The 452,166-nt window shown below is 43.8% G+C and overlaps 5 protein-coding genes across 12 annotated transcripts; 1 reads left to right on the forward strand and 4 right to left on the reverse strand.

Moving 5' to 3' along the window:
- Nucleotides 1-23,222: 23,222 nt before the first annotated feature.
- On the reverse strand, nt 23,223-26,259 carry LOC121555936 (protein FEV). Its single transcript, XM_041869782.2, has 3 exons — nt 25,895-26,259; nt 25,375-25,446; nt 23,223-24,859 (listed from the first exon to the last, which is right to left on the reverse strand). Exons 1-3 carry the CDS (start codon nt 25,941-25,943, stop codon nt 24,321-24,323), a joined length of 660 nt encoding a protein of 219 aa, XP_041725716.1. The 5' UTR covers nt 25,944-26,259; the 3' UTR covers nt 23,223-24,320.
- A 3,946-nt stretch (nt 26,260-30,205) lies between these two features.
- On the reverse strand, nt 30,206-32,875 carry LOC121555946 (beta-crystallin A2-like). Its single transcript, XM_041869791.1, has 5 exons — nt 32,787-32,875; nt 32,302-32,488; nt 31,381-31,522; nt 30,980-31,122; nt 30,206-30,734 (listed from the first exon to the last, which is right to left on the reverse strand). Exons 2-5 carry the CDS (start codon nt 32,457-32,459, stop codon nt 30,587-30,589), a joined length of 591 nt encoding a protein of 196 aa, XP_041725725.1. The 5' UTR covers nt 32,460-32,488; nt 32,787-32,875; the 3' UTR covers nt 30,206-30,586.
- Nucleotides 32,876-40,234: 7,359 nt separating this feature from the next.
- On the reverse strand, nt 40,235-43,889 carry LOC121555956 (uridine 5'-monophosphate synthase). Its single transcript, XM_041869803.1, has 6 exons — nt 43,678-43,889; nt 43,241-43,394; nt 42,194-42,880; nt 41,705-41,880; nt 41,255-41,369; nt 40,235-40,932 (listed from the first exon to the last, which is right to left on the reverse strand). Exons 1-6 carry the CDS (start codon nt 43,825-43,827, stop codon nt 40,754-40,756), a joined length of 1,461 nt encoding a protein of 486 aa, XP_041725737.1. The 5' UTR covers nt 43,828-43,889; the 3' UTR covers nt 40,235-40,753.
- A 33,784-nt stretch (nt 43,890-77,673) lies between these two features.
- LOC121551671 (kalirin-like) lies at nt 77,674-437,039 on the reverse strand. 3 transcript variants are annotated; one of them, XM_041864384.2, is made up of 60 exons: nt 436,411-437,039; nt 308,070-308,144; nt 304,843-304,957; nt 281,468-281,660; nt 279,529-280,041; nt 269,431-269,553; nt 264,599-264,790; nt 263,919-264,050; nt 260,861-261,091; nt 241,994-242,116; nt 226,107-226,298; nt 220,598-220,767; nt 211,639-211,813; nt 208,040-208,235; nt 204,824-204,990; nt 200,690-200,809; nt 197,547-197,765; nt 197,020-197,169; nt 187,639-187,753; nt 186,997-187,112; nt 186,650-186,772; nt 186,001-186,183; nt 185,175-185,296; nt 184,654-184,720; nt 184,172-184,281; nt 183,811-183,880; nt 183,177-183,266; nt 182,730-182,822; nt 175,144-175,255; nt 174,515-174,705; nt 170,585-170,686; nt 169,973-170,115; nt 169,643-169,745; nt 144,358-144,604; nt 105,486-105,757; nt 104,185-104,325; nt 103,224-103,319; nt 102,331-102,449; nt 101,913-101,979; nt 101,101-101,204; nt 100,424-100,493; nt 100,028-100,114; nt 99,820-99,912; nt 99,635-99,685; nt 99,366-99,443; nt 96,889-97,074; nt 96,476-96,647; nt 95,844-96,085; nt 95,224-95,480; nt 93,426-93,561; nt 89,691-89,750; nt 86,460-86,487; nt 86,030-86,192; nt 81,680-81,801; nt 81,430-81,561; nt 81,033-81,197; nt 80,212-80,290; nt 79,835-80,035; nt 79,145-79,283; nt 77,674-78,887 (listed from the first exon to the last, which is right to left on the reverse strand). In XM_041864384.2, the coding sequence occupies exons 1-60, from the start codon at nt 436,475-436,477 to the stop codon at nt 78,342-78,344; spliced, it is 8,946 nt and encodes a 2,981-aa protein (XP_041720318.2). In that variant the 5' UTR covers nt 436,478-437,039; the 3' UTR covers nt 77,674-78,341. The 3 variants fall into 3 exon arrangements, with proteins under 3 accessions (XP_041720318.2, XP_045065997.1, XP_045065999.1); XM_045210062.1 differs by having other exon boundaries at nt 95,224-95,477; nt 436,411-437,038; XM_045210064.1 differs by lacking the exon at nt 103,224-103,319 and having other exon boundaries at nt 436,411-437,038.
- A 980-nt stretch (nt 437,040-438,019) lies between these two features.
- Nucleotides 438,020-440,042, forward strand: LOC121555964 (ropporin-1). Of its 6 annotated transcripts, none has more exons than XM_045211161.1 (7): nt 438,053-438,104; nt 438,286-438,341; nt 438,640-438,816; nt 438,945-439,047; nt 439,179-439,340; nt 439,555-439,736; nt 439,905-440,042. In XM_045211161.1, exons 3-7 carry the CDS (start codon nt 438,671-438,673, stop codon nt 439,978-439,980), a joined length of 669 nt encoding a protein of 222 aa, XP_045067096.1. In that variant the 5' UTR covers nt 438,053-438,104; nt 438,286-438,341; nt 438,640-438,670; the 3' UTR covers nt 439,981-440,042. The 6 variants fall into 6 exon arrangements, with proteins under 6 accessions (XP_041725750.1, XP_045067100.1, XP_041725768.1 ...); XM_045211164.1 differs by having other exon boundaries at nt 438,669-438,816; XM_041869816.1 differs by lacking the exon at nt 438,286-438,341 and having other exon boundaries at nt 438,020-438,104.
- Nucleotides 440,043-452,166: the final 12,124 nt, after the last annotated feature.

Consider the following 452,166-nt stretch of genomic DNA (forward strand, 5'->3'; position numbering starts at 1 on the left):
GCTGTGCTTCCCTTTGTAGTCTGTAATAGTTTTCAAGCCCTGCCACATCCGACGAGCGTCAGAGCCGGTGTAGTATGATTCAATCTTAGTCCTGTATTGACTCTTTGCCTGTTTGATGGTTCGTTGGTTTCTTATAAGCGTCCGGGTTAGAGTCCCGCTCCTTGAAAGCGGCAGCTCTACCCTTTAGCTCAGTGCAGATGTTTCCTGTAATCCATGGCTACTGGTTGGGGTATGTACGTACGGTCACTGTGGGGACGACATCATCGATGCACTTATTGATGAAGCCAGTGACTGATGTGGTGTACTCCTCAATGCTATCTGAAGAATCCCGGAACATGTTCCAGTCTGTGCTAGCAAAACAGTCCTGTAGCTTAGCATCTGCGTCATCTGACCACTTTTTTATTAACCGAGTCACTGGTGCTTCCTGCTTTAGTTTTTGCTTATAAGCAGGAATCAGGAGGATAGAGTTATGGTCAGATTTGCCAAATGGAGGGCGAGGGAGAGCTTTGTATGCATCTCTATGTGTGGAGTAAAGGTGGTCTAGAGTTGTTTTTCCTCTGGTTGCACATTTAACATGCTGGTAGAAATTAGGTAGACCGGATTTAAGTTTCCCTGCATTAAAGTCCCCGGCCACTAGGAGCGCTGCCTCTGGATGAGCGTTTTCCTGTTGACTTATGGCCTTAAACAGCTCATTCAGTGCAATCTTAATGCCAGCATTGGTTTGTGGTGGTAAATAGACAGCTATGAAAAATATATATGAAAACTCTCTTGGTAAATAGTGTGGTCTACAGCTTATCATTAGATACTCTACCTCAGGCGAGCAAAACCTTGAGACTTCCTTAGTATTTGATTTTGTGCACCAGCTGTTGTTTACAAATATACACAGACCGCCACCCCTTGTCTTACCGGAGTCAGCCGTTCTATCCTGCCGATGTAGCGTATAGCCCGCTAGCTGTATGTTATCCATGTCGTCGTTCAGCCATGACTCGGTGAAACATAAGATATTACAGTTTTTAATGTCCCGTTGGTAGGATAACCGTAATCTTAGGTCATCCAATTTATTTTCCAATGATTGAAGATTGGCTGATAGGATTGATGGGAGTGGCAGTTTACTCGCTCGCCGTCGGATCCTTACAAGGCACCCCGACCTACGTCCACGATATCTCCGTCTCTTACTCATGCAAATGACGGGTATTTGCGCCTTGTCGGGTGTCTGTAGGATATTCTTCGCAGCCGCCTCGTTGAAGAAAAATTATTTGTCCAGTACGAGGTGTGTAATCGCTGTCCTGATATCCAGAAGCTCTTTTTGGTTATAAGAGACGATGGCAGAAACATTATGTACAAAATAAATTACAAATAACGCGGAAAAACACACATAATAGTACAATTGGTTAGAGGGCAGTAAAACGGCAGCCATCTTCTCCGGCGCCATTCTTCTTGGTACAAGGTAGAGAGGGATGTATTTTCTGTTTGTCAAGCTTGACATAGTCAATTGTGGTGTTGAAAACGCAAACCATGATATTGAAGTGCCCGAAGTCGGTATGCTTTGTTTATTGGTTGTGTGGTGCATTGGCACAGAAACCTGTTGGTGGAAAATTCATTGCATACAGTGCATTCAGAAAGTATTCAGACCCCTTGACTTTTTACACATTTTGTTTCGTTACAGCCTTATTCTAAAATGGATTAAATATTTTTTCTCATTAATCTAAGTACAATACCCCATAATGACAAAGCAAAAATAGTTTTTTGAAATTCAGACCCTTTGCTTTGAGACTTGAAATGGAGCTCAGGTGCATCCTGTTTCCATTGATCACCCTTGAGATGTTTCTACAACTTGATTGGGGTCCACCTGTGGTAAATTCAATTGATTGGACATGATTTGGAGAAAAAATACACACCTGTCTATATAAGGTCCCACAGTTGACAGTGCATGTCAGAGCAAAAACCAAGCCATGAGGTCGAAGGAATTGTCCGTAGAGCTCCGAGACATGATTGTGTTGAGGCACAGATCTAGGGAAGGGTGCCAAAAAATGTCTGCAGTATTGAAGGTCCCCAAGAACAAAGTTCTTCCATTCTTAAATGGAAGAACTTTGGAACCACCAAGACACTTCCTAGAGCTGGATGCCTGGCCAAACTGAGCAATTGGGGGAGAAGAGCCTTGGTCAGGGAGGTGACCAAGAACCCGATGGTCACTCTGACAGAGCACCAGAGTTCCTCTGTGGCAATGGAAAAATCTTCCAGAAGGACAACCATCTTTGCAGCACTCCACCAATCAGGCCTATATTGTAGTGGCCAGATGGAAGCCACTCCTCAGTAAAAGGCACATGACAGCCCGCTTGGAGATTGCCGAAAGGCACCTAAAGACTCTCAGACCATGAGAAACAAGATTCTCTGGTCTGATGGAACCAAGATTGAGCTCTTTGGCCTGAATGCCAAGCGTCACGTCTGGAGGAACTATCCCTGTGGTGAAGCATGGTGGTGGCAGCATCATGCTGTGGGGATGTTTTTCAGCGGCAGGGACTGAGAGACTAGTCAGGATCGAGGGAAAGATGAACGGAGCAAAGTACATTTACATTACATTTACGTCATTTAGCAGACGCTCTTCTCCAGAGCGACTTACAAATAGGTGCATTCACCTTATAGCCAGTGGGATCACCACTTTACAATGTTTTTTTTTTTTTTATGTTTTTTTTGTGGTTGGGGTTTGGGTTGGGGTAAGGGGGGGTAGAAGGATTACTTTATCCTATCCCAGGTATTCCTTAAAGAGGTGGGGTTTCAAATGTCTCCGGAAGGTGGTGAGTGACTCCGCTGTCCTGGCGTCGTGAGGGAGCTTGTTCCACCATTGGGGTGCCAGAGCAGCGAACAGTTTTGACTGGGCTGAGCGAGAACTATGCTTCCGCAGAGGTAGGGGAGCCAGCAGGCCAGAGGTGGATGAACGCAATGCCCTCGTTTGGGTGTAGGGACTGATCAGAGCCTGAAGGTACGGAGGTGCCGTTCCCCTCACAGCTCCGTAGGCAAGCACCATGGTCTTGTAGCAGATGCGAGCTTCAACTGGAAGCCAGTGGCGTGTGCGGAGGAGCGGGGTGACGTGAGAGAACTTGGGAAGGTTGAACACCAGACGGGCTGCGGCATTCTGGATGAGTTGTAGGGGTTTAATGGCACAGGCAGGGAGCCCAGCCAACAGCGAGTTGCAGTAATCCAGACGGGAGATGACAAGTGCCTGGATTAGGACCTGTGCCGCTTCCTGTGTAAGGCAGGGTCGTACTCTCCGAATGTTGTAGAGCATGAACCTACAGGATCGGGTCACTGCCTTGATGTTAGCGGAGAACGACAGGGTGTTGTCCAGTGTCACGCCAAGGCTCTTCGCACTCTGGGAGGAGGACACAACGGAGTTGTCAACCATGATGGCGAGATCATGGAACAGGCAGTCCTTCCCCGGGAGGAAGAGCAGCTCCGTCTTGCCAAGGTTCAGCTTGAGGTGGTGATCCGTCATCCATACTGATATGTCTGCCAGACATGCAGAGATGCGATTCGCCACCTGGTTATCAGAAGGGGGAAAGGAGAAGATTAGTTGTGTGTCGTCAGCGTAGCAATGATAGGAGAGGCCATGTGAGGATATGACAGAGCCAAGTGACTTGGTGTATAGGGAGAATAGGAGAGGGCCTAGAACTGAGCCCTGGGGGACACCAGTGGTGAGAGCACGTGGTGTGGAGACAGGTTCTCGCCACGCCACTTGGTAGGAGCGACCGGTCAGGTAGGACGCAATCCAAGAGTGAGCCGCGCCGGAGATGCCCAGCTCGGAGAGGGTGGAGAGGAGGATCTGATGGTTCACAGTATCAAAGGCAGCAGACAGGTCTAGAAGGACAAGAGCAGAGGAGAGAGAGTTAGCTTTAGCAGTGCGGAGAGCCTCCGTGACACAGAGAAGAGCAGTCTCAGTTGAATGACCAGTCTTGAAACCTGACTGGATTGGATCAAGAAGGTCATTCTGAGAGAGATAGCAAGAGAGTTGGCTAAAGACGGCACGCTCAATAGTTTTGGAGAGAAAAGAAAGAAGGGATACTGGTCTGTAGTTGTTGACATCAGAGGGATCGAGTGTTGGTTTTTTGAGAAGGGGTGCAACTCTCGCTCTCTTGAAGATGGAAGGGACATGGCCAGCGTTCAAGGATGAGTTGATCAGCGAGGTGAGGTAAGGGAGAAGGTCACCGGAGATGGTCTGGAGAAGAGAGGAGGGGATAGGGTCAAGTGGGCAGGTTGTTGGGCGGCCTGCCGTCACAAGTCGCAAGATTTTATCTGGAGAGAGAGGGGAGAAAGAAGTCAAAGCATAGGGTAGGGCAGTGTGAGCAGGACCAGCAGTGTCATTTGACTTAACAAACGAGGATCGGATGTCGTCAACCTTCTTTTCAAAATGGTTGACGAAGTCATCCACAGAGAGGGAGGGGGGGATTCAGCAGGGAGGAGAATGTGGCAAAGAGCTTCCTAGGGTTAGAGGCAGATGCTTGGAATTTAGAGTGGTAGAAAGTGGCCTTAGCAGCAGAAACAGATGAAGAAAATGTAGAGAGGAGGGAGTGAAAAGATGCCAGGTCCGCAGGGAGTCTAGTTTTCTTCCATTTCCGCTCAGCTGCCCGGAGCTCTGTTCTGTGAGCTTGCAATGAGTCATCAAGCCACGGAGCTGGAGGGGAGGACCGAGCCGGCCGGGAGGATAGGGGACATAGAGAGTCAAAGGATGCAGAAAGGGAGGAGAGGAGGGTTGAGGAGGCAGAATCAGGAGATTGGAGGGAGAAGGATTGAGCAGAGGGAAGAGATGATAGGATGGAAGAGGAGAGAGTAGCGGGAGAGAGAGAGCGAAGGTTGCGACGGCGCTTTACCATCTGTGTAGGGGCAGAGTGAGTAGTGTTGGAGGAGAGCGAGAGAGAAAAGGATACAAAGTAGTGGTCAGAGACATGGAGGGGAGTTGCAGTGAGATTAGTAGACGAACAGCATCTAGTAAAGATGAGGTCAAGCGTATTGCCTGCCTTGTGAGTAGGGGGGGACAGTGAGAGGGTGAGGTCAAAAGAGGAGAGGAGTGGAAAGAAGGAGGCAGAAAGAAATGAGTCAAATATAGACGTAGGGAGGTTGAAATCCCCCAGAACTGTGAGGGGTGAGCCATCCTCAGGAAAGGAACTTATCAAGGCGTCAAGCTCATTGATGAACTCTCCAAGGGAACCTGGAGGGCGATAGATGACAAGGATATTAAGCTTAAATGGGCTAGTGACTGTGACAGCATGGAATTCAAATGAGGAGATAGACAGATGGGTCAGGGGAAAAATTGAGAATGTCCACTTGGGAGAGATGAGGATTCCTGTGCCACCACCCCGCTGACCAGATGCTCTCGGGGTATGCGAGAACACATGGTCAGACGAGGAGAGAGCAGTAGGAGTAGCAGTGTTTTCAGTGGTAATCCATGTTTCCGTCAGCGCCAAGAAGTCGAGGGACTGGAGGGTAGCATAGGCTGAGATGAACTCTGCCTTGTTGGCAGCAGAACGGCAGTTCCAGAGGCTGCCTGAGACCTGGAACTCCACGTGGGTGGTGCGTGCAGGGACCACCAGGTTAGAGAGGCAGCAGCCACGCGGTGTGAGGCGTTTGTGTAGCCTGTGCGGAGAGGAGAGAACAGGGATAGGCAGAGGCATAGTTGACAGGCTGCAGCAGATGGCTACAATAATGCAGAGGAGATCGGAATGAAATTAACTAAACATCTGGGAAAGGAGAGAGCGGGGCCTCCCTCACCACAACTCCCACATATAACTCTCCCAACTTCCACCTCAGAAACTATAATTGTTGTAAACTACAGCGGTTCAATGTTTTCTAGGAATAGACTAACTTAGTTTATTCAGCTAGCTAACTAGGTGCAGAATTATTCCGTGAAAATCGTCCAGGCACTTAGTCATAAGACGCCACAGCCAGCTAGCATGCCGGACTCCAACAACACGGTTTAGCGCCAATACTCGGCCACAACAAACCACCAGTGTATCAACACGCAAGCAGATCGTTCGTGTCCGTGTCTAACGTTGTGGGTTAGTCCCGACAGCTTGAGCGAGTCCGTCGTCAACTTATTCAGCCAGTTAGTTAGCTAGAATAGTTAGCAAACTAGCTAGCCATTGCTTTCAGACAAAGAAGAACCCCTCCTTTCACGGCACGAACACAAGTACAGAGAGATCCTTGATGAAAACCTGCTCCAGAGCGCTCAGGACCTCAGACTGGGGTAAAGCTTTACCTTCCAACAGGACAACGACCCTAAGCACACAGCCAAGACAATGCAGGAGTGGCTTCGGGACAACTCTCTGAGTGTCCTTGAGTGGCCCAGCCAGAGCCCGGACTTGAACCTGATCGAACATCTCTGGAGAGACCTGAAAATAGCTGTGCAGTGACGCTCCCCGTCCAACCTGACAGAGCTTGAGAGGATCTGCAGGGAAGAATGAGAGAAACTCCCCAAATACAGGTGTGCCAAGCTGGTAGTGTCATACCCAAGAAGACTCGAGGATGTAATCGCTGCCAAAGGTGCTTCAACAAAGTACTGAGTAAGGGGTCTGAATACTTATATAAATGTAATATTTCAGTTTTATGTCTAAAAACCTGTTTTTGCTTTGTCCTTATGGGGTATTGTGTGTAGACTGATGAGGGAAGAAAACGATTTAATCAATTTTATAATAAGGCTGTGAAAGTCAAGGGGTCTGAATACTTTCCGAATGCACTGTACACACTAAACAAAAATATAAACGCAACATGCAACAATTTCAAAGATTTTTCTGAGTTACAGTTCATATAAGAAAATCAGTCAATTGAAGTAAATGCATTATGCCTTAATCTATGGATTTCACATGACTGGGAATGCAGATATGCATCTGTTGGTCACAGATAGCTTTAAAACAAAAGTAGGGGCGTGGAGCTGAAAACCAGTCTGTATCTGGTGTGACCACCATTTGCCTCATGCAGCGCGACACATCTCCTTCGGATAGAGTTGATCAGGCTGTTGATTGTGGCCTGTGGAATGTTGTCCCACTTCTCCTCAATGGCTGTGCGAAGTTGCTGGATATTTGGCGGGCACTGGAACACGATGTCGTAAACGTCGATCCAGTGTATCTCAAACATGCTCAATAGATGACATGTCTGGTGATTATGCAGGCCATGGAAGAAATGGGACATTTTCAGCTTCCAGGAATTGTGAACAAATCCTTGCGACATGAGGCCATGCATTATCATGCTGAAACATGAGGTGTTGGCGGTGGATGAATGGCACGACAGGATCTCGTAATGGTATCGATAGAATGCAATTGTGTTCGTTGTCCGTAGCTTATGCCTGCCCATACCATAACCCCACCACCACCATTGGGCACTCTGTTCACAACTTTGACATCAGCAAACCTCTCGCCCACAAAACGTCATCTGCCCGGTACAGTTGAAACCGGGATTCATCCGTGAAGAGCAAACTTCTCTAGCGTGCCAGTGGTCATCGAAGGTGATCATTGGCCCATTGAAGTCGGTTACAACGCCAAACTCACCGCATTAATTATTCTGACGACAACAGCCGAGTGGTACCCCAAACTGCATGATAACAGTGCCTAAAACTAGTTCATTCATCACCACTGTGATTTTCTGTCGAGTATTTGGCTGCTGTAACAAAGCAGGAAAGACAACAGGGATTTTTTTAAACACCATTGGTGACACCAAGAACTGTCAGAAAAGCCAGGAAAGATTTTTGTCCATTAAGACCTGAACCCAGACAGCAGTCAATACAGTTTTGCTACGATCATTTCATCACTGGTATGTCAAATTTGATCGATTTCGAGTTTAGTTTAGCTGTTATGCTAACCAGGTGTCAACAACAGTAAGTTAGCCAAAATTAGCTAGCTCGATAGCTGGTAGTCTAGCTATTAGCATGTGTCGCTTGAGTTTCAAGTTTTGGGGAAGCAATTATTTCAGCCTTTATAACAAAGGATTGCATGCCTTTAGCATCGCATTTGCAGACTAATGTAAGCCTAATATTCCTAATGTGATGAGTAGATTGGATAGTGATAACTTAGGCTATTAATGAGCACGTAGTGGCATAGGTTTATAGGCTATATCAGATACTTTTCTTTCCTTTGCAGGGGAAAAATGAGGCCTTTGATAAACATTTTATGCAATTCTACTACACTTTATATGACTGGAGAGGAGAATATTTTTTAATACGATGGTAGTCTAGGCCTACTCTACTGACACTGACAACAGATCAATATATACGACCTCGTCTTGAAAGCAACCATGTAATCTAGGCTTAAAAGGGATCCAGCATTTGTCAAATGTATATTTTTGCATTTTAGCTAACACTAACTTTTTCCTTAACCTTAACCTAATTCTCCTAACCTGCTGTGAAATGTCAAATATTACGTTAATTTGACAAAAGCTGGATCCCTTCTAGCCATGACCATGAAAAGGGGAGACGCAAGTTGTACAATATGACGTCCATATAGCCTGGAGACATTATTGTCCCAAAAAACTCCAGTGGTTATCATATTCATATGATAACCCAATGATATAATTTGCTAACTGTATTCATAAGAGGAGGGAAAATGTATGGACATTACAGCATAGGACAAAGGCCTCAATGGCATAGGACAACCTGCTGTGTTGACTATTGGTTGATCCAGCCCAACAATAGATGTAATCTTTATATGACACTAAAACACCTGAATGAATTAAACCCAAAGAAACACTTAAGAGCCCTGATGGTATAGGTGACCTGAAGAAGTGATATTCTAACATCAGGTGTGCTTCTCATTTGTTTATGTACTGTGGGTTCACAAGCTGACATATATCAAGACACCCATGTCAACTGGATTCCCACTGTGAAGATGAGCAATGCTGCAGCAGCATCAGTTTCTACTTCTACTTTTTCCTTTTCCATATATGAAAGGAGACATCTGTCAGTTATATAAGATGGTTGTCATATGCTGTACTTTGGACAATCTGAATGATTCTGTTGTGCCATTTCAGTAGAGAGCACCTTCTCCTTGTCATCATGACAAAAGTGCCCCCTTAAACTGTATGAATATATATAGTGTAATTTGAACGTGTAAAACACTATTGTTGAGATTGTAAACACACTGTACTTTAATAATAGGCTATATTGTTGTATGAGTGAAATTAAAAGTATTTTCAAATCAAATCAAATCAAATCACATTTTATTGGTCACATGCGCCGAATACAACAGGTGCAGACATTACAGTGAAATGCTTACTTACAGCCCTTAACCAACAGTGCATTTATTTGTAACAAAAAAAGTAAAAATAAAACAACAACAAAAAAAGTGTTGAGAAAAAAAGAGCAGAAGTAAAATAAAATAACAGTAGGGAGGCTATATATACAGGGGGGTACCGGTGCAGAGTCAATGTGCGGGGGCACCGGCTAGTTGAGGTAGTTGAAGTAATATGTACATGTGGGTAGAGTTAAAGTGACTATGCATAAATAATTAACAGAGTAGCAGCAGCGTAAAAAGGATGGGGTGGGGGGGCAGTGCAAATAGTCCGGGTAGCCATGATTAGCTGTTCAGGAGTCTTATGGCTTGGGGGTAGAAGCTGTTGAGAAGTCTTTTGGACCTAGACTTGGCACTCCGGTACCGCTTGCCGTGTGGTAGCAGAGAGAACAGTCTATGACTAGGGTGGCTGGAGTCTTTGACAATTTTGAGGGCCTTCCTCTGACAGGCACTGGTCTCTGCTCTGCCTAACCCCATTGAATAGAAAGTATTTCTTATAGCCCAATTCTTTCTTTTACAATTCAAACACAATGTAATTGTTGTGGTAGTCTTAGGCAAACCATCTTCATTATCACAGTGACACCTCCAAGTGCCACTCAGACCTTCTGGGAGAAAGGTATCTGGCATTGAACTTGGTAGTAGTAGTTGTATGTTTTAAGATAAGGATCCCATCATCTCCTGCTCCACCACCTAGATTACAAGGGTTGGATTTGCACTAAACAATTTAATGTCAGCACAAGGCATGAACAAAATCTATTATAATGATTAGCCTCATACATTGTCTACTGGTATAATTTTTTAATTGAGAACATATAGCAGAACAATGTAAACAATGTGTGAGTTAAGCTATTCTCTACTTCAGATGCACAATGTCAAGGGCGGTGGTGGAAAAAGTACCCAATGTCATACTTAAGTAAAAGTAAAGATACCTTAATAGATAATGACGTAAAAGTGAAAATCACCCAGTAAAATACTACTTGAGTAAAAGTATAAAAGTATTTTGTATTAAATTTACTTAAGTATCAAAAGTAGATGTAATTGCTAAAATATACTTAAGTATCAAAAGTAAAAGTATAAATAGTTTCAAATTCCTTATATGAAGCAAATAGTTTTTATTTACGGATAGCCAGGGGCACACTTCAACACTCAGACATAATTTACAAACGAAGCATTTTGTGTTTCGTGAGTCCGTGAGTCCGTCAGATCAGAGGTAGTAGGGAATCCCAGGGACGTTCTCTAGATTAGTGCGTGAATTGGACCATTTTCCTGTCCTGCTAAGTACTTTTGGGTGTAAGTTTAAATGTATGGAATAAAACGTACATCATTTTCTTTAGGAATGTAGTCAAGTAAAAGTAAAAGAAGTCAAAAATATAAATAGTAAAGTAAAGTACAGATACCAAAAAAAACTATTTAAGTACATAAGTACTTTGCACCACTGGTCAAGGGGTGCATTGCAAATGCCCACAAGGCTAAGGCCATCATACTGTAGGCCAGTGGTTCCCAACTCCGGTCCCCGAGTACCCCCAACAGTACAATTGGAGTCCAAATTGGAGATTTTTGGTTTAAGTGCTGTGTCTTTGTGAGACGCGGTGTGGGTGAACGGATGATCTCCGCATGTGTAGTTCCCACCGTAAAGCATGGAGGAGAAGGTGTGATGGTGTGGGGGTGCTTTGCTGGTGACACTGTCTGTGATTTATTTAGAATTCAAGAGACACTTAACCAGCATGGCTACCACTGCATTTTGCAGTGATACGCAAACCATCTGGTTTGAGCTTAGTGGGACTATCATTTGTTTTTCAACAGGACAATGACCCAACAAACCTCCAGGCTGTGTAAGGGATATTTTACCAAGAAGAAGAGTGATGGAGTGCTGCATCAGATGACCTTGCCTCCACAATTCCCCGACCTCAACCCAATTGAGATGGTTTGGGATGAGTCGGGCGTTAGAGTGAAGGAAAAGCAGCCAACAAGTGCTCAGCATATGTGGGAACTCCTTCAAGATTGTTGGAAAAGCATTCCAGGTGAAGCTGGTTGAGAGAATGCCAAGAGTGTGCAAAGCTGTCATCAAGGCAAAGGGTGGCTATTTGAAGAATCTCAAATAATAAATGTTTTGATTTGTTTAACACTTTTTTGGTTACTACATGATTCCATATGTGTTATTTCATAGTTTTGATGTCTTCACTATTATTCTACAATGTAGAAAATAGTAAAAATAAAGAAAAACCCTGGAAGGAGTAGGTGTGTCCAAACTTTTGACTGGTACTGTATGTGATGACTTTGAATCAACATGGAAAATTGATTGGATTTGCAAAAAGTAATCAACGTAAGGGCTTTTTTTTTTACTTCTTACCTAAATCCAATGACATGGTGACATTTGTTGTTGATTTCACGTTGAATTCACATTAATTGACAACTCAACCTAATGTAAATCAAAACTAGACCTTGAACTGATGTCTGTGCCCAATGGGTGGACTGTTACCCCTACTTAGTTCAGAAGATGTCCTTTTCTTTGACATTTGATGAGCCACCATGTTCACTGTTAGCTCATCTTTTACTGTTGCTGATTTGCATAGGCCTCTGTTTAATCATCAATTCACTTGCTTAATGTGATTATGTGCTCAGTGTTAGGCCTACTGCTGATAGGTAGCTCTCTCTGCTCTCTCCCTCCCCTCTGTCTGTCCTTGATTGCAGGAGTGAAGTCTGGTGTGCGGGAGTCAGGGTTCCAGCTGCAGCTCATTCACCATATCACCTCAGCCTTTAAGACCCGGTCAAACTTACCACTCATCGTCAGATCATAGTCAAGACGACCATGTTAGTCTCGCTGCCGACTCAACCTGGTTATTTTAACGCCTGGGCATGCTCCTGATGAGGTGGCGGATGGTCTCCTGAGGGATCTCCTCCCAGACCTGGACTAAAGCATCCGCCAACTCCTGGACAGTCTGTGGTGCAACGTGGCGTTGGTGGATGGAGCGAGACATGATGTCCCAGATGTGCTCAATTGGAATCAGGTCTGGGGAACGGGCGGGCCAGTCCATAGCATCAATGCCTTCCTCTTGCAGGAACTGCTGACACACTCCAGCCACATGAGGTCTAGCATTGTCTTGCATTAGGAGGAACCCAGGTCCAACCGCACCAGCATATGGTCTCACAAGGGGTCTGAGGATCTCATCTCGGTACCTAATGGCAGTCAGGCTACCTCTGGCAAGCACATGGAGGGCTGTGCGGCCCCCCCAAAGAAATGCCACCCCACACCATGACTGACCCACCGCCAAACCGGTCATGCTGGAGGATGTTGCAGGCAGCAGAACGTTCTCCACGGCGTCTCCAGACTCTGTCACGTCTCTCACATGTGCTCAGTGTGAACCTGCTTTCATCTGTGAAGAGCACAGGGCGCCAGTGGCGAATTTGCCAATCTTGGTGTTCTCTGGCAAATGCCAAACGTTCTGCACGGTGTTGGGCTGTAAGCACAACCCCCACCTGTGGACGTCGGGCCCTCATACCACCCTCATGGAGTCTGTTTCTGACCGTTTGAGCAGACACATGCACATTTGTGGCCTGCTGGAGGTCATTTTGCAGGGCTCTGGCAGTGCTCCTCCTGCTCCTCTTTGCACAAAGGCGGAGGTAGCGGTCCTGCTGCTGGGTTGTTGCCCTCCTACGGCCTCCTCCACGTCTCCTGATGTACTGGCCTGTCTCCTGGTAGCGCCTCCATGCTCTGGACACTACGCTGACAGACACAGCAAACCTTCTTGCCACACCTCGCATTGATGTGCCATCCTGGATGAGCTGCACTACCTGAGCCACTTGTGTGGGTTGTAGACTCCGTCTCATGCTACCACTAGAGTGAAAGCATCGCCAGCATTCAAAAGTGACCAAAACATCAGCCAGGAAGCCTAGGAACTGAGAAGTGGTCTGTGGTCACCACCTGCAGAACCACTTCTTTATTGGGGGTGTCTTGCTAATTGCCTATAATTTCCACCTGTTGTCTATTCCATTTGCACAACAGCATGTGAAATGTATTGTCAATCAGTGTTGCTTCCTAAGTGGACAGTTTGATTTCACAGAAGTGTGATTGACTTGGAGTTACATTGTGTTGTTTAAGTGTTCCCTTAATTTTTTTGAGCAGTGTATTTACAAAATGACCAAGTAGGTGACCTGGAAGGCAAGAAAAATCAAAGTGACATATTCATGTAAGAAATGGTCTGATATCAAACTCTTGGTTCAGACCTCTAGGAGACATGGTACATAAACAGTGAATCCAATACAATTATCTTCTCAATAATAGATTATCAGTATCTTCCCCCCTCCTAGGAGTCTTAACATGTTCGATGCCAATGTATCTCAAAGAGCTAATGTAGTGACGAGACTCCATGAAATGCGCAGCCACAGGGTTTCTCTGGTCAAGGGTCCTGATATTACTCCTGTGTTCTGCTATCCTTGTTTTCAGAGCTCGTTTCGTTTTTCCTACATAGCATAGATCACAAATACACTTGATCAGGTATATCACATTTGTTATGGAACATGTAATGATGCCCTTAATCTTAATGGCCTTTCCCGTAATAGGGTGATTGAACATTGTGCATTTGTTCGATAGTCTTTAAATAATCAAAGGACTTTACACATTTCAAGAGGGTGAAACACTGATACGTTATGGTTATTTGTGGATACTAGAAACCCTGTTAACATACTTGGTCTATAAAGATGCACATTTAATTTTGGAAATCAATTCAGGTCATGACAATAGTTTATGTGATCAATATGACAATGACCCACTTTACTCTGAATGGTCGGAGTGAATCATCATGAGACTATGTGGCTCACATTGATACAAGAGGCAGTAGAGAGGAATTCCCCAGATTTTGTGAATAGAACACGTGGGCCAAAGGCTCCTCCAGTTAATTGGTTGGAATTTGCTGCAGTCTGATTGAAGTGTCTGTGTGACGACGGTGTAGGCTGCAGTCAGAGCTCTGTTCAGCCCTAGGAATGTATAATCCAGGGCTATGTCCTAAATGGCACCATATTCCCTATATAGTGCACTACGTTTGACCAGCCTCTGTTCAAAAGAAGTGCACTATATAGGGAATAGGGTGCCATTTGAGATGTAGTCCGGGTCTGATGGCTGGCTGGCGCATTCCTTTCCTCTTCCTAGTCTCTATAGTAACCAGTGGATTACTGAATGACTATTGGCCACATTATCACATCAAGCGTGGGCTGTAGAGCAACACTGCAGACAGAGCCCCACTGTGGAATCAATAAGAACACTCATCCACAATGTCTAAGTGTGAGATGACCCATATACTGTAACCTATTTGATAACAGCTACTGTGGGCGGATATAGGCCACATTACGTTTTTCAAAGCTTCTTTATCTATCATATTGACATAGGTTATGTCTAATGGATGATAAACAAATGATGCAGAATATCATTGTAGGGGTGCTGAGGTATAGCTTGGTGGTTCAGTCTGTTTTTGGTATTAACCAGCTCTTTTCTGTTTTCATTCCCATCCTCATATCAAAATGGATTTCTGAGAGAAATTGCCAGAGAGAGATTTTAGAAGTCCACATGATCTGCAACTTCAGTCAACACTTCCATAAATTCCCTTTGACCTGACAAGTTCATTGACTACAGCTCAGCGTTCAACACCATAGTAACCTCCAAGCTCATCACTCTTCAGCTAAGGACCCTGGGACTGAACACCTCCCTCTGCAACTGGATCTTGGACTTCCCCGTGTGGTGAGGGTAGGCCACAACACATTAGCCAGTGTTAGGCATTAGGATTAGCAGTGTGGTTAAGGTTAGGGTTAGGTTTAAAATCAGCTTTTATGACATTGTAGCTGTGCCAGCTAGTGACCACTCTGCAGAGCTGCCTCCAGAACAAGATTAATGATGAAAAACGCTAAGATGCAACATTTTCACTCCGATGATGCAATACATCTTAAGTTAGGGTAAAATAATCTGTGCATTATCATCATGTCTAGGAATAGTAAAATCATTAATGTCATGTTTAGATGGGTGTATTAATGTTGATTTATATATATTATGTTTATGTTTATCTTAAAATGGATGTTGAATTGACTGTAGTGAAAGCCCCTCTTCTGGTCTTTGTGCCACTGTGGTAGAGGTATGACTTAAATGCAAAGTTCAACTAAGTGGAAACTAAACTGGAACAAGGAACATGAGGGATTACTGGCAATTTTTTTCACTTACTATAACTGCCACTCCTAATCTGTTCAACAAGATTATACCTGATCCTGCATGTAGTTGCAGTCAGCTCAACTAGCTACGGTATAGGACACCACTCAACTGCAGCTATATTGACGGAGCTTAATCCACTTTAGCCCAGTTTACAGTGAATGGGTTGAGGTAGAAGATCACGCTGTGGGTGGTAAAACGCGTAGTTGTGAATGGTAGTTTAAGACACAGAGTCATGTTTACCATTGAGAGAGAAAGGTGACTCTCTCTGATGAAAATGTATGACAGCTAACACTTTTAGAAATGAGACAATGAATGACCAACTGACTAAGAATAGTGATCCCTGAATTTAAAAAACCTTCAAATTTCTCTGTGTCCCTGTCGTTGTATTGCACCTTACATATGATCAAAACTCAATTATTTGCTTGTGACGAATCTAGGGAGTACAGTGTCAATGTTACTTGTGACATTTAAAACAGTTTAACCAGACTTTCCATGATTAATCCAGTCACAGAGAGAATCTAGGTGATTATGTAACAGATGACAGTAGAGCAAAGGACACACAGGGAGGAGGCATCTTTCTTGATGAGAAGAATCACACATAGGCCTATGGTGACCAATATTTTCAAACTGCTTACTGAAATGTTATACATGCCATTTAGCAGACACTTTTTCTCCAACGCAATTTACAGTCATGCGTGAATACATTTTTTGTATGGTTGGCCCCAGCAGGAATAAATCACACAACCTTGAATTGCAAGCGCCATGCTCTACCAACTGAGCCAGAGAGGACCACAGAGCCACAGAGAACCACAACAAATATATTTTTCTAAGGCTGCTTCTTATCTCTGTCAAGACTAGACATAAGCGTTACCATTCACTGTATAAAGTACCACAGAACAATATACCAATGGTTCAATTTTATCTAGTCCTTGATTTGCAGTCACATATTTCCAGAAATTGGCAATACAATGGTTCCAGGGTTTTAAAATCTAAAAGAAAGAAGAATTGGGTCAACAGTAATACAATTATATTTTCTCTCCCTCTCCTCATCTGAGGCAGTTATATATAGAGAGCTCCTAGGTGTGGTGTGTGACTGAGCTCATTTGGATTAGCTTAATAATACCTCCCACTGGCTGGGAGTTAGAGTTAGTCAGCCACTGACTGGATCACTTCAACACAACAGTCAGAGAACACTGACCCTTAACCCCTGGGATAACACCTCCTCACACACAAAGTACTGACGTACTCAACTCAGTGACGATCTGATTTATTTGAACAGTTTTACCAATATATCAATGGCTGAAATGAGCATGAAATTGAGAAACTTTCTGCCCATTTCGAAACATTTCAATTTCAAAACTTTTTGGGAGACTTTGTGTTGAACTGGTGGGTCCATTAGTGAAATCGCAAGGGACTCATATAAAAAAAATCATGTAAAATGTCATTTCTGGGGCCTCCCGAGTGGCACAGCAATCTAAGGCAGTGCATCACAGTGTTAGAGGCATCACTACAGACCCTGGTTAATTCCCTGGCTGTATCACAACCGGCCGTGATCGGGAGTCCCATAGGGCGGCGCACAATTGGCCCAGCGTCGTCCGGGTTAGGGGAGGGTTTGGCCGGAGGGCTTTACTTGGCTCATCACGCTCTAGTGACTCCTTGTGGCGGGCCGGGCGCCTGCAGGCTAACCTCGGTCGTCAGGTGAACGTGTTTCCTCCTATACATTGGTGAGGCTGGCTACCGGATTAAGCGGGCGGGTGTTAAGAAGCGTGGTTTGGTGGGTCATGTTTCAGAGGACGTATGACTCGACCTTCGCCTCCCGAGCCCGTTGGGGAGTTGCAGCGATGAGACAAGATCGAAAATTGGGGAGAAAAAGGGGGTAAAATACCAACAACAAAAAAGATTCTGGCAAACAGGAAATAGATAGAGATAATGTCACATAAATAAATTGTGCAATGATAAAAGAAATATCTCTGTTTAGTACATTGATCACATTGTATACCTGTTCTTGTTTGCTGTACTTTCACGTTCACACAGTGTAAGCCCTGATCAGGGAAAACCATTCCCAACCACCTGCGCGTTATGTAAGACGAGGGATGCTGGATTCTACTTAGCACAGATAATGTGCAGATTACTCCAATGTAGACTGTATTTTAACAACACAGTACCGAGGTGACTCACCTAGAGGAATTTCCAACACAAATGTCTAAGCCCCAAAGGTTCAACCAGGTCAATGTACTGAATGTACCAATACACGTACAGTATAATTAATGGTCTGCTGCATATACTGGTAGTCCTATTACTGTATGGGGCTGACACAATAATTTTGTCTGCATAAGCTATGAACCCCATAGAGAAATGAAAATATACATTATTCAATCTAAAGGTGCACATTTTTGTACTTGTATGTTGTTGTTTTTTCGTTTTTTTTTTTTAAAGAGGTGACTCCGGGATGCTGACCTTCTAGGCAGAGTTGCAAAGAAAAAGCCATATCTCAGACTGGCCAATAGAAATACAATATTAAGATGGGCAGTCTGAGATATGGCTTTTTCTTTGCAACTCTGCCTAGGTCAGCATCCCGGAGTCGCCTCTTCACTGTTGACGTTGAGACTGGTGTTTTGCGGGTACTATTTAATGAAGCTGCCAGTTGAGGACCTGTGAGGCGTCTGCTTCTCAAACTAGACACTCTAATGTATTTGTCTTCTTGCTCAGTTGTGCACCGGGGCCTCCCACTCCTCTTTCTATTCTGGTTAGAGCCAGTTTGCGCTGTTCTGTGAATTGAGTAGTACACAGCGTTGTATGAGATCTTCAGTTTCTTGGCAATTTATTGCATGGAATAGCCTTCATTTCTCAGAACAAGAATAGACTGACGAGTTTCAGAAGAAAGTTATTTGTTTCTGACCATTTGGAGCCTGTAATCGAACCCACAATTGCTGATGCTCCAGATACTCAACTAGTCTCAAGGCCAGTTTTATCGCTTCTTTAATCAGCACAACAGTTTTCAGCTGTGCTAACATAATTGCAAAAGGGTTTTCTAATGATCAATTAGCCTTTTAAAATGATAAACTTGGATTAGCAAACACAACGTGCCATTGGAACACAGGACTGATGGTTGCTGATAATGGGCCTCTGTACGCCTATGTAGATATTCCATTAAAAATCAGCCGTTTCCAGCTACAATAGCCATTTACAACATGAACAATGTCTACACTGTATTTCTGATCAATTTGATGTTATTTTAATGGACAAACAAATTGCTTTTCTTTCGAAAACAAGGACATTTCTAAGTGACCCCAAACTTTTGAACGGTAGTGTACAGTGGGGAAAAAAAGTATTTAGTCAGCCACCAATTGTGCAAGTTCTCCCACTTAAAAAGATGAGAGAGGCCTGTAATTTTCATCATAGGTACACGTCAACTATGACAAACAAAATTAGGGAAAAAAATCCAGAATATCACATTGTAGGATTTTTAATGAATTTATTAGCAAATTATGGTGGAAAATAAGTATTTGGTCAATAACAAAAGTTTCTCAGTACTTTGTTATATACCCTTTGTTGGCAATGACACAGGTCAAACGTTTTCTGTAAGTCTTCACAAGGTTTTCACACACTGTTGCTGGTATTTTGGCCCATTCCTCCATGCAGATCTCCTCTAGAGCAGTGATGTTTTGGGGCTGTCGCTGGGCAACACAGACTTTCAACTCCCTCCAAAGATTTTCTATGGGGTTGAGATCTGGAGACTGGCTAGGCCACTCCAGGACCTTGAAATGCTTCTTACGAAGCCACTCCTTCGTTGCCCGGGCGGTGTGTTTGGGATCATTGTCATGCTGAAAGACCCAGCCACGTTTAATCTTCAATGCCCTTGCTGATGGAAGGAGGTTTTCACTCAAAGTCTCACAATACATGGCCCCATTCATTCTTTCCTTTACACGGATCAGTCGTCCTGGTCCCTTTGCAGAAAAACAGCCCCAAAGCATGATGTTTCCACCCCCATGCTTCACGGTAGGTATGGTGTTCTTTGGATGCAACTCAGCATTCTTTGTCCTCCAAACACGACGAGTTGAGTTTTTACCAAAAAGTTATATTTTGGTTTCATCTGACCATATGACATTCTCCCAATCCTCTTCTGGATCATCCAAATGCACTCTAGCTAACTTCAGACGGGCCTGGACATGTACTGGCTTAAGCAGGGGGACACGTCTGGCACTGCATGATTTGAGTCCCTGGCGGCGTAGTGTGTTACTGATGGTAGGCTTTGTTACTTTGGTCCCAGCTCTCTGCAGGTCATTCACTAGGTCCCCCCGTGTGGTTCTGGGATTTTTGCTCACCGTTCTTGTGATCATTTTGACCCCACGGGGTGAGATCTTGCGTGGAGCCCCAGATCGAGGGAGATTATCAGTGGTCTTGTATGTCTTCCATTTCCTAATAATTGCTCCCACAGTTGATTTCTTCAAACCAAGCTATTGCAGATTCAGTCTTCCCAGCCTGGTGCAGGTCTACAATTTTGTTTCTGGTGTCCTTTGACAGCTCTTTGGTCTTGGCCATAGTGGAGTTTGGAGTGTGACTGTTTGAGGTTGTGGACAGGTGTCTTTTATACTGATAACAAGTTCAAACAGGTGCCATTAATACAGGTAACGAGTGGAGGACAGAGGAGCCTCTTAAAGAAGAAGTTACAGGTCTGTGAGAGCCAGAAATATTGCTTGTTTGTAGGTGACCAAATACTTATTTTCCACCATAATTTGCAAATAAATTCATTAAAAATCCTACAATGTGATTTTCTGGATGTTTTTTCCTCAATTTGTCTGTCATAGTTGACGTGTACCTATGATGAAAATTACAGGCCTCTCTCATCTTTTTAAGTGGGAGAACTTTCACAATTGGTGGCTGACTAAATACTTTTTTCCCCACTGTATGTTTCAATTCTATTTATCATAATATATGTTTGTAAACTTACTATAAAAAGTACTATAATGATTGAGCGTCCATTTAGCTGTACCATCATATTTGCACTACTAAACCTCCAATTGTTCTTCACTATGCCACCCACTAAATCCTCCCCCCATCCCAACTTGGGTTGTCGTCCCAGTGACTGGAAGATCACCCCCACCTGGATCCTAGGGCCTTTGAACGATTGGGACACATCCTTTAAAAAGAGCACACAGTGCCACCACAGAACAGAAGCAGATTAACTGCCAAAAGCATTTCCAATGCCCTCACCTCAATTGTATTGTATACAGTAATTTAAAAATATATATATTATTTGGTAAAGCTATAAACAGTTTATATCAGTATACATATCTTGATTGTGCTCTTCTTTTCATCTTTTGAAAGTGCATGTCATTGCTATAGGGACACTTTCTTTAAGTAGTCTATAGTGTGAGAACAGGAATAGAGAGAAACCGAGATCATGCCTTGGCCTCTGTTGGCCTGGCAATGTGCAGACAGAGGGAGAGGAGGCAGGGGATTTGAAATGCGTCTGGTGTCTCGAGTGCTGCCTGCCTGCCATCAATAGAGGAAAGGGTTCCTGGTGGCTCTATTGATATGCAGGTCACACACACACACACTGCTGTGTTCTTATCAGCCTCCTCACAATATGCAACCATGCAGGAGGCATTCTCGATCTATGACATCAAATTAGCTCCACAGACAACGAGTGAATAGTTGTTTCTCTGGATCTTAAACCACTTGCCTGACAGCAATGTCTAAATGTAGGTTTAGGTTACATACGAGCTTATGAGAAGTAATCCTTTACCAGATACAGGCAATCTGACATGGATGGCATGTAGACCCATACCATCAATATACTGTAGTTACTCCACAATACTAACCTAAATGACAGAAGGAAAAGAAGGGAGCCTGTACATAATAAAAATATTCAAAAACATGCATCCTGTTTGCAAAAAGACACTAAAGTAATACTGCTAAATAATGTGGCAAAGCAATTACCTTTTTGTCCTGAACACACAGTGTTATGTTTGGGGCATATCCAATACAACACATTACTGAATACCACTTTCCATTTTTTCAAGCATAATAGTGGCTGAATCATGTTATGGGTATGCTTGTAATCGTTAAGGACTGGGTAGTTTTTCAGGATAAAAAAAATGGAATGAAGCTAAGCACAGGCAAAATCCTAGAGGAAAATCTGGTTCAGTCTGCTTTCTACCAGACACTGGGAGATGAATTCAGCTTTCAGCAGGACAATAACCTAAAACACAAGGCCAAATCTACACTGGAGTTGATTACCAAGAAGACAGTGAATGTTCCTGAGTGGCTGAGTAACAGTTTTGATTTAAATCTGCTTGAAAATTATGGCAAGACCTGAAAATGGTTGTTTAGCAATGACCAACAACCAATTTGACAGAGCTTGAAGAAATTTGAAAAGAATAATGGGCAAATGTTACGTAATCCAGGTGTGGAAAGCGCTTAGAGACTTACCCAGAAAGACTCACAGCTGCCAAAGGTGATTCTAACATGTATTGACTCAGGGGTTTGAATATTTATTGAATCAAGACATATTAGTGTTTATTTATTCATGTTTTGTTTTGCAGATGTTCGAATTTTTCTTCCACTTTGACATTACAGAGTGTTTTGTGTAGATTGTTGACAAAAAACGACAATTAAATCCATTGTAATCCTACTTTGTAACAAAACAAAATGTGGAAAAAGTCAAGTGGTGTGAATGCTTTCTGAAGGCACTGTAAGTGTGTCCAATGACCTGATCCACAGCAATGAAGGTGAAAACAAATGTTGAAATAGGCCTACTTCCTTTTTTATCTAGATTTAAAGTAAGACAAAACATTTCTCCCTCAGAACAAAATAGCACATGGAACAGTGGGTCATGTTTTTAAATGTAGATCAGTCCAATTGCTCATAATGTTATGCAAACAGTATGACGTAGCGCCGCTGTGTGGCTGAAAATAATGTAGGCCTAATAATACGTCACCATAAGATCATCAACCAAGCTGAGAGCGAAATGTGTTGTGCACTTGGAAAAATCATCTGCATACATTCTGTGATAATTCTACAAAAATAAAATGCATGTAAAATAACATTCTAAGTTCACAAAATGTCACTAATCAAATCTACAATAGGTCTAATAGCATGCATGCCTAAGCCTCAACAAATGACAGACATCCACTGTACAAATGACACTCGATTTATTCAATAACATGTTCATTTTATAGGCTACAATAGGCTAACAACAAGAGAACGAATAAGATGTAATGGAATAGGTACATGTGAAGAGTTTCATTCCAAAACGTTATATAGACCTACCCATTTTCAGAAATGTTGGTAAATTCGCTTTTATTGTTTACACAAATTATGAAAGAGATTATTGGGTTTTTTCACTATCTAATCATGGCATGGGGTTGTTCAATGAGAGACATGTATTTGTTTAAAATCTATCACTTGATAGTTTCATTTTAGAGAGACATAATTATGTTTTCTTGCAAAATGCTAAATATCTGCCTCTCTCAGAGAAAAATAGGTAGTACTGCTAGGTTTTTCACAGTCAAATGTAACAAGTAACTACATTTTTTATAAAGAAATGTACAAGTGATACATTTGGGACATCAATATATATTTTTTAAATCTACTTTTTGTATACAGTAGTATGAGATCTGTATGTAAAACAATTAGCCTACATTTGACATTTTACAGGATATGAACATTCCATTCGAGCAAAAAGATGGATATATAGCATTTTGTTAAAACAATTTTTAAAAATCACACACAACAAAATCTGAGAACAGTAATATTTTACACAGAAATTAAGGTACCCATAAGCAATCATTTCTGATGAAAAAACACAAATGTGAAAAATTGGTGGATATAGCTTTTTGGAAATGTGTGGAAAAATATATCTTGACAATCTAAAGACCATATGCCCGATTTGAAATTAGTTTACAATCCGATGTCATATGACATGTCTAATCAACACACAATTTCATGCATGATATCAAATGGCATTTGCAGCCTACAATTTCAAAGACAGAGTATCTAAGAGGTTTTAAGTGTTAATCGAACAATCTATTTATTTATTTTCGTGCATAAAAATGTCGAATCTGTGTGTAAAATGTCAAAATAGACTACAAGAAAAACGTATAAAAACTAAAAGGCAAACCCTTTTGTAGTCGTAACTAAAGGAGACACCTGCACTGCATTGTAAACTGTCTGTGTAGGCTACATCTACATGTAGGCTTAACATAACAAAGGCTATTTAAAGTGACGATATATCTTTATCTCCATAATATTTTTAGAGTCGCAGTAATATCCCTACTTTGAAAAGAACACTGCAAGCTTATTTGAGATCAAATCAGTATGTATATGCCTAATTAATAGCCACCTGATGGCGCTAGAAGCCAGACAATCTCTTGCAGACACCAGGGGTGCGTTCAGCAGGACGCAACGTTTTGGAACGTTCAGGTAGAAAGAACATGCATCTCTGACATGTAGAATAAGGAATTACGTCGGCTCTATTTGTAGTATTTCTATCTGCAACGTTCGAGAACGTTTTCGTACTGAACACAACAGTCATGTCTTATCAACGAGAGAAAAATAAGCAAGAAAATGGTTCTTAATCTAGATTTTGTTTGAAATAGGCTACATATAAAAAATAAAATAAACAACAACAAAAAAACAAGCATGTCATTCAATTTGAATCTTTCCACAAATGTTTAATGATTTGCCCATAGGCCCATTCACTTAGGATTTAAAAAAATGTTGGTCCACAAGACAACATTTCAAGAGGGAAAATCATAATTCATAGGCCTAATTTTAAAAGGCGCGCCTTCAGCTATCATTGTGAATTATGATTAGGCCTTTTTAAACTACATTATTAGTAGATTTAATAGGAGTCAATTGTAGTGGTTATTGATATTATTCAGGTTGTTGATGTTGTTGACACAGCTGATGTGCGAGGCAGACACAGAACCAAACGGTCCCGGGGGTTGGAGGTTGTGACTGTGGTAGAGAGTCGGTGTCGACCCCGGCCAATACGAGAATCCAGACGAACCGACGCCTGGACCAACCAGGTTTAGCTTTGAAATCCCTGAAAAGGGAATGGGGGCAAAATTACTCTGGAATTTATAAAGAGCTTGCTCGGTTGTCGAAGGTTGACAAACCTGAGCCAACCCGTGAAAGTCGAACTTGTAAGCATATCGCTTCCCATGGACCTTTGTCATGATGTTTTTGTCGTAGTAGTAGCGCAATGCGCGGCTGAGTTTGTCGTAGTTCATGTTGGGCTTGCTTTTGCGCTCGCCCCATCGCCGGGCCACCTCATCTGGTTCAATTAGCTTGAATTCTCCATTCGTCCCTTCCCAGGCGATGCAAGACATGTTGGCGCTGTCTGACAGGAGTTCGAGGAGAAACTGCCATAGCTGAATCTGTCCACTGCCTTTTCAAAATAACACATAATAATATACATTTGTGACGGGGACAATACGGGAAAATAAGCATTAATTATTTGATAGAATATTTGAAAAATGTATTTAACTTGATTTCCAAAATAAATGGCCAATTACGCATAGAATAAACATGTCGATAACCTATCAGTAGTTGGACAACAATTTGGTTAAATTTCATCAATGTCTATATGTCTTGCAATTACAAAAGCACGAAAGAAAAATATTTGTCTAAAAAGGATGCCTAGTTCACAAACAACACAATGACGTATTTATTGTGCACTCAGAAAAAGGGGTTCATTGGGAGTTCCATGTAGAACGTGTTATCATTTTCTTTCAGCTGATTAATTATCTCTAATCAAATCAATGGCAGTGATTCTATGGACTGAAGATTATTTAAAAAATTAAAAGGTAAAGCTTATATTCATTAATAAAAATGCTCGGAATGCCTATAATACTTACTGGGTTGGGATGCATAAAATAAATACAAATTTAAACATTTTCTTACCTTTTTGCACTCCTGTGTTTATGGGACTCCAGGATGCACCTTTGCTTTCTTTCAACAGATTTTCTGTTGGATCTGCAATAGACCGGTCATTAACACAAATAAATATGTTATTAAACCAATATTATTTGAAAATATAGCATATATTCATGTAAAATAAGTATTCATTGCAAAATTATATGTTAAAATACAATAACAATTTGAAATATTTCTCTTCAGATTGAAAATATGATCAAAAGCATTTAAAAACTATGGTTGTAGCTTATAATCTAGTCTCTAACTAATGCTCTGTTTTGTAATATTTGTGGTTTCTTCCTCCAAGCTTTACGGCTGAAGCCAGGAAACGCGTTCAGGAAAGAGGATATCCGATTTCCGACAAAAGAGGATACGTGCTACAGATTGAAAAGGCAGAGCAGTCGATAGCTAGAAGCAGAATCACTATCCAAGGAATAAAGACGATTTCCCTCATCTGAATAGCCTATAAAGCAATAATATTTCAAATATCACGTACAAAAGCACGAACCTGAGAGATACATGTTAAACATAAGGTTTCCTCCGCAGTTCTGTCTCATTGTAGCTGTTGTTCAAGAAAGGGTTGGATTTCATTCGGGCAAAGATTTTTATTAAACTTTATCTCATAACTGTGATCTGGAATAAATGTGGGACAGATTGAAGTTTCCAGGCAACTGTCACAAACCCCATCTCTGAGACAATATTCAGACAGCAATTTCCTCTGGTGCATTGCTTTAATTAAAAGAGCAATTTGCCTCTGTCATCTCTCCCCGGTCTCCACAATAAAAAGATCCGAGAGAAATTCGGCCTTATCAATCCACCATCAGAGTTTAATAAAGTTTCCGCGTTAAGATCAGAGTTTCTATGGAGAATTGAAGTGTTTGACATGGAAAACCAGTTCAGATCCCCTCTCTTTTCCGCCTCTTTACCTCTTTGCAAACACAGAGACCTATTTCATTTTGGAAAATAATATTGACCTTAAAAACACGCCTCAATGCACCTGGGAAAACAAGAACATTGTATCACCAACCTTCTGTTTATGAGTATAAGGCTATATACAATCGTAGTGTAATGAGGCTAAATCTAAAACAATATCTTAAATTATGTTTAACGATGTAAAGCCAGGAGAGAACAATTCTCTATTAATCAAAAGCAATCCTGCGACGACAAACGTCCAAGCTACCTCACAAGGCCCCATCCATGATCCACAAAAGGCCATTAGCCTAATAATAGCATAATAATAACAACAATTGACCGAATAATAATAATAATAATAATAATAATAACTACAATAGGCCTAATAATAATAATAATAATAACTACAATAGGCCTAATAACAATAATAATCTAAGGAATCATAATCATACTCAGAACCATACCCATTATTATGATCATAATAGGCCTAATAATACAGAGGCTCAGTATAATAATAATAATAATAATAATAATAATAATAATAATAATAATAATAATGCATTTTCTTTATTCAGATTTTCCTTGAAATACAATAACTGCCTCCATATAAAAGTAGCCTAGTCCTAGCCTAAGGAATATGAAGAAAATACATTGTGGGCAGATAACATTAATGAGATGAGCTGTGAAAATATTCAGTGAGTAAGTGCAATAAAAAGGGAATAACAGTCACAGTATTTAAGGCAAACACTTTATTAGTTGTCATATGCCATCGACACGCAAAATGTACAGCAAATTGTAGATTTTGTAGACATTCTAAAACGTTTTCTGCTACTTTTACCAATTTAATAATAGGTATTTCTAATCACAACACATGTCAATAATTAAATACACATAATAAACATAACATAAACATAAACATAACATTTCATGTAAATCACCATGCATTGATGCAAATGAAATATTTGCAAGAAAATGTGTTATGTGTGCGCGTGTATCAAGTCATAGTTGCCCAGTGCAAAGATAACAGGAGCAAACGATATGAGACCTGAGAGTATGTATGTGACTGCTAAGCAAGGCTATTATATGACTCATGGAGTAGGCAATTATATTCCACGTCCCCACCACGCCTCTCCCTCCACCGGTTCCGCTGCTGCTGCTGCACTCAGAAGAGTTGTGTCTGGCGTCCCAGACTTGCTTTAGCTGCCTGAGTCTTTAAACAGGTCGCAGGCAACTTAAAACAAGCCTCGAATGCTAGATCATTTTCGAAAGGTTTGAATTAAATATTATTGGCCCATTCTGGTGTACTCCAAGTTATAGTTTCAGTTTTGATGTCCTTGTTGTATTTATAGTTTCACCTTAAATATTTGTCCATTCAAACAAAGGATAGGCTATAAAACACTTCAGGTCGAATCATAATTTGACACCTGTGCGCATAAATCATAATGTCGGTGGTGGTAGTTATGCACGAATCTCAAATTAGGATTCCACCCTTCAATAACACTTTACATAAGGCCTATTGACTGTAAAGCAATCCCACATGAAGGCATATATAATTGTATATATCTGATTACAAAATGAGACCATGCTATGTGCGCACAGGAAATCGATTGTGAGAAGCCAAGAAAAGTGCAGTGCCTCCTGCATTTAAAATAATTCCCAACTCGTTCACAGGCAAAGAGAATACTAGGCTACCTAAAAACTATTTCTATCTTCTCTTACTCGTCGTTGCACTTACCAGTTTTACGGGATTGAAAACACAAGCAACAGTGGCCTAACCTATTCCCCTCACCATCCGAAACGACTGCCAAGGTCCTCTGCACTGTGCGGCCGTTTTAATCAGTCAGCACAGAAATGTGTATTTGGGAAAGGTGTGTATGGTTGAACATTTATTAAAAGATCCTGGACTGGGTGTGGGCCTGTGTCTTTTACCGGTCTGCGGTTCATGAATGTCCTAGACCTGAACTGTGAGACGACTCAGCAAACAAACATTCAAAGCAGGATGTAGCAAGTATGACTTAAAACGTAATCCGGTTCAAGAAAACATGCATATATGATCCACAACTTGGCAAATGTATTAGCAGTATTATGCAATGGCAGTCTTAACGATAGCCTGACGATATATAGTGGGGCTATCCCCCAATTTATATAGTTTATTTGGTGTTAAATGAGTTTGACATGGCCGCAGTAACATAGGTCATCATTTACATTTACGTCATTTAGCAGACGCTCTTATCCAGAGCGACTTACATTATTATTATTTTTTTCATACCTGTGGGAATCGAACCCACAACCCTGGAGTTGCAAACGCCATGCTCTATCAACTGAGCTACATCCCTGCCGGCCATTCCCTCCCCTACCCTGGACGACGCTGGGCCAATTGCGCGCCGCCCCATGGGTCTCCCGGTCACGGCCGGCTACGACAGAGCCTGGATTCGAACCAGGATCTCTAGTGGCACAGCTAGCACTGCGATGCAGTGCCTTAGACCACTGTGCCACTCAGGAGTCATCACCTTGGACAACTCACATTGTCTGGCTGCACATTGGTCGACTTGGGCCAGGTTTGGAGAGTAGCCTACTTAATTTCATATTAAGAGCCTTCTGCCTTCATTTATTGATATGATGGTTGTTGAGTGAAACATACACTACATGGCCAAAAGTATGTGGACACCCGCTAGTCGAACATCTCATTCCAAAATCATGGGCATTAATATGGAGATGGTCCCCCCTTTGCTGCTATAACAGCCTCCACTCTTCTGGGAAGGCTTTCCACTAGATGTTGGAACATTGCTGCGGGGACTTGCTTCCATTCAGCCACAAGAGCATTAGTGAGGTCAGGCACTGATGTTGGGCAATTAGGCCTGGCTCGCAGTCGGCGTTCCAATTCATCCCAAAGGTGTTCGATGGGTTTGAGGTCAGGGCTCTGTGCAGGCCAGTCACGTTCTTCCACACCAATCTTGACAAACCATTTCTGTATAGACCTCGCTTTGTGCACGGGGGAATTGTCATGCTGAAACAGGAAAGGACAGTCCCCAAACTGTTGCCACAAAGTTGGAAGTACAGAATCGTCTAGAATGTAATTGTATGCTGTAGCGTTAAGATTTCCCTTCACTGGAACTAAGGGGCCTAGGCCGAACCATGAAAAACAGCCCCAGACCATTATTCCTCCTCTACCCAACTTTACAGTTGGCACTATGCATTGGGGCAGTTAGCGTTCTCCTGGCATCCGCCAAACCCAGATTAGTCCGTTGGACTGCCAGATGGTGAAGCTTGATTCATCACTCCAGAGAATACGTTTCCACTTCTCCAGAGTCCAATAGCAGTGAGCTTTACACCGCTCCAGCCGACGCTTGGCATTGCGCATGGTGATCTTAGGCTTGTGTGTGGCTGCTTGGCCATGGAATCCCATTTCATGAAGCTCCCAGCGAACAGTTCTTGTGCTGACGTTGCTTCCAGAGGCAGTTTGGAACTCAGTAGTGAGTGTTGCAACCGAGGACAGACAATTTTTATGTGCTACGCGTTTCAGCACTCAGCGGTCCATTTCTGTGAGCTTGTGTGGCCTACCACTTCGCGGCTGAGCCGTTGTTGCTCCTACACGTTTCCACTTCACAATAACAGCACTTACAGTTGGCCGGGGCAGCTCTAGCAGGGCAGAAATCTGACAAACTGACTTGTTGGGAAGGTGGCATCCTATGACGGTGCCACGTTGAAAGTCACTGAGCTCTTCAGTACGGGCCATTCTACTGCCAATGTTTGTCTATGGAGATCGCATGGCTGTGTGCTCAATTTTATACACTTGTCAGTAGCCGAATCCACTCATTTGAAGGGGTGTCCACATACTGTTGTATAGGCTTCATGGTAGGTTACTACAAAACACAACATTTGCTATAACAAATGGTGGAAACAATAGTGATCTCTTGCTTTTGTTTATTGGAAATAAGATACAATCTGACAAGAACAATATACATCCTATCCTAACAGAAAGGTGGTATTTACCCTGGGTTATGTATTGATGTATTTGTCATATCATGAAATGCCTTTGTGATTCACTTGTGTTGGAGTATACAGCTAGCCGCTGTGGCAATGGGTTGTTAAGACTCTACCACAGGCTATTGAACAGATAATAGCTAGCTATATGTCCTGATCAAGAGTACGTTTTTTTATTTAAAGCAAGGAATTGCCACAAGCACTCTGTTTTCTGTAGTTTGAATAAAGCCTTTATTGCCTAGTTTAATACATGTCATGGCATGGTCAGTACATGGTAGCCGCTGGAGGATAGTGTCAGGTGGACTTAGTGCTGGATTCTGCGGATAGACTGGACCTGGTTGGTGTGAGCCTGGGTGCTGTACTCATTGTAGTGTCTGTACTCTCCCTGGTGTCTGTCTCTCTCCAGGATGTACTGGTAGCCACGGTAACCGGGGAACTGATAGGCCACCCAGCTGTGAAGAGAAGGGCACATGTTATTCAGTTGATAATTTTTCTAATGGCACTCTATCACACAACAGATATGAGGCTGCTATGTATGTAATATGTGACCGGGTGCAGTCCTAAGCTGTTATGAAATGTACAAAACCAATCGTCTTGGAAAGTAATGGGTGATTATGTCTTTGTCAATATAGTTTACGTATCAGAGAGTGTTTATAACGAAGGCATATATAGGTTACAGAAATAAGAAAATACTTACGCTCCGGAGTTGACTTTAATTGAGGGAACCTCCTTGCTGCACCAGCCCATAGCCTGTAGAGATGGGTAGTCATCGCACATCTCGAACTTGCGTCCCTGGAAGTCTTCACACTCATACAGAGTCACCTTGCTGTCACTGTGGTTCTGTTGATAGAGGTGCATGAGCCTTAATTAGTTTATGGCTTCATCATATTTTAGAGATTTGGGAAAAATCCAAAACAGATGGATTTGAGAATTGTGGTGTGATGGTATGATGACACAATATAAACACAAGCATCATATGTGAATATATTAACCTTTAATAAAACATTATTATTATTCCTGTGCTTCATTCCTAAATATGCTTCAGATGAGTGCTTTTCTTTATCCTTGAAATTACACATTTGTGTGGGAGGAACTTACAGCACACTTAATAGGTCTGAAGGAAAGCATATGCTCGGTTCTGTAACTGCTGTTTCCGCTCCAAGCCTCGTAACGGGGGTAGTCTCCCTTCTCAAGGATGAATTGCTGGCCCTGGAACTCAGGGTACTCAAAACCCACCCAGCTAAACGACAGGCAGGGAGAGAGAGAGAGGGAATGAGAAAGAAAGAGAGAAAGAGAGAAAATAGAGTGTCAGGTTAGTTAACAAAAGCGCAACGCCCCATGGCACAGAGTGCTTTGTTGATTACAGGACAAAGGGCCAAAGCAAACACCACATGCTGCGCCTTTGGACCATTATCAGATCGCCAGTCAGCCGCTTGAACAGAACACAAGGCAGGCAGCTGGGACTAAATGGAGATTACAACAGTAGCCTACTTTGACTGACTGTCAGAAACAAAACAACGAGCTACATTTCGGGCTAATAACTCACACAAATCGATGATCTCTTGTATTGCATTCAGCTATAACATTTGGTCCATAACAATGTAAAAATGATACATAAACTATATTGCACACAGATTGCCCAAATCAGACTATCAAGTGTTGAGGGAAACACAGTGGACATGATAATGATAACGAAATGTAGCATTGTCATACCAAGCTTTGCTTATCAACTGAGGGCAGGTTCACAACAGTACAGTACAACTGCAATGTAGAATATAATATTCAAGTATACATTAGCTTCTGAGAGGAACTAAGGCTAGAAATGAATGTTATATTGAATATATTTCTCACCTTTTACTCAAACACAACTAGAATCTATGACCTGAAAATCCTCAAAACCATTGGTTGACCAAACAACATCCATGGATCTAATATAGTAAAACTACATTACTACTCTACCAATAATGTAGTACAGCTCCATTGTTTTAGGCTGGTGTAGACATCCAAAGAAAGACTTACGGTCCGTTCTCGACCTTGATGGAGCGGATCTTTTGGAATCCCCTCTCCATGATGTTCTGACACTCCAGCATGAACTCACAGCGCTTGCCCTGGAAGTTCTCCTCCTCCCAGACAGTGATCTTGAACTGGCCCATCTGTTCCATCTGCTGAGTGTTCATGGTTGCTATTTCCACCGTGGGTTTGCTCTCTACCAAATGGGGACAAGGAAGACCAGAGGTGAGGAAACTAGGCTAAAACGGAGAGCTTCACTTTGGGTTCTCTGGTAGCTAGCTATAGATGAAAGTGAACATTGATTCCTGAGCAAAGTACGAAGCACCAAACAACTCATGTTGAATGAGTTGAGCTCTCAGTTTGCACTGGGGAAATATCAGATACAAATATCAGATACATATCTCCCATATTGGATGTAATCAATCCCACTGGTTGGTACGCCAATGCACAGGAATCAGATGTTCACATTCTACCTAGGTAGTGTAAATACTTACAGACAGTACTGAGGTGGGACAGATCCAGTGTAACAATGTCGAGTCCTAGGCCCTCACTTCTGTTTTTATACTACCAAGCCCCTCATTTACTGCCGCTTTCGCACAGGCTTTGCATACTCAGCAGCGGCAGGCTGAAAGCATGCATTAGTCCACACCATTGTGGAGGCTCCAGAGGCCCATTGTGAGAAGCTTAGATCCACTGACTCATCAATATGGTACCCAGAGCCTGTGCCTGCCTGACGACCGGCCACAATAGCAACACACTGACACGACAGTTTGATTGGAAATTGGGGATAATGGCAGCATTCTTGGAGATTAACCCCAGAGGTGGGTACAAAGGCACCAATGTATGGTTGCCTGTACCCCTGCCTCAACACAGCACCCAACATGGCACCACTATCATCTCTCATTGGAAAGATGAGAAGACAGACTGATTTTCATTTCAGGAATATGTAATATTCTTTAATGTTAGATCATGTTTATACTTCATATGGCTTAAAAGAAAGCATTTTAAATGTATAACCTTTTTAATACCTGTTGTTTTTCACGCTAAATCTTTTCTCGTCATATTAATTGAAAGGAATGTGAGAAAAGATTCTGACATGTTTCTAGTAGCACTCAATTCTCAGGGATTTACAATGCAGATTGTTCTATGTATTCAGTGTTCTTCAGTTATTGAATTGTCAATGGGTCCAAATTGTTTCTGTGCCTTTGTGGAGCTTATGAATGCAAAGTGGAATGTGGACCTGTGTATCAATAAAATGTATTTATAAAGCCCTTTTTACATCAGCAGATGTCACAAAGTGCTATACAGAAACCCAGCCTAAAACCCCAAACAGCAAGCAATGCAGATCTAGAAGCACGGTGGCTAGGAAAAACTCCCTAGGAAGAAACCTAGAGAGGAACCAGGCTCTGAGGGGTGGCTAGTCCCCTTCTGTATCTTCTCATCAATATGGATGGTTGACTTATAAATGTGTATCATATTTTATTTAAGAAGGCGCTTGGATATTGCAATGTTACTTCATGATCTGGAATCTTAGTATAATAATACAAATGGAACCTAGTGATGTAAATCAACTGTAATAATACCTGTCTGCAGTGACATCTTGTGGCATAACAGTTCATTACAGTGACTGATGATAATAGGCGGTAAATATGATGATACATTTGAAGTGAGGCAACATATCGCAGAGACATATGGTCAGGTCAGGTGACATTATAATAGAAAGAGCAGTCTTTGAATACAGTATGCATAATAGTATTGTATTTTCATGAACAAATTCACTTGGTGAGGGCTTTAGAAGGGTGTTGGCCTGACTCTTGGGTGGCGTCCCAAATGGCACCCTGTTCCCTATAAATTGCACTACTTTTGACCAGAGCCCTATATAGTGCACTACTTTTGACCAGAGCCTTGTTGCACTGGTCAAAACTAGCGCACTAAGGAATAGGGTGCCATTTGGGAATGAGCCTTGGAACATTTACATTTCAGTTTACTTCCTGAATTGACTGGATTGAAATGGAATTGACCCCAAAGCTGTTGTAGACCTCAATTTACTTGCTGATGAAAATTGAAAATAATCAGACTTCAGACTTGGATGGTTCCCCTGCAATGCGTTTTTATTGTAGTTATACCCTTTTCTGTTGTCTCTGTGTGTGGCCACGTGTGTGCCTATATGCTTCATTGCTTGTGTGTACAGCAGCCCCTTTGAGTGGGGAGGGTTCATTGTTCTGTCTTACCTGTGTGGCCTTGTTTGCCCTGGGGCAGGTGAACATGGTGACAGAGCAGTAGGCACCCATCTGCTGGCCTTTGATCCCCCATTAGAGAGATTAGATTTGTCAACTCATCAGCTGAAGCCTAATTTCACTTGGAAATTCAGCTCTCCCTATTTGCATCTGACACATAGGGCCTACAGTACAGGCTCAGAACACAGAACTCTACTTTGAATCTTCATCTCCTTTGCAGTAGTAGTAACTGTAAGGTTCTGTATTTATTTTCTTAGTCAACCTTGTGTTCTTGAACGTAGCCCTGTTTCTTTGTGTTCTTGAACGTAGCCCTGTCTTTCATTTTTTGTTAATTGACTTCACCTGTGTTAGTTACTCACCTGGTCTCATCAGCTCCTTATTTAGTTCAGTTCATTCTGTTTGTGCCTTGTGAGGTATTGTTTGTTTTGACTACTAAGCCTTGTCCTAGCTCGTTTGTGAGAACCAGTTATAGCCTTCAGTCCTAGTTTTTGATTCTCCTGCCTGTTTGCCTACCTGTGTATGACCATTGCCTGCCTGTGACCACGATTCCTGCCTTTTGCGAAAGCGAAATAAACACCTGCTGCGCCCTGCGCGTGAATTTACACATTTTTCTCCCTGAGTATTCATTACAGTAGGAAAGTAGTAGGCTAGTCTATTCCTCTGAACTGGTCGCATGGGTCTCTGATAGAGGGGATATTGCTCATGAAACTTTTAAATGATCGGTTGTAAATGAAATGGGACATTTTCTAAATAAAATATGCTTTGAAAAATTATTATATCAGATGCTTTTCACAATAACAATTAATATTTATTTATTGTGCATTAGAAAAGTGTAGGCTAGTCTATATTAATTTGTCTCTGGCTACAAATATCTTTATATTTTAGAAATAACTTATCTTATTTTAGATATTTTAGATACCATTTAATATCTTATTTGTGTTGGATAAAAAGAGACAACGCATAGAAATGTCTATGTATGGTCCACTGCACTTCGACAGGTTGACCACTTCATTTAGCAATGTTGGCAGCATGTTTTCCCTGAGTAGCCTAACCTGCAAACAGCTAGCTGAGGTGCAGGTTGGAAGAACCAGTCAACCAGGCAGCAACCAGAGCAAACAACATTGTTTGAACATCTGTTTTTCCTTCCTCCCTGCATTTTCTCGTATCTATTCATTGTATCTTACACTGTTTGGGAAATAAACCATAGAGTGATGTGAGATGAACCAGGCTAGAGACAACTTTATTTATTCACACTTTTCCTTCTTAATTTCTTTTTACATCAATATCCCTCCATAGGGCAACGTGTACGTGTGATAACTGTGTGGTGTAAGTGAGGCAGACTGTTTCTCAGGATCCAGTTTCTCCATGGTAACAAAGCCATCCAGCCTGTGCCTATCTGACTTAGTCAGGGAGGTTGCGTAAGCACTGATGTATTGTCAGGAAGGGATGCTGCTATTGCTCACAAATTCATAGTTTCAGGTTACCCTTCAAATTGATTTTGTATTTTATTTGTATTTATACAGGGAGTCAACATTGAGACCCAGGTCTCTTTTTCAAGTGAGCCACTCAAACAACATACAAAAATATGATGCATATTGCTATAGAATATACATTTAGTTGCACCCCCTTTTGCCCTCAGAACAGTCTTAATTAGTCTGGGCATGGAGTCTACAAGGTGTCAAAAGCATTCCACAGGGATGCCGGCCCATGTCGACTCCAATGCTTCCCATTGCAGTTGACACACTCAAACCAGTGCACCTGTCAACTACTACTATACCCCGTTCAAGGGCACTTAAATATTTTGTCTTGCCCATTCACCCTCTGAATGGCATAAATACACAATCCGTGTCTCAATTATCTAAAGGCTTAAAAATCCTTCTTTAACCTGTCTCCTCCACTTCATCTACACTGGTTGAAGTGGATTTAACAAGTGACATGCACAAGGGATCATAGCTTTCACCTGGATTCACCTGGTCAGTCTGTCATGGAAATGTTTTGTACACTCAGTGTATGTTTGAACCAAGTACATATCCATACACATACCTGATCAGACGCTGATCCCAGCATGTGCAAATATTCACTTACAGCACCTTTCTTCAGAATATCGCCTTGAGGAGACACAACTCAATAGATGACAAATGGCATACAATACAACTTTATTGTCCAATGTGAATCAGAAATGTATCTTTTTGCTTTTTTATGTTTAATTAAACACAGTTCCAGGAATGGCTAAAAGGTTGTAAATGGACAGGTCTTGTTTTCTGCTTCAATGTGAGTTGGTGCCACTTGAATAGTCAGTGAGTGAGCAGACACAGACCACCACCAAATGACCTGCTCCCTGTGTGTTTTTCCCCTCTCTGCTGCTATAGAAACGAATCCTCCTAAGGACAAATTTGAACAGGCCATGACAGCTCATGCAGGTGACATCTGCTCTGTGAATGGCTCTGGCTCTGCGTCGGAGTGAACCACAACAGACAGTCAGGATTTACCCGAGGCCAAGAGAGGGTACCTCCGAAATGGTACCCTATTCCCTATATAGTGGACTACAAAAGTAGTGCACTACATAGGGAATAGGGTGCCATTTCAGACGCATCCAGAGAGGTGCTGCAGAGCCCTGGGTTCTCCCCCTCCTTCTACCCGCCTCTGTGCTCACTGCTTAGGTAAAGCCAGGCGGTTACAAGAGAAACAACCCCCAAGCATTTGCATATTTCATTAGCAACCTCTTTAACTGTCATTTGAAACAGCACACAGCCCACAGCCCACAGGGCAACACTTGTCCTCCACTTAGGCAACAGGTAGCAGTTGAACAGGCACCACAAATGCAATCATGCTTTTCTACAGACACACACAATTGTCTGAGTGTTATGATAGCCACGGACCTAAAGAATAACAGCCAATGGGGAAAAAACTGAGCTTATTTGATTTTACACATCATTCTCTCAAGATGATGTAATAGGATAAGATAATGTTGATTTTATAGCTGTATAGTCAGAATGAATTGAAATAGTCATCTTAAGAACAATTTGTTTGCACACAGTTTTATAGGTTGCTGAGACAGGGCAAATAATAATTTTCTTGAAGTAATTTTGTCCCAGTCATGTTTATCCATAAAACAGAACAGATATGAAATGATAAGAACATATTGCACCATGAAAGACTTGAATACTTGCTTGAGACATCAGGGAATAACAAAATAATATTGTGTGTACATATTTTACAGAGCCAATAGCTGCTCTGTAGAGTAAGTTGAGGAGGTGTCATTTTGGAGGTTTAGGCTGTAACTGCAGCATGAACTTTCACTGGCATGAGGATACAGGTTGTGAGGTCTCCTTACTCTGACTCAAACAAATATTTACTGGGGCTTAGTCAAATAGGGAAACATAAGAGCAGAAATGATTACATGGGAAAGCCTTTACCATGCTGTTTATTGGCTCATTCATACAATGAAAACTGGATATGCAAACGTCTACCTGCAGTTATGCTCAAAATAGAATGGAACTATACAGATAATTGAGGTACAGGTGTTAATCATCTCATCGAAGTGGTGTGTGTGTGTGTGTGTGTGTGGTGAGGTAACTGGCACTACAGGTGATACTGTCTGAGGTGGAAACTGGAAAAGTTTCTGAAATGTATGCAAAGCAGTGATATGCCTATAGTGTATGATGTCTCTGTGCTTAACTAAAATGCAAAATGTTTTACAGTGCATGAGCAATGGAGAATGATGTGGTGTTTTTATGATGAGCTGTATGTTATAAGCTACATTCTCCATTTACTGGAATAAATGTCCAGACACCCATGGATTTCATAGTTAATTTAACAGAGTAGCCTAGCCTCTACAGAGGTGCAGATCCCAGGCAGCTGAGGATCCAGCCAGCAGATGGTCCATATCAGATGGCTGTTATTTGGCTGGTTAATGATTAAGATAACTACAATTAAGAAATGAACAGCTCCCTGATTCCCGGTGCACTCTGACATAATGATGACATGAATGGAGCTAACTGGTTGGATATCATCATTACAGCATGTCCATAAAGAAAAACCTAATGGTATTTAATAAAAGGAAATAACTAGGTAATACAAGTCTAATAACTAGTCGTATTAAAATCCATGGAGAGAACCATATAATTTAGTGGTTAGCAAGTGTTGAGTCTAAAAACTTGTGAAAATGGTAACATAAAAACTTTATCCATATAAATCAAGTGAATACTGATAAAAAAGAATCCAGTTGGCCAAAAAAATTGGGGTTCGATATTTGTATCCGTTGACTTGTTAGGTAAATAAACCCAAATGTTCAAACCATAAGATATTCCATAGTGAACAATTTTAACAAACTGTTGTAGGACTATAATAATTTTGGTCTACAAAAATAAAAGTTTGTATTTGTGACAGGAAAAGACAGCAGCATCAACGACAACGACTTCTGTCGCAACATGAACTTGCTCTTCTGTTTTGTAGAAAATCTGTACCTGCTTAACGCGAGCCGAACGAACAAAACTTAATCTTCAGGTATTGTGCGTGTGGCTCAACGTGAGGCAAATACAGAAAATCAATCCAAATATGATGATCCCGTCTTGGAAAAGCAGTTGTAGACTACATTATACTCTCCATACGTCGCTCCGTCCCCACACCTGGAAAGGTGTAAAGGTTAATATTGTTGCCTAAACAGAAATATGTAGCATACCTGTCTGTAAAAGTGTCATTCACAGTTTAATCCAACATAAAAATGTGTCCGACATAAAACTTACCATTGCCTATCTATTGTCGAAAAAAGTGAGAAGGCATTTTAAAAACGCACTAGCAGTAATACCTGCGCATTGTGTGCATCTTATAGGCAACTCTAAATTCGTGTGGCCCGTTGAAGGTAGCCTATATATACTCCTGACATGGTAGGCCATCCTTCCATTTAGCTTCTCTCTCCCTCTTTTTTCAGGTTGGATTTAAAGAGAGAGAGGATTGTCCAGTGGACACCTGTCGCACGGTGCGTTGCTCAAATCCAATATTGACACAAGAGTCAGGGGGAGGGAGGGCAGACGTAGATGAGTTTAGCTCTTTATTATGCCAACCCTCCATCTCTATGCAAACCAACCGTGCGTTGCGCTCCGTCCAATCGACGAGATGGCAGGATTTGCTGACCTTTGTGCTTAAGCTGAACCGGTGGAAAATGGGACATTCAAAGGTAGCTTTATTCACCTGTGTTGAAGGTAGGAGAAAACCCACCTGCCTGCCTCCCTGCTCTGTTCCCCATCATGTCATTTACACATATTTCCATATCATGTGGCTTGCAAATTAGTTCCTTAACTAGTCATCAGACCTTGCCTTGCAAAAAGACTGTGGTGTGTTATGTAGACTGCCTGATTTCACAAATAGTAAAAAGAAAGTAGATACCATATAAACTGAAACAAGCCCAACATACTCACTGTTTATTAGTGGCTAGGGTATACAGCATAGACTACACCTGGATGGCACACCACAAATAACCATCAGAGGGCTATAGACTTCACTGGTTCATCATACATTGGCATCAAATATATACTGTGTTGTAAACACAACTCAATTGATCGTTGTAATGTCAATGAATTAATATACAATTCCAAGGTTTGTTTTGTAAGCTGAATCTTTCAAGTCTTCCATCTGTAGAAAACACTCTTGATGAAAAGGATCACAATCCTAGAGATGTTTATAGAGACTTCAAAGAACACTGATAATTACAGCAAATGAATTTATTGAATTCATTTCACAATTCCATATAACTGGTCAACACAAATCATTTCGAAAAATGCTAATTAGATTATCATATAAAAACAACACTATGGAGGGGGAAAAAACTGAAACATGTCCCTGTTGCCAAAGGCTAAAATTAGCGTCATCGTAGTTCAGTTGATTTAGCAAGTTTTGTAACTAGTTGTGGCTAAGAGAAAGAACAGGTCTCAGCAGCTGGTTGGAGGGAATAATCATGGTTTCACATTAGCGATGTGGTGTCTGCTCTACTCTTTGTCTGCATCCCAAATGGCACCCAATATAGTGTACTACTTTTAAACATGGCCCAAGTGCCTACTCCTAGTTTGCATCCCAAATGGCACCCTATGCCCTACATAGTGCACTACTTTTGACTAGGGCCCATAGGGCTCTGGTCAAAAGTAGTGCACGAATGGGTCCTGGTCAAAAGTAGTGCACAATATATAGAATAAGGTGCCAATTAGGATGCAGCCCCAATCTTTGACGTCTCATTGGCTTGACGTGTTGAGTCTCTTGGTGTAGGCGTTCCAGCCTGCCTCTCTGTACTCTGCAGCAGCCTTCACCCTATCAGAGGCCCCCAGGATACCACGGCCTACGATGATGATGTCAGAGCCTTTTTTACATATCACATCATCAGGACTGGAGTACTGCTGGCCCAGACCATCTCCTGAAACAGAAAGGATGGAGATTATGATAAATGAACAGTGTGGTACCCTACAGTTTGTTACTGAAGAGGTAAAGAAAACTCTGAAAACAAGGGCTGCCTTCAAAATGGCACCTTATTTTCAACATAGTGCACTACTTTTTACCAGTGCACTATGTAGGTAGGGAGCCAATACAGACGCAACCAAGATAAGTGACCCAGTCTTCATTTATTGGACACTAGCACCATCTTGTGGCAATGAGCAATTACAACAGGACAAAAATTGCCTGAGAATGACAGAACACTGGACAGGATGGATGAAGTTAACAGGTATAGAGTGTGGTACCTCCTGACTGCATCTGCACCCCTGGAGTCATGTGTACAAACTCAGGCTTGCTGCTGATCTTGGAGCCAGAGATGAACCCAAAAACAAATTCAGAGTACTCCTCAGCCATTTTCACCTATGGAATGACAGAAAAAATCATTTGAAATCCTCAAGGATGAAAGATTAAGGATTACATTAAGGTATCCAACTATTACTTCAGTTAAGCTGTCCGATGGTGATGGAATAATTAATCCATTTTGGACTGGAAAATGACACTACGCAAACATCCTTATTCATCCTTATTAAAACATACTAGAATGTAATCAGGCTTTCACTGTCGCCATGCAAGATGATAGTGTGTCCTGAATGTAACACATTGCAGAGGGCTGTGGGAGGTTAGAGAGAGGGACAGAACATTCTGTTCTCATGGCATTCTCACTGAGGAACAGCTTGCTGGAGCGCTTTGCTTACCACAGCCTGCGTGTAGTCCCCTGTTGCTAGGGAACCCTGGGAGCTCATCTGACCTATGAGGAGACAGCCACGGTCCAGCGGACGGCCCACCGCACTGAGCCCCTTCACCACCCCAGGGCCTGGCACCGCATGGGCATTAATGATGTGAGACCACGAGGAGATCTGGTAGAGCCCACCTGAGAAATACAGAGGAAAACACACGACAGTCAGGAGACCTAGAAATAATAGCAACCAGGTATTCATTAGGATGGATTAGGATTGAAAAGCATGTTTCAAAGGTTAAGGGGACAAATGCTGTACAACAATGCCCCTTATTTGCTGGAGTTGGACAATGCATCTATTTTAACACTGGGCGCGTTGGTTTTGCATAGCCTGGTGCACCGGGTGGGCAGAGGTTTGCACATTTGAAACCATTACATTGGTGTTAAAGTGAAATCGCCACCCACCCTGGGCGCACGGCGATGCAAAACGAGTGCGCCTACTAATCACCTTCATACTGGTGCTTGACCGTGTTTCCGATGTCGGCGAACTTGCGGTCCTCAAAGATGAGGAAGTTGTGTTTGAGGCCCAGGTCCCTGAGGGACTGGGTGAAGGCTGGGCTGAAGTCCTGAAGGATGTCCACGTGGGTCTTCAACACACACATCTGAGGCCCCAGAGAGTCAGCCAGCTGCAGTAGCTCCTCGCAGGCTGTCATGTCTGCTGACACACACAGGTTGGTCTTCTTTTCTTCCATCAGTCTGAGGAGCTGGGCGGCCAGAGGGTGTGTATTCTGGAGCTTGGCCCTGTCTCCATAGCTCAGCTCCGCTGGCTTGCAGGGCTTTTTGGCTGCAGGTGAGCCGTTCTTCTCCTCCTCACCAGAGGGCTTGTAGGTGTTGTTCTCCTGGATGAACCTGCACACGCTCTGGGCAGTGGAAGAGTCAATGCGATCCGCCTGAAGCAGGGTGTTGAGGAGTTTGGAGATGGAGATGACGGAGTGAAGCGTGATGCCCCTCTTGGCCAGCATGGCCCCACCTCCCTGCTCCCTGTCCATCAACACGATGGCGTCTGTCACCTTTAAACCCTCCGCCTGGAGCACCAGGGCCGTCTCTATGACGCTGCTGCCGCTGGTCACTACATCCTCGATGATCAGACACGTGTCTCCAGGGTGAATTGTCCCTTCTATAATCTTCTTAGTTCCTAGGATGAAAGAGATGGAACATATTGGGGCGGCAGGTAGCTTAGTGGGTAAGAGCGTTGTGCCAGTAACCGAAAGGTCACTGGTTCTAATCCCTGAGCCGACTAGGTGAAAAATCTGTCGATGTGCCCTTAAGCAAGGCACTTAACCCTAATTGCTCATGTAAGTCACTCTGGATAAGAGCATCTGCTAAATGACTCAAATGTAAATGTATATTGTGGCCATGATGGATGTCTGATATGAGAGATCTGAAATCTATTTAGACTGATGAAATCCTCTAACACTTTCTAGCTACAAATATAGACTGAACTGACGGGATGCATAAAGAGAACAATCAAATTTGACCAATTATGAAATCGCACCATAGTCTTTGGCTTCTTTTCTTCGGATGAGCATGGGCAGCTCGTGTTTGGAGCAGATGATTGTAGCCAGGGGCAGAGCGGTGTATGGGACACCACACACAGAGCTGTATTTTAAGTCCTCATCTTTGGCGCGTTGATAAAGAAGACTTGACACCTAAAGGCAAACAAACCCATCAAAACACTAAGCCAACAAACTCCAACTAATGAGGTCATAACATACATTTAACTACTTATTGTTGGTCTTGATTTGATTGCCTCCGAACAGACATAGCTCAGCGTTTCCCAAACAGCAATCAAGCTTTGATAATTTCAATCAGCTGTATAGTGCTAGGGCAAAAACCAAAACGTGAACCCCATTGGGGTCCCCATGACCGAGTTTGGGAAACGCTGACATTGCTGTTGTTTCCAATACTCATGGAAAACACGTGTTTACCAACCTGGTTCATGAGAGATGGGTAAGAAACAATAACTCTGAAATCAAAATAAATCGGCGAGGTTATTCCACTCTTCAGCCTGAACGTTCCGAATTTCACGGCCTGAACATCATGCAACTTTAAGATTAAACTTTTAAGGCAAACGTTTTCCATTTTCAATGTTTTAACTACATTAGCTAATAGTAAGCTAGACAGCGGTCTCTCTCCGCATCTCGTCAGACACTAAAAAAGTGTTTCCAGGTCACGGAATTTTCAAAATAAAAGTCCCCAATTTAATATTAGAAAAGTGTCATTAACATGTATTTAGTCATAATATGATTTTTTTTGTCTAAACATTAACAATTATTAATATTTATTCATATTTAAGTGACATGTGCATTAAATGTAGGTCAAATAAATACCCACAACGCAATACACTGTATATGAAAAAACATACTGGCTTATAGAAAGAAAACTATTCTAGGTGCTGAAGTAAACGTGGGGTTGGGACTACTCACTAGGGTCTGTAGAATCTATATATTGTGTTATTTTATGGGGGACAGAGGTCTAAATGCCCAGTAACACTTTCTACTCCAACCCACTACATTGGTCCCAATGCAATACACTATGGGCCTATAAATTACATATTGGCTTATAGAGAGAAAACTATTCTAGGTGCCGAAGTAGAAGTGGGGTTGGGATTACTCAGTAGGGTCTGTATAATCTATATATGGTGTTATTTCATGGGGGACTATGGTCTAAATACCCAAATATCCACCCACTTCCTGTTCACTACAATGCAATACACTGTAGGCCTATAGGTGATTACTTACTTCCAAGACACAATGTAAACAATGATGGACAGGCATACCTGTTAACAACCTAGATTAACCTAATGATGATGAGCCAGTTGCACCTTTTACACATTTAAATCAGCCCAAGGCCAGTGTGCACCTGTGCCAAAAAATGGATCTTGGCCTGAAACGACTTCAAATGGAGCCACTGGACACTACTAATATGGTACTGTACAGGAAAAAAACGTTAGATTTTGTCCATAAAACCAGGGTCCAGTCTACTCACTAGAGTCCCTAGAATATAAAACAGCCATTCCCCTCTTCAAGACTCAGATGAGGTCCACCAAGGCCAGAACTGCAAGGATTGGTAATAACATCTACTATGAGGCTATGCGGTCAGTGAACTCATGTTGAGTCTAAATCAACATGTAAAGTGTTGGTCCCATGTTTCATGAGCTGAAATAAAAGATCCCAGAAATTGTTAATATGCCCAAAAAGCTTATTTCTCTCAAATGTTATGCACAAATTTGTTAACATCCCTGTTAGTGAGCATTTCTCCTTTGCCAAGATAATCCATCCACCTGACAGGTGTGGCATATCAAGAAGCTGATTAAACAGCATGATCATTACAAAGGTGCACCTTGTGCTGGGGACAATAAAAGGCCTCTCTAAAATGTGCAGTTTTGTCACACAACACAATGCCACAGATGTCTCAAGTTTTGAGGGAGCGTGCAATTGGCATGCTGACTGCAGGAATTTCCACCAGAACTGTTGCCAGAGAATATAATTTTAATTTCTCTACCATAAGCCGTCGTTTTAGAAAATACATCCAATCGGCCTCACAACTGCAGACCGCGTCGTGTGTATGGTGTCGTGCGAGCGAGCGGTTTGCTGATGTCAACGTTGTGAACAGTGTGCTCTATGGTGGCAGTGGGGTTATGGTATGGGCAGGCATAAGCTACGGACAACGAACGCAATTGCATTTTAACAATGGCAATATGAATGCACAGAGATACCGTGACGAGATCCTGAGGCCCATTGTCGTGCCATTCATCTGCCGCCATCACCTTATGTTTTAGCATGAAAAATGCATGGCCCCATGTCGCAAGGATCTGTACACAATTCCTGGAAGCTGAAAATGTCCCAGTTCTTCCATGGCTTGCATACACACCAGACATGTCACCCATTGAGCATGTTTGGGATGCTCTGGATCGACGCGTACGACAGTGTGTTCCAGTTCCCGCTAATAACCAGCAACTTCACACAGCCATTGAGGAGAAGTGGGACAACATTCCACAGGCCACAACCAACAGCCTGATCAACTCTATGCGAAGGAGATGTGTCACGCTGCATGAGGTAAAATGGTGGTCACACCACATACTGACTGGTTTTCTGATCCATGCCCCTACTTTTTTTTTTAAAGGTATCTGTGACCAACAGAAGCATATCTGTATTCCCAGTCGTGAAATCCATAGATTAGGGCCTAATGAATTTATTTCAATTGACTGATTTCCTTATATGAACTCTAACTCAGTAAAATCCTTGAAATTGTTGCATGTTCTTTTTATATTTTTGTTCAGTATACTGTATGTACGGTTTTTGTCGACGTTTGGCTAGCTAACTATGTCAGTGTCTGTAATAGTAGCTAGCTAGCTACCTTAGCTTGCTACCTACCTTAGCTAGCTAGCTTAGTCTGAAAGTTCTTATGGACTGTCTTGGACACTGTTTCACTCGTTAGCTAGCTAGCTAGCTACGTTAGCTAAGTTAGCTGGCTAGCTAGCTAAGTTACCATAGCTAGATTTGACTTAATTTCCATCTGGCTTAATTTAACCAAGCTATATGGCAGGCTTATCTCATGCTTGCATGGTGATTGATTGAGTTAGCTAGCGTTACTAAACTGGTTTTCAATGGTTTCTGACAGCGGCAGCTTTAGTCAGACTTGTGAAGTTGAGGAGAATGATGCAAAATAGCTAGGTAGCTAATGTTATAGTACCTTACATTTGATTTAGCCAAGTTAGTTTAGCTAGCTAAGTCTCAAACATTTCTTTATTTCTGTACTTAAATACAGAGATCAAGGCCAATGAATGGACAGCTTGTAAAGATACATTTTAGTCATTTAGCGACTTACAGTTAGTGAGTGCATACATTATTATTTATTTTGTTTTATTTTTATACTGGCCCCCCGTGGGAATCGAACCCACAACCCTGGCGTTGCAAACGCCATGCTCTACCAACTGAGCTACATCCCTGCCGGCCATTCCCTCCCCTACCCTGGACGATGCTGGGCCAATTGTGCGGGGCCCCATGGGTCTCCCGGTCGCGGCCGGCTACGACAGAGCCTGGATTCGGTACCTGCATCTGTGGCCGCTGTGCCTACTCCTTCCCCTATGATTTCGTCCCTGCTCTTGATTTCGTCCCTGCTCCATATTAAGAAATGTGACTGTTCCTGGTGCAAAAACAATGTCCTATCCCAGAGCTCGAGTAAATTACATTACTAAGCTGCTCTCGAATGTACTACGTCAGGACATGGAAATCGATTCTATCGTACTCCATGTGGGTTTTAATGACATTATGAAGGGCAGCTCTGAACAGTTGAAACTGGATTTTAAAGAGCTGATTGACTCTCTGCTAGACACCAATAAAAGACCCCTCATATCTGGCCCTGTGCCCTCTCTGAATCGTGGCATTGAACACTTTAGCAGGATTATTTCTCTTCACAACTTGCTACGTGATTATTGCAGCTCAATGGAGGTAACTTTTGTTGACAATTTCGATACCTTTTGGAAACAAAACCCGTTTATATAAGGAGGACGGGATCCACCCAAATCATTTGGGTTCGTGGATCCTTTCAAGCATTATAAGGCTGCGTTGAGACAATGACTTATCAATGACCCAAGCTCAGCTCAGTTAATCCCTACCATTGTGTCGCTGAGTTGTCACAATGCTTCAGCAAATGTACATTATACCAGGGGCGTTGGTAGACACAATATAAATACCTAATTTATGTCCCTCTAACTGCCCTGAATGCCTCTGCTGATCCTACAGCTATTGTATGCAGTAATCATGTGCCAATGAACCAGAGTTATACTGTTAGCACTGAGGCGGTGTGCCCTAGCAGGAAGTCCACTGTGTGCAGCTCACCCTGCACTAACATAAATAGCATGAGTATGTCTATTTCTGCTAAACTTCCTAGTAAAGCAAGGAAAACAAGCAAGCATCCCTGAAAAGTGCTCATAATAGCCCATGTTAACATATGTAGCTTAAGAAACAAGGTTCATGAAATTAATATCTTACTAGCAACAGATGACATTCATATTCTGACTATCTCTGAAACTCACTTAGATCATACATTTGATGATACAGTGGTAGCAATAAAAAGTTATAACATTTACAGAAAAGACAGAAATGCCAATGGTGGAGGTGTTGCTCTTTATATTCAGAACCACATTCCTGTAACGCTTAGAGAGGATCTCATGTTAAATACTGTTGAAGCAATATGGCTACAGGTTCATCTGCCTCACCTAAAGCCCATTCTTGTGGGAAGCTGCTATAGACCACCAAGTGCTAACAGTCAGTATCTGGATAATATGTGTGAAATGCTTGATAATGTATGTAACATCAACAGAGAGGTATATTTTCTGGGTGATTTAAATATTGACTGGCTTTCATCAACCTGCCCACTCAAGAAAAAGCTTCAAACTGTAACCAGTGCCTGCAACCTGGTTCAGGTTATCAGTCAACCTACTAGGGTAGTTACAAACAGCATAGGAATGAAATCATCAACATGTATTGATCACATCTTTACTAATCTTTACAATATAGTAGCCATATCTAGGAAAACCAAAGTTCCAAAGGCTGGGCCTAATATAGTGTATAAGAGGTCATACAATACGTTTTGTAGTGATTCCTAGGTTGTTGATGTAAAAATATTTTTGGGTCTGTGGTGTGTAATGAGGAGCAAACAGATGCTGCACTTGACACATTTATGAAATTGCTTATCCCACTTACTAATAAGCATGCACCCATTAAGAAAATGACTGTAAACACTGTTAAATCCCCATGGATTGATGAGGAATTTAAAAATTGTATGGTTAAGAGGGATGAGGCAAAAGGAATGGCAAATAAGTCTGACTGCACAACCGATTGCCAAACGTACTGCAAAATTAAGAAATCATGTGACTAAACTGAATAAAAAGAAGAAGAAACTACACTATGAAACAAAGATAAATTACATAAAGAATGAGAGTAAAAAGCTTTGGAGCACCTTAAATGAAATTTTGCGAAAAAATGCAAACTCAGCTCCATCAATCATTGAATCAGATGGCTCATTCATAACAAAACCGACTGATATTGCCAACTACTTTAATGTTTTTTCATTGGCAAGATTAGCAAACTTAGGCATGACATGCCAACAACAAACGCTGACACTACACATCCAAGTATATCTGACCAAAGTATGAAAGACAAGAATTGACATTTTGAATTCCGTAAAGTGAGTGTGGAAGAGGTGAAAAAATGATTGTTGTCTATCAATAATGACAAGCCACCGGGGTATGACAACTTAAGCCTACTAGTAAGTGTGTGCCCTAAGGCCTGGAGGGAAGCCAAAGTCATTCCGCTACCTAAGAATAGTAAAGCCCCCTTTACTGGCTCAAATAGCCAACCAATCAGCCTGTTACCAACATTTACATTTTACATTTTAGTCATTTAGCAGACGCTCTTATCCAGAGCGACTTACAGGAGCAATTAGGGTTAAAGGGGGGGTAGAGGGATTACTTTATCCTATCCCATGGTGAGTGACTCCGCTGTCCTGGCGTCGTGAGGGAGCTTGTTCCACCATTGGGGTGCCAGAGCAGCAAACAGTTTTGACTGGGCTGAGCGGGAACTATGCTTCTGCAGAGGTAGGGGAGCCAGCAGGCCAGAGGTGGATGAACGCAGTGCCCTCGTTTGGGTGTAGGGACTGATCAGAGCCTGAAGGTACGGAGGTGCCGTTCCCCTCACAGCTCCGTAGGCAAGCACCATGGTCTTGTAACAGATGCGAGCTTCAACTGGAAGCCAGTGGAGTGTGCGGAGGAGCGGGGGTGACGTGAGAGAACTTGGGAAGGTTGAACACCAGACGGGCTGCGGCATTCTGGATGAGTTGTAGGGGTTTAATGGCACAGGCAGGGAGCCCGGCCAACAGCGAGTTGCAGTAATCCAGACGGGAGATGACAAGTGCCTGGATTAGGACCTGTGCCGCTTCCTGTGTAAGGCAGGGTCGTACTCTCCGAATGTTGTAGAGCATGAACCTACAGGATCGGGTCACCGCCTTGATGTTAGCGGAGAACGACAGGGTGTTGTCCAGGGTCACGCCAAGGCTCTTCGCACTCTGGGAGGAGGACACAACGGAGTTGTCAACCGTGATGGCGAGATCATGGAACGGGCAGTCCTTCCCCGGGAGGAAGAGCAGCTCCGTCTTGCCGAGGTTCAGCTTGAGGTGGTGATCCGTCATCCATACTGATATGTCTGCCAGACATGCAGAGATGCGATTCGCCACCTGGTTATCAGAAGGGGGAAAGGAGAAGATTAGTTGTGTGTCGTCAGCGTAGCAATGATAGGAGAGGCCATGTGAGGATATGACAGAGCCAAGTGACTTGGTGTATAGCGAGAATAGGAGAGGGCCTAGAACTGAGCCCTGGGGGACACCAGTGGTGAGAGCACGTGGTGCGGAGACAGCTTCTCGCCACGCCACTTGGTAGGAGCGACCGGTCAGGTAGGACGCAATCCAAGAGTGAGCCGCGCCGGAGATGCCCAGCTCGGAGAGGGTGGAGAGGAGGATCTGATGGTTCACAGTATCAAAGGCAGCACACAGGTCTAGAAGGACAAGAGCAGAGGAGAGAGAGTTAGCTTTAGCAGTGCGGAGAGCCTCTGTGACACAGAGAAGAGCAGTCTCAGTTGAATGACCAGTCTTGAAACCTGACTGGTTTGGATCAAGAAGGTCATTCTGAGAGAGATAGCAAGAGAGTTGGCTAAAGACGGCACGCTCAATCGTTTTGGAGAGAAAAGAAAGAAGGGATACTGGTCTGTAGTTGTTGACATCGGAGGGATCGAGTGTTGGTTTTTTGAGAAGGGGTGCAACTCTCGCTCTCTTGAAGACGGAAGGGACATAGCCAGCGGTCAAGGATGAGTTGATCAGCGAGGTGAGGTAAGGGAGAAGGTCACCGGAGATGGTCTGGAGAAGAGAGGAGGGGATAGGGTCAAGCGGGCAGGTTGTTGGGCGGCCTGCCGTCACAAGTCGCAAGATTTTATCTGGAGAGAGAGGGGAGAAAGAAGTCAAAGCATAGGGTAGGGCAGTGTGAGCAGGACCAGCAGTGTCATTTGACTTAACAACGAGGATCGGATGTCGTCAACCTTCTTTTCAAAATGGTTGACGAAGTCATCCACAGAGAGGGAGGGGGGATTCAGCAGGGAGGAGAATGTGTCAAAGAGCTTCCTAGGGTTAGAGGCGGATGCTTGGAATTTAGAGTGGTAGAAAGTGGCCTTAGCAGCAGAAACAGATGAAGAAAATGTAGAGAGGAGGGAGTGAAAAGATGCCAGGTCTGCAGGGAGTCTAGTTTTCTTCCATTTCCGCTCAGCTGCCCGGAGCTCTGTTCTGTGAGCTCGCAATGAGTCATCAAGCCACGGAGCTGGAGGGGAGGACCGAGCCGGCCGGGAGGATAGGGGACATAGAGAGTCAAAGGATGCAGAAAGGGAGGAGAGGAGGGTTGAGGAGGCAGAATCAGGAGATTGGAGGGAGAAGGTTTGAGCAGAGGGAAGAGATGATAGGATGGAAGAGGAGAGAGTAGCGGGAGAGAGAGAGCGAAGGTTGCGACGGCGCATTACCATCTGTGTAGGGGCAGAGTGAGTAGTGTTGGAGGAGAGGGAGAGAGAAAAGGATACAAAGTAGTGGTCGGAGACTTGGAGGGAGTTGCAGTGAGATTAGTAGAAGAACAGCATCTAGTAAAGATGAGGTCAAGCGTATTGCCTGCCTTGTGAGTAGGGGGGACGGTGAGAGGGTGAGGTCAAAAGAGGAGAGGAGTGGAAAGAAGGAGGCAGAGAGAAATGAGTCAAATGTAGACTTAGGGAGGTTGAAATCCCCCAGAACTGTGAGGGGTGAGCCATCCTCAGGAAAGGAACTTATCAAGGCGTCAAGTTCATTGATGAACTCTCCAAGGGAACCTGGAGGGCGATAGATGACAAGGATATTAAGCTTAAATGGGCTAGTGACTGTGACAGCATGGAATTCAAATGAGGAGATAGACATTTAGTAAACTTTTGGAAAAAATTGTGTTTGACCAGATACGATGCTATTTTACAGTAAACAAATTGACAACAGACTTTCAGCATGCTTATAGGGAAGGATATTCAATAAGCACAGCACTTACACAAATAACTGATGATTGGCTGAGAGAAATTGACGATAAAAAGATTGTGGGGGCTGTTTTGTTAGACTTCAGTGCGGCTTTTGACATTATCGATCATAGTCTGCTGCTGGAAAAACATGTGTTATGGCTTTACACTCCCTGTTATATTGTGGATAAATAGTTACCTGTCTAACAGAACACAGAGGGTGTTCTTTAATGGAAGCCTCTCCAACATAATCCAGGTAGAATCAGGAATTCCCCAGGGCAGCTGTTTAGGCCCCTTACTTTTTGTAAATCTTTACTAATGATATGTCACTGGCTTTGAGTAAAGCCACGTCAGCTACTACAGCGACTGAAATGACTGCAACACTTAACAAAGAGCTGCAGTTAGTTTCAGAATTGGTGGCAAGGAATAAGTTAGTCCTAAATATTTCAAAAACTAAAAGCATTGTATTTGGGACACATCATTCACTAAACCCTAAACCTCAACTAAATCTTATAATAAATAATGTGGAAATTGAGCAAGTTGAGGTGACTAAACTGCTTGGATAACCCTGGATTGTAAACTGTCATGGTCAAAACATATTGATACAACAGTAGCTAAGATGGGGAGTATTCTGTCCATAATAAAGCGCTGCGCTAACTTCTTAACAGCACTATCAACAAGGCAGGTCCTACAGGCCCTAGTTTTGCCACACCTGGACTACTGTTCAGTCGTGTGGTCAGGTGCCAAAAATAGAGAATTAGGACATTTGCAATTGGCTCAGAACAGGGCAGGACAGCTGGCCCTTGGATGTACACAGTTAGCTAACATTAATAATATGCATGTCAATCTCTCCTGGCTCAAAGTGGAGGAGAGATTGACTTCATCACTACTTGTATTTGTGAGAGGTAGTGACATGTTGAATGCACCGAGCTGTCTGTTTGAACTACTGGCACACAGCTTGGACACCCATGCATACCCCTCAAGACATGCCAGCAGAGGTCTCTTCACAGTCCCCAAGTCCAGAACAGACTATGGGAGGCGGACAGTACTACATAGAGCCATGACTACATGGAACTCTATTCCACATCAAGTAACTGATGAAAGCAGTAAAATTAGATTTAAAAAACATAAAAATACACCTTATTGAACAGCGGGGACTGTGAAGCAACACAAACATAGGCACAGACACATGCATACACACACACGATAACAAATGCACTAAACACACACGTACACATGGATTTTGTGTTGTAGATATGTGGTAGTGGAGTAGGGGCCTGAAGGCACACACTTAGTGTGTTGTGACATCTGTTGTGAATGTATTGTAATGTTTTTAAAATTGTATAACTGCCTTCATGTTGCTGGACCCCAGGAAGAGTAGCTGCTGCCTTGCCAGCAGCTAATGGGGATCCATAATAAATACAAACACAAATACCTGCAGGCTGCAATGTTTTTATTTGTTGGCTTTATGTAGGCTATTTTTACATAGTTGGCAATGGCAATAGAAGTTACTTTTTAGGTTTGTATCATTTCTATTTAGATCTGGATAGAATGTTGATAAACCACATGACAATGATTTTGAGATATGAAGACGTTATTATAAACTAAATTAAACTGTTTCACAAAAATGTGCATATGAAAACCATAACTGGCACGCAGATAGGTAGAAATTGTAAGATAAATTGGCATTCCACATGAGAAAGGTTGCCGACTCCTCATGTAGCCTATTACTGGCAACTTCGGGAGAGTAATGGTAGAATCTGCAAAAGCCAGCAGGAGCGGGAGGAGAATAATTGGGTCAGGTTACCTTTTTTTCTTCTGGTTATCTAGATCTCTGGTGCCCTCTTGAGGCATCAAACCGTAAGCTTAAAGCATCAGACAATCTCAATGCATATAGTTGATTTTATTAAAACACATAGGGTGTGTCTATACAGTGCATTCGGAAAGTTTTCAAACCCTTTGACTATTTCCACGATTTGTTACGTTACAGCCTTATTCTAAAATTGATTAAAATGCTTTTTTCCCTCATTAATCTACACACAATACCCCATAATGACAAAGCAAAAACAGGTTTTTAGAAATTGTTACAAATGTATAAAAAAAAAAAACGGAAATATCACATTTACATAAGTATTCAGACCCTTTACTCAGTACTTTTTGAAAGCAACTTTGGCAGCGATTACAGCCTCAATTCTTCTTGGGTATTACGCTGCAAGCTTGGCACACCTGTATTTGGGGAGTTTCTCCCATTCTTCTCTGCAGATTCTCTCAAGCTCTGTCAGGTTGGATGGGGAGCGTCGCTGCACAGCTATTTTCAGGTCTCTCCAGAGATGTTCGATCAGGTTCAAGTCCGGGCTCTGGCTGGGCCACTCAAGGACATTCAGAGACTTGTCCCAAAGCCACTCCTGCATTCTCTTGGCTGTGTGTTTAGGGTTGTTGTCCTGTTGGAAGGTGAACCTTCGCCCCAGTCTATGGTCTGGAGCAGGTTTTCATCAAGGAGCTCTCTGTACTTTGCTCCGTTTGTCTTTCCCTCGATCCTGACTAGTCTCCCAGTTCCTGCCGGTGAAAAACATGCCCCCAGCATGATGCTGCCACCACCTTGCTTCACCGTAAGGATGGTGCCAGGTTTCCTCCAGGCGTGACGTTTGGCATTCAGGCCAAAGAGTTCAATCTTGGTTTCATCAGACCAGAAAATCTTGTTTCTCATGGTCTGAGAGTCTTTACGTGCCTTTTGACAAACTCCAAGTGGGCTGTCATGTGCCTTTCACTGAGGAGTGGCTTCTGTCTGGCCACTCTACCATAAAGTGTAGTGCTGCAGAGATGGTTGTCCTTCTGGAAGGTTCTCCCATCTCCACAGAGGAACTCTGGAGCTCTGTCAGAGTTACCATCGAGTTCTTGGTCACCTCCCTGACCAAGGCCTTTCTCCCCGGATTGCTCTGTTTGGCTGGGTGGCCAGCGCTATGAAGAGTCTTGGTGGTTCCAAACTTCTTCCATTTAAGAATGATGGAGGCCACTGTGTTTTTGGGGACCTTCAATGCTGCAGACATTACTTGGTACCCTTCCCCAGATCTGTGCCTCGACACAATCCTGTCTCTGAGCTCTACGGACAATTCCTTCGACCTCATGGCTTGGTTTTGCTCTGACATGTATTGTCAACTGTGGGACCTTATTTAGACAGGCGTGTGCCTTTCCAAATCATGTCCAATCAATTGAATATACCACAGGTGGACTCCAATCAAGTTGCAGAAACATCTGAAGGATGATCAATGGAAATGAGGGAAAACAATTATTTAATCCATTTTAGAATAAGGCTGTAACGTAACAAAATTAGGAAAAAGTGAAGGGAAAAAGACACGTTAAACAATTTCAAGCATTCGATTAGTCGAAAGAACAGACGACTTTCGGATGACCAAGATTTTTTACAATTGGGTATGTTACGGATACACGTATCCTGTATGTGTTTTTGTGTTTTTCCTCTCCTTCTGCCCTAATCACAGGTGTCCTTTGTGTTCCTGATTGGAGGTCGTTGGTGTGTCCCACCTGTCAGTCATCAGTTAATCTGCTGATTGCTGAGGTGGTACCAATCAGTGGACTTTTCTCCTGATTGCACCACCTGTTTCTGTTTTCTTACCCAATCATATCAAGCATCCCCTTGTTTTAAAAGCTAGTCCGTTGTGTTTGCTGACAGAGACTCTTTTTGTTTGTGAGTATGTATACAGTGGTGTCTTGTTTTTGTGTACTCACTCGTTAGCTATTTAGTCCGTATGGTACCTATATTGTTTGTTTGTGCTTGGGAAAAGGGGGATTTAGCAAGTCACCCTTGGGCATACACTACCCGTAGGAAAACCTTGTCTAAACACACTAGTTAGACCTGAGCGGACCACCCACTGTATTTTTGTATGGTTAGCAGTAAGCTTAGTAGTTCTTGAGGCAGGCAAGATCAGTTTAGGGGTTTTTGACTTTATTGTTTCATTCCTTGGGTCCAGCTCAGCCCCTTTTCCCCAAACCATTTACTGTGTGTTTTATAATAAACATTTTGTGTTTGACAGTAGCATTTGGTTGTTGGCGTATTTTGTTCTCACTGTTCGTTGGCAATAGCCTAATTTGCATGAGTTTATGCACGGGCCTCTTTTCCATTCACCCTAGACTTTTAAAGCCACGGGGTTCGTAACAGGGTACATCCCTATAGTATACAGAGATATTGTTGCTGGTAACCGTCTGGCTGACGGATCACTCCCTGCAGATTTCCCCCAGGCAACTGCCTTCCTTTCTAACCTCGAAGCTACTGCTGCCCCTATTCATTTTGCTCTTTCCTCACTCCCTTGTCTTTGTTCAACCATTTAACCTGGCTTATAAACCCTTCCCTCAAAGTATTTAATTTAGAAATGTGGGTGAAACTGTCCCTTAAAATCTCACCCCTAGCAGTTAAGCCTAGCGGTTAAGCGCGTTGGGCCAGTAACTGATAGGTCGCTGGTTCGAATACCCGAGCCAGCAAGGTGGAAAGATCTGCCGGTCTACCCTTGAGCAAGGCAGTTAACCGCCAACAATTGCTCCCCGGGCCCCGTAGACATGGATGTCGATTAAGGCAGCCCCCCGCACCTCTCTGAATCAGAGGGTTTGGATTAAATTTGGAATACACATTTTGGTATAATGCATTCAGTTGTGCAACCGATTAGGTACCCCCTTTCCCTTTTACCCTCTCTTTTGTAGTGGTAGAGCTGGACCAGGAAACGCTCTTGCTTTTGGACGACTCGACTATAACCTGACGTTAAAAAAGTCTTACACGCAGTGAATATTCTGTAAACACCACCTTTTTTATACACAAGGGGAGGTCCTCGGGACACACACATGAATACCAATTTGTAAGTCGCTCTGGATAAGAGCGTCTGCTAAATGACTTAAATGTAAATAGGACTGTGGACACACCAAGCGACGCACCAAGCTTGAGCAGTAGCTGGGTCTTGCCAGGTACATGTTGAAAGATTTGTGATTTTTTATATCTGATTGTCAAAAGGAATGTATAATTCATTGAGTACTTTGCACTCACAACAGAGTCAAATGTGAGAGGGCAGCCCAGATTACCAAGTGTCTGAACAACATCTAGCCGGCAAACCAGGTTGCGGAGTACATGAAGGAGACCATGATCCAGAGGGCTCAGTGGACCAGACAGAATGGGGCCAAGACAGTTGCGATAGTCCAAGAGTATCTGTGTCTGCTGGATACTCTAGGGATAGTGGGTTACATTTTTTACAAAAACCTTGGACTTGAATTTGATTCTGTTTGATGTGATTAACTAGCCTGGCTGATGCGACCCATGTGACTCACAGCGCTGGGAGAGCTGTGACCACACTGGTCTGGAAAGGAGGCTGTTTGTTATTGCAATATTTGCTCATAAATTGTGCGACGGGTTTGATTGGTTCTCTCACATTTGTATTTTTTCCTTAGGGTTGAGACCTCTCATTGTTTGGATTTGAAAATCCAACCATTGTAATAGAGGGCGGTAGCGCTAAGGGGCTTTGTGTGGCTGTGGGTGTTTGAGTGAGAAGACACAGAGGAGAGCCAACCAGTAAAAGCCCAGCCCCCTTTATTATCAACGCATTGTGCCGACAACATCAAAGAGCCATTCCAGACTCTGAAGTCAGGAGGACTTCCCGACTTGAAAGGTGTTAGCCAGACTAGTGATTAACTGCAATAGAAAAGTAATTGTTTGTCTGGCTACAACATAACACAATTTGAAGTCATATGGGGCAGAGTCTCACAAGCATTAGAAACAGCATTGGGTGTGGATACGGTGGGGACATGTGGATCTGAGCAAGTGTGGTGTCATACATTTTTGTGGATATGTAGGTAAATGTGACCCACCACCTTTTGATTGTGTACTTTGTAGCAACATTTGAAATTGTGTTTTTTACATTGGATAAAAGTAGAGACTCAGAGCTAGAAAATGGTATCATACACTGCAGTTGAGGAACAATGGGAAAGTAATTCTGCTTTGAAAGTTGATAAACCACTTTTGAGAAAAAGGCCTGTGAATGTTTTTTGGTACACCTACTGGAGAGCTATTCTTTGTCCACACCCATTCAGCATCATTCACACCCTCTTAAGCCTTAGCCCCACCTATCTCTTTAAGGATTCACATGTGAGGCCATGTGCTAAACAGAGTGAGTAAGGTAGTGTAGTAAACAACCAAAGATTAAGACTACAAGTGGTGAAAGTAGTGGCAAAAAGTAGTAGTAAAAATACACTTGATCTAGTCCTTGGCATATACAGTGGGGAAAAAACGTATTTAGTCAGCCACCAATTGTGCAAGTTCTCCCACTTAAAAAGATGAGAGAGGCCTGTAATTTTCATCATAGGTACACGTCAACTATGACAGACAAAATGAGGAAAATTTTTTGTAGGATTTTTAATGAATTTATTTGCAAATTATGGTGGAAAATAAGTATTTGGTCACCTACAAACAAGCAAGATTTCTGGCTCTCACAGACCTGTAACTTCTTCTTTAAGAGGCTCCTCTGTCCTCCACTCGTTACCTGTATTAATGGCACCTGTTTGAACTCTTGTTATCAGTATAAAAGACACCTGTCCACAACCTCAAACAGTGACACTCCAAACTCCACTATGGCCAAGACCAAAGAGCTGTCAAAGGACACCAGAAACAAAATTGTAGACCTGCACCAAGCTGGGAAGACTGAATCTGCAATAGGTAAGCAGCTTGGTTTGAAGAAATCAACTGTGGGAGCAATTATTAGGAAATGGAAGACATACAAGACCACTGATAATCTCCCTCGATCTGGGGCTCCACGCAAGATCTCACCCCGTGGGGTCAAAATGATCACAAGAACGGTGAGCAAAAATCCCAGAACCACACGGGGGGGACCTAGTGAATGACCTGCAGAGAGCTGGGACCAAAGTAACAAAGCCTACCATCAGTAACACACTACGCCGCCAGGGACTCAAATCCTGCAGTGCCAGACGTGTCCCCGTGCTTAAGCCAGTACATGTCCAGGCCCGTCTGAAGTTTGCTAGAGTGCATTTGGATGATCCAGAAGAGGATTGGGAGAATGTCATATGGTCAGATGAAACCAAAATAGAACTTTTTTGTAAAAACTCAACTCGTCGTGTTTGGAGGACAAAGAATGCTGAGTTGCATCCAAAGAACACCATACCTACTGTGAAGCATGGGGGTGGAAACATCATGCTTTGGGGCTGTTTTTCTGCAAAGGGACCAGGACAACTGATCCGTGTAAAGGAAAGAATGAATGGGGCCATGTATCATGAGATTTTGAGTGAAAACCTCCTTCCATCAGCAAGGGCATTGAAGATGAAACGTGGCTGGGTCTTTCAGCATGACAATGATCCCAAACACACCGCCCGGGCAACGAAGGAGTGGCTTCGTAAGAAGCATTTCAAGGTCCTGGAGTGGCCTAGCCAGTCTCCAGATCTCAAACCTTTGGAGGGAGTTGAAAGTCTGTGTTGCCCAGCGACAGCCCCAAAACATCACTGCTCTAGAGGAGATCTGCATGGAGGAATGGGCCAAAATACCAGCAACAGTGTGTGAAAACCTTGAGAAGACTTACAGAAAACATTTGACCTGTGTCATTGCCAACAAAGGGTATATAACAAAGTATTGAGAAACTTTTGTTATTGACCAAATACTTATTTTCCACCATAATTTGCAAATAAATTCATTAAAAATCCTACAATGTGATTTTCTGGAAATTTTTTCCTAATTTTGTCTGTCATAGTTGACGTGTACCTATGATGAAAATTACAGGCCTCTCTCATCTTTTTAAGTGGGAGAACTTGCACAATTGGTGGCTGACTAAATACTTTTTTCCCCCACTGTATCCTGTTTTGACTTTGGTGCAGGTCATGTTGTTCTTCACATTACCGTCTTTGGTAAACACACACTATATAAAATCAAACTTTATTTGTCACATGCACAGGATACAGATGGCGTAAACAGTACAGTGAAATGTTTACTTACATTGTGGAGTCTTTTGTTCATACGCACAAAAAGCTTATTTCTCTCAAATTGTTTACATCCCTGTTAGTGAGCATATCTTCTTTGCCAAGATAATCCATCCACCTGACAGGTGTGGCATATCAAGAAGCTGATTAAACAGTATGATCATTACACAGGTGCAGCTTGTGCAGGGGACAATAAAAGGCACTCTAAAATGTGCAGTTTTGCCACACAATGCCACAGATGTTTCAAGTTTTGAGGGAGCGTGCAATTGGCATGCTGGCAGCAGAAAAGTCCACCAGAACTGTTGCAAGAGAATTGAATGTTCGTTTCTCTACCATAAGCTACCTCCAACGTTGTTTTAGAGAATTTGGCAGTATTTCCAACCGGCCTCACAAACGCAGACCACGTGTAACCACTCCTGCCTGGGACCTCCACATCCGACTTCTTCACCTGCGGGATCGTCTGAGACCAGCCACCCAGACAGCTGATGAAACTGTGGGTTTGCACAATTGAAGAATTTCTGCACAAACTGTCAGAAACCGTCTCAGGAAAGCTCATCTGTGTGCTCGATTCCTCACCAGGGTCTTGACCTAACTGCAGTTCAGCATCGTAACCGACATCAGTAGGAAAATGCTCACCTTCGATGGCCACTGGCACGCAGGAGTGTGCTCTTCAGGGATGAATCCCAGGTTTCAACTGTACCGGGCAGATGGCAGACTGCGTATATGGCATTGTGTGGGTGAGCGGTTTGCTGATGTCAATGTTGTGAACAGAGTGCCCCATGATGGCGATGGGGTTATGGTATGGGTAGGCATAAGCTACGTATAATGAACACAATTGCATTTTATTGACGGAAATCTGAATGCACAGAAATACCGTGACGAGATCCTGAGGCCCATTGCCGTGTCATAAATCCCCGCCATCGCCTTATGTTTCAGCATGATAATGCATGGCCCCATGTCGCAAGGATCTGTACACAATTCCTGGAAACTGAAAATGTCCCAGTTCTTCCATGGCCTGCATACTTACCAGACATGTCACCCATTGAGCATGTTTGGGATGCTCTGGATTGAAGTGTACGACAGCGTGTTCCAGTTCCTGCCAATATCCAGCAACTTTGCACAGCCCTTGAAAAAGAGTGGGACAACATTCCACAGGCCACAATCAACAGCCTGATCAACTCTATGCGAAGGAGATATGTTGAGCTGCATGAGGCAAAATGATGGTTTCTGATCCACGGCCCTGCTTTTTTTTTTACGGTATCTGTGACCAACAGATGTATATCTGTATTCCCAGTCAAATGAAATCCATAGATTAGGGCCTAATGAATTCATTTCAATTGACTGATTTCCTTATATGAACTGCAACTCAGTAAAATCTTTGAAATTGTATTGTTAGAAAAGGTATTGGTAAATATTACTGCACTGTTGGAGCTAGGAACACAAGCATTTCACTACACCCGGAATAACATCTGCTAAACATGTGTATGCGACCAATAAAATTAGATTTTTTTGTGAAATCATTGCATGTTGCGTTTATGTTTTTGCTAGCTAACAGTAGGCTATAACTAGCAATGCAAATGTATTTCTGAAATACGAATAATATTACTCCACAGCTCATACCGGTAACATTAGCTAGCGAGCCAGCCAGCTAACGTTAGCTAGCTAGCTAACAGTACGCTTTAACTTGCAATGAAAATGACTTTCTAACAACATTTGAAATGTATAATGTCAAATGTAGCTTTTACCCGTATACATGGATTAACTCTTCTCCCTCTCTATAATGGATGCCATGGTTACCCTTAGTTTGAAGATGTAATCCGGAGACAGGTGTTTTACACAAAAGTATTCGGTGTTCTCTTTAAAGAAAAAGCTGCGGTAGAAAGGATTATCTACACATACTGAGCAACTAATGTTATAGACAGAAGCATGCTACATGGCAGACCAATCCCAACTCATCTCTCGGCATGTCCAGCCCATCCATTATCTACATACAATACCCCATAATGACAAAGTGAAAAAAAGGTTTGTAGAAATTTTTGCAAATTTATTAAAAATAAAAAACAAAAATACCTTATTTACATAGAAATTCATACCCTTTGCTATGCGACTCAAAATTGAGCTCAGGTGCATCCTGTTTCCATTGATCATCCTTGAGATGTTTCTGCAACTTGATTGGAATACATTTTTTTGGGGTAAATTTAATTGATTGGACATGATTTGGAAAGGCACATACCTGTCTATATAAGGTCCAACAGTTGACAGTGCATGTCAGAGCAAAAACGAAGCCATGAGGTCGAAGGAATTGGCCGTAGAGCTCCGAGACAGGATTGTGTTGAGGCACAGATCTGGGGAAGGGTAGCAAAACATTTCTGCAGCATTGAAGGTTCCCAAAAACACAGTGGCCTCCATCATTCTTAAATGGAAGAAGTTTGGAACCACCAAGACTATACCTAGAGCTGGCCGCCCGGCCAAACTGAGCAATCGGGGGAGAAAGGCCTTGGTCAGGGAGGTGACCAAGAACTCGATGGTCACTCTAACAGAGCTTCAGAGTTCCTCTGTGGAGATGGGAGAACCTTCCAGAAGGACAACCATCTCTGTAGCACTCCACCAATCTTGACATTTATGGTAGAGTGGCCAGACGGAAGCCACTCCTCAGCTTGGAGTTTGCCAAAAGGCACCTAAAGTACTCTCTGGTCTGATGAAACCAAGATTGAACTCTTTGGCCTGAATGCCAAGCGTCACGTCTGGAGGAAACCTGGCACCATCCCTACGGTGAGGCATGGTGGTGGCAGCATCATGCTGTGGGGATGTTTTTCAGCGGCAGGGAGACTAGTCAGGATCAATGGAAAGATGAACGGAGCAAAGTACAGAGAGATCCTTGATGAAAACCTGCTCCAGACCTCAGACTGGGGCGAAGGTTCACCTTCCAACAGGACAACATGTCACGGATTCAGCCGAGGCTGCTCCTCCTCCTTGCTCGGGCAGGCTTCGGCGTTCGTCGTCCCCGGAGTACTAGCTGCTGCCGATCGATGTTTCAGTGTTTGTCTTGTTTGGTCTTTATTGTTTACACCTGTTTCCATTATGTTGGATTGTATTCCCTAAATTAACCCCTGTCTCTCATTGGTACTTCGTGTGTTATTGTTTGTTGTCATTCCGGCAGTTCTGTATGTACGGGTCTTTGTGCTTTCCTCCCTGTTTGGAGGTTTGTTGTTTGTACGTTGATTTTACTGTGTTCAGTAAAAAACGTTGCCAGCCGCTCTGTGTCCTGCTTTTGACTTCGCTACCGCATACACGTCGCGTAACAGAATAACACACCACCATGGAGTCAGCAGGAGCGGCGGTGCCAGCTGGATCACTGGAGGAGCGCGTTATGCAACAAGCGGCCATGATCCAGGATCTCGGCACCGCCATGGAAGGGGTGATGAACACCTTGAGGCGATGGGAAAGAGGAGGTTTGCCCACACCTCCTCCAACGATACCACCACCATCAGCTATACCCATCGCTTCACCTCCGGAGTCCAGTGGGATTCGGCTCTCGCTCCCGAGGGCTTATGATGGCACCGCGGCCGCGTGTCAGGGTTTCCTGCTCCAAGTGGAACTCTACCTGGCAACCATCCACCCGGCGCCCTCGGGATACGAGAGCGTGTCCGCCCTCATCTCCTGTCTGTCCGGCAAGGCACTGGAGTGGGCCAACGCCGAGTGGGGGGGAATAGACGCCGCTACAGTCAACTATGCGGAGTTCACCCGCCGCTTCAGGGCGGTGTTCGATCATCCCCCAGAGGGGAAGGTGGCGGGTGAGCGTCTGTTCCACCTCAGACAGGGGAAGAGTAGCGCGCAGGAGTTCGCACTGGACTTCCCGACTCTGGCTGCCAACGCGGGATGGAATGAGAGGGCCCTCATCGACCACTACAGGTGCAGCCTAAGGGAGGACGTTCGTCGGGAGTTGGCCTGCAGGGACACCAACCTAAGCGTCGATCAGCTGGTGGACATGTCAATTCGCCTAGATACCCTGTTGGCTACCCGCGGACGTCTGTAGTTGGGGCCGTCCATTCCATCCCCCAGCACTTCTGAGCCGAGCCCTATGGAGCTCGGGGGCGCTGGTGCTAGGGAGACGAGGAGAGAGACCAGGAGAGAGGCCGTCCCCTGCACCAACTGTGGCCGCAGAGGACACACTGCGGTTCGGTGCTGGGGAGGGTCTCCTAGGAATCGAGGCAGTAGGCAACGCACTGATGAGTCATTCCAGGTGAGTAAGCACCCAACTCACCCAGAGCTCTCTGTTGTACATATGTGTATTAAAGTTGTGTTTCCCGAGGTTTCTTCTCAATCCCAGCATAAGGCGCTAGTAGATTCAGGCGCAGCTGGGAATTTTATCGATCGCCGGTTCACGTATAAGTTAGGGATTCCTATTGTACCAGTTGATGTGCCCTTCCCCATCCCCATGCCCTAGATAGCCGCCCTTTGGGGTCGGGATTGATTAGGGAGGTCACAGCGCCACTTAAGATGAAGACGCAGGAGGGCCATGAGGAGATTATACAGTTGTATTTGATTGACTCTCCTGCGTTTCCCGTGGTGTTGGGGCTTCCCTGGTTAACATCTCATGACCCCAACATTTAATGGCAACAGAGGGCTCTCAAGGGATGGTCTGATCAGTGTGTCGGGCGGTGTGTAGGTGTTTCCGTAGGGGCAACGACGGTGGAAAGTCCAAACCAAATTCCCACCATGCACATTCCTCCTGAGTATGCCGATTTGGCACTCGCCTTCTGTAAAACGAAGGCGACTCAATTACCACCTCATCGACAGGGGGATTGTGCGATAGACCTCCAGGTAGGCGCTGCGCTTCCTCGTAGTCATGTGTATCCTCTGTCTCAGGAGGAGACGGCAGCTATGGAGACATACGTCACCGAATCTCTGAGACAGGGATACATACGGCCGTCCACTTCCCCTGCGTCCTAGAGTTTCTTTTTTGTGAAGAAGAAGGATGGGGGTTTACGCCCGTGTATTGATTACCGTGGTCTCAATCAGATTACTAGTATGACGGAGTCATTACACGGGGCGCGATTCTTCACAAAATTGGATCTCAGGAGCGCGTACAACCTGGTGCGCATTAGGGAGGGAGATGAGTGGAAGACAGCATTCAGTACCACCTCGGGTCACTATGAGTACCTCGTCATGCCATACGGTTTAATGAATGCTCCTTCAGTCTTCCAATCATTTGTGGACGAGATTTTCCGGGATTTGCATGGACAGGGTGTAGTGGTGTATATTGATGACATTCTAATATACTCCGCTACACGAGCCGAGCATGTGTCCCTGGTGCGTCGGGTGCTGGGTAGACTGTTGGAGCATGACCTGTATGTGAAGGCGGAGAAATGTCTGTTTTGCCAGGAGTCCATCTCCTTCCTGGGACATCGGTTGTCCGCGTCAGGGGTGGAGATGGAGATTGACCGCGTTTCAGCCGTGCGTAATTGGCAGACTCCCACCACGGTGAAGGAGTTGCAGCGGTTTTTGGGTTTTGCCAATTACTACCGGAGGTTTATCCGGGGCTTTGAACAGGTAGCAGCTCCCATCACCTCCCTGCTAAAGGGGGGCCCGGTGCGTTTGCAGTGGTCGGCTGAGGCGGACAGGGCGTTTAGACATCTGAAGGACCTGTTCGCCTCGGCTCCAGTGCTGGCACATGCGGAAATCGAGCGGGCGTTACGTGCCGACCCTACTCCCCCAGAGTGTCCAGAGGGGCGGAGGTACGTGCCGCTCTAGGTCCGTGATCGACTGATATATTGGGCTCACACGTCACCCTCCTCTGGTCATCCTGGTATTGGTCGGACAGTGCACTGCCTTAGCGGGAAGTACTGGTGGCCCACCTTAGCTAGGGACGTGAGGGTTTACGTTTCTTCCTGCTCGGTGTGCGCCCAGTGTAAGGCGCCTAGACACCTGCCCAGGAGGTTACAACCTCTACCCGTTCCACAACGGCCGTGGTCTCACCTATCGGTGGATTTTGTCACGGACCTTCCCCCCTCCCAGGGGAATACCACGATCTTGGTCGTTGTGGATCGGTTTTCTAAGGCCTGCCGTCTCATTCCTATGCCAGGTCTTCCTACAGCCCTACAAACGGCCGACGCCCTGTTTACTCACGTCTTCCGGCACTACGGGGTGCCTGAGGATATAGTGTCTGATCGGGGTCCCCAGTTCACCTCTAGAGTCTGGAGGGCGTTTATGGAACGTTTGGGGGTCTCGATTAGCCTTACCTCTGGTTTTCACCCTGAGAGTAATGGGCAGGTGAGAGAGTAAACCAGGATGTGGGTAGGTTTCTGAGGTCCTATTGCCAGGACCGGCAGGAGGAGTGGTCGGGGTATATCCCCTGGGCAGAGATAGCCCAAAACTCACTCCGCCACTCCTCCACTAATCTTACGCCTTTTCAGTGTGTGCTGGGTTATCAGCCGGTCCTGGCACCCTGACATCAGAGCCAGATCGAAGCCCCTGCGGTGGATGAGTGGTTTCAGCACTCGGAGGAAACATGGAACGCTGCGCATGTCCATCTGCAGCGGGCTATCAGACGGCAAAAGGCGAACGCCGATCACCACCGCAGTGAGGGTCCAGTTTATGCACCGGGAGATCGGGTCTGGCTCTCGACCCGAAAACTGCCCCTTCGCCTGCCCGGAAGCTGGGTCGGCGGTTTGTGGGGCCATTTAAAGTCCTGAGGAGATTGAACGAGGTATGTTATAGGTTACAACTGCCCATTACTTACCACATTAACCCCTCGTTCCATGTGTCTCTCCTCAGGCCGGTGGTAGCTGGTCCACTCCAGGAGAATGAGATACGAGAGGCTCCTCCGCCCCCACTAGACATCGAGGGGGCTCCGGCATACTCAGTCCGTTCCATCGTGGATTCGAAGCGTCGGATGGGGGGTCTGCAGTATCTCGTGGAGTGGGAGGGGTACGGTCCGGAGGAACGGTGCTGGGTCCCTAGGAGGGACATCCTAGATCCCTCCCTGTTGAGGGATTTCCACCGGAGTCATCCGACTCGCCCTGCTCCGCGTCCTCCTGGCCGTCCCCGAGGCCGGGGTCGGCGCACGGCTGGAGCCGCGCGTCGGGGGGGGGGTACTGTCATGGATTCAGACGAGGCTGCTCCTCCTCCTTGCTCGCGCAGGCTTCGGCGTTCGTCGTCCCCAGAGTACTAGCTGCTGCCGATCGATGTTTCGGTGTTTGTCTTGTTTGGTCTTTATTGTTTACACCTGTTTCCCATTATGTTGGATTATATTCCCTATATTAACCCCTGTCTCTCATTGGTACTTTGTGTGTTATTGTTTGTTGTCATTCCGGCAGTTCTGTATGTACGGGTCTTTGTGCTTTCCTCCCTGTTTGGAGGTTTGTTGTTTGTACGTTGATTTTACTGTGTTCAGTAAAAAACGTTGCCAGCCGCTCTGTGTCCTGCTTTTGACTTCGCTACCGCATACACGTCGCGTGACACAACAACCCTAAGCACACAGCCAAGTCAATGTAGGAGTGGCTTCGGGAAAAGTCTCTGACTGTCCTTGAGTGGCCCAGCCAGAGCCCAGATTGAACCCGATCGAACATCTCTGGAGAGTCCGGAAAATAGCTGTGCAGCGACGCTCCCCATCCAACCTGACAGAGCTTGAGAGGATCTGCAGAGAAGAATGGGAAAAACTTCCTAAATACAGGTGTGCCAAGCTTGTAGCGTCATAACCAAGAAGACTCGAGGCTGTAATCACTGCCAAAGGTGCTTCAACAAAGTTTTGAGTAAAGGGTCTGAATACTTATGTAAATGTGATACTTTTTATAAGTTTGCAAAAATGTATATAAACCTGTTTTTGCTTTGTCATTATGGGGTATTGTGTGTAGATTGATGAGGGTAAAAAAAACAATAATCAATTTTAGAATAATTTCTCACCCATCTACATACAATACCTCATAATGACAAAGTGAAAACATGTATTGAGTAATTTTTGCAAATATATTGAAAATGAAATGCAGAAGTATCTAATTTACATAAGTATTCACACCCCTGAGTCAATACTTTGTAGACGCACCTTTGGCAGCGACTACAGCTGTGAGTCTTTCTGGGTGAGTCTTCCAAGTCCCGCTCAGGTAATCCCAATCATAAATTATCATCATTCTCATCATACTGCAGGTAAGTAACCATCATTGACTCTTGTTTTAAACCCCGTCCTCGCTCGAGGCCTCGGCCCAGTGGTACAATCTATAACAATTCAGGCTAGCCCTATGGTATTTTCAAAGAAGGGGTTACCAATTGAGCATAGTATGCTTGTATTAGAGACTCCTTCTGATCTGAAATCCCCCAGCTGCGGCATTGGACTGATTCATGTTAATGCCAGAAGTTTGATTTCGAAAATGGATTTTGTAAAAATTCTGGTTTCTCAAACTGATGTTGACATTCTGGTAATATCTGAAACTTGGTTAAATAAGACTGCCGGATACAGATGTGTCTCTGATTGGTTATAATGTGGGGCGGCGGGTAGCTTAGTGGTTAAGAGCATTGTGCCAGTAACCGAAAGATCTCTGGTTCTAATCCCCGAGCCGACTAGGTGAAAAATCTGTCGATGTGCCCTTGAGCAAGGCACTTAACCCTAATTGCTCCTGTAAGTCGCTCTGGATAAGTGTAGAAATGTTATAGATCTGATAGAGTTGGCAGAGGTAGGGGTATCACCATTTTGACCAAGAATAGTTTAAATGTTGGTGTATCTTTAGCCTAACCCTTAATGTGGGCTTTGGAAATAATATCCAGCTAATGCTAGAAGGAATTTATCGCCCCCCTTGGATTCCCCCTTGTGCTCTTGACAAACTGTCTGACTTGCTATCTAAGTATGCTAAATTTGAACTATTAATAATGGCCGATCTTAATCTGGATTGGATGACACCAGTGTCAGATAGGCTGAAAGATATTTGTACTGAGCTAAATTTGACCCAGCTGATAACCAAGCCCACACAGCCAAATCCAAAAGATCCAGTGATTCTTATTCTGATGAATACACCAGAGTAATATGCTGCCAGTTCTGGATATTAGTGACCATTGCCCAGTTGTCGGTGTTAGAGATGTGAAAATGCATAAATGTAAGCCCTGTGTCATCACTAAGAGGAACTTTGAACATTTTAGTGAACATGAGCTTTTTTGCATGATCTTTATTTGAGTGACCTTGAATATATCAGCTATTCCAGAACCCGAATTAGCTTTATGCTATTTTGCAAATGTCTTCAATAGTAAACATGCCCCTTTCAAAAAACGGAGAGTTAAAAATAGATCTAACACTTGGTTCACTCCTGATTTATCTTAAGTTATACACAAGAGATGTTGCTTGGGCCAAGGCCAAAAAACTGCCTGGAAGTATTTTAGGCAACTGAGGAATCTATGTGTAATACTGATTAGAAAGGCCAAGTCTTAGTACTATGTAAACACTCTGTCTGATTGTAAGGGGATACCGGCAGAATTCTGGAAAACTGTAAAATCTCTGAAGGGTAGCACCTCCCCTTCTCTGCCCCAACAAATTAACTTAGACTCTGGCCCCATTATGGACAAAAATGCTATCATTGGTGCATTTAATCACCATTTTATTTCAGCTGGCTATATCTTTGAAATAACTTCTATGCCTACTCTCTATGAGATTGGCCTTGATGCTGATAGGGGACATTTGCAGAATGATTTGGAAAATCACGAAGAAGTCCACTGGGGCTGTCAAACTGGAGCCGGGTCTGCTTAAGTGTGCAGCTATTGGCTATCAGGAAATATTCCAAAAGTATGGAAGGCTGCTTACAGTGGGGAAAAAAAGTATTTAGTCAGCCACCAATTGTGCAAGTTCTCCCACTTAAAAAGATGAGAGAGGCCTGTAATTTTCATCATAGGTACACGTCAACTATGACAGACAAAATGAGAAAAATAAAATCCAGAAAATCACATTGTAGGATTTTTTATGAATTATTTGCAAATTATGGTGGAAAATAAGTATTTGGTCAATAACAAAAGTTTCTCAATACTTTGTTATATACCCTTTGTTGGCAATGACACAGGTCAAACGTTTTCTGTAAGTCTTCACAAGGTTTTCACACACTGTTGCTAGGTATTTTGGCCCATTCCTCCATGCAGATCTCCTCTAGAGCAGTGATGTTTTGGGGCTGTCGCTGGGCAACACAGACTTTCAACTCCCTCCAAAGATTTTCTATGGGGTTGAGATCTGGAGACTGGCTAGGCCACTCCAGGACCTTGAAATGCTTCTTACGAAGCCACTCCTTCATTGCCCGGGCGGTGTGTTTGGGATCATTGTCATGCTGAAAGACCCAGCCACGTTTCATCTTCAATGCCCTTGCTGATGGAAGGAGGTTTTCACTCAAAATCTCACGATACATGGCCCCATTCATTCTTTCCTTTACACGGATCAGTCGTCCTGGTCCCTTTGCAGAAAAACAGCCCCAAAGCATGATGTTTCCACCCCCATGCTCCACAGTAGGTATGGTGTTCTTTGGATGCAACTCAGCATTCTTTGTCCTCCAAACACGACAAGTTGAGTTTTTACCAAAAAGTTCTATTTTGGTTTCATCTGACCATATGACATTCTCCCAATCCTCTTCTGGATCATCCAAATGCACTCTAGCAAACTTCAGACGGGCCTGGACATGTACTGGCTTAAGCAGGGGGGACACGTCTGGCACTGCAGGATTTGAGTCCCTGGCGGCGTAGTGTGTTACTGATGGTAGGCTTTGTTACTTTGGTCCCAGCTCTCTGCAGGTCATTCACTAGGTCCACCCGTGTGGTTCTGGGATTTTTGCTCACCGTTCTTGTGATCATTTTGACCCCACGGGGTGAGATCTTGCGTGGAGCCCCAGATCGAGGGAGATTATCAGTGGTCTTGTATGTCTTCCATTTCCTAATAATTGCTCCCACAGTTGATTTCTTCAAACCAAGCTGCTTACCTATTGCATATTCAGTCTTCCCAGCCTGGTGCAGGTCTACAATTTTGTTTCTGGTGTCCTTTGACAGCTCTTTGGTCTTGGCCATAGTGGAGTTTGGAGTGTGACTGTTTGAGGTTGTGGACAGGTGTCTTTTATACTGATAACAAGTTCAAACAGGTGCCATTAATACAGGTAACGAGTGGAGGACAGAGGAGCCTCTTAAAGAAGAAGTTACAGGTCTGTGAGAGCCAGAAATCTTGCTTGTTTGTAGGTGACCAAATACTTATTTTCCACCATAATTTGCAAATAAATTCATAAAAAATCCTACAATGTGATTTTCTGGGAAAAAAAGTCTCAATTTGTCTGTCATAGTTGACGTGTACCTATGATGAAAATTACAGGCCTCTCTCATCTTTTTAAGTGGGAGAACTTGCACAATTGGTGGCTGACTAAATACTTTTTTTCCCCACTGTATATGCTGCCGCTCCATAAGGGTGGGGACACTAGTGTTCTTGATAATTATCATTCAATTTCTACGCTTTCTTGTCTAGCTAAGATTCTTGAATCTTTGGTAAATGTACAACTTCGTTCCTTTATTTCTGAGAATTGTATTCTGAATGTACATCAAATTTCGATGCCAAAATTCAATGTGCTGCCTTGTTTGTGGACTATTGTGGCTATTGTGACAGAGGGGGTTAAATCTGAATTCCTTGAAGTGCATAAAGGGGTACCCCAGGGTTCGATTCTGGGGCCACTATTGTTTACGCTGTATATAAATAACATTGGAAATACTGTGAAAAATTGTAATAATCTTTGTGCTGATGATACGGTATTGTACTCTGTTGCACCATCTGTAAACCAATCATTTTCACATTTGCAGTCTGATTTCCAAGCGCTACAGAAGTCACTCTTGGATCTTAAGTTGGTACTTAATGCAAACAAAACAAAATACATGCTATTTTCTAGGTTTTCCAGACTTAAGTGACCTTGAAATTACTAGCCTGAACGAAACACAAATTGAACGAGTTCCCTCTTTATAAATATCTTGGTATCTGGCTAGATGATAAATTGGAGTTCAAAATTGGATTATTCTACAGAAATAGAGCATGTCTGTCTTTTGATTCTAGAAAGGAAGTTGTCCAGGCCACTTTTATATCTGTTTTAGATTACGGGGATATAATCTACATGCACGCAGCAGCTTTCACACTTAAACCTTTAGATGCTGTTTTCCATTGTGCCCTAAGATTCATTACTGGTGATTAATTTTAGAACTCACCATTGCATATTGTATCAAAAGGAGGGTTGGGCCTCTGTAAGAAGAGAGCAGCTTTCCCTTTTTTTTATTTACAAAGCGCTCCTGCAGAAACTTCTAATGTATCTGATGACACTCGTCAAGGTCAAAACAATAGAATACTGTACAAGAGCGGATAGTGCTAGAGGTTCCAAGGGTGGCTTCTGATTTAGGGAGGGCTGTGGTTTTTATGCTCCACAGATGTGGAATGTGTTGCAGGGGAGGCTCAGGCATGAATGCCTGTTGCCCTTTATGATGTGTGTGTTTGTATTGTGCAGGGCTCATTAGAAAAATAAACTTGGTGTCAATATGACACCCTGTTAAAATAAAGGTTAGTAAATAAAATACAAGTCTCTAAGAACTTTCCACACTGGATTGTGCAACATTTGCCCATCATTATACTGAACAAAAATATAAACGCAACATGCAACAATTTCAACGATTTTACTGAGTTACAGTTCATATAAGGACATCAGTCAATTGAAATAAATTCATTAGGCCCTAATCTATGGATTTCACATGACTGGGCAGGGGCGCAGCCATGGGTGGGCCTGGGAGGGCATAGGTGCACCCGCTGGGGAGCCAGGCCCAGCCAATCATAATTAGTTTTTCCCCACAAAGGGCTTTATTACAGATACAAATACTCCTCAGTTTCATCAGCTGTCTGGGTGGCTGGTCTCAGATGATCCCACAGGTGAAGAAGCCGGATGTGGAGGTCCTGGGCTGGTTGTGAGGCCGATTGGACGTACGGCCTCTGCGGTTGTGTGGCCGAATGGATGTACTGCCAAATTCTTTAAAACGACGTTGGAGGCAGCTTATGGTAGAGAAACAAACATTCAATTATCTGGCAACAGCTCTGGTGGACATTCCTGCAGTCAGCATTCCAATTGCACGCTCCCTCAAAACTTGACACACCTGTGGCATTGTGTTGTGTGACAAACTGCACATTTTAGAGTGGCCTTTAATTGTCCCCAGCACAAGGTGCACCTGTGTCATGATCATGCTGTTTAATCATCTTCTTGATATGCCACACCTGTCAGGTGGATGGATTATCTTGGAAAAGGAGAAATGCTCACTAACAGGGACGTAGACAAATTTGTGCACAACATTTTAGAGAAATACGCTTTTTGTGTGTATAGAACATTTCTGGGATCTTTTATTTCAGTTCATGAAACATTGGACTGTCACGATCGTCGGAAATAGAGGACCAAGGCGCAGCGTGGAAGGTGAACATACTTATCTATTAAATGATACACGAACAAAACAACAAATCGATACGTGACGTCCACAGGTGCAAAACACAAACCAACACGGAACAAGATCCCACAAACACTGTGGGAAAACCACCTGACTAAATATGGTTCCCAATCAGAGACAACCAGCAACAGCTGATACTCGTTGCCTCTGATTGAGAACCACTCTGGCCAACATAGATATACAAAACTAGACTAGACACAATGAGCACAAAACATAAACTCTACACACAACTTAAAAGAGTCCCTAGAGCCAGGGCGTGACAGTACCACCCCCTAAAGGCGCGGACTGCGACCGCGCCTAAACATCACCGAACAGGGGAGGGCTGGGTGGGCATTCCTCCTCGGAGGCGGTTCCGGCTCCGGGCTTGACCACCACCCTCTACTAACCCCCCCGTAGTGCCCCTGGTCTGGTCTAGCCCCACTGGCTGGAGCTGGACTGGACTTCGGTGGAGCGGATTGCTCAGGCTCCAGTGTGGAGCAGCTGACCGGTACCTGACCAGGCACCGGTGAAACGGGCACGGGCTGGCGATGCGCACCACAGGTTTGGTGCGGGGAGCAGGAACAGGCCGGACCAGGCTGGCGACGCGCACCATTGGCTTGGTGCGGGGAGCAGGAACAGGCCGGGCCGGGCTGGCGATGCGCACCACAGGTTTGGTGCGGGGAGCAGGAACGGGCCGGGCCGGGCTGGCGACGCGCACCATTGGCTTGGTGCGGGGAGCAGGAACAGGCCGGGCCGGGCTGGCGACGCGCACCATAGGCTTGGTGCGAGGGGCAGGAACAGGCCGGGCCGGGCTGGCGACGCGCACCATAGGCTTGGCGCGATGGACAGGAACAGGCCGGACCGTACTGGGAACACACACCACTGGCCTTACACAGGGATCAGGAACGGGCCGGACCGGACTGGCAACACACTTCAGTACCTCTCGCCGTGCCTCTACATTTTCCTTCCCTCTATACACCAATGGCTCCCGTAACCCGGTGGCCTTCTCTCCTCGTCCACCAACTTGCCCCTTATCTGCCTCCAGTGGCCCCGTCGTCCCTGCCATGTGCCCCCCCCCTAAAAATTTCTTGGGGGTGCCCCTCGCCTGTCCGACGACTGCCCGGTTGGCGCCGCTTCTCCTCTCCTGCCTGGGCACGCTGCTTGGTCCTGTATTGGTGGGATCTTCTGTCACGATCGTCGGATATAGAGGACCAAGGCGCAGCGTGGAAGGTGAACATACTTATTTATTAAATGATACACGAACAAAACAACAAATTGATACGTGACGTCCACAGGTGCAAAACACAAACCAACACGGAACAAGATCCCACAAACACTGTGGGAAAACCACCTGACTAAATATGGTTCCCAATCAGAGACAACCAGCAACAGCTGATATTCGTTGCCTCTGATTGAGAACCACTCTGGCCAACATAGATATACAAAACTAGACTAGACACAACGAGCACAAAACATAAACTCTACACACCCTGGCTCAACTTAAAAGAGTCCCTAGAGCCAGGGCGTGACATGGACCAACACTTTACATGTTGCGTTTATGTTTTTGTTCAGTGATTTTCAAAATTCTTCAAGCTCTGTCAAATTGGTTGAATGATCATTGCTAGACAACCATTTTCAGGTCTTGCCATTGATTTTCAAGTAGATTTAAGTCAACACTGTCACTAAGTAACATTCAGTGTCTCCTTCATAAGCAACTCCAGTGTAGATTTGGCCTTGTGTTTTATGTTATTGTCCTGCTGAAAGGTGAATTAATCTACCAGCGTCTGTTGGAAAGCAGACTGAACCAGATTTCCCTCTAGGATTTTGCCTGTGCTTAGCTCCATTCCATGTATTTTTTATCCTGAAAAACTCCCCAGTCCTTAAGGATTACGAGCATACCCATAATATGATACAGCCACCACTACGCTTGAAAATATGGAGAGTGGTAGTCAGTAATGTGTTTTATTGGATTTGCCCCAAACATAACACTTTGTATTCAGGACTAAAACTTAATTGCTTTGCCACATTTTTTTGCAGTATTACTATAGTGCCTTGTTGCAAACAGGATGCATGTTTTGGAATATTTGTATTCTGTACAAGTTTCCTTCTCTTCACTCTGTCAATTAGGTTAGTATTGTGGAGTAACTATCATGTTGTTGATCCATATCCTCACTTTTCTCCTATCACAGCCATTAAATTTGAACTGTTTTAAAGTCACCATTGGCCTCATGGTGAAATCCCTGAGTGGTTTCCTTCCTCTCTGCAACGGAGTTAGGAAGGACGTCTGTATCTTTGTAGTGACTGGGTGTGTTGATACACAATCCAAAGTGTAATTAATAACTTCACCATGCTCAAAGGGATATTGAATGTCTGCTTTTTTTATTTGTACCCATCTACCAATAGGTGCCCTTCTTTGTGAGGCATTGGAAAACCTCCCTGGTCTTTGTGGTTGAATCTGTGTTTGAAATTCACTGCTCAACTGAGGGACCTTACAGATAATTGTATGTGTGGGGTACAGAGATGTAGTCATTCCAAATTCATGTTAAGCACTTATTGCACAGAGTGAGTCCATGCAACTTATGTGAGTTGTTAACGTATTTAGGCTTGCCATAACAAAAGGGTTGAATACTTATTGACTCAAGACATTTCAGCTTTTCATTTTTATTTAATTTGTAACATAATTCCACTTTGGCATTATGGGGTATTGTGTATAGGCCAGTGACAAAAAAATCTCAATTTAATTAATTTTAAATTCAGGCTGAAACACAACAGAATGTGGAAAAAGTTAAGGGGTATGAATACTTTCAGAAGGCACTGTAATTTTAAGCATTTTACCACTTCGTTTTAGGTAGCAATAGTATCACATCTTGCTAAAGTGAAGCAGAACTGATACACCAATTTGCTCAGTAGTAGGTTTGAAGCATTGTACCATGGAGCATACTACCAGCTTTGTATTTGATTAGATATGTACACATGGTTATGGTTTTATGGTTGTTTATGAGTTGCCATTCCATTGCCTTGCCTGTAGGTATGAGAACAAATCTGATCAGCATAACACATAAATTCTTGATGACGAAGATTGATTTTTGTGAGAGTCTACATACTGTACATCCTACCCATAGGGATGCTTAATGTGCTTCTCAAATGGCACCCTATTCCTATATAGTGCACTGTTTGACCAGTGCTATGGGCCCTGGTCAAAGGTAGTGCACTATGTAGGGAATAGGGTGCCATTTGGGAAGCATCCTTAGAGAACGTTGAAGTACACAGCACGTGTGAATGATGGGTCTCTGCAGCCGCTGTTACAAGATCTTAGAAACAAACATCCTTTCATAATTTGAATAAATAAATAATGATTTAAAATAAATCAAGTTATACCAGTTCTCATATTTAAATAACAAACATTACGTCCAAAAATTAAGTAATTAAGGCCTGGGTTTTCAAATCCTACACTATTGGGACAATACTACTTTAAGTGCTCAATCAGTGTTCTAGACCCTGAGTTGCACAAGTAAACAATCATATTGAGTAAATGGGTGACCAGTACTAAGTGTCACAGGTGGGATCTGAACCCCAGTCTCCGAGCTCGAGAAACCAACATCTTAAAGGTCCAATGCAGCCGTTTTTATCTCAATATCAAATCATTTCTGAGTAAAGATTAAGCGCCTTACCGTGATTGTTTCAATTAAAATGGTCAAAAAGATACAAAAAATAGCTTCTTAGCAAAGAACCATTTCTGAAAAAAGAACTTTGCTAGGACTGTCTGGGAGTGGTCTGAGTGGAGAGGGGAAAACTATAAACTAGCTGTTATTGGCAGAGCGGTTTGGAACTCTCTTTCTTATTGGTCTATTAAAGATATTCTCACCAGGTAGGCCAAAACTCCATCCCACCAAAACAGGCTGACATTTCAGGCGGTCTTTTCAAACAGCTCTTACACTAAAAGGGCATCATCATCATTTTCACAATTTAACAGTATTATTCAAACCTCATAGCATGGAAATATAGAACACAGGAAAGTCAAGTTTTTGACTGCACTGGCCGTTTAACCATTAGACCAAAATTCCTCTTGGGCCGAGGGTGACACTGATTTTGAAGTCGCAGGCAGGGCTACCTCATCACGAAAGTGCAAGTCTGACTAACCTCAACTACCTAAGCGATGAGATACTCACTCATCTAATGTGATGACTTCAGATTTGTTGTAAACAATTTGGGTCTGAGAACAGAAATATGCAACACTTTGTTTGTGCACTGCCCTATTTGGATTGAAATGTGCAGCCTGTCCTTCCAGCTTTGAACATTCAATTACAACTAAACCTGAGACCTATGAATGGTCTCTTAAATAAACCTAAGTGAACCAACAAAACACATTCCAAATTATCATTGAGGTGACAGACGTGTACTGACATACAAGAATAATGTATAAAGTGATGTGACAAGTCAATCGTGTTAAATTCTTTAATTCATATCTCAAACCGTACCATTGGAAAAATAGCCATTATACTATATCTACACTCTAAGGGATCAACACTGAATATTTCTTCACATACAATAGCACTTCTTCAAAGGTTGACCACATTCTACAATAAATTACATTCAACAGTTATACTACCATTCATAGATCTTTCTCTGATAGTTAGTTAATCATTTCCAAGGATGATATATTAAGATGTTGGCATTTACAATACATGGACACCACAAGAGTGGTAGGGCTTCATACTACAGCTCTGAAACATCTCAATGAATCGAATGCCAATGTCTTGTCTTCTGGCATCTTGAACACAGTAATGATATTCACACAACATGTTTGTTGACAAGTTACAGTATTATCCACTATCCAGAGTTACGTTTTGATGGGAAATCATGTTTCAATGGCAGAGCCCTGGGGTGTAATCATTAGTCCAAACAGTTGCAAACAGTTTTGTTTAGCAATGAAAACTAGTTTCTATTGGACAAATTCAGGTAGGTCCCTCCCCGTTTGGTTCAGTTTACTTCTGTTTGGTTCTGTGGAGTGCCTAGTGAATACACCCCTGTAGTACTACTTATAGAGTGTTTTCGTTTCACCTTTTTGTGTTGTGTTCATAGGGTGTTAATTGGCTGTTCACAGGGTGATCATAGGGTGTGTCCCATGCTGCTGGTCAATAGTCCCTTGATGTTGGTGACAGGGCGCACGTCGTGTAGCTGTCTCCGTCTGTCGATGAAGGAGGCCAGGCGGCCCGTGTCCAGTGGGGTCTTGGAGTAGTCTCCACTGTGGGCACTCACCCAGGGGTGTTGAAGACAGATGGTGGCACTGGGCCTCTTCCGGGGGTCCTGCTGCAGGGTAGAGCAGATGAAGTCCCTGGCTGCCTGGCTCACTCCCTGGAAGTAGTCCTCTGGGAAGCAGAAGTCCAGCTTGCAGATGTTGACGCACGTCTCCTCCAGGCTCTCGTCCAGGAAGGGCGAGACGCCGCTCAGCATGACGTAGGCCAGAACCCCGGCGCTCCACACGTCAGTGCTCAGGGACACTGCTGTGCCCTGGATCAGCTCGGGAGCCGCAAACTCGGGGTTACCCAGGAGAAGGTGGACATAACGGTGACCAGACACCTGGACCGCATCTCCTAAATCTATGAGCTTGATAGAAGGAACAGGCACGTGGAGATCCACCAGGAGGTTCTCAGGCTAAAGACACACGAGAGGAATGGGTTTGTTAATGGGTTTGACCAAGATCAAGTTAAAGTGACATTTCACTGAAAGTTTGTCAGATTCTTTTAGACCACAAAAGTTGACTGATTTCCATTAATTTGGGGTGTCGTGGGACGTGGTTTCATCTTGACAGACTACTTTAGAGGTCTGAAAACATCTGTCAAACTAAAGTGTAATGTCACTTTAATAACATATGTCCTTAGCATTGGTACCAATGTGTGCTTTGTGTTCACCTTTAGGTCTAGATGGGCCACTCTGCAGGTGTGGAGGTGCTGCAAAGCCTCTAAGGTGTCCTTCACAAAGAAGGCCACCTTCTCCTCCATCAGCTCATCATGGGCCACCAGGTAGTCCAGCAGCCTCCCACCCTCCAGCCTGGAAACAACACGAGACAAACATTTATTCAGACCACACTATGACACTATTGTGCGTCCCAAATGGCACCCTATTTCCTGTATTATGCACTACTACATAGGTCTGTGGTCAAAATCTGTGCACTATGTAGGGAATAGGGTGCCATTTAGGATGCAATCAATGACTAAGTTAATTTACACTAACAAAGCCAAGTGTAAACTATAATCCCTAGCCTGGGTCCTTTACTGGGTTCAACTCTTCTATGATTGTCATGCCATAAGCTTCACATGTTAGGCTTGGCAGTTAGCAACACAGTGAGGAATTGGCTAAAAGCAAAAACAGACTGAACCACCAGGCTATACAATAATCCATCCCTCTTTCTCAATTAATATTTTCTCGATTCCTCTCTCCTTGCCGCCTCCTCAATCGTATTGGAGGATAAGGTCCAAAGTCCCTCCACCCGGACCTTCTTCTCCAATGCATTTTGAGAAGGAGGCGAGGAGAGAGGATGCAAGAAATCAAGGAAAGATTAATTGAGAAACAGCTGAAGTCCACAGCAGAAAGTTCCTTACAGCTCGAAGACCAACATGAGGGAGGTGGGGGACTCATAGGTGTCAGTCAGAGCCACCAGCTGAGGATGCTGGACGTGGCTCAAGATGTCTGCCTCGTGGGCCACTTGCTCCTTCCTTTGCATCTTCTTAGTGACGTACTTCACAGCCACCTCCTTCTTACTGGCCTTGTTCAGACACTTTCTCACTACAGAGAATCGGCCCCTGGAGAAGGGAGAGGAGTAGGAGAGTAGTTGTAAAATGTCATTGTTGTACCTATCAAACTGCTGCCATGAGCCTTTGTTATGAGAATTTGTATAACTTTTGTATTAAAAATCCCAATAAAATACAACAAATTATTATGGTAGGCTGCTTTAAAACAGTGGAGGTGTGCACTTTACCGTCCGATCTCACACATTTCTGTGAAACTCGATTCAAAGTTGTCTTTCCACTGAATGCCCATTCCATCATTTGTGGAAGCTTAGAATAGAGAGAAAACAAATTGAATATTTTATTAGTCAATATTTACACTGTAGCTACATTCATACAGTAACGTTTCCTCAAGGACCTCTCGATCTGCCATGACTGGTTTTCGTAATGAGGCTGAAATACCAATCGTGAGACACTGCTTCCAAAATTACATTTACATACATTTTAGTCATTTAGCAGACGCTCTTATCCAGAGCGACTTACAGTTAGTGAATACATATATATATATTTTTATACTGCCCCCCCGTGGGAATCAAACCCACAACCCTGGCGTTGCAAACGCCATGCTCTATCAACTGAGCTACATCCCTGCCGGCCATTCCCTCCCCTACCCTGGACGACGCTGGGCCAATTGTGCGCCGCCCATGAGTCTCCCGGTCGCGGCCGGCTGCGACAGAGCCTGGATTCGAACCAGGATCTCTAGTGGCACAGTTAGCACTGCGATGCAGTGCCTTAGACCACTGCGCCCTATTCCCTTCATGGGCACCCTATTCATGGCACCCTATTCCCTTCATGGTGCCCTACATTTCACCATAGGGCTCTGGTCAAAAGCAGTGCACTGTATAGGGAATAGGGTGCCATTTAGTATGCATTCTAGGAGCAGGCACCTGTGCCCTGGTCAAAAGTATTGCACTATATAGGGAATAGGGTGCCATTTAGGACGTATGTATAGTCTAGGTATTTGCGTAACTCCCTCCCTGCTTGTAGTGTGAAGGTGGAGGGTTTGACTCACTCCCGCTGGGCAGGGTCACCATGTTGGAGGGCTCGCTGGGCGGACTGACCCCCCAGGGGTTACTGGCACTGACCCGGAACTGGTAGTGCCCCCCAGGAATGAGATCTTCAATCTTAACACACACATCTACCGTAGAGACCACTGACTGCTGCCACACTAGGGAGTCTGCAGGGAAGAGAACGAAGAGGTTAGGTCAACAAGTCGTAGTTCAAAGATTTCAGGTGACTGTCTGTAGCTTGTGAATTGTAGGTGAAGTTGGGCCTAGATGGTGATCTTGGGTCAGTTTTGTATTTCCCCTACTAATGGTTAAGGTTAGAATTGGGGAGGGGAGACTGATCCTAGATCTGTACCTAGGAGCAACTTCACCCCAGAGCCAGAAGAGATGGGCCTACTGTACCTTCCTGCCTGTACTCTACTGTGTAGCTGGACACGGCACAGCTAGCTGAGCTGGCAGGGGGGAGCCAGTGGACGATCACTGCATTGCTACTGGCCTCCTGGGCCACGGGCCTCGCAGGTGCTGTTGGTATACCTGAAAACAGACATCAGCCCAACATCAGTAGTCTCCATGGCCATAGAGAACCTCACCTCCTACCTCATTCCTCCCTCCATCCATCATCCATAACCCCCCTCTCTTCCCTTCCTCTTACCTTGTACTTTGATAGAGGCGGAGGAGGAGGCAGTGCCATGGTCGTTGACAGCCACACAGGTGTAGATGCCAGTGTCCTGGGGCATCAGGTTACAGATCTTCAGCAGAATGTCACCCGTATCCCTGGAAACAAGGACAGAGAAGAAGAGGCCAGGTTTGATTGGTTGCTGAAAATAGAGCTTGACCTTTGTTACATTTGAGTTACATCCCAAATGGCACTCTATTCCTTACATAGTGTACTACTTTTGACCGTAGCCCTATGAGTCCTGGTCAAAAGTAGTGCACAATATAGGGAATTGGGTGCCATTTGGGACAGAACGTTGGTATATGCTTTAGCTGATTGCTTCTTTTACTGAGCTCCATCTAAATTCATGTTAGTCCCCCAACAACATGTTTAGTCTACTCAATGGATTTACAATGGGATTAGGCCTTACCTTTAAGCAATTATCTCAGACAATAGAGTGGAACTTTTCCCTACATAGTAGGGTACCAGAGATGTTTCTTTCATCTCACTTCCTGCTCTTATAAGTTTTGAGGCAACATTAGTAACCTCCATTCTGCAACATTTGGCTATGCACTTCCATTCATTCATCACAAGTCAAATTAGAAATTGGATACCAACATTGGTGGCCAGTGGACAAAAAAATCGGAGGACAGGCTCATAGTACTAGCTGGAATGGAATGAATGGAACAGTATGAAACATATGGTTTACACAAGTTGGACACATTCCACTTATTTTATTTTAGCCATTACTATGAGCCATCCTCCCTCCATCAGGCTCCACTGGATGTCGCTAAATTCCTGTGATCATCTAGACCAGAGGTTCCAAACCTTTTTTCCCCACGGCCCCCTTTTTCACATTTGAAAAATATCAAGCTGGAGGGCCTATGAAAATGTTGTTGTGTTGAAGCTCCTTTCCTGCAATTTTACATAGTTTAACAAGAATCATGGCATCTTTTAGATAGGCTATTTAATGATAATAATAATAATAATAATAATAATAATAATAATAATAATAATAATAATAATAATAATAATAATGGATAAGGAAAATAAAGTCTAGATTGTTTACAGAGATGGCCTATATTAAATACAACACCAGCTAGATTTTGTTTAATGAGGGACCTAGGAAAATGTTGTTGTTTTGAAGCTCATTTCACGCAAATTCTACATAGCTTAAGAAGACTCATGACATATTTTCGGCAGACAATTTAATGACAATAATAATAATAATAATAATAATAATAACAATGATAAGGAAATAAAGTCTAGACCCGATTTCCCCAAATGTTATTCCGCTACCAAATATGTTATATTATGATAATTTATATGAACCCTCAATTTAATTATACATATTCTCTTTTACAGAAAGTGATTTGATCAATTGATAGTGACAGTCACACATTGTATAAGATCCCTTTCCAAGCAAAGTCTAATTTCTATGACTCCTCGACTTTAGATGGTCGTAGCTCAGCTTCTGAATGTCATAGAGACAAACCATTCTTGTGCATCAGTCGCAACTTCCTCTGGGATTTTACTGCTTGTTTCTAGCCTAAGGAATTGCAGATTTCTGCATAGTTTTAGATTGGTATAAACAATCGCGAATTGTAAAAATAAAAAAATAAAAAAATAAGGAGAGCTATCCTCCTGTAGGGTTTCGCTCCAACTAACCTCTCAGTTTATCAGCCAGCTAATTATTAGAATCCGGTGCCATAGATTAGGGTTGGAGTGAAAACCTAGAGGACAACCTGGTCTCAGAGCATTTCGTAAGATTCTGTACGTAAATCTGAGACACTGCATTTAGTACGATATGTTATATTTCGCATGGTATACACTGCCTTCAGAAAGTATTTAACCCTTGACTTATTCCACATTTTGTTCTGTTACAGTCTGAATTTAAAATGGATTAAATAGATTTCTCTCTCAACCATCTACACACAATACCCCATAATGACAAAGTGAGAATATTTTTAGAAATGTTTGCTAATTTATTGAAAATGAAAAACATAAATATCTAATTTACATAAGTATTCACACCCCTGAGTCAATACTTTGTAGAAGCACCTTTGGCAACGACTGCAGCTGTGAGTCTTTCTGGGTAAGTCTCTAAAAGCTTTCCACTCATGGATAGTGCAACATTTGCCCATTATTCTTTTCAAAATTCTTCAAGCTCTGTCATATTGGTTGTTGATCATTGCTAGACAACCATTTTCAGGTCTTGCTATAGATTATCATGTAGATTTAAGTCAAAACTGTAAGTCGGCCACTCAGGAACATTCACTGGTCCTCTGTAGCTCAGCTGGTAGAGCACGGTGCTTGTAACGCCAAGGTAGTGGGTTCGATCCCCGGGACCACCCATACACAAAAATTTATGCACGCATGACTGTAAGTCGCTTTGGATAAAAGCGTCTGCTAAATGGCATATTATTATTATTATTATTACTGTCCTTGGTAAGCAACTCCAGTGTAGATTTGGCCTTTTTTTAGGTTGTTGTCCTGCTGAAATGTGAATTAATCTCCCAGTGCCTGGTAGAAAGCAGACTGAACCCGATTTTCCTCTAGGATTTTGCCTGTGCTTAGCTCCATACCGTTTCTTTATTATCTTGAAATACTCCCTAGTCCTTAGCGGTTCTACCATCTCCACAGAGGAACTCTGTCAGAGTAACCATCGGGTTCTTGGTCACCTCCCTGTCCAAGGCCCTTCTCCCCCAATTTCTCAGTTTGGCCGGGCGGCCAGCTCTAGGAAGAGTCTTGGTGGTTCTTCTTTCATTTAAGAATGATGGAGGCCACCTTCAATGCTGCAGAATGTTTTTGGTACCCTTCCCCAGATCTGTGCCTCGACACAATCCTGTCTCGGAGCTCTATGGGCAATTTCTTTGACCTCATGGCTTGGTTTTTGCTCTGACATGCACTGTCAACTGTGGGACCTTATATAGACAGGTGTGTGCCTTTCCAAATCATGTCCAATCAATTGAATTTACCAAAGGTGGACTCCAATCAACTTGTAGAAACATCTCAAGGATGGTCAATGGAAACAGGATGCACCTGAGCACAATTTCGAGTCTCATAGCAAAGGGTCTGAATACTTATGTAAATAATGTGTGTAAATATATATATATATATATATATATATATATATATATATATATATGTTGTTTTTTGAAAAGTATTTTTGTTTGTTTTTTTAAAAATATTTTTTTACCTGTTTTCGCTTTGTCATTATGGGGTATTGCGTGTAGATTGATGATGATTTATTATTTATTTAATCCATTTTAGAATAAGGCTGTAACAAAACGTGGAAAAAGTCTACCATCTACCAATAGGTGTCCTTCTTTGTGAGGCATTGGAATACCTCCCTGGTCTTTGTGGTTAAATCTGTGTTTGAAATTCACTGCTCGACTGAGGGACCTTACAGATAATTGTACAGACATGAGGTAGTCATTCCAAAATCATGTTAAACGCCATTACTGCACACAGAAGGAGTCCATACAACTTATTATGTGACTTAAGCACATTTTTACTCCTGAATTTATTTAGGCTTGCCATAACAAAGGGATTGAATACTTATTGATTCAAGACATTTCAGCTTTTCATTTTTAATTAGTTTGTAAAAATGTCAAAAAACATAATTCCCCTTTTGACATTATGGGGTATTGTGTGTAGGCCAGTGACCAAATAATCTCAATTTAATAATTTTTAAATTCAGGCTGTAGCACAACAAAATGTGGAAAAAGTAAAGGAGTGTGAATACTTTCTGAAGGAACTGTATATTCATTTGTGGAAGTCCATCATCCATTTCCTACAATATGTTAAGAAATTGCAATACGTATGATATGTTACGAATTCCAATTTGTAGTGGCTACCATTAGCTAAGCCGCTAATGCTAATGTTAGCTAGGTAGCTAACATTAGCTAGTCTAGGGGTTAGGGGTTAAGGTTAGGTTAAAGGGTTATGGTTAGGAGTTAGGTTAAATGGTTAAGTTAGGGTTGGGGAAGGGTTAGCTAACATGCTAAGTATTTGCAAAGTAGCAAGTAGTTACAAAGTTGCTAATTAGCTAAAATGCTAAAGTTGTCCATGATGAGTTTTGAACGCGCAACCTTTGGGTTGCTGGACATTTGCGTTATACCCCCGACCAACCACCCTCTTTTAGTTTTTCCCTTAAGTAACCTTGTCTCATGTAACCATACCAAACGTAACATACAGTATCATACTAATTTAAATATCCCGGATTTATGTTTACTATGTTACGTCTAGTCTATGAGACCAGGCTGTACAGGAGGTTTGCTCTCCAGGAACAGGGTTGGAGATCTGATCTAGAACTTCTAACTAGAAACCTTATAGTCCATGTACCTAATGTTGATAGTGAACCGACTGTTGTTGACAACCGGGCTCTGATCAGGTCCTTTCAGAGTGATGTTGGGTTTGGGACGTCCACACACTTTACAGCACAAGACCACCGTCTCCCCAAATGCACACGTCACATCAGCTAGTGGTATCAGGAATTCTGGAGCCACTAAATACATTCACACACAGTGTCAGCTAACCACACCACATTATTCTAACAGCAAATATACACTACGTCCTAAATGGCACACTATATAGTGCACTACTTTTGACCAGGGCCCATAGAGCTCTGGCCAAAAGTAGTGCACTATTAGGGAATAGGGTGCCATTTGAGGCGCAACCAGACTCAGGATCCATGACATATCAGTAATTAAGTGATTAATTTCACTCTTAAGCATTTAAATGCAGGTGCTTATGCTCTGATAGTTCATCTTACCTTCTTGTATAAAATTGGGGTTCATTATCTGCAAAGAAAAGGTATGGCTGTTAGGCAATATGAATGAACTAATGTTCTTGTTTGAATTATGCTCTGTTTTGCTTATTCAAAATGAAAAATATGAAAAGTGAATACATACATACCTCAGAGAGTTCTGTGTTACAGTTGTGTACTACCATTTAAACATTATTTGCAATATAGGTTACTGTACTAGGGCATCGTACCACACATTTATTTGTGACATTTAGGCATACCATCCTTTAAAAATCTTCAAACCCATTTGAACAAAATGCGTAATAAAATATTGTTCTCAATAAAAAAAACGCATGGGATGCAAGCATCAGAGGATCCAAAAGAAGATAGGTCAGGAGTAGTAACATTCTTCAGGGGGGTTGTGAGATGCTTTTTTAACGTTCATGAACCTATTCCAAGGTAGGAACACTAGGTTGCAGTAATGCTCCATGGAAACAACACTGCTACACAAGAAGAGAACGTGTGGATGCTTGAGATCAGACAAGTGGCACATGGAGCACCTTTTTAATATCGCTAAGACTGGTTTAGGGAAATAATGACATGTAATAGGAACAATTATATAGTATTGAAAATCAAAAAGGGTGGACATCTTTACAACACACCTGCTGATAGGTCAAGTCTGTTAAAGGCAACAGGAGGATGCTTTTCCAATACAATGACCAGGAACTGGAACTGAGGAGGAACTAGAGCATTTTCAATAATAATATGTGCCATTTAGCAGACTATTTAGCGACTTACTGTTGGTTGTGCGTGCATCTATTTTAATATGGGTTGCCCCTGAAGGAATTGCACACGGCATGGTCTACCAGCTGAGCCACACAGGACCGAGCAAGCTTTGGAGGGGAGCAGGCTTGTTTAGTTTATTAGGATCCCCGTTAGTTGTTGCTTGCTCATACAGCAGCTACTGTTCCTGGGGTCCATATGCTGTAGAGGAGTTACAATGATGCAGGTGAGCACAAGACGCTGAAAATACATAAACTCAGCAAAAAAAGAAACGTCCTCTCACTGTCAACTGCGTTTATTTTCAGCAAACTTATCATGTGTAAATATTTGTATGAACATAACAAGATTCAACAACTGAGACATAAATGGAACAAGTTCCACAGACATGTGACTAACAGAAATGGAATAATGTGTCCCTGAACAAAGGGGGGGGGGTCAAAATCAAAAGTAACAGTCAGTATCTGGTGTGGCCACCAGCTGCATTAAGTACTGCAGTGCATCTCCTCCTCATGGACTGCACCAGATTTGCCAGTTCTTGCTGTGAGATGTTACCCCACTCTTCTATCAAGGCACCTGCAAGTTCCCGGACATTTCTGGGGGGAATGGCCCTCACCCTCCGATCCAACAGGTCCCAGACATGCTCAATGGGATTGAGATCCGGGCTCTTCGCTGGCCATGGCAGAACACTGACATTCCTGTCTTGCAGGAAATCACGCACAGAACGAGCAGTATGGCTGGTGGCATTGTCATGCTGGAGGGTCATGTCAGGATGAGCCTGCAGGAAGGGTACCACATGAGGGAGGAGGATGTCTTCCCTGTAACGCACAGTGTTGAGATTGCCTGCAATGACAACAAGCTCAGTCCGATGATGCTGTGACACACTGCCCCAGACCATGACGGACCCTCTACCTCCAAATCGATCCCGCTCCAGAGTACAGGCCTCGGTGTAACGCTCATTCCTTCGACGATAAACGCGAATCCGACCATCACCCCTGGTGAGACAAAACCGCGACTCGTCAGTGAAGAGCACTTTTTGCCAGTCCTGTCTGGTCCAGCGACGGTGGGTTTGTGCCCATAGGCGACGTTGTTGCCGGTGATGTCTGGTGAGGACCTGCCTTACAACAGGCCTACAAGCCCTCAGTCCAGCCTCTCTCAGCCTATTGCGGACAGTCTGAGCACTGATGGAGGGATTGTGCGTTCCTGGTGTAACTCGGGCATTTGTTGTTGCCATCCTGTACCTGTCCCACAGGTGTGATGTTCGGCTGTACCGATCCTGTGCAGGTGTTGTTACACGTGGTCTCCCTGTAGCGCTGTCTTAGGCGTCTCACAGTACGGACATTGCAATTTATTGCCCTGGCCACATCTGCAGTCCTCATGCCTCCTTGCAGCATGCCTAAGGCACGATCACGCAGATGAGCAGGGACCCTGGGCATCTTTCTTTTGGTGTTTTTCAGAGTCAGTAGAAAGGCCTCTTTAGTGTCCTAAGTTTTCATAAATGTGACCTTAATTGCCTACCGTCTGTAAGCTGTTAGTGTCTTAACGACTGTTCCACAGGTGCTTGTTCATCAATTGTTTATGGTTCGTTGAACAAGCATGGGAAACAGTGTTTAAACCCTTTACAATGACGATCTGTGAAGTTATTTGAATTTTTACTAATTATCTTTGAAGGACAGGGTCCTGAAAAAGGGACGTTTCTTTTTTTGCTGAGTTTATTTTCAACGTCTTTTCAACCAAAAATATGCATTTGAAATGTTTTGTCTTTTGCTCATCTGTTTCAGGGGTGTATTCAGTAGGAACGAAACAGAGTCACTAGGAACAAAACCTTGAGGGACCTACCTGACTTTGTTCAATAGAAATTATTGTTTTCATTTAAAAACATCTTCCATTTGGAGTAAACGGTTTCGGTTGCAATACGTTTGACTAATGATTACGCCCCAGGTGCTTATCTGATGTATTAATATTGTGCACCAATCAGTGCATTTAAACGTGGCTAATGCATTTACAAACTCCACCCATGGCCTCATTGAGGCTGGATCCAGAAAATGCTATCAGAAAAGGAGCAGGAACAAAAATTGGTTCCTTTTGGTTCCTGCTCAGGATAAAACCATACTTCTATGGGTACATTTTCAAAATGGCCGCTGGTCCACCCATTGCATAAGCATTGACTTGAATGGGAATGTCTGTTCTAGTGATTATATTTATATGGATGAAACCTCTGTAGCTAGTGGAACAATATGTGGAACCTGATGTTTTGGGAGAATGCTCCTGACCACAGTGGAAACCCCTAAAATGCTCTGTGTAGTTTCCTCTTGCTAATATGCAGACTTCCCTACGAGCAAAATACGTTGAAAAGATGTACAAAAAAACACGTATTTTTGGTAGAAAAAATGTATTTCAACTTCTTGTGCTCACTGGGTTCGCTACAGAAACTCAACTGGGCAGCATGCATGATGACAAATCAGTGTGTACTACTACCTCCATGCTAGTTTTGGGGAGTTCATCATCGCAATCTGACTCCTCTGAGCTGTTTGACTCCTGCGGTGTGGGATGAGAGAAAGCAAAATTAGAGATGTTACAAAGGCCTGGGGGTCCCCAAGCTAGAGGCATGGTCAGGGCCCGTACTAAGTGTCTCAGAGTATGAGTGCTGATGTAGGATCTGTCCACACAATCTTATTAATTATGATCGAAAAGTCAAAACTGATACTAGCTCAGCACTTCCACTCTGAGGAGCATTCTGAATATGGGCCCAGGATTCTTTGTAGGCTATTATACAACGGGTGGGTCTAATCCTGAATGCTGATTGGTTAAAAGCGCATTCCAGCCGGTGTCTATTCCACAAATTACCACGGACTAACTATATGACGTTAAAATGCCTATTTACTCTGTTCCATCTGACTGCGCAATCCACTGTCTCATCAGCCCAGCCAGGCACTTTTATAAACTTGCTCTCCACTATAAAAAGCATCTAGACATGATCTCACATTTCTTTTAGACTAACATTTAGTTTTCAACAGCGGAGATTTGTATAAACCTTGCTGTCTGTCTCTCCGACATTTGCAACATTGTTTCAATATTCAAATTCGATTTCAAGCTGTCCCATAGTAATCAATGTGTCGGGAGTCGGGACGAGACAGGCAGGCAGGCAGTTTCTCAGCCAGTCGAAATCATGAATCAGCTGGCATCATTTTTATGGATATATACAAAGAAATGTAAACTGAAAAAAAGTAAAATAAAATTAAGTGCAGCTAGTTTGCAGTCTTTCCAGCTTCAGTTTGAAGTGATTGTGTTAGCTGTGTTGTTGGCTAGCTCCTCTGAACAACAGTGTCCTGACGAGTGAGCACATTTTCTATGCCAGGCGAAATCGCGCCGCATTTGCTCATTGTTATGGGTGTATCCAAATAAATGTCACTAGAAAACACCTTAAACAAATGCAAATGCAGCTGCCTTGCTGTTATTCTGGCTGCACTTTTTGACGTGACTATAAATTAGCCGTAGTTGGCTAGCTAGCAAGCATGGAATAAGACAGTTGCCAGCCAGTATGGCAATGGAACATTTAGAACGAACGAACCATACATACAGAACAAAAAGACTGAACGACTGGGTCGCGTCTCTAGCAACCGAACTGATAAAACGAACGACCAGCCGGCTTGGGTAGCAACCCTAGATTTGTGTCAGGACTGAAATAGTATGAATAAATTCCTCAAAATAACACTTCTAATGAAAATATGTCAATCATTATTTGAATATGTTGGTAACCTGTTGTATAAAAGTTATAATGCCCGAGAAGCCGGTGTTTGGAGGATATATATTGAGCTGGAAAATTAAGCAATTAAGCTATATTAAATCATAGAAATTATAGAGCTGACATCTGAAGCAATGCAATCTAACTCAAGATAATTAATGACACACTAAAGCAGATATTTCATTCTATGTGCAGGTCTCTTTTCCTGTTAATATTTGATGTTGGGAGTATAAGGGTAGTGGCATAAATAGTAAAACAAACCATGGTGAGGACAAACTTGCAAGCAAACTTAGTGTGATTTTTTTGAATGGTCATAATTGTCAAATTAAAACAAAGTACTCTAACATGCTTGAAATTATAGATGGATAGGCAGACTTAGCATAGCATCATTTTGAATTTATATGGGGTTACTTTGAAATGCACTGCTACTGTATATTGATACAGGAAGATAATGTACAGTGCATTCGGAAAGTATTCAGACCCCTTGACTTTTTCCACATTGTTAGGTTACAGCCTTATTCTAATATATATATATATATATTAAACCTCGTCAATCTACACACAATACCCCATAATGACAAAGCAAAAATAGGGTTGTATACATTTTGGTACATGTATAGAAAAAAATCACATTTATATAAGTGTTCAGACCCCTCACTCAGTACTTTGTTGAAGCACCTTAGGCAGCGATTACAGCCGAGTCTTCTTGGGTATGACACTACAAGCTTGGCACACCTGTATTTGGGTAGTTTCTCCCATTCTACTCTGCAGATCCTCTCAATCTCTGTCAGGTTGGATGGGGAGCATCACTGGACAGCTCTTTTCAGGTCTCCCCGGAGATGTTAGATCGGGTTTAAGTCCGGCCTCTGGCTGGGCCACTCAAGGACATTCAGAGACTTGTCCCGAAGCCACTAATGCATTGTCTTGGCTGTGTGCTTAGGGTCGTTGTCCTGTTGGAAGGTGAACCTTCACCCCAGTCTGAGGTCCAGAGCGCTCTGTAGCAGGTTTTCATCAAGGATCTCGCTGTACTTTGCTCCGTTCATCTTTCCCTCAATCCTGTCTAGTCTCCCAGTCCCTGCTGCTGAAAAACATCCCCACAGCACGATGCTGCCACCACCATGCCTCACCTTAGGGATGGTGCCAGGTTTCCTCCAGACGTGAGTCTTGGCATTCAGGCCAAAGAGTTCAATCTTGGTTTCATCAGACCAGAGAATCTTGTTTCTCATGGTCTGAGAGTCCTTTAGGTGCCTTTTGGCAAACTCCAAGCGGGCTGTCATGTGCCTTTTACTGAGGAGTGGCTTCTGTCTGGCCACTCTACCATAAAGGCCTGATTGGTGGAGTGCTGCAGAGATGGTTGTCCTTCTGGAAGGTTCTCCCATCTCTACAGAGGAACTCTGGAGCTCTGTCAGAGTGACCATCAGGTTCTTGGTCACCTCCCTGACCAAGGCCCTTCTCCCCCGATTATTCAGCTTGACGGGCGGCCAGCTCTAGGAAGAGTCTTGGTGGTTCCAAACTTCTTCCATTTAAGAATGATGGAGACCACTGTATTCTTGGGGACCTTCAATGCTGCAGAAATGTCCTGGAACCCTTCCCCAGATCTGTGCCTCAACACAATCCTGTCTCGGAGCTCTACGGACAATTCCTTCGAACTCATGGCTTGGTTTTTGCTCTGACATGCACTGTCAACTGTGGGACCTTATATAGACAGGTGTGTGCCTTTCCAAATCATGTCCAATCAATTGAATTTACCACAGGTGGACTCCAATCAAGTTGTAGAAACATCTCAAGGATGATCAATGGAAACAGGATGCACCTGAGCTCAATTTTGAGTCTCATAGCAAAGGGTCTGAAAACTTATGTAAATAAGGTATTTGTGTTTTTTATTTTTTATAAATTAGCAAAGATATCTAAAAAACAGTTTTCGCTTTGTCATTATGGGGTATTGTGTGTAGATTGATGAGGATTTTTTAAAATTTAATCCATTTTAGAATAACGTAACAAAATGTTGAAAAAGGGAAGGGGTCTGAATACTTTCCGAATGCACTGTATAGTGAGTTCCAGTTTAAGTGTGTTTTAATTGAACAGCTAAGTGAACAGCTTATAATACCGTAATGCTAAACCCATACTCTGGAATGAGGACTTTCCTTTAGGAGATAACATATGTCCTGGAACCCATCAAGCTATCAAAATAGTGGTTTCACAGTGTTATTAATGTCAACAAAAATTGTTAATTTGAACAAAAACAAAAGTTAGCTTAATCAAAACCAAAAATACCACAATTTACAGACAAGAAGTCACTTGACTCATTAGCGTCATGCATAAGGGGGAGTCAAACCAAAGTAAGAGCAGACAGTGCAGTTAGATTATTATGTTTTAGTGTTGGAGATTATTAACATCACAACACACAGGTGAGGGATTGGCAGCCAGGGTCACAGAACTCCATCTCCGCCATTAGCCCGCTTACTCACTTCGACAGTGACCTTGGTGCTGAGAATCTCCTTGGGCTTACGGAGTCCATTCTCAACCTTTGCATCACCACCCTTGCCACTGATATCCTTTTCTGCCCGCTTTCTTGAGCGCAGGGTATTCCATGAAAGAGATTTCCTGTTGTGCCAAGAAATGTACCAGTCAAATCCAGGCTTATTCACAGTGAGGGGAGAGGAGGTGCAGGGGGGATTGAGTGGGGCTAGCCAACTTTATTGAAACGAAAGAAAATCAAAGAGTGAGATTGAGATCAAGAGAAAGCAAAAGAAAGAGAGACAAATGTACCTCCTTTGGAACAGAATTTTCCAAATAGAAAAGCAAATGTTCATGTTTGTATCACTGTGTATTAGAAATTTAAACACACAAGATGGAGAAGCTATGTAAATGTGACTTCTTCATACGCTACCATACCTTGATTCTCTTACACCATAGTGGACAGACAATTTGTGTTAAAGCAGCATAGTTGGTTGAACATATGAGGTCTGACCAACCATTCAATGGCTCTAATTTGTCATGAGATTTTCAATGATGCTGCTTTGTACACAACCAACTTTTGTTGAGGACCGGTGTGGTTAGTAGAAAATTAAAATAAGTTGTCTACTATAATAATCAGACTACGTCAACAAAACGGGTAAAAATAAACAAATCATATAGAAAGTGGATAAAGTGCTGTTGAAAAACTCCTAACCTCTTCACTCCTGTATGTAGATCCCAGAAGTGGTGTTTGTGTTTTGTGAATGTATTTATACACCACCAGGACATGTCCATGAGAATGATGATCACTTTAATAAAGACCACGATTTAGAAATGGTCCATCATTGGGAGGAAATGGATGGCAAGCCACAATTAAACTTGATAAAGATCTTTACAAATTGAATTCAACATTATAAAATAACTGGTTTAACTGATTTTACTATTCATTTTAACCTCAATGTGAGATAAGAATGGAATCTAGGTCTAATGCTGTAAGAGCAACGGTCAGCAGAGAAAAGTGCAGTTTGACTGCAGAGTTGTAGTATTTACCAATATTAACAATGTCACTGATGTTCTTCTAATGCAAACAAGTTCAACTTATATGTTGCCTTGCAAACTCATGCTTATGTCAAAATTGTATTTTACATATTTAAAATGCATTTAAAATGATTAGTTACACTACAAGTACAATGATGAACATTGTGACTATCATTATATTGCACAACCTGACTTCATTAATAATGGATTCTCTTAAATAGTGCAAAATATTTTATACAGGAATGTACTGGAGAGCGAATCAGTAAATAAACCAAATTAAAGTTTACAGTAAACTGCCAACATATCTGATAATAATAAAACAAAACAAAAACAAACAAAACCCAGAAATGTTCTAAAAATAAACTAAAAACACAACCTGTACAAATTGCCATAGACAATAACATAAACTTTCTCCACTTGGAGAAATAGGCCTCAGTCCATCATCAGGCCTTTCTTTTTTTTCAAAACGTGCAAAGAAAAAAACGGTGTTAGAAACAGAAATAAAAGTCCAGACCAGTCAGTTCCACATTGATGTAAGATTTTCTCTGTGCGTCTTCTCTACAGTCCTAACACTTTTCAGAGAATTATTGAATAAGTCTTTACATATATTAACAGAAAATAGGGAGAAAACATGACCCCTGTGTAGTCCAACATTTCCGAGTTAGTTCCCATAAAGGGGGTTGGGGGTAGGGATTGGAGCAGACTCAACTTTCACCTCATCCAATCAGAGCAGCTCCGTGGGTGTGGGGGCAGGGCTTACGGGACACTTACTTGATGCTTGCGTCAGCAGCACTGTCTTTGAGCGTTTTAGTGAGGGGGCCCAGGATGTGGCCTGGGATCCAGCCCTCGGCTGCAGGAGACTGGCTGTTGGCGGGCCGGTAAACTAGGTACATGTTCTGCTGGTTGGTGGCCATGATCTGCACCATCTCGCCCTGGATCACACAGATCTCATTCTCCTTCAGTGCACTGTAGTCCTGGGTCACCATCATGGTGGAGGACATGCCGTTACATCCAACGCTGTCATGCTGCTGGGGAGGGGTTGGGGAGGGGTGTGGAGGTACAGGAAGGAAGATAATTATATTATGACAGTGGAAATCACAACACTGATTCAAACCTGTATGCACATTCAAATAACGATCCTTTCAAAAGGGTCTGAGTCATCACATACAGTACAGTACATTGACTCAATTCCTTAACTCTGACTTCAGTTCTTCTTGTCAGCAAGTTCGAACACAACGTCTCCTGTTGAAATGCGGTAAAACTAGGCCAGCCATCAGAACTAATGTAACACTACGACCTGGGTGTGTCCTGGCAATTGGCTTTGGACAGAACTGGACTAGACTAGACTGGAGTGATCTGGACTAGATTAAACCAGACTGGACTGGACTCACGCTGGTGGAGTCGTAGCTTTCACTGTGTTTCGTGGGGTCGAAGCAGGCGCTACCGTTGGAAGTAGATAGCTCGAGAGGGGTGGGGGTCCTTCCCGGTCCCACCAGGGGGGGCTTCTCTGCCCCCACAGAGGAGGTGGAGAGGGGCCTACTGTTGGAACTAGGAGGCCGGCTGCCGGACGGGTTTCTGGTGAGGGAGTGAGAACTACCCTTCTCCTTCTGGTACTCAATAGGAGACTGCAGGGCTGTGGAGATGGTTCATTGTTACACACACTAGTCAATGACAGATAAGCCACATAATATCTGTGTATTCTGTGTTAGACAGATGAGGACCATGATAGAGGTGAACATAGCATAGTATTACTCTGTGTTGAGGCTGTAGTTATGATTAAACAGGTTTTGATCTAGCTAGGGTTGCACAATTCCAGTACATTTTCTAAATTTTCCAGGTTTTCCAGAAATCTTGGTTGGAAGATTACCTGAATCAGGAGCGAATGAGCATAAAATCTGGAATCCTCCTACTAGGATTTCTTGAAATTCTTCTGGGAATCTTGGGAAAATTATTACTGGAATCTTGCAACCTTAGAGCTAGCTAATGACAGTAGACGTGTTTGTCAAGCAGGATGTTCTCTCACCAGACAGGAAGTTGCTCTGGGCATCCAGGACCTGGCTGACATGTTGGACCCACACCTGCTTGATGTCCAGGTTGGCTGCCTGCAGGGTGAAGCGCTCGGCCGAGCCTCGACACGACAGCACAAACTTACAAGGGTCGTTGTCCACGTGCTCCTCCAAGCCCAGGTAGCTCACCTGTTACAATGAAACAAGCATGCTAACCCATCAATGCACAAATCATTATCAACGCAAAAGTAGGAAATAGGAAATTGTTTCCGGGACAGCTCTATTAGGAGAAGGTACTGATCTAGGACCAGTTTGGCCTTTTAATCATAATGAATAAGAGGGTGGACCTGTTCCTAGATCAGCACTCTGAGACGGTTTGTAAATATGGGACCTGATGTTATTGATTGTGGTCGTGGTTGACGTAATTCACCTTGATGCTCTTCTTGAACTGGTAGCCCGGCGTGGACGAGCCCTTGCGGAGGAGCTCGCTGAAGATGACAATCTGCTCAAACAGGAAGACCCTGCGCTCCTTGCTGCGCGACAGCACGCCTGTGTCCTGCTCTGTCACGAAGAACGTCTCCTGCTGCAGCAGCTTACCCTGGCTGGTGAGCTTACCCTGGGGGGCGGAACAGGAACACACACAAACACGGACAGACACACGCAAACACACACTGGATCAGTTACGTCTCAACGTCTATCAACGCTGGAGAATAAAGCAGAGTCAGCCATCCCCCAGTCTGTCTGTCAACACAGGGGTATTACACAGTCCATCAGCCCTTCTCTCCTCACCAGGTCATAAAGCTAACAGCAGACACATATGCTTGGTCTGAAACCAGGGTTGCATCTCAAATTGCACCCATCAAATGGCACCCATAGGGCTCTGGTCAAAAGTAGTGCACTATATAGGGAATAGGGTGCCATCTGGGACGTAGCCCAGGCCATTGTCAAAAAGTGCTTTAATCTCCCCACTGTTACATCAGGCAAGGCAAATCTTTGCTTATCTTAGAGGTCAGAGATTTCATTTAGTCTGAGTGTCGTCAAAGTGACTTTTACTACGGCTATGGAGGAACAAACATTAAGACTCTCTAAGCCATGACCTGTTTGAGTTAATAATATAGCTAATACAGCTTCATGAGTCAATTTTTCTAATTTTTCACAAGCTGAGCATGGATTGAAACAATCCTAAAATCACAGCTGATCTTGGCACTAACTTCCTGTACACGTATGACATAACAGAGGCAATTGTTACTGAGTGGAATATCCTGGCTAAATAAATACAGTGGGGAAAAAAAGTATTTAGTCAGCCACCAATTGTGCAAGTTCTCCCACTTAAAAATATGAGAGAGGCTTGTAATTGTCATCATAGGTACACGTCAACTATGACAGACAAATTGAGATTTTTTTTCTCCAGAAAATCACATTGTAGGATTTTTAATGAATTTATTTGCAAATTATGGTGGAAAATAAGTATTTGGTCACCTACAAACAAGCAAGATTTCTGGCTCTCACAGACCTGTAACTTCTTCTTTAAGAGGCTCCTCTGTCCTCCACTCGTTACCTGTATTAATGGCACCTGTTTGAACTTGTTATCAGTATAAAAGACACCTGTCCACAACCTCAAACAGTCACACTCCAAACTCCACTATGGCCAAGACCAAAGAGCTGTCAAAGGACACCAGAAACAAAATTGTAGACCTGCACCAGGCTGGGAAGACTGAGTCTGCAATAGGTAAGCAGCTTGGTTTGAAGAAATCAACTGTGGGAGCAATTATTAGGAAATGGAAGACATACAAGACCAGTGATAATCTCCCTCGATCTGGGGCTCCACGCAAGATCTCACCCCATGGGGTCAAAATGATCACAAGAACGGTGAGCATAAATCCCAGAACCACACGGGGGGACCTAGTGAATGACCTGCAGAGAGCTGGGACCAAAGTAACAAAGCCTACCATCAGTAACACACTACGCCGCCAGGGACTCAAATCCTGCAGTGCCAGACGTGTCCCCCCTGCTTAAGCCAGTACATGTCCAGGCCCGTCTGAAGTTTGCTAGAGTGCATTTGGATGATCCAGAAGAGGATTGGGAGAATGTCATATGGTCAGATGAAACCAAAATATAACTTTTTGGTAAAAACTCAACTCGTCGTGTTTGGAGGACAAAGAATGCTGAGTTGCATCCAAAGAACACCATACCTACTGTGAAGCATGGGGGTGGAAACATCATGCTTTGGGGCTGTTTTTCTGCAAAGGGACCAGGACAACTGATCCGTGTAAAGGAAAGAATGAATGGGGCCATGTATCGTGAGATTTTGAGTGAAAACCTCCTTCCATCAGCAAGGGCATTGAAGATGAAACGTGGCTGGGTCTTTCAGCACGACAATGATCCCAAACACACCGCCCGGGCAACGAAGGAGTGGCTTCGTAAGAAGCATTTCAAGGTCCTGGAGTGGCCTAGCCAGTCTCCAGATCTCAACCCCATAGAAAATCTTTGGAGGGGAGTTGAAAGTCTGTGTTGCCCAGCGACAGCCCCAAAACATCACTGCTCTAGAGGAGATCTGCATGGAGGAATGGGCCAAAATACCAGCAACAGTGTGTGAAAACCTTGTGAAGACTTACAGAAAACGTTTGACCTGTGTCATTGCCAACAAAGGGTATATAACAAAGTATTGAGAAACTTTTGTTATTGACTAAATACTTATTTTCCACCATAATTTGCAAATAAATTCATTACAAATCCTACAATGTGATTTTCTGGAAAAAAAATTCTCATTTTGTCTGTCATAGTTGACGTGTACCTATGATGAAAATTACAGGCCTCTCTCATCTTTTTAAGTGGGAGAACTTGCACAATTGGTGGCTGACTAAATACTTTTTTCCCCCACTGTACATGACATGAAATGTACAGTACCTCGTAGCCTTGTAGTCTGCCAAGATTCATCATGTCATTGCACAGCTTGGGGACCTGGGACATTAAACCAACTGCTTTCTGTAAAACACATTAAGAATGGTGTGAGCATTGAAGTAGATATAGCCATGATGATGGATACACAATACAACAAGGTTACAAAATTCCAGTAACTTTCCCAAGGGGATTTCAGAAAAAACAGGTATTTTGGGAAACCCTATACAAGATACAACACATACTATATAGCTTTAATTGCAAATCGTTTCTGTTACCTCCATCTCTTGGCAATCTAGTCCTGCTTTGGAACTATACTTCAAGAAGTCCTGAAAAAAAAAAGAGTTAAGTAATTAATAGGGCATCAATTATTTTTTAAAAACATTTTGTGTAAATACAGTATATCTAAGACTTGCATATTACAGGTTTCCTTGTATGCTGGAGTTGAACATTTTAGCCTTACCTTTAGAAGTAGCTGATACTTGGTAATTCTCTGAATTGGCTTTATGAGAAAGTCACTTATGCCCAGTCTTGAACTGATCTCTTGCTGTACGCCCTAAAGTAGAATTATATGCAATTAGCATTAGGCTTATTTATAACGCAATAAAATATTCTTATGCAAAGCTGTTCTCAGACTGCGCAAGAATTCTCATAAGTGTGGTATAGCTCACCTCGAAGAATGTGTCATACTCAGCGACGATGAATTCAGACTTGGGCTTGTTCTGGCAGTAAACCACATACATGTGTAGTCGCCTCTCCTGTACAAAAGGAGCACAGTATTAGTATCTTTCCGCTCATTTATTTTCCAGTTCTATGGTTGAAAATGTCGGAATAATTATTTTAACCTCAGTAAGTCACCTATGGTTGTTAAATGTTTTGATTGTCACCCATGGTTGTTAAATGTTTTGGTTGTCACCCATGGTTGTTAAATGTTTTGGTTGTCACCCATGGTTGTTAAATGTGTCTAACTTGATGTTCTACAACACCCAGCATCTCATCATCATGTACAATAAAACATGTTCTTACACCACTACATCCAAACAACAAATGGGACACAAGTCACGTACATGTTTTATGAAAAGCTCAGGAAGGTGTTCGCTGTCTTCAAGACATTTCTCCAGCTCACCGACAAAAAAACTGTGGGAGGAAACATTCTCTCAATCACTGTGTAGGGCAATAAGGCAAGCCAAAATAGTGCTATATTCTACTTCATGAGGAGTGCCCAAGTTTGGTCTTCTACCAGGGGTTCCCAACCTTTTTTCCCCAGGGCTACCCTTTTCACATTTGATCCCCCCCCTTTTGATTTTTTATTAATGATTGTTTACAGAGATGGCCTATATTAAATACAACACCAGCTAGATTTTGTTTAATGAGGGACCTAGGAAAATGTTGTTGTTTTGAAGCTCATTTCACGCAAATTCTACATAGCTTAAGAAGACTCATGACATATTTTCGGCAGACAATTTAATGACAATAATAATAATAATAATAATAATAATAACAACAATGATAAGGAAATAAAGTCTAGACCCGATTTCCCCAAATGTTATTCCGCTACCAAATATGTTATATTATGATAATTTATATGAACCCTCGATTTAATTATACATATTCTCCTTTACAAAAAGTGATTTGATCAATTGATAGCAACAGAGTCACATTGTGGTCAAAAGTAGTGCACTACGTAGGGAATAGGGTGCCATTTTGCACACAGACACAATCAGCAGACTGGAAAACGACTTACTCTCTGTGCCAGTCGTAAATCTGGTGAATATTCCCAAAAACGATTTTGTCTTTTCCTTTCATATCTTCAGGGACTCCCTTCTCCTCCATCTTCTTCATGAACTCCTACAAGGGAAAAAAAACATCAGACCGAATTTAGGTCGTGGACTTGATATGACTCGTCACAGGAAACATGAGAGTCCGATAATAATCAGCATTGTAAAACTATCATGCGGTGGAAAAAGAGAATAGGATTACTACATATGGTTGAATTCATGGACTGCATCCCAAATGGCACCATATTCCGTATTTAGTGCACTACATTTGACCAGGGCCTATAGTGCACTATATAGGGAATATGGTGTCATTTGGGACGCAACCCTGGACATGAGAAAACCCCTATGCACTTATCTCACCATGTAAGACAAAACCATACTCAAATTATGTTTTCTGTACTGTACATAAATATGGTCATAAGTCAGAGAGCTTCTCTGTGACTTTGACATAAATACCGAAGGACACAATGCAAATAGGACGACAACAAGGGCACAGCCTCGCTGCTATTCCAACACAAAACACTTGGATGCATCCCAAATGGCACCCTAATCCCTATATAATGGCACATAGGGCTCTGGTCAAAAGTAGTGCACTAAATAGGGAATGGTGTGCCATTTGGGACGCAAGCCTTGGAGATTTATGAGTTCTAAAACTAGAGCAGTGACTGGTCACATTCTCCAGTGTTACTAGGACACCACTGTTACCTCTCTCTCATGCTCCTTCCGCAATATTGAGGCTGAATAGTCCCCTACTATGATGAGATTGTTGTCAACTCACCTCCACTACAATCCCCAAATCCTTGACATAATCCTTCTCCGTCTGTACCAGCTCATTGAGGACAAACCTGAGGAAAAGGACAAGTGTGTTCAGTGACCTGAATACACACAGGAGGCAGCATTTATCTGCAGAATGAACCACCTCTAAATGCAGTAATGTTACAAACAAAGGGACTTTAACTTGGGAGTTTCAAGAGAGGCAAGGGCCCTTGTTTGTGTGCCACATTCTCCAACCTTCTCTCGAAGTGTGCACTTGAACACTCCCCTTCATGGACTTAAAAACATTGGATTGGTGTAATCACTGGCTGGATGGAGTTTCCACAATTGTTAAATCCATGATGGGGAGTGCACAAATGCACACTTCGTGAGAATGGCGGAGAATTGGGACTCAGCCAGAGGTTTAGCTACATGTCTCGTACATGCGTCCACGCAGAGCTTTGGCCTTCTGCTCCAGTTCAGGGTTCCTGGGCAGGGCTGGGCTGGTCTGCTCTGGAGGAGTCAAAGTGGTGAAGCTGGGATAGGCACCTGGCTCCAGATTCTGACAAGGTAGAAGAGAGAGAGGACATGAAGCCAGGGCTCAGAGGTCAGAGGTTACAGTCATACAGTCCAGTGCTGTGAAACAGGGAGAGGGAACTGATGAGGAGATCACTCTGCTTCAGATCACTCTGCTTCAATGAACCACATAATAAATCTATGCATCTCAAAAACACTGTTCGATTGTAATGTACTCTTTGGAAATGGCTCCACGTGTACAAAGCTGAAAGAGAGTTGATCAAAGCATTGTCAAATTAACAAACATTCACAAGGAAGCTACTGTGCATTAGATGCTTGGAAACGTATCACACGATTTCTCACCTGACGCCATTCTACTTCATCTGTTTTATTTTATCTGTACGTGACAAGAGAGGTTGTGTCTGAGTCCCAAATGGCACCCTATTCTCTATGTAGTACACTACCTTTGACCAGACTCTGGTCAAAAGTAGTGCACTAGACAGGGAATAGGGTGCCATTTGAGACGCGACCTGTGTTCTATCATCCACATTGAGAAAGGAAGCTATGTGTTAACTGTCCTGTATGATAACATGAACATCTGATGAACATCTCAAAATGGTGGCTCCCAGTCAGCATGACATGGGTTGGCTAGTGGCCTTTGAGAAGCGGAAGTTGGAACGAGTAGATAACGTCAAGAGGAAGAGAGGGTTAACTTAGAGATGGTTAAAAGATAGTCACCGACTGTTAGCAGTGTGCAAAGACAGCGTAGAAATGACAATTGCTCAATGCCATTTTGTATTGCATTCACCTTTGCACTTACCATCTTAGTTTTTACCAACTTTTCTATTGCACTGACAAGCTCCGCAGCGCTGGGGACATCGGCAGAGCCCTGACGAGCAGTAAGCAATGCGGAGGACTGTAAGGCACGGTTTGGGAGGAAGGGAAGGAGGGAGGGCGTGTTAGCAGCAGGGAGGAGGAGAAACGGAACAGGGACAGGGAGACAAAGGTAGTTATTAGTCTGGACCTTTGAGTAGCTACAAAAGGCAAACTTTAGTGGAGCAATGTGAGGTGGTTGTGGAATTATACACAAGCTACATCAGTTAGTAGTAGGCCAGAGACAATTTAGTGTCAAAGTGTGTGTCCCAAATTATAGTGCCCTAGTTTTGACCAGAGCTCTTGGTCAAAAGCAGTGCACTACAAAGGGAATAGGGTGCCATTCGAGACACAGACAGTGTGGTGTGATCTTGTATATAGAGTCAAGTGCGAGAGTGAAAGTGAAACAGTGCAACAGTGTGTTAGTTAGTCAGGTCACAAACAGTGTAGCAGCTCTTCCAGCTGTAAACCAAGCCAGTGCACATAATGCCTCACATTCATCAGGGCACAGCAGACACAGACTCCGCTGTAGACACATCTGGTAGTTTGTGGCATAGTGTTGTACTGTACATATAGGCAGCAGAGGGGAGGGGGCTGCAGGTGGACACGTCTTATGAGCCTGTGCTGAGTGACATAACAGATTGTCTGCGACAATAAGGTTCTTGAACACAAGTCCATTAATCGAAGGGAAGACATGCTAAGGCTGAGTTCCTTTTTAAATGTTTTTGTTGTATTTGGTTGTTGTTGCTAAGGCTGAGTTCCAAAGGGCACCCTATTCCCTACATAGTGCAATACTTTTGACCAGAGCATAACAGGGTGCCATTTTGGCCGCATCTAGAAGTTACTCCAGAGTGAGCTAGGGTAGAAGAGGTACTACAGTGTCAGAGAGAGAGGGTGCAGTGTCATACCTTCTCCTCCTGGGATGAGGGGTCCTTGATGATCTCCATGGGGGGTGGCAGGGGGGTGTGCGAGTCGTCCTCAGGCTCCTCCTCTCCTCCACTCTGCATTCCAGAGGAGGACTTGGACAGGGTGCCCTCCTTTCTGCCCCGCTGTAGGGAGAGAAAGGGTAGAGTCAAGGGGGGAGTAGGAGGAGTTAATGTGGGCCATTGTCCCGGGGTTCACAGGGGTGCCCTGCTCCACCACAGTGCCTCTCTGTCTCAGAATCACACTGGGAGCCACACAGCCACCAGCCAGCCAGTAGGAAGTCACTGCAGGGGTGCGTCCCATTTGGCACCCTATTCCCTATTATAGTGCACTGCACAATTATAGAGAATAGGTTGCCATTAGGCACGCAAACCTATCACAGTCGCACTGATCGGCGGGACCAAATCATGTGGGACACTTCTGTGACCATTCCTTTAGGCTTTTTTATCATGGGGCTGTGCTTGAAGAGAGAACAAGGAATCTACTTTTCTGTTACTGTGAAATTATACTGTAGCTGTCTAATAACAAATGGTGAATATGCATTTTTCTCACTTTTCTATCCTTCTGGGAGGCATCTAAAGCATTTACATGCAACAGTGGCTACAGTCCAGCACAACATTGCACTGCTATCCATCAATTAAATGGGAAGATATACACTAGTACTACACTGTGATGCCCATAGTTCATGACTTGTGATTAAACCAACATTGCACATGCACCCTGTAGAATGGTCCCATGGTTATTGGGCTAGGATGTCATAAGATAACAGCTCATACTGTATCCTTGGGAAACTGCTCCTCCATAAATGGGAGGGTCTAGAGATTCTGAACGCTTTAGATAAGCAATCCTTGTAATTAACATTTTCCTGCAGGTTCAAGAGAACAGTCTGATCTAGAGGAGAATCCCATTGGTTTGGATAACAATGGGTTAAACTGGTGTTGCCTGAACTGTACCTCTAAATTCGATCCATTCACTTAACCCTTTGTAAAACCAAAACAGCCTGAAAGAAGCACAAGTCCACCATAAGCGGTCCCTGAAACCAATTACTGTATGTACAGAGACGCGCTGGATGGAGAGAGAGTGAAAAGAGAGAGAGAGAGGAGGCTGAAGAGGACGCAGAAGAGAAGGTGATTGTTACCTCGTCTACGCTCTCGTCCTGCGAGAGAGGTGGAAAGAGAGAAGCGAGAGAGAGGGGGGAGGGAGAGAGAGAGGGGGGAGGGAGAGAGAGAGAGAGAGAGAGAGAGAGAGAGAAACGCTGGTGGAGAGGAGTCAGAACGCTCGTTACCTCATCTATGCTCTCGCCGTGCAGGGCGCTCTCTGGCGGCCCCAGGTCGATGCTCTTGTGGCCGTCCCTTTTCTTGTGTTTGTTGGGTAATTTCTTGATGCTGCTGCCGTGGCTGAGGCGGCGCACAGGGCTGGTCAGCCACTTCTTCAGGGTGTTACCCGAGCGCTTCGGTCCCGGAGAGCTTGAATGGATGGAGCTCTGGGAGGCCTGGGGCTGTAGGCTGGCCACCGACTCGGTCTTCACTCCCTCGGGCCCACTGACCGAGTAGTTCTCTTGAAAAAGACGAGACAAACAGCATTTTAGATTTCAGAATTCCACCTTGACAACATTCTGTCATACACACACCTTTAGAGTACCCAAATATTCAGCATGAGCCTCTGAGTCACACACTAGTTCTCTCTCGTTGGCTTTGGGTGCGTCCCAAATGGCACCCTATTCCCTATAGTGTACTACCTTTGATCAGAGCCTCATGGGCCCTGGCCAAAAGTAGTGCACTACATAGGAAATAAGGTGCCATTTTGGATGCAAACTCTGTCCATACACAGAGCCCTTAGGCCAAGTGCCAGCTTTCTGTACTAACTATCCCTTAGTTATCCCTTGCTGTCTGACGTCCACAAAAAAATACCAACCTTCCCAAAAGCATAGGTTGAACAGTACACAGTAATTTGTTTATTAACATTGCCCAATGTAATACAGTGTAGGAATGTAGCCATTTTTATACCAACAATGCTCAATGTAGCCTAATACTGTATAGGAATGCAAGTCACACAGTATGTTCAGGACACTTCAACACAATAATTTATGAGGTGCCTCGGTTTCAGAACACAACATACCTCCTTTTGTCCTTTGATATGATTTCTACAAACAGTGCCTGTGAGAAAAGTTTTTTTTCCCCAAGATATATTCCAGTGCGTTAGCTGATAATTATGCAATTTTCTCTGTAAATATTTTATGCTGATGTTTGTTTTAAGCCAGTAAAAAGATAGTGGAAACGTTTACTGCACAGTTGCTTTTCTTACTTTTGTTATGTTAATAAACTGCAGCTTGTTTCATAATGGCTAATAAGGTGGACTAGTTTCGGCTGTTGCTAACTATTTAACCAAGTTGAAGACGTACAGTGCCTTCGGAAAATATTCAACCCCCTTGACCTTTTCCACATTTTGTTGCGTTACAAAGTCGGATTAAAATGTACCATAACTTGAAGTAGGGTACACCATCGCAAAACATTTTGCAACAGAAAACAACAAAAAATGATTTTCTCCCGACTGAACACAATCCTGAAGTATCGTCAGTATTACTAACTATAAAAGCAGAGAAAACATCCATCCACTGAGATAGAAAATAGCTTGATACTAAAGGAAACATTTTGCCAAGCCATTGAGATGAAAGGGGAGATATGTTTGTGCTGTGGAGGCAGGCCCACTGTTGACCAGGTGAGCCAGGTCAAACAAAACAAAAGTCTGTCCATGCTGTTGAAAAGACCCAGGATGTTGTTATCAGCCGGTTAGGGAGATATGTGCTGCTCCAGTCTGCCCTATTGTGGTAAACAAAAGAGGGAGAATAACACCTTTCGCGCCCGCGAGCGATTGTAGACCGGTCGAAATTTTTTTTTGTTAAGCAGTGAAAGGAAGCGCAACAACCCAAGATGTTAATGTGGGCTAATGGGGAATGTATGTATTAATATACATGGAGAAACTGTAAAGTAGTTACTGGGGCAGACAGTTGCATCTGTTTAATCTAAGCAGGGTTCTTCAATCCTGGTCCTGGAGGGCCGAAACACCTCTGTTTTTCATCCTCTCCTTCTAATCAGGGGCTAATTCAGACCTGGGAAAACCAGGTGAGTGCAATTAACTACCAGGTAGAAATAAAAAACAGAAGTGTTTCGGCCCTCCAGGACCAGGATTGAAGAACCCTGATCTAAAGGGTTAACAGTTCATGACTTCCAACAACAGGGTGTCCTGTACAGTAGACATCACCCTGGTCAAGAAAGCAAATGGACTTTAGGTCCTCTGGTAGCTATACGGTAGACAACGCCATGCTCCAATATCCTCAGTGGTCTTCATTTTGTGTGTCCCAAATGGCACCCTATTCCTTATACTCTATAGTGCAATACTTTTGACCAGAGCCCTATTGGCGCCCAGTCAAAAGTAGTGCACTATATAGGTAATAGGAATAGGGTGCCATTTGGGACACATTCATTGACAGGAAAATGCAACGTGGGATAGCGTAGCCTGTGTTGCTGCTGACTTGCTGCTTCTGTGCTAGGTGACTCATTATGGGGAAGTGATCTTGTGGAGAATCATGTGGACGAAGCCTGTAGTTAGATATTATAAAGTAGATTAGCTCAGCAGCCCACAGGGCATAAAAATGGTATCCACAAGTTAATCTGACTCTGGTAAAGTACAGTAGATAAAGGGCATTAATTTACCAAAATCCTGAACTATCCCTTTAACTGAGGTGACTCACAACACAGCCTCTCCTCTCCATGTGGAGTCAACTGATGAAACGGCTCTTTGATAACATGAACACTGCTCTTCAGACAGGCCTTCTCCATGGGCCTTTGTCTGAGAGAGAGCACTCAAACACTGGGCTGCATGGGACACGTGTGTGCACTTACATCTATGACTTGCATAGCTGCTGTGGAGCATAGTGCTCCAGGCTAGGCCTACTCTGTTCAATAACCGCCATACATGAGGATTACTATTCCACTTCAAAGATATTTGGTCTGCTTCCCAAATGCCAGCCTAATTCCATACACAGTAAATTGCAGCATAGTCACTACTTTAGTGCACTACTTTAGACCAGAGCCCTCGTCAAAAGTAGTAGACTATGTAGGGAATAAGGTGCCATTTGAGACACAGATTTGGTAACATTCGCTGCAGGCTGTCTGTGGTGACAATCTCACCGTGACTGGACAGTGGCTTGTTGAGCTGGCCTTGTGACGCCACACATGATTGCCTGCTGAAAAGCACTTCGGAGAGCAGCGCGTAACACTGAGGCTTGCTGACGACAGCAGGCACTCTCATGTGCTGCAAAAATAGTGGCGCTCTTGGCCGGCCAATAGGCGCTGCTCTTTGTACACATGGCCTGTGGCCCAAAAAGGCACCCTATTCTCCTTTATAGAGCAATACATTTGACCAGGGCCCATAGGGACACTCATAGGGCTCTGATCAAAAGTGGTGCACTATATAGGGAATAGGGTGCCATTTGGGACACAGCCTTGGTATCACATGGTCCTCTTAAGCGCCTTAATTTCCCACCTCGCAAGCTTAATGGCCGCAATAAGAGAGATCATATTCTCATTCCTCACTCGGCTGTCTCACCACTACCTAGTGCTTTCGCAGAATCAGCATTTTCTATCACACGCCTTCTGTTTTCACTAGAAAAAGCCACTAAGAATAATCCCTTCATACCACAAACGGGGTATATTATATCCAACCCTATAAATATTCAGGGTAATATTATGTTGAAATAATATGACTCCTCAACATGAAATCAAAAGGTTTGTAGAACCTGCTCTGATGGTGAATTTAGTCTAAATGTTGTATTATCACTTTATATTTTTGGACGTTTTTATGCTTTGGGACCACTGCTCCAGTTAAACTGTCTGACTGTTTAAAACGCTTGTGTGAGTTATTATCGCATGGAGTAAACAGAGTATCATATTTCTGTGTCACCAACAGTGATTAAGTTGTGTGATATAGAGCCAGTCTCACACAATGGCAACCTGTGGAATGACCTTGAGAGTCGTTCCATGTCATTTCAGCAAGCCATGACACCCACCATCTCAGATTGTTCTGAAATCATTTCTGTAGTTAGAAACAGATAAGATTAGCATTCCTGCAACATTATTTTGTTGAAATATAATTTGATCTCTGAGAAATTAATAAAATGTATTGCACCCAAATTGGCCATTTTAATTTATAGGATTCATATAAAATATTCAATAAATAGTGCCCAACATCCGATTTGGACCAATCTTTTTTCTAACAATGAGCAAGACATGAGGAATCAAAATACATTGTCAAAAGCCACCCACCGACCCCCCCACCCCACGCCAATCCCACCCTAACAATGAGTATACAGTATAATTTCTCTATTTCTGACAAGTACTATGGAGCTGCAGCGCTGAGTATTGTTTCTTGATCCCATGTAATGTATTCTCAGTGAATTTGGTGATGTTTTTTTTTCTCCGGTGTTCAGAGAAATGTGTCATTGAAGTTGTTAGTCTCCCGAGTGGCGCAGTGGTCTAAGGCACTGCATCGCAGTGCTAGCTGTGCCACTAGAGATCCTGGTTTGAATCCAGCCTCTGTCGTAGCCGGCACACAATTAGCCAGCGTCGTCCAGGGTAGGGGCGGGCATGGCCGGCAGGGATGTAGCTCAGTTGGTAGAGCATGGCGTTTGCAACGCCAGGGTTGTGGGTTCGTTTCCCACAGGGGGCCAGTATGAAAATGTATGCACTCACTTAACTGTAAGTCGCTCTGGATAACAGCGTCTGCTAAATGACTAAAATGTAAATGTTAGGTTTATGGCCCATCCTACATACTGATATTGCCAGGTTCTGACCACTAGATGGTGCTGTTCCTACTATTGTTAAAGGCATAGTTTACTCAAATTACAAAATGACACATCGGTTTCCAGTTTATGGACAAGGTATGACAGCAACCCATGCTTTGATTTTGTTTTACAGTTCACCCAAATTGGATTTGTTGTCCACTGTTTCAAATACTTTAGAAAATCTTTTTAGCATTTGTGGCACAAATCCAATGCAAGTCAATGGTGGAACGACCCTATATTAGCATTTTCACGCTTCATATCCATATTATCTATAAGTAACATCATTTTAGATACTTCAGGATGATTTAGACATGAAGCGTGAAATATAGGTACCATTGACTTGCATTGGATTTGTGCCACAAATGCTAAAAAGATTTTGTAAAGTATTTGAAACAGTGGACAACAAATCCAATTTGGGTGAACTATCCCTTTAACATTGAGGGGGGGGGAGGGGTTCTTTAAAAAAAAAAAATAACCTGGAACAGCACCATCTAGTGGTCAGAACCTGGTAATATCAGGATGTAGGATGGGACAAAACCTAACAACTTCAATTACTAATTTCTCTGAACAGGAGAAAAAACTTCACCAAATTCACTGGTAAAACATTACATAGCATGAAGAAACAATACTCTGAGCTGCAGCTCCATACTACGTCAGACATAGGGAACTGATACTATATACTTATTTATTTATTTTATATTATTTATATACTCGTTGTTGGGGTGGGATTGGTGTGGGGTGTGGAGGTCCGTGGGTGGCTTTTGACCATTTCTTTGGATTCCTCATGTCTAACTCATTGTTAGAAACATGTTTGGTCCAAATTGGATGTTAGGTACTATATTTATTGAATTGGATGTTAGGTACTATATTTATTGAATATTATATGAATCCTATACATTTTAATTGCCAATTTGGGTGCAATCAATTAGCTTCATTTCGCAGATATCAAATTCTATTACAACAAAATAATGTCGCAGGAATGTGAATGTTTCTAACAATTTCAGAATAATCTGAAATGGTGTCAAAATCCTCTTTCTTGTACTTAACTAGTCTCAGCTTCAGAGTGCACAAAAGAGAAAAAGCAGAGAGATAACCATTCCCAGAAAGAGTTTCTCCACCAGCATGCTGTATCGCAATGACTTGAAGTGATTTCTAATTGAGCCAGGGTTGACAATAGACTGGGGGAGACAGGGGCACGTATTGGAGCAGGCCGGCAGCTGGAACATGTGAGCGGTAAAAATGCCTGAGATGTTTTCTGTTGAGGACCCACAGTGCCCTAGCAACCCCCCTGAGAGTGAAGCAGGCAGGAAGGCCAGTCTTCACCTCAGTGCACAGGGCTGGAGAGGCATGGAGGAGAAAGAGGAGGTGGAAGAGGAAGAGAGCACCTCAAGGGCAGTATGTATCCAATGTCTGATTTAGGATCAGTTTAGCCTTTTAGATCACAATGAATAAGATTACATGGACAGGGGGGAGTTAATCCTAGATCAGCACTCCGACTGAGGCGCTTGATAAATACTGCCCCTTGATACATACTTCCCCAGGCTTCCTGTCACCCTCTCAGGGGTCCATTGCTCCTGGCCACAACTCAACAACACAGCCTTCAGGCTGCTATCACTCTCAATACACCTGATTCACCATGCGCACCGCACATGAGAACAATGGCTGACAGTGTACTGCTCTAGTCTACACACAAACTCCTCCATGCCAGCCTCATGTCTGTTTTCTAATCGTTTTTTAATGACTACCTGTCCTGATATGTGGTGTCAAATATGGAGCAACACAGATCCTTAGTACAGTATGCCCACATTTAAAGATGTGTACAGTGTGGAATGTCCCACGGGTGGACATATTCATTAAAATACATTAATTAAATTAAAGAGAATCTCTGGGGCTATGAGCAGTGTCTGTTCAGAAACGAGTTGAATTAGCCTGAGAATCCTCTACAACTTTACACAAGTCACCATACAGCTAGTTATCCAAGTAAGACTGTTCACAGAATGTTCCTGCAACTTGCATGTGTTATTCTACTTGCCACAACCGCATGTTATCTTCTGGAAACTTCCTGAAACCATGGTTGCGTCCCAAATGGCCTTCTAAAAGGCTAAACTGATGGCACCCTATTTCCTATGTAGTGCACTACTTTTGACCAGGGCCCATAGGGCCAATTGGGACGTAACCTGTGACTGAGATGCCCTGTCAGCAATGGAACAAATCAGCAGAAACTTGTTATCAGTCGTTTATCCATGAGGTATTTTTTGTGTCTACTCCTTGACTATTCTTCTTCACTGTCATGTCATCTGACTTCCAGTAAACAGAAAGTTGAATTCCTTGCTTGCGTGCAACTGAAGGTCCTGCTTTTCCTGGTACTACGCCAGTGCTTCGGTATTTCTATTGACAGACAGGTTTTATTTCTTCATCAGTCCATCAATGTAACTCACTTTGTGGCATTTTTATAATGTGGAATGATTGCATTCCATGCATATCCGAAGAGTTTTCGATTCTCTCTACAAGCTACCTCCTAAGTGTGGGTTACATTATCGGCATGTCGGCGTCCATTTGCTGAACGAGCAAAATGTAAACCCATAAAGGATTTAAAAACAACAACAACAAGAGCAGTAATGACCCAGACATTGGATAGTTAGTTAACTCGCAGCGCAACAATTAAAGGAGAGAGCCATCCCATCCACATTCAGACAGACCTCTCTAAAGTTCCCCCTAAGAGTCATCTTCAAAGAAACTTGTTGTAATGCTTCAGATGAAATAACATTTGTGGCTAATTTGGTCTTCAAAGACACCAGCGGTGTTACTATCTACCCTCGACAAGAATCTATGTTCGAGGGGAGAAAAATCTGATTTTCACGTATATTATCCCACATTCTTGAGAGACATACCATGACAGAAATGTTGAAAATGAAAATCCATGACATTTGTAACACTTATTAATGAACACCTCACGTGTTATGTAATTCATAGTAATGCATTCAACGTGTATGAATGGGAGCCTACTGTGCTGATCCAAAAAAGTACCTATTTTTCACACAGCTTCATCCCAATCCCTCTGACTCTCTGCATCCTCTTGCATGAAGACAGCATAATGATACAATAGCATACAATAGCAGTTGGTGCCAGTGCAGCTCTCATTGAGTGTTCACCATTGCAGCAGCTATCTCTCTTATCGTTCACAGCCCAGAGATGCTGCCTGAGTTAATAGATAATGAGTGAGTACTTAAGGTCACATTAGTGCACAGCAGAGAGGCACTTTGCCTCTGTCCCCTCTACAGCACCAAGCCTTAAAACATCAGCAGACAATTAAACACTGGAAATGCAAATGCCATGCAATATTAAACAGGATAGATTCTTCAGGCTGTCAGCCAGCTACTATGAAGTATGTGAAGTCAGATACAAGCTTTCTCTCACAAATGTTTGAGTGAGTACCTCGGGTCACATTAAAAAGCGTTAGAGACAAACTTTGCCTCTGTCCACGCTACACAGCAAGAAGACACCAAGCCTTAGTGAAAAATGACAGCAAAGGAAAGGAAAGGAGAGGGAATAGAAGGAGAGGAAAGATTCCTGTTTGAACGCGAGTGATAGAGTGCTGCATTGTCCCACTAAGATTCTACACAATAAATCCCCCAAAAATCCACAAACAAGTAAACGCTGGCAAGGTAATGCAATCTTAAACAGGAGAGACTTCTAATAGCGTCAACCAGCTACAGTATGCAAAGTCAGATACAAGCATTCTCTCACAAATGTTTGTAGCAAATACAAGTCAAATGGTAAGCAACATCCCTGACTGATGTACAGATAAAAGTATTGCTTAACAATATTCAAGATCTCCATTCCTAACCCTGGACTTGTGGCGGGAGCCCAAAAACACACATAGGGCTCACGGAAAGATCTTGAATATTGTTAAGCAATGCTTTTATCTGTACCTCAGTCAGGGATGTTACTTACCTTTTGAGTTGTATTTCAGTCAGTAGTAAGGTACGCACCTGTCACTTTGTAACAGCAGTAGCAACACTTAGCTAGAATCCAACCACAACAGGAACAACAATGCCTCCCACTTTTCATCCTGGCCAGCTAGAAGAAGCTCATGACTCCGGGAGACGATCGAGAGGGAGAGAGGGGAGGGGAGATAGATCCAACATGCACCCTTACTGCAGTCCAGGCAACCAGCCACTAGCTGCTCCAAGTTCAGCGTGCTCCACTTCACTCCACTGAGGGGAGGAACGGACAGGGAGGGAGGAGGGAACGGGAGAGGCGCACCCTACACTCCCAGGCACTCACTCACTACCTCTGATTCACAGAGAGCAGCGAGGATTAGAGTGAAAAGGCTGATGTAATAGGTAACTTTGACAAAGGCACCACTAGCCCTATCTGTATGGTACTAGCAAACATAAAGACAACACTCAGATGGTTTATGTACTCAATCTTAAAAGGTCCAATGCAGCCGTTTTTATCTCAATATCAAATAATTTCTGGATAACAATTACTGTGATTGTTTTTAATTAAAATGGTCAAAAAGAAACAAAAATAGGTTCTTAGCAAAGGACAATTTCTCAAGCAATAATTTTGCTAGGACTGTCTGGGAGTGGTCTATGTGGGGATGGGAAAACTGAAAATGAGCTGTTATTGGCAGAGAGTTTGGAACGCCCTTTCTTATTGGTGAATGTCCCCAGGCAGGTCAAAACTCCATCCCACCAAAACAGGCTGACATTTCAGGCCGTCTTTTCAAACAGCCCTTACACTAAAAGGGAATTATCATCATTTAAACAATTTCATAGTATTATTTCAACCTCATACTAGAGTGGAAATATATATAAAACACAGTAAAATCAAGTTTTTGACTGCACTGGGCCTTTAAGCCGTCTGCACAGACTATCAGTCTACCAGTAGTTAAAATAGGTTTCATGGGTGGGAATGGCTGTCAAATGTCATGTGTGGGCACATTCTTGACAAGCTGATATGAGCACCAAAGTTATTACTTAATATGCTACTGAGAAAAGACAGCCAGGTTTCATTAGGTTAATTGCCATGTTACGCCCTGAAAATAAATCCTTTCCCACTATGCCCTCTCTAAGTCTCCAAGTAACGCTTCTGAAAAAGCAAAGTTCTGTGAGAAGGGACCTTTTGTGTATAAAATCCTATAGAGGATAAATAAGGACAGGTTGTGTTGCATACAGACAAAGTGCTGTACTGAGAACTAGGACACTGCAGATAACGAGCTGTGTTATTGTTATGGAGCGTATCTGGGCTATGTGGCTGCCTGGCTGGTGTCTCAGGCCCTCTCTGTTGGGGACACAGAGAGACGGAGCAGTGCTTCAGGGAAGGCACAGACTGAGCCCCACACAACCAGATGGAGCACAGGCAGGCCAAGGGTGTTTCAAGATTAACAGGTAGAACTGGGACTAGAGCAGTGAAGAAATAGACCAATGAGGCCATTCGGGAGTTAAAGGACTGCCTAGACTCCACCGATTGGGACATTTTCAAGGAAGACAATATCAACATACATGACTACACAGGCAGGGTAACATCTTACATCAGTGTCTGGGGAAAACTGCATTCCAACCAGTACTTTTGTCACATTCAACAATGAAAAACCCTGGCTCAATGCAGAGCTGAGAGGCCTACGCTCTGCCAAGGAAGAGGCACATAGGAGTGGCAACATGGACCATTACAGAGTGGTGAAATAATCTGAATAAGGGGATTAAAGCAGCCAAAAACAATACAAGGAGAGGCTAGAACAACAATTCTCCACTAACGACTGCTCGTCTGTCTGGAGGGGTCTTCAGAAGATCACAAATTACAAACAAAAGACCGCTTTTGCAGCAGATAACCCCCTTCTACCTAACCAGCTCAACAAGTTTTACTGCCGCTTTGAAACACAAAGGACCCTCAGCCATCAAGCCATGAGGGTGAGTCGGAGCTGCAGGGCCAGTCAGGCCCTGGTGAGGACATCGTCCGGGAGATCGATCTGCCTCCTACCCACTCCTCTCCTGATCCTGTTGGGGGCACTGTTGAGGGGGAACTTGTCACTGAGCTGACGGGGTCCTTTCCTGTCCCTGTCCTGGGCCTTGTCCATACAGGGGAATCTGAGAGGCCTGTGAGTGCATCTGCGCTTGGCCTGAAGGCGGCACTACCGCAAATGGGGCTGGATATGCCCCAGGGGTCAATGTTTCCCCAACCATTGCTCTTGTGCCCTTGGACTGCACAGAGAGTGGTGGAAAGATGACCCAAGTCAAGAGACAGAGTCAAATCAAATTTTATTGGTCACATACACATATTTAGCAGATGTTATTGCGGAATGCTTGTGTTTCTAGCTTCAACAGTGCAGTCATTTCTAACAATTCACAACAATACACACACATCTAAAAGTAAAAGAATGGAATTAAGAAATATACAGTGGGGAAAAAAAGTATTTAGTCAGCCACCAATTGTGCAAGTTCTCCCACTTAAAAAGATGAGAGAGGCCTGTAATTTTCATCATAGGTACACGTAAACTATGACAGACAAATTGAGAAAAAAATATCCAGAAAATCACATTGTAGGATTTTTAATGAATTTATTTGCAAATTATGGTGGAAAATAAGTATTTGGTCACCTACAAACAAGCAAGATTTCTGGCTCTCACAGACCTGTAACTTCTTCTTTAAGAGGCTCCTCTGTCCTCCACTCGTTACCTGTATTAATGGCACCTGTTTGAACTTGTTATCAGTATAAAAGACACCTGTCCACAACCTCAAACAGTCACACTCCAAACTCCACTATGGCCAAGACCAAAGAGCTGTCAAAGGACACCAGAAACAAAATTGTAGACCTGCACCAGGCTGGGAAGACTGAATCTGCAATAGGTAAGCAGCTTGGTTTGAAGAAATCAACTGTGGGAGCAATTATTAGGAAATGGAAGACATACAAGACCACTGATAATCTCCCTCGATCTGGGGCTCCACGCAAGATCTCACCCCGTGGGGTCAAAATGATCACAAGAACGGTGAGCAAAAATCCCAGAACCACACGGGGGGACCTAGTGAATGACCTGCAGAGAGCTGGGACCAAAGTAACAAAGCCTACCATCAGTAACACACTACGCCGCCAGGGACTCAAATCCTGCAGTGCCAGAAGTGTCCCCCTGCTTAAGCCAGTATATGTCCAGGCCCGTCTGAAGTTTGCTAGAGTGCATTTGGATGATCCAGAAGAGGATTGGGAGAATGTCATATGGTCAGATGAAACCAAAATAGAACTTTTGGTAAAAACTCAACTCGATCGTGTTTGGAGGACAAAGAATGCTGAGTTGCATCCAAAGAACACCATACCTACTGTGAAGCATGGGGGTGGAAACATCATGCTTTGGGGCTGTTTTTCTGCAAAGGGACCAGGACGACTGATCCGTGTAAAGGAAAGAATGAATGGGGCCATGTATCGTGAGATTTTGAGTGAAAACCTCCTTCCATCAGCAAGGGCATTGAAGATTAAACGTGGCTGGGTCTTTCAGCATGACAATGATCCCAAACACACCGCCCGTGCAACGAAGGAGTGGCTTCGTAAGAAGCATTTCAAGGTCCTGGAGTGGCCTAGCCAGTCTCCAGATCTCAACCCCATAGAAAATCTTTGGAGGGAGTTGAAAGTCTGTGTTGCCCAGCGACAGCCCCAAAACACCACTGCTCTAGAGGAGATCTGCATGGAGGAATGGGCCAAAATACCAGCAACAGTGTGTGAAAACCTTGTGAAGACTTACAGAAAACGTTTGACCTGTGTCATTGCTAACAAATGGTATATAACAAAGTATTGAGAAACTTTTGTTATTGACCAAATACTTATTTTCCACCATAATTTGCAAATAAATTCATTACAAATCCTACAATGTGATTTTCTGGAAAAATTTTCCTCATTTTGTCTGTCATAGTTGACGTGTACCTATGATGAAAATTACAGGCCTCTCTCATCTTTTTAAGTGGGAGAACTTGCACAATTGGTGGCTGACTAAATACTTTTTTCCCCCACTGTATAAATAAAAATAAATATCAGTCTGCTACTGACAGTTCTGCCCAAATCCAACTGACTCCCCTCTGATCATAGCTGACTCTACTTCTAGGTGAGAGACAATATCCCTTTTTCTATGGTGCCTATAAACTGAAAAGTTTGTCCTTTAAAGGCGGTGGTTAACTGTGTTCAGACTTGCTCATAGGCACCTGAGCAATGGCGCAAACGGAGCAGCTGCACCCCCACTTTCAAAATAGGGGTGCAAACGTACAGTGCCTTCAGAAATTATTCATACTCCTTGATTTATTCCACATTTTGTTGTGTTACAGCCTGAATTCAAAATTGATTAAATGTATTTATTTTCGTCACCCATCTACACACAATACCCCATAACGACAAAGTGAAAACCTGTGTTTAGAGATTTGCGCTAATTTATTGAAAATGAAATACAGAAATATCTAATTTACATAAGCATTCACACCCCTGAGTCAATTCTTTTTAGAAGCACCTTTGGCAGCGATTACAGCTGTGAGTCTTTCTGGGTAAGTCTCTAAAAGCTTTTCACACCTGTCAAGTCTTGCCATAGATTTTCAAGCCGATTTAAGTCAAAACTGTAACCTGGCCACTCAGGAACATTCAATGTCGTCTTGGTAAGCAACTCCAGTGCATTTGAAAAGTATTCAGACCCCTTCACTTTTCCACATTGTTACGTTACAGCCTTATTCTAAAATTGATTAAATAGTTTTTTTTCCCCCTCATCAATCTACACACTATACCCTATATTGATGAAGCAAAAACAGGCCTTTGAACATTTTTGTAAAATATTACATTTACATAAGTATTCAGACCCTTTACTCAGTACTTTGTTGAAGCACCTTTGGCAGCGATTACAGCCTCGAGTCTTCTTTGGTATGACGCAAATACACCTGTATTTGGGGAGTTTCTCCAATTATTCTCTGCAGATCCTCTCAAGCTCTGTCAGGTTGGATAGGGAGCGTCGCTGCACAGCTATTTTAAGGTCTCTCCAGAGATGTTCGATCTGGTTCAAGTCTGGGCTCTGGCTGGGCCACTCAAGGACATTCAGAGACTTGTCCCAAAGCCACTCCTGCATTGTCTTGGCTGTGTGCTTAGGGTCGTTGTCCTGTTGGAAGGTGAACCTTCGCCCCAGTCTGAGGATCTGAGCACTCTGGAGCAGCTTTACATCAAGGATCTCTCTGTACTTTGCTCCGTTCATCTTTCCCTCGATCATGACTAGTCTCCCAGTTCCTGCAGCTGAAAAACATCCCAACAGCATGATGCTGCCACCACCATGCTTCACCGTAGGGATGGTACTGGCCAGTTGATGAGCGGTGCCTTGTTTCCTCCAGACGTGACGCTTGGCATTCAGGCCAAAGAGTTCAATCTTGGTTTCATCAGACCAGACAATCTTGTTTCTCATGGTCTGAGAGTCCTTTAGGTGCCTTTTGGCAAACTCCAAGCGGGCTGTCATGTGCCTTTTATTGACGAGTGGCTTCCGTCTGGCCACTCTACCATAAAGGCCTGATTAGTGGAGTGCTGCAGAGATGGTTGTCCTTCTGGAAGTTTCTCCCATCTCCACAGAGGAACTCTGGAGCTCTGTCAGAGTAATCATTGGGTTCTAGGTCACCTCCCTGACCAAGGCCCTTCTCCCCCGATTGCTCAGTTTGACCGGGCAGCCAGCTCTAGGAAGAGTCTGTGTTCTTGAGGACCTTTAATGCTGCAGAAATGTTTTGCTACCCATCCCCAGATCTGTGCCTCGACACAATCCTGTCTCGGGGCTCTACGGACAATTCCTTCGACCTCATAGCTTGGTCTTTGCTCTGACATTCACTGACAACTTTGGACCTTATATAGACAGGTGTGTGCCTTTCCAAATCATGTCCAATCAATTGAATTTACCACAGGTGGACTCCAATCAAGTTGTAGAAACATCTCAAGGATGATCAATGGAAACAGGATGCACTTGAGCTCAATTTCAAGTCTCATAGCAAAAGGTCTGAATACTTATGTAAATGAGGTATGTTTTTTTGTTTTTAATACATCTGCTACAATTTCTAAAAACCTGTGTTCACTTTGTCATTATGGGGTATCATGGTCCAAACACACCAAGACAGTCGTGAAGAGGGCACGACAAAGCCTATTCCCCCTCAGGAGACTGAAAAGATTTTGCATGGGTCCTCAGATCCTCAAAAAGTTATACAGCTGCACCATCGAGAGCATCCGGACTGGTTGCTTCACCGCCTGGTATGGCAACTGCTCGGCCTCCGACCGCAAGGCACTACAGAGGGTAGAGCGTATGGCCCAGTACATCACTGGGACCAAGCTTCCTGCCATCCAGGACCTCTATACCAGGCGGTGTCAGAGGAAGGCCCTCAAAATTGTCAAAGACTCCAGCCACCCTAGTCATAGACTGTTCTCTCTGCTACCGCACGTCAAGCTATACCGGAGTGCCAAGTCTAGGTCCAAAAGGCTTCTCAACAGCTTCTACCCCCAAGCCATAAGACTCCTGAACAGCTCATCATTGCTACCCGGACTATTTGCACTGCCCCCCCCCATACACAAAATAGTCAAAATTGGTGAAGTGAAATGGAAAAAATAACTTGTTTCAAAAAATTCTAAAAAATAAATAACGGAAAAGTGGTGCATGCATATGTATTCACCCCCTTTGCTACGAAGACCCTAAATAAGATATGGTGCAACCAATTACCTTCAGAAGTCATATAATTAGTTCAATAAAGTCCACCTGTGAGCAATCTAAGTGTCACATGATCTGTCACGTGATCTCAGTATACATACACCTGTTCTGAAAGGCCCCAGAGTCTGCAACACCACTAAGCAAGGGGCACCACCAAGCAAGCGGCACCATGAAGACCAAGGAGCTCTCCAAACAGGTCACGGACAAAGTTGTGGAGAAGTACAGATCAGGGTTGGGTTATAAAAAAATATCAGAAACATTGAACATCCCACGGAGCACTATTAAATCCATTATTAAAAAATTGAAAGAATATGGCACCACAACAAACCTGCCAAGAGAGGGCCGCCCACCAAAACTCACTGACCAGGCAAGGAGGGCATTAATCAGAGAGGCAACAAAGAGACCAAAGATAACCCTGAAGGAGCTGCAAAGCTCCACAGCGGAGATTGGAGAATATGTTAATAGGACCACTTTAAGCCCTACACTCCACAAACCAGAAAAAAACCATTGCTTAAAGAAAGAAATAAGCAAACATGTTTGGTGTTCACCAAAAGGAATGTGGGAGACTCCACAAACATTTGGAAGAAGGTACTCTGGTCAGATGAGACAAAAATTGAGCTTTTTGGCCATCAAGGAAAACGTTATATCTGGCGCAAACCCAACACCTCTCATCACCCCGAGAACCCCATCATGGTGGTGGCAGCATCACGCTGTGGGATGTTTTTCATCCGCAGGGACTGGGAAACTGGTCAGAATCGAAGGAATGATGGATGGCGCTAAATACAGGGAAATTCTTGAGGGAAACCTGTTTCAGTCTTCCAGAGATTTGAGACTGGGACGGAGGTTCACCTTCCAGCAGGACAATGACCCTAAGCATACTGCTAAAGCAACACTCGAGTGGTTTAAGGGGAAATATTTAAATGGGGAGAGGGGGGGGTGGTGAATACTTTCGCAAGCCACTGTATTTTCCCAACTTCAATCGGTTAAATCACATTGTTAAAATGTTTTAATTTAGTTACAAAAGTAACAGTCCTGGCTGAGCCCCATATGTGAGCGTACCATGGCCACTTTGCGGTTACAACTGTGTCCAGTGGTGGAAAAAGTACCCAATTGTCATACTTGAGTAAAAGTAAAGATATTTGAGTCATTTTCTATTAAGGTAAAACTGAAAGTCACCCAGTAAAATACTACTTGAGTAAAAGTCTAACAGTATTTGGTTTTAAATATACTTAAGTATCAAAAGTACTATAGTAAAAGTAAAAGTTTAAATCATTTCAAATTGCTTATTAAGCAAACCAGACGGCACAGCACCGATGATGCTGCCGAGCTTCAGCTAGCTCCGCGTGAAGAACCTATCCCCCTTCCACAAGTGCTGCCAGGGTAATGTCTCCATTGCCCCTTTCACCTCCGACTGTTCCTGACGATCTTGGAACAGAGGAGCCAGTCCAGGTTAGCCTAGAATCCTAATGTAGACAAGGCCTTCACCCAAGGTGGGTATTTTAACTGGAAGCATGCTATTGATAGTACCAATGGATTCGCTAGGCACGCATCAAGCAAGGAGCATTTGAAATGCACTGCACTGTGGAAAGAAAAACAAGTTCGATGTGCTATGGGAACTGAGGTGTCAACACTTGTTAATGATAGGCAGCTGGCGATAACACATTTTCCACTTTGACAAACGTGTTCAATCAGCACAGACGAATCATGCTACACCAACTGTCATACTTGAGTAAAAGTAAAGATATTTGAGTTATTTTCTATTAAGGTAAAACTGAAAGTCACCCAGTAAAATACAACTAAAAGTCTTAACAGTATTTGGTTTAAATATATTTACAGTGAGGGAAAAAAGTATTTGATCCCCTGCTGATTTTGTATGTTTGCCCACTGACAAAGAAATGATCAGTCTATAATATTAATGGTAGGTTTATTTGAACAGTGAGAGACAGAATAACAACAAAAAAATCCAGAAAAACGCATGTCAAAAATGTTATACATTTATTTGCATTTTAATGAGGGAAATAAGTATTTGACCCCCTCTCAATCAGAAAGATTTCTGGCTCCCAGGTGTCTTTTATACAGGTAACAAGCTGAGATTAGGAGCACACTCTTAAAGGGAGTGCTCCTAATCTCAGCTTGTTACCTGTATAAAAGACACCTGTCCACAGAAGCAATCAATCAGTCAGATTCCAAACTCTCCACCATGGCCAAGACCAAAGAGCTCTCCAAGGATGTCAGGGACAAGATTGTAGACCTACACAAGGCTGGAATGGGCTACAAGACCATCGCCAAGCAGCTTGGTGAGAAGGTGACAACAGTTGGTGTGATTATTCGCAAATGGAAGAAACACAAAATAACTGTCAATCTCCCTCGGCCTGGGGCTCCATGCAAGATCTCACCTCGTGGAGTTGCAATGATCATGAGAATGGTGAGGAATCATCCCAGAACTACACGGGAGGATCTTGTCAATGATCTCAAGGCAGCTGGGACCATAGTCACCAAGAAAACAATTGGTAACACACTACGCTGTGAAGGACTGAAATCCTGCAGCGCCCGCAAGGTCCCCCTGCTCAAGAAAGCACATATACAGGCCCGTCTGAAGTTTGCCAATGAACATCTGAATGATTCAGAGGAGAACTGGGTGAAAGTGTTGTGGTCAGATGAGACCGAAATCGAGCTCTTTGGCATCAACTCAACTCGCCGTGTTTGGAGGAGGAGGAATGCTGCCTATGACCCCAAGAACACCATCCCCACCGTCAAACATGGAGGTGGAAACATTATGCTTTGGGGGACCCAAAACACACGGCCAAGGCAACAAAGGAGTGGCTCAAGAAGAAGCACATTAAGGTCCTGGAGTGGCCTAGCCAGTCTCCAGACCTTAATCCCATAGAACATCTGTGGAGGGAGCTGAAGGTTCGAGTTGCCAAACGTTAGCCTCGAAACCTTAATGACTTGGAGAAGATCTGCAAAGAGGAGTGGGACAAAATCCCTCCTGAGATGTGTGCAAACCTGGTGGCCAACTACAAGAAACGTCTGACCTCTGTGATTGGCAACAAGGGTTTTGCCACCAAGTACTAAGTTATGTTTTGCAGAGGGGTCAAATACTTATTTCCCTCATTAAAATGCAAATCAATTTATAACATTTTTGACATGCGTTTTTCTGGATTTTTTTGTTGTTACTCTGTCTCTCACTGTTCAAATAAACCTACTATTAAAATTATAGACTGATCATGTCTTTGTCAGTGGTCAAACGTACAAAATCAGCAGGGGATCAAATACGTTTTTCCCTCACTGTAAGTATCAAAAGTAAATGTAATTGCTAAAATATACTATAGTAAAAGTAAAAGTATAAATCATTTCAAATTGCTTATTAATGTCACGACTTCCGCCGAGGCTGCCTCCCCTCCTTGTTCGGGCAGGTTTCGGCGTTCGGCGTCACCGGCTTACTAGCTACTGCCGATCCATTTATCATCACTCCATTTGTCTTGTCTTCAATCACACACACCTGGTCCTTATTCCCTCATTAGTCATTGTATAAGTGTTCCCTCTGCTTCCTTGTCTGTGTGGGTGATTGTTTATTGTGGAGGTGAGTGAAGCTCGGTGGAGCTTGTGTATTTTGTATCGACGGGAGTATTTCCCGTGTGCCTTGTATTTTCCAGTGCGCTTGTTTTGTGCCCTGGAGTGTGTTTGACGTAAATGCGTAAACCTGTATTTTCCGGATTAAAGCCTGTTATTCTGTGATTTACCCTCCTGCGCCTGACTCCTTCAACACCACCTCATCACAATTAAGCAAACAAGACGGCACACTTTTCAAGTTATTTAAATTTACGGATAGCCAGGGGCACACGCCAACACTCAGACATAATTTACAAATTAAGCATTTGTGTTTAGTGAGTCCGCCAGATCAGAGGCAGTAGAGATGACCAAGGATGTTCTCTTGATAAGTGTGTGAATTGGACCTATCCTGCTAAGCATTCAAAATGCAACGAGTACTTTTGGGTGTCAGGGAAAATGTATGGAGTAAAAAGTACATTATTTTCTTTAGGAATGTAATGAAGTAAAAGTAAAAGTTGTCAAGTATAAATAGTAAAGTACAGATACCCCAAAAAACGACTTAAGCATACTGAACAAAAATATAAATGCAACATGCAACAATTTCAAAGATTTTACTGAGTTACAGTTCATATAAGAAAATCTGTCAATTGAAATGAATTCATTAGGCCCTAATCTATGGATTTCACATGACTGGGAATACAGATATGCATCTGTTGGTCACATATACCTTAAAAAAAAGGTAGGGGTATGGATCAGAAAAAGAGGTCAGTAACTGGTGTGACCACCATTTACCTCATGCAGCGTGACACATCTCCTTTGCATAGAGTTGATCAGGCTGTTGTATTGTGGCCTCTGGAATGTTGTCCCACTCCTCTTCAATGGCTGTGCGAAGTTGCTGGGTATTGGCGGGAACTGGAACACGCTGTCGTACACTTTGAACCAGAGCATCCTAAAAATGCTCAATGGGTGAGTATGCATATCTGGTGAGTATGCAGGCCATGGAAGAACTGGGACGTTTTCAGCTTCCAGGAATTGTGTACAGATCCTTGCGATATGGGGCCGTGCATTACATGAGGTGATGGCGGCGGATGAATGTCCCGACAATGGGCCTTAGGATCTTGTCATGGTATCTCTGTGCATTCAAATTGCCATCGACAAAATGCAGTTGTGTTTGTTGTCCGTAGCTTATGCCTGCCCATACCATAACCCCACAACCATCATGGGGCACTCTTTTCACAACGTTGACATCAGCAAACCGCTCACCCACACAATGCCATACACGTGGTCTGAGGTTGTGAGGCTGGTTGGACGTACTGCCAAATTCTCTAAAACAACGCTTGAGGCGGCATATGGTAGAGAAATGATCATTCAATTCTCTGGTAACAGCTCTGGTGGACATTCCTTCAGTCAGCATGCCAATTGCACGCTCCCTCAAAACTTGAGACATCTGTGGCATTGTGTTGTGTGACAAAACTGCACATTTTAGAGTGGCCTTATATTGTCCCCAGTACAAGGTGCACCTGTGTAATGATCATGCTGTTTAATCAGCTTCTTGATATGCCACACCTGTCAGTTGGATGGATTATCTTGTTGGATGGAAATTCTCACTAACAAGGATGTAATCAAATTTGTGCACAAAATTGGAGAGAAATAAGCTTTTTGTGCGTATGGAACATTTCTAGGATATTTTATTTCAGCTCATGAAACATGGGACCAACACTTTATATGTTGAGTTTATATCTTTGTTCAGTGTAGTACTTTAAAGTATTTTTACTTAAGTACTTTACACCACTGGCTGTGTCTGTATGCGCCTATGTACCAAATGAAAAAGCACAGGATATTTGCGTCTTGATAAAACAGCTCTGCTTGTGGGCCCGGCTTCATGAGGGGGCAAAAGGGGGGGGCAAAACTTGTGCCACCTCAGTTTTAGTTTTATGTCCCTATATAAAAATAGCCAAAAAGTTACAATGATTGAGTGGCAGGTTGCGCTGTATCAGCACCATGGACAGAGCGTGCTGCAGAGTGTGTGTGTGTTTGTGTGTAGGGGGGCTATGGAAAGCCACTGGGCAGTTAGGTAGGCTATGACTCCTTTGGGTTTCCATAAAAAGCGGGAAAAAACGCTGCTCATCTGTGGTAGGCTACTTGAATAACGTGGTAGGCTACATGAATACTGTGATACGCCTCCGCCTGTAATATTTGATTTTGATTTATAAGTATGAAGCTGCTTCAATTTACAGTTGAAGCTGCTTCACTCAACTCTGCCTCATGCCCCACCACTACAGTTTAGTTAGGTTATTTGCTAGCTGTAAAATATGTTAGTGTTATTAGCCTATTTAGCTCTAACCAGCTAATCTGCCACTGCCACAATGGATATTAAAATGAAAGCACCGAGGCCGCCGCCATGCCCAGCAGCGATGATGCTGCCGAGCTCCAGCTAGCTCCGCGTGAAGAACCTACCCCCCCTTCCACAAGTGCTGCCAGGATAATGGCTCCATAGCCCCCTCCACCTCCGACTCTTCCTGACGATCTTGGAACAGAGGAGCCAGTCCAGGTTAGCCTAGAATCCTAATGCAGACAAAGCATGCTATTGATAGAACCAATGGATTGGCTAGGCACGCATCAAGCAAGGAGCATTTGAAATGCACTGCTCTGTGGAAAGAAAAACAAGTTCGAAGTGCTATGGGAACTGAGGTGTCAACACTTGTTAATGATAGGCAGCTGGCAATAACTAATTTTCCACTTTGACAAACGTGTTCAGTCAGCACAGACTAATCATGCTACACCCAAGAAAAGCTCAACTAATCCAACTGGCATTTCAGGTCGATCTTACAACTGGCATTTCAGGTCGATCTTATTTCGGTGAGAATGGAAGGATCGATTACTCAGGAAGTTCAACAGAGCATCAAGGAGGCTGCAACTCTTCTGAAAAGGTAAGAAACAATCTAGCTGGTTGGTTTTGATCCAAATCTTAGTGTTATAGCCAGTGGCGTCATTTTCAGCAAAAACCTATGGTATGGAATGGTAAAATGACTTATTTAACCAGCCTATATTTTCATTGCCAAAATGGCCTTGATTAGTGTGTAGGGTGCTGTACATGGTGCTGATAGAGCGCAACAGAGATTTCGCGCCAACCAAAAGCACTCAATGGTCTCAGCACTTTTGTGTTTATTGTGGTATAGCGTGATATAAGCAGAATTCAATATAATTCCAATGCAAGAACCCAAATGACGCCCCTGGGTATAGCTACATATTGGTATGTTTCATCATAGAAATAGATAGCCTACATATTATTTCTATGGTTTTCTTGGTAGCCTATTGCTTTTCGTGGTTGTAAATGGAACTGTATGTATTGGAAACGTGTTCATGGTAGGTTGGCACTGCTTAATTGATTACGTGGATGGGTTGAATTTGATCCATAGAAGTGTATTGTGCCATATCACAACGTGTTGCTGATCTCATGAGCTGCATGATTTTCCATGTCTGAAGCAGGCCTATAGGCCTATTTATTTGGCAAGACAGCTGTGCATGGCTGCATCTCACTGTAGCAGGCTGTATTTTGGTTATTTGCATTTGCCTTTTGTTTAAATCAAATCATATCAAATTTTATTGGTCACATGCGCCGAATACAACAGGTGCAGACATTACAGTGAAATGCTTACTTACAGCCCTTAACCAACAGTGCATTTATTTTTAACAAAAAAAGTAAAAATAAAACAACAACAAAAAAGTGTTGATAAAAAAAAAGAGCAGAAGTAAAATAAAGTAACAGTAGGGAGGCTATATATACAGGGGGGTACCGTTGCAGAGTCAATGTGCGGGGGCACCGGCTAGTTGAGGTAGTTGAGGTAATATGTACATGTGGGTAGAGTTAAAGTGACTATGCATAAATAATTAACAGAGTAGCAGCAGCGTAAAAAGGATGGGGTGGGGGGGCAGTGCAAATAGTCCGGGTAGCCATGATTAGCTGTTCAGGAGTCTTATGGCTTGGGGGTAGAAGCTGTTGAGAAGTCTTTTGGACCTAGACTTGGCACTCCGATACCGCTTGCCGTGCGGTAGCAGAGAGAACAGTCTATGACTAGGGTGGCAGGAGTCTTTGACAATTTTGAGGGCCTTCCTCTGACACCGCCTGGTATAGAGGTCCTGGATGGCAGGAAGCTTGGCCCCAGTGATGTACTGGGCTGTACGCACTACCCTCTGTAGTGCCTTGCGGTCGGAGGCCAAGCAGTTGCCATACCAGGCGGTGATGCAACCAGTCAGGATGCTCTCGATGGTGCAGCTGTAGAATTTTTTGAGGATCTGAGGACCCATGCCAAATCTTTTCAGTCTCCTGAGGGGGAATAGGCTTTGTCGTGCCCTCTTCACGACTGTCTTGGTGTGTTTGGACCATGATAGTTCGTTGGTGATGTGGACACCAAGGAACTTGACGCTCTCAACCTGTTCCACTACAGCCCCGTCGATGAGAATGGGGGCGTGCTCAGTCCTCTTTTTTTTCCTGTAGTCCACAATCATCTCCTTTGTCTTGGTCACGTTGAGGGAGAGGTTGTTGTCCTGGCACCACACGGCCAGGTCTCTGACCTCCTCCCTATAGGCTGTCTCATCGTTGTCGGTGATCAGGCCTACCACTGTTGTGTCGTCGGCAAACATAATGATGGTGTTGGAGTCGTGCCTGGCCATGCAGTCATGGGTGAACAGAGAGTACAGGAGGGGACTGAGCACGCACCCCTGAGGGGCCCCCGTGTTGAGGATCAGTGTGGCAGATGTGTTGTTACCTACCCTTACCACCTGGGGGCGGCCCGTCAGGAAGTCCAGGATCCAGTTGCAGAGGGAGGTGTTTAGTCCCAGGATCCTTAGCTTAGTGATGAGCTTAGAGGGCACTATGGTGTTGAATGCTGAGCTGTAGTCAATGAATAGCATTCTCACGTAGGTGTTCCTCTTGTCCAGGTGGGAAAGGGCAGTGTGGAGTGCAATAGAGATTGCATCATCTGTGGATCTGTTGGGGCGGTATGCAAATTATGTGGGACTAGGTTTTCTGGGATAATGCTGTTGATATGAGCCATGACCAGCCTTTCAAAGCACTTCATGGCTACAGACGTCAGTGCTACGGGTCGGTAGTCATTTAGGCAGGTTATCTTAGAGTCCTTGGGCACGGGGACTATGGTGGTCTGCTTGAAACATGTTGGTATTACAGACTCAGTCAGGGACATGTTGAAAATGTCAGTGAAGACACTTGCCAGTTGGTTAGCACATGCTCGGAGTACACGTCCTGGTAATCCGTCTGGCCCTGCGGCCTTGTGAATGTTGACCTGCTTAAAAGTCTTACTCACATCGGCTACGGAGAGCGTGATCACATAGTCATCCGGAACAGCTGGTGCTCTCATGCATGCTTCAGTGTTGCTTGCCTCGAAGCGAGCATAGAAGTGGTTTAGCTCGTCTGGTAGGCTTGTGTCATTTACTGTGTTTGTTTACTGTTAATGTTACTAGCCTAACTATAGATTGTGTCATAGCTTTATTGATCTCATATTTTGTTTATAGTAGGCCTACCACGGTTTTGTTCTGTTCGTTCATTCATTCGCATTAGTAGTTGTCGGTATTCTAAGCCAAACTGCTATTCAGTATTTTTGTTTTGCAGGAATAACTAGGCTACTGCTTTCAGCATGTAGTTTGTATTATTTTGGTAAGACGGCTGTGTGTACGGCTGCATTCACATAAGCTGTTTGTAATAAGTGAATTTACTATCTATCTTGTGGCCTATACTCATTGCCAAATAGACCTTGCTTTAGTGTGTAGTGCGCTGTCCATTGTGCTGATACAGCGCAGCAGAGATGGGCTACAGATGTCGCGCCAACCTGTCACTTCAAAAGCACTCGATGGTCTCGCAATCTCAGCATTTGAACTTTATGTTAATTGTGGTATAGCGTGATATAAGCAGAATTCAATATAATTCCAATGCAAGAACCCCACATTTTTTGGCCCCCTCACTGATTTCAACTGTCCTCTTAGTCACTTTATCCTGGCGCCGGGTCTGTCTGCTTGGCTTGGCAAGTAATATCGACCAAATAAGCCATTTTGCATCAAATATGTATGCTGCTGCATACAGACTAATCATGCTACACCCAAGAAAAGCTCAACTAATCCAACTGGCATTTCAGGTCGATCTTACAACTGGCATTTCAGGTCGATATTATTTCGGTGAGAATGGAAGGATCGATTACTCAGGAAGTTCAACAGAGCATCAAGGAGGCTGCAACTCTTCTGAAAAGGTAAGAAACAATATAGCTGGTTGGTTTTGATCCAAATCTTGGTGTTATAGCCAGTGGCGTCATTTTCAGCAAAAACCTATGGTATGGAATGGTAAAATGACTTATTTAACCAGCCTATATTTTCATTGCCAAAATGGCCTTGATTAGTGTGTAGGGTGCTGTACATGGTGCTGATAGAGCGCAACAGAGATTTCGCGCCAACCAAAAGCACTCAATGGTCTCAGCACTTTTGTGTTTATTGTGGTATAGCGTGATATAAGCAGAATTCAATATAATTCCAATGCAAGAACCCAAATGACGCCCCTGGGTATAGCTACATATTGGTATGTTTCATCATAGAAATAGATAGCCTACATATTATTTCTATGGTTTTCTTGGTAGCCTATTGCTTTTATTATTTAGAGCCTTTGCAGTAAGCTCCAGTTTATAGTTCATGCCCAGTTCGGTATGAACATGTTTGTATGGAGAGGTAGTTTTGAATAATCTGTTCCACACAATGCAGTAAATTAATCGCTAGCCTACTAAACAGTGAAAGGTTGTTTCAGTGCACAGAATAATCATAACAGCCATGAGCTAGAAACTCTGTTTATTTTATTCTGTTAATGCTTTCCTTTGTTCATACTTCCTGCGTTGTCAGAGCTCCATGTGTCTGTGTCTGTCCCTGTCATATGGGTTGTGCGTCAGGAGCGTGCACGATTTTGCGCACCGCTATACAGTACGTTACTGGGTTTCTGCCATTCGCCAGTTCCATTCATGTAACCATTCATGATTAATGTTGTTTAACGTGTGCTTAATTTAAAGTGTACATGGAAGTGTTCACGTTGGTTTTAGACAGAATATATGCCATGTGGTAAGTATGAGAAAGCCAGTTACATTTGTATTAGCCAGATTTGTTTTATGTTGCCATACATTTTGGTATGTTCCAGGAAGTGTACTTTGGGTATATATTTGGGCTCTTTTTGGAGAGCTGTTTTTGAATTCAAGTGGGGTGGCTGTTTGAGCCACCCCACTTGAGCTACAGGATAAGCCTGTTTTAGGCTTAGTGCAGTTTATTTATTTTGTTTGAGAAGTAAGTCTGTTGTCTACCCGTTTGTCTTGTGGATATCTTTGCCAGCTATCACTATTGAACACTGTAAATAAATATAAACACTTATTCACCTGAACCTTCTGCCTCCTCCTGAATATCTGCCCTGAAGACCACATCTCTACGTTACCCATTTCACACTGGAGTATGTTATTCTTGCTGTGCAAATTTCCATATTGTATAGCTGGAACCATACTATAGCTCTTAGTTTTGCATGCTGCCATGGAAAAACAAGGCCAGCTCTTCTCTGAGGAAAGTCTTAGCCAGCAGTAGGCAAATGAGTTGATCCCTGGACAAAGGAGAGTTACTGTGTGTCTAACTGAGCAGAACATGGAGACCAACCCCCATCAAACTACACACAATACCCCATAATACATTTTTGCAAATGTATAAAAAATAAAAACTGAAAAATAACATTTACATAAGTATTCAGACCCTTTACTCAGTACTTTGTTGAAGCACCTTAGGCAGCGATTATAGCCTCGAGTCTTCTTTGGTACGACGCTACAAGCTTGGCCCACCTGTCTTTGGGGAGTTTCTCCCATTCTTCTCTGCAGATCCTCTCAAGCTCTGTCAGGTTGGATGGGGAGCGTTGCTGCACAGCTATTTTCAGATCTCTCCAGAGATGTTCGATCGGGTTCAAGGCTGGGTTCTGGCTGGGCCACTCAAGGACATGCAGAGACTTGTGCCGAAGCCACTCCTGTGTTGTCTTGGCTGTGTGTTTAGGGTTGTTGTCCTGTTGGAAGGTGAACCTCGCCCCAGTCTGAGGTCCTGAGCGCTCTGGAGCAGGTTTTCATCAAGGATCTCTGTACTTTGCTCTGTTCATCTTTGCCTCGATCCTGACTGGTCTCCCAGTCCTTGTCGCTGAAAAACATCCCCACAGCATGATGAAGCCACCACAATGCTTCACCGTAAAGATGGTGCCAGGTTTCCTCCAGATGTGACGCTTGGCATTCAGACCAAAGAGTTCAATCTTGGTTTCATCAGACCAGAGAATTTTGTTTCTCATGGTCTGAGACTCTTTAGGTGCCTTTTTGGCAAACTCCAAGCGGGCTGTCATGTGCCTTTTACTGAGGAGTGGCTTCCATCTGGCTACTCTACCATAAAGGCCTGATTGGTGGAGTGCTGCAGAGAAGGTTGTCCTTCTGGAAGGTTCTCCCATCTCCACAGAGGAACTCTAGAGCTCTGTCAGAGTGACCATCGGGTTCATGGTCACCTCCCTGACCAAGGCCCTTCTCCCCCGATTTGCTCAGTTTGGCCGGGCGGCCAGCTCTAGGAAGAGTCTTGGTGGTTCCAAACTTCTTCCTATTTAAGAATGATGGAGGCCACTGTGTTCTTGGGGACCTTCAATGCTGTAGAAATGTTTTGGTACCTTTCCCCAGATCTGTGCCTTGGCACAATCCTGTCTCGGAGCTCTACGGACAATTCCTTCGACCTCATGGCTTGGTTTTTGCTCTGACATGCACTGTCAACTGTGGGACCTTATATAGACAGGTGTGTGCCTTTCCAAATTATGTCCAATCAATTGAATTTACCACAGGTGGATTCAAGTCAAGTTGTAGAAACATCTCAAGGATGATAAATAAATAATAAATAGGTCATTTAGCAGACGCTCTTATCCAGAGCGACTTACAGGAGCAATTAGGGTTAAGTGCCTTGCTCAAGGGCACATCGACAGATTTTTCACCTAGTCGGCTCGGGGATTAGAACCAGCGACCTTTCGGTTACTGGCACAATGCTCTTAACCACTAAGCTACCTGCCGCCTATGATCAATGGAAACAGGATGCACCTGAGCTCAATTTCAAGTCTCATAGCAAAGGGTCTGAATACTTATGTAAATAAGATATCTGTTTTATATTTTTTATACATTTGCAAAAATGTCTCTTTATTTATGGGGTATTGTGTGTAGATTGCTCAGGATTTTTATTAATTTAATCAATTTTGGAAAAAGGCACTGTACATACACAGAGACAGGACGCCTCATGTTTGGGTGGCCTTCATTTAACTAACCTTCATTTAACTAACTAAAACTTACTCTAAATAGCTCTAACTCATTCTAACTCTAGCTCACTAACTCTCACGCTCACTAACTCTAACAAAAAAAAAACTGGATTAAATATGAATATATTATTAGGGTTAGGACAATTCTTCCCTTAAAAATATGAAGAGAATGTCTGAGTTAGATTATCATTAATGACATGCACTGGTGACCAGTGGAGGCTCCTCAGAGGACGAAGGGGAGGACCATCCTCCTCAGTGAATTTAATAAAAATAAAAATGGTAAAACATTAAAAAAGTTATTCTTTTTAAATAAAACTATACTAAATATAATCACATGTTACCAAATAATTGATTAAAACACACTATTTTGCAAAGAAGGTCTACAGTAGCCTCAACAGCACTCTGTAGGGTAGCACCATGATGTTGCCGGAGGATGGCTAGCTTCCATCCTCCTCTGGGTACATTGACTTCAATACAAAACCTAGGAGGCTCATGGTTCTCTCCCCCTTCCATAGACTTAGGAATCTATGATGGCGTAGCAGTGTGGTCGTGTTTTCTGTTGTCCTCGTGTAAATAGCCAGTTTCTTTAGTTTTTTGTATTTTTTCCGTATATATTTCTCTATCTCACTTCCCATCCTTTAACCAAATATACTTTCCTGCAACCCGCCTCACCCAATGTGGAACGTATTCTATTATTTCTTTATTTTTATCAAGAACCTACGGCTGAAACTAGCCAGCTAGCCAGCTAACTAGCTACTTGCTATTAGCCACCGTTTACGGTCTTCACCACTGTCCGTGGCCTGCACTACCTACCAGCCAGCTCTAGCCTGGACAATTATCGTTCTGCACAGCGTGCTATCGACCCAGAGCATATCGGATTTTCTGCCGGAATCGCTGAATCAATTGACCTTAACACCGGATCATCGCAACTAGCTAGCTGCAACCGAATGGCTGTTGTTGGCTAATTCACCACTGTCCCGATGCACCAGTTAGCCTTGAGCTAGCCTTGAGCCAGGCCCATCTCCTGGCTATCTACCTCTCTGTCAACCGGACGGGACTTCCTAGTGTCGACACGGAGCCCCGCCGATCCATCACGACTGGTCTGCCGACGTAATCATCTGATGTGGTTTCAACAGGCTTCCCGTTGCGACGACCACGAAGATCCATCTGCTAGCCCCGGCCCACTAGCACGCACAATCAACAGCCGTGCCTCCTGCTCGCCTGTGCTGTAGCAGTCTACAAACTGCTCCCGGACGTAGCTATTGCTGTTCACTGGACCTTATGATCACTCAGCTACACAACTGATGCCTGCTGGACTGTTCCTTTACACGGTACCCTATCCTGTTTATCTGTATAGCCTCAGCCCAAACTTTCGTCGCCATTACCAGTTGTTGTCTTAGCCCTCTCGAATAACACCTGTGATTTTATGCCTCTCTCCCATGTCAACATGCCTAGCCTATTGCTGTTTGGGCTAGTTCTTATTGTACTATTTCACTGTAGAACCTCTAGTCCCGCTCAACCAGCCTCAGAGAGCTCCTTTGTCGCACCCCCATACACGCGGAGACCGGCTCAATCGGTACCTCCAGTGATGCTACCTCTTTCATCGTTACCCAATGCTTAGGTGTATCTCCACTGTACTCATATCCTTCCATATCCTTGTCTGTACATAATGCCCTGAATCTATTCTACAACGCCCGGAAATCTGCCCCTTTTATTCTCTGTACCCAACGCACTAGAAGACCAGTTCTTAAAGCCTTTAGCCGTATCCTTATTCTATTCCTCCTCTGTTCCTCTGGTGATATAGAGGTTAACCCAAGCCCTGTAGCCCCCAGTTTCACTCCTACTCCCCAAGCGCTATCATTTGTTGACTTCTGTAACCGTAAAAGCCTTGGATTCTTGCATGTTAACATCAGAAGCCTCCTCCCCAAGTTTGAGTTATTCACTGCGTTAGCACACTCTGCCAACCCTGATGTTCTAGCAGTGTCTGAATCCTGGCTTAGGAAGGCCACCAAAAATCAGAAATGTCCATCCCGAATTACAACATTTTCCGTCTAGATAGAACTGCCAAAGGGGGAGGAGTTGCAATCTACTGTAGAGATAGCCTGCAGAGCTCTATCATACTATCCAGGTCTGTGCCCAAACAGTTTGAGCTTCTACTTCTAAAATTCACCTTTCCAGAAATAAGTCTCTCACTGTTGCCGCTTGCTACAGACCCCACTCAGCCCCCAGTTGTGCCCTGGACACCATATGTGAATTGCTTGCCCCCCATCTATCCTCAGAGTCCTGCTTGGTGACCTAAACTGGGATATGCTTAGTGAGCAGGCCTTTCTAATTGACCAGGCCCGGGTATCCTGGATGGATATTCACCACATTCCGTCAGTAGAGGATGCCTGGATGTTCTTCAAAAGTGCTTTCCTCTCCATCTTAAATAAGCATGCCCCATTCAAAAAATTCAGAACTAAGAACAGATATAGCCCCTGGTTCACCCCAGACTTGACTGCCCTTGACCAGCACAAAAACATCCTGTGGCGTACTGCATTAGCATCGAACAGCCCCCGCGATATGCAGCTTTTCAGGGAAGTCAGGAACCAATATACACAATCAGTTAGGAAAGCAAAGGCTAGCTTTTTCAAACAGAAATTTACATCCTGTAGCATTAACTCCAAAAAAGTTTTGGGACACTGTAAAGTCCATGGAGAATAAGAGCACCTCCTCCCAGCTACCCACTGCACTGAGGCTAGGAAACACTGTCACCACTGATAAATCTACGTTAATCGAGAATTTCAATAAGCATTTTGCTACGGCTGGCCATGCTTTCCACCTGGCTACCCCTACCCCGGCCACCAGCTCTGCACCCTCCGCTGCAACTTGCCCATGCCCCCCACCCACTTCTCCTTCACCCAAATTCAGATAGCTGATGTCCTGAAAGAGCTGCAAAATCCGGAACCCTACAAATCAGCTGGGCTAGACAATCTGGACCCTTTCTTTCTAAAATTAGCTGCCGAAATTGTCGCAACCCCTATTACTAGCCTGTTCAACCTCTCTTTCGTATCGTCTGAGATCCCCAGAGATTGGAAAGCTGCCGCGGTCATCCCCCTCTTCAAATGGGTGACACTCTAGATCCAAACTGTTACAGACCTATATCCATCCTGCCCTGCCTTTCGAAAATATTTCAAAGCCAAGTTAACAAACAGATCACCGACCATTTCGAAACCCACCGTACCTTCTCCGGTATGCAATCTGGTTTCCGAGCTGGTCATGGGTGCACCTCAGCCATGCTCAAGGTCCTAAACGATATAATAACCGCGATCGATAAAAGACAGTACTGTGCAGCCGTCTTTATCGACCTGGCCAAGGTTTTGACTCTGTCAATCACCGCAATCTTATTGGCAGACTTAATAGCCTTGGTTTCTCAAATGACTGCCTCGCCTGGTTCTCCAACTACTTCTCAGATAGAGTTCAATGTGTCAAATCGGAGGGCCTGTTGTCTGGACCTCTGGCAGTCTCTATTGGGGTACCACAGGGTTCAATTCTTGGGCCGACTCTATTCTCTGTGTATATCAATGATGTCGCTCTTGCTGCTGGTGACGCTCAGATCCACCTCTACGCAGACGACACCATCTGGTTAGACCGTAATATCTCCTTCCAGACTCACATTAAGCATCTCCAATACAAAGTTAAATCTAGAATCGGCTTCCTATTTCGCAACAAAGCCTCCTTCACTCATGCTGCTAAACATGCCCTCGTAAAACGGACTATCCTACCGATCCTTGACTTCGGCGATGTCATTTACAAAATAGTTTCCAACACTGTACTCAGCAAATTGGATGTAGTCTATCACAGTGCCATCCGTTTTGTCACCAAAGCCCCATATACTACCCACCATTGTGACCTGTACGCTCTCGTTAGCTGGCCCTCACTACATATTCGTCGCCAAACCCACTGGCTCCAGGTCATCTATAAATCTCTTCTAGGCAAATCCCTGCCATATCTCAGCTCATTGGTCACCATAGCAACACCCACCCGTAGTATGCGTTCCAGCAGGTATATCACACTGGTCATCCCCAAAGCCAACACCTCCTTTGGCCACCATTCCTTCCAGTTCTCTGCTGCAAATGACTGGAACGAACTGCAAAAATCTCTGAAGCTGGAGACACTTATCTCCCTCACTATCTTTAAGCATCAGTTGTCAGAGCAGCTTACCGATCACTGCACCTGTACACAGCCCATCTGTAATTAGCCCACCCAACTACTTCATCCCCATATTGTTATTTACATTGTTATTTATTTTGCTCATTTGCACCCCAGTATCTCTATTTGCACATCATCTTCTGCACATCTATCACTCCAGTGTTAATACTAAATTGTAATTTAGTATGAAAAAACGTATGCACTCACTAACTGTAAATCGCTCTGGATTAGAGCGTCTGCTAAATGACTAAAGTGTAAAATGTACTTGTATTTTGCACTATGGCCTATTTATTGCCTTCACTCCATAACTTACTACATTTGCACACACTGTATATATATATATATTTTCTATAGTGTTATTGACTGTACGTATTGTTTATTCCATATGTAACTCTGTGTTTGTTGTTTTTATCGCACTGCTTTGCTTTATCTTGGCCAGGTCGTAGTTGTAAATGAGAACTTCTTCTCAACTGGCTTACCTGGTTAAATAAAGGTGAAATAAAATTAAATAAAAAACTTACACAGTAATTATGACAACTCCTGGAGGATGTCCTCCAACCTATCAGAGCTCTTGCAGCATGAACTGACATGTTGTCCACCCAATCAAAGGATCCGATAATTAATCTAGTACTGAAAGCATAAGATACAGCTAGCTAGCACTGCAGTGCATAAAATGTGGTGAGTAGTTGACTCAAATAGAGAGAAAGACAATAGTTGAACAGTTTTGAACAAATTAATTTCTTCCAAAATGAAGGAGAAGGAAGAGAGAAATATATATAGAGAGAGAGATTGTCATTTTTTTTCACTTTCAGTTTCAATTACAAGGCTAGCAAATGCAGCTAGTTAGTTTAACCTACTGAAACACCCTGCTCAAACAGCGGGATGCTATATTAGCTAGCTGGCTATTACTATCCAACACAACACTGAAACTCTTCCAAGTCAAGGTAAGCTTTTGGTTTTACTAATTTATTTCCACCGGGGCCCGCCGGTGTAACTGCTTACTGACTGTACACTGTAACGTTACTGCATGATTGTAGCGTGTTTACTAACGCGTTAGTTCTATTAGCCATGCTGACTATGACATTACTTTAGCTCATGTGGTGACAACGATGTAGGCTATGTGTAGCGGTTTGGCTTGGAAAGGTTTTTTAGCCTGGTCACATACAACTGATGTGTTGTGCACAGAGGAGGAGAGCACATGGATGCGAGAAGGAATACAACGTGGCTGTGTGTTTATGCATGATCAGGGGTGTATTCATTCCGCCGATTCTGTTGAAAAACGTTTCTTAAACGGAAGCAAACGGAACAAAACGGGGATAAACATACTTGAATTTGTCCAATAGAAACTCTCATTTGCAACTGTTGGACTAATGATTACATCCTATATAAGCTAGATGCAGGCAAGAGTATGCAAGGCGGTATTGAATGTCATTGTCTGTCCATGTGTCACTGTCACCTCAAATTTGTCTCTCAACCTGTGTGCACCTACGTTGTAAACTTTCATTCATAGACTAGGTTGTAGCAACCTCATGATGGGTATAGGGAAATAAACCTATCGCTGTTACATTGAACTGGGTGAATTGAATTTGAATGACAGTCATCCAATATGCTGTAATAGAAATAAGGACATGCTCATGAAAAAAAATTGTCCTCCTCATCTTAAATGGCACTGACCGCCACTGCTGGTGACACGACAACAACACACCTTATCATTGATCTTGCTTACTTCCTTGAACTTTGTACGGCCATAGATAGATATGCAAAAACACGTAACCCTACATGAGGTTTGTGATGAGAGATTATTTCTCTGACAAGATAACAGTTCTGTTGTAAATGTGAGAATGTTTCAGAGAAAATTAAAGAAAATGTGTGAGTGTGGGAAAAACTAAGTACTCTATTTACGAGGCCACAATAATGGGAATTTCCTTATTGTGGTGGAAAAGTTCATACCCGACAAGGCAAGTTCTGGAATGTAACATACATTACATTAAATAAATATTGAGAAGGTCTATTGTTTCAGTTTTAACAAAGACAAGGCTTTTGCAGACATACCCATTGGAGCCCGGGTTTGCGTCCCAAATGGCACCCTATGTAGACAATAGGGTAGCATTTGGGACACAGACCAGGAAAACTGTGGCTGGACACCATTGTAGCAAAGGCTCACCTCCCCATAAACAAATTTCATCATTTTTTAAACAAAGAGTCATTGCCAACTGCTAGGATGCTATTTTTTAAAATGAGGAAACTGCAGAAGGGGAGGAACTAGGGTAAAAGTTTTTTCAATAAGTTATATTATTATATACTTTATAGCGTGTCAAGGTTTCATTATGTAATAAACTGGGGAATCTGGTGGCTGGTCCAGAGATAGAAAATGATTCACACCCCTTTGCTTTAACACTCCAAATTGAGCTCAGGTGCATCCAATTTCCTTTGATCATCCTTGAGATGTCACTACAACTTGATTGGAGTACACCTTTTAATTTTTTTATTTTATTTCACCTTTATTTAACCAGGTAAGCCAGTTGAGAACAAGTTCTCATTTACAACTGCGACCTGGCCAAGATAAAGCAAAGCAGTGCAATAAAAACAACAACACAGAGTTACATATGGGGTAAACAAAACAAAGTCAAAAATACAACAGAAAATATATATACAGTGTGTGCAAATGTAGCAAGTTATGGAGGTAAGGCAATAAATAGGCTATAGTGCAAAATAATTACAATTAGTATTAACACTGGAATGATAGATGTGCAAGAGATGATGTGCAAATAGAGATACTGGGGTGCAAATGAGCAAAAATAAATAACAATATAGGGATGAGGTAGTTGGGTGGGCTAATTTCAGATGGGCTGTGTACAGGTGCAGTGATCGGTAAGGTGCTCTGACAACTGATGCTTAAAGTTAGTGAGGGAGATAAGTGTCTCCAGCTTCAGAGATTTTTGCAATTCGTTCCAGTCATTGGCAGCAGAGAACTGGAAGGAATGGCGGCCAAAGGAGGTGTTGGCTTTGGGGATGACCAGTGAGATATACCTGCTGGAGCGCATACTACGGGTGGGTGTTGCTATGGTGACCAATGAGCTAAGATAAGGCGGGGATTTGCCTAGCAGTGATTTATAGATGGCCTGGAGCCAGTGGGTTTGGCGACGAATATGTAGTGAGGACCAGCCAACAAGAGCGTACAGGTCACAGTGGTGTGTAGTGTATGGGGCTTTGGAGACAAAACGGATGGCACTGTGATAGACTACATCCAATTTGCTGAGTAGAGTGTTGGAGGCTATTTTATAAATGACATCGCCGAAGTCAAGGATCGGTAGGATAGTCAGTTTCACGAGGGCATGTTTGGCAGCATGAGTGAAGGAGGCTTTGTTGCGAAATAGAAAGCCAATTCTAGATTTAACTTTGGATTGGAGATTCTTAATGTGAGTCTGGAAGGAGAGTTTACAGTCTAACCAGACACCTAGGTATTTGTAATTGTCCACATACTCTAGGTCAGACCCGTCGAGAGTAGTGATTCTAGTCGGGTGGGCGGGTGCCAGCAGCGTTCGATTGAAGAGCATGTATTTAGTTTTACTAGTGTTTAAGAGCAGTTGGAGGCTACTGAAGGAGTGTTGTATGGCATTGAAGCTCGTTTGGAGGTTTGTTAACACAGTGTCCAATGAAGGGCCAGATGTATACAAAATGGTGTCGCCTGTGGCCAATTCAATTGTTTGGACATGATTTAGAAAGAAACACACCTGTCTATAAGGTCCCACAGTTGACAGTGCATGTCAGAGCAGAAATTATACCATGAAGTCCAAGGAACTCTCCATAGATACAGAGGCATACAGTATATCTGGGGAAGGGCATAAAAACATTTCTAGAGTGTTGAAAGTTTCCAAGAATAGAGTGGTTTCCATCATTGGGAAATTGAACAAATATGGAACTACCCAGACTCTGCCTAGAGCTGGCCGTCCGACCAAACTGAGCAAACGGGCAAGAAGGACCTTGGTCGTGGAGGTGACCAAAACCCAATGACCACTCTGACAGATCTACAAAGTTCCTTGGCTGAGATGGTAGAACCTGCCAGAAGGACAACAGTCTCTACAGCAATTCACCAATCTGGGCTTTATGGGAGAGTGGCCAGACGGAAGCCACTCCTGAGAAAAAGGCACAGGACAGCACACCTGGAGTTTGCAAAAAAGCATGTGAAAGACTCTGGTCTGATGAGACTGAATGCAAAGCCCTATGTCTAGAGAAAACCAGGCGCAGCTCATCACCCATCTAACACCATCCCTACCGTGAAGCATGGTGGTGGTAGTATCATGCTATGGGGATACTTTTCAGCGCCAGGGAGACTGGTAAAGATAGAGGGAACAATGAATGGACCAAATACAAATCCTTGATGAGAACCTGCTTCAGAGTGCAAATGACCTTGGACTGGGGCGAAGATATACGTTCCAACAGGATAATAACCCCAAGCACACAGCTAAAGCAACTCTGGAATGGCTTCAGAACAAGAATGTAAAAGTCCTTGAGCCAAAGCCCAGACTTGAATCACATTGAAAATCTGTGGAAAGACTTGAAGATTGCTGTTCACCGCCACTCCTAACTTAACAGAGCTTGAGAAGATCTGCAAGGAAGAATGGGAGAAAATCCCCAAATCCAGATGTGCAAAGCTGATACAGACATACCCAATACGACTCAAAGCTGTAATTGCCACCAAAGGTGCTTCTACAAAATATTGACTCAGGGGTGTGAATACTTACGTAATTGAGATATTTCTGTATTTCATTTTCAATAAATGTGCCCAAAAACTTTGTCATTATGGGGTATTGTGTGTAGATGGGTTAGAAAATAAATATATTTAATCACTTTTGAATTCAGGCTGTAATACAACAAAATGTGGAAAATGTCAAGGGGTGTGAATACTTTCTGAAGGCACTGTAAAATGCAAAATGACTAACTTGGATGTAATGGATTTGAAGAACCTAACAGTGCTCTGCAAACTGTATTATCTTAAACATTGTGGTATCACTGTGCTACTCAATCAACAAACACTACCATAAACTCTATTTAAAAAATAACCTATTTTCACAAACGTCCTTCTTTCTCCCTGTAGTTCTAAGGAAGCACAGGAAGCGAGGGTGTCCACTGCGTCTCAGAATAGGAACAAGGGATGTTTTAGGTCCAAATCCGCAAAACAAAGGAAATGAGGGCTAGGAGACAAAGGAAGCTCCTATGGACAATAACAAGAGGTTCATCAGAGACCAACTGAGGCGGCTCACAATAGCCGGTCAATTCACAACATGGACTCCTAGAAAACACACAGGCTCTGTTACAACTGTCAACAAAAGCAGACTCAATCGGCATTAGGGCAACTCCTAGATCTTTAACACTGCATTGTTGGAAAAGGACCCGCAAGTAAGCATTTGACTTACACCTGTTGTTTACGAAGCATGTGACAAATACAATTTTATTTTATTTTCTAACTAGAAGAAATCCCTACGGCCAACCACAATGCTCCTTTGCTAAGTTGCTATGGATGGGCTGTGTTCGAAAGAGCATAATGGTGCTCATGGTTGGGTTAAATGTGACACATAGTGATCCCTAAGTTCAACTCTATAAACTTCTGTGGTATGCTATCTCTATTTAACTAACGTTTCATTAGAACAATGGATACCTGTACGTTTGAGTCAATTCAGCAATTAAATTAAAGTTACATGACAAGTGTCAACACTACCACCTTTCGACACTACATCAGAAAATACATTGATATATACTCTCCTATTTTACTTTCAAGTGCTTCATGGTGTGCTCAATCTAATTACAATTCCCTATTCAAAATGTTATACGATGCTAGACAGAGACTTTTTTTTATTTTTTTTTAAGTCATAACTGGAAAGCAGGGAGGCATTAGCTACTATCACGGAGTGTGAGCAGCATGTGCAGGCATGGAGCTGAAAACTATTTGAGAGAAATGCCGCCATCATACCTAAAACCTTTCTGAGTGATCTAAGTGGAGAAGGATATTGTACCGAGGTAAAATGTCAAGTGCTCTTCAGAGGCAAAATGTTCCCCTAGCTGTCAAATGACCAATCTGCCTCGAATCCTAGTGACAACCAACACCTCCCTCTACAGGTAGGACTAGGACATGTTGAGTTGTCTGGAAACAAAATGCTTCCAAGTTCTGAAAAATCATGCAGTGCCAGTAGCAGGTGAAACAATTGTAAACATTTGCTGCTGGTTTATTCATATCAAATCTTTCCACAGCTCTAAACTTTGAATGAGAGATACAAAATATAGTGGCATTAACATGCTGCCAAATAAAACAACAGTAACATATTTTATTTAAAACAAGGAGGACCAAGACAATCTTAAGATTTTGTTCTATTGAACATGCCATCACATTAAATGCATTGTACTTTTACAAACAGTGCCTTGGTCCTTCTTGTTTGACCAATTAACCCCTTCACCAAAGATCACCTTCATTTTATAAAGATCTACTAGTATATCTTTCCTTCTTTATTCAACAGTAAAATGGGTGATGCCCTTACCTTTTCCTGTGGGGAAGAAGCACTCCATCTCCACGCTGCTGCGGGAGTGGGAGATACAGAGGGCCGAGCTGGGCACCAGGCCCTCCTGAGGGGGGCTACGGTCGGTGGTTCGCACCAGACACCAGCCAGAGCGGTCACTGGGCCTCTCCAGCAACTCCACAGTCTGACCCGTCTGGAGGCTGAGCTCGCTCGAACAACCCGCTGTGAAGTCCTGCAGCACCACCGTCAACTCACAGCCTCCGGAGAGCTGAGAGAGAGACAGAGTGAGAGAATAGTGAGTTATATAGTCTTTAAACAAGGCTGGTCTTTCGCACAAATAATACTATATCATTGCAGAGAAAAGGAAAGAAAGCTCACAGCTCATGTTGTTGTTATGCATATGCCCATAGCACTCCATTAAACTAATATCTGAATACACCTCACTGTCATAACCCCACAGGGCTTGACCTACACTGGAACTTGAGCTGTGAGCATTCCAGGGAATAGGGTGCCATGTGGGACAGCCAATGATAATCATTACAGATAATTATGAATGAATCGTGAATAATGATGAGTGAGAAAGTTAGATGCACAAAGATCATGCCCCCCAAAACATACTAACCTCTCAGCATTACCATAAACCACACTCATCAATATTCACAATTCATTCATGGTTATCCGTAATCATGGTAGCATCCACATTAATGTAGTGTTCAGAAACATATTAAATTCTTATTTACAATAAAAGTAACTCCAAAATGACACAATACATTATTTACCATTCATTTCTATTGGGCACAACATAGCAGAAACCCAACCAAAACAAACTGCAAATGCATCCAACAAATGTGTAGAGTCACAAGCTTGATGTAGTCATTGCATACTAGAAATATGGGACCAAATACTAAACCTTTGACTATATTTAATACACTATAAGGGAATTTGTCCAAATACTTATACCTTCAAGTGGGGGGACTAGATACATAAAGTGATTTCATTTCTACGGTAAAACAGATATGTATAATAATACCCTAATACCCAGACATTCTGTACTGTCACCTCATATAAAACATTTGATCTCAAATCCAAAATGCTGGAGTATAGCGCCAAATTAAACATTTTAGCTTCTCTGTCCAAATAAATACGTAGGGGAGTGTATCAGTTCAACACAGCTGACCTCATCATTAACTCATTATCAGTATCAGAGATCAATTTAGTTTCTGGAGAGAGGTCATGATGTCATATTTAGCAGGTTAGCCGTGTTCGTCACTAATCTTGTTCTGGAGGCAGCTCTGCAGAGTGATCACTAGCTGGCACAGCCGCAAAGTCCTAAAATCTGAATTTAAACCTTACCCTAACCTAAACCCTAACCACACTGCTAACCCTAATGCCTAACCTTAAATTAAGACCAAAAAGCTAATTTTTGTTTTCATGAATCTTTACAATATAGCCAAATTTGACTTTGCAGCTGGCACATCTAGTGGAAATCGCTCAGTTCTGCCTCCAGGGCAAGACTCATGCCAATAAACGTCAACCTGCTCATGTTTACACCCACTAAATGACTCAACTGGATGGTATGAGTATGTTAGTGAAGTGTGGTAATAAACGGACACATTTAGGCTATATCTCATGGTTGTCTGGTGATTATGGCTGAGTCTCAAAATAGCGACCCCTTTTGATCAGGGCCCATAGAGCTCTGGTCAAAAGTAGTGCACTATGTAGGGAATAGGGTGCCATTTGGGATGGAACTATGGGAACGCTACATGAGGAAACGGTTGTAGCACTATACCAGTTTGATCGATGAGAGTCATAAATGACTGCAGTCTCCCAGTTATGAGGAAATCCCTAGTCCTCTATGATTATTAATGTTCTCTGGCTGAGGAAGATTATCTCTGGTTTCACAATCATCATCAAGCTAGCAGCCAATTGGAAGTCAGTAAATCTCCCACCTTGCACCTTGGGAAATGAAAATAGGATAGGATCAATCCTCAGGCTGTCACTTACAGTCAACTCAACACTTCCTCATCTGCTCAGACGCTCTACTCAGCTTAGACGCTCTACTCAGGTCCCATATTAATAGCACACAATGAATACATCAAACTTCTGACTCTACAAACTTGTTGGATGCATTTTCTGTTTGTTTTGGCTGTTTTTCAGATTATTTTGTGCCCAATAGAAATTAATGGTAAATTGTGTTATTTTGGAGTCACTTTTATTGTCAATAAGAATAGATTCTAAACACTTCTACATTAATGTGGCTGTTACCATGATTATGGATAATCCTGAATGAATCGTGAATAATGATGATTGAGAAAGATAGACGGACCTAAAATGTACAAAAAGTGCTGTAATTTAATTGGAGTACAGAGCCAAAACAACAACAAATGTGTCACTGTCCCAATACTTCTGGATCTCACTGTATTTCAACAGCTTTCTGGAAGCATCATCAGGCCTACATTGTTTCCAGCTCTATTCCCATATTCCCATTTCTGACCACTGAGGCCCACTGAGCCGAAACATGTGCTTCATTAAAGAGCTCACTATTATTAGAATTCTCACTGTAAGCCCCAGTTAAGTTACATGGACAAGGCATACACAGAATGTTTTCAAGGGAAAAATGCTTAGTCTTGTACACAATTGTCTATAACAAAAAAACACAGTGCCAGTTTCCCAGAAACTGATATACAGTGCATTCGGAAAGTATTCAGACCCCTTGACTTTTTCCACATTTTGTTACTTTACAACCTTATTCTAAAATTGATTAAATAAACAATTATCCTCATCAACCTACATACAATACCCCATAATGACAAAGCGAAAACAGGTTTTTAGAATGAATAAAAAATAAGAAATACCTTATTTACATAATAATTCAGACCCTTTCCTATGAGACTCGAAATTGAGCTCAGGTGCATCCTGTTTCCATTGATCATCCTTGAGATGTTTCTACAACTTCATTGGAGTCCACCTGTTGTAAATTAAATTGATTGGACATGATTTGGAAAGACCCACACCTGTCTATATAAGGTCCCACAGGTCCCACAGTTGACAGTGCATGTCAGAGCAGAAACCAAGCCATGAGGTCTAAGGAATTGTCCGTAGAGCTCCGAGATAGGATTGTGTTAAGGTACAGATCTGGGGAAGGGTACCAAAAAATGTCTGCAGCATTGAAGGTCCCCAAGAACACAGTGGCTTCCATCATTCTTAAATAGAAAAAGTTTGGAACCACCAAGACTATTCCTATCTTCCCAGACGGAAGCCACTACTCAGTAAAAGGCACATGACAGCCCGCTTGGAGTTTGCCAAAAGGCACCTAAAGGACTCTCAGACCATGAGAAACAAGATTATCTTGTCTGATGCAACCAAGATTGAACTCTTTGGCCTGAATGCCAAGCGTCACGTCTGGAGGAAACCTGGCACCATCCCTACAGTGAAGCATGGTGGTGGCAGAATCATGCTGTGGGGATGTTTTTCAGCGACAGGGACTAGGAGACTAGTCAGGATCAAGGGAAAGATGAATGGAGCAAAGTGCAGAGAGATCACTTGATGAAAACCTGCTCCAGAGCGCTCAGGACCTCAGACTTGGGCGAAGGTTCACCTTCCAACAGGACAAAGACCCTAAGCACACAGCCAAGACAACACAGGAGTGGCTTCGGGACAAGTCTCTGATTTTCCTTGAGTGGCCCAGCCAGAGCCCGGATTTGAACCAGATCAAACATTTCTGGAGTGACCTGAAAATTGCTGTGCTGCGACGCTCCCCATCCAACCTGACAGAGCTTGAGAGGATCTGCAGAGAAGAATGGCAGAAACTCCCCAAAGACAGGTAGCTTGTAGCGTCATACCCAAGAAGGCTTGAGGCTGTAATCGCTGCCAAAGGTGCTTCAACAAAGTACTGAGTAAAGGGTCTGAATACTTATGTAAATGTAATATCTCAGTTTTCATTTTTAATACATTTGCAAACATTTCTAAAAACCTGTTTTTGTTTTGACATTATGGGGTATTGTGTGTAGATTGATGAGGGGAAAACATAATGTAATACATTTTGGAATTTGGCTGTAAAGAAACAAAATGTGGAAAAAGTCAAGGGGTCTGAATACTTTCCGAATGCACTGTATATATTTTTAAAGCATGCTCAATGGAAATTATTTATTGAAATAGGGTTTTAGTCCAAGAATAGGCTTAATTTGTGTCCGGGTGTCACGTTCGTTCATCGACGGGTCAGACCAAGGCGCAGCGTGATATGCATACATGTTTATTTAAACTTAATAAACACAACGACAAAACGTGAAGTCCAAGGTAGACACAAACAACATACCTTTCACGGAACAAGATCCCACAACCCACTAGTGCCAATAGGCTGCCTAAGTATGGTCCCCAATCAGAGACAACGAGCGACAGCTGCCTCTGATTGGGAACCACACCGGCCAACATAGATCTAGAAAACCTAGATCACAAACATAGAAAATCACACCCTGGCTCAACAAATAAGAGTCACACCCAGAGTCAGGGCGTGATACCGGGAAACCGGCCCACAGAGTTCAATTATAAATCTGCCTGACTGCAGAATCTAATACACACCTCTCAGCTTCTCACAATAAGCTGACTAATATGCCCACAGCACTGATAAGAGGCATGACTCATGTCCAAATGCTACCACCGAAAGTGTGCTTATTTCGTGTTCCCTGTTATCATGGCAGTTCACACCCAGTGCATAATAGGACAGAGTTCACAGAGTCAACAGAAATCTCTGGGGTAAAGTTTACCTTTAGGTAGAGATCTAGGATCAGTTTCCATTCCCCCAATCCTAACCTTAACCATTAGTGGGGAAATGCAAAACTGACCCTAGAAACCATCTAGGGGCAGTGGTGGAAAAAGTACCCAATTAAAAAATAGTAGGGATGACCACGTGTTCTCTTGATAAGTGCGTGGATTTCACAATATTCCTGTGCTGCTAAGCATTCAAAATGGAACGAGTACTTTGGGTTGTCAGGGAAAATCTATGGAGTAAAAAGCACAATATTTTCTTTAGGAATGTAGAGAAGTAAAAGTAAAAGTTGTCAAAAATATAAATAGTAAAGTACAGATACCTCAAAAAACTACTTAAGTACTTCACACCACTGTCTAGGGGCAACTTCACCCTACTCCCCAGGGGAGAAAGTAGATTTGATTTCTTACTGGTACAGGACCTACTACATTTTTTATGGGTCTCATCATAGAATTAGATATAGACTCCCTATTAATTTAGTATGATCTCTGTCAGCCCAGTAAAGATTTGTCATATAACTTTAATCATGTATTACCTTTTAACGTGGCATAAACACAACCAGTCATGATGTTTTCATCTGATTGTCAAACAATCACTTAAAAAAGCGCTCCTGTTGGCTACCCGCAGATGTTTGTCCACTCACAAAATAATTCCAGCATTCTAACAGTGCACTGTGCACCCGCAATTTGATGAATGGAAAGAGACATCTGTTATAAAAAACCTAAACGTGCAAAGACATTCGCCAACTGTCATTAGGCCCACTACACTTGTAGCCTGAATTGATGCGTCCACCGTGGTACACGCGCATCTCGTTCTCTGCCACTTATATCCGACTTGGCAAAATGTTTTTCTCTCTCGTTGAACCACAATGCAATTTGGAGCGTATACTGCCCATTTTCAAGTAAATTTGCTCATTTTCATGCAGCTGACATGCAGTAGGCTAATGTTAAATAATGGTGCAATTGCCTATAGTTTTCTTTGCACTTTCGTTTTCATTATTGTGATAGGCTCACGTTTTACCGGTACGCCATACCGGACCGGCTTACTTTCACCCCTGCCCCTTACTGACTGCCTGGTGGCCCATTTGCCCTTAGAGCAGAGGTAACTCTGTGAGGTGCATGATTGGCCATCTGGTCAGAGGTAACTCTGCAAAGTACATGGTTGACCATCTGGTCAGAGGTAACGCTGCAAAGTACATGGTTGGCCATCTGGTCAGAGGTACAGTAACTCTGAGGTAACTCCTGGTTGGCCATCTGGTCAGAGGTAACTCAGCGAGGTGCATGGTTGGCCATCTGGGCCCAGCTGTAAAATCCATCAGTGCACGTGGGGCTCAGACAGCCTGGGCCTCTCCTCTTCCTGTCCACCTGCTTTCACTTAATACTCCAGCATGATGTCATGTATGTTTACTCTCAACAGGCAGGGCAGGCCATGTATACTACAGCACGACCTACACCACCTCAGTGTCTGTCCTTACAGGCTCCAGGCTGAAGTTTCCCCTGGGTACAGATCTAGGATCAGCTTCCTCTCCCCCAATCCCAACCTTAACCATTAGCGGGGGAAATACAAACAGTGTTTCACAACATGTGAATAGTGCCTATAAGATTCTCCCCTCAGGTATTATAGAGACAGCTAGCTGCAGGATCTGTGTTTCACCTTCCCTCCTAAATCAAACAACAACCTCCCTGTGTTCCAAAGGCAACGTAACATCAGTGAACTGAGCTTTCACTAAGTGTTGTGTCTTACAGTGAAACTGTACTCAAAGGAGTTAATTTTACAAAAACAAACAGCCCGCAGAAGAATCCCTTGTTACTATAGTGATAAATAATAGTTTGTTACTACGTCCCATCATTGTTTTGTGGTGGGCTCCTGGAAACAGCTTTGTATCATCAGTTGGTTTTATACTGGCGAGCAGCACAACAGACCTCCACATGATTCATTCTATCCAATTAGTAGAATAACAACTGCCAGTAACTCAGCCTAATTATCGTTGTGACTATAATGACATTTGATTGGAGCTGGACAGTAAAGGGGGTTCACAGTATGCATAAATAGAAGAACACAAGGACAGATTTATGTGAAATAGATTGAGGGAGACGGTTTCAGGCCATTGTAAAAGAGACTAAATAAAAACAAACATATATTTTAATGATGATATGCAACAATAGGATCCCTTAATTGGGTCTAAATAAAGTTCCTATTTTAACCTCTCCAGCAAGGCCACCTGGAAAAATAGAGATGTGTTATGAGCCAGGAATAGCACAGTGTGGTAGAATCGTGTGGGTGTCAGTGATGAATCTTCCAGAACAATAAGGGTGTGCCCTCTGTTTTCAAGAGTCACACTCTATAAAAACAAGGGCTGAGTCCCATATGGCACCATATTCCCTATTTAGTGCAGTACTTTTGACCAAGGCCCATACAGCTCTGGTCAAAAGTAGTGCACTACATAGGGAATTAGGGTGCCATTTGGGATGGGCCCCAAGGAGTAGGGGTTAAAGCATTATATTCAAACTCCACTTCATTTTATGGCAAATAAAACCAACTTTTGTTTGAGACATTACCCCATTTGGAAAAGCCCAAAACATCGAGACCCAAATCAAAAGCATAAATACAGGACTCTTCAAATGTTCGCTCCATCTCAAGTCACAACCGTAGGTGCTTCCTGCTTAAATAACCCACTGAGGACAACATTTGGCTCAGTGTGTTGTAATGCAGAGAGAGAAAGACAGAGACAGTGTGTGTGTGAGACAGAGAGAGAGAGAGAACCCAGTCTGGGTTTAAATAGCAGTTAGTTTCCAGCGTGGTTGTCAGAGCCGTGCCGACTAAGGGGAACAGGAAATTGTAAAGTGTCAGAGTTTTGAGTTTCCAGGGCTGTGGTGGAACCCATTCAAGATGAACGTTTCATCATCATAGGGCCTTTATATTAAAAGGAGCTGCAGTTTTTCTAATTATGTCACTTAGTCATAGGGGTTTGGGTGAAGACAGAGGAGAAACAGAGGCAAATAATTATAACCCACCAAATTATCACAGCAATGCAAGTGACGTCCATTTTTCAGTTGTTAATTAGCTGAATGAATGATAAACACTCTGCAAGTCAAGATGTGATAATCAACTACTGTGCCAGTGAGTATTCTGCAATATTGTTCAAAGGGAGGTCATTGCAAGCCAAGCAACTTCTCTATAGTATGATAAGATTCAGTGTAAACATTCACAATTAATAATCATAAAAGAAATACTGAACATCTCCATGTTCAACGTTTTGACAATGAGTACTAAAAGTACTAAAAGTTAAGTAAATCAAGGTCCTCTGAATGCAATGGCTCAATCCCAAATAGCACCCTATTTCCTAAAGTAGTGCACTAAATAGGGAATAGGGTGTCATTTGGGACATCGATGTAGAGGCTGTACGGTACAATGGAGCTGACATGACATGAGCCCTCTGTCCCCCAGCACAGTTTTGTTCATGAAATGTCAGCAGCTGTTGGGTCTAAGCTGCAGCAAGCAGCAGATGTGGCCGGCGTTGTCTCATCTCGCCATTGTCCCAAATGACACCCTATTCCTAATATAGTGCACTACATTTGACCAGAGCCTAGTCAAAAGTAGTGCACTATGTAGGGAATAGGATGCCATTTGGGACGCAACCTCATCTCCCCTCGACACCATCTGCACGGTATCAGGTCTCAGGTCACCTCCACCAGGGGGGAGACAGGGCCTGTTGCTAAGAGATCTCCAGGCCAGCCAGAGATGCGGTCGAGCGTCTCACAAGGTACACACGTCAAACAATGCTCACTCAGGGTCGTATTCATTAGTACACACCACCACAAAACGTTTTGCAACGGAAGGGTTTCGTATTGGACAAGTTCAGGTAGTCCTTCCCTATTCAACTTTCTACCATTTGTTGCCACCGGCCACAGAGTTTTTGTGATGGAGACTGCTTTTCCTCGTTGGTGTTTTGGGTCATTTTTATTATGATTCAGAAGCAAGGCTGGGAGTCCATGAAGAACAAACGTAACACATAAGCCTACAAATTATGTACAATTGACAGACTAAATATATTCAAACTTAACTGAATTGGAACTAGGCCTATAAGACAATTAGAGTAGAAAGAATATACATTGGGGGGGGAAAAGGTAAATGCGATATTCAGCACTCCTGGAGTGCTCATGCTTTTTCAGTAGTGTTGAGTAGGGCTGTGACGGTCATGGAATTTTGGATGACGGTAATTGGCGAGCCAAATGACGCGGTCTCCATAATAACTGTTAGAATAGCAAAAGATAATAATAATCTCCTTACTGCATGTGCTGCTGTGCTGCTGTACAAATAGAATAGAACGGGCGTCCCCATTTAAGTCAATGATGGCATAATGGGTGGACTGGTGGCCATTGCGAGTACACCCATAGGAGAAAAGCAGGAAGTAAAATATGTGCTAAAATATGTGCTGTGATTTGTTGATTCAACAAGAGATACTTTTGAGGAGATGGGAAACTCCATTCGAATCGTATTAACGCCAATTGTGTATGTTGCCCATGCGTAATCAATGGGCCGCATGGTGCATTCTGGGCGATTCTGGGACATTTTTGTAAAAAAAAAGACTGTCACCCAGAACTCAGCAAAAAAAATGGTTTACTGTTCCCAAGTATTCCCACAAAAAATTGACATTTGTGATTATGTCTCAATGTAATCAAGGTATGAAATTATTTTTATATGGAAATACAATGTATTTTTGGGCTTAGTTGTTCTGATCCCCCGACCATCCGCTCCGACAAAAATCAACCCGCGGCTGAATCTAGATGCCTATCCCTGTTGTACAGTCTTATGTCCAACAATGAATATATACAGTGGGGAGAAAAAAGTATTTAGTCAGCCACCAATTGTGCAAGTTCTCCCACTTAAAAATATGAGAGAAGCCTGTAATTTTCATCATAGGTACACGTCAACTATGACAGACAAAATGAGAATTTTTTTTCCAGAAAATCACATTGTAGGATTTTTAATGAATTTATTTGCAAATTATGGTGAAAAATAAGTATTTGGTCAATAACAAAAGTTTCTCAATACTTTGTTATATACCCTTTGTTGGCAATGACACAGGTCAAACGTTTTCTGTAAGTCTTCACAAGGTTTTCACACACTGTTGCTGGTATTTTGGCCCATTCCTCCATGCAGATCTCCTCTAGAGCAGTGATGTTTTGGGGCTGTCGCTGGGCAACACGGACTTTCAACTCACTCCAAAGATTTTCTATGGGGTTGAGATCTGGAGACTAGCTAGGCCACTCCAGGACCTTGAAATGCTTCTTACGAAGCCACTCCTTCATTGCCCAGAGGGTGTGTTTGGGATCATTGTCATGCTGAAAGACCCAGCCACGTTTCATCTTCAATGCCCTTGCTGATGGAAGGAGGTTTTCACTCAAAATCTCACGATACATGGCCCCATTCATTTTTTCCTTTACACGGATCGGTCGTCCTGGTCCCTTTGCAGAAAAACAGCCCCAAAGCATGATGTTTCCACCCCCATGCTTCACAGTAGGTATGGTGTTCTTTGGATGCAACTCAGCATTCTTTGTCCTCCAAACACGACGAGTTGAGTTTTTACCAAAAAGTTCTATTTTGGTTTCATCTGACCATATGACATTCTCCCAATCCTCTTCTGGATCATCCAAATGCACTCTAGCAAACTTCAGACGGGCCTGGACATGTACTGGCTTAAGCAGGGGGACACGTCTGCCACTGCAGGATTTGAGTCCCTGGCGGCGTAGTGTGTTACTGATGGTAGGCTTTGTTACTTTGGTCCCAGCTCTCTGCAGGTCATTCACTAGGTCCCCCCGTGTGGTTCTGGGATTTTTGCTCACCGTTCTTGTGATCATTTTGACCCCACGGGGTGAGATCTTACGTGGAGCCCCAGATCGAGGGAGATTATCAGTGGTCTTGTATGTCTTCCATTTCCTAATAATTGCTCCCACAGTTGATTTATTCAAACCAAGCTGCTTACCTAATGCAGATTCAGTCTTCCCAGCTTGGTGCAGGTCTACAATTTTGTTTCTGGTGTCCTTTGACAGCTCTTTGGTCTTGGCCATAGTGGAGTTTGGAGTGTGACTGTTTGAGGTTGTGGACAGGTGTCTTTTATACTGATAACAAGTTCAAACAGGTGCCATTAATACAGGTAACGAGTGGAGGACAGAGGAGCCTCTTAAAGAAGAAGTTACAGGTCTGTGAGAGCCAGAAATCTTGCTTGTTTGTAGGTGACCAAATACTTATTTTCCACCATAATTTGCAAATAAATTCATAAAAAATCCTAAAATGTGATTTTCTGGATTTATTTTCTCAATTTGTCTGTCATAGTTGACGTGTACCTATGATGAAAATTACAGGCCTCTCTCATCTTTTTAAGTGGGAGAACTTGCACAATTGGTGGCTGACTAAATACTTTTTTTCCCCACTGTATATATTTTTTTATCTTTTTATTTTTGCTCAGTAAACTTGGGGAGCCAAATAAAATCACCTGTGGGCCAAATTTGGCTCAAGGGCCGCCAATAGGGCAACCCTGCTCCATAGTATGACCTAATTTTGAATGCCAGCCGAGCCCTGCCTAAACAAACAGCCTTTCCTTGTGTTTCAGTCATAAAGACATACACGTCTGCGTCATACTCATCTCAACACAGCCTCAACCCTCATTCTCTTAGTCAGACAATATAATCGGTTCCATTGCAACATGCAAGCTTAATCAAGCACAGATACAGTATTTGAAATTATTTCAAATAGTATTTGAACCCAGGTCTGCACATACACTTCAGCGAGCAGGCGTTTCTAATTGACCTGGCCCGGGTATCCTGGATAGATATTCACCTCATTCCGTCAGTAGAGGATGCCTGGTTGTTCTTTAAAAGTGCTTTCCTCTCCATCTTAAATAAGCATGCCCCATTCAAAAAATGCAGAACTAAGAACAGATATAGCCCCTGGTTCACCCCAGACTTGACTGCCCTTGACCAGCACAAAAACATACTGTGGCGTACTGCATTAGCATCGAACAGCCCCCGCGATATGCAACTTTTCAGGGAAGTCAGGAACCAATATACAAAATCAGTTAGGAAAGCAAAGGCTAGCTTTTTCAAACAGAAATTTGCATCCTGTAGCACTAACTCCAAAAGGTTTTGGGACACTGTAAAGTCCATGGAGAATAAGAGCACCTCCTCCCAGCTGCCCACTGCACTGAGGCTAGGAAACACTGTCACCACCGATAAATCTACGATAATCGTGAATTTCAACAAGCATTTTGCTACGGCTGGCCATGCTTTCCACCTGGCTACCCCTACCCCGGCCACCAGCTCTGCACCCTCCGCTGCAACTTGCCCATGCCCCCCCTGCTTCTCCTTCACCCAAATTCAGATAGCTGATGTTCTGAAAGAGCTGCAAAATCTGGACCCCTACAAATCAGCTGGGCTAGACAATCTGGACCCTTTCTTTCTAAAATTAGCTGCCGAAATTGTCGCAAACCCTATTACTAGTCTGTTCAACCTCTCTTTCGTATCGTCTGAGATCCCCAGAGATTGAAAAGCTGCCGTGGTCATCCCCCTCTTCAAAGGGGGTGACACTCTAGATCCAAACTGTTACAGACCTATATCCATCCTGCCCTTCGAAAGTATTCGAAAGCCAAGTTAACAAACAGATCACCGACCATTTCGAATCCCACCGTACCTTCTCCGCTATGCAATCTGGTTTCCGAGCTGGCCATGCAAGCACCTCAGCCATGCTCAAGGTCCTAAACGATATAATAACCGTGATCGATAAAAGACAGTACTGTGCAGCCGTCTTTATCGACCTGGCCAAGGCTTTCGACTCTGTCAATCACCGCATTCTTATATAAGATCTCGCAATACATGGCCAAGTCATTCTTTGGGGATGCTTTTCTGCAAAGGGGACAGGACGACTGCACCGTATTGAGGGGAGGATGGAAAGGGCCATGTATTGCGAGATCTTATTGGCAGATTAAATAGCCTTGGTTTCTCAAATGACTGCCTCGCCTGGTTCACCAACTACTTCTCAGATAGAGTTCAATGTGTCAAATCGGAGGGCCTGAGGGGAGGATGGAAAGGGCCATGTATTGCGAGATCTTATTGGCAGACTAAATAGCCTTGGTTTCTCAAATGACTGCCTCGCCTGGTTCACCAACTACTTCTCAGATAGAGTTCAATGTGTCAAATCGGAGGGCCTGTTTTCTGGACCTCTGGCAGTCTCTATGGGGGTGCCACAGGGTTCAATTCTCGGGCCGACTCTATTCTCTGTATATAGCAATGATGTCGCTCTTGCTGCTGGTGACTGTCAGATCCACCTCTACGCAGACGACACCATTTTGTATACATCTGGCCCTTCATTGGACACTGTGTTAACAAACCTCCAAACGAGCTTCAATGCCATACAACACTCCTTCCGTAGCCTCCAATTGTTCTTAAACGCTAGTAAAACTAAATGCATGCTCTTCAATCGAACACTGCTTGCACCCGCCCGCCCGACTAGAATCACTACTCTCGGCGGGTCTGACTTAGAATATGTGGACAACTACAAATACCTACAGTGGGGAGAACAAGTATTTGATACACTGCCGATTTTGCAGGTTTTCCTACTTACAAAGCATGTAGAGGTCTGTAATTTTTATCATAGGTTCACTTCAACTGCGAGAGACGGAATCTAAAACAAAAATCCAGAAAATCACATTGTATGATTTTTAAGTAATTAATTTGCATTTTATTGCATGACATAAGTATTTGATCACCTACCAACCAGTAAGAATTCCGGCTCTCACAGACCTGTTAGTTTTTCTTTAAGAAGCCCTCCTGTTATCCACTCATTACCTGTATTAACTGCACCTGTTTGAACTCGTTACCTGTATAAAAGACACCTGTCCACACACTCAATCAAACAGACTCCAACCTCTCCACAATGGCCAAGACCAGAGCGCTGTGTAAGGACATCAGGGTTAAAATTGTAGACCTGCACAAGGCTGGGATGGGCTACAGGACAATAGGCAAGCAGCTTGGTGAGAAGGCAACAACTGTTGGCGCAATTATTAGAAAATGGAAGAAGTTCAAGATGACGGTCAATCACCCTCGGTCTGGGGCTCCATGCAAGATCTCACCTCGTGGGGCATCAATAATCATGAGGAAAGTGAGGGATCAGCCCAGAACTACACGGCAGGACCTGGTCAATGACCTGAAGAGAGCTGGGACCACAGTCTCAAAGAAAACCATTAGTAACACACTACGCCGTCATGGATTAAAATCCTGCAGCACACGCAAGGTCCCCCTGCTCAAGCCAGCGCATGTCCAGGCCCGTCTGAAGTTTGCCAAGGACCATCTGGATGATCCAGAGGAGGAATAGGAGAAGGTCATGTGGTCTGATGAGACAAAAATAGAGCTTTTTGGTCTAAACTCCACTCGCCGTGTTTGGAGGAAGAAGAAGGATGAGTACAACCCCAAGAAAACCATCCCAACCGTGAAGCATGGAGGTGGAAAAATCATTCTTTGGGGATGCTTTTCTGCAAACGGGACAGGACGACTGCACCGTATTGAGGGGAGGATGGAAAGGGCCATGTATCGTGAGATCTTGGCCAACAACCTCCTTCCCTCAGTAAGCGCATTGAAGATTGGTCGTGGCTGGGTCTTCCAGCATGACAACGACCCAAAACACACAGCCTTGGCAACTAAGGAGTGGCTCTGTAAGAAGCATCTCAAGGTCCTGGAGTGGCCTAGCCAGTCTCCAGACCTGAACCCAATAGAAAATCTTTGGAGGGAGCTGAAAGTCCGTGATTGCCCAGCGACAGCCCCCGAAACCTGAAGGATCTGGAGAAGGTCTGTATGGAGGAGTGGGCCAAAGTCCCTGCTGCAGTGTGTGCAAACCTGGTCAAGACCTACAGGAAACGTATGATCTCGGTAATTGCAAACAAAGGTTTCTGTACCAAATATTAAGTTCTGCTTTTCTGATGTATCAAATACTTATGTCATGCAATAAAATGCAAATTAATTACTTAAAAATCATACAATGTGATTTTCTGGATTTTTGTTTTAGATTCCGTCTCTCGCAGTTGAAGTGAACCTATGATAAAAATTACAGACCTCTACATGCTTTGTAAGTAGGAAAACCTGCAAAATCGGCAGTGTATCAAATACTTGTTCTCCCCACTGTAGGTGTCTGGTTAGACCATAAACTCTCCTTCCAGACTCACTTAAAGCATCTCCAATCCAAATTTAAATCTAGAATCTGCTTCTTATTTCGCAACAAAGCCTCCTTCACTCATGCTGCCAAACATGCTCTCGTAAAACGGACTATCCTACCGATCCTAGACTTCGGCGATGTCATTTACAAAATAGCCTCCAACACTCTACTTAGCCAAACACATTTCAACTCAGTTTGTCACAATTCCTGACATTTAATCCTAGTAAAGATTCCCTGTCTTAGGTCAGTTAGGATCACTACTTTATTTTAAGAATGTGAAATGTCAGAATAATTGTAGAGAATCTTTTATTTATTTCATCACATTTCCAGTAGGTCAGAAGTTTACATACACTCAATTAGTATTTGGTGACTTCTGCCGAGGCTGCCTCCCCTCCTTGTTCGGGCAGGTCTCGGCGTTCGTCGTCACCGGCTTACTAGCTACTGCCGCTCCCATTCTCATCACTCCACTTGTCTTGTCTTGTCAATCACACACACCTGGTGCTCATCCCCTAATTAGTCTGTGTATATGTGTTCCCTCTGCCCCTTGTCTTTGTGAGTGATTGTTCTATGTGGGAGGAGAGTAGCTCGGTTGAGATACTCTCTCATTTATTTTTCCAGGGTTGATTTTCCCCTGTGTCATTACATTTATTGTATTTTCTGAGCCTGTGTTTGGTCAGGGAGGATTGTTTCCCCTGTACCTGTTCCGATTGCCGTTGTAGGCGCATTGTATGTCTGGAAGGAATAAATCTGCATCCAGTTATTTTACTCCTGCACTTGACTCCGTCCATCATTCACCACAGTAGCATTGCCTTTAAATTGTTTAACTTGGGTCAAACGTTTCGGGAAGCCTTCCACAAGCTTCCCACAATAAGTTGGGTGAATTTTGGCCCATTCCTCCTGACAGAGCTGGTGTAACTGAGTCAGGTTTGTAGGCCTCCTTTCTCGCACAAGCCTTTTCAGTTCTGCCACAAATTAGTATTGAGGTCAGGGCTTTGTGATGGCCACTCCAATACCTTGACTTTGTTGTCCTTAAGCCATTTTGCCACAACTTTGGAAGTATGCTTGGGGTCATTGTCCATTTGGAAGATATTTTGGTTTCATCAGACCAGAGGACATTTCTCCAAAAAGTACGATCTTTGTCCCAATGTGCAGTTGCAAACCGTAGTCTGGCTTTTTTATGGCGGTTTTGGAGCAGTGGCTTCTTCCTTGCTGAGCGGCCTTTCAGGTTATGTCGATATAGGACTCGTTTTACTGTGGATATAGATACTTTTGTACCTGTTTCCTCCAGCATCTTAACAAGGTCCTTTGCTTTTGTTCTGGGATTTATTTGCACTTTTCGCACCAAAGTACGTTCATCTCTAGGAGACAGAACGCGTCTCCTTCCTGAGCAGTATGACGGCTGTGTGGTCCCATGGTGTTTATACTTGCATACTATTGTTTGTAAAGATGAACGTGGTACCTTCAGGCATTTGGAAATTGCTCCCAAAGATGAACCAGACTTGTGGTGGTCTACAATTTGTTTTCTGAGGTCTTGACTGATTTCATTTGATTTTCAGCAAAGAGGCACTGAGTGTGAAGGTAGACCTTGAAATAAATTTACATTTTAGTCATTTAGCAGACGCTCTTATCCAGAGCGACTTACAGTTAGTGAATACATATTTTTTTATACTGGCCCCCCGTGGGAATCAAACCCACAACCCTGGCGTTGCAAACGCCATGCTCTATCAACTGAGCTACATCCCTGCCGGCCATTCCCTCCCCTACCCTGGACGACGCTGGGCCAATTGTGCGCCACCCATGAGTCTCCCGGTCGCGGCCGGCTGCGACAGAGCCTGGATTCGAACCAGGATCTCTAGTGGCACAGTTAGCACTGCAAAGCAGTGCCTTAGACCACTGCGCCACTCAGGAGTACAATACATCCACAGGTACACCTCGAATTGACTCAAATGATGTCAATTAGCCCATCAGAAGCTTCTAAAGCCATGACATCATTTTCTGGAATTTTCCAAGCTGTTTAAATGCACAGTCAACTTAGTGTATGTAAACTTCTGACCCACTGGAATTGTGATACAGTGAATTATAAGTGAAATAATCTGTCTGTAAACAATTGTTGGAAAAATTACTTGTGTCATGCACAAAGTAGATGTCCTAACCGACTTGCCAAAACTATAGTTTGTTAACAAGAAATTTGTGGAGTGGTTGAAAAATGAGTTTTAATGACTCCAACCTAAGTGTATATAAACTTCCGACTTCAACTGTATATTTCACTGGTCATCCCCAAAGCCAACACCTCCTTTGGCTGCCATTCCTTCCAGTTCTCTGCTGCCAATGACTGGAACGAACTGCAAAAATCTCTCACTAACTTTAAGCATCAGTTGTCAGAGCAACTTACCGATCACTGCACCTGTACACAGCCCATCTGTAATTAGCCCACCCAACTACCTCATCCCCATATTGTTATTTATTTTGCTCATTTGCACCCCAGTATCTCTATTTGCACATAATCTTCTGCACATCTATCACTCCAGTGTTAATACTAAATTGTAATTATTTTGCACTATGGCCTATTTATTGCCTTACCTTCATAACTTACTACATTTGCACACACTGTATATAGATTTTCTATTTTTCTATTGTGTTATTGACTGTACGTTTTTGTTTATCCCATATGTAACTCTGTGTTGTTGTTGTTTTTATTGCACTGCTTTGCTTTATCTTGGCCAGGTCGCAGTTGTAAATGAGAACTTGTTCTCAACTGGCTTAACTGGTTAAATAAAGGTTAAATAAAAAATAAAATAAATACACTCAGTAAAACTGGGTGTGTAGAGTGTAGACAAGACAAGCCACTATAGGGGTAATATTTTGCAACAATGTCTTTAGCCACAGCCAAAAATATCCTATAATTCAACATTTTGATCAGTTTCTAGAAGGAAACTTTTCCTGACCAAGATTCTTTTAAAAAAATGTTACTAGGCTGCCAATATCCATAATTCTATGTTCAGAACTCCACAATGAGTCAGTAAGTACTATCTCATTGAGGCAGTTTTAATAGCCTGCTTCCTTTGTTGACTGTCCCAGCCAGCCCTCACAGTTTAACCATTAATCTGCTCTACTACTGGGACATGAGGGAGGGAACTCCCTTTCAACACAGCATTGTGCTTCTTCTCAGTGCTCCGGCATAACATTAGAGCCATCTGATGTTAGCCACATTAACACATTTCATGTGACTCCAATATGATTCCCATGAATGATATGCCTATGTGGCGAGATATACATTTTCTCTACTATGGTGAATATGTGGAGAAGCTATACATCCTGTAATGTACAGTTTGGACTCTTGTGTGATTCCGACAGTAGAATTACAATCTTAAAGATCAAGATCAAGCAAAACATTAAATCAATAGATTCAACTAATTAATTTGGTATGATTTAAAACTGCACAGCAGACAAGTGCCTGACAACATCTGGCAGGATTCCTTTTAAAATGACAAATTATCCGTAGCCTACACAAAACTCTCTCTAAATGTCAAAGGTCTTTAAAAGATCCAAGGTACTTCGGTAGAGAAGCTAGGGTCTATTACTTACGCGACTGCTCTCCTTGAAAAGTTTAAAGCTCATCCACTTTGGCATGGTGTCTCTTTCTCTGCTCTCACTCTGTCTGCGCTGCTGTGAGTTAAGCTCAGTTCAAGTAGCTCTGCCTTCTGATTGGTTATGCCAGACAGGCAAGCACGCAGGCTGTACAGTAGTGTGTGTTATGACCCGTCTCTACTACTCATAGTAAGCCTGTGAAACACTGGATACCCCAAGCTACTGTGATGATCTACACTCTGACAGTATGTGTATTAGGGAGTGTGTGTGTGCGTTTGCTTGCTTGCTTGAGGGAGGGTGTTGCACCACTAAGCCCAACTTGGCCCAAAGCTGACTCTTGCCTTCAGATAGAGAGAGAGAGAGAGAGACAGAAAAGGAGAGAGAAAGAAAAAGAGAAAGAGAGCGAGAGAGGGAAAGATGGAGAGAGAGTGAGTGAGGGAAAGAGAGAGATAGAATAGAGAGAGAACCCTCCTCTCCCAGCCGAGGAGCACAAGGCGTCTTATGACTTATGGATACAGCGGTGGCGATGGGAGAATAGCTTCATTATATTGTGAGACAGGGGTGGATGAGTCAACTTTTATTAATGGAGAGAGGCACACAGCCTTGCCTTAGTCAATGAGCAGAGCACAGCAACACATCCATGAGATGTGCAGCATGAGGGACAGAGGACAAACACCCTTATGAATTATGGGTCGTATTCATTAGTGTATACCGTAGTAAAATGTTTTGCAACGGAAAACAAAAACAAGCCTTTCCTGTTGGACAAGTTCAGGTAATCCCTCCCAGTTTCGGCCCGTTTGATTCCATTTTGTTTCTCGTGAATACGCACGCCCATGTTGCACACCCAAAACAGTTTTATTTTAGAAAACTGTTTTCATCATGTATCAATCTACAAGACCAAAATATATATAAAAAAAGTGTTGTTGTTGGACTTGTTTCTATAATACTTCATGGAGCCATGGGTTGGGTGGGTCTACAGGGGAAAGTAGAGACACCGCTGAAAAATACAAGTTGGAGACAGACGGCAGCAAGACAAGCCCAGAAAGCAGCCTAGGGGTGCGTCCCAAATGTCAGCCTATTTCTAGATACTGCACTACTTTTGACCAGGGCCCATAGGGAATCCCATAGGGCTCTGTCTAAAAGTAGTGCACTATAGGGAATAGGGTGCCATTTGGATCGCAACCTAGCTCTTCCAGTTCCATGCAGGGAGAAAACAAATCCTCCCTCAGTAGCAGCCACAGCCACTGAGCCATAGCAGTGGGTGCGAGACGGGAGTCTGCATGCGTCTGTGCAGAGTGGCAAACTTTCAGCTTGGATTAGATGAAGGCACCTCAAAACCAGTCTGTGGAATACTTGACATGGCTCGGCTGGAGAGAAAAAAACTCATGACAGTCAGTCAGTGATACTTAGCAGCTCAAATTAGTTCAGGTTTGGTGTTATGAACTGTGATTTGTACTTTTTTGAAAAGTTAGTAAACTCTATCCAGCCTTCCCCTGCCTATTCATAACAGCATACGCAACATCGAAATATAGCTTATCGAACTTGCAATAAACTATAAGGGAGCTCCAGCACTGAGCCTTCCAAGAAGAAAGCCTACCAACAAGAGCAAAAGACAACACTCCCACCTCAAGACTGAATGAAATAATATTGGTCTTTAGTTGAGACATCCTCCAAGAGAGAGAAAGCAGTCCTAACTGTCAGGGAGAGCTGCAAACAACAGAGGAGAGTAGAAACTGTGTTGTTCCAGAGATAAAAACAAGGCAAGAGTTCATGGAAAAACACACGAGGAGAAGAAGCCCAGACAGAGGAGAAGAAGCCCAGACAAGACACACACAAACTAACAAACACGCACACAAGGCTGTTCCATAAACTTTCCTCACATCACGCCCATTCATCACCAGCCCAACTAGGCCATGTCACTCCATTTCTAGAGCCCTGTCTGTTGTGTGTGGCAGAGTGACATTTAGCACTGTTGCAAAGCATGGGCGGACTGTGTGAAAAGGCCACAGGGTGTCCCACAAGCCTGGTCAGGCCTCTCTCTCTGTCTGAATCCCAAATGGCAACATATTCCCTATTTAGTGTGATTCCTTTGACCAGGGACCATGTGGAGGGTCAAAGGAAGATCTTCAATATAAAAGACAACAAACAGGCACAACCAGAGACAGCTTCATAACAGAACGTCCATCAGGGGCATGTTCAACAGAGTACAACGTTGTGGAACGTTCAGATAGAAATATATGATGTAGAACAACCATGCCTTTTTGATATGTAAAATAAGGAATCATGTCAGCTCTATTTATTGAATTTCTATCTGGAACATTTGACTACTGAACGTGGCCCAGCTTAACTCCCACACTAGCCAGCAGATCCGACACCTTATGCTTGCTTTCAGCTGCACTACAGGGTTGGACAGACCGTTTGCTTAAATTAAGACACTGCGGAGCTGGCGCGCGATATGGCTCGGAAAACGTACCTCAATCCAGGGATGAGAAATACGTTGTACTCCGAATTGTCCTATTATCCCAACTGTTACACTGAGAAGATTGAACGACTGATCTTTTTTCCGGAAAACTGCCCTAGGTAGCAGAAGCCACAGCAGCCATTTTTTGGAATGGCAGTGTCAGCCAATCAGCTCATTTGTTGTTCAATGCGACCATTATAAAATGGCTGCTGTGGATACTGCTAGCTAGCATGATTGTGAAAACGGCAGTTTACTTAAAAAGTAGTCGTTCAATCTTCTCTGTGTAACAGTTGGTAGTGATGGGGAAAATAAGCTTCCTGAGGCATTGAGGTTTTCCAGTCAATTGTGTCAAAAATAGGTTCATTACTCAAGGCTTTGATCAACACAGCCTATACTAGTGGCAGCTGCTAGTCAAAAAGCCTTTTTGTCTTCTACCAAAGACTGTGCAAAGCTGTCATCAAGGCAAAGGGTGGCTATTTGAAGAATCTCAAATATGAAATATATTTTTATTCGTTTAACACTTCTTTGGTTACAACATGATTCCATATGTGTTATTTCATAGTTTTGATGTCTTCACTATTATTCTACAATGTAAAACATTTAAAAATAAAATAAAAAAACTTGAATGAATAGGTGTGTCCAAACCTTTGACTGGTAGTGTATGTTGAGTGAGGGCACATGCCCGCACAAAACCTTAACACACTTTTCATAGTTTCACATGATTGTTGTCTAACCTACTAGCATATACATGGGCAGCCTAATTTCTAATGCCAGGTCACAGACCCTGCTGGGAACATAAGAGAGGCCAGGGAAACCCAGTTTGTCAATCAACTGTCCATCATGTGACCTACAGGGGGCAGAGCTAGGGAGGAGTCAATTGGCGAAGTTCCAGACTGACCACATTGCAAATGCCTGCCAGATGTCATAATGCTACGATAAGTGTTTAACATATCAGCTAACCGCATCATATGATTTAGCAATTGTATTCCCGACTGTGCAGTCGAAGATGTGGCACGCCACCATTGGTTGATGTAATGCAATGTCTGCATTGTACAGTGTCTTCAGAAAGTACTCATACCCCTTGACTTATTCCACATTTTGTTGTGTTACAGCCTGAATTCAAAATGTATTCAAACAATACCCCATAATGACAAAGTGAAAACATGTTTTTATACATTTTTGCAAATGTATTGAAAATGAAATACAGAAATATCTCATTTACATAAGTATTCACACCCCTGAGTCAATACTTTGTAGAAGCACCTTTGGCAGCGATTACAGCTGTGAGTCTTTCTGTGTAAGTCTCTAAAAGCAACATTTGCCCATTATTCTTTTCAAAATATTTCAATCTGTCAAATTGATTGTTGATCATTGCTAGACATCCATTTTCAAGTCTTGAAATAGATTTTTAAGCAGATTTAAGTCAAAACTGTAACTCGCCACTCAGGAAAATTCACTGTCTTCTTGGTAAGCAACTTCAGTGTAGATTTGGCCTTGTGTTTAAGGTTGTTGTCTTGCTGAAAGGTGAATTAATCTCCAAGTGTCTGGTGGAAAGCAGACTGAAGCAGGTTTTCCTCTAGGATTTTGCCTGTGCTTAGCTCCATTCCGTTTATTGTTTATCCTGAAAAGCTCCCCAGTTCTTAACGATTACAAGCATACCCATAACATGATGCAGCCACCACTATGCTTTAACATATGGAGAGTGGTACTCAGTAATGTGTTGTATTGGATATGCCCCAAACATAACACTTTGTATTCAGGACAAAAAGTTAATTTTTTGCAGTATTGCTTTAGTGCCTTATTGCAAACTGGATGGATGTATTGTAATATTTGTATTCTGTACAGGCTTCCTTCTTTTCATTCTGTCAATTAGGTTAGTATTGTGGAGTGACTACAATGTTGTTGATCCATCCTCAGTTTTCTCCTATCACAGCCATTAAACTCTGTAACTGTTTTAAAGTCACCATTGGCCTCTCCGGCAACTGAGTTAGGAAGGACGCCTGTATCTTTGTTGTACTGGGTGTATTGATACACCATCCGAAGTGTAATTAATAACTTCACCATGCTCAAAGGGATATTCAATATCTGCTTCTTCTTTTTTTTTACCCATCTACCAATAGCTGCCCTTCTTTGTGAGACATTGGAAAACCTCCCTGGTATTTTTGTTTGAATCTGTGTTTGAAAGTCACTGCTCGATTGAAGGACCTTAAAGATAATTGTATGTGTGAGGTACAGAGATGAGGTAGTTATTCAAAAATCATATTATTAAACACTATTATTGCAACTTATTATGTGACTTGTTAAGCACATTTTTACTCCTGAACTTATTTAGGCTTGCCATAACAAAGGGGTTGAATACTTATGGACTCAATACATTTCAGCTTTTCATTTTGAATTAATTGGTACAAATTTCTAAAAACATAATTCAACTTTGACATTATGGGGTATTGTGTGTAGTCCAGTGACAAAAAAAGCTCAATTGAATCCATTTTAAATTCAAGCTGTAACACAACAAAATGTGGAAAAAGTCAAGGGGTGTGAATACTTTCTGAAGGCACTGTAGGTGACCGATATCATTGTAACTTTTGTTTTTGTTGCAATACACAATATACAGTGAGGGAAAAAAGTATTTGATCCCCTGCTGATTTTGTACGTTTGCCCACTGACAAAGAAATGATCAGTCTATAATTTTAATGGTAGGTTTATTTGAACAGTGAGAGACAGAATAACAACAACAAAATCCAGAAAAAAACGCATGTCAAAAATGTTATAAATTGATTTGCATTTTAATGAGGGAAATAAGTATTTGACCCCTCTGCAAAACATGACTTAGTACTTGGTGGCAAAACCCTTGTTGGCAATCACAGAGGTCAGACGTTTCTTGTAGTTGGCCACCAGGTTTGCACACATCTCAGGAGGGATTTTGTCCCACTCCTCTTTGCAGATCTTCTCCAAGTCATTAAGGTTTCAAGGCTGACGTTTGGCAACTCGAACCTTCAGCTCCCTCCACAGATGTTCTATGGGATTAAGGTCTGGAGACTGGCTAGGCCACTCCGGGACCTTAATGTGCTTCTTCTTGAGCCACTCCTTTGTTGCCTTGGCCATGTGTTTTGGGTCATTGTCATGCTGGAATACCCATCCACGACCCATTTTCAATGCCCTGGCTGAGGGAAGGAGGTTCTCACCCAAGATTTGACGGTACATGGCCCCGTCCATCATCCCTTTGATGCGGTGAAGTTGTCCTGTCCCTTAGTAGAAAAACACCCCCCAAAGAGCATAATGTTTCCACCTCCATGTTTGACGGTGGGGATGGTGTTCTTGGGGTCATAGGCAGCATTCCTCCTCCTCCAAACACGGCGAGTTGAGTTGATGCCAAAGAGCTCCATTTTGGTCTCATCTGACCACAACACTTTCACCCAGTTCTCCTCTGAATCATTCAGATGTTCATTGGCATACTTCAGACGGGCATGTATATGTGCTTTCTTGAGCAGGGGGAACTTGCGGGCGCTGCAGGATTTCAGTCCTTCACGGCGTAGTGTGTTACCAATTGTTTTCTTGGTGACTATGGTCCCAGCTGCTTTGAGATCATTGACAAGATCCTCCCGTGTAGTTCTGGGCTGATTCCTCACCGTTCTCATGATCATTGCAACTCCACGAGGTGAGATCTTGCATGGAGCCCCAGGCCGAGGGAGATTGACAGTTATTTTGTGTTTCTTCCACTGTTGTCACCTTCTCAACAAGCTGCTTGGCGATGGTCTTGTAGCCCATTCCAGCCTTGTGTAGGTCTACAATCTTGTCCCTGACATCCTTGGAGAGCTCTTTGGTCTTGGCCATGGTGGAGAGTTTGGAATCTGATTGATTGATTGCTTCTGTGGACAGGTGTCTTTTATACAGGTAACAAACTGAGATTAGGAGCAGTCCCTTTAAGAGTGTGCTCCTAATCTCAGCTCGTTACCTGTATAAAAGACACCTGGGAGCCAGAAATCTTTCTGATTGAGAGGGGGTCAAATACTTATTTCCCTCATTAAAATGCAAATAAATTTATAACATTTTTGACATGCGTTTTTCTGGATTTTTTTGTTGTTATTCTGTCTCTCACTGTTCAAATAAACCTACCATTACAATTATAGACTGATAATTTATTTGTCAGTGGGCAAACATACAAAATCAGCAGGGGATCAAATACTTTTTTCCCTCACTGTACATCCCACAATTGTGAAATATGTGTGACTGCAATATCTTGTGTAGGCCTATTGGGAATAGAAGAGATGTTCCTGATGTCCTCCTACCTTATCACTGTCCACAGTGTTCTGGGAGGTCCTGGAGGCGATGGAGATGGTGTCTGGCTGGCTGCTGCCGTCACCCTGGCTGTCTGCATCCTCACCGGCATCCCTGGAGACACACACACACACACAGAGTTAGAAAGGATGTGTCTTATCTCTGTCTGTCTTGATGTTTGTTTTTTGAAGGGGATGTATCTTATCTTTAGCCATCCTAATTTAGAAGACCTACCAAATCAAATAGAATAAGCCATACTGATCTATCAAATATGATGAAAAGAGATTTGATTAGTGTTGCTTATGTGGGTGCCTGGATGGCTGAGTGATGGGCCTGCTCACCTCTTGCTGTTGTTGCGTGGCTTGGCCGGCGTTTTGGGCATGTGGATGGGCTCCTTCAGCGCCCCCTTGAGGTGGATGATCCTCTCCTGGATCACCTCCCGGATGTTCTTGATCCACTCCTGCTTTGCTTCAATACTGGACGCCTGGGGAGGAGAGTGGGACACACCACATCACATTGATTGACCTTTTTGTATCCTCTGGCCTCTGTCACTTGAAGTTCATGAGAAGGTGTTGGCGTATAAAAGAGAAAAACTGCACTGTAACCCTGAAGCTGTTGCTCTGTAAATTATGCTTTCTGCAAGGCATGGCCCTTACAGGCCTAGTCTTTAGGCAGACTATTTTATATGTCGCCTTTAATGGCCCTCAATTAGTGTGAGTATTGTATTGTGATAAATTACCCAAAGCTACCTTTCACCCTGTCCTGAAAAATCTTGAAGATCAGTAGAAGGCAGCTTTAAGAGACCATGGCCCGTATTCACAAAGCGTCTCAGAGTAGGAGTGCTGATCTAGGATCAGGTCCCACCTGTCTGTGTAATCATATTCATTATGATCTAAAGGGGAAAACTGCCCAAAACTATCTTTAGAGATCAGTAGATGCCTTTGTGGACCTACCTTGAGGACAGTCTTGTTGTCAGATGAGGGGGTCCTTCCAGCCCACAGGGCAAACTTACAGGGGTCCCCTTCAATGTGCTCTGTCACGCCCAGTTCTGATGTCTGGAGATGGAGGACAACAAGATGTGAAGTCTTGAACACTGTTTTTACCAGCCTTTTATGACTTGGAACATCCCAAATCATGTTGTCAGTATACCATTGAATATCAATTAAAACCCCACAATAGCAATGTTCTCTTTATGATAAGGAGATGGCATTTAAGAGGTACATTAAGATACAGTCGTAGTAAATCCCATCCAACTTTCTACTTTGTCCCTGTGGACTGTAGTCCTTGTGTCCTGGCTGGTTGTGCATCCCAAATGGCACCCTATTCCCTATATTGTGCACTAATTATGACCAGGGCCCATAGAGCTCTCACCATAAAGGCAATAGGGTGCCATGTGGGAAGCAACCTGGAACAGCTGCTATTGGACATGCACATATGCATTCATAATTCATACTTTAATTCAGGACTGAGACCACTCCATCTGCTCTGGGTTTCATGTATTCAGCACCTGGCCCTTTGTGTTCTCCCTCCACAGCTTCCTCTAAAACACCCTGAAATACTGTAGCCTATTATACAAGTTGGCAATTAACACCTACCCACACACACGTGTACCGTAGTCCAGTTCTGCTACATTTTAGTCATTTAGCAGACACTCAGTTGAGAGTGACTGTATTGAAATAAGAAGGCAAGAATATCTAAATATGAGCATTGTATGAATCATAGCTCACAATTGCACAAATACTCTGCGCACCCGTCCAACGCACGCACGCACGGACACACACGCGCACACGATGGTGTCACGACTTCCGCCTGTAGTGCTCTCAACCTGTTCCACTACAGCCCCGTCGATGAGAATGGGGGTGTGCTCAGTCCTCTTTTTTTTCCTGTAGTCCACAATCATCTCCTTTGTCTTGGTCACGTTGAGGGAGAGGTTGTTATCCTGGCACCACACTGCCAGGTCTCTGACCTCCTCCCTATAGGCTGTCTCATCGTTGTCGGTGATCAGGCCTACCACTGTTGTGTCGTCGGCAAACTTAATGATGGTGTTGGAGTCGTGCCTGGCCATGCAGTCATGGGTGAACAGGGGAGTACAGGAGGGGACTGAGCCACGCACCCCTGAGGGGCCCCTGTGTTGAGGATCAGTGTGGCAGATGTGTTGTTACCTACCCTTACCACCTGGGGGCGGCCCGTCAGGAAGTCCAGCATCCAGTTGCAGAGGGAGGTGTTTAGTCCCAGGATCCTTAGCTTAGTGATGAGCTTTGAGGGCACTATGGTGTTGAATGCTGAGCTGTAGTCAATGAATAGCATTATCACGTAGGTGTTCCTCTTGTCCAGGTGGGAAAGGGCAGTGTGGAGTGCAAAAGAGATTGCATCATCTGTGGATCTGTTGGGGCGGTATGCAAATTGGAGTGGGTCTAGGGTTTCTGGGATAATGGTGTTGACGTGAGCCATGACCAGCCTTTCAAAGCACTTCATGGCTACAGACATCAGTGCTACAGGTCGGTAGTCATTTAGGCAGGTTATCTTAGTGTCCTTGGGCACGGGGACTATGGTGGTCTGCTTGAAACATGTTGGTATTACAGACTCAGTCAGGGACATGTTGAAAATGTCAGTGAAGACACTTGCCAGTTGGTCAGCACATGCTCGGAGTACACGTCCTGGTAATCTGTCTGGTCCTGCGGCCTTGTGAATGTTGACCTGCTTAAAAGTCTTACTCACATTGGCTACGGAGAGCGTGATCACATAGTCATCTGGAACAGTTGGTGCTCTCATGCATGCTTCAGTGTTGCTTGCCTCAAAGCGAGCATAGAAGTGGTTTAGCTCGTCTGGAAGTTTTGTGTCACTGGGCAGCTCGTGGCTGTGCTTCCCTTTGTAGTCTGTAATAGTTTTCAAGCCCTGCCACATCCGACGAGCGTCAGAGCCGGTGTAGTACGATTCAATCTTAGTCCTGTATTGACTCTTTGCCTGTTTGATGGTTCGTCGGAGGGCATAGCGGGATTTCTTATAAGCGTCCGGGTTAGAGTCCCGCTCCAAGAAAGCGGCAGCTCTACCCTTTAGCTCAGTGCGGATGTTGCCTGTAATCCATGGCTTCTGGTTGGGGTATGTACGTACAGTCACTGTGGGGACGACGTCATCGATGCACTTATTGATGAAGCCAGTGACTGATGTGGTGTACTCCTCAATGCTATCTGAAGAATCCCGGGACATGTTCCAGTCTGTGCTAGCAAAACAGTCCTGTAGCTTAGCATCTGCGTCATCTGACCACTTTTTTATTAACCTTCCTGCTTTAGTTTTTGCTTATAAGCAGGAATCAGGAGGATAGAGTTATGGTCAAATTTGACAAATGGAGGGCAAGGGAGAGCTTTGTATGCATCTCTGTGTGTGGAGTAAAGGTGGTCTAGAGTTTTTTTTTCCTCTGGTTGCACATTTAACATGCTGGTAGAAATGAGGTAGAACGGATTTAGCATTCGGCCTTCCACTTCACCTGCCTCCTCAAGTTTCTTTTTTGTGAAGAAGAAGGATGGAGGTTTACGCCCGTGCATTGACTATCGAGGTCTAAATCAGATCACTGTGAAGTACAGTTACCCACTGCCTCTCATAGCCAGTGTGACAGAGTCATTGCACGGGGCGTGCTTCTTCAACCAAATATGATCTCAGGAGCGCTTACAACCTGGTGCGTATCCGGGAGGGGGATGAGTGGAAGACGACATTTAGTACCACCTCTGGGCACTATGAGTACCTCGTCATGCCGTACGGGTTGATGAATGCTCCATCAGTCTTCCAATCCTTCATAGACAAGATTTTCAGGGACCTGCATGGGCAGGGTGTAGTGGTGTATATAGATGACATTCTCATATACTCCGCTACACGCGCCGAGCATGTGTCCCTGGTGCGCAAGGTGCTTGGTCGACATGACCTGTACGTCAAGGCTGAGAAATGTGTGTTCTTCCAACAGTCCGTCTCCTTCCTAGGGTACCGCCTGTCCGCGTCAGGGGTGGAGATGGAGAATGACCACATTTCAGCCGTGCGTAATTGGCCGACTCCAACCACGGTAAAGGAGGTGCAGCGGTTCTTAGGATTTGCCAACTACTACCGGAGGTTTATCGGGGGCTTTGGTCAGATAGCGGGGGGTACTGTCACGACTTCCACCGAAGTTGGTGCCTCTCCTTGTTCGGGCGGCGTTCGGCGGTCGTCGTCACCGGCTTTCTAGCTGCCACCGATCTACATTTATTTTTTCATTTGTTTTGTCTTGATTGTACAAACCTGGTTCCCATTACATTATATTATTTCCCTATTTAACCCTCTGGTTCCCACATGGTTTTGTGCGTGTTTATTCTTTGTTTTGTGTCCAAGACTTATGTGAGCTGGTGTGTTTTCCCTGCGTGGAAATTAGTCTTGTTTATTTTTCGAGTAAAGTACGTTGTTTACTCATTTCTGTGTCCTGCGCCTGACTCCGTCCTACCGCTGCACATTGACGCTTGACAGATGGGGGCTTTACATCTCATCCAGCAAGCTAAGGGGGGATGCAGATCAATGGGAATTGGTTGTGGAGCAAACGTCTCCACTGGCTAAAAGCACCTGCCCTTCTGATCCAACTCACCAGGAGTCCCCAGGACACATGCAAGGCATCACATCGTTATAGTATTATTAGGTTCACAGCTTGGCCAGCTGGATTACACATTATATGACAACACCAGCACTATCTTGAGAAAATTCCCTTGAAAAGCTGGAACTCCACACTACTATATGTGACCTGTCTCATTCCACAGATCTCAAGTGAAGTCAAGTGCAGCTTCATTCCTTTCAAATGGACCTCTGACTTAAACTTTAACTGTAGAGCAGGTAGGAGAGGAGGGGAGAGGAGAAAAAGGGGCCAGTCCTACCAGCAGTTTGTTCTTGAAGGCGTATTTGGTGCGTCCGGCCGAGTCCTTGATCTCCTTGCTGAACACCAGGGAGATCTCGAACAGGAAGAGATGGCGGTCCCGGCCCTTCCGGATCAGAGACTTGGGATCCCACACCTGGAACGTGTCCTGGATGAACAGCTCTCCCTGCACGTCCAGATTCTCATCGAAACCTACCGGAGATCACATGGCTTTTTAAATACAGCAATGCACTACCGACTGCAGAGTTAGGGCCAGTCATTAAAATTAAATGTAAAACATTTAAGAACTTTGGAAATAAAAAACTTTTTTTTTTCTAATTTATTGAGAAATCGTTGAAAATATAAACATTTTTGTAATTATTAAATTTGAAATGTCAGCAATTGGAATTGGCGGACTTCAATTCCAATTGCCTCCAACCCTGACAGAGAGACAACAACCTTACAGCTCTATACTTGCCTACTAGATAGTATTATTCCATGCAGTGTAGGTTTTACTGTACATTTCACAACTGTCCCTTAAAGGGATAGATAAGTTTAGTTAGTTTACTTCCACATGAAGTGATGGAACACCCTAGCTAATTAGAGATGTTTTAAATAGAATACAGCACACAGGCCTCCCTTCTACTGTACCTTCCAGCATGGCGACATGCATAGCATCGTTGGCCCTCTTGGGGACACTAAGCATAACCTCCAGGCCGTCCTTAATCTCCCCCTTCCCCTCCTCACAGCAGGTCAGCAGCTCCTGAAACATGACATTTGGACAGTTTTCATCAGTTCCAGTGCATTGATGGGGTTGCTAAGTCTACAGTTCCTGGCATGCATGTTAAACACAGGACAATCATTTCCCCAGCTGGATATTGTTTTATTAGAAAATAGGAGGGCTAAGAACAGTCATTTTGAGAAGACATGTCTGGAAATGATTTCATTGCTATTTCTTATGCCAGACACTGTAAAGGGGATCTCTGTATGTAAGATACTGTCTGCGTCCTAAATGGCATAAGTGCACTATATAGGATAGGGAATAGGATGCCATTTGGGATGTAGCCTAAGATACTGTGTGATGAGGTTCTGTACAAGCGGACACATCACTAAGTGCTACTATGGACATTTAACACAGAGCTAAGGGCCCACACACAGGCAGGGGAATCAGCCGTCTCATGGGAAGCCATTAATGAGCTTGACCCTATAAGAAAACTCACGTAAACATACAGATGAGAGGAAGGGAGGGGGGCAGGGAGGGAGGGAGAGGGGGAGGGAGGGGAGAGAGGGATGGAGGGAGAGAGAGCGAATAGAGAGAGAGTGAAAGAGAGTGAGAGAGGAGGGAGGGAGAGTGGGTGGGTATGTAGGTGGGAGGGAGGGATAGAGGGAGAGAGGGAGGGAGGGAGAGAAGTGCTCCAGAATGCTTTGATGTTCCATATTTCCTGGGGGAAGTGGGATGGATAATAATAGCTCCCAGGTTTCCTCCTTCCTCCTCGTCCCAAATGGCACCCTATTCTAGTATATGTGCACTATATTGGCAACCTTGATAAAGATGTGCAAAAGAGACTGTATAAAATCAATAATACAATTGCTCAGAGAAAAATATTATGTTTAACAAGTAATATATTTTTCTCTCAAAAAGATAGGGGTCGAAATGACAGTATTGACACCCATGTTTTCAATACTGTAGGACCCTACCCTGTGAGGATAATGGCACTGTGCCTTTTTCAAAACTGTTTTATGAGATTGTGAGGGATCTTAGACCATTCCTCCTCAGGTTTTCAATGGGTCAATTAACAATTTCTTTGTGGATTTTGATGGGGTTATTGTCATGCTGGAAGATCCACTTGTGGCCAAGTTTCAGCCTTCTGGCAGAGGCAATCAAGTTTTTTGCTAAAATGTCCTGGGAATGTAATGATGCCGTTGACCTTAACAACGGCCCCAGGACCAGTGGAAGCAAAATAGTCCCATAACATCAAAGATCCACCACCATATTTTACAGTAGGTATGAGGTACTTTGCATCCTTCTTTCGATGCCAAACCCACCACTACTGGTGTGCTTGGCCAAAGAGCTCTATTTTCATTGAATCCAACAAATGTAAACACCTGAAGTTTGCTAAATGGCATTGGCACTTGGATTGTAACTGGTGCTAAGGTCAGATGACATGAAAATAAAGCTCTTTGGTCACACACACCAGTAGTGGGTTTGGCGTCGAATAATGCTGAGTGATTAACCAAAATGTTTGTATTTTTTATTTTTTAAACAACTAATTGATCAACATCGGTAAAATTATTTGAATTCCATTTCGTTCTGGGGTTATTTCTTCTGTGAGCTCAATGCGCACATTGCACAGTTTCTCTAGAAATAAATCAGATAAAGCCCGAACTGTGTGATGTAGTAGGGAGTTGTAGTTTCCAACATGCCAATATTCTACATAGTTTAGAGCAGAAACGTGGTAATTAACTACAACAGCTAGGTTTCCATTCAATTGGCTACAGATTTTCAAGCGAATGTTCTAAAATCTGCATAAAGAAAATAGTAGGCATTTTCCCACAAGTGTTTCCACCAAATGGACTTGTTGCGGATAAAAGTCAGTGTGCGATGACATAGTGCATACAAAATGTACTTTTTCGCTTAAAGGTGCACTATGCAGAAATCGCTCCACCATTCCCTAGTTGCTAAAATTCGAATAGTTAGCCTAATTTCAGTTTATGTGACAAAACAAGCAAGTATAGTGAAGAGAATCATTGTACTATCGAAAACACTGTGAAATATATTTTCCATAAACAAAAATATTGCATTTTCAGTTGTTTGAAACTGGTGTACAAAACCGAAAGTAAAAGACGCAAAAACAAAACAGCGCACATAGAACAGATCTACTGCTTCGTAGACTTGCTTTCAATGAGAATGACATATCTATCACTCACATTTCTATGTGAATTTGGTCGGGTCGCCCAAAAAGTTACATATTGCAGCTTTAAGTTTTCATGTACAGAATAAAAATCTAAAGTTCAATGTGCTTCCATCGCATTTTCAACTGTACCGATAGTTTTGTCACAAACTGTTGCGTTAAATAGCATATGTGCCTACTCTGGTCTTGGCACGTACGCTCTAGCCAACAGCTCCCAGATACAGTGCAGGTAGGCTGTGCGGGTAGGCTAGTCTACATGATGAGATTATTATGGATAAGAGCGATAATATTTTGATTTGTCAAACGGCAGTCAAGCATTGATCATCATATCACCAGAATAAGACCCTCAATATTTATTGGAAAGGAGTAGCAAGATCACTGTGCACTTTTTTGTTGTGTTGCAAAGTGGGATTAAAATGGATTTAATTGTAATTTCTTGTCAAAGATCTACACAAAATACTCTAATGTAGAAGTGGAAGAATTGTTTTAAACATTTGTAAAAATAAATAATGAAAAACAAAAACACTCATACAGTTGAAGTTGGAGTCAAACTAGTTTTTCAACCACTCCACAAATTTCTTGTTAACAAACTATAGTTTCGGCAAGTCGGTTAGGAGATCTACTTTGTGCATGACACAAGTAATTTTTCCAACAATTGTTTACAGACAGATTATTTCACTTATAATTCACTGTATCACAATTCCAGTGGTTCAGAAGTTTACATACACTAAGTTGACTGTGCCTTTAAACAGCTTGGAAAATTTCAGAAAATGATGTCATGGCTTTAGAAGCTTCTGATAGGCTAATTGACATCATTTGAGTCAATTGGAGGTGTAACTGTGGATGTATTTCAAGGCCTACCTTCAAGCTCAGTGCCTCTTTTCTTGACATCATGGAAAAATCAAAGGAAATCAGCAAAGATCTCAGAAAAAAAGTTGTAGACCTCCACAAGTCTGGTTCATCCTTGGGAGCAATTTCCAAAAGCCTGAAGGTACCACGTTCATCTGTACAAACAATAGTATGCAAGTATAAACACCATGGGACCACGCAGCCGTCATACCGCTCAGGAAGGAGACGCGTTCTGTCTCCTAGACATTAATGTACTTTGGTGCGAAAAGTGCAAATCAATCCCAGAACAACAGCAAAGGACCTTGTGAAGATGCTGGAGGAAACAGGTACAAATGTATCTATATCCACAGTAAAACAAGTCCTATATCGACATAACCTGAAAGGCCGCTCAGCAAGGAAGAAGCCAGTTCTCCAAAACCGCCATAAAAAAGCCACACTACGGTTTGCAACTGCACATGGGGACAAAGATCGTACTTTTTGGAGAAATGTCCTCTGGTCTGATGAAACCAAAATATAACTGTTTGGCCATAATGACCATCGTTATGTTTGGAGGAAAAAGGGGGTTGCTTGCAAGCCGAAGAACACCATCCCAACCGTGAAGCACGGGGGTGGCAGCATCATGCTGTGGGGGTGCTTTGCTGCAGGAGGGACTGGTGCACTTCACAAAATACATGTCATCATGAGGAAGGAAAATTATGTGGATATATTGAAGCAACATCTCAAGACATCAGTCAGGAAGTTAAAGCTTGGTCGCAAATGGGTCTTCCAAATGGACAATGACCCCAAGCATACTTCCAAAGTTGTGGCAAAATGGCTTAAGGACATCAAAGTCAAGGTATTGGAGTGGCCATCACAAAGACCTCAATCCTATAGAACATTTGAGGGCAGAACTGAAAAAGTGTGTGCATGCAAGGAGGCCTACAAACCTGACTCAGTTACACCAGCTCTGTCAGGAGGAATGGGACAAAATTCACCCAACTTATTGTGGGAAGCTTGTGGAAGGCTACCCAAAACGTTTGACCCAAGTTAAACAATTTAAAGGCAATGCTACCAAATACTAATTGAGTGTATGTAAACTTCTGACCCACTGGGAATGTGATGAAATAAATAAAAGCTGAAATAAATAATTCTCTCTATTATTATTCTGACATTTCACATTCTTAAAATAAAGTGGTGATCCTAACTGATCTAAGACAGGGAATTTTTACTAGGATTAAATGTCAGGAATTGTGAAAGACTGAGTTTAAATGTATTTGGCTAAGGTGTATGTAAACTTCCGACTTCATCTGTATGTGCGGATACAGTGAGGGAAAAAAGTATTTGATCCCCTGCTGATTTTGTACGTTTGCCCACTGACAAAGACATGATCAGTCTATAATTTTAATGGTAGGTTTATTTGAACAGTGAGAGACAGAATAACAACAAAAAAATCCAGAAAAACGCATGTCAAAAATGTTATAAATTGATTTGCATTTTAATGAGGGAAATAAGTATTTGACCCCTCTGCAAAACATGACATAGTACTTGGTGGCAAAACCCTTGTTGGCAATCACAGAGGTCAGACGTTTCTTGTAGTTGGCCACCAGGTTTGCACACATCTCAGGAGGGATTTTCTCCACTCCTCTTTGCAGATCTTCTCCAAGTCATTAAGGTTTCGAGGCTGACGTTTGGCAACTCGAACCTTCAGCTCCCTCCACAGATTTTCTATGGGATTAAGGTATGGAGACTGGCTAGGCCACTCCAGGACCTTAATGTGCTTCTTCTTGAGCCACTCCTTTGTTGCCTTGGCCGTGTGTTTTGGGTCATTGTCATGCTGGAATACCCATCCACGACCCATTTTCAATGCCCTGGCTGAGGGAAGGAGGTTCTCACCCAAGATTTGACGGTACATGGCCCTGTCCATCGTCCCTTTGATGCGGTGAAGTTGTCCTGTCCCCTTAGCAGAAAAACACCCCCAAAGCTTAATGTTTCCACCTCCATGTTTGATGGTGGGGATGGTGTTCTTGGGGTCATAGGCAGCATTCCTCCTCCTCCAAACACGGCGAGTTGAGTTGATGCCAAAGAGCTCCATTTTGGTCTCATCTGACCACAACACTTTCACCCAGTTCTCCTCTGAATCATTCAGATGTTCATTGGCAAACTTCAGACGGCCCTGTATATGTGCTTTCTTGAGCAGGGGGACCTTGCGGGTGCTGCAGGATTTCAGTCCTTCACACTGGGAATGTGATGAAATAAATAAAAGCTGAAATAAATCATTCTCTCTATTATTATTCTGACATTTCACATTCTTAAAATAAAGTGGTGATCCTAACTGACCTAAGACAGGGAATTTTTACTAGGATTAAATGTCAGGAATTGTGAAAGACTGAGTTTAAATGTATTTGGCTAAGGTGTATGTAAACTTCAGACTTCAACTGTATATCTTGATTAGATAAGTATTCAACCCCCTGAGTCAATAAATGGTAGAATCACCTTTGGCAGGTACGTCTCTAAGAGCTTTGCACACCTGGATTGTACAATATTTGCTCATTATTCTTTTTACAATTCTTCAAGCTGTGTCCAGTTGGTTGTTGATCATTGCTAGACAGCCATTTTCAATTCTTGCCATAGATTTCTAAGCCAATTTAAGTCAAAACTGTAAGGCCACTCAGGAACATTCAATGTCATCTTCGTAAGCAACTCCAGTGTATATTTGGCCTTGTGTTTTAGGTTGTCTTGCTGAAAGGTGAATTTGTCTCCCAGTGTCTGTTGGAAAGCAGACTGAACCAGGTTTTCCTCTAGGATTTTGCCTGTGCTTAGCTGTATTCTGTTTCTTTTTATAAATAAAAAATCCCATAAAAATATGCATAACATGATGCAGCCAACACCATGCTTGAAAATATCAAGAGTGGTACTCAGTGATGTGTTGGATTTTCCCCAAACTTAATGCTTTGTATTCAGGACATAAAGTAAATTTCTTTGCCACATTTTTTGCAGTTTTACTTTAGTGCGTTATTGCAAACAGGATGCATGTTTTGGAATATTTTTCTTCTGTACAGGCTTCCTTCTTTTCATTCTGTCAATTAGGTTAGTATTGTGGAGTAACTACAATGTTGTTGATCCATCCCTCAGTTTTCTCCTATCACAGCCATCAAATTCTATAACTGTTTTTTTGGGCCTCATGGTGAAATCACTGAGTGGTTTCCTTCCTCTTTGGCAACTGAGTTAGGAAGGACGCCTGTATCTTTGTAGTGACTGGCTGTATTGATACACCATCCAAAGTGTAATTCATAACTTCAACATGCTCAAAACACTATTATTGCACACAGTGAGTCCAAGCAACGTATTATTTAGGCTTCCCATAACAAAGGGGTTGAATACTTATTGACTCAAGACATTTCAGCTTTTCAGTTTTAATTAATTTGTAAAAAAGTTCGAAAAACATAATTCCACGTCGTATTGTGTGTAGGCCAGTGACAAAAAATCTCAATAGTGGAACAAAATGGGGAAAAGTCAAGGGGTGTGAATACTTTCTGAAGGCACTGTTAGCGATTGATAGTTAGTATTCAGTACTTTGAAGAACTACTAAAATAGTGGCAGACAGCGTATAATAAAGTCATCAAATAAAACAAATGAAATATGCACAACGACTGAAATATTTTATTAAAATAAAGTAATGTGAATAAATGATGGTTAATAAGTGATAAGCAGTAATGGGCAGTCACTACCATCATGGAACTTTTATAAAATGTTATTCTGTATTGTTACAGCATTCAACCCACATAATGCATAGTGCATTTAATGTTTAAAAGAATAATCGAAAATGTTGATAATTTTTTAATAATCCAACTGAAGCGGAACCAACCTCAAAAAGCACTAATCGCTCAGCACTAGTGTCGAAAGGATGCAAAGAACCTCATCCCTACTATAAAATATTGTGGTGGATCTTTGATGTTATGGGAGTATTCTGCTTCCACTGGCTCTGGGGACTTTGTTAAGGTCATGGACTTTACCCAGTTATCAACATTTTACAATGGCCATCTCAGTCTCCAGACTTGAACCCCATTGAAAACATGTGGTTTGAATTGAAGAGTGCAGTCCATAAGTGCAGATGAAGGATATCAAGGATCTAGAATAATTATGTATGGAGGAATGGTCTAAGATCCCTCCCAATGTGTTCTCCAATCTCATAACACATTTTAGAAAAAGGCTGTGTCGTTATCCTCGCAAGTGGAGAGTATTGAAAACAGGGGTGCCAATAAATTGTATCGCTATCTTTTTGAGAAAAAAGCTATTGTATTAGTATAAAATAATATCATTTCCTTTCCCCCCAAAAAATGTGGGTTAATCTTTATCAATGATGCCAATATTTTCAGTCATGACTGTAGCGCACTACTTTTGACCAGGGCCCATAGGGCTCTAGTCAAAAGTAGTGCACTATATAGGGAATTGGGTGGCATTTGGGACACAAACCTTCTGTCCCATCATGTTCCCTACCTTGAGGAGAAGCTGGTACTTAGTGATCCTCTGCACTGGCTTGATAAGGTAGGAGGAGATTGAGTTGGCCAATCCGTGTCGCTTCTGGATTTCCTGCACACAGAATTGACGACATCATGACGATTAAAGCATATTGATGTTGACATTGAGATACCCTAATGTGTTCAAGCCTATAATCATGTGTTTGTCCCAAATGGCATCCTATTCCCTATGTAGTGTACTACTTTTGACTGGAACTCTATAGCCATTGTTCATATGTAGTACACTGTAAAGGGAATAGGGTGCCATTTGGAACAGAACCCATAAGACTCTGAGGATGACTGTGCACTGTAATGCAAAGAGACTAATGGTAGTAAGCATAAAAAATATGATTCCTGTCTTTTAGACTTGAAATAAATGGCTCATTGGCACCACCTACAGGTATAAGAGGAAAACTAATTAACTTACGTCGAAGAAGCTTCCAGCATGCTCCAAGATGAGTTGGCTGGAATCCGGTTTGTTTTTACAGTAATTGACATACATGTGGAATTTATCAGCCTGCAAAACAGAATGGGAAAATCCAGTCAAATTCAAATGACTGAACATCTATTTTCTTACATGCATATATTTGTCCATATATACCACTACATACTTACTACGTAGTGGTATATATGGACAAATATACTACGGTATGCAATGTTCACTGCCAATGCTTAATCCAAGCAGCTTTACAAGAGGTTATCATGCTACTGTATGCCTGCCTATGGTTTATGGAAAAAAGGGCTTTATAAAATACATTTGATTGATTGATTACATATGTTGTATAACCTAATTGCAAGAAAGTAAACAACATTCACATGTAATTATCAATCATGAAGCCACAAGTCAGAAGGGCCCTATGGACGGTGTAAGCAAAAGACTAACACCATGGTCGTATTCACTAGGCACCAAACGGAACAAAACGGACTGAAACAGGGAGGGACTACCTGGACGTGACCAATAAGAAATACTAATTTTTGGTTTCCATTGCAAAACGTTTCACAACGTTTTCCTTTGTGTGCTCTAATGAACATGACCCATTGAGTGAAAACAGGAGTCTTACCCATGTGACAAAACAATGGCCCACATCTTCAGGTAGCTGTTCATAGTTCACTAGCTCTTTGAGGAAAATGCTGCAGTTAGACAGTAAAGAGAGGGTTAACCATGATAATATTCACTGCTTATCATAGAATAAATATTTCCTCAACCAAAATCACATGCAATAGAAGTTATTTGAATTGGTCTCTCATGCAATAACGTGCACCTGAAACACAACAACAAAACCAGCTGATATAACAAGTTGGAATCTCTTTCAAATTAAAGATGTGTCCCAGATGACAGCCCTGCCCTGGTCAAAAGTAGTGCACTATATAGGGCATAGGGTGCCATTTTGGATGCAGCCTCAATTTGAAAGAGACCCCTACCTGTTATGGAAATCATAAATCTCCTGGATGTTGCCGAAGATGATGTGCTCCTTGTTGACGATGCCAGGCGGGATCTCCTCCACCCCACTCGTCATCTCCCACAGGTACGTCTAGACAGGAGGAGGAGACGAGAAAGACACACAGGAAATGACATCCTATCATGTCCTACAACCAATCCTCACAAAAATCTTGGACTTGTTTTTTCTTCCTGGCAACCTTTTTTAAGGGTTATAACTGTAATGTATTTTTTCCTACTAAAATTAGTTGAATGCACTGACTGTAAGTTGCTCTGGATAGCTAACATGTTAATGTAATTGAGTACTTGTGTCTGTGACGACCAATGACTGTGTAGGTGAAAAAATCTGACTTACTATATCATGAAAACACCCAAGAACTGCCTCTATGAGTACATACCAAGGCCAAAACAACCCTGAAAATAAGAGTTTCATTGCCAAGCGAAAATGGAAGAGGAATAAGCTTACCTCTAAACATTCATGCAAGTCCCTGACATAGGCCTTCTCAGTCTGAAGGAGTTCAGCCATTATGAACCTGGATAAATAAACACATGCAATATATCACCAACCAGCAATGACATATATAGTGCACTACTTTTGACCAGGGCCCATATGGTGCCATTTGGAACAAACCCATAGTCTCGTCCCAAAGCCGCATTCCAAGACTACCAATGACAATATCTAGCCATATCACATGAACTGCACCTTGGATTGTGTTTTTGTGTTTTCAAGTTTTATATATATAAAAGAGGGATACAGCAGAGAAAGTGAGTGGCGGAACGGGGATCAAACCACTTTTTCGAAGGGCATATGTTCTGGCATGGGCAGACGGCAGCACTACCACTAGACCAGCCCCCAGCACATCATGGAATGTTAAACATATACACCGCATTAAAAGCCATAGTACTACCATAGACTTGACTACTTTGCAACACTTGCTTCCTCCAGCGATTCTTCCCTATTTCTCTCTGTCTGCAGTGTGTACTCACTCTTTCTTCCTGGCTGATTTCCTCTTCTCCTCGTTGACCTCGTGGTTGGGGTCGCGGAGCTTCACCTCCCCAGGATCAGTCAGGCTGGCTGGGATGATGTCCAGCTCCAAGTCCTTATTATCCTACCAGAGACAGAGGGAGCTCTCAGCACACGTCCCAAATGGCACCCTATTCCCTATGTAGTGCACTACTTTTGACCAGAGCCCTATGGACCCTGGTCAAAAGTAGTGCACTACATAGGGAATAGGGTGCCATTTGGGACGTAACATCAGACTCATGTAATATTCCCTTCAACATGGTCCATGATGACTCAGCACTCAGCACTCTGACATCAAATATACTTTTTGAACAGGCTCTCTTTGAAGTAGAGGATAAATCAATGCCTGCGTGTCGAGATGAGGACAGGGCTTCAAACTGAGATGTCTTAGGTCTTGCCCCCAGTTTTGCTCGCCCCAAGGCGGTAGAGATAGTATCTATTGTAAATATATTGTATTTAGCTCGCTGGAAGCTGTTCCTTTGTGAGACATTCACACTTCAGTGTATTTGCAGGACCTTGCTACAGGGGGGATGCCCACTAAGGGAGTTATAACAACAGCAGCAGATGAAGGACTTTACATTCAATGGAGCACAAATTATAAATATCATATGTTGGACAAAATTTGTTTCATTTCATACGTCCTTCGAAAACACACTCATTAGCATTAGAAAGACTAAGCCTAATTAGTGGCCAGGGATTGGGGTTGTGTTGAAGAATGAGCTTTCACAATAGGTGGGGTTATCCCTAAACCCTATAGGGGCCTTACAGGGTCCCTCCAGGGGGCCTTACCTCGGAGCTGATGCCCAGTGATTTCTCCAGGCTGGAGCGGTACTTCCCCATCCGGAGGGAAAAGTCTCGGTAGCGCTTGTCCACCGTGGTGACCCACTTCTTCAGCTCAGTGACGTGCACATGGCCCTTCTCCACGAAGCTGTCGGCCAGCTGAATGAGGAGCTTCACCTTCTCCTTGGTTTGCTGTAGGAAGCCCACAGAGAGATGTGTATGACTGTGTGTGTGCAGAGGTGAGTTTGCATTTGTGTGTGTGTGTTATTACGTGTGTGTGCGTTTCAATCATCTGTAGCATCCACACTCCCTGTCAATGTCTAGGCTGATGCTTGAGAGAGTGCATACATCCCTCAGGAGAGATCTCTTAACACTTGTTTGCTGCCTTAACCACTGATAGCCAATGATCTCATCTGGCTGTAAACAGGTAGACACGAGGCAGGCTGCAGTGGAAATGTTTAGCTAATGTGATATGCAGGTATAGGGTCAGCAGTAAGTGATGGAGTCAGAGCAGACTACGAACAGTAGCTCTAGGGATGCGTCCCAAATGGCACCCTATTCCCTCTGCAGTGCACTGGTCAAAAAAAGTGGCCTACATAGGGAATAGGGTGCCATTTGGGATGCAGCCTGGATCTGCTTCCCAGCTCTAGCTCCATACCTTAGCGGAGACTCGAAATTCCTCATATTCCTTCAGTAGTTCCTGACTCCTCTCGCCGCTCTCTCCAGGGGAGGTGTGAGTGGAGAGGTAATACTCTCCTGTTTCCTGGATCCAGTCTAAGGCCTGTGGAGAGATACAGTGTGGGAAATTAGTGAAGTGAAGAGCTCCCTCATTCCATATTCCTCTCTGCATGTCCCCTATCTTTCATCGGTGGCTGTGTTGGCCATCGAAAGCAAACAAAACCCCCACGTATCCCTGGCTGGGTCCAGTCCAGTAGGCCAGATGTTATGGACATGCAGTATAAACACAGCACTCGGAGTGCTTGGCCTGCGTTCAGGAGAGCTCACCTGTTTGGCGCTGCGTTCGAACACCACGTACTGCTGGCACTGATCCAGGCAGCGTTTCTTCATGGTCCAAAAGTGCAGAACCCGGTTCTCCCTCTGGAGTAGCTCGTTGAGGATGGCTAGAGAGGAGAAGGAGGCCAGGGAGCACAGAAAGAAGTTAGCATATCTTCAAATCAAATTGTATTGGTCTCATACACATATTTAGCAGATGTTATTGCGGGTGTAGTGAAATGCTTGTGTTCCTAGCTCCAACAGTGCAGTAATATCTAACAATGGTGAATACTCAGCACAGTGGTGAATACTCCAGAGTTTCAAACACAGCCCTCACTAATCCATATAGAAACATAAGAAACATTAGAAGTAAGTTAAACTGAAAGTGAAAACAAATATGTACATTTCCTAAGGAAGAGGAGCATGGAAAGACTTAGTAACAGCAAGGTATAAGGACTCGTGCTCAGTTGTCCCTATTATTCCCTATATAGTGCACAACTTTTGACCAGCCCTGGTCCAAAGTAGGCATGCATTGAGTGTGGGAAATGCGCTCTACAAATTAAATATTATTATTACTCTTAGCTACTATATAGGGAATATGGGTGCTATTTGGGACAAACACCATGCTAGTCCAATAGGGCTGTTGTGACTGACCTTTAACCTGTTGCTCGGGTCCTCTGGCGTGGCCTGAAGCACCAGGTATACCAACATTATTCCTGTGGATGTACTTCAGGAACACCTCAGCATTTCTCCTGGCCAATGTGCAAGCCTGTGGCACAAGAACAGACATTGTCAAACAAGATCATTGCAATGGACAATGTATCCACAACTACCATCCAAAATACATTGAGAGGTTAGGATATTGCATGTGTATATCTTAAGACAACATAGATACATCACTGTCAACATGGTTATTTGTTTTTGTTTGACAACAAGTAAACTGGCATCCACAACATGTCCTGCAAGAGGTGGAAATGTATTCCAGCTCTGTAATGGGAAAATCAATATGAAACCAAACAGCTACGTGTTGCAGAATACACTTGAGTTCTACTGAAGATAATCAGACAGACAAAACAGCATCAGTTCAGCGTCTGTGAAAATGCAGCAAATTAATTATCAACAGAACATGGGTTACGTCCCAAATGGCACCCCATTCCCTATAGTGCATTTATTTCCATGCAGCACTTGTGGCTGTTTTGGGAAATGTGTTTCCATCACCCTGGGTGATTCTTAGGAGCTAGGGGGAGTAGGGTGAAGTTGCCCCTAGCTGATCTTGGGTCAGCTTTGCATTTCTCCCATATGGGGAAGCTGATCTGTCCCTATGGGAAACTTCATGCTCCTTCCTGCATTTCCCTAGGTACATATCTAGGATCAGATTCCCCTCCCCCAATCCTACCCTTAACCATTAGTGGAGGAAATGCAGAACTTACCTAAGATCAGCATCCAGGGGCAACTTCACCCTCCCCCAGGGAGGAGACAACTATCGACGACGTCAGAAACGCTTCAAAAGGGTGACGAAAATATAAGGCAACATTATGGTTGAGAGGAACCAGCCGGAGGAGTAATGGCAGCTGGTACAGCTTTTTGAGTCAATGCCACATGGCGGAAAATTCAAGAACTATTTGAACAGTTTTCTACTACAGCGGATGAAAGAGTGGAAAGAGCGTGGAGATGTGGAAATGGACAGCTAGGAAGAAGGAAAGGAGCTGAGTGTAGAGGGAAGCGGTGTGGTGAGGAAGATTGTTGTCAAGTACAAAAAGAAAAAAACATACTCTGGTAGCTCAGAAATTGAACCTGACGAGAGTGAGGATGAATTACCTTCGGTGGCAGGTGCGGTGAAGACCACAGAGTTCGAGTCTCGCCCTGATGATGACAAAGATGATTCTGGCGCAATGGGAGTTACATTTTTGGAGAGAATGGATCCTTGCCTTCTGGCTGATCCATATGTGATGTCAGGTTGGGTGGAGAAGGGGTTGGGGACTGTTGAATTGGTGAAAGTAACTCGAAGTGGACTTGTGATTACTTTTTTGTGTGTCTTCTGTCCAGAGGGAGCGGGTGCTCCGCACCACGCGCCTCAGGACAAGACCTGTGACTTGTTTTTCTCTGGAGCAGGGTGCTATTGAAAGGAGTGATAACTGGGGTGTGTGTTAACTGTAGGGGTTACCCATGTTGCTGGAGATCAGAAGTGTCCAGTGAGAGAAAGGTAGGTTGAGATTGCCAGGGTCAGAGTAGTACAGAAGGTATGTTGAGGCATTGAAGAGAGTAGTAGAGGAAGATGGGTACAGGGTGAGGGATCCTAAGAGGCTCCCTGTGAGTAGGCAGAGGGCAATAGAGAGTGACAGGAATAACGTGTGCTTCAGTAAGGTTGGCTTCTTAGCCATGGTTATCAACTGTACTGCAAAAATGGAACGTAAATCACAGTACATTTACTGAACAAAAATATAAATGCAATGTGAAGTGTCGGTCCCATGTTTCATTAGCTAAAATAAAAGATCCCAGAAATTGTCCATATGCAAAAAAATGCGTATTTCTCTCAACTTTTGTGCACAAATTTGTTTACATCCCTGTTAGTGAGCATTTCTCCTTTGCTAAGATAATCCATCCACCTGACAGATGTGGCATATCAAGAAGCTGATTAAACAGCATGATAATTACACAGGTGCACCTTGTGCTGTGGACAATAAAAGATCACTCTAAAATGTGCAGTTTTGTCACACAACAACACAATGCCAGATGTCTCAAGTTTTGAGGGTGTCACGGATTCAGCCGAGGCTGCCCCTCCTCCTTGCTCGGGCAGGCTTCGGCGTTCGTCGTCACCAGAGTACTAGCCGCTACCGATCTATGTATCTATGTTCGACTTGTTTTGTCTTTATTGGTCACACCTGTTTCCCATTATGTAGTTATGTCTCCCCTATTTAACCCTCTGTCTCACACTGTGTGTTGTGTGTGTTTGTTCATGTTTCGGCTGTCGTTAGTGTGCAGGTTTGTTCCCTCCCTGCGTGGAGGTTGTTGTTCTTTCTTTTACCTTCGAGTAAAGTACGCCTTCTGATTAGCTCTGTGTCCTGCGCCTGACTTCGCCTACCGCATTACACTGACGCCTTGACAGAAACACACACCATCTACATGGAGTCAGCACGTACAGCGATGCCAGCCGGATCGATGGAGAAACGCGTCCAACAACAAGCGGCCATGAACCAGGCTCTCGGCACCGCCATGGAACGAGTTGTGAACACTATGGAGCGATGGGAGAGAGGAGGCATCCCTATACCTCCTCCGATTACACCACCACCTACCCCGATGTCCATCGCTTCACCTTCTGGGTCCAGTGGGATTCGGCTCTCGCTCCCGAGGGTTTATGACAGTACAGCTGCCGCGTGTCCGCCCTCATCTCCTGTCTGTCCGGTAAAGCGCTGGAGTGGGCCAACGCCGAGTGGGGGGGAATAGACGCCACAACTGTAAGCTATGCAGAGTTTACCCGCCGCTTTAGGGCGGTATTCGATCATCCACCAGAGGGGAGAGCGGCGGGTGAGCGTCTATTACACCTCAGACAGGGGAAGAGGAGCGCGCAGGAATTTGCACTGGACTTTCGGACTCTGGCTGCCAGCGCAGGATGGAATGAGAGGGCCCTCATCGACCACTACCGTTGCAGCTTGAGGGAGGACGTTCGTTGGGAATTGGCCTGCAGGGACACCAACCTAAACCTGGACCAACTGGTGGATATGTCTATTCGACTGGATAACCTGTTGGCTACCCGCGGACGTCCTGATCAGGGGCCGTCCATTCCATCCCCCAGCACCTCCGACCCTACCCCTATGGAGCTCGGAGGTGCTGCTATGAGGGAGACTGGTAGAGGGGCCGTCCCCTGCACCAACTGTGGCCGCAGAGGACACACTGCTGGTCGGTGTTGGGGAGGGCCTTCAAGGAGTCGAGGCAGTAGGCAGCGCACTGATGAACCGTCTCAGGTGAGTAGGCACCCAACTCACCCAGAGCTCCCTGTTGCGCATATGTGTATTAATGTTGTGTTTCTCGAGTTTTCTTCTCATTCCCAGCATAAGGCGCTAGTAGATTCAGGCGCAGCTGGGAACTTTATTGATCGTCAGTTTACCCGTACGTTAGCGATTCCTATTGTGCCAGTCGATGTGCCCTTCCCTATCCATGCCCTAGATAGTTGCCCTTTATGGTCAGGTCTGATTAGGGAGGTCACAGCGCCACTCTGGATGAAGAAGCAGGAGGGGCATGAGGAAATATTTAGTCTATATCTGATTGATTCTCCTGCGTTTCCCGTGGTGTTGGGGCTTCCCTGGTTAACTTCTCATGACCCCACTATTTCATGGCAACAGAGGGCTCTCAAGGGATGGTCAAGTCAGTGCTTGGGGAGGTGTGTAGGTGTTTCCGTAGGGGCAACTACGGTGGAAAGTCCAAACCAGGTTCCCACCATGCAAATTCCGCCTGAATATGCCGATTTTGCTCTCGCCTTCTGTAAAAAGAAGGCGACTCAATTACCACACCATCGACAGGGGGATTGTGCGATAAACCTCCAGGTAGGCGCTGCGCTTCCCCGGAGTCACGTGTATCCTCTGTCACAGGAGGAGACGGCGGCTATGGAAACATACGTCATCGAATCTCTGAGACAGGGATACATTCGGCCGTCCACTTCCCCTGTGTCATCGAGTTTCTTTTTTGTGAAGAAGAAGGATGGTGGCTTATGCCCGTGCATTGACTACCGTGGTCTAAATCAGATCACAATAAAATAAAGCTATCCATTACCTCTGATTGCGAGTATGACGGAGTCATTCCACGGGGCACGCTTCTTCACTAAATTGGATCTCAGGAGCGCGTACAACCTGGTGCATATCCGGGAGGGAGATGAGTGGAAAACGGCATTTAGTACCGCCTCGGGGCACTATGAGTACCTCGTCATGCCATACGGTTTGATGAATGCTCCTTCAGTCTTCCAATCTTTTGTTGATGAGATATTCTGGGACCTGCATGGACAGGGTGTAGTGGTGTATATTGATGACATTCTCATATACTCCGCTACACGGGCCGAGCATGTGTCCCTGGTGCGTCAGGTGCTTGGTAGACTGTTGGAGCATGACCTGTATGTGAAGGCGGAGAAATGTCTGTTCTTCCAAGAGTCCATCTCCTTCATGGACACCGCCTGTTCGCGTCAGGTGTGGAGATGGAGATTGACCGCATTTCGGCCGTGCGTAATTGGCAGACTCCAACCACGGTGAAGGAGGTGCAGCAATTCATGGGTTTTGCCAATTACTACTGGAGGTTTATCCGTGGCTTTGGGCAGGTAGCGGCCCCATTACCTCCTTGCTAAAGGGAGGACCGGTGCGTCTGCAGTGGTCAGCTGAGGCGGACAGGGCTTTTAGGCATCTGAAGGACCTGTTTACTTCGGCTCCGGTGCTGGCTCATCCGGATCCTTCCGTGGCATTCCAGGTTGAGGTGGATGCGTCCGAGGCTGGGATTGGAGCTGTACTGTCTCAGCGCTCGGGTACGCCACCAAAACTCCGCCCCTGTGCTTTATTTTCTAAGAAGCTCAGTCCGGCGGAGCGCAATTATGATGTGGGGGACCGGGAGCTGTTAGCTGTGGTTCAAGCTCTGAAAGTGTGGAGGCATTGGCTTGAGGGGGCTAAACACCCTTTTCTCATTTTGACTGACCATCGTAACCTGGAGTACATCCGGGCGGCGAGGAGGTTGAACCCACGTCAGGCAAGGTGGGCCATGTTCTTCACTCGTTTTGTGTTTACTCTCAATTACAGACCAGGTTCCCAGAACGCTTAGGCAGACGCCCTGTCCCGACTATATGACACAGAGGAGAGGTCCATTGAGCCCACTCCCATACTCCTGGCGTCGTGTCTGGTGGCACCGGTGGTGTGGGAGGTTGATGCGGACATCGAGCGGGCGTTACGTACCGAGCCCACTCCCCCCCAGTGTCCAGAGGGTCGGATGTACGTGCCACTCGAGGTTTGTGATCGATTGATCTATTGGGCTTACACGTCACCCTCCTCTGGTCATCCTGGCATCGGTCGGACAGTGCACTGTCTTAGTGGGAAGTACTGGTGGCCCACTTTAGCCAAGGACGTGAGAGTTTATGTTTCCTCCTGCTCGGTGTGCGCCCAGCGTAAGGCACCTAGACACCTGCCCAGAGGGAAATTACAACCCCTACCCGTTCCACAACGGCCGTGGTCCCACCTATCGGTGGATTTTGTGACGGACCTTCCCCCCTCACAAGGGAACACCACGATCCTGGTCATTGTGGATCGGTTTTCGAAGGCCTGCCATCTCATTCCTATGCCAGGTCTTCCTACAGCCCTACAAACTGCTGAAGCCCTGTTTACACACGTCTTCCGGCACTACGGGGTACCTGAGGATATTGTATCGGATCGGGGTCCCCAGTTCACCTCAAGGGTCTGGAGGGCGTTCATGGAACGTCTGGGGGTCTCGATTAGCCTTATCTCAGGTTTTCACCCCGAGAGTAATGGGCAGGTGGAGAGAGTTAACCAGGATGTGGGTAGGTTTCTGAGGTCCTATTGCCAGGACCAGCAGGGGGAGTGGTCAGGTTATATCCCCTGGGCAGAGATTGCCCAAAACTCACTCCGCCACTCCTCTACTAACCTTACGCCTTTCCAGTGTGTGTTAGGTTATCAGCCGGTCCTGGCACCTTGGCATCAGAGCCAGATCGAGGCTCCTGCGGTGGATGAGTGGTTTCGGCGCTCGGAAGAGACCTGGAACACTGCTCATGTACACCTGCAGCGGGCAATCAGGCGACAAAAGGAGAGCGCCGATCGCCACCGCAGTGAGGCCCCGGTGTATGCACCGGGGGACCGGGTCTGGCTCTCGACCCGAAACCTGGCCCTTTGCCTGCCCTGCCTGAAGCTGGGTCGGCGGTTTCTGGGGCCATTTAAAGTCCTGAGGAGATTGAACGAGGTTTGTTATAGGTTACAACTTCCTATTAATTACCGTATTAACCCCTCGTTCCATGTGTCTCTCCTCAGGCCGGTAGTAGCTGGTCCACTCCAGGAGTCTGAGGTACGGGAGGTTCCTCCGCCCCCACTGGACATCGAGGGGGCTCCGGCGTACTCGGTCCGTTCCATCTTGGATTCGAGACGTTGGGTGGGGGGCTTGCAGTATCTCATGGAGTGGGAGGGGTACGGTCCGGAGGAACGGTGCTGGGTCCCTAGGAGGGACAAACTCGATCCCTCCATGTTGAGGGATTTCCACCAGAGTCATCCGACCAGTCCTGCTCCGCGTCCTCCTGGCCGTCCTCGAGGCCGGGGTCGGCGCATGGCTGGAGCCGCGCGTCAAGGGTGGGGGGGGTACTGTCACGGATTCAGCCGAGGCTGCCCCTCCTCCTTGCTCGGGCAGGCTTCGGCGTTCGTCGTCACCGGAGTACTAGCTGCTTCAATCCATGTATCTATGTTCGACTTCTTTTGTCTTTATTGGTCACACCTGTTTCCCATTATGTAGTTACAGTGGGGAGAACAAGTATTTGATACACTGCCGATTTTGCAGGTTTTCCTACTTAAAAGCATGTAGAGGTCTGTAATTTTTATCATAGGTACACTTCAACTGTGAGAGACGGAATCTAAAACAAAAATCCAGAAAATCACATTGTATGATTTTTAAGTAATTAATTTGCATTTTATTGCATGACATAAGTATTTGATACATAAGAAAAGCAGAACTTAATATTTGGTACAGAAACCTTTGTTTGCAATTACAGAGATCATACGTTTCCTGTAGGTCTTGACCAGGTTTGCACACACTGCAGCAGGGATTTTGGCCCACTCCTCCATACAGACCTTCTCCAGATCCTTCAGGTTTCGGGGCTGTCGCTGGGCAATACGGACTTTCAGCTCCCTCCAAAGATTTTCTATTGGGTTCAGGTCTGGAGACTGGCTAGGCCACTCCAGGACCTTGAGATGCTTCTTACGGAGCCACTCCTTAGTTGCACTGGCTTTGTGTTTCGGGTCGTTGTCATGCTGGAAGACCCAGCCACGACCCATCTTCAATGCTCTTACTGAGGGCCCGTCTGAAGTTTGCGGATGACCATCTGGATGATCCAGAGGAGGAATGGGAGAAGGTCATGTGGTCTGATGAGACAAAAATAGAGCTTTTTGGTCTAAACTCCACTCGCCGTGTTTGGAGGAAGAAGAAGGATGAGTACAACCCCAAGAACACCATCCCAACCGTGAAGCATGGAGGTGGAAACATCATTCTTTGGGGATGCTTTTCTGCAAAGGGGACAGGACGACTGCACCGTATTGAGGGGAGGATGGATGGGGCCATGTATCGCGAGATCTTGGCCAACAACCTCCTTGCCTCAGTAAGAGCATTGAAGATGGGTCGTGGCTGGGTCTTCCAGCATGACAACGACCCGAAACACACAGCCAGTGCAACTAAGGAGTGGCTCCGTAAGAAGCATCTCAAGGTCCTGGAGTGGCCTAGCCAGTCTCCAGACCTGAACCCAATAGAAAATCTTTGGAGGGAGCTGAAAGTCCGTATTGCCCAGCGACAGCCCCGAAACCTGAAGGATCTGGAGAAGGTCTGTATGGAGGAGTGGGCCAAAATCCCTGCTGCAGTGTGTGCAAACCTGGTCAAGACCTACAGGAAACGTATGATCTCTGTAATTGCAAACAAAGGTTTCTGTACCAAATATTATGTTCTGCTTTTCTGATGTATCAAATACTTATGTCATGCAATAAAATGCAAATTAATTACTTAAAAATCATACAATGTGATTTTCTGGATTTTTGTTTTAGATTCCGTCTCTCACAGTTGAAGTGTACCTATGATAAAAATTACAGACCTCTACATGCTTTGTAAGTAGGAAAACCTGCAAAATCGGCAGTGTATCAAATACTTGTTCTCCCCACTGCATGTCTCCCCTATTTAACCCTCTGTCTCACACTGTGTGTTGTGTATGTTTGTTCATGTTTCGGCTGTCGTTAGTGTACAGGTTTGTTCCCTCCCTGCGTGGAGGTTGTTGTTCTTTCTTTTACCTTCGAGTAAAGTACGCCTTCTGATTAGCTCTGTGTCCTGCGCCTGACTTCGCCTACCACATTACACTGACGCCTTGACAGAGGGAGTGCGCAATTGGCATGCTGACTGAAGGAATGTCCACCAGAGCTGTTGACAGATCATTTAATGTTAATTTCTCTACCATAAACTGCCTCCAACGTCGTTTTAGAGAATTTGGCAGTACGTCCAACCGGCCTCACAACCGCAGACCACGTGTAACGACGTCAGCCCAGGACCTCCACATCCGGCTTTTTCACCTGCGGGATCGTCCAGCCACCCGGACAGCTGATGAAACTGTCTGTAATAAAGCCCTTTTGTGGGGAAAACTCATTCTGATTGGCTAGGCCTGGCTCCTCACCCATGGCTGCGCTCCTGCCCAGTCATGTGAAATCCATAGATTAGGGCCTAATGAATTTATTTCAATTGACTGATTTCCTTATATGAACTGTAACTCAGAAAAATCGTTGAAATTGTTGCTTGTTGCGTTTATATTTTTGTTCAGTATAGATGTTGTGGTGGCAGCTGCAGATAAGTACTTGGTTGTACAAGGTTTTACTGCAGAAGAGTTACAAGGTGATGAACGATAATGTCCCGTCCTCCCAGGCTGCCGGCCTGGTGTAGGATCAGATAGGACCAAGTAGTGGAATAGCGATGAGGCTTTAATGGGTGTAGGGTTAGTTGGTAGGGCAATATTTCTTCCCTTTTCCCTCCCCTTTTTGTGTCACAAAGTGTAATGAATTCACACTCTAGAACAGTAGGCGGACACAGCCCACACAGTAGGTGGCGGTGACAGTTAGCTAGCTAGCTACGTTCATCTGTTTGTTTGTTAATATTGTAGCTAAATGGGATTGCTAGCTAGCTACTTATTTATTCGTACCGTATACTAATTGTCTGTGTTCGTTTATTATTTTCTTTGCAGACGATCATGATGTACCGGCACAGACAAAGGAGGCACAGGGAATTGGGCACCATTTGAGACACAACCATGTTTCTCTGCTGTACCTTGAGGAAGGCTTCCTTCTGCTCCAGGTGTTTGCTGATGAGGGGGATGACATGGTCCGTCTCAGCCATGGCTCCCAGCTTGTCATGGCCACCACACCAGTCCTCATCTCTCCTGTACTCTTGCTCCAGACTCTCCAGCACACTACATACCTGAGGAGGGCACAGGTGTCTCAGTTAGTCCTCACACTAGGTCGCACACAATTCCGAGGTGCCATCCTGGAACCGGACATAGTACCGTTATGCAGCCTTTTCTGTCTTTGCGTTTAACCAAACAAAAAACCACACCATGCTCTGTTTTTTTATTTTATTAAAAGAGTGGGAATTCATATTTTTCCTTGTTTATTGAGGATATAGCTAGAGACAGGATGACGTGATTAAAGAGAGAATGCCTCTCAAGTAGGCCCTCCAGGCCACCACTACCATTTGTCTTATTGGATGGGAAATGCTTGAGGCAGTTTTTGAGTGATTCAGCTAAAACTAAAAACAATTCAGGGAGTGCTGTGTGGGGTTGGGGTCGACACACACACCTGCTCGGAGGTCTTGTAGAAGGCCACAGAAGCATTGACCAGCTTGAGTCGATCCTCCATCTTGAGCATGAGCTGCTGCCAGTGCATGGCCACCTTCTCGGCGCAGGCCCGTATGCCGTCCGGGTCAAAGTGGCCCGCCTGGAGCATGACTTCAGCCTTCTGTTGTACCTGCAGGGCACTCTGGTGGGTCTTCTGGAGGGAATTGGCATGGAACAGGGACTGAGGGGACACAGAGAGAGAGAGGGTTGTTTAGACTGAGGGGTAAATGTTACATGATTGTGTCTTAATTGTAATGTACAGGGTAAATATGAAGTTTTTACAAACTGAACATGTGTCAAGACTTGATATATTTCATGTTTACCTTTTTTTTCTACAATGCCGTTTTTGGGGCGGATCCACAAGCGAGAAAAGGATGGTACTGTGTGTGTTAACCCTTGATATATGCCATTGACTCTAGTCCAGTCTAGTATAGTACTTGCAAGGTATTATACTTTTGATATCATTGCCTGTGTGATTAAAATCTTCCAATAAATTATGATTGAAAGTTTATGTATAATTTTATTAAAAGAAGATGCATAAATATAAGAGCCTTAAAGATAAGTGACCCTTCATTAGCTACTTAATTGGAGCAGTCTAAAGATACTTTCACACTAAGAATAAATGCAATTATCTTTCCATATGGCATCAGAGCGAACCCATTTCTCAACATCAACTCCGACTCCATGACGACATCCCAAATGGCACCCTATTCCCTATGAAGTGCACTACTTTTGACCAGGGCCCTGGGCCCGGTTTCCCGATAGTGATGGAACTTAGGCTTACGAGTGTTTTAATGATGCATAATTCCTACAACGGCCGAAGATTTAACATGCGTTTCCCAAAACCCTACTCAGAGAGAACATTCACTAAGTGCGTGTCAAAACTGCTAGGATCTAAAGAAAGGCAGCGCTGCTCTCGGATCAGCTTTCCCCATTCAAATCTTACCTTAACATAATAATTACTTCACAATACTGATGTCGGATCAGCTCCTAGAGAGATATTATCACCTACAGCTGCAAATATTGAGGCAGCTTATTCTTATGCTGACCCAATAATAACACACTAAATCACAGATTTGGCATATCATTGCGCATGTTGTTACACATCATGAAATATATTGAGACAGTAGGCTACAATTTGCATGAAATGGATTTCAACATGATTTCAATATATAGACCTATATCTGTATCCTATAGGCCTCCTGTATATATCTTTTAATGTAGTCATCTCGGTTTTCATTTGAAGCATATTTTTATCCTCCGCATGTTTAACAATTGCAAAGACATTGGCAACTTTGTATCTGTAGTCAACTTCTGAAGTTATCAGCGGTCGCAGAGAGACAGATAAACATCTTGATTCTATGTTTAGCGGAGATCTTCTGTGTATAAAGTGACGCAGAAGGGCAAAAAAGCATTTAACAACGCGCCTAGCTGTTATACGTGGTCTGAGGCAGTCGGTAAATAACGAGCGTTTTCAAGTGCAACTTTTGTAACAATGGTTTTTGGAAACAGCTCGAAGATTTAACGATGCTCCTACGAAGGTTCTAATGATGAACTTAGCCATAAGAGGCTTTGGGAAACTGGGCCTGGTCAATAGTAGTGCACGGTATGGGAAATATTCTGCCGACTTCCTCTCCTATTTTTTCCTCATCTCACATAAGTATGTTGTCCCCTAGAAAGGAAAGATTCAGTTGTAACCATGTCAAATGGCTGCCTGTTTTTGTTGCTTGTCTAGGCCGAGTAGCATCACAAAGGAAAAAATAAATCAGAATTTAAGAGACACAGAATGCATTTTTTACAAGTGTACTCAATCGTAAAGAATTAAACCCTGACAGGCAAACTACCATGTTGTGCTTTCCCTGCCAGATCCAGGCTTGATTTACAACTATAAATTCACCAGAGATAACCAATGCAGGAGAAATGGAAAGGACGCAGTCAAGAGTCATTCAACATTTCTGCACTTACACAAGAAGGAATACAGTATTTAACTTTAACTTACTACGTTTAATCAAAAATATGATGATTTGTGTATTGTCATAAACAAAGCAAAGTTCAGGAATTGTCTCCAAATAGAATGCGATCAATTGAGTATGTCTTTTGAAATGAGTTTGAAAAAATGGTTTGTCGAGATCGGTGTGGAAGAACTTGACTGGCCTGCACAGAGCCCTGACCTCAACCCCATCGAACACCTTTGGGATGAATTGGAACGCCGACTGCGAGCCAGGCCTAATCGCCCAACATCAATGCCCAACCTCACTAATGCTCTTGTGGCTGAATGGAAGCAAGTCCCCGCAGCAATGTTCCAACATCTAGTGGAAATAATGCCCCATGATTTTGGAAAGATGTTAGACGAGCAGGTGTCCACATACTTTTGCACAATCTTACCAAATTCTTGCTTTTTAGCCTTAAACACATTTTAACAATTTATTTTCATATTCCTACTCTTCAAGGTCTCTACTAACAGGAATTGTACAATATCAATCCCTCACCTACTGAATTCCTGCCTTTTATCCCATATCTTTGGTGACTGATTTTGAGTAAGTTAAAGTGCCACAACACTGAACTGCAGCAACAAATTATGTAAAAAAAATTGGGGGGGGGGGTTTCATTGTCAAAACATGCTCTACCCACCGGTTGAAAATAAGGTTGAAAGGCTTATTTTCAATCCCCAAATGGATTCAGAGCTGTGCTGGATGCGATTCATGACACACACACACGCAGGCACGCACAAAAGAATGGGCTGGAACAGGCCACTGGGCCTCCGGATCCAGGCTCCAGTACTCAGAGTGAGCGCCACAACAGAGCCTGTGCGTGTGCGTGCAGATACAGAACTTTACCAGGCAGCCCCATCCTGTGTGTGTGTGAGCGTTTGCCGTCATGCTCAGAGCAGCAGCTATTTAAAGAGCTGAATGAAAACAAGCACTGCACTGGTGTTGACAGAGAATGTTTGTGTGTGTGTGACTAAGCATATATGGAGTTTATTTTTGTGTGTTTGTGTATGTGTGTGTGCGTGTGCGTGCACCCATGCGTGTGTATGTAGTTTCATGACAGCGCACATTGAAGTGATTAGCCTTGTCAGTCTGGTTTGGCGGGGGTAGCGGTTACCTCGATGGCCAGCTGGAACTGTTCATGCTCCCTCTGGAGTTGCTCTGCCTCTGACAGCGAGCTGGCATTCACCATGCTGGCATTCAACATGGACTCCCCATTCCGGATCCAGCCCAGGACCTGCGCGGGACACACAGGACACACAGAGTAGGAGACAGGATTTTAGAGTTCACATTGGTACAGTACAGTTAGCTCTGGGCCAGAGGAGGCTGGTGAGGGGAGGACGGCTCATAATAATGGCTGGAATGGGGTGAACAGAATAGTATCAAACACATGGAAACATGTTGTTCCTGTGTTTTTCATACCATTCCAATTATTCTGTTCCAGCTATTACTATTATATGAGCCTGTCCTCCGATTTAAAGTGCCACCAGCCACCACTGGTGGGCAAACATTCTGGGCAAACATCAGCTCACAGGAAGCTATGGTCAATGTGGCTAGAAGAACTCTGGGTTAATGGTTGGTGTCACGTAACATAATACAGTACCCATAATGTCACTGTTTTATAAGTATGAAGATACTCAGACATGGTTAACTTTAAACAGCAGTTGAAAACTTTGGGAAATACCCAGTCATTTAGGCAGAGCTTATGTAATACATATCTAATGCAATCCCAAAATCAAGCATGAGATACAACTAGAGGCACAAAGAGCTTTAGAATAGTTTAGCTTCATAAAAGCACATATTGGTGGCATAGCTCAACATAAATAAGGGGATAAACTAGGATTAGCAGTAGTATTTTCTTCACGGGCATTTAACTATTAGATATTACATATGTTCCCTTCTGTTCATTTAGGAATCCCATGAGGGATTAGAAACATTGATTGTTTTTTCTCTCTAGCTTCCTAAAACTCAGAGACCGGCTGTGCAGGTCAGGGGGACACTGCGGATATGGCTAATCCGTACCACCCTCTTTCTTTTTTTCTTTCTTTCTTTCTTTCTTTCTTTCTTTCTTTCTTTCTTTCTTTCTTTCTTTCTTTCTTTCTTTCTTTCTTTCTTTCTTTCTTTCTTTCTTTCTTTCTTTCTTTCTTTCTTTCTTTCTCTCTACCTATCCTTCTCTATCTCCCGCTCTCTTAGCCCTGTCCTTTGCTACACCTTCTCTCCTCTCTTCTCCCCCCTCCTCCCTCCACCACCACAATACCTGGGCTGGGCACAGTCCCAGAAGCCTCCTTCAGAGATACTCTGCGACAATCAGGCTTATTTCCTGCCTTCCTTCCATTAGAGTGCATCATGCAAAGTGGAGCCTCTTCACTCCCAAGTCCCCGGTGACAGCAATTACTACAGCCCAAATGAGATTAGTGCAGAATGCGGCTAGCGCGAGGCGAGACACTGAGGATGGTGTGAGGGAAGCTAGCAGCCATCTGGGAACACCTTCCTAATATTGAGTTGCGCAATCCATGTCTCAATTGTCTCAAGGCTTTAAAAATCCTTATTTTACCTGTCTCCTCCCCTTCATCTATAAGAACTGAAGTGGATTTAACAAGTGACATCAATAAGGGATCATGGCTTTCACCTAGATTAACCTTGAAAGTCTATGTCAGGGAAAGGTGTTGTTAATGTTTTGTATACTCAGTGTACGTGTCACTACCACTGCGACAAACATAATTAATTATTTACAGACACTGCAGCATTTTCGTGTTTTGTCTGGAAATATTATCCAATAAATATCAATTTCCATTGATATTGTCGCTGAATAATTTAATAGTAGATTTAATATTGACTTTAAGAAGTGATTTGCTAGGTGGATGGCACGGTTGAATTCAGTTTGAGAGAGCGATCCAGCATATTTTAATCATCTATCTGTATTTCCACAGTTTGGATATCTCAAATAGTGAGGAAGGCACACAGCTGAATGTGCTCTCTGTCAAACTGACATTCAGATTGAAATTTCCTCAAAGAGCTGCTCTCTCAGACTTGCGTCCCAAATGGCACCCTATTCCCTAAATAGTGCACTACATTTGCCCTGGTCAAAAGTAGTGTACTATGTAGGGAATAAGGTACCATTTGGGAGGCAACTTCAGAGTGAAACAGATGATACTTTACTGGCCTGTCTGAGGATGATTAAATAATCATAACAAGCTGAAGGAAATGCATTTCACTGGCATACATTGAGTTGACATTGTACCCTACAAGCAGAAAAGCAGTCTTCACCAAGCAGCTGATAAAAGCCAAACATTGATTAAATATTGAACCACTGCTGGAGGCCATGCACTCACACTGACTGTTTGATGTAGGGTGTATCCTGCTGGGTTCTCTCATTGTGTGTGTGTGTGTGTGTGTATGTGAGTGTGTGTGCTGGAAACAGCTATGGACTCTCACCAGTCCAGTTCACCCTAGCCATAGTGTGTTTGCGAGTGCATATACAGTGCCTTCAGAAAGTATTCACACCACTTGACTTTTTCCATATTTTGTTGTGTTACAGCCTGAATTTTAAATTAATTAAATTGAGATTTTGAATCACTGGTATACACACAATACCCCATAACGTCAAAGAGGAATTATGTTTTTGGAAATGTTTACAAATTAATTAAAAATGAAAAGCTGAAATGTCTTGAGTCAATAAGTATTCAACCCCTTTGCTATGGCAAGCCTAACTAAGTTCAGGAGTAAAGATTTGCTCAACAAGTCACATGATAAGTAGCATGGACTCACTCTGTGCAATAATAGTGGTTAACATGATTTTTTTATGACTACCTCATCTCTGTACCCCACACATACAATTATCTGTAAGGTCCCTCAGTCGAGCAGTGAATTGCAAACACAGATTCAACCACAAAGACAAGGGAGGTTTTCCAATGCCTCGCAAAGAAGGGCACCTATTGGTAGATGGGTAAAAATAAAACCAAAGCAGACATTGAATATCCCTTTGAGCATGGTGAAGTTACTAATTACACTTTGGATGGTGAATCAATACACCCAGTAACTACAAAGATACAGGCGTCCTTCCTAACTCAGTTGCTGGAGAGGAAGGAAACCACTCAGGGATTTCAATGGTGACTTTAAAACAGTTACAGAGTTGAATGGCTGTGATAGGAGAAAACAGAGGATGGATCAAAAACATTGTAGTTACTCCGCAATACTAATCTAATTGACAGAGTGAAAAGAAGGAAGCCTGTACAGATGAAAAATATCCCAAAACATGCATTCTGTTTGCAATAAGGCACTAAAGTAAAACTGCAAAAAATATGGTAATGATTTTAACTTTATGTCCTGAATAAAAAGTGTTATGTTTGGGGCAAATCCAATACATCACTGAGTACCACTCTTCATATTTTCAAGCATGGTGGTGGCTGCATCATATTATGGGTGTTCTTGTCATCGGCAAGGACAAGGGCGTTTTTTAGGATAAAAATAAATGGAATACAGCTAAGCACAGGCAAAATCCTAGAGGAAAACCTGGTTATGGATCTTTCCAACAGACAGTAGGAGACAAATTCACCTTTCAGCAAGACTATAACCTAAAACACAAGACCAAATATCCACTGGAGTTGCTTACCAAGATGACATTGAATGTTCCTGAGTGGCCTAGTTACAGTTTTGACTTGAATTGGCTTGAAAATCTATGGCAAGACTTGAAAATGGCTGTCTAATGATGATCAACAACCAACTTGACAGAGCTTGAAGAATTTTAAAAATAATAATGTGCAGCTCTTAGCTCTTAGAGACTTACCCAGAAAGACTCACAGCTGTAATCGCTGCCAAAGGTGATTTTAACATGTATTGACTCAAGGGTGTGAATACGTATGTAAATGAGATATTTCTGTATTTCATTTTCAATAAATTTGTAAACATTTCCAAAAACATGTTTTCACTGTGTCATTATAGGGTATTGTGTATCACAGGAGGTTGGTGGCACATTAAATGGGGAAGAATGGTATCAAATACATCAAACACATGGTTTCCATGTGTTTGATGCCATTCCATTTGCTCCGTTCCAGCCATTATTATGAGCCGTCCTCCCCTCAGCAGCCTCCACTGTTGTGTATAGATGGGTGAGAAAAACATTGATTTAATCCATTTAAAATTCAGGCTGTAAGACAACAAAATGTGGAATAAGTCAAGGGGTATGAATACTTTCTGAAGGCACTGTCTAATATGAGCGTGTGTATGTGTGCGCATGCGTACTCCCACCCACCTGTTTGACCTCTGACTGCAGGTGTCGGAGCTGCAGACACTCCTGCAGTCTCTTCTGGGTCTGGTCAGCGCTGACGTCCAGCTCATGCTGCTTCTCATGGAGGAACTCCAGCAGCTCCTGGACCTGAGTGGCCAGATCCACCTCCTTTTCCCCAGTCAGCTCAATGCCTGTACCACCACACAATATTACTGTCACTACCACATGAAACCATACAGTCACAAATAGATACATTCCATAAATTAGGCTATTCGGTTGTCGGTTTTGAATTTTCTGCTTTTCTTCCTGTCAGCAGAGCCTGAATGCCAAGACCAAATTGTATTGGATTTATTTGAGTGTTTCCCCTATCACTGTGCAATAGGAGTGGATGCAGACCTATGTGGTATATATGAAGGATGTGTTATAAACTGTAGCACTAGGTGGAGCTAGTCCACTAGTCCTTCTCCATTTCAATCTGTTGTGTTCCTTCTCAATTCATGAATTAAATCACCCTACTTAAAAAGACAACACTTCCCTTCTCTAATTAAATTATTACTGTGATTACACCAAACTACAGGGTTATCAAGTCTATCTGATGAGAAAACAAAACAATGTGTATGTCCCAAATGGCAACCGATTCCCTATAGTGTGGTCCTCTGTAGCTCAATTGGTAGAGCATGGCGCTTGTAACGCCAGGGTAGTGGGTTCGATCCCTGGGTCCACCCATACGTAAAAATGTATGCGCACATGACTATAAGTCGCTTTGGATAAAAGCGTCTGCTAAATGGCATATTATTATTATATTATTATAGTGCACAACGTTTGACCAGAGCTAGGAGGAGCACCACTCCAAAAACCTGCAATGAAACTGTCCATACTGTAAATGTACAGTATAAAATGTGACACTAGTACAGCTGGCTAATTTAATCTCCCATCCTGAAATATTGTCTAGAGCCCAGCGCAAACCTTTGGAGGGCTTCAGTCTCCATTGGTCACAACTGAGGGGGATGTTACAGTCCACACAGTCCATGAAGGGCACATGAGGGTGGCCCAGATTTCAGCTCCACCCCCGTCCTTCCCCTTCCTCACCCCTCTGGTGTGTGTGAGGGGGGCTACGGGGAGGTGGTGTGTGTGTGTGTGTGTGTGTGTGTGTGTGTGTGTGTGTGTGTGTTCCCAAATGGCACCCCATTCCATATATAGTGGACTACTTTTGACCAGGGCTCATAGGGCTCTGGTCAAAAGTAGTGTATTATATAGGAAATAGGGTACAATTTGGGATGCAGCTCAGGCCTCATATTAAGCCCCATGCAGCACAGTGAGGAGGGTAAGAGGATTGGAACTTGGAAATCAATCAACCCACCATCAACACAATGGAAAGATCTAATGATTTATTACTGAAATATTGAAATAGCATGGGCGACCGAGAAAAACAAATTGATCATGCAGGCACTAGGGATGGGGGTGTGAGCATGCGGGTCTGGGCAGATGAGATGTAGTCATTGCTTGTGTTCTTGTACGTATGTATAAGTTTGTATATGCAGTAAAAAATACAAAATACAAAAATACAAAATACAGTTAAAGGAGAAATGCCTGGACCTAAAAAAAAAAGGAAGGCCCTAAAAATGGCCAAAGACTCCAGCCACCCATAAACAGTCATAGACTGTTCTCTCTGCTACTGCACGGTTGAATATTTTCCAGGTATTTTTTAAATGTTCCATCCCGAGAATAAATCACTTTTCTCCCGGGTAACCCGGTATTTCCTGCCAAAACCCGTAGTGTCATTCAAAAGCATTATAAAGTATATACTGTAAATAGGCCTATGTCTGGATTTGATTAGCGCTTTGATCGAAAATTCCAGCCTGAGGCTACCTGAGCCTGATGAACCATACATTTAAAAATAATTATGAGCCCTACATTAAAGACATTTAATGAGCCCAAGCCCAAAAAAGCCCAAATGATTGTGCCGTTATCCAATACATATATGATATAGGGTACTGCAGAAAAACATAAAAGCCCATAGATGTATCTAGCTATAAGCTCTCTTGGGTAAATAAATGAAACTAGCTCCAGTAGGCTAATCTTTTTGAGTGTGAACAGTATTACTCTACTGTATTGTATTATACTGTATTATATGGACTGGAATTACACACATCGTTCAAACCATGATAAAGCAGGGAGAGAACATGTGATTCTGGTGCAGCACATGCAGCCTACAAAGTTACAAGTATAGGCTAGCGAATTTGATTTTAATTTAGACATTTAATAGGGCTTATTTGTATAATTAGTAGGCTGACATATATACCTTATGTAGGCTGACGCATATATACGCATATTTACGCATATTCCCGTAATGTTATTAGCCTACCTCCTCTTTCTCTCTCTATTGTTGCTTCCTTCCTTCCTTGCTTTCAATAGTTAAATGAAATACGTTTTGTTGTCCATATCTTCATAATTCTAATGAAATCCTTGAATAATTTAGGACTAAAATTAGATGCAGAAAGCTTTCACTTCTCTCCAGGAAGATTGAATGGTTATGGATCTTAATAAATAACTGCTATAGCCTACTACCATGGCTCGTTCGCTCTTCTTTCAAACTACATGTGAGTTCTATTGGCTGCTGTATTTAACATTCAGCAAACAAGACTTCGCATCCCTCTTCGAATAGCCTATTGCTTTAAGAAAGGCTAAAAAAAATTATGTCCAGCAAGCGTTACCGATGCACCAAGAACCAACAGGACCCTGAACAGTTTCTACCCACAAGCCATTAGACTCCTAAATAGTTAGTTCAATAGTTAACCAAATAGCTACCCAGACTATCTCCATTGACCCTTTTTGCACTAACTTTTTTGACTCATCACATACGCTGTTGCTACTGATTACTATCTGTCACTTTACCCCTACCTATATGTACATATCTACCTCAATTACCTCATACCCCTGCACATCGACTCAGTACTGGTACCCCTTGTATACATCGTTACTCATTGAAGTATCTATTATTACTTTTATTTTTACGTGTTTTATTTTTGTATTATTTCTCTATTTTCTTTCTCTCTGCATTGTTGAGAAGGGCCCGTAAGCATTTCACTGTTAGTCCACACCTGTTGTTTACAAAGCATGTGATGAATAACATTTGATTTGACCTAAATGATGTATTCTCTCTCCCCTCCCTCCCGCCTTCCCTCCCTCTCTCCCTCTCTCCCCTGTGACCGGCTCCAGTCCAGTCTCAGTATATCTCACCTGAGGCCTGGACCTCCATGATGTACTGGTGCAGGTCTTGTCCCTGCTGCATCACCTCAAAGGTCATGTTGTTCATGGCCAGCTTGCGCTCCGTGTGGCGCTGCAGCCGCTGCTCGGCCAGGGTCAGGTCCTCCGAATTGAAGTCGTTCACCTGGCGCAGCAGGTCCTCGTTCCACGCGTCCAGCTCCGCCGTCACCTGCAGGGAGGTCACAAGGCAAGGTCAGAGGTTAATGATGTTAGTGTTACACCTGGATGAGATGGCACACCTGGGCCAAGGTGCTCACACTGAGACCGAGTGTTATGTAACTAAGTCATTATGTGCAGCTCAGATGATACTGTGAAAGATTAAGCTATTCCAAAGAAAGCTATTCCACTGGAATAATGTACATTATATGGATAGTAGCTATATAGCTCTCCCAGTTGTATTGTTCTTAATGACACCATTAGGTAAGAATCCCCCCCCGAAGTGAATTACTACTGTAGTCTTTCTTTTTTTCACTGTGGCATCATGCTATGTTTTTCTGACAACTGTAAGAGCCTAACAGCCTAGTTCCGAGAAAGCTACACCAATTGGTAATTCACGGCACGTCTCGGCCTAGGACATACTAAGGCCTAGGACATACTGGAGGCCTTGTACTCATCAGGGACTACATACACAGTTATCTATCAAAGTCAACTGACATTAGGTTTCTACAAGCCTTACGCTAGGATCATTAGATTACTGTGTGGCCAGCAGATGACCCCTCACACACACACACACACACACACAGACACATGCTCGTGCGCATACACACACACCCACGCATGCAAACGCACACACACACTTATGTATGCACGTACACACACGCGCACGTACACACCAGTGGAGGCTCCTCAGAGGACGAAGGGGAGGACCATCCTCCTCAGTGAATTTCATAAAAATAAAAATATTTAAACATTTAAAAAGTTATAATTTTTAGATAAAACTATACTAAATATATTCATGTCACCAAATTATTGATTAACACACACTGTTTTGCAATGAAGGTCTACAGTAGCCTCAACAGCACTCTCTGGGGTAGCACCATGGTGTGGCCGGAGGACAGCTAGTTTCCGTCCTCCTCTGGGTACATTGACTTCAACACAAAACCTAGGAGGCTCATGATTCTCACCCCCATCCATAGACTCACACAGTAGGATGTCCTCCAACCTATCAGAGCTCTTGCAGCATGAACTGACATGTACTCCACCCAATCAAAGGATCAGAGAATGAATCTAGTACTGAAAGCATAAGGTTTTTTCGCCTGTAGTGTTGTGCAATGAAGTCCACAAGTGAAGGGAAAAGGTGAGAGGAGGAGAGCGTGTAGATGCGAGAATTATACAGTTGAAGTCAGAAGTTTACATACACTAAGGTTGGAGTCATTAAAACTCGTTTTTCAACCACTCCACAAATTTCTTGTTAACAAACTATAGTTTTGGCAAGTCGGTTAGGACATCTACTTTGTGCATGACACAAGTAATTTTTCCAACAATTGTTTACAGACAGATTATTTCACTTAGAATTCACTGTATCACAATTCCAGTGGGTCAGAAGTTACATACACTAAGTTGACTGTGCCTTTAAACAGCTTGGAAAATTACAGAAAATGATGTCATGGCTTTAGAAGCTTCTGATAGGCTAATTGACATCATTTGAGTCAATTGGAGGTGTACCTGTGGATGTATTTCAAGGCCTACCTTCAAACTCAGTGCCTCTTTGCTTGACATCATGGGAAAATCAAAAGAAATCAGCCAAGACATTTACATTACATTTTAGTCATTTAGCAGACGCTCTTATCCAGAGCGACTTACAGGAGCAATTAGGGTTAAGTGCCTTGCTCAAGGGCACATCGACAGATTTTTCACCTAGTCGGCTCAGGGATTAGAACCAGTGACCTTTCGGTTACTGGCACAACGCTCTTAACCACTAAGCTACCTGCCGCCCCATACAATGAAATTAAATACAAAACAAAGACCTCAGAAGAAAAAAAATGTACACCTCCACAAGTCTGGTTCATCCTTGGGAGCAATTTCCAAACGCCTGAAGGTACCATGTTCATCTGTACAAACAATAGTACGCAAGTATAAACACCATGGGACCACGCAGCCGTCATACCGCTCAGGAAGGAGACGTGTTCTGTCTCCTAGAGATGAACGTACTTTGGTGCGAAAAGTGCAAATCAATCCCAGAACAACAGCAAAGGACAACAGCAAAGGACCTTGTGAAGATGCTGGAGGAAACAGGTACAAAAGTATCTATATCCACAGTAAAACGAGTCCTATATCGACATAACCTGAAAGGCCGCTCAGCAAGGAAGAACCCACTGCTCCAAAACCGACATAAAAAAGCCAGACTACGGTTTGCAACTGCATATGGGGACAAAGATTGTACTTTTTGGAGAAATGTCCTCTGGTCTGATGAAACCAAAATATAACTGTTTGGCCATAATGACCATCGTTATGTTTGGAGGAAAAGGGGGCGGTTTGTAAGCCGAAGAACACCATCCCAACCGTGAAGCACGGGGGTGTCAGCATCATGCTGTGGGGGTGCTTTGCTGCAGGAGGGACTGGTGCACTTCACAAAATAGATGGCATCATGAGGAAGGAAAATTATGTGGATATATTGAAGCAACATCTCAAGACATCAGTCAGGAAATGGACAATGACATTTACATTTACATAATTTAGCAGACACTCTTATCCAGAGCGACTTACAAATTGGGTACAAAATGACCCCAAGCATACTTCCAAAGTTGTGGCAAAATGGCTTAAGGACAACAAAGTTAAGGTATTGGAGTGGCCATCACAAAGCCCTGAACTCAATCCTATAGAAAATGTGTGGGCAGAACTGCGTGCGAGCAAGGAGGCCTACAAACCTGACTCAGTTACACCAGCTCTGTCAGGAGGAATGGGCCAAAGTTCACCCAACTTATTGTGGGAAGCTTGTGGAAGGCTAACCGACCTAAGACAGGGAATTTTTACTAGGATTAAATGTCAGGAATTGTGAAAAACTGAGTTTAAATGTATTTGGCTAAGGTGTATGTAAACTTCCGACTTCAACTGTACAACGAGCAAAGTGATCATGCTGTTTGTATGTGGCTGCTATGAAAGTCAACTGTGTTTGCAGGTGATCATTCCGCCGATTCTTAAATGGAAGCAAACGGAACAAAACTGGGATAAACATACCTGAATTTAGAAACTCTTGTTTGCAACTGTTTGGACTAATGATTACACCCAGATCAGCTAGATGCAGGCAAGAGTGTGCAAGGCGGTATTGAATGTGTCACTGTCTGTCACCTTGATTACTCACATTTTTCTCTTGACCTGTGCAACTATGTTGTAAACTTTAATTTGTAGGCTAGGTTGTAGCAACCTCATGATTGGTATAGGGAAAATTTGTAATAAAAATAAGGCCCATATTATTTATTTTTTCCCCTGATCTTAAACGGCACCGCCACTGGCATACACACACCTACCCACCCACCCACCCCCACTCGCACACAAACCGTCTCCCCTCTCCCCCTACTTTCCCTTGAGGTGCCTCCCCCATCAAATCCCCCCCAGCCTCTGGTGTTTCTCACCTCGATGGTGTACTGCTCAAAAATGCGTAGCTGCAGGAAGATGTCCAGCTTGATCTTCCTCTCATGGAACAGCTCCTCCATCTGGCCCTGGGCCTCATCCAGCTGCTGCAGGACACTCTCAATGTGGGCGATGGAGCTGTTGTGGGGCATCTTGTTGGTGGACATGGCAGCATCCCTGGAGGGGGAGAGAGAGCGGGAGGGATTGTTATTATATTTTGGTTGTTGCTTGTGTTTGCGTTGACAATTTACATTTTAGTCATTTAGCAGACGCTCTTATCCAGAGCAACTTACAGTTAGTGAGTGCATACATTATTTTAAATTTTTTTCATGCTGGCCCCCCGTGGGAATCGAACCCACAACCCTGGCATTGCAAACACCATGCTCTACCAATTGAGCTACATCCCTGCCAGCAATTCCCTCTCCTACCCTGCACGGCGCTGGGCCAATTGTGCGCCGTCCCATGGGTCTCCCGGTCGCGGCCGGCTACGACAGAGCCTCTAGTGGCACAGCTAGCACTGCAATGCAGTGCCTTAGACCACTGCGCCACTCGGGAGGTTAAGCAATGTAAGTTGCTAACTTTTCATGTCAATAAAGTACATTGAATTGAGAGAGAGAGAGAGAGAGAGAGAGAGAGAGAGAGAGAGAGAGAGAGAGAGAGAGAGAGAGAGATCAACTGTGAGTCACAGTCAGCCCACTGACACCCCTATCAGACCACAGCAAAATCACAGTCTACTTGAACAGAGCAATACTCAATCATGAGGCATCAAAGCCAAAGGAACTGAATAATATTAAGAAATGCTATAGATGGAAGGAAAGTAGTGTTGAAACCTACCAAAAAACTATTAGGAAACAACAAATTCAATCCATTCTAGACAACTTCCTGGACAAAACGTTCCACTGTAATAGTGAAGGTGTAAACTTTGCAGTAGAAAACCTAAACAGTATATTTGACCTCTCAGCTTCCCTATCAAATCTAAAAATCTCTAACAGAAAACCAAAGAAAAGTAATAACAGTGATAAATGGTTTGATGAAGAATGCAAAAACCTAAGAAAGAAATTGAGAAACCTATCCAACCAAAAACATAGAGACCCAGAAAACCTGAGCCTACGTGTCACGCCCTGGCTCTGGGGACTCTAATATGTTGAGCCAGGGTGTGTAAAGTTTATGTGTGTTGTTCTAGGTTTCACATTCTGGTATTGTGGTTCTATGTTGGCCAGTGTGGTTCTCAATCAGAGGCAACGTGATTCAGCTGTTGCTTGTTGACTCTGATTGAGAACCATACTTTAGCAGCCTGTTTCCCCACAGAGTTTGTGGGATCTTGTTTCTAGTCTGTTTATGTTAGATCGTGAACTGTCACGTATCGTTTGTTGTTTTTGATTGTGTCTCTAATTAAAGAGTATGTTTGCCTGCAACGCTGCGCCTTGGTCCTCATCTCTGTTCGACGAGCGTGACAGAAGGTCCCACCAAGACTGGACCAAGCAGCAAGTCCAGGAGCCAGCGCCTGAGAGATCTCTAGCGGATCTCCTTCGCCTCCTCGACTGGGTCAAGCCATGTGAGGAAGAGAGGGGCTTGACGTGGAGGCAGAAGGGCGAAAGGCTGGCGAGGAGCATGGAGACCTGGTCCACGGGTAGGAGTGAAGCCCATACATTTTTTAGGGGGGGGCTAACGCCGTGGACGACGGGGCAGCAGGAGGCCGCCAGGTTACGGGAGTCACTGGTCACCAGGGGGAAGGAGGATGTAGAGGCACGGCGAGAGGTACTGGCGTGTGTTGCCAGTCCGGTCCGGCCTGTTCCTGATCCCCACGTAGGGCCAGTGGTGTGTGTTCCCAGTACGGTCCGGCCTGTTCCTGCCACTCGCACCAAGTCTACGGTGCGCATCGCCAGCTCGGCCCGGCCTGTTACTGCTCCCCGCACCAAGTCTGTGGTGCGCATCGCCAGCCCAGCTCGGCCCGTTCCTGCTCCCCGCACCAAGTCAGTGGTGCGCTTCGTCAGCCCGGCACGGCCCGTTCCTGCTCCCCGCACCAAGTCAGTGGTGCGCTTCGTCAGCCCGGCTCGGCCCGCTCCTGCTCCCCGCACCAAGTCAGTGGTGCGCTTCGTCAGCCCGGCTCGGCCCGTTCCTGCTCCCCGCACCAAGTCAGTGGTGCGCTCGTCAGCCCGGCACGGCCCGTTCCTGCTCCCCGCACCAAGTCAGTGGTGCGCCGTCAGCCCGGCTCGGCCCGCTCCTGCTCCCCGCACCAAGTCAGTGGTGCGCTCGTCAGCCCGGCTCGGCCCGCTCCTGCTCCCCACACCAAGCCAGTGGTGTGCGTCGTCAGTCCGGCACAGCCCGTGCCTGTTCCACCGGTGGCTGGTCCGGCACCGGTCAGATGCTTCACGCCGGAGCTAGAGCAATCCGCTCCACCAGTGTGCAGTCCAGCTCCGGCCAGCGGGGCCAGACCGGACCAGGGGTACTTTGGGGGTTGGAGAGAGCGGGGATCAGGCCCGAGCCGGATCCGCCGCCTAAGCGGAGTGCCCACCCGGTCCCTCCCCTGTGGTGTTTGGTGGGCGCGGTCGAGTCCGCGCCTTTAGGGGGGGGTACTGTCACGCCCTGGCTCTGGGGACTCTAATATGTTGAGCCAGGGTGTGTAAAGTTTATGTGTGTTGTTCTAGGTTTCACATTCTGGTATTGTGGTTCTATGTTGGCCAGTGTGGTTCTCAATCAGAGGCAACGTGATTCAGCTGTTGCTTGTTGACTCTGATTGAGAACCATACTTTAGCAGCCTGTTTCCCCACAGAGTTTGTGGGATCTTGTTTCTAGTCTGTTTATGTTAGACCGTGAACTGTCACGTATCGTTTGTTGTTTTTGATCGTATCTCTAATTAAAGAGTATGTTTGCCTGCAACGCTGCGCCTTGGTCCTCATCTCTGTTCGACGAGCGTGACACTACGCCTTCACTATGGTGAATCACTAAAACAATACAGAAATACACTACGGAAAAAGAAGGAACAGCATGTCAGAAATCAGCTCAATGTAATTGAAGAATCCATAGACTCTAACCACTTCTGGGAAAATTGGAAAACACTAAACAAACAACAACACGAAGAGCTATCTATCCAAAACGGAGATGTATGGGTAAACCACTTCTCCAATCTTTTTGGCCCTATAACAGAGAACAAACAGCAAAAAAATATACATGATCAAATGTAAATCTTAGAATCAACTATTAAAGACTACCAGAACCCACTGGATTCTCCAATTACATTAAATGAACTACAGGACAAAATACAAACCCTCCAACCCAAATAGTCCTGTGGTGTTGATGGTATCCTCAATGAAATGATAAAATATACAGACCACACATTTCTTTAACATCATCCTTAGCTCTGACATCTTCCCCAATATTTGGAACCAAGGACTGATCACCCCAATCCACAAAAGTGGAGACAAATTTGACCCCAATAACTACCGTGGGATATGCGTCAACAGCAACCTTGGGAAAATCCTCTGCATTATCATTAACAGCAGACTAGTTCATTTTCTCAGTGAAAACAATGTACTGAGCAAATGTCAAATTGGCTTTTTACCAAATTACCGTACGACAGACCACGTATTCACCCTGCACACCCTAATTGACAAACAAACAAACCAAAACAAAGGCAAAGTCTTCTCATGCTTTGTTGATTTCAAAAAAGCTTTTGACTCAATTTGGCATGAGGGTCTGCTATACAAATTGATGGAAAGTGGGGTTGGGGGAAAAACATACGACATTATAAAATCCATGTACACAAACAACAAGTGTGCGGTTAAAATTGGCATAAAACACACACATTTCTTTCCACATGGCCGTGGGGTGAGACAGGGATGCAGTTTAAGCCCCACCCTCTTCAACATATATATCAACGAATTGGCGAGGGCACTAGAACAGTCTGCAGCACCCGGCCTCACCCTACTAGAATCTAAAGTCAAATGTCTTCTGTTTGCTGATGATCTGGTGCTTCTGTCACCAACCAAGGAGGGCCTACAGCAGCACCTAGATCTTCTGCACAGATTCTGTCAGACCTGGGCCCTGACAGTAAATCTCAGTAAGACAAACATAATGGTGTTCCAAAAAAGGTCCAGTTGCCAGGACCACAAATACAAATTCCATCTAGACACCGTTGCCCTAGAGCACACAAAAAACTATACATACCTCGGCCTAAACATCAGCGCCACAGGTAACTTCCACAAAGCTGTGAACGATCTGAGAGACAAGGCAAGAAGGGCCTTCTATGTCATCAAAAGGAACATAACATTTGAAATACCAATTAGGATCTGGCTAAAAATACTTTAATCAGTTATAGAACCCATTGCCCTTTATGGTTCTGAGGTCTGGGGTCCGCTCACCAACCAATAATTCACAAAATGGGACAAACACCAAATTGAGACTCTGCATGCAGAATTCTGCAAAAACATCCTCTGTGTACAACGTAAAACACCAAATAATGCATGCAGAGCAGAATTAGGCCAATACCCGCTAATTATCAAAATCCAGAAAAGAGCCATTAAATTCTATAACCACTTAAAAGGAAGCGATTCCCAAACCTTCCATAACAAAGCCATCACCTACAGAGAGATGAACTTGGAGAAGAGTCCCCTAAGTAAGCTTGTCCTGGGGCTCTGTTCACAAACACAAACAGACCCCACACAGCCCCAGGACAACAACAACAACAACAACAACAACAACACAATTAGACCCAACCAAATCATGAGAAAACAAAAAGATAATTACTTGACACATTGGAAAGAACAAACAAAAAACAGAGCAAACTAGAATGCTATTTGGCCCTAAACAGAGAGTACACAGTGGCAGAATACCTGACCCAAACTTAAGGAAAGCTTTGACTATGTACAGACTCAGTGAGCATAGCCTTGCTATTGAGAAAGGCCGCCGTAGGCAGACCTGGCTCTCAAGAGAAGACAGGCTATGTGCACACTGCCCACAACATGAGGTGGAAACTGAGCTGCACTTCCTAACCTCCTGCCAAATGTATGGCCATATTAGAGACACATATTTCCCTCAGATTACAGCGATCCACAAAGAATTCGAAAACAAACCCAATTTTCATAAACTCCCTTACCTACTGGGTGAAAAACCACAGTGTGCCATCACAGCTGCAAGATTTGTGACCTGTTGCCACAAGAAAAGGGCAACCAGTGAAGAACAAACACCATTGTAAATACAACCCATATTTATGTTTATTTATATTCCCATTTGTACTTTAACTATTTGCACATTGTTACAACACTGTATATATACATAATATGACATTTGAAATGTCTTTATTCTTTTGAAACTTCTGAGTGTAATGTTTACTGTTAATATTTATTGTTTATTTCACTTTTGTTTACTATTTACTTCACTTGCTTTGGCAATGTTAACACACGTTTCCCATGCCAATAAAGCCCTTAAATTGAAATTGAAATTGAATTGAGAGAGAGATAGAAAGAGAGAGAGAGAGAGAGAGAGAGAGAGAGAGAGAGAGAGAGAGAGAGAGAGAGAGAGAGAGAGAGAGAGAGAGAGAGAGAGAGAGAGAGAGAGAGAGGCAGAGAGAGCAACCCTGAGCTGTGGGATGGGTAGTACTAAGGCCGCGACTCAAATGGCACCCTATTCCCTTTATTGCGCACTACCTTTTGACCAGGGCTCCCAGTGGCACATTTACATACACTATTGACCCCTGTGTTTTACCCAAAAGGCTAAGACTTTTCTGTTTCCATCTACGCGGGCCGGCACCCGTTTCTCACTGGGCCATGGCACCGGCAGACCTGCTCTAACTTGCAGCCAAAGCCAGGCCATTGGTACTTTTCTGATGTAATTTACATAACAATGGCCAACTGTGAACTTTAACACCTTCTCACAAAGCACTGTCTTAATGATGCAGAGGTTGTTGATTCTGCTCTCCCCAAGTTCTTAGTGTCACACTCTGATTGGAAACACAATTACACTAGAGTCACATTAACATAAAACACTGGCGACACACTGGTGTCGGGGTAAGTCTCCATGGAAATGCAGCACTAGGAGTCTGTTCAAAAGTAGTGCACTATTTAGGGAATAGGGTTCCATTTGGGATGCCGCACAAATATCATGAGCAAAATAGGAGCAATGGAGTGTTCTTGTCATGGTGTTAGTGTTCAATAAGGGGGGTGTAAAATATGTCAGAAACGGAGCCCCTCTAAGGAATAACCCAATTGCCCTCACTGCAAAGGCACTTTAACACATCTGCCCCGGAGTGGATTAGCAGCAATACAACACCTATCACCATGTAGTATTGAACTACAGTGGCTTGCGAAAGTATTCACCACCCTTGGCATTTTTCCTATTTTGTTGCCTTACAACCTGGAATTAAAATGGATTTTTGGGGGGTTTGTATCATTTGATTTACACAACATGCCTACCACTTTGAAGATGCAAAATATTTTTTATTGTGAAAGAACAACAAATAAAACAAAAAAACTGAAAACTTGAGCGTGCATAACTATTCACCCCCCCCCAAAGTCAATACTTTGTAGAGCCACCTTTTGCAGCAATTACAGCTGCAAGTCTCTTGGGGTATGTCTCTATAAGCTTGGCACATCTAGCCACTGGGATTTTTGCCCATTCTTCAAGGCAAAACTGCTCCAGCTCCTTCAAGTTGGATGGGTTCCGCTGGTATACAGCAATCTTTAAGTCACATCACAGATTCTCAATTGGATTGAGGTCTGGGCTTTGACTAGGCCATTCAAAGACATTTAAATGTTTCCCCTTAAACCACTCGAGTGTTGCTTTAGCAGTATGCTTACTGTCAATGTCCTGCTGGAAGGTGAACCTCCATCCCAGTCTCAAATCTCTGGAAGACTGAAACAGGTTTCCCTCAAGAATTTCCCTGTATTTAGCGCCATCCATAATTCAATTCTGACCAGTTTCCCAGTCCCTGCCGATGAAACACATCCCCACAGCATGATGCTTCACCACCCTACTTGGATGGTGTTCTCGGGGTGATAAGAGGTATTGGGTTTGCACCAGACAGAGCGTTTTCCTTGATGGGCAAAAAGCTCAATTTTAGTCTCATCTGACCAGAGTACCTTCTTCCATATGTTTGGGGAATCTCCCACATGCCTTTTGGTGAACACCAAACATGTTTACTTACTTTTTTCTTTAAGCAATGGCTTTTATCTGGCCACTCTTCCGTAAAGCCCCGCTCTGTGGAGTGTATGGCTTAAAGTGGTCCTATGGACAGATACTCCAATCTCTGCTGTGGAGCTTTGCAGCTCCTTCAGGGTTATCTTTGGTCTCTTTGTTGCCTCTCTGATTAATGCCCTCCTTGCCTGTTCGGTGAGTTTTGGTGGGCGGCCCTCTCTTGGCAGGTTTGTTGTGGTGCCATATTCTTTCAATTTTGTAATAATGGATTTAATGGTGCTCCGTGGGATGTTCAAAGTTTCAGATATTTTTTTTATAACCCAACCCTGATCTGTACTTCTCCACAACTTTATCCCTGACCTGTTTGGAGAGCTCCTTGGTCTTCATGGTGCCGCTTGCTTGGTGGTGCCCCTTGCTTAGTGGTGTTGCAGACTCTGGGGCCTTTCAGAACAGCTGTATATATATTGGACAATTTGGACTATTTTGTGTATGTCCATTTCATGAAATAAAAATAAAAATCCATTTAAATTACAGGTTGTAATGCAACAAAATAGGAAACACACCAAGGGGGATGAATAATTTTGCAAGGCACTGTATATGGTCTGACCCACTTGGCCCTCTCTCCTACACAATGACCCGAGGCCCATAAAACAAGTGAGTGCGTTTTGATGACTGCAGTGAAATTGTATTATATTTCCATCACTCTTGACAATACAGTACAGTTAAGTACATTATTTCATAAATCGAGTGCTGATCTAGGATCAGGTAGCCCCTGTCCGTGTAATCTTATTCATTACGATCTGAAAGGCAAAACTGTTCCTAGATCTGGGCCCATATTCATAATGTCTCAGAGTAGGAGTGGTAATCTAGGATCAGGTTCCCCCTGTCCGTGTACTCTTACACCAGAGATGGGCTCAATTCAGAACTGAATTGAGAATGCCTCATAAATTCCAATTCAATTCTTGAATTTGAATCGAATTTGAATTGCAGCATTAGACCAGATACAGAATTGCAATTCGAATTTGAATGAAAGGAAATATAATCAAATTCAGCGAAATTCAATGAAATTCAAATGCCTCTTCTATGCTATATTAGGTGTAGTCTTACAAATATACAGTACATCTTGTACATAAAACATCAAACGTCGTTATATTCATGCATATAAAATATTTTTTTAACAATTGATTTTCAGGACAAACTTAAAATGAATGATCAAGGAAAACAAAACCTGTATGCGAATATTCTAAGTTATTATATTTCATTAATCACTTACATTTTGTTAAATAAATATTACATTTCCCAGAATGCATTAGTTTAACCACCAAGTTGACCCTGAGGCCTTCAAAAAGAAGCCAAACAAATGAAATGGTTTGTGGAAATATAATTGGCTAAGCAATAAGGTTAAAATAGTATATGGACATTGTTTCCAGAGAGTATTCTTTGTAATTTTTTTATCTGGAAGTGTGACCTGTCAGATTCAATGAAGCTCTCATGTTATATGACTGAGTGGAATTTCTTTGAATTGCACTGAATTCATCCTATTTCCTGTCAGTCAAACTCAAATAAAAATTATACTTCCTGTGGGGTGTAGCCGATTCAATTTGAATTTCAATTTATGAGTTAAATTCTGAATTGAGCCCAACCCTGTCTTACACATTATGATCTAAAAAGGATAAACTGATTCTAGATCACCCTGTATTTTCCCCACTGCCCCCTGCTGGGATATAGCACACTCCGGGGTGAAGTTTCTAGGATCAGCTTTCCCTTCCCCAATCCAAACCTTAACTATTAGTGGGGAAAAGGCAAAACTGACCCAAGATCAGCACTGACCTGAGCTGCTGGATGAGGTCTTCTCCCTCCTTGATGACGTTGAGCGTAGCCTCCAGCGTGGCTGTCTGCTGCTGCTGGAACTGCTTGATGAGCTCCTGGACTGACTCCACCGAGTCTGAACACACCTCCTCCAACAGCTCCTTCTGGAGATCCTCCATCCATGTCCACAACTGGGGGGAGGGAGGGAGAGAGGGAGGAGAGAGAGAGGGGGAGGGAGAAAGGTTGGAGAGAGGGGAGGGAGGAGGGTTGGAGGAAGAGGGGGGAGAGAGAGGGGAGAGAGAGGCAGGGAGGTGAGTTGGAGGGAGAGAGAACGAGAGAGCGAGAGAGACAGAGAGACAGAGAGAGAGAGAGAGAGAGAGAGAGAGAGAGAGAGAGAGAGAGAGAGATTTAACACTACAGTACACAATATACCCACGCCTTGTGGGACAGCCTGTCAACAGATACAGCGTGCAATTTTGAGGACAACTGAACCACTATGTCAAAGTAATGCAATTGCTTAGTCAAAATAGACAATAACTTCTGTTTTTTGCTTCATATGCACAATACATACGCAGCATATCTTTCTCTTTAGACTAATTGTTTGACAGCGGGGAAGAAAATCCATTCTCATTTCCATCTCCACAATTAGTAAACTGCTCCCCAAACGCACCTAAAATAGACTTCCATTCTTCAAGCTATGTGATTTTTAATTTTTCATAGAGAAAGATTAACCGGCACTTTAATATTTCAGTGAGGGAACAGAAGCTTGAAATACAATTACACACAACACCTGAAGCATAATCTGAGTAAATTGGCAGGAGATGTTTGATTGTGTTAAGGGGGAAATGAATCGCAAAGTTCAGCATCCACTTTGTCATCTTTTCAGCATCCGTCTACATGCTAGCTTGGCAAGACTTTGGCTACGTCCCAAATGGCACCCTATTCTCTACATAGTGCACTACTTTTGACCGGGGCCCTTAAGGTTCTGGTCAAAAGTAGTGTATTATATAGGGAATAGGGTGCCATTTGGGACACAACCCTTTCTCACTGTTAATAGTTAGATGGAGCTCTACTGAGATGCTTCGTTGATGTTCTTCATTTACATAAACCATTTCTGGACATTGCTATGGTTTGTTAGGCCTGCTGTTCCTCAAACACATATTCTTAGGACATTATGGTAATCGTGATGCTGCTCTGCCCTTTTCACACTCTCAGAGAAGTCTGTGTGTGTGTGTGTATGTGTGTATGTGTGTGTGTGTGTGTGTGTGTGTGTGCGCGCGTGCATGCATGCGTATGATTGAAATTAGTTTATTTCATATTAGTTTATCTCGTATGGAGAGTTTAATTATTTTAGCCATGAAAATAACACCACTTCACCCGTAGTGCAGCCAGCCATAAAACAATGCTTGGATTTACTGCTTGCTAAATGTTCATCAATAGATAATAAGATAATTGGAAGATGGAGAGCACTACAACAAGAGCACTTCAAGTTATGTTTAAAGAATTGAATCAGATACAATTAAACTTATCTTATAAATACAATGATAAGATAAGTTATAACAAAAAAAACAAACACTAACAGACAAATTGTATTCCAGGAACCACAAAAACACCTTCCAAGATTTTAAGAATGTCATCTCTCTCCAATGACATACTGAATGCGTCCCAAATGGCACCCTATTCCCGTATAGGGCTCTGGCCAAAAGTAGTGCACTATATAGGGAATAGGGTGCCATTTGGGACAAAACCCAAATCATTTTCACAAGAACCTATCATATCAAACAGATACAGAGGGAATTCTCTCTGTGTTTCAAAGGGTTAACAAAATTCATAGAGCAGAGGTTGCCGTCTCTGTGGTTCCCATGGTAACTGCTCCCCATGACTGATCTGAGCACGCTCAGAATTGAACGTGCTTCTATGTGTGACTCCTGCTGTAGCTGAAGGATCCTGGCTGTGCTGTGCTGCACTGGGCATGACACACACAAACAGCTACCACACACTTACACACAGATTTCACCATAAACCTGAATTAGGATAAAATAGATTATGACACATCAGTTATAATCCCGGGTTTGGAATACTGTAATAGAATATACTGTACAAACACACACTTCACAGTTACACACTGATTTCACCATAAACCTGAATTCAGACATGGGATTAGGGTGAAATAGGTTGTGCCACAGCAGTTGTAATCCTGGGCTATTACAATATAGTATATTACAATATTACAAAGCCAGGATTCCTGAGCTAAGAATATCATGTGACTTCTATTCTACAAATGTTTTCATTCATTGTGTTTGTTCCAGGAGTAAAATTAATTTAATGCCAATATCTCATTATCTAATTTAACCCAGAAATGAGATAAGACATTCCAACAGGTGTAATTGTGTAAATGACTATAGCACCTACATTACACTACATTTGACGAAAAATATGAATTATGAATTATTAAATTACTATAGCACGTACATTTAAACTATATTTGTAATAATGAACACTAAAATGCCTGCTTGAAATGAATTTGGGGGCAATCAAAAGGCACTGATAACATTCTCTAAGAGCATACAGTGTGCCAACATCAAGCAACTTAAACAGAAACATAAATGAGCCATTTGGACCCCTATGGGCTCTGGTCAAAAGTAGTGCACTATATAGGGAATAGGGTGCCATTTGGAACATTCACGTTCTCTTTTTGTGTCCCAACCATATCTCATAATATTTCCCTGAGCAGCCAAAGCGAGGGAACATGTGGCTGACAGACAGAGGCTTCCCAACAGTCCTCTCTGTGATTGCTAAATCATGGCTCTGATTGCTTTCCTCATCTGTTTGATGGTGCAGCTCGACCTAGCACTCAGTCAGCCGCCCAGCAGCCTAGCGAAGACCAGCATGATGGCGTCCCAAATGGCACCCTATTCCCTATATAGTGCACTACTTTTGACCAGACCCCATGGTCAAAAGTATGGGCCCTGGTCAAAAGTAATGCACTATAAGGCGGAATGGGTTGCCATTTGGGATGCACCCTATGTCTCCATGTAGACCATTCTCCAGAATGTAAATGACCCTCTTCCTGCACAGCACATCAGCCACAAGCATTCCTTCTTGAAGCTAATTGCTGCTTTCTGTTGCTCTGGTAGAAAGCATATTAAATGCCAATTGATATAAAGATAAAAACATAAGCACAAGATGAAGGCGGATGCAGCCAAGGAGACAACGGATTAGGAAAATGAAAAAGATGCCTCTTGTCATACTTTACAGAGGGGTAAGGAGTGATTACGCCTTCGTAAATCAAAAATGCTTTGGCGGAGCGCATCGTCTTGTTTTATGTGAGATGAGAATATACAATCGACAAAACTTCCTCTTGGCAGGAAACACCAAGTAACATGAAGTTAAAAGTTGTCAGTAATTGTCAGTTGAGCCAGTGTTGATAGGGATTTGTTGGCATTAGTGTGCCCTTGGCAATCTGACCATGTCGTGTCATTAGGCTTTTAAAAAGCAATGCCATCTCCTCTAGTAGACGACTACTACTGACCAGCCCTATTAAGTGAGTTTTGGACTACGTCCCAAATGTCACCTTATTCCTTATGTAGTGCACTTTTGATCAGTGCCATAGGGCTCTGGTCAAATGTAGTGCACTATAGGGAATAGGGTGCCATTTGGGACGCAAACTTGGTCTCTACATTAATAATGGATGTGGCCTTAGCTTTCAGGATAACACTCAAACCCTAGGAGTCTTATCTCAGGCCATTCTTGGCATACGTTTGTTTGCATCTTCAAGCCAAGCTCTCAAAGCCCCTTAAAGACAAATATATTTTTTAAAGACTTATCAGAGTCCAACAACGTTTCATGGTCTACATCCCAAATGGCACCATATTCCTTACATAGTGCAGTACTTTTGACCAGAGGCTCTGGTCAAAAGTAGTGCATTATGTAGGGAATAGGGTGCTATTTGGGATGCAGACCTGAGCTATCCAAGTGGAGGCCACTTCTTGGGGCCAAGTGGCCCCGTCGGTCACTGTTAACAGGCATGTTCTGTGTGACCGCTATTTCATATCCAGTTCTGGTGTCCCACGGCATTACTACTTCCCTTTGCTTAACTCCAATAAAAATATCTACTGTTGACTGCCAGAGTGATCCCATGGATCCCATCATCATCCATAAGCAATCTACCATACTGCATCATGTAGCCGGGAGCCAGCCAGTCAGAAGCTAAGCTGATCTTACTCAGAACACATTAATAACTCCAACCAAATAGGCTTTGCAAAATATTAGGGAGTGGCTGTTGGAACTAGCACAAGGTGGAGACTTAGGCCTAAAAAATTTGGCAAAGTTTAATATATCAGCTGTATACATTTTCTAATCATTGCCATTTCCTCAGTCTGAGCGTTTCCTTTCCAATTAGTGAGACTGAGCCGCTAAGATACTTCAGCAATCACTCTCCCTAGTCACCCTCTGCTCTACACTCCTAAAGCCACATCCCCACTGCCTCTCATAGATCACTGGGACTATCTCACGAATGACGACTCCTAAAGCCACATCCCCACTGCCTCTCATAGATCACCGGGACTAGCTCACAAATGACGTGTGTGTGTAGCTCACGAATGATGGCTCCACTAGGAGAGCTGAACCAAACAAATGTCCTCCACGCAGAACTAGAGTTCCACAGCTGAAACGTGCCACTCTAGCTTACAGCGCAGGATAATGACTATTGATAATGACTATGGAATCGGAGTGGCTAGGGGCTCTGGGTAGGAAGCGGTGGGTAGGATGGATTAGTGAGATCAGAAGAAACCATCAATAAGTAGTTGGCCCTTTAAATCTTCCCCCTGTCCCAGTGCTCAAAGGGCTTGACTACATCCCAAATGGCACACTATTCTCTTTATAGTGCACTACTTTTGACCAGAGCCCGGGCCAAAAGTAGTGCACTAAAAAGGGAATAGGGTGACATTTGGTATGCAAGCCTTATGGAGCGCTGAAGAGCTGCTGGGATAAGAGGGTGAAGGCATCTGAGGCTGCATTAACCCGAGCCTCAACCCCTTGCCAAGTTACTGCACCCTAAAACCAACCACATCCACTCCCACTTACGGTAACATTTCGTACATGCATGAAAAAGGGTCACCCCCAACTCTATGCACATGTTTGCACACCCCACCGGAGACCGGGGTTCAATCCCCGTCACCACCCTTCTACTTTGTTTCTTCCACTTACTTACCTGTCTCCCCATCTGATTTCAGTACTGTCTCAATAAAGTGACACAAATCCACTTCAAAACAAAAGGTCACTACACCCCATTATGCTCTTAAAGACAGGGAGAGTAAACCATTCTACAGGTCCTTTGGGTCAGGGCTCTTCCATCTTTAGTGTGGGTGTTGAAGGCAGACAGACAAGGCTACTGCATCCTACCACATCCACTCCCATTCTATCATTCCATACTATGCATAAATAAAAAGGAAAAGGGGTCACTGAACCCCAGAATTTCCCAGACGTAGAAAGTGGATGTAGGTTAGGGTTCGGGGGTCAAAGGTCTTACCTCCTTGGTGTGGGTGTGGAAGGAGACAGACATGTCCAGCAGCAGTTTCCTCTGCTCCACCCGCCGAACAAAGTCTTGGATCCTGACCTCCAGGTGCCGTGCTGCTTTGTAGATTTCCTCCGGGTCACATTCCCCAGTCTGGGCCAGCTGCTCTGCCGCCTCCAGGAGCTTGTCTGCGTTGGTGTAGGTGTTCTGGTACCCAGAGAAGACAAGCAGACAGCTCAATTAGATGAGGACAACACATGTAGGTAAAGAACTGTATCTGTCTAAAGTCTCTGCTCTCTGCAGGCTATGACTACTGCAACGCTGAGGCCTCTGAGTTAGTAGAGAATTGTGTCTGTTTGTCTGCACTCTGTCTCTGCACGCTTTGACTGACTACTGCACTCTGATGTCTCGCTCTCTCCTCCACTGCCAGAGACAGAAAGGACCTGTCTCTCCGATTGGCGCCTCTGCTACACTGCCTCAAAACAATTCCATTACATGTAAACAGCGGGGCCATCGGTGCAGAGTGGTAGGGTAAATCCCTGGCTATCCTCCCTACGTGCTAATCCCACAGCCTGGCAGGGGACTAGTGTTGTCTCTGGATGGACACAACAGTGGAGACCAAGTCAGTAAAGCAACAGCCAATAGGGCAGGACAGATTAATGGCTAGATAGCATGTAGCATGTAACACCGTGCTGATCCGGCTGGGATGGGATGGCCGCATGGCTCGGGACCTGGTAACCTTTGTAAGGTCGTGGCAGTGAGTCACATTCACTGGGCCAAAGGATACCCTATTCTCTATATAATGCACTACCTTTGACCAGAGCACATAGACCTCTGTAGCTCAATTGGTAGAGCATGGCGCTTGTAACGCCAGGGTAGTGGGTTCGATCCCCAGGACCACCCATACGTAAAAATGTATGCACACATGACTGTAAATCGCTTTGGATAAAAGCGTCTGCTAAATGGCATAATATTATTATTATATTATTTGTGATGCATCCTGGGCCATTTAGCAATAGAGAGGCCAGAGGGGGATCCTTTTAGTGCTTTGAGGTGGCCAGGCGGACTCTCACCTAGTGACACACACCCTGGAGAAGATGAGCCAAATCATAATCACAGTCATGTAAATAAACTCCTATCTCTCTCCCTATCTACTGTGTCTGTCTTTTTTTCGCACTCAAAATATCCTAATCCATCTTTTTTTCCAAATAAACTGGACAAGATTTAACACAGACCCATGTTGAAATGTTAAATCCATGCGTTGATTGATTGTAAAACGGAGATAAAAAATATATGTTGCTTTGGGCATATTGTGGATGTGGATTGATTTGCCTGTACTGTACTGTCAGGTTTATAGTCCTATCGCAGAGCAGAATCCCACTTTTACACACACTCTCTGTGTCACACTAGCATTAGCTCTGGTCCAAATCTAATTTATTCCCAGTGAATAGAGAGGATCAGTGCATTATACAGCATAGGGTCAATTCAATGGATACAGTAAGCAGGATTACATTTGGAGCATCCATATATACACTGAGTGTACAAAACATTAAGAACACCTTACTAATATTGAGTTGCAACCCTCCTTTTGCCTTCAGAACAGCCTATATTCGTCAGGGCATGGACTCTACAAGGTGTCGAAAGCGTTCAACAGGGATGCTAGACCATGTTGACTCCAATGCTTTCAACAGTTGTATCAAGTTGGCTGGATGTGCTTTGGGTGGTGGACCATTCTTGATACAAACGGGAAACTGTTGAAAACCCAGCATCGTTGCAGTTCTTGATGCAAACTGATGCACCTGGCACCTACTACCATACCCCGTTCAAAGGCACTTAAATATTTTGTCTTGCCCATTCAACCTCTGAATGGCACACATACACTCAGTGTACACTGAGTCTACAAAACATGCTCTTTCCACGACATAGACTGACCAGATAAATCCAGGTGAAAGTTATAATCCCTTATTGATGTCACTCATTAAATCCACTTCAATCAGTGTAGATGAAGGGGAGGAGAGGTTAAAGAAGGATTTTAAAACCTTGAGACAATTGCCGCATGGATTGTGTATGTGTGCATTTCAGAGAGTGAATGTGCAAGACAAAAGATTTAAGTGCCTTTGAACAGGGTATGGTAGTAGGTGCTTTGCACTACCTTTGACCAAGGTCCTTAGGGCTCTGGTCAAAAGTAGTGCTCTATATAGGGAAAAGGGTGCCATTTGGGAACCAAAGTGGTGTGTTGGGTGTATTCCACACAGCAGCAGCAGGCCCAGGCAGCGCACAGATTTCATCCCATCAGGAGAACTCCTTCTCTGTCTTCCGTCTGTCTTCTCTTCTCCCTCCAGAGAGCTGAAAATCAATAACTCCATGCAGGCTTTCCCCTCACAGAGTTGGCTGGGCTGAGGTGGATTTGTTCGTCCCTCCCTCCCTCCCTCCCTCCCTCCCTCCCTCCCTCTCTCTCGATCTTTGTCTAGTCTTTTTTAAATGCTGGACCAAATACTTATTTTCCACCATAATTTGCAAATAAATTCATTAAAAATCCTACAATGTGATTTTCTGGAAAAAAAATTCTCATTGATGAAAATTACAGGCCTCTCTCATCTTTTTAAGTGGGAGAACTTGAACAATTGGTGGCTGACTAAATACTTTTTTCCCCCACTGTATTTATATATATATATATATATATATATATACAGTGGGGAGAACAAGTATTTGATACACTGCCGATTTTGCAGGTTTTCCTACTTACAAAGCATGTAGAGGTCTGTAATTTTTTATCATAGGTACACTTCAACTGTGAGAGATGGAATCTAAAACAAAAATCCAGAAAATCACATTGTATGATTTTTAAGTAATTAATTTGCATTTTATTGCATGACATAAGTATTTGATACATCAGAAAGCAGAACTTAATATTTAGTACAGAAACCTTTGTTTGCAATTACAGAAATCATATGTTTCCTGTAGGTCTTGACCAGGTTTGCACACACTGCAGCAGGGATTTTGGCCCACTCCTCCATACAGACCTTCTCCAGATCCTTCAGGTTTCGGGGCTGTCGCTGGGCAATACGGACTTTCAGCTCCCTCCAAAAAATGTCTATTGGGTTCAGGTCTGGAGACTGGCTAGGCCACTCCAGGACCTTGAGATGGTTCTTACGGAGCCACTCCTTAGTTGCCCTGGCTGTGTGTTTCAGGTCGTTGTCATGCTGGAAGACCCAGCCACGACCCATCTTCAATGCTCTTACTGAGGGAAGGAGGTTGTTGGCCAAGATCTCGCGATACATGGCCCCATCCATCCTCCCCTCAATACGGTGCAGTCGTCCTGTCCCCTTTGCAGAAAAGCATCCCCAAAGAATGATGTTTCCACCTCCATGCTTCACGGTTGGGATGGTGTTCTTGGGGTTGTACTCATCCTTCTTCTTCCTCCAAACACGGCGAGTGGAGTTTAGACCAAAAAGCTCTATTTTTGTCTCATCAGACCACATGACCTTCTCCCATTCCTCCTCTGGATCATCCAGATGGTCATTGGCAAACTTCAGATGGGCCTGGACATGCGCTGGCTTGAGCAGGGGGACCTTGCGTGCGCTGCAGGATTTTAATCCATGACGGCGTAGAGTGTTACTAATGGTTTTCTTTGAGACTGTGGTCCCAGCTCTCTTCAGGTCATTGACCAGGTCCTGCCGTGTAGTTCTGGGCTGATCCCTCACATTCCGCATGATCATTGATGCCCCACGAGGTGAGATCTTGCATGGAGCCCCAGACCGAGGGTGATTGACCGTCATCTTGAACTTCTTCCATTTTCTAATAAATGCGCCAACAGTTGTTGCCTTCTCACCAAGCTGCTTGCCTATTGTCCTGTAGCCCATCCCAGCCTTGTGCAGGTCTACAATTGTATCCCTGATGTCCTTACACAGCTCTCTGGTCTTGGCCATTGTGGAGAGGTTGGAGTCTGTTTGATTGAGTGTGTGGACAGGTGTCTTTTATACAGGTAACGAGTTCAAACAGGTACAGTTAATACAGGTAATGAGTGGAGAACATGAGGGCTTCTTAAAGAAAAACTAACAGGTCTGTGAGAGCCGGAATTCTTACTGGTTGGTAGGTGATCAAATACTTATGTCATGCAATAAAATGCAAATTAATTACTTAAAAATCATACAATGTGATTTTCTGGATTTTTGTTTTAGATTCCGTCTCTCACAGTTGAAGTGTACCTATGATAAAAATTACAGACCTCTACATGCTTTGTAAGTAGGAAAACCTGCAAAATCGGCAGTGTATCAAATACTTGTTCTCCCCACTGTATATTAAAGTGGAAAAAAGGTATGTTGAAGATGAAGAGAAAGAGGAGGAGTAAAGGTATTGTGGGATATAGGTCGTTAGGGAGTAGGGAGACTCTCATCCAATGGCATTGAGGAGTATACCACCTCAGTCATCGGCTTCATCAATAAGTGAATTGACGACGTCGTCTCCATAGTGACCGTACGTACAAATCCCAATGAGAAGCCATTGATTACAGGCAACATATGCATCAAGCTAAAGGCTAGAGCTGCCACTTTCAAGGAGCGGGACACTAATCCGGACGCTTATAAGAAATACCGCTACGCCCTCAGACGAACCATCAAACAGGCAAAGCGTCAATACAGGATTAAGATAGAATCCTACTACACCCGCTCTGATGCTCATCGGATGTGGCAGGGCTTGAAAACTATTACGGACTACAAAGGGAAACCCAGACGCGAGCTGCCCAGTGACGTGAGCCTACCAGACGAGTTAAATGACTTTTATACTCGCTTCGAGGCAAGCAACACTGAAGCATGAATGAGAGCACCAGCTGTTCCGGACGACTGTGTGATAACGTGCTCTGTAGCCGTGGGGCTGGACAGATTACCAGGACATGTACTCAAAGCAAGTGCGGACCAACTGGCAAGTGTCTTCACTGACATTTTCAACCTCTCCCTGACCGAGTCTATAATACCTACATGTTTCAAGCAGACCACCATAGTCCATGTGCCCAAGGAAGCAAAGATAACATGCCTAAATGATTACCGCCATGTAACACTCATGTCGGTAACCATGAAGTGCTTTGAAAGGCTGGTCATGGCTCACATCAACAGCATCATCCCGGATACCCTAGACCCACTCCAATTTGCATATCGCCCCAACAGATCCACAGATGACACAATCTCAATCGCACTCCACACTGCCCTTTCCCACCTGGACAAAAGGAACACCTATGTGAGAATGCTGTTCACTGACTACAGCTCAGCGTTCAACACCATAGTGCCCACAAAGCTCATCACTAAGCTCAGGACCCTGGGACTAAACACCTATCTCTGCAACTGGATCCTGGACTTCCTGACGGGCCTCCCCCTGGTGGTAAGGGTAGGCAACAACAGGTCTGCCATGCTGATCCTCAACACTGGGGCCCCTCAGGGGTGCGTGCTTACTCCCTGTTCACCCATGACTGTGCGGCCAAACACAACTCCAACACCATCATTAAGTTTGCTGACGACACAACAGTGGAAGGCCTGATCACCGACAACGATGATACAGCCTATAGGGAGGAGGTCAGAGACCTGGCAGTGTGGTGCCAGGACAACAACCTCTCCCTCAATGTGAGCAAGACAAAGGAGCTCATCGTGGACTACAGGAAAAGGCGGGCCGAACAGGCCCTTATTAACATCGACGGGGCTGTAGTGGAGCGGGTCGAGAGTTGGTGTCCACATTACCAACAAACTATCATGGTCCAAACACACCAAAACAGTCGTGAAGAGGGCACGACAACACCTTTTCCCCCTCAGGAGACTAAAAAGATTTGGCATGGGTCCCCAGATTCTCAAAAAGTTATACAGCTGCACCATCGAGAGCATCCTGACCGGTTGCATCACCGCCTGGTATGGCAACTGCACGGCATCTGACCGTAAGGTGCTACAGAGGGTAGTGCGTACGGCCCAGTACATCACTGGGGCCAAGCTTCCTGCCAACGAGGACCTACAGTACCAGTCAAAAGTTTGGACACCTACTCATTCAAGGGTTTTTCTTGATTTTTACTATTTTCTACATTGTAGATAAATAGTGAAGACATCAAAACTATGAAATAACACATATGAAATCATGTAGTAACCAAAACAGTGTTAAACATTGAGATTCTTCAACTAGCCACCCTTTGCCTTGATGACAGTTTTGCACACTCTTGGAATGCATTTCAATTAACAGGTGTGCCTTCTTAAAAGTTAATTTGTAGAATTTCTTTCCTTCTTAATGCGTTTGAGCCAATCAGTTGTGTTGTGACAAGGTAGGGGGGGTATACAGAAGTTAGCCCTATTTGGTAAAAGACCAAGTCCATATTATGGCCAGAACAGCTCAAATGAGCAAATAGAAATGACAGTCCATCATTACTTTAAGACATGAAGGTCAGTCAATACGGAAAATGTCAAGAACTTTGAAAGTTTCTTCAAGTGCAGTCGGAAAAACCACAGGAACTCCACAGGTATGGAAGACCCAGAGTTACCTCTGCTGCAGAGGATAAGTTCATTAGAGTTACCAGCCTCAGAAATTGCAGCCCAAATAAATGCTTCAGAGTTCAAGTCACAGACACAGACACATCTCAACATCAACTGTTCAGAGGGGACTGTGTGAATCAGGCCTTCATGGTTGAATTGCTGCAAAGAAACCACTTCTAAAGGACACCAATAAGAAGAAGAGACCTGCTTGGGCCAAGAAATACCAGCAATGGACATTAGACCGATGGAAATGTGTCCTTTGGTCTGGAGTCCAAATTTGAGATTTTTGGTTCCAACCGGCGTGTCTTTGTGTGGCACGGTGTGGGTGAACGGATGATCTCCGCATGTGTGGTTCACACCGTAAAGCATGGAAGAGGAGGTGTTATGGTGTGGGGGTGCTTTGCTGGTGACACTGTCTGTGATTTATTTAGAATTCAAGGCATACTTAACCATCATGGCTACCACAGCATTCTGCACGATACGCCATCTCATCTGGGGTTTTTTGCTTAGTGGACTATCATTGGTTTTTCAACAGGACAATGACCCAGGCTGTGTAAGGGCTATTTTACCAAGAAGGAGAGTGATGGAGTGCTGCATCAGATGACCTGGCCTCCACAATACCCCTACCTCCACCCAATTGAGATGGTTTGGGATGAGTCGGACGGCAGAGTGAAAGAAAAGCAGCAAACAAGTGCTCAGCATATGTGGGAACTCCTTCAAGACCATTGGAAAAGCATTCCAGGTGAAGCTGGTTGAGAGAATGCCAAGAGTGTGCAAAGCTGTCGTCAAGGCAAAGTGTGGCTATTTGAAGAATCTCAAATATAAAATATATTTTGATTTGTTTAACACTGTTTTGGTTACTATATTATTCCATATGTGTTATTTCCTAGTTTTGATGTCTTCACTATAATTCTACAATGTAGAAAATAGTAAAAATAAAGAAAAACCGTTGAATGAGTAGGTGTGTCCAAACTTTTGACTGGTACTGTATATACTAGGCGGTGTCAGAGGACCGCCCCAAAAATTGTCAAAGACTCGAGTCACCCAAGTCATAGACTGTTCTCTCTGCTACCACACGGCAAGCACCAAGTCTAGGACCAAAAGGCTCCTTAACAGCTTCTACCCCCAAGCCATGAGACTGCTGAACAATTAATCAAATGGCCACCCGGATTATTTACATTTGTCTGTTTGGGCACGGTGTGGACAGTGGACTCAAATGGAATCTGATTGTGAGGGAAAAAAGTATTTGATCCCCTGCTGATTTTGTACGTTTGCCCACTGACAAAGAAATGATCAGTCTATAATTCTAATGGTAGGTTTATTTGAACAGTGAGACACAGAATAACAACAAAACAATCCAGAAAAATGCATGTCAAAAATGTTATAAATTGATTTGCATTTTAATGAGGGAAATAAGTATTTGACCCCCTCTCAATTAGAAAGATTTCTGGCTCCTAGGTATCTTTTATACAGGTAACGAGCTGAGATTAGGAGCACACTCTTAAAGGGAGTGCTCCTAATCTCAGCTTGTTACCTGTATAAAAGACACCTGTCCACAGAAGCAATCAATCAATCAGATTCCAAACTCTCCACCATGGCCAATACCAAAGAGCTCTCCAAGGATGTCAGGGACAAGATTGTAGACCTACACAAGGCTGGAATGGGCTACAAGACCATCGCCAAGCAGCTTGTTGAGAAGGTGACAACAGTTGGTGCGATTATTCGCAAATGGAAGAAACACAAAAGCACTGTCAATCTCCCTCGGCCTGGGGCTCCATGCAAGATCTCACCTCGTGGAGTTGCAATGATCATGAGAACGGTGAGGAATCAGCCCAGAACTACACAGGAGGATCTTGTCAATGATCTCAAGGCAGCTGGGACCATAGTCACCAAGAAAACAATTGGTAACACAACAATTGGTAACACACTACGCCGTGAAGGACTGAAATCCTGCAGCGCCCGCAAGGACCCCCTGCTCAAGAAAGCACATATACAGGCCCGTCTGAAGTTTGCCAATGAACATCTGAATGATTCAGAGGAGAACTGGGTGAAAGTGTTGTGGTCAGATGAGACCAAAATCGAGCTCTTTCGCATCAACTCAACTCGCCGTGTTTGGAGGAGGAGGAATGCTGCCTATGACCACAAGAACACCATCCCCACCGTCAAACATGGAGGTGGAAACATTATGCTTTGGGGGTGTTTTTCTGCTAAGGGGACAGGACAACTTCACCGCATCAAAGGGATGATGGACGGGGCCATGTACCGTCAAATCTTGGGTGAGAACCTCCTTCCCTCAGCCAGGGCATTGAAAATGGGTCGTGGATGGGTATTCCAGCATGACAATGACCCAAAACACACGGCTAAGGCAACAAGTGGCTCAAGAAGAAGCACATTAAGGTCCTGGAGTGGCCTAGCCAGTCTCCCGACCTTAATCCCATAGAAAAGGGAGCTGAAGGTTCAAGTTGCCAAACGTCAGGCTCAAAACCTTAATGACTTGGAGAAGATCTGCAAAGAGGAGTGGGACAAAATCCCTCCTGAGATGTGTGCAAACCTGGTGGCCAACTACAAGAAACGTCTGACCTCTGTGATTGCCAACAAGGGTTTTGCCACCAAGTACTAAGTCATGTTTTGCAGAGGGGTCAAATACTTATTTCCCTCATTAAAATGCAAATCAATTTTTAACATTTTTGACATGCGTTTTTCTGGATTTTTTTGTTGTTATTCTGTCTCACTGTTCAAATAAACCTACCATTAAAATTATAGACTGATCATGTCTTTGTCAGTGGGCAAACGTACAAAATCAGCAGGGGATCAAATACTTTTTTCCCTCACTGTACCAAGGACTACTTTGTCTCGAGGCTATAAACGGTGATGCACAACTCTTCTTTCAGAAGTGGAGAAGTATGATTCTGAACAGTAGATTTAGACTGTAGTCAAGCCCAAAGTCATCCATCCTCCAATACATGGTGTTAGCCCTAGGCATGACACTCACTTCTACTGTGTCCTGTCTTAAATCTTTGCCTTTCTCGTTCGTCCTATCTCTGTTTTTTACCCTTTCACTTCCTCCATCTCTCTTTTCAGCCCTCTCTCTCTTTCGCCCTCTCTCTCTTTCGCCCTCTCTCTCTTTCTCGCCCTCTCTCTCTTTCGTGCCCTCTCTCTCTTTCGCCCTCTCTCTCTATCTCTCTCTCTCTCTCTCATCTTATTAAGAGGGGCTCAGCCTAAGCAAATACCCCCATCGCATGTTTTGTTGGCGGAATACATCAGAGGCCAATCATTAGAGGGAGCTGCACTATTTGTGTCATCCAGGCTATTTAGGGGGGTTTTAATCTACAATGGCATTATATTTGAGCCAGTTAAAGAGGCAGATTTAATAACATTTCAATTTGGTGTCATTAGGGTGTCATAGTTTAAGGTTTAAGACAAGATGCTTTATTTTTGTATTCCTTATAAATTGCTTGATTATATATTATGTAGAAGATCAAATAAAGGCTTGTGTGCCAATCTCCTTTGATAAGGTGTCTTGGGGAGATGATGGTGCCATATCTATATATTTTAATGAGCTAAAATCGAACATATTCCAATATGAAGTGCTTTATTTGATTCAGTAAGCCATTTGATCCATCCTTCAGGAGTAGGAGTGAATTAAACATCCTCATCTCTTACACTTCCCCAGAGAGAATTTAATTGGTGGAAAATAGGATAAATAATGTGGAGTCTGATATTCAGATCTAAGTCTGGACTGGCCTCTCAGGCTGCGTCCCAAATGGCATGCTATTCCCTATATAGTGCACTAGTTTTGACCAGGGCCCAGACTTTGGCTTGCCCTGAAGAAAGACACGTCGTCCATCTTGAAAGAGTGGCAAACCGTATGACCCAAATCAAGCCAATCCATCATCAGAGGAGCAAAAATATTGCCATAATACCAGGATTACACATCCTTTTAGCATTAAAACTCAGTCCTAAGGGCAGCTGTTATCACTAGTCACGGCTCATGCTGCAACCGTTACACTCAGGAGGTTAGCAAAGTGGAAGAAATGTGCCTGGTGATTCTTCAATTTTCTGAAAACCCCTATATTTCCTATCTTGCTGGGTAGCCGGGTGGTATCAGATACAGATGTAGGCTCTTAATTTGATCAACCTGTTGCAAGAGAACTTTCCTGCAATGAAGGAAATGTAAAACTTGTAGCGTATTTGAGGTTTAAAAAGGCTTCTGATGTTTGTAATTTCCATTGTGAATCAGACTTCAGACTAAAATAGCCATTGATTATTCACATTTCCTGCAGTTGCTGCAGGATTAATTTCCTGGCGTAGCAAACTGACTCAAATGATGATCCTACATCTGTACTCTCTCACAAGTACTGCTTTTAGGGTTGCAAAATGTTCCAGAATCTAGAGGGAGTAAGCAGGAAATCCTGAGTCCTCCAACCAGGATTTCTAGAAAACCTGTGAATTTTAGGAAAATTACCGGAATTTTGCAACCCCAACTTACAGTCCTTTAGCCTATTAAAGCATACATTTTTTCATCATACAGTTTGACTGTGATCAAATGTGAAAGTGTATTTCCACAGTGGACTGGTTCCAGCTTGTTCTTGCTTGGTACAAGTCTTCTGGCATCCTTCTTTCCCATATGGACTGCAACTACAATAGGCTGCAAAAATTAAACCTGCATGCCAAGCCCATAAAAAAAGACTAATGCAAAAATAACTAGGTCTGGATTCCATGTCTGTGAGTCTCTTAACTCCATAAGTATTTCTCATTCATACTACATTTCTGTCACTTGTCAATCACAACGAAACACAAAATGTTTTAACATTCCGATATTTGGAGTTTAAATGACATCCTTACCGAATACTAGCAGAATTGTATTTGATATGAACACTAGTAATAGGCAGCTGTAAAAGAACAATAGAATCCTAAGTAATTTGGTTGTAACAACGTGTCATTGTTCAGTTCAATGACAATGTCTTCTGTTGGAAAGGTGTTCTGCTCATTCACTGATACCTTAAAGGGATACTTTGGGATTTTGGCAATTAAGGCCGTTATCTACTTTCCCAGAGTCAAATTAACTCATGTATACCATTTTTATGTCTCTGCATCCAGTATGAACGAAGTTAGAGGTAGTTTCGTGAGCCAATGCTAACTAGCATTAGCACAATGACTGGAAGTCTATGGTTTCTACTAGCATGCTTGCAGTTACCATAGACTTCCAGTCATTGTGCTAATGCTAGTTAGCAATTGCACTAATGCTAGTTAGCAACTTCCTTCAAATTGCACACAGATACATAAAAATGGTATCCATGAGTTCATCTGACTCTGGGGAAGTAGATAAAGGGCTTAAATGACAAGACCCTGAAGTATCCCTTTGACATTATACAAAAAAAAACATAACATCTTACAGGGTTCAAGTCTAGTACAACACTGCAGAAAACCCAGTCTTCCTTGACATTGTACAGTTGATGTAGCCTGAGTACGAGTCTCTTTAGCTAACATTCCACTCCTTGCCACTCCTTGTCATTGCCAAAGAGACCGGTCTTTTGGCAATCTCAACGTTCAATATGCAGCTGGATTTACGGCGCAGTTGCTGATTGGTAGTAGGAAACAACAACATTAATATTTTCCATGACAACGTTGTGGAATATGTGGTGCTCGCAAATATGGTGCAATATAGAATTATAATTTTAAGAACAACAACAAACAATACCGTTACGACCTGCTGTGGTAATTCCCTTGTGAGAAGGCAGTGTCAATGCAAGATCATGCTGTTCAAAGTGGCTAGAGAGGACTCCGTAATGAGAGAGAAATAATGATATGGAAAATATTAGCCTACAATCGAGCTACGTTTGCTTCATTTGCATCCCATTAATGAGAGGAAAGAAACGCAAAACTGGCACCTGTCGTCATTCCTCGCACATATGCTGATCATCATGAATTGCTTACATTTAAAAAATAATATTATGCTCATATTATTTGTCCCTCCTCTCTTATTAAGAGATGGAGTCCAGACAGGCTACTTTAGGAAACTTTCTGAATGGACATAGAGAGAATTAGCGAACTCACACACACACACACACACACACACACACACACACACACACACACACACACACACATCAATCAAAGCCACCAGCGCACCTCAGACACACACAAATCACACTTCTCCTTTCCTAAAAACGTATTCAAACCTAGGCTCACCTTCAAATCTAGGCTGTAGTCCATCAGAAAGTAGGTCTAGGCTATATTATAGCATAGCTTAATGCTAAAATAATGTTGCCAATCAAATGAATTGACAAGGAAAGTTTGAAGGGGGAGAGAGAGACAGCTACAGTATTACTAGATAAGTTGGTTATGTAATTATTATCCAAGCATGTGAATTATTCCAGAGGAAGATTTGCACGGGATTCAAAACATGCCATTCTGAATTTTTTTCATTCAATTGAGTCTATGACGGAAGCCTGGTGGTTTTTATTCTAGGCATGACGATATTTCAACATCTAGACGATCAAAGGCTACAATGATCACTCATGCTTGGCTGCCAAAAGTAGGCTATAGGTGTCCCCATAGGTCTAATATTTAAACTGAGGAAATGTGATCATAATTATTAATTTAGCAATCCACAGTAGATGCCCCTCCTAATGAAAAGGCCCCACATCCTGCTGATGTGAGCTGCTGGACACCGTATTTGATATGTGTTTATGGATGAGAAAGTGAACTTGCCATTTCCAAAAATGAGCTCAGTGGGGAATAGGGATTCCCTGCTTTGTGATCTGTTGCCTACGTCAACAGCCAGTCTTTCATTAAATAGGCCTAGGCACTATACTTTTTTATTGCACATTTAATTCAACTGACGCATTTGGCGATGTTCAACTTTAATTCATTGGCACAAAATGTGCGTCAGAAAAAAATATTGTTTTGTCTCTGGCTTGCATAGCACAGGTGGCGGTCGTCTAAATTCACTGTAGTACGGTAGGCTTAATATATAGGCTAGCATACGAATGGTGGATTAATACACCAGCCTATGAATTAACTTCTAACGTACATAATCTGTTCCCTTCTTGCACAATTCATGCATCTCGGCTGGCATCTCCACTGGCCTCTCTGTCTTCCTCTCTCTATTCCTCTTATAGCTCTTGAACCAGTAGCCTAGCCCAATGCATGTCCCAGAAGTAGCGATATAGTTTGGTCCCTTATTTTGAGCAATGAAATATATATATATATATACTGTATATATTCGAGGAAAGAAGCACCTTGCTCTTACTTGCTGGATATAAAATAGGCTACAGCGTTCACAATGAACTGCCATGGAAGTTTGAATGGCAAGAACTTCTCTGGTGTAATGTGATCACATTGGCTGGTGGTAGAAATGCAATAAACTGTTCTCCCAGTGCCTGTCACGACTTCCTCCGAAGCTGCCTCCTCTCCTTGTTCGGGCAGGCTTCTGCGGTCGTCGTCACCGGCTTTATAGCCACTGCCGCTCCTCATCTCATCATTCCATTTGTTTTGTCTTGTTTATTATACACACCTGGTTCATATCCCCTCATCAGTACCTGTATAAGTGTTCCCTCTGCCCCCTTGTCTTTGTGTGTGATTTGTGTGTGATTGCTCCTTGTATTTTGTATCTCCGGGATATTTTCCAGTGCAGCGTTTTTGCGGACTGGAGTGTTTTGACGCGTTCCTGCGTAACTCTATGGTTGCGGAATAAAGCCTGTTATTCTGTGATTTACACTCCTGCACCTGACTCCTTCAACATCACCTCATCACAGAATCACACACCCGAACATGGAGTCAGCCGGAGAGGAGCACCTGCCTGGAGTCGAGGCACGGGTCCGGGAGCATTCTGATATGCTAGCCAGCTTTGGAGAAGCGATGGATCAGGTTCTCCAGGTCGTCCAACGCCTGTGGAAGACAGCATTCAGCACAACCACGGGGCATTACAAATACCTGGTGATGCCTTACAGTTTGATGAATGCTCCATCCGTCTTCCAGTCCTTTGTGAACAAGGTGTTTCGGGACATGCTTGGTCGTGGTGTAGTGGTCTACATCAATGACATTCTGGTGTATTCCGCTACACGCGCCGAGCATGTGTCCCTGGTTCGCAAAGTGCTGGCCCGACTGTTGGAACATTACCTTTATGCCAAGACAGAAAAGTGTCTGTTTTCCCAGCAGTCCGTCTCCTTCCTCAGATACCGCATTACCACGTCAGGTGCGGAGATGGAGGGAGATCGCATTTCAGCCGTGCGTAATTGGCCAACTCCAACCACGGTTAAGGAGGTGCAGCGCTTTATAGGCTTTGCCAACTACTATCGGAGGTTGATTCCGGGCTTTGGCAAGGTCGCAGCTCCCATCACATCACTGTTGAAGGGAGGGCCGTGCCGGCTCCGCTGGTCTGCTGAGGCTGACAGGGCCTCAACCTGAGGGTCCTGTCCACCTCAGCCCCGGTACTGGCCCATCCAGATCCATCACTACCGTTCGTAGTGGAGGTGGATGCGTCCGAGGTAGGGATAGGCGCTGTCCTATCTCAACGCTCGGGCATGCCACCCAAGCTCCGTCCCTGTGCCTTCTTCTCCAAGAAGCTTAGCCCGGCAGAGCAGAACTACGACGTTGGTGATCGGGAGCTGTTGGCTGTTGTCCGTCAAAGGGGGGGGTACTGTCACGACTTCCTCCGAAGCTGCCTCCTCTCCTTGTTCGGGCAGGCTTCGGCGGTCGTCGTCACCGGCCTTCTAGCCACTGCCGACGGGATATTTTCCCGTGTGCCTTGTATTTTACAGTGCGCCTGTTTTGCGCACTGAAGTGTTTTGACGCGTTCCTGCGTAACTCTGTGGTTGCGGAATAAAGCCTGTTATTCTGTGATTTACCCTCCTGCGCCTGACTCCTTCATCACCTCATCACAGTGCCCAATATGTATGTTCACAATGAAATGTATTATGTCAGAATGCCTAATGTTTCCAATCAAATGCATGAATTAAGTTAGAACATTTTCCTATCAGTCTAATTCGCATTAACATTGTGATTGGATGATAGCTGTGAGGGTTATCGAATCAGGATCAAATCCTCTGATCTCCTCAAGCTCATTAATGAATGTTCATATTTGAAGATCGCTAAAGAGACTGGTACCCAGGCTACAGTTGATGAGGCATTTCAATCTAAAAATGCCATCCACAGCCTCAACAGAGTAGCGGGAAGTTTCCCATACACATTGATCTTGGGTCAGTTTTGCATTTCCCCCACTACTGGTTAAGGTTAGGATTGGGAGAGGGGAGGCTGATCCTAGATCTGTACCTACGGGGAACTCACCCCGGAGCCAACTCAACAATGTGGGGAGGAGATTCCCATCAGGATATGACCAATGGCAAACTATTAACACTATTAAAATGTCCTCATTGGTACACATAGTGGTACTCTCACCTGTGCCACCTCCTCAAAGTCGTCGTGCCGTTTCTGTAGTGCCCTGGCGCGGTGGAGGGACTTGCCCACGCCTGTGTGTTTGCTGAGGAATGCCTCTCCGTGGTTCTCTATCCAGTCCATCACCTGTACACAAGACACACAGAAAGACATCATGTTAACCAATGTTCTGATCAGCCCATGTTCCTGCCCTCCCCTCCTAGCTCCAAAGGAGACAAGACTCACGCCTATATGTACAGGAGACAGGCATGTGTGGGCTCCAGGGGCAGATACACCACTGTCACTCTGTCACCCTATATCAGGACAGCAGTCCATCTTCAAGGAGGAAGAGGAGGTTTTGTGAACTGTTTCATCCAAACTAAATCAAATCAAATCAAATTTTATTTGCCACATGCGCCGAATTCAACAGGTGTAGACATTACAGTGAAATGCTTACTTACAAGCCCTTAACCAACAATGCAGTAAAAAATAAAAGCAAATAACTAAAGAGCAGCAGTAAAATAAAATAACAGTAGGGAGGCTATATACAGGGGGGTACCGGTACAGAGTCAATGTGCGTCTAGTCGAGGTAATTGAGGTAATATGTAAATGTGGGTAGAGTTAAAGTGACTATGCATAAATAATAAACAGAGTAGCAGCAGCGTAAAAGAGGGGGATGGGGTGGGGGGCAGTGCAAATAGTCTGGGTAGCCATGATTAGCTGTTCAGAAGTCTTATGGCTTGGGGGTAGAAGCTGTCCTTTTGGACCTAGACTTGGCGCTCCGGTACCGCTTGCCGTGCGGTAGCAGAGAGAACAGTCTATGACTAGGGTGGCTGGAGTTTTTGACAATTTTTAGGGCCTTCCTCTGACACTGCCTGATATAGAGGTCATGGATGGCAGGAAGCTTGGCCCCAGTGATGTACTGGGCCGTACACACTACCCTCTGTAGTGCCTTGCGGTCGGAGGCCGAGCAGCTGCCATACCAGGCGGTGATGCAACCAGTCAGGATGCTCTCTCGATGGTGCAGCTGTATAACTTTTTGAGGATCTGAGGTCTCCTAAAGGGGGAATAGGCTTTGTCGTGCCCTATTCACGACTGTCTTGGTGTGTTTGGACCATGATAGTTTGTTGGTGATGTGGACACCAAGGAACTTAAAGCTCTCAACCTGTTCCACCACAGCCCGTCGATGAGAATGGGGGCGTGCTCAGTCGTCTTTTTTTTCCTGTAGTCCACAATCATCTCTTTTGTCTTGATCATGTTGACGGAGAGGTTGTTATCCTGGTACCACATGGCCAGGTCTCTGACCTCCTCCCTATAGGCTGTCTCATCGTTGTCGGTGATCAGGCCTACCACTGTTGTGTCGTTGGCAAACTTAATGATGGTGTTGGAGTCGTGCCTGGCCATGCAGTCATGGGTGAATAGGGAGTACAGGAGGGGACTGAGCACGCACACCTGAGGGGCCCCCGTGTTGAGGATCAGCGTGGCAGATGTGTTGTTACCTACCCTTACCACCTGGGGGCCAGGATCCAGTTGCAGAGGGAGGTGTTTAGTCCCAGGGTCCTTAGCTTAGTGATGAGCTTTGAGGGCACTATGGTGTTGAACGCTGAGCTGTAGTCAATGAATAGCATTCTCACGTAGGTGTTCCTCTTGTCCAGGTGGGAAAGGGCAGTGTGGAGTGCAATAGAGATTGCATCATCTGTGGATCTGTTGGGGCGGTATGCAAATTGGAGTGGGTTTAGGGTTTCTGGGATAATGATGTTGATGTGAGCCATGACCAGCCTTTAAAAGCACTTCATGGCTAGAGACGTGAGTGCTACGGGTCTGGAGTCATTTAGGCAGGTTATCTTACTGTCTTTGGGCACAGGGACTATGGTGGTCTGCTTGAAAGATGTTGATATTACAGACTCAGTCAGGGACATGTTGAACATTTCAGTGAAGACACTTGCCAGTTGGTCAGCGCATGCTCGGAGTACACGTCTGGCCCTGCGGCCTTGTGAATGTTGACCTGCTTAAAAGTCTTACTCACATCGGCTACGGAGAGCGTGATCACATAGTCATCCGGAACAGCTGATGCTCTCATGCATGCTTCAGTGTTGCTTGCCTCGAAGCGAGCATAGAAGTGATTTAGCTCGTCTGGTAGGCTTGTGTCACTGGGCAGCTCGCGGCCGTGCTTCCCTTTGTAGTCTGTAATAGTTTTCAAGGCCTGCCACATCCGACGAGCGTCAGAGCCGGTGTAGTACAATTCAATCGTAGTCCTGTATTGACTCTTTGCCTGTTTGATGGTTCGTTGGAGGGCATAGCGGGATTCCTTATAAGCGTCCGGGTTAGAGTCCCGCTCCTTGAAAGCGGCAGCTCTATGGAGGGTAACAGAGGTCTCTGAAATATCGACTAGCGTCATTCTCTCATGTTGCTGGGCTTTTACTTATCCTGGTAATACTTTCATTTTAAGTTATACAGTGAGGGAAAAAAGTATTTGATCCCCTGCTGATTTTGTATGTTTGCCCACTGACAAATAAATGATCAGTCTATAATTTTAATGGTAGGTTTATTTGAACAGTGAGAGACAGAATAACAACAAAAAAATCCAGAAAAACGCATGTCAAAAATGTTATACATTTATTTGCATTTTAATGAGGGAAATAAGTATTTGACCCCCTCTCAATCAGAAAGATTTCTGGCTCCCAGGTGTCTTTTATACAGGTAACAAGCTGAGATTAGGAGCACACTCTTAAAGGGAGTGCTCCTAATCTCAGCTTGTTACCTGTATAAAAGACACCTGTCCACAGAAGCAATCAATCAATCAGATTCCAAACTCTCCACCATGGCCAAGACCAAAGAGCTCTCCAAGGATGTCAGGGACAAGATTGTAGACCTACACAAGGCTGGAATGGGCTACAAGACCATCGCCAAGCATCTTGGTGAGAAGGTTACAACAGTTGGTGCAATTATTCACAAATGGAAGAAACACAAAAGAACTGTCAATCTCCCTCGGCCTGGGGCTCCATGCAAGATCTCACCTCATGGAGTTGCAATGATCATGAGAACGGTGAAGAATCAGCCCAGAACTACACGGGAGGATCTTGTCAATGATCTCAAGGCAGCTGGGACCATAGTCACCAAGAAAACAATTGGTAACACACTACGCCGTGAAGGACTGAAATTCTGCAGCGCCCACAAGGTCCCCCTGCTCAAGAAAGCACATATACAGGCCCGTCTGTAGTTTGCCAATGAACATCTGAATGATTCAGAGGAGAACTGGGTGAAAGTGTTGTGGTCAGATGAGACCAAAATCGAGCTCTTTGGCATCAACTCAACTCGCCGTGTTTGGAGGAGGAGGAATGCTGCCTATGACCCCAAGTACACCATCCCCACTGTCAAACATGGAGTTGGAAACATTATGCTTTGGGGGTGTTTTTTGGCTAAGGGGACAGGACAACTTCACCGCATCAAACGGACGATGGACGGGGCCATGTACCGTCAAATCTTGGGTGAGAACCTCCTTCCCTCAGCCAGGGCATTGAACATGGGTCGTGGATGGGTATTCCAGCATGACAATGACCCAAAACACACGGCCAAGGCAACAAAGCAGTGGCTCAAGAAGAAGCACATTAAGGTCCTGGAGTGGCCTAGCCAGTCTCCAGACCTTAATCCCATAGAAAATATGTGGAGGGAGCTGAAGGTTCGAGTTGCCAAACGTCAGCCTCGAAACCTTAATGACTTGGAGAAGATCTGCAAAGAGGAGTGGGACAAAATCCCTCCTGAGATGTGTGCAAACCAGGTGGCCAACTACAATAAACGTCTGACCTCTGTGATTGCCAACAAGGGTTTTTCCACCAAGTACTAAGTCATATTTTGCAGAGGGGTCAAATACTTATTTCCCTCATTAAAATGCAAATCAATTTATAACATTTTTGACATGCGTTTTTCTGGATTTTTTTGTTGTTGTTATTCTGTCTCTCACTGTTCAAATAAACCTACCATTAAAATTATAGACTGATCATGTCTTTGTCAGTGGGCAAACGTACAAAATCAGCAGGGGATCAAATACTTTTTTCCCTCACTGTATATCTCGACGGCAGTCAATGAGAAAGAAGCCAAATGTGCAGTGCAAAGGGAAGCCAAAAAGTGCTGTGAACTTCGCATAACTCCCCTCTAGAGTCCCATTGAAACAGTTGCGTGACTTAACATGGTCGGCAGAATACCCAGCACGGCAGAATTTACAGTGCGAGATGTTAATGAATAGATGAGAAGTCATAGGATGAGATCATCTGTGTGGATTTGTGTTGCGTGTCCCTGTGGATATAAGCAAACAGCATCTGGCTGAAACAGAGCAGAGCACAGCAGCACCCTGTGGCAGTGGCTTTCACCATTCTCTGGCAGACCTGGGTTCAGGCACTATTCTAAATTATTTCAAATACTTTCTCTGTGCAATTGAGCTTGGTGCCTGGTGCAATGGAACCAATAGAATACTCCCAAAACTGTAAACCCCGCCCATCTGGCACTCTAGGCAGGCTAGAGCAAACACTTTACATATTTGAAAGATTTCAAATACTATTTGAACCCAGGTCTGTTTTTTTTATTCCCTTTTCTAATAACTCTTTCTATGGTCATTTGAGGGAATGGGAAACCAAAGCTTGCCTGTCCTGCCCCACTTCAATTATATTGTTACCCAGTGTTGTCCTCAAGTGTAACCTCCCTGTCTTGATCGCGTTTGCTTGCCTGCTTGTCTGTGTCTAGTTGCATGTGAGTGTGTGTGGGTGGGTGGGTGGCTGTGTTTGTGTGTGTGTGCGTGCGTGCGTGCACTTGCCTGTGTGTGTGTGTGTGTGTGTATAGTAGGAGATGGGAAGGGTCCTCTGATTGCGTGTGGTGTACAGGAATGTTTAATAAACATGTCAGTGGCTGAGCAGACAACACTTGTTTTCCCCTGACTGATTAGAGTTGCTGCATCCACAGGAATAAGCAGGAGTCTAAAAGTAGCCTGGCTTGAACATAGTAAAACGTTGTCACACGAACATGGAAAGGGTTGAGAATAGAAGAGATATTAGAAGAGATACATAGAAGATATTATCTGTCTGAGGATACAATGCCTTGACAGGAGTGTCACTTCTTGATTATTCCCTATATAGCCCTTACGACGCTGGTCAAAAGTAGTGCACTAAATAGGGAATAGGGTGCCATTTGGGACGTACCATCAGTCTCGTGATGTCTCAGCAGTCACTCAACACCAAGATGATATTCTAGTTATGATGATGAGGAAGTGGGCTGGAAATATTGGACTCCAAAATAACACCCTATTATTCACTATTTAGTGTACTACTTTTGACCAGAGCCTAAGGGTCCATGATAAGAGTTACTGACTCAATGCCACAAGAGGGTAGAACCTATTTCAAATGTTGCTTGTTAGGGTGAGGTAGTTGCAGAAACGTTGGAATGGTTTAGTCGAGTTCCCTAAAAGTTGGATGCAGCCTGTGTTTGTGATGCTGAAGCCCCACATCACTTACAAATCAGAGGAAAAGTACAGTACATGAAAAGTACAGTTTCCTGGAAGTATGCAAGTACATGATAGACCAGAAGCCCATAAAAACAAAGATGCCCTGTACAAAACCATAAAAGAAAACAGAACCATAAAAGAAAACAGAGGACGCTGGAAAAACAGCAGGCAAAACCACTGGAAGACTATTGTATTGATTAAAACTCAAGGTCCATAGGAAAGAGGGGCACTTGTGTGAACATTGTGGTGCTTAACATAATCTTGGTCTAAATCTATTAATTGTTCCGTGTATTCACATACGATCCAAGCCCCTAAGGGGGCATTTGAAACATTTAGAAGAGAATGCGAAAAGTGCTTTTTATTTTCACTGTTTTATTTCTTTTGACAGTGTATAAGTGAAAGCAGTCCTCAGTTCCTGACAGAGAATGTGTCCCAAATGGCACCCTATTCCCTATATAGAGCACTACTTTTTCCAAAAGCCCTATGGGCCCTGGTCAAAAGTAGGACACAGTATAGGAAATAGGGTGCACTTTGGGACACAAACAGAGTCAGTAAAACTTAAAGAAAATACCATCATTTTTAGACCTACACTATGCCCAGCTAGCACATAACGTTCTGAGAACCATATGTTTTTTAGAGCTGAGAGTGTGTTTGTCCTATATTTATTTTGCATACAACCTTCCCACAGCTTTCTGGGAATGGTGCAGAATAGCTGCTTGGCTTTGGAACATTCTCAGCACATTAAAGGAACTTAACAAAAAAACGTTATTTTCTTGTTATTTCATTACTTTAACATAATGTTTCCTCAAAGTTAGCAGGAAAACACCATTCTCAAAAGTGACCGCAAATGCGATTATGTATGTAATGCTTTTATTATAAAGTTGAATTTTTATGGTGAAAATTATCTTCCCCAAACTTGAAACTCACGCGCTGCGTATGTATGCCAACATTTTTACTGGTACTGTATGTGTGAAATTAGTTTTAATTCAGAATGGACCACTATCATGCACCTATCTCGAAACACGGGCAGGGGGGAAAAAAAACATGTCATCTATGCACTTAAATACCGAATGGAGGACGCTTTTCCCATTATTCATTTTCATGCCAGCCAGGTAGGCTACACTCCTGTTGTAAAGAAAAGCAATGTGCTTAATATTAGGAAAGTTGAGAAATAAATACAGTGGGGAGAACAAGTATTTGATACACTGCCGATTTTGCAGGTTTTCCTACTTACAAAGCATGTAGAGGTCTGTAATTTTTTATCATAGGTACACTTCAACTGTGAGAGAAGGAATCTAAAACAAAAATCCAGAAAATCACATTGTATGATTTTTAAGTAATTAATTTGCATTTTATTGCATGACATAAGTATTTGATCACCTACCAACCAGTAAGAATTCCGGCTCTCACAGACCTGTTAGTTTTTCTTTAAGAAGCCCTCCTGTTCTCCACTCATTACCTGTATTAACTGCACCTGTTTTAACTCATTACCTGTATAAAAGACACCTGTCCACACACTCAATCAAACAGATTCCAACCTCTCCACAATGGCCAAGACCAGAGAGCTGTGTAAGAACATCAGGGATAAAATTGTAGACCTGCACAAGGCTGGGATGGGCTACAGGACAATAGGCAAGCAGCTTGGTGAGAAGGCAACAACTGTTGGCGCAATTATTAGAAAATGGAAGAAGTTCAAGATGACGGTCAATCACCCTCGGTCTGGGGCTCCATGCAAGATCTCACCTCGTGGGGCATTAATGATCATGAGGAAGGTGAGGGATCAGCCCAGAACTACACGGCAGGACCTGATCAATTACCTGAAGAGAGCTGGGACCACAGTCTCAAAGAAAACAATTAGTAACACACTACGCCGTCATGGATTAAAATCCTGCAGCGCACGCAAGGACCCCCTGCTCAAGCCAGCGCATGTCCAGGCCCGTCTGAAGTTTGCCAATGACCATCTGGAATATCCAGAGGAGGAATGGGAGAAGGTCATGTGGTCTGATTAAACAAAAATAGAGCTTTTTGGTCTAAACTCCACTCGCCGTGTTTGGAGGAATAAGAAGGATGAGTACAACCCCAAGAACACCATCCCAACCGTGAAGCATGGAGGTGGAAATATAATTATTTGGGGATGCTTTTCTGCAAAGGGGACAGGACGACTGCACCGTATTGAGGGGAGGATGGATGAGGCCATGTATCGCGAGATCTTGGCCAACAACCTCCTTCCCTCAGTAAGAGCATTGAAGATGGGTCGTGGCTGGGTCTTCCAGCATGACAACGACCCGAAACACACAGCCAGGGCAACTAAGGAGTGGCTCCGTAAGAAGCATCTCAAGGTCCTGGAGTGGCCTAGCCAGTCTCCAGACCTGAACCCAATAGAAAATCTTTGAAGGGAGCTGAAAGTCCGTATTGCCCAGCGACAGCCCCGAAACCTGAAGGATCTGGAGAAGGTCTGTATGGAGGAGTGGGCCAAAATCCCTGCTGCAGTGTGTGCAAACCTGGTCAAGACCTACAGGAAACGTATGATCTCTGTAATTGCAAACAAAGGTTTCTGTACCAAATATTAAGTTCTGCTTTTCTGATGTATCAAATACTTATGTCATGCAATAAAATGCAAATGAATTACTTAAAAATCATACAATGTGATTTTCTGGATTTTTGTTTTAGATTCTGTCTCTCACAGCTGAAGTGTACCTATGATAAAAATGACAGACCTCTACATGCTTTGTAAGTAGGAAAACCTGCAAAATCGGCAGTGTATTAAATACTTGTTCTCCCCACTGTCCTTCCAGACACAAAATGAGAGAACAGCTCACTGACCATTTTACTCGCTCTATTGAAATGGATACTTGCATAGTGGAGTCTTTTGTTAAGACATGTAGCTAGCTAGCTAAACAATTAACCATAATCTGCAGGTAGCTAACCAACCAGATTCAATGTTAGCTAGCTAACATTAGGCTAAAACTAGCAAAGCAAAAAGCTCTGAGATACGAATACTATTACTACATAGATCATACACTTAACGTTAGCTAGCGAGGCAGTCAGCTAACGTTAGCCAGCTAGCTAACAGTACACTTTAACTTCAAATGAAAAAGATTCCATCTCTCACAGTTGAAGTGTACCTATGATAAAAATTACAGACCTCTACATGCTTCGTAAGTAGGAAAACCTGCAAAATTGGCAGTGTATCAAATACGTGTTCTCCCCACTGTATATAAAGCTGATGAGATCCTCCTCTTTTGATAGAGGCCAACAAAACTCTGTTTTCTCACGCAATTGCATAGCCTATAGAAATGTTGCGAAACATGAGCTCATGGGCTCTCATTAAGTATTTGATTAGATTTTCGAAAAAACATTTGCATTGATGTCCGAGTGATTAGAGGGACAATAGCGTGCTGAGTATCAGGCAGTTAGCAAGTTTGGTAGGCTACTAATGACCATCAGCAGCATCAGAGCTTGGAGAAGCCTAATTACCATGACTAAACGGTCACGTGGAATTTGACTGCCGTCATGACTCGTGACCGCCGGTGTGGCGGTAATACGGTCACCGTAACAGCCCTAAACATGGTTACATTTAATACACATTTTGGTAATGTTCTAGGACCGTTCTCCAACTGTTTTGACAGTGGGAATGTTCTCACTTTGTTCCGAGAACTTTAAGAAACAACATTCTTCTGTGGGAATTTCAGTACTTCAACATAACGTTTCCTACAGGTTTCCTCATGGTTCTATTTAAAGTCATGTTCTAAAATTGTTCCAAGAACGCTAAGAAAACTTTCCATAAAAACCACAATAAAACTCATTTATTACGTTCTAAGAATGTTATATATACATTAAGTATACGTTCTGTTCTCAGCATCAAGAAAACTCTATCCTCTAGCTTGTAAAGTGTGTTCAGATGTGTTGGCCGTGCACACTAATTTCCACACCTGATCTTAAGGAGTGCTTGCTTCCTTTGAAATGGGATCTGTTTGAATAGACAAATAAACAACTTTGTATGAGTTTAAAAAAAACATGGGATGCTATCTCCATCCTGGTGGCGCAGTGGACACAAACCATGAATAGATAACAGAAGATCATAGGTTTGAATCTCAAATGTGTTTGCATGATTAATGCCTAAGTAAATTAATTTCCTTGAGTCCTATCTGTGCTTGGAGTTCAAAACAGTTAACCCAAACTAAACTAGTGGTTTTATTAAAACGTTAATAAAAATCCCAGGAAAACCTTCAGGGAACAACCTCCCTGCAACCAAAAAATGTATGTTCCCAGAACAGGCGAAATGTTCACTTTCGTTCTCAGAATGTTTAAAAAACATTTTACCAGTCAGGAAATGTATGGCTTTGTTCGCAGAACCAATGGGAAACCAAAAGGTACGTTCCCACAACTTCCAAGGAATCAAATGTGCTAGCTGGGTGAATAGCACAGCGGGGTGGAGAATTGCTGACCTTCACGAATCCACAAAAAATCAGCTTGATACATGAAGCACCATCTTGCTGTTGCCTGAGTAACAGTTTATTTCATTTGAGTGCTATCCCTTTCATTCGTTATCCACTGCCACATAAACCAGAGTGAGAGCATCACTATATCTTACACATATCCAAAAATATGCTATACCTTATGAAAAATGAGAGGAATGTCATTAGATTAACACAAATGTGGAGGGAGGAGAGTATAGACAGAGCACCAGGTTTCCCCAACTCCTCTTAAATCTGGCTACAGTTATACAGCAGATGACCTTGGATAGCGCTGAACTTCCTACACATATCCTCCAACACTGCTTCCTCCTGACAAGCCCCTTGCAGTTGGAAGCCCAAAGTATTTCCACATCCAAAATGGCACACTATTCCCTACCTAGTGCACTTCTTTTGACCAGAGCCCTATTGGGAATATGTCACTACATAGGGAATAGGGTGCCATTTGGGACACAATCTATGAGTCAGAGGCTTGAAATGCGTCCCATTAACACTGTCTGCTGCTTGGTGGTGCAGTGCGGTGCGGCAGTCACTCATGTGCTCTGCTGATAACCCCAGCCCTGATCTGCCATGGCGGAGGCTTCAATAAATGACCAAGCCCGGCCTAGTCAGTAAACCTAGAACCAAGGATTACGTTTGATTATCTCTAAATTAGACCGGCCCTGCACTCAAAATCAAAAGAAAAAAGACAGAGAGACACACAGAGAGAGAGAGAGAGAGAGAGAGCGAGAGAGAGAGAGAGAGAGAGAGAGAGAGAGAGAGAGAGAGAGAGAGAGAGAGAGAGAGAGAGAGAGAGAGAGAGAGAGAGAGAGAGAGAGAGAGAGAGAGAGAGAGAGAGAGAGAGAGAGAGAGAGAGTAAGAAATGGTGGGGGAGAGGGGCGGAGAGACAAAGCATCATCTTGTCTTGCTAAACTGTAGACAGGCTAATCCAAATAGGAGAAAGAGAAGCTGTGCCAACTCATATGAGAAAGAGATCTCTGGAGTAACAGAGATTATGGGAGTGTAGGCCCTGATGCAGTCTGTCAACTGAGTCAGAGACAGAAATATTGCAGAAAGTAAGGGAGTCAAGGGATCGTCTCAGCTCATTCTTATTGAGTCGCATTGTGTCATTCGCAATCATTGATGCAGTTATTCTCTCGCTTAAATAGAACAACAGTGCCTTCAGAAAGTATTCACACCCCTTGACTTTTTCCACATTTTGTTATGTTACAAAGTGGGATTAAAACTGATTTAATTGTCATTTTTTGTCAACAACATACACAAAATACTCTGTAATGTCAAAGTGGAAGAAAAATTTGAACTTTTTTTATTTTATTAATGGAAAATAAAACACTAATGTATTTTGATTAGATAAGTATTCAACCCCCTGAGTCAATACATGTTAGAATCACCTTTGGAAGTGATAACAGCTGTGAGACTTTCTGGGTAAGTCTCTAAGAGCTTTGCACACCTGGATTGTACAATACTTTGATAAAGTAATCCTTCTACCCCCCCAAAAAAAATAAAATAAAAAAATTGTAAAGTGGTTATCCCACTGGCTATAGGGTGAATGCATCAATTTGTGAGTCGCTCTGGACTAGAGCATCTGCTAAATGACGTAAATGTGCCCTTGAGCAAGGCACTTAACCCTAATTGCTCCTGTAAGTCGCTCTGGATAAGAGCGTCTGCTAAATGACTAAAATGTAAATGTATATCTTCCCATTATTCTTTACAAATTAAAGCCGATTTAAGTCAAAACTGTAAACAGGCCACACAGGAACATTCAATGTCGTCTTGGTAAGTAACTCCAGTGTATATTTGGCCTTGTGTTTTAGGTTATTGTCTTGCTGAAAGGTGGATTTGTCTCCCAGTGTCTGTAGGAAAGCAGACTGAACCAGGTTTTCCTCTAGGAGTTTGCCTGTGCTTAGCTCTATTCCTTTTATTTTTATCCTATAAAACTCCATAGTCCTTGCCGATGACAAGCATACCCATAACATGATACAGCCACCACCATGCTTGAAAATACGAAGAGTGGTACTCAGTGATGTATTGTGTTGGATATGCCCCAAACATAATGCTTTGTATTCAGGACAAAAAGTTCATTTCTTTGCCACATTTTTTGCAGTATTACTTTAGTGCCTTATTGCAAACAGGATGCATGTTTTGGAATATTCTTATTCTGTACAGGCTTCCTTCTTTTCACTCTGTCAATTAGGTTAGTATTGTGGAGTAACTACAATGTTGTTGATCCATCCTCAGTTTTCTCCTATCACAGCCATTAAACTCTGTAACTGTTTTAAAGTCACCATTGGCCTCATGGTGAAATCCCTGAGCGGTTTCCTTCCTCTCTGGCAACTGAGTTAGGAAGGACGGCGTATCTTTGTAGTGACTGGGTGTACTGATACACCATCCAAAGTGTAATTCATAACACACACCAAAAAAAAAATATGCACGCATGACTGTAAGTCGCTTTGGATAAAAGCGGCTGCTAAATGGCATATTATTATTATTATTATTATTATAACTTCACCATGCTCAAAGGGACATTCAATGGCTGCTTTTTTGAAAATGTATTTTTATCTACTAATGGTGCCCTTCTTTGCGAGGCATTAGAAAACCTCCCTGGTCTTTGTCGTTGATCTGTGCTTGAAATTCACTGTTCGACTGAGTGACCTTACAGATAATTGTATGTGTGGGGTACAGAGATGGAGTAGTCATTCAAAAACCATGTTAAATACTATTATTGCACACAGAGTTAGTACATGCAACTTATTATCTGACTTGTTAAGCATCTTTTTTCTCCTGAAGTTATATAGGCTTGCCATAACAAAGGGGTTGAATACTTACTGACTGAAGACAGTTCAGCTTTACATTTTTAATTAATTTGTAAATATTTCTAAAAACATCATTCCACTTTGACATTATGGGCTAGATCAGTGACACAACATCTAAATGTAATCCATTTTAAATGCAGGCACAAAAAAATGTGGAAAAAGTCAAGGGGTGTGAATACTTTCTGAAGGGACTGTACGTACTACATAGAAGAATGCTCAAGGACTTAACCTGTGCATCAGGCCAAGATGGGAAAGAAAGAGGCATGAGAGAAATAAAGAGGAAGAAAAAGAAAGAAAGAGAGAGAGAAAGTAAGAGGCATGTATACTGTAGCTGTCAGAAAAGATATTGGTGTTCATTAGACCAGTCCAAATAAACATCACTGACGTGATATGAATATCAATGAACTACCATGGTGTGGTTCCCTTGAGTAAATCTATATAAACTAGGGAACCATATGTATACAGTGTGTACTAACTAAATGCATGCTACAGTCTCCATGGATGTCTGTTCCTAACAATGTGTAATTAGTGGGCTGTAAACAAAGTCACCCCCCTATCACTGAGCTCAACTCTGACTGTGGGCAGAGGGCCAAGGGCAGGGGCCATTCACACAGTGGACTCACTGGACTGCGCACTACACTGTTTTTGTTTCAGCAAGTCCAGTGTGGCTTTCACTGTGGTGTATTCTATCTAGTACATTGTTGTATTACACTAGTTGCATCCCAAATGACATCCTATTGCCTACTGAGTGCCCATAGGGCTCTGGTCAAAAGTAGTGCATTATATAGGGAATAGGATGGCATTTGGAACGGAAACACTGGCTCTCTGTGAGCACATAACATTCTGCAAAACATATGTTTCTTAGAGCTTGGTGAGAGCGTGGTTGGCCTATGGTTATTTTGCATACAACCTTCCCACAACTTTCTGGGAATGGTGCAGGAAGAAAAATTTAATAACTTGGCATTCTCAGCACATTTAAGGAACTTGACAAAAAAACATTATTTTCTTGGTATTTCATTACTTTCGCAGAACGTTTCCTAAAAGTTCAAAAATGGTTACATTTAAATTACATTTTGGTAATGCTCTAGGAACGTTCTCCAACTGGTTTCACATTGTGAATGTTCTCAAATAGTTCAGAGAACGTTAAGAAACAACGTTCTTCTCTGTGAATTTCAGTACTTCACCATAACGTTTCCTACAGGTTTCCTCATGGTTCTATTTAAAGTCATGTTCTCACATTGTTTCCGAGAACGTTAAGAAAATGTTCCATAAAAACCACAAGAAAACTTCAGCAACGTTCAGAGAACATTCTAAGAATGTTATTTAAAAACATATACATTCCGTTCTCAGCATCAACAAAACTCTCTATCTTGTTAAGTGTGTTCAGGTTTGTTAGCCGAGCCCACTAATTGGCCACACCCGCTCTTAATAAGTGCTTGTTTCCTTTGAAATGGGGTCTGTTTGAATAGACTAAAATTAACAGCTTTGTATGAAAAAATGGTGGCACAGTGGACTAGTTCCATTGATAGAGAACAGAAGATCATAGGTTTCGAATCTCACTGACGCCGTGCCACAATAAAAAAGAAATGTGTTTGCATGATTAATGCCCAAGCAAATGAATTTCCATGTGTCTTACCTGTGCTTGGAGTTTAAAACAGGTAAATCAAACTAAGCAAGCAGTGTTCTTTTAAGTCATACATGTTCTCAGAATGTTATTTAATTACCTTCAAATAACCTATCATTTCTGTTCTCAGAACGTTAATAAAACCTCCCAGGAAAACTTTCAGGGAACCATAGTAAAACCTTCTCAGAACCTCCCTGCAACCTAAAAATGTAAGTTCCCAGAACTTCAGTTTAAAAAACGTTATGTTTTACCGGTCAGGAAACTTATGGCTTCATTCCCAGATCCAATGGGAAACCAAAAATGTACTTTCCCACAACTTCCAAGGAACCAAATGTGCTAGCTGGGCAGACACACAGGTTGAAAGAGTTCTATTTCTCAGGTGAAACTAGAGACATGGATTGTCTCTCTTCGTTTCGTGTTGAAATTAATGTGTGCAGTGCAGCGAGACAGGGTTCAATACCTTCTCAGAGGAGAGAGAGAAAGGTTGGTTTACAGAACAAATCAGAACATGAAAACACACGTCGGATACACAACACACACTGAAGCAGATCGGATTGAAATGAAAGAGAAAGAAAAAGAAAGAGGCATGCATACTGTAGCTGTTGATAGCAGTCTGTGCTGTCAGAAAGATAATGGTGTTCATTAAACCACTCCAAATAAACATCATTGACGTGATATGAATATCAATGAACTACCCTGGTGTGGTTCCCTTGAGTAAATGTATATAAACTAGGGCACTGTGTATATACACTGTGCATATGAACTAACTAAATGCATGCTACAGTCTCCATGGATGTGTCCCAAATGGCACTCTATTCCCTATATAGTTCACTACTTTTGACCAGAGCCCCATGGGCCGTGGTCAAACGTAGAATGCTATAAAGGGAATAGGATGTCATTTGGGACGCACACTGGATGATGAATAGTAGAGACTGGCCTCATTGAGGGGGGAGTGGACTCGTTATCACAGTGAGGAAGAGGTAGGGAGAGGAGGAGATATGAGAGGAGTGGTGAAAGGAGAGTTATTCACCTAAAATGAGCCATACTGCGAGAGGAGGAAGGTGTGAGAGACGATATGTGATTATGAATCTCACTGACTTGACAGAGAAAGCTGATACGCACAATCCCACACACCCTACCATACACGCAAACAAACACACACACACACTAATGTGTTACAAAGCATTGCTTTTTTAGGCCATTTAATCCCTGCTAACATTTTCCAAGATCATGCCTAGTAAGTATTCATGAAGTTTGTGAGGTAAGTGAGGCTTGAGTCAACAGCGCTCCAGTGTCCCTGGTGGATTGGTTATGCATTGTTTGGCTTATCAGAGGTCAGATCTTGATTTGGCTCCCAGACTTGGTTCAGTGCTGCTGTTGGAATTAGAGCTGACTCGAACGGACCTCGTCTAGTTTGTTCTCCAGTGATTGTACATTCTCCAATAGAACAGAGGGTAGAGGCGGTTTCTTCACTCGCTAGTTTCATCAGGGTGCCCCCACGTTGGCCTCTATATCGTCGTCTTTTCCTCTTCCAAGTGTCGAGTAGAATTCTTCATCCAAATCGAGGTTAGTGATCGCTGTTCTAAGTCCAGAAGCTCTTTTCAGTCATAGGAAACGATAGCGGAAACATTATGTACAAAAAAAGTTAAGATCAGTGCAAGAAAACACACAAAATAGCATAATTGGTCAGGAGCCCGTAAAACGGCCGCTATACTGTACATGCCAGTGCCATTCTGTATAGGCCCTGGTCAAAAGTAGTACACTAAATAGGGAATAGGGTGCCATTTGGGACCCACACCTAGCCTGCAGCTCATCCTTCTCCAAAATGGCTAATGTAAGGGATACTAACTGTACTCCTGAGCACGTTTCCAGACGAGAAATATTTGAGGAAAAATTCCACTTATGAAATGTAATTCCCCTTAATTCCCAGACAACTGCTGAAAATCTCCTCTTTCTTCACGTTGCTCGTTTGAAATATGGACTCCTTTTTTCAAACCAGGAGTCAACACAGAGCCAAATGAGTTATGAGATGTAAATTCATATTTTGCTGCAGCATCAGGGCAAGGAACTGTGTTCTTTAAAATGGGCTCAACTAAAACAATAACTGACTCATGTTCTACAGAGTAGATTGACACCATGACCTAGTAACCGCATACTGTTACTAAACTAGTGTGCCATAAAGCATTTACAGTGGGGAAAAAAAGTATTTAGTCAGCCACCAATTGTGCAAGTTCTCCCACTTAAAAAGATGAGAGAGGCCTGTAATTTTCATCATAGGTACACGTCAACTATGACAGAAAAAATGAGGAAAAAAAATCCAGAAAATCACATTTTCTGATTTTTTATGAATTGATTTGCAAATTATGGTGGAAAATAAGTATTTGGTCAATAACAAAAGTTTCTCAATACTTTGTTATATACCCTTTGTTGGCAATGACACAGGTCAAACGTTTTCTGTAAGTCTTCACAAGGTTTTCACACACTGTTGCTGGTATTTTGGCCCATTCCTCCATGCAGATCTCCTCTAGAGCAGTGATGTTTTGGGGCTGTCGCTGGGCAACAAGGAATTTCAACTCCCTCCAAAGATTTTCTATGTGGTTGAGATCTGGAGACTGGCTAGGCCACTCCAGGACCTTGAAATGCTTCTTACGAAGTCACTCCTTCGTTGCCCGGGCGGTGTGTTTGGGATCATTGTCATGCTGAAAGACCCAGCCACGTTTCATCTTCAATGCCCTTGCTGATGGAAGGAGGTTTTCACTCAAAATCTCACGATACATGGCCCCATTCATTCTTTCCTTTACACGGATCAGTCGTCCTGGTCCCTTTGCAGAAAAACAGCCCCAAAACAGGATGTTTCCACCCCCATGCTTCACAGTAGGTATGGTGTTCTTTGGATGCAACTCAGCATTCTTTGTCCTCCAAACACGACGAGTTGAGTTTTTACCAAAAAGTTATATTTTGGTTTCATCTGACCATATGCCATTCTCCCAATCCTCTTCTGGATCATCCAAATGCACTCTAGCAAACTTCAGATGGGCCTGGACATGTACTGGCTTAAGCAAGGGGACACGTCTGGCACTGCAGGATTTGAGACCCTGGCGGCGTAGTGTGTTACTGATGGTAGGCTTTGTTACTTTGGTCCCAGCTCTCTGCAGGTCATTCACTAGGTCCTCCCGTGTGGTTCTGGGATTTTTGCTCACCGTTCTTGTGATCATTTTGACCCCACGGTGTGAGATCTTGCATGGAGCCCCAGATCGAGGGAGATTATCAGTGGTCTTGTATGTCTTCCATTTCCTAATAATTGCTCCCACAGTTGATTTCTTCAAACCAAGCTTCTTACCTATTGCAGATTCAGTCTTCCCAGCCTGGTGAAGGTCTACAATTTAGTTTCTGGTGTCCTTTGACAGCTCTTTGGTCTTGGCCATAGTGGAGTTTGGAGTGTGACTGTTTGAGGTTGTGGACAGGTGTCTTTTATACTGATAACAAGTTCAAACAGGTGCCATTAATACAGGTAACGAGTGGAGGACAGAGGAGCCTCTTAAAGAAGAAGTTACAGGTCTGTGAGAGCCAGAAATCTTACTTGTTTGTAGGTGACCAAATACTTATTTTCCACCATAATTTGCAAATATATTCATTAAAAATCCTACAATGTGATTTTCTGGATATTTTTTTCTCAATTTGTCTGTCAGAGTTGACATGTACCTATGATGAAAATTACAGGCCTCTCTCATCTTTTTAAGTGGGAGAACTTGCACAATTGGTGGCTGACTAAATACTTTTTTCCCCCACTGTATATAGGCTAGAACTCCCACAGCCCAGACAAGTGACTGAAGAGGTGGTGCACCAACATATGATTCAAGATACAGCATTTCATTTACAATGTGTAGTCATGTTCAGTTTGCTATTTACAGTACAGTTAGTCATGTACTGTAGGGGGCCGAGCCCTGGCCATCTTACTGTTACCTGTTGGATGGCCTGTGTGTGTGTGTGTGTGTGCCAGAGGATTTGAGCGGAGTGGAGCTAATTTGTAACAGTGCTAAAGTTATTTATTAACTGTAGAATGTGAGCGCAACAGAGCCAGTTACAACTGAAGTATCTGATCATCAATAGATAAGAGAAAAAGCAATTCATTTTTTAACACGGTAGCCACAGCCTATCATCTAGGTAAGCCCATGTTTAATAGCTTACAACATGTTGTTGAAATGTTGAAGCCTCTTACTATAGCCTACTTACAAAACCAAATTGTACATAGTCACAAAAGTAGATAGGGTGTTTGTTAAATTATCTTTATTTTTATTTATATGAATGGAGCAAAAAATATATCTGTGAACGCTGAGCGATTTTTTGCGGAGCGGGGGAAAGGATGTTGAGCGCCGGGAGCGGTGGGCAAAGACCGCTCCGTGAGCGATGAGTGGGATTTCCAACCGCTCAACTCCGCTCGCATACTCTGGTGTGTGCACATGTGTATATGCGCACGATGTTAGTTACCTGTTGGACGTCCTGTTGGAACACACAGAGCTGTAGCCTCTGGTGGAGGCGGACCTTCCGGTGCTGCCAGATGCTCTCCAGACGCCTCTGGTGGTGCAGGACCTCGTGGACCACGTCCAGGATACAGTGGACTGCCTTGGAGTAGTTGGCTGTGGCCGTCAAAGACTCTGAGTTCCCCGGGCTCAGTGGTCTCTGGAGGACATCCAGCAGGGCCTTGCCATCCTGACTGACCTGGTGACAGAGAGGGACGCGATATTAGGAGGGTTAGCCTAACTCTAACCTAGCAGTTAGAGCGTTGGGCTTGTAACCCAAAGGTTGCTAGCTCAAATCCCTGACCTGAAATTTTTTTGAAAACCTGGGAACTTTGAGAATGTCCCGGAATTTTGCAACTCTATATTGGCATTAGATACAGTATCACAATTAATCTTGAAGTCTGTCATGTCAGTCAAATCTTAGTTTCATTATGTGGAAAGAAAAGTCTGAGGAAAAGAAGGATTTTGAAAGTCAGTTCCTTGCTAATCATCTCTGTTATGTTCTAGCTGCACATGTACCTTACTAAATCAAGCTGGTCAAAGCTGTAATTTCATTTCCAGTGCAAATTGCTAAATTACATGCACTTCTTGGTGCATTAGGATGGGTATTTTTCTTCTTTATCTGTTGCACAATATGTAAGAGAACAGCAAACCCTTAATTTTTTCAGTTTAAACCAGAGACGTTTATAGCAACCTTTTCAGAGATGACACTAAAATAAAACAAGCAAGGAGGACAGAAGTCAGTGGAAAGCAGAGGCATCTTGTGAAATGCTACACAATCACAAACCTATTATCATACAGGATCTTCTGTGGGAAGTAAATCTGACATGGAAGGACAGTGGTCCTCATAATGTATAACATACCATGTGTCACTCATGGTGCAATTCAGATGGATTCAATGTGGCGGGTAAAGGTCATATTTGATATAAAACTGTAGTACAGGTAAAAATGGTAATGAAAGAGTTTTGTGTCTGGAAAGATCTGATTTAAGGATTTTTTTTTATTTAAGGGCAATATTTCAAAGGTATGTACAGTGTATATCCATGTTTAGATTGCTTATGATAATGTTTAGATAACTTATGACAGTCTTTGAACAACCATCGTATTCTTGAAAATATACAGTGGGGAAAAAAGTATTTAGTCAGCCACCAATTGTGCAAGTTCTCCCACTTAAAAAGATGAGAGAGGCCTGTAATTTTCATCATAAGTACACGTCAACTATGACAGACAAATTGAGAAAAGAAAATCCAGAAAATCACATTGTAGGATTTTTAATGAATTTATTTGCAAATTATGGTGGAAATTAAGTATTTGGTCACCTACAAACAAGCAAGATTTCTGGCTCTCACAGACCTGTAACTTCTTCTTTAAGAGGCTCCTCTGTCCTCCACTCGTTACCTGTATTAATGGCACCTGTTTGAACTTGTTATCAGTATAAAAGACACCTGTCCACAACCTCAAACAGTCACACTCCAAACTCCACTATGGCCAAGACCAAAGAGCTGTCAAAGGACACCAGAAACAAAATTGTAGACCTGCACCAGGCTGGGAAGACTGAATCTGCAATAGGTAAGCAGCTTGGTTTGAAGAAATCAACTGTGGGAGCAATTATTAGGAAATGGAAGACATACAAGATCACTGATAATCTCCCCTCGATCTGGGGCTCCACGCAAGATCTCACCCCGTGGGGTCAAAATGATCACAAGAACGGTGAGCAAAAATCCCAGAACCACACGGGGGGACCTAGTGAATGACCTGCAGAGAGCTGGGACCAAAGTAACAAAGCCTACCATCAGTAACACACTATGCCGCCAGGGACTCAAATCCTGCAGTGCCAGACGTGTCCCCCTGCTTAAGCCAGGACCGTCTGAAGTTTGCTAGAGTGCATTTGGATGATCCAGAAGAGGATTGGGAGAATGTCATATGGTCAGATGAAACCAAAATATTACTTTTTGGTAAAAACTCAACTCGTCGTGTTTGGAGGACAACGAATGCTGAGTTGCATCCAAAGAACACCATACCTACTGTGAAGCATGGGGGTGGAAACATCATGCTTTGGGGCTGTTTTTCTGCAAAGGGACCAGGACGACTGATCCGTGTAAAGGAAAGAATGAATGGGGCCATGTATCGTGAGATTTTGAGTGAAAACCTCCTTCCATCAGCAAGGGCATTGAAGATGAAACGTGGCTGGGTCTTTCAGCATGACAATGATCCCAAACACACCGCCCGGGCAACGAAGGAGTGGCTTCGTAAGAAGCATTTCAAGGTCCTGGAGTGGCCTAGCCAGTCTCCAGATTTCAACCCCATAGAAAATCTTTGGAGGGAGTTGAAAGTCCGTGTTGCCCAGCGACAGCCCCAAAACGTCACTGCTCTAGAGGAGATCTGCATGGAGGAATGGGCCAAAATACCAGCAACAGTGTGTGAAAACCTTGTGAAGACTTACAGAAAACGTTTGACCTGTGTCATTGCCAACAAAGGGTATATAACAAAGTATTGAGAAACTTTTGTTATTGACCAAATATGTATTTTCCACCATAATTTGCAAATAAATTAATTTAAAATCCTACAATGTGATTTTCTGGATATTTTTTTCACATTTTGTCTGTCATAGTTGACGTGTACCTATGATGAAAATTACAGGCCTCTCTCATCTTTTTAAGTGGGAGAACTTGCACAATTGGTGGCTGACTAAATACTTTTTTCCCCCACTGTATATGGCATATAAAAGGGGGATTACAAGTGTGGTCATTCCCCTTAAAAGCTATGTGGTGGGATCTTAAACTAGCACAGAATGCCACTATAAACCTGAGTTTAGTTAGTGCTCTAACTGGGTGAGTGTCAGGGTTGGTGACAATACCATATCAATTCCAGTAAATTCAGAAAGTAAACCAAATTCCAATTCCAAATTTTCCAATTCCTAATTGAAAAGCATTGAAAATAATTGGAATTTTAGTGTCCTTCCTGAATTGACTGGAATTTAAATGGAATTCACCCCAACCCTGGTTTTTGTTGTGAGGGTGTCTCACCTCGGTATAGGCCTGGGTCACCTGTTCGTAGAGGGTCTGGTGGTGGTGGATGGCCAGCTCCAGGTCCTGCATATCCGAGGGCAGCCCCCCCTCACTGCACATCTTACACCAGGCCTCCACCCCAGCCAGGAACTGTATGAACACAGGCCAGGAGACACATTCACACAACATAACAGATACAGATAGAGCAATCAACAGAGCCCTGGGAGTAATTCCATAGACAGAGGCCGGCAGGGAGGGAGGAAGGGAGGCAGACCCTCTTTACGAGAGGCTGAGGTAACCCCGGACCCCGCCTGCCTGCCTGGCTCTCTGTAAAGCAGCATAGTCTACAGCCGACAGGCACACCTGTAGCCCCAAACACTCTGCATCATAGCAGCTGCTGCCAAGGAAACGCAGGTCTATCTTAACTACCTCTACACAGCAACAGGCAACAGCCAGAGAAATACAGGACAACACTGACATTCCAATCTCTCTCAGACGGCCTGTGGGCTTGAAGGATGGTCATAGCGTTCATGCAATGCTTGAATTGTCATGCAAATCTCCCTTTGACATCAGTACATGCTTTACACAAAGGTCTGAGTTATGTGCTCAGACTTAAAGTTAGGTAGGATTCAGGGCTATGTGACTGAGTGACAACAGTATGAGGGTTGCAGCCCGTAGGCCTACTGTCTATTGCCAACCTGTTCCGACTTCTGGTGGAAGACGGCCGACATGGCCAGGATGGTGCTGCGTTCATCCAGGGCGGCGGCAAAGCTCTTCCACTCCTGGTCCAGCTGGGCCGAGATCTGTTTGATCTGCTGCGAGGCGTAGTGGCCCGCCTCCGACAGGCGTGACGCCACCGACATGATCCGGTTGATGTTCACATAGGCATTCTGCACCGAGAGAGTGACACACATAGAGAAGACATAATATATTATGGGAAAAGATTCAGGGTCTATATTAGGGGTATTCAACTCTTACCCTACGAGGTCCGGAGCTGGTTTTCTATTCTACCTGATAATTAATTGCACCCACCTGGTGTCCCAGGTCTAATCAGTCCCTGAAAAAAAGAAGTGGAACTGGCTTCGAGGTCCAGAGTGGAGTTTGAGGGGTCTATATAATTTAATTCAGGACATATTTCATTAAATTCAGGACATTTTAAATTTATTTCAGGATCTATTTGCTCCTTATTCAAACATAGAGATGACTGAATCCAAGTGGACAAGCAAACTAAGAAATCTAGGTCTCTGTGGCGTGTCTAGCTATAGCTAGCAATGTAGTATTGCTTATTAGCCAAACATTCAATGCTACAAAAGATACTGTATGACCCGAGAGCCAGTCCGGCATGAAATGATGGTGTAGAGCTTAGCGACAACAAGCGTGACAGAATTCTGAAGCTTTGACTGAATCGCTCTCTCTCTCTGGCAGGCCACCCCTGATGTCTTTGACACTCCCACACAAACACACACACACACACACACACACAGACAGATATTCCTATGTGCTGCCATATGGCTCTGTAGTCCCCAAAACCCACCCATCCATCCCTCCACTACGGGAGTTTTATCATCTCTGGCCGCTTTAGGCACAACCATTTATCAGCTTCACATGATGCAGCCACCGTGGGCTTTATTTACCGCTAACCTGATTAGAACTACTAATGAAGCCATCAAAACGAACAGCTCGTTGGTTTAAAGCAGGGCTTAATGAACTACGTTCAGACAAGGTAGCTGCATGCTGAACATGCTGAGCCAAGACTCACGTCAAAACATAATAACAGCATGATTTAGGAGTCTGTATGAGCACAGAGAGGGGGAGAGAGAGAGAGAGTGGGGGGGAGCAAGAGAGAGCAAGAGAGAGAGAGCGAGAGAGAGAGAGAGAGAGAGAGAGAGAGAGAGAGAGAGAGAGAGAGAGAGAGAGAGAGAAAGAGAGTGGGGGGAGCAAGAGAGAGAGTGTGGGGGGAGAGAGAGAGTGAGAGAGAGTGAGAGAGTGAGAGAGCGAGAGAGAGTGGTTCTTCAATGAGAGCCAAGCTGCCTCTGTAAGTGTGGAGGTTTTTTATTGTAAAGAAAATACAATAAAAAGATCACACATTGAGAATCAAGGCAGAAAATGGCAATAGTAGGCTAGGATGGGACTAAAAACAAACAAAAGATAAGTATTGTAAAAATATACTGTGTCCGTAAAATGTATTTAGTATGTATAAGCTGGAAGTAGAAGCGTTGTTGTCCATTAGTTTACTCCATGTAGGGGAAGTGTGGTAGGATTAGGGGAAAATAATAAAGGAAAATATATTAAAATATATATATTTTATATATATTTACTAAAAACGATATATAGGGGATTGGAAATGATGCAGACAATTACACTGATGGAAGCCATAATCTATGTATAATATTAAAGCTGATCTACCCCCCTAAATTAAAAATAAATAAATAATTGTAGGCTAGGTGTGTCACGCTCTGGCTCCGGGACTTTGTATTTTGAGCCAGGGTGTGTTCGTTTGGTTGTGTTTTGTTTGGTTGGGTTGTCATTGGTTGTGTTTTCCTTGTTTGGTCAAGTGACTCCCAATCGGAGGTAACGAGTGTCAGCTGTCGGCTCGTTATCTCTGATTGGGAGCCATATTTAAACTGTCTGTGTTCACCTTGTGTTTGTGGGTTTTTGTTCCTTGTCAGTCATTGTCTGAGGACGTTACGTATCGTTTATTGTTTTGTAGTCGTGTTTGCACTTTACTATTAAAGTATGTTCGCTCAACACGCTGCGCCTTGGTCCTCTCTAACCAACGATCGTGACAGAAAAACCCACCAAGACCAGACCAAGCAGCGTGTCCAGGAGCCATCGCTAATAGATCTCCGTGGCAGCTTCGACTGGGTCAAGCCCATTGAGGAGCTGAGTGACGAGGGTTGGAGACAGAGGAGCGAGAGGTGGGCGAGAATGTTGGAGGCCTGGTCCACGGGGAGGAGAGACCCCCAGAGGATTTTTTGGGGGGCTCACGACGTCGGGCAGCAGGAGGACGCTATGGAGCGGTCCAGCGGGGTTGCAGAGGAGGCCGCCAGGTTACGGGGGCCACTGGTAGAAGAGGGGATGGAAGGTGTAGAGGCACGGCGAGAGGTACTGGCGTGTGTTGCCAGTCCGGTCCGGCCCGTTCCAGATCCCGGTGTAGAGCCAGTGGTGTGTGTCCCCAGTACGGTCCGGTCTATTCCTGCTCCCCGCACCAAACCTACGGTGTGCGTCGACAGCCCAGCCCGGCCTGTACCTGCTCCACGCACAAAGCCTACGGTGTGCGTCGCCAGCCCAGCCCGGCCTGTTCCTGCTCCACGCACCAAGCCTACGGGGTGCGTCGCCAGCCCAGCCCGGCCTGTCCCTGCTCCACGCACAAAGCCTACGGTGTGCGTCGCCAGCCCGACCCGGCCTGTTCCTGCCACTCGCACCAAGCCTAGGGTGCGAGTCGTCAGCCTGGTCCAGCCTGTTCCTGCTACTCGCACCAAGCCAAGGGTGCGAGTCGTCAGCCTGGTCCAGCCCATTCCTGCTACTCGCACCAAGCCAGGGATGCGAGTCGTCAGCCTGGTGAGGTCCGTTCGGCTCCACGCACCAAGCCTAGGGTGCGTATCGTCAGCCAGGTCCGGTCCGTTCCTGCCTCACGCGCTAAGCCAGGGGTGCGCGTCGTCAGTCCTGATCCAGCCAGCTGGGTCAGATCGGATCGGGGCCATTACGGGGGATTGAAGTAGGGTGGTGGTCAAGCCCGAGCCGGAGCCGCCTCCGAGGAGCAACACCCACCCAGCCCTCTCCTATTTGGGGTTTTTGAGGCGCGGTCGCAGTCCGCGCCTTTAGGGGGGTACTGTCACGCTCTGGCTCCGGGGACTTTGTATTTTGAGCCAGGGTGTGTTCGTTTGGTTGTGTTTTGTTTGGTTGGGTTGTCATTGGTTGTGTTTTCCTTGTTTGGTCAAGTGACTCCCAATTGGAGGTAACGAGTGTCAGCTGTCGGCTCGTTATCTCTGATTGGGAGCCATATTTAAACTGTCTGTGTTCACCTTGTGTTTGTGGGTTTTTGTTCCTTGTCAGTCATTGTCTGAGGACGTTACGTATCGTTTATTGTTTTGTAGTCGTGTTTGCACTTTACTATTAAAGTATGTTCGCTCAACACGCTGCGCCTTGGTCCTCTCTAACCAACGATCGTGACAAGGTGCTAAAAGGACATTCCATGCCATTAAAATGTGCATGTGCGTGTGGTGTGTCTCTTGGCTAGTGTTTGGTACATACAGTGCCGTGAAAACTGATTTGCCCCCTTTCAGATTTTCTCTATTTTTGCATATTTTTTTATACTGAATATGATCAGAATTTCAACCAGAACCTAATATTAGATAAAGGAAACCTGAGTTTACAAATAACACAAAAATATATACTTATTTGATTTATTGAATTAACAAAGTTATGCAACACCCAATTCCCCTGTGTGAAAAAATAACGAAATAACTGGATGTGCCACCTTCAGCTGCAATGACTCCAACCAAACGCTTCCTGTTATTAGTTCACTCAGGTTCCCCTTATCTCATATTAGGTTTTGGTTGAAGATCTGATAACATTCAGTATAAAAAATATTGAAAAGTAGAGAAAATTAGAAGGGGGGCAAATACTTTTTCACAGCACTGTGGCTCGATTTATCCAAATAGTATCAGACATGTCTTCATTCTGTCAGAGGAAAACTGCAGTGGAGGTAATTCCCTATTCTAAGGTGTATCTCAAAAGGCACCCTATTCCCTATTTAGTGCACTACTTAAGACCAAGGCCATATAGAAAACAGGGTGCCATTTGGGAAACATCCTAACAGTAATTTTAGAACCAGAGGAAATCAAATCAACATTGAAGAAGTAGCCTGCTATTTCAGTTGAGCAATAATAATCTGAGTGTGTGTGTTCATATGCAAAACTGACTTCTGCTCTCCATAGCCAGTGGCCTCCACAACATCAATGGTAGCTGTACGAGCATGTTTCTTTTACAACCCTATTTGAAATACTAATACAGTAATTGAAAGGCCTTTTGACCCGCTCCTCGAACTTCAGCCAGTCTGTCTTTCAATAATTCCGCTCTTACTCATACAAAGTGAAATTACTGAGCCATGACTCAAGGAGTATTGATGTCATCTATATTATTACATCCCCCAACCCCATACACCACAGAAAGTCCTCACAAACCACAAACAGTCCTTACACAACACATAGTCCTCAAACACCACATAGTCCTCTCACACCATATAGTCCCCACACACCATATAGTCCCCACACACCACATAGTCCCCACACACCACATAGTCCTTACACACCACATAGTCCTCTCACACCATATAGTCCCCACACACCATATAGTCCTCACACACCACATAGTCCTCACACACTTTAGTCCTCACACACTTTAGTCCTCACACCCACCCCATATAGTCCCCACACCCCACATAGTCCCCACAACCCATATAGTCCCCACACCCCATATAGTCCTCACACACCACATAGTCCTCACAAACCACATAGTCCCCACATACCATAGAATTCATGGCAAAGTGATTGTGCTGCGTCTGGAGGTCCACGGCGTGCTGGTAGCTGACTCCGATCTCTGTGTGGCTCTGCAGGAACACTTCCTTATTGTGACTGATCCAGTCAAACATCTATGGTGGGAACAAACACAGATACATACGGTTAGGTAAGGTTGCTGGTTGGGTTACTGGTCATGTGTGGCTCAGTTGGTAGAGCATGGCGCTTTTGGGTTCGATTCACGCTGGGCCCACCCATACAAAAATGAATGCACGGCTTGCGCGCATATAAATAGCATATATATGGCATATTATATTACACATAATCAACCAATAATCATAATGATTATTAGACATTCTCATTGATAGTTTAGCCGTTGTAACTCATCACGGCACAGCGGATAGACAATATTTAATTTTTTGGTGTATTGGACAGGATAGAGAGAGAGGAAAGATACAGCAAATAGCAGATGGCTGTATTTGAACCCATGCTTCAGCTGTATATGTGATCCAGAGGCAGCGGCTTAGACCATTAGACCACCCTAGGCCACGGCAGATAAACATTCTGTGCATTACATGATACTGTAGTCCTCTCTCTGGCGTTAATTATACACTATTGATTGGATTTAATTACATTCAAGTCATTGGGCGGCTTGCCATCGCTCTTTAAAATCCTGTACAGTATGCTCAACTATATGAACAAATATTAAATAACGGTGGCGTGACAAGCGTGATTATAGGGTCACATTAGGACAGCCCTCTAGGCCAGCAGCTTTAAACCCCTGCTCTGAAGAGCCTGCGACATTAGAATAAATCTATTTCATCAGGTTTGATCGAGCTGTTAATTAAATATTGGCGCTAGTGTGAACTCTCAGCGCTGCCTTCCAATGGAAGTCCTTATAAAAGGAATGAGTTGTCTAATGTGTTTATACTGATGTAACAGATTACAGTGCAGGTGTTTCTATAGAGAATTTGCTCTGATTTAGATGTTTTTTTGACGAATAATGCTATGATAATTATTATCCTATTAAACCACGATCAATTGCAGTAAAAAGTTACAATGGTGACTGTAAAATGACTTTGCTTTCAATAAGCAATAACTTTAGCAAATAGAATGGGAAAAGCAGAAAAATGACTAGGAAAAAGTGGTCCTTCATATCTTTTGGTTTGGATGCATATTCCTTACCCTCAAAGTAGGGTTTGATGAAATCAACTTTATTGTCAAAAGACCATATGATTGAAACGATACTTATAAATTCCCTAACTTGTCATGCTTATTAAATCACATCTTGACAGCTTAATCTAATAACTTACAAATCAAACGGAGAGAAGCTGGCTAAAGAATTAATTAGCTCAATGACGGTTTGCTTTTCTAGGGGGGACAAATTCTGGCTCAGTGTAGTTGCTGATAAATGACTCCGTATCATGTTCACTTGAAGATGATGAACAGTTTGCACTACACGTTTGCATTTCCTGCAGTGCAGGAAAATTCTCAGCAACAAAAAGAGTGTTCAAAAGATTGATCTGTACATCATTATCCTAAATGAACAACAACTTCTTCCTGATCATAAACCTAAAATGTACTCAGTAAAAATGCCATATTCCTTGAAAGAAACATATTGATTTCATCACAGATGATTGATTTTAACCTATAACTCTCCTGACTAAAATCCATGTGAGATTTCTTCCCTCATATGGCTTTGATCATTACCGGTGCATGATGGGGGAGGAAGACGGTGGCGTGGAGGCCAGGCGAGAGGAGCAGTAATTGTTCATTTTGACTGGGTTCCAAATGGCAACCTAAACCTAATAGGTTTTATCAACAGTAGCGGTGTGTGGATAAAATCCCAGGGGAAGTCAAGCCAGGGGGAAAAAAGCCATATTACAACCTATGTGATGTGATAATTCTGTTGTTTGCTCTATAACCTGTTAATTCAATAATATGCCTTGACACCTAAGGCCGAGAAAATAAGAAGACACAGTGGCAGAATAAATTCAACCACACCTTTGTTTCATCACAAAACCGGAGCGCAACATCTGTCTGGTGAAGTCCACAAAACATATTGCATGTAACAAACAGTTAAATTACCTACAGCATGGTCAAGCAAGTTAATGTTTCCATTTTCGGATTACTAAACAACTATTGATTTAGAACCACTGAGAGTTACCGCAAGTCACAAAGAAAACAGGCGCTGCCTCCACTAATCCAGCACCATTTCAACGTCAGCATTTCAACATTATCTAATCACCTATGCTTAGTCTAATACAGTGACAACTAAAAGATAACAACAACTATTTAGTCCAATAAACGTAAGCTAAATATGATGTGGCTGTCCATGGTACTGATTTCTGTGTGTATGCATGCGTGCTTACTTGCAAGTAGAAAAAAAACATGTTGACTCACCCTACTTGTAGAGAAATGCCAATGCCATCCTCCTCTTTCATGTTGCCTAAATGGTCTATGACTCTGTCATACTGTACACGCTTTTAGTTTTTGTTGTGGTAGGCTACCTGGCTAACTTCCTTTAATGGGCAATGATGCGCCAGGCCAGCTAGTTAACATTAGCCTACTACATCTAGCTACATGTTGAACTTCCATCCTTTCAGGCCACCATCACAATACGGTGCAGAGCATTCAATTTGGCAGCTGGGGGACAAGGAGACCCCCAGCTCCGCTAAAACAATTGACAACTACGTGCCATTTTCAACGAATTGTTAAACAGTGGGGAACCGTCAGAGAAGGCCTAAGGATTTATAAAATGTGTACATTTTTTAATTACATTTCATTTTAATTTTCTATTTCATCTTCACAATAATTATAATCATTGTCTGATTTCATCTCTTCAGTTTGTGTTGGAAAGAGAAGGATTAATATTGAATAGAAAAAATTACCCAATCGGGTATGATCTCATGGGGCCTACTGGAGTAAATGGGCTGCTTATTCTTTAACATGATTTGATGCTGTGTGTGACTGCTGTCGCCTGTCTATCAGCCGTGTCTATGTGTTTGACCAAAACTGGCTCTCCTTCAGCGCCATGGAGTGCACAGGTATTACGGTCGCTGTCCTTTCAGCACCATGAGCCTGTCACCTTTGATGTGACACTGTTGTTGTCGCTATTAGTGATAGTGTGATAGTGGTGTTGGCTACCATAGGTTGTGTAAACAGTGCATCATTTGATGCTGTGTGTCATGTTGTATCCATGCCAGTTCTGTCTCTGTGTGTGCAGCAGCCCGAAGCGCGGCCAGGCCTGTTTGATTCCTTCATAATGTCATCAAAAAGTATTGCTCCTCCTTCACTAGAATTAGAATGGTCTGACTACTGACTACAGAAGATATAATGTTGGGCGCATTAAGTGTTGTGTTCTGTTATTTTCTTATTTGATACAATATATTGGAAGATTTTTGGTCCCTCAGAAGGCCTAGGTCCTATAGTCACGGTTCACCACTGTTGTTGAATAAATGTTATAACTATTCAATTTTAATATTATCACCTCATGAAGAATATAGTCAGAACTACACATTTCCAATTATTCCACATTTAGCTATATCATCAAATCAAATAAAATTTTATTGATCACATACAAATTATTAGCAGATGTTTTTGCGGGTGTAGCGAAATGCTTGTGTTCCTAGCTCCAACAGTGCAGTAGTATCTAACAATTCACAACAATACACACAAATCTAAAAGTAAAAGAATGGAATTAAGAAATATATAAATATTAGATCGAGCAATGTCGGAGTAAACCTTAATTGATCATGTATTTTCAGATACGTAGGGTAGACTATCCATTTGGCAGGTAGCTAGCTAAGCAAACAACATGTGTCGTTTAGCTTGCTTCATCAGAGATTAGGCTTTTGGTCCTGGTAAAGTAGTCAGTAGGACTGCTGTCATCACCCCTATAGATGGCAAGCAAATATACCATCTGGTTTATCCCCTGAAAGTTAGCTTGTTAACTAGCCATATTGACGTAATCTGTTATTAGCTAGCTAGCCAATGTCTAGTGGTCCATCAATCAATGTAGCCTATCATGTCTGTCAGCAGCAATCATGATTAAACACTCTTAAAAACAATGTTGAAAAATAGAGAATGTTAGCTAACTTCACTAGGTAGGCCTATGTTGGTTGTTAAAAAGTACATTAGGTCTACTTATCATTATGTTTAGCACACTGTATAAAGTTTATACCGGTAGCTTGACAGGCAAAGCCCACAAAGGATGGGTAATTGACCTAAACCACTCATATTTGTCAGGTAGAGTTCACTTTTATTTTATATCACTCAAATATCCAATTAATGGTGGCCAATATTGAGCGATATCGTAAGGCTACCCTCACATATCTGAAATTACATGTTCAATTGATGTTTACTGATAATGAAAAGCATGCAGTTAATTGCTGTATAATTCTTATGATAGAGCTAAATGTGCACAATTGTTTTGCATGGAATAATGGGAGAAAAAAAATAATATTCTGACTATGCTTTTCAAGAGGTGATGATATTACAACCAAAGTTAATATTTATTTAACAATCCCTTGAAAACTGCAAACTGTTGTCAATGGTTTTAACATACAGTACCAGTCAAAAATTTGGACACAACTACTCATTCCAGGGTTTTTCTTTATTTTTACTATTTTCTACATTGTACAAACTATGAAATAACACATATGTAATCATGTAGTAACCAACAAAGTGCTAAACAAATCAAAATATATTTTATATTTGAGATTCTTCAAAGTAGCCACCCTTTGCCTTGATGACAGCTTTGCACAATCTTGGCATTCTCTCATCCAGCTTCATGAGGTAGTCACCTGGAATGCATTTCAATTAACAGCTGTGCCTTGTTAAAAGTTAAATTGTAGAATGTCTTTCCTTCTTAAAGTGTTTGAGCCAATCAGTTGTGTTGTTACAAGGTAGGGGTGGTATACAGAAGTAGCCCTATTTGGACCAAGTCCATATTATGGCAAGAACAGATCAAATAAGCAAAGAGAAACGGCAGTCCATCATTACTTTAAGCCATGAAGGTCAGTCAGTCCGTAAAATTTCAAGGACTTTGAATGTCTCTTCAAGTGCAGTCGCAAAAACCATCAAGCGCTATGATGAAACTGGCTCTCATGAGGACCGCCACAGGAATGGAAGACCCAGAGTTACCTCTGCTGCAGAGGATAAGTTCATTAGAGTTAATTGCACCTCAGAAATTGCAGCCCAAATAAATGCTTCACAGAGTTCAAGTAACAGACACATATCAACATCAACTGTTCAGAGGAGACTGTGTGAATCAGGCCTTCATGGTCGAATTGCTGCAAAGAAACCACAACTAAAGGACACCAATAATAAGAAGAGACTTGCTTGGGCCAAGAAACACAAGCAATGGACATTAGACCGGTGGAAATCTGTCCTTTGGTCGGATGAGTCCAAATTGGAGATTTTGGGTTCCAACCGCCGTGTCTTTGTGAGACGCAGAGTAGGTGAATGGATGATCTCCGCATGTGTGGTTCCCACCATGAAGCATGGAGGAGGAGGTGTGATGGTGTGGGGGTGCTTTGCTGGTGACACTGTCAGTGATTTATTTAGACTTCAAGGCACACTTAACCAGCATGGCTACCACAGCATTCTGCACCGAAAGGCCATCCCATCTTGTTTGGGCTTAGTAGGACTATCATTTGTTTTCAACAGGACAATGACCCAACACACCTCTAGGCTGTGTAAGGGCTATTTGACCAAGAAGGAGAGTGATGGAGTGCTGCATCAGATGACCTGGCCTCCACAATCACCCAACCTCAACCCAATTGAGATGGTTTGGGATGAGTTGGACCGCAAAATGAAGGAATAGTAGCCAACAAGTGCTCAGCATATGTAGGATCTCCTTCAAGACTGTTGGAAAAGCATTCCAGGTGAAGCTGGTTGAGAGAATGCCAAGAGTGTGCAAAGTTGTCATCAAGGCAAAGGGTGGCTACTTTGAAGAATCTAAAATCTAAAATATATTTTGATTTGTTAAACCCTTTTTTGGTTACTACATGATTCCATATGTGTTATTTCATAGTTTTGATGTCTTCACTATTATTCTACAATGTAAAACATTGTAACAATAAAGAAAAAGCCTTGAATGAGTAGGTTTGTCCAAACCTTTGACTGGTACTGTATATTTAACACTCCCTTGAAAACAGCACTCAGTTGTCAATGGTTTTAGCAGAGTTTGGGTCTCCTTGCCCCCAAGCAGGCAAATCAAACGCTCTGCACATTATTGTGATGTTTTATTGATGACAACCTATAGGTCCTGGTCAAAAGAAGTGCACTATGTAGGGAATATGTAGATAATAGGACAAATAAATGTGCGTCTATCCTCCCCTCTGTCTGTTATTGTTTCCTTTGATCCTGATCCACACAGACAGGAAGTGCCTTTACTGGGGTTGCACACTGAGAATTTCATTTCAACAGCGTTGTTCAAAAATACCCTTATTAATGCTTGAGCTTCAAGGGTGCCCTGTTACAATGTGCTCAGTCTTTACAATTACTGTTCAAATGGCTGGAGTACAGGTGTGCAACCACAAACGCTACTATGACTGTCCAAGTGCTCGTCGGTGTCACGATCGTCGGAGGAAGTGGACCAATGCGCAGCGTGGAATGTGAACATACTTTATTTTTTTTATGATCCACACGAACAAAACAACAAACGATACGAAACGTGAAGTCCTTGGTTACAACACAAACCATACGGAACAAGATCCCACACATGACAATGCCCAAACGGCTGCCTAAGTATGGTTCCCAATCAGACACAACAAGCAACAGCTGATTCACGTTGCCTCTGATTGAGAACCACCCCGGCCAACATAGAAACACAAGCACTAGAATATCACCCTAGCACACAAAACACAAAGAAACAACACACCCTGGCTCAACATAACAGAGTCCCAGAGCCAGGGCGTGACAGTACCCCCAAAGGCGCGGACTGCGACCGCGCCAAACATAAACCGAACAGGGAGGGCCGGGTGGGCATTCCTCCTCGGAGGCGGTTCCGGCTCCGGGCAAGACCCCCACTCCCTCTCTAACCCCCAAAGCGCCCCTGGTCCGGTCTGGCCCTGCTGGCCGGAGCTGGACTGAACACTGGTGGAGCGGATTGCTCTAGCTCCGGAGTGGAGCAGCTGACCGGTGCCGGACCAGGCACCGGTGGAACAGGCACGGGCTGTGCCGGACTGACGACGCGCACCACAGGCTTGGTGCGGGGAGCAGGGACGGGCCGGACCGGGCTGACGACGCGCACCATTGGCTTGGTGCGGGTAGCAGGGACGGGCCGAACCGGGATGACAAAGCGCACCACTGGTTTGGTGCGGGGAGCAGGAACAGGCCGGACCGGGCTGACGACGCCGCACCATTGGCTTGGTGCGGGGAGCAGGGACGGGCCGAACCGGGCTGGACGGGCGCACCACTGGTTTGGTGCGGGGAGCAGGGACGGGCCGAACCGGGCTGACGAAGCGCACCACTGGCTTGGTGCGGGGAGCAGGAACAGGCCGGACCGGGCTGACGACGCGCACCATTGGCTTGGTGCGGGGAGCAGGGACGGGCCGAACCGGGCTGACGAAGCGCACCACTGGTTTGGTGCGAGGGGCAGGAACAGGCCGGACCGGGCTGGCGACGTGCACCACAGGCTTGGTGCGAGGGACAGGAACAAGCCGGACCGTACTGGGGACACACACCACTGGCCCTACGCGGGGATCAGGAACGGGCCGGACCGGACTGGCAACACACCCCAGTACCTCTCGCCGTGCCTCTACATCCTCCTTCCCCCTGGTGACCAGTGACTCCCGTAACCTGGCGGCCTCCTGCTGCCCCGTCGTCCACGGCGTGAGCCCCCCCCCTAAAAAATGTTCTGTCCGTCTCTCCTCCCCGTGGGCCAGGCCTTCATGGCTCTCGCCAGACTCTTGCTCCACTGCTCCAAAGTCCAGCCTCTCTCCTCCTCCCGCAGCTTGACCCAGTCGAGGTTGGTATCCTTCAGAGTCACCTCTGGCGTTGGCTCCTGGACACGCTGCTTGGTCCAGTTATGGTGGGATCTTCTGTCACGATCGTCAGAGGAAGTGGACCAATGCACAGCGTGGAATGTGAACATACTTTATTTTTTAAATGATCCACACGAACAAAACAACAAACGATACGAAACGTGAAGTCCTTGGTTACAACACAAACCATACGGAACAAGATCCCACACATGACAATGCCCAAACGGCTGCCTAAGTATGGTTCCCAATCAGAGACAACAAGCAACAGCTGATTCACGTTGCCTCTGATTGAGAACCACCCCGGCCAACATAGAATCACAAGCACTAGAATATCACCCTAGCACACAAAACACAAAGAAACAACACACCCTGGCTCAACAACAGAGTCCCAGAGCCAGGGCGTGACAGTCGGATTAGAATTAAAATAGTCTTATGGAATCTGAGTTTACAATATGACCAGTAGGTGAACTGCTGTAGCTATCCTGCTCGACTATGTGTTGTGTAACACATTGTTAGTACAGCGTTAGTAACCAATCCCAGACCAATTGGAGAGGACACATGGAGGGACAGACACAGTACGTGTGCCAGGCCTTGATTGGCATTGTCCCCAGGGAAATTAATAATTATCTGTGCCTGGCCTAATCAGAGGCACCATGGGGCTCCACTGTCATTAGAAAAGGGACTGACTGCACTTATCCAAATGAAGGCCTTTGTCTAGAGTCCACCAGGCATTGGCCTACTAATTCATCATTGTAGGGTATATTGGGGGGAGTGTGGGCTTGAAGGATTGGAGAGAATATTGTATGGTTAGGAGAATGCAGTTTTTCTTCCATCCTCTCTGTATACACTAGCTGTGTGGCCATTTTACTTTAGTTTATTTGTTTTAGTTCATTTGTTGCATTGAGAAATGGCAAATGACTTGGCAATGTAAAATATTGTTTTGAGTATGTGATCATCATTGTCATCTAAATACATTCACCTTTTTCTTACAGGCTCACCTGTGTCTCTGACCTTCCCAGAGCTGTATAGGTCCTAACATGAGGTCATTTTGTTGTTGTTGTTGTTGTTGTTGTGTTATTCCTAATGAGTTTTGGGGTATTTAGGGTATGTGAGGTTTTCCTTTAAAAGCTTGGAAGCTTTTCAGAGACCTAACAAATACGTTATGAAATTATTACATGTACCTTTGGGTTCATCTGGACAACATTACTGCCATTGTCAAGGGAGATGTGTGTGTAGATGAGAATAAATTGTTTTTAATACACACAGAAATACCTCACAAATTGGAAAAGTGGGCAAAATACATGTTTATTCCCTAAAAATAGCATCTCAGGGAATTATGTACTGAACCATTCTGTTTTTTCAAAATCTTGTAAAAGCAGATATCCTTCTAAAAGCATAGGCTATTATTATATCCCATTTAATATGCATTTCAAAGAAATAAACAAAATGGCAGCGTTTATGTATTTAGGCCCTCAATATAAACAGAGAAAGGCTCTGTCCCAAATCCCACTCTATTCCATACATAGTGCACTACTTTTGACCAGGGCCCATAGGGCTCTGGTCAAAAGTATTGCATTATATACAATAGGGGATTGAGGGCCATTTGGGATGTACCCTAGACCTCACATCACATCTAGTCCAAAGTTTGTTATTTGTTGTCATACTGAGGACTTTCACGATGTGTCCCTAGGATAAATATTAGCAATTAAGGTTCAGGGATATTTATATGCGAAAAACCTCTCAATCAGTTTGCAACCTTTTAATATAAATTCCATGTCAACGTTTGTCTGCCTTACTGTATACAAATCACACGTTTGACAATTAGACTGGTCTTACTAGCTAAACGGCTTGCATATCAAATCACCAGTGTCTTTAATGTACTGTGGGTTCATTTTTGTTATTCTGTTAGCAGAGATCATTGGTATCATCTATATTGTGTTGTCTGATGTTTTGTTTGTAATATTACTTAGATTTACTCATTTTTAACCACGAGTTAAAGACAAAAGTCCATTCCATAAAATATTTCAATGGACATAAAGATTTTCAATTCAGAGATCAACTCAGCTCAAATTGTTTTATTGTGACTGTGTTTCTAGACCTCTGAGTTTGGTCACTCACCTTCTCTGCATCCTGCTCAAAGAGGCGGAGCTGGAAACACTGGTCCAGCTTGAGCTTGCGGACGTGCCACATCTGGTGCAGGTGCTGTCTGGTGGAGTGCAGCTTGTCCAGCAGGCTGGCGATCTTAGGCACCACGCTCTGGAAGTCAGCGCTACCCGAGATGCAGTTCCTCCCAGAAAACCCATCACTAGAGCGGATACACTGAAGCAGCCTCTGGCCCTCCCTGTCCAGCTCCTCCACGGGAGCCTTCATCACCTTCTTCTTGAGCTGCGTGTGCTCGTCGATGAGCCGCCGTGAGCCCTCCACATCCACCGGGAACTCCTTCTTGGCCAGCAGCTCCTGGAGGTCCTCCAGGCGGGAGAGGAGGTGCACGGCCGAGCCCATGAACTCCTCCAGGGCCACGCGCAGATCCATCCACTCCTCGTGGTTGTACTCCAGAGAGCCCTCAAAGTCGTCCGTCAGCTGGGATGGGTCCACCAACTTAGTCAGGCCCTCCACTGACACCATGCTAGTCTGTCAAATCAAATCAAAATCAAATGTGATTTGTCACCTGCTTCGTAAACAAGAGGTGTAGACTAACAGTGAAATGCTTACTTACGGGTCCTTCCCAACATTGCAGAGAGAAAAATAGAAAAAGAATAGAAAGATAATAACACAAGGAATAAATACAAAATGAGTTATGATTATTTGGCTATATACAAGGGGTACCAGTACCGAGTCGATGTGCAGGGGTACAAGGTCATTGAGGTAGATATGTACATATAGGTAGGGGTAAAGTGACTAGGCAACAGGATAGATAATAAACAGTAGCAGCAGCGTATGTGGTGAGTCAAAATAGTTACTGCAAAGGGGGGTCAATACAGATAGTCTGGGTAGCTATTTGGTTAACTATTTAGCAGTCTTATGGCTTGGGTGTAGAAGCTGTTCAGGGTCCTGTTGGTTCCACACTTGGTGCATCGGTACCGCTTGCCGGCCGGTAGCAGAGAGAACAGTCTATGACCTGGGTGGCTGGAGTCTTTGACAATTTTTAGGGCCATCCTCTGACACCGCCTGGTATTGAGGCCCCAGTGATGTACAAACTACCCTCTGTAGTGCCTTGCGGTCGGATGCCAAGCAGTTGCCATACCAAGCGGTGATGCAGCCAGTCAAGATGCTCTCAATGGTGCAGCTGTAGAACTTTTTGAGGATCTGAGGGCCCATGCCAAATATTTTCAGCCTACTGAAAATTCTTCACGACTGTGGTGGTGTGTGTGACCCATGTTAATTCCTTAGTGATGTGGACACTGAGTAACTTGAAGCTCTCGACCCGCTCAACAGCACACAATCAAGAGGTTCGCCAAAACGTATACAGGCTTCATTGGATGTGTCCCAAATGGCACCCTATTCCCTATATAGAGCACTACTTTTGACCAGAGGCATATAGGCCCTGGTCAAAAGTAGTGTACTATAAAGGGTCAAGGGTGCCATTTGGAATGCAGCAATTCTGTTTCTCATTAGCACTACATTTCACTGTGAATGGTAGGAATGAGAAAGGGGAGGACCGAGGGGTGTAAGCTTAACCTCACACTACCTAGCACACTACTAATGGCTGACCTCTGTACAGCGTTACATGCAGAGAATATGGGGGGGGGGATAATCATTCTGCATTCTTTTCTCACCAGTCCCTTTGAAAACACGGGTCTGTGCTTCCTGTCCACTTTATAGACAGACCAAAATTAACGACTGTTGTCAAGTAGCGCTTATAGTCCTGTGATAACATCACAATACAAAATTGTGCTATTCAACTCTGGATGAAATACATAATCACCATAATCAAAACAGGCATGCTGACTAGAGAAAATGCCTGTACTAGAGAAATATAAAATATTTTAACAGTGGGCAACCAGACATGCCAACTAAAACAAGGCTCAGTTTTTGCCCAAGCTGAGCTCTCCCTTACCTCAAACGTGAACTTGGCACTGCCAAAGTTGGTCTTCTGCTTCTGCCAGAAGTTGTCCGGTTTGATGATGAGCGCCACGCAGATCTCAGCAGAGAAGGCTTCCTGCAGGGTCTTCAGTAGAGGCTTGATCAGGTCCCACTTGGAACCGCGCATATCAATGATCACTGTGAAGCCCCGCTTGCACACGTCCTCACTGGGAGATAGAGGAGATGAAAGAGTGAAGCGAGAGAGGAGAGAGTAAGAGAGAGAGAGAGAGACAGAGAGAGAGAGAGAGAGAGAGAGAGAGAGAGAGAGAGAGAGAGAGAGAGAGAGAGAGAGAGAGAGAGAGAAAGAAAGAGAAAGGGCGAAGAAGAGATAGCGAGTGAGAGAGAAAAGGAGAGAAAGAATGAAAGAGAGAGAGAGAGCGAGAGAGAGAAAGAGTGAGGGTGAGAGAGAACCAACCGTTAGTACGCAGCATGCCCTCCACATCACACCCACTCCAAGGGAGCCTAGGTCGGGCTAGGGCGGCACTCCACACTATCCAACATCACCATCCAACACTCCCTACTTAATGTCCTTCAGCCAATTTAGATCTGAATTGGTCCCTTGACTCCCCTGGACTCCGAGCCAACCACGGTGATGCTAAAGCCATTACACCACCGGAACAGTTTTAACTGCTGTGACTAAATGACAAGCGCTATTCAATTGGACTTCTTTTAAATTAGCCCGCTGGTTCTACCTTCAGAGTGATGATTAGCTCCCATGAGTCTAGCTCTCTGACAAGCCTGTCATCGACGTTAAGCTCTTTCATTTTGGATTATCATACAAATGATCATACATCACACACGTATCTAATTATCTCCTACTGGGCATGTCCTCTTCAGATGTAATAGGCTTATTTGTTGGGATTCGCGTTTAAATTTCACCCCCCCCCCCTATTCTTAGGTCCTGATGCTTTGAAAGCATTTCACTGTGATTGGAAGATAAAAATAACCTGTAATTGCTTTGGCCCGCCACATGCCCTGCTCCTCAAGCCTCCCATACTTCTGGAATTAATATGATTCTTTCCGCATCGTTTTGTGCTGGAAGACTGGGGGACAAACAAGAGAAAATGTATGCATCCCAATTGATCCCTATTCCCTATGTAGTGCACTACTTTCGACCAGGGCCGTTTGGGACACACCCTTTATTACATGAAGCATCTCCTTCCCCAGTGGTCACCAACCTTTTCTGAACCGAGATCACTTTGAGTCAAAAAGCATTTTTTTTTTTTTACATGCCTTAAAAAATGTAAGCCTATGCAACATTAATAACCTATTAAAAGCAGTTATGTAGCAATGAGGTTTGTGCAGTAGGCTACATTATTAATGCATATTGGCTATGCTTGAATTGCCCTGCCAATGTGGTTCTTCTCAGACCATTTAGAAATTATATTTCAAAACCTGAGGTATATGATCACACTGGTCACTGACTGTATTACTTCAGTATAAATTACATATTTTACTGGACTGATGGTGCCTGCATCTGATGGTCAGTCGCTCAGCAAAAGGAGGGAGGGAGGGAGGGAGGGAGGGAGGGAGGGAGGGAGAGGCTGCCTCTCACCATCCCTCAGCTCTCCTTCCCTCCACTGAGACGAGACACTTCCAGCTGATGGTGAAACTCGAGTCGCACTTCATTATTTCTGCCTAATGCACAAATTCCTGTTTTTACTCCTGTGTCCAGAAAATGTGAAATATTCCTCAATATTAAAAAAGACAAGCCGCTAATAATAACAATGCAAGCCTATCGATACACTTTGTAGCCAGAGTGGATAGGGAGGAGCGCGTTTTATGGCTCCTATAGCTCAGTTGGTAGAGCATGGTGCTTGCAACGCCAGGGTTGTGGGTTCGATTCCCATGGGGGGCCAGTATGAAAAATGTATGCACTCACTAACTGTAAGTCGCTCTGGATAACAGCGTCTGCTAAATGACTAAAATGTAAATGTTGAATAAAGTGTTGACAGTGCTGAATAAAAACTCACTCATAATAACAGCAGCTCTTTGCTGTATTCGTTTAAGTCTCTCTCTAGTCATGGTTTTAAAAGTTTTGAAATGTCACAGTATCAACTTCGCTGTGGGCTCGTGGGCGCTGCAGGCACGGTGATATGAGCTATCTGATTGGCCAGCGGTAGACCTATAGGTGCACTTGATTTGCTCTCCGGGCCCACCGGGTAGGCGGAGTTTGTACCTTCAGACACATAAAATGGTTGAAAATGGGAACACTTCGACTCCCCAGCTATCACATTTGGTTCCTTGGAAGTTGTGGGAAAGTACATTTTTGTACATTCTCACAACTTTTTGTACTCCCCGCCCCAACCCTATCATCCCTATCCTGATTGGAATAAACTAACAGACAACAATACTTCTACTGCTACTTACAGCTATTTTCACATGTACGGTATATGTAGTTAAATAATTATACATGTATTCCTAATTTCCTCTTTCTGCAAGTGCTGGATTTTCACCCACAGTGACCAATCCACCATTCCTCCCTGTATGATGCATTTTGCATCATATGATGCAAAATACATCATACGAGGAGGATTTCTGTATTTTGAAAGTTACATATCTTGAAAATTTGATTGCTTACAAGCAAAACATTTTGGGACTATGTCAACAATGGACTAATGAAACAAATACCAAAATAGAGTTTTTGGGTGGAATTTTCCTTTAACTCCAATCCACAGATTTACCCATATTTCCCAGTATAATGCAATTTTGCTATTTCGTTTTGCAATATATCCCTCCATTTTACTCTGATGTCTTACGAGGGTCCAGAACCTCCCTATCTGTAACATTTCTACCGATATTGCCCTTTAAATACTTTACCCAAGAGTATAATGATATTTCCCATTGACTGATCATGGTTTTTCAGATCCCCAAACAATACAGGTTGCAGGTCCATCTGAACCCTGATATTATGGTATAAAGTACCCCTTGACTTATTCCACATTTTGTCGTGTTACAGCCAGAACTCAAAATGGATTGAATAGATTTTTTTTGTCACCCATCTACACAAAATACCCCATAATGACAAAGTGAAAACATGTCTGTAGACATTTTTGCAAATGTATTGAAAATGAAATACAGAAATATATATTTTACAATACTGTACATGTTAGAATCACCTTTGGCAGCGATTACAACTCTGAGTCTATCTGGGTAAGTCTCTAAGAGCTTTACACACCTGGATTGTACAATATTTGCACATTATTCTTTTTTAAATTCTTCAAGCTCTGTCAAGTTGGTTGTTGATCATTGCTAGACAGCCATTTTCATGTCCTGCCATAGATTTTGAAACCAATTTAAGTCAAAACTGTAACTAGGCCCCTCAGGAACATTCAATGTCGTCTTGGTAAGCAACTCCAGTGGATATTTGGCTTTGTGTTTTAGGTTATTGTCCTGCTGAAAGGTGAATTTGTCTCCCAGTGTCTGTTGGAAAGCAGACTGAAGCAGGTTTTCCTCTAGGATCTTGCCTGTGCTTAGCTCTATTCCATTTATTTGTATCCTCCCTAGTCCTTGCCGATGACAAGCATACCCATAAAATGATGCAGCCACCACCATGCTTGAAAACATGAAGAGTGGTAAGAATGGCTTTACTGCCTTATTGCAAATAAGATGCATGTTTTGGAATATTTGTATTCTGTACAGGCTTCCTTCTTTTCACTCTGTCAATTAGGTTAGTATTGTGGAGTAACTACAATGTTGTTGATCCATCCTCAGTTTTCTCCTATTATTATGGGATATATATGTGTAGGCCAGTGACACATTTTAAATTCAGGCTGTAATAAAATGTTTTGGGAGAAAGAGTCAATGGGTGTGAATACTTTCTGAAGGCCCTGTAACAACCATTCCTGGACCTGATTTTTTTTAAAGCCAGCGATTGAGCATTCTTTTAGTAGGAAGTATTTTATATAATAGCTTAAATTGAAACGAACGGATTGATGTGTCAATTGTTGTTTTATATATCAGTTCATATACCCGATACCAAGGTATTGGGACATCAAAGACATGTTCCCAACTGACTTCAATTTTATACGGCATTGCTGTCAAACCTTTTGGCTTTAAGTGAAACGGATACATTCTTCGACTTATAGTAATCATTTTAAGCCATTTATGCTTTTTTTATGGATGGCAGACAGACTAATTCTTTGTGGTCCTCTGTAGCTCAGCTGGTAGAGCACGGCGCTTGTAACGCCAAGGTAGTGGGTTTGACCCCCGGGACCACCCATACACAAAAAAATAAAATAAAAAAATAATGTATGCATGCATGACTGTAAGTCGCTTTGGATAAAAGCGTCTGCTAAATGGCATATTATTATTTATTATTATTAATTTCTTCTTTAAGTAATTATCTCTTCCGATTTTGTGGCAGAGCCGCAATGAGTTGGTTATAATTTGTATTGAGCATACACTTCCATACACTGTTGTTAGTTGCTTGTGTGACAATCTTACCGTCCTTGTTTACAATGTCCTTCATAAATATTATACCCTTCTTGTTTTTATCTAGAAAATAGTTTTTTTCTCTATCAGTACATTGGAATTTAGCCAATTATTTGCTGTAATAATATATCTGCCTTTTCTGGAAGACGACATTTCAATTGTAGCCAACTCTGTATGACTTCATTTAAAAAGGATGCTACTTTAAACAGGCATCCATTGTCAATACACCGAAAATGTGAGTTTTTAATCTGCAAAAAGGCAAAGAGCACACTCTTAAACATAGGATGGGCATCTCTTAGTAGCTTGCTAGATAACCAGTTTGGATTTAGATTCAATTTCGGTACAATGGAGGCTTTAAGAGAGAGGTTTAATGCCTTAACTTTTATTAGTTTTAACCCTCCAAACTCATGTTCGTTATATAAATATACTTGTTTAACATTATCTGGTTTGCCATTTCAAATAAAGGGAAATATTTATTTTGACATTATTCGAAAAATGATTCTCCTGGAGTTGGTAGATCCAAGAATAAATATGTAAACTGTGATATCACTAGAGAATTAATCAGGGTAATATTCCCGTAAATGGATAGGTGTTTCCCTCTCCACGGTTTCAAGATTCTATCTATTTTACTAAGTTTTCTATCATAGTTAAATCGGAAGACCACATGGTAATTCAACATTTGTGTCTTTTAGAGACCGAATCCGTAATATAGCACACTTATCATAATTGGGGTTTAGTCCAGAGAAACTGGAGAAATTATCCAGGTACTAAATTAGGCCCTTCAAGGTTGAAGATTGAGGACACAAGAAAACTTGAATAATTTGCATACATCGATACTTTTGTCTCTAATCCATATATTTTTTTTTCTTTAATGTTATCAATAGATCAGATTTTTAAAGCTAACAGTTCAATGGCCATAAAAAATAGGTATGGTGACAGAGGGCAACCTTGTTTTACACCTCTTGACAATTAAATGTTATCAGAGAAGTAACTGTTATTTATTATTTTGCATAAAGGATTGTTGAACATCTTTTATCCAGGCACTTATAAACCGATTCTAGACTGTACGTCTAGAATCGGTTTATAAGTGCCTGGATTTTTGTTCAACTTTGGAGAATCTCTCATAAGATGGGTAAAAGAAATGCTGTTATAAAGACTATACCTGGTTTCCCTGCATGCTCATAGTCTAATGTTGTCTCCTATATATCTTCCTTTTAAGAATACCGTCTGATCGTGATGAATAATGTCCGGTAGAACCTTTTTTATTCTATGAGCAATACATTTTGCCAATGTTTTTGCATCGCAAAATTGAAGGGTGAGGGGCCTCCAATTTATTTAAGAGGCTGGGTCTTTGTATTGCCCCCCTGGCTCCTGCTTCAGCAGGAGAGAGATCAGTCCCTCTTTTTGTGTGTCCAACAGTTTTCCATTTATATATGAGTAATTAAAACATAATAGTAATGGATCTTTCAGTACTTCATCAAAAGTTTCCTGACCATACATTTCCTGACTGGTAGGGTGGTGCACCCGAGTGGTGCAGCGGTCTAAGGCACTGCATCGCAGTGCTAGAGGCGTCACTACAGACCCAGGTTTGATCCCAGGCTGTGTCGCAGCCGGAGACCCATTAGGCGGCCCAGCATCGTCCGGGTAAGGGGAGGGTTCCTTGTCCCATCGTGCTCTAGCAACTACTTGTGGCGGGCCAGGCGCATGCACGCTGACTCATGTCGCCAGTCATAGTGTTTCCTCCGACACATTGGTGCGGCTGGCTTCCGGGTTAAGCGGACAGGTGTTAAGGAGCGCGGTTTGGCGGGTCATGTTTGGGAGTACGCATGACTCGACCTTCACCTCTCCAGAGACAATTGGGGAGTTCCAGCGATGAGACAAGATCGTAATTGGATCGCAATTGGATATCATGAAATTGGGGAGAAATAGGGGGAAGTGAAAATTTCGCCTGTTCAGGGAAAGTACATTTTTAGGTTGCAGGGAGGTTCTGAGAACGTTTTACTATGGTTCCCTGAACGGAATTTCTAGGTTATTTGAAGGTAATTAAAGAATGTTCTGAGGACATGTTTCAATAAGACTTTTATTAACACTGCAAGCTTAGTTTGGGTTAACTGTTTTGAACTCGAAGCACAGATAGGACACATGGAAATTCATTTACTTAGGCATTAATCATTCAAACACATTTCTTTTTTATTGTGGCACAGAGAAATTCAAACCTATGATCTTCTGTTCTCTATCCATGGAATTAGTCCACTGCGCCAACAGGATGGAGCGAGCATGCCATGTTATTTTTTTACTCATACAAAGCTGTTAATTTTTGTCTATTCAAACAGTCCCCATGTCATCCAGTCACCCAGCACGCAGATGAGCTTCCCTGAGACGGTTTCTGACAGTTTGTGCAGAAATGCTTCGGTTGTGCAAACCCACAGTTTCATCAGCTGTCTGGGTGACTGGTCTCAGATGATCAACAGGTGAAGAAGCCGGATGTGGAGGTCCTGGGATGGCGTGGTTACACGTGGTCTGCGGTTGTGAGGCCGGTTGGACGTATTGCCAAATTCTCTAAAACGACATTGGAGGCGGCTTATGGTAGAAATAAACATTCAATTCTCTGGCAACAGCTCTGGTGGACGTTCCTGCAGTCAGTATGCCGATTGCACGCTCCCTCAAAACGTGAGACGTCTGTGGCATTGTGTTGTGTGCCAAAACTGCACATTTTAGAGTGGCCTTTTATTGTCCCCAGCACAAGATGTACCTGTGTAATGATCAATTAACAGGTGTGCCTTCTTAAAAGTTAATTTGTGGAATTTCTTTCCTTCTTAATGTGTTTGAGCCAATCAGTTGTGTTGTGACAAGTTAGGGGGGGGTATCCAGAAGATAGCCGTATTTGGTAAAAGACCAAGTCCATATTATGGCAAGAACAGCTCAAATAAGCAAAGAGAAACAACAGTCCATCATTACTTTAAGACATGAAGGTCAGTCAATATGGAACATTTCAATAACTTTTAAAGTTTCTTCAAGTGCAGTCGCAAAAACCATCAAGCGCTATGATGAAACGGGCTCTCATGAGGACCCCCACAGGAATGGAAAACCCAGAGTTACCTCTTCTGCAGAGGATAAGTTCATTAGAGTTACCAGCCTCAGAAATTGCAGCACAAATAAGTGCTTCAAGTAACAGACATCTCAACATCAACTGTTCAGAGGAGACTGTGTGAATCAGGCCTTCATGGTCGAATTGCTGCAAAGAAACCACTACTAAAGGACACCAATAAGAAGAAGAGACCTGCTTGGGCCAGGAAACACGAGTAATGGACATTAGACCAGTGGAAATGTGTCCTTTGGTCTGGAGTCCAAATTGGAGACTTTTGGTTCCAACCGCCATGTCTGTGAGACGCAGAGTAGGTGAACGGATGATCTCCGCATGTGTATTTCCCACCGTAAAGCATGAAGGAGTTATGGTGTGGGGGTGCTTTGCTGGTGACACTGTCTGTGATTTATTTAGAATTCAAGGCACACTTAACCAGCATGGCTACCACAGCATTCTGCAGCGATACGCCATCCCATCTGGTTTGGGCTTAGTGGGACTATCATTTGTTTTTCAACAGGACAATGCTCCAACACACCTCCAGGTTGTGTAAGGGCTATTTTACCAAGAAGTAGAGTGATGGAGTGCTGCATCAGATGACCTGGCCTCCACAATCCCCCGACCTCAACCCAATTGAGATGGTTTGGGATGATTCGGACTGCAGAGTGAAGGAAAATCAGCCAACAAGTGCTCAGTATATGTGGGAACTCCGGAAAAGCATTCCAGGTGAAACTGGTTGAGAGAATGCCAAGCGTGTGCAAAGCTGTCATCAAGGCAAAGGGTGGCTATTTGAAGAATCTCAAATATAAAATATATTTTGATTTGTTAAACACTTTTTTGTTTACTACATGATTCCATATGTGTTATTTCATAGTTTTGATGTCTTCACTATTATTATACAATTTTAAAATAGTAAAAATAAAGAAAAACCCTTGAATGAGTAGGGGTGTCCAAACTTTTGACTGGTACTGTATGTAAACTGTATCTACAGTGGGGGAAAAAAGTATTTAGTCAGCCACCAATTGTGCAAGTTCTCCCACTTAAAAAGATGAGAGAGGCCTGTAATTTTCATCATAGGTACACGTCAACTATGACATACAAATTGAGAAAAAAAATCCAGAAAATCACATTGTAGGATTTTTTATGCATTTATTTGCAAATTATGGTGGAAAATAAGTATTTGGTCACCTACAAACAAGCAAGATTTCTGGCTCTCACAGACCTGTAACTTCTTCTTTAAGAGGCTCCTCTGTCCTCCACTCGTTACCTGTATTAATGGCACCTGTTTGAACTTGTTATCAGTATAAAAGACACCTGTCCACAACCTCAAACAGTCACACTCTAAACTCCACTATGGCCAAGACCAAAGAGCTGTCAAAGGACACCAGAAACAAAATTGTAGACCTGCACCAGTCTGGGAAGACTGAATCTGCAATAGGTAAGCAGCTTGGTTTGAAGAAATCAACTGTGGGAGCAAGTATTAGGAAATGGAAGACATACAAGACCACTGATAATCTCCCTCAATCTGGGGCTCCACGCAAGATCTCACCCCGTGGGGTCAAAATGATCACAAGAACGGTGAGCAAAAATCCCAGAACCACACGGGGGGACCTAGTGAATGACCTGCAGAGAGCTGGGACCAAAGTAACAAAGCCTACCATCAGTAACACACTACGCCGCCAGGGACTCAAATCCTGCAGTGGCAGACGTGTCCCCCCTGCTTAAGCCAGTACATGTCCAGGCCCGTCTGAAGTTTGCTAGAGTGCATTTGGATGATCCAGAAGAGGATTGGGAGAATGTCATATGGTCAGATGAAACCAAAATAGAACTTTTTGGTAAAAACTCAACTCGTCGTGTTTGGAGGACAAAGAATGCTGAGTTGCATCCAAAGAACACCATACCTACTGTGAAGCATGGGGGTGGAAACATCATGCTTTGGGGCTGTTTTTCTGCAAAGGGACCAGGACGACTGATCCGTGTAAAGGAAAGAATGAATGGGGCCATGTATCGTGAGATTTTGAGTGAAAACCTCCTTCCGTCAGCAAGGGCATTGAAGATGAAACGTGGCTGGGTCTTTCAGCATGACAATGATCCCAAACACACCGCCCGGGCAACGAAGGAGTGGCTTCGTAAGAAGCATTTCAAGGTCCTGGAGTGGCCTAGCCAGTCTCCAGATCTCAACCCCATAGAAAATCTTTGGAGGGAGTTGAAAGTCCGTGTTGCCCAGCGACAGCCCAAAAACATCACTGCTCTAGAGGAGATCTGCATGGAGGAATGGGCCAAAATACCAGCAACAGTGTGTGAAAACCTTGTGAAGACTTACAGAAAACGTTTGACCTGTGTCATTGCCAACAAAGGGTATATAACAAAGTATTGAGAAACTTTTGTTATTGACCAAATACTTATTTTCCACCATAATTTGCAAATAAATTCATTAAAAATCCTACAATGTGATTTTCTGGATTTCTTTTTCTCATTTTGTCTGTCATAGTTGACGTGTACCTATGATGAAAATTACAGGCCTCTCTCATCTTTTTAAGTGGGAGAACTTGCACAATTGGTGGCTGACTAAATACTTTTTTTCCCCACTGTATCATTTCCATTCACTTTGCTGTGGGAGCATTGTCAACCTTTTTCCTCTGAGAATTATAATCACAAAATAATTTCCTGTAAGAATATTTACCCAAATAATGTCAATGTCTACATCTCATGACACACCATGGATAACCATCTCCTTATGACAACAAAACTTTTGCTCTAAAACAAACAATAATTTGATACAATAGGCATGTTGAAGTAAGCTCTGATGTGTATGCCGTGTGTCAACAGACAGTGCCTTCAGAAAGTATTCATACATTTTGTTGTGTTAAAGCCTGAATTTAAAATGTATTCAATTGAGATTTTTGTCACTAGCCTACACACAATACCCCATAATGTCAAAGTGGAATTATGTTTTTAGAAATCTTGACAAATTAATAAAAACATTTAAGCTGAAATGTATTGAGTTAATAAGTATTCAATCCCTTTGTTATTGCAAGCCAAAATAAATTCAGGAGCAAAAATGTGCTTAACAAGTCACATAATAAATTGCATGGAGTCACTCGGTGTACAATAATAGTGTTTAACATGATTTTTTAATGACTACCTCATCTCTGTACCCCACACATTCAATTATCTGTAAGGTCCCTCAGTCGAGCAGTGAATTTCAAACACAGATACAACCACAAAGACCATGGAGGTTTTCCAATGGCTCGCAAAGAAGGGCAGCTATGGTAGACAGGTAAAAAAAAAGCAGACATTGAATATCCCTTTGAGCATGGTGAAGTTATTAATGTCACGCCCTGACTCAGGGGACGCTTATATGTTGAGTCAGGGTGTGTATATTCCTTGTTGTGCTTTGTCTATGTTTAGGATCTAGTATGTCTAGTTCTATGTTGGCCGGTGTGGTTCCCAATCAGAGGCAGCTGTCGCTCGTTGACTCTGATTGGGGACCATACTTAAGCAGCCTATTGGCACTGTCTAGTTGTGGGATCTTGTTCCTTGTAAGGTATGTTGTGTGTGCTACCTTGGACTTCACGTTTCGTTTCGTTTATTATTTTGTAGAGTGTTTATTGGTTTAATAAACATGTACATATATCACGCTGCGCCTTGGTCTGTCCCGTCATTAAACGAACGTGACAGAAGATCCCACCAAACGAGGACCAAGCTGCGTGCCCAGGCGGAGCGAATGGCCATGTCACAGGTGGCCGATTTGTGGTCATGGGAAGAGATATTTGCGGGGAGAGGACCATGGGCTAAGTTAGATGCCCAGGCAGGAGAGGCGCAACGGCAACACGGAGGAGGCCGGTGGAGGAGGAAGCCCGAGAAGCAGCCCCAATAAAAAAATTGGGGGGAACACGGGGTGGTTGGCGGAGCCTAGGGTTAGAGCAGAGCCAACTCCCCGTACTCACGCGAAGAGGCGTATGACTGGGCAAGCTCCGTGTTATGCGGAGCTACGTACTGTGTCACCAGTGCGCCGGCACAGTCCTGTACGTCCTGTGCTTGCACCACGCACGTGCCGTGCAAAGATGGGCATCCAGCCAGGACGGGGTGTGCCGGCTCAACGCTCCTGGTCTCCAGTACGCCTCCTCGGTCCCGCATATCCTGTGCCAGTTCTACGAACTGTATCGCCAGTGCGCGTGCACAGCCCAGTGCGTCCTGTGCCAGCACCCCGCACGTGTAGTGCGAAAGTGGCCAGCCAGCCAGGACGGGTTGTGCCAGCTCTCGCTCTAGACCTCCAGTCCGCCTCCACAGTCCGGCCCGGCCTGTTCCTGCTCCTCGCACCAAGACAGTGGTGCGCATCGCCAGCCCGACCCGGCCTGTTCCTGCTCCTCGCACCAAGCCAGTGGTGCGCGTCGCCAGCCCGGCCCGGTCTGTTCCTGCTCCTCGCACCAAGCCAGTGGTGCGCGTCGCCAGTCCGGCCCGGCCTGTTCCTGCTCCTCGCACCAACCAGTGGTGCGCGTCGCCAGTCCGGCCCGGCCCTGTCCCTCGCACCAAGCCAGTGGTGCATGTTCCCAGTCCGGTCCGGCCCGTGCCTGCTCCTCGCACCAGACCAGTGGTGCGTTTGTCCAGTCCGGCACGGCCCGTGCCCGTTCCACCAGTGCCTGGTCCGGCACCGGTCAGCTGCTCCACTCCGGAGCCAGAGCAGTCCGCTCCACCAGTGCCTGATCCAGTGCCGGTCAGCTGTTCCACTCCGGAGCCAGAGTAGTCCGCTCCACCGGTGTCTGATCCAGCTCCGGTCAGCTGCTCCACTCCGGAGCCAGAGCAGTCCGCTCCACCGGTGCCTGATCCAGCTCCGGTCAGCTGCGCCACTCCGAAGCCAGAGCAGTCCGCTCCACCGGGGTCCAGTCCAGCTCCGGTCAGCGGCTCCACTCCGGAGCCAGAGTAGTCCGCTCCACCGGTGCCTGATCCAGCTTCGGTCAGCGGCTCCACTCCGGAGCCAGAGCAGTCCGCTCCACCGGTGCCTAGTCCAGCTCCGGTCAGCGGCTCCAGTCCAGACCATGACGTCAGCCCCTCTCCAGGTTCGGGGTCTCCCACACCAGGGTCCAGACAGGGCCTGGCGTATCGTGGGAGGAATGAGAGGGGAAGCAGCGCGCCGAGGTCCAGACCAGAGGCGCAACAGGGAGGCGGAGAGTGAGAGGTCGTCACGCCCCGAGCCGGATCCGCCTCCGAGGCGGAATGCCCACCCGGCCCCTACCCTGTTATGTTTATGTTGTGCGGTCGGAGTCCGCACCTTTGGGGGGGTACTGTCACGCCCTGACTCAGGGGACGCTTATATGGTCCTCTGTAGCTCAGCTGGTAGAGCACGGCGCTTGTAACGCCAAGGTAGTGGGTTCGATCCCCGGGACCACCCATACACAAAAAAATAAATGTATGCACGCATGGCTGTAAGTCGCTTTGGATAAAAGCGTCTGCTAAATGGCATATTATATTATTATTATATTATATGTTGAGTCAGGGTGTGTATATTCCTTGTTGTGCTTTGTCTACAGTGGGGAGAACAAGTATTTGATACACTGCCGATTTTGCAGGTTTTCCTACTTACAAAGCATGTAGAGGTCTGTAATTTTTATCATAGGTACACTTCAACTGTGAGAGACGGAATCTAAAACAAAAATCCAGAAAATCACATTGTATGATTTTTAAGTAATTAATTTGCATTTTATTGCATGACATAAGTATTTGATCACCTACCAACCAGTAAGAATTCCGGCTCTCACAGACCTGTTAGTTTTTCTTTAAGAAGCCCTCCTGTTCTCCACTCATTACCTGTATTAACTGCACCTGTTTGAACTCGTTACCTGTATAAAAGACACCTGTCCACACACTCAATCAAACAGACTCCAACCTCTCCACAATGGCCAAGACCTGTGTAAGGACATCAGGGATAAAATTGTAGACCTGCACAAGGCTGGGATGGGCTACAGGACAATAGGCAAGCAGCTTGGTGAGAAGGCAACAACTGTTGGCGCAATTATTAGAAAATGGAAGAAGTTCAAGATGACGGTCAATCACCCTCGGTCTGGGGCTCCATGCAAGTTCTCACCTCGTGGGGCATCAATGATCATGAGGAAGGTGAGGGATCAGCCCAGAACTACACGGCAGGACCTGGTCAATGACCTGAAGATAGCTGGGACCACAGTCTCAAAGAAAAGCATTAGTAACACACTACGCCGTCATGGATTAAAATCCTGCAGCGCACGCAAGGTCCCCCTGCTCAAGCCAGCGCATGTCCAGGACCGGAGTCTACCCAGACCGGTGAACCATAGCCAATCAGAGCAACAGTAGGCCTTTATGCAAACAAGCCATTTGCCACACAGGCCTGCCATCATTCACTTTGAACTGGACTGTGTGTTTACAGGCAGTTGCAACAGCGCGACTTTAGATAATTAGAACGTATTCGCCAAAAGCCACAAAGTACACCTGAATAGATTTCTGCAAATATGTCAATACCACGGAAGTCCTCTTACATTTGGGAACTTTACAGTCCTATTGATCAAACAACCATGAAAAGGTAGGCTCTCTCTCCTTCAGTTATGCACATCAACAACAACAAGATCAACAACTAATGCTAGCCAGAGCAAGATGAGATAAAACCTAACGAAGGAGCATTAGATAAACCCTCTCAAACAGTTACAACTAGTTGGCCGTCACAATTGCACACAAAAACGATGGGGAATCGTAGCCTATTCGTACTTCTGCTGCTTGCCTGCAACCAAGCACCCAAGCTAACTGGCTAAAGTTGAATAGCTTGCTAGCTAGCCACTTCCAGACACAGATGAGAGAACAACTCTGTGTAACGATCCCGGCAGTCTGAGTCGGGTCCTGTCTGTGGACTAGTTTTTCTGCTCGTGGTCTCCAGTTTCCCGAGGGTTCTGGAACGCTCCGGGGAGCTCTCTTGATTTCCGCACCTGCATCCCATCAGCAATCTGCACACCTGGTCCTGATCATCACCCTTCTTAGGCTCTGGCCTAACATCCATTCCCTGCCGGATCGTTAGCCATGAACAGTAGGTTTACCAGAGTATCAGTCTTAGAGCTTCTAGCGTTAGTTTGTTGTTTTGCACCTTGTTGGTTTGTTGTTTACTTACCTCCGTTTTGTTCCATCTGCAGTCACTCGTCCGGAACCTTCATCCAACCTCTGCCTGGTGGTCGGCGGCTGCCGAGCCATGATTGGATCAACCACTGCACCCCCAACAACTAATCAACGCCGCCCGCTCTGTTCCCTGGATTATTCAGCATCACTCTTGACTTTGTAAATAAACACTCACCTTCGTTTCAACTTACCTTGTCCTGGTCTGCTTCTGGGTTCTGGCTTTGTAACTCGTGACAGAACGATCCGGCCAGTAATGAACCCAGCGGACCTGGACTCTGTTCGCCATGCCATTTCCCATCAGGAGAAGATGTTGGGACAACATAGCACGGCACTACAGGAGATAGCGTTGTCAGTTCGGAACCTTTCTACCGGTCTGACGGAGGTCCAGAACCAGCGCAAGTTTCCGGTGGAGGATCCACTACCGGTTTCACCCATCTCGCCTGCCGCGTCTGGAGCTGTGTCCTTCCGTGAGCCCAAGGTTCCGACGCCGGATAAATATGAGGGGGAGCTGGGAAGATGCCGTTCTTTCCTTATGCAGTGTGGGTTAGTGTTCGATCTACAGCCCTACTCTTATGCCACAGACAAGGCTAGGATAGCCTTTGTGATTGAGTTGCTGCGTGGTCGAGCGCTGGAGTGGGCTTCAGCCGTTTGGGAACGACAAGACCCCTGCATGGCTTCATACCAGGGGTTCACGGCCGAGATGAGGAAGCTCTTCGACCATTCCGTCCGAGGGAGGGACGCAGCTAGGCGCCTGTTTTCGCTTCACCAAGGAACTTCGCAGCGTGGCCGACTTCGTGATCGAGTTCAAGACGTTGGCTGTGGAGAGTGGGTGGAATGAGGAGTCTCTGCAAGCAGCCTTTTACCAGGGTCTGTCGGAGCAGCTCAAGGATGAGTTGATCTCCTATCCGGAGCCTAGTGACCTGGACAGCTTGGTAGCCTTGTCTATTCGGGTGGATAATCGAGTCCGAGAGCGAAGGAGGGAGAAGCAATGGGGTCCGTCCAATCGATCAGCTTCTCAGTTCCCAGTCGGGTCGGGTGGTGGACCAGAACACGTCGATCATTCTCCACCACAAAGGATTAGTGGAGAGGTCCTCTCTCCCGATTCTGAACCCATGCAAGTGGGGCGGCACGGGTTAACCAAGGAGGAGCGTCAACATAGACGTAAGACCAACTGCTGCCTCTACTGTGGTAGCTCGGGACATTACATCTCCACTTGTTCCCGGCGGTCGTCAAACTGCCCGGCTCGCTAAAGTTGGGAGGACTTTTAGCGAGCCAGTTTCAACCTCTCAGTACCTCTGTCAGACCCCGTTTCCGGCTACCCTTGTGAACAGGAATCAGAGCTTAGCGATTAACGCTTTTATCGATTCAGGTGCCGATGGAAGCTTTCTTGATGCCGAGTTGGTGGAACAGCTGGGGCTTTCCAAGGAGCAATTGCCGGAAGCCATTGAAGCGACCACTCTGAACGGCAGTAGTCTGGCACGTATCACGATGAGGACTGAACCGGTTAAGATGCTGTTGTCGGGGAATCATTCGGAGATGATTTCATTCTTCATTCTGCCGTCTTCCCATGTTCCTCTGGTCCTTGGATACCCCTGGCTGAAGGAACACAATCCCACGTTCGATTGGGTGACGGGCAAGGTAACGAGTTGGAGCCTTGATTGTCATGCTAACTGTCTCAAGACTGCCTGTCCCCATTCGGTTCCCAGTCAGGTGATTGAGGCTAAACCCCCAGATTTGTCCCTGGTTCCCGAGACATATCACGATTTGGGGAAGTGTTCAGTAAGCAGAAGGCTCTGTCACTCCCTCCCCACCGACCATATGATTGTGCCATCAACCTGTTCCCTGGAGCTGTCTACCCCAAGGGAAGGTTATACAGTATCTCCCGCCCTGAACGTGAGGCTTTGGAGACCTACATCAAGGAGTCCCTAGCTGCTGGTCTCGTTCGTCCCTCGTCATCACCCCTGGGGGCAGGATTCTTCTTTGTGGGTAAGAAGGATGGCTCTCTTCGACCGTGTATTGATTATCGGGGGTTGAATGACATCACGGTCAAGAACAAGTATCCCCTGCCCTTGATGAGTTCTGCCTTCGACTCCTTACAGGGTGCTACGGTGTTCACCAAGCTAGACCTACGCAATGCGTATCACATGGTCCGGATCAGAGAGGGAGACGAGTGGTTGACGGGTTTCAATACACCGATGGGTCACTTCGAGTATCAGGTGATGCCGTTTGGACTGACCAATGCTCCAGCGGTATTCCAGAGTATGGTGAACGACGTCCTGAGAGATATGATCGGTCTCTTTGTGTTTGTTTACCTGGATGACATTCTGATCTTCTCGAAGGAACCTTCCGACCACGTCCAGCATGTCCGGCAGGTTCTGCAGCGATTGTTGGAGAATCGCCTGTTCGTGAAGGCCGAGAAGTGCGAGTTTCACGCCCACACGACATCCTTTCTCGGGTACATCATCTCCAGGGGAGAGATTAGGATGGACCAGGAGAAGGTTAGAGCGGTTCTGGAATGGGCCCAGCCCGGTACGAGATTGCAGCTCCAGAGATTTTTGGGGTTTGCGAATTTCTACCGCAGATTCATCCGGGATTACAGCCGTGTGGCCGCTCCGTTAACGGCCTTGACTTCCAGTATCAGGAGCTTCAAGTGGAATCCGGAGGCGGATCGAGCGTTTCTGGATTTGAAGAGGCGATTCACCAACGCACCGATTCTCTCTCAACCGGACACGGCCCGTCAGTTCGCTGCGTTGAAGTGGACGCGCGTCTGATGTGGGAGTTGGCGCCATCCTGTCGCAGCGATGCTCCACGGACAGTAAACTCCATCCCTGCGCCTACTACTCTCGTCGCCTTTCGCCTGCGGAGAGGAATTACGATGTGGGTAACCGGGAGCTTCTCGCGGTGAAACTTGCCTTGGAGGAGTGGCGCCACTGGTTGGAGGGGGCGGAGCAGCCGTTTATTGTCTGGACTGACCACAAGAATCTTGCTTACGTGCAATCGGCTAGACGTCTCAACTCCCGTCAGGCCAGGTGGTCGTTGTTTTTCGGACGATTCAATTTTTTCCCTGACGTTCCGACCTGGATCTAAGAACGGCAAGGCGGACGCCTTGTCTCGGATGTTCTCCAAGACGGAGGAGAGTGGGTCCAAGACCGAGACAATTCTTCCCCGGGAACTGCGTCGTGGGAGCTGTTAGGTGGAAGATTGAGGAGGAGGTGATGGCGGCTCTTCGGACGCAGCCCGGTCCCGGTAACGGTCCACCCGGTCGGTTGTTTGTGCCTGAGTCGGTTCGTCCTGCGGTCCTCAAATGGTCCCACGCCAGCAAGATGGCTTGTCACCCTGGCGTGGCTCGGACGATGGCGTTTCTTCGCAGACGTTTTTGGTGGCCTGCCATGGCCGAGGATACTCGGGGTTATGTTGCTGCCTGTCCAGTGTGTGCGCAGAATAAGAGTACCAATCGGCCCAGCTCTGGACTACTTCACCCCCCTTCCTATTCCCGCGCGACCATGGTCGCATCTGGCCCTGGACTTTGTCACTGGGTTGCCCGCTTCTGAGGGGAACACGGTCGTTCTGACTATCGTGGACAGATTCAGCAAGTTCGCCCACTTTGTGCCAATTGCCAAGCTTCCCTCTGCCTCGGAGACGTCCGAGGTCCTGGTTAGGGAGGTTTTCAGGGTCCACGGGTTGCCCAGTGATATCGTTTCCGACCGTGGTCCTCAGTTTACCTCTGCTGTCTGGAAGTCCTTCTGTTTGGCCATTGGAGCTACAGTCAGTCTCACATCTGGTTTTCACCCCCAATCTAATGGTCAGGCGGAGAGAGCCAACCAGAAGATGGAATCCACGCTACGCTGCCTGGCCTCTTCCAACCCCACCTCCTGGGTCTCTCAGTTGCCTTGGGTTGAGTATGCCCACAATACTCTCCCTACATCTGCCACTGGGATGTCTCCCTTCCAGTGCCTGTATGGCTACCAACCTCCCTTGTTCCCTTCTCAGGAGAAGGAGCTCTCAGTGCCTTCTGTTCAGGCCCATATTCGTCGTTGCCACCGGACCTGGCATCGGGCCAGAAAGGCACTCCTTAGAGTTTCGGACCGGTATCAGCTCCAGGCGAATCGTCGCCGGATCCCCGCTCCCACCTACACCATCGGAGATAGGGTCTGGTTGGCCACACGGGATCTTCCTTTACGGACTGAGTCTAGGAAGTTGTTACCGAAGTTCATTGGTCCGTTTGTGGTGGAGAAGGTGATCAATCCGGTGGCAGTTCGACTCAAACTCCCGAGGACGCTCAGAGTCCATCCCACCTTTCATGTCTCCTGCCTCAAGCCTGTTTTCCTCAGTCCTCTGTTGCCTCCTCCGCCTCCTCCTCCTCCTCCTCGGATGATCGGAGGTGGTCCTGCCTACACGGTGCGACGCATCATGGATTCCAGACGGCGGGGCCGGGGTTTCCAGTATCTCGTGGACTGGGAGGGGTATGGTCCTGAAGAGAGGAGTTGGATTCCGCGGCGACAGATCCTAGATGCTGACCTCATCCGTGACTTCTACCGCCTCCATCCTGGCGCTCCGGGGAGTCCGCCCGGTGGCGTTCGTCCGGAGGGGGTACTGTAACGATCCCGGCAGTCTGAGTCGGGTCCTGTCTGTGGACTAGTTTTTCTGCTCGTGGTCTCCAGTTTCCCGAGGGTTCTGGAACGCTCCGGGGAGCTCTCTTGATTTCCGCACCTGCATCCCATCAGCAATCTGCACACCTGGTCCTGATCATCACCCTTCTTAGGCTCTGGCCTAACATCCATTCCCTGCCGGATCGTTAGCCATGAACAGTAGGTTTACCAGAGTATCAGTCTTAGAGCTTCTAGCGTTAGTTTGTTGTTTTGCACCTTGTTGGTTTGTTGTTTACTTACCTCCGTTTTGTTCCATCTGCAGTCACTCGTCCGGAACCTTCATCCAACCTCTGCCTGGTGGTCGGCGGCTGCCGAGCCATGATTGGATCAACCACTGCACCCCCAACAACTAATCAACGCCGCCCGCTCTGTTCCCTGGATTATTCAGCATCACTCTTGACTTTGTAAATAAACACTCACCTTCGTTTCAACTTACCTTGTCCTGGTCTGCTTCTGGGTTCTGGCTTTGTAACTCGTGACACTCTGACCATTTTACTTGCCCTAGCAGAGCTGGTTAGCTAAGCTGTACTTTTTTATGCCTACATTTACTGACACCGGTCATATTCAGCAGGTGTTGTGCATTCGTAAATTCATCAGTTATTCTGCGCTCTGGCACACTCAGACGAGAGTGCTCTGAAATCGGAGTAGATAGCCAGAGTGAATTTGCGAACGCAAGAGATATACTGACTGGATAATAGTCGTTCAAGTTCTTGCTAGTTACGAAATCACACCCACTCCTCCAATGACGTGACATGACATCCTCCTATCAGCTAGCTAGCTAACGTTAGGGTCCGTGTTTTTAGCTTGCTACATAAACAGATACGCTAGCCTATTAGCCACGTTATCATTGTCCTTGCTAGTTTGATTGTACTGACATTCTCAGCCTCAGTTACATTCGTCCGTTTTTGTCCAAAGTATTGAGTCATTGAAACTGAAACAGTGCATGCCGACTGGAGGCAGCAAACAATGTACCAGGCCAGCTGTGATTTACAACCTAATAGCAATATTTTTTTGGACTACCAAGAAATGCAATGGTGAATTATATTAATTATGCATTGAACTGCATCCATCTATTCTGCCAACAATGTCATGGAATGTTGAGTCAAATATAACCTATTTTTAAAACCTCTTATATAGTAGATTTTGTAGCATAAACTGGGAATTTGATATTTTTGACTGGTATTATGATTGTCTGTTTGTTTCACGTCTGCAAAGTAGTTAAAACGCTGTCAGTTCCACTTTAAATCTATTTGAAAATCTATGGCACGACCTGAAAATGATTGTCTAGCAATGATCAACAACCTATTTGACAGAGCTTGAAGAATTTTGAAAATAATAATGGGCAAATGTTGCACAATCCAGGTGTGGAAAGATCTTAGAGGCTTACCCAGAAAGACTCACAGCTGAGTCTTGACTCAGGGGTGTCAAGTTCTTTGGTGTCCACATCACCAACAGACTATCATGGTTCAAACACACCAAGACAGTCGTGAAGAGGGCACGACAACACCTTTTCCCCCTCAGGAGACTGAAAAGATTTGGCATGGGTTCTCAGACCCTAAAAAGCTCTACAGCTGCACCATCGAGAGCATCCTGACCGATTGCATCACCGCCTGGTATGGCAACTGCTCGGTATCCGACCGTAAGGCGCTACAGAGGATAGTGCGTACGGCCCAATACATCACAGGGGCCAAGCTTCCTGCCATCCAGGACCTATATACTAGGTGGTGTCTGCGGAAGTCCCAAAAAATTGTAAAAGACTCCAGTCACTCAAGTCACAGACTGTTTTCTCTGCTACCGCACGGCAAGCGGTACCGGAGCACCAAGTTTAGTTCCAAAAGGCTCCTTAACAGCTTCTACCCCAAAGCCATAACACTGCTGAACAATTAATCAAATGCCCCCCCTACTCGCTGTTTATTATCTATGCATAGTCACTTTACCCCTACCTACATGTACAAATGACCTCGACTAACCTGTACCCCCACACATTGACTCAGTACCGGTACCCCCTCTATATACAGTTGAAGTTGGAAGTTTACATACACTTTTTCAACTCGTTTTTCAATCACTTCACAAATTTCTTGTTAACAAACTATAGTTTTGTCAAGTCGGTTAGGACATTTACTTGGTGCATGATACAAGTAATTTTTCCAACAATTGTTTACAGACAGATTATTTCACTTATAATTCGCTGTATCACAATTCCAGTGAGAAGTTTACATACACTAAGTTGACTGTGCCTTTAAACAGCTTTGGAAATTCCAGAAAATGATGTCATGGCTTTAGAAGCTTCTGATAGGCTAATTGACATCATTTGAGTCAATTGGAGGTGTACCTGTGGATGTATTTCAAGGCCTACCTTCAGACTCAGTGCCTCTTTGCTTGACATCATGGGAAAATGAAAAGAAATCAGCCAAGACCTCAGAAAAAAAATTGTAGACCTCCACAAGTCTGGTTCATCCTTGGGAGCAATTTCCAAACGCCTGAAGGTACCACGTTCATCTGTACAAACAATAGTACGCAAGTATAAACACAGCCGTCATACCGCTCAGGAAGGAGACGCGTTCTGCCTCCTAGAGATGAACGTACTTTGGTGCGAAAAGTGCAAATCAATCCCAGAACAACAGCAAAGGACCTTGTGAAGATGCTGGAGGAAACAGGTACAAAAGTATCTATATCCACAGTAAAACGAGTCCTATATTGACATAACCTGAAAGGCCGCTCAGCAAGGAAGAAGCCACTGCTCCAAAACCGCCATAAAAAAGCCAGACTACGGTTTGCAACTGCACATGGGGACAAAGATCGTACTTTTTGGAGAAATGTCCTCTGGGAATGTGATGAAATAAATAAAAGCTGAAATAAATCATTCTCTCTACTATTATTCTGACATTTCACATTCTTAAAATAAAGTGGTGATCCTAACTGACATAAGACAGTGTCAGGGTTGAGTGTAGAGGTGGTGTAGAATCAGGCGCAGGACACACAGAGGTTTCGAACAGCATCTTTAGTAAAGTCCAAAAAACTAGCCAAACACGGCAACAGGCTACAGGCGAACTTTACGCACAACAGTAAAGTATGCTAAGGCGCACAAAGTGCGGAACTCTCTCTCTTAAAACACAAAATACAGAGAGAACAGAAATAACGAATTAGCACACAACGTGACGAGGAACAATTACACACAACACCTGACCAAACACAAGAGAACTAAATAGGACGCCTAATAAGGAACAGGTGTAGCAAAACAGACAAAACCAATCAAACATAGAAACATCGAACGGTGGCAGCTAGTACTCCGGAGACGACGACCGCCGAAGCCTGCCCGAACAAGGAGAAGGAGCAGCCTCGGCCGAAACCGTGACAGACAGGGAATTTTTAAATGTCAGGAATTGTGAAAAACTGATTTTAAATGTTTTTGGCTAAGGTGTATGTAAACTTCCGACTTCAACTGTAGCCTCGTTATTGTTATGTAATCTTATTGTGTTATTATTTTTAATTTTTTTACTTTAGTTTATTTAGCAAATATTTTCTTAACTCTATTTCTTGAACTGCATTGTTGGTTAAGGGCTTGTAAGTAAGGTCTACACCTGTTGATTTCGGCTCATGTGACGAATAAAATGTGATTTGATTTGAATACTTATGTAAAATATATATTTCTGTATTTCATTTTCAATAAATTTGCAAACATTTCTAAAAACATGTTTTCACTTTGTCATTATAAGGTATTGTGCTCAGATGGGTGAGAACATTTGTTAACACCATTTTGAATTCAGGCTGTAACACAACAACATGTGGAATAAGTCCAGGGGTATGAATACTTTCTGAAGGCACTGTACATGGATACAGCATCTTCCTCCAGCTAGCCACATACATTAAGCCATGTTTACATTAGCACGGTCAGATAGTCCAGGGGCAGTATCGGCCGTATGTATCAAGCGTCTCAGAGTCGGAGGAGCGCTGATCTAGGATCAGGTCCCACCTGTCCATGTAATCTTATTCATTGTGATCTAAAAAGCTAAACTTATCCTCAATCAGATACATATCCTCTGTTCTTACCTGGGCACAGTGGAGAGATAGGTCACCAGCCGCCGCAGTTCCTCGTGTTTTATTCTGTCATGGTTGCTTCTGGCAGGGAAGGTCAGTATGGGGCCACCTCTCTTATCACGGCCTCCTTTAGGAACACAGACAGCAGAAATCTCCTGATTTATGAAAGCCCTATGGCAGATATAGATAGAGCTTTAAGTGCACACAGGGTTCCTCCCAAATGGCACCCTATTCCCTGTATAGTGCACTACTCTTGACCAGGGCCCAAAAACATCTCTCCATTTTCTCAGCATTCTCTCAAAGTGCCTGTATAGATCAATTACAGTATAACATGATATACAACATAATGAGAGTAGAAAGGCTCATATCTCTTATTTACTAGGTATTTGTCCAAAATGGCACCCTATTCCCTGTACTACTTTTGTCCAGAACCCATGGTCAAAAGTAGTTCACTATAATATTATTATTATTATTTATTTTATATATATATTTTTTAACTTTAGTTTATTTAGTAATATTTTCTTAACTCTATTTTCTTAAAACTGCATTGTTGGTTAAGGGCTTGTAAGTAAGCATTTCACGGTAAGGTCTACACCTGTTGTTTTCGGCGCATGTGACAAATAACATTTGATTTGATAATAGGGAATATAGTGCCATTTGGGACGCATCCCATGTGTGGAGAGATGCATGACCAGATTGAGGTTGAAGTACAGTGCACATTTGTTTATCACTGGTGCTCATGGGACTTTGTGAGCAGCACCAGGAAGGCAGACATGGGGGCAGGGAGGCAAGGCAGCAGCAGCGTCCCAGAGGGAGGGTGGTGACAGATCTTTGTTAACACTTTTTGGAAGCACCAACCCCCTCGGATGGCGGAGCTCCCCTATGGTTCACCCTCCCCTCAACTCCCTGACAAATGTCCACCAGTCTTTCATCCTCAAGGTCCCCCCCCAAACACTGGGCCTCATCAGAGAGAAGGCCAACAATATTACTCTACTGCTTCTGAGGGAACCTCTGTGATGTATTTTGGGGAGAAAAAACCCTCAGTGAGATTCATACCAGAGTAGTTCCATCTCCCAGGAGAGAGAGAGAGCGGGAGGGAGCAAGAAAGAGATGGATAGAGAGAGCGAGAGAGAGAGAGAGGGGGAACGAGATAGGGAGAGGTGAGATATCTATTCTCTATGCCTTGAGTTAACAGCCTTATGTGTATTAGACTAAATGAGAATTTCTCTATTTTACATGGCGTTTAGCTTGTTTTTACAACTGCGCTCCAGTCATGTCCAGTTCCCCGCCAGCTCTCTTTGCCAGCATTTGGCCTGGTTACCCTGTTCATTGAGAGATGAGTCAAAAACGATTAAACAAAAGGTAAAAAAACGTTTTTAGTCACACGGCTGGCTGCATTGTACTAAGAGGGATTCTGGCCAACAGCATTGTATTAATGAGCAATTTTCATGGATATTTAAATCTCCACTGTCCAGACTTGGGTTCAAACACTATTTGAAATAATTTCAAATGTAGCTGTGCTTGATTGAGCTTGCCTGCGGCAATAGAGCCAATAGAATACTTGCAAAACTGCAGGCAGGCTAAAACAAACACTAAAAGTATTCAAAATATTTGGAATAGTATTTAAACCCAGGTCTGCCATGGTACTGTTGAACTCTGTAACGAGCATGTCCTGTACAGTAGAAATGACCGGGGTGATATCTTCCTCTGAATGAGACTGTCTGTGTCCTAAATGGCACCCCATTCACTACAGGCCTATGGGCCCTGGTCAAAAGTAGTGAACTTTCTAGGGAATATGGTGCCATTTGGGACGCATGCAAAGGAGAGCACTAAGGCTCTTCACCTTAAGTGACCATAGAATGAGTGATCTCTCGTTTCAGTCTCTCAACAGCCACTATGATCTGTAAGGAATTAGCAAAGGTATGACCTGTCTGAACTAGGGCAGTTGCGGTGACCGTATTACTGCCATACCGGCAGTCATGAGTCATGGTAATCTCCCTTTATGCCCTCTGGACATGTGTTGGTAGTACCCAATTTGCTAACAACCATCAGGTCGTAATGGCCTGGTAATCAAGGCTCTATTGTCCCTCTAACCACTCTGACCACTCTCACCACCATGCGTTTCCATCTCCTCCTCTCTCTCCTTTACTCCTTACTCGAGTGGGCTGTCAACAGTTTAGTGAAATATGTTTCGTTGCGAAAACATGTTTTTATCGATGTTACCGAACAGATTTCACTTGGTTTCCCAAATTAAGCACTGGGTAGCTGCAGGAACAGGGTTGGAGAGCCCATGGCATACAGAGTTTGGGCAGAATATCACCTGTCGCGCAGCGAGAGCATGCTCCTCAAACAGTGGTTGATGCGTGGAGTTAAATAAGTGTTCTTATATTTAGCCAGATAACATACAGTAGGCCAACTATATTCCGTTTCTTCATATCATAATGTTTCTTTAGACCTGACTAAAATAAATAATGGATTTATTGTGATGGTGTATATTAAATTGATTTATTAGACTTTTTAAATGTAGATGTTCCAAAGGTGTGCGAATCAGCGGCTTCTATGCATCTTATATGTGTGGAGGCCTGGAGATGCTAAACGTGTTTATGTTAATTAACCGTCAATTACAGTGAAACCGGCAGTCTTTTGCGTGACAATAACTCGCTGACAAAATGTAATGACGACCACAGCCCTAGTCTGAACTAATGGCGTATCACATGTCCTGATGTACCGTGTGCTGTTGTTCCTGTCCCATACGTATACAATGGTGTCAAAGAGACAAAAGGAGCACCAGGGGTACATTCCCTAGTAACTAAACGGAAGGAAAAGGGCCAAAACGGGGAGGGACCTACCTGAACTTGTCCAATAAGAAACTCTTTACGTTGCAAAACATTTTCTGTTGCAAAACACTTTTTGCACTAATGAATACACCCCTACATGAAGATGATAGTGTAACAGGAAGTTGTTGCACATGAAAGTTGTTGTGCCGATGGTTAAATGTCAACATGCTTGTCATGTACTACTAATCTTGCTTGCCATGGGAATTTCCTCAGCACAGGTCTGCCATGAACACTGACAGCTAGAACAGAAAACATCTTCATGATTTCCCATAGTGGATTAGTCAAGCTGAAGCATCACAGGCTGCAACCCAAACAGCACCCTATTCTCTATGTAGTGCACTACTTTGGAACAGGACCGATAGGGCTATGAAATAGGGTGCCATTTGGGACGTGGGCACTTACCTGACACAAAGGCCACTTTCTCTTTCAGCACAGGCAGGACATCTGATGCCTTAATCCCATCGTTCCTGAAGGACCCTGGAGAGGAGAGACAGATCAGGACATGATTCAGACAATCAGCTTTCATCTTCTATAATCTCATTAAGATATTTACATTCTTGGACAAATGGAACACATAACTACAGTCTGATGATGATGATGACACAAAGACAAGCTCGGTCTTCTGCTCAAAGTTATTCCCAGACCCTGAGAACTTTTTCTTCAAAGTTTTTAGAAGTCAATGACATGTAATTGGAACTGGAACAAACAATGATAAGGCCTAACAGAATTCTCTGCTAGAGGTCTCTATAGGCCTTCTTTTTCATCCCACACACTGTAGTCACATACATGTAATATCGATGTTAAAGCCTGGCATGGTTCATTCAACATAACTTTTCCGATAGTGCTGGGAATTGCCAGGGACCTCACGATACGATATTACCATGATACTTAGGTGCCGATACAATACTTATTCCAATTATCACGATTCTATATGTATTGCGATTTGATACTGAAATGTTATTGTAATTTGATGTTCCAAACATATCACTATAGGCTCTATGTTCGGCTGGTGGGGGGTGGACATATTTGAGGTCTGTCCTTAAAAATGTGTGCCAATATGGCAATTTCAGTGAGCGCAACTAGGGATATTTAAGACCGAAAAGCTGGTCTTAGCGGTAATGCAATTGAATTTGCCAGTGGAGGCACACACAGTAGCCTTATGTACCTCACCAATGTTTTATTAAAATATCAGGAGCAGAAAAACAGTCAACAGACATTCCCTTTTTAAATTTATATTGGACATTAGGCTATTTTTGTCCAGCTTCTGTGAAACGTTTAGACTCATTATGTGCGATGCCCATTGCATGAAAAGTGGCAGTGCCTGTAGGAAGCCTGTTTAGGAACATCAAGTTATTAAAAAAGACTGCTTATCATTTTGTCAATACTGAAAATATCTCACTATTTAAAAAGAAGATGGAGAACAAGCTATAGGATGAAAAGTTTTAAATAGAACCATGAGGAAACCTGTAGAAAACGTTAAGCTGAAGTACTGAAATACCCACAGAAGAACATTGTTTCTTAACGTTCTCTGAACTATTTCAGAACATTCTCAATGTCAAACCAGTTGGAGAACTTTTCTAGAACATTACCATGTTTGAACTTTTAGGAAATGTTCTGTTAAAGTAATGAAATACCAAGAAAATATGTTTTTTTTCTGTCAAGTTCCTTAAAGGACCAATGCAGCCGTTTTAATCTCAATATCAAATATTTTCTGGTTAACAATTACGTAACTTACTGTGATTGTTTTCAATGAAAATGGTCAAAAAATTAAATAACGCTTCTTAGCAAAGAGCAATTTCTCACGTAACAATTTTGCTAGGACTGTCTGGCAGTGGTATGAGTGAGGAGGGGAAAACTGAAAACTTGTTGTTATTGGCAGAGAGGTTTGGAACTCTCTTTCTCATTGGTCTATCACCTAATTTACCACCTTGTGATGTCAAAACTCCATCCCACCAAAACAGCTCTGTCTTTTCAAACAGCTCTTACACTGTTTAATGTTCACAATTTCACAATATTATTCCAACCTCGTAGTGTGGATATATATATATATAAAATACAGGAAAATCATGTTTTTGACTGCACTGGGCCTTTAAACGTGCTGAGAATGTTCCAAAGCCAAGCAACTATCCTGCACCATTCCCAGAAACTTGTGGTAAGGTTGTATGCAAAATAACCATAGGACAACCACGCTCTCACCAAGCTCTAAGAAACATATGATTCTCAGAACATTATGTGCTAGCTGGGATATTACAATAGTTTCTACCACTCATTGACTTTGCACCACATACAGACTTGGTAGTCACACCAGTGCCTGGCCACTTTCCTTAGGCTATCTCTCTTGATCTACTCGACCGCACAAAAACACAGGGGGAGAGGCGAGGCAACGGCATCGATCATAACGCAGCAGCTAGCACAACGAACGAGCTGGAGGATGAAGAGCATTCTCCACACTACACCCCAGCGTGATGTGGAAAACACACAGCAGCACTGAATCACCCCAGTGTGTTCAAGTTCATGTCTACAAACAACAGCCGCTTCTCATCTGATTCATGCTTAAAAGGGCATTCTGGGATTTGAAAAACAACAAAGCAGGAACCCCGCCACTTTTTTGGGTAAACAGCTGAGGGATGGGGCAGCTGGAGAAATATAGCCACTCTCAAATTCCTAGACAGAGCTAGGGATGCATTGCCTGGCTACCCATCAACATCACTCTGGCCAACTGACGTTTGTTCTCCACATTGAGTCTGGATTTGCCTCCCTCCCTGATGATTTATAGAATGTAAAAACATTCTGACCGTTCTGATTGGTCCTAGAAACCAATGGGTTGGGCCAGAGCCGGCCAACATGATGACGTTATCAACTTTGATACTCTGATTGGTTAAATTTGTTAGAGACAATCCAATCACTAATGAATTTGTTTTGTACAGCGCCTTTCATTTTGAAGTCAAACAGAGCAGCGAAATTAAATTCAAGGTGACTCGTCAGTCATGCAAGGACTGACCATCCGTGATATCAAAATCAAACAAAATTGTATTAGTCCCAGATTGCCCTTTTAACCTTAGACAAAATAGACAGGAAAAAGTCTACTACTCAATATTTGCAGAATCATCTGACCAAAATATGCAGTGATTTGTCTAGTCCAATATAGAGCACCCAATCAGAGCATAGCATGTGCGCGACATCAATGACCAAGAAAACCGCCACGCAACTAGTCATTACATCTAGATACCTAATCATTAAGTATGCACTGGTTTCCTATTGATTTCTATTAGATAAGGTGACTTGTCCCTACGGCCCCACATTGTTTGAGCAATAAAGCCATGTGATCTCTCTCTCTCTCTCTCGCTCCCTCCCTCTCACTCACTCCCTCTCCCTCCCTCTCACTCACTCTCTCTCACTCCCTCTCACTCCCTCTCACTCTCTCTCCCTTTCCCCTCACTCCCCCCCCCCCACTCTCTCCCTCCCTACTTTTCTTCCTCTCTCTCTCGCTTTCTCCTTCCCTCCCTGCAGGACTCTCAGTTCCTTCAGCTGGACGACCGTCTGTTGTGTTATGAAACCCACAGTGTCCAAAAGTGGCAGGATTCAAAAAACAAGCGCACATGTCCACCATCACCTGCTGTGGCTATGAGACACCGCGTTCTCAAAGAACATGATTTACCAAACACAGTCTCCAAAGAACATTCCACAGTATCCAGAGTAGACCAAGTGGAGTGCTATCTCAACAGTACAGAGGAGCCAAGAAGAAGAAGACAGAAGGACTCTGTAGGCCTCTCAGAGAGAGAAAGAGCTCACCTCCCATGGAGTTGACTTGATGTCTTACTGCCTGTTCCTGACATGGCCTGTCAGATGGCTGAGGGCCGTAGCACCAGGCAGGATGGATTCCCATTTGTTTTCAATTTGACAAAGGCTATTTCCTCTCAGCTTAGTGGAAGACCCTTGTCCTCCCCAAGCGTATAGCCCAGCCCATTGGAGTGGAGCAGTCTGCCAGCAGAGGCAGGCAGCCCTCCAATCCCACAGAACCCTGTAAAAACGTCTGTCCTGGGATCCAGAGAGGGGAGGGGAGGAGGGAGGAAAGGAGGAGAGAAGGAGGAGGGGAGGAGGACCCAGCTCTGGATATCAGATTCTCCCTTTTTCCTCACCTTCTAACCCGGCTGACCATAAAACTCCATAGACATTCTTCATCCTGACCTGTGGTGCGCTACGTAAAGACAGGGGAAGTGCACTCCACAGGTACCACCTGTCCATGACACACTACATCTTCACCAGAATATTGTAGTCATGGTCAAAAGTAGTGCACTATGTAGGGAAAAGGGTGCCATTTGGGACGCACAGCCAAATCATAAAAAAATGAAATCCTCCAAATACTTCAACCTGATTTAAAACATAACACAATAACGATCGCATCTAAATTTGAGATGCCACCATCATCATTACTTCAGACCGAAACGTGTGCTTGTCGGCACCAGAGTGTCACAAACATCAGCCGGTTTGCTTTTGAAGTTAGGAGTAAATCATTAGGAGAGCAATCTGTTGCCGCAGTAATCCTGGGGTTGACAGTTGGGTGGCACAGGGACCACAGGACAGGACATCAGGACAAGTTCATGATAGAGAGAGAGGGAGGGAGGTCGGGAGGGAGAATGTGCCCATCCCAGTCTCTGTTACTCTCTGTTACCATGTGTGCACTCCAAAGGCCCCCTTGTCTCTCCAATCTGTTTCTGATACATTTAAAGGCATTCTTTATGCTTACAACCTTCACTTTGAATGATTGCATTAAAAACTAAAACCTTCCTCCATAACTACGCATGTCAAATTTATTGCTGGGAGTAAGTGCTTACCTCGGAGCCTGACACAGACAGCAATGACGACTCACTCACTTTAATAATATCTAACGTTAACGCACCTCCGCGGGCGGATGAGTTTGGACACTTTCCAAATTCCCTTCGTGAGTAATTACATTTACCTTAAACACACACCAGTTACGACTGGAGGAGAGGCAATGATGGTTGAGCTTGGAAAAGCAGCAGACACCTCCAATCGGTCACACAGACTGAGGATGTGTTGCAAATGGCACCCTATACCTTACATAGCGCACTACTTTGACCCCTATGGGCCCTGGTCAAAAGTAGTGCACTATGTAGGGAATATGTTGAAACAGTGAAGGAACTGAGGGTCAATCACTGGGCACTGCAGTTCGTGCATAGATGGCCTGTACCACCTCTGATTAGAATTTAAATCATTACCAAACACAAGAACATATTCTTGTTTTCATACAGACAACGGTGATGTATAGCTGATGTCATAGCAACACACAAGGGGTCTATTTATTAGTGCACACTGTAGCAAAATGTTTTGCAATGGAACATGTTTTGTAACAAAAACTAGAGTTTCTTATTGGACAAATTCAGTTAGATCAGCCCTAAAAAAGATCTGATGTGAAAAGACCTGATGTGACTGATCAATTTGTGAAAAAAAGGGCAGCCTGTGTAAACGCACCCTTTGACACTAATATCATTTGGCACATGAATCACTTTAAAGAGCAACTGCCTTTAAAAAGCAACGAATCCCTTTGAAAATGTACTACAAAGTTTGATATGGCAAACCTAATTTAGTTCAGGAGTAGAAATGTGCTTAACAAGTCACATAATAAGTTGCATGGACTCACTCTGTGTGCAATAATAGTGTTTAACATGATTTTTGAATGACTGCCTCATCTCTGTACCCCACACATAAAATTATCTGTAAGGTCTCTCAGTCGAGCAGTGAATTTCAAACACAGATTCATCCACAAAGACCAGGGAGGTTTTCCTATGCCTCGCAAAGAAGGGCACCTATTGGTAGATGGGTAAAAAGTAAAAAAGCAGTCATGGAATATCCCTTTACTTATTAATTACACTTTGGATGGTGTATCAATACACCCAGTCACTACAAAGATACAGGTATCCTTCCTAACTCAGTAGCCAGAGAGGAAGGACATCTCTCAGGGATTTCACCATAAGGCCAATGGTGGCTTTAAAACAATGTTCCTGAGTGGCTGAGTTAAAGTTTTGACTTAAATCTACTTGAAAATCTACGGTAAGACCTGAAAATGGTTGTCAAGCAATGATCAACAACCAATTTCACAAAGCTTGAAGAATTTAGAAAAGAATAATGGGCAAATCCACGTGTGGAAAGCTCTTAGAACCTTACCCAGAAAGCCTCACAGATGTAATGCTGCCAAAGGTGATTCTACAAAGTATTGACCTAGGGATGTGAATACTTATGTAAATCAGATATTTCTGTATTTAATTTTCAAGAAATGTGCTAAAATTTCAACAACAAAAAATTATCATTATGTGGTATTGTGTGTAGATGGGTGAGAAAACCCCCAAATGTAATACATTTTGAATTCAGGCTGTAACACAACAAAAAGTGGAATAAGTTACTCTATGTTTAAGTTTGGACATCAAAGTACAGCACAGTAGAGTTCAGTACAGTAGTGTTCAGTAGAGTATAGTACAGTAAAGTAGAATATAAGATCAGTACAGTACAGTACATTATAGTGTACTCAACTCTGGTGTGCTCTACTGTGTACTGTACTGAACACTACTTCACTCTATTCTACTCTACTGTATAGTACAATACAGGACTATACTGAACTATACTCTACTTTTCTTTAATGCACTATGCTCTACTTTTCTTTACTGTACTGTACTCTACTGTACTGTGCTGTCCAAACTTGTGAAACATAGACGTCTATGATTGGTTCAGATTTGATCCGGATCAGACCAAATCTGAACCAATTATGGACGTCCATGTTTGGGCCAAATGAAAGCCGGTCCAGACATCTGTGGACGTTGAAATCAAGGCTGGTCCGGACCGAACCAAAAAACTATGTCTGTGGACATTGAAATCCAGGCTGGGAAAGGTGGCATAAATTGGAGAGAGAGAGAGAAGAGAGGGGGGGTTGTCCAGACTTTTCACACTCTTGCTTTGACCACCAGAAGACAGAAAGAGAAAGAAAACCATTATCAGCTGAACATAACAGTATGACAGTGGAAGGGAGGACAGTAGCAGGTTACCCAACTGTGGTTTGAGACTACTATGATTTCCCATTGTAGCCAATTCAATTGCAGAAATTCCGTTACTGATTTAGGTAACAGAATTCCGTGTTTTAATCACTTAATAATTAATAAACAAAATTGATATAAGTAAAAACTTTCAAGGCACAAGGCAATGTTTCTTAAACTTACAGAAGGCAGAAAAAAACTAAATATAAATGAGGATATTAGTTGGCAGGGGTCTTTACTTCAACATGATTGTATTTTGATGTATTTCTAATACATTTTAAGACTTTTTCTGGTACATGTTTTCTAAGACCCCCTTTCCACCAGAAATCAAAGTCTTTGCTTATTCCTTATTTTTAGGATGGAAAACGGTGAAAAAATTTACAGTATATATGCCTTAATAAAAAAGAAAGAATCTTAGCTTTCATTTGACACCCAATTTGACATGTTCCTATGAACTTCACATTGGTGCTCATGGGTGCTTTTGCATGGAAATGACCTAATCTAACCTAGAACATCAGGTATTTCATATTTATATTAGGCACCCTCAAATTATATTAACAAAACAACAGAATTAGGCCTACATGCACTGGCAATTCCAATAAAGGTTGTTCCACACCGTTCACTTTACTGCGAAGGCTCCACAATGTGATGTTTTAATAAACTACGGCAGTGAACTACTACACCAAACACAGTGTTAGCCTGACAATTGTCTGAGACAATAAACAGAGGGCACACAGTCTGTGTCTGCATCCCAAATGGCAACCTATACCCTACATAGTGCACTGCTTTTGACCAGGACCCATGACCAGAGCCCTATTGGCCCTGGTCAAATGTAGTGAACTATGTAGGGAATAGGGTGCCATTTGGGACACAGACAGACAGGCTCCTTATCTCCTTGTCTTCTAGCTGCACTGCTGCTTTCTTTCATCTGCCCTCCTCCAGAAACACCCTTCTATTGGCTGAGACAACGGTTTCCCATGACAACGCATCCACAAAGGAAACCAGGTCAAGCCCCACCACCTCCCTCTGAGATAAAGCATCCAGTTAGAGACCCAGCCCCAGCCTCACCACAATTACCCACAACTGTAAGGATTTTATATCGCTGCTGCTAAATTTATTATGGACTTTCCAGACAAAAAAAATGTCCCTGCTCCCATTTTAAGGGGGGTCACAGAGCAGACACAGGCTAAGCCCACGACACAACCCAGCCGCTGCCGTAAAACCCTTCATGGGGTAATGAACAGAGCGCTGCCAGACCAAATTGGTTTGCATCCGATCCTGGAGACAGCACAAAAGAGCTCGGTGTCTAATCCTTTACCCAGAACACATTGGGTTGAAGACAGTAAAACCCTCCTAAATACCTCCCCATTTATTCCCACTAAATCACCTTCGTTCAATCGCAGTGTTATCAAACGGTACATAAAGAGACAGCGTGGGCCCCTGATTTCTAGAACATGCCTGAAGCTCAAAAATACCTTATAGAGTGCGTGCCTCAGTAAAAATGAAATTGTTTAATGTACCTATACAGCATGTTGGTCAATGATAGCATATGTTTCTAAATACTCCATTCTGCAGCCTGCAGTATATCGTTCCAAGGTAAATCTTTCAGATATTGCATGTCATACAGGCTGAGAGACGTGGTTCATTCAAGAATGAATACCATAAAAACCGGGCCAAGTGACCATATGACCATACCAGATATTCTTGTCCCAAGTGCAGCTTTTGAACAAGACGATTTTTTAAGCCAAGAGTAGTATAGTATTCGATGGAAGTAAGAAATCATTGTCGTTTGGACATGCTTTGGCAGCAGCATGTGTGCTTTCTCAAAGTGAAATATTCAGGTCTTGAACTTACAACCAAACGAGAGCCCCACAGTAGGATCAATGCCAATCTATTCTTGCTGTTCGAATACTTTCACATTCCTAAACAATTATCCAACCAGAGGGGCAGTAAAATATGACAATACAGTCAAATTAAACAAAGCATAGGCTAACGATCACTCTGTCATAGCATGGTAGAATATGGCGTATCTGAGTGGTCCATGCAACCTCGACAGTCCAGCTCTGTTGCTATTACTGTAAACTAAGGCTGTCCTCGACAAAAAAAATCTTTGTCGACCAAGAGTTGTCTGTTCTTTCGACCAATCGACTGGTCGACATTTTAAAAGGTGTATTTTTCCATTTTTAATAAAATCAACTATATGTAGGCTAGTGAGCTAGCCTGATGCTTTAAGCACACTGTGATTAAATAATTAAGACACACAAATGACTCAAGAGGGAGCCTGAGATCAAGATAGCCTAACCAGAAGAAAAAAGCTTGTTCCCGAGCCTCTACCTCCCCCTGCTGTTGGCAACCTTTTCCATTTGGAGTGCCAATTTATCTTACCATTTCTACCGATCTGCATGCCAGTTATGATTTTCACATGAACATTTTAGTGGAACAGTTTCATGTCTTTTATAATAAAGTCTTCGTATCTCAAAATCATTGTCATTTGATTAATTAAAACTCTATCTAAATGAAAATTATACATTTAAAATAACTTCTATTGCCATTGGCAACTTTGTAAAAATAGTGGCCTGTCTGCAAGGAAATAGTGGCCTGTCTGCAAGGAATTTTATCAACTATCAACTTGGTCCAGCAGGGGGAAGTGGAGGCTCGGAAACACTTTTTTTTCAGTCTACCTTGATCTCTGGCTCCCTCTTGAGTCATTGTATAACATATTCTGGACCCTCAGGGTTTCCGCAAGGGATAAGAAGTAATCAGGTAGGCCAATTTTATGACGTTTCCACCAGATCAGAGCATGACATTTTATTTCCTTTTCACGCCAAGTGGTTATTGAAAGGGAGAGAGCCTAGGTTGTGCACTCTGCAAACGTGTCCACTCTGACAATGAGAACTGTAAAAGACTGAAATAATAATATATTGAATGCATTAACAGAAATTACGGTAACCAAACAAACATAGTAGATTAGAAATTATGTGGATTAACGGTAAATGTATTACTGGTGTGCCATCCCTGCGGCCTCCGCAATGGTTTAGTCCACTGAGACAGGTGTCAATCAAGACGTGCCATAAAACATTTTTTTTGCAACGGCTCGACTAAACCATTATCTGTCGACCAACAGCATATCAACCAAACAATCAACCAGTCGACTAAATGGGGTTAGCCTTACTGTAAATCCTCTAACAATATGTCTGTGTCCCAAATGGCACCCTATTCCCTATATAGTGAACAGAGCCAAAAGTCAAAAGTAGTGCACTATATTGGGAATAGGGTGCCATTTGGGACACAGGCAGAATGCTTTAGGGCAATTCCACGATAACGGAATTACGCTGAGACTCATTTTATTATCTTTAAAATGTATGCCAAACAAAAAACATTGATTTCAAAGTTAAACAAACCATACAACTCTATGCACAAGGACTACTTTGAACAATTTCCACAGAAAATTGCACAAAAACAAATGTAATTTCTCCGGAACATTTATATACTTTTTAGTTGGTAGTTATGAAAATAGCGCTCAGAAACCAAAAGTGGTCCCTGAAAATTGCGTACTTACGTCACATACAGTTGAAGTCGGAAGTTTACATACACTAAGTTGACGGTGCCTTTAAACAACTTGGAAAATTCCAGAAAATGATGTCATGGCTTTAGAAGCTTCTGATAGGCTAATTGACATCATTTGAGTCAATTGGAGGTGTACCTGTGGATGTATTTCAAGGCTTACCTTCAAACTCAGTGCCTCATTGCTTGACATCATTGGAAAATCAAAAGAAATTAGCCAAGACCTCAGAAAAAAGATTGTAGACCTCCACAAGTCTGGTTCATCCTTGGGAGCAAAAACACCATGGGACCACGCAGCCGTCATACCGCTCAGGAAGGAGACGCGTTCTGTCTCCTAGAGATGAACGTACTTTGGTGCGAAAAGTGCAAATCAATCCCAGAACAACAGCACCTTGTGAAGATGCTGGAGGAAACAGGTACAAAAGTATCTATATCCACAGTAAAACAAGTCCTATATCGACATAACCTGAAAGGCCGCTCAGAAAGGAAGAAGCCACTGCTCCAAAATCACCATAAAAAAGGCAGACTACGGTTTGCAACTGCACATGGATACAAAGATCGTACTTTTTGGAGAAATGTCCTCTGGTCTGATGAAACAAAAAGAGAACTGTTTGGCCATAATGACCATCGTTATGTTTGGAGGAAAAAGGGGGAAGGCTTGCAAGCCGAAGAACACCATCCCAACCGTGAAGCACGGGGGTGACAGCATCATGCTGTTGGGGTGCTTTGTTGCAGGAGGGACTGGTGCACTTCACAAAATAGATGGCATCATGAGGAAGGACAATTATGTGGATATATTGAAGCAACATCTCAAGACATCAGTCAGGAAGTTAAATCTTGGTCGCAAATGGGTCTTCCAAATGGACAATGACCCCAAACACACTTCCAAAGTTGTGGCAAAATGGCTTAAGGACAACAAAGTCAAGGTATTGGAGTGGCCATCACAAAGCCCTGACCTCAATCCTATAGAAAATGTGTGGGCAGAACTGAAAAAGCGTGTGCGAGCAAGGAGGCCTACAAACCTGACTCAGTTACACCAGCTCTGTCAGGAGGAATGGGACAAAATTCACCCAACTTATTGTGGGAAGCTTGTGGAAGGCTACCCAAAACGTTTGACCCAAGTTAAACAATTTAAAGGCAATGCTACCAAATACTATTTGAGTGTATGTAAACTTCTGACCCACTGGGAATGTGATGAAAGAAATAAAAGCTGAAATAAATCATTCTCTCTACTATTATTCCGATATTTCACATTCTTGAAATAAAGTGGTGATCCTAACTGACCTACGACAGGGCATTTTTACTAGGATTAAATGTCAGGAATTGTGAAAGACTGAGTTTAAATGTATTTGGCTAAGGTGTATGTAAACTTCCGACTTCAACTGTATGTGCGGATCCAGTGAGGGAAAAAAGTATTTGATCCCCTGCTGATTTTGTACGTTTGCCCACTGACAAAGACATGATCAGTCTATAATTTTAATGGTAGGTTTATTTGAACAGTGAGAGACAGAATAACAACAAAAAAATCCAGAAAAACGCATGTCAAAAATGTTATAAATTGATTTGCATTTTAATGAGGGAAATAAGTATTTGACCCCTCTGCAAAACATGACATAGTACTTGGTGGCAAAACCCTTGTTGGCAATCACAGAGGTCAGACGTTTCTTGTAGTTGGCCACCAGGTTTGCACACATCTCAGGAGGGATTTTCTCCACTCCTCTTTGCAGATCTTCTCCAAGTCATTAAGGTTTCGAGGCTGACGTTTGGCAACTCGAACCTTCAACTCCCTCCACAGATTTTCTATGGGATTAAGGTATGGAGACTGGCTAGGCCACTCCAGGACCTTAATGTGCTTCTTCTTGAGCCACTCCTTTGTTGCCTTGGCCGTGTGTTTTGGGTCATTGTCATGCTGGAATACCCATCCACGACCCATTTTCAATGCCCTGGCTGAGGGAAGGAGGTTCTCACCCAAGATTTGACGGTACATGGCCCTGTCCATCGTCCCTTTGATGCGGTGAAGTTGTCCTGTCCCCTTAGCAGAAAAACACCCCCAAAGCTTAATGTTTCCACCTCCATGTTTGATGGTGGGGATGGTGTTCTTGGGGTCATAGGCAGCATTCCTCCTCCTCCAAACACGGCGAGTTGAGTTGATGCCAAAGAGCTCCATTTTGGTCTCATCTGACCACAACACTTTCACCCAGTTCTCCTCTGAATCATTCAGATGTTCATTGGCAAACTTCAGACGGCCCTGTATATGTGCTTTCTTGAGCAGGGGGACCTTGCGGGCGCTGCAGGATTTCAGTCCTTCACGGCGTAGTGTGTTACCAATTGTTTTCTTGGTGACTATGGTCCCAGCTGCCTTGAGATCATTGACAAGATCCTCCTGTGTAGTTCTGGGCTGATTCCTCACCGTTCTCATGATCATTGCAACTTCACGAGGTGAGATCTTGCATGGAGCCCCAGGCCGAGGGAGATTGACAGTTCTTTTTTGTTTCTTCCATTTGCGAATAATCACACCAACTGTTGTCACCTTCTCACCAAGCTGCTTGCCGATGGTCTTGTAGCCCATTCCAGCCTTGTGTAGGTCTACAATCTTGTCCCTGACATCCTTGGAGAGCTCTTTGGTCTTGGCCATGGTGGAGAGTTTGGATTCTGATTGATTGATTGCTTCTGTGGACAGGTGTCTTTTATAGAGTGTGCTCCTAATCAGCTCGTTACCTGTATAAAAGACACCTGGGAGCCAGAAATCTTTCTGATTGAGAGGGGGTCAAATACTTATTTCCCTCATTAAAATGCAAATAAATTTATAACATTTTTGACATGCGTTTTTCTGGATTTTTTTGTTGTTATTCTGTCTCTCACTGTTCAAATAAACCTACCATTAAAATTATAGACTGATCATTTCTTTGTCAGTGGGCAAACGTACAAAATCAGCAGGGGATCAAATACTTTTTTCCCTCACTGTATGTGCACCACGTCATTTCTCTCTCTCTCTTGGTCTGCTGTGTGTGCATCTTGCTAGCTGTCACTCAAATGGCGAGGGGCTGAAGCTCATTGGCTAGAACTAGAATTACTAGGGGGCTGGCCTACAAGGGAGAAAATGTAGGGAAAATGGCACAGCACAGCTTCCAGAAAAACAGTTGCTTTCAAACTAGGGATTTCGTGGCTAATTGAGGTAAGACTATAATTCTGCTAATAGATTATGCATGTATGAACTACACATTGACACATCCAGCCCAAAGTGGGAAGTTTAAAAAATACTTATTAATCACCAATGGTCCGGAGCACGTCTTTAAATATCTGCTCCGAATTAAGATTCAAAGATGTCTGCAGAAAGAATTGGGTGCCAGCTATGACAAAAAGTATATTTTGGTTATTGAACTACAGTAAGTGAAGTGGATTTACACCCGGTAACAGAATTATGGTAACGGAATGACATCATGGGTCCCTGATCTGTCCTACACAGAAATGCATATTTATGGATATGAATGTCATAAAAAACAAACACACCCATCAGTAAAAAGGTCCTCAATCAGCTTTCTGAATTGCCCTAAAGGCACCAAAACATCAAACTTAAGAACATTGTGAAGATTGTTCCACAAATTAGGTGCACGAAAACGAAAAGCTGATTTACCTAACTCAGTAGAGACCAAAGGAGTTTCCAGAGTTAACCATCCCTGAGACCGGTGTGGTAACTCGTATGTCTAAAGTAAAGATGTTAGTACAGTGGGACTTTATAAATAAATAAATGAAAACATACAGTAGCAATGTATCAACCTACATGACATCAAAGAGCGCCAACCAACTTTTTGGTAGGGAATGCAATGATGAGTACCACATTTTTTGCACGTAATAAAGCGCAGTGGGCTATGATAAACTGCATCTAACGGCTTTATTAAAGTGGCAGCTGCGTTCATATAGATGATGTCGTCATAGTCTAGGACAGTTAGGAACGTCGACTGAATAATCTGCTTTCTACAATTTAGTGAGAGGCAGGACCTATTTCTCTAGGACAGTTAGGAACGTCGACTGAATAATCTGCTTTCTACAATTTAGTGAGAGGCAGGACCTATTTCTATAGAAGAAGCCCATTTCTATTCTCAGCTTCTTAACTAACTCATCAATGTGCTTTTTAAAAGACAGCTTTTCATCTATCCAGATGCCCAGATATTTGTAAGCAGGGACACGATCAATATGGACAGCATCCAAAGTACATATGCTTAAATCATCAGAGTTATTTTTATGTGCTCTAGAAAACAACATATACTTAGTTTTACCTGCATTCAATACTAATTTCAGGTCAATAAAGTTTTTCTGTAATACAATGAAGGCAGACTATCGCCTGGTCAACCGTTGGGACAATAGCATACACAACAGTATCATCGGCATACAAGTGCAGGTTACAATTCTTTTTACAGACAATATTGTCGATATTGTTAATGTAAACAGTAAAAAGTACAGGACACAGAATTGACCCCTGCGGGACACCTTTCGTGATATCCAGGAAACCTGATTTAACACCATCAGTAGATACACATTGAGTTCTATCTGTCAAGTAATTTTTAAACCAGTTACATGAAGCCTGGTCTAGGCCAATTAAGGAAAGCCTCTGAATTAGCATTGAGTGATCAACAGTATCGAAAGCATGTGACAGGTCAATGAAGAGGGCAGCACAATGTTGCCTTTTATCCATACAGTTAACTACATAATTTATAACTAGGGATGCAGCAGAGAGATAGTGCTATGACCTGGTCTAAAACCCGACTGATGTCCATATAGAATACATTTCAAAGATAAGAAAGATCTTACCTGAGAATTAATCAAGGATTCTAATATTTTAGCTAGGCAAGAAAGTTTAGAAATAGGGCAATAATTATTTAGGTACATGGGCCGCCTTCCAAACCTTGGAGATAGTGCCAGATATAATTGTCAGGTTACAAATATGGGTTAATGATTCAGCAATCAGGGGGGCAAAGAGCTGCAGCAAAAATGGATCAAGCATATCAGCCCCAGTGGATTTTTTTTTAAGCAAGGCATCTAGCACATCACAGATAGTAAATTGTTTAAATGAGAAGTTGATGGGTTAATCGTCGAGTCAGCTAGTGGCTGGCAGAGGGAAGAGCAGTCGATTGACTGACCAGGGTCAATCAAACCACAGTTTCTCTCAAATAAAAAGCCTGCTGAGATAAAATTATGATTAAAAGCATCACTTTCCCATTCTTCTCAGTTATGATGCCAGAGTCAGACAGAACTTGCTTAGGCAGGGAAGAAGAGGAATTTGTATGTTTCAGTGCATTTACTGTTTTCCAAAATTTAGAAGGATCACCAGCAGAGTCAGAGATAGAGCTTAAAAAGTATCTTGATTTAGCTTTCTTAATCGAGATAGTACATCTGTTTCTCAATTGTCTGAAAGATTGCCAGTCCACTACAGAGTCAGTTTTCCTTGGTTTGGCCCAGGCCTGATTTCTCATCTGAATGAGCTCAGATAGCTCAGAAGAAAACCAAGGGTTAGATCTATCTTTGACTCTGAATTGTTTAAAAGGGGTGTGTTTATCTGCCAGAAGAATGAATATGGAGGAGAAATGTTCTAGAGCCAACTCAGGGTCAGAAATACAGGAGATAGTGGCTAAATCAGAGTAGAATATGTCATGTAAAAACCCTTGAGGAGAAAACATTTTAAATGTCTCTTCTTAATTAAATGAGGATTAGTATTTTGCTGTTTCATATCTCTAATACATACTATGGGACAATGATCACTGAGATCATATGCAAATACTCCACTAGAAAAATATGAATAGGGTTGTTAGTAAGAATTAAATCAATCAATGAGGAGTTAACAGGGTTTTTCACATTTAGCCGTGTGGGTTTTGAGATCAATTGAGTCAGATTAAAATCAATGCATATACTCTTAAATTTATCTGAGGCCGGGGATAGCCAATCCAGATTCAAATCCCCTAAAATGTCCAACTCCGTGGACAAAAAAGGTGTTAAACACTCGGATATAGCACCAATAGCATCCGCCATAGCAGCAGGGAGGCGGTAAAATCCCAGCAACAAATAAATGTGTATTCTGGTTTATGGACACACAACCAGGAGCTCAAATATTTGACATATATGGCCACTCCTCCCCCTTTCTGTAATCAGCCACATCTAAATACATTATAATAATTTCCTTCAATCTATCAGAGTCAGAATCATTTAACCATGTTTCCAGAATGTCAGGACACGAGTCCTGTACCCAAATGTTAATTGTGTCAATTTTTTAAATCATACTTCGCACATTTAGGTGCAATAGCCCAAGCCCCCTACAAGATTTAAACAGAGGGGGTATTCAGCTCTTTCCCATAAGAGCTAACAGGCATAGGGTCATCTGCAGCTATTTGTTGAGTGAGCTGAGACTTTGCCAAGGTCCTTGGCCAACCACGTGAGAGCAGAGCAGACTGAGCATTTGACAGACCTCCCTCAAGTTGCTGGATGCAGGGGCTGGGGCAGGAACTGGGAGAGCAGTGTTGGCAGAGCTCAGTCCACCCAGATGAAGCTCCTGCCAAAGGAGTGGAGCCACTACAGGGGACTGGAGTGGTTGCCAATGCTCCATTCTGGGTGTGCACAGGAGGCCTTGGTGTGGCTCCTGTTGTGAGGTTGGGGCTGCCATGGGGGGCAGGAGTGTCCCAGGCCTGTCCTGGGGATGGGAGTAGGGAGGGTAACCAAAACTAGCCTGGGAGGGAGGTTGTGGGGGAATTGAGGAGGGCAGTGTGGAGGGCAGTGTGGCTGACGAAGCTCCAAACTCTCAGGATATGAGGGCTGATGATGTGAATGATACATGGTGTGGAATGCATCATGTGGTGCACTACCCTCAACAGTGTTTTGCCAGACCCCAGGGTCGTGGTCGGTGCTGTGTATAGCTGGGCTGAGTTGACGTGGGCCTGGTCTAGTAGAGCTGTGCTGTGATGGGCCGTGTCTGGTTGAGCTGTGCTGTGATGGGCCAGGTCTGGTTGACCTGTGCTGTGATGGGCCGTGTCTGGTTGAGCTGTGCTGAGGCGGGCCTGGTCTTGTAGAGCTGTGATGAGGCGGGGTTGATCTGGTAACATGGGAGGGACGTTGTAGGGGGAATTGAAGAGGGTGTTGTGGAGGGCAGTGTGGCCGGCGATGCTCCAAACTCTGCATGGGGCCTCTTTGACTGCGTACGGCTTGGGTATAGCTCAGTGTATCTGCATGCAGTTCCTGGGAGAGAAGTGGTGGAGGGTGGTGTGTCTCTCATCTGGAGCAGGGTAGATATATCATCGCAAGGGGGAAGATGGTGGAGGCCCTATCTATCACTCCCCTTAGTGATGTGGCCAGCCTCTCTTGTTGGACACGCAGGTCATTGGTCCCTGTCTGAATGATGATATGGCTTGGGGAGCCAAGCTGGGTCACAGTGAAGAGCTCCATAGCGCTCTCTGTTGTGGGGCACCATTACTTTGCCACCTTTTTATTTGGGAAAAGTTTATTCTCTAATATAAACGTTCCATTGGAGTCCACCATTACAGTACAGTAGAGTACAGTTCAGTACAGTACATTATAGTACAGTACATTACACTGTACTCTACTCTAGTGTGCTCTACTGTACTGTACTGAACTCTACTCTACAGTAGGCCTACTGTACTGAACTATACTCTACTTTTCTTTACTGTACTGTACTGTCCAAACCTGTGAAACATAGATGTTAGGGCAGCATGATATGGGCAAATCGAATTGTGATTTTTTAAACCAAATATGTGACTCGTTTCAGGAAACTAGGCCTTTGTCGCGGGTCACTACTTCACAGGAGAGCCATTTGAACATACACTTTTTTTTTTTATCAAAATGCTGGAACTTTCATGTGCCTTAATAACAAACGTGTATGCCATCTGTAAATTGGTAAATTACGAGCCTAGTTGGTTTAGCCACAGAAAAAGACAGCAACCTTCCCGCTAGCCATGATTGGCTGAGATAATGAGTGGGCTGGACATGCCGAGAGATGAGTTCGGATTGGTCTGCCATAAAGCACGCTTCTGTCTATTTGAGCTGGCCAGTATGTGTAGGTAATCCTGTCTAATGTGGCTTTTACATTTTTTTATTGCGTAGTAAAACTGCATAAGTGTTGCTCTCCATTTTCTGGAGGACCGAGTTTTGAAATCAGTGGAATTAGAGTATTAAACCTTAAAACAGTTGTCTCTGGATTACATCTTCAAACTAAGGGCAACCTTCCGTGAGGGAGACGCATCCATCCATGATGTTTGCGGGTAAGATAGTCTAGCTAGCTACATTTTCAGATATTACACATTTCTAATTTTGACAGAAAGTGGTTTCATTTCAAGTTAAAGTGTAAAGCTAGTTAACGTTAGCTGGCTGGCTCGCTAGCTAACGTTACGTGTATGATCTTATTATTCATATCTCAGAGACATTTGCTTTGCTAGTTATAGCCTAATGTTAGCTAGCTAACATTGAACCTAGTTGGTTAGCTACCTGCAGATTCATGTAGTAACGTCATGAGTTGGGATTATGGTTCCTTGATTACCTAGCTAGCTGGCTACATGTCTTAACAAAAGACTCCACTATGCAAGTAACCATTTTGGGTGCGTTCATAAATTTAGTCTGAGTATGCCAGAGCACAGAATAACTGATGAATTTACGAACGCTCAACACCCGTTGAATATGGCCGGTGTCAGTAAACGTCGGCAAAAAAGTGTAATTAAATTTTTGCCAGCAGCACAGTTACAGTCACCAACGCTCTGGATAACATGAAAACAGCCTAACCAGCTTTGCTAGGGTGAGTAAAATGGTCAGTGGGGTGTTCTGTCATTTGTGTCTGGAAGTAGCTAGCAAGCTAGCCAATGTTAGCCAAGTAGCTTGGGTGCTTGACTGCCGTTGTGAGGTCAGAACGCTCGGATCAACCCTACTCATCGGCCAGAGCATCAAGTGTGTGCTCTGAACGCTCCGAGAGCAAAACAAGATGGGTGGGGCTAAAGTTTAAGAGGGTGTGAATGATGCTGAATGGGGTGTAGACAAAGAAGAGCTCTCCAGTAGCTACCAAAACATTCAAAAGTGAGATTACAAGTTTCTCAACTTTTAAAGCAGAATTACTTTCCCATTTTTCCTCAAATACAATGTATGATATACCATTTTCTAGCTCTGTGTCTCCTTTTTTATCCAATGTAAAAAATACAATTTCAAATTTTGCTACATAAGACCGAATCAAGGCAGTCTGTCACATATTGCGATTGCCCCAAAATAATGGAAACACTTCGGTAAATGAGGGATACAAAGTATATTGAAAGCAGGTTCTTCCACACAGGCGTGGTCTTTGTCCTTGAGTTAATTAAGCAATTAACATCCCACCATGCTTAGGGTCATGTATAAAAATGCTGGCAGGCCATTATTTGCTACCATGGTTATGCCCCTATAGGATGACAATGCCTCCATCCACAGGGCATGTGTGGTTACTGAATGGTTTGATGTGCATGAAAATTATGTAAACCATATGCCATGGCCGTCATCAGATCTCAACCCAATTGAACACTTATGGGAGATTCTGGAACGTGTCTGAGACAGCATTTTCCACCACCATCAACAAAACACAAAATTATGGAATTTATTGTGGAAGAATGGTGTCGCATCCCTATAATAGAGTTCATCCCTGCATTTGACCTAACAGAACAGCATGCAAACTTATAGTGGATCTAACAGCGAGGAGGAACTGCGCTGCTTGAGTGACGGGGCAGGGCTTGATGTGTGTTAGAGATGTGACAAATGGACAATTCTTCTTAACGTTTATACTGCCATTTTGTTATCGGTTTTCCACGTGAATTCACAATGCAGATGGTCTACGACAAGGAGATAATTATTTTTTTTTCTAATTTATGCTGCTAGTGCTCTTGCTTTTCACGAGAGTGGCTCGTTTAGCTTGTTGTCGTTGTCGTTCAATCACAAGTCATCAAACCGGCACTAGGCTACAGTCATACAGCTAGAGCCTGTGTTAAGTTATTAGGAGATATCTAGGCTAATCAATGGAAGATGGAATTAAAATGACAGAACTCAAAGTTATATACCAACAGGTAGGCTGCTACTTAATAATCTGAATGGAGTTGTTGTTATTTACTGTAGGATTCGGAAGGGGAGAAAGCGCACAGTTGAAGTTATGTAGTCTCAATTAGCCTCCTCATGAGGGAGAGAAATTAGGAAATATCTTTGTGGGGTTTTGGTAACGGATTTACAAGGAAATGTTTCTTAAACTTACAGAAGGCAAATCATTTCTCCATAAGAAAATATAAACGTGTTGATATTAGTCTTTACTTCAACATTATTATGTTTTGATCTAATTCTAATACCTTTTAAGACTGTGTCTGGTAGATGTTTTCTAAGACCTATGCCTTTATTTCCCAAAAATATAGCTTTCATTTGACACCCAATTTGATATGCTCCTATGAACTTCACATGTTGGTGCTCATGGGTCCTTTTACATGTAAATGACCTTTACTAACAAGGACACGTAAGCTGGAGCACATGCATCTAACAGAGAGTCTCTAAGGGTTAGATCAGGGCTGCTCTTTATGTTGTATCTATGCCCAGCCAGTCAGCCAGTCAATCAGCCAGTCAGCCAGTCAGTCAGTCAGCCAGTCAGTCAACTAGTCAGCCAGTCTAACCACCAGCCTTAGAGCCCCGGGAGGAAGAACACCCAGACCAACCCAGACCCAGGAAAAACAGAGAATAAAAACACACAGGTCAATGCTGCTAGTCATCACCTCACTACAACATCCATAAAATTGTGCTTTTATTAATAATAATAATATGCCACTTAGCAGACACTTTTATCCAAAGCGACTTACAGTCATGTGTGCATACATTTTAACGTATGGGTGGTCCCGGGGATCGAACCCACTACCCTGGCGTTACAAGCGCCATGCTCTACCAATGGAGCTACAGAGGACCAGAAACCACCACATTAACCGCCAGACTGACAAGTCAACTGACAAGATCAACACCTTTGAGGTTTGCTGGTTTCTGCAAAACTGCGAGTCCTAGATACGAGCCAATATTTACCATAAGTCCTAATCAAGATACAACCCTGCAGACAAGAGAGAGAAAAATATTGATGCACAGGTTGGTTAGGTGTTTTAACAGAATATTGAGTGCTTGCTCCTCAGTTGTACAAATGTGTCTTGTGCTAGAAAATGTTGTCTGGGAAATGAATATGCTGTGTCCCACTGGGCAAACACTGACTGAATCAACATTGTTAGCACGTCATTTAATACAAATAAAATGTTGTTGAATCAACTTGGGAAACGTATTGGATTTGCAAAAAGTCATCAACGTAAGGGAATTTAGAATTTTTTTCAAGTAACTTTAAACCTAAATCCAATGACATGGTAACATTGTTGTTGATTTCACATTCAATTCAAGTTAGTTGACAACTCAACCAAATGTAAATCAAAACTAGATGTTAAAATGATGTCTGTACCCAGTGGGGTATTGTCCTCACATTGCCATTAATGAATTGTGACAAAACATATTTGCCTTACAAAACAACGTAACAATGTCAGTGAAATGCCACAATCCCTTTTATCAGGCAGCATTATTTTCCTGGAAAGAGCAAGGACTCAAGAAAGAGGCAGGGAGAGGAAGGGGGAGGGAGACCGAGAAAGAGGGAAGGGGTGAAGAAGGAGGGGAGAGCTCGCTCTCTGGCATAGGTTGAGTGACGGCGAGGGAAAAGCATCTGGTATGAAAACACACTCTGGCTCAGAGGAGAAATACATGCAAATGATGGGTCATAACAAATGAAAGGCATGACTACATCTCATAGAAATCAGGCGGCAAGCATAGAAATCAGGCGGCAAGTCCCTTAGGCAGAGAGCTTCAGATAAGCTTTATACTGTAAGCATGAATGACAAGACCACTGTATTTTATATTTAAATGTTTTCGTTGCTAAAGCGAAGTGAGATAATGACATCAACAATCTCTCTCTTTCTCCGCCCTCATTTATGCAGAGAAAAGGAGGGAAAACTGACAGGAGAGGAATAAACAGAGAGGAGAGGATGAGTGCAGAGGAGGGTGTGTTTGTATTACAAACATCCCCAAAGAGCTCCAATACAACAAAAACATGCTGGGTGCTTTTCTAGGAAATAATAATAGCTCTGCAGGGAGGATCCTAATAGGACTAGGGCCTTCCTGCCTCTTCTGTGGTTCCTGCAGAAAGGGAGACCTTATGCTGAAACCCTATGGGTTTCCTCTTCTGGGTCGTATTCATTATGGCAGACTGTAGCAAAACGTTTTGCAACAGAAGATGAAAAATTGTGTTTGTTATTGGACATGTTCAGGTAGTCTCCCAGTTTCAGTATGTTTTCTTCCGTTTGATGCCTAATGAATGCGACCCTGCTCTGAACCAGTCGAATCAATGGTGGATGCTGGACCACGCTGTAACACGTGTGCACTGGGCCGGGCTCTAGGGCTGGAATAAGCCCCTGATATGGATTGCTACTCGAAGCATGAAAAGCAGACACACTTCATTAGCTAGAGATGGAGAAAACTAGCACTCTGACTATCACTACTGTAGGTGTCGAAGGTTGTGTCCCAAAAGGCACCCGATTCCCTACTTTTGACCAGGGCCCATAGGCTGCATCATAGAGATCTAGTTGAAAGTAGTGCACTAAATAGGGAATAGGGTGCCATTTGGGACGTAACTAGACGGGCACATTGTCTCCCACACCAAGGAACTAGAGAATATCTCAGAGCGAGAGGGGAATGGAAATACAACCTGGTCTTTGGGGGAATCGGGCTGGTAATTATCACAGTGCAAGCATCCCAAATGGCACCCTATGTCCTACATAGTGCACTACTTTTGAACAGAGCCCTATGGGTACCCTATGGGCCCTGGTCAAAAGTAGTGCACTATAAAGGGAATAGGGTGCCATTTATGACACACACAGTGGTACGCTTCCCTGCCTGAGCTGTAGTCTCCTGAGAACGCCGCTGCTCCACAGAGGACCAGGCACCTGCGGTTTAACAATCACTGTTCGGCGTGGCTAGCTATTTATATCGTACAGTGTATCTATTAACCTTTTGTAGGAAGAAAGATGTGTACAGACATCGTAAAACCAATTAGACAAAACATACAAAGAAACTGTAACGAACGTAGTGGTGATTACATAGAAATTAATTATAAATATATTAAACAGAGAATCAGTGCTCTGAGAAATAGTTGGAATTGCTGTGATGCACATTCAGGTCCTTTACTCTCTCAACCATCTACCAGCACTTTCTTCACACATTGGCTGTGTCCCAAATGGCACCCTATTCCCTATATAGTGCACTACTTTTGACCAGAGACCTATGGACCCTTGTCAAAAGTGCACTAAATAGGGAATAGGGTGCCATTTGGGACACACCCTATGTTGCAGTGAGTCAGTAGGACACCTTGACAGTAGCCAACAATTCAAAAGCCTTTCCTTCAACTATCCTTCAAAAGGAATGCTGGTAAATGACAGAACTTTCAGAAGTGGACACCAGAGCATATTTCACCGGAGTAAGCATCTTTGAGCCTCCCTCAAATCTCTGAACATTGGGTCAGCCCAGATAAAAGTGATGCCTAATCAAAAGTGAAGAAAAATAAAGTCCTCTCCCTCTTTTATCTAGGAAGCTCCAAAACAAGTAGACAGCGGTCGCTGTCAGCCTGTCAGCAATCCCTAATGAAACAACCGAACACTAGAAAGAAAATGTCAAATAAACAGAACAAGTCACCGGCGGACCAAATACAGCAGATAATGCAGACAGACAGACAGACACACACACACACACACAAATGCAGGACGTTAAAGTCCTTAATCGGCTAAACTCATCTCCATAAATACCTGTCTTGGTTGCTTCTCCAGTGCTGAAACAGCTTGCCAGCATGCCACTTTGATTTGTCCATAAACAGATGTTCAGTTGTGAGTCGTCACATCACTATCCTACCCCACCACAGCCAAACTCAACCAAAGGCAATCGCTGACTCTTTCCATATCATTCGCTCATACACGCACACAGCCACCAATACACACACACGCAAATGATCACACACACACGCACACTGACGTCAATACACACACACACGCTCACACACATAGGGGCTGCTGGATGTGTGTGTAAGTGTGACAGGAGGGCCTCACATGATCCAATTAAATCAGGGTTTGGTTAATCCCCATAAAAGCCAGCCAGACTAGCATCACGTACTGTGTTCTACCGTGGCAGCATGTGCTGGAGTTGATCGCTTTTCTGCATCCCAAATGGCACCCTATTCCCTATATAGTGCACAACATAGGGTGCCATTTGGGATGCAAACGACGAGATCGACGGGTATAGGACATGACTGAATCAAATCTATTTCACTGAGTTGGGACATGGGGAATCGAGTCCAAAGCCATTGCTGCTTTATAAGACTGGAGGAGGAAGAGAAAGAGAGGAGAGAAAATGATCATCTGAGAGCCAGAGCAAAGTTCCGTTAACGACAGCATGAGATCATACATACAAGGGCGGTGCATCAAAATAGAGCGGCACTTTAAGTCATTAGCTCTGTGTTTATGGGAGGTGGGGGGATTCTATGTGTGTGTGCGTGTGTTTATCTGTGTGTGTGGCCACAGTAATGACTCCTGCGGACGCCGGATGCAGTAATGCACCACTGAGCACCACAGGGAAAGCCCTGAGAATGGAAATGGGCCGATGACATTCTCCGATATGGAGCATTGGCCAGCGTTAGCACATACAAATACACACTTGTGGCCGATCTTTTACAGCTCCACAAGGGCCCTTCCACCAGCAGCACACGCTAGCAGCACAGATGGATACACATCATTTACCATGTGCTCCCTCGAATCCACACAAACGCACATGAACGAACGGACACACACACACACATAAGCACGAACGAACGCACGCACAAACACACACTCAAAAGAACACACACACACAGAGCCATCGCTTGCCATCGTTATGCCAAACAGGCACAGCTCCCTCAGTGCACCAAACCAACGGTAATTGCTAATTAACGTGGAAGCGCTCAGAAATAATAAGTGGTTTCAGGCGATCTTTCGTTGGTTTGGTGATGTTTGTTTTGAGTTGCTCTGGTTTTTCTAAAACCAGCAAAAGGTGTGCCCCGGTCTTGAGATGGTTACAGTAGCCACGGCCAGCCTGTGATATTAAATGATAAAGGAGCATCAAATGAATGAAAGAACCACAAAATTCCAATGCCACATAATAACGGTGAAAAATCCAAGTGTCTGTTTGCCATTTATGAGAGGGCTGAAGTTTTGAAGCTTCGAAGCTTTTAAGTCCAACTTGACGAGAGAGGGATGGATGGCCACCGCCACATGGTTTCCATTTCTCATCATCAGTATGCTCTCTGTCTGTCTGTCTTCATCACGGCATCAACAGATGCAGAGCCCTGGTAACCCTTATTGTTCACTTCCCCTTCTTAACGCCTGTGTTTCCTCTACAGATGGAGCACACCCATCTTTCATGCTTCCACGTCAAATGTGGATTTCAATTCAAGACGAGATACAGAGAGTTTCTGCAGATTCAGTACTTTTTTCTATAAAATTAAAGGAATGTTACACTCAAAAACTTCCACTAAAAGTGCTCTATCTTGAAAACTTGACTGCTGACATGCAACATTTGTTGGGATTGTATTAAAAGTGGACTAATATAGTTTTTGTGTGTAGTATTCCTTTAACCATTACATTGTATTACATTACACCAGGCAAGATCTCCCTCCAGTACTTTTTCCCACTGTGTTCAGACTAGTATAGCAAAGCGAGCTCTGAGAAATGGCCTGTCCACAACATTCTATTGATCTATTATACAGTGCTAGATGTCCCGCGGGGAGCATGGCATGGTAGCACTACCACGCTGTTATTTTACAAGAATTGTTCCATGTTTTCCTGCTCCCTCTCTCCAAGCCGAGCACGCTTTACATGGGAAAATATTTTGCATCCCAAATTTTACATTTACATTTTAGTCATTTAGCAGACGCTCTTATCCAGAGCGACTTACAGGAGCAATTAGGGTTAAGTGCCTTGCTCAAGGGCACATTTACGTCATTTAGCAGACGCTCTTATCCAGAGCGACTTACAAATTGGTGCATTCACCCTATAGCCAGTGGGATAACCACTTTACACTTTACACTTTACACCACTTTACACTTACACTTTACACAAATGGCACCCTATTCCCTTAATAGTGCACTACCTTTGATTAAAGCCCTATGGGCCCTGGTCAAAAGTAGTGCACTACATAGGGAATAGGGTGCCATTTTGGACGCATTTCCTCTCTGGCTGTGATAAGGAAGAGCTGGAGAAGGAGACGGTTTGCCTGGGCCACTATAATGAGGCTGATCCTGGGTGCTGCACACACACACACGCACAACGCACACACGTTTGTCTTACTATCCTTGTGGGGACCAAACAATTGATTCCCATTCAAAATCCTATTTTCCCTAACCCCTAAACCTAACCATTACCCTAACCCTTAACCTAACCCTTAACCCTAACCCCAAACCCTACCCCTAATTGTAACCCTAACCCTAAACCCTAAGCCTTTTACCTTGTAGTGACCGGCGGATTGTCCCCACTTGTCCGAATTATCCTTGTTTTACTATCTTTGTGTCTTCTGGTACCCACAAGGATAGTAAAACCAAAGACACACACACACACACACACACACAGCCTCTCTAGCTCATTCCTCTGTCAGTTCCTATCAGTGGGGAGAGCAGCTAGGGAGCACTGAGAGGAGCTGAGAGGACAGACAGTCAGGACAGCACACACCTGTTGTTACACTCAAATCGCTGGCCTTTTAACCAGACCATACTATGTCACTGTCTGTGGCCATAAGCCCACAACAGAGAGGGGCTGACACAGCCAGAGTGAGTTGGTCAGAGCCAGACAGCCCCCGGCTAAAACACAAACACCTACACACACACACACACACAATGCACGGACGCACATACACACAGTGTTTATTTCAATTAAACACAAACACCAATCCAATTATGTTACACACACACACATAAACACACACAAACACACAGCAAGTTTCCCCACAAGTAGCCTAGTCACCAGGGCAGATGTGAACACAATCTGTTCCAACCTATTAGAGTCTACATTTATAGTAGTGATGACATATATTAGGGTATCCCATGTTTAAATGGCAGGGCACGCAACAAGCCAGACCAAACACACTGCTACCCCCTGTGGATCTAGCCAACCTTCCCAAATGTTTCAAATGTGTCACTTCAATTAGAGTACAGCGACATAACAAGGAGGAAGCCCAATAAATGGGACCACCTGGCAGCTAGCCAACTAGGCACACAAGTTCACCGTCTACACAGCAGCATCTGTGAAGGAGGTACTGTATAGTTTGCAGCGGTGCGCTTCTGTTTCCGTGGCAACGGGCACTCAGCAGAGAAAAAATATTTGGATGTGTGTAACTGTGTGTTGAAAATCTTTCATGTACACACACGCACACATACACGTCTATCCATTCACATTCACGACTGCATCCACATACGCACCAAAATCAAGTTGTGACACATTCCAATCACCCTCTCTTTCCATGTCTGTGTGATACTTTCATCTGTCATCTGACTGAAAATCAATAGGTATGTTTGGCGTGAGGGTGAAATGTTATGTCAGAGTTAAGGTTGGCTGAGTCACTGTGCCGGGTGGACGATGTGAAGCAAAACCATCCATATGACTGCAAATCCCGATAACTGCTTGGGCTGGTGGCTGATGGCTGGTGGGCTGGTCAATACAAGGCTGTCACAAGGGATGCGTCCCAAATGGTACCCTATTCCTTTTTTAGTGCACTACTTTTGCCCAGGGCAAATAGTGCTCTGATCGAAAGTAGTGCACTACATAGGGAATAAGGTGCCATTTTGGACCCAGATAGGGCCTAAAGAGCCACACCATCATGGATCACTGATTGAGGCATCATGGTCCAGCTTTCTGTCACTCCACAGCACCTAAGGGGACCAGTTTTTGTCCTTCACTCAATGATTCTGGCAGCATCACAAATGGCACCCTATTCCCTATATAGTACACTACTTTTGACCAGAGCCCATAGATATAGCCATAGGGCTCTGGTAAAAATCAGTGTACCGTATAGGGAATAGGGTGTCATTTTGGAAACAAGCTGTGTAAAGACAATCTTTCCTGGCTGTCAATGTTACCAGTGCATGAGGTCATGTGGTATGTTGGAGTGACTGTCGCGATCGCATTCGGAATAAGTCATCCATCGGTTTTGAGGTCATACAGCACTTACTAAAAATAGCAAACACGATTTCACAATTCGTAGGCGAGTTAAATGGAAAAATGTCACATTCAAACTGCTGTTGTCACGCATGAGCAAAGGGGCCCTGAGAGCACTGATAACAGCATTGCGGGAAGTGAGTGCATTTTACGACTACAATTACCATACAATCACAGAGGCGAGGCGTAGTGTAGTGTAGCCTATTCCATGCGTCGATGGCTTAATGGATTGCAGTTGAGAGACGCAGACATGGAGTGCTGCTGATGTGCTGATGGAGGGACGCAGGGGAGAGCTGACAACAGCCTCTTTCACACCTTCTCTTCTTCCACTCAGACAGTCTGCCTCTTTTCGCCCACCACACAACATTCTAAGCCAGCGTCCCAAATAGCACCCTATTCCCTATATAGTGAACTACTTTTGACCATAATCCAAAGACTGATGGGCTCTAGTCAAAAGTAGTGCACTATATAGGAGATACAGTGCGATTTGGGACACATACATTCTTTAGTAAATACACCCCAGCATGTTTCGGCCACATTACATTGCCTGTCAATCAGACAGCCTCCGTGCAGTGGGCCATACACACCTGCCAATCACTTTGCCCATCTCCCATCGCCATGGCACCCATCCCTGACTCCAAGGGATCTCCATGACAACAGAGTAGGCCTTCTCTCAACATGGCTAAATGCAGAGATTCTGTGAAACTTGTTTCAAGGAAGAGAACATGCAGCCTCTTAATGATGTAAAAGGTTTGATTTAAACACTGACGAAGGCCTAACAGTCCAATAGTGTTTTTGCAATTGTTGCCTCTAATAAATAAAATAGCAGAAAATAAAACAATTTGAGTGCGGACCCTCCACAAATGAATCAATGGTTTGATTCTATCATGTAGTGAGAGAAAAGAGACGATTGTTTGAGCACAATCAATCCCAGAAAACTGCATAGTAGGAGGCTAAAGCACTCACAAAAAGCATTTGCAACACTCCAGTCACATTTCAGATTTCCTACAGGTCTCATATAGTCTTGCGTCAGCATTTCACTCTCTCTCTCAATGAGTGATGCCAATTACTTAACTGTATTACAGTAATAAAGATCAAACCCCATCATGTGCGCTTTACTCTGAGATCAAGCCTAAGACTTGGACGGGGCCGAGGCTCTGGCAAGTGGCAACCTGCTATTACGTAATGCTGAAACTGCCCGCCATCTGGTGCTGGGAGACTGCTGCCAGCTAGTACCGCTCTGCAGAGAGAGAGAGCTCTCTGGGTCTGACTGGGCACTAGTCCTGCTAAGGAGAAACATTGAGGGGAGCTATGCTGTTGCTGAGCTTAGACAAAACACTACTGAGAGGAGGGGAGGGGAGTTTCAAGTTTCAAAGTTTATTCACCATGTGGAAAGGAGAACCCTTGCCAGCACTGTACTGCTGACACCAGTAACACTGAGAGATTCTGTATGTGTCCCAAATGGATGTGTCCCAAATGGCACCCTATTGGGCCCTGGTCAAAAGTAGTGCACTTCTGTTTACCACACTCTGACAAAACACGAAGACACAGTGAGGCGACATGGCGATAACAGTCAAATGCAAATGAGACCATATCTTGTTTAACTGACAACGCTCATTTTCTCTTACTTAATCCCAATCTCATAAACACTTAATCAGCACAGTGACAGTGGTGCAGCTACTTCATGGTGTTATCAGAACCTGATGGTGATTGAGAGAGGGAAAGGGTGTGTTGCCACGCAAGATACACAGACAGAACATGATATTACATCTAAGACAGTACAATCAAGCTGGAGGAAGGGTGGAGAGGCAGGCTGCTTTGTCTCCTGCACACACACACACACACAACCCCCCCCATACACACCCCTCCTTTGAACCCCTGAAATCACATGCTATCCCAATTACAGATGTTCGCTGGAGAAAAGCACCTTTTTTTGTTACTGTGGCCCTGTGATTGTGGAGATAGCTCGCTAGCTAGTGGTGATCACTTCACCATGTGAGCAGCGAGGCCCCCGAGGAGGACAGACATGGGAGGTAAATGAGTTAACAGGACAAAGCACACAGGTGTTGCTCCAGTTTACACGGAAGGAAACAGCCAGAGGTTATTAGCTGACAACAGTCAGAGGAAACCAGGGAGCTTCGCTATGATAATGACAGGCTGGTTCTGTAACCTTATGCTTTCACTAGCAAGATATTGGATGCGTCCCCAATGACAACCTATTACCTATATAGTGCACGACTTTATAGTACACAACCCATAGGGCTCTGGTCAAAAGTAGTGCACTATGTAGGTAATAGGGTGCCATTTGGGACACAAGCAGTGCCTTCAGAAAGTATTCAATTTTTCCACATTATGTTGTGTTACAAAGTGGGATTAAAATGGATTTAATTGTCATTTTTTGTCAACGATCCACACAAAATACTCTGTAATATCAAAGTGGAAGAAGAATTCTAATGTTTGTATAAAATTAGTGAAAAACACTAATATATCTTGTTACATAAGTATTCAACCCCCTGAGTCAATTCATGTTAGAATCACCTTTGGCAGCGATAACAGCTTTGAGTCTTTCTGGGTAAGTCTCTAAGAGCTTTGCACACCTGGATTGTACAGTATTTGCACTTTTTTTTTAAATTTAAATTCTTCATGCTCTGTCAAGTTGTTTGTTGATATACAGACATTTCCAAGTCTTATTTAAGTCAAAACTCTATATTTGGCCTTGTGTTTTGGGTTATTGTCCTGCTGAAAGATGAATTTGTCTCCGTGTCTGTTGGAAAGCAGACTGAACCTGGTTTTCCTCTAGGATTTTGCCTGTGCTTAGCTCTATTCCATTTTATTTTTATCAAAAAAAAACTCCCTAGTCCTTGCCGATGACAAGCATGACCATAACATTATGCAGCCACCACCATGCTTTAAAATATTAAGAGTGGTACTCAGTGACGTGTTGTGTTGGATTTGCTCCAAACATTACGCTTTGTATTCAGGACAAGTTTATTTCTTTGCCAAGTTTTTTGCAGTTTTACCTTATTGCCTTATTGCAAACAGGATGCATGTTTTGGAATATTTGTATTCTGTACAGGCTTCCTTCTTTTCACTCTGTCAGTTAGGTTAGTATTGTGGAGTAACTACAATGTGGTTGAGCCATCCTCAGTTTTCTCCTATCACTGCCATTAAACTGTAACTGTTTTATAGTCACCATTGGCCTCATGGTGAAATCCCTGAGCAGTTTCCTTCCTCTCCGTCAACTGAGTTAGGAAGGATGCCTGTATCTTTGTAGTGACTGGGTGTATTCATACACCATCCAAAGTGTAATTAATAACTTCACCACGCTCAAAGGGATATTCAATGTATGCTTTTTTTTTTTACCATCTACCCTTCATTGCAAGGCATTGGAAAACCTCCCTGGTCTTTGTGGTTGAATCTGTGTTTGAAATTCACTGCTCGACTGAGGGACCTTACAGATAATTATATGTGTGGGGTACAGAGATGAGGTAGTCATTCAAAAATCATTAAAAACTTATTGCAACTTATGCATGTGACTTGTTAAGCAAATACATTTTTTACTCCTGAACTTATTTAGGCTTGCCATAACAAAGGGGCAGAATACTTATTGACTCAAGACATTTCAGCTTTTCATTTTCCACTTTGACATTATGGGGTATTGTGTAGGCCAGTGAAAATTCAGTCTGTAACACAACAAAATGTGGAAAAAGTCCAGAGGTGTGAATACTTTCTGAAGTCACTGTATGGATGATGTTGTCCTAATGAGTAACTGAAGCAGTAGATGTTCCCCTAGGTGACTCATTTAATATGTTTTTTTCCCCCCTCATACTTAGGTGGTGACAGCGATTTTCCAGATCTAAAGAGGGAGATCGAGGTTGACGTTTTTCTCATGTTTATTTGGTTGTTTGTTGCTTTGTGTGCATGTAACAGTTGACCACTCTCTCACTGTCCCACTTCTCTGTACTCTCTCCTTTGTCTCATAGGCCGCGCCCCAGATGGCACCCTATTCCCTATATAGTGCACTACTTTTGACTAGGGCCATAGGGCTCTGGTCAAAAGTAGTGCACTACATAGGGAATAGGGTGCCATTTGGGACGTGACGTTGTCTCCTAATTACAGGCTAGTCCACCAGAGACCCTTGACAGTCCTAGGCCAGCAGAAACACAGGGTCTGTGGGCACAAAGCATCAATACAACAAATCTTCTCCAGGAGTTTGGCAACAATAAGAGGATACAGTCATAAATCACAGTCGCATGCGGTGACATGAAGCAGGATATTCTAATTACAACGACGAGAGGAATTAGGCCTAGAGGAAAAAGCCTCTTCGATTCTAATTGAATATGGAGTAATTCTCTTTAGGCCTTGTCAACAAGCCAATTATCAGTCCGAGATGGAATCATTAGTCGCCCTTTATCTAACAAAACAGTTGACTAGTGAACAACGAGTGGGAAAGAAAGACTGCTGTGTTTGGCCCCCATCTGTATAGTTCATAGTTAATAGAGAGTAGGAAACCAATTCAGAGGTTTTCCAGAAATCCTGGTTGGAATCAGGAGGAAATAAGTAGGAAAACTGGGAATTCTCCAACCAGGACAGAAAGTTACTGGAATTTTGCAAACCTACTAAGTGGATTACTGATTGGATAACTGGCATTGTGTTGGCTTGAGAACTTATCTGAAGCACCATAAACATGCAACATAGGAGGACTGGCCATGCAGAGAGAGTGTGCTGGGCTCCTCTCTAACTCTCACATTCACATCTCAATACAGCAATCACTAGCAGATGTACGTTTGTTCCAGAGGCTGAGGAGGTCCTAGTCAACCATTGTGTCACTCTCACAGCGATTACAGTGTAACCTTAAAGGGCTCTGTAATCTACAGCGGGAGGCGCTCAGAGGATGTGTCCCAAATGGCACGCTATTCCCTATATAGTGCACTACTCTTTACCAGAGCCCTGTGGGCCCTGGTCAAAAGTAGCACACTAAATAGGGAATATAGTGCGATCTGGGACACAGCCAGGGTCCACATTCTGAAAATGCATTATCACCCTCCCAGATCTTGAAAGAGCCTGAGTTTGAAAGTGCAGGGTTGGATGTTCTTGAGTGCTGAAGTTCCTTGTGTGTGAAGTGTGTAGTACTTGCCATTTGGAAGCCACGCACACACACACACACACACACACACACACACACACACACACACACACACACACACACACAGCTAGCTACGCCTAAACATTTGTTTGGTAATGCTAATAACTGAAGAGCTCCTCTACCTACAGTATAGGTCAGCTACTGAATATGCAGAATAGGAAAACTGTCTTTGTGTTGTGAAAATACAATGTAGCCTACACATATTGATGAGATAAACCCTTCTCTCATCCATCACCACACAGTAACAAAGTCACATTAACAACACTATTTGTCACTAAGAAAGATGGCTCTGACAATTCCCTGACCTGTAAAAAATGACACCCTATTCCCCACAGAGTGTGCTACTTTTTAACAGAGCCTATGGGGCTATGGTGCCATTTGGGACGGATACCCAAGTCACTGTGAAGGCCTGAGATTAATGCATTACCTGTATAATAAATTATAACACTTCCGCTATACTCTGGCCAATGCATATATTATTAAACTTATATTTCAACCAATAACTTACACAGGCACCACTGTCTCTGTTGAGGCCGTTATACCAATATACTGCATTCAACCCACAAATGTGCTGTAATCACAGGAAAGTGGTGTCAGGGATAGAAACTTCTCTGTGGGTGCCTCCCAAATGGCACCGCATTCCATATATGGTGCAATACTATTGAACAGGGGCCCCCTATATAGAGAATAGAGTACCATTTTGGTTAGTACCATTAGCCATCATATTTCATACTGACATCAAAACCATCCATTCAGGAGCATCTCATCTCTGCATCCCCTATTTCATATTGATGGCTCAATATGTAGGATAGTAACAGACACGTGGGATGTTCATGTATATTGAACAAAAATATAAACGCAACATGCAACAATTTCAAAGATTTTACTGAGTTACAGGTCATATGAGGAAATCAGTCACCTTAAAAAAAATGGGCCTCACAATGGGCCTCAGGATCTTTGTGCATTCAAATTGCTATCTGTTATGTGGGCAGCTTGTCTCTCCCTTTTCTGTTTCCCTTCTTCCTTGTTTTGTCCCCTCTGTCTGTTGTATCTGTATGTGTGTTTGTCCCCTTTATGTGGGTGTGTCTGGAGTGGATCAGGGGGCGTGCTCAGGATCTGCCTCTCCTGTGCAGCTGCGGGTTGTTTCCAGTGATTCCTGCCTACGCAGCTGCATCCTATTCTCTCATCAACCTGCACTACTAATTCCGGGGCATGGCTCTCCACCGGCGCCAGATCGTTGTTCTTACCAGAGCGGTAACTTGGCTCACCAGTAAAGTTATTTTGTCTTTGTCTTCAGCCTGGCTCTCCACTCTCCTTAACCTGTCGTTTGTTTTGTCTTCAGTTCAGACATACCTCCCAACCTGCCTGCCTTCCTGCCTGCCGGTCTGCCTGCCTGCCTGCCTGCCTGCCTCAGCCTCTCCTTCCTCCGGAGCCGACTAGCCCACTCTGTTCCTTTACTTCAGTTGTTTTTGGACTAAGACAATTTGAACTTTTATTAAAGTATTTTTGTTTCTTCCACTCCCTTTGTCGTGTTTGTTTCTCTGAGTGCTGGGTTGAACCATAGCCTAACAGAACGATCTGGCCATGGACCCAACAGAGAAACAGCACGGGGCAAACGAAGACAGCTTCCAACAAGCTATCCAGGCTCAAGGAACGTTGCTAGGACAGCATGACCAATTGATTCGGACTCTTTTGGAAGATAATCATCAACTGCTGAACCAGGTGACTCAGTTAACTACACAAGTCTCTAAATTGTCTGTTATCAGCTCTCCATCTCTCTCTGTCCCTCAGTTTGATGCACCCCAAGTTGTTTCCTCTGACATTATGCAGGCTTCGTTCCATCGGGAACCCCCCTGTCACGTCGCCTGAACCGTTCAATGGAGAATTGGACAAGTGCCGGGGATTTTTGCTTCAGTGTGACTTGATTTTTCGGCAGAGACCACTGTCGTTTTCTACTGATTCTTCTAAGGTACATTATGTTCTGGGGCTGTTAAGAGGGAGAGCTCTGGTTTGGGCTGAGTCTGTATGCTCAAATCAAACTTTGACTGGATTGACTTTCGCTGATTTTTCTGCTAAATTGAAGACTGTTTTTGACCATCCTGACCATGTGGGTAATTCCTCCAAGATACTTTTTAATTTGAGGCAGGGTTCTAACAGTGTGGCTGAGTACTCTATTGAGTTCTGGACTTTGGCAGCAGACTCCAAGTGGAACAATGTGGCACTTCAAGGAGCATTTCTAAACGGTTTGAATGAAGCTATTAAGGATGAACTGGCTGCTCGTGACCAGCCACATGATTTACATTCTCTCGTTTCCCTGTCCATTAAGCTAGACAACCGGTTGCGGGAGAGGCGTCGGGAGAGAGGCGGTCGGCCGCATCTAGGAGGACGAGTTCCCCAGCCTTCAACCACTCGAGTCTCGCCTCCCGGAGCCGGCAGCTTCTTGTTCCTGATTCCATCCCGAGCACAGAGGAGGAACCTATGCAAGAGGGTCGAGCTCGACTACCTCCAGCAGAGCGGCAACGGCGCCTCCAGGCGGGTGAGTGCCTGTACTGTGGAGACGCCACACACATTCTGGCTACATGCCCTAAGCGGCCAAAAGACAAGGCTCGCTCGTAACGGTGGGTCTACTTGCGAGCCCAGAGTTAGATCCTGAACCCATCATTCCCCGATTACAAGTACCTGTAACCTTACGTTTCCAGAGTCATTCCCTGCCACTCTCAGCTCTCATAGACTCAGGTGCAGAAGACAACTTTATTAGCCACCAGTTCGTTACACAAGCTCGTATCCCCATGGAGCCACTACCTACCCCCATTCGGGTCACAGCCCTTGATGGCGCCTCCTCGCGGAGATAACTCATCAAACCACCCCCGTTTCCCTAGTGATTTCTGGCAATCATTGTGAAAGCATTCAGCTAAGAGTTATGTCTGGCTCAGCTACCTCCCTTATCCTTGGCTTCCCCTGGTTGGCTCTTCACAACCCACAAATTGATTGGACACGTCACACCATTCTCAGTTGGAGCACTAACTGCCATTCAGAGTGCCTTAGGTCAGCGGTTCCCCCACTAAGTGTAACCCAACTCATCCCTCAGCTCCTCTTGATCTGTCATCTGTCCCCAAAGAATACCATGACTTAGCGGAGGTTTTCAGTAAGGACAAGGCTCTGTCTCTACCACCACATAGGCCTTATGATTGCCCTATTGAACTGCTTCCTGGTGCTCCCTTGCCCTCTAGTCGCTTATACAATCTGTCCCGACCGGAAAGAGAGGCAATGGAGCAGTACATTGGTGATTCTCTGGTCTCGGGCATAATCCGTCCTCGTCGTCTCCTTTGGGTGCAGGTTTCTTTTTCGTGGAAAAGAAGGACAAGTCGTTACGCCCCTGTATCGATTTCAGGGGTTTAAACAACATAACTGTTAAAAACAAGTATCCCCTTCCACTCATCAACTCTGCTTTTGAACCTCTGCATGGCGCCACAGTTTTCTCCAAGCTCGACCTCAGGAACGCTTATCACCTTGTCCGGATCCGAAAGGGAGATGAGTGGAAAACCGCTTTCAACACTCCACTGGGACATTTTGAGTATTTGGTCATGCCCTTTGGGCTCTCAAACGCCCCTGCTGTTTTCCAAGCCATGGTGAACGATGTTCTTAGGGATTTTTTGAACCGTTTTGTCTTTGTATACCTGGATGATATTCTTGTTTTTTCCCAAGTCACCCGAGGAGCATGAGTCACACGTCCGTCAAGTCCTTCAACGGCTCTTGGAGAACAAGCTGTACGTCAAAGCAGAGAAGTGTGAGTTCCACAAACAGTCTACATCGTTCCTTGGTTTCATCATTGAGAGCGGGCAGGTGAAGGCGGACCCCGAGAAGATCCGGGCAGTGACGGAATGGCCCATACCCACCACCCGTAAGCAACTTCAACGATTTTTGGGCTTTGCTAACTTCTACCGTAGGTTCATTAAGGGTTTTAGTAAAGTGGTGGCACCCCCTTACTAGACTCACATCCCCTAAAGTCCCTTTTCTGTGGTCCCCTGAGGCGGAGCAGGCGGTAGGGGTTTTGAAGGAACTGTTTTCCACCTCCCCTGTGTTGATACACCCCAATACCTCTCTACAGTTTGTTGTGGAGGTGGACGCGTCGGACTCAGGTGTGGGAGCAGTCCTCTCCCAGCGCTCCCCCCACTGACCAAAAGCTTCACCCCTGTGCTTTTTTCTCCAAGAAATTGTCACCCACAGAACGGAATTACGACGTTGGAAACCGAGAACTGCTGGCGGTCAAGCTAGCATTGGAAGAATGGCGGCACTGGCTGGATGGAGCTGAACTGCCGTTTGTGGTCTGGACAGACCACAAAAACTTGGCTTACATCCAAGCCACTAAGAGACTCAACTCACGCCAAGCCAGATGGGCCCTGTTTTTAGTAGGTTTAACTTTATTCTTACATACAGACCGGGGTCAAGAAATGTTAAACCAGATGCTTTGTCCCGCCAGTTTGCTGACCCTTCGGAGACCAGCGAGCCTGAGGCAGTCCTACCTTCCTCATGCGTCGTGGCGGCAGTACAGTGGGAGATCGAGTCTCTTGTGAAGACTGCACTTGCCACGGACCCGGGACCGGGTGATGGACCTCCCAACCTACTCTTTGTTCCCGAGACGGTCCGGTCTCAGGTGTTGCAGTGGATTCACACCTCCCGTTTTGCTGGTCACCCTGGGATGAGACGCACGTTGACGCTGCTTAGGAGACATTTTTGGTGGCCTTCAATGGAAACTGACGTTCGGGCTTTTGTGGCAGCCTGTTCAACCTGTGCTCGGGCAAAGCCTCCCATCAGTCCCCTTCGGGGCTGCTGCTACCCCTCCCAGTTCCCAGCCGTCCCTGGTCCCACATAGCCATGGATTTTGTCACCGGCCTACCCAAGTCTGAAGGTAATGATACTATACTTACCATTGTGGACAGATTCTCTAAATCTGTTCACTATATAGCATTACCAAAATTACCGTCTGCCAGTGAGACAGCGGACCTCCTAGTCCAACATGTATTCCGTCCCCATGGAATACCTGTGGACATCGTATCTGATAGAGGCCCACAGTTTACTTCCCCGTGTTTGGAAGGTTTTCTGTTCTGCTTTGGGTGCTTCCGTTAGTCTATCCTCAGGGTTTCATCCCCAGACCAACGGTCAAACAGAAAGAGCCAATCAAGACCTCGAAGCAACCATTCGTTGTGTGGCTGCTCAACATCCATCATCCTGGGCCAAACATCTGCCTTGGATAGAGTACGCCCACAACTCCCTCACCACCTCTGCCACTGGTCTTTCACCCTTCGAAGTTACCATGGGTTATCAACCCCCTCTGTTTCCTGCTCAGGAGAAGGAATTGGCTGTTCCTTCGGTTCAGGAGAACCTCCGCCGCTGCCAGAGAGTGTGGCGCGACGCTCGGGAAGCGTTGCTCGGACCACCGACAGGAACAAGATGACAGCGGATAGGAGCAGGACTCCCGCACCTGTGTTTCATCCTGGTCAAGAGGTTTGGCTGTCGTCTAAGAACGTACCTCTTCGTACCAAATCACGCAAGCTGTCTCCTCGGTACCTGGGTCCGTTTGTGGTGGAGTCCATCATCAACCCCGCTGCGGTTCGTTTGAAGTTGCCTTCAGCCATGAAGATACACCCTACTTTCCACGTCTCCCAACTGAAACCTGTGTCCTCCAGCCTTTTGTGTCCGCCGGCTGATCCACCTCCACCTGTTCGCCTCATTGACGACCATCCGGCCTACACCGTCAGTAGGCTCCTGGACTCTCGGAGGCGGGGTAGGGGTCTCCAATACCTAGTCGATTGGGAAGGTTATGGACCAGAGGAGAGGTCTTGGGTCCCTAAGCGTTTTGTGTTGGATCCTCAGCTGATCACGGACTTCCATCACGGCAACCCTGACAGGCCTGGTGGGTCGCCAGGTGGCGACCATTGAGGGGGGTACTGTTATGTGGGCAGCTTGTCTCTCCCTTTTCTGTTTCCCTTCTTCCTTGTTTTGTCCCCTCTGTCTGTTGTATCTGTATGTGTGTTTGTCCCCTTTATGTGGGTGTGTCTGGAGTGGATCAGGGGCGTGCTCAGGATCTGCCTCTCCTGTGCAGCTGCGGGTTGTTTCCAGTGATTCCTGCCTACGCAGCTGCATCCTATTCTCTCATCAACCTGCACTACTAATTCCGGGGCATGGCTCTCCACCGGCGCCAGATCGTTGTTCTTACCAGAGCGGTAACTTGGCTCACCAGTAAAGTTATTTTGTCTTTGTCTTCAGCCTGGCTCTCCACTCTCCTTAACCTGTCGTTTGTTTTGTCTTCAGTTCAGACATACCTCCCAACCTGCCTGCCTTCCTGCCTGCCGGTCTGCCTGCCTGCCTGCCTGCCTGCCTCAGCCTCTCCTTCCTCCGGAGCCGACTAGCCCACTCTGTTCCTTTACTTCAGTTGTTTTTGGACTAAGACAATTTGAACTTTTATTAAAGTATTTTTGTTTCTTCCACTCCCTTTGTCGTGTTTGTTTCTCTGAGTGCTGGGTTGAACCATAGCCTAACAGCTATCGATAAAATGCAATTGTGTTTGTTGTCCGTAGCTGATGCCTGCCCATACCATAACCCCACCGCCACCATTGGGCACTCTGTTCACAACGTTGACATCAGCAAACTGCTCACCCACACAACGCCATACACATGGTCTGCGGTTGTGAGGCTGGTTGGACATACTGCCAAATTCTCTAAAACGACGTTGGAGGCGGCTTATGGTAGAGAAATGGACATTCAATTATCTGGCAACAGTTCTGGTGGACATTCCTGCAGTCAGCATGCCAATTGCACGCTCCCTCAAAACATGAGACATCTGTGGTATTGTGTTGTGTGACAAAACTGCACATTTATAGTGGCCTTTTATTGTCCCCAGCACAAGGTGCACCTGTGTAATGATTATGCTGTTTAATCAGCTTCTTGATATGCCACACCTGTCAGGTGGATGGATTATCTTGGCTAAGGAGAAATGCTCACTAACAAATTTGTGCACAAAATTTGGAAAATGGAAAATTTCTGGGATCTTTTACTTCAGCTCATGAAACATGGAACCGACACTTTACATGTTGCGTTTATGTTTTTGTTCAGTATAGAAGCATGTGAGCCAGAACAAGTGGAAAACAGGACATTCATCCCATGGGTTGTAAGAAATAAAAATCATTCACTGTATGGAGAATTGCAGATACAGTACGTGTGAGTGTAGACAGAGTATGCCTCCCTAATGGCATCCTATTCCCTATGTAGTGCACTAAAGCCCTATGGGACCTGGTCAAAAGTAGAGCACTATATAGGGAATAGGATGCCCTTTGGGATGTAGCCACAGAGAAAGAATGGTCTCTGTGGGTTATCTGACCAGAATCTGAATTCAGATAAACACACACAGACACACACTCACATTACTAATAAATACTCAAGAGATATATCTGTTCATTTCTCCTAGAACTTAAATAGCAAAATGATTGGACCATTCATTCAGCTGAGGTTACACTTGGATATATTGAGTTAATATCCTGCTCCTCCAAGACACCTCTGATGGGCGGCAGGTAGTCTAGTGGTTAGAGCGCTGGGCCAGTAATTGAGAGGTTGGTGGTTTGAATACCTGAGCATGACAATGTGAAAAATCTGTTGATGTGTCCTTAAGCAAGGCACTTAACTCTAATGTGCTCCAGGAGCACTGTACTACTATGGCTGACCCTGTAAAACACACGTGTCAAACTCATTCCATGGAGGGCTGAGTGTCTGCAGGTTTTTGCTCCTCCCTTTTACTTGATTGATTAATTAAGATCACTAATTAGTAAGGAACTCCTCTCACCTGGTTGACTAAGGCTTAATTGAAGGGAAAAAGCCACAGACACTTGGCCCTCCGTGGAATGAGTTTGACACCCCTGTTTGACACCCCTGCACCTATTTGGTGAACATAAATATATATATATATTCTTTTTTCTTACGGCACCTGGTATTCCCAGGCGGTCTCCTGTCCCAGTACTAACAAGGCCTGATCATGAACAGGCGTGTTCAGGGTGGTATGGCCACAAGCATCTTTTTTTACCCCGTTTTCGCCCCAAATTAGATTCCTTGGCTCATCTCTGCAACTCCTCAATGGGCGCGGGAGACGCAAAGGTCGAGTCATGCTTCATCCGAAACATGACCCGCCTGGCCGCCTACTTCTTATCAAACTGCTTGCTTAACCCGGATGTCAGCCACACCAATGTGTCAGAGGAAACACTGCTCGACTGACGACTGGAGTCAGCTTGCAGTGCCCGGCCCTGTCACAAGGAGTTGCTAGAGCACGATCAGCCAAGGAAAGCCCCACCGGCCAAACCCTCCCCTACCCCAGATGGCGCTGGGCTCCCAGTCACGGACAGTTGGGACACAGACTGGGATCAAACCCCAGGCTGTAGTGGCGCCTCAGCACTGCCGTGCTTTTGATCGATGTGCCACCCAGGACCCCCTAAAACATATATGTTTTGATACTCTTGGTTTACATCAGCCAGTCAAGACTGAGGACACATTTCAGAGAGCCGATCAGGCTGCACTAATGTCCAACACGGATTATTCATGGCGCTTGTAACGCCAGGGTTGTGGTGTCAATTCCCAATACAAAAAATGTATTCACTCACTACTGTAAGTTGCTCTGGATAAGAGTGTCTGCGAAATGACTAAAATGTAAATTTATTCAATTGGCTCAATTGCTCTCTCCCCTAGATACCAGGAATTGTGGGAGTAAATGCTATATTCAAGTCATGAAGCACAGCCTTCGCTAATGCACCGGACCCTTCTCTTTCTAATGAATACCTTTAATAGCCATGAAACACTGACCTGAGTCACAACAATTCAGAAAAGGTTTTGAATTCTCACACTGTTTTTACAGTTTTTGTGGCAACACAACTTGTTTTCTACCAAGCTCTCTGAAATCCCAAACCACTTAAGTTGCGCTAATAAATCTGAGAGAAAATACATACATTGTGCTGGATCTTTTTTGCTCTACTATGTGTTTATGCGGTTTATAGCTCTGTAGTGTTGAGGCGCTGGGTGTCCTCTGTCCCAAATGGCACCCTATTCCCTATACAGTCCACTACTTTTGACCAGGGCCCATAGGGCTCTGGTCAAAAGCAGTGCACTATATTTGGAATAGGGTGCTATTTGGGATGCAGGCTCTGTGTTTGTGTTTCTGGCAGGAACACAAAGCCGTTTCCTATCGTGAGGATGACAGTCGTTTGGGGAGATTGCTTGCTATGGACACTATACAGCAAGCACCTTTAAACTGACCAAGAGAGGTTCCAGGGGGAGGCCATTTGAGGAACTCCCACTCAAATTTTCCACCGGAAAAGTAGTCATGCTCATATTTGTATCCTCTACAATAACATGGGTAAATGCAAGGTCAAAAACCAAACAGTCATGAAAACAAATGACACCTCTTAATGGGTGAGTCAACACCAAGATTCCAAAGTCAACACAGAGATTCACCACAGTCAACACAAAGATTCACCATGAAACACTGCTTTAGACATGCATATTAGGATTTGTTCCTTTCTTTTCTAAAAGCATTTTCTGTTTACATTGGAGTAATGGCTAAATAAATATCACCAATGGACGGCAAATACAGTTCATGTTCTGTATTTTTTATTTTATTTTATTTATTTCACCTTTATTTAACCAGGTAAGCCAGTTGAGAACAAGTTCTCATTTACAACTGCGACCTGGCCAAGATAAAGCAAAGCAGTGCGATAAAAACAACACAGAGTTACATATGGGGTAAAAAACATAAAGTCAAAAATACAACAGAAAATATATATACAGTGTGTGCAAATGTAGCAAGTTATGGAGGTAAGGCAATAAATAGGCTATAGTGCAAAATAATTACAATAGTATTAACACTGGAATGCTAGATGTGCAAGAGATTATGTGCAAATAGAGATACTGGGATGCAAAAGAGCAAAATAAATAACAATATAGGGATGAGGTAGTTGGGTGGGCTAATTTCAGATGGGCTGTGTACAGGTGCAGTGATCGGTAAGCTGCTCTGACAACTGATGCTTAAAGTTAGTGAGGGAGATAAGAGTCTCCAGCTTCAGAGATTTTTGTAATTCGTTCCAGTCATTGGCAGCAGAGAACTGGAAGGAATGGCGGCCAAAGGAGGTGTTGGCTTTTGGAATGACCAGTGAGATATACCTGCTGGAGCGCAGACTACGGGTGGGTGCTGCTATGGTGACCAATGAGCTAAGATAAGGCGGGGATTTGCCTAGCAGTGATTTATAGATGGCCTGGAGCCAGTGGGTTTGACGACGAACATGTAGTGAGGACCAGCCAACAAGAGCGTACAGGTCACAGTGGTGGGTAGCGTATGGGGCTTTGGAGACAAACGGATGGCACTGTGATAGACTACATCCAATTTGCTGAGTAGAGTGTTGGAGGCTATTTTGTAAATGACATCGCCGAAGTCAAGGATCGGTAGGATAGTCAGTTTTACGAGGGCATGTTTGGCAGCATGAGTGAAGGAGGCTTTGTTGCGAAATAGGAAGCCGATTCTAGATTTAACTTTGGATTGGAGATTCTTTATGTGAGTCTGGAAGGAGAGTTTACAGTCTAACCAGACACCTAGGTATTTGTAGTTGTCCACATACTCTAGGTCAGACCCGTCAAGAGTGGTGATTCTAGTCGGGTGGGCGGGTGCCAGCAGCGTTCGATTGAAAAGCATGCATTTAGTTTTACTAGTGTTTAAGAGCAGTTGGAGGCTACTGAAGGAGTGTTGTATGGCATTGAAGCTCGTTTGGAGGTTTGTTAACACAGTGTCCAATGAAGGGCCAGATGTATACAAAATGGTGTCGTCTGCGTAGAGGTGGATCTGAGAGTCACCAGCAGCAAGAGCGACATCATTGATATACACGGAGAAAAGTGTCGGCCCAAGAATTGAACCCTGTGGCATCCCCATAGAGACTGCCATAGGTCCAGACAACAGGCCCTCCGATTTGACACACTGAACTCTATCTGAGAAGTAGTTGGTGAACCAGGCGAGACAGTCATTTGAGAAACCAAGGCTATTTAGTCTGCCAATAAGAATGCGGTGGTTGACAGAGTCGAAAGCCTTGGCCAGGTCGATGAAGACGGCTGCACAGTACTGTCTATTATCAATCGCGGTTATAATATCGTTTAGGACCTTGAGCGTGGCTGAAGTGCACCCATGACCAGCTCGGAAACCGGATTGCATAGCGGAGAAGGTACGGTGGTATTCGAAATGGTCGGTGATCTGTTTGTTAACTTGGCTTTCAAATACTTTCGAAAGGCAGGGCAGGATGGATATAGGTCTGTAGCAGTTTGGATCTAGAGTGTCACCCCCTTTGAAGAGGGGGATGACCGCGGCAGCTTTCAATCTCTGGGGATCTCAGACGTTATGAAAGAGAGGTTGAACAGACTAGTAATAGGGGTTGCGACAATTTCGGCGGCTAGTTTTAGAAAGAAAGGGTCCAGATTGTCTAGCCCAGCTGATTTGTAGGGGTCCAGATTTTGCAGCTCTTTCAAAACGTCTGCTGTCTGAATTTGTGTGAAGGAGAAGCGGGGGGCATGGGCAAGTTTCAGCGGAGGGTGCAGAGTTGGTGGCCGGGGTAGTGGTAGCCAGATGGAAAGCATGGCCAGCTGTAGCAAAATGCTTGTTGAAATTCTCGATTATTGTAGATTTATCGTTGGTGATAGTGTTTCCTAGCCTCAGTGCAGTGGGCAACTGGGAGGAAGTGCTCTTATTCTCCATGGACTTTACAGTGTCCCACAACTTTTTGGAGTTAGTGCTACAGGATGGACATTTCTGTTTGAAAAAGTTTGCCTTTGCTTTCCTGACTGCTTGTGTATATTGGTTCCTAACTTCCCTGAAAAGTTGCATATCGCGGGGGCTATTTGATGCTAATGCAGTACGCCACAGGATGTTTTTGTGCTGGTCAAGGGCAGTCAAGTCTGAGGAGAACCAGGGGCTATATCGGTTCTTAGTTCTGTATTTTTTGAATGGGGCATGTTTATTTAAGATTGAGAGGAAATTACTTTTAAGGAACAACCAGGCATCCTCTACTGACGGAATGAGATCTATATCCATCCAGGATACCTGGGCCAGGTCAATTAGGAAGGCCTGCTCGCTAAAGTGTTTTAGGAGCGTTTGACAGTGATGAGGGGTGGTCGTTTGACCGCGGACCCGGTTACGGACGCAGGCAATAAGGCAGTGATCGCTGAGATCCTGGTTGAAGACAGCTGAGGTGTATTTAGAGGGTATGTTAGTCAGGATGATATCTATGAGGGTACCCATGTTTACGGATTTAGGGTTGTACCTGGTAGGTTCGTTGATAATTTGCGTGAGGTTGAGGGCATCTCAAATCAAATCAAATCAAATTTTATTGGTCACATGCGCCGAATACAACAGGTGCAGACATTACAGTGAAATGCTTACTTACAGCCCTTAACCAACAGTGCATTTATTTTAAACAAAAAAAGTAAGAATAAAACAACAACAAAAAAAGTGTTGAGAAAAAAAGAGCAGAAGTAAAATAAAGTGACAGTAGGGAGGCTATATATACAGGGGGGTACCGTTGCAGAGTCAATGTGCGGGGGCACCGGCTAGTTGAGGTAGTTGAGGTAATATGTACATGTGGGTAGAGTTAAAGTGACTATGCATAAATACTTAACAGAGTAGCAGCAGCGTAAAAAGGATGGGGTGGGGGGGCAGTGCAAATAGTCCGGGTAGCCATGATTAGTCCCAGGATCCTTAGCTTAGTGATGAGCTTAGAGGGCACTATGGTGTTGAATGCTGAGCTGTAGTCAATGAATAGCATTCTCACGTAGGTGTTCCTCTTGTCCAGGTGGGAAAGGGCAGTGTGGAGTGCGATAGAGATTGCATCATCTGTGGATCTGTTGGGGCGGTATGCAAATTGGAGTGGGTCTAGGGTTTCTGGGATAATGCTGTTGATGTGAGCCATGACCAGTCTTTCAAAGCACTTCATGGCTACAGACGTCAGTGCTACGGGTCGGTAGTCATTTAGGCAGGTTATCTTAGAGTCCTTGGGCACGGGGACTATGGTGGTCTGCTTGAAACATGTTGGTATTACAGACTCAGTCAGGGACATGTTGAAAATGTCAGTGAAGACACTTGCCAGTTGGTCAGCACATGCTCGGAGTACACGTCCTGGTAATCCGTCTGGCCCTGCGGCCTTGTGAATGTTGACCTGCTTAAAAGTCTTACTCACATCGGCTACGGAGAGCGTGATCACATAGTCATCCGGAACAGCTGGTGCTCTCATGCATGCTTCAGTGTTGCTTGCCTCGAAGCGAGCATAGAAGTGGTTTAGCTCGTCTGGTAGGCTTGTGTCACTGGGCAGCTCGCGGCTGTGCTTCCCTTTGTAGTCTGTAATAGTTTTCAAGCCCTGCCACATCCTACGAGCGTCAGAGCCAGTGTAGTATGATTCAATCTTAGACCTGTATTGACTCTTTGCCTGTTTGATGGTTCGTCGGAGGTCATAGCGGGATTTCTTATAAGCGTCCGGGTTAGAGTCCCGTTCCTTGAAAGCGGCAGCTCTACCCTTTAGCTCAGTGCGGATGTTTCCTGTAATCCATGGCTTCTGGTTGGGGTATGTACGTACGGTCACTGTGGGGACGACATCATCGATGCACTTATTGATGAAGCCAGTGACTGATGTGGTGTACTCCTCAATGCTGTCTGAAGAATCCCGGAACATGTTCCAGTCTGTGCTAGCAAAACAGTCCTGTAGCTTAGCATCTGCGTCATCTGACCACTTTTTTATTAACCGAGTCACTGGTGCTTCCTGCTTTAGTTTTTGCTTATAAGCAGGAATCAGGAGGATAGAGTTATGGTCAGATTTGCCAAATGGAGGGCGAGGGAGCGCTTTGTATGCGTCTCTGTGTGTGGAGTAAAGGTGGTCTAGAGTTTTTTTTCCCTCTGGTTGCACATTTAACATGCTGGTAGAAATTAGGTAGAACGGATTTAAGTTTCCCTGCATTAAAGTCCCCGGCCACTAGGAGCGCTGCATCTGGATGAGCGTTTTCCTGTTGATTAATGGCCTTGTACAACTCATTCAGTGCAATCTTAATGCCAGCATTGGTTTGTGGTGGTAAATAGACAGCTATGAAAAATATAGATGAAAACTCTCTTGGTAAATAGTGTGGTCTACAGCTTATCATAAGATACTCTACCTCAGGTGAGCAAAACCTCGAGACTTCCTTAGTATTTGATTTTGTGCACCAGCTGTTGTTTACAAATATACACAGACCGCCACCCCTTGTCTTACCGGAGTCAGCCGTTCTGTCCTGCCGATGTAGCGTATAGCCTGCTAGCTGAATGTTATCATTGTTGTCGTTCAGCCACGACTCCGTGAAACATAAGATATTACAGTTTTTAATGTCCCGTTGGTAGGATAACCGTAATCTTAAATCGTCCATTTTGTTTTCAAAAGATTGAACGTTGGCTAATAGGATTGATGGAAGAGGCAGTTTACTCGCTCGCCGTCGGATCCTTACAAGGCACCCCGATCTGCGTCCGCGATATCTCCGTCTCTTCCTCACGCGAATGACGGGGATTTGGGCCTTGTCGGGTGTCTGTATGATATCCTTCGCGGCCGCCTCGTTGAAGAAAAAATCTTCGTCCAATATGAGGTGAGTAATCGCTGTCCTGATATCCAGAAGCTCTTTTTGGTTATAAGAGACGATGGCAGAAACATTATGTACAAAATAAATTACAAATAACGCGTAAAAACACACATAATAGTACAATTGGTTAGAGGGCTGTAAAACTGCAGCCATCTTCTCCGGCGCTGTCCCAGTATTCATCCAGTATTCCCTAGTTTGGATTGTAGGATGGCCGGGGTATTAAGCATATCCCAATTTAGGTCACCAAGCAGTACGAACTCTGAGGATAAATGGGGGGCAATCAATTCACATATGGTGTCCAGGGCACATCTGGGGGCTGAGGGGGGTCTGTAGCAAGCGGCAACAGTGAGAGACTTATTTCTGGAAAGGTGGATTTTTAGAAGTAGAAGCTCAAACTGTTTGGGCACAGACCTGGATAGTATGATAGAGCGCTGCATGCTATCTCTACAGTAGATTGCAACTCCACCCCCCTTTGGCAGTTCTATCTAGACGGAAAATGTTATAGTTGGGGATGGAAATTTCAGAATTTTTGGTGGCCTTCCTGAGCCAGGATTCAGACACTGCTAGAACATCAGGGTTGGCGGAGTGTGCTAACGCAGTGAATAACTCAAACTTAGGAAGTAGACTTCTGATGTTTACGTGCAAGAAACCAAGACTTTTGCGATTACAGAAGTCAGCAAATGATAGCGCCTGGGGAGTAGGAGTGATACTGAGGGCTGCAGGGCCTGGGTTAGCCTCTACATCACCAGAGGAACAGAGGAGGACTAGAATAAGGATACGGCTAAAGGCTTTAAGAACTGGTCGTCTAGTGCGTCGGGTACATAGAATAAAGGGGGCAGATTTCCGGGTGTTGTAGAAAAGATTCAGGGCATTATGTACAGACAAGGATATGGAAGGATATGAGTAAAGTGGGGGTAAACCTAAGCTTTGGGTAACAATGAAAGAGATAGTATCACTAGAGGCATCAATTGAGTCGGTCTCTGCGTGTATGGGGGGTGGGACAAAGGAGCTATCTAAGGCAGGTTTAGCTGGGCTGGGGGATCTACAGTGAAATAGTACAATTAGAAATAACCGAAACAACAATAAGCTAACCATGTTTGGGCTGAGGCTAAACATAAACAGGATGTAGTACCGTAAAAAGGAACAGTCCAGCAGACATCAGCTGTATAGCTGAGTTATCATAAGGTCCGGTGAACAGCAATAGGATAGTTCAGAGGCTACTAAAGCACTAGCAGGTAAGAGGCCACGGCTAGCGTGTGCTAGCGGGCCGGAGCTAGCAGATGGAATCTTCGTGGTCGACGTCGTCGCAACCACATCAGACGATTTCGTCGGCAGACCAGTCGTGTAGGATCGGCGGGGCTCCGTGTCAACACTAGGTGGTCCCGTCCGGTTGACAGAGAGGTAGATAGCCGGGAGATGGGCCTAGCTGTATCAGTGGTGTGACTTCAGTCAGAGGCTATTTATAATTAGTGAGGAAGCAAAGCTTTAGACAAGGAGACACGTTGCATTTCCCCTATCTACTGTACCACTCAGTGACATCACATCCTCCCTGCCCAGTGTCACGGACGCGCACGAACACACAGGCGCACATGCACACGCACACATGCACACACATACACTCACACTCACGCACACACACACACACTTTGTCAGTCTCACACACACACACAAAAACACACACCTCTCCTTTGTCCTTGGCCTCCACTGCCTATTCTATTCCACACTAAGTCTTGCTTCTATTGTTCCCGATCGCGCCAATTTCCTCCACAGCATGCACTAGGAAAACATAATGTCAGCCTCCCTGATATTACAGCCATATTTCTTCATTGGTGGGGCAGGACCGGGCGGGGAGCAGGGAGGAGAAGACAAGAGAGGAGCTGGAACTGCATGGGAACAGAGACTAACAACAGTCAGAGCTTGTGTCCCTAATGGCACTCCATTCCCTATGTAGTGCACTACCTTTGGTCAAAAGCAGTGCACTACATAGGGAATAGGGTGCCATTTGGGACGCGCATAACAACAGAACAGAGCCGCCTCAGCGCCTGCCAAACTAGGAAATGGAACACAGGCAGAAAAACGAAAGCTTCAGATAACGACATGGTAACTTCCTAGCCTTACAGCTTTTCAATTAGAAAACGGGTCTCAGTGCACATTCCTGAGCACCACTTCATAGGCCCAGGTAGCTGAGTCATCACACAGCCATGTTTTAATGTTCATTAGGGCCATATGGTCACTCTGTTAAACCAACTCAACTCTTGTTACTCTCTCACCTCGGGAAACAATGAATGAAGAAATGCAGCAACAGAAAAAGCTTGAGTCGGTTCTTTGACTGATTTGATACTGGGGAGGAAATTATAACATTAAATAATGTCCCAAATCAAATATGAATGCCTGTTTCCTGATTTTTTAAGATCAGATTGACAATAACATATGTTTCGAACAGTTTACTGGCAAAAGCACTTACTTCTACTTCACCACTTTAGTGGAAAGAACAGAAGTCCCAATGCAAAAGAATATCACTGAGGAAACAAACTGGAAAAGCATAAGGGCTCTGTCTTCTGGTGATCAAAGTGATAGTAGAGACTCTCTCAGAGACAGAGAACACATTCTACACTTCCCAAAATGAATGGGTAACAGTTATGATTTTGAGCAGGTAAACCAGCGGCAGTGGAGACAGGTTCAAATTACTCCTAGCCTGCGGCCCAAATGGCATCCTGGCCTAACTGGATCCTGGACTTCCTGACGGGCCGCTCCCAGGTGGTAAGGGTAGGCAACAACACGTCTGCCACGCTGATCCTCAACACTGGGGCCCCTCACAGGGGTGCGTGCTTAGTCCCCTCCTGTACTCCCTGTTCACCCACTGAGTGGCCAAACACGACTCCAACACCATCATTAAGTTTGCTGACCACACAACAGTGGAAGGCCTGATCACTGACAATGATGAGACAGCCTATAAGGAGGAGGTGAGAGACCTGGCAGTGTGGTGCCAGGACAACAACCTCTCCCTCAATGTGAGCAAGACAAAGGAGCTGATTGTGGACTACAGGAAAAGGCGGGCCGAACAGGCCCCCATTAACATCGACTGGGCTGTAGTGGAGCGGGTCGAGAGTTTCAAGTTCCTTGGTGTCCACATCACCAACAAACTATCATGGTCCAAACACACCAAGACAGTCGTGAAGAGGGCACGACAACACCTTTTCCCCCTCAGGAGACTGAAAAGATTTGCATGGGTCCCCAGATCCTCAAAAAGTTCTACAGCTGCACCATCGAGAGCATCCTGACCGGTTGCATCACCGCCTGGTATGGCAACTGCTCGGCATCTGACCGTAAGGCGCTACAGAGGGTAGTGCGTACTGCCCAGTACATCACTGGGGCCAAGCTTCCTACCATCCAGGACCTCTATACTAGGCGGTGTCAAAGGAAAGCCCAAAAAATTGTCAAAGACTCCAGTCACCCAAGTCATAGACTGTTCTCTCTGCTACCGCTTGCCAAGTCTAGGACCAAAAGGCTCCTTAACAGCTTCTACCCCCAAGCCATAAGACTGCTGAACAATTAATCAATTGGCCACCCGGATTATACATTGACAGCTGCTACCCGCTGTCTATTATCTATGCATAATCACTTTACCCCTACCTACATGTACAAATTACCTCAACTAACCTGTACCCCCGCACATTGACTCGGTACCGGTACCCCCTGTATATAACTTTTTATTATTTTTTACTTTACTTTATTTGGTAAATATTTTCTTAACTCTTTATTGAACTGCATTGTTGGTTAAGGGCTTGTAAGTAAGCATGTCACGGTAAGGTCTACACCTGTTGTATTCGGCGCATGTGACAAATAAAGTTTGATTTGATTAGATTATTCCCTATATAGTGCATTACTTTTGACCAGGGCACATAGGGCTCTGTTCAAAAGTAATCCACTAGTGAATGGGGTGCCATTTGGGATACATCTCCTGTCTGCCCAGCGTACTTGAAAGATTTGAGCCTCTGCTCAGTCAGGTTTTGTCCACTCAGACAAATCTCCCAATGAGCAGAGCAGAAAGCAGTGTAATGTGATTTTGTGATGAGCTGGTCACTTCCTGGTGCAGAAAAGGTAAGCAGATACTGATCCACCACAGTACCAGGCAGTTCAGCAGGGCTGCGTCCCAAATGGCATCCCTATTCCCTATATAGTGAACTACTTTTGACCAGGCCCATAGGTGCTGGTCAAAAGTAGTGCACTATATAGGGGACAGGGTGCGATTTGGGATGCAATCCAGTTCATCTACAGTGCCACTGCACTGTGCCCTACCTGACATCTCAAGGCAAGACAAGGGCACAATCCAGTAACACCAGCAGCCTCTGAATCAGTGGTTGCGTCCCAAATAGCACCTATTCCCTATACAGTGCATTACTTTTGATCAGAGCCCAATGCCATCCTATGGGCCCTGGTCAAAAGTAGTGCACTATATAAGGAATAGGCTGCAATTTGGGATGCAGACAGTGTCAGGATGAGAAGTGATACTGGACAGAGCTATTATCAGGACAAGGCACCAGCCATGCCAGCCACCACGCCAGCCTCACAAGCAGGCACCAAGGGCAAGCCAGAGGAGGCACAATAACAAGATTGATAGCCAGAGAGGCATTGGGGGGACGCTGGCAGGCACACTTTAGTTACTGTCCCCCTACCTGAGCAGAGAGGAGAGCAAGGTTAGAATAAAGCTCCATAAGGTAATGAATGAATTGACCCTCTCTCTGAGTTCACACTATTGACATTGCTTGTTTTTCTTTTCGACCTTCATTTTCAATGGATGATGGTGGGGCACCATAGAGCGCTCGATATTAAGACAGGGGATGCATCCTAAATGGCACCCTATTCCCTATAGTGCACTACTTTTGACCAGGGCCCACACAGTAGGTTACCCATAGGGCTCTGGTTAAAAGTAAGGGCTCTGATTAGGGTGGCAGGTAGTCTCGAGGTTAGAGCTTTGGGTCAGTAACTGAAAGGTTGCTGGTTCAAATACTGAAGATGACAAGGTAAAAAATAAAAAAATACTCTGTTGCTGTGCCCTTGAGCAAGGCACGTAACCCTAATTGCTCCAGGAGTGCTGTACAATGGTGGCCGTGACCCCACTCCCTGCTGGTACATTTCCATTACACACTTGTGTGTAACAGGACAAATATAAGCACCCTGCAAATTATTATTATAAGTAGGGCACTAAATAGGGAATAGGGTGCCGTTTGAGGGGTGGATAGAGATAAAGCACATTTCTCAGACTATCATGGTGCTGGTTTGTTTGTGTATTTTTCTGAAGTCTCAGACTGAGAAGCAATGCCAGCAGGGGTGAGTGTGTCGACTCTCTCTCAGGTCAGTCATGCAGCCTAACTCGGTGTGGAGGGAAATCTGAGAGCATTAACACCCCTGCTTGACCAAATCTCCCCTGAGAGTTGGCTTAGACAGCGGAGGACATTGGGCACACACGCACAAAAACAAAAAGATGCATGCGCGGACGTACGCGCACACTTTAGTGTTTGAGTTTACTGAGTCAGTTCCACAAGTGAAAGCAGCTCTACACATACATTTACTTTCACTGACTGACAAAATAATATAACTATAGACATTCCTTCCAGTCTCTACACAGTGCCACACCAAACATTTAAAGTTCTCTGACAGTAACATAGCTCAAATGTGTGTGTGTGTGTGTGTGAGAGAGAGAGAGAGAGAGAGAGAGAGAGAGAGAGAGAGAGAGAGAGAGAGAGAGAGAGAGAGAGAGAGAGAGAGAGAGAGAGAGAGAGAGAGAGAGAGAGAGAGAGAGAGAGTGAGAGTGAGAGTGAGAGTGAGAGAGAGAGAGAGAGAGAGAGAGAGAGAAGAGAGAGGCATTCATCCAGGCCAGACCCAGTGTTACAGCAGCAGTGGGGTTAGAGGTCATGTGTCACCCCTGCTTAAACCATTAACACTGATGTCCCTGACCTGTCAGCCAGCACACACATGCACACACACACACAGACAAATGCACGCACACTCTCACACACATGCACACACAAAACACATACACACGACTTCAGTGGACCTTCAACAGGAACAAAATTCACACACGCAAGACACTCACACATGCTCACAGACACACCCAATCACTCACACACCCACACTGACTGGGAACTGGGGAGTGATGTGGCTCTCTCTCCCCATGCCTCTGTTGTACTGCAATCAAAGGCTGATTGGAGATTGAGGGGGCAGACTACTGAGGCTCAGCAGTGCATAATGAATTCTGTCACATCCGTCAGTCATGATGAAGACAGTCTTTCATCCTGCACTGGAGACGGAGAGATTATGTGTCCCAAATGGCACCCTATTCCCTATTTAGTGCACTACATTTGAACAGGGCCCAAAGGTAGGCCCATAGCTCTGGTCAAAAGTAGTGTACTATATAAGGAATAGTGTTCCATTTGAGATACACCCAAAAGGGTTCTTCGGCTGTTCCCATATGGAAGCCTTTTCGGTTCGAGGTAGAACCATTTTTGGTTCTATGTAGAACCCTCTGTGGAAAGGGTTCTACATTGAACCCAAAAGGGTTCTACCAGAAACCAAAGGGGTTCTACCTCGAACCAAAAAGGGTTCTTCAAAGGGTTATCCTATTGGGATAGCCAATGAACCCTTTTAGGTTATAGATATAACCTTTTTAGCTGACAATTCACTGAGAAATGAATGTTAAATTAATGGGACAAAGTTCTCCACACACACACACTTCCTGAGAGCAGATTAAGGAAATGTCCTGCTGATGGCTCTCTCAAGGTTTCTGGAACGAGCCCTTGGCCTTTGTGGCCCATTGCTCTCCATTCCCACTGACTGATTGTCACTGTACATTATTCCTGCTTGTACTCTATTCCCTACATAGTGCACTACTTTTGATCAGAGCCCTATAGGCCCTGGTCAAAAGTAGTGAGCTATATAGGAAATAGGGTGCCATTTTGGACGCAATCTGTGGGGTCAGCAGCAGCACCAGCAGAGGCTCAGACAATGGTGGAATGTTTCACAGATATTAGGCTACCGATCCTTGTGTCTTTATCATGTGGAACAATGAGCAAGTAGGTCAGAGGAGAGTGTTTACTATGCCAAGGAACAATAGCATGTTTGGGGTTAGGGCAGCGTGCCACCAGACAGCAACGGTTCAGCGCCACACTCACTCACTCACTCATCTATATACGTGGGAAAGGGAAGTCAGAGGGTGTCATTTCAGGGTAAAACCATTTTACAAGACGGACACATACACACACACAGACGGACAGACAGAGAGACAGACAGACACACACACACACAGAGATACATGTCTAACTACTCATCCTTTCCATCCCTTGTACTAGACATTTCAGACACTGCATAAAACTGCAACTGCAACTGGATGCAACTCAACTGCATTTAGAAGCAGGATCATCTCCAGATTCAAGGGGTCAAATGGCACTCTATTGCCTACATAGTGCACCACTTTTGAACAGAGCCCTATGGGTCCTGGTCAAAAGCAGTGCATTATATGGACTAGGGTGCCATTTGGGATGTAGCCAAGGCGCTATCTTCCTAATGTAATGTGATGCCTTCATTTCAGGAACTGTAATTACCCATTGTTCAAATCCATTTATAACCTTCCAATCTCAGCATTTAATTTCTTCAGCCTTATTCAAATTTGAATTATTGAGTTCACTTCGGGGAAATTGGAGGTGATTACAGATATTATATATTCTCTGACAGGGGAGCCATCCTTGCAGAGTCTATAACGTTCTACTTTCACACTTCTAGAAAATTACTCAGGAGAGAATGACACTGCAAGTTTGGTGTGAAGTTGTTGCTGTTGTTGTATTCTGCAGTGTAACTGGTTAAAATAAGATGAATCATAGACAGATGGCAGAATGAACATTGTTTGGTGTTGTCTACATCATAATAGCAGCAGAGATGCCTGTTTTGAATTAAAGAGAAAGCTAGCCTCAGGTTAGACAACCTCTCCATTCTTTATCTTGTGTGTGTGTGTGTGTGTGTGTGCGTGCGTGCAGCCAGTCACTGACAAGGGATTGCCAAGGAAATCTTTTATTGACATACTAACTTCCTGGCCTGAATGGCTAACATGGAAAAGGATAAATCGATACAACAATATTGCGGAAAGGGCAGCAGCATATTTAACATACACACAAAGGACTAATAAAAAGCAGAGCAAAACAGAGGTGGAACCTTTTGAGGCAAGTCTGGAAAAACACCAGGGCTTGATGGTATACCGGTAGAGGAATATCAGACCTTTTTTGATGTACTCAATGATCCATTATTAGCATGTTTTAATTACTCCTATAAAAATTGTAGACTTTCAGCTACTCAACAAGAAGGTCTGATTTCATTACTACTGAAACAGGTCCCAGGTGGTAAGTATAAAGATCCAGTCTATTTAAAAAACTGGAGGCCTCTTACACTTCAATGTTGTGATGCGAAAATCCTGGCGAAATGCATAGTACATTGAATAAAAAAGGTTTTACTAGATATTGTTCATCCTGATCAGACAGGTTTTTTATACGGACGATATATTGGAGATAAAATACGACAATTACTTTAAAACAATTGAACATTATGATATTATATAATATACCAGACCTGGTCTTCATTGCAGATTTTGAAAAGGCTTTGATAAAGTACAACTAGAATTTTTCAACCACTCCACAAATTTCTTGTTAACAAACTATAGTTTTGGCAAGGCGGTTAGGACATCTACTTGGTGCATGACACAAGTAATTTTTCCAACAATTGTTTACAGACAGACTATTTCATTTATAATTCACTTTATCACAATTCCAGTGGGTCAGAAGTTTACATACACTAAGTTGACGGTGCCTTTAAACAGCTTGGAAAATTCCAGAAAATGATGTCATGGCTTTAGAAGCTTCTGATAGGCTCATTGACATCATTTGAGTCAATTGGAGGTGTACCTGTGGATGTATTTCAAGGCCTACCTTCAGACTCAGTGCCTCTTTGCTTGACATCATGGGAAAATCAAAAGAAATCAGCCAAGACCTCAGAAAGGAAATTGTAGACCTCCACAAGTCTGGTTCATCCTTGGGAGCATTTTCCAAAAGCCTGAAGGTACCATGTTCATCTGTACAAACAATAGTACGCAAGTATAAACACCATGGGACCACGCAGCCATCATACCGCTCAGGAAGGAGTACGTTCATCTCCTAGAGAAAAAGTGCAAATCAACCCAGAACAACAGCAAAGGACCTTGTGAAGATGATGCAGGAAACAGGTACAAAAGTATCTATATCCACAGTAAAACGAGTCCTATATCGACATAACCTGAAAGGCCGCTCTGCAAGGAAGAAGCCACTGCTCCAAAAACAGCCATAAAAAAGCCAGACTACGGTTTGCAACTGCACATGGGGACAAATATTGTACTTTTTGGAGAAATGTCCTCTGGTCTGATGAAACAAAAATATAACTGTTTGGCCATAATGACCATTGTTATGTTTGGAGGAAAAAGGGGGGTCTTGCAAGCCGAAGAACACCATCCCAACCGTGAAGCACGGGGGTGGCAGCATCATGCTGTGGGGGTGCTTTGCTGCAGGAGGGACTGGTGCACTTCACAAAATACATGGCATCATGAGGAAGGAAAATTATGTGGATATATTGAAGCAACATCTCAAGACATCAGTCAGGAAGTTAAAGCTTGGTCGCAAATGGGTCTTCCAAATGGACAATGACCCCAAACACACTTCCAAAGTTGTGGCAAAATGGCTTAATGTCACGATCGTCGAAAGGAGTGGACCAAGGCGCAGCGTGATACGAGTACATACTTTTATTTTAGTACTTTCAAATACACAAAACGATACGTGAAGTCCTCAGTTATACAATACAAACCAACACGGAACAAGATCCCACAAAAGACAATTGCACAATAGGCTGCCTAAGTATGGTTCCCAATCAGAGACAACAAGCAACAGCTGATTCACGTTGCCTCTGATTGAGAACCACCCCGGCCAACATAGAAACACAAAAACTAGATCGTGAACATAGAACACAACACAGAGACACTACACACCCTGGCTCAACATAAAAGAGTCCCTAGAGCCAGGGCGTGACACTTAAGGACAACAAAGTTAAGGTATTGGAGTGGCCATCACAAAGCCCTGACCTCAATCCTATAGAACATTTGTGGGCAGAACTGAAAAAGCGTGTGCGAGCAAGGAGGCCTACAAACCTGACTCAGTTACACCAGCTCTGTCAGGAGGAATGGGCCAAAATTCACCCAACTTATTGTAGAAAGCTTGTGGAAGGCTACCCGAAACGTTTGACCTAAGTTAAACAATTTAAAGGCAATGCTACCAAATACTAATTGAGTGTACAGTAGTGGTCAAAAGTTTTGAGAATGACACAAGTATTGGTCTTCACAAAGTTTGCTGCTTCAGTATTTTTAGATATTTTTGTCAGATGTTACTATGGTATACTGAAGGATAATTACAAGCATTCCATAAGTGTCAAAGGCTTTTATTGACAATTACATTAAGTTTATGCAAAGAGTCAATATTAGAAGTGTTGACCCTTCTTTTTCAAGACCTCTGCAATCCGCCCTGGCATGCTGTCAATTAACTTCTGGGCCACATCCTGACTCATGGCAGCCCATTCTTGCATAATCAATGCTTTGAGTTTGTCAGAATTTGTGGGTTTTTGTTTGTCCACCCGCCTCTTGAGGATTCACCACAAGTTCTCAATGGGATTAAGGTCTGGGGAGTTTCAAGGCCATGGACCCAAAATGTCGATGTTTTGTTCCCCGAGCCACTTAGTTATCACTTTTGCCTTATGGCAAGGTGCTCCATCATGCTGGAAAAGGCATTGTTCGTCACCAAACTGTTCTTGGATGGTTGGGAGGAGCTACTCTCGGAGGATGTTCTTTATTCATGGCTGTGTTCTTAGGCAAAGTTGTGAGTGAGCCCACTCCCTTGGCTGAGAAGCAACCCCACATATGAATGGTCTCAGGATGCTTTACTGTTGGAATGACACAGGACTGATGGTAGCGCTCACCTTGTCTTCTCCGGACAAGCTTTTTTCCGGATGCCCCAAACAATCGGAAAGGGGATTCATCAGAGAAAATGACTTTAACCCAGTCCTCAGCAGTCCAATCCCTGTACCTTTTGCAGAATATCAGTCTGTCCCTGATGTTTTTCCTGGAGAGAAGTGGCTTCCTCACTGCCCTTCTTGACACCAGGCCATCCTCCAAAAGTATTCACCTCACTGTGCGTGCAGATGCACTCACACCTGCCTGTTGCCATTCCTGAGCAAGTTCTGCACTGGTGGTGCCCTGATCCTGCAGCTGAATCAACTTTAGGAGACGGTCCTGGCGCTTGCTGGACTTTCTTGGGTGCCCTGGAGCCTTCTTCACAACAATTGAACCTCTCTCCTTGATGTTCTTGATGATCCGACAAATGGTTGATTTAGGTGCAATCTTACTAGCAGCAATATCCTTGCCTGTGAAGCCCTTTTTGTGCAAAGAAATGACGACGGCACGTGTTTCCTTGCAGGTAACCATGGTTGACAGAGGAAGAACAATGATTTCAAGCACCACCCTCCTTTTAAAGCTTCCAGTCTATTATTCTAACTCAATCAGCATGACAGAGTGATCTCCAGCCTTGTCCTCGTCAACACTCTCACCTGTGTTAACGAGAGAATCACTGACATGATGTCAGCTGGTTCTTTTGTGGCAGGGCTGAAATGCAGTGGACATATTTTTGGGGGATTACGTTCATTTTCATGGCAAAGAGGGACTTTGCAATTCATTGCAATTCATATGATCACTCTTCATAACATTCTGGAGTATATGCAAATTGCCATCATAAAAACTGAGGCAGCAGACTTTGTGAAAATTTATATTTGTGTCATTCTCAAAACTTTTGACCACAACTGTATGTAAACTTCTGACCCACTGGGAATATGGTGAAATAAATAAAAGCTGAAATAAATCATTCTCTCTACTATTATTCTGACATTTCGCATTCTTAAAATAAAGTGGTGATCCTAACTGTCCTAAAACAGGGAATTATTACTAGGATTAAATGTCAGGAATTGTGAAAAACTGAGTTTAAATGTATTTGGCTAAGGTGTATGTAAACTTCCGACTTCAACTGTATAAATGCCTCGAATACTTTTTTCGGTGAATATATTATACACTGGGTTAAAGTTATGTACAGCAATCACAAGTGTACAATAGTAAATAATAGTTACTTCTCAGAAAGTATTGAGCTTTTAAGAGGAGTAAGACAAGGCTGTCCGTTGTCTCAATATCTATTTATTATGGCCATTGAAATGCTAGCTATTAAAATTAGATCCAAGAAGAACATCAATGGGTTAAAAATCCAGGGGATAAAAACAAAAGTGTAAATGTATGCCGATGGCATTTTATGACAAGTGTACCGTATTATGTATTGGATCGTTAAAAGACACAATGTTTACACTACCTTGTAGTTTACCAATAAAATGGGCGGATGGTGAAGTAGACATACTTGGTATTCACATCTCAAAAAATATAAATTAACTTACCACAACTAATTTCAATAGAAAGTTTGCAAAAATGTATAAGATTCTACAACCATGGAGAGGTAAGTACTTGTCTATTTATTGAAAAATCACATAGATTAACTCTTTGGTCCTATCACAGTTTACTCCAGATGACTCGTTTTTTAAATCATATGAGCAAAAAATATTTCACTTTATTTGGAACCCTAAACCAGACAAAATTAAACGTGACTATTTATATAATGAATATGAGTTTGGGGAGCTAAAATGATTAAATATTAAAGCATTAAACCGCTCACTAAAAGCTTCACTCATACGTACAGTAAGTTATACTTAAAACCGAACTGGTTCTCCAGTAGGTTATTAAGAAAGGCTCATCCTTTGTTCAAAAATGGCCTTTTTGCCTTTATACAGATTACAACTTCTCATTTCCAACTAATTTAAATCAAACTTTGTTTAAAGTATCACCCTTTCTTAAATGTTTTCTTAAGTCTGCAATCTGGATCCCTGCACAGTCTCATTGAAGATCTTGATCACTTTTCTAGCCTCTCTGGACTAAAACCTAATTATGACAAGTGTACCATATTACGTATTGGATCGTTAAAAGACACAATGTTTACACTATCTTGTATAGTGCCTTGCAAAAGTATTCATCCCCCTTGGCGTTTTTCCAATTTTTTTGCATTACAACCTGTAATTTAAATGGATTTTTATTTGGATTTCATGTAATGGACATACACAAAATAGTCCAAATTGGTGAAGTGAAATGAAAATAATTACTTTTTTCAAAAAATTCTAAAAAATAAATAACGGAAAAGTGGTGCGTGCGTATGTATTCACCCCCTTTGCTATGAAGCCCCTAAATGAGATCTGGTGCATCCAATTACCTTCAGAAGTCTCTAATCATAAACCCCACTACCACATTCCAAGATGGCAGCATGTCAAGTCGTTTGTCAAGTCGTTTGTTTGTGACTAGTACATTTTAACCTACTAATAATCTATTTATTTATGGTTGCGTAACTTCGTTGTTGCGTAGTGCAAACTATTTTATTTTTGCTGGTGTAAAGATCACGGGTCCTCCTCAACTCGGAACTTCATTACTTGAAGTTTACCAAAGTAACCCTATCTCTGGCTGGCCTGAGTTCCTCGTTAGTCCGCGGAGTGTCTTGTCCGAGCTGCTCCTTGCTCTTCGCCTGGCTGTCAGTGGCAGCTCAACCCGTTCTCTCTATCGCCCTCAACACCCAATCTACTCACACGCGCAAACACTCACATTGACTCACATACACGCTGTCCCTCTCTCCACTTACCTTCGTTGGCCTCTTGTTTTTTGGTCAGAGAAAATGACAATTTACGTGGTATTGCTTTGTGCACTGACTTTATTGAACTCTGGAGAAAACGAACATTGTCGCAGGGTGAGTACATCTGACAATGTACTCTCGCGTCCATTAGACATTTTGTCTGCAGGAACTCGCTCTTTTTCACTCGGTCCACTCGTCCAAGTGCCGATGCATTTGTGGCATGATGTGAACAGTACGAATTTGTGTCACTACCAAAGTCTAATGGTTTTAAATGACTGTTTTGTATTGTCTGGAAACTCACTTGTAGAATTCGCTTGCAGTAGGTCTCTTAAAAAAGAGAAGCCGTGCAAGGTTATTAAACAGAGGTGCCTAGTTATTCTTCTGTTGTTGATATCAGGTAACGTGCAACCTAACCCTGGCCCTGATATGCAATGTCTCCAAACCCCCTCTGATTTTAAATCAAGATCTGGTTTTGGTATTTTTCATTTAAATGTACGCAGCCTGTTGTCAAAAATTGATGGGGTTAGGATTTGGGCTAAATCAACTGATGCTGATGTAATTGTGTTTTCGGAAACCTGGCTCAGCAAGTCTATTTTTGATAAGGATATTTGTATAAGTGGTTACAATGTTTATCGTGCAGATCGGGTTAAGAAAGGTGGGGGTGTGGCTATATATGTAAAATCTAAATTCCATGTAAGTGTGGCAAAGTCTGAAACTATTTGTAAACAGTTGGAATTTCTTGCTTTGAATATTGAGGTTTCAAAGGGCCTCTCTATAACTGTGATTGGCTGTTATAGACCCCCCTCTGCTCTTGGTGATGCATTTTCTTCTTTGACGCACCTTATGTCTAAACTTCTTTACAGTGAAATTATCTTGATTGGTGATCTCAACTGGTGTTGGTTAAAGCCGGTGTCTGATGATTTAAAAATGTTTTGTAATTCTATGAATCTTACCCAGTTGATTAATTCACCCACTCGCCCAAATCTTAAATGCCCTGATAAATCTACCCTGATTGATTTGATATTGACAAATGTTCCACATAAATATTCTGCGGTTGGTGTTTTTTGTAATGATTTAAGTGACCATTGTGCTGTTGTTGCTGTTAGAAATACTAAGGTTCCAAAGACAAATCCACGTTTTATTCGTAAGAGAAATTTGAAGTGTTTTAATGAGCAGGCTTTCTTTCTTGATTTGTTTTATTTTGACTGGAGCAAGATTGAGCTTATCCCTGATGTGGAAACTGCCTGGATATTCTTTCATGATGGTTTTTTCCAAATAGTAAACAAACATGCACCATTCCGCAGGTTCAGGGTTAAAGGGCGGGATAATCCATGGTTTTCTTCTGAGCTGTCTTGTATTATTCACGACCGTAATCTAGCCTGGGCTAAAGCAAGGAAATCTTGTTCTGATGCTGATTGGCTTATTTTTAGGCAGTTAAGAAACAAGTGTTCTTTTCTTCTCAGGAAGGCCAAGTCTGAATATTTTATGTCTGTTACCACTGATAACCTGAATGACCCTAGAAAGTTTTGGAATGCTTTTAAGTCTATGTCTGGTAACAGTAATGTTAATGAATTACCGTCATGTGTTTTGAAGGACTCTGTTGCTATATATGACAAAACTGAAATGCTGAATTGTTTCAATGAGCACTTTGTATCATCTGGTAGGCTGTTTGATTCAGTGTCCTCTGTCTCTGTACAACCCTGTGTGGATGAACCAGTGTCCTCTGTCTCTGTACAACCCTGTGTGGATGAACCAGTGAGAGCTGGTCAAACTTTTAGTTTTCTGCCATTCTCAGTGCAGGTGGTACATAAAGCCCTGAAATCCTTAGATCAAAGAAAGCCTGCAGGTCCTGATCTTTTGGATCCCTGCTTTTTAAATCTGGCAGCTGATTTCATAGCTGAACCACTTACATATCTGTTCAATCTAACCCTGGAATGTAATGAAATTCCAAAGATCTGGAAGTCAGCATTTGTCCTACCACTTTTAAAAGGGGGAGATCCAACTCTTTTAAATAATTATAGGCCAATCTCAAAGCTGTCACCCCTGGTGAAAATACTTGAAACCCTTGTAAGTGAACAGCTAAAAGAGTTTTTATTTACTAACTCTATTTTATCAATGTATCAATCGGGCTTCAGGAAGAAGCATAGCACAATTACAGCAGCCATGAAGGTTTTAAATGATATCACTGAAGCCCTTGACAAAAAACAGCACTGTGTCTCACTTTTTATTGATCTCTCTAAGGCTTTTGATACAGTTGATCATGCTATACTAAGGCAGAGATTGTTGAGTGTAGGTCTTTCGGAGCATGCAGTTGCATGGTTTGCTAACTATCTGTCTGATAGAACTCAGTGCACTCAATTTGATGGGCTTATGTCTGTTAAATTGTCTGTCCTGAATGGTGTGCCCCAGGGCTCTGTACTTGGTCCTCTCTTATTCACTATTTATATTAATGATTTAGACAAAAATGTCCAAAATGCACAACTTCATTTTTATGCTGATGATACTGTTATTTACTGTTGTGCCTCATCTCTTACAAAAGCTTTCCAGAACTTGCAAACTGCTTTTTATACTGTTCAACATACCTTGTGTCAATTGAAGCTTATCCTCAATACTGACAAAACTAAACTAATGGTGTTTTCTAATGCAAGAAATAGACCTCTGAACCTTTCACCTGTTACTACCTGTCAGGGCAAGGAGATTGAGGTTGTAACCTCATATAAATATCTTGGAATTCTAATTGATGACGGCCTCTCTTTTAAATTGCATATTCAACAACTTACAAAAAAATTGAAGCTGAAATTGGGATTTTATTTTAGGAATAAGGCCTGTTTTTCTTTTGAAGCCAGAAGGAGGCTAGTATCAGCTACATTTATGCCTTTACTAGACTATGGGGATATTTTATATATGAATGCTTCCGCTCAGTGTTTGAGATCAATTGACACTCTTTATCATGGTACTTTGAGATTTATTTTAAACTGCAAAACCCTTACGCACCACTGTACTTTGTATACCAGGGTTGGCTGGCCTTCTCTAGTCACTCGTAGGCTCAGTCACTGGTATACTTTTATTTACAAAGCCATTTTGGGTTTACTACCTTTTTATTTGGGCATTTTTATTGTTCAGAAATGTGGTGGGTAGTCTCTTCGTTCACTGGACTTTATCCTGCTAACTGTTCCAAATGTCCGAACTGAATTTGGTAAAAGGTCTTTTATGTACTCTGCGCCATCGTCTTGGAACACCTTACAAAATAATTTTAAACTGGAAGAACCTGTCCCGATTGGTGTTTTTAAATCTCTGATGAAGGATTTTGAGGCTGATTCCCTGACCTGTCAATGTTTTTAATTTGCTATTTTTTATATTGTTATACTCTTGTGAATTCATGAATGGTTTTTACTAGATTACTTGTAGTTTTTCATGTTGTCTGTCTGTAATTTTATGTAATGACTTGGTGCTGCCTATCTTGGCCAGGACGCTCTTGAAAAAGAGATTTTAAATCTCAATGAGCCCTTCCTGGTTAAATAAAGGTAAAAAAATAAAAAATAAAGAAATCACATAATTAGTTCAATAAAGTCCACCTGTGTGCAATCTAAGTGTCACATGATCTGTCACATGATCTCAGTATATATACAGCTGTTCTGAAAGGTCCCAGTGTCTGCAACACCACTAAACACTAAACAAGGGGAACCACCAAGCAAGCGGCACCATGAAGACCAAGGAGCTCTCCAAACAGGTCAGGGACAAAGTTGTGGAGAAGTACAGATCAGGGTTGGGTTATAAAAAAATATCTGAAACTTTGAACATCCCACGGAGCACCATTAAATCCATTATTAAAAAATTGAAAAAAATATGGCAGCACAACAAACCTGCCAAGAGAGGGCCGCCCACCAAAACTCACAGATCAGGCATCGAGGGCATTAATCAGAGGGGCAACAAAGAGACCAAAGATAACCCTGAAGGAGCTGCAAAGCTCCACAGCGGCGATTGGAGTATCTGTCCATAGGACCACTTTAAGCCGTACACTCCACAGAGCTGGGCTTTACAGAAGAGTGGCCAGAAAAAAGCCATTGCTTAAAGAAATAAATAAGCAAACACGTTTGGTGTTCACCAAAAGGCATGTGGGAGACTCCACAAACATATGGAAGAAGGTACTCTGGTCGGATGGCTTTTTGGCCATCAAGGAAAACGCTATGTCTGGTGCAAACCCAACACCTCTCATCACCACAGTGAAGCATGGTGGTGGCAGCATCATGCTGTGGGTATGTTTTTCATCGGCAGGGACTGGGAAACTGGTCAGAATTGAAGGAATGATGGATGGCGCTAAATACAGGGAAATTCTTGAGGGAAACCTGTTTCAGTCTTCCAGAGATTTGAGACTGGGACGGAGGTTCACCTTCCAGCAGGACAATGACCCTAAGCATACTGCAAAAGCAACACTCGAGTGGTTTAAGGGGAAACATGTAAATGTCTTGTAATGGCCTAGTCAAAGCCCAGACCTCAATCCAATTGAGAATATGTGGTATGACTTAAAGATTGCTGTACACCAGCGGAACCCATCCAACTTGAAGGAGCTGGAGCAGTTTTGCCTTGAAGAATGGGCGAAAATCCCAGTGGCTAGATGTGCCAAGCTTATAGAGACATACCCCAAGAGACCTGCAGCTGTAATTGCTGCAGAAGGTGGCTCTACAAAGTATTGACTTGTGGGGGGGATGAATAGTCATGCACGCTCAAGTTATCTGTTTTTTTTGTCTTATTTCTTGTTTGTTTCACAAAAAAAATATTTTGCATCTTCAAAGTGGTATGCATGTTGTGCATTTCAAATGATACAAACTCAATTTTAATTCCAGGTTGTAAGGCAGAAAAATAGGACAAATGCAAAGTGGGGTGAATACTTTTGCAAGCCACTGTAGTTTACCAATAAAATGGGCGGATGGTGAAGTAAACATACTTGGTATTCATTATCTCAAAAAATATAAATGAATTTACCACAATCAATTTTAATAGAACGTTTGCAAAAATAGATACGATTCTGTAACCATGGAGAGGTAAATACTTGTCTATTTGGTCTTATCACAGTTTACTTACTTACTAATGGTGCTGCCTACTCCAGACGACTAGTTTTTATATTTCACTTTATTTGGAATGCTAAGCCAGACAAAATTCAACGTGCCTATATGAATAACAGTTTGGGGGCCTAAAATTATTAAATATTAAAGCATTAAACCTCTCACTAAAAGCTTCACTCATACATAAGTTATACTTAAACCTAATATGGTTCTCCAGTAGATTATTAAGAAAGGTTCATCCTTTGTTAAAAAAATGCTTTTTTTGCCTTCACACAGATTACAACTTCTCATTTCCGACTAATTGAAATGACATTTTGTTAAAGTATCGCCCTTTCTTAAACAAGCAATACAAAGCCGGTTACAATTTCAGTTTTATCCTCCAGACAAACCCACCTTGCTGAATACAGGTTTCTCCTGCTTGTTTTGTTAATGTTCCTAATATTGAGTTGCACCCCCCGCCCATGCACATGGTATCCAGCAATGTAAATGATGAAAGCACCTCAGGGGAATGTTGTGTCAGTCTGGGCTGCAACTCATTTGTCACCCCTCTTCTCCGATGTGTCACACTGGAGAATGAAGGACTGCGTCCCAAATGGCACCCAATGCCCTATATAGCACACTAATTTTGACCAGGGCCCATAGGGATCTGGTCAAAAGTAGTGCACTATGTAGGGAATAGGGTGAAATTTGCAACTGTCACGATCGTCTATGTCGTCCAAGTATGACCAAGGCGCAACGTGTCCAAGAAACATGACTTTATTTAGCAAAGTAACCAAAATCCAAAACAAAAGACGACTCAATGAAGTCCACGGTACACAGACCGAAAACGGAACAAAAACCCACAAAACCAAGGAGAAACCACACAGAATAAATATGGCTCCCAATCAGAGATAACGAGCCGACAGCTGACACTCGTTACCTCCGATTGGGAGTCATATGACTAATCAAGCACAATCACCAAACATAGAAATCAACAACCTAGACACCCCAACATAGAAATACACCCAAACAAATGAAAATGAACAACCCTGGCTCAAATATCAAAGTCCATGGAGCCAGAGTGTCACAGTACCCCCCTAAAGGTGCGAACTCCGGGGCGGAACCAACATAAGGACTAGGGGAGGGTCTGGGTGGCGTCTGTCCACGGTGGCGGCTCTGGCCCCGGTCGTGATCCCCACCCCACCACAGTCACAACCTGCTTCAGTAGCCTCCTCCCAATGACCACCCTCCAACTAACCCCACCTGGACTAAGGGGCAACACCGGACTAAGGGGCAGCACCGGACTAAGGGGCAGCACCGGGATAAGGGGCAGCACCGGGATAAGGGGCAGCACCGGGCTAAGGGGCAGCACCGGACTAAGGGGCAGCACCGGGCTAAGGGACAGTACCTGACTAAGGGGCAGCACCGGACTGAGGGGCAGCTCCGGACTGAATGGCGGATCCTGGCTGGCTGGCTCTGGCAGATCCTGGCTGGCTGGCGGATCCGGGCTGGACGGCTCTGGCGGATCCTGGCTGGACGGCTCTGGCGGATCCTGGCTGGACGGCTCTGGCGGATCCTGGCTGGACGGCTCATGGCTGGCTGACGGATCTGGCTGCCTGACGGATCTGGCTGCTCATGGCTGGCTGACGGATCTGGCTGTTCATGGCTGGCTGACGGATCTGGCTGCTCATGGCTGGCTGACGGATCTGGCTGTTCATGGCTGGCGGAAGGCTCTGGCTGATCCTGTCTGGCGGACGGCTCTGGCTGATCCTGTCTGGCGGAAGGCTCTGGCTGATCCTGTCTGGCGGAAGGCTCTGGCTGATCCTGTCTGGCGGAAGGCTCTGGCTGATCCTGTCTGGCGGAAGGCTCTGGCTGATCCTGTCTGGCGGAAGGCTCTGGCTGCTCCTGTCTGGCGGAGAGCTCCTAGCGGCTCCCGGTCTGGCGGACGGCTCTGAAGGCTCATGGCAGACGGGCGGCTTTGCAGGCTCAGTACAGACGGGCAGTTCCTGCGGCGCTTGGCAGACGGACAGTTCAGACGGCGTTGGGCAGACGGGCAGTTCAGACGGCGTTGGGCAGACGGACAGTTCAGGCCCCGTTGGGCAGACGGGCAGTTCAGACGGGCGTTGGGCAGACGGACAGTTCAGGCCCCGTTGGGCAGACGGCAGACTCTGGCTGTCTGAGGCGCATCGTAGGCCTGGTGCGTGGTGCCGGAACAGGAGGTACCGGGCTGACTTCGGGAGAAGCAACAGGCATGTGGCCCTGGGCTGAGGACACGCATCTCAGGGCTAGTGCGGAGAGAAGCAACAGGGCATGCTGGACCCTGGGGACGCACCGTAGGCCTGATGCGTGGTGCCGGAACTGGAGGTACCGGGCTGAGGACACGCCTCTCAGGGCTAGTGCGGGGAGCAGGAACAGGGCATACTGGACCCTGGGGACGCACCGTAGGCCTGATGCGTGGTGCCGGAACTGGAGGTACCGGGCTGAGGACACGCATCTCAGGGCTAGTGCGGGAAGCAGGAACAGGGCATACTGGACCCTGGGGACGCACCGTAGGCCTGATGCGTGGTGCCGGAACTGGAGGTACCGGGCTGAGGACACGCATCTCAGGGCTAGTGCGGGAAGCAGGAACAGGACGCACAGGACTCGGGGAACACACAGGAGGCTTAGTGCGTGGTGTAGGCACTGGTGGTACTGGACTGGAGACAGGAGGTGGTGCCGGAAATACCGGACCGTGCAGGCGTACTGGCTCCCTTGAGCACTGAGCCTGACCAACCTTACCTGGTTGTATGCTCCCCGTCGCCTGACCAGTACAGGGAGGTGGAATAACCCGCACCGGGCTATGTAGGCGAACCGGGGACACCATGCGTAAGGCTGGTGCCATGTACGCCGGCCCGAGGAGACGCACTGGTGACCGGATGCGTGGGGCCGGCCTCATGACATCTGGCTCAATGCTCAGTCTAGCCCGGCCGATACGTGGAGCCGGAATGTACCGAACCGGGCTATGCCTGCGTACAGGAGACACCATGCGCTCTACTGCGTAACACGGTGTCTGCCCGTACTCGCTCTCCACGGTCAGTCCAGGGAGTAGGCGCAGGTCTCCTACCTGACTTCGCCACACTCCCTTCTAGCCCCCCCAAGAAATTTTGGGTAGTACTCTCGGGCTTCCAGCCTTGCCTCCGTGCTGCCTCCTCATATCGCCGCCTCTCGGCTTTAGCTGCCTCCCGCTCTTCACGAGGACGGCGATATTCTCCCGGTTGATCCCAAGGCCCCTCACCATCCAGAATCTCCTCCCATGTCCATGAATCCTTTATGGGAGTCCATAAATCCTGTGTAGGTAGGTCCTGTTGCCGCTTGACACGCTGCTTGGTCTTTTTGTGGTGGGTTTTTCTGTCACGATCGTCTATGTCGTCCAAGTATGACCAAGGCGCAACGTGTCCAAGAAACATGACTTTATTTAGCAAAGTAACCAAAATCCAAAACAAAAGACGACTCAATGAAGTCCACGGTACACAGACCGAAAACGGAACAAAAACCCACAAAACCAAGGAGAAACCACACAGAATAAATATGGCTCCCAATCAGAGATAACGAGCCGACAGCTGACACTCGTTACCTCCGATTGGGAGTCATATGACTAATCAAGCACAATCACCAAACATAGAAATCAACAACCTAGACACCCCAACATAGAAATACACCCAAACAAATGAAAATGAACAACCCTGGCTCAAATATCAAAGTCCATGGAGCCAGAGTGTCACAGCAACGCAGTCTAGACACACAGCAGACAGACAGCTCAGACCTAAACTACTCAGGCTGTGTGTATTTAGTGCTGTCAGACAGAGCCATAACTAGTCTCTTCTCAGAGTTTCCCCTAGGTACAGATCTAGGATCAGATTCCCCTCTCCCAATCCTAACCATAACCATTAGTGGGGAAAATGAAAAACCGACCCAAGATCACATCTAGGGGCAACTTCACCCTACTCTGCTGTGACTGCATTACTGTGAGGAGAGCTCTGCTCACTCCCTGCCTCCTCAGTTGTAAACGCTTTGCCTATAAACAACAATGTTTATGCAGTACTGACTACTCAAACAGTGTAGTGTTGCACAATGTAGGGTGATATTGCTTTGTTTCAATCACAACACTGACTCCATTCAATTGGGTTATAATGCATACATACTCTCAGTCATACAATGTATAGACCTTAGGCACCTCCTCACTCACAGTCGGGACCAATCATCATCCTATTGGTGTCACCTGTGTCTATCGGTTCACCTGTGTATTTATGCCCTCACTTCCCTGTGTTCCCTTGCTCAGTTTTCTCTGCTAGTTTCTCTATGTCCAGCAGTACTACTCAGTGTACAGGTACTTGAGAAGTGTTCTCCCTGTTTCGTTATTTGTTTCAGTCTTAGGTAGTATTTCGTATTTTGGCTGTCAGCCGGTTTTTGGAGACATATTTGCTCCGCCTTTCTTTTATCATGATAAGTCCGTTATTTTGTATTTTGGCTTCGGGACCACCAGTAAAGATCCTTGTTTCACCATCTCTGCCTAATGCCTACTGTATATCCTGCACCGCACCTGGGTCACACCTCACCCTAACCCTTACACGTAGGTGGCTCGTTTCAGCTAGTTTATCTTGTTCCATGTCTTGTTTGTGGTGTCACGTCTAGGCTAATATGGCAAAAATTCGCTAACTAGCTAACCAACAACTGTAACGATGTAACTGAGAGACAACAAGTGCTCATTGTGAAAATGTATTCATTTTTTTCAATAAACATTGGAGACGAAATATAGTTTACATGTTGTCAACAATCTAAGCCAACCCTGTCTGTTTTGCACCATATTTGCACGCGCGTCTGTTTTTTTGCTAAACAACCAACCCGTCTATAAAAAATGATCATTTTACAAATCATTCAGGTTGTTCGGTTTGCTTTCACATAAGGCATGGCACCATTCTACATCCAGCAGAGAGGAGAGAGCTTTGCTGAGCTGTTGCTAAGAGACATAGCAAGCCTTAGAGCTAAGTGCTCACTGACTTGATTATTGGAACGACCCCAATGTAAGATAGATAAAAAGTGAAGGAGGGAGAGAGGGGAGGGAGGGAGGGAAAGATAAAATAATATTCCCGAAGCAGTAAAACAGAAGAGGGCTGGCGATAAGAGTGATAGCTGGGATCTGGGGGCATTGCTGGTCCTTTTGGAGCGGCAGAAAAACCAGACACTGACAGATGACGGGTAAACAATAGACAGAGGTAAGGTCTGTGGGGAGGAGAGGAGGAGACATGGCTAGGATCATTACGCCAGCCATCCAACAGGAGGACATGAGCAGCGTCCCAAATGGCACCCTATTCCCTAAGAAGTGCACTGCTTTGACCAAAGCCCTATGGCCCCTGGTCAAAAGTAGTGCAATAAAAGGGAATAGGGTGCCATTTGGGACGCATTCATGATCAATGAGAGGACAATGGGAGAGAGAAAAAAAAGAGGGAGAGAGAGGGAGAGAGACAGGACGCCAGAGACCCTCCCCTCCCCTGGGACAGCCAGACAGCCAGCCCACCAGCACCAGCTCTCTATGTCTGTGTCTCCCTGATAGGACTACAACTATTGACACTGCACACCCCGCTGATGGATTGAATTATTTCTCGCCCCGGCTCTCTAAATTAGCTTAATGTGTTTCTGGCTGGTGAGCAGAACACACAGCGGAGGGTGGGACAAAACAAGCCGATGTGGGCCTCGTTTAGCGCATTAGCAGAGCATGCAGAAGAGGGGAGACAGACAGGGCTGTAGATTGCAGTAATAATGCATGAGAGGACACTCATACATACAGCTGGTGCCCAGGCCTCGTCCCAAATGGCACCATATTCCCTATATAGTGCACTACTTTTGACCAGAGCCCTATGGGCCTACGTATTGGCACTGTTCAAAAGTAGTGCACTAAATAGGGAATAGGGTGACATTTTGGACGCAGCCCAGGCCATGCTTTCTTTCACTGTACTTAACATTTTTATTTTATTTTAATCATTACAGTTCTTTCATTATTGAGAAAACTAATTGTACTCACAGGACTGTGCACACTACTTCAAATATCACATTTTTCGTACTACAGAAAGTCTGTTTTGTCTTTGAGCAGTGCAGAGGTTTAAGAGGTCCTCCTCAAAAACAATGTGCCCCAGGCTGTAGACTTTATCAACTAACCGCTTTTACAAAGGGCTTCTGTTCCAGTGACCTTAACTAACAACAGGAAATCCAGTTCAACGCACCATTGGACCGTCACACAACGGCTGTACAGAATAAGCAGACATTGAGACTGTCCAGGACTGTCTAGTGGAAGCCTTTAGCTTTAGCCTGGCCAGTACAGACCTGGGGCCCTATGTATCAAGCGTCTCAGAGTAGAAGTGCTGATTTAGGATCAGTTTTGCCTTTTAGATCACAATGAATAAGATGGACATGGACGGAGGGGAGCTGAGCCTAGATCAGCACTCTTACTTCTGTCCATTAGGCAGTAAGGGGACAAGAGTGTTATGGAGGTGAGCTATAGACCTGCAGGCCCATGATGCAATGGGGGCTTTCCTTCACAGGGAGACCCTTGCTACGGGTTGGAGGTCTGGGTTATTGATGGCACTGTGGACAGGGCCACATCTACATTAATCGGCAGTAATAGCATTCAGCTAGTCAAACACCCAGGTCTGATGTTGTACTGGGGACACATTGAGGCAGAGGGAATGGGGGCGTGCTGAAGGATGGTTCAGAGGCCTGTATTTCCTTAACCCCAGCAGCAAGTTACTCTAAAGCTTTCAGCACCACCAGGGCGGCACATAATTGGCCCAGCGTCGTCCGGGTTTGGCCGGTGTAGGCCGTCATTGTAAATAAGAATTTGTTCTTAACTGACTTGCCTAGTTAAATAAAAAAATAAAAAACCTCCCCAGTGAGTCTCCCCAGTGAGTCTCCGCAGGAGTAGCAGGCCGCCTGCAACACACACTGCTGCAGACTACAGCTGTCTGTGTGTGGCGGCTCCGCTTTTAGCACCTGTGTTGGAACCTGGCTCTCTTACACATTCACACACAACCATCCACACACACATGCACACGCATGCATTCGCACACACACACACACACACACACACACACACACACACACACACACACACACACACACACACACACACAGAGAGACACACACATAGACACACGGGTGTGACTTGAGAGATTTTCAGTAGCATTTAAGTAAGATGTAGGTTAATGACAGGCTGTATTTCTTTCCACAGCCATAACATCATAGGAGGAAACATTGGGGATTATTTTAATGTTTTATCACTGCTAACGTTGGCGCATACTGAATCCATCATGCCTGTGCATTTTTCTAATAGTGTGTAATAGTTCACCTCATTCCCAGTTCAGAAGCAGAATGACTGTGAGACAACAAATGGACGCATACAGCTCAGGATGCACATCGTTTCCATTTGTGAGGAAATAAAACACTGAGCACCCACTGTGGTCCCACTATCATTCCAGGCCACCCGGCCGTCACGCTGCACAAATTAACGAACAGCATGAACAGATTGCCATTTTTACGAGGAACACACTAGAGGTCTTCGGATCTGGGTGGGGTCTGATATAATTGTGCAATTATTCGACCCATCCTCTGTTAATTTAATGTGTTAGGTGATGAGAACTCCGTGAGCTTGTTATCTGTGTCAGCCAATTGTAACTCAATAAAACGTATATCTTATGTCCAGCTGAAACTGGTTACGGCTGCTCACCTCACGTGCATGCACCTGCTGCTGAAGTGAGCGAGTGAAATTAGCCTTTTTCATTGAAGTAAATCTAAAAGTTTGATGAGAATGAGGATAGTGAAAAGAAGCTGACAAGGGGAGAAGTTTTTATGTTGTAGTGGACAAAGATGAGAAGAACTGTCACGACTTTGGCCGAGGCTGCCTCCCCTCCTTGTTCGGGCAGGCTTCGGCGTTCGTCGTCACCGGAGTACTAACCACTGCCGCCCCAATCATCATCGCAATTGTCTTGTCTCGTTATCACACACACCTGGTTCTAATCCCCTAATTAGTCCGTGTATAATTGTCCCCTCTGCCCCCTTGTCCTTGTGGGTGATTGTTTATTGTGAAGGTTAGTGAAGCTCGGTGGAGCTCATGTATTTTGTTCGACGGGAGTATTTTTCCCGTGTGCCTTGTATTTTCCAGTGCACCTGTTTTGTGCCCTGGAGTGTGTTTGACGCAGTTCTGCGTAAACCTGTATTTTGCAGATTAAAGCCAGTTTTTTCTGTGATTTACCCTCCTGCGCCTGACTCCTTCAACACCACCATATCACAAGAACGTTGGTGCGGCCAAATGGACAGTGTGCAACTTGCTATTCAGGTTGGTGCAATTCTCTAAGTTATATTTATATATTTTTGTATTTATTATAATTTGTTTTGTAATTATTATTGTAGCCTATCCTATATCATTGTTATTATTGTAGGCTAGGTTTAAGAATCTAAACCAGTTCTTAAAATATGCAAAAAATGATTTTGTTTTATTTTGTTGAGACATTTTTGTTGGCTAAATTATGTTCGAACTGTCTTTTAAATGTTGTGCTCCGTATTTAATTTAAGATAGGTTAAAAGTAGGCCTGTTGTAAAATAAATATGATCAGCCTATTTCTGTCATTTGTTGGGTAGGCACTCGCCTATGTTTAATTGTTGCAATAGGCCTAGACTGTTCAAAACTGTTAAGTTTTAAAACAGTTATTTACAGTGAGGGAAAAAAGTATTTGATCCCCTGCTGATTTTGTATGTTTGCCCACTGACAAAGACATGATCAGTCTATACTTTTAATGGTAGGTTTATTTCAACAGTGAGAGACAGAATAACAACAAAAAAATCCAGAAAGATGCATGTCAAAAATGTTAAATTGTTTTTCATTGTAATGAGGGAAATAAGTATTTGACCCCTTTGCAAAACATGACTTAGTACTTGGTGGCAAAACCCTTGTTGGCAATCACAGAGGTCAGATGTTTCTTGTAGTTGGCCAGCAGGATTGCACACATCTCAGGAGGGATTTTGTCCCACTTTGCTTTGCAGATCTTCTCCAAGTCATTAAGGTTTCGAGGCTGACGTTTGGTAACTCGAACCTTCAGCTCCCTCCGCAGATTTTCTATGGGATTAAGGTCTGGAGACTGGCTAGGCCACTCCAGGACCTTAATGTGCTTCTTCTTGAGCCACTCCTTTGTTGCCTTGGCCGTGTGTTTTGGGTCATTGTCATGCTGGAATACCCATCCACGACCCATTTTCAATGCCCTGGCTGAGGGAAGGAGGTTCTCACCCAAGATTTGACGGTACATGGCCCCGTCCATCGTCCCTTTGATGCGGTGAAGTTGGCCTGTCCCCTTAGCAGAAAAACACTCCCAAAGCATAATGTTTCCACCTCCATGTTTGACGGTGGGGATGGTGTTCTTGGGGTCATAGGCAGCATTCCTCCTCCTCCAAACACAGCGAGTTGAGTTGATGCCAAAGAGCTCGATTTTGGTCTCATCTGACCACAACACTTTCACCCAGTTCTCCTCTGAATCATTCAGATGTTCATTGGCAAACTTCAGACGGGCCTGTATATGTGCTTTCTTGAGCAGGGGGACCTTGCGGGCGCTGCAGGATTTCAGTCCTTCACGGTGTAGTGTGTTACCAATTGTTTTCTTGGTGACTATGGTCCCAGCTGCCTTGAGATCATTGACAAGATCCTCCTCCCCAGTTCTGGGCTGATTCCTCACCGTTCTCATGATCATTGCAACTCCACGATGTGAGATCTTGCATGGAGCCCCAGGCCGAGGGAGATTGACAGTTCTTTTGTGTTTCTTCCATTTGCGAATAATCGCACCAACTGTTGTCACCTTCTCACCAAGCTGCTTGGCGATGGTCTTGTAGCCCATTCCAGCCTTGTGTAGGTCTACAATCTTGTCCCTGACATCCTTGGAGAGCTCTTTGGTCTTGGCCATGGTGGAGAGTTTGGAATCTGATTGATTGATTGCTTCTGTGGACAGGTGTCTTTTATACAGGTAACAAGCTGAGATTAGGAGCACTCCCTTTAAGAGTGTGCTCCTAAATCTCAGCTCGTTGCCTGTATAAAAGTCACCTGGGAGCCAGAAATCTTTCTGATTGAGAGGGGGTCAAATACTTATTTCCCTCATTAAAATGCAAATCAATTTATAACATTTTTGACATTCGTTTTTCTGGATTTCTTTGTTCAAATAAACCTACCATTAAAATTATAGACTGATCATTTCTTTGTCAGTGGGCAAACGTACAAAATCAGCAGGGGATCAAATACTTTTTTCCCTCACTGTAAAGTGGAACTGACAGTGTTTTAACTACTTTGCAGATATGAAACAAACAGACAATAATAATATCAGTCAAAAATATCAAATTCCCAGTTGATGCTACAAAAGCTACTTCATAAGAGGTTTTAAAAATAGGTTATATTTGACTTAAAATGTCATGGCATACGGTAAGGCATTGTTGGCAGGATATAATTCACCAATACATTTCTTGGTAGTCCCAAAAATACTCTTATCAGGTTTTAAATCACAGCTGGCCTGGTACATTACTTGCTGCCTCCACACATTCGGGATGCACTGTTTTAGTTTCAATGACACAATATTTTGGAAAAATTAATGTAACTAAGGCTGGGAATGTCAATACAATCAAACTAGCAATGGCAATGATTACAATTCAGTCATATTGTGGCTAATAGGCTAGCGTATATATTTATGTATGTATTTATTTAGCAAGCTAAAAACACGGAGCCTAACATTAGCTAGCTAGCTAGCTAGGTGCTGGGAGGATGTCATATCATTCGAGGAGAGGGTGAGTGACCTACTTTTTCCCCTCATATCGTTTTTCGGTGGCTACAGCTAGAGATGCAGGTGCCATTTGGTTAGCTAGCAAGAAATGTGAATCGCTTTGCTAGCTAGCTAGTTAGAAAGACTATTATCCAGGGTGTGTTTGTAAATTCACTCTGGCTATCTACTCCGATTTCAGAGCACTCTCGTCTGAGTGTGCCAGAGCGCAGAATACCTGATGATTTTACGAACGCGCAACACCCGCTGTCAGTAAATGTCGGCAAAAATAGTAATTAAATTGTTGCCAACAGCACAGTTAGTCACTAACGCTCTAGATAACATGTAAACAGCCTAACCAGCTCTGCTAGGGCGAGTAAAACGGCCAGAGGGAGGTGTTCTCTCATTTGTGTCTGGAAGTAGCTAGCAAGCTAGCCAACTTTAGCCAGTTAGCTTGGGTGCTTGACTGCTGTTGTGAGGAACGCTCGGATCAACTACTCCTCAGCCGTCCAATGTCAATAGTGCAGTGAACACTCTGAATTTAGGACCCAGAGCGCACTCTGACACACTGGAGGCAATTTACGACCGCACCCTTAGGTGTCAATCATATGTATTTTGGCATCAATCAAATGTATTTTGGCATCGATCAAATGGGCGTGCAGGCAGGGAAGTTCCCATTCAGTTGTCAAAACGTGGGTTAGGACAAGCATGCATTGGCAGGCAAGCTGCAGAAGGATGAGCAGGCCACTATTCCCCATCGTTTCTCACTGCAATTTTGTCAGCCAATTAGCTGAAAAAGTTTGAGAGGGTTTATCTAATGTTCCCTCATTAGATTTTTGCTCATCCCGCTCTGGCTAGCATTAGTTGTTGATCTTGTGGTTGTTGATGTGCATAACTGAGGGAGAGAGAGCCTACCTTTTCATGGTTGTTTGATCAATCGGACCGTGAAGTTCCCAAATGTAAGAGGACATTGATATTTACATATTTGCAGAAATCCATTCAGGTTAATTAGTGGCTTTTGGCCAATGTGTTTTAATGATTTTATGAATTTATGAAAACGTGAAAATGGCCATATCTAAGTGCTGGCTTATCAGAAAATGTACAAAACATTTGTCATATTCTTCCTGGGGCTGTACAGTATATGAACAGATTTGAATAAGATTACATGTTGTTCAAATGCTATCTCAATCCACTACTGGCTTTTATTACGAATGAGTCAGTTTGGGATTTCCTTCATCGCCTCTTCGGCCAAAGTGCAACTGCAGTAGTGGTAGTGCGTTGCTAGGTAACGACGTAAACGATGCCACTTTATATGAACTTGGCCATGTATATGAACTTGGCCATGTGTATGCTGTCTCATACAGTGGGGAGAACAAGTATTTGATACACTGCCGATTTTGCAGGTTTTCCTACTTACAAAGCATGTAGAGGTCTGTAATTTTTATCATAGGTACACTTCAACTGTGAGAGACGGAATCTAAAACAAAAATCCAGAAAATCACATTGTATGATTTTTAAGTAATTAATTTGCATTTTATTGCATGACAAAAGTATTTGATACATCAGAAAAGCAGAACTTAATATTTGGTACAGAAACCTTTGTTTGCAATTACAGAGATCATACGTTTCCTGTAGGTCTTGACCAGGTTTGCACACACTGCAGCAGGGATTTTGGCCCACTCCTCCATACAGACCTTCTCCAGATCCTTCAGGTTTCGGGGCTGTCGCTGGGCAATACGGACTTTCAGCTCCCGCCAAAGATGTTCTATTGGGTTCAGGTCTGGAGACTGGCTAGGCCACTCCAGGACCTTGAGATGCTTCTTACGGAGCCACTCCTTAGTTGCCCTGGCTGTGTGTTTCGGGTCGTTGTCATGCTGGAAGACCCAGCCACGACCCATCTTCAATGCTCTTACTGAGGGAAGGAGGTTGTTGGCCAAGATCTCGCGATACATGGCCCCATCCATCCTCCCCTCAATACGGTGCAGTCGTCCTGTCCCCTTTGCAGAACAGCATCCCCAAAGAATGATGTTTCCACCTCCATGCTTCACGGTTTGGATGGTGTTCTTGGGGTTGTACTCATCCTTCTTCTTCCTCATAACACGGCGAGTGGAGTTTAGACCAAAAAGCTCTATTTTTGTCTCATCAGACCACATGACCTTCTCCCATTCCTCCTCTGGATCATCCAGATGGTCATTGGCAAACTTCAGACGGGCCTGGACATGCGCTGGCTTGAGCAGGGGGACCTTGTGTGCGCTGCAGGATTTTAATCCATGATGGCGTAGTGTGTTACTAATGGTTTTCTTTGAGACTGTGGTCCCAGCTCTCTTCAGGTCATTTGACCAGGTCCTGCCGTGTAGTTCTGGGCTGATCCCTCACCTTCCTTATGATCATTGATGCCCCACGAGGTGAGATCTTGCATGGAGCCCCAGACCGAGGGTGATTGACCGTCGTCTTGAACTTCTTCCATTTTCTAATAATTGCGCCAACAGTTGTTGCCTTCTCACTTGCCTATTATCCTGTAGCCCATCCCAGCCTTGTGCAGGTCTACAATTTTATCCCTGATGTCCTTACACAGCTCTCTGGTCTTGGCCATTGTGGAGAGGTTGGAGTCTGTTTGATTGAGTGTGTGGACAGGTGTCTTTTATACAGGTAACGAGTTCAAACAGGTGCAGTTAATACAGGTAATGAGTGGAGAACAGGAGGGCTTCTTAAAGAAAAACTAACAGGTCTGTGAGAGCCGGAATTCTTACTGGCTGGTAGGTGATCAAATACTTATGTCATGCAATAAAATGCAAATTAATTACTTAAAAATCATACAATGTAATTATCTGGATTTTTGTTTTAGATTCCGTCTCTCACAGTTGAAGTGTACCTATGATAAAAATGACAGACCTCTACATGCTTTGTAAGTAGGAAAACCTGCAAAATCGGCAGTGTATCAAATACTTGTTCTCCCCACTGTATATCATGGGCAGGAGAGGCTCTAACAATGGGAATTCCAAACCACCCATTGTATAATTAGAAATTAATGTAAAAAACAAAATACTACTCATATTACAGAGCAAGCAGTATAGCTTCATATGACACCAATGATTGCTTTGTAGCACCTACAAATGAAACACTATGGAGTCTAAAAATAATCCCTGGGTAAGGCCAAAATGTCATAAATATGCCAACTTTGATAAATCTAAATTATGCTTTTAGATACAAATGTCAAATATATGTCAACAATCCTTCCTCCAAAGGACTATTCTATGTATTACATTTTGTGAAAATCCCCCAAAATCATGGGTTTTGTGTGGAATCACTCACATTAAGAGCTTATCCACCTACGTACATAAGCCCCCTGTTAGAGAAACAAGACATGAGCAGAATTTTTAAAAATGGACTCGTTTAACAAACTTGCGTCGTTCGGGTTCTCCTGTCTGTCAAGACCACTCACGGAGCGCAACCCGTTCACTTCCCCTGCAGTGGCAAGAGATGCCAGCAGTCCTAGTGGGAAATTCAAGAGGGCAACATGTATTGTCCAAAAGAGAGAGAGAGAGTAAAGCTGCCCTGTTTCTAACTCATTTCACAGTCAAGAATCTCCTGCCTGAAGAAAACCTTCTTTAAATTCCTTACTCTATACAACATGCTTTACAGGGGGAACACAGACATGCGTTTCTGTTTTATTTTATTCGCTATCAATCTCAGTTGATTGGATTCTATGGGGCAGGAATACATTATTGCTTCCCTAAAGGAAAGCAATACTATTAAGTGGAATTTAGCGCCTTCAATATCTCATCTGTGTTTGTAGTGTAATGACTGGATGTTGTTTGTATTGCATCTGCTGCTGCTGCAACCCCAGAGGCAGAACGTTAAGTCTTCTCCACACACAGGAAACGTTAACTCATTCTCAATATGATTCAGACAGCCAGGATTCTGAAGTATTCTATGTCGAGGAAAGAGAGGCCTCAATTACCCAAACAGTGTGGTTGAAATGAGAGCCAAGTTTAACAAGGCCAGATAAAAATGCCATAACTGTCTGACTCTATCGTCTCAGATATTCAGATTTGTCACATTCGGTGGAGCGAAAGATCATGTAAAAGTTGCATTGGTCAGTGAAATATGAACCCAATTAACGGAGAGGACTTTTGGGCTTTTTTTGTTTCAGTATGACGCACATTCATCTCTCTAGAGGAAAACAAGTCTTATTGGAACTGACACAAATACTCCCTGCAACTTTCTGAAAGTTCACATGTGTTGAAGACAAAATCTCTGAGCAGATGTAATCTCGGAGATGAATTGCTTTACGGTGTTCCCTGACACCGAACTTGAGTGAAAACAAACATCGGCGGCAGGGTTTGATTTCAGCCTCAGCCGGCTCTGTCCCCTGCACCAACAATTGCTTTATGATTCATAAAGTCCAAGAGCAGACAGCAATCAGAGCATACTTCCTGTGCAGTGAGGTACTCATCCCGGGTGTAAATCAGAAGGACATTTCACACCCCTAAGTGCCCCGAGCCTAGCTGAGAGGAGGGAGGCTGAGAAGAAGGCTGTTGTGATCCAGGCAGGCGATTGGGTTTCTGTCTCTCTGGAGACAGACTGACGTTTGGCTGTAACCCTCTGACCCTTCTGCCCTGTGTGTGGGAAGACTGGCAGGTGGAGATCACGCCCCCTCACCCTGGTAGAATGATAGTGGTGCTCATTGCTCGGACTGAGACAACTCCTATAGATTATTGGACAGAAGAGAGCTCCTCAAAAGAGATTGATGTTGTGCTTCCACTTAATGATGAGACAATCCTATCCCCACTCAAGTGATCTGACATCACAGCAAAAGGCTATTTGTCAGAGACCAGCCATCAGCAGTAGAGGGAGGAGCAGCAGTCCACCTTGGGAAAATACAGAACATAAGAGAGAAAGAGAGAGTGCAAGAGAGTAGACTGAATGATGTAAGATCTGAGCACAGAATGGACTACTGCAGAGTAAGGTTCATTCCGAAGAGAGGCTTCTCAGCGAGACAAGCCAGAGCGATCTAAAAACAACTGCACTCATTCAAGCTCCATCCCCAACTATTAAAACAATGTCTGTTTCATTTCCTTTATCCAATTACGCAGTGTTGTGGGAGGGTGAAGAGTCCATCAGATAAGATGTCCAGAGAGGAATGCTGTGAGCGGCTGAGTGGAGAAGAGAAATTCTGCCAGCTCCATCTCTTCAATACAATATTATTGTGAATCCACAATGGGCCTAACACTGTGCCCTGAGGTGTCCCTCCAGATCAGGCTGTGAAGGAGATAAGGTGTCATAAACCATGGTTTGGGCTGCTATGTGAGCTATCAGAAGACTGGACTGTATGTCTGCTGACAAGCCTTTGTTTTCGCGTTTTGAATAACAGTTCCTGTTTTACATACATTTCTTGGAAGTGATAATGGGAGGATAGTGTAGAAAGCACCATCTGGTCAACACGGTCATGGTCATCTTCAACGGCACATTACACAAACTCAGGGGGGAGGAATGACTGATTACATCAACGCTCAGTTCAGCATGGATCTCAGGAGTGTGATACATTCATGCTTTATGGTTGTCCCCCTAAGAATCACGAAATCCTATTTCTGTAGCGTTCTCATCAAGCGATCGTCTTGAATTGCTCTCAGTTGTCACGTTTGGCTGTATATATGGCAAGGGGAAATGGCAGGTGAGACCCGGGGTTCAATTACTGGATCTTAGCAACAGCTGCCACGATAACACCCTGACCCTAATCATATCCGGTACAGGGACATTTTTCAGCAGCAGGAGAATGATTGTGGATGAATGTTTCTCTTCACACGACAACATATGTCACAGCGTGACAGATTGGGGGTCAATAAGTTCTTTGTCTCTCTTGCTGGAGCCTTTTTACACTGAAATGTTTCCCTGCAGCTCTTACTACTCAAATCTGAAAAACGATTCAGCAGGAAAAATTTGCAAGAACAAGGCTATTTGATTCAATGTAAAGCCGTTTGTGTTTAGATATCATGCTAAAATTACGGATAAAATGTCTAATACAAAATGTCATTTAATAATGTCAGTAAGTATTCATACCCTTTGACTTATTCCACTTTTGTTGTGTTACAGCCTGAATGCAAAATGGATTGAACATGTTTTTTTTTTTCTTTCTCACCCATCTACACACAATACCCCATAATGGCAAAGTGAAAACACGTTTTTAGAGATTTTTGCAAATGTATTGAAAATTAAATATAGAAATATCTCATTTACATACCCATCAGTCAATACATGTTAGAATCACCTTTGGCAGTGATTACAGCTGTGAGTCTTTCTGGGTAAGTCTCTAAGAGCTTCGCACACCTGGATTGTACAATATTTACACATTATTATTTTAAAAATTATTCAAGTTCTGTCAAGTTGGTTGTTGATTATTACAGCCATTTTAAAGTCTTGCCATCAATTCTCAAGACGATTTAAGTCAAAACTGTAACTAGGCCACTCAGAAACATCCAATGTCGTCTTGGTAAGCAGCTCCAGTGTATATTTGGCTTTGTGTTTTAGGTTATTGTCCTGCTGAAAAGTGAATTTGTCTCCCAGTGTCTGTTGAAAGCAGACTGAACCACGTTTTCCTATAGGATTTTGCCTGTGCTTAGCTCTATTACGTTTATTTTTTATCCTGAAAAACTCCACAGTCCTTAATGATTACAAGCATACCCATAACATAATGTAGCCACCACTATGCTTGAAAATATGGAGAGTGGTACTCAGCAATGTGTTGTATTGGATTTGCCCCAAAAATAACACTTTGTATTCAGGAAAAAAGGTGAATTGCTTTGTCACTTTTTTTTGCAGTATTACTTTAGTGCCTTGTTGCAAACAGGATGATGTAAAAAAAAAATATTTACAGTGGGGAGAACAAGTATTTGATACACTGCCGATTTTGCAGGTTTTCCTACTTACAAAGCATGTAGAGGTCTGTAATTTTTATCATAGGTACACTTCAACTGTGAGAGACCTTCAGACCTTCTCCAGATCCTTCAGGTTTTAGGGCTGTCGCTGGGCAATACGGACTTTCAGCTCCCTCCAAAGATGTTCTATTGGGTTCAGGTCTGGAGACTGGCTAGGCCACTCCAGGACCTTGAGATGCTTCTTACGGAGCCACTCCTTAGTTGCCCTGGCTGTGTTTCGGGTCGTTGTCATGCTGGAAGACCCAGCCACGACCCATCTTCAATGCTCTTACTGAGGGAAGGAGGTTGTTGGCCAAGATCTCGCGATACATGGCCCCATCCATCCTCCCCTCAATACGGTGCAGTCGTCCTGTCCCCTTTGCAGAAAAGCATCCCCAAAGAATGATGTTGCCACCTCCATGCTTCACGGTTGGGATGGTGTTCTTGGGGTTGTACTCATCCTTCTTCTTCCTCCAAACACGGCGAGTGGAGTTTAGACCAAAAAGCTCTATTTTTGTCTCATCAGACCACATGACCTTCTCCCATTCCTCCTCTGGATCATCCAGATGGTCATTGGCAAACTTCAGACGGGCCTGGACATGCGCTGGCTTGAGCAGGGGGACCTTGCGTGCGCTGCAGGATTTTAATCCATGACAGCGTAGTGTGTTACTAATGGTTTTCTTTGAGACTGTGGTCCCAGCTCTCTTCAGGTCATTGACCAGGTCCTGCCGTGTAGTTCTGGGCTGATCCCTCACCTTCCTCATGATTATTGATGCCCCACGAGCTGAGATCTTGCATGGAGCCCCAGACCAAGGGTGATTGACCGTCATCTTGAACTTCTTCCATTTTCTAATAATTGCGCCAACAGTTGTTGCCTTCTCACCAAGCTGCTTGCCTATTGTCCTGTAGCCCATCCCAGCCTTGTGCAGGTCTACAATTTTATCCCTGATGTCCTTACACAGCTCTCTGGTCTTGGCCATTGTGGAGAGGTTGGAGTCTGTTTGAGTGTGTGGACAGGTGTCTTTTATACAGGTAACGAGTTCAAACAGGTGCAGTTAATACAGGTAATGAGTGGAGAACAGGAGGGCTTCTTAAAGAAAAACTAACAGGTCTGTGAGAGCCGGAATTCTTACTGGTTGGTAGGTGATCAAATACTTATGTAATGCAATAAAATGCAAATTAATTACTTAAAAATCAACAATGTGATTTTCTGGATTTTTGTTTTAGATTCCGTCTCTCACAGTTGAAGTGTACCTATGATAAAAATTACAGACCTCTACATGCTTTGTAAGTAGGAAAACCTGCAAAATCGACAGTGTATCAAATACTTGTTCTCCCCACTGTATGTTCTGTACAGGCTTCCTTCTTTTCACTCTGTCAATTAGGTTAGTATTGTGGAGTAATAACTACAATGTTGTTGAGCCATCCTCAGTTTTCTTTTAATCACAGCCATTAAACTCTATAACTGTTTTGAAGTCACCATTGGTGTTATGGTGAAATCCCTGAACGGTTTCCTTCATCTCCGGCAGATGAGTTAGGAAGGACGCCTGTATCTTTGTAGTGACTGGGTGTATTGATACACCATCCAAAGAGTAATTCATAACTTCACCATGCTCAAAGGGATATTCAGTGTCTGCTTTGTTTTTATTTTTACCCATCTACCAATAGGTGCCCTTCTTTGCGAGGCATTGGATAACCTCCCTGGTCTTTGTAGTTAAATATGTGTTTGAAATTCACTGCTCGACTGAGGAACCTTACCTTATGTGTGGGGTACAGAGATGAGGTAGTCATTCAAAAATCATATTGCACACAGAGTGACTCCATGCAACTAATTAGGTGACTTGTTAAGCACATTTTTACTCCTGACCTTATTTAGGCTTGCCATAACAAAGGGGTTGAATACTTACTGACTCAAGACATTTCAGATTTTCATTTTTAATTAATTTGTAAAACATTCTAAAAATATAATTCCACTTTGACATTACAGGGCATTGTGTGTTGGCCAGTGACACAAAATCTCAAATGTAATCCATCTTAAATTCAGGATATAACACCACGAAATGTGGAAAAAGTCAAGGTGTATGAATACTTTCTGAAGGCACTATATGTGTAAGGCAAGGATCATCAACTAGATTCAGCCTCGGGACGATTGTTTCTTGAGCAGATGGTCAGGGGGCCGGAACATAATTACATATAATTTGTAGACTTTTGTAGACTTCAAATTGACCGCAAGAAGCCCAAACAGATAAAATATTTGACTAAAACATAATCATTTCAAACCTTGATTACATTTGTATACGATCACATATCACACTCTATTATGCGTGGAAATACTTTGGAACAGTTTTCCTAAATTAAAATCGCTTAGAGCTGAGTCTTTTTTGTCCAAAAATAAATACATATACATGCATTCGGAGAGTATTCAGACCCTTGACTTTTTCCACATTTTGTTACATTACAGCCTTATTCTAAAATTGATTAAATAATTATTTTTATCCCTCATCAATCTACGCAAAATACCCCATAATGACAAAGCGAAAACAGATTTGTAGAATTTTTTTGCAAATGTATTAAGGCACACAAAGTCTATATAAGGTATCACAGTTGACAGTGCATGTCAGAGCAAAAACCAAGTCTTGAGGTCGAAGGAATTGTCCGTAGAGCTCTGAGACAGGATTGTGTCGAGGCAGAGATCTGGGAAAGGGTAACAAAACATTTCTGCAGCATTGAAGGTCCACAAGAACACAGTAGAGCTCCATCATTCTTAAATGGAAGAAGTTTCGAACCGCCAAGACTCTTCCTAGAGCTGGCCACCTGGCCAAACTGAGCAGTCGGGGGAGAAGGGCCTTGGTCAGGGAGGTGACCAAGAACCCGATGGTCACTCTGAAAGAGCTCCAGAGTTCCTCTGTGGAGATGGGAGAACCTTCCAGAAGGACATCTCTGCAGCACTCCACCAATCAGGCCTTTATGGTAGAGTGGCCAGACAGAAGCCACTCCTCAGTAAAAGGCACATGACAGCCCGCTTGGAGTTTGCCAAAAGGCACCTAAAGGACTCTGACCATGAGAAAAAAGATTATCTGGTCTGATGAAACCAAGACTGAACTCTTTGGCCTGAATGCCAAGCGTCACGTCTGGAGGAAACCTGGCACCATCCCTACGGTGAAGCATGGTGGTGGCTTCATCATGCTGTGGGGATGTTTTTCAGCAGCAGGGACTGGGAAACTAGTCAGGATCGAGGGAAAGATGAACGGAGCAAAGTACAGAGAGAACCTTGATGAAAACCTGCTCCAGAGCGCTGAGGACCTCAGACTGGGGCGAAGGTTCACCTTCCAACAGGACAACGACCCTAAGCACACAGCCAAGACAACGCAGGAGTGGCTTCGGGACAAGTCTCTGAATGTCCTTGAGTGGCCCAGCCAGAGCCCGGAATTGAAACCGATGGAACATCTCTGGAGAGACCTGAAAATAGCTGTGCAGCGATGCTCCCCATCCAACCTGACAGAGCTTGAGAGGATTTGCAGAGAAGAATGGGAGAAGCTCCCCAAATACAGGTGTGCCAAGCTTGTAGCGTCATACCCAAGAAGACTCGAGGATGTAATCGCTGCCAAAGGTGCTTCAACAAAGTACTGAGTAAAGGGTCTGAATACTTATGTAAATGTCATATTTCCGTTTTTCTTTTTCTATCAATTTTCTAACATTTCTAAAAACCTGTTTTTGCTTTGTCATTATGGGATATTGTGTGTAGATTGATGAGTGAAAAAACGATTTAATCCATTTTAGAATAAGGCTGTAACGTAACAAAATGTGCAAAAAGTTAAGGGGTCTGAATACTTTCCGAACACTGTGTGTGTGTGTGTATATATATATATATATTTATTTTATTTATTTTTTGCTCAGAAAACTTGAGGGAGCCAAATAAAATCACACGAGGGCCAAATTGGGGAGCCCTGGTCTAAGGTCTCAGCAAAAAGTTCATTCTACTAGAATTATTCCATTCAAATGGCCAGCTGCAAATATATTGAATATTTCCCTTACTTTGCACCATTTACTCAAATCGTAATCACATCCTAGAATAGACCCTATGCATAAACACTCATCCAAATACCTCCATAATGTACATATCGACTGGTACCTCACATCACTCTAGCTAGGTGCAGGTTCAAACCTATTGTTTGTTGCTAGAAACGCCAACCCCCTTGTCTGTGTTTGTTCAGCTGTAGTGGATCCGTTTTAAAACTCCATCTGAGCCAGTCTCAACACACGTTTCAGTGAGCATCGTATTAAGGAACTGATTTAAATCAAAGAGTTCAGAGGCCTTGTCTGGCCTCTCCACTGCACAGGCCTGCTGGTCTGGCATGTGTGCCTGCTGCAGCACCAGTCAGTCAACAAGTCTGGTCTGGTCTGCAGGGATTAATGGAGACTGGGCTGGCTGAGCTCACTGACTCTCTGATGGCGTCTCCAATATCAGCCTGCCCACCGCTCATGTAGGAAATACTGAGCTATAACGGGCAGCTGTAAGCATTGGGTTGGTTTCAATGCGTGCATCTGTAAAACATACTGCAAGTGGTTCATGTCATATAAGTTGATGGATGTTGTGCAAAGTCTGTGTGTGGCACAGTTACATACTTTAACTGCAGTGATCAATCTAATTGGCTCTGTGGGAGTGTAGTGTTAGGCATGTACTGTAAACTGACAGAAGAAGCCATATCATACACATAGTCAACGCTCTACACCTTAAAAGGACAATTAGGAGAGATGCTAAAAATGTGGGCATTTGTCTTCAACTGTTCCAGCTGGACCGACAGCTGTTGTGAAGGCTACACCACCACCATATTAAACTGGACCGAAGCATGTCCCCCCCGCACTATGACATCATCCCTCCACTCAGCTGCTCAGTGAATACAATGCATTGTGATCTAGAGAAAGGGAGACGTCCAGTCCAGTCAAGGGCTGCAGGCTGTGCCAGCCCCTGCTAGCAACTAGCTCCATGAAACATCTGGACTACAATACAAGCGTGGGGGAAGTCAGATGTCATGGCTGAGTACAATGCAGTCCAGGAACAGTACGGCGGACAAGGAAACATTAAGGTTATATTAGACATTGGTTTGTTTACCTTGACACATGAGATATGGAAGCCAGGTTTGATGTTTATGGTCTTCTGCTGGGGAGGATGGCTGTATCATTTGTTTAGCTCTAGGTATTGGAATCGACTAGGGATCCGAATAAGCCGTTTATACTAAGGGCGAGGTTTTTCATAAAGAGTCAAATATAGGGCAATGGGACACTGACAAAGTTTCATTCAGTCTAGAGAGGTTAAAAAGAGGGTAAGGGGCCCAACTGTCCATGTCACATGTTGAACCACAATAGCGGAAATAATGGATCTCGACTTGATTAGTTACAGTAGTAGGACAACTCGTGCCTACCCAAAGAATGTTTGTCTTTATAAATTACAGAGAGAACACTGTTCAATGTTATGGCCATTTAGAGATGACTGCAGTGGAAAGCAAAGACAGATACACAACCAAAGGAGCACAGAAGCGATCCTCATTAAACCGTAATCCAATTTTCATACCGTACCTCATTTTTCAGATGGCTGCCGTTAGACAGGTGAGGTTTGAATCTGTAATAAAGCCCCATTTAAATAGAAAAAACACCCACCCAGATCACGGTGCTAGCTAGTTTCCTAAATGCAATTCACGCATATCCATTTTCCCTGGGATGAGATGGGGGAGTGTGGAGCATCTCAATGTGGTTGGGAAGTAGAAGACTGATGAACCTTCACACAAACCTTCACATTCTCCCTCATCTAGCACACTGACACATTCAGATGGCTGGGAGGTGATTCTATTCACCTCACTTTAAGTGGAGGTAACTGGCACATCCACGCAAAAAATACTTGTCTTGTAATGCATATATGCCAGAGCCAGACACTCAACAATAGAGAGCAGATATGAGGAGCCAGGCAGGTCTGGGGTAATGAGCCATCAGCAGCACACTGCTCACACTGCTCTCTGGCTCCTGTCAGGTTTCAAAGACCCCCCACTATCATCAGTACTTCCTGAAGAGCGCCAGGAACCAGCAGGCCCAGCAGTAGAGGGCCAGAGGGGGGAAGCAACCTGAACACCATGTAATGAGGAGGAGAGATGATGACCTTGTGCAATTAAACATGCTCCCTCCCCTTCCTACCTCTCAGATATGCACTAGCCCTTATGGCTCTCAGATGGTCTGTGATTGAGTTGTTGCCCAGCATAAAAAGGGTTATCAAATAAAATAAAATGGTATTTGTCACATGCTTCGTAAACAACAGGTGTGGACTAACAGTGAAATGCTTACTTACGGGTCCTTCCCAACAATGCAGAGAGAAAAATATAGAAAAAAGAATAACACAAAGAATAAATACACAACGAGTAACGATAACTTGGCTGTATACACGGGATACCAGTACCAAGTCGATGTGCAGGGGTACGAGGTCATTGAGGTAGATATGTACATATAGGTAGGGGTAAAGTGACTAGGCAACAAGATAGATACTAAACAGTAGCAGCAGCATATGTGATGAGTCCAGAGTGCAAAGAGGCTCAATGCAGATAGTCCGGGTAGCTATTTGGTTAACTATTTAGTGATCTTACGGCTTGGGGTTAAAAGCTGTTCAGGGTCCTGTTGGTTCCAGACTTGGTGCATCGGTACCGCTTGCCGTGCGGTAGCAGAGAGAACAGTCTATGACTTGGGTGGCTGGAGTCTTTGAAAAAAATGTTGGGTCTTCCTCTGACACCGCCTGGTATAGAGGTCTTGGATGGCAGGGAGCTCGGCCCCAGTGATGTACTGGGCCATACACACTACACTCTGTAGCGCCTTGCGGTCTGATGCCAAGCAGTTGACACACCAAGCGGTGACGCAGCCAGTCAAGGTGCCCTCAATGGTGCAGCTGTAGAACTTTTTGAGGATCTGAGGACCCATGTCAAATCTTTTCATCCTCCTGAGGGGGAAGAGGCGTTATCGTGCCTTCTTCACGACTGTGTTGGTGTGTGTGGACCATGTTAATTCCTTAGCGATGTGGACACCGAGGAACTTGAAGCTCTCGACCCGCTCCACTACAGCCCCGTCAATGTGGATGGTCGATGTGGATGGTTAGCCCATACCAGCAGCACAGAAAGGATCTGCAACCAAAGGCAGGTTGGTGCAGGCAGGTTGGTGCCAAAGAGAGCACTATAAACCCTGAGGCTTGTGTAAGGCAGCCTTAGGCTCTTCTCTGCCTCTCTAGGCACAAAATGGAACATTGCTGCATTTTAATCAGCAGCCTGTACAGTAACAGGGAGGATGCTGCCATTTCACATCATCATCTTTCACTGTCTGCCTGACGTCGTTCCTGCCAGGCATCATGCTGCAGAAGCTGATGCTAAACTGTCTTGGGTTTCTCCTGCAGACTGGGCGAAATTCATCACCAGAGCCATTGTCAAGAATTACAGTGAATGACATTTCCAGTCCGTAGGCTTGCCATAAATGAGCACACAAGGAATCATGCTTTTAAAGAAACACGTAGGTCACACACACAATCTCCACACACGCGTCATCATAGCCACAGAGTTTCTGTTGCTAGGCAGCGTATGCATTATACATTTGAGAGGAATTTCTATGTAGCCGTCATTATGCCCAAGCATCAATCATTTGTCTTTCACCAGTCATTCTCCTTCGTTTTCAAACACTTTGCCATTCAAAAGCTAAGGCGAGCGTTTTGTATGCTGTTTCTACTTCACGGCATATTCCCTCTCCTTAACAGCTCTGGGTTTTAGAGGTAATAACACAGGACAGTTGGGAGGAAGCCATGCACATATCCTCCCCCTGCATTTCACACCTCCAAGACCCAACATTTCACAGAGAGGATGGAAAGAAAAACAATTCCATTTCACAAGTACGGGTATATTTAGATACATAATCAACATTTTACACAAACAATTAGAGCAGGAGAAGGCGAGGTATTGTGTATGGGGTAGTGATTAAACTCTCTCTCTCTCTCTCTCTGGTGCAGCAGTTAAGAGTTGTAAAAATAAAATATTTGGTTGCATTCTCTCAGAGTTCACATGGCGTACATTTCTGGATAATTGACTTAAAGTGAGAAACTTCATCCATTGTTTCCACTGCAATAACAATGAGCTTTTCCTTCTATTAAACAAAAACAACATGCAGCTGAAGTTCATAAATCAAATCAACTCACAGCTATTATTAACAAAGAAAGGTCTTGTCTGTCAGAGAGCCTGATTAGGCTGAGTTTTCGATGTAGTTTATGAACATTCAATCAGGAAGACTAGTCTGAATGCTCATGTAACTTAATCCAGTAAGCATAACATCATTCACTTTGTTTCCTGTTCCACGGACATAGTGGGAATGAATACAAACATATCATCATCAGCATAGCATCTTGTTTCTTCTCTTTCCTATTAGCCATGTGAGGAATGTCATTCACCTATTTACCTTATAGTCTATAAGCACAATAATGCACATTCCTCAAGCTTGCTGTTTAACCTATGGGCTCACTCTTGCAATTATCACCTTTCTCTCTCTCAACCAATGGGCATAAATGGGGGGGTTTGATGCCAGCAGCCCCGCATAGGGCTACCTGCCATCACATAATCTGTCTCCGAGGATCTTCCCTCGGTTATGAGGCCATTTCCCAAACTACACTGAACAAAAATGTAAACTAAACATGTAAAGTGTTGGTCCCATGTTTCATGAGCTGAAATAAAAGATCCCAGAAATATTCCATACGCACAAAAAGCTTATTTCTCTCAAATTTTGTGCACAAATTTGTTTACATCCCTGTTAGTGAGCTGAGGAGTATTTCTGTCTGTAATAAAGCCCTTTTGTGGGGACAAACTCATTCTGATTGACTGGGGCTGGCTCCCCAGTGGGTGGGCCTATGCCCTCCCAGGCCCACCCATGGCTTCACCCCTGCCCAGTCATGTGAAATCCATAGATTAGGGCCTAATTTATTTCAATTAACTGATTTCCTTATATGAACTGTAAATCAGTAAAATCTTTGAAATTGTTGTTCAGTATATTTAATAAAATGTCATATTGCACTCAGTCTTTGTTGTTCATTCAGTTAAGCCTGTACTCGATTGAAAAGGAAGAAATTTTCCTATTTTCTTACAGACTCTTTTCATTCCAACCGTATGATAATATTCCTCAAATTAACACCAGCATTTCAGTAACTGTGACAACACCTCTCTCTTGCTCAGTGGCTCTCATTTATATCAAATGCTGTCACATTTCAAAAAACATCAATACATGACTAATTTCACCAACAGAGGGAACCAATTCCATTAGCCCCAGCCCTGTTCCGTTCCCTGTGCCGCTGTCCTCCTGCATGGCTCCTGATGGCTTCAGTGGTGTTACACTGTGTTACACCACAGAGAGAGAAAGTGCCTTCTGAAGGCCCAGTCGGCAGCAGAAAAGAGCAATGACTTGACAGCACCAGCTTGGGCCTGGCCAGAGCTGAGAAACACCACACAGGACAATGGACTCACGGCCTGAGCGAAACTTCCATAGAGCAGCCACAAACACTTTGCCTTGGGTCATGTTTCTGCTGCCTTAACATCTAGCCTGTAGTGTAGTATTCGTGTTGCTACTTTCACACTTTGGCAATCAACATTGCGGGCCAGGCAAAGTAGTGATCCACTGACCAGACATCCACTGAGGATGAAGGGGAAACGGATCTAGTCACCATAAGAAGGTAGAGACTGAGTGAAATGGTCACACAGCCCCTCTTCCCTCCCCTTGTGCTGAACCCACTCTTGTAAAGACAGATAAACATGCAAGCAGACCAAGCAGAGTCTGTAGTTTTTACCCTGAGGAGAGGGCGACCATGTTTCTCAGTTTGAGAAAACAGAGTTGTCCTGTTTTTCTTTGTCTTTCAAATACAAATCCCTCATGGCTGCCTTCTCCACAGTGTAGACTTTGGTCGGTCTGCGCAGAGAAAGAAAACATCCTCTTTTATTTCACAGAGATCCCTGGGCACCTGGAACATAGAGGGTTTGAAGATATCCCTGCCTGGTATATTAAAACAGAGACCTGGGGAATGGGGATATTGAACTCGATCTGACTTGATTGGAGCGGCTGATTCCTTCCTGGGTCCCAACGTGTGCTCAGTGAGGCTCAGTTGTGTTGCCAGCAGTAATTCCCCATATTAGCTGGCTAATCCCACACGAGCCAGGAATTAAATGGCATTTGATTCTAATGTGTTCCGCTCAGATCCAAGTAATAGAATAAGAGGGAAAATACATACTACACCACCAGAAAAAAATTGACACAATAACCACTGTAGAAATGTAAGAGGGCGAAAGAAACAGTGCATCAAAAGATGGCCGTCAGCCGCAAAGACAATGAATTGCTGTTTTACTATCAGGGGGAGTAAAAGCACATGCTAGACAAGCTAGCTAGACGATCGGCACATGTTTCCCATAGGTAATGCCATGCCCAATATTTTCTTCTGTTTATTTTTATTCCAGTCAATTGTATCAGTTTTCTCAGACGGAGCAGCTGGGGTTGGCCTTGCGCGTGCAGGGCTGAAGTGGATATGGAGGAAGGGAGTGGGCCTCCAGACCAGATGCCTAGAGAGGACATGTGCATACATGAACTAGACATCAGCTGCTGCTGGACCCTTAAGAGAGACATGACAACCAGGTATTCACTGGCGCCAAATGGCCTACCAACTGCCAACAGTTTGTCTTATAAACAGCTCACAGGATGACTGCTTCTTATACAACGTTTTCTGTCTGCTTTATGATTGAAAAAATACATTAAAGTCCTGTTAATAATTAATCCAGCTTTCATCATAATACTGTTTGTCCATCTGTTCAATAGCATTGTAGCGTAGCATGATTTGCATCACATGTGCTGCTATCGCTATCAATATTTCAAACCAAGGCCGCTAGTCCTGCTATGACTGTTCAAAAGCTGTGTTAATTGTGTTGATTTCCCACGTACTCTGCACTCAACTGAAAAGCCATTGGCCAAGTTTTCCCTCTTTGTTCTATTAATAAAATCTAGTTGTCAGACTGGGGTGATGTGTACGCGGCAGTGAAGTCAGGCGCAGGACACAGAGGATCAGGAATGACTACTTTACTTCCAGTAATACGCACAAAAACAAAAGTCTCCAACACTAGAGGAGTAACACGCGGAGTGCGTAAAATAACGAGCTAGCAATGCCAAATATACGACAGGACAAAAGGACAGTAACACACAAAGGCAAACATAAAACAAGGGAACTTATATGTTACATAATCAATACAAAATAAGAAACAGGTGTACAAACTAGACAACACAAGACACACACCGAAACATCGATCGGCAGTAGCTAGTACTCCGGGGACGACGAACGCCGAAGCCTGCCCGAGCAAGGAGGAGGAGCAGCCTCGGCGGCATCCGTGACACTAGTGCAATGACGAAATAAAAACCCTGTAGTAAATGAGCTTTAATTGCTATTGACATCTGTTTTTAAATACAATTTCGGAAGGAAGTAGACTACACTTTGAGGGATGTATTTTTAAGCAAGGGCACTGCAGAGCTTATAAAAGAATATCAGTTGAGAAATGTGTTATTTCCCCCCACCACCCCCCAAAAAAAGAAAGAAAGAATAGGAAAATCTAAATTGACCACACATAGTTGGTAGCGTCATGAGAAATACGCTGATCCCATGCCAGATGACATAGCTACTACTGCACTGCATAGCTGGCAGAAATACATTTGTGGTGTAGCAAATAGGATTGATCTCAATCATCTCCATAAGGAGGGACGGGGGGAAAGGAGAGGAAAATGTCAAGAGGCAATGCAGCCTTTTCCAAGTGTCTATGTCTAGAATACACACATGCCAAGCCTATCCAGCCGTCTAAACCGCTGCATGCAATGCCCCCCGGACTCGAAAGCTGACTATGTCTTCTTTGAATAACAGCAGCCAGGCAGAGAAAATTCTGCCATCCAAGTCAAATGAACACATTTCACATTTCTGACACTTTGGCTCTTTCCTTCACAAAAACCATACATGTGGAGTTTAACTCCTTGCCATATTTTGAAAGCTGCCTTTTCGAGCACCATCATCACACTTTCACAAACAGCAGATTCCTGTGTGTTTCCTGACCAAATGCCATCAAATATGTTTAGTTTTCTTTTCTCGCACTGGTCTATGAAATGGAACTAATCGTATTGTAATCAGTTGTGTTTTAGTTCTGATATGATTGCAGGCATACAATCAATTCCAGGCATATTCCGTTGGACTAGAGTCAGTGTTTAGCCAGGTGGCGGGACACTTAATCTGCAGAACAGTGATGGTGAATGAGGCTTCAAAATGAGATACAGTGGGGGAAAAAAGTATTTAGTCAGCCACCAGTTGTGAAAGTTCTCCCACTTAAAAAGATGAGAGAGGCCTGTAATTTTCATCATAGGTACACGTCAACTATGACAGACAAATTGAGGGAAAAAAATCCAGAAAATCACATTGTAGGATTTTTAATGAATTTATTTGCAAATTATGGTGGAAAATAAGTATTTGGTCACCTACAAACAAGCAAGATTTCTGGCTCTCACAGACCTGTAACTTCTTCTTTAAGAGGCTCCTCTGTCCTCCACTCGTTACCTGTATTAATGGCACCTGTTTGAACTTGTTATCAGTATAAAAGACACCTGTCCACAACCTCAAACAGTCACACTCCAAACTCCACTATGGCCAAGACCAAAGAGCTGTCAAAGGACACCAGAAACAAAATTGTAGACCTGCACCAGGCTGGGAAGACTGAATCTGCAATAGCTTGGTTTGAAGAAATCAACTGTGGGAGCAATTATTAGGAAATGGAAGACATACAAGACCACTGATAATCTCCCTCAATCTGGGGCTCCACGCAAGATCTCACCCCGTGGGGTCAAAATGATCACAAGAACGGTGAGCAAAAATCCCAGAACCACACGGGGGGACCTAGTGAATGACCTGCAGAGAGCTGGGACCAAAGTAACAAAGCCTACCATCAGTAACACACTACGCCGCCAGGGACTCAAATCCTGCAGTGCAAGACGTGTCCCCCCTGCTTAAGCCAGTACATGTCCAGGCCCGTCTGAAGTTTGCTAGAGTGCATTTGGATGATCCAGAAGAGGATTGGGAGAATGTCATATGGTCAGATGAAACCAAAATAGAACTTTTTGGTAAAAACTCAACTCGTCGTGTTTGGAGGACAAAGAATGCTGAGTTGCATCCAAAGAACACCATACCTACTGTGAAGCATGGGGGTGGAAACATCATGCTTTGGGGCTGTTTTTCTGCAAAGGGACCAGGACGACTGATCTGTGTAAAGGAAAGAATGAATGGGGCCATGTATCGTGAGATTTTGAGTGAAAACCTCCTTCCATCAGCAAGGGCATTGAAGATGAAACGTGGCTGGGTCTTTCAGCATGACAATGATCCCAAACACACCGCCCGGGCAACGAAGGAGTGGCTTCGTAAGAAGCATTACAAGGTCCTGGAGTGGCCTAGCCAGTCTCCAGATCTCAACCCCATAGAAAATCTTTGGAGGGAGTTGAAAGTCCGTGTTGCCCAGCGACAGCCCCAAAACATCACTGCTCTAGAGGAGATCTACATGGAGGAATGGGCCAAAATACCAGCAACAGTGTGTGAAAACCTTGTGAAGACTTACAGAAAACGTTTGACCTGTGTCATTGCCAACAAAGGGTATATAACAAAGTATTGAGAAACTTTTGTTATTGACCAAATACTTCTTTTCCACCATAATTTGCAAATAAATTCATTAAAAATCCTACAATGTGATTTTCTGGATTTTTTTTCTCATTTTGTCTGTCATAGTTGACGTGTACCTATGATGAAAATTACAGGCCTCTCTCATCTTTTTAAGTGGGAGAACTTGCACAATTGGTGGCTGACTAAATACTTTTTTCCCCACTGTAAGTACACTGAACAAAAATATAAACGCAACATGTAAAGTGTTTTGGTCCCATGTTTCATGAGTTGAAATAAAAGTTCCCAGAAATGTTACATATCCAAAAAAAGCTTACTTTTCTCAAATGTTGTGCACAAATTTGTTTACATCCCTGTTAGTGAGCATTTCTCCTTTGCCAAGATAATCCATCCACCTGACAGGTGTGGCATATCAAGAACCTGATTAAACAGCATGATCCGTAAACAAGTGCTGGGGACAATAAAAGGCCACCCTAAAATGTGCAGTTTTGTCACACAACACAATGCCACAGATGTGTCAAGTTCTGAGGGAGTGTGCAATTGGCATGCTGACTGCAGGAATGTCCAGCAGAGCTGTTGCCAGATAATTGAATGTTAACTTCTCTACCAAAAGCCACCTCCAACATTGTTTTAGAGAATTTGGAAGTACGTCCAACCGGCCTCACAACTGCAGACCGTGTCTATGGTGTCGTGTGGGCGAGCGGTTTGTTCATGTCAATGTTGGGAACAGAGTGGTGGCGGTGGGGTTATGGTATGGGCAGGCATAAGCTACGGACAATGAACACGATTGTATTTATTGATGGCAATTTGAATGCACAGAGATATCGTGACGAGATCCTGAGGCCCATTGTCGTGCCCACTGTAATCCCTGAGTGTGTGTAACCCTACCTTCCAGGAGATGTAAACACTGTGATATTGCTAAAACTAACCCCCAATACAACCCTGGGTTTTTACTGTGCCCTGTGAGGGGGGCATGTAATTCAAAGCATGCTACGCACATACCTCTACCTGCTAATAGAACTTGAAGTCTTACTTACGGTTGGTATCTCCAGCAAGCCAGTCCATATAGGGTCTGTGTGTGCCTTTAAATACATGTCAGTTACTTACAGAGATCCTATCATCGACAATCACAGACAGGCTGTTTATACAGTTGAATTCAGAAGTTTAAAACATTAAAACTCATTTTTCAACCACTCCACAAATTTCTTGTTAACAAACTATAGTTTTGGCAAGTCGGTTAGGACATCTACAAGTAATTTTCCCAACAATTGTTTACAGACAGATTATTTCACTTATAATTCACTGTATCACAATTCCAGTGGGTCAGAAGTTTACATACACTAAGTTGACTGTGCATTTAAACAGATTGGAAAATTCCAGAAAATGATGTCATGGCTTTAGAAGCTTCTGATAGGCTAATTGACATCATTTGAGTCAATTGGAGGTGTACCTGTGGATGTATTTCAAGGCCTACCTTCAAACTCAGTGCCTCTTTTCTTGACATCATGGGAAAATCAAAAGAAATCAGCCAAGACCTCAGAAAAAATTTTTAGACCTCCACAAGTCTGGTTCATCCTTGGGAGCAATTTCCAAACGCCTGAAGGTAACACGTTCATCTGTACAAACAATAGTACGCAAGTATAAACACCATGGGACCACGCAAAAGTCATACTGCTCAGGAAGGAGATGCGTTCTATCTCCTAGAGATTAACGTACTTTGGTGCGAAAAGTGCAAATCAATCCCAGAACAACAGCAAAGGACCTTGTGAAGATGCTGGAGGAAATAGGTACAAAAGTATCTATATCCACAGTAAAACGAGTCCTATATCGACATAACCCGAAAGGCCGCTCAGCAAGGAAGAAGCCACTGCTCCAAAATCGCTATGAAAAAATCCAGACTACGGTTTGCAACTGCACATGGGGACAAAGATCGTACTTTTTGGAGAAATGTCCTCTGGTCTGATGAAACAAAAAGAGAACTGTTTGGCCATAATGACCATCGTTATGTTTGGAGGAAAAACGGGAAGGCTTGCAAGCCGAAGAACACCATCCCAACCGTGAAGCATGGGGGTGGCAGCATCATGCTGTTGGTGTGCTTTGCTGCGGGAGGGACTGGTGCACTTCACAAAATAGATGGCATCATGAGGAAGGAAAATTATGTTGATATATTGAAGCAACATCTCAAGACATCAGTCAGGAAGTTAAAGCTTGGTCGCAAATGCGTCTTCCAAATGGACAATGACCCCAAGTATACTTCCAAAGTTGTGGCAAAATGGCTTAAGGACAACAAAGTCAAGGTATTGGAGTGGCCATCACAAAGCCCTGACCTCAATCCTATAGAAAATGTGTGGGCAGAACTGAAAAAGCGTGTGCGAGCAAGGAGGCCTACAAACCTGACTCAGTTACACCAGCTCTGTCAGGAGGAATGGGGAAAAATTCACCCAACTTCTTGTGGGAAGCTTGTGGAAGGCTACCCAAAACGTTTGACCCAAGTTAAACAATTTAAAGGCAATCCTACCAAATACTAATTGAGTGTATATAAAATTCTGACCCACTGGGAATGTGATGAAAGCTGAAATAAATCATTCTCTCTACTATTATTCTGACATTTCACATAAAGTGGTATTCCTAACTGACCTAAGACAGGGAATTTTTACTAGGATTAAATGTCAGGAATTGTGAAAAACTGAGTTTAAATTTATTTGTCTAAGGTGTATGTAAACTTCCGACTTCAACTGTATGTTAGGGTGGTGTTGAGTAAAACCAGGAGAATTCCGTCCACACTACACATTAATAAAACATAAGCCAGAACCTCAGAGGAACACGCATATCAATGAGGTCATCCACATGATGCCGTTTTAATCACTCCCCCACGCAGATGAGGAGCAGAAGCAGAAGCGTGGTCTACACACAGACACACACACACACTGGCATAGCCCACCCCAGCATGTCGCAAACAGCACATCTAATAATGTTTTGTTTAACATTAAATACACAGCGAAGATCGCTGTGAAAGTTCAGCCCATTAATAATGACTGCAGTCAGTTGGGCTTTCATTGTAATCATGTTTCAGACCGGGCCAGGCTGGGCCAGCTAGCCCTGAGGAGTCATCAACATGGCCATGCTCAGGCCAACATACACTGCATCAGACCAGCTGAGCTGAGGGGCTGAATAAGCCTGGGTCTTGGTCGGTCTGGGCCTGGGCCTGGACCGGATACACTGCACAGGAGCCCAGTGAGAACTGGGTTGTGTCCCTAATGGCACCTATTCCCTACATAGTGCACTACTTTTGGTCAGAAGTAGTGCACTATGTAGGGAATAGGGTGCCATTTGGGACGCAGCCCTAGAAACGATGGAAAAGGTATGCAGAACAAATGTGGTTTGCCGTGTGACGAAACCAATGGACATTAATATTTTATAATGTCCTAATCTTTAGAGGGAAACCAGTTAAAAGTAGTTCTGCATAACAAAACCAATGTGTCGAGGGAACTTGTGAGTCTGAGGTGGGAAAAGAATCAAGTATTTTGTTTGCTTTAGCCTTGCTGGTTTGTTATGTTTTGAGAAAGGCTTTGTATTCGTTTCATCAGTAGGCTTCCACTGCCAGTCACATTTAATCACAAGCGGGTCGTTCCATGTTATTTCAGCTAGGGGTGTGACCGTTTAAATGTTAAATGTTTAAACAAAGTTGGGATCCTTAACTTTTAAGAAAAATCCCTAACCGATTTTGTCCCCCCACATAATTAAAATCACAGTGCAGCTATCACCACTAACTAGACGATAGGCTATAAAGGCTGGAGAAAGTTGTGTCATTTAAATAAAACCATAGCGGAAGAGGAAAACTTTAGGCTACTTTAGGAATTTGTGAGGCATGCAAGACAAGACATAGCGAGATGCAGATTACCAAGACATACAGTGCCTTGAAAAAGAATTCATCCTGTTTGGCGTTGCATTACAACCTGTAATTTAAATAGATTTTTATTTGGATTTCATGTAATGGACATACACAAAATAGTCCAAATTGTGAAGTGAAATGAAAAAAATAACTTGTTTCACATAATTCTAAAAAGATTAATAATGGAAAAGTGGTGCGTGCATATGTATTCACCCCCTTTGCTATGAAGCCCCTAAATAAGATGTGGTGTAACCAATTACCTTCAAAAGTCACATAATTAGTTAAATAAAGTCCACCTGTGTGCAATCTAAGTGTCACATGATCTGTCACATGATCTCACTATACACTACCGTTCAAAAGTTTGGGGTCACTTAGAAATGTTCTTGTTTTTGAAAGAAAAGCTATTTTTTTGTCCATTAAAATAACATCAAATTGATCAGAATTACAGTGTAGACATTGTTAATGTTGTAAATCACTATTGTAGCTGGAAACAGCTGATTTTTAATGGAATATCTACATAGGCGTACAGAGGCCCATTATCAGCAACCATCAGTCCTGTGTTCCAATTGCACGTTGTGTTTGCTAATCCAAGTTATCATATTAAAAGGCTATTCGATCATTAGAAAACCCTTTTGCAATCATGTTAGCACAGCTGGAAACTGTTGTGCTGATTAAAGAAACAATAAAACTGGCCTTCTTGAGACTAGTTGAGTATCTGGAGCATCAGCAATTGTGGGTTCGATTACAGGCTCAAAATGGCCAGAAACAAATAACGTTCTTCTGAAACTCGTCAGTCTATTCTTGTTCTGAGAAATGAAGGCTATTCCATGCGAGAAATTGCCAAGAAACTGAAGATCTCGTACAATGCTGTGTCCTACTCCCTTCACAGAACAACGCAAACTGTCTCTAACCAGAATAGAAAGAGGAGTGGGAGGCCCCGGTGCACAACTGAGCAAGAGGCCAAATACATTACAGTGTCTAGTTTGAGAAACAGACGCCTCACAGGTCCTCAACTGGCAGCTTCATTAAATAGTACCCGCAAAACACCAGTCTCAACGTCAACAGTGAAGAGGCGACTCCGGGATGCTGACCTTCTAGGCAGAGTTGCAAACAAAAAGCCATATCGCAGACTGCCCATCTCAATCTTTTCTTTTTATTGGACATTGTGTCACACCCTGGCTCTGGGACTCATTATGTTGAGCCAGGGTGTGTTCATTCTATGTTTGTATTTCTATGTTGGCCTGAGTGACTCCCAATCAGAGGCAACGAGTTCAGCGCTTCGTGGTGTCTCTGATTGGGAGCCATATTTAAACTGTGTCTTTCCCTCCTTTGTGGTTGTGGGTTTTGTTCGTATTTGGTTTGTGTGAAACCGTTAGACATCACGTTATCGTCTGTTGTTTTGATCGTGTGATCATTCGTTTAATAAATATGTTCAACCTCAACGCTGCGCTTTGGTCTCTCCCTGACGATCGTGACAGAAAAACCCACCAGAACTGGACCAAGCAGCCTAGTGAGGAGCAGAAAGGGTGGACTTGGGAGCAATGGAGGAAGAGCTTCGACTGGGTCAAGCCTATTGAGGAGCTGAATAGCGGGAGTTGGAGGCAGAAGAGCGAGAGTTGGGCGAGGACTATAGAGGCCTGGCCCACGGGGAGGAGAGACCCCCGAAAATGTTTAGGGGGCTCACGAACGTCGGGGCAGCAGGAGGCCGGGAAGCGATGCGGTCCAGCGGGTTGGCAGAGGAGGCCGACAGGTTACGGGAGTCACTGGTCACCAGGGGGAAGGAGGATGTAGAGGCACGGCGAGAGGTACTGGCGTGTGTTGCCAGTCCGGTCCGGCCTGTTCCTGATCCCCACGTAGGGCCAGTGGTGTGTGTTCCCAGTACGGTCCGGCCTGTTCCTGCCACTAGCACCAAGTCAGTGGTGCGAAGTCGTCAGCCCCGGCGCGCCCGTTCCTGCTCCCCCGCAACTCAGGGGTGCGGCGTCGTCAGCCCGGTCGGCCCATTCCTGCTCCCCGCGCAAGCCTACTCGGTGCGTCGACAGCCCAGCCCGGCCTGTCCCTGCTCCACGCACCAAGCCTACGGCGTGCGCGTCGAGCCTGGTAAGGCCCGTTCCTCCTCCACGCACTGGCCAGGGGTGCGTTTGTCCCCGCGCGGCCCGTTCCTGCTCCCCGCACCAAGTCAGGGGGTGCGCGTCGGCAGTCCGGCCCATTCCTGCTCCCCCGCACCAAGCCTACGGGGTGCGTCGCCAGCCCAGCCCGGCCTGTCCCTGCTCCCGCACAAGCCTACGGCGTGCGTTGTCAGCCTGGTAAGGCCCGTTCCTCCTCCACGCACCAAGCCAGGGGTGCGAGTCGTCAGCCTGGTAAGGCCGTTCCTCCTCCACGCGCCCAAGCCCGGGGTGCGCGTAGTCAGCCTGGTAAGGCCCGTTCCTCCTCCACGCACCAAGCCAGGGGGTGCGCGTCGTCAGTCCAGCACAACCCCGTTCCCTGGGTCACCGGTGCCTGGTAAGGTCCCGGTCAACTGCTCCACTAACGGAGCTGAAGCTATCCGCTCCACCAGTGTGCAGTCAGCTCCGGTCAGCAGGGCCAGACCGGACCAGGGTACTCCGGGGGTTTAGAGAAGGAGTGGGGATCAGGCCCGGAGCCGGATCCGCGCCAAGGCGGAGTGCCCACCCGGTCCCTCCCTGTTTTGTTTAGTTGAGGTGCTCGCAGTCCGCGCCTTTAGGGGGGGGTACTGTCACACCCTGGCTCTGGGACTCATTATGTTGAGCCAGGGTGTGTTCATTCTATGTTTGTATTTCTATGTTGGCCTGAGTGACTCCCAATCAGAGGCAACGAGTGTCAGCTGGTGCTGGGTGTCTCTGATTGGGAGCCATATTTAAACTGTGTCTTTCCCTTTGTGGTTGTGGGTTTTTGTTCGTATTTGGTTTGTGTGAAACCGTTAGACATCACGTTATCGTCTGTTGTTTTGATCGTGTGATCATTCGTTTAATAAATATGTTCACCCTCAACGCTGCGCTTTGGTCTCTCCCTGACGATCGTGACACAGTGTGAGATACAGTGGGGGAAAAAAGTATTTAGTCAGCCACCAATTGTGCAAGTTCTCCCACTTAAAAAGATGAGAGAGGCCTGTAATTTTCATCATAGGTACACGTCAACTATGACAGACAAAATGAGAAAAGAAATTCCAGAAAATCACATTGTAGGATTTTTTATGAATTTATTTGCAAATTATGGTGGAAAATAAGTATTTGGTCACCTACAAACAAGCAAGATTTCTGGCTCTCACAGACCTGTAACTTCTTCTTTAAGAGGCTCCTCTGTCCTGTATTAATGGCACCTGTTTGAACTTGTTATCAGTATAAAAGACACCTGTCCACAACCTCAAACAGTCACACTCCAAACTCCACTATGGCCAAGACCAAAGAGCTGTCAAAGGACACCAGAAACAAAATTGTAGACCTGCACCAGGCTGGGAAGACTGAATCTGCAATAGGTAAGCACCTTGGTTTGAAGAAATCAACTGTGGGACAAATTATTAGGAAATGGAAGACATACAAGACCACTGATAATCTCCCTCGATCTGGGGCTCCACGCAAGATCTCACCCCGTGCGGTCAAAATGATCACAAGAACGGTGAGCAAAAATCCCAGAACCACACGGGGGGACCTAGTGAATGACCTGCAGAGAGCTGGGACCAAAGTAACAAAGCCTACCATCATTAACCCACTATGCCGCCAGGGACTCAAATCCTGCAGTGCCAGACGTGTCCTCCTGCTTAAGCCAGTACATGTCCAGGCCCGTCTGAAGTTTGCTAGAGTGCATTTGGATGATCCAGAAGAGGATTGGGAGAATGTCATATGCTCAGATGAAACCAAAATATAACTTTTTGGTAAAAACTCAACTCGTAGTGTTTGGAGGACAAAGAATGCTGTGTTGCATCCAAAGAACACCATACCTACTGTGAAGCATGGGGGTGGAAACATCATGCTTTGGGGCTGTTTTTCTGCAAAGGGACCAGGACGACTGATCTGTGTAAAGGAAAGAATGAATGGGGCCATGTATCGTGAGATTTTGAGTGAAAACCTCCTTCCATCAGCAAGGGCATTGAAGATGAAACGTGGCTGGGTCTTTCAGCATGACCATGATCCCAAAAACACCGCCCGGGCAATGAAGGAGTGGCTTCGTAAGAAGCATTTCAAGGTCCTGGAGTGGCCTAGCCAGTCTCCAGATCTCAACACCATAGAAAATCTTTGGAGGGAGTTGAAAGTCCGTGTTGCCCAGCGACAGCCCCAAAACATCACTGCTCTAGAGGAGATCTGCATGGAGGAATGGGCCAAAATACCAGCAACAGTGTGTGAAAACCTTGTGAAGACTTACAGAAAACGTTTGACCTGTGTCATTGCCAACAAAGGGTATATAACAAAGTATTGAGAAACTTTTGTTATTGACCAAATACTTATTTTCCACCATAATTTGCAAATAAATTCAGTAAAAATCATACAATGTGATTTTCTGGATTTTTTTTCTCATTTTCTCTGTCATAGTTGACGTGTACCTATGATGAAAATTACAGGCCTCTCTCATCTTTTTAAGTGGGAGAACTTGCACAATTGGTGGCTGACTAAATACTTTTTTCCCCCACTGTATGGCTTTTTCTTTGCAAATTTCTAAGTGACCCCAAACTTTTGAACGGTAGTGTATATACACCTGTTCTGAAAGGCCTCAGAGTCTGCAACACCACAAAGCAAGGGGCACCACCAAGCAAGAGGCACCATGAAGACCAAGGAGCTCTCCAAACAGGTCAGGGACAAAGTTGTGGAGAAGTACAGATCAGGGTTGAACTATAAAAAATATCAGAAACTTTGAACATCCCACGGAGCACCATTAAGTCCATTATTAAAAAATGGAAAGAATATGGCTCCACAACAAACCTGCCAAAAGAGGGCCGCCCACCAAAACTCACGGACCAGGCAAGGAGGGCATTAATCAGAGAGGCAACAAAGAGACCAAAGATTACCCTGAAGGAGCTGCAAAGCTCCACAGTGGAGATTAGAGTATCTGTCCATAGGACCACTTTAAGCCGTACACTCCACAGAGCGGGGATTTACGGAAGAGTGGCCAGAAAAAACCCATTGCTTAAAGAAAAAAATAAGCAAACATGTTTGGTGTTCGCCAAAAGCCATATGGGAGACTCCCCAAACATATGGAAGAAGGTACTCTGGTCAGATGAGACTAAAATTTAGCTTTTTGGCCATCAAGGAAAACGCTATGTCTGGCGCAAACCCAACACCTCTCATCACCCCGAGAACACCATCCCCACAGTGAAGCATGGTGGTGGCAGCATCATGCTGTGGGGATGTTTTTCATCGGCAGGGACTGGGAAACTGGTCAGAATTGAAGGCATGAGGGATGGCCCTAAATACAGGGAAATTCTTGAGGGAAACCTGTTTCAGTCTTCCAGAGATTTGAGACTGGGACAGAGGTTCACCTCCCAGCAGGACAATGACCCTAAGCATACTGCTAAAGCAACACTCGAGTGGTTTAACGGGAAACATTTAAATTTCTTGGAATGGCCTAGTCAAAGCCCAGACCTCAATCCAATTGAGAATCTGTGGTATGACTTAAAGATTGCTGTACACAAGCGGAACTCATCCAACTTGAAGGAGCTGGAGCAGTTTTTCCTTGAAGAATGGGCAAAAATCCCAGTGGCTAGATGTGCCAAGCTTATAGAGACATACCCCAAGAGACTTGCAGCTGTAATTGCTGCAAAAGGTGGCTCTACAAAGTATTGACTTTGGGGGGGTGAATAGTTATGCACGCTCAAGTTCTGTTTTTTGTCTTATTTCTTGTTTGTTTCACCCCAAAAAATATTTTGCATCTTCAAAGTGGTAGGCATGTTGTGTAAATCAAATGATGCAAACCCCCCCAAAAAAATCTATTTTAATTCCAGGCTGTAAGGCAACAAAATAGGAAAAATGCCAAGGGGGGTGAATACTTTTGCAAGCCACTGTTTGCACACGGTTCTGCTTGCCCCTCCTCTCTCTCCCTTGCCTGCCTCACCTGTCTGCTCTTTCTCTTTGCTAATGATCCCAGTGTGTTTTCAGTCTTTGGTCTGTTGGGTGTAGAATATCATAGGCTATTCAGGGCATCGATGTCGCCGGGATACAGAGGTATCTTCGGGCCAGTCTTGCGAGCATGGGGTAGGCCACTCTTCGTTGCTGAGTGGGTGGGGGTGTTTTTGTCTCATAATATGAAATTACAGTAGGCTACCGGTAGCCTGTATCGATTACCTTTTTCAGACATAATGGAATGTGGCCCCTTGAAAGCGCCTCGGCTGTGGCATGTGTGTCTGTTACGGTAGGCTACACTACGGTTTTTTAAATGCAGACACAAAACCTTCTCTGGAGATATCGTTTAGTCATGGTAATTAGGCTTCTCCAAGCTCTGATGCTGCTGATGGTCATTAGTAGCCTACCAAACTTGCTAACTGCCTGGTACTCAGCACTCTATTGTCCCTCTAATCACTCTGACATCAAAGCAAATGTGTTCGAAAATCTAATCAAACACTTCATGAGAGCCCATGAGCTCATGTTGCGCAACATTTCTATAGGCTATGCAATTGCGGGAGAAAACAGAGTGATGGCCGCTAATAAAAAGAGGAGGATCCCATCAGCTTTCTATAGGCTAGGCCTACTATATTTATTTCTCAACTTTCCTAATATTAAGCACATTGCTTATATTTAAGACAGCAGTATAGCCTACCTGGCTGGCATAAAAAAAGTTTTGATACAGGTGCATGATAATGGTCCATTCTAAATCCAAACAAATGTCACACATATATTATTTAGTATATGTAAAGACAAGATTAAATCAAGAATAGTCTGATGGGTGACAATATTAGCTTATCACTGGTGAATTATATATTATCACTTGTGAATGAAGCTCAGCATAAGAAACAATGCCTTTTTGCACCTTTTTCGAATCATAGTCGTAAACCTCATGTAGCCTAGCCCATAGGCCTATATGTTTTAATAAGGTTTGTATCACAACTAAAGTGGCCAAATTACTTCTTAAAATTAAGCACATTAATCCGCTTTACAAGGGGTGTAGAGCCTAACTGACATATATAAGCAGCGCATGAGTTTCAAGTTTGGGGAAGATAATTTTCACCATAAAAATGCACCTTTATAATAAAAGCATTACATGCATTTGCGGTCACTTTTGATAATGGTGTTTTCCCGCTAATGGAACATTCACGCTTATAGCCTACAACCGTGTGTGCATTGCTGGGCTTATAATGTGAAGAAACAGCCTAATAGTTTATCAACATTTTAAGCTAAACGTTCTGATCTGTTGTGTCAGCCACATTGCATAAAAATGTTTTTTTGATGCTAGCGGTTGTATTCATTTGGAATCTATCGCATCCCACAACAGTCCCAGACTATGTTTGGAATATTTATTTATCTCACAGAATAGAATAGGTCGACTTTTGTACTATGGGGGATAGTAGAACCCCCCAGGGCTCAGTTCTAGGCCCTCTCCTATTCTCGCTATACACCAAGTCACTTGGCTCTGTCATATCCTCACATGGCCTCTCCTATCACTGCTACGCAGACGACACACAACTAATCTTCTCCTTTCCCCCTTCTGATAACCAGGTGGCGAATCGCATCTCTGCATGTCTGGCAGACATATCAGTGTGGATGACGGATCACCACCTCAAGCTGAACCTTGGCAAGACGGAGCTGCTCTTCCTCCCGGGGAAGGACTGCCCGTTCCATGATCTCGCCATCACGGTTGACAACTCTGTTGTGTCCTCCTCCCAGAGTGCAAAAAGCCTTGGCGTGACCCTGGACAACACCCTGTCGTTCTCCGCTAACATCAAGGCGGTGACCCGATCCTGTAGGTTCATGCTCTACAACATTCGGAGAGTACGACCCTGCCTTACACAGGAAGCGGCACAGGTCCTAATCCAGGCACTTGTCATCTCCCGTCTGGATTACTGCAACTCGCTGTTGGCTGGGCTCCCTGCCTGTGCCATTAAACCCCTACAACTTATCCAGAATGCCGTAGCCCGTCTGGTGTTCAACCTTCCCAAGTTCTCTCACGTCACCCCGCTCCTCCGCACACTCTACTGGCTTCCAGTTGAAGCTCGCATCTGCTACAAGACCATGGTGCTTGCCTACGGAGCTGTGAGGGGAACGGCACCTCCATACCTTCAGGCTCTGATCAGTCCCTACACCCAAACGCGGGCATTGCGTTCATCCACCTCTGGCCTGCTGGCCCTCCTACCTCTGCGGAAGCACAGTTCCCGCTCAGCCCAGTCAAAGCTGTTCGCTGCTCTGGCACCCCAATGGTGGAACAAGCTCCCTCACGACGCCAGGACAGCGGAGTCACTCACCACCTTCCGGAGACACTTGAAACCCCACCTCTTTAAGGAATACCTGGGATAGGATAAAGTAATCCTTCTACCCCCCCAAAAAAAAATAACATATTGTAAAGTGGTTATCCCACTGGCTATAAGGTGAATGCACCGATTTGTAAGTCGCTCTGGATAAGAGTGTCTGCTAAATTATGTAAATGTAAATGTAGATTAACATAGGCTAGTGCTTTTGCTGTTTGTTAGGCCTACTCATCTTGTTGGCTGACGAAAAGTACATGTGGACAGTTCTTCCAATATCTTCAATATGCACCTCCGATGTGTCTGTCTTAACTTGTAGCCTGTGAGAAAGACCCGATCATGTGACGGAGAGCCGTGTGAGTGAGAGACGCTTCGGATTGCGCAGCACACTCAGGGAGATGGGAACAACGCAGCACTCCGGGCCGCAAAAGGCATGGATTTTTTAGGGTGCATTACGGCCACAAAGGGGATGCCGCCGTGAAATTACTTGTCAAATTGTGAATGAGAGACTATTGGAGTGTGTACAGCCTGCGCAAAAAACAAAGCAGAGCTCATGCCTTTCAAGTTACTTTTTTTCAAATCATCATTAGAGTCTCATCATGCAGCCTTACAATGTATTAAAAATCAAAACATATAGCCCAACGTTTGTAGAACAACTAAAGTTACATTAATAACTCTAAATTAAGCATATACAGTGGGGAGAACAAGTATTTGATACACTGCCGATTTTGCAGGTTTTCCTACTTACAAAGCATGTAGAGGTCTGTCATTTTTATCATAGGTACACTTCAACTGTGAGAGACGGAATCTAAAACAAAAATCCAGAAAATCACATTGTATGATTTTTAAGTAATTAATTTGCATTTTATTGCATGACATAAGTATTTGATCACCTACCAACCAGTAAGAATTCCGGGCTCTCACAGACCTGTTAGTTTTTCTTTAAGAAGCCCTCCTGTTCTCCACTCATTACCTGTATTAACTGCACCTGTTTGAACTCGTTACCTGTATAAAAGACACCTGTCCACACACTCAATCAAACAGACTCCAACCTCTCCACAATGGTCAAGACCAGAGAGCTGTGTAAGGACATCAGGGATAAAATTGTAGACCTGCACAAGGCTGGGATGGGCTACAGGACAATAGGCAAGCAGCTTGGTGAGAAGGCAACAACTGTTGGCGCAATTATTAGAAAATGGAAGAAGTTCAAGATGACGGTCAATCACCCTCGGTCTGGGGCTCCATGCAAGATCTCACCTCGTGGGGCATCAATGATCATGAGGAAGGTGAGGGATCAGCCCAGAACTACACGGCAGGACCTGGTCAATGACCTGAAGAGAGCTGGGACCACAGTCTCAAAGAAAACCATTAGTAACACACTACGCCGTCATGGATTAAAATCCTGCAGCTCACGCAAGGTCCCCCTGCTCAAGCCAGCGCATGTCCAGGCCCGTCTGAAGTTTGCCAATGACCATTTGGATGATCCAGAGGAGGAATAGGAGAAGGTCATGTGGTCTGATGAGACAATAATAGAGCTTTTTGGTCTAAACTCCACTCGCCATGTTTGGAGGAAGAAGAAGGATGAGTACAACCCCAAGAACACCATCCCAACCGTGAAGCATGGAGGTGGAAACATCATTCTTTAGGGATGCTTTTCTGCAAAGGGGACAGGACGACTGCACCGTATTGAGGGGAGGATGGATGGGGCCATGTATCGTGAGATCTTGGCCAACAACCTCCTTCCCTCAGTAAGAGCATTGAAGATGGGTCGTGGCTGGGTCTTCCAGCATGACAACGACCCGAAACACACAGCCCAGGCAACTAAGGAGTGGCTCCGTAAGAAGCATCTCAAGGTCCTGGAGTGGCCTAGCCAGTCTCCAGACCTGAACCCAATAGAAAATCTTTGGAGGGAGCTGAAAGTCTGTATTGCCAAGCGACAGCCCCGAAACCTGAAGGGTCTCTATGGAGGAGTGGGCCAAAATCCCTGCTGCAGTGTGTGCAAACCTGGTCAAGACCTACAGGAAACGTATGATCTCTGTAATTGCAAACAAAGGTTTCTGTACCAAATATTAAGTTCTGCTTTTCTGATGTATCAAATAATTATGTCATGCAATAAAATGCAAATTAATTACTTAAAAATCATACAATGTGATTTTCTGGATTTTTGTTTTAGATTCCGTCTCTCACAGTTGAAGTGTACCTATGATAAAAATGACAGACCTCTACATTCTTTGTAAGTAGGAAAACCTGCAAAATCGGCAGTGTATCAAATACTTGTTCTCCCCACTGTAGGAGTACCTATTTCTTTGTTAACTGCTCAACACAGAATAGCCGCATGTTATTCTGTGTTGAGCAGTTAACAAAAAATAGGTACTCCTATATGCTTAATTTAGAGTTATTAATGTAACTTTAGTTGTTCTACAAACGTTGGGCTATATGTTTTGATTTTTAATATATTGTAAGGCCGCATGATGAGACTCTAATGATGATTTGAAAAACAGTTTGGAGAAAATATCGATATTTTATTCAGCTTTGCTCAATTGTATTCTTCATACTATAAAATAATGCCACGGAATGATAAGCAAATCTTGTCTGCTAAATGAACTAGTGTAGCCCACAGCCATTTTGCATAGCCACATCAGGACCTAACATAAGGACAACTCAGTGTAAGGTTCTGTATTTATTTTCTTAATTCACCTTGTGTTCTTGAACGTAGCCCTGTCTTTCATTTTTGTTCATTGATTTCACCTGTGTTAGTTACTCACCTGGTCTCATTAGCTCCTTATTTAGTTAAGTTCTTTCTGTTTGTGCCTTGTGAGGTATTGTTCGTTTTGACTCTACTAAGCCTTTTCCTAGCTCGTTTGTGAGAACCAGTTTTAGCCTTCAGTCCTAGTTTTGTTTCACCTGCCTGTTTGCCTACCTGTATATGACCATTGCCTGCCTGTGACCACGATTCCTGCCTTCTGCGAAGGCATAATAAACACCTGCCGCGGTCTGCGTGTGAATCCACACCTTTTTCTCCCTGAGTATTCATTACACTCAGAGTATGGTATTATTTTCTTCTGAAATAGACTACATTTTCTTCATATATAGGGCCCCGTGTAGCTCAGTTGGTAGAGCATGGCGCTTGCAACGCCAGGGTTGTGGGTTCGATTCCCATGGGGGGCCAGTATGAAAAGAAATGTATGCACTCACTAACTGTAAGTCGCTCTGGATAAGTCTGCTAAATGACGTAAATGTAAAAGTATCACACTTTTAGACCTGTCAAAAAAAAATATGGATTTATTGTGTAGGCTATATTACATGGATTTATTATTTACATTTACATTTTAGTCATTTAGCAGACGCTCTTATCCAGAGCGACTTACAGGAGCAATTAGGGTTGAGTGCCTTGCTCAAGGGCACATTTACGTCATTTAGCAGACGCTCTTATCCAGAGCGACTCACAAATTGGTGCATTCACCCTATAGCCAGTGGGATAACCACTTTACAATTTTTTTTTTTTGGGGGGGTAGAAGGATTACTTTATCCTATCCCAGGTATTCCTTAAAGAGGTGGGGTTTCAAATGTCTCCGGAGGTGGTGAGTGACTCCGCTGTCCTGGCGTCGTGAGGGAGCTTGTTCCACCATTGGGGTGCCAGAGCAGCGAACAGTTTTGACTGGGCTGAGCGGGAACTATGCTTCCGCAGAGGAAGGGGAGCCAGCAGGCCAGAGGTGGATGAACGCAATTAATTATACTTTTTAAAATGGCTTGTAGGCTATGTGTGGAAGCCAGGAGATGCTAAATGTGTTCACAGTGGCTTGTATTCATCCCCCTTGGCATTTTTCCTATTTTTCTGCCTTACAACCTGGAATTACAATTTTTGGGGGGGTTGTATCATTTGAGTTACACAACTTGCCTACCTCTTTGAAGATGCAAAATATGTTTTATTGTCAAACAAGAAATAAGATAAAAAAACAGAACTTGGGCTTGCATAACTATTCACCCCCCCAAAGTCAATACTTTGTAGAGCCACCTTTTGCAGCAATTACAGCTGCAAGTCTCTTGAGGTATGTCTCTATAAGCTTGGCACGCCTAACCACTGGGATTTTTGCCCATTCTTCAAGGCAAAACTGCTCCAGTTCCTTCAAGTTGGATGGGTTCCGCTGGTGTACTGTCATACCACAGATTCTCAATTTGATTGAGGTCTGGGCTTTGACTAGGCCATTCCAAGACATTTAAATGTTTCCTGTTAAACATTTTACATTTTAAACCACTCAAGTGTTGCTTTAGCAGTATGCTTAGGGTCATTGTCCTGCTGAAAGGTGAACCTCCGTCCCAGTCTCAAATCTCTGGAAGACTGAAACAGGTTTCCCTCAAGAATTTCCCTGTATTTAGCGCCATCCATCATTCCTTCAATTCTGACCAGCTTCCCAGTCCCTGCCGATGAAAAACATCCCCACAGCATGATGCTGCCACCACCATGCTTCACTGTGGGGATGGTTTTTCTCTGGGTGATGAGAGTTGTTGGGTTTGCGCCAGACATAACATTTTCCTTGATGGCCAAAAAGCTCAATTTTAGTCTCATCAGACCAGAGTACCTTCTTCCATATGTTTGGTGAACACCAAACGTGTTTGCTTCTTTTTTTCTTTAAGCAATGGCTTTTTTCTGGACACTCTTCTGTAAAGCCCAGCTCTGTGGAGTGTACGGCTTAAAGTGGTTCTATGGACAGATACTCCAATCTCTGCTGTGGAGCTTTGCAGCTCCTTCAGGATTATCTTTTGTCTCTTTGTTGCCTCTCTGATTAATGCCCTCCTTGCCTGGTCCGTGAGTTTTGGTGGGCGGCCCTCTCTTGGCAGGTTTGTTGTGGTGCTCCGTGGGATGTTCAAAGTTTTAGATATTTTTTTATAACCCAACCATGATCTGTACTTCTCCACAACTTTGTCCCTGCCCTGTTTGGAGAGCTCCTTGGTCTTCATGGTGCCGCTTGCTTGGTGGTGCCCCTTGCTTAGTGGTGTTGCAGACTCTGGAGCGTTTCAGAACAGGTGTATATATACTGAGATCATGTGACAGATCATGTGACACTTAAATAAAGTCCACCTGTGTGCAATCTAACTAGTTATGTGACTTCTGAAGGTAATTGGTTGCACTAGATCTTATTTAGGGGCTTCATAGCAAAGGGGGTGAATACATATGCATGCACCACTTTTCCGTTATTTATTTTCTAGAATTCTTTGAAACAAGTTATTTTTTTCATTTCACTTCACCAATTTGGACTATTTTATGTATGTTCATTACATGAAATCCAAATAAAAATCTATTTAAATTACAGGTTGTAATGCAACAAAATAGGAAAAACGCCAAGGGGGATGAATACTTTTGCAAGGCACTGTATGTTAATTAACAGTCAATTACAGTGAGACCGACAGTTATTTGCTTGACAATCACCGGCTGACAAGATTTCATGACCGCCACAGCCCTAGATATGAACAGGCAATTTACTTGTCTGTAAAGGAATGCCGCTTCTGAAGCGGGACTAATGTCCATCCCTAGGCAACCAGAACTGTCAATCGAATAATCTTGAGCTTCAGCGCGCAGCCTTCCTGCCTGCTGCCTGTGCGTAGACCACTCTCTCCTAAAAAAGTACTTTAAAGTTTGTTAAATACCGTGACTTAGTAGACATTTAGTAGAAGAAAACACATCTAGCTACCCTTCCATAAAAAACGGCATAAAAACCTACACAGCAGCACATCAATCAGCAACGTTTATTGTTGTCAGGGAAACAATACCGAACATTCTATGCAGGAGCAGAATTCTACTGTCTGAAAAGGTACAGACACGGTTTAAACAGGGGGGAAAAACATCACCAAATTCTATGAGAATACATTACATAGGATGAAGAAACAATAATCAGAGTCGCAGCTCCATAATACTTGTCAGACAAAGAGAAGTGGTACTATAGCCTATACTTGTTGGGGTGGGACTGGCGTGGGATGTGGGGGGATCCGTGGGTGGTTTTTAATTTTTTGGGGGGATTCTTCATGTCTTAGTCATTGTTATAAAAAAGTTTGGTCCAAATCGGATGTTAGGTACTATATTTATTGAATATTATATGAATCCTATAAATTAAAATGGCTAATTTGGGTGCTATCAATTAGCTTATTTTCTCAGATATCAAATTGTATTTAAACAAAGGAATGTTGCAGGAATGCTAATCTTATCTGTTTCTAACAACATAAACTATTTCTGTACAATCTGAGATGGCTGGTGTCGAAATCCTCTTTCTTGTGCTTTTTGAGGTGGAACGACCCAAGCATGGTTACTCATTTAAGGCCTAGGCTATACTCTGCCATACTCTCCTGGGTTCCCACATTTTATAGACACCTTCAGGCTAACTCTGTAGGTGAAAATAAGTGTAGGTAACACTTAACATTAAGTCGCTCGTATACCTGTGTAGTAATGCTGTAATTACTACAGTAACAGCATAGTACTTCAGTATGGATACTAAAGTACTATGCTGTTCCTATGCTGCTACAGCTGTGTTGTGTATTACTTGGTGTGTATACTATTGGTGTGTAGCCCAGGGCTTATAAAGATGTAAGAGGGAGAGGTAGTTGCTCTAAAGGCATTTTACAGGCATCCTTCCTGTAGTATCTCTACGGGGTGTCTCTTACACCCCGTTCCCATCCTTTTCTCCTCAATCGTCTCTGCTCCAGTTACAGTGTAATATTGTGTTGGAAAAGCGTTAAGCGAAGCGTCTTTACTTCGACAGTGTAATTCTGGCTGTCTGGCTCTCTCTTCCCCTAATTTGACTTAACCAGGGCTTTTTGGGTGCATGTTGACACCAGACCAATCTTGTGGGAAGTGTGCTGAACACCACAGTCTGCACTTTCTAACAGGCTATTTATGAACAGGTCTTAACTGCTGGCATCACAAGGCCTTTTAGTTAGCCCATCTTGACACAGTCTTTAACACATAGGCATACACTGTAGGACATCTTTTATGTGCAGCAGCCCTCAGCGCCATTTGTGGTATGGAGATTAATCATCAGAGAGGAACAGGGTGACACAGCTGATGCTGCAGGGGCATCTTTAATACAGAGGCTTAGTAACTGGCAGACAGACAGTGGTGCCTTGTAGTCGTCCAGCCCAGCCAGCCCAGTGCTTTGTCCCAATGGCACCCTATTCCCTAAGTAGCGTACCACTTTTAACCAGGACCCATAGGGCTCTGGTCAGAAGTAGTGCACTATATAGGGAATAGGGTGCTATTTGGGACGCAGTCCAGCATAAAGCAGTGGAGGAATACAGTAAATTGACTGGAGGAGAGCAGAGCAGGAGATTATGAAAAATTCATGAGTGCTCTCCAGTTCCATCCCATGTGACCTTGTGGCTGACAGTGAGTCAGGGCTGAGTGCTCCGAGAGGAGGGAGGTCAGAGGCTAAGGCACACAGACACACACACGTGCGCGCACACACGCATGTACACAAATACCCTCTCACTCGCGCACACACAGGTTGCACATGAACACACTCACACTCACACACTCGCGGGCACACACATCCATGGACAGGACAGGGAATGAGGATTTGGGGGGGGGGGGGACAATAAAAACAGGACTGTTTGAGCTTTCCCTTGAAACAACTAACTCTCTCATATCCATTTTCATTTTCTCGTTATATCATGGTTATTACCCCCGGAGACTCCTGCAGGCAGAAATAGATACTGGCGTCAGAGGGTGTCTCAAAAGCAATGTTTTCATCACAAGGCAAAACAACAGAACATTGAGACTCTGCTGAGTCTCCCCACCACTCCTTTCAATCCCCTGTTCTTGGCAGGGAGAGGTGGATAGAAAGGCAGAGGGATGGAGGAGTGGTTTCCCTATGGGCATGTGCCAGTACGACCTGAGAGAAAGTCAATAGCAAATCCTCCAATAGTATGCTCTGGTTGACATGCCTTCCTTCCCTGTGGACTCTTGATGTGGAGTGGTGTTTGAGAGTGTAATCTCGCTCTCTGACACACACACACACACACATGTGCAGCACCACACACACACACACTAGCCAGCTCCTGCCCCTGCTTAACTCTGCCATTGTGGGCCCTTATCACGCAGACAGCCACTCGGGACCCAGCCATCCAACTATCATCCTCACATTACAGCTTTGAGTTGCTAATTTGACTTTTTCAGGGGGCAGTGCCGTATTTGACCCCTATGTAATTAGTTTACCACCAACTCCCTGAGCCCACCAATTAACCACTGCCATTACATCAGTAACACTGTCTTTCATTGGCTGGAGTCACCGAGCCAGTCACAGAGTGGAGTCAGTGGACCCATTTGCCCAAAACACGATTGGTGCACCAAATCAATATTGGTTTGGGTATTAATTGACCACCTAGCTACGCCAACACCAGTCCCATTTCCAAATCGCTGTGGACCAGGCAGGCAGTCCAAATCCAGCTCAACATTGATGAATTCTTGATTTTAAGGACAACTGAAGCCTCCATATCAATGGAGTTGATCATTGGAATTCGGGGTAACAATTTTTTGTCAGGCAAATGAAATGACCACAATAATTGTTATAATTGGTCAACAACTAGCTATGCAAGAAGAAATGATCCTGTCCTATGCACGTCGTCCTTCGCATTTCCCTCTGTCCCTCTGGCTTATCAACATCCTCTGTTACAGTGTCGCCTCATTTTTCTTCTTGCCTGTGCCTTCTTGGCTTTGTACAGTAGCTACTTAGCTTTGCTAGCCCGATAGCTAGCTTGATTTGCACCGTTTTGAGCATTTTAAGTTAGATAGTGTTAGCCATTAGCTAGTCAGTTAGTAGCCAGAATAAATTCCGACCCTACGCTTGCTTACAGGTGCACTGAGGTCAGACAGGCTTCCTATTTAGATTAAGAGACCGCGGAGCCGGCGCAATGTATGGCTCAGAAAACATACCTCAATCCAGGGCTGAGAAATGAGTTGTACTGTTACACTTGTTCAATCTTTTCGGTGTAACAGTTGGGATAATGGGACAATTCACAGTACAACGCATTTTTCATCCCTGGATTTAGGTACATTTCCCGAGACATATCTGGCGGCGGCTCTGCAGTGTCTTAATCTAAACAGGAAGCATGTCTGACCCCAGTGCAGCTGTAAGCAAGTGTAGGGTCGGAATCTATTCTGGCTAGTTAGTTAGCTAAGCAACTTGACCACGAGGAAGCAAGCTTACTTTACCTAGCTAGCTAGATAGGCTACTCCTCCTTGGTGGACTTGTATGCCATTTATGTCAGTTCTCTTTTAGGGAGATAAATCTAGCAAACTTTTATAAAATACCTGAACATAGCTTCTCTCCCTTGCACAAATACAGCAGTGTCTGTCACACTCACTTGCACAGCAAACTGCGGGCTGGAACAACGTTGTAAATTCGCTAGGAAGAGCGCAAGCTCAAGCCAGAGAGACACGTTTCTCAAATTGATGTATTAAACGATTGGCGGTCGTTTTATTATTTTCACGGCCATTCATTTTCCATAATTGTCAGTATAGGATTATAAAATGACTAGTCCCCCTACCTACCCCTCTCAAAAACAGCATTATTTAGGCCTATCACATCATGCTAATGCTAAAATCTGATGGCTACAGCTGGCAACTATTTGGTTGTAACCCCTGAGCTCTTTTCAAGCTTACACTATCAGGTATGCTTTCCATCTTCAATCTCAGAGGCCTCGCTATATTTCCCATTTAGACTTTACAAAATGCTTGAGAGTTCATGGACAAGAGAGGGAAATAGGCCTATCCACTTGAGTGGATATAAAATATATTAAACTAGGCGGCATAGATGGGGTGAGCAAGTGGTCTAAGCTGGTTGCTGTGGCTACGTCGCAAATATAACCATATTCCCTATTAGGGATGTGACAAATGTATAGAAAACCTTAGCGTTTAAAAACAGCAATTATTTTATTGTTTAAACGATAAGAAATAAATCTTTAAATTATATATGAATTCACAATGCATATATGTTCCTGCATATGACAGCTAGGGGGCAATGCAGTTCCATCTACTGAAGACATGGTTATCAGACATCACTCACCTTACTGCTGTCCCCCAACCTCAGACATCCTCTACCATTGACAAAGGCTGCATATCAACTGCAATCATTTCTGTAATCAGCGCTGTGATTTTCGAACTCCGTCCCTTCTTTCGTGTGAAGAGCCTGTCTAAAGTCTGTTGTTGGGGGCCTACACTGCTGCCAGCAACAATTTGGGTCTCACTGTTTCTCCCTTTCAGATGGTTAAGCAAGTTTGTAAATTATTTCACCACCTTTTCATTTAACTTCTCAAAGTATTGCCTTACAGGACTTCGCTGCTGTCGCTTCCCTGTCTCACTCTTTGCCATTTTTAGAACTGTTAATGCGGAGCACTTTATATCTGTGGCTAATCATTTGAAAGATGCATATCTCCTACTACTAAAGTTACAGCATTGTTGCATTAGGTATTTGTTTAATTTTTATTTTCCCTTTATGATGATGATGATCGGGACCTGTTAGTGGTAGTTTTGTCATAACTGCACTGTGAGAAATTTTGTAAAAAATATATACATATCAGAATAAATCCGTTAGGGAGTTTTTCTAAACGTTAATGATCCCAATTTCGTTTAAACATTCTAACACCTATTCCCTATATAGTGCACTACTTTTGACTAGAGCCCTGGTCAAAATGTGTGCACTATGGAGTAGGGTGCCATGTGAGGCGCAGCCTGTACATCACAGGTCAGAGTGGAGTCCCGAGCACCCATGTCATCTAAAGTACAGACACAGATTCCTTAATAGTGTACTCTAATAGTGTAATAAACCTTTATAAAATCCCATAACCATACATATCTAGATTAGCCAGTGCATTCATTCATTCAACATTAATTCAACACAAATGTAGAGTTATCACAGCACCAATTATGTTGAGATTTGTTAAGAATTAGTCAATCATGTAAATTCCCAGCAGAAATTGATAATAGTCTCTGTGACCGTGAGATGTAACACTTTACTATCATCATCACAGGCTTTATTAGACATACTGAAACGACATGACTGAAATGACTACTGAAATGACTGCTTAAAATTGTGCAGCAGCTCATGTATTAAATATGACAAGGAAATATTATGGAGGAAGACAAAAATGAAAGCCTCTAAAACCCAACAACATGAGGAATGCTGCGCAGAGTCACACACAGCCACTCCTGATAGACAATCAGGTAGAAGAAAACATAAACTGCTGTTACGTCTTTAGACTCTTTATCAGAATAAACACAGATGCTGTCCTTAGGGAATTTCTTCGACTGCTTTGTCAATTTCTCTAAAAGCCTTTATATTCCAGCAGCAGCAATGGATCAGCTAATAAGGTCTCCCTGTATTACCCTCTCAGGCTAACCAACCAGCCCGCCCTCAACAACACACATGCAGCATATGGTTCGACATGAGCGGTGAGGAGCCTGCTGCTTTTAGGAGTGGGGGACATCCCTCTTTCTCCCTCTCCGTTTCTCCCTCCTCCACGTCAGATCATGACTCAATAATCCTCACAAATCTTCTTTCACGCTCTCCATTACCCCAGTGGTTTACGTCGGCCAATTAGCCATCTGCCACCCTGTTGGCGCGGTGCAGTGCAGTATAGACTGAGCCTGGTGCTTCTGGCTGGCCGGCCGCCAGAGGGGAGAGGGGATGGGGAGAGGGGGATGGGGAGAGGGGGACGGGGAGAGGGGATGGGGAGAGGGGATGGGGAGAGGGGATGGGGAGAGGGGGGACGGGGAGAGGGGATGGGGAGAGGGGATGGGGAGAGGGGGACAGAGGGATGGGGAGAGGGGGATGGGGAGAGGGGATGGGGAGAGGGGATGGGGAGAGAGGGGATGGGGAGAGAGGGGATGGGGAGAGGGGATGGGGAGAGAGGGGGAGGGGACGGGACGGGGAGAGGGGATGGGGAGAGAGGGGATGGGGAGAGAGGGGATGGGGAGAGGGGGACGGGGAGAGGGGATGGGGAGAGGGGATGGGGAGAGAGGGGATGGGGAGAGGGGATGGGGAGAGGGTGATGGGGAGAGGGGGATGGGGAGAGAGGGGATGGGGGAGAGGGGACGGGGAGAGGGGATGGGGAGAGAGGGATGGGGAGAGGGGATGGGGAGAGAGGGGGAGATGGGGAGAGGGGGATGGGGAGAGGGGATGGGGAGAGAGGGGATGGGGAGAGGGGATGGGGAGAGAGGGATGGGGGGAGAGGGGATGGGGAGAGGGGATGGGGAGAGGGGGGACGGGGAGAGGGGATGGGGAGAGGGGATGGGGAGAGGGGATGGGGAGAGAGGGGATGGGGAGAGGGGATGGGGAGAGAGGGGATGGGGAGAGGGGATGGGGAGAGAGGGGATGGGGAGAGAGGGGATGGGGAGAGAGGGGATGGGGAGAGAGGATGGGGAGAGAGGGGATGGGGAGAGAGGGGACGGGGACGGGGAGAGAGAGTTCAGTACACACCCATTGTTCCGGCTGACAGTGGGGGCATCAGAGACCATTGTTCTCCCCCCCGCTAGTCTACCCACGCAGCATGCAGCACAGCCGCCATTAACTGCTGGGGCCAGGCCAGTCAGTCAGTGTGGTACCACTACCAGGAGGAGGGGGTTGCCCGGCGATGCAGTACCCAGGCCAAGGCTTGTCTCGTGGGGTGGAACCTGCCTGTCTGTCGGCCTGCCTCTCAGACTGCAGGAACACCATGACTCCATTCAGTCAGCAGTGTTTCATTCCCTTTCACAGATTATCTTTCATGTGCCAAGATCATGACACCCTGGCCTGCACTGTTTATGTTTGGTCAGAGCAGATGTGCAGGGGGGTGGGTAGGCCTATACTGTCTCAATTGTCAATGCATGACCTGGCAAAATAGGCACTGCACTGAGGTAGCCTAGACATTAAATGATCATTGTAACAATCATGTAATAATGATCTGTTACTTTTAATTGTATGGGTCTATTACTAAGGGGGAAATTAAGTCAAAACTTAACAAAACAAAGCAAAGTGAGCTGTGTGAAATAATGTAAATATTTTTCCTGACACCGGGGAGCCAATTACACTGAGATGTTTTATGTATGCATGTGCAGCGCCACGCATGAATCACGTGACTGAATGCATGGGGTGCCTCATCTGCAGTGCCATGATATTACCTAACTAAGTGGAGCTATCCACGGTTAACCTTAGCTTTTATGTTAAATGAAAAAGCTAGCCCTCACCAAACTGTGACTGTGAGCTCAGATAATAAGCATCAGAACCTAAGCCTAACCGTCCAGCCAAGGCAGCCTTTGTGTCATTGAGTGCATCCCAAATGGCAGCCTATACCCTATATACAGTGGGGAGAACAAGTATTTGATACACTGCCGATTTTGCAGGTTTTCCTACTTACAAAGCATGTAGAGGTCTGTAATTTTTATCATAGGTACACTTCAACTGTGAGAGACGAAATCTAAAACAAAAATCCAGAAAATCACATTGTATGATTTTTAAGTAATTAATTTGCATTTTATTGCATGACATAAGTATTTGATACATCAGAAAAGCAGAACTTAATATTTGGTACTGAAACCTTTGTTTGCAATTACAGAGATCATACATTTCCTGTAGGTCTTGCCCACTCCTCCATACAGACCTTCTCCAGATCCTTCAGGTTTCGGGGCTGTCGCTGGGCAATACAGACTTTCAGCTCCCTCCAAAAGATTTTCTATTGGGTTCAGGTCTGGAGACTGGCTAGGCCACTCCAGGACCTTGAGATGCTTCTTACGGAGCCACTCCTTAGTTGCCCTGGCTGTGTGTTTCGGGTCGTTGTCATGCTGGAAGACCCAGCCACGACCCATCTTCAATGCTCTTACTGAGGGAAGGAGGTTGTTGGCCAAGATCTCGCGATACATGGCCCCATCCATCCTCCCCTCAATACGGTGCAGTCGTCCTGTCCCCTTTGCAGAAAAGCATCCCCAAAGAATGATGTTTCCACCTCCATGCTTCACGGTTGGGATGGTGTTCTTGGGGTTGTACTCATCCTTCTTCTTCCTCCAAACACGGCGAGTGGAGTTTAGACCAAAAAGCTATATTTTTGTCTCATCAGACCACATGACCTTCTCCCATTCCTCCTTTGGATCATCCAGATGGTCATTGGCAAACTTCAGACGGCCTGGACATGCGCTGGCTTGAGCAGGGGGACCTTGCGTGCGCTGCAGGATTTTAATCCATGACGGCGTAGTGTGTTACTAATGGTTTTCTTTGAGAATGTGGTCCCAGCTCTCTTCAGGTCATTGACCAGGTCCTGCCGTGTAGTTCTGGGCTGATCCCTCACCTTCCTCATGATCATTGATGCCCCACGAGGTGAGATCTTGCATGGAGCCCCAGACCGAGGGTGATTGACCGTCATCTTGAACTTCTTCCATTTTCTAATAATTGCGCCAACAGTTGTTGCCTTCTCACCAAGCTGCTTGCCTATTGTCCTGTAGCCCATCCCAGCCTTGTGCAGGTCTACAATTTTATCCCTGATGTCCTTACACAGCTCTCTGATCTTGGCCATTGTGGAGAGGTTGGAGTCTGTTTGATTGAGTGTGTGGACAGGTGTCTTTTATACAGGTAACAAGTTCAAACAGGTGCAGTTAATACAGGTAATGAGTGGAGAACAGGAGGGCTTCTTAAAGAAAAACTAACAGGTCTGTGAGAGCCCGGAATTCTTACTGGTTGGTAGGTGATCAAATACTTATGTCATGCAATAAAATCATACAATGTGATTTTCTGGATTTTTGTTTTAGATTCCGTCTCCCACAGTTGAAGTGTACCTATGATAAAAATTACAGACCTCTATATGCTTTGTAAGTAGGAAAACCTGCAAAATCGGCAGTGTATCAAATACTTGTTCTCCCCACTGTAGGTAGTGCACTATATAGGGAATAGGGTGCCATTTGGGACGCAGTCACTGGATCCCTGAGAGGGAGCAGGTCCTATATCACACAGTGAAGTGGAAAATTAAAAAGGTCCTGGGGGCACTAGGGTCAACCAGCTGCCCTAGCAGATTTGAGCAAGCTGTGTGACTACACACTGGCCAGGGCTTTTAATAATGAATGGAGCTAACCCTCTACAACGCCCAATAGCCACTAAGGAACTGTGTACATTTAATTTTTGATCTGGGTTTTATAACCCTATTTTAATACAAACTGTAGGTCTAATCATGTTATCAATTAATTTGGTTAATAAGCCTACTTCATATTCACAATGTCGCAAGGTCCAATCAGCTAAAGTAGCCCCTTTCAACCCAGCTGCTCTGGAGTTTTTTCTCAGCTTTACTTATTTCTTGCAGACTGAAATGTTAAAGCAAATCAGATATTAATCCATGAGCTTGCCTCTGTCAATCTCCAGCAATGATTATCTGTACTGATGATGGCCCTTGCTCTGCTAGGGAACTACTTGTTAAAAGCCAAGAGCAGCAGCCGAAATTACCCAGCAAAGTGATTGCCATGGCTACCAATTACATATAATCAAAAAGGCAGACAGAGGGAGAAATACAGTTCCACACGGCCCTCTGATTACTTTGTGAGCCTTGCAGGCAAAGAGGCAAAGACCTATGTCGTACGCGAGAATACGCTTCCACTCGGAATCCACTTTACAAAGAGGGGTGAATTAAAGTTTGCATTCAAGGTTAATCTACCTCTAAGCCCTGACTAAGCAGGCATGGAGTCTCCTGTGAGGCTCAGGACATAAACCTACTTTAGCGCTCTTTCAGCCGGCCGTTGTGAATGGATTACTGCTCATTCAGCCACATAATGTCTTTCTCTCGCAGGGCAAACACCCACTCCTGGTTGGTGCTGTGGTTGAGTGGGACCGGCGAGGGGCCTTTCATGGTTTATGGTCTCTCCCCCTGCCTGCCTGCCCCCAGGGTAGGGCCTGCCATGGTGTATCAATACAACTATCAATGATAGATCGTAGTTGGGGAAACAGGAGCAGATGTCCACTTTTGGTCTCCACTGTACCACCACAGCAAAGTCATATTCCTCACCAGTGGCTTTTACAGATCTCGCCATCTGTGAGTCATTTCAATTCCATCTTGGTGTAGATGAAGAAAAAGCCAGTGCTGCTGTGGTGTGGTTCCGTAGACACCAAAGGCACAATGTATCTGGGCCGGGGCGCCACTTTTCCCCCAGCTTGTGTTTTGTCCCACTTCCTGGTTCTCATCGGCTCTCTACCCACAGTGGAGGATGCCTGATAGATTATTCTCCGGTTACAATGAGGATACTTTGCATAAAAACAGTAAGAGCCTCTCCAGTATGACCTTCCTCTGAGGAAAGAGGAAGCGAGCTCCTACTCTCATTCTAACTGACTTACAGAAAAGGAGAGAACACAGTCAGACAGCCACAACTAAAAGAATAGGTCACCCTATTCCCTATATAGTGCACTACTTCATCCTATTCCACTACCTTTGACCAGTGTATTCCCTATAGTGCACTACTTTTGACCAAAGCCCTATAGGCCCTGGTCAAACTTACTGCATTATATAGGGAATAGGGTGCCATTTGGGATGCAAACCTAGTCTTTTGCCCGGCCCTAATAACCACTTATCCCACTGATTAAGCTGTAAATGGAGATACATATGTTTGTGTGAGATGAGAACTACTTTGTAGTGGGTGTGTGGCGGCAGAGCTGGGTGTGATTCCCATGCACTAGACTAGAGTGAAATGGAGAGGCAGGGTGTGTCCCCCTTCTCCAGTAGAGCATGCAGAACGTGTGTGACATACACACACACAGCAGACTGCTCAGGGATACACATTGTGAAGAGGCACTAAACATGACCAGTGTCAGACTGCCAGGGTTGTCCCTGAGAAACTGCCTTTCCACTGTGATGGGAGTCCCTCACTAACGGATACAGGCACTCATTTAACATTAAGCAGTCCAGGGTGTGAATACTCTACTTTATGAATGGCATAAGATCATCTCAAGCTGTCAACTTCCCCTGGTGACAAGTGTTTACTAACACATACTGTATCTCTTTATGTATGTGTGTGTGTGTGTGTGTGTGTGTGTGTGTGTGTGTGTGTGTGTGTAAGTCATTTGTTCACTGTCCTGCAATAATGAGTGTAAATATCCTTCAAAAGCAAGTGTCCATTATACACTTTCCTCTCATCATACAGCCTAATAGAACATTAATATACCAAATATGACATAATTCTACAGATTTAATCAATTAAATGCTTACAGGGTGTGAGTGAATGACAATGACTGTGAATACCACACTCTTTGGATTTGAGCACTGGTACCTAAGCCGATGAACTCACAGAAACCAAGTGGGGCTATGAATGAGATGGATTTGCCATAGGTTCAACACAATAGCCTACCCCACACAACACTGAATGTATCGAAACGTTTCACTACACAGAGGGAAATGGTTTCAAATAGTGTAATTTCATCCTACCTGTTTTGAAAAACGCATCCGTATCGGAATCATTTGGTCCCTCCTCGGCTCCTTCAGCTGAATTCATGTTTTCTCCTTGAGGATGTCAGAGACAACGTAGCGCGAAGTATATCCAGTGATTACTATAACCAAATCAGTGCACGAGCTTCTTCATGTTCTTGAGTTCTTTGTCACAGCTGTTCGCTTTCCAGTCGTAGGTTCCCGTCCTTGTTACAAGCTCTAAGGAGCAGGGCTGTATTTTGCGCTCTATTGTTTAAAATTCTACCTCCTCCTCTCTCAGCCCCGGCGCCACAAAAGGAACCCAAGGCGCGTGTGACACAATGAAGATACCGTAAGATTGCAAATGGGTTGTTCTATTGGCAAAACACCGGATTTACTCTAAACGCCCCACGTCTTGAATATAATATAGCCAGAGCAGCTGTAACCTACAAAGACAAGGCATCAGCATATGGTTGCATTAGAACGGTTTCTTGGCAGTTCATTCTAGTGATGTCACGAAATCTGCATAATGGTCTGGTCTGGCTATAAAAAAAACATCAACATGATTTTACATCTATACGTTTTCAGAAAAAAATATCATAATAGTAGGCTAATGTCCGTATCTTCCCCAAAATCCATTGCCTTCTTATTGATTGTAAAATCCACTAATCGCGTAGATAATCCACTAATCGCGTAGATACAAGCAGTATCAGCAGGGTGTATTCCTAACAATAGCTCAGAATCGGACCCCTCCGCACCCTCCTCCGCCCCTAAACACACGCCCCCTAAACAAACTCCATTCCTTTTTCACTTATTGCTGGTGAGTGAAGTGCTCGCTCTAGAGAAAGTTGATACAAGAAGCCATGTAATTAAATATAACTACTTTCAACAAACCTATGTTTTTAGGGGGGGGCAACACAAGATTAAAAATCACCCTGCCAAGGATCATGACTAGAAAAATAATATTTGTTAATCTATTGGCCTACTACCCCTCTCGCCCCTTCATCCCATGATTTGACATTTACATTTTAGTTATTTAGCAGACGCTCTTATCCAGAGCGACTTACACTTTAGTGAGTGCATACATTTTTCATACTGGTCCCCCATGGGAATCGAACCCACAAACCTGGCGTTACAAGCCCCATGCTCTACGAACTGAGCTACACGAGACCACGTCTTGTTATTCAAAGGCACTATTCTTGGTCCGGTTGATGCCCTCTATCGCAAGATATCTCATCATAGGTCTAATTGGGAGGCAATTCGCTATGGATGCACATGGGAACTTTCCCAAAAGTCATTCTATGACATGTAGTAGCCTGTTTCTTGTCAACAGTTTCGGGTGGATTTTATTTAAGCATTTGTGTAGCCTTCCCCAAACATGAAATAAGATCAAAGTTAAGGTTCGCATGTTGATATTTCATTAGGCTTATTAAAATCATGAAGGCATCGCATTCGATGTGGCACTGCGATCACGCTGTCGTCTGTCTGCTAGATAGAAAGCTAAACATTGCCCTCTAGTGGTAGCCTAGTGTTTTCTGTAGACCACCAAAAATGTGAGTCAGCGCAACTTGGCCTACACGTCACAAGAACGTCACAAGAACGGCGTTACTTGGCTACCTACCTGGCAGGTATTCGTTTAAAAATAAACAAATTGAACAGAAAGTACACTATACTAGATTTGTTTTCTTTCTTGGGATAGAGCTAAAAGAGTTCAAGTAAGTTTCACTTTTTTCTTATTTATCAGGTGTGGACTATGTTGGAATTCATACCTGTTGAAAAAACATACCTGTGCTCACTGGCAGAAAAACACATTGTATTGTTACCACTAACGCTAATGTTAGTCCTAAAAATGTAGAGAAAATAAAGATGGGGCTTAACGTTACATTTTCTATCAAGGCAAACTTGAAGATCAGAGGGATGAACTTCTTGATAAAAACAACAACATTTGAATGGTGACATGGGGGCTCTATAAATAATCTTTAGGGTGCCACAAAAACCAATCAAAAACATGTAACATAATTAAATTAAATAACAACATAATGAAATTATATAGGGGTGTGTCACACTGGCTATCCTAAATTGAATGCACCAATTTGTAAGTCGCTCTGGAGAAGAGCGTCTGCTAAATGACTTAAATGTAAATGTAAATGTGTGAACATAAAGTATAAGAATAATGAAAAGAAAAATGGAAAAAGTTAGCTCTCTCTCTCTGTCTCTCTCTCTCTCTCTCTCTCTCTCTCTCTCTCTCAGAACACCTTAAGTACCCTCTGTGTTCCCAGACATGTCTAGGCCTAATTCAAGTGAAAGTGGATGCAGTCACACTGGAATGGGTGTTCATATTCCACAAGAATTGCCAGACTTTCTGCTGCAGTTCACCAAAGATGCCATCAGAGCTCAGCCAGAGGATATCATTGAGTATTCCACTGCGTAAGTTCAAAAAACACTTGAAGGAGCAGATGCTTCTTTGCATTCCAGCATTTCACTATATGCACCATATTTAATTGTAAACATGCAGTGAGTGAGGTTTCAAACCCCATACTATTTTGTTTGTGTAGGTACTTCACAGCTATGGTGAAAGGACAGCCTTTTTCAGTGAAACCAAATCCTGAAACCAAACTGAAACTGACAAATGAGATATTGGGAATTCTACATTCCCAGGTATAATATCTGAGGTCATTTCTTGATGTATGATTTGAGTACACTTGCAGTTAACAAATTCTCATGATGATGATCAAAGCAACACAGGTTAGGCCTACTAACCTGGAATCCTTTTAAAATATATCTCCCAGTTATCTGAAAGGGGGACTATTAGAAAGTTGGAGATTGGGCTCATATGGAAAAGTTTGAATATGCCAGAGAATACCTTGAACCATATCCTTTCAATGGGAAAGTTTGGTGAAGAAATTGAATGGAATAAATTCCTTGCTTCATGTTGCAGTTATCTTGGAATGGTAAATAATATTTACTAAATATAAATGCATTCAACATGTCATTTTTATGTCATATCATTGTAGATTGTACATCAGTCACATTACAAATAAAGTATGTATCCCTTGAGAAAGAGGTCTTCTGAGCTCAATGGGACTTCCTAGTTAAATAAAGGTTAAAGTAAAAAAGTATACTTTATTCAAAAGAAAGTCACCCTCTTAGTCCATCTCTTGACAGAATGTCAAAGATGCCTTGACTCAGGCCTGCTACATAATGAACTGCGATTCCAACTGTAAGCCTCCAGATGCATGTGTGTCCTTTGAAACCTTCCGGTTTCTCTACACCTACCTGGCAGCTGGGAATGAGAACATCTCACAGTCGCAGATTGACAAAGTTCTCAGATATCTGCAAAAGAGTGCGTGAGTACAAGGCATTTATGACACCTCGATAGATAGTGTTTGAAGATGCGTTCAAAGCACTGTCAGTGTCAAGTTACATCACTGCTCAGTGTAAAGTCCTTTTATTGAGTCATTTTGCATTCATTATAAATTCCTTATTTTCTCTGTATCCTGTTTTGTTTCTCACAGGAACTCGAACAATGGTGTGGTGAAAGTGTCAGACTTCATCAACAATCGCAAATTGCATCTGGATCCAACTAACTGATTCATCTTTACAGGCTGTCAATCAGGTCCCATTTTAGTATAAATAAATGTGATTCTATTTAACTTAGACTCTAAGTAATACTTTTTTCTGCTTTACATTGACTGCTAAAACATTGATCTTACAGTTTTTTTTATCGCTTTGGTACTATTTTCACAAATATGTGGTACATTTTCACAACTCCAAACTGGTCACACTTGTAGCGCAGCCAGTCTTTCATTCAAAACCTGTCGTTGTGCATTCACTTGGATTGTAAACATCTCTCACCACACAACCATTGATTCAAAATATACATTTATTGTGAAATTTAATGAGAACATTGGTTTAATCACCAAACCACATCATAATGATATATTTTCAATTTAGTTGTTTTAACTACCAGTTAATCCAATAGCAAACAATGCAAGATACGTGTTTCAAATCGCCCTTAGAAGTGCTGAAAGTAATATGCTACAGTACTGTAAATTACAGTAGATTACACAGTTTTCACATTAGGCAATACACTTACATTACCCAACAAAATTGACCGAAAATCTATAATTTCCATAATATCTATCCATTGTGTAATCAAAGGTGTGATCAATGAAGACATCCTCTACAATCATTCATGCAAAAAAACATTATATTTTTCAGATATAATTGCAACATAGGTGTACTGTCTATAATCAAATGTAAGAAATTAAATGAAACAAATAAAATAAATGAAAATAAAACATAACGTTTAGCATGCATTAATTTGCATCAAGCCTATATTGAGCATTTGGCCATAAATTCTCATCGACATCACAGTGAATGTCCTCATAGTTCATGCACAGCGGGGAAAACCTGTTGGCATGGCAAATCCAAGCTTGACATTGGTCTGCATTGACATCGTCGCATGCCTCATCCATGGCCAGAAGGAGGGTGGCATGCTCATGGGGATGGCGATCATACACCTTCCACCTTCATGATGAAACAAATTCCTCAATAGGGTTGCCTGAACCACCTCTTTATGGTGGAACCTGACATTGTCCCACACAATGACATAGGTGACCCCTTGACCTTGACAGGCCTGCTCAATTTAATTGAGAAACACAATGAGGTGTGCAGCGTTGTAGGATCCAAGTAATGGCCTGCGTCCTACCACACCATCTTCAGAGATAGCTGCGCACATGGAGATGTTTCCCCCACATTGTCCAAGAAACTTGGATGGTCGCCCGTTGGCCGATGAGGTTCCGCCGACGGCAACGAGTTTTGGCCAGGTTGAAGCCCGTTTCATCAACAAAGATATACTTATGATGGTCCACAGCAGCATGAAGCACCATCACCCTCTAAAAATATATTTTGGTTAGTTATTTTTACAGTATAATTCCAATATAATATTGTGAAGTAGCATGCGCATCAAATAGTAACAGTAATACAGTATATAGTGCTGTACCTGAACATACTCGGCCGGCAGTTTTTTCACTCGGTCGTTGTTTTTCTCAAAAGGCACCAGGTAATTGTGTTTCATAGATACCTGGTGCCTCTTCAAAAGGCAGGCGATTGTCAATTTGTCTGCAGCAAAGTGATGAAATCTGTTGGTATCATCAGAAAGATTAGTGGTTTGGTTCATCAGGCTTGCTTCTTAACTCTATACTATAGCTTAATTTACCCCATATCTCATTTACTGTCTGGGCCAGTACATATGCTTCCTACCTACACAAATTACTCATCATACAAAATAAATTTTCAAGAATAGTCACCTCCTCTAATTACCTGGCTCCATCTGCAGCTTTGTTTAAGAAACTCCATATCTTGTCTATTTACGACATTAATGTACTCCAATTATGCACTTTCATCTACAAATACTCATACCTCCCAGACAGTTTACCTAAACCCTTCAATGGATTCTTCCAGGTTAATTCTGAAATCCATCTACACTACCGGTCAAAAGTTTTAGAACACCTACTCATTCAAAGGTATACAGAAGATAGCCCTATTTGGTAAAAGACCATGTCCATATTATGGCAAGAACGGCTCAAATAAGCAAAGAGAAACGACAGTCCATCATTACTTTAAGACATGAAGGTCAGTCAATACAGAACATTTCAAGAACTTTGAAAGTTTCTTCAAGTGCAGTCGCAAAAACCATCAAGAGCTATGATGAAACTGGCTCTCATGAGGACCGCAACAGGAAAGGATGACCCAGAGTTACCTCTGCTGCAGAGGATCATTAGAGTTACCAGCCTTAGAAATTGCAGCCCAAATAAATTGCTTCACAGAGTTCAAGTAACAGACACATCTCAACATCAACTGTTCAGAGGAGACTGCGTGAATCAGACCTTCATGGTCGAATTGCTGAAAAGAAACTAATAATAAGAAGAGACTTGCTTGGGCCAAGAAACATGAGCAATGGACAGTAGACTGGTGGAAATCTGTCCTTTGGTCTGGAGTCCAAATTTGAGATTTTTGGTTCCAACCGCCGTGTCTTTGTGAGACGCAGAGTCGGTAAACGGATTATCTCCGTATGTGTGGTTCCCACCATGAAGCATGGAGGAGTAGGTGTGATGGTGCTTTGCTGGTGACACTGTCTGTGATTTATTTAGAATTCAAGGCACACTTAACCAGCATGGCTACCACAGCGTTCTGTAGCGATACGCCATCCCATCTGTTTTGGGCTTAGTGGGACTATCATTTGTTTTTCAACAGGAAAATGACCCAACACACCTCCAGGCTGTGTAAGAGCTATTTGACCAAGAAAGAGAGTGATGGAGTGCTGCATCAGATGACCTGGCCTCCACAATCACCCAACCTCAACCCAATTGAGATGGTTTGGGATGAGTTGGACCGCAGTGTGAAGGAAAAGCAGCTAACAAGTGCTCAGTGTATGTGGGAACTCCTTCAAGACTGTTGGAAAAGCATTCCTCATGAAGCTGGTTGAGAGAATGCCAAGAGTGTGCAAAGCTGTCATCAAGGCAAAGGGTGGCTACTTTGAAGAATCTCAAATATAAAATGTATTTTGATTTGTTTAACACTTTTTTGGTTACTACATGATTCCATATGTGTTATTTCATAGTTTGATGTCTTCACTATTATTCTACAATGTAGAAAATAGTTTTAAAAAATAAAGAAAAACCCTTGAATGAGTAGGCGTGTCCAAACTGGTACTGTATATATATATATTGTTTTATGTGATTACTGATCAATTCATTTATACATTTATAATTATTAGGTTTTGTTATCTGTTTTAACAAACCTTTTAGATTTTTGTACTTACTTTGTATTTGTCACGATCGTCGTAATAAGTGGACCAAGGCGCAGCGTGATATGCGTACAACTGGCTTGGTGTGGGGAGCAGGAACGGGCCGGACCGGGCTGGTGACGCACACCACTGGCTTGGTGCGGGGAGCAGGAACAGGCCGGACCGGGCTGGCGACGCGCACCACTGGCTTGGTGCGGGGAGCAGGAACAGGCCGGACCGGGCTGGCGACGCGCACCACAGGCTTGGTGCGAGGGGCAGGAACAGGCCGGGCCGGGCTGGCGACGCGCATCACAGGCTTGGTGCGAGGGACAGGAACAGGCCGGACTGTACTGGCGACGCGCATCACAGGCTTGGTGCGAGGGACAGGAACAGGCCGGACTGTACTGGGAACACACACCACTGGCCTTGTGCGGGGATCAGGAACGGGCCGGACCGGACTGGTAACACACCCCAGTACCTCTCGTCGTGCCTCTACACTCTCCTTCCCTCTAATGACCAATGGCCCCCGTAACCTGGTGGCCTTCTCTCCTAGTCCACAAACTCGCCCTGTATCTGCCTCCAGCAGCCCCGTCGTCCATGCCGTGTGCCCCCCCAAAATGTTTTATTGGGGGTGCCTCTCGCCTGTCCGGCGACGGCCCGGTTGGCACCGCTTCTCCTCTCCTGCCTGGGTCTCCCCCTTCATCGCCCTCCGGTAACGGACGGCCTCCTCCTCCGTTATCCTCCCCCAACCGAGGAGGACATCTACCAACGTTACCTCCGGCGTTTGCTCCTGGAAACGCGGCTTGGTCCTGTTTTGGTGGGATCTTCTGTCACGATCGTCGTAATAAGTGGACCAAGGCGCAGCGTGATATGCGTACATCTTTTAATGCGTACTTTATAACCATAACAAAACAACGTGAAGTCCTCGGTCATACAACACAAACCTAAACGGAACAAGATCCCACAAATGACAAGTGCACAAAAGGCTGCCTAAGTATGGTACCCAATCAGAGACAACGAGCCACAGCTGTCTCTAATTGGGAACCACCCCGGCCAACATAGAAACACATAAACTAGAACAAGAACATAGAAAACGAAACATAGAACTACACATCGAAACTAACACCCTGGCTCAACATATAAGAGTCCCTAGAGCCAGGGCGTGACAGTATTGTATATTGTTTTTTTGTGGTGTGGTTTTCATATAAACCCTTGGGCTTCCAACCACACCTGCACACCGTTTAAAAAAATTGTTTTTATCTGTATTGTTGTCTATCACATGTTTTTTTTGGTGCAAATAAATAAATAAAACAAAATGGATGTCACATTGGCAAAGGTGTCATCGTTCTCCTCAATGGCCTGCTTTATTTCGGACAGCCGTATGTCATTCCTGGTCCTCACCATTTCCACCACTGCCCACTCCTGGTAGTCGGTCAGCACACGGCCACCACCATGGGGTCTTCCGTCAATTCTGAGGGTAGAACAGAGTATACTGTCAATAGATCATACTGTAAGAATACTGAAACATGTTTTGTCAATTTACATGCATTACAAAATGTCATTTACTGTAAATGTAATGGTAAAGCATAATGCATATCCTGCAGACGTATCGGTTTTCTTGGCGAAATGTTCTCATAATCGAATTGGCAGTTCAACTAATCTGGCTGCCTCTGCCATGGTAAGGCCTTTGTTTACCACATGGTCAACGACGATGGCCCGGACTTCATTAGACACAACAGTTCCCTGCCGTCTGCCTCCCTCTCTCTGATGTCCACCTCTTTGACGGGGCCCATGCCCACCTCTTTGACGGGGCCCATGCCCACCTCTTTGACCTCTTTGACGGGGCCCATGCCCACCTCTTTGACGTCTTTGATGGGGCCCATGCCCACCTCTTTGACGCCTTTGACGGGGCCCATGCCCACCTCTTTGACCTCTTTGATGGGGCCCATGCCCACCTCTTTGACGTCTTTGATGGGGCCCATGCCCACCTCTTTGACGTCTTTGATGGGGTCCATGCCCATCTCTCTGAGCCCTTTGATTTCTTCCTCTCCCTTGCTGTCTATCCTGCTCCATGTTTAAAAAAAATTTGCAATTGATCACACATCCCTTTTGCAGTATATGGTGACCTATTTTGGTTACCACTATGTGAAATCAATTAGCAATAACGAGTAGTCATTATGTATGGTTATCATGTATCATACATGTCATTTAGATGTTTATACTTTACAAACACATATTTTATTTCTGTACTGTAGTTCTCAAAATCCATATTTAGTAGACAAACCAGTTTAAAATCTATAGGTTTACCAAACAGTGATTAACCATTAAGTGCAGTTGGATTAAGTGATGGTCAAATGTATTTGAACAAATGAAAAGAGAATCATATGAAAAGTATTGTGAGCACTGCATTGTTAAAGGCAATTACTTTATATGAAAGGTATTTCAAAAAAGTTACTGTGTGATTGTGTGTTGAAAATGTGCTTAAAGTTGAGAAGAAACAGCCTTTTTGATGATCTGTTTTGAGTTTTGTACTAAGAGTTGTGAAATGTTATCACATACTTGTGAATATAGTACCAAAGCGAAAAAAATTAAATGTAAATACTACAAAAACTGACTTATTTTCCAAAGTAGCCTTCAATATGATGAGATAGCGGCAATGTTTTCACATGGTGCAGAGTTCTGTAGTACAGCCAGTGTGTGTGAATGTGTGTGCGTGTGCGTGCACTCGCGTGTGTCTGTATGCCTGCCTGTGTGTGTACAGTATGCATGCATATTTCTGTGTGTGCGTGCGTGTGTATGTGAATGTCGACTGGGAGTGTGTCGTACCACAGATGGACCCGCTGGGCCACCAGGTGCCAGGAAGTGACAGCCTTCCTCAACCAAATAGGTCAGCCCCGCCACCGCCACCAAAATACAAACTTCTCTCAGGCTATTAAGCTTGCTCAGCTCTGAATGTGTGTGTGTGTGCTGTGTAAGGCTGCAAAGTTTGCATTTAACCAGGACAGTCCAATTCTGATATTTTTTCCACTAATTGGTCTTTTGACCAATCACATGAGATCTTTTCACATCAGCTCTTTTTCAGAGCTGATCTGATTGGTCAAAAGACGTGTAAACGTAGCATAAGCTAGCTATATCTCCAATCATAATTAACTTGTGGTAATTGAAACTTTCCTTTGTGTATCTTGTCATCAACAAAATGCTAAATGGAATTCTAATTGCAAAATTGTAATTTCAGAAATAGATTCCTTGGTTGGTTGTGTTCGTGATTGGAATATGCTGTCTACTAGGCCTAGGCTATACATACGGGTAGATTAGATAATATTGGAAATGGTCCTCTGATTACTCAGTGCGTTCCAGCTCCTACCATTTCCATGGTCACCTGAGCATGGAATGTTCTGCAGTCTAAGTGAGCTGTGGGCCAGGCGGCCTGGAGCCATCAGACCATGGCCTGTTAACAGGGCACAGAGCACTGGTTCTGCCAGGATCCTCATGCTTTACCCACAGACACAGGCCCACAGGCTGAGACCTACTTTTCCTACTTTTCCAACTTAATCGAGGAAAATAAGAATAATCCAAAATTTCTTTTTGATACTGTTGCAAAGCTAACTAAAAAGCAGCATTCCCCAAGAGAGGATGGCTTTCACTTCAGCAGTAATAAATTCATGAACTTCTTTGAGGAAAAGATCATGACCATTAGAAAGCAAATTACGGACTCCTCTTTGAATCTGCGTATTCCTCCAGGGCTTAGCTGTCCTGGATCTGCACAGCTCTGCGAGGGCCTGGGATCGGGAGAGACACTTAAGTGTTTTAGTACTATATCTCTTGACACAATGATGAAAATAATCATGGCCTCTAAACCTTCAAGCTGCATACTGGATCCTATTCCTACTAAACTGCTGAAGGAGCTGCTTCCTGTGCTTGGCCCTCCTATGTTGAACATAATAAACAGCTCTCTATCCACCGGATGTGTACCAAACTCACTAAAAGTGGCAGTGATAAAGCCTCTCTTGAAAAAGCCAAACCTTGACCCGGAAAATATAAAAAAACTATCGGCCTATATCGAATCTTCCATTCCTCTCAAAAATTTTAGAAAAAGCTGTTGCGCAGCAACTCACTGCCTTTCTGAAGACAAACAATGTGTACGAAATGCTTCAGTCTGGTTTTAGACCCCATCATAGCACTGAGACTGCACTTGTGAAGGTGGTAAATGACCTTTTAATGGCGTCAGACCGAGGCTCTGCATCTGTCCTCGTGCTACTAGACCTTAGTGCTGCCTTTGACACCATCGATCACCACATTCTTTTGGAGAGACTGGAAACCCAAATTGGTCTACACGGACAAGTTCTGGCCTGGTTTAGATCTTACCTGTCGGAAAGATATCAGTTTGTCTCTGTGAATGGTCTGTCCTCCGACAAATCAACTGTACATTTCGGTGTTCCTCAAGGTTCCGTTTTAGGACCACTATTGTTTTCACTATATATTTTACCTCTTGGGGATGTTATTCGAAAACATAGTGTTAACTTTCACTGCTATGCGGATGACACACAGCTGTACATTTCAATGAAACATGGTGAAGCCCCAAAATTGCCCTCGCTAGAAGCCTGTGTTTCAGACATAAGGAAGTGGATGGCTGAAAACTTTTTACTTTTAAACTCGGACAAAACAGAGATGCTTGTTCTAGGTCCCAAGAAACAAAGAGATCTTCTGTTAAATCTGACAATTCATCTTGATGGTTGTAAAGTCGTCTCAAATAAAACTGTGAAGGACCTCGGCGTTACTCTTGACCCTGATCTCTCTTTTGACGAACATATCAAGACTGTTTCAAGGACAGCTTTTTTCCATCTACGTAACATTGCAAAAATCAGAAATTTTCTGTCCAAAAATGATGCAGAAAAATTTATCCATGCATTTGTTACTTCTAGGTTAGACTACTGCAATGCTCTATTTTCCGGCTACCCGGATAAAGCACTAAATAAACTTCAGTTAGTGCTAAATACGGCTGCTAGAATCCTGACTAGAACCAAGAAATTTGATCATATTACTCCAGTGCTAGCTTCCCTACACTGGCTTCCTGTTAAGGCAAGGGCTGATTTCAAGGTTTTACTGTTAACCTATAAAGCGTTACATGGGCTTGCTCCTACCTATCTTTCCGAGTTGGTCCTGCCGTACATACCAATACGTACGCTACGGTCACAAGACGCAGGCCTCCTAATTGTCCCTAGAATTTCTAAGCAAACAGCGGGAGGCAGGGCTTTCTCCTATAGATCTCCATTTTTATGGAACAGTCTGCCTACCCATGTGAGAGACGCAGACTCGGTCTCAACCTTTAAGTCTTTACTGAAGACTTATCTCTTCAGTAGGTCATATGATTGAGTGTAGTCTGGCCCAGGAGTGTGAAGGTGAACGGAAAGGCTCTGGAGCAACGAACAGCCCTTGCTGTCTCTGCCGGGCCGGTTCCCCTCTCCACTGGGGTTCTCTGCCTCTAACCCTGTTGCAGGGGCTGAGTCACTGGCTTGCTGGTGCTCTTTCATGCCGTCCCTGGGAGGGGTGCGTCACTTGAGTGGGTTGAGTTACTGACGTGATCTTCCTGTCTGGGTTGGCGCCCCCCCTTGGTTTGTGCTGTGGTGGAGACCTCTGTGGGCTATACTCGGCCTTGTCTCAGGATTGTAAGTTGGTGGTTGAGGATATCCCTCTAGTGGTGCGGGGGCTGTGCTTTGGCAGAGTGGGTGGGGTTATATCCTTCCTGTTTGGCCCTGTCCGGGGTTTCTTCGGATGGGGCCACAGTGTCTCCGGACCGCTCCTGTCTCAGCCTCCAGTATTTATGCTGCAGTAGTTTATGTGTCGGGGGCTGGGGTTAGTTGGTTATACCTGGAGTACTTCTCCTGTCTTATCCAGTGTCCTGTGTGAATTTAAGTATGCTCTCTCTAATTCTCTCGTTCTCTCTTTCTCTCTGAGAACCTGAGCCCCTAGGACCATACGTCAGGACTACCGGGCATGATGACACCTTGCTGTCCCCAGTCCGCCTGGCCTTGCTGCTATTCCAGTTTCAACTGTTCTGCCTGCGGTTACGAAACCCCTACCTGTCCCAGACCTGCTGTTTTCAACTCTTAATGATCGGCTATGAAAAGCCAACTGAGAGACCTGAGCACCTAGGACCATACGTCGGGACTACCGGCCGTGGTGACTCCTTGCTGTCCCCAGTCCGCCTGGCCTTGCTGCTATTCCAGTTTCAACTGTTCTGCCTGCGGTTATGGAACCCCTACCTGTCCCAGACCTGCTGTTTTCAACTCTTAATGATCGGCTATGAAAAGCCAACTGAGATTTATTCCTGATTATTATTTGACCATGCTTGTCACTTATGAACATTTTTGAACATCTTGGCATGGTTCTGTTATAATCTTCACCCGGCACAGCCAGAAGAGGACTGGCCACCCCTCATAGCCTGGTTCCTCTCTAGGTTTCTTCCTAGGTTTTCGCCTTTCTAGGGAGTTTTTCCTAGCCACCGTGCTTCTACACCTGCATTACTAGCTGTTTGGGGTTTTAGGCTGGGTTTCTGTACAGCACTTCGAGATATTAGCTGATGTAAGAAGGGCTATATAAAATAAAATTGATTGATTGATTGATTGAGACAAATGCACATCATATGGTTAAAGCATCCAACATCCAGGAAGTCCTAATATGGACACCGTAAACCTAAGTCAGGTTTAATTTGAGTGTATTATGGGGGGGAAAGCCTATACCTTGTCTTGGGAGAATGATCATGACTATGTGGACATTTCACTTATGATTTCAATTGTTTGGCCAGAGTTTAGCAAGTGAAGAAAGCAGCTGTACTGTACATAAAAAAAAACATCACAAAGCCATGAAAATCAAGAGACAGTGAAATACTTCCTTTGAGTGCTTAATATCCTCTGATCCTCTTCATTACAAGCTCTATAGAGTATATTACTGAACCCTGGTTATGGGAAAATGAAGCCAAGGCACGCACTGCATGCACCATAAAAGGTGTCATCCTTTATAGAGTAGATTTAGGATATCTGCAAATCACAGGTAAAATAGTCTGTAGGGAAAATGAATATTTCGAAAGAGATTGGCAAGATGACCACAGTTCATTATGGGAGAGTGGGAGAGTTGTTGCATGTATTGGGCAGAGAACTACTCATATTGGACAGCTGGGACACATCATTTAGTAGTACACTTTCCAACTTCAGTCAGAAGATGGCGCTATAGGCACCAGAAGGCTTGGGTTACATTGTAATGCTGTATAGATGAACAATTGTTATGGATTTTGCAACATATTTGAAACATCCTCACTGTCCACAAAATTACACAAATTGGGCCACTGCAATATTCCCCCTAAAAGTCCTAACACAAATAAGTCTCAATACCTTACACATTTCAGTTTACGAACCAAAAACCTCACCTCAAAGAACAAGTTGATGTCTTGCTAGCATAGCCAGTATCATTCTCCAATTGGAAAAGTTTGTGGCCAAAACCAGGCCATAAAACATTCCTAAAAAACACACAGTGGGTTGAATGCTTTAATCAGTGGAGTGGGTTGGCCAATTACAGAGATACAGCCACAAACTGACAGGAAGAAAATAATTACGCCATCAACTAAACGAGATAAGCAGATCAGTGGTGGCTGAGGTCACCTCCCTTTCAAAAAGACTCCTCTAAAGGTCAAGGTCAGCAAGGTTATACAATAGCTAGCTCTGGTCCAGGGTGTTAGCGCAGCTTTTAACACTGAGCCCCTTATTAACAGCGTTAGCAGCCATACTAATGCCTTGGACCAGAGCAATACAGTAGCCTACATATTATGGTTAGGTCAGGACCATTTTGAAAATGAGCATTTATGGTATGTTATCATAATAACATTTTCCATCCTTGTGCAAACGTTATGGTCGTTCTTAATAGGCCAGTGGAATATATTTGGAAATTGGTGAATTAATAGAAGTGTGGAGTATGAGAAACACTAGAACACTCCAATAAAGCATACCAAATGTTTTTCACTACATGATTTAAGATACACAACTAATGTGTATGAGATGATTTTGCCAACTCTCGGTATTGAAACATAAATGTCAAACTGCCTTCCCTAGAGCAGGGTTGACACTGCATGTGGAGGAAATCACAGAGGGGGGTTTCCTATACCTCTATGTTTCAGACAGTTTAGGATTGTTTTGTCTGGAGTTTCGTTTCGGGCAGCACTCCCAGAGAATGTTTACTTTTACCTTTCCGGTGGGCTAGCTACTCTTGATCTGATTCCCATGCTGAAGTAGCCTACTGCAAGACTTGCCTCTTTCTGGAATGGGTAGGGGGAAAGTCAACATATTTACATGTAATATGAGATGACCTTATAGAAGCTGAACACATAACAGTGTATATAATTGTTTTATGAAGTGTGTTGTAAATGTAAATGTAGCTAACCTAAGTACTCAGGAGAACTACTTAACCCATCCAGAGGTATAAATCCTATTGCTCCTTTGCTTGACCAACACAGTTAATTAGAGGGTAGGAGAGGACACAGAGTTACAGATAATACACTGATATGCTGATGTACTGATAAACTGAAGTGTAATAGTACAATTTAGTACAATATCCACTAGAGAGCACTGATGTAACACTGATGCTGACCTCTCAATGCACAATTGGAAAATTAGTTATCTGTTAAAAAAGTTAGATGAAGTTATGGTGAGTATGCAGTTTGACTTACAGAGCTTCCAGTGTGCGTTATTTCATGAAATTGGTGACAGAATACCATACTAAATGTCTCAAGTATTGCTTTGCATAAAACTAAGAAACATACCCCATCATATTATCATTGTTATATTGACAATTTCTCTCAAGCTCTTTTGTTTCTAGCATATGGATTGTTTGGATGTTTTTCTAACATCCAGCCCACTGACATCTTATCTTTTAGCTTTCTGTGTTTCCTACATAGCACTGCCATCACTGAGTGTTGACAGGCTGTGAAATCAGCTGCA

Source organism: Coregonus clupeaformis, chromosome 4 (assembly GCF_020615455.1).
Source record: "Coregonus clupeaformis isolate EN_2021a chromosome 4, ASM2061545v1, whole genome shotgun sequence".
Lineage (NCBI taxonomy): Eukaryota > Metazoa > Chordata > Actinopteri > Salmoniformes > Salmonidae > Coregonus > Coregonus clupeaformis.

Bases quoted from the DNA above. Each gene is read 5' to 3' on its own strand.
- LOC121555956 (XM_041869803.1), bottom strand. From the start codon at position 43,827: ATGGAAAACGTTTGCCTTAAAAGTTTAATCTTAAAGTTGCATGATGTT. The intron at 41,370-41,704 runs GTAAGCAAAGCG...GTCATTCCATAG, and splicing joins GGGACTACACGCAGGCTGTG to GTGAAAATGGCTGAGGAGTA. The intron at 40,933-41,254 runs GTACCACACTCT...TTTCTGTTTCAG, and splicing joins GGTGCAGATGCAGTCAGGAG to GAGATGGTCTGGGCCAGCAG.
- LOC121551671 (XM_041864384.2), bottom strand. From the start codon at position 436,477: ATGAATTCAGCTGAAGGAGCCGAGGAGGGACCAAATGATTCCGATACG. The intron at 269,554-279,528 runs GTGAGTGACCAA...TTCCCACCATAG, and splicing joins TTGAGCAGGATGCAGAGAAG to ATGTTTGACTGGATCAGTCA. The intron at 95,481-95,843 runs GTGAGTCCAGTC...ACCCCTCCCCAG, and splicing joins AAAGCTACGACTCCACCAGC to CAGCATGACAGCGTTGGATG.
- LOC121555946 (XM_041869791.1), bottom strand. From the start codon at position 32,459: ATGAACACTCAGCAGATGGAACAGATGGGCCAGTTCAAGATCACTGTC. The intron at 31,523-32,301 runs GTAAGTCTTTCT...CCTGTCGTTTAG, and splicing joins ATCAAGGTCGAGAACGGACC to CTGGGTGGGTTTTGAGTACC. The intron at 30,735-30,979 runs GTAAGTATTTTC...TTCTCTTCACAG, and splicing joins ATTAAAGTCAACTCCGGAGC to CTGGGTGGCCTATCAGTTCC.
- LOC121555964 (XM_041869816.1), top strand. From the start codon at position 438,671: ATGTCTAGGCCTAATTCAAGTGAAAGTGGATGCAGTCACACTGGAATG. The intron at 438,817-438,944 runs GTAAGTTCAAAA...TTGTTTGTGTAG, and splicing joins ATCATTGAGTATTCCACTGC to GTACTTCACAGCTATGGTGA. The intron at 439,737-439,904 runs GTGAGTACAAGG...TGTTTCTCACAG, and splicing joins AGATATCTGCAAAAGAGTGC to GAACTCGAACAATGGTGTGG.
- LOC121555936 (XM_041869782.2), bottom strand. From the start codon at position 25,943: ATGAGACAGAACTGCGGAGGAAACCTTATGTTTAACATGTATCTCTCA. The intron at 25,447-25,894 runs GTTCGTGCTTTT...GGTCTATTGCAG, and splicing joins GTTTAACATGTATCTCTCAG to ATCCAACAGAAAATCTGTTG. The intron at 24,860-25,374 runs GTAAGAAAATGT...TATTTTGAAAAG, and splicing joins AAACACAGGAGTGCAAAAAG to GCAGTGGACAGATTCAGCTA.